This window comes from Lepisosteus platostomus, chromosome 9 (assembly GCF_059453375.1).
Source record: "Lepisosteus platostomus isolate fLepPlt1 chromosome 9, fLepPlt1.hap1, whole genome shotgun sequence".
Taxonomy (NCBI): Eukaryota; Metazoa; Chordata; class Actinopteri; order Semionotiformes; family Lepisosteidae; genus Lepisosteus; species Lepisosteus platostomus.
Genome location: NC_142619.1, coordinates 16,458,588 through 16,866,660, shown reverse-complemented (window position 1 = coordinate 16,866,660; position 408,073 = coordinate 16,458,588). Strand labels below are relative to the sequence as shown.

General features: G+C 36.9%; 4 protein-coding genes across 5 annotated transcripts; 2 read left to right on the top strand and 2 right to left on the bottom strand.

Annotated features, from left to right (window-relative positions):
• Positions 1–697: 697 nt before the first annotated feature.
• iqsec3b (IQ motif and Sec7 domain ArfGEF 3b) lies at positions 698–240,334 on the bottom strand. Of its 2 annotated transcripts, none has more exons than XM_088646983.1 (14): positions 239,630–240,334; positions 205,846–205,923; positions 118,824–119,076; positions 96,763–97,826; positions 79,188–79,349; positions 61,727–61,849; positions 47,485–47,651; positions 34,594–34,733; positions 25,422–25,547; positions 24,040–24,139; positions 16,666–16,827; positions 12,999–13,091; positions 10,434–10,477; positions 698–2,144 (listed from the first exon to the last, which is right to left on the bottom strand). In XM_088646983.1, exons 1-14 carry the CDS (start codon positions 240,151–240,153, stop codon positions 1,683–1,685), a joined length of 3,498 nt encoding a protein of 1,165 aa, XP_088503109.1. In that variant the 5' UTR covers positions 240,154–240,334; the 3' UTR covers positions 698–1,682. The 2 variants fall into 2 exon arrangements, with proteins under 2 accessions (XP_088503109.1, XP_088503110.1); XM_088646984.1 differs by having other exon boundaries at positions 1,908–2,127.
• Positions 240,335–257,582: 17,248 nt separating this feature from the next.
• Positions 257,583–327,875, top strand: washc1 (WASH complex subunit 1). The gene is made up of 11 exons (XM_088646981.1): positions 257,583–257,741; positions 287,029–287,169; positions 298,094–298,205; positions 300,770–300,916; positions 309,322–309,458; positions 310,937–311,072; positions 315,171–315,375; positions 315,939–316,121; positions 317,540–317,698; positions 320,251–320,319; positions 326,395–327,875. Exons 1-11 carry the CDS (start codon positions 257,734–257,736, stop codon positions 326,544–326,546), a joined length of 1,449 nt encoding a protein of 482 aa, XP_088503107.1. The 5' UTR covers positions 257,583–257,733; the 3' UTR covers positions 326,547–327,875.
• On the bottom strand, positions 327,516–370,478 carry ddx11 (DEAD/H (Asp-Glu-Ala-Asp/His) box helicase 11). The gene is made up of 27 exons (XM_088646980.1): positions 370,148–370,478; positions 368,870–369,009; positions 367,714–367,944; positions 367,377–367,463; positions 366,566–366,717; positions 362,064–362,112; positions 361,278–361,385; positions 360,376–360,463; positions 358,942–359,144; positions 355,561–355,713; positions 354,644–354,690; positions 352,709–352,788; positions 351,687–351,728; positions 350,371–350,438; positions 349,098–349,136; positions 347,681–347,801; positions 345,846–345,980; positions 344,138–344,250; positions 343,495–343,567; positions 342,417–342,520; positions 341,638–341,787; positions 340,675–340,743; positions 338,916–339,016; positions 337,472–337,556; positions 333,379–333,454; positions 332,379–332,533; positions 327,516–329,080 (listed from the first exon to the last, which is right to left on the bottom strand). Exons 2-27 carry the CDS (start codon positions 368,996–368,998, stop codon positions 329,045–329,047), a joined length of 2,694 nt encoding a protein of 897 aa, XP_088503106.1. The 5' UTR covers positions 368,999–369,009; positions 370,148–370,478; the 3' UTR covers positions 327,516–329,044.
• Positions 370,479–370,920: 442 nt separating this feature from the next.
• On the top strand, positions 370,921–387,239 carry fkbp4 (FKBP prolyl isomerase 4). Its single transcript, XM_088646982.1, has 10 exons — positions 370,921–371,344; positions 375,530–375,674; positions 377,151–377,293; positions 379,091–379,211; positions 380,794–380,950; positions 381,742–381,832; positions 382,251–382,334; positions 382,574–382,759; positions 383,211–383,450; positions 384,662–387,239. Exons 1-10 carry the CDS (start codon positions 371,252–371,254, stop codon positions 384,770–384,772), a joined length of 1,371 nt encoding a protein of 456 aa, XP_088503108.1. The 5' UTR covers positions 370,921–371,251; the 3' UTR covers positions 384,773–387,239.
• Positions 387,240–408,073: the final 20,834 nt, after the last annotated feature.

Below are 408,073 nucleotides of genomic sequence, written 5' to 3'. Positions count from 1 at the left end.
TCTTTAAATTCCTCAAAAACTTAAGTCAAAGGTTGTTGGACAATTCATTTTGATTACTCTGCAAGTGGTTGTACCATGAACTATTTTCTCATATGGGCAAGATTATGGATCTCATATGGTTAATTTCATGATGAAAAGTAAAACTAAGATAAAAAGTTCATTTCAACAATGGAGCTATGTTCAGGATTCATACTTTTGAGTGTGGAATTAACGTGTTTTTGTTCTTTTGCAGCTTGCACGTAGACACATCTCCACCCTCAGATATTTTCTCAAATACAAAACCAGCTTGTCTCTGACACTTCTAATAACTCAATATTTTGAAAAGAAAAGAATGTAGCTATTATTACACAAACTCACAGCACTCTTGTAAGCAGATTGTATAACACATGCAGCCTACACATAAAGGCCCTCAAAGGGTTCCCTGGTTTGGCAGGAGGGCAATAGAAAAGATGTAGATAACTGAGCTTCCTTATGTAGGATTACATGGGAAACCGAATAAATTAGTAATAAAAAGGAGCTAAAATCAAACCAGATGTAACTGCTAAAAAAACACAATTTCTATTACAGTTAAACAGTATCCGTGGTGTCCTCACAGGTGCCTTTAATTCAATAGTTATTTTGTTGTCATAGTTATTTCCTATCAAGTATGCAAACAAGTTATTTATAAGAATTGTTTTGTTTGTTTTGTTTTTTACACTTGTTTTACAATCGAGAGACTTTCTGTAAGTAAGAATTCCATTGTACCAGTACCGGTTACATATGGCAATAAAGTTCAAGTTCAAGTTCAAGTTCATGAGAATATGAAAAAATATCTGAATCTACTTTTTTTTTAATTTCCAAGCTGATGGACAATGACTATGACAAAACATTTCTCAGATTAAAACTTTGGCTTTAAAACCCCATTCGCTGCCAAACAACACAATTAATATACAGTATGTAACAGTGAAATTCAGAATGATGACAAGTATATTTAGTGAACAACGGACCAGGAAAAATATTTCAATGGCATATTTTTTTTACAAACCTACCGAGGTACAGTAAACACATGAAGTTTTGTTGAATGGAAGAAAGTCTGTTTTTGTAAAATGGACCACACCAAGAAATGTTGTCTGCTTGTTCCTTTCTATGTTTCAACTAGTCTGACAATGTTGTCTCATGTTACTGACACAGGAAAAACAATCTAGCTCTAGTTTTGAAAGATTGTGAAGTCCATGTTGAGAAACTGGCCATATTTTGGCACATACAGTACAATTCAAATCTAACATATATGTACACACACAATAACAATAGGATTAATTAAAGAGCAAAAGAAAGTGTCTTGAAGTTACGAAAGCACTTCCAAATCAATCAGCTTGTTGACGGATTAGATACGTAAGACACAGTATTTAGTGTTCAGAGCACATGACAGTTTATAGAGGAAGTGTCAGTTATCCTAGAGAAAAAAATATTTAAAAAAACAAATGAAGATTCTAACATCAAGCAATAACCCAACAAATGTCATACAAATTTGTTAAAACTACTTAAATATTTCAAAATACACATATGAATCAAGTAGAACTCTTGTTTCACATTTTTAAATATACCAGTTTCTCTCTTTCATGTATATATATATTTATATATACATATATAGTATATTATATACTGTATGATTCTTTTTTATAAAAAGTCTCTCTGGGAGCTATTTACACTAAACTTCGAGAGCCACTTGAGTACCTTCGCCTACTCATGAGTGGGTTCGGTGGGCAGTACTGGTGTGGATGGTTGTAAGGTGGTGGTGGAGGGGGTAGTGGAGGCTGAGGGCTGCTCTTCATGGGTGTCCCCTGGTTCCCACCCTCTGGTGACCTCATTGGAGTGGAGGCAGCGGATTGGATGAGCTGGTGGGTAGGAGTCTGGCTGAGGAAGGCCTCCATGCGGTTGTGTCCGCCCTTGTCGAGTACAATCACCTTGACAATCTGTTGGCACTGGATGAGTGTTTCTGGGTGCAGGTCTGCAGTTGGTTGGTGGCCTGGTGTCCCAAATCCAGGCTGGAGTGGGTGGTGGTAGAGCTCCCCCCGCTGGTTAAGAAGGGCGCCCGGTTGGGATCCACTCTCTTGGTTCCGGGACGCACTGAGCTGGTACGTTTGAAGCCTGTTGTGAATTGACACCTAGTTTAGAAACAGCCAGAGACAGCATTAAATGTTATAAGACTTTCCTTCTCTAAGATGATAGCCCTCTGGTGTAAACAACACAACAGGCATGCGTCTTTGGGAACGTGCGGCAAGATGCAGGGCCAGTCAGAGAGGGTGCTGGTAGTGCTGGAAGAGGGAGTGGGGATGAGAAGGGAGAATGTTTCTCGGGGGTGGGGGTGAGGAAGGAGGATAGGAGGGCCTGGTGTCATTCTGTATTACGGGTGCAGTACTAAGGAAAAACTGTGCTAAATACACATTGTTAAATGTACATTGTTCAGTAGTGGGTGTCTATCTATTGAGCCTGTAAGCTCCAATGGTGGTGGGAATTCAAGGGATGGTGCTCAGACAGGGTAACTTACACAGACGTCACGAGCGACACTCATCAGAATTCATGCCTTAGTTTTAATCAGTAGCTTTCACCAAGCCAAGAGTGAGTTCAGGTTACATCACTGAACTCCTTCTAGGATAACACAACAAATCTTTATGTTTTTTTTGTCTGAACAAACTACACTGAACTTTTATTAATTGTCTGAATTCAGATCCTTATTAAACTATTTATCTCCTGGGTTTAGTTGGCAGTAGTCGAAAATTTAATTTTTAGTCCCCACATGCCGACAAGGGCTTATGTGGTGTTGAGTTTCTCTCCTACATAGAGGTAACGTAGTGTACATATGTCTAAACTGTATGTATATGTACTTTATACGGCATGTAATGATATAGTGCACTTACCCAAAAAATTACATTTTCGGTGCTTTGTTGGAAGACAAATTTGTTTGGCTTTACAAGGGTGGTCAAATAGGAGCCTAGATACAGGATAAGGTATACAGTATATTGTCATATTTTTTATTCTTTTACATTTAATGTGCGAGTCTCTGTATATTTAGTGTTCTTTAGAAAATATGGTTTGCAAAAGCATATAATAAATAACACTATGGTGGGGTGCCTCGTTAATGTATACAAGTTAATAAACTATTTAATTTTTTTTAACAATTAAGATTACGGTCCAGAAAAAAGGCATAACTTGCAACCATAGGCTATATTAACACAAGCCTGGTGCTGTACAATATGTTTTTTGTTTAAAAATATAAACTAAAAATTTACTTTTAAAGTTAAAGATTCAGCAATTACAGTCTTGTGGTCTTTTTTAGAAAGAGTGTTATTGGCTGTTCTGCCTTTATCTGAGGCCTACTGTACAGGCTTATTTCTACTGAACGTTTAGGTAGTATAACAAGTGATTGTTTGGAGAGAAGTTAATTATTGTTCCTGTTGGAGAAATTAAAGGTATACACTTTCTGCTTATAAAAGGCACGACTGTACTGTAAATATTTTTCTGAGAACAGAACAAGTTTAAATGTTATCCAGTTTGTATGAAGAACACTGGTAGTTTATTGCAAAAAAGTTCATCATGTTTGCAGGAAAGCACAATATTCTGTAATAGTTTTGTGCATTTAAAAAGTGAACTACACTTTTGGAATTGAGCAATTATTTTTTTTTGTTGACATGACATGGAGTACTGCCAAGAAAACCCAGGAAAAATGATAAAGCAACTTGTAGACCTTTTTTGTACTTTTTGTACAGTGCAGTACTTCTGCATTTTGCAATTTTTATCAACAGAAATAAGGAAACAGTTATCGAATGATGTTTAGGATTCCGATATTGCCTGTTTTTTTCCTTGAAAAATTATTCTTAGATTAGTTTTATGTGAAATTACAAATTCCCTATATGACCATTATTTTGACTAAATAAATAGATTAAAATTCTAAAATTAAAATGACAGAAACAATCTTGTTTTTCCTCTTTTGGTTACAACAGCTTTTGAAAAAGATCTTTGACTAATTAAACTAGCAAAAAGATTACCAAGTATTTTTTATACAACAATTTGCTATCAAAGAGCACTATTGTACAACAAGTGGTATCTTGTCGTCCCCCCACTCCACTACTTTAACTTGAAAACGTAGCAGGAGTGAAGGTGTCTTGACATCTATTAATCAAGGCAACTGGCATAACGAATCTCTTTGCAAAATAATAATAAATTAAGCCCATTTTTGCACCAGTCCTTTCTCTATTAGAAGAGACGTTGAAGAAGGTCAGACTGGCTATATTTTCACAATGGTAGCTAATAAAAAAATATTCTCTAATTCAACACAATTAAAAGATCCAGAGCTAGCAAGGTAATGACTATATACATTTGCATGAAACATATGATTTATTTATCTACAGCAATCGCCTACTGTACTCTCTTTGCTACACCCTCTATAAATACCCTTTAAGAACTTTCATCCTGGCTCTGGACAGTTACTAACAACTGTTATTATAATAATATTAATAATAATTGCTTACACTTATATCGCGCTTTTTCTGGACACTCCACTCAAAGCGCTTTACAGGTAATGGGGACTCCCCTCCACCACCACCAATGTGCAGCATCCACCTGGATGATGCGACGGCAGCCATAGTGCGCCAGAACGCTCACCACACATCAGCTATCAGTGGGGAGGAGAACAGAGTAATGAAGCCAATTCATAGAGGGGGATTGTTAGGAGGCCATGATTGATAAAGGCCGATGGGAAATTTGGCCAGGACTCCGGGGTTACACCCCTACTCTTTTCGAGAAACGCCCTGGGATTGTTAATGACCACAGAGAGTCAGGACCTCGGTTTTACTTCTCATCTGAAGGACGGCGCCTGTTTACAGTATAGTGTCCCCGTCACTATACTGGGGCATTAGGACCCACATGAGCCGCAGGGTGAGCGCCCCCTGCTGGCCCCACTAACACCTCTTCCAGCAGCAACCTTAGTTTTTTCCAGGAGGTCTCCCATCCAGGTACTGACCAGGCTCACACCTGCTGAGGTTCAGTGGGTTGCCAGGTGTGAGTTGCAGGGTGATATGGCTGCTGGCCAATAACACTCCCAGTGAAACTGAGAAAAAACAATGTCTCAAATGTCTCCACCACAATTAATGTAGCCTGGACCCTTGGATACTTTGTTTCTTATGGATTGCATTTCTGTCATTGGTCCAATCTTGACTGACATACAGTACTGTACAGTAGCAAATTCTCCTAAACATAAAGCATAGGTCCCTTAGATTTAAAAATAGCTGAAATAAGACATTTCTTAACATACCATCATCATTTTCCCAGAAGGACTAAAAACTAAAAATCAGTCTCTTTCATTTCTAATAAATGTAATTTGTAGTAAAGTGTTGGCAGTAAACTTTGAGCATCTCTAAGGAAACTGATAGTTTTTAGTCTGAGCTTTGTTCTTGATATACTGAGACAGTCACTCCATTTTCATCATTTTTTGATAGATTTAGTTTTCATATCGATTATTTTCATCCAAAACCTCTCGAATTAGGTTGACCTACAGAATATAAGCCTCAGATATATTCGCTTCTTATCAATCTGGTTGCCATCATTTATAGGAAAAATAAAATCTAGCATGGGTGCTAGAGTATGATGTACCACAGAGCTCCACAGTACTGAATATTGAGTCTCATCCATCCATTTTCTAATCACTTTCTCTAATACAGTGTCACAGAGGAGCCGGAGCCTGTTCTGGCAAGCAACGGGTGGAGGGCAGGATACACCCTGGACAGGATGTCAGTCCATTTGAGGGCACACATAGACACCGACATGTACACAATCACACTAAGGACAGTTTTTCTACATTATGCCTGGGAGCACCCAGAGGAAACATGGCGAGAATAAACAAACACACAGATAACACTGCAGGTCCAGAATTGAACCCGAGGCCCCAGTACTGTGAGGCAACAATGCTGCACCACCATGCAGCCCTAATGTTAAACTTTAATAAGAAACTGCAACATGTAATTCAGTGTCTAAGTAAGAATTCTACTTTCAACAAAAAATAAGTTACTGGTATGCACAGGACTGAACATATACTGTACAGTATATGAAAAGTATTTTAATAATCTTTGTTTTCATAATAAAATACTATGAACGTAACTGTTGGCACTGTATTAACAAAAGAAGGTATAAATGAGTTGTTCACGATTTAAATAATTATCTGTGTTCTTTATGTATCACTTCCTGCAATAAATACAGTTTGAATTGTTCTTGTTTAATTTATTTCTTCATTAAAGGTATCATCCACATCTTACGCACTATTATGTTTTGCTATGACTTACTTTTGCTCTTTTTCAACTTTTTTTATATTGATAGTTTTGGACTTTTGTGAACATTTACAGAGTTTACAATATTTACAATCTTTACAATATTTAGTTCAGCCTTAATTCACATTCCATAGATATGACGGAAGTGATGGGTAATAGATCAGCACAAAGGAAAAACTGCAAAAGCAATTAGGGAAAAGGTCAAAAGCACTTGGTCCTCAGAAGATTTTAGGATATTTTGCCCATGTGACAGCCCACCAGTAGGTACTCATCGGGGAAGTCACAGCTGCAGGAAATACTTCAGGTGTCTGGATGAACACCTGGTGTGAGCTGTCCTATTCAAACATCTAAACTGTCTAAACTCTCTTTGGAAGAAAAGAAAACCCTTTGTGAAAGCAGATTTGTGTCAGAATAAAGCTCTCCTGAACCCAGGGATTGGAGAATTGGCATGACTAGGCAGCCTAGTGCTGTGGGGGGTACACTATATGCTGTGGAGATGTAAGGAAAGTAGCCTGAGGTGGCAGCAGTGTCTGCCAACTGTATTGCCAGTGTTGTGGCTGGGCAAGGGAGGTGGTGAGGTGGAACCTTTATGCATGCTATGAGCTACTGTATAAGTACCATGGAGGTATAGAAAGATGGATGGAATGGAGTCCAAGCCTTCGACTGGGGCTCTGACTACACTTAGGTCCAGTAGCAGCAGAGGCTGATGGGTGTTGTCCACAGAGAAGCACTAGGGCTGGCCAGCAGACTCACGGAACATACTGTATGTGTAGTGATGTTTTCAGTCACCAGAGAAGCAGTGTAGCCCGGAGAGTCGAATGCTGTTGGCTGCTGACGCCAGAGAAGTGTTGCCAGTGTGGTTGGAATTGAAGAATGGTGAGACGGAAGACTGGCAGGTAGAAAGTTAGGATCCCAGAGAGGTTCTGATGGAAAAGTGGTTCCAACAGGGGATGTGCTTATTGCTAAGATGTGTGTTGCATGGTTGTGCCAAAAGTGTGAGCCGGAGTGAGTCCCTTAGTGATTTTCGGGCTACAGTGAATCTTCTCTCCTCCGTGGTCCTGCCCCAGAATGACTAAAGAGGTGAGTATTATGAGTATGGAATTATGTGTTAAATGTGCATGTGTAAGCGAGTGTGGTACTGTATATGTATGAGTATGAGAGAGCGTATTGTGAAATGTGAGGTGAAGAAACCAGAGAGTAGGAGATGCAGGCTGAAGGGCTCCCAGCTCTGATGGAAGAGGAGTGGGAGCGGCTGCTGAGGCTGAGGAAATGTCTGCCATGTTTCTGCAGCAGGGCCAGAAGAGAACCTTGGCAGGGGGCGAGTGTACGCAGACTGGGAGAATGTTGTGCCAAATAAAAGTCAAAAGCAATGCTACACAGTGTGAGTTAACGAGAGTTACTCTTAAAATATTGTGAGAATACTGTGAAAAAAGTGTGGTTATGGTGTAAGGATTATGAAAATGGTGATTATAAGTGACAGTGGAAAAACATAGGTGCAGCAGGTCTGTAAAAACTCACCTGGTAGGTGTGGTAATTATCTGTCACAGCCCAATTATTCTTCTAGTTATTGGTTATCATTACGAGCTGTATTTTTCCACAGACTGATGACTTGTCATCAAAGAAAAGACTGATCGATAAACCTATATCACTGCATTCTTGCATAAACATATCAATGTAAAAGAAAGGCTTCACAGGGAATTCTCAGATGAATTATGTAAAGAAATCAGAGACAAATTAAATTTCAAAATTAAAGCAGGAATTTTTAATTTTTAATTTTCTACCTCCTTATTCTTTGAAGTTTTCTGTTTAATCCACATAATTTAATCTTTGGGGAAATGTGAACCTAATGTTGGTACTTTGGTACATGAGTAAACAGGCACCATGTGATGGCTAACATTTGCTCCTACAGTGCCTTTAAACCCCACAATTAGAACCAACAAAAACACCCAGTCAATTAATTAATTTACAGCAGATTAAAAATATTGCATATACTGTAACGGCATAATAGTGAACCAAGTTTCAAGAATTCATAGGGGCTATGAGAGGAGAACGTGACATCTTGACAACTTAAATGAAGTATTTCCTAATCAAAACATGCAGATACTCTATAAACTGAAAATGTTTGAGCGCCCACACAAAAAAATCTAATAACTTAAAACATATTGTATCAAAATCAAATTATTACATGTACAGCATGAGTCATGAAGGGCTAGGTTTAGGTGGCACCTGAGGCATGATAGATTTTTTACACATAAAAACCCATGCTAAATATTGATTCTGTTTTACTGTGCCAAAAAATATAAAAGTAGTGCTGTTCTATGGTTGAATGCTTCAACTGCAACAACACAATCATCTGGCATTTAGGTTTTTAAGTTTGTTAGTTTTGTGAAATACAACATTTCTCTAGTTCAATATTTGCCATAAAATTTATTAACAAGCAAACACATGGCTATTAATTATTTTGGTAGTGTGATTAATTTCAGACACCCTGTGAATATCAGATTTCATTTTTAGTGCAATTTTTGACTGTCCTGCCACTTGAAAGAAACAAGAAGAAAAACATTATTTGGCTTCCACCACCATAAGCAATAAAGCCTTGCAAATTTTACTTCATGTCATAATTTAATGTAGATGGTCAACTCAAACTTGGCAAAAGTGCAAAAACATCTAGATGAGGATCCTCACTATACCTAGCAGATCTGTGACTTTTATGATAACCTTGTAAAAATATCCTCTGTCGCATGACCGTTTATCTTTTTGACAGCTAATCTCCTTAGGTAGCTTGACATTTGCACAAGGAAATATAATACATTTTCTTGCAGATTGCAGCTTTGATAGTACATGGTTCTGCAGAAGAACTGCAATGAATACAGATTTCACATCACCTTTATTCTTTCATTTTATTTTAAAAGCTTAACAATACACCCTAAATATTGTGCCATATCAATATTTTCATGTACTGTATATCTCCATAGGGCAAACTCTTAATGAGCAGTAAATAGCACAATATGCTGCAGTGAGAGGCTAAAGACTCTCAATAAACATTTATCTCATAAAGGTTTACTATGGTATATCTCTTACATCTGTAATTTTCCGATGTTTTTTCCATATTTTTACAAAGCATTAGGATTGCTTTGCCAACGTTTCCTATATTTTCTATCATTCTTCCATGATTTGTGCTTTATTTCAATTTACTCTACTATTAGGATGTAATACAACAGTATACATTAATAAGGCCCACTAAAAGAGTAAAAAAGGAAAACCTTCTTTGACATTTAAGTTTCAGATTACGCAATGAATTATTATGCTATTATTAAGATGTTTAAGACTTCTGTTTGATTTGGTAAAATCACCTTATGATGGTGGAAAACAGTTTAAGAATATGGCCTTAAACAGGGTTTCTGTTGAGAAAATTCCATTGATAATTAGTTTGAAGGCTTCCAACTGTGTGAATTAAATGTTTATGACTGTAATGATGAATTCAAGTTCTATAAATAAATACAAATGGAAGAATAAACAAATAACCTAATCATTTATGCCATTAAACTATTTTTAATCACTACAGCCAGCACACAATTAAGGAGCACAAATATTATTAGGTATATACAGTATATGGTTTTTAAAAATATATATATTTTACAGCTCTTTATAGCTCTTGGTATCCCTTTTTACTCTTATGACCTTTTATACATTATTACCTCTTTTGTTCTTCTGCTCTTCACTGCATTTTTTTCATCAAACCAGTCCTCTGTTGTGTCTCAGATAAAGCTTTCACATCCAATTCAAGTGTTATTCTTGAAAAAAGTTATTGAACATTTTTTGCTTTGTTGACTCGGTGTGTCTTCAAGTCTGCCATGTGGGCATGTGTGCTTGTGTGTATGACAGCATCCACAGCATCATCAATGAAAAATAAAACCAATTACTCTGTACCATAAATACAGTACAAGCACGTAGCACCGTACAGTGCTGGGTAACCTGTGATACATAGGAATTTTAGGCACTGTTGTAGATAAACATACTCAGAAGCACACTTGTACTGGTTGTTCTCATAAACTTACTCAACTAAACTCTCCTTCAAATCAAAACAAAATAACTTACCTGTATTTGGGGTTCTCCTTATTAAGGACTACGTACCTCAACTTTGTTGTTCCCTGTCTTTTCATCAAGATCCTGCTTGCCTAGGAAGAAACCAATAATATATACAGTATATAGTATTAGTATTTCTATAAAAAAGTAAAACTCAATAGTATAACTTGTGTCTACAGTAAAATTTTATAAAGCAATTTTAATGTTTGTATTGATTATCTCCCCAATAATAACTCAAATTTAATCACAAAGAGAGCCTTAGTTCAAAGAATATTAAGCTATTAAGTCTTTTTTAACTCTAAACTCTAAGAATTTAAAGAGGTTTGTGCCTATCTCAAGAATAATTTTACTATATGTTACTACTGTATATATATATATTTACTGATTTTTACTATACTGCAATACATGCTTTAAACAATTTCCTCTCTTTTACTTGTCAAGTAACATACAGTACACTGAAAACTGGTAGTGTTCCATTGTATATTCTACTGTAAATGGCAGCCTTAGGAATAGAACCAGACTTCAGCATAAGATTGCCCACATTCAGTCTTTCCTTGATTATACTGCTGCAGAAACCCTGATTCATCACATCGTGGATGGATTACGGTAATAGCCTTTATAGTGATCTCCTTACCGGCTCCCTAAACAAACTTCAAATGGTCCAAAACGCAGCTGCTCAACTTCTAATACGTTCAAGGCTCTGTGAGTACACCAATTCTTCTCTAGCTCCCCATTACCCAGTGTATTCAGTTCAAATTTTTATTCTTAACTTTTAAAGCATTACACACCACATCCCTCACAATATTAAGCATCTCTCATTACTCCCTATGTAATACCAAGAAGGGCTTTATTTTGAGCTGAAGCACACCTTTTAGTAGTTCTTATAGGTACAAGCGATTGGGGACACGCAGTATCACCCAGGTTGCTCCAAAACTCTGGAACTCACTCCCTGCTAATCTGAGAAATGTTAACTCTAATATTTTTTAAATCTAGTCTTGTCTGTTTAGTCAGGCTTTGAATTACTGTTTGGCTTAATTTTGATGTTTTTCTTTCTTTTTTTGTTTTGTTCAACACTATACAAAAAACAATAGTGTATCGTACATGGGCACTAAAGTAAATCCTTATCCTTATAAGTCTGAGTATTCACACTACATTGGAAATGTCTGCACTAATAATGCCATAATTTGAATGTTGGTGCTATTTTAAAACTGCCAAGCCATCACTAAATAGTCATTGAAGTAACAATCTTGGATAAAATGAACCATAGTCTTCTGTAACTGAAATGGAGTTTTTAAACACAAAATATCATACTGTTAATTTGCCAAATTGTTTTGCTATTAATATAAAGAATGATTAATAGCCTATTGCACCCAAATAAATTGATGGGAATACCAGATGGGCTGGAACAAAGAAGTAAATGTAAACTAAACCTTTCATTAATATCTGACTATAGGCTGCTTCATTCTGGAATTAAGATAAGGGCAATTTAATGCAGGTCATCATTGTCATAAATTTGTGCCAGAAAACAACAGCCCAACAAAAAGTACCAGAGGAGTATTGTGTACTGTATTTCTGTACTTTAATTAAATTGTTTTGAATTAAACCTTACTACTGGCATTTGGTATAAGAAATATTAATTCCTACCAGTCTTATAAAGAACACATTTATAATATGTTGATATAATATGTTTTATAGTATGTTTAACTGTGTGTAATATTCTGTACGTTGTATGATCTAATATTTTCCAGTAACCGTAGATTATTCCTCTGCATATGTCATAATATTCTATAACTGGATATGTAAAGCCATCACATTTTTATTAGAGCTTTCATTAATTGCATCTTAAATACTAGATGTTTAAACTGATGTTTTGTATTCCCACCAATGTTTTTAGAATGCTGCATTCATGCTTGTAAAAAGCAGATAAGAAACATTATATAAACAGAAGCAATCAAAAGAAAACACAATCAAATCTGAGAATATCTGGGTCTCCAGTGTCACATGTGCCTTACAGGAGAATACATTAGAGCAGGCTCAGAATGTGCACAAGACAGGATGCTTTGTGGCAATTTATGGAGATTAACTCAGACTAAATGCTTTGAGGATATCTGTTCCATGCACCTGTCTGTAGTTAAATCAAAGCTCCTCTCTGATCTTTCGGTGTGGATTTCTGTGTGTAATCAAGATCAAGAAGTAAATAATCAATCAACAATCAGAAAGTGAAACTTGCTTTAATTGCTTGCTCCACTATTAAAACATTTATTAATTTTAAATGCATTTAAATTTAAATGCATTTTCTAATTTTTAACAATAACAATAACTACGCTTCAAACAATATTTTGTCTAGAAACAGGGCAAATAAAGAACACTGAACAGTAGTATTTGGAGTATTATTTGATAGATTCAAAATTTCAGTATTTCCCTGCTGCTTTTTCTTTTTCAGGTGCACTGCAAAAATATCATTACAGATTTCAGCTGTTCAACCATTTTAATGTACCCAGGAAAGTGTTGCCCTGTAAGGATTTAACATAGGATAGGTGGCTCCTCATAAGACTTTGCAGTTCTTTTGCATTTTTCAATGTTTTTACATGGAATCTGTAGTGTAAGGAGTACCTGTCGGGGAGCTCTGCTTTCCTCGGCTCTCCAGCTGTGTTCCGTTATTTTTGGAGGAATGAGTCTTTGCCCCTTGTTGTTTCTCTAGCTCCCCTGCAAAACATTAAAAGACCAGTTCAGACTGAGATCTGTGATAATATTGGAGCAGCATGGGACAAGAGAAAATGGCATTGCTCACAATGTAATGAATCATGCATTTAGTGTGCATAACTGTACAGTACCTCATTTTGAGTGAAAAGTAAGAATTACAAAATCTTTTGAGAAGGATAAAATTTAAATCATAGTGAAAAATGTATACTAATTTATTGAAATTACAACTATTCTAACCTCTTCCACATATTTTACCATTGGTTCTCATTTGGCGATTAAGTGGTGTCACTGTCTTCCTTGAAAAAAAAAATAAACTCAATCTACTAAAAAAAAAATTCCTAAGTGTCCTAAGAGTAACACCATTCAGGAAAACAGTCCAACCTTTGTAGAAGAAATTTGTGGTTTCCCCAGATCATTTTTACAATTAATTCTTAATTCTATTAAAATAGAGAACAGAGAATATCCTGAAATAAACAAATTTCATTGAATGTTAATATTAATAAGGAAATAAAGTGGCTAGTATTAATATTTAAGGTTTTAGAATGCTGTGCTCAGTAACCATTTAAAAATAGTTAATTTTCAAGATCAGCTATAAATTATGGAAAACAAATTTACTTAATACTGTATATCAGAATGCACCTTATTGACAAATAAAACTTAGCACTGATATGTTGCAGGTTTATTAAGATGTGCTTTCAGAAAAGTAACAATTTTAGTTTTAAGAGGTAGTACTGACAATTTTCTAGGAATTTACTGCTGTGTTTCTCTACAACATTCTTTCGCCAGGAATTTCAAAGATACTGTATACAGTACATACTTTTGTGTTTCTGTGTTCCACTAATTGTAGTGGAGATGGCATGACTGTTAGTGTGTTAGCCAGAGCCTGTTCCAGGAAGATTATTCTTTCTTCTGAAAAGCACTGCTTGCATTCATAACCTCTGGCTCAACTAGTTTTACAGCATGTTCATACTTTTTAGCTAGCTGTACTGCATTACAGGTAATGACAAGGATACTCTTTGTGTGCCTGAACTTTGACATGTGTTAATGCAGAGCTGAGTCTGCATGCTGCTTTATTTTTTATCTAAAACAAGATTAAGATTACAAAGGGCTGTTCAAACATAATACACACAAAGGCAAATATTACTGCTTGCTGACTTTCAGAGCCATTTCCCATGAGGGGGGACATGGATTAGAAAGGTCAGCTCCTGCATATTTAACAAAAAAGTTATTTGTAAAGTGTAGTCCCTTCAGTATAAATTCTGCTTCCCAATCCAGACTCATGTTTAATCTTACAGTTTGTCAGAGAAGGGCATTTTAAAGCATAGCTCTTTGGCATAGGGGAATAATTCATAGTGGAAAATTTCATGGTGGATGAGGAAAAGATACAGTTGCAAATGTATGATTCTTTTTCAAGATAGATTTTGAATTGTTTTGCGTCTCTTGCAAGCGATAGTATTTTCAAGCTACAGTTTAAGCCAGACTATGAAGTAAAAGAGGTTAGAAAAAAAGTAGTTCTTTCTCTACACTTTTCCTTAAGATAAAAGAAAGAATTGTTTCGTTGGGTGAAATATCTGTTTTTTATCTTTCCGCTGAAGAGAGAGGGAACAAAATATTCACTGCAGCACTACACGTATCTGTAACCCCTAACAACCACAGGGACAGTTTTATCTTCCAGTTGAGCTCTGAATGCCTTAATTGTGACAGTAATGAGGAGTACAGAGTAGTGGTTAGGGTTTAGGATTTGTAATTGCAAGGTTGTGGGCTCACAATATTTTAGTTTTTTTTACACTTGGACAGTGTACTTCACTGAGACTGGTGCAGTGAAAATACCCTGATGCGTAAAGAAGGACTAGTTCAGGTCACTTTTGATGCTTTTTTAAAAATATATTTTTCGCCAATTAATTAAATAAACTCATTCTACTACAAAATTTCAGCTCTAGTTGTTACACCCCGACGAGCTTCAGCACTGCCGCATTAGCTCCACCAATTACCAATGTGCATTCCACACATGCTGGAGACTCACTGGGGCCATCCTCTACGAGATCAGGCCGGGCCTATCAGGCCAATTAGGGAACCTCGCACAGTATTTAAGCCCTGAGGAACCATTCCTCAGGGCTCAGACATTGAATTGCTAACCCTGCTTTGAGTTTGTCCCCAGTCCCCAGTCCCCAGTCCCCAGTCCCCAGTCCCCAGTCCCCAGTCCCCCAGTCATCATTGCCACTAATCATCTCTTCATCACCTCAGACCTCAGCCTCTGCTCTGCCTGCTTCAGCTGCATAGCTACTGCCTCAGCTGTTTGTCCTCTTCAGTGCTGTCATTGTATAAATTATCTCGATTGCTGCATATCTTGGCTCATTGACTCTAATTTTTGCTGAGCCCATTTCAACACCTTGTTGGGCCTGGCATGACACTAGTATGCTTTATTAATATTGGTAGTATTGGCTCCTAGGTTTCTGCCCATTGACTAAAACCTCTGGATCGTGATTTCCTGGAATAAAGTTTGTAATGCACAAATGAATCTACATATACTGTACAGTGCTATACATATTTATTAATACCCCTCAATGAAATAGGAACAAAATGAGTTCCTATTTCCTATTTGAAAGAGATGTCTTAATCTGACTTAAAAGATGTGTTACACTTCTAAATATCCTTTAGTGCTTTTCCCTAAGACATTCAGTAGTAGCATGTACTGTACCATCAAGGTTAAAATCAAAAAGCTCTCCAAAGAATGCAATCAAGGCTCATTATCCTTTACAAGTTGGAGGATGGTTATAAAGGAACAAAAATCTAAATCCTATTCCACAGTTGGATCCTGTAATAGTAGGCTTAGGCCTATGTATACAGTATAGTGGCAATCCTACCAGGAAGAAGACTTGCCACTGTGGCAATCAACCATAAATCCATAGACAGCAGAGATCTCCAAATTAAACTGCCAACTTCAGGACACAAAGTATCAAAAACTACCATTCAATGTTACCTACGTGAATGTGGCATTCATGGTTGCATTGCAAATCAGCAACCTTTTTCTGACAGCAAACCACAAAAAGGGGCATCTGAAAGGTAATCAGTACAATGTTTTTTGCTGGACATTATCATCAACTTTATGTGTGGAATAAACAGGACAGCCAGCAGCCATATCACCTTGCAGCTCACGACTGGCAACCCACTCAAGCTAAGCAGGTGTGAGCCTAGTCAGTACCTGGTTGGGAGCAGTCCTGGGAAAAACTACGGTTGCTGCTAGAAGTGGTGTTAGTGGGACCAGTAGGGAGTAGTTCAGGTGGGTAGCTGCGTCAGCATGCGTAGGCTGCAAAGGAACAAGTAATAGGTTTATTCCATGCTGAAAAAAAGATGAAAGAGAACACAACTTTTCAGCCGAAACGTTGTGTTCTCTTTCTTCTTTTTTTCAGCATGGAATAAATCTATTACTTGTTCCTTTCCAGTAGGGAGTGCTCACCCTGTGGTCTATGTGGGTCCTAATGCCCCATTAGAGTGATGGGGGCACTGGTGTGGTAAGATTCACACATCACATGTTTCATTTCTATAGGCACCAAACAACACAGAGAAGGGAACTCACATTCAATGCGGATCTGCTCCATCTCAGTCACCTCAGCAATTGACTCCTTCAGGTCTTCCACAAATTTAAGCAGCTCTTCTGCACTCTGGGCACAGAAATTCAGCACCTGTTTCTTCTCTGACCCAGAGTAAGGAGACACAATAGTGATCCCATGGGGGTAGTCTAAGTAAAAAAAAGACAGATAAGAATAGGGTTGATTGATGTGATGCTTTGACTGAATTTAGGGGGAATTGGACAGGATGGTATAATGCAATCAAAAAGTGTGCAAATGCTGAAAATGACAAAAGCCTATACATATATAACTATACATATATATACGATATATATACTGTACATATATAACAGGTTTCATGTGTAGATGTGGAACAATACATTGCTGAACAATGTGGAAAGATCTGAAAGTACATTTCAGAAGATATAACAACACTTAGTAAGAAAAAAAACTTTTAGGAATATTTATTGAGAAGTTACAGTAGGCATACAAAGCTTTGGCATAACCCACATGACTGTGATTTAACTAAATGATAGAAAAATGCACGGAAGAGAGGGCTTACTATGGTATTCTAGGAAATGTCATGAAATAATTATATGATTGTATTATATACATATTATATCATACTGCAGTTAATTTTCACATATTCCATTCACATGGCAGAGGTTTTAAAACTGCAGTATATGCTATGAAGGAAATACTTCCTGTTCCATTTTATACAGTCTCAGAATAAAAGAGGAGTTGGACAAACAACAATCCCATTATTCGAGATACTTTACTGTACCATCTGCAGCATACATTGGTTACTCTCTGTAACTAAATGGAAAAGGGAACTTTAGAAAATATTATAAATGAAAACATGGAAAAAATACCAGAAACTTGGATTACTACAACTGTACAGGTATGTATTAAGTTGTCTAATAGTATTTAGCGCTAAAGAATGAGACCAGTTCTATCATACATTTAGTGGAAAACGGGTCAAACCAGTCATAAAATGGTACAATACACACTTTGTTTGCTTTGTGAGGGAGACGATGAACTTATATTTTATCTTAATGCTAAATATACAATCTGTGATAGAAGAAAGCAGCCGAAGTTTGTGTGAGGGTAGAATTGTTTATTGAATTTAGTGAAAACTTTGGTTTGTCCCACTTGGCTAAGAGTCAATTTCCTGTCAATAGGATGGGGAGGCTAGGATCCCCATGCTTAGTGAAAAGGCGACCAAGGTGGAGACGGAATGGAGGAGGGATTTGAAAATGAGCAAGGAAGAGGAGAGGATGACATGTGGTAAAAGGAGAGGATGACATGTGGTATATATGCGAAGTGAGGCAATTACATCGGGATTAGGTGCAAATTGTGCCAAGTAAGCATAATTCGGCTGCCTTCGTCCCTCACAAACTTTCACTAGAAATCCATTATTTAGTGGTAGCTCAGGGATACAATTCTTGCCTTTTTATATAACAGGGTGTGAGTTTATTCCGACCAGTACAAGATTTGTGCTTTTCAGAAATGTTCCCTTACTTTTAAATATATGAAATTTAAAATGTACAATGTTTATATATATGTTTTTTGCCCCTTTTATCTTATTTGTTATTGATATAATTATTGTATTTAGCTTCACTAAAGTTGTTAAAGCACTTTCCTCACATACAGTAGCACCCTTTTCTGTTTAACGTTTCTCATGTAACAAAGGGTTGTCTCATGCACTCTCTTTCTTGTCCGAATCATCTGTTGTTAAGAACCAAAGATTACCAAGCATTAATGTCAAACTTTTTCCAGTCATCTCTCATAAATCCATGTGTGGATTAGGCTAGTCACTGTTACTCAAGTAAAAGGTAATTGGTCAAATTTATCAACAGGTTTTTTAAATTTAATTTATCATGCTGAACATTGCTTCTGGGAGACCTTCACTAAAGCAAGTTAGGCCCTGTCCCAATATGCACACTTGCAGTCTTGCGCCCTTCATATACTGTGCACATTCCTGTTGAAGTCTGCTAGAGCTTAGGGTGTTGCATTTCTAAATTTCCTAAACATGTTAAGTTCCTTGTACTGTCATTTTTGTACTGGGACAGACATTATGAAATACATTTAGTAGTAACTCTGAATAAATTACTACTAAATAACCAGCAGCCATATTACCCTGCAACTCACTACTGGCAACCCACTGAAGGGAAGCAGGTGTGAGCCTGGTCAGTACCTGAATGGGAGACCTCCTGGGAAAAACTATACTGATGGGGACACTATGCTGTAAAATGGCATGTCCCTTGGATGAGATATCAAACTGTGGTCCAGTGCAAATCCCAGTGCATTTCTTGAAAAGAGTAGGGATGTGACCCTGGTGTCCTGGCCAAATTTCCCACTACCCTTTACCAATCATGGCCTCCTAATTATCCCCATCTATGAATTGGCTTCATCACTCTGTTCTCCTCCCTACTGATAGCCCATAAAAGCATTACATAAGTGTTAGGATTTTTTAACATTAATAAACAATATTGTAAAAGATTCCTTCGTTTACTTTGCCTGTTTTGAGTTAAGCCTGCTCAACATGATGTGTCAGTTCTTTTGTGCACAGACAGATGAGATGAAATTCAATTTAATCAAACTGCGAGCAGAGACTGAAAAGAAGCATCAACAATGGACAGTATTTTGACCCTGAGCCGTGTAAGCAGCAAGTGTCATCAGCGAGGGTGTCCCATTACCCTGTTTATAACAATCCACCCTCGAATACTCACTCACTTGAAGTCCACACTTGCACTTCATCACAGAGGTGCAGACTTGGAGGAAGGGCTTAGTGCACAGTGCGAGAATTGGGACGTGAGAATTGGCCTTAATTTACAGGAAATGAATCAACAAGCAGTTTTAAAAAGAAGACTGGGCTAAAATTATTCAAAACTGATGCAGGAAATAATAAATAACTATAGAAAATGTTTATGTTAAGAACTTTATTTTACTTAGTATTAACAATGTGCTCCGCTAGAGCTGTTAGAAAGTGGTGTTTGTGCTGTTTTGGTTCCCGAGATAAAGCAACTATTTTTTCCCGCTCCACTACAGAGGCACAGACAAATCAGACTATTTTCAATTTTCATTGTACTATTTCTGTTTATTTGCTCTTAAAACAGTATGATACAGGTACTGTATGGTTTTAAAGCCATTACAGTATGTGTATAATATATTTTTTTATAATAAGCATGATCTGTTTCCTAATTACTTTTGATTTAAATTATCAGTAAGACAAGTATAGATGTAGTTCATATGTAAACATGAAAAAAATATTGCGTTCACAACAGCCAACAAATCAATAATAAACAAACAAACAACCTATAAAACAATAAACCATTTTTTAATATATATCTGGCTCAGTAATTTTGCTTTGTGAAAATCCCCTACTTATATTTTAATATTAATTTAACATACTATGATATGTAACATAATTAAATCTGTAGTATACATATTATATTTTCAAAGAAAGTCTTCTATTTGTTAGAAGTACAACTTGCATTGGTATTGGCCAGGCATTGAGCCCTAGAACATTCAGGTGGCAGGCAAGAGTTTTACCACTAAACCAAAGAAACATATCAAATTCATTACAGTATGAACATTATGAATCACAATGGAAATCCTTCAAACTCTGACAGTTGAACATATAAAGGGGGAATAGTTAATTTTTGTTCAGTTAATTAACCTTAAGTGCAATTTTTACTATTCATTCTTTGTTTGCAAAAAATAAATTGTAACTTTAATTTGAAAAATTAATAACCAATTCATAAAGGTACAGTAACAAAATGTAAAACTCTTAATATTCTGAAAATAGTATTAAGATGGAGTGAATGGTGAAAATATGGAAAATAGACATACAGTGAAACATTTTTCTGGAAAAAGCCTCTAATAGCAGGTGACATGGTAGTGCAGTGATTAGCATTGCTGTGCATTGTTGCCATACAGTGCTGGGGCCCTAAGTTAAATTCCTGGAGTTTCTATGTTGACATGGGTGTTTCCCCATTTCCTCCTATAATCCAAAGACACACAGATACTGTAGGTTAATGGATTTCTAGGAAAACTGGCCCTTATGTGAGTGTGTTTGTGTTCTTTTGTTTCTGCCCTGTGATGGACTGCCCAGGGTATTTCCCACCTTGTGCCTGTTACTTGCATGAATAGGCTCTATCTTCCCTGTGGCCTTGTATGGGATAAAGTGGTTAGAAAATGTACTCTACTATGTATATTTTGTACTGTTAGGAAAAAAACACCTCTGTTATTATACAGTATTTGTCCAGTCTTCATCTTCTGCTTGTATACCAATGACACTCTTAGTATTACTCACAGTACTTGTAGTTAGGAGTCTTTATGTGTACTGCGCATCTAATTTTTTCAGTGTAAGATTAATTTAAAGTGATTGAAAGACATTATAGGGCTGTAACACTTTAGAAGTTTAACCAAAAAGCTTTACGTATAAAAACAACTAAAAGCATTAAAATCAAAGCAGTTTTTTTTTACCCCTTAAATAAATTACAAGAATAACTGCAGAACATACAGTACAGGCTTAGAATAACCCTTCATTACTTCAAAACAAACATACAAATACATGTACTGTACTTTGTGAGACAATGTCCTATACTACCAAGGATCTGGGGTTTAATTTTTATTCCTTTTTTTAACAACTGAACATAGTCTGTGTGAGGAGTCTGTTCAACGATGTAACAACCACTTAGACCAGTCTATAAATTTTTTCTCGGGAACAAACTGCAGGATTTAATGTAATTACACTTGAGTAAATCGCAAGACAAATGGGACTTAACCATAAACTGCACTTCCACAATTTTTAATTCAGTCTCTGTTAGCTCTGGATAAAAGTCCTTCGAGGCTAGTTATTGTCACAATTTGTATTCATTAAAATAAAAGTAAACACAAAACTGACCTCTAGATTTGTTTTTGTGGCCATTTATTTAAAATGAGTGACTTGGGACCTCAGAATGTCTACATTCTGCTTATATACAGTACAATGCATCCGGCCATGTAGTGAAGTGTGCAGTCTAGACAACTGGCAAGAAGTTACTGTACCTGCTGATGGTATGTTCAGTTGGCTTACACACAAGTCAGAAAAAAATTAGATGAGTCCTATAAGCTGCTTTAGTCCAAAAATTCCTTGCAATGCTTGTTAGTGTTTTCCTTCATTTACTTTTTATCACAGAATATTGTTAGTACTGTATAACACAAATGCCTACTATTTACTACAAAGGACCTGTTATTTATGTTGCAATGATAGTGTCCTTGTTTTGAAAGTGTCAGGCTTCTTTCTAACCTTCATCCACTAAATACTAATACAACTGAATCTGGTTGCAGTAATCTCCTATTACATTTTATAGATTTATCTTCTCCTTTGGTTAGTAGCTGTCCTGTCATTTTGGATTCACTCTTTCTGAAGTTTCAATAAATACCTGTAGGCAAATCATCCTTTTACCATTTGTAAAATACAGCCTATTTCTGGGATAGTTAAAGCAGCTTTGACTCTTACAGTACTTATCACTTACTAATTCTTTGGCATTTTCAAGAACCAGAGCTCATTTGGTAATCATGCATTCACCTCCTATGCTCCTCGGTAAAGGGACTCTGTACCTCTGAAAATTCACAACACTAATTCTCTTGCACTTTTTAGATTGCAATTAAAATTGCACCTTTTCACTTTTTGTATGAGGAATGTTTGATTTATATTCATTTTGTGAGATCAAGTGATTGTGTATTGATTTCTACATCTGTGGAAGTATAGTGCTTTGAGGATTTTGGTGTAAGTTATATACTAATTAGTATATAATTAGTGATGATTTTGGGACCATCCTGTAATTACACAGCTGCTTTGGATTTTGTAAATTAGGTATACAATGAATTGATTTGAATAAGGGCATGATCGAATGTCAATGTGCCATTTACATGTGTAAGGCAAGGTTTCTTTCAAGGTACAAAATAAACAAAAGTATAATTCACTCCATATTTTTAAATGTACTGTACTTTATACAGTATCTCTACGTTTTGTTAGGAAATTTAACAACAGTGTTTAACTTACATGATTTTTAGTGTCTTTTTATTTGAATTACAGGTACAGGAGGTCTATAGCTACCATGGGCTTTTAGAAACTTTAACTGTGACATCTTAATAATGAAACAAATAAGAAACATTCCATAGTCATGTGGTAGTCTGCATTAATGAAACAAAGTACTGTATTACATTAGACATTCTTCTTGCATTGTTATGCCGTACCACTTTGAATCTAATGCTGCAAGATATGATCTAGTAATTTAAAAGTAGACTACATATTTGAGCTTAGTTGCAGTAATGTGTTAACGTAGAATTTAGAATTGTATGAAGAGTCAACAATGATGAGAATAAATTTTTACCACTAGAAATTTGAACTAGTAATCAAAAGATCACCTTAGAAAATGCAAGTGAAAGGACCAAAGTCATATAAAAATGTAATCTTACTATATCTTTAATGTTCCTTTGTTTTGCAACATGCTTACTTGAGACACAAGTAATAGGTTTATTCCATGTTGAAAAAAAAGGAAGAAAGAAAACACAACGATTCGGCCATGTAGTCCTCTTCAGGTGTGACGCAGCTACCCACCTGAAATGCTTACTTGAATAACAGTGTAGTGTGTTAGTAATGTAATTCGGAGATACTGTATATAATGATAGCATGCAGCATATGCCATCTTTATGAACAAAGAAATGAAATGAAAGAAATGTATGTTTTCGATTTTACATATTTCTCATATTACATAACATGATTCATATACACAATGAGCCTGTTATATTATATTGGTTGGATTGGACCTGAACAAGATGAACATACTGAGGGATCTGTCTTTTTTAAACTGGTTCTAATTCTACTATCAATAGCACTTTAAAATATATTTTTTTTAATCTAAGATAATATAGAAAATATAGATGAGAGTGTATAAAAATGGGAAAGAATATTTTGACAGTATGTAAGAAACATACACTAAGTTTTTTTTTAAGTTTATGTAAGATAAACCTACAGTATTCCTGTTTGCAGCCCTTCCTAATATAATAATGTACAAACTACCCACAGAAAAACCAAATCACGTGCATACAAATTAAAACAGAAAAGAGCATACTGAAATCATATATTCTGCTGTCTCTCAATTATAATCTGGGGGTAAAACAGTTATAACATTCATGTCCTCAGGGAAAAAAAATCTTATTAATTGGTTTTATTATCTATTAGCCTTATTGTCTATTATATTACAGTGGGATACTCTGTAAGTTTAAAGGAAAAGAAATGAAATTGCCTAATGATTTCCCAAAACAGTTTCTTATTCATGCCTTACAGTATATAATGAATAAAACAGCAACACAGAACTGGTGCTTACACTCATTCTCGAAGAGGTGGAACTGCATTCCCAGAAGGCCCATAGCTTTGCAGAATGTGTAGGTGGCAGAGCTTTTCTTTTTTGGACATAACTTCAGAATCTGAAAAAAATGAAAGTTATTAAAACATAAAAGTATGAATGAATCAACTATGGCAGATTCACATGAACAGGACAGACTCCTTAACAAGCATGAGTAGTTCAACAGTGCCACACACTATGTGCTCAATAACCACCAAAGGGCAGCAATTTTCTCTGGGGTAGAAAATGGCATACTATGATAGCAACATGAAAATCAGTCTTTTAAACTACAACTTCTTTACAAATGAGTGATAAACACATGCAGCTGTGCAAAGTGTCAGTTGATATACCTCTGTAGGCACCATGGTATCACAGAGAGCAGAAGCATCATGGCTTTTTTATTTTTTCAAAACTGATGCAGGAGTGCTCAGTTCTGAAAATACTACAGGTGGTGTAGAGAATCCTTAAAGTACTACAGCTGTTTGTGGTTGCCAGACAAATCAGTACAGTATTAAATGTTTATTAATCCATTAGTGCCGCCTTGCTGCACTAATAATATTGTTTGTATACAGAACTTGTGACAAACAATTTCATTAAATAGAAAGATTACATTGTTGGACAAGATGTTGTTACAACATTGCTATCACAACTACAAATTAGATACAGAATGTCAAAATACTGTATAACAAAACTAAACATAATTTGTTAATTACATACAGTATACAGTTATTAGCAATTGGGTATAAATAGGAATTTGAAAACAGATCATTTTGTTTTAGATTTTATTTGTAAAAATATATTATACATAGTGACTTTAAACACATATTGTGTTTAAAAGCAAATAAAGACATAAAAAGACAAGATTAAATTAAAAGTTTGAGTAGTTTTTTTGACTGACTCTGTCATGCACTGTAAATTGCATTGTACCTAATACAAGCCAGTACTATATTCAGATCAATATACAGTATACAGTACCTTTTATTTTCTAATTTCATTCAGATAAGGTTTTAAATTAAGAATTTTGTTCTAAACATTGTGTGAGTAAACATATGGTATATTCTGTTTTTGTCTTCAAGAACAAATGCTTGAATGACAGTAAGCAATGAAGGAATAAATAATTTGTTATTAATATTCCTTAAATATACATATACACATATACATTTAAATATTAATATTAAAATATTAATATTCCTAAAAGTATACATTAAATCTTACCAACTTCATAACAACAGTTTAGTTTGTGATAAAATTGTGATAAATTCTAAACACAAAACAATTACTGACACTCACTGAAATACATTTTAACGATGCTAAGCTTGGGTTAATTTTAAGGCTTATTAAATGTAAATGAAATCAAAGCTTACCACAAGCAGGTCATTGAAGAGGAACACTTCTCTCTGATGAGCTGCCTGCTTTTGAGCCTTATTGACATCTGTGACTTCAAAGAGCCTACTACAGCACACAAGTCTCCTGTGAGGCACAGACAGAACCTGGAAGAATGAAAGCAATGATGGAGATTTTGCAGTCTGAAAATCACATCGACGTTTCCTAAATTAACATTACTTGTTCAGAGAATCCAGTGTGATGCATTTTGATTCCAGTTTTGGAACATTCTTTTTGGAAGTTTGGATTTTCATTTTATAACTACACAGATTGCAACAGGTTCCCACCCATCCGTCCATTCATCTTTTGAAAAAGTAAAAGCTCTACAGTACCCAACATAAGAGCTGGCACCACTCAAGGAACATTTCTCACTGATGTTGCTACAAGTCTGCAGGCATCTATGAAGTTGAAAGACTTACTGATATGCCAAGACCCAGAAGCGCTCCTGGCTCTCAGTGTCATGACACCTTGCCAAGAATGAGTGGGTCTGGGAAGGATACCAAACTGCCCTTTTAGCCCTATATTGATCAAGTCCTAAGACCTCTCTTGCTGCCCTTCCTGTGGAGCCATTCTGACATGACACCATTTCAAAAGGACAGCACAGGTCTTCATGCAGCTTGCATAGCAATGGCTTTCTTGTGAGATGGGAATGTCTATTTGCCTGATGGTTTGCCCGGTGGTTGCTCTATTTGCCAGAATTGAGTCCCACTGAACATGTGGTCTGAGCTGGACCAGTGAACAAGCACATGCTTGTCCATCTCTAAGAGACTTGCAAAGAAAGTGTCACAGAAGTATAACTTGTACTGCTTTCAACAGTGGTCACACACATTACCCGCCTCAGAGTTTCACATTGACTGTTGATTATTAATTGATTCTGTTGATTACAAATGTTAATTAACCTTTTTGATTTTCCAGATTAAAATCTTTGTGAATTTGTTCAGTTATACAGTAAGTGATAAGCTTCTTTTAATGCTCAGTATAGGAAAAATTCTAAGTATTACAGTAAAAAAAACTAAGCAAATTTTCCTCAATCATACAGTAGTTCCTCTGAAATTTTTAATACAATTACTTATGGAAATATGTGGTTACTTGATAAATACTGTACTGTATGTACTTGTTTACCCCTTAGAAAAAAACAAGTAGAAATGGTACTACCAATAAGTCTAATTACTTGTACTTTCAATGTCATTTTAATTATCTGTTATGTTTTTTTGGTTATGTTGTTCATATAGCACCATGGAAATTAATTAAATACCTCTAGATTAGTGAATTCAGCATGCAGAACAAAAAAAAATAGTTTAACAAATACAAGTTTAACTAACAAAGCACTTAATAGAAGTGTTTTTGTTTTGCAATTCATACGTGTTTAAAATGTGATCTTCTTTCCAAACATCTCCAAGTTATAGTGCATATATACAGTATTTGTTATCTATGGTTACCTCAGCATTTTAAGTGTGGACGAAAGTAAACTTTCAAACTTGCATTTTAATGGTAATGCTTACAAGTTAATTTTCTTTCAGTGTGCATCTTGAAAACTGAAGTAATCAATAAAAAATGTCTTTAACAATTTTCCTCTTCCACATTCTTACCTTTCAGTACTTTCATTGCGTGTACATTATAAATCATTACTACAGATGAAAACAAGTATTGTAATAAACTGAATTATAAACCTATATTACTGTATACAGTACCTTACAATGCACACAATTATGCTTCCGAAGAGAAGCTTTTGTTCTGCCTCTACTTCTATAAACGGGGATCTCTGCTTTGTAAAGATTTTCTTGAAACACTATATGAGGACCAATAGAAAAGTATCAACATTTACTCAAATGAGAAATTAAATTCAAGGTATTAATGCCTATTTGATATGCATCAATTAAAGTGTTTCTGATTTTGTAAAAAAAACACAACAGTACCTACAGTAATGTTACTTCATTACCTTGAAAATCATGTGAATGAGAACACTATTATCATTAGTAGGTTTTGTGCAGGTGTCAAAACCACTTTTTATTTGACTAGCACTTTTTATAATGAATTTGCAAGGGTCAATAGTACAGTACATCTGTTTCATTTCAAGGCTAAGGGAGTGGGAATCCTAGTTCTCAAGTCCATGTTTTGTTGTAACAAAAGCCATTATTTGATGTGAAAGCCTTTTTAGGGTCAGAAGCAAACTTTTCAACACCTCTGATATTTTGTTCAAAGTTTATACAGTACTATCACCCTCAACACGGCAAGAGTTTTTAGGTTTCTCTTTCTGTCCTCATCTGATTCTTAGAGGGGATTTAACTTGTTGTCTTAACTTAGATCCAAAATGCTCTTCAACTACGGTAAGTCTAATACTTTTTAGAAAATGCTGCACCTAGTGTATTAAATTTTTCCTCAATTTCAGACCCTTGATGCTTCCTATCCCCCCTACAATATAATATGTGTTAATTTTACATGCTAAATGTTTGAGATGAAGTGTTCAGAGTTTGTTGTTGAAGCTGTTACCCCAGATCATTCAAAAAAATGTATGGGGAAGATTAATTGGATTAATTAACTTTTAACCTTGGATTAATTAACTTGAAATGGGCTAAATGGCCTCCTCTTGTATTGAAACATTCTTATGTTCTTATGTTTTTATCTCCCCTCTGGAACAGTTTGGGGATTCGAGCTGTGGGGTCAGCCACTCCAGGTGCTGAGTGTCGGGGCCAAAGGTCTGCTGGGAAAAGTGAAAATGCTACAATATTGTACCTTCGGGTTTAATGAAATAGCATACATTTCCTGTATGTGTTTGTAATATTAAAATCACAACTTTCTGCAGCATTGCAAAAGTATTTTACCTAGTGCACATAATTGTAGCCTATCCTGTCCTGTCTCATACTATACATTGCACAACACAGTACATACAGGTCTTCTCCTGTGCATCCCTGATACTAATGCATTTACTGTTAATACTTAATACGTTTTGCCGATATTTTGCCGAAAGTTTTGGTGAGGGGCACCAAACCAGATATTTCACATACATTTTTGTGTGGTCATCTGAAACATTGTGGTTTCCAAAAAAATGTTTAGAACTAAAGCCCTAGGCCATAGATCTCCAATCCTGGTCCTGGTGAGCCCCAGGCCAGTAGGTTTTGCAGACTACCATGAAATCACCAGCTCTAGAGAGAGATATAGAGATCTAGAACAATTCCATTGTTCCAATTCCTCACACTTCTCTTAATCAAACAGCTTATGGTGCCAAACTTTAAAAACACATGACCTACTGTATAAGATTAAATTTACTGAGATTCCAAGATGAGTGTGAGCAATGAACTAATATGATCTGAAACAGCAGTGTGTGTGTGTAAGCATTCAATTGTTGCTTAATTTTTATTTGGATCAGTTTTGTTTTAGAGCACAGAAAAATATAATGAGATTTTGCACTGAAAATTCACCCTTGAAATTCACAGAGAGTTATGTACAGTATGATGGAAAATTAAATCTTCCAAATGAAAGAACTCCCACAAAGTATATTTTAGATACCTTAATCATTAAAAAAACAGTTATGTTTATTACAAAGTTATTAAAGGCATACTTTCACTTAAGCAGAAGGGTAAATACACTTTTCTTCAGCAAACACTGAGCATCTTTCTCTCACTCTCTTTTCCACCCCCTCTCCCTTTTGTTTTTTTGCCTGGTGATTGCTAAATACAGTACTCTGTCAAACACAGAACGTGATTTCCAACTTTCTATGCACCCTCCTAGGCAACACGTACTGTAGTTGTTTGACACATTCCATAAATACATTTTATTTCTTGACAATGTTTACTTTTATTAAGATTGGTTATTTCTACAAAATATAGGTCAACACTGTTCTTTCAGGCATTTTGTGCTATTGAGAAGTTTTTGTTTTGCTGTTCGGTGATTTATGACATTTGTTACTCAGGTCTGGTATTTCTGTTGTACAATATCTACAAATTGCTCCTGTGAGTGAGGGATCAAACATTTATTTCCCTTATTTCACTAGTTTGCTTTTACTGTGTAAATAATGTACTAACACCATTTACTAACTACCCTGTTAGAATAATGGAAAATTACTAACTGCAACCTAAGTATGAGCTGGCTGCTCGCCTGGAACGTGAAGGGCAGAGCCAGCTTCGGGCAGCCTGACCAGAACTGAGAGCGCCTGATATCTGCTTAAGCCGTGATTAACAAAATCTAGAAGTACATAATGTCTGCTTAAATGATGATTAAAGGAACCCAAGAATGTTCTTACAATTCTTATGGTTTATCACGTACCAAGGCTAGCAGCCTTTGTCACGCACACGGACTGAGATCCGTGTCAGATCTTGTAGTAGACCCTATGCGATGCGGTAAGAGCTGGGGAAAACAGGAGGCGTGGTAAAATGAAACACACAGGGGTTTAATAGTGCACAAAATAATAGTGACAATCCATGAGACAGTGAACGGGGAAGACAAAGAACGGCATCCAAATCCAAACGGGTCCAAAGGCAGGTCAGGGTACAGTCTAAAAGTCCATCAACGAGAAATCCATCCTGGGACGCGACAAGGTTAAAATCCCCGGAAGGGGGAACACACGGAGAGACAAGACATGGAGGTACAAGAGTGACGGGGCGAGATCCTCCAGACCCAGGGCTCAGAAAGCGGGAGGTGTCAGGAATGAGGCCTATGCCCTCAGGAGACAGACGTAGGGTTTCCTGGTGCCAGGCGGGCCTCGCGACATCTTTACCCTAGGACTGGAGGAGCTAGTCTTTAAATAATAAAGCTAAGAGGGTACACCTGAGGAGCATAACAATCACTAGGACAATAATGGGAGCAGTGGAGCGCCCTCTAGGGAGGGATGTCGGGCATGACAGCCTTGGCTTTACACCATACTGTACACTGTATATGGCATGGAATTGAATTGAAACTGTTCTGGGTTCTGAGTTGAATCAGTGCTTCACCGGCTTTGGCTCCAATATGCATATGTAATAAAGGAAATGCCAGCTTCATACACCCCTGGATCGTGACTGCTCTTGTTGGACACAACAGAGTCAGGGTTGTGGAAAAAAAAACAATTAGAGGCCTGAACACCTATACTGGAGAAACAAAAGCACACTCTGTACAGAAATAACTATTTAAATATGAGCTGTTCTTGGTTTTATTACACCACTGGTGCTGCTGTTATGTTAACAGGGGAAAATTAAATTTAAAGGAAATGCCATTTTTCTATACACTAGTGAATTCAGTATACTTAAGTGTCATTTTAATGTGTTTTCAGTACAGGCCTGTATACTTTAATATCACATTAAGCAGATTTTAAATATGCGTGTAAATATAATATGCAAGTGCATATTGTTATATTTGTATGTACAGTAAAATACATTTCGTATACTGAGAGTTATTACAAATGAAATTCAAGTGAATCTTGAATTCAAATTCAACCTCAGAGACCAAGGAGTTTTAAAGACTTAACATAGGCACCTACCTATGCTATCAACATATTTACAACTTACAAAATACTCCATTGAGCTGTGTTTTTAAAGTTTTTCTCTCCACTTTTACCTTGCAAAAGTGTCATACCTTTTCTAAGGTGTCCCATCAATTCTGAATTCAAATCCTGAATGTGCAAATTGTACACTTCTAAGGGTATAATAAATCACACTAAATGTCACAAAAAACACAAAAACTTACAGTAAGTAGTGTATGTTGATAGCATACAAACCTTATACACTGGTTTAGTGCAAATTATGCAATCAAGTTGCTTTGGGGATGACTTACAGTATGAACAGCTTTTTCACAGACTCTTAACAGGATCCAAGTCAGGACTTTGATTCAGCTACTCAAAAACATTTGTGTTGGTTCATTGTCTTGCTAAAAGGTGATTTTTCTTTCCCAGTTTTAGGTCTCAGGTAAGTTTTCCTCTAAGAGTCCACCCACCTCTTAATAATTGACAACGCTCTAAGAAATTTTAAGGGTATTTGAAATGGTTTTATACTCTTCTGATGATCTGTGCCTTTATATAACTTTTTCTGTTAATAGTTTTTGAAACTCTTTGGTCTCCAAGGTTGAATTTGTGTTTGACTGAGGGGATCTTATAAAGATCAGTATTAAACTCAATTTTTGCCACAGCAAGGGGTTGAATTTCTATGCAACCATGACTCTTCCATATTTGTTTCATATTGATTATCTATTTACTTCTTTTACTTACTACTTTGTTTTGAATGTGTGGAGTAGGTTGTGTACAGTATATAAATATAAGTTACTACTGAAAACTGAATAGTACTCAGTGATCACTGAAAACATTAAAGCAACAAAATGTGAAAATTGTGGGTTTGTATACTGTATATAGACTGTTAATCTAAAATATACATTATCAAATAGTTATTTTCAGAGGAAGTACAGCCTCTCCACTGAAAAGCTACGCAAAGCTACTACGCAACAATCTGTACAGTATAATTCAGTATTTATACTTCACAAAACATGTAAGGCAGGCTTCCTCAAAGTAATTCATAGGTCTATCTTTTCACAAGGTTTAGCATTTTCTAAATTCTTTTAAAGAAAGCTTTCTGGAGGCTAGGAATAAAATATTGTGCATTTTGCTAAGAACTTTGAGAAACTTTGATTAGATGGTACTTGCTTCAAAGTAAAGGGGTTATATACTGTAGCTGTACTGTACACTGCTAAGGTCATGAGGTATATTGTACTGTATATGAAGCAAGTTCCTACAGCTTAATGCAAATATAAGAAATTCAGTATGCCAAGATGTGAACAAGAAGTGCTCACTGCTTCTTATACAGTGCTTACGTGAGATATGATGCTGTATATAACTCTGCACTGAGGGTACCAATTAGATATTGCTGTGGGAAAGATATTGTATAGCCAAATGTGTAAGCTTTATTAAGTATTGAGTGGCTTTTTAAAAAGTATGGTGTTTTATTTAGGGAAAAAATTGGATAGTTAATTGGAGGCCTTTTCAATCCCCTCCAATAGAAATTATAAATATAACGTGATCTTTATTTATGAGATCATAAATGATCTGTAAATCATTTCTCTAACATCAACTTGGCTAAGATTCAGCATTAGAACAGTTTATAAATTAGTCCTCATACTCCAGGAACAGAATCACTTCTGCAGTTAGCAGCAAGTCTCATATCGCTTTTTTCAGTATAAAATAGAAAACGAACAATTAATGAAATAGGAGAAAAACAGAAGTAAAAGAATTGTTATAATTTGCTTAAAAATGTGATTTGATCAATCAAGGCCACTTCAAACTTAACATATATCAGTCTACAGTAAATCAAATATTTCAACAAGCTTATCTCAAAGTGTCTTCCCTGTTTAAATTAAATTAAATTGGAAATAAAATCATCAGGATGTCTAGGGAATCAGAAGATTCTTAGATTAATAAAGTGAAAGGTGTACATTGTGAGACAGTGAAGTGAAATCTGTCAGTTTTGCTGTGTATTAATGGAATTTGTGTTTCAGATAAAAAGTAAATTGAGGAACAAAATTAGAATCTAAACTTTTCTTTCTAGGTATTATTTTGCATATACTGTATGTTTAGTTACTGTATATTAAAAAATATAGATTTGTGTTCAATCTCCACCTCCAATTTCAGATCTGTATAAGTATTGAGACAAATTAAAATAAAGTAAACTAGTATAACTTAAAGTAAAGTTAATTAAATGTGTGTTAAGTTAGTATTTATATTTATTAATTATTTATTATCAGTTTAACAAGAAAAATAGAAGTCGAGAGCACTTATTAAAGCTACGTCAAACCACAGTAGGTTGCATGTTTTTAACATTTTTATCAGCTTCCTCTTCCATCTCTATTAATAGACAAAGGAGATTATATTAAAAAGAAGATTAAACTGAGTGTAATGTCTGAGCTGGCTGGCACTCAAGGGAGAGGTAGGATTAAAGGAGCAAACCCACTTGTTGTAAAGGCTGTTGCAGTCATACAGACACCTTTGAAAGATCTCCTACATCTTCAATACAAAATGCCTTAGAGATAATTGTTACCATGGTGATTATGTGTCCCCTCACACATTAATATTCTACAGTAAAAACATTGAAATGTTCAGACAAATGCAAACAATTTATACAAAATTAGCTGTTAAAGATTTTTCAAAGTGTACATACAGTAAGTGTTAGCATTATCAGTATAAAAACAACAACATTTTTCACAAGATAGTAAGTATAACCTAGTAATCAACTATATTCAAACCTAGAGGCTCTTCAAGGCCTAGCTCATCCCAATTTCTGCAGTGTTAAACTGAGTGATTAGTACGTGACTCCCTAGATAAGATACTGTTTCATTGCAGTTACTTTCAGCAATGCATTGTACCCTTTTGTACAGCTAGGTGGAAAGGAGTGGGTACTGTAGGTAAGATCTCTTGCTCCCAGGTACAACAGCAGTGTCTACAGCAGAGATATAGACATACAGCTCCCATTTAAGTGTCCTGAGGTACTGTAATCACTCTGTCCCCCTCACAATAAGATTGGAAAGATAGTAGATCTTGAAAAGGAAAATAATTATTAATGATTACTTTTAGAACTGATTTCACACTTGTTAAAGATATTTTATGGGGCCCGTTATTAAGCCTCATATTTTATTATTTCTTTCCTAGTATAATCAATTGCTTTATAGTACATATTTGAATGTGTCAAGAGAAGCCTTGTCTTCTCTGCAGTTAATGGTAAATTATTGTTTTCTCTTTACTTTTTGTTGTTGTACCTTGTATTTTTTACTTTTTGTTCACTGTTCTCAAAATCACCAGTTCACCAGCTATCTGCACGAACCTCCGTTCATAACTAAACAGCCCCAAGGAACTGAAACATGGCTCCCCACCAAGAAAATCAGCCTGAATTAATCTGAATTGTCTAACATTACATGACACTTCATCTCTATTAAGCAACTGACCTTAAGTTCAAAAGTTAAAAATGATCTCCATGTGCTAGTTTTTCTCTTTGCCCTTATTTTTGAAAAATGGTCAAATGCTACGTGTGTAGATAATAAATAGAAGTAATGGTATTTATTTTTTTCTTAAGATATTTTCTATGTGCAATTCTTGACAAACACGTAACTGAAGGAAAATGTATAAACCTTTAAATGCAACATTTCATTTTGATAAACTAGCTCACCGACGGTACAAAGGTGAATATAGACAGCAGAAGCACTCACGGTTTTCATGCCCACAATGGATTGCTCCACCTTGGTGACGTAAGTGACATGGTCTTCGTTAGATCGCAGCTCTCTCTGCTGGATCCTCTCATAGATGCCAACCACCATCTCCCGAGGGATGTCTGCGCCGTCATCTACTCCTGGGAAGAAAGGTAACAGTGTCTGATCTTTAATCCGATAACAGACATTCTTTCATATGAGAGAGGGAAGGGAGCTCTGCTGTCAAGAAACAGGGCATTGGAGTCACAACTGGTGCCAGATCTTTTCTGAAAGGGTACATTTATTTTTGTTTTCTAGCAAACATTTGGATCAAAATGATCTTCCTGGGAAATGTTATCGTCCCAAGAAAAAAAGGAAAGCTACTCTGTATTGGCACTCCTTTGTAAGAGAAATGTAAGAAAAATCTCTTTATGTGAAACTGTTCATTTTACTACAAATAATAAAGAACAAAAAGAGCACAACATAAGAAGAAATAATAGACTACAATAAACTAACTTCAAAAAGCGAAGGCTCTTTCGCTCAACATGCAACCAGCAACCTCCAACCTTGGCTGGTCCACTGACCTAAATCTACTAAACACTACAATTAATTTTTTTTTAAGTTCAAATAATGAAATAGTCTCATGAATGAAACTATTGCAATGAAAACCAAAACACAGATACTCCAAGAATGGATGTGGGATACACTGCTATACCTTCTGATTTCTAATAACAGGAACATGTTCTGGGAGCCACAGTAAATGACAATCTGCAATGGTTATGCTTTCTGAGTACATTTAGTGTTGCTTACATTTTTTGAGTACATTTATGATTCTGCATTCAACCTTTTTCCTCATCAATCACACAATCAACAAGTTGCATAAAATAAGTTACAGTAGATTGGTGATCACACAACTGATTGGATTTTAAATAAATTGCAGTCTTTGTGATTTATACCTTAAGGATTGTCCAGTCACTGACAGCAGGCATTTTTAAATGTTCTGTGTAGAAATTAAATGTGACATTAAAATGAACAGTTTGCATTCTATTCAAAAGCCTCCTCTCTACCTGTGATCGGCAATGACCTCTGTTTGTCTGCATCTTCCTGAACTCTGAAAGTCCATATTTAGAGACAACAACGTAGCTCCAATCTTCTCTACTTTCAATTTAAATTATTTAAATTAGCATTGAGAAAAATGTTTTTTTATGATCAAAACCCTCTGAGTGATTGCATGAATGTATTTAATACAAATTCAGAAAAAAGACCCATAGAGGACTGTTCACAATGGTATACTGAATGGGTTTTGGGATTAGATTACCTACTGCATAAAGGGCTTTTGTTTTTGTGCCAGAAAAAATAGTATTTGAATTTTAATGGTTATACTGTGCGTTTGTTTTACTCAATTGAAATTCATTAACCACATTCAGCTGTCTCTACAGACTTTCTCAACAGGTAATCTAGTGGACATTTAATCACATATCAAGACAGGAGTTCAATGGTACAGTACTGTATATACTGTAGTACAAACCTAAGACATACTATATTGTATGTTTTTCCACTGCTGTAATTTTTAGTGATCTAAAACCAAGGCAGCATTTATTCAAAGCTACAGTACCTGGTATTTTTGTGAACATGTATTCTTAGAATTTAAAACCTTTACTTTGTTGTATAAAAGCACTGACAGGTTTGGGCCTTTCTATGTGGAAACAGGAGAGGCTGTAACTATGAAAGTATGAGACATTTGCACCATAGGACAAAGCTACATATTGCTACTTTGTTGTATTGCTTTTCATTTCATCCTCAAAAAGATTGAACATCAATATTGTATACAGTATGATTCTGAATAATTATGTTTTTTTTTTCCAGAAATGACCAGCAAACGTATGTATTGGGTGCCTTTTCTGTATGTGGCTTTTACCACTGCCCCTTCTCACATGTGCCACTTCAGTTATAACTCTAAAAGCAAAAATATGACATTTAGTATCAGTGTTCAGTAAAAACAACTCATGGGTTGAGAACTGTTATGGGCAGAACCCAATAGTGTACAAGGGACTAGAAAGTTGGTTAACTAAAGAGAAATGACAAAACATCCTTCACATTTTCTGAAGATAGCACAAAAAATGAAAGCTGCTTTCAAACCATACCATTCTTTTTAACAAAAGGATTTAGAATGATCTGTCCCTGAAGCACCACCTTTCAATTACACAGTTCAGGCAGAAACATAAGAGGAGGGGTATACTAGCTATCAGGCAAAATGGCATTGGTTTTGTGATCTGAAAATGTAGGTGGTACATTTGATAGCATCGAATTCATTTTATAGAACCAGACCTTCAGTGATAAAGGACTTCAAGGTCACTGAAGCAGCTAAACAGTCACTGCGGTCACAACTTCAAAAGGCTTCAAATAATTCAGAGAGTTATCAAACATGAAAGGGACCTTATAACACTTGAGGGCAAAACGTCGTCCTTGATGAGGTTAGGACATTTTCCAGCTCTGATTTCCTGCTGTAACCTCATTCATCTTTTATTTGAACACTAATGCAACAGGAGTCTACAAATGATTTTTCTAAACTACACAATTTGCCCCCTTACATAAAGAACAGTAGGCGATTCACCTCCAGCAGCAGCACATGCAATATGTAAGACTTCCCAGATATACTTGAAAATACAGCAAGTACAGTAGATCCAGTTGGTTGTTAGGATTGACAATCCACTTATACACCCCAATAACATTAAATAAATCCTGGCAATTTCTCTATTCTATCTCAATAAATTGTAGTGCAATCATTGGATTACAGTAGATAGATAATACATTTGAGACTTCAACTTTAATCAGTCCAGTGTAGCTGCAATGCTTGTTAATAAGACAGAATTAAGTGTTGCTGTGCTTTCCCAAATGAGGCCCCATCTCTCTCTTCATCTCTGTGGTGCAGCCACAGAGAAGCTATTCATGCAGGCTGATTTAAGGTTTCTTTGGATAAGGGACAGCTCCCAAATGGGGATGCACTTATCTAAGCCTGGCTATCATGATCAATGGTCATCCATTGGCGCCTATCTGTCTAGGGAGTGCCAGATGGACATCTGGACTGCATTCCTAGGTGTCAGGAGTAAGTGACTCATATCTCACCTTGATCAACCAATCAGGGACTGGTAGGGCCGAGTAACCCACGTGGAACTTTGATACCCATGAAACTTTCAGCCAAGGAACGAGCTGAAGTTCCTCCAGGTAAAAACAGGCAACACAGAGCTCCAAGACTATTCTAGAGAATTCTAAGGAGAATTCTAAGGAGAATTCCAGGTGTGCGAGACAATTCCAGGGCAGTACGGCCCAGGAGCAGAAGGTTCCCAAGGGCAGGACATTCTCGCAGCGCGCCTCCTGACCATCCTGAGACTCAGCCCGGACCACCACGGAACGGCCAGTGTGTCCGAGTGCCAGAACTTTCCTTTGTTCTAAGAGTCGAGAGCAGAGGTTGCCAGAGAGTAACCAGAGGATCCACCCGACGTTAGCATCAGCAGCAAGCCTCGTGAACAGGTCGGAACTGTGGACAGCTGAATCACTATTCAGAACTAGCGCTTCATCAGGAACGAACCGGTTCTCTTCCTGACTTGCTGGGACCCACAGTCATCTTTTCTCCTGTGCACAAACTTTGCTGGTTAAAGCCAACACTAACTAGCCGGTCTTCAGAGAGCATCAGCAGCGCACCGTCGCAAGCCTGGAGCCAGAGAGCCCGCAGGAGATCTGAATCCCCAGAGATTGGATGAGTATTCAACTTCAATGCATTACAGCTCGAGAATTCAATTGTTATCCCAACCAGTTGATATCAATTTAATTCCTAAGAGTTATGTACTTGTTTTGAGTATCCAATGTAGAAGTTATAACCAAGTTCATTTATGAAACGGTCTAAATTAATGATATACCGAACGTATGTCCTCTTGATTTGTGTAACTCTTCGTAACTGAATGAATATATATCTTTTGTATTCTGATAACCCTCACGATAACATCTGTTAGGTTTACATGCATATTCTATGTATTAATAAATGTATCCTCGTGTATTAGTACCTGTGTGTGTGCGTTGTTTGAGTTATATCGCATGGTTGGATTCTAAGGCCATTAAAAGAATCAATTTCGTGATTTATTGCTATAATTAAAATTGTCCCAGTAAATGCCCAAACCCCTACAGAACTGGTGCCTCGTGAGAGCACACTACACCAGATAGGGCTAATCTTTTTACCTTTGTTCAGTTCAATTTGGATTCATATTTCTAATACCATTGGAATCAATATAGTTCTATACAGTTCACATACGACATGTTGGAAATATATATTGGAAATATATATACTGGATACCCAAGGATTAGGGCTAAACCCAACTGCCAATATAAACAGTTCAGCAGCTTTGTTAAATCCACATTTTGCAAGAAGATGACAGTGTGATTTTGAGCAGCTAGTAAAAAGGCATCTATACAGTACATACAGTAGTGTTGCAAGAAAGAAATGCCACACTAAGGTCTAATAGATTTAATCACATACTATTAACCATATTGTACTCACCAAGCCAAAAAAAAAAAACATGATAAATCTTGCATATGAAACTTGACTCACTGTCAAAATGAAAATATAAAAAAGTTAATATTAGGTATGGGTTCCTCGAGCATTAATCAAGTAATACTGTAATTACAACTGTTCAAGTATACTAAAACTGTCGGGGTGGTGAGGTCTGAATTCATTATAGGGAAAACCATTTCAGTTAATGTCTTTGCTTTCATAAAGTAATTAAAAATCATTATAAGTCTAAAGGACACTCAGTTGAAAGAAAATAAAAAAGTAATAAATATTTGAAAAAATCACTCTATCTTTGCTAAATTTAAGGTACTTTACAGTGATCACAGACATTTCAAGCTTTCTAAACCAATAACACACCCTGTGGAAACAAAGCAAGGAAAACAATTAATCAGAATAATTTGCAACTGTCCCATCCTGACATGACCCTTTGCATAAAGCAGTGCTGTCTGTTATGTTTTAATACTTTCACTTGATTCCACTAGTTCATGTTTTACTTCTTTATTTTAAGTCCACTGAATTGACTTTGTCAATGCCTTTGAAAATTGTGAATACCCTAAAGAACTAAAAATATTCTATTCCTTCAACTTTTCAGTATTGACATCCACTTACAGTATGCTCCTAAATTTATCTCGGTAATCTCTGAGGTAATTCCAGAGCTGTGGCATCTTTTTTATAAGATTAAATTGATCTTTTATAAGGTAACAACAGTTCTAGACAATATTCTAAATGACATCTAACAAGTGCATTGTACAATTATACAAAATATCCCTTGATTTAAATTCTAAAAGCTTTGACTATTTACTAATATTTTATGTGTCATTTTATTGATTCCCCACATTGTCCTTCAGATGATATGTTTTAAAAGTTTTTGTCATAAGTAGCCTTTTCAAGATCAGCATGCACCATGTTCTATTTATATTTTATGTTTTTGCTATCAGCATGTAGTACTCAGGAGCTGTGGTACTGTAGCTCAGACGGCAAGGGCATCTACAGTAGCTCCTGACTGGAAGGTCCCAGATTCAATCCCAAGTAATGTACACTGTAGCTTTTTCTACTTCCTTCCAGAAAGCTCCCAGGTTTACTCAGCCTGCTTTCCAAATTAGAACCGGGGATTAATCCTTCTATCCTTCTGGGGGTAATAGGCCAGCCGGAGTGTGATGCTGACCACATCACCTCCACTTCCAGTGTTGGATGGCCAAGAAAAATGGTGGCCCTTGCCCCCCCATTCCCCATGGGCCTTTATGGCCTGAAAAGGAACCTACCTATGTAGTACTCTGCACCTGTCTATATTAAAAATCTTATGCCCCTTGTTTTCAAAGTCTTGAATTTTATCTTTTCTTTTAAATATTGTTGCAGTTCCTTTAGTGTTTTCTAATTCTCCTATTTTGAAATCATCTGCAGACTAATTTACTAACTACACTGAAATCTAGATCATGCTCAGGAAGATCAGTGGACCTAATACTGGAGATTCTTATGGTACAGCACTCATTTCTGTACCACATGGAGCATTCATGCCTTAAGAGTACCCTGTATCAACCAATTTTTAATCCAAACATACAGATTCTCCCAAATAATGTAGTTCCTGCTTAGAATCTTTAGAATCTTGAAATCGAAATTCTCCACATCATACACTATGTCCTGTGTGTATAGACTACTGTTATTGCTTGTTCAAAGACATCTATAGAATCAGGATCGTGAAGTTCGTGAATTTTCTAAATCCATGTTCACTATTCCCTTGGACAATATTTTCAAAAAGGTGATCCTCTAATTTAGTTAGCATATTTGTCTATAATTATCTGATTCAGTTTTGTCACTCTCTTCTACTGTATGTCAGGACTATTTATTAAAAACATTTGTCTTTCCACTGTCAGAGGTATGTTCTTAATTTCTTGCTTTGTGAACATCAGTGAAATATAGTATTCTTTCACTACATCAGCCACTTTCCTTCCATTGTCTAGAATGTATTAAACAATGGTACCTACAGTAGACAAGGTAGAAGTGTACCGTTATTGTCCAGGATATATTTTACTTATTCCTTATGTTTCTTTTCCTGTTATTGAACTGAAAACCTAAAGTGCATTTATTATCTTAGCTTCCATTGCAATATTCTTTTTAAGCTCTCTTACAGTACAGTATATACAGTATATTTTTACCTTTTCTTTCAATTTATTGTACTCTTAGTGGTTTTTTTAGGTTTTGATTTACTCACTCTTGGGATAAATCTGTTCTGCATCTCAGAATCTGTTGCCATCCATTCTCCACCTATTCTGTCATATCCTATTTACAATACTTCTTTTTATACTTACTGTACTTTGTTGCATTTCTTTATGGTTTTCTTTACTGAAATTTCAAACTTTCTCTCATCACTGTTTGATTTCTTAATTGTCCAAATAAAGCATAAGTTGTTGTACTTTCCCATATGCTGTAATGTTCTTGTTCTTCATTCACTCTTACTTTTCTCAATTCTTTCTGCTCAGATATGAGTGAGGAATATTTTCTCTGGCTATATTGTCTTCTGTTAACGACACTGGCAGTTTGGTCCCAAAAATGTTTTAAATACTAGTTATTGCAAGATCTCACCATTGTTTTTGAAGAGTTGTCATACAGTAGTTGACCTGTCCAAATATTGCATGATCTTACATTTTTTACATTTTGCAAAAATCAGTAATCCAGGGACAGGTTTAAAGAAAGAAAATTTGAGTCTTTGTCAATGCATTGATGAGAAGTACTGTACATTCGCTCTCAACCTGAACCACAGGTGGATTTGTGTTAAAAGATGACTCCTCTGTGCATTATCACACTTACACAGCCAATCTAGTTTGTCTTAAACATCAACAGTCAGTATAAAATTTCCCCCAACTTCTCCAAACACCTGTCTTTGGTCAGGTCTGTCAAGTGCAAAATGACATTCATCTGTGAATAAAGCAATTTAGTGTTCTCTCTTCTTGCACCTCAGCTGTACTCTGGCTCACGGAAAAAAATGATTTAGTCTCATAGTATATTATAACACAAAATGCAATTATAAATGAAAAACAGATGATTGAAATCAAATGGAGTATTATATTTCAATCAAGAAAATTAACCATCAAGTAATCTTTTCATTAAAGCAATCAAAATAAAGTTAAGGTCATGTGACCTGTGGGTCTTTATGAAATTAAAATGAAATTAAAAGCAATTTCACATCAGTTGTTTTCAGCTTCAATACTGAGTTAGTCCTGTTAACTTTGTTTTTGTTGCTGTTAATTGTTCTTTTATTTTTGTTTAATACTGTATGTGATGTCTGATATGCTACTTCATAATCTGCTGGGGTATGCAGTTCTATTTCTTCTGCAGAAAGCCCTCTTCTGCCAGACATTCTGTGCAGGAACCTCAGTGGGTATCATGTGTGACTACTAGTAGTTCAAGTAGGTAGCTGCGTCAGCATGCGTAGGCTACAAAGGAAGTTAAAGGTTTATTCCATGCTCCAAAGAGAAGAAAGGAAACACAACATTTCCACTGAGGAGCCTTCTTCAGTTTGTCTCACACGTTGTGTTTCTTTTTTTCTCTTTTCAGCATGGAATAAACCTCTATATGTGAATACTGCTGTCTCATCAGGGTGTTCCTGTCGGTGACATTGGAAAGTTTTAGGCAGAACAACATAAGGTCCCCAAGCCATAAGATAAGTGCCGTGCTTAGGCATACTGTATATTCCTGTAGCCTGATGAAGGTATTGGATTCAGGAACCTGTCTCTCAAGATACTGTTTACCACCAGTTGATGCAGTCAATAGGTGGACAGCCACTACGAGGTACAGTGCCTTGCGAAAGTATTCGGCCCCCTTGAACTTTTCAACCTTTTGCCACATTTCAGGCTTCAAACATAAAGATATAATTTTTTTATTTTATGTGAAGAATCACCAACAAGTGGGACACAATTGTGAAGTGGAACGAAATCTATTGGATTTTTGAAACTTTTTTAACTAATAAAAAAATGAAAAGTGGGGCGTGCAAAATTATTCGGCCCCCTTGCGTTAATACTTTGTAGAGCCACCTTTTGCTGCGATTACAGCTGCAAGTCGCTTAGGGTATGTCTCTATCAGTTTTGCACATCGAGAGACTGAAATTCTTGCCCATTCTTCCTTGCAAAACAGCTCGAGCTCAGTGAGGTTGGATGGAGAGCGTTTGTGAACAGCAGTTTTCAGCTCTTTCCACAGATTCTCGATTGGATTCAGGTCTGGACTTTGACTTGGCCATTCAAACACCTGGATACGTTTATTTGTGAACCATTCCTTTGTAGATTTTGCTGTATGTTTGGGATCATTGTCTTGTTGGAAGATAAATCTCCGTCCCAGTTTCAGGTCTTTTGCAGACTCCAACAGGTTTTCATCCAGAATGGTCCTGTATTTGGCTGCATCCATCTTCCCCTCAATTTTAACCATCTTCCCTGTCCCTGCTGAAGAAAAGCAGGCCCAAACCATGATGCTGCCACCACCATGTTTGACAGTGGGGATGGTGTGTTGAGGGTGATGAGCTGTGTTGCTTTTACGCCAAACATATCGTTTTGCATTGTGGCCAAAAAGTTCGATTTTGGTTTCATCTGACCAGAGCACCTTCTTCCACATGTTTGGGGTGTCTCCCAGGTGGCTTGTGGCAAACTTTAGACGAGACTTTTTATGGATATCTTTGAGAAATGGCTTTCTTCTTGCCACTCTTCCATAAAGGCCAGATTTGTGCAGTGTAAGACTGATTGTTGTCCTATGGACAGACTCTCCCACCTCAGCTGTAGTTCTCTGCAGTTCATCCAGAGTGATCATGGGCCTCTTGGCTGCATCTCTGATCAGTCTTCTCCTTGTCTGAGCTGAAAGTTTAGAGGGACGGCCAGGTCTTGGTAGATTTGCAGTGGTCTGATACTCCTTCCATTTCAAGATGATTGCTTGCACAGTGCTCCTTGGGATGTTTGAAGCTTGGGAAATCTTTTTGTATCCAAATCCGGCTTTAAACTTCTCCACAACAGTATTACGGACCTGCCTGGTGTGTTCCTTGGTCTTCATGATGCTCTCTGCGCTTTCAACAGAACCTTGAGACTATCACAGAGCAGGTGCATTTATACAGAGACTTGATTACACACAGGTGGATTCTATTTATCACCATCAGTCATTTAGGACAACATTGGATCATTCAGAGATCCTCGCTGAACTTCTGGAGTGAGTTTGCTGCACTGAAAGTAAAGGGGCCGAATAATTTTGCACGCCCCACTTTTCATTTTTTTATTAGTTAAAAAAGTTTCAAAAATCCAATAGATTTCGTTCCACTTCACAATTGTGTCCCACTTGTTGGTGATTCTTCACATAAAATAAAAAATTTATATCTTTATGTTTGAAGCCTGAAATGTGGCAAAAGGTTGAAAAGTTCAAGGGGGCCGAATACTTTCGCAAGGCACTGTAAATCAGTTGGTTTTGAAGTTTGATCATGTCAATTCTATTGTTGGCCAATGCCATATTGTGATGTATTGTCTGGCAGCATTCACATGGTTTCTTAATGGTAACCTGTACAAGCCCTGTGGCCCAAAATCAGCAAAGCAGCTCGAAATCATCACTCTCTCACAACCATTCTTGATGACTGGGATAAGGTTCTTTTGTTTGAAAGAAGTGTTTGGTTTTTTCCCAACATAAAATGTCTTGTTGAGGACAAAGTGTTCTACCTTTGATTTGTCTGTCCAGAAACATTGTGGATCATCTGTATGCCTTTTTGGTAAACTTCAAACTGGCAGCAACATTGTTTTTAGAGAGCAATCATTTTCTCCTTGCTATCCTTCCATGAACACCATTCTTGTTCAGTTGTTTTCTGATAGTTGAGTCATGAACAGTCACATAAGCCAAGGCAAGAGTGGCCTGCTGTTCTTTGGATGTTACTCTGGGGTTCTTTGTTACTTCTTTTTCTGGTTTATCTTGGAGAGATTGGAGAGAGGACTGAGAGGTCTGACAGTGGAATTGTAGATCCTCAAATACTTGGAACTCTTTATGAGCAACTTGATGAGCATAACTAACTCTTTTTTCTGAGGTCCTCAGCCATTTCCTTAGATTGTGTAATGATGTTTTTCTACAAACCTGTATGGCAAAGACCAAACTAGTAAGGATTCTGAACTTATATAGGGTGTGTCTTTCATAACCCCTCCTTGAGGTAGTTATTCAAACACCTGATTCTAATTATTCCCTTAATTGAGCTAATGAAACTAGGGGTTATCTCACTTTTTTCATATCCCCTGTACCTTTATTAGTCACTGTTTGTTTAAATCATACATCATACATCATTATTTTCCCAAGAGACATGGAATTGGTTACTATAAACTCTATTGGATATTTACACAAACACTTTCTGGAGTTAAGAAGGCTACCATAGTACAACTATGGAATTTCCATATTTATCTATGGGATTTATCTATGGCACTGTAGTAAGAACAATTTTGATGTCAGTAATTTGTGTGATGTCCCTCTAATTACTATCTCATGCATCAAAGACAAGAAAAGGCTCAATCACCTCTTGAGGACAGAGATAAATTATATCAAAGGAAGGAAATGGTGGTGGTTTCCTTTATTGTGGTCTGATCTGTAAAACCTTTTCTGGACAGCCCATTTAAAATCTCAGTCATGAAGTATAAAAACTCATATGTTCTGTTTTTCAAACAGCAATACATTTAAAATGTATTATAAGATCAAATGTAGTGCTTAAACATTGCTTTGTGCAATAGGAGTAAATAAATTGAAATTGGATGGAGTGTATACGTGGCTGCAAGTGATCCATCATGATAAATCAAGATATTCACGAATCACATTAGCTGGAATCAAATGGAACAATGAGAAGAAATACTGTACCATATTGTGTGACTGCAAAGTGAATGCAAAAAATAACACAATGAAGATCGACTTCTTCACCCGGACCTCATCCTAACCATGTTGGGACTGACAATATACAGTACAGCTTCTCATTAAATAATTAATTTAGCATAATCAAGCAAGCTCTGAGAGGTGGGAGGGAACTGGAGAGCCCCTAAACACATGAAACCATTAGGAGAACATGGAAACACCACACACTAAGAACATCAATCAAATTTTAAACATAGGACAAAAGAGCTATAAAGTACCAGCTGTGTCATGCCATTGTGTTACCTATCACAAACAAAGACAATGCTCTTAAAAATTTGATTTCCAAATTATGTAACCTGTGAGAAACCATGGCTTATGTAAGGGACCATGTTTCTATATGGATATTCCTATATATAGTATATATAAGTTAACATGAACTTTCAGGTATATTAATGCATTTATTTGTATAAAACTACGAGTATAACAAATAAGAAGGTAAGAAATTATACATTAATTTCCATACAGGGCCCTATATTAAAAATATGTAATGTACAGTCTGTGCTTATACCCCAACCAGAGGCAGAATCCAGAACTGTTTAGTCATTTGTTCCATTTTGCAACCAACATATTGAACCTGGCACAGCAAAACTCCATGCCAAAGTGCTTGAGCCAAGACTTAACTGGTTGCAGCAATTAACTGTCAGTTGCAAATTGTTTTCTGGAAAGATGCTTCTTTATAATAACCATTGGATGCCAGGTCAGGCATATAAGGTGGATGGTCAAGCATCTCCCAACAATAAAGCTGTAAACACTCACAGGTGTTGTTAGCAATGTGTTGGTTTCTGCATAAAACAAAGACCACTATCCATATGGATTTCTCTGTCTGGGTATCCATTAGCATGACTCGCAACTCCTTGAAATGCACAATATTAAAGCTTTGAATGTTGTTGTTTTTTTATATATTAAAAAATGCACCCTCTGGTGCAATAAAGCAAAATGAGAACAGCACAGGATATTAAGATTAATATGGAAATGGTTAGAATGTTTTCTACTTTTCTATATTTAGCTTTAAACAGATAATTGCTCATTAATTTGTGTAGATGAGTAAGTGACATTGTTGCAAAAACTACTCCTAGTTCTCTGTAGAATATCAAAAGGGAAAGCTAAATCCCATACTGTTTTAGAACTGACAGGCTGGCATGTCTCCCTGAAAGCAAACTGTGCCAAACCCTGTTAAGATAGAGAAGCTCAAAGTTAATGCCATGTGAATATCATTCATACCAGACATACTTCAAAAGGGCAGACTAAATTGCAGGAGACACTAAAGATCGCAGAAAAAAAGTAAAACTGAAGGTTGAGGTATTGAATGTACAACATGTATCAAACGTGAAATTCTGATTTGAACATTTAATATACAGTTCAAATTGCTCACCATATTTTGATCTAATCGCCAAGGAGCACTAGTGAAATATTAACAGCAATTAAACATTTTTGTTTTAGTAACTCACCACGCAGGTTACGAATAAAGTCTTCCAGCATCATCTTGCGGTCAGGCTTGATATTTGGGCTGTACATATCAGTGTTGAGGAGGATGATGGCGAAGGCCAGGATGAAGATGGTATCAGGGTTGTGGAACTGTTGCACCACATCTGGATTGCACATGCAATAGCGTTGGCTAGGATCAAAGGAAAAGAAAACAGCATAAATATTGTTGCAATGGAACTTGACATGAATGATTTTAAGTGGAATCTAAGGACAGGAAAATTAAATGAAAAATATTATCACTTGCCATTAAATTTGCTACTGAAAAATTTCCAGCTACACCAACTAACCCAACTCTTAGATAACTCTTATTATGGATATAAGACAAAACATTTTGCTGTGAAGTAACCTGTGTGCGCAAAAGCATAGGCTTGTACTTTATATCTGATTTACTCTTTTTCCTAAATTCACTTCTTTACATCATTCACCTTTTTTGCCCAGGAAAAGCAAGATCACTTACAAATGCGCTTCATTGTATTAACTATTGATTCCATTACTGTATATACTGTACAGTACATATGACAAATTGTCTTTTCACAAAGTTGTAATTCTTTATGCTAGTGCTTAAATCAGAAACCTCTCCAAAGTTTTTGAAAATGTATGTCTTTCTAACAGTTTTAGTTTCCACCAAAAGCTAAACAATGATGGTTAACATTAAACATAAGTCTGTTTTGACCTTGTCATTTTTATTACAATTTACACAAAAAGTTTCCTGAAAAGGCTTTAACACATTTTGAGCAATTCTTATCTGTATGCCACAATGAATCATGTTGACTGCTTATCTTATCAATGAATTCATATAAAATCTGATTGACATGAAATGAAACTTCTGAGGATTCTGAAATACAGGGATGAAATCTTTGGGTACATAAACTACTGTACAAGCCACCAAATGAGCCACGAGATGTGCTAAATAGCCCACTTTCAGTCTTACTCTTTCCGATGTTCTAACTTTTTTTCCTCTCAATATTTTGAAATGCCACTACACGTTTTCTCAGTGCAAAACATTTTTTAAAACCATCTTAAACTGAATCGTTAATTGGCATAGAAGAAAATCTATGCACAAATGAAAGGACATGGCACAATACAATACCTAGCTAAATCATTATCCAGTGAATTAAAGCTTTCAAGTTTCATCATTCAGCAAGGAAAAAGACAGAGCTGTCACAGATAAATCTCATCTGTAGTTTCTGCACATACAGCATACTTGCTTATCTTTGCCAGTGCCCTCATAACTAAATTTTGTTCCAAGTCTGCACATTATTTTGACTTTGCAGAATTAGTGATAGAGAGACAGAACATGCCTGCATACATCCATAGATTTCACAATTATTGCATCCAGTATGACTCAAAATCCTTTCATCAAATCAATTAACCTGGTTAATTGTGAGTTCAATAGCTTTTGGCTAACCCTACCATTGAGAATAGTGTGTGAGCAATTTGAGATACAAATTTAGTTTTAACTCACTTGGCTGAGGGAACAACAATAATAAGGCAAAAAGAGCAAAACCTAATCTACTATACAGTAGTTCTTGTCATGTAATGTAATGTAAATGTAAGTATTAACTATGCTATGCTAACTTTCACATTCTCCCAATTATGAATACAATTAAAAAATATATTTTATATTATATCCTTTCCATACACAGGTGTTGGTTCCACATTCCTTTATGTGTAAGAAAGAAATGTACTGTACAAATTGGACAAAAATTGTTTTAATTTTTTTTAAGACAGTATGCTTGTATCTCATGTTAGAGTATGCATTGCATGCTGTTCCCTGCTTGTGTGGTTTCATGAAATTTTTGTATGTATCCAAGATTCTGACAAGGGAGATTATGGAAAATAAATGAGGTGTGTAGTCAGTCTTTCCCAGTGCATGCATTTTTAAAATACATAAACAGCTAAATAGATAAAAAAATGTATGAACTATTAAATATTTAATAAAAATATTGAAAACTTAGTATGAATGTCTACTCAAACACCCACAAGCAAGATTCTACTCCATACCTTACTAAACTTTGAAAATGCCACAAATGATAAATCTGCTACAACTCAGTTGTCTATGCTTTATCAGCACCTTCTTTCTAGAGTTAATAACACCTTCTTTATAGTTGACTGATGCTGGTAGGACTCTTATGATTATCAGAACACCTAGTGAATGCAAACACTGTGCCATTACTGATCATTCATGTTTCCAATACAAAGTAAAGTTAACTGTTTTATTTTAAGTGTCTTTAGTATTTGCTTCCTGTTGTGTCTCTTGCCAATTATGCATTAAAATATCTGCTGTGATTTATGGAAAAAAAGTCCTCTCAGACTAGATGCAGCTGGTTGGATGCGTACAGTAAATCAGTTATAGTTGAAACTAATTGCATCTCTACAGATACGAGAACATCAGATTTAAAAAAAAAAAGTAAATTATATTCAATTTAATCATGCAGCAGTGTTTATAGCATATGTTAGTAACAGGAAACATTTTTTAAATATTAGCTATGCCCTTAATTTTTTAGATGAAGTCAAAGCAAAAACAGATAAAGGCCTTGGATAGTTTGCAAACCTTCCTAATTTAAACACAAGGGGGCTCACTTTAGCCAGGTTTTATTTTCTGAAAAACAAAATTAATGAACCTTCAACAGTATTTTTTTAAACATTTTTTCAGAATATTTTGATGTTTTTTCTCCTAAAGAAAGAGGAGAGAAAAAGTTGACACTGGTGTAAAGTACAGCAAGACAAAGCCTATCGTATCCTTCACTTGTTACCAAACCATTTGTTCTTTAATTCATCTGTAAACCACACGGGCAGTGGCCTGTCACTTCAAGACAGCCCACAGCATCCTGGCTGTCTGTATTTATTGAAACCACACAACACCCACCAGTTGTCATTAAGAAGCTACTGCCAGTCTTAATATTCTACTGATGTTAAATGCAGTGTCGCTTAACAGGTGAAAATAATGAGATTATTATGTACTGTATGTTTATGATACTGTAGGTCATGGCATCCAAATATTCCATGACCTTGATTCAGACTATATATTATCATTCCAAACTAATATCTTCTTAGTCAATAAAATCATAAAAGTACTTCTTTATTATTATGAATTGCAGTACACAACCAAAATGTAGTGAGCGTGATTAGTTGGGCCTATTTTAATTCTCAGTTAACAGCCAGTGTTGCACTTTAGTCCTGCAGTTTCTACTGTAAGCAGTGACTGGAAAATAAATTGGAAAAATAAACAGTTTGGATTCACAAATACACCTGGCACAAACAAAATGGCTGTTTTCTGTTTAATCAGATTTTAGCACTTGAATATACAGTACATTGTTTCTGAAATGTCAGTCTTGGTATGGTCGCTTAGTATCTGGGCAATATATTCCCAGTTTATTGCATTCCACGCACCCTTTACTCTTCTGTAGAGAGAGTTCTGGTATCTAGGTGCTGGTATTTTAGGTGAAATATTTCTGGTATCTTACGTGCTCCCACATTCACCTACTGTACATTCTATGGGCCTTTTGTTGCTATGCCTTATAACACTGGAACACCAACACAAAAGAAATCAGGGACTCATACTTTTGGTGCTTTTATATCTATCATTATTTAGGAAAGTGTGTGTATGTGTGTTTAATATTACAGTATATAACTGATTATTTTATTGACTTTTTAATGTTTTTAATTTTATTTAGCAAAATGTGCTTTTTATGTATTGATAAGCACTTTAGGATGATGACTATTAAATTTCCCACTGTTTTTAACATAGTTTACTATTATCACCTTCTTATTTCATCATCTGCAGGCTCTGAGATCTAGTGCGAAGAAAAAGATGAATCACCATCTCTGATTACGCATTAAAAATGCCAGCTTACAGTACATACTTTATCTGTTTTATGTACAGTGTTGATTTTTATGCAGATTTAAAATAAATGCATTTATTCAGAAGTGGTCCATTTCTTGCTATATGATTCTATCATGAATTCAGCATTGCCAGCTCAGAAAAGATTGCATAGATTATGCCTAGTCGTTTTTTTTACTTCAAGCATCAGTCTGATATGATGCACTAAAAGACACGTGTATAGCACAGCACTCCAATAGACATCATGAAAGAATAGGTTTGTAATGCTACTTTGTGTTTCCTCAGTTAAAGCAAAATATATTTCTCATCAATTCCCTTGATCATATACTGTAAGAATTTCTCTTTTAAAACCTTTTGCACAGCAATATGTACTGAATGCAAAGTCCTTCTACTTCTATTGATGGATCAAAAAAGTTAATTTGGTAGGATGATAACAAATAATTTTCTTTTTAAATTTTAAATGTTAAATGTGATCTGATTAAAGGGGATTTGGAATTAGTTTTTTTGGAAACCCATTCATCCATCCTTTTTTCTAACCATTTCATCCAATTCCTATCCCAGCACCAACACAAACACGTGGGTAGAACATTCAAACTGCATGCAGTTGGCACACCAGATCCAGAACTGAACCCAGGGCCCTAGAGCTTCCAGGCAGCAATGCTAAATACTGCACCAGCATGCCCCCCTCTTTGTAAACCAGTTTTTATTAATTATAAAAAACAGAACATAATTAATGAAGAATAGCACATTCCAACAACACTCCTCCCCTCATATGCACAGTCTGTGGATATCCCTTAATATCCCTTTCAATATTAACACCCCAAGGACCTCAGGGAAAGACTCAAGCCATTTGTAGAGTCTGGGAGCTCAATCACAGTACTTCAAGCGTCCACAACACAAAACCAAACAACCCAACCAATCACCTCTTCCAAAAGCACCATAGAAATGATTCAGTGTGCCAAGGGAGAGAATGTGAAAGGGCCTCAAAGGGCCATCTCACTAACTGCATTCACCTGAAGAAGCATTCTCTCACAGGGAACACAGCAGCAGTGTTTGTGCTTTTATATGAGAAACCCTCATTCAGTTATTTTTGGTCAGGAAGCTGAGAGACAATATCTAAAAACAGGCCTTTACTTCTGCATGGTGGGGATTGGACATCTGTGCAATTTGCTTATCCTGGCAAAGCAATGTGTAGGCATTTTTTATTACATTTTTCAAATTTCAGTTGCATTGTTCAGGCAACATGTTTGTGGAACGAAGATTTAATGTGCAAAAGTAACATCATACATGATTCAGTGTACTCTATGTGTCTATCATAAAATTGCCAGACTGAGAAGCCCTGAAACACAGAAAGTTTGAAAAGTGGGAAATCCAAAATGCTTACATTTTCAGAAGAAGGTAGAGTGTTTGTAGCTCTACCTTACCCAGAGATTTAAACTTATATATTATTAATTTAATATACAATGGACTGAACACAAAATTCGATCTTGAGCCATTTTTATAAATTGTCGTTTCTGTTGATTACTAATAAGCAATTTGAGGTATTTAAAAAAAAGCTCTCATACAGTATCACGTGATAAACATACATAAACACATAAATACTACATAATATAATAAATAATATATTTTTTATCCATGTTGAAAGAAATACAACTAAGTATTGATAATTAGAATAACATTGTGATGATAATAATACGAAGCATTAGTTAGCTGTTATATTTTTTAAGAGTTGAGGACAACTCATGGGGACAACATTTTTTTATTTAATATTTTATGTATATTTTTACTGGTTAGCTGGTGTGCGACTACTGTATATGGTATACTATATATGTATACTACTGTATATGTCTCAGCCTACAACTACTGTATATTACAATTGACATTAAACTATTCACTATTTGATTGCTCAATAGGGAAATAATCTTATTGGAATGTTTGTTTACTGTATGTTGTGCTATATTTATTACAAACTTTTAGGTGATATAAAATGCCTGCTAAGGTAAGTCTTGATTCTGTATGATAAGCAATGTTTTACTAAAACAATACTGCTCCTTCAGGTGCTCAAGGTTTCTACTACAACATAAAGAAAAATGCATTGCAATTAATTAACTTTCCCAGTAAAAGTATGACATATAATAGACTCTTTTATATCAATGATCAACATTCTGGTAAAGTTAAAAAACTAGTCATGTTTGCAAGGAGTTACTTGTAAAAATGCCAGGTTTCCAAATCACATCAAAGAAGGGAATTATGTGAACAACATGCCAAAATTCAGACACATACTGTTAAAATTATGGGTGGAGTGGGGGAGTTCTTACAATGGAGGAAAATATGCAATAGTTCCTTTCAAAAAATCACATCATTTATAGTCAAGAACGGCAAGGGAGAACATAAACACAACCCAGATTGAGATCAACATCTAAAGTTACTGAGCGTTTATGGAACACAAAAGTCCATTACTGTATGTTGTTGTAAGTTATAAGTTGTTGCCTGCTGAGATGGGGACCAAAGTTAACTTTATTACAGTACTTCCTCTAGAGTGCTGTTGGAAAAAGAAATAGATTGTGACAGGTTCTAATGGATACTTCCAAGCATCCAATACTAATACAGTGAAAAATGTTAAAAAAAGACAGCATTAAAAAAAATATTCAGCCAATAATGAAGTATTATACTACAGTATGTTATACTATTTTGCATGCAAGGGAGTTACAGTATTAATTTGTTTATTTTTATATTTTACATCTAAAGTGGGGAACTTGTGGTTTCCAGAATATTTATGTCTGAAACTAAGGTTATATACAGTACTGTACTGTATGATAATCAGGAGAATGAAGTAAGCTTAGAATTTCAATTGAAATTGTTAATATGGAAGTAAGTTCATATCATTGTCATAACTTTTATTTCACACATCCAAATTCTGTAAATTGTAGCCAGAGGTTGCCAAAAGGCCTCAAGAACACCAGAGTGCAGAGAACAATTACACGGGGGACTTACTGTAACTTGTTAACAGGTCCCCACTGCTCTGAGCCCCAAGGTACTCTGGTTCAAATTGTCCTCTACTTGCTATTCAAACCCCAGAGGGGACCCAGAGCCCTGCAGCTACCAGGGAAACATCTGGTTCTGCCATAAGTTGCCTCCACCATGATCTGTAAGCAGTTTATTACACTTTACTTTAGGTTTTACTAAACAGAACAGAGCAGTCAATATTAGCTGACCTTAGAATTGTGTTTCATAATATGGTTTCTTGATATCTTGGATTCTTGTTGTAGTTTTCTGAATTTGTATTTAGTATTTTATACTGCTTTATAGTCCATGATTACAGATGTTCACCCACCTGCTATGTCTGTCCATGTCATCCACTTTCCACACATGTCAAAATCTTAAAGACCATGTAAAATAATATTCTGTCCATTTTCTCAGAGTCTCTCTGCTGGTGCAGTCTTTCCTTACTCCTCACCTACCTAGTTAAGTCCTAATGAACAGGACTTACATATTCAAATCATTCTATTAAATGAGCTTTGTGTCTATGTGCAAGATAACTTTTAAACAAAACATACACACTTATTTTATGTTGTTTAATGATTGATGTATTGCTCATGATTTATACATTTGTTCAAGCAGATGTTCTACTGTTGATACTTCAAAGTGCAATTATGAGTAAGTGCACAGAGCTTGCTGGATAATTAAGCTACTGTTTATTTTTATCAAAACCATTCATTCTTGAAATGAAAGTGCTTCTAGTTTACCTAAAGACAGGACATTTTAACCCTATTTTTGCATTGATGCCTTGTGGCTTAAAACAACCAGCCAATACATTTTCTAGAAATATATGTTGGCTTGCACCGCCTACAAAGATGAAACAATTAATTTCAACATTTTAGAATTAATTACTTCTAAATATTTTGGGCACTATGCTTTGGTTCTATTACTTGTTTTTGTAGTAACAACATTCAGACCATCATGTGTAAATGACGCATATCAAAAATTCCTGAAATGTAAAGTTTTGGAAGTTCTAAATAATCCTTTTTTCATTGTCTAAAATCCATGGTCCTACTCATGTCATTGAATTGCTGTCTTGAGTTGAGTTTGACAGTAAAAGAACATTTCACTCTGTAATAAAATTTTATATTTTGCTTTTATCTGACTTTCTGTCATGATTTGTTTTCTCAAATGACCTTGCTTTCTGTTTCTGTGTTTCATCCTAATATTCCTACAGAGTAATATTATGTGTAAAAAAATGCCATTTGGATTTAAATTTGGCCTTAAAGTTAAAAAGACACAATAAAACCAAAACACGGGTCCTTTTGGCTCTCATTGTGCATTATGTTTTAATTACCTAATTGATCCTATTAATTTCTTAGCTGAACCAACTTACAGTTAAAGTCTCCATTTCCCTGGTCTTTGATGATTTAAAAAGAATAACAAACAAACATGACTTAAAAAATACAAGAAAGCAAGCAATAGATTATTACAAAGCTGACTTAATATAAATACTTCTCAGAATCCTGAGCAGCAGAAACAAACGAGTAAAGAAACTGGGCTAGGTGATTATAAAGCTGTGATAAGGATTCTGTAGACAGTGGTGTAAAAGTGACCAAAAACTATTTTGGTTGTCTGGGCCTGAGTCATCAGAGTCTCCTTGTCATACCACACAACAACAACCCATAGGATATGCCAAATGCCTATGAACTAGTATTTCAGTAAAGCTTGTCACATGACTCCAATAAAAGTAATAATAATAATAATAATAATAATAAACTTTATTTTATATAGCGCCTTTAAAGGTGGCTTCTCAAAGCGCTTTACAGGATGACAATAACAATAAATAAGAAGACTACAACAATAAATAAGAAAATTTCACAAGACAGGACACAATTATAATTACAGCAATACAACAATAACAATAGAGGAGACCGTGGAAGATGGTATTAAGAAGAGCAGAGGGGTGAAGAATGGAACCAGTTAAGTAAAGGCTTTTCTGAAAAGGAGGGTTTTGAGTCTGGATTTGAAGGAGTTTAGAGAAGGTGACTCTCTAATATCCTTGGGCAAGGAGTTCCAGAGCTTGGGGGCATAGCAGGAGAAGGCCCTGTCGCCCATACAATGTAGACGGGCTTGGGGGACAGTAAGGAGGGCAGAATTTGAAGAGCGGAGGTTGCGAGGTGGGGAGTAGGGCGATAAAAGTTCAGACAGGTATAGGTGCCAAGCCATGTAAAGCCTTGTAGGTGAGCATGAGGATTTTAAAGTCTACGCGGAATTTGACCGGAAGCCAGTGCAAGGACTCCAGGATAGGAGTAATGTGAACACTTGCACTAGATCTGGTCAGGATTCTGGCTGCTGAATTTTGGACATACTGCAGCTTGTTCAGAGTAGATTTAGATACCCCAGGGAGCAGAGCATTGCAGTAGTCAATTCGAGAGAATACAAATATGTTGATCAGCTTTTCAGCCACAGTTAATGATAGCATAGGGCGTAGTCTTGCGATATTTCTAAGGTGAAAAAAAGATGTTTTGACAGTATGCTGTACATGTGGGTCGAATGTTAAGCCAGAATCGAATATAACCCCAAGGTTTTTCAATTTTGATTGGAGCTCAAGTACAGAGCCATCTACAGACAGGGTTACAGGACTGGCTTTACGAAGTTGATGGGGGGTACCAATAAGCATGACTTCAGTCTTGTCACAGTTAAGATGAAGGAAGTTTTGAGTCATCCAAATTTTTATGTCAGAGATGCAATTAGATAGAATAGAGACAGCCACATCAGTGTCGGGTTTGGTATGGATGTATATTTGAGTATCGTCAGCGTAAAAATGAAAGCTGAGGCCATGTGATCTTAAAAGCTGACCAAGTGGGAACATGTAAATGCTGAAGAGCGAGGGGCCCAGTAGTACTAAAAAAGTAGTACTATTGTAGTTGTAGTGGGACTCTCTAGTGTGAATAGTAGTGCATTATTCTGATAGTGCTTATTCTGGATGCATATACTGTACCATCTTCATTTCTCCTCTACTGTTGAAAGTGAAAAAGTGGTACTGAATAGTTCCAAGATGAAGATGGCTGACCAAAAACTACTGGAGGAGAGCCAAAGAGACTCTGCCATTGTTGAGCACAATACTGTATCTGATCTGCAACCACTACACAAAGACTCATATATTAGACCACAATAGAAATATACAGTATGCATACATTTAAGAGTGATTGTACTGTATCTAGCTACAGGTTACAGGCTACAGGTGGGTCAAACGTTTTCAGCTGTTTGTTTCCTTGCTTGTGGTATCATGTTTCTCTTGTGGATGTGACAGAATGATTTGTGGCTAAATAAACTAAGATTTATTTTAAAAAATTGAGAATGTATGCAAAGGAAATGAGGAAAAATTCCACTGTGCAAACTTGGTATAGACTTAACCTAAAAGAGTCAGAACTGTTATTGCTGTCAACCTACTTGCAATAAAAATGTACTTTAGGGAGTGAATACTTGTGCTTTCAATCAATTTTAGTTTTTTTTTTCTTAAAAAGTGTTTTGCCCATAACAATGTTCAGTTTGAACACTGATGTTTAGATCAATTTAAAAAAATGTGTACACTTCATTTGGACTAGCTTCTCATACTGAAAATACAGTGCAAACCAGAGAAACAAATCTGTTCTAATTAGGAGTGTAGGAATCAACTACAAAATTATCATCCTATCAATGCATAAAGCACTCTTCACAACATAAACAGCCATATTTGATATCAAAGCTGGATGTTTAAACATCCTCTGCGATCAATTAATATTAATGGAGTAATCTGCATTATCACATCCTTCCTTTCCTAAAACTAAAATGCACAGCAACTATTTTCAAGGAGAGACAAAAAAATAAGCAATGACATGTCCCTATAAATCATGTCATTGTTATTTCTGTGCCAAATAACAATAAAACCTAAAAAATCATACAAATTCTTATTTTAAATTTAAAATCTTTATGATGTAAAAATAAATCAATGTACAGTATTTTGTTCTTTTCCGACTCTTTCAAGGACATCAAGAATAAATAAAGAGGCTTCTTAAAAGGCTTTTTTTTGTGATTTTCAATGCCATCTCAGGGAAAAATATGAATGGTTTATTTATTTACTGTGCTGACCAAAAACAAAAAGAATATTGTAATAATGTAACGCATATGGCCGGCAGGTACTGTGTAAGAGCTGGCTTACCAGAGCGGTGACGTCACCGCCCTTCCCTGTAATAGCAGGACCACAGCCCCTGGGCTGTAGAGAGCTCTCTCTTTAGCTCACCGGGCTGGGTCCCTGTTGAGTAACGCGGGAATCCCGGGTTCGAGCCCCCGACGGTGCGGGGCCGACCTAATGCGGCAAGGGCGCCCACCTGAACCCCGTTGCGTTACAACAATAATAAACTTTATTTTATATAGCACCTTTAAAGGTGGCTTCTCAAAGCACTTTACAGGATGACAATAACAAAAAATAAGCAGAGTATTCCAATAAATAAGGAGAATAAGACATAATAATAAGATAAGATAGATAAGATAAGACACAATTACAATATATAGAGGAGACTGTGGATGGTGGTACTAAGAAGAGCAGAGGGGTGAAGAATGGAACCAGTTAAGTAAAGGCTTTTCTGAAGAAGAGGGTTTTGAGTCTGGATTTGAAAGAGTTTAGAGAAGGTGACTCTGATATCCTTGGGCAAAGAGTTTCAGAGCTTGGGGCCAGGAGAAGGCCCTGTCACCCATACAATGTAGACGGGCTTGGGGGACAGTAAGGAGGGCAGAATTTGAAGAGCGGAGGTTTGCGAGGTGGGGAGTAGGGCGATAATAGTTCAGACAGGTACTGAGGTGCCAAGCCATGCAGAGCCTTATAGGTGAGCATGAGGATTTTAAAGTCTACACGGAATTTGACCGGAAGCCAGTGCAAGGACTCCAGGACAGGAGTAATGTGAACACTTGCACTAGACCTGGTCAGGATTCTGGCTGCTGAATTTTGGACATACTGCAGTTTGTTCAGAGTAGATTTGATACCACTGCGAGTAGAGCATTACAGTAGTCAATTCGAGAGAATACAAATGTGTTGATCAGTTTTTCAGCCACAGTTAATGATAGCATAGGGCGTAGTCTTGCGATATTTCTAAGGTGAAAAAAAGATGTTTTGACAGTATGCTGTACATGTGGGTCGAATGTTAAGCCAGAATCGAATATAACCCCAAGGTTTTTCAATTTTGATTGAAGCTCAAGTACAGAGCCATCTACAGTTTATTATACAAAAACAAGTCTATAATAAGCCTTAATTGTTGTCGATTAAGGCTATAAAGGCTGTTACACAAATGAAATTAAAAAAACATACAGTCCTAAATATTCATAATATTCAAGCTATCACTGATCACTGGAGGAAATATAAAACTGAGATCTGTCTATCCCCTTTAGATTTAAAATCACGTGCCCCAATGATTTATAGATGCTGGATCAAGAAAAGAAACTCATTATGCTTTCTACTTACATCACCACCTTCCTCATAGCACATCAGGACATTTTGCGTTAACATTGTGCTACGTCCACAAGTAAAAAAGGCATGGTACTGTACATCCAAATTGCCACAAAGGTTTTTGGATTTTTAAAGTATATAATATGAGAAATAAATGTGCAAATTCCCATGACATTGCCAACCTTCATTCTCTAACAACACTTGCTTGCACCATTCATCGCTTGTGTGTCACATGACCTTTTGTCATTCTTAGTATTTTGCTTTCTCTCAGGACCCTAGATCTTTAAGTGGTCTTCTTTCAGGGAAGACTGAGCAGATCCTTCCACCTTTAGATGTTTCCCGGTCTCTTCACTCAGAAAAAAACATTTTTATTATTCATAGAAAGTCATTTACACTGGCAATGGTATATTCATTAGGAATCACTTCACAATGCCCTGCCTCACTATCTCTTCACTACCTCACTTTTTCTTTACTATTCACTAGGTACTTAATCTCTTCATTTATGCTTTATCTTCTCTAGGCATACAGTTCTTAATACAACAGTGAAGCCCAGGTCTCCCTTCCTCTTAAACAAATCACCAGACAGAGAGTTGCCAACTTACTCTGTGGTACCTGTGTGCTATTTTTCTCATTTTCTCTGAACTAATTCTCTTCTTACATCACTGCACTTCTCTTCAGTACTCTTAATACTGCAATTTAATCACTATACCGTTCTTCACACTCTCACTTTCAAGTTCTCCTACATTCTCTCTCTGTTCTTGTCTACCTCTCATTCTTAAATAATACTTATTTTTAATGCTTTACTCCTGGCTGATACTGTTTGGCCAGGAACACTTCTCTATAACAAATCCTGGCATCTCTGACACCATAGAAGCTTGTTTAATTTGACGTTCTTTGAGAGTTTCTGTGTTTGCCAGAGTGGTCCATTGTGTTGTACTGTATTTTATTGTATTGTATTGAAGGTAGAGGAAACAATCAACAAATAAGATTTTTACACACTTATTTGCCAGGTAAAGATGCTGCTAGACCAGGTTTAACAATGTGAGCATTGTGTCTTCTACTTCCCTTCTTTCTCTATATGCTGACTGCTTGAGGTCGATAAGGTGTATTCTTCATAATGTCTTGCTGCTTCACTATTGTCTCCAGATTTTTCATTGGGAGAAATGTGGGTAAAAGTGGCTTTGCATCTGTTCATTTCACTTGGCCTGGCAGTTTTTGGATTGGAAATTATAAAAGATTTCCTTCACAGAGAGGGAATGATTGGTAAATTTAAGGGTATCTGAAAAAGCAGAATAAAATTTTCACATAGCTGATCAACACAAGATGACAGAACTCTTTCACACAAATTATCTGGGCTTGCACTTTTATCACTTTTACTTAAATTAATTCTCCTGAACTACTTCTGATGTAACTTCAGTTGTCTAGATTTCTACTCTGTGTTCTGTGGTAAGAAGATACACTGTTATCATGCAAAGCAATGCCCTTTCTCCAGGTGCTAATGCCTCCAGTCAGTCATGTCCTCACATATCCTAGAATATAAATCAGTGCAGTTGTGTCTCATTATGTAGCAAATTCCAATTACCAAGCAGCCATTGACTTAAGTCCCTACTGTTGTGCTCTTGGAGCTATGCCTCATCACATTGCACTTCACATTAACTTCTGTTGTTTTGATCAAAAGCACATTTGTAATTTGGGATAACACAATGTGTCTGCTGATTTAAACCATCACTTAAGTTAAGTCCCCTTGAACACTGAACTTGAATGCACACCTCACACCTTCTGAAATATTTCAAAAGCACCTGCTGTTTCTGGACTGTAATTGAAAGGAAGAGTCTAAAACAGAAAAATAAACCACTGGTTAGGGGAATTTCTTTATCTTATCTCACAAAGATCTTACCTGAATGCTTCAATGAGCCTCTCAACCTTCTGGGCCTCTCCTTGCACCCGGATATGTGCCTGAAACTTCCTAAGAGCTTCATCCAGCTCCATCCCAGAAAAATCCATCTCATCCACCACACAGCTGTAGATGAGAGTGAGAAAAGGTAATGGTCAATGACAAGGGCTTAGAGAAAGTAGGTAGTCAAAACCCGTCTTCTGACTTTCTTTCATTTCCACTTTTCAACAACTAATGTCAATGTGTTTCTTTGATTTTTAATCCCTGAAAGAAAGTGGTGTAAATTGTTTTTAAAAAACAATGGTGGTGGCAAGTTAACTGAGATACAAAATGCAGAATATCATTTTAACTGAACAGAGCTTAGAATAAGAGAAAGAAGTTATCAGAAAGTTGCTTATTCCTTGTAAGGCATATGCAGCAAGGGTCATGGCAACCTAAGGCTTATCCGTAGAAAACAAAAGAAGCATAGAGGGAACAGATACTGGATAGCCTGCCATTCCATTGCAGGACACACACAAATTAGAGAACCCAAATTAACCTAGCTGGCATATATACAGAAAGAAAAAGCTTTGAAGTAGATGGAAGAAAACAAGCAAATCACACAGGAGGTGCCTCTGGCCAGAACTGAACCTTGGTCCCAAAAGCTGCATGTCAGCAGCCGTAAACCTACAAACCACTATGATTAATGTGCAATTTTAGTAGTTTATTAAAAAAGTAATGTATTATAATGCAAGATCAGTCTAATAAGTGCTACATATTACAATGTAAGACTGAAACCTGAAATAATGTCATGCTTGGCATTGTACTGTACATTAATTATTTTTTCTTACTTTGGATTGATGGGGAGCTTTGTAAACCAGAGAATTCCTCTATTTGTTTAGCTACTCGTGTTCATATGTTACATTTCCAATCAGGTCATCAGAAAGCAAGTCTTAATTTTACATTCATATTTGTAAATGTATTTGAGTAGCAAGCACTATTATTAGCATTCAACACCTGAAGAAGGCTCCACGGTCTTTCTTCTTTTTTTCAGCATGGAATAAACCTATTACTTGTTCCTTTGAAGCACTATTATATGCTTTTTTCCCCTTTATTTTTTTTTTCCTACAATATAATATGCACTCAGAAAGAGAGTTGGCAATTCCTACACTACATCAAACAAACTTCATTCCACTGGTTATTGTTGGCTGCCCTGCAATGGACAGGCATCCCATCCAAGGTGTATCCTACCTTGCACCCAGTGCTTCAATGGATAGGCAATAGTTGCAATAGGCAATAATTTCTGTCCATTCAAGGTTTCTGTTGTGATTCCCAAAACAGCAGGAGTGAAAGATAATCAATAATAGGACAAAATCCTCAAACAAAGGCAGTCTACCATCAAAGAGATAAAGGAAAGAAAAATATTATTCCTGTTTTCTAAATTACAGTATTTAAAGTTTCACAAATCAATTTATCAGCACAAGTTACAAGATATAAATAAAGAGACATCTTGTCAGTGTCACTCAGTGTGTGTTGAGATAAACAGAGAAATAAAACAGATGTGCTAAATGAGGCACGTTTGAGAACTGCTTCTGTACTGTAAGTGAGAGCTGTTCTCTAGCTAAACTGCTCGAAGCACTGTTCCCTGAATAGACTTTATATGTGGAGCCAAGGGACCCAGGGAAGATAGGTATATTAGGCAAGCACTGACCTGTAACATAGCTCAGAGACTGACTATTAAACCATCATTGAAAAATAAATGGACACACATTCTTAGAAGAACAAGAAATAAGCTTTATCGAGCCATGCCATCTTCTTTAAAGGCATGTCCACAGGCCACCACATACAAAGCAATAATCTAAATATAGAAATTGTAAAGGCGTTTACATTGTTACATTAGAATGTAGAATTACATTGATTACCCCTTTTATGGCTATAACATAACATAAAAAAACAAGTATACCAGCATTAAAAGGCAGCCAGGAGCATAGCTGTTATTCTTGGAGAGACACAAAAATGTATGCATGAAGCCTCAAGGCATATGCAGTTGACAACTACTGTATAATTTGGAGATCGTCACTCGACCAACATACTCTGTTTCAGGATTGTTTTAGCAGTGTTTCAGTTTAGTTGGTGTAGGCAGTAATGGCCAGTAAGTAAAGTATACTGTGCTCAAGGAAAACAAGCCAGTAGCAAGATGAAACAATGAGTGCAAGAAACTGTTGGATACTTTGGTAAAAAATGGCTGTCTAAAACTCATGCCAACCTGGGAAAGCAGGCACCCTCTGGAACCGATAAGTCTGTGACTGATGTTAAACCTTTGTTTATGTACAGAATTGGAGACTTTGAAGCAGAAAGCTAGTAAATGATCAAAGAAATTGCACTGGAAAGACTCCTTGAGAAATCTTGTTTTACGTGCTGTTATCTAAGAATGAATGGATAACTCATAGCCCCTGCTCTTTCATTTACATCTGTCAGACCCAAAATGAAAATGAAAACAGACACCACATAAAATAATTTGCATAATAGGTGCCACAGTAGCTACTGATATTCTTCATACTGGCTGATTAGCTTCCTCATTGGTATTTTTGGCAGCTCATTAATTTAGGCCATATTTACAATTCATGTCCCATTTGAAATACATAGAAGACATTAATAAGAAACTTTAAAGAAACAAACAATATACCACATTTGTCCAAGAATTGATAAAGTAGCCATCTGGCAGTACAGCCATTGGTGGGCAAGTCCTTCCTCTCTGTAAAATTTACAAACGTAAACACCGAATGAGCGTCCTGATAAATTAACATACTGTACTTTTCCATAGATAGTCAGCTATCCTGAATCAAAAGTTTCTTTCTCACTATGAATACTGTAGGTATGTTATAATATACAGAATACATATCGTATCTTTATCAACTAACATGGTTTGGACTAACAAAAATCAGTTTGAATATTTTTTTAGAAATACTGCTTAAAGCTTATTTTTTCTTGATCATAAAAATGATGAGGTGTCATCTTTACAGGCTCAGAGGCTGTGGAGTATTAATGGGCTTTAAGATCCAGAAATGTGATGACACTGCTAGTAGGGTCTGCAAGATTTCTAATTTTGCATACCTAAACAATCAAGGGTTAGTTTGCTGTTTTGCTGTGACCCATTGCCTGTACATTGCAGTCTGGGATCATAACCTATTGAGAAGTTTGTCATGAAATAAGAAACCACAAAAAAATCTACAGATCAATTGGAAATGATAAGGCATAATTAGGAAGCCTCCAATCACATGTTTTCCTGAATTTAAAAAAAAATATATCAGGGGATATTGTTTCTGATCAATACATGTAATATACAGTAGTTTATGTTAGACTTATATGTAACCATTCACATGATTTGCTAGAAGAATTTTAACACATTGCAAATTGTATTAATTACTTCTGAACAGATATTTTTCCTCCCGTGTCCTTGATACCTCCAAGTGGACACTGCAAAAATCCCTAAAAATTGAAAAGTCTGGTTGAAAACCAGATGTTTGGCAACCTTGCTGCTAATGCTAGAGTTGATATTAAGAGAATTAGAAAACTGATAAGCTTGTTGAAACAACTGATTAATGGGTACAGGTGAGCATGTGATATTATCCATGATACTGGCTTGAATAAAGCAATGCTGCTAACCATTCATGCAATTGCAGAGACAATCATTGTACAACTAATGTGCAAAAATTTTAAAATGAGTTAAAACCTAAAATGTTTAGTGATGAAATATAACAGACTTTTCTAAAACACATCTGTTGTGTTAGTCATACAATACCTCTACATACAGTACCTGCACTGTACTGTACGATTATACATTATATTCTGAAGCTACTCAACGGGCTAGTAAGTACTGTATCAGCTTCTAAAGTTAGTGCTAATAACCCATTTCCTTTTTATGATCAAGTCACAAATCTACCTTTGATACCAAAAAACATCAGAACATTTGTTTTATTTTTTTCAGGAATGAGACACTCCTTTCAACATTTTCAAAATATACTGTATAGCTTTTCCCTGGATTTTCAACATCTTAGCACCTGGTCTAGGAATTGAAATGGTCATAAGCTGTTTAATGTAAGGAAAGAGTTAAATTGCTTTATGCAGTAGTTGAGTATGGGCAGGGACTTCCTGAGTGCAGGAGAGTGTGTGCTATGTGCAGTGACCTATTTCAGTGCATTAGAGATTTTCATGCTGCAATGCATTGAGTACAGAAAATTATTTGTATGAACAGATCTTTTATTACCCTGAGAGTCTGTCATCCAACCTATCAATAGACTAAAGAAAATGTGTTTGTTATTTTGGTCGGACCAAGTGGATGAGTTATTTCTATCTATAGCTACTTCAACTAACTTTCAAATCTGTTGATTTTGTCTCTTAAACATTCGATTTACTTTCATAGTGGTATTCCTATCATTTTGCTAGATGCAATTTTTCACATCAAGATATCAGAACTACTGTATGTAAGTATGCTGGTTACCAAATAATAATATCATTTAATAATAAATTAGAAAATAAATAATGAAAACATTTTATATATTTTATATACAATACACACTTGAAGTGCTGTATGTACAGTATTTTCTTATTATTTTCAAAGAAACAGCCAAATAATTTTAACTCTTAACTCCTGTACACCAAATTACCTCAATTTACTTCTGTAACTTTCTGGAATTTAATACTTTTTTTCAAAATAAATGATTGAATTTAAAGTTAAATAAATTGAATGAATGTAATTCAGACATTACTTTTTCTATTTAATTTTATTATTATTTTTTGGATGGTTTGTCACTGAAATTGTCAATAGTTTCTCTTCTAGTTGAGTATCATCAATACTTGACTATTTCTTTTTACAACCTTTGTAACTTATAAGGAAAATAAAGGCCTGTTCACACACTCAACAGATAGAGCTTTGTCAGAGCCATTTGTCTTTTAGGAAGGGTAGAAAAGGCAGCAAGTTTCTTTGTGTCTTACATGTGAGCTTGTATAAGCTGAAGGAGTGCACCTCTCACTGACACCAGTACACGTTCACAGTTGATGGCACAGGAGTCACTGATGTTGTCCAGAAAAACCCATGCAAACTAAAGCCAAAAAAAACCCAGTGGTGCCCAGCCAATTCCATGTTGTCACTTGGGGAATAAACAGTAAAGCACCTTAATATGAGATAAGGTCCAGGCTCTCGCTGAAGATGACTTGTCTGTGAGCATCAACTTGAATGAATGGCTTTACTGATTAATCCAGCAGGATGCCTCCATTAGATGGGTTAAAACATAATATTTAATCAAAACTAAGGTATAAACTTACTAAGAGCTGGTTGAATGGACTATTTTTTCAATTGATGGATAATTATGTTTCCTGTGTTTTGGTTTAATGTACATTTAAAACAGTGAAGATAATTAACTTCCCTTTTCTGTAGACAGATACTGAATAATCCTTTTAAATAGTGACAGGACAGCATTAAGTTTCCTCGTTGACAAATATCACATTAGTAGTGGCCTGCTATCCTGAAAAATGGGTATATGTATAAGAAGTAAAGAAGATCATTCTTCCAAGAAAAAAAATGTGAAAGCAAAAACAGTAAGCAAGTTCAATGCCCCAAATGAATAAATAAAACAACCTAAATATTTTATTGTGTGTTGAATATGAAGTAAACTTGTTGTGAAAAGCAAAAATTGAAACACAGACAAAAAACTCATAAAGTGTACAAAAATAGACTCCTTTCCATGTCATACATGATTAGACATTTGATGTGATTTTTTAAAAATCTGATTTATGTAGCCAGAATCTATGGAATCATTTTAGTGCCACAGAGAATAAATGTTTTTTTGCTTACAAGATGGTTTACAAGATGTATACAAAACAAAAACTTTTTGTATTTGTATGAGAAAGTATTGCATTTAAACAAGATACTTTTTGCATTTATATGAGAAAGTATTGCATTTAAATGAGATATTTCTTGCGTTTATATGAGATAACATTGCATTGAAATGCAATGATTAATTTGTGAACAATATTGCCTACTATATTCATATCTTGCATTATACAGTACTGTATATGCAATAATATTGCCCCATGCAAAGTTGTATTAACAACAGAAGAATATCGTCACACTTCTCTTTGTGCAAAATAATTCTAAGCTTGTAAGATCATACCAATCTTACAAACAAGACTGCTATTAAACTCCCAAAAACCAACGAACACCATGGAAGCCTTTTATACCCCTAAACATTACCTATATCAATCACAACGTGAGCATGTGAAATTAACCACCATCAGTAATCACATCAAGTATCAACTATTTATCCATTTAAAAGGCCTTAATGGCCTCTAGTGGCAGGTCAGTTGATAAACAGACCTCTTAAAGACCAGCCTGCCACAAGTGCTTAACTACAGTGGCTATGAAAATTATTCATCCCCCACCTGACTTTTTTTTATATGTTTTTGTGTTTCAATATGGAATCATAATCTAAACTGGGAATTTTTGCTCTTGTGTGACAGAAAACACTCTTTACCATTTCAGTGAAAACAAAATTCAACAGATCTTCCTAAATTAGTTGTAAAAATATAAATAATATTATTTATTAAATAGAATTTTGTCCATTCTTTTTTGCTCATTGCTCATTCTCGGGTGGGATGGGAATAGCAATTTTCACCTGGGATCCAGCTACAGCTACTTGGATTGAGGTTCGGCTTTGACTGGGCCACTCCAGAACATTGACTTTTTTAAACTAGCGTGCTTTGGCTATATGTTTTGGGTCATTGTCCCACTGGAAGATGAATCTTCTCCCAAGTCCCATGTCTCTGCATATAGCAGCAGGATTTCTCTGTACATTGCTGCATTCATTTTTCCTTCTGTCTTCACTAGTCTTCCAGGTCCTGATGCAATACATTTTCTCCATAGCATGATACTACCATTAGAATTCTTTACAGTAGGGATGGTGTTCTCAGGATGATATTCGCTGTTATGCTTTTGGCACATATAGCGCTTACCATTGAGGCCAAAAAGATCAATTTTGGTCTTGTCAAAGCATAGAACCTTCTTCCACTTGGTCTCAGAGTTTCCCACATGCCTTCTAAAAAAATGTAATCAAGATTTGATGTGAGTTTTTGTAAACTCCCCCATGAAGCCCAAATTTGTAAGGCACCCAGACAATTGTCATTTGCACAGTTTCTCCCATTTCAGCTATGAAAGACTGTAATTCTTTTAGAGTTGTTAAAGGCATCTTAAAGGCCTCCCTGACTAGTGCTCTTCTTGCCTGGATACTCAGTTTTGGAGGAAACCCTGTTCTTCACAGTCTCACAGTTGTGCCATATAAACTGCAATTCTTCATAATTACTTTACTGTGCTTTGGGGGATACGTAATGCCATGGAATTCCCCCCATTGTTGCTTTTAAAATAACCCAATCCCAGATTTACTTTGAAAGTTCCTTTTCAAAAAAGACATTTGGTTGCACCAAAGCCTATTTACTGTAGCTGTGTAGGTCACAGTAAAGGGGGTGAATACTTATGCAATCACATTTATTTCTGTTAAAAAACAGAGTATTCTTTTTGACATTATAGAGTGTTTTTGTCAATCAATGGAGAAAAATCCCATATAAATGCATTGTGATTACATATTGTAAGACAGTTAAACATGAAAAAGACCAAGGAGGGTGAATACTTTTGATAGCCACTCTAAATAATAAGTTAAAGGAAATAGGATCAAAGATATAATAAAAGCCCTTGAAGCCCTGAAAAAACAGATGTCCAACATGTAAAAAAAAGAATATTACATAATTGTTCACTTTAATTCCTCCAGCTCCAAATAGATTTCAAATTTGTTTTTGTTTTTTTCTTCTCTAATCAGAACTCTCAGAGATTCACTTTTTAAAGGTAAAGGTGGACAAAGTCACCTTGAAAGTACTTTTCCTAATATCGCCTTCCCTTTTGTGCATTGCTAAAGCTCACACAGCACACTGTGTAATTTCTTAGAGGCAATCGTAGTCTTTTTTTCAGTTTAATCAGGTGGTTTATATTCACCACCAAAAGTCTGAAACATTGTGTATTATCTTGGAAGTGAAAGAAAACGATGCCAGCAGGGCAAAGTGAAAATTTCCAGATGAGGCTTTAAAAAAAGGACTACTATATGTCTTAAGCATTATCTACATATTTTTACACCTTTATATTTAAAATATAATTGCAATGATAATTTTTACTATTTTCAAGAAGAGTTCCCTCTTAGATGGACATTATACAGTATATTTAATGCCGTACATACTCTTAAAAGGAAAGAAAGTGTTGTTAATTGACTTAAGCTCAGCATTTAACATCATCATACCCATAAAACTTGCTACCAAGCTCAGAACACTGGTTCTAGATACCACCCTCTGTAGCTGGATCCTAGACTTCCTAGGCAGACCCCAAACTGTCAGGACTGGCAACCTCACCTCCAACACTCTCACCCCACTGCTTTACTCCCAGTTCTCCCACAACTGTACTGCCAAGTTCAGCAAAAACACCATCATCAAGTATGCTGACAATACCACAGTCGTGGGCCTGATCACTGACAACAATGAGACTGCCTACAGGGAGGAGATAAAACAACTTGCAGACTGGTGCTGAACCAACATCCTATGTCTCAACATTAGCAAAACCAAAGAGCTGATCCTTGACTTCAGGAGACAAGGAAAAGTCCACTCCCCCATCTACATTGAAGGAACTGCGGTGTAGATGGTGAATAACTTCAAATTCCTAGGTGCTCACATCTCTAAGGACCTCACATGGTCACTAACACCTCCAGTCTCATCAAGAAGGCACAACAGTGGCTGTACTTCCTGAGAAGGCTGAAGAAAATACACCTGCATACATGGATCTTCACCAGCTTCTACAGATGTATGGTGGAGAGCATACTAACCAGCTGCATCACAGTCTAGTACAACATCTGCACCGCATCCGACCGTAAGGCACTACAGCGGGTGGTCAAAACTGCCCAAGACATCATCAGGAGTGACTTACCATCCATCCAAGAAATCTACAACACCAGGAGTCTGAAAAAAGCCACTAAAATTATGTCTGATCCCACTCACCCCAGTCATAGCTTGTTTGTCCTCCTACCATTTGGTAGAAGGTTCCGGTCACTCCAGTCGCACACAACAAGACTCCAAAATAGCTTCTTCCCCAGAGCCGTCAAGCTGGTGATGCCCCCACTCCCTTCCATCATACTATGATCTCTCCTCACTTCTTCCTGTACCCACAATGACTGTACTCCTACACCACTTCATACATGACAACTGAATGTAAGCCAAAATTATACTTAAAACTGTACAAGTTGTACTCTTTAATAATCACCGTTTTATTTTTGCACTGTTCACTGTATTGCTTTTGCACTGTTTTTGTCCTGTTTGTATACTTTTCTCTGTTTGTGTATTTGCAGTTTTTGACAATTTTGCACTTGCATCATACTGTTGTTTACACTGTTGTTGTTATTGTATTTCTGTCTATTGTCTTGTCTGCTGTTCTACATATATATTGCACCTGAGAGACTAATGATAAACACTTTTCACTATACTATTGCACCTGTGTAAGTATGATGACAAATAAAGTAATACACACTGGGTAAATGTCCCCATCTTTAAAAAAATACAGTCAATATAAAGGAGTTATCACAGAGTAAAAATGGGTGTAAGGCAACAGGTGTCAGGGAGTATTTTGACTTTACGTTTGCATAGAATTGTCAGTATCTCCATAAGGATTGGACCCTTTTTCTTTAAGTAGGCAATTACCACACCGTTCAAAGGTGAAATGTGGGATTGTGAGACATGGCTAACAAGTCTTTAGACTGAGAGGTGAGGGGAGGGGAAAAGAACAGGGTAAGAAGAGACAGTGCATCTTTACATCTGCATGCAGCCAGTGCATTAATTAGAACAAAAAACCTCTGGCTCTGCAAAAACTCAAAACATCCACCTCACCCCCATAATGTGTTTGGAGACAAGGTTAGAAAAGGTCTTCACAAGCCCTAGTCAGAGGACTCAGACAACAGACAGACATAGGAAAATTTGGTGCGATTCAGACTGCACCACTGGACACAGGAGAGAACTTGGATACCAGAAAGAGCAGTAGAGGAAGACTCAAGAATCATCTTCCCCACACACCACCTGATACAGGACTCTGAGCAAACAGGGTACAGGGGAACATACAGTACATGTAAGGGACAACTTTGCTTGGGACATTAGGAACTGAAGAGGATGCCTAAGAACATTGGAAGACTTCACAGGGTTTCTTGAATATGGCAGAAGGCAGCATGTCAAGTCACTGAACAGAGCTGTTTTTGGAGAAGAGCACTGTAGGACTGCTGCTTTGGGAGAGTGGGTTTTGGTAACTGGGTTCCATGGCGTTTTTGTGCTGATCTCAGTGTGTGCCCCTTGTGGATATTTTGTACCATGTTCTTTGTGTCAGTAGGCAGAAATAGATATTGTAACTGCTAGATTGATTGCCTGTAATAAAAAAGCGCTATGATGTAGGATACCTGTTATGTGCACTGGTGGTTCTGGGAGATGTTGGGGGGGGGGGAAGGAATCTTATAATTGCTAGATGGCATATTCAGCTACAAAGTTTAAAATCAGGTCCTGCATTTAAGGGCCGCCAACCATGATAGAGTCATAGTGTTAAGGGAAGTTAAAAATTATTATATGAAAAAGGGAAAGATTTAATATTTGGCTTTTTGACTTTCTATTTCCACCATTTGAGCACTTCACTTAGGGGTTTCATGCTGTTAGAAAAATGAATTTCTTCATAAGAATATACAGATTCTTTTTTCATATGCTGAGTGATATTTCAACATTCTTAAAAGCACTTTGAGGAACTCTTCAATCCGGTGGACAAGCCCTCCTTTCAGGAGGCAGTGCAGGAAGTCTCTGATGGGACCAGGTTCATTGCTGTGGTTGAAGTCACTTCAGCGATTAAATAGATCAGTAATGCTAGGACTGCAGTGGTGAATGAGATATGGCTTGAAAACGCTGGGGACACTGTACATTGTTGGGGTGTTGTGGTTGCGTGCCTCTTCAATGTTGCTTGTAAAGTGGGGACAGTGCCCCTGGATTGGCAGATTGGGGGGCTGGTCCCCTGTTACGTTCAGTTTTTTTTTACTCCCCCCCCGTGCGGGGTCCATTTTTGGAGGTGGGTGTGTCCCTAATTTGGCTCTCTTTATTGGGGACATAACATATTATATACATTACATATATGTTACATATTTTTAACAAGGGGGACTCAAGGGTACTGTATATTCCACCAACAGAGGGTCACACTCCGCAGCCTCCTTGGGACAGCCTATGCCACAGTGCTGGAATGGAGACTCTATCCAATAATCAAGTCTCAGATACAGAAGAAACAATATGGATTCTGTACTAGCTGTGGAACAGTAGACCAACTCTTTGTCTTCACATGTATATTTGAGGAGATATGGGAGATTGCCACCCCTGTCTACACGTTTTGTGGTCTTGGAGAAGGCTTACAACTGTATACCCAGTTGTATTTTGTGGGAAGTGCTGCAGGAATATGGGGTGCCGGAGCAACTTCTGTTAGCCATCTGGTCCATATGTTTGCAGAGTGAGAATCATATTCACATTCACGGCATTAAGTCGGTGGGTGTTGGACTCTGCCAAGGGTGCGTCTCATCTCCTCTCCTGTTTGTATTTTTTCATGGACAGGATATCAAGGTGCACCCAAGCTTTGGAGTGTATCCAGTCTTGAGATATGAGAGTTGCATCTCTGCTCTTTGCACACTGTAGAGATTTGCAATCAAGTGTGACACAGTTGGGATGAGGGTCTGCACCTCTCTGAGGTAATGGTTCTCTCCCAGAAAGGAGTGGCTTCTTTCTTTAGTTGAGAGCGGAACAGCTGCCCCAAGTGGAGGAGCTTAAGTACCTGAGGGTCTTGTTCACAAGTGACTGTAGAGGGGATCGTGGGATTGACCAGCAGATTGGTGCAGTAGGTACAGTAATGCAGATGCTGTACCGAACCATGGTGGTGAAGAGGGAGCTGAGTTTTTCAGATACAACTCTTGGTTTTCTGATCGATCTACATCCCCATTCTTACCTATAATTACAAGCTTTGGGTATTGACTGAAATGTGCTTGGCCACGAGGCATTTAAGGCATCTGGTGAGGATGGTGAGGATGCACCTTGGCACCTACTGCTGGGAGTGTACTAAGCACAGCCCAATGGGAAGAGACTTCAGGGTAGACCCAGGACACGCTGGAGGGATTATATCCCTCAGCCGGCCTGAGAGTGCCTGGGAATCTATTGCTTAGACTTGCTGAGGAAAGGGGAGTCGGGACTGCCCTGCTGAGCCTGTTTCCACCGCAACCCTCACCAGGAGTAAGCAGTGAGAAAATAGATGGATGGAAGGATAACAGCCTAACCTGGCACTTTAAACTTCATGTGGATATGTCTGTTTTTTTTTCACCTTCCAGCTACCTTCCATTTTTCTCCTTAATACATCACCAACACCAGGTAACACATACATTAAAATCAGATTAATAAACCTTGGCCACAGAATGACTGCCATTACTCCTGTCAGCAGTTGGGTGTGTGGTATTTTTATGGTAGCAAAAGTAATTTACTGCGATCAGAATTGCAATGGATTATGAATCAAATAAGAATTGTGAATGCAAATTAATAAAAAGTGATGGCTGCAACAGTATTTCATGATAATGAAATTACCATGGAAGTAAACCCTATTTATAATATTGAAAAACCCCCATAAAACCAACACTAACATCCACCTCTTTGTCCAATGTTTTATTTATAAATCCACTAAATTTTGACTTGTAGCCCATGTTTTAAACTTCTTGCTGACAATTCAATGTGGATATAAGGAGTAGCATGATATTTTTTGAATTTCCCTTTATTTGCAATTTCACTTGTTAACTGTTAAAATGTAATTCCCATCTGAATCTCATTAAAAACATGTACTCATGTTAAAAGGAGCAGAATGTGGTGCGAGGCACAGTGACTGACCTGTTGTCATGGTAGCAACATGAATCCTTGATGTGAACACAGAGCTGGTGAGGATTCTTTGAGATCTGAACTGGAGAAACTATAGTGAATGCTTATCAAAGTAGTAACGACTAATTAAATGCTGTCACTGCAGTTCAGATGCCAATTCTAATGTTTGATACATTTTTAGTACTTCATAATAAAACATTTGCTTGAAATCTGTCAGCTGAAAAAAAATTGTAAATTTTAATACCCATCCATAAAACCAAAAACTGATGGATAATCTAGAGTACTCTAAGCAAGCAATGCATGTTGTTTTATTTATTGCAGTCTATAAGAATGTCAACAAAATGTGAACGTAAAGTCCAAAATAAAAGAACTGTTAAACTGCAGTCAGTAAAAAAAGGCTTGAATAGCATTCAACAATAAGGGCTGAAAATCTCTTTTGTTTAGTAAGATATTGCTATATTATCATTATTGATGTTGCTATAACAGCAACTTTTACAGACATAGTATCCAAATATATGAAATGTTAACATTTAAACTGTTTGGCACATAGCTAAATATATTTTGAAGTGCACAATTAATTGTGACCCTGATTGAAAATCACTCCTCTTCAAGCTGCATGTAATAGCCCTTCTGACAAGAGTAGGGTTAGCATTTTAAAGTAAATTGCTTTATTTCTGTGTGAATGACTACATTTTGTCAGAATACAGAATAGTCAACGGGATAGAACATAAATGTCAGAGAATTTATAAAACAGTTCTTGAATTTACTTTGACATGTGACTGTTAAACTGGATGTACCTTGGTCACAAGTGATGTACCTGTCCCTTAACATACTGACGTCACAAACTCTTTACGGCGATAAGAACACATAAGAAGCCATGGATCTCTGGTTTTTGTACTGTCCCTTTGGGCTTTCATTTAACAAAATATTACTGTATGTATGGCCAGCAGCCATATCACCCATATCATATCACCATATCACAACTAGCAACCCACTGCAGCTAAGCAGGTGTGAGCCTGGTCAGTACCTGGATAGGAGACCTCCTGGGGAAATCTAAGGTTGCTGCTGGATGAGGTGTTAGTGGAGCCAGCAGGGGGTTCTCACCCTGCGGTCTGTATGGATCCTAATGCCTCAGTATAGTGATGGGACACTATGCTGTTGCAATGCTCCATGGGAAGCGAAGGGCATGACAAGGCACAGAAAGGCGTCATGACCATCCACTGAAACCAAGGAAGTCTCCAGTTGTGACGATTACTCGTAGCTCTGGACCCAGGCTTCTGAGGTCAAGAGATTGGGACTGCCCCAGTGTAACGGCTTTTCCACATCAAGTTCAACCGTCATCCACGGACAACCTACCATCACTGTATTTACGGGTGCACTGTAAATGTGCCAGTGCTGAAGTGGTCGGCACTGCTGTCTTGCAGCACTGGAGCCCTAGGTTCAATTCTGGACTTGGGATTCTATGTACCGGCATTTGTATTTTTTGCCTGTGTTTACATGGCTTTCCTCTGGGTGCTCCACTTTCTTCCTACAGTGCAAAAATATGCTAGTACGTTAATTGGTTTCTGGGAAAATTGACCCTGGTGTGAGTATACTTGTGATTTTGTGTGCCCTGTGATGGACTGGCACCAGGATGTATCCTGCCTTGTGCCCTTTGCTTGCTGGCATAGGTTCTAGCTCCACTTGGGCATGAACTGGGCCTGAATTGGATGAAGTATTTAGAAAATGGATGGATTTCTCATTTGTATCTGCCAAAGCTCTCTCCCCGAAAAGAGGACTGCAAATGGATTGACTATTGTCTTTATAAATCCTTTGAAAGGGTAACCTTAGAAAGAGAACACATTAAATCAACTAATCATATTCATGGCACTTTGTTGGGTCACAACTGTGTCACAAAAGACCGTTAGAGTTCAAAACTATACAAAGAAAATATAAAATGCCTTAAATATGATAACACCTCACTGTTTTTCTAGTTACAGTCTTTTAATGTTATCAGCTCTATGAAAATGGCTCCTTTTCAGCTCTGTATAATCGATATCTCCTCAAGAATATATTAATCATTCATTAAATGTAATTGTGCTCTAGAACCTGAATATGACATTTTGGAGGTCAAGTTGTGCCAATGACTAGTTGATACCAAAATCTTGTAGCAGTGGGGCTGAACGTTTAAAGTGTCTTCAGAAAATCAGTGGGGTGTAGTACTTTGGAGGTGGCAAGACGTAGGGGAGGGCCTGGATTGAAAACGAAATCAGAGTATACTCAGACTTTGTTCTTCTGACTTTTTTATGACCTGATTTTCCCTCATGCTCTTATTTAAGAAAGTTTCAAACAACATATACAATATGGACTGTTCTTCCCAGTAGGTTGGCACATACTATGTCTTTGAAAGAGTTGTCTTGAGCAAAATTCCTCAATCATAATAATCACAATAAATAACAGTAACAGCGGGCACAGTGCTAACTGTGAAGGGCTCTCAAGAATCACTCACAAAGCTGCAGTCGGTCCATTTCAGGGCTGATTAGCCCGAGCTGCTCAATGTCCCAATGTGTCTTTAATAACAAGATGCTGGCTACTAACGAAGTGGAAAGACTGAGGTCTCGGAACCTTCTGTGTTATTCTCTGAGGGTGTTGCCAATCCAGAGAAAGCTTCTGTGACATTTCGGTACTTACAAGCAATTTACTGGCACTCCCATTCACAGGCAGTTGTCAAACCCCCATGTTGCCTTTTTTTCTCTTTCAAGGCTTGGAAGCCATAATGCCACTGAAGCATGACTATCTAAAAAAAAGTTACCATTGAAGGAGAAGGTCTTGTTACATATCACACATGTAGGCGGATATTTCAAAGAGCTCTCACTTGTAGCTACATGGTTTCTTCTTCACTACTTCCTTTGCATGGTGCCTCCTCTGCATTATTCTTTTTTTAATCAAAACTGCTAACTTGATAGCTTGTGCAGTCACGCATCTTTTCATATTAGACATTTCCTATTACCATTGCTGCTGTGTGGTAATTACACACGGTGACAGTACATCTTAATGGAAGAGTGTACTGCCAGATTCAAAGAGGTTTTAATACAGAGGTGTCATTCTTCTGAAATTATTTTTGCCTTGCCTCAGTTTACTTAATCTTTCACATAAATCTCGGACTGTTTCTGTCCACTCAATGCTGCACTTTGGATTTGTTTTCAGAGTTGCTTCTTTCAAGTCTTATTCTAGACTTACTATATAAATCATAAAAATAAACCGATTGATAACATTTATTAGTATTATTTTAGTATTACATATGAAATATTTTTAGTATTACAACAGCAAAAAGAGCAGTAAAGAATCTAACAGATAATAATGGAAATTAAATATGCATATATAAAATCATGGGAATACAGTAGCTACTGTAATGCATTAAATAAATATTTCACTCAGATGTTTACCAATGAACAAACTGATAGGGAGCCGCAGGATGGCCAAAGATAAAGCACTATATTAAATAATATTAGGATAGATGAAGCAGAAGTGTTATGGTTATTAGAACCACATGAATTTAAGAAATCCACTCCGCTCAGTATTATACTTAATTGACTTTTGTAAAAACTCATTGAATTCTACATTGATATCCATCCATAAAAGGAAAGACAAAACCAAACAAAATGAATCTAGTCCAATAAGTTTATATTTTATTATTGTTATACACTACCTCATATTTGTCACATTCCACCTGGCTGTGTGTGGGAGAATCTGGCTTCTCCACCCTTTAAGTCATTGCTCTTTTCTCTTTATTACCTTAAATGTTCTACTGAGAGAGCCAAGCAACCAAAGTCACAGCATTAAAGATGTTCCTACTGTAGTATTAAAACATGAAATTCTGGAGACAGTAAGTCTGTTCTGTATGTTCCTTCCATTCTTGAAGTGAATGAAGTGACATTAGAGAACATTATACATACTAGTCTTCCAAGCTGTTTTTTTCTCTGGTATTTTAATATCTTGTGTAATGTGTCAGTAGTGAGCACACCCCAAAGAAAAAATGTGAAGCTATGTGTTAATTTGTGGGGTTATATTCATTACCATTCTCTAATTATGAGATTGCAAACCCTTACAGTATACAGTATCTAGAAGAAACCTTATTTTTAAACAAATAATGATGAAATCATCTCATAAGTCATACTCTTGGGGTCATGTTGTGTACTGTATTTCTGTTTTATACAGAGGCAAATGTACCAAGAATCATAAATAATAATCACTGTCTGGGTTGTTCATAAAATATATTCATGTTTCTTGTGTTCTATACTCAGAGCTTTTCCTACTCCTGGAGAAGGCACTTTATTTTTTGATGGGGATGAGAAAGCCAAATGTCTAAGACCGAGAAACTGCAGCAAAGCAAAAAAAAAAAACTTTTGAATATTCAATGTTTGGATGTAGTTAAAAGGAAGCTATGATTCATAACACGTTTTTTTTTTAGAGAACTCTTCTTCATTATTACTGTACTCACTCTAGAACATCTCTGTTGAATTGTTTCTTGCTGTTGCCCAGGAATTCGCCAATCATTTGGCGGCTCAGCCCTTTCCTCTGTAACAGGAAGTGTGCCACACCAATGGGAGTGTCCGGAATAAAGCCCCGAGAGATGAGGAACTGAATTCCTTTGTCCGGGTTCCTGTGAACAAAAGAAATGAAAATGAATTAGGCATATGCTGCCTTTTAATTTCTTTTTCAAAGTAGTTATAGTATACTTTAGTATTGTTAACTGAACTATAAATAAATAAAGCATTTATTCATAAAAGCAGAACTTTTGCCTAAAGAAAATGTATCTCCTAAGCACTAAAAGTCTTTATGACTTTTAAATATTCATAAACATTCATTTTAAAATGCATAAATTCACAGCAGGACATTTTAAGTCAAAAGCATTAAGACATGTACAGTGTAATACTGTTCAGTATTATATTAACAGATATACTGGTCAACCCATTAAACACTAGGTTTAAACATCTGTCCATCCATTCATTTTCTATTAGCTTTATCAAATATAGGCTCACTGGGATGTGTATTCAACTCAAAACAATAAAATACTCGGATCATATTGAATGAAATATGTCAGACAACAGGTACAATATTACAGTAGTGTACTATACAGTATATACTACAGTGCAAAAGACTTAGGCATTGAAAACAATCATCAGTTACCATATACTGTATGTATACTATGACTATCAACAATTTATTTATGACCACTACTATGTGTTCTATTTGTTTCGTAAACTTATCAGCAATTAATACATTATTTGAGATGATAAAAAAATCAAGCTTGTAATTTAGTCATCTTTAACTGACAATAATCAGAATGCATGAAAAATATATGAACTCAAGGTATAACTGTACTTAGGTAAGCAACTTGTAATGATGCAGTGGTGATTCCATCAGATTCATCTGTCAAATCTAATTAACTCATTGCCATTAACATCATTTCTTCCTTTTTGCACTTCCATTAATAAATGGTTATTTGTGATTATTTTGTAGTTACCGTATGTTTGAACTACAGAATAAAGATCTCACAGGATTAACTGAATTTCCTAAATGGAAGTTGGCCATAGAAGTATATTCATGCATAAAAAATGAAAAGTGAATTAACAGGACAATGCAAAGTCTCTCAGACTTCTGCATAGCAGTATACAGTATAAAGAATATGCTATACAATATACTACATTCTGTATATTCTGTGCATGAAAAGAAAGTACTTACTGTATAAGAGTCTTAATCCACAGTAATAAAAAAATGACAAAATCTTATTTGTAGCAGTTACACTGAAAATGTTTTGCATATACTGTACATATCAGAGATACAATTATAAATTGATTATGCTTATAATGATTTGTTATCAACTTGGTTGATCAACAAGAGATCTACTCGTTATAGTCTACTTGTGCACTGTGTGATAGTCATAGTGATGCATGCTTTATGTGTTTCGGATTTTGTCTCATTTCTCTGGTAAATGTTCCTCTTCACTTGGCTCTGAATTCTGCATGCCACATGCCATCCCAAACCATCTCACAACTGTTTACAATTTAAATTGAACAAAAATCTGTTTTTATGTGTGCAGTATGAGAACCTGTTGTCCTGCAGAAAATGAAGTGAAGTGAATATTGACTGTGAGTAACCAAACATACCAATGGCACAAATGCATTGTTCTCCTAATAAACAGAACATCTTCTCTGATTTTCAACAAGCATGATATTCAATAGGTTACCTGTGCTCATTGAACTCTCTCACTAATAAGGTGATTCAGTACTTATGCAAAAGTCATTAGACTGTATCACATCCATCCATCCATTTTCACATGGGGAGAATATACATCCGCCACGCAGACAGCACCCCAGAAACTGAACGCAGGACCCCAATGCTGCGAGGCAGCAATGACAACCACTATGCCACTGTGATGCCCCTGTATCACAGTCATGAATGGTAAATTAATCAAGGTTCAAGTAAGTAATCAGTGGTTAAGTAACATGAACACTGATTCAATTAGATTTTGCTTTACCATTGGCAACAACATATGATTAAAAGTAGATTTCTATGTAAAATGTCAGGCTAATGTCATACAGTTGTTAAATAATGCAAGATTATTTAAACAAAATATTCCGCCTCTTGGTATTCCTTGGTATTTAGTTGTCGGCAGTGACATTGATTGTATTGTATATGTAGCAGAGCTAGTTTGGGCACGGTGACGTCATCGCCCTCCCTGCACGTAGCAGGGACCTCAGCCACCTGGGTTGAGGGAGGTAAAGAATCGCTACTCCGGAGACCCGGTTTCACGCCCTGGTGTTGCGGGACGAACCGGCGGGATGGAGCTGAGAGTAGGTGTGCAATCCCCATGGCAATATGAGGTATTGGGTCTATCTGGCTGTTAACTTCTGGGAGTAGGCATTCTGTGGTGACAGTGAGGCCAATGCTATTTGATGAAAAGCCTCTAATGGCAATTACATTACATGTATCACCAATGCTGGTATGTGAGAAGACAGTGAAGTTTGGGCATAGGGAATGTGCATCAGAAGCTGTCTCTGAGAGTTTTAGTGTAAAGATGTTGAGGCTGGGCTCCAGAAAGTAGGAGTGTGATAGAGGGACCTTCACCCTTTCAATACAAAACATGAGGTTGGAGAAAGGGTCTAACTGGCTGCAGGCCTCTGACAAAGTGTGAGTTACGAGTAAAGGTAGTAGTTGCTGGGCATGAGAGAGAAGTGTGCCGGCAGATGCAAGTGAACAGGCTGTGATGCGAGAATGAGGAGACAGCAGATTGTGAAATGAGTGTTATGAGTCTGGGCGTGAGGTTGAGGTGCTGGAGAGTGTTATTAGTGTTGTGATTGTAAGACCCAGCCTGGTGGCACAAGGTAGAGATATCCGCGTCTGGAAGCAGTCCTGGAGGTCTGAGGGCTGACAGGTAGAAAGTGAGTGAGCCAGTAGCCCTTCCAAGAGAGCTGTGAGTAGAGGAGTGGGAGGCTCTGGGAGAGAAGAGAGAGAAGAGCAGGAGGCTCCAAGTGAGATGTCTGTGACATTGAGGGAGCAAGAGGCTCCAAATAAAAGAACAAGCAGGAGGCTTTGTGTACGGTGTCTAGGAGCAGTTAGGGTTCTAGAGATTATGAGACATCGAAGTGCAGGAAGTATCACGATGAGCAGCAGCCTTGGCCAGTGCCATGTCGGCCCGCCTGTAAGATATGGAAACCATAGAGTTGGTCCAACCAAACGTGAATGGGTAAGTTCCACTGCTTCTCCTTGAAAGGGATTATCTTAAGAGACAACAAAGACGCAGAGCTGAGGTTTATGGGTATCAGCGACATGAATTAACCTCAAGATGACCTCTTGGAGGAGATCATGAAAGGATGGTGGTGTGTATGAGTATGAGACTCTGGGCCAGAGAGTCTGTGAGCCGGAGGCTTGGAGAAAGAGTAAGACACTCCTCAGTTCTAGTTGTCCTGATGAGGCGGCCTCTCCTCTCGGAGGAGAGTGTGTATAAGGTGGAGTAAAAAAGGTGAAAAGGTTTCCCAACAGTCTGTGAAGGGTGTGCCTGCCTGTAAACATTGGACATGTCCCATGGCATCACAATTATTGTTTGAATACTATGAGAAATTATCAATTTTTAGCTTAGGAAGTTGGATACACAGAAAATGTCTTGTAAAAGAGTTTGATCTTATTTGATGTTTTTTTTCATATCCTTATAATTAAAATTAAGTATTGCGTTTTATTTAATGACAAGCCTCTAATGGCATTTTGGAACAGACATGTAGTCAGTCACCTTGAAATTACATCTACATCTGCCTTTCCTGTGATGCGCATGCTGTATTCCTACAAGTTTTCAATTGACATGCTTTGTACTCTATGTCTTAAGCTAAACACAATTAATCTAATGAGTTACTACACCTCCACTCTGTTTTTGAATGATCATTTTTGTATTGTCAAGGTCAGCATTCCTTTTCAGAAAACATCAACATACTCTTTCAATTTACATGTTTAAATAAAGTCATTAAGTTGCAGTCTGCTCATCTATACAAATCTGTTCTAAAAGGTTATATTGTGATTGTTGGGATTTGCTTCATCATAGTATCTGTTATTTATGTTTTGTTCTGAATGTTGATAACTGAACATGCAATTGTTAACATAATAGTTAATAGAGCTGTTCAGAAAACAGTAAAAAAAAACATTTTCTTTATTCAATATTTTTTTCAGAATTAAGCTCCACTAAATTTCAATGCAAACTCAAGCAAGTGCTTTGGCATGAGTATGGAGAACTGAATGTTTGAATAAGACATGACTACTGTATCTCACAAATACAATAGAAAAAATACAATACAAATACAATCAACATGTAAAAACTGCAGTTCCCTAGTAGTTCTGCACAAACCAACATCCAAAAAAAACCCGTATAGGTATAATGTATTTTACCATGTCAGAAAAAAAATATGAATAACCGGTTCACTTTGTGGCTTTATTTGGGATCCTTAGGAATTTGACATTGGAAAGTTGGATTAGAAATGCATTTTGTAACACAATAACCAATGCCCAATATTTGGCAACATCCAAAATTTAAATAAGCGAATGAAAACCAATGTAAGACATCTCCCATAGAGACATCATAGGTTGTACTATGATTTTTTTAAGCTGTGACATTTGTATTCATCTACTGTATTTACCAGAAGTCTCGATACTGTACATACAAAATTCCACACAGTTACAAACCCCAAGAATGACCCAACAAAACATTTCCATTCCCCTCACATCTAATCCAAACTTCTTTTTAGTTTTATTTTACACTTAAACCTTGGAATCCTTCAGAGCAGACACAGCTGACTAAACCAGCAACATTTCATTGGTAATGTGATGCTGCTGTGCATTAAGGGATGAAATGAGGCTAGTTTAACTTATCTCTCTTAATTACCTGTCTTAGGTGATTGAACTTGAGCTGACTCAGATTGAATTTAAATCTGTAGAACCTCTTCTGAAATCTGAAAAGGCCTGAGTTTCTTGCTTACCTTAAGCCTCTACATATGCTCTGCATGCAGCTCACAGTTAAAGGCATCAGAGCTAAGAAATTAAAAGGTGGAACTAATAATCCAGATTGTTTTACAAAGTCATGAGAGCGAATGCCTCTGGCTTTCAATTATTTACAGTTTTAAAATGTAAAATGTAGTCTAGCCTATCTTTCATGGGTGTGAGTCTGAGGTTCAGGAAAACTCATAAAATAAATTTAAGGATAGTCAAGTAAAAATGTTAATCATCTAAAAATTGCCACAACTAAATACATTCACTGGATATACAAGTATTCTAATAAAATAATATTAAGAAAACGTGAATTGCTGATTTTATATTTAAGTGAGATCTACAACCATACAGCCTCAGACTGAAGGCTTCTGCTTGGCTATAAATAGGAAGAGTGGAAGTGGCAGTTTGGTGGGTTTTTATTAAACTTTGATAAAACCCAGTGAAGACTGTAATATAACAAAAGGACCATATTAGGAAAAGTAAATCATATTCAATAGGGTAAAGAATAATGATTGTTCCCATAGAAGGCACAAGTTCATACAGCATAAAAAGAGAGGTTCCACAGTTCCCTAATTCAAAGAATGCAGTACTGCTTTGAAAAAAGTACAAATTTTACAATGTTATTGTTAACAATGAGAAGAAAACATCACCACAAACTGTGAGAACAAAATATCTACATAACTAACAGGCTAACAAATTTGAGTAGGTAGCTGCGTCAGCATTCATAGGCTGTAAAGGCACAGGTGAAGATTTATTCCATGCTGAAAAGAAGAGAGACACGTTTCGGCTGCGGAGCCTTTTTCATCCTTCAATCCATTTCCACTACAACCCACTTTGTCTTCCGCTAAATGTTTTTCTAGACCTCTTTGTCATTCCTCCTCCTCCCTGGGCTACTGCCCTTCTCATATCAAACTGGAATTCTGTCTCTTCGCAGCAATACCTTTTACAAATGCTGTTGTTATAATATCATTCCAAAAGTACAGTATTTTGTCTGAAATTTAACACCTTTTCCTTTGACTCAGACACCACCCAGAATTAGACTCAGAGACTCCTTCAAAAATATTCCAAGAAATTAATGCTATCTACCATTTTCTCCCTCAAACAACAGATTACTCTGACAACAACATCAAAGAAGCAAACGATTTTTTATGGCTAACAGCACCGCATCATCTTTCTTTTATAACTAACCTTATCAGATCCCTCAATTCCATACCTTAAGAAGGCTCCACAGCTGAAATGTTGTGTCTCTTTTCTTTTTGGAATAAACCTTCACCTGTTCCTTTGCAGACGAATAAATTGTGCAGCCTAAGAGCTTATTTTTGTGAAATTAAGTGTGCTACTGTCAAAGTAGAGAAAGGTGTTTCTTTAGTACTACAGTATAACTGCAAGTTATATCAGCAAGAAGGAAAAAAATATACAATGTCTTCTGAATTACAGTACTAACACTAAATTATGCATTTAAAACTCAGAAGGTAATGACAATGTACTGTACTACATTATATTTTTTAAAGCTTCGTTACCTGCATCATAAAAATTAATATATTGTACAGTAACTGTGTGTTAAGTGATCCTAAGGTGATATTGTTCTCTGTTGAGGCTTATGTTCCTCTTGCTATACTCTCAATATCAAGAATTTTATCAAGAATCAATATTTCCAAAAGACATTTTCACATTAGAGTTGGCTATCATGCTAGAATCAGATTAATACTATTATACAGTTCCAAAGACTGATAGATTCTGCTTAGTCAACACTCATATTTGAAAAGTAGCCCAGTGTTAGTTATTAGCCAGAAGCCAAAGTTTATCCATGCATTTCCTCATTCTAACAGCACACATAAAATACTACCTAAATGGAAATACTGTGGCTCAATATGTTGGCCCATTTTCTTGCTTATATTAGGCAATATGTTTATGCTGAGAAAAACAGCATTTTTTCTGGAATCATCACGATCTGGATCAGACCTTCCCACTAACACTTAAATAACTGAGGAGGGATCAATCTGATTGAACAGAATAGAGAAACAAACACAGTTAAGCAAAGATTGTGAATTGTGTGAATCTATTAAGAATGTATGATGTATTTGTTGTTTAGTTGAATGTCTGAATGCTGACTGAATGCTTTACAGGCAATTTACAATTTAAGAAGATTTCAGTTTTTGTTGTCTGGTTCAGAAGTATTTTGATCATAACCCATAGGTTCCTGTTAAACATGATGCTCTTAGTGTCATTTATAGATATTTAATTAGTGCTATTTTTTAACAAGAGCACACATACTATTATCTTTTTTGGCTGTCAGGGAGCTTACCTGTATATTACAAAATCCTTTTGTGGCTCCTTAACATGCACAGTTTCTAATGGTGGAACCTTGCACAGCCACTGACAGTGGCCCTGTGTAGTAGTACATTTCTCACAGAGAATACACAAATATTTTCAGCTGTGCAATCACAGGATCAATCCTTTTACAAAAAAGTAATTATTTTACCACATATAGGGTTAGTTGCTAGGTGATGAATATTTCATGAACTGGTCAGAACAGCTTTTTATTTTTTAGGAAAACAGGAAAGATTGCAAAAAATGAAGGTGTGTCATTGCAGTAATTTGAAAAAAAAAAATAATACACAAAATGCAGAATCCCATAATGGAATGAAACACTTAGATACCACATTAACTTTTAAAAGATAGTTTAATGAGACCTTGTCCTTGTCTTGCTCTGTATTTTCTTTTTGCTACTAATCCTTGCTTTGATTTGATGTGGTCGCAGTCTTTTTTTTTTGTTTAAGAATTCAATTGTATTGTATGGATGTGATTGCATTTTGGCATTATACTTTATCTCTGCGCTGTAGTTACAATAAATCTTATCAATAGGAAAATGTGTCCAATGGGATATTCAGTTGTGATAATACAATGTGATGATAATACAAATCAAAACCCCAAACATAAAATACTGTCTGTTGTATGAGATAAATAGTGCTGCATGCATTGAATAGACTGGCTATAAATGTTTAATTCTGATTTTCAAGAGGCATGTGTGACAGAAAAATTTCAATGGGAAATTTATTGTAATTTAATTTAAATTGAGAAAAACTGGGCACTGCAGGAGGCATTATTCCTTAATCTGTCAAACAGAGCTCCTCAAAAGCCTCCCTAGACTGCCTCCTAAAACCCAACCACCCACAAACATCATCTAAGCCCCTCTGATCCCAAACATTTATATACATTTATATACAGTACACTAATTACACCCATGTGAGAATGTGGTATAGTATTTACCACCACCAATAATCAATGATCATGCAGTGTATCTAATACACATTTATCTTTGATGGCCTTTAGTAGCAGATGGGCTATTATTACAGTTCCCTCAAAAACTGGCCTTCTACAGCATGGTACAGAAATCCAGCAGTTTGGTGAAAGTGTTACTTCTTTTGATGTCCTTAATGTACATAACATTCATGCTTTCATAAAGATTTTCCTTTGTAAAATATCCTCTGTGAAATAAGTTTTATTCTGTCATTTTCTGTCAGTTGAATTTCTTTTATTCCCATTTTTTATTTCTTTTATTTCCATTTCTCTCTTCAGATTACTTTTTACAAAAAACATTTTTGTTATCAGACACTTGGCATATATTGTACTTCACATTGTAGTACAATTTATTTCCTATGAAATTTTTTTTAAATCTAAATTTTACTGTTGGTATTTTATTTAATGTAAGTTGCAAAATAAAAAGGTTTGCATATCTCAAGCCAATTTTAAAAAATATCTCAATATGTGGTAAGATATTGGTATAAAATTACAATCAAGTCCAAACACAGAAAGAAAAAAAACACATTTGTTATACGTATTTGTTATGTTTCAGGTAGCCTAAACACTCCCAGTAATAACCCAGCATACAAATTCCCAGTAACTAAAGTGATGGAAAAAATAATCTATACTAAAACATCTACAAGGTTCATAAGGGATGTCCGATCTATTGTAAGTGTGCTCCTGAGAATAAACTTAACGAAGTCAAGTGTGTCTTACATGGTAGACGTAGGTCAGTAATCCTATGAAAGTGATTGATGTATGTCCCAACCAATACATACAAGAATAACTTGCAGATTGCTTGGCATTGACTGGCAGAGAATATACTCAAAGATCCCAGGGGTGTTCTTTCATTTTATGTGTAAAGCAATAGCCAGAAAAACAAATAACAGTAAGTTGATTCTGCTGAGTGTTCTTACCCGCCTTCCATTGGTGTTCGATTGGGAATGATCTGGTGATAAAGCAGCCCAGTGCAGAAGGCTGAATTTAGATTTAGACAGTGTGACAGTAATAGTAATAATAATAATAATAATAATAATAATAATAATAGCTTACACTTATATAGTGCTTTTCTGGACACTCCACTCAAAGTGCTTTACAGGTAATGGGGACTCCCCTCCACCACCACCAATGTGCAGCATCCACCTGGATGATGCGACGGCAGCCATAGTGCGCCAGAACGCTCACTACACATCAGCTATCAGTGGGGAGGAGAGCAGAGTAATGTAATGCCAATGTAATGCCAATTCATAGAGGGGGATTATTAGGAGGCCATGATTGGAAAGGGCCAATGGGAAACTTGGCCAGGACGCCGGGGTTACACCCCTACTCTTTTCGAGAAACGCCCTGGGATTTTTAAAGACCACAGAGAGTCAGGACCTTGGTTTTACATCTCATCCGAAGGATGGCGCCTGTTTACAGTATAGTGTCCCCGTCATGAGAGTTTTATGTCTCAAGCCGAAGGACGGCGCCTGTTTACAGTATAGTGTCCCCCTCACTATACTGGGGCATTAGGACCCACATGGACCGCAGGTTGAGTGCCCCCTGCTGGCCCCACTAACACCTCTTCCAGCAGCAACCTTAGTTTTTCCCAGGAGGTCTCTCATCCAGGTACTGACCAGGCTCACACCTGCTTAGCTTCAGTGGGTTGCCAGTTGTGAGTTGCAGGGTGATATGGCTGCTGGTAAGCATTTAAGTTGAATGTGATTCTCCTGAAAATGGTGTTGCTGTAACAGTGGGTTGAGTAAACTGTCATCTGTCATCATAACACTGTCCAGGGAGACCACCATCAACATTTACCCGAAGCTTGATTATATGATTTTGGGGTGCTACTGGTCTCTGCTGACCATGGAAACGTGGACCCTACTGTAGATACATTAGCAACTTTATGTTGTGACATTACTGCCACAGACATGGTCAGAACATACTGTACCACATCTCCCTTTTTCACTGAGCTGTGGCATTATTGCAGGATAAGTAAAACCGACAAACTAAAATTATGCAAACAGAATCTTATTTACAAAGGGGTACAAAGGTGTGTAAATAAACTATAATGTAACACCATTATGAGCTCTAGAGGCATTTCACTCTCATTACAGTCAAATATATTAGCCAGGTACTGTACTGTATCTGCATATTTAGGCGAAAAATGCATGTTGCATTTATGAAGTGATTCAGAACAAAACTGCAAAGATTTCAAATAGCAGATTATCTTAGCCAAAATATTAACTGCTCCTTGCAGTTTTTGAATATCCAATGGACTTCTCCTTTAAAAGTGTGATTCAGGAATTCCTCATCATTCCTGATAACCATATATACTGTATCTTCTTCACCATCCCATAGGGCTTGTTTATTTCCGTGTTGAAGCACTGAATGACTTCTATCGCATTGTCTACAAAGTCATTCTAAACTTAGCATGGTGAATAGTAAAATAGAATTGCATCTTAATGGAAAAGAAAGCAGCAACTGGTCACAAATTACTTTTTTACTTTGTACTGTATGTGTAAAGGAAAAAAAATGTGTCCTTTGGAGTCTGTTACTTGCTTCAAAGGTTATTACAGAACACTCAATGTTTTTCCAATCACTCATCCAAATATACAGATATCTTGCAGACTCAGTATTCTGTAGACCTCACAACCCTCAATCCTTCTGTATATGCTTTATAAACCTTTTATCAACAGGAATAAAATGTAATTCTTTTTGAAAAAAGAAAAACTTGCAAAACCAAAATTAAAAACTAAAATGCCTGCTACAACTTTTTGTCTCATGTCCTGAAAGATTTCACCAATGAATCAAAACTTCAAGTAAATTTACTAAACTAGAAGCTGTTTTACAGACTTTAGAGAAGTGGTACATACTGTAGTATACAGTAGCAAATAAAATTGATAACACACACAAAAATATAAAAAAAACTTTACTGCAAGAATTGTTGATTAGAAAAAGGCTTAGAAAATTACTTTTATTATTAAATTTAAGGAATTAATGTTATTATTACTGTCTTTAAGGAATTTTAACTTTATTGTAACTAAGATTCAAACTAATTTTTAGGAAAGATTTTAGAAAATCTCAAATCTAGCTAACTAAGTAGGCATGCAAACAATAATAATAATTGCTAACATTTATTTAGCACTTTTCTGGACACTCCACTCAAAACGCTTTTCAGGTAATGGGGACTCCCCTCCACCACCACCAATGTGCACTATCCACCTGGATGTTGTGACGGCAGCCATAGTGCACCAGAACACTAACCACACATCAGCTAACAGTGGGGAGGAGAACAGAGTGATGAAGCTAATTCATAGATGGGGATTATTAGGAGGCTATGATTGGTAACGTCAACGGGAAATTTGGCCAAGACTTTGGGGTTACACCCCTACTCTTTTCAAAAAACGCCCTGGGATTTTTAATGACCACAGAGAGTCAGGTCCTTGGTTTTACGTCTTATCTGAAGGATGGCACCTTTTTTCAGTATAATGTCCCCGTCACTCTACTGGGGCATTAGGATCTACATAGACCGCAGGGAGAGTGCCCCCTGCTGGCCCAGCTAACACCTATAACACCTAGCAGCAACCTTAGTTTTTCCCATGAGGTGTTCCATCCAGGTACTGACCAGGATCACACCTGCTTAGCTTCAGTGGGTTGCCAGTTGTGAGTTGCAGGGTGATATGGCTGCTGGCCACAATGTGGCGAGTTTGTCGGTTTGTAATGTCAGAGAATGAAAATAATCTTTCTTAAACACAAAGTGTTCAGTACAACACCCTTGGTGTGTTACTTTTGTAAAGTCCTGAAAAATCTGTGTATCTTCTCACCGTTCAAAAATGTTTAACATGACTTCCACAGGTGTAGTAGTCTACGTTGCTTATCGCTGCTTTTTTCACAGCTTTTAACAACAAATAGGAGGCGGGCACTTGTGCTCAGATTAGATCAGTTAGGTACAACATTTTTTTTCCTAACAGGAGATCTGTACTAAATCCAGAAGCAGAATCGTCAAGTGGCGAAAAAAAATGAAATTCGTTGGACTTTTTTTCTACAAGCAAGAAAGGACACTTGGGCAAATGAGTGCAAAGGGGCAGGGGCTTTGCACATCCCTGACTTCTGATAAAATGCAGTAACAGGGCCCAGAGATTTACTCCCATCAACCTGATAAACTACACATACAAAAACAGCGAGCTCTCAACAGAAACTTGTATGATATTTATATTACTGAAATCTATTTAAAAATCAATCCAATCATTAAAACCATAGATAAATATTAACCAACCAACTAAATCAAAATTGCTGATGACAGCTTGTATAAACGAATATTCATTCCAAGCAGATGACCAAAACTGTCAGTATTCTAGAGCAATTGAGTTTATATTTAAATACAAAACAGAGCTTTTGTTGTCATTTATCAATATAATTAAGATTTTCTTGATCTGAATATTGTTCAGCTTGCACAAAAACCTTATTTTATATTGTTTGGCATTTTGCAAATGTATATTTTTTTCTGAAATGTGTTACTTCTTTCGTATATTTTATAATATACTGTTACTATTTCTAACAATACCATAATAGCTTTTGACAGGACTTGATTTTTTTTACAGAAACCTTTATAAGAAGTGTAAATGCTACTAGTTTCAAAACCTGTACTGTAGGTAATTGAGCCAAGTAAGTTGTTTTCAACACCAAAATGAAACATGATATAAACTACAGGAAACAAATGATTAATGGTGCTATACTTTATCCAGCCTTTTCTACTCACACTATATTTCACAAAAATATACTCCCTTCAACTTTTGGTCCAATCCCTTTTTCACTCTGGATTGACTCTGCAGCTTTCTTAGTGTTCTCTGTCTTCTTATCCACTCTGTTTCTATTGTTTCCTTCTCCACACTCTCCTGCCTCTTGTTTTGGCTCTTTCTCCTTCTTTATGCTACTTTAGTAAGCTATCATACCTAAAAACTTCATAACTGCTTCATTCTAATCACATGCCAGCACCTTCTCAAACCCCCCCTGTTTAGACTGTACATTTCATTTCTATGATTTCCATTGTATCATCTGTGCCTTATATTGGTATTTTAGACAGTGTATTATGTCACTGGTTTCAAGTCTTCTTGTTTTTGATATGGTACATGTGAAATGAGTATTGACATGGTGAAGTAATGAAAGTAATGAAAGACTCTTGAGAAAGGCCTAAACATTTTTAAAACATAAAAAAACACAAAAGAGACTATGGGAGCAAAAATTAGGGCATATTTGCAATCTGGAACATCAGGACCCTCGTAGACTATGAGAACTCTGTACAGGAGTTCTAGCCCAAGAACTCCACACATATGACACTATAATTTCAGCTCTGAGTATAACCCATTATGAGGAAGGATGGGAAGCTCAAGAAATATAGAAGTGAATATAGATCTTCCGGGAAGTAAAATCTGACAAAGAATATTGAATCCACTCTTCATCTCAAATTAATATAGAACAATAAGCCTTTATCATTTCTGCATATGCTCCTGGTCTAGATTTTTATGCAAACTTCACTAAATTATTTGTTGAATCCTAGTTGAGGACATATATTCTGCTTGGAAACTTTAATGCCAGAGTCTGAAGAGATATCTATCTCTGGAACCAATGGCAAGGATGGAGTTGGGAATGTCTAATCCTAAAGCCTTCTTCTTTTTACCGATCTTTAGTGATGCCCAGTATTTCCACCATTATACAGTATAATATGAAAAGACCCTTTGTTAATCTTAGAGTCTGATTGTCTTTCACTGCTCAGATTACTTGGATTGGTTTGAGTTTCTAGAAGCCTAGTTTCTTCTCCTCAAGTCTTGCTCTGTTCTCCTGCTTTCTACAGTATGTGTGTGTGCATTTTATCTAAACTTATCTGCAGTCTCTGTTAAATATTGATATTCCCATATGGCTGACCTAACTAACAGAGAGTTAGTTTAGCCTGCGTTAACAGGTAGTACATTATAGTCTCAACATCTGCAAATGTTGATTAGCTTATTTGCTCTTGCTTCACTTTCCAAGCCAGATCTGGTTCTGGGTCAGTCCAGCATCTTCTCAGTTTCAGTACTACAGGGCCAAGCTATACTCATTAAAACGATTAGCTGCCTGGAGGGGGGGGGGGCATCCATTTGGGCCGGGACCCCCAGAGGTTTATTTTCTCCCAACGGGAGTTTTTGTCTTCCTCTCCACAGTGCCCACATGGATTCGTTGAGTGGTAAACAGCGCTTTCAGTCCTGTTCCAGAGTCCATAAGAATCCAAGCAGCTAGTCCCTTATTACTGTACTTAACTCTGCTTCGGATACCAAGAGGTTACACGTCAACAGGTTTACACACCTCAGCATTAAAGCACTACAAATTCAGTGGTTATAGTAGGCCAAGATGTTGCCGTTTACCTCCGTCCCTCATTCTATTCACAGTATGAATAAAGCGAAGGAGTCTCCAATTTCCATTGCTGCTTTTTGGAGCACAATTGGAGACATGGGCCCTTATCCATTCAGATAACACCGCCATTTATAGTCAATGTAATAATACCAGTGACTTCCTTTCCGTTTTACAAATCGCGAATCCAGAGCAATTGCGGATGTTTCTTCCAACTCAAGGCTGCCTCCTTGCTGCTCAATGCATATTTATTTTAATAAGCAACTCGCCTAGGTCATCGGAAGCATTCCTTCCTTACATACAGTAACCCTAAGCAAACACTCCCCCAGCTTCTATCCAACTTCTGCGATGACCCACAATTCACACCATGAAATCTTCCCACCTCCTCCATGCTTTCAAAATTCTGCATTGGTGGTTTGGGTCCCGCTTGGTTCTTTTAGGGGTCCTGGCCTCCTTGTCCTATGGCCAGGAGGTCAGCCCACAGCCAAGCAGGTTAAGCCAAAATTTCGCTCCATGATGCCTTAATCTTGGGTGTTGTTATTTCTAGTGAAATGGAGTTCATAATGAAGTTTGGGAGGGATGACAACAACCAAGTTCAATCGGATTTAGCTGTCAGTAATTAGCAATCGCTCCTGACATCTATTCCTCTCCCAAACGCTATAAATACCTACGGGATCCCTATCTTTCTCTCTTGCATGTCACTTGCATCCCACATTCACCCCATCTCCATCCTGCAGCTACCCCTTGGTCACCCTGCATGGGGGTCCTGCCCTCCTTATCGTCTGGCCGGGAGGTCAGCCCTCAGCCAAGCGGGTTAAGCCAAAATTTCGCTCCATGACGCTTTAATCTTGGGTGTTGTCATTCCTAGTGAAATGCAACTTTTAAATTAGCAGCGCAACAGACAGGGATTGTGAGAAAAATGTAGCTAGTGAGTAAGCCTCTCTCTGCTGCCTGCTCAAGTGCCCATTACCCTGAATCCACATCTCAGTGTTCTTGTTTTTATATTGTAACAAACAGTCTTAGTTCAATGTCAGCAGGATGGGAAATGACTGGCTGGAGTCGACTTTATGGGTTCTCTGAAAGTTTTGTTGCCCATTTCATTACATTGGGACATGATAATCATTGAGGCAGAGAGAGAAAGTGCAGGCTGGAGCAGGCTGGAGGAGGAGGGATTTGTGTTATTTTAGCTGTTAACTAAGTTTTGATTACTGATTGTTTCTTTTAAATTACCAGTGTTATTTAAATTAACTTAATTACTTTAATTATCATATAAGGAAAGGCTACTTGCTGTAAGGCTCTGTAGCCAAAAAATAAGATAAGATGGACCTTATGCAAAACATGCGAGAGACCTCTCATATAGAGTGAGAGAGAGAAGGGAAAAGGACACGGAGAAATAGCCAGGTGTACTTAGCCAAATCGGGGATCAAGAATTGTCGTCAAGTTTCAGTCACAGTTCAGAAAACCGTAGGATCAAAATTACAGCGATAGTCAGGAGTCTCTTGGAAAGCGAGGAACAGGAGCTCCACTGATGAAACAAATACTGAGCGCTGAGATGATAATAGTGAGCCCTTAAGTATGCTGGGAGGCAGAAGGTGCGATGAAGGGTGAGAAGTGCGATTGGATGATTAGTTAATGCGCCAGTGTTTGCGGGAAAGTGTCTGATTATCTGTGGTCGTCAGAATGTGTCAGCGTCTGCGGGAAAGTTTAGGTGTGGTTGTGACAGTAGCACATTATGCAACAATATAGGGGAGGACGTGGTTATATGCAAATTTGGCTATTTGCAACCATTCTCTGCACAGTCTTTGCAAACATCATTCTTTTACATTTGGGTAGTTTACTTGACTTTTGGATTTAATCATTTTACTCAATCTAAATTAAAAATCCTAGACTATTATTGAAACAAGCCAACAATCAGTGAGAGTATCAAAGAACGTTCACCATGACCAGATTATGCAGTATACACACAGATATCTCCTGACACAATGTACAGAATGTGTAGATCCAGAATTGGTCTTATGAGTCACCTTTGCGATCATAGAAGATGATCATCCTTTTTGAGGATAGCATGAGGGATAGCTAATGATTATGTGACAATATTCATTAGCTATCTGGGTTTTATACCACTTTTATAGCACTTTAATATTTTACAGCTCATTGATTTTAAGTCACTTTGGAAAGAGGTATCAAGTATATACATTAATCATCACCAGCATAAAGGTTTGTGGTCACAGGTTAAATATGTAGAGGTTATCATGTTCAATGTAATATTTCCGATTGATTTAATTATCTATTACTATTAAAAGTAGCAATATAAATTACAGAGAATACATTAGAATACCACATTTCTTTGTCTTCAAGAAAATAAAAAAGTAACAGCAGTGGTAGGTGTACTAAAATCACTACAACCATCAACCATCCTCAACTCTGAATATCAACTTCTTCCTTCTGGCAAACGTTTTAGGGTTCCCAAATGTAAGTCAAACAGATACAAACACTCCTTTGTTTCACTATCCATGAAAGCTGTCAATGCAAATGTCAAGGATAAATACAATTTTGACTCTTACAACCCACTTGAGTGCAATATGTTTTGTGATGTGTTATAAATGTTACATGTTGTTATGTGTTATACTGTACGTGTACAATAGAATGATGTGCAATGTTTTTCTTATTTTTTGTAATAGTATAATGTGCAATGTTTTTCTTCTCTCTTTTTTTGCATTCATTCTATTTAGATGTACAATACAGTCCTGGGTGTCCATAAAAAAATTCCCTCAGGGGACAATACAATTTTATCTTATCTTATCTTACAACATGTTTACCCATATGTTGATAGGTGCAGGTGCGTTAAACCTAGTAGCATTTTTCATACTTACACATTGAAAAGGTTGAGCCCAATCCTGTAGAGACGCTTGCGCATGACATCAGTGGAGAGGGTGGGTGACTTGCAGCTGGCTGGGTTCTCACAATGGTAGCGGGGAAGACTGAGGATCATAGCCTGTAATGCTTCTTTTGAGGAGACTTCAGAGGTCGACTTGGCTGAGGTGGAGGTGCTGCTGCTGCTCATTTGCTCTGAGCTGTTATCTGCAGTCTCTGACTCACTGCGCTTTACCTCCACCACTTCCTGGTTTTCTTCGGGCTCAGCCACCTCCAGTTTTTGCAGGGCCAGCTGCTGCTCTATGCTGATCTCCTCTTCACTGGGTGGGGGGTCTGGAAACTCATTTTGATCTTCACTGGAGTCTGGGTCATTTCCATCTTGGGGGTCCTCTTGAACTGATTCTTGGGGCTCCTTGGTCTCTCTGCCTTGCTGGAGACAATTACTTAGTGAAAGAGAAGTGGACTCCATCACTGAGGAGGACATGTGGAAATTCTGGTTATCTATTTGCACTGTCACATCCCGGAAAGCCATCATTAATGTGCTCCCACTGTGGGGCAAGTCAGAAGTTTCACCCTCTTTTTTCTCCTGATCTGAAGCATCACTCAGACCCACCTCTCCAGCCCCTACTCCAGGTGCACCTGTTTGAAAGGTTTCTGTAAACTGGTAGGTGCCACCATCTTGCAGGGAGCACATTGTCTTCAAGCTCCAGGTGCTGAGGGCATCATCGATGGACTTGGCCAGGGACTGGACCTGCTCAGTGAAGGAGTCCTCCAGCTCAGTAAGAGCCCCGCTGATGGTGGCGGGGAGTGATGGAGAGCGCACTAGTGGGATGCCCACAAAGTTGTAGCCTTCAACTAGAGCTTTCTCCGCAGAGAAGCCTTCAGTGTTCTGCACACGAACCTTGCGCAGAGAGATACGCCGTGGCAGTCTGCTCTCCAGGAGGGAATTGCGGATCTTCTCAAAGTTCTTGCTGAGCTGGTACTGTCGGAAGGCAGTCTGGATTTTGCAAGCAGCACGCCGAGAGATCAGATGGCCACCATATTTGTGCTCTAACATTTCGATCTGGGGAAGAAGACAGAAATGGGAAATTCATCAATACAGAATTAAGGAAATACTATAGCTTTATACTCAATGGCAAATAGAGTGGTAACAATGTTCAAAGCAAAGATGGCCTTTTTACAATGCATTCTTACAAATGGGAATAGTAATCTTTAGGTGTCACATCATTAGCAATATTTTGAATTATGGCTGAACACAAAAGGGTTTAACAATCCAGTTAAAATTCAGCTTCATTATTACAGTAAATGACATCAGAATTACCACAGAGATACTACACTCAAAGACTTTCTGTTGGCATTGTTGCATCACAGACAAGCTAAATAACAGACTGCTAGGCCAAATTCTTCCGCGATCAATAAATGGTTCAGTTTATTTCAGAAGTAAACTCAAAGAAGCTTAGCTGGTTAGTTCATTATTAAGGCTTTCAATTTTCAATTTTCTATTTCCCCAGCTCTGTGGAGCATGGAAGATAAATATCAAGATTTGAAAAACAGAACTTAGAATTAGAAAGACTCTCAGAGAAAGAAATATTTGCCAGAAACAGTGTGCACAAATTCATCTTCCAAGATAAATGTGCTGCATGTTACAAGGATAAGAAATTGAGTCCCAGTCCATTTTTAAAGAAAATGTAAGTTCTCTCCTGTTTTTTGGCTTGATTTCACACATATGCTTAGGCATTCTGTTTTCTTTTATGAGATGCACTGACAAAATATCTCTAATTGACCAGGCATGGCCACCTCTACAACTTTTAAATAAGGATAACCCCAGAATTACGTCCAAAGGATGATGTGATAATGCGTATAAATGAGGAATGATGTGGAAGCAATAGTTAGGGCTCTTTTCCAGATGGGACACTGCTGGAGTAGCCTTGGGCAACACAAATAAATAAGATCATTAGAACATATGAGAGGACATTTGGCCCATTTGGTTCATTTGTAGTTAGTGAACTTCTTTATATTTAGCAGTGGAGCACAAACCAGAAGACACAAATGGAAAATAAGGGAAAGAGCCTTTTCAAATAGAGTACAGGAGACTCTTGTTTTACACAATGTGCTGTGGAAGTCAAACTACCCAGCCATTTTATTAAAGCTAATATTTTATAAACTGGCTAGATGAGAACCTAATTATGGCTTAATTAGATACCAACAATCAAATCAGTTAACTAATTTTGCCCAGTGGCCTGCTGTAGTTTACAATGTTTCATATGCTCTTAAACACTGTAGTTTAAGTGTTGCGTGGTGTGTCCAATTGGAAGTTGGTAAATATTGTACAGTATATTCATTTTAACATTCTTCTTCTTATGATAGAAAGATAAGAAGTGGTTGTCCTTCATTTATGTTCTTCATTTGTCAGATATCTTTTTTGACAAATGTTAATTGCAAACAAAAGAATTAAGATTTCATTGAAATTTATTATCCCTACACATTTGATAATAAAGAAGATCTTTATTATTTTAGATTTTCTCAGTAAACTCTGAGTAAGATTGCTTTTTATCTAACATTAACTACAAGGACATGCGTTGTTTCTTAAGTAACAAACACAATAAAATTAATAAAATAGGGGAGAGACTTTCTATCTGCAATTTTTCTTTTTATTGCTTGAGAGTGTTAAAAGTATATCCACTTTGTTTAAGTCAAGGACCGGTGAGTAATGATTATGCCTGACATACTTCTCAAGTGCATCCCTTACAAGAACAGCGATAAAAGCAAACTGAAATGCTCTAACTTTTCATCATTATTAATCAGATTTAAATGTCTAAATATTTGATCAATTCTAACAAATACCATATTTATAATAATCACTTTCACTTTACTCTAACAAAATATCTTTGTTAGGTAGTGGTTAAAAGCTCTCCAAATTTCTCCTCCCTTTTAATGTCATCACATAATAATTATTTATTTTGCTTCATATTTGTTCACAATCATACAACTTCCTCACACTTACCCACATCATTTTCATTACATATTAAAACCTTTCATGAGATTTATGTAACAATCAACAATATTCAAATACATAGAAATACAAATAAATACAATGGATTAATCAATTATCTATTAAAATAAATCATTGTTATATGGAAATATTTTGTTACATTCTCATCAAACCCTTAATTCCAAATTATTGAATGTACAGCTGGAGCTCACATCCTAGTGCCATTTAAATTCATTCAAACAAAGTGAGCACCTGAGGGCTGAATTTCCGGCCTTCACTTAGTGTAATATGTTCTGGAAGCACTAAAAACCTGGAAAGCAATTTCCTTTACTTAAAGACTGACTTTGTATCACTGTAAAGGTTTTCCCATAGCGCTGTGTGAATATAAAGCCGTGGATATAAAGCCAGCCACCAGAGACCCTCAAAATCAAGCACTGAAGAGAAAGCCAGAAAAAGATGCCTCTAGAATGCTATCAACAACAGTAGCTTAAAACAAAAACGTTTTAAAGAATACAACACACTTAGTCAATCACTCAACCACTATTATTGCATAAATTTAATTTCTACAGCATCACTGTACATTAAATGACAAAAAATAAGGATGAACTGTGAAGTGGATAGATCATTACTAGTCAGCAGTGGACAGTTACAGTAAGTTGATGCAGCATCATGGATTTAAAACCTTATTCTAACAGCTCTCAGCGTCCACTGTGAGTTTTTTTCTAGACAGTTACACCTTTTTTAGGTACAATAGTGATAACAAGTTCAAATTGAAAAATAATACTAGGTTATAGAATGGAGAAAAACATTTTTTTTAATTTTATAGAATTAACCTAAATGGACAAAAACATAAATGCTGGCAGTTTGCTTCAGCAAAGTGTCTTGTTATAGTGAGCACCATCCAAAAGTATGTCGCAAAGAGATCAAATAATCAAATAAGTCACAGCAATAAGTCACAGTCCAATTAGAGAGCACTAAAATGGGTAACCAAGCAATATATTCTCAGAAATGAGATTTTAACAAATCTTGAACATGATGCAAGAATCCATTCAAATCAAGCTTAATTTAGAGCATGTTTAAATTTTAAACATTTTTTCTTGACGTTGATCAATGTTGGTAAAAGTGCATAAAGCACGTTTATTGCAGAATCAGCTACTGGGCAGGCTCAATCATTGCCTCTTCCTGTTTCTTTGAAATAAAGCAAGTTAAATTTGACTCGGCTACAGATGCTATAATAAGCCATATCTGTATACTGTATGTCCAACAAGATGCCATTTGTCTACAGTACATTACACTTTATTTTTTCAGTAATATAACATTTAAATTAACAGTGACCAATTTTATTTGTGTTGTCTTGTACACCCTCCTAAAATGTAGTTGACCAGGCATTTTTATTAGGAACAATAGCATCTTACATTGTAAATAGGCTTTTACAACAAAACTAGCTTATTTCAATTAATCAATCAATCATTTGAAAATCCTACCAATGTCTATAGTTGACTGTGATGGCAATTTGTCACAAATTTCCTTTTAGCTGCACATTTTCAAAAGCCAGACTAAACCTTCTTGTTACAGTCTGCTACAGTATATACTGTGTTATCTAGCATGAAATAATAATGCACTTCTGATTCAAAAGCTGCTACTACTATAATAGCTATGTATTCACACTTTTATCACACAGCTTTTATCAGCAAATAATTGTAAACAATGTGAAGTGGGATCTTTTAGTAACTTTTGCAGGTGTCATCAGTACTTCTTATGTGGCTCATAAGCACTAGAATAATGATGGACTTGTGCTTTCAATCTTCGTCAAAGTGTTCTGAGTAGATAAAATGCTAATTTGACTCAATATTTGCCATTTAAACCTTTAGGATTAACCTTAAATTCATGAATGCTGTACTCTACCTACATTTGCGAGATAAAAATACCAATCTTCCTATTTATAAATGCTCAAGACAACACATGGTAGGAGAGACATACTGTAGGTTAGTGATCTTGTAGCTGCATTGTAAATGCTCTATTGATTATGTCAACTGGTTGGAGATAATTTGCCAGAATTAAATTCCATGTCGCATTCCCCTTAGTCCCTGAAATGAATGAAATCCCTTTCCCACATTATTTGCTATCCATTCATTCCATTGATTAGCTGTGTAGAGTGAAAGGTCCAGTATCTGAACTCTTTATAGAATTTTTATTTAAAAATGCAGTTTTAAAGAGTTAAATGTTTGTATCACTATTGTTTATATAAAGTAACTTAAACTAGTGTTATATCGTAAAATACCTCATAGGTAATTAATAAATTAAATTATTAAAGTATTATTATATTATGTCAAATGTTTTGAAGGAAACTGTCATGATGTCATCAGCTTTCAATAAAGCCAACAGTAAACAATAGATTTAATAAGTATTAATGAAAATCAAGTTTCCTTGTTATATGTTGTGTAGTACATAGTATTGTATAGTAAATAAGATGCTACAGTATGTATTAAAAGTCCTACAGCAAAAAGCAATAACTGCACATTGTTTTTTTTTTACAAACTTTTCTAAATCTCAACAACTTATGTATTGAACTTACTGTACCAGGAAAAAAAAAAGATCTTGTAATGTGAGCTAAAACATTACATTTCTTTTAGACTCAGATGTGATGCTGAGCAGTGACACACAGTAATAGCTCTAAAATCATTATTTTGGTTTAATGCTGTAAGATGAGCAAATATTTCAGTTTTTCATAGCTATATACTTAATGCACATTCTTAAACATAGTTTATTCAAAATTTAAGAGCTTTTTACATTTTAAAAATTTGTTTTGAATTTCTCAAATACAGTATTAAGTGAATGTTGCTTTGCCATTATTTACCTTACTATCAACAGATAATACAGTATCTTTAATTATGTAGATTTGTTTTTTGTTATTTCATAGTCATCTAAGCAAAACTCATAACAGAAAACATGAGATGTTAAAGAGGTCAATTCATCTAGGAAATTAAGAATGGATATACTGTAAATCAAAGAAAGAAACGAATTGATCCAAAGATCTCTACCAGCAATTTTGAAATATACCTGTACCACATTTTCATCTTCAGCAAGATGTCAGGGAAACTAGTTCTATAATCCTTCAACCATTTCATATAAAAGTGCCTCCTGTTTTCAATTTTAAATGTACTATGCTACCCTCTAGTTTCCAATGGTGCCCTTTGATTTGTGTTTCACATTTTGTTCTGAAGTGCATAGGATTGATTTCTGCAATGCCTTTAAGGATTTTGAATACTTAAAACAGCTCTGTGTCTGAGAAATAACATTTTAGCCTCTTAGCATACTGTAGGTGTCAGCATTTGAGCCCAAGAATGTAGCTAGTCTTCTCTGAACTGACTGAAATCAGTCATCTTTTAACAATGATTTCTGTAAACTGATTTTACACTTTTAACTACAGTATATATCTGTACAGTATAGATCATTCTGTTGATGTTTTATTACTACCCCATATTGCCTAGCTGATCACAATGTGTCTACATAAACACCTAAATCTTTCTTCATTCACATTTTATATTTGTAGTTATTGTTTTTGCTACCTGTATGGAACAACCTACATTCTACAGTTTACATTAAATGTAAGAGGTGTTTGAGGGCAGTGGAGTGTAGTGGTTAAGCCTCTAGGTGTAACGCCACGCCTCCCGAGGATTCAGCATTCCACCTCGCATTCCCGCACGGTTCACAATTAGCCTTTTACCCTAGCCTGTTTAATGCTGTTTCACACTCTCACCTGTGCTCAGTATTAGATTTTTCTGTTAGAGCTACCCCGTCTTCCTGCGATTAGTTATGTCTTCATTTATGGCTTCCTGACCCTGGTTTGTTCTCCGACTACGTCTCCTGGTTATTGTTCTGGCTTAGACTCTCGATTTACGGCTCTGCTTCTGATTTTGTACTTTTGCATCAGTTTGTTTTCCTTTGGCTTTCGGACCTCGGACTGTTTTATCAACTACGCCTCTGAAGTACGTCCTGATTATTCTGCATGGGGTCCTGATTAATATTCCGTAACACTAGGTTTATATTGTAACGCAACGGGGGCTCAGGCGGGCGCCCTTGCCGCATCAGGTCGGCCCCTGCACCGTCCGGGGCTCGAACCCGGGACTTCCGCGTCTCTCTGCAGTGACCTAGCCCCGTGAGCCAAAGAGAGATCTCTCCACAGCCCAGTAGCTGTGGTCCTGCTATCACAGGGAAGGGCGGTGACGTCACCCGCTCTGGTACGCCGGCTCTTACACAGTGCCTGTCGGCCGTAAGCGTTACACTCTCCCCCGCTTAAATCGCCGTCCCCGGCGAAGGGCTATCCCACCCCGCTTCTGACACCAATGTAACGCAACGGGGGCTCAGGCGGGCGCCCTTGCCGCATCTGGTCAGCCCCATCCCGACTGGAGGCTCGAACCCGGGACTTCCGCGTCTCTCTGCAGCGACCTAGCCCCGTGAGCCAAAGAGAGATCTCTCTTTGGCTCACGGGGCTAGGTCGCTGCAGAGAGACGCGGGAGTCCCGGGTTCGAGCCCCGGACGGTGCAGGGGCCGACCTAATGCGGCAAGGGCGCCCGCCTGAGCCCCCGTTGCGTTACAATATTTTCTGTGCTCTGGGTTCAGGTCCACGCAGAAGACATTGCTTGTTGTTGTTCAGGCAAGAAATGTTTCTCTATTTGAGCCAGTCCATCGAGCTGTATGGCATTGACCTGAATTTTTGGTAGGCTCTGCAATTGACTGTAGTCCTGTTTGAGGAAAAGCCATGCGCTCTATTTGTTTAATAGGCTAGCACTGCAGGTGTTGCACCTGTTTGCTCAGTCCTCAAGTTGATTTACCGTACAGTAAGTCTTTTTTTTAATATTCTTCACCCATTCTGCATTGTTTTTTAATGGTCATCTTTTTTTGGTATCATCTGTGAATTTATTATTAAGCTCTTAACAACCAGACAAACAAGGCTGCACATGCAAGATGCCAATCACACCTTACCTACCAAATGTAATTATTGTATTGCTTTGTACAAACACATGCAGAAAACACCCGAGGAATAGAACCCAGAGCGGCAGCACTGCTAACCACTGCACCACTGTGACATCCCCTATTGATAACAATATGTTAAAAAGTAAACATACTAGTGAGCCATTCCAGAGTTCTTAAAAAGCTTCATTAGTTACATAACTGAGCTCTCTGTAATTGCTTATTTTCTTTTCTCATGATTGCTCAGCTCATTTCTTCTAGTGATCTCTCAGGTGTGCCTAGATCTCAACCTTATAAAGGACAACCAAAGTAACAAGATAATACTGATCAATCAATAATCCAAAGTAACAGCTAGAATATAATTTATATAAAATTATATTTTTTCTAATTATTTGCATGACTTGCCTCTAGCCTCCTACAGTAGTTTGGGAGTCTTGTGAGTATTGTGGTAAATCACAATAGGTGTTAAATACCGATGCACAATAAAAATGAAATATGTACTTTGGAGGTCATGACAAAAGATCAGAAGAAAGTTAATTATCATATCCCAAGAATTAAAGTAAAGATTTTCTTTGCAAAATGTTTTACTCAAGCGCCTCTCAGCCAAGCCCTACTTCCAACAACCCTTTACTGTACGTTACTTTATAGAGCGTGTCTTGTCCACATGACCAAACTCTTGTACCTGTAACCAGCTGGGTTTAAGCCAAATGTCCTAGATCTTCATTCAGATGTAGTCAAGAAATGATATTGAAATATGGTTTCACAGATGTGATGGTCATGGTCAATGTGATCACCCTTTGCCTTCACAGACATCAACTGTTTTGAAAAAAGACTTTCTTCACAGCTCTGGCGAGTCTTGTTTCATTTTAAATCTTGTGAGCAACTTGAAGCAAATCATCTCATTGCATAAGCAAACTCTGTTACAGATAATCTTCCTTTAATAATGATGAAAGCAGTACATTTTTGTTACTTGTTACTCGGTTATCTGGTCCTGCCTTCTACTGAAGACCATGGCTTTTTGTGGGCTTTAATTACAAAGCATGGTACAGGTTAATTGGCAGTTTCAGCTACGGTCAACAGAAAGATAACACATGTAAATAAATCACATTACTCACACCAAGTACTGTAAAATCTCATCCCAAAAAAAAACAATAAATACACTAAACAATTAAGTACAGTGGCTCATGCACAGTGGATTCTTTAAGCCCCGTTGACATTTTGATGTTACATTTGTGCACCTGTATAGCTTAGGCTTTAAGAACATTCTTTTTTTTAAATTTTACAGCTGAAGGTAAATTCCCCTCTTAAACCTTCACTTTCCATAATTACTTTTTCTATAGTTTTCATCAGTTATTGTAAAATGTTTGATATCACTAGAATAATTGTATTGCCTGTATATATTAGAAATTGAAAATGTATTAGTAAATGATCTGAATCCTATCTAACCCCAAAACAGCCAACCTCTGCCCAGATACATAAAAAAGGTTTAATACAGGCCTTGTGGACTCTCTTGGTGTTTTTTGTTTGTTTTTCATCCACACTATCTACACTTTCAATAAAGCTTACATGAACAATTAGACTGAAATATCTTATCCTACTGATTCTCTCAGTTATAGCACTGGAAATGCTGTTCTCCTAGTTATCACTGTTCTCCTATTTATCACTGTATGTAGCCCAAGAGAAGAAGCATGCCCCTTACAAAGGCCTCCCTACTGAGTCTTGAAGAGCAAATTTTCTGCTTAACAAGCTGTCACTTCTCCTTCTGATCTCTTCCTTGGAGACGATGAGGAAATCATTCAGGACATACAGTACGACATGAGAATTGTAATGACATTGCTCACCAGCTCCCGAACATACAAATTGAGTCTGACAGCATGCTCTCGGCTGGCTAGAGCTACAGCTCTCCATTCACAGTGGGGGAATACATTAAATCGAAGCAGGAAGGTGTAACTGATAGTCAATATCACATCTTGATACAGAAATCTTTAGAACACATGTGCCAAGTGGGCCAGTAATGAAAGGATTCTGAAAGTAAAGTAACCAGCTGTTGGTCTTGAATAGTTTAGGCCCTGACTTAAAGAAAGTCCTGTAGTTCCTAGTTTTAAGTTTTAAAAATATATTTAGTGAACAATCAAGAAGCTAACAATCAGTAGAGTCATTGCAAAATAAGCATTTCACAGCTTGATTTAAAAATCTGATAATTTTACACTACAAGATAAATTTGCATGAAAATACTTTCCTCTCTCTTCTTCCTCATCTTGTTTGTTTGGCTTTGTGATGGTGATAAGCTGCTCATTTCACTAGTCGTGGAAGCCACAGCTGAGATGCTGCTTTGGCCTGTTAAGTCCCAAAATCCGTCCTTTGGATGAGATGTAAAACCGAGGTCCTGACTCTCTGTGGTCATTAAAATCCCAGGGCGTTTCTTGAAAAGAGTAGGGGTGTAACCCCGGTGTCCTGGCTAAATTTCCCATTGGCCCTTACCAATCATGGCCTCCTAATAATCCCCATCTATCAATTGGCTTCATTACTCTCTGCTCTCCTCCCCACTGATAGCTGATGTGTGGTGAGCATTCTGGCGCACTATGGTTGCCGTCGCATCATCCAGGTGGATGCTGCACATTGGTGGTGGTGGAGGGGAGTCCCCATTACCTGTAAAGCGCTTTGAGTGGTGTGTCCAGAAAAGCGCTATATAAGTGTAAGCAATTATTATTATTATTATTATTATTATTATTATTATTATTATTATTATTATTATTATTATAATGCCATGTGTATTGACCTCTATCAGTAATTGACTTTGTAGACCTCCTCCCCATGATCTTCACCCTGCTGCTGTTTGGCTCATGACAATCAAGTTTATCTTATATTTGGATTTGTTGATGCGTAGTTTACACCCTAACCTGTGTTAAGAACTGTGGGATCTGTCTAAGGTCACAAGGTGCTTTATACTTTACATGTACTGTCATTATAAATTAAAATGAATTACCCATCATATATTTCCGTTTTATATGAGTTTTAAGTTTTTGTCTGATCTAGGTGGTATATTTTCAATTTTAACATCATTATTTGTGGAAATTAAGTTCTAGAGATCATTTACTGGAACATCTGAACTAACAGAAAAGAGTGACTGTAATTCATTGTTTAACAGTAATTTCGATACTGCCATAAAGTACTTAGGAAAATCCAATAAATCCAGTATTTCCTCCTGATAAAGACAGCTATATAAATAAACAGATTGGAAGATTTTACAAGAAGAATGCCAGATGTTAAAGGCTTAACTTTAATAAAAATATGTGCCTTTTATTAAGCTTCAAGTGCCTTCAAATAATTTAATTTTAAAGGTCATGCTTTATCTCGGGCAATGCAAATAAATCACCTCTTAGAACTTCAGCATTTACAGTATATGCAGTAAACAAGATCAGTTATTGAAGAAGTACAGGTAAATAGTTTTTGGTGTAGAGTTACAGAATCCGTGCAAACACTCACTGGTAATGTAATACCACTACAGTATATTTCATTAAGGGTTGCTTGAAAGATTAAAGTACAGACTAAATTGCACATTGATCCATCTAACACATCTTTATTGAAGTCACAGACGCTTAGTACAGTAAACTATTGATTTCAATTCAGCTTTCCTAAGACTCAAAATAGTTAAATATACAAAGTGAAATAATTCACAAATAAAAATGATTTTTTTATCCATCTGAGATTTTACTGTCATAACCTCCAATGCTGAATCAACAGCAAATGATAATCAGCAGGCTGCTGTACGAGGACAGGACATGGGTCACAAGGGCTTTGAATACTCCATTCATTGTCAAGATCCAAATGCAGGAGCAAAGTGTTTTACTGAAGACATTGGAAGCTCTCAGGTGAGGCATTCAACAGGCCAATGACACCGCCATTGACACAAGTCTGAAAGCATCTTGACAATTAACAGTGATATCTTGCTTGGATCTGACAGCATTTTGCCAGTTAACAGCGTTATCAGCACTTCCAGTCACAGTCAAGACTCTAAATAGCAGTATCTGGACCACAGACCTCAAGTACTGTATGCAAACCACTATTTTGTCTCAGTTCAAAATCCAAAATATTTTATAGTGAATGGAAATGTACATTGTTATATTTTACGTGCTAAAAATTTATTGCACAACATAATGAATATACAGTTCAGTATTGAGTATAGTGTAATAAGTATTTGGCACATAAATATCTATCAATAATTTCAAAAGATCATGAGAAATTTTAAGATTACTACTCTCACTGTCTTTTACACTTGTGCACTGAGAGGAACAGGTCAGCAAGTAAAGAAAATAATGAAGGAAATAATGTGTAATGTACCGTAACATTTTATGAAGTCTGTTTACTTGTATGCTCTAATAGGAATTTATTATTTTGTTAAAAATATTTTTTTTTCTTTTGGTATGTCAGTGGCAAAGTTGTATAGTTCTCTTTTCACTTAGTTTATACTGTATCTTTATTCCCCGAAAGGTCTGACCTCCCTTTTAAAACGGGTTAGCACATGAATAGGATATGTTGTAAATTATCTGACTCAAGAAAAAAAAATTTATACACCAGCACACCCACACACATCCACCTAGATCAGAAAAAAACTGTAAAATATTTTAATCTACAAATATATTTCATAAAGTAAGTCCAGAATCTACAGCAAATCCTAGAAGAACTGTGAATTTAGCCCATCGACACTGGTAGCAGATCTTAATAGCAGCACAGTGATTTATTCCAGAACACTAGATATTTCAGAGCACAGCTTTACAGAACTCAGTGAATCTTATTTTAAATGCTGAGAATGTATTGAGGTTACTTATTAGACAACAGCTCAGATCAGTCAAGCACTGGTCCCTTGTCACACTTTGTCTTACATTTCAATGTACATGCAGTATTCTCATACTGCAGCCTTTTCATTTCTCAAAGTATTGCAGCTGAAACTATTGTGTGAGAGTTAATGATGCATCACGATCTTGCTAGATGAACACTTATTGTTCCTTGGTGAGAGCCCCAGTAACCCCACTGATTTTTAAAGAGCACAGTTTAAAGATGAACAGAGAGCTTCAATTTAAAGGATTTTTAAAAAGATGGGGAAACTTGAATCACAGGACAGAAGCTATAGAAAACAATACTATAGTGAAATCAAGGCTGGTGGGACTTGTTTTGTTATGATAAAACCTTTTTCGTTTCATTTCCTGTCCATTCATTTCATTTCAAAGACAATATACCTTTTTGAAAATAAACCTAGAGAAAGTAAATTGACAAGCAACATAAGAGACAGGTTGAAAAGTAGAATTAAGACCTGCTTTTTTCTATAATCCGCAAATCTGGGAGCATTGTATTTCTTAACCCTTATTTTTGGCATCAGTAAGTTATTGATATTTTTTGTCAGTGCTTAGATGCACTGAAGAAATAACTCCTTTGACTATTATTCAACTGGATGTACAGTAAATGGATTCAATTTAATAGCTTTCATGTCTGCAGCTCACATCATAACAACTTTTTACATTCCTGAAACAGCTAATACTGCAAATTAAAATTAATACTCATAGGAACAAGTAATAGGTTTATTCCATGCTGAAAAAAAGAAGAAAGAGAACACAACGTTTCGGCCGTGGAGCCTTCTTCAGGTGTGAGAGAGACAGGGCAGTAGGCAAAGGTAAAGTAGCGGGAGAATAAAGGTTGGGAGGGAGGAGGAGTGAGAGGCGGGAGCAAGGGACAGAAAGAGAGGCCAATCAAGAGGTGTGAAGTCAGAATGGGTGCAGAGAAGTGTGATATGAAACTTCCAATGAATGGAGAAAATTTAAAAGAACAGTAGTCTGTCGTTAAGGGAAGGGAGAATGTGTGATCCTAGCTGCAGAATAATTTTAGTTTCGGTGGTCTTTCTGATGTATGAGTTCGGAAAACCGTCTTTGAGAACACAGACGGAGAGATTAGAGTGGTCATGGCCGTCAGAGGTGAAATGAGAAACAATGGGCCTGGAGAGATCTTTAATCTTCACAGCCCTGACGTGTTCTCTGAAGCGGTCTCCGAGTCTCCTTCCTGTTTCTCCAATGTAGATGGCTGGGCATTTACTGCAAGAGATACAGTAAATAGGGTTGCTGGAGGTACAAGATGCCGTCTGGGTGATCCGGAATTGTCCTGAGGGGCCTTGAATGAGTGTGGTGGTGGCTGTGTACTTGCAGGTGATACAGCGAGCTCTGTTGCAAGGGAAAGCGCCTGGTGTGGATGGTTGTTGAGGGCGGTCAAGGGAGCTGTGAACAAGGAGGTTACGCAGATTAGGTGGTCGGCGATATGAGATGATAGGGCGATCAGAAAAGAGGGCCCCAATGGAGGAATCATCCTGTAGGATGAAAAAGTTCTGGTTAATGGTCCTGGGGATAGGAAGTGTGTTAGGGTGGTAAGGAAGCACCAAAGGAATGCGATTGTTACGGCGGGAGTTCCTGATAGGGTTGATGGTCCGGGGGGTGTTTTTGGCTCGGGCAAGGGCCCTGTCAATCACACTGCTGGGGTATCCTCTGTTGATGAAAAATGAGTACATTTCGAGGGCTTGGTTCTCGAAGTCGATGTCGTCGCTGCATAATCGTCGTAACCTAAGGAACTGTGAAAAAGGAAGAGAGTTTTTAGTGTGGTTGGGGTGAAATGAGCTGTACAGGAGGTAGCTGTGTGAATCCGTGGGTTTGTAATAAACTGAAGTGGACAGTCGGGGGTAGTTGATAGACAAGTGGATGTCCAGAAACGGAAGAGTGGTGGAAGATATGTTAACCGTATATTTGAGGGACGGGTGGAAGTTGGTGAAATGGTGCAGGAAGAACTCAAGCTGATCGTTGGAGCATGTGGCGGCACCGACGCAGTCATCAATATATCGTTTGTAGAGGTCAGGGACATAGCCAGTGTAGGAAGCGAAGAAGCGTTCTTCTACCCAGCCGACAAAAATGTTGGCATAGCTGGGTCCCATTCTGGTGCCCATGGCAACTCCACTGACCTGTACCTTGAATTGGTCCTCACACTGAACGCATTCTCTTTCAATAATCTTTTTTACCAACAGGTCAGTGGAGTTGCCAAGGGCACCAGAATGGGACCCAGCTATGCCAACATTTTTGTCCACTTCAGTTTATTACAAACCCACGGATTCACACAGCTTCCTCCTGTACATCTCATTTCACCCCAACCACACTAAAAACTCTCTTCCTTTTTCACAGTTCCTTAGGTTACAAAGATTATGCAGCGACGACATCGACTTCGAGAACCAAGCCCTCGAAATGTACTCATTTTTCATCAACAGAGGATACCCCAGCAGTGTGATTGACAGGGCCCTTGCCCGAGCCAAAAACACCCCCCGGACCATCAACCCGATCAGGAACTCGCGCCGTAACAACCGCATTCCTTTGGTGCTTCCTTACCACCCTAACACACTTCCTATCCCCAGGACCATTAACCAGAACTTTTCCATCCTACAGGATGATCCCTCCATTGGGGCCCTCTTTTCTGATCGCCCTATCATCTCATATCGCCGACCACCTAATCTGCGTAACCTCCTTGTTCACAGCTCCCTTGACCGCCCTCAACAACCATCCACACCAGGCACTTTCCCTTGCAACAGAGCTCGCTGTATCACCTGCAAGTACACAGCCACCACCACACTCATTCAAGGCCCCTCAGGACAATTCCGGATCACCCAGACGGCATCTTGTACCTCCAGCAACCCTATTTACTGTATCTCTTGCAGTAAATGCCCAGCCATCTACATTGGAGAAACAGGAAGGAGACTCGGAGACCGCTTCAGAGAACACGTCAGGGCTGTGAAGATTAAAGATCTCTCCAAGCCCATTGTTTCTCATTTCACCTCTGACGGCCACGACCACTCTAATCTCTCCGTCTGTGTTCTCAAAGACGGTTTTCCGAACTCATACATCAGAAAGACCACCGAAACTAAAATTATTCTGCAGCTAGGATCACACATTCTCCCTTCCCCTAACGACAGACTACTGTTCTTTTAAATTTTCTCCATTCATTGGAAGTTTCATTTCACACCTCTCTGCACCCATTCTGACTTCACACCTCTTGATTGGCCTCTCTTTCTGTCCCCTGCTCCCGCCTCTCACTCCTCCTCCCTCCCAACCTTTGTTCTCCCGCTACTTTACCTTTGCCTACTGCCCTGTCTCTCTCACACCTGAAGAAGGCTCCACGGCCGTAACGTTGTGTTCTCTTTCTTCTTTTTTTCAGCATGGAATAAACCTATTACTTGTTCCTTTGCAGCCTACGCATGCTGACGCAGCTACCCACCTGAACTTAATACTCATAGGATTGATACTCTAAATACCCTTTTAACACTTTGGAATTTTTGCAATACTGCTATTATTTTTAAACTAGTTTAACAAATTATACACCCATATGAAAAATAATATCCCCTTTTTGAAAAGTAAGGTATGTTTTCTACAGAAACATCCCAATTCTCTGTAGAAATGTAAAGGTTTCTGGAAAGAATTTGAAAGCTTTTATAAAACTCTGTAAGATTATAGTAAATGTGTTTGTTTTTATTTTATTTTTATTGTTAAATAAATTAGGTGGAAATGCATTTGCTAATAATATTCACTAGTAATGCAACTCCTTGTCCCAAACAATAGCATAATCAATCTTAGAACTGGACTAGGGAAGTGCTAAAATATTTAGCTTTTCTTAAAATCTTAAGAAACCTTTTTTTAAAAGGTTGTGGTACATTTCTCATTTGATAACAATAAGGAAGAGGGAATATTCCAATATAAAAATAAAATAAAATAACTTGTTCTACTGTATTTCACTCATCCATTGTCAAAGAGCCTGAACAAACCAGAGCCTATCACAGAAACAGAGAACAAGGCAGAACTGCAAGAGTTTGACTGCTCTCCACCTGCGTAGGACACTAGACCATCACAGAGCCATGGTAAAAGGAAATAACTACTGTACATATCTGCTAAATGCCATTTCCTGCAAACAAAGTTCTATGTAAGTAAATTAAAAAAAGTTATAATGAAATTAATGCAACATTGTAAATAGTACTGCTTACGTTACGGTTGAAGTACTGCAACCGACAATGTCATTTGTTAGTAATATAAAATACAGCCGTTTCAAAGAAAATACAAGCAGTTCATCAAATGAATGTGATGTACAATAATATTAATTTACTAACATTTTGTATTTTAAAAACATGCCTTTGACTTTGTTTCAATTTACTATTTTTCAAGATCAAATCACCTCACCTGCTAGTCTATTTTTAGAAAATTGAAAGTATTAAGGAAAAATTGGTTCATACAGTACTGTAAATGTCTTCAAATCAGGTACCATATGAGCATTATAACCTACAAATGGTCAACATCAGGGGATACTACCCGTATTTACCAACACTGGGTGGTATGGTGATGTGATGGCCAGTCTCTGACATGATAGAGTGAGAAAGTTGTCATGAGGATTCTTGTCGGAGTTCTGCTCTGAGTGTTGCTCTGTCTCCCAAAAACACCAGTGGGACTGATGTGTGTCACTGTAAGATGTGCTTATTCTTTGACTGTACCTTAGGCTTTACTATTTACATTTAGGAAAGTGAGATGCTACTCTTTACTCTCAGAGAAAATCATGTAATGCCAACAGTATTATAACTGCCTATTATTCATTGTCATAGTAATAAGTGAAGAACTATGGCTATTATCAACTTCAAAAATGAATTTCTGAAACTTATTCCTGTTAGTAGATGCTCCCTTTAATGTAACAAAAATGGCCTTAGATTAATATAACCAACAGTGAATGTCATCTAGTCATGAAACCCTATTCTTTAAAATATACAGTATTTGAAAAGATTTTTTTCTCTGGTACAGTAACTCAATACTTAATATAATGACTATGGCTGGATCCAGATTTGAATAGTCTAATCCACGAAACCCAGGGAGGCACAAAACCTGCTAAAAAGACAGTTCCCTGCCACAGAGCCGGATTTTGGTGTTCGTAGGCCCTAGGCACTTTCACTCCGAAATGTGCAAAAAGATGGGTAAACCCAATTGAATTACGTCTATTGACACGATGCACTTTAAAGTATTGTAATGACAAGGGGATTCGCACAGAATGAAGTTTGCACACCCTTGATGTGCCGGCAACAACATGTTTATTTACCTCCGCCCGTCAGACTTTGACAGACAGAGATTGAAACTCCACGAAGGGGTTACACACACACAGGGTGAGGATTAAGGAGGGGTACTTCAGTTTACGGTGGGTTACAAGGACAAAGTAGCAAACACTGACAACTATTAACAATGGCTCCTCATAAGCTCTCTATCCAGTGGTTCTCAAACTGTGGTACGCGTACCGGCAGTGGTACGTGGCGTGCCGCCAGGTGGTACGCCAAATGACCCTGGAACTGTGTTGTGTGCGCTGAAAAAATCGGGACGGGTTTTCATATTTTGTATTTTTATATGTGTCGAATACGCAGCCTACGTACTACGATACAGTGCGTGCTAATACTTCAGTGGACACAAGAGATACTCTGTAATTCTATACCACTCTATAGGAATGCGTGCTACGGACGCAAGTGACCAATTGTATTTAAAAAAGCTACTGTATCTCCAGCAAATAGGGAGAAAGGAGAATGTGCGTGATTTTGGAACAATGCCAACGTTGTAAACACAGGAATGCATAGAAATGCGTGCTACGAACGCTGGTAATCTTGTGAGCACAGGAAAGCGTGAAAAATAACAGAAAAATTTTAAAGAACTGTTCTAAGTTAATTTGAGAAAAATACACCGAGCGTCTCTGTGTTTCTCTCCCATGCACATGAAATAAATACTTAAAATAAACACTGAAATAAAAACGGAAACGTGGAAAAATGCACGCTTGCGGATTGCTAAAGCAGGTAAGCCCCACACTATTATGTGTGGAGAAAAAGCTGCTGAACAGCTCGACCTGCTGCCCCCCCCCCGAAAGACACAGTCATTCATATAATTATTGAAATGAAGGATTATATCAAAAGTACGCTGACAGCGCGCGTTAAGATGAGCAGATGTTTTTCACTGCAATTAGATGAGTCTGTAGTCGATTTGGCCAATATGCTCGTTTACGTTAGATACGAGTTTGAGGGTACGTCCCGTAGAGGACTTTCTGTTCTGTAAGCCGCTACCAACAGGAACTACAGGAGAGCACATATTTCAGCTTCTGAATTAATTTTTCGAAGAGAATGGCATCGACTGGATAAAATGTGTCGGAGTTTGTACAGACGGTGCTAGAGCAATGACAAGCCGACACAGCGGTGTAGTTGCACGAATTAAAGAGGTTGCTCCAGAAATTAATGGTTTCATTGCAACATCCACCGCGAGACCTTTGCCGTCAAGAAAATGCCTGACGATTTAAAATCTGTTAGACTGTTGTGAATTGTATCAAGGCTCGAAAAATGTATTCACATCTGCTTTGCTTGACTAAACAGGCTCACCCCTCTTACTGAAATGGTGCTTTTTAATTTTTATGTGTTGTTTTTTTTTCTGTAAAACACTTTGAGAAGCCACATTTTAATATATCAAACAAAGTTTATTATTATAATATTTATTATATGTATGTGTGAGTGTGTGTGCACATGCGCTCATGTTGGTCATTGATAATTTCTGGGGTTCCTATGAGACGATGACTTGTAGGTGGTACTTGGATGCTTTGGTTGGATTAGGGGTGGTACTTGGTCCAAAGTTTGAGAACCACTGCTCTATGCTATTTACACTGCCAGGTCAATCTCTCCGGTCGACACACTGACCTCAAGTCCAACCCCATGGCCGCTGCCCCCAGCCTGCCTTGCAGGCATGTAGCTATGGGGAGGTGCAGCCGCTAAAGTGACCAGTGTGGGTGCTACACTATTCTGATGCTAAACCACATGATTGATGGACCATCACTTCGATACTTCTAATTTCTAGAACAGCCACCAGATAGTGTATGGTTATTGATTTGGAGAACCTAGAATCAATCGCAAGCATATTGTGCCAGCTCATTTTTCGTTAGTCACTAGTGTTTCCCTCCTTCATAGGCCCTTAAAATTCCATAGTCCCTAATGGGAAATCTGGCACTGCCCTGACAAAGCGAGTTGAAGTATTCTTCAGACACCCAGAGGACTGGCTTTGCTGCAGTCGCCTCTGCTGACACTATGAGACCTGTTAGACTGGCAATATTATCGTGATTAGTGCAATTTATTTCATTGGTCAAGCCAGGACAAGTACCAGTGCAAGTACAATAAAAGATTTTGGAGATTTGCAATAACTTTTATTCCAGACAATAAAGCAAAGCAAAATGTGCAATCATCAAATAAACAAGAAGTCACAGTCATATACAAATGAATTCTCCTCATTTTTATTTTTTTGTACATGTACAGTATTTTAAGATGCTGAAATTAATTAATAAAGGTGCTTCTTGTGATACTGTGTGTCAGAAATTACGAACTGCACGTAAAACCGCACGCTCCATATTCACAATACCACCAACAAAATAAAAAAGTACACTATCTTCATGCTACAAAAAACTGCACTTAAATATATACGAATCAAAATATGCTTTGCGGCAATCATTCTACTTGGTTTAAAGAAAGGTTTCTTTAGCAGATTTCCCTGTTGGTACATCTACAGCCTAAATTTAGGTCTGATTGTGCAAACCGGAACTGTGTACAATTCGAGAGATTAAAGTTTTAACAACATGATGGCCAAACTCCGTAAAAGGGTGATACAATGCAATGAAGAATCAGTGTGAAGCACTGGTATTTGACCAGACTGTGAATTCCTCATTAAAGACCCTCATCACCCTGTCCCAGTTTCCTGCCTGACCTTTATGCCTACTGTATAGTCATGCACCTGATGCTTTACTCAATATTGCCACATGAACCAGGGACAATGCACACCAATAGTGTGACCTGCAAATAATCTCCCACCACAACAATGGCAAGCAACAGATCACGTTACTAATATAATCCATTGTGTTGTGTAATGTGTGACGTGAGCTTTGCTATAAGGGTATGCACAGTGCACAATACAATGGTTTCCACTCCCAGGAATTTTTTAGCTATAAAAACAGGCTTAAGGCTTTCCAAGTTCTGTTGAGAGAATGTTTGCTCAAAGTAGCTAGTTTTCATATACTGAATACACTATTCCAACTGAGTACCCATAGAGAACCGTAAGCTACTGTATACTTTAACGTCCAGAAATCTGTAGCACTGCAATGACCAAGGATATTGGGTGAGAAATACAATACACTTGAACAAAAAAATTAAAAATAGCCTTCTTCCACTGATTTGAGAAAAGATTAAAATCAGGCTTTGCTCTGCCAGACAATACTGAAATAATAGTAATAGAAGGAACACAATGTGTTACACATAGAGAGGCAGGTTGTTATATTTTCACCTGCAATTCACCTGCAATTGGTTCTCTGTTGCCTTTAAATTGCATTATGTTTTACTTGTTGCCCATGAACATTAATGCATTGTTTTTAGAGCCTGTTTTGAGATTCGTCTCTTACTATTGTAATACAATTATTTAACAAAATGATTACTAGAGCTGTGTGTGAACTCACAAGCATGCAAACCAGAGGATAAATTTCAGTCTTAAAAAAGAGAAAAGGATGCTTGATTGCCCCCCTTTGTAAGTCAAAGGAACCACATTAGAATGAAGGTCTGTAATATCACAGTAATTCAATACTGGTGTAAGCACAATCACAATGTTAGTGACCTGGATATACTGTAGCATTAAAAAAAAAACACTGGTGAATATAAATGATGACACTGAGAAAGTCAGAAAGTGTTCATCACATTGGAAACACTGATGGATTTGAAAGTTGGCATATCTGGATTCTACCTAATAGCAACAACAGAAAGGTCAATGAGATACATAATTTCAACAAAAAGCTTTATAATGTCTTTCCGTCCAAAAAACCTACCATGATCTCTATTTGTCTTCTGAGTTTATGTTTCTTCACCCTTCCAGCAGTGCAAAACACTTAATAAAAACAGGGTTCCCAGCACAGAGGGACGCCTTGCTCCACTGCTAAACCAAGCCTAGCCCCTGCTATACACCAACCATGACGCTCAGCCAGTTCCCCTACCTGCTTGTTTTTGAGGTCAAGCGAAAGCTCATAGTCGGAAGAGGAGGAGTGGGAGCAGGCGCTGGGCCCCTTGTTCCTCTGCACTCTCATGGGAGAGGCGGTGTGGTGGAGACTGGCTTTCTGCCCCGCTGAGGAGGGCCCCCCCCGGGCACCTGTGCCCTCCTCCACTCCGCCGGGCGTTGCACCCACATCATTCCCCTTGCCCTCGGTCTCACCTGCCTCCCCCAGGTCACAGCTTGCTGGATTGGAGTCGCTGCGGAAAGGAGAAAACTGAGTGTGAAGCTGCATTCTCCAACTTCTTCTGTGTTGGGGCTGTTGGGGGGCTTCTGCGTGTTTTTTTTTAGGGCAGCAGAAAGCACGCCATTTTCTTTAAAGGTTTCATGCTGACTGTGGATTTAAAACACAACGTCAAACACTCAACCGCGACAAACAAAAATTGGAGGAAATCATGCATTTCAGTTTTGTCTTCATGAGATCTTGAGAAAGACAAGTCAAAATGACTCCAGACTTGAAGTGGGTTTCGTATCTTCATAGTGGTGTAAGTGTACTACTGTCAGGTGAACTGAACACAATTTTTGCTATGAACTCCTACTGAAAAGAAAATCAGGACTCTGAGGGTGCTTGTGTCAATTTGGATTTTGTAAAGTAGCCCTGTTCCTGTCTCAAACATCCCTCTGACAGGCCAATACAGCTCCGCTTGTGTTGGCAGGAGGCAATTACATTTCCTAGATTCAGGTCTTAATTTATTAAAAATATATATATAATAATTTGCAAAACATTTAAGTAAAATATCCTAGGTAATTATCATGATCCTAATTACTATAGTTTATTTTAAAAACACTGCATGTTTTTATGTACATTTTCAATATACACGTGTACAGTAGATACTTTAAAACCTGATACATACATAAAAACTGTCAACATTTCTTTGTAAGAAACAAAGCAGTTGTAAATTAAATTTGACAACTATTGTATATTCAACTCATTAAAATTCACTCATCATTATTTATTTCTGTGCTCATATATTCACTTTTCAAATTTACGTCATTCAAACAATTACAGCAGGGAATTCCATTGTTGTTCTTCACACAATCAGTAATATTCCTGGTTCCCACTTCCAAAATGATTCCATACAACTGGAAAGGCCTTGAAGTCCAGTTCCTGTGCTGGTCACTTAATTAGTTTCAATGTGATTGTTGATCTTCGTTCTTCATTTAGAAGGTGTTGCTTGCTGTGAAGCTCAGATCAGCCGATTACTGTGAACATAGTTATTTACCAAGATGATCACTCCTTTTTTGTGACTTGCTTTTATTTTCCAGCTGTGCACACATAGCACCAGTTTTAGTTCTTTTATGTTCTCAGCTGAAGATGGTCAAATAATTATAAACTGTCCTTTGTAATGTAAATGTAGTTCTTCATCTGATTTGCTTTCTTCTTCTTCAACCCACATTATTTTTGATGGGTTCTTATAAACCTTTCAAACATGTTGCTTTGAGAATGTTTGAGATGAGTGCTTGTGTTCGAGGAAAGCAAACATGATTCTCATCTTGCTCCTTGCTGGTACGAGGATCATGTGAATAAAGCTTTAAACTCACAGTTCCAAATGTGGTAGAATAGGTGGCAAGAATAAAAATAAGAAATCAATTTTTTGAAAAAAATTGTTGTATTTGTATAATTTTGTAGTTTTTGCTGTTCACATAGTACATTCAGTATACATATACAAGTTTACAGTATGTGGGCATTGCAGTAGCTGTCCGAACATGCCCTGTTAATACTGCTTTGATTTACTAAGACTGTCATTTGTGACCTAACCTTTCTACTTTCTCACTGCAAAAGTTTTAATCTATTCCAAGATGCAACCACTCGATGGGAAAAACCAACACTGAGAAGAAAATGCATCACTTTGCACAAAGTAAGGTAGTTTTTGATCTTGCAATGTTTCAATTCCTTCTAATTCATTCTTGGAATAAATGTCTGACAAAGTCAAGATTCATAATACTATGAATTAGATTATGATGCTATCAAAGCAATTGTTTATGAAATATTCAGATCCTTTTTTAAAAATATGTTCCTGTATATCCCTGCCTGATCCATTCCCATGTACTGTAGGTCATCGACATGGTAGACAGACTCCTAAAGTAATCAATTGCCTTATTCAGAGTTTAGGAAACATGGTTTTTGATTCTTGAATGTTGGCATCATGGAGCACTCCTGTGCCCATTGATATACTGTATCCTGCAGCTTCTCTCAGCAATGGTGTGTTTGGAAGAAGGCTCTTAACCCCCTTACAGGATTATATAATTTTCCATAACTGAGAAATAAACCCTAAAAATAAAGATTTAACACTGTTATGAAGTCCGTAAGACCTAATATACTTCTGATATAGGAATATCTAAAACAGGTTACATCTTACAACAAGTGGAATAATTGTGTGTTTGTGCTCTTCAACAACAACCCCAGATTCTGTGGGCTCGGCTCATGTTCAAGCTTTAACTTGTCTTTGATGTTTAATGTTCTTAAGCAGATAGGTTCTATTAAACCCACTGAGTCACTCAGATTGGTATTCCTGGTTGTTTCTAAGGGTACCATTAACTTTAGTGAACAACGCATTACTGCGTTGCTATGTTTCATATGATATTGATTTGTAATTTGAGATGTTGCTGGGATGCCACAAAAATCGACACAACCTATAGAAACTATTTCATTAAGTTTCATTAAGAACAAGCTTTAATGTGACCAGAATTAAAATGAAAGGGCCATGAAAGGGTAATACGCTGCAATGTTCTCTTATCACTTTTTGATTTTTTAGCATTCTAACATCTTAATGAGGTGCATCCAAGGATTAGACATCTCAACTTAAGATGAATCAAAGACCTAGGGGCAAAGTCATAAATAGTAGCTTTTTTGAGCTGGCCATGACATCAGGAACTCCAGACCTCCAAAAGTATTTTTCTACCAGATCAGTCATGGCACCCATTTTTCAATAATTACAGGAAAAGTGGGACAGAAAATACTTCAAAGATTTCTTCAAGGCCAACATGAAGAAGTGCAACATTGACATTGACACAAAAGAGACTGTTGCCACTACCTCATATGGAGGACCTACAGTATATGAGTGTGCAATAGGGATCGCATACCATGACAACAAAAAGGGAACTTGAGAGTCTGGGTGAGTAGGAAGATACAGAATAAACTGTCATGTATACAGTACAGTATATGGGAGGATGAACATTAGGATATTCTGGCCGGTTTTTAAAAAAAGTGAATGATGGTCAAAAACTTTATTATTTGAGAGCTCAAGACTTAAAGGAGAAGGATAGGTCTGACAGGAGTTTAAGAAGAATTAGAACAGAAGTTGGAAAGCTAGCAAAAGTTTGTAAGCCTTAAGAATGGCAGCAAATCAGCGTTTGCTCAAAATCTACTGACACATGGACAGAACTAACTGTTATGAAAGCCATATACAGTTCTTTGAATTTTTTCACCTACAAATGTGCTAAAAAGTGGGTAGGAATGAACTGAGTTCAAAGAAAAAACTGCCAAAGTCTGTCAGGAGATCCAGCCTGCCAGAACAGAGCAAAAGACAGAACTGAATTCTGAACAATGCTGGATGTGTAAGAAAAATGCAGGAGAAATTTGATGCAGACAAAGATAAACATTGTCTGTGGCATTAGAAAAGCTGGTTGCAACAAAGGACAAAGCATAGTTTAATGGATGCTAAGTTTTGTGGATGCAAAGAGACAAATGCTGAGATTGTGAAAGTGTATACCAGATTCCTGTGCTTCAGAAAGTGAAAAGTGAAGGCAACGCTGAGATTGATAGTCCTTGTTCTCCATTAGAATTTAGTTAAAACATACCCAAGTAATGTCTTCTAAAATTATACACACAATTTTAGTGTCTTAAGTGTTTGCAACACAGCTATCATGTTATACTGTATCTTAATGTCTGACATAACCAAATTGCTCCCTTCCTGTAATGTTGTAAAAGTGTTGTTATAAAATAACTAAACAACAGCCTTCATGTGAATACTGTTAAAACAAATAATGTTACCTGAGTAGTGGCTTTAAAAAAGTTTGTTAGGATTGTATTTTTGTAAAGAATAAATCAGTCCAAACAGAAACTGAAAAAGCTGTATTCTATTTTGTTCATTTTCAGACTAGTCTCACAGAAGCAAGCACAGTCATTTTACAGTAAGTAGAAGAATAATACTATAATCCATCCATTCATTTTGTAACCACTTTATCCAATACAGGATCATGGGGAACACCAGAGCCTAACCCAGAAAGAAAGGGTTGCAAAGCACAACACCCTGGGCAGGACTCCAGCACATACAGTAGCAGCTAATACTATTATTTGTACAACAATGCACTTATTGTAAATAGTAGAATAATTAATTACCCAATGCATAATAAGTCACACAAATGGATGATGGGAATAAAACCATTACGACCCAGGAAATTAAAAGTACTATATAAGTTAAATGTAAATTAATTTTAAAAATGCTAATTAAATTAAGAGAAAGAAAGTTTACAATAGGAGGATATTCCATATGCCTAGCCCATTTGGTAGTTAGTAGTTAATTGATCCAAGGATCTCATCCAGCTGTTTCATTAAAGAAGCCAGTGTATTTGGTTTAACGACATGGTTGGGTAATTTGTCCCATACTCCCACAACCCTTTTTGTTCTCAGTTAAAATGCACTTCTACATACAGTAGTTTACATGTGTGCCTTCTGGGTTGTTTGTGACATTTATTATGTTCTTATGGGACTGCAATTTCATTCTACTCCCTTCCATTATAGTTTAAATGTTCCAGGATTTCTTGTAAATTTGTGTGCCAAGTCGACTGGTGCCCATCTTATTTGTATCTACATAGACAACAACAACGACTGGATCATTGCCTGCCCAGGATAAGAGCTTGTTTAATCTGAGTGATATCAGTCACCTTAGCTCCAATTGACAGCAAACTCTTGTCATCTAATTAATCTCAGGTGAGGTGTTTCAGAGAATGGTATCTCCAGCAAAAAACACTTTTTCTTTTTTAATTCTTAGTGATATACTGTAGGAATTCTGGCCTAGATCTCTCACGTGTAGTTCCAGGTGCTGGAGTGGGGCAAATTTGTCTGACAATGAGATGGTGGGTAGTGGTTTTTGGATGAGTTGGTAAAATTTAATTCCTTTCATCACCTAAAACGACTAGCTTCTCTCAGTCTGTTTTTCCATAACGTTTCTCTGACGATCCAGGGTTCACACCTTCCTGCATGTTGGTTTTGTCAGTTCATCAATCTTGTGGAGGTCTTTGAGTGCTGTTAGGTCATTTTCCAGTGTTGTACTGTACCTTTTTTCAGTCAGATTCCGGATTTTGTGTTACTTACCAGAGATGTACTGTAGTCCTGCTGTTGTGGTGCTTTTTGATGAATGCTTCTTGACACACCATGTTGCAAAAGATGAGAAAAATGGAGGAAACCTGTCGACATTGCAGGCATAAATCTTAAAAAGACAGAACTTATTTTAATCAGGGACAGCATCCCCACTGCCGTTAGGTACTGAGGTGAGATATTCACTTATCTTGTGATATGATTCCAGTGTACTAATAAGAGCAAAACCTGTGAAATGTGCTTCAAAGGATAATATGATGAAGTTGGTGCAACTCAGATACTCAGTCCAGGAATGGGCATTGCTCCCACCATTAATATCCATTGAATGTTATTATGAAGGTTTTTAGGTATTGTTAAAGTCTCTTGACAATATTGATTACTATTTGAAAACATACAGTAATTGTTGCAGAGTCAATTGATGGGCACTTACAGTAAAAAGACCTTTCTCTTTAACAGTATAAAGGACCTTTGTCTTTAACAAAAGTAAAGTACTTGCATTTGTGACATGGTGGGCATTTTAGATTTACAAAATGTCTGCAATATGTTTGAATTTGAAGTTAAAAGTATACATTATAATGTACTTAATAAATTATTTCATAGCTTCTAGGGAATAACCCAACCCACAGGAACCTTCTTCAAGAAGAATGTATCCTCACTGAGTCTACAGCTTTTCCTAGGCTGGATAGAGATCTTAATTAATTTAGGCACTGAAAAAATCAGATACTGTAGTTGCAAACTGTGACTAGATGTGGTCGTTAAATTCAATGAGTCATCCCAGAAAGTGCCATGAGCTCTGCAATATACATAGAATACAAAAGGTCTTGATTAAAGATGAAGAGTAGTAATTTCATCGGTTTTAGCCACAGTAAAATTAAATTATGAGTATTGTTTACATAAATACTAATTTATGTTTTATTTATTGCTTATTAAATGTGGCCTGGCATATAGACTTACTGAATGAACTAAGGCCTCTATCTTTCCCGAAAGCAGTCAAAGCACTGTATTTTGTTTAAACATTCAATAATTACTAGGCACCTACACAGGTGTGTCAGGACTCTCTGATTATGAGTATTTGGGCCTCCATAGTTAAAGATTTGACACTGTCTCTTTATGCACTGCTAAATTACACAAACTCTAGTGTTCAGTGATACTGAATGGCAAACCTTTAGGCACAAATCTGAAACCAACAAAAAAATTTAATCTGTAACCCAACAAAGATATGAACGCTGGAGTCTAGAAATGGAAATATAATCGATGATTCAAAAGTCTTGTAAGAAGTATAGTATAATTTGCATTGTTATCACTTAACATTCAGACTACATATACTGTCATTTAATTTTAATAGACAGAATATATCATTTATATTGTTTTGCCAATACGCACCAATTTTAATTATTTAATGTGAATCAATGTACTTTTCACTGTCCATTTTCAGTGGTAAACTTTGTGAATGGCACATTGGTGAGTGGTAAACAGGTTGTACTGCAGTCTACAACTGAAACCTACAGGAAGTGCTGCCTGGGCCTCTCTCCTTCCTTGGGAAATAAAATGTCAGCTGAGAATTCTTTGACAGTTCTCTAGCAACCACACTGTCGCAAGTCTGAGACCAAAAGAGTTCAGCTTCAGGGCTTAGAAGCTCTGCAGAATCGTCCCCAAGTTAGGTTGTTGTTGACTGAACAGAGGATCACAACAGATGGTGGGAACTGGAGAATAGCCACTGACAATCCTTCCTCTTCCTCTTCCTACTCACAGTGTGCAGCAACGATATTTCAATTCAGTCTAAATATTCCATTTCAGAAAGCAACATCCAGAGTGGTGGGAAGATTAAAAATTACTTTTATTTACTATTTATTGTTCTTAGATATGATTTTAGAGACACGGCACCCATCACTTTTCCTCTCAAGAATTCATCTTTCACGTGAATGCCAGCAGAAATGAGCCTGTATCAAAAGTATGTTTTGTGTTTTTTCAAATGTATACCACACAGATATTCTAGAGTAAGATACAATATTCTGTAAAAATAATGCTTATTGTGCTATACATATTTAATAAATTGTGTTTATAGGCCTTAAAAATTTAATTGGGAACGACTACTAATGCGGCAAAGTTTTATAGAGCTGTGTTTTATACAGAAGCTCAAGAAAAACATTCTTTTATCACCATTTAAAAATTATTTTGCAGATATATTAGTTAACTAGTTCACTGGCTAATAGTGTAATTTCTGTTTGTCCTTATGGTCACTTATATGTTTTTAATTTACTGTTTTTACCAGTGTCTTTTTATGTATGTATACAGATAATTGATTCTTCCCTTTTCAGCTAAAACCAATATGTAAAATCTATTCCAAATATATAAAATACTCTATGTGGTGTAAAATGACAAAACAATGAAAATACAATTTTTTTACACTTTACAAATCCTTTTTTTATTTCTTCAAAACTTTTTGTGTAGGAAGAGAATGAAATGAATCATGATTATCCAAAGTTAAATAAAGCGATAAAATGTAAATTAATGAGCAAAAAAATAAATAACACCAAGGCAAACATATGCAATCCAAAAATAAATAAATGGTAAATGGCATCCCTAGGGAAAGTCTTGATCTAACAGAATACAAGTCATTCAAATCATAAATGCATAATTGGTAAACATCATCAAAGCAACATCTAAAAATCAAATTAATTCTGTAGACAAAAATAACCACCAAATAATTTGTGAATGCTCTTCAGAACATTCTGCATGTTTATGTATTATGTATGGAAGTGCGTGTAAACATGTGTTTGTGTGTTCTGTGAATGTGATGTAAAAATATATCTAGCTAAAACTTTTCCTGAAAAAAATAATAATTATATTTTCTAAAACTCCATACCACTTTGGAAATCCCTTGATACAATATACATTATAATGTAATCGCACTTAAGTGATGTCCATGTTATATCTCTTTAAAATAGTTGTTTATAAAACATTTTATTAACAAACTGTACTTCTAGTGTAGTTACAGATACATCATAAATGAACCAGGATCTATCATGTCAGAGGTTAATGACTGTAGTTCACTGTTCTCCATTTATTACACTCCACAATATCCTGCAATATATATTTTGGTGGTCAAAAAGAGAACCTATTCCACCCATGTTTGTCAGATGCTGGTGCTTTAAAGAGATGTGGAAAACCTACATGCACACACTGACCCGCCGGGACCAGCCTGGGGACCCTTGTGATAACTGATGTGATATACAGTACAGGTACCCTTGAGGTGCTTAAATGACATGTTTTCTGTGCATGTAAATCATTTATGTTCAAAGATCATACTGACCTACACAGAAATAACCGTGGCATTACCATAGTGATCAAAGTTAATTAAGTTTTAATTCTCCTGCATTTGCACAAACCTACCTGCACATGTTAAAGATAATGAAAATTGCATGTGGCTGCATTACAGCCTAGACTGTAAGGTTCATAAAACCAAAAATTAACCCCACAGAGACTAGTACTGGGAAAGCACATCTCATTTTTAATTAGTTATTAGCTGGAGTATTTTAACTTGAGTGGCATACGTTTGGAAGACTGTGGTAATGAATAACAATAATATGTATACCAGTACTGTATACTGTATATGCAGTACATGAATGTACATATGCAACAACACACAAACAGATATTGAAGTGCCTGCATGCACACAAATACAGAATTACAGACAGGTGCAGAGAAAGTGTGGTAGACAAGGGAGTCAACACTTTTGTGAAACAATTTAATCCCATTTTCCAAAACACAGATTAGCTCCAATCCTTTCCCTAAATCTCATTTGGGCTGATAGATGTCTTCATAACTACATTGTAATTTCTATATTTAAAGTGCTGTGTGAGGAGATGACTGGATTTGTTACATCTCCAGAGTTAAATCATGAAGCCTCAGTTCATCTGAAGATGGTAGCTATCCAGAAGCCAATGCATTCTTCTGAGCATATTATTCATGTACTGTAACAGGCACATCCTGAACAGCCAGAGACCATCTCTATCCAGGTAGCTGAGTGGCTGCTTTATACAGTATCTATGCTCATCTGTCACTTACTTGGGCAGCAAACACACAAGTATCAATTTTGTGTTCTGCCTTTAATGCTTTCATGCTCACTGTCACCAATGTCTCTGTCTTCTTTCATCTACAAACATGATCTCCATCACAAATCCCCACCAAAGACCTTTTGCTTGATACATAATGGCTGTACTTTAACTCTCCATGTACTTTTATCCTTTTGTCCCATTTCTTTTTTTTCCACTCATATCGTCTGTATGAAAATTCAGCCACCTTTTTTGAATTAAGAATAATAGAGCAATAGAGTCCAGACATGCCTTTGATTATTAATGATACACATTCTCCTATATAGTATATTCTTCTTAAATTAATCAAACTTTAGTTAGACACAGCTTTTTCAGTAAGTGTTGGAAGCTCCCTCAGTTTGAATTTGTCTTAAGTTTTTTGAGAAAGTTCTCTTTTGCTACAGTTCATAATAATTAACAATAAGGGTGCTTAACTATATGCTCAAGTACTATTAAGGTGCAGTAATGCAATTCCCTACTGGAAGACACGTGATTGATTTTCTCATTGGCTGCATGCTCCAAAAGGGATAATTAGGACTGAAAGACATGGTCATTGATACACATACTTCATACAGTAGTATTAGAGCCAGTACAGCTTATTTGTACACTGAGAAAAGATCACCAAAAAACATTACAGGTGTGCAATCCTCTTTAACTGTGTGAAGAAATGGGATAGAGGGGGTAAATATGAGGTATATATAAAGGGGTGATGTAGGTGGAAATCTGAGCTACTATATCTAGGGTAAATATGGAAATTAGCAACTTGAAATGGATATAGAAATGTAAAAAGACATTTGCGATAAGGAATGTGTGATAATTTTTGCCTATGATGTCATTCTGATATACAGTAGATGTCTGTGGATCCCTGTAAAAGGATGCACAATAAAAGATAAGTTAATAATAGCCAGAAGAAGTATAATGGAGAACTGTCAACTTGGAGAAATATTTGATTTTGATTGCTCTAAAATGTTCCCTGAAAAGAATGTCTTCTTCCTGTTGTGCCAATGTAAATGGCAGGACACTTTTTACAAGAGATGTAATCAATGAGATTAATCAAAAAACATAATTCCCTTTGGTTATTTTGACATGTACAGTATATGTGTATTACCAGATATGTATTTGTTTGTCAAACAGCATTTCTTTTGCATGAGAAGTGCCTACGATTTCGTCACTTTTTATCACTTAGTAGTGTACTATACTATAAGCTACTATACTGTTGGTATAGTGGCTGTGCAAAGGTAGGGAATTGTGAAGATAAGAACATAAGAAGGGCACAAATGACTGGAGGCCATTTGGCCCCTCTAGCCTGTTTGGATCCAGGAAAGAAAACATTTTTTTGTTTGATGACTTTGGGAATAAAAGGGTGTTAGGGTGGAAGAGGAGGACACCTACAATCCAGTTCTGGGGAAATATGGGATTTTCTCTTGGGGTTAATGTTCCAAGAGCTCAGGTAAGGATCTTGTCAATGCCATGTGAATGATATTAAATGCATAAAACAGAATTCATTTTAATTGCTTGGTTTAATACATCTCATCACTGCATAAATGAAAAGGTCTGAGAAACTGAGAAAAGAAGAAAGGTCATAGAACATTTGGGAAAATTGATTGGGTCCATGGCTCTACTTTGATTCAAGCTTTGCTTTCTTCTGACTTCTGACACTCTTAACCTCAAAGTGGTGTAGCTATAGCCACATATGCAAGGAATACCCATGTCTTTTATAGAATTTCTTAGAACTGACTCCATGGCAATATTCCTGCAGCCTAAGACCAACCCCATCTTTGCTTTGTGAGAATTCATAATGTCTGTCTTCTAGCTTCTTCTGTAAAAGCCAGTTTCTCAATGGCTAGATTGTATAATTTGCATTTTTCCCCTCATTTAATGGGATAAGTGTAATATCTTATTATTCAGTACGTGTGCTAATAAAATGGCTTTGGCTGCTCGTCTGATCTGCTTCTTCCCTTAAGTTACATTCAGTTCTTAAAGGATTTTTCTATAACGTATATTTTTTTGTTTTATTCCAGAAGTAAATTAGCTTTTCTAAGAATGCAAAAACAGTATTGGTGAACACTGTTTGTTACTTAAGTCATTTTCCATCAGTTTTGAGAAGTGTTTTCAAAAGATTTTTTCAAAAACCTAATCACAAATAAGAATAGAAACTCTTGCAGAATATGATGTAAATACAGTATACATAGTATATATCAAGTAAAGAAAAGTAGACTGCATTTCAAAAATTGAAAAACATGAAAAACCACATTATGATGCTGTACTGTATATACTTAATCATATGAAAACAGATTTTGCTGACTTATTGTCATGGGAACCTACTGCTAGTTGCAATAAAACATTTAAAGAAATTGATACTAAATTACAGTATTTTATTGTATGTGGAAAATTGGTATGAGGACTGTTTTCTGCTTCATGTTCTTATACTGACATTTTAACTTGAATAGGAGTTTTACATTCCTTTGTGAAGAAGAAACCTTTACACAAAAACAATTGATCAGATTGGAATTAAACTCCTAAATTGTAGTGAGATCTTAACAATTATTTAAATGTAATATTAACAATTATGTAAGTTAAGTGTAGTAAAAGTCAAAACGTGAGAATAAAGAGGACTGCTTTAAAGCCAGACTACCACATACAGTACTGTATCATTATATGTCCTCGTACCTCCCACACTAGCTGCATCAGGAAACAAAATTATATTGTTTTAGCTAAAGAGGTAAGATTTCTGAGTTTAGACTTAGCTCTTCCACAAGTCCTATGAGAGAAATCTGGTACCTTAGGGTTAGATGCATGACTTCTTCTTTACCTAGACATGTTAAGACAAAACAATTGCTTCCTTTTGTATGCTACAGGAAATCAATGCTAAAAAAAAATAAAGTAACTACTTTCTATACCCTAAGAAAACTGCATTTAGTAACATTTGTTTGTCTGGGTTGCCTTTATGCACTCATGCAGGAAATTATCATCCTACCTCTTCTATTTCATATGCACATGCCTGCTTCTCTCACCCAGGGGGTAATCAGCCATCTCTTGGCACATCATTAATGCTCTTTATCACATCATTGCAATCAGCTCTATCAGTGCTCTGAGATTGCTATCATCTTTTTAGAAAATGAATCTGATGATCATGTTAATTTCACAAATGTTTCAAATCTTTCCAGTGATGAGAGAGAACAACAGAAAAAAAAATCCCAAATAAAATCCCCAGCTCAAAATAACTCTACAAATGTAATGAATGTCACCTAAGCTTGAAATCGGTCTATACACAACACAGAGGTGACATGCACAATAATCACTGATGTCTTTTAGAGCTCTATTTTGATCACTAAACTCTCAGTGAACTACAGTAATTTTTTATTTCCAGACCTTTCTCCCTCAAGTTCCTTAAAAAAATAATTCTTTAACTAAAACATATCATATTCAAAGTCATTTTGCTAAGGAAACAGCAGCTGCAGGTACTGTATTTCCCCCTAAACCCTTTTATGAAATTTCATATGAATTCTCTCCATTAAATTCTTACAATAGTTTTTGTCTTACAATTCCTACCTTTATTTCAGTTTACACATTGTTTCAGTTTCCTCTTAATCCTTTTTAAGCCTCCTTCCCCAATAACAATCTAAGGACATCTGATGAGTTCATCTTAACTCTATTGCTGTATCTCACTGTTCCGAGAGACCTACTGTACATCATCATAGACCAGCTCAAGGGTTGAGGAGAAAAATCTGTTTTTAATGATCCCCATTTCATCCTGATAATGTGAAACATTAATGATTTTCAGCCCCCTGGCTCCAACAGTTCCAAATGAAATAATGATTATTAATGAATAAATATTAATATTCTCATTTCTTCATAGCTTTTTTTATCTTTTTTAATCCTCCATTGGCAGCATGGAAGTGCAACTTCTAACATTTTACTACAATAGGTAGCATTTAGAATATGCCCCCCCACCCCACCCCCCAGTTTCCATCACTCTTAAGACCACAGAAAGTCTTTAAGCATTTTCTAATTATAATTGAAATGCATCTTGCCTCAAATTTGTCTACTTTGAGATCTTCCCTTTCCTGCCACATCTGTTTTTGTGCTTTAGATTGCAAATTTGCTTTAGATTGAAATTACTTTCGATTTGATCTTTCAGACTAAGACAAGACCTAATGCCTTTTTGTAAAAAAATGTAAGAAATACAGACTTAGTAAGTGTATAGTATAGCAGATAATATTTTATATTTGGGTGGCATGGTGGTGTAATGGTTATTTTGCTGTCTTAAAGTGCTACGGCCCTGGGTTCAATTCCTGGGGGCTTATCTACAGTATGTGGTCTTTGCATGTTCACATGGATTTCCTCCCTGTGCTCTAGTTTCCTTCAAATGTCCAAGCTGGTAGGTTAATTGGACCAGCCTAGACCCACTGCTGTTGGGATAGGCTCTGGCCCCTCCCATAAAGTGGTAACAGAATGGATGGATATGTTTGCTTTTACTGTACAAAATATTTCCTCAGCTCTTTCTAGAATCACAGTCTATCCCTCTCCATTTATTTCTTCTACTCAGTCTTGTGTTTCAGATGCAATAAAATGCTAAATTCGTCTCATTTATTTTAACCTCCACATTGTAATACAGTGTATAACTGTATTTTATATCAGATATACCAGTTGATCCAGGACAATGTGAATTAATTAAATAAATAAATCATCAACCCACATTACAAAGTCCAAAATGATATTCAAACCTCAGCTTCAAACTATCAGGGCAATGGTTAGTCCATAGAATAATGGTAACCTCTGACTGGCTGAATTACAAGTTCCCGTTATAAAATTACATACTCTTTGTTTTCTTTTATTGTTCTGTAACTGGCACAAAATATCCAAAATACAATGATATCCATGTTTTCTCAACAATCTTCTTTAGACATTCTAATAGGCTGTAAATATCACTCTGATGTTTCTTAATTTAAGACAATATTTACTTAGTGTCATCAGTGATTGAGGACCAGATTTTTAGACTTCTATAAATGTACAAAACATTTGAAGACTCCTGTGCTTTTTAATGCTTCATGGCAAGTACAGTATATGGTAGGATGTATCACACATGTTCTGTTTTTATCCTTTCGTATTGAAGTCACTGCTTTGACAACAACAAAGTAGACAAAAGCCTAACAGTAACCAAACACACCTGAAGAACGTCTGTTCTACTACAACAAAATAATAAATATTATATACATTAATACTATAAAATTTACACTATAAGTTATATAAGATTAGATACTTATTTAATGTATTCTATAAAAAGTGATTTGTAAAATGTATTTTAAGATTTATACATAACACAAAAAAACTACAGAACCTACAATATGCATTTTCCATTGCAGATAGCAATGAAGGCCTTGTCATAATTAGGTTGCAAATTCCAATTGCTTAAAATTACTCTTAACCATTAAAGATAAATGTTCTTATTCTGCATTTCCTTATGCCAAAAGCAAATCCACTCAGGAGCATTATGTAACTTGCTTTGTCAAAATCCACTAAAATAAAAACACACTTAGATAAATCTTGAAACATTTTTTACAATAAATGTCTTCTTGCTTAATAGGCACAATTTCGTTTAATCGGTAGAGCACATTTCTTGCAGATTGACTACTCTGCATTGCAACAAAAAATTGTATATTTTTCCTTAGGCATTATCACATTTGAACAACAAAAAAAGGACCACAAGGTTATTCATAAACCATGTAACATGCAAAGAAATGTGTCCCTGACAGTGACCATTTGTTATATCAGAGGATACAGTTATACAGCACCAGGGGTGTTGCAGTGGCTCTGTGGCTAAGGATCTGCACCTGTGGCTGAAAGGTTGCTGGTTCGTATCCTGTGGCCAGCAGAGGAATCCTATTGGGTTGGGCCCCTGAGCAAGGCCCTTAACCCCAGCTGCTCCAGGGGCGCCATATAAATGGCTGACCTTGTGCTCTGACCCCAGGCGTCTCTCCCTGTCTGTGTGTGTCTCATGGAGAGCAAGTTGGGGTATGCAGAAAGACAAATTCCTAATACAAGAAATTGTATATGGCCAATAAAGTGAGACCAGCAGCCATATCTGCCTGGAACTCACAACTGCAACTCACAACCCACTGAAGCTAAGCAGATGTGAGCCTGGTCAGTACATGGAAGTGAGATCTCCTGGGAAAAACCAAGGTTGCTGCTGAAAGAAGTGTTAGTGGGGCCAGCTCACCCTGCGGTCAATGTGGGTCCTAATGCCCCAGTATAGTGACGAGGACACTATACTGTAAAACAGGCGCCATCATTCAGATGAGACTGAATGATGTGTTCCTGACTCTCTGTGGTCATTAAAAATCCCAGGGCATTTCCCGAAAAGAGCAGGGGTGTAACCCTGGCATCCTGGCCAAATTTCCCATTGGTCTTTACCAATAATGGCCTCCTAATAATCCCCATCTATGAATTGGCTTCATTACTCTGCTCTCCTCCCCACTGATGGCTGATGTGTGGTGAGCGTTCTGGCAGAATATGGCTGCTGTCGCATCAGCCAGGTGGATACTGCACATTGGTGGTGGTGGAGGGGAGTCCCCGTTACCTGTAAAGCGCTTTCAGTGGAGTGTCCAGAAAAGTGCTACTGTATATACTGTAAGTGTAAGCAATTATTATTATTATTATTATTATTATTATTATTATTATTATTATTATTATTATAAAGTAGTTATAAAAAGACCTCTCAGCCTACTCTCCTTCAGAAAAAACGACATCTGCAAAGGAATTCACACATCACAGTTGAGCACAATAAGATGAAGTATTGCATGTGAAGAAGGTGATGTTGCTACAGTACATACTGTAGTTTTACAGTTTTACAGTACATCGCAAGGTGTTGGGGAATTCACAGGCGGGCTGAACATCACCATTTGTAAGCTCACTAGAGATACACCATACTAGAGATAAATGCACTGTATAGGATAGTTTGCCATGTACAGTAAGTAATACTGTATGTAGTCTTCTTCATGGCCACCTGGCTTAAGAGCATATGGCACTGTGTCTAACCATTTGTTCATATACAAAGTTGGCTTTTCACCTTCTTCAGAAATAAAGTACTTGAATACATAGTCTTGGTTGAGCCACCAAAGAAGTGAACTGCATATCAGTCTCATGCTTACTTATCTCCAATCACTTTAGAATCTATAGGTACATCTTAATCCATACTTATACTTTGCCTCAACAGTTTTGCCACTTTACCAGCAACTTTAATTGCAAATCTATTTCCTTCCAACATTGTGGGTCAAAAGTGCTAAAAAGTAAAAAGAAACTAAATGCATAGTATTTAAGCAAACAAAATTAGTTCAATGACAACATTCCAGTCACACTTGTTAGATGAGTGCTCAACCTGGAAATGATACCCATGAGATTTTCCATCTCTAATCCAAACATTTCAAACAGTTTGTAGATTTTATTTATTTTTCAACTACTATTTTTGTTTTATAAATGTATTTTTTATTCTTAAAAAGAACATAATTTTGAAAAACCATTCTAAGATGTATTTGTGCCTGCGGTGTTTTTCTGTTATAACATGTGGTATTTACAAAAGCACATTTCTTTCTGCAGATGCAGTATTCTACATTCATGTCATAATAAATATCCTTTCAATTTACATTGACCACCTTGTATATTCCAACATCCTCCTTCTTGCATACAGTCCTCCAATAAATTATACAGTAGCATGAGCATACTCTTGCACATTATGTAGTGTCAGATGTTTAATAGATTGCAAACTTCCAGGACAGGTATAGATAATGCAATTTTCCTGTGTTACAGTCATCAATCATTATGCCTTTATTCTTTTACTATGAGACTACCTTTAGTTATGATATCATTTCTGAAAATGGTTTTTTTTCCAATCAATATCCAAAGAGATTGCAGTGGTGAGGGCAAGAGTGCTTGGTTAGTACTTTTTTATTGAATAGCACCTTTGTACAAAACTCTGAAGGCATTAGGCATTATTCCACCACTTTAAACTTTTCATTATGCTTTGAAAATATCACATACCTTTGGCAACAACTTATTTTTTGCAAATATTTTGCAGGACATCAACATTATTTCTGTTATTACAGTGTAGAATTTAATGTTCTCAGTTTTCAGCGGCCCAGACTTTTGTGACCATAATTGACCAACAGTTCATAACTGCTTATGAAAGACAAAACAACATTTTACAACTTCTTCCAAAAATGAGATACACTCACCTTGCACAATGCAAAGGTTGACACTGAAATTGAAACTATACAAAATTATACCAAAATATTCAATTGAATCAATGCAAAATTTACAATGTAATAAGGCCCAAATCCAAATGGTCCTAATTATTATTATTATTAGCATGTATTATTAGTAGCATGTATTATTAAACATCAACAATATGAATGTTAATTTAAAATGAATTTCATATCCCAAAGCAAACAACAATAAAGTCAGTAAACCAGAGTCTACCCTAGCAGATACAACACAGGATAGATTTATATTCTGGATGTGAAACCATTCCTCTATAGGGTATACTATACAGTACATTCATACACATACAGGAATGAATTAGAGAAAATAATTAACCGAATTTGAAAAGTGGAAGGAAATTGCATCACCTGATGAAAACCTATGCAAACACAGGGAAAACATGCAAACTCCACAAAGCAGACACCCCCATAACCAAGCTGGTGAGGTCAATCTAGTTCAAAAATTGACCTCACAATAGTAAAACTGTACAAAGAATGCACTAAACCCAGGGCCCAAGCGTCATCATGACAACGCCAAAACAAAATTGCAATAGATCTAACATGAAAAGGGGCAGAGAACATATTAGTTGCATGATCATTTTTTTTTGCTAAATCTTCCTTTTTGAATCAGACTTTCAAACAATAAAAGTTTCTTTAAAAAATAATCTGTTATTAGATATAATCATTCAGTAAATTAAATAAAGGCCTTTTTCTTAACTACTGATCATTTTCTAAATTTGCTAATCAATGGTGACCAAAAGCTCTAAAACAAAGTGCTCCTCCTCGTCACCTACCATACAGTACATTATGCTTTGATACTTTCCCCAGCTTTTGTCATATGTAGAAACCATACTTTCTAGGTATGCAGCATGCATCACAGAAAGAGCTACATTGTTCTATATTTAATGCAAATGTCAAAATGATACTTTATTCATGAATCAAAACGTTCATTTGAAATGGCACAATACATGATTCAGGACTTGGATGTATATCTACTCTGTGATTCTAGGTATGCTATGCATATAAACCTCCTTTTAACAAGCTGCCTTAATAATAAATTAATAAATCACAAAGGTATATTATCTTTCTAGAAGGATGGGATTTGTTAAGGTCCCTTACAATAGAGAAAAGAAAACAAGATTCGTTGCAGCTTCCTGCAAGTTGAGCATGAACTCAACATTGAAGTCTACCAATGGTACCTTCAAGGCTCTGAATCAATTTGTATAACATGCACTTTTAGTTTTGCCATAACAGACTGTATATTAGTTTACAATGTCAAGCACAGACATTAATTAACACTCAATTTCAGTGTTGACCACACCCATTAATATATGTATTTTAAAGCACAACGTTTAAAGCCTGAATATAACCTCTAGATTTCAAAAACTCTTTCATACTGCAGTGGTACAATACAAGTGTTACATTTACATTAGGAAGAAAATGGGAGGAAGGGCATATTGGAATCAAGATGCCTTTTCTATCCAAAGTATATTTCTGTCCATAATATGGGACTGCCAATTTTAAGTACCACTTCCATCGAACTGCTACAAATTGTAATTTGATAGTATTTCATAAAGCTGGACTGTGAGACATGGGCATATAAGAAATAAAAATAAGAGAGGAGCATATTTCTTCAGAAGTCAGTTTTTCAATACAATCCTTACAAGCACTTTGGTATAAATTATCTTTTTTATGAATTAATGGAATGAAAGAAGAGAGACAACATAAAATGCATGCTGGTTATACTGTACAGTATGTATACAGCAGCTTCCAAATTAATTCAGACACTTGATTAATTCTATAAGAAGGGTGGAATAAAAGTTTATTTGGGCTGACATTCTGGATATATATTCAGTATTTTAATACATTTTAAATAAAAAGGGCATTTGTTAGAAACAGAAATAGTTACAGTACATACAGTATATTTCTAAATACAGCACATACAGTAATACTCAAAATTATGTATAACACTGTAAATAACATTTTATGAATTCTTTGACTATAATGACTGCAAAGGTACTTCATGTACCCTTTTATAATCGGTTCTTAAACATCTCATGATGGATATTCAGCCATTCTCCTCAATGCTGATCCTTTCTAGCTGAAGTTGTACAACTAGTGGTCAAGGTTTGTTTTCCTCTGTTCCTAAGATAAATGTGCAATAAGGATTGTGATGACTATGCTCTCTTAACCATTTGGTCATTGAGTTTGTTGCATGCCTTGTATTGTTGGCTTTTAAAGTACATTTGTTTTATAAAAGGGACCATAGTTTGGCTAAATTACCCTGTGATCCTTATGTGCCACACTTCTAAGCAAAGACTACTGTAGGACTAGATGATGAAAAATAACACTGAAACAGAAAAGATCCATTTCCATTATTGATAGAGGGAGAGGCATTCGACCCTCGTCTTTGTGTTCATATTGCTGGTACTGGTCTAAAAACTCAATAATGTATACAGTATGTTTCAGCCAACCACATCATGATATCATGATACCAACCACACCATGACATCATCACATATTTGGCTTGGGAGCCAGTTATTATTTGATAAATGACATTGTTTCTTTTTATTTTGCCATGGCCACAAAGGACAGATTCATTAAGTTAACCTCCAATGGTGTTATATTCTGATAACCCCGATTGTTTTCCGATTGTTAATTTTAGGTGTGAGTTTCCCAGACTACATTTCTAAATACACATTTTAGTAAAATCTTATATTAATTACTCATTTATTTGGCTGGTGGTTTTAACAAAATCACTAACATTCGAACACATTTATACGCTTGGTATTTTACTGAAGCAATTTGGATTAAGTATCTTGCTTAAAGGTACAACAGTAGTGTTGTTTCTGAATATTACAGTTCACCCCATTGCTATTTTTATATTCATCAATAGATTTATTGAAGTTTATTAAACATAGAGATCTTCATGCCGTTCTCTATCTTGATTCTTGATGAAGTTAACTGGAGTGTTTTGGGTCTGTGTCTAGCCCCTTTTAGCTCCCAATTGAAGTGATGTCCTGGAATTTCTATAAATGTGCTGAAGCTTTATGAACATACAGTATAGACATGACAGATGCCAAAAAAAACATCAGATAATTAAATCTACAGAACTTTTTTAATGTTAACATACAGTATATGCATTTGAGCATTGAATACTTAAAAAATATGTAATTATTTTTGCAGTTATTGACAATTCATAAACCAATATATAGTATTCAGACCTCCTTTTATTACATTTCCATTACATTTTATTTACCAAATGTTTAAAGCTTCATCATGCCCAAAATATAACTCCTGTAATCTTGATATGATAGTCCATTAGCCCAATCTTTGTGGTAATTTTGGTGTATTTTTATTGCATGGTGCACGTATCTTAATGTTTAAATACAAACAAACTTATTAATGTGAAAGTCAAGATTGAAACACTGATATTCCACTTTACCAGGTCACAATCTACTACACCCCTTTCTTTCTCTCATCATCCTACAGCTTTCCCATTTCTGGCAATTTCCTTCTGCCTGTTTCAAGAAAAAAGTCACAATCCCCATTGACTGAGTGGGCTACCTGCTGCTATTGCTCTGACAGTGCTTCATTTTTAGGACTGTCAGGGACATTCATCGCCCCCTCACCACGCATACACCCAACCCACTCTGTTCCTGGTCAAACCACCCGTCAGAAGGAGAGACTGTTAACACAGCCCTCCTAACTCCTCCTTCAACAGCTTCACAGCAAGGAGCAGGTGCTGTGTGATGAAGTGTGCACGGATGTGTGTGTGTGCTTGCTTTTACATTCACGAACACAAATAAGGCCTCTCTGTGAAACAGACTAGGTTAAACTAGCACAATGAAAGCACACTGCTGCTTTCATTTTGTCTGAAAATCAGGAACCTGCTCAACTTGCTGCACATCAGTTTTACAGCAAAAGCAACATAATATTTGAGCAGCAGCACAGAAGGGTGCCAATCAGCAACTTCCTCATGATGCTGACTCCTGCCAAGGCACCAAAGGTTCTAAATTGATAATGTGCACAAAATAAATCTTAATGTTATACTTACGTTAACACAGTATTGGTGAAACCCCAGATGTTCCTTCATCAAGAGTTGTTTCAAAACAACAAAACATCTACATCATTAAACTGATAAGAGAGTGAATCATATTTAAGATAATAACTACATCTCTTCAGGTCTTCTTTAATTAACAAATTCCTTTAATAAAACTGAAAAACTTGAAACATTTGGTATCAGACAAATAGTTTGATTTTGCAATACAAAGGCCAGCCTAAGGATCATTGGCATATAATTTATATCTCTATTTTGTTGTGATCTGCCATTAATATTTGAGATTTAAGATTTGCTGTGTTCATGCTTGTAAATGAAAAGACGGCCTATTTTTTGGCAAACTGCTGTTTGGAAATTCAAAAGTGGTCAACACAGAAATACTGTATAGTTAAATGACATCACAGAAACCTGTACAGAAATATACTGTAGGCAAGATGGATATTTCCTTGAAACACTGTCTATTCTGTACTTAAAATCCATCACTTAAAATATTTATTTAATTTTGGTGATCAGAAACATCAATGACAACAAACTGTCTGTCTTATGACAATTTCATAACTGGACTATATTAATTTAATACTCTCAATTACTGGTCAACTACCAAATAAATAAATGCAACTTTTTATTTGTTCCACTCACCAGACAAAAGTCTCAGCAACATATTCTGACTATTTATAACTATTAGCCTCAGGGACTGCACGTTGAGATTATGTGGCAAACATGTGAGGCATTTGAACAACTTCTTCCAAATTATTAATTGAAATCCCATTTAATTCTGGACAGTATACAGTATCTGTGAAGTTATGGATCATCTCAACAACAGGCTACAGCAAGTGTGACAGACCCCACCCTTGACTTTAGAGATCCTAGGTATCTGTACACATGAAAACAGATGATGGTCTGTTTCTTCCATACTGCCTACCACCATAAGCACCATGTGTGCGCTTTGTAAACTTTAAAAAATACTAAATAAACCTATGTGAGAACACAGAATTAAACCGCTCACCAATAATTTAATAATTAAAAAATGAACATCCAGTGAACCAGGGAACCTCCTCCCTCAGTTGCTTTTTTTCTCCTCTGGGATTTCTCTTACTATGTCCAGCTCATTTCACAGGAGCACACTGGAGTTGGTTTGTGCTCCTGTGGACCCTTCTTCTTCCCTGTCTTCAAACAAAGGAGCTTTGACACCACTTTGTCACCCTCCCAGCCATTCCTGAGAAGACTGTGGAGAACTCTGTTGCCACTCCAGCGAGGCATGCATAAAGTGGTGTTGTAAGATTGCAGCGGTAATGCCAGTTACGACCAGACTCCTCACAGCTTCCACACCAACTTAGTTCCCTTTCAGAGCACGTTACTGAGTGGTGAGTAGGAACACCTCACCTTTCACACCATTTCCAAGTATCCCAGGCTGAGGTCCAGTCAATGGTGGCAGAAATGGCCAGGTCCTCTTGATGCACTGCCACACTGCTTGTGACATTGTGAGTTCCATTGCACATACTGTAGGAGTTCATTTTCTTCCCAGAGCTCGCAAGGTTCTTAGGGAGATCTCAGATCTTCCACTCAGTTCCTTACTATGCCATAATAATACCAAAAAGGTTCAGTTTCCAGAATCTAAAAAAATCTAGGGAAGCATGTTTTTATTTTTTCTCCACTGGTGCACTCCTGGGTTTAAGCATCAATATGCGACACACGTGACCCTTCCCTAAGTAGGTCCCACTGATCAAAAACTCACAATAGTTTAAATAGAGTACGGGTTTACATGAGATGTTTTTGTAGAGTTTTTCCATGTTTTTCAACAAAAAGGCTCCACTGTTTCTTCCTCCATACCCCTAACCAATGTTAGGAAAATTAATGCCCTTATTAAACTACACTAATGAATTTATCCCTTCGCAAATATAATTGTTAAATCGTTAGCACCAGCCTCTAGCATCACATTATTGGAGTCCACTCTTAGGCCAGCCTGCCACACCAAACTTCCACATTTTCTGCAGTGTTTCTTCACAGACAGAAAAATATTACATGTTACTATTAGTGTTAATATCAGTGAAATAGAAAGTTGTACAGTTCCTGTCAGATCACCGTATATTTTAACTTAATGGTGTAACAGTGCCTATGCTTTCAATTTTTATTGCTGGCAAGTTTGGAAATGTTTTTTTACCTATTCTCACTGAAATGATACATGATACAAAATACATGATTATCCTGGAATAACCGACCCTCAGTTTAGTTACAAAAGTTCAATTGGCCAAGGATTGCTCTGGGCTAACCCAAAACTCAGTTATGAAATGGGTATAAAAGTTACAGATACAAAAGTCGCTGTAGCTTGGGAAACAGCGGGTTTTATTTTTACCATTAATCAATACTTTCCATTTATGTATATCATATTCTGGAAATTAGTTATTATTTGAGAAAACCTTACAGTATGTCCAAAAGTAAGGAACACTCAATATTGTATATCTCAATTAAGACTAGACCAACTCTACCAGCTGTGAACAGGGACCACAGGGCTGGGGTGGGATTTGCTACTGTATATCACTAGCTGTATAATAGAACGTGTGCTTGTGAACATTAAAGTACAACCTGGAGAACACAACTGTAATAATCTCACTTTACTTTAGATTTTTATTAATTTCAGTAACATTGACATTGCTGCTTAGATCTTTTTCAGTAATACATATTACTGAACGACCAAAGTGTAGTATCCACCTTGGTTATACCATTCTGAGTAAGCATTCACACTACACAGCTGATCCAGTGAAACAAATTAGGAAATAGAGGAATGCCAGATGGTGCAGCCCCAAAGTCAGGATAATGGATTTAACTCCCCTATCCTCGTGACAGTGTCACAGAACCTTATAGACCATTCAACTCATTGAGTGACTAATGTCTCATTTGAATCATATCACCTCGTGCAGCACAGTTTCTTCTGGGGTTTAGTTTGGAAACCCTGGTCTAGAAAGAAGAGTTCAACCAAAGGATCCACCATCACCACTTACTGACTTAGTTTTCTTTACAGGGCTTCAATCCCAGTGTTTTCAATAATCAAACTTAATTTGCTTCAAAGATCAGTAGCCCCTCACTTTGGTGTTTGGCTATTTTCAATAACTACTGTGTTTTAAAATGTAATAATATCTAGAAGGCCCTTCTACTGTAGTTATTGGCATTACTTTTAATTTAATCTATAAACTGGTACTAGCACTGTTTTTTTTTAATGAATGAATGAATTGCTCATTTTTCTATCCTGAGCCAAACACCCCCTCAGTCTCATATAATTGTATTATTATGATTGGTTAAATTCCATGGGTGCAGGAGACAGAGATATCAAAGACACAAAAGATGCAAAGGGAGTCCCAAAGAGTCTACCTGTGGGAATCTCTCAAGTACAGGATTGAGAGTAGAGGCTCCAATCAAGCCTGACTACACACTGAGACTGCTACTTTTTTGTAACAAGCTGAACCTCGTCTCAATCTGTCTCCTTCTGCTGTCACTACACATTTTTCCCTTAACTTGCCTTCTGACTTTCCACTCCTCTCCATTATGCCACTTTCCCAAATCCTAATGTCCTCATCTCAAACAAGACCTTACGCTACCTCCGCCTACTTGGTTCTTACTGTATATCTTCAAATCTCTTTCCCATTGCCTTATTCTTCCATACTGGCCTTTGTGTTATCTCAGATTTAAAAAAAAATGACATGGTTTTGTTTCTGGTTTTGCATTACAACTTGCACTAGATTTTGTTGCTCTTACCAAAACCCGAATCTCCCCTGGGAACTACAACACCCCCACAGCTCTCTGTTCTGGCAATATCCAATCCCACTCCCTCTCTATGGTAGGGTGGTGGCTCAGGAGGGCTGCTTTTTCTCAGTCTTCTCTTTCTTTTCATTTGTTACTGGCTGTGACTTTCATCCTATTGAATTAATTCCCCTACTCAACTTTACAAGTTTTGAAATTACATGAACACACAAATTACAAGAAGAAATCATTTTTAAACCAAAGATAATGATTTTGTTATCTTATAACTTGTCACTGTTCTCTCCGACACATCTAGTCCTATTATTCTCTTGAGGAAATAATTTCTTTCAATTCCTTGTTTCTTTCTCTAAACCAACGTCTTAGTCTGATTTCAACATTCATCTTTCCCACTGCAATTTCTCAGTGGTACTCCTGTACTTCCTTTTTTGTGTTTTTCTGTTACTGATTCACTCACCACATCCCCCTCATCACTTCTATTTCTTTTTGATCACTGCTATCTTTGAAACTGTGGATCAACCTTAAGACTCACAGACTTGGGTAATTCTGGCAATTGACACATCTCCTACCAATTGCACATATCAGGTATCCTTGTATAACCCTGTCCTAATGCTTCCCAACAGCAGGCAGTAGCTGTTTTCATATGCTGCCTGTCTGGACATATACTGTACATATAGGTTTACACAAAGTATGGAGAACAAGGTACAGAAAATTGGTTTGAATAGGTCTACTTGGGTCAGAGAAACTGCATTGCCAATGGGAACTGCACCTCCGAAAAAACAGCTGGGCAACGTCCTGAAGTGCTTCTGCACATCAATTGTGCCAGTTGACGTCTGTCAGTTGTGACATTCTGCAGGTCCTTCCCTGGCTGGTGATGGTTTGTTGTAAACTGGTTCTCAATAAAAATCAACCCACACCGGATTTTTTAATAAAGGTTGATTTTTTTTAAAATGAGAAAGTACAACGGGAGCGTTTCTAGAGATTTTCTAGGATTGTACGGGACAGGACTACTGCAGGTGGTAGTGGAGATCTAACTAGTAGCCTTTGCGAGGACACTACTCCCAGCTCCTGTGCCACAACACTGTCTCCTGGTTACACTTGCATGACAAGCTCTCTGTTTCTTACTCTCTTTCCCAAGGGTCTGGTCTGATTAATTTACTGTTTTCTCTCTACACCTTTTTCCTGATCCCACAGATTTCCTTATCACGTGCATGCTGATGATACTGAAATACTCTTTTTTCCATAATATAAATTATAAGATAATATAAACTCTCTTTTTCACCCAATGATACCCACACGAACTGCTGTATTTCTTACAGCCATCTTGTCTAGGATATATTCACATCATCTCTAACTTACTTTTTTCTGGTCCTGAACTATATCCTTTGTGCACCTCTCATCCTGTCACTTTGCCTATCCTTCTCCCAACATATCTCTCCTATAAAATGTCTTCTTACAAACCTTTTACAGAATCTGCAACTTTCTTACCAACACCCCTGGCCATAGTCTCTCCTAGACTATGGTAACTCCCTCTTGATCAGTCTTCCTGCTAATGCTGGTCACCCACTCCAATTCATTTCTCCACTGATGGCTGGTGTAGGGTGAGCATACTGGCACACCTTGACTGCCGGCCCATCATCCAGGTGGGGGCTACACATTGGTGGTAGTGGAGAGGAGTCCCCATAACATGGAAAGCACTTGTAAAATTGTAAATTCACAAATTTTGGTACAAATCCTAGTCTTCCCAAAACATAACACACTGCAACACACAACAACACTGTTATGATAATGGGTCCTAGTAGTAAGTTGTATACTGTAAGTGAAGAAAATGAAAAATATAACAGAGAAACAGAAAAATTCAGTTGTTGAGCCTGATGTGATGATGTTTCTCCTATTTTTCCTCATGAAATAAACCTTTACTTTTTCTTTTGCAGCCAGCATGTTGACACATATCCTGACTCAAACATCTAAGTGTACAAAATGTAATTAGTTGGGTTTTTCGTCACTTTAAATTACTAAATCATAAGAATTCACCATAAGAATTCTGTTACAAATGATTACCTATATATTGTATCACTTAAAGTGTTGTGGGTTTATCAGTAATGGGATTTTTGTTCAGTAGGAAAAGCCCCATAAAAACCCCATCCCCAACTATTTGCGACAGTTGTGGACATCAGCCCTTAGTATGCAAATATGTTATTAGACTTAAGCAGCACCTAAAAGTTCTAAAAGATGTTTTTTTTATCTTAAAACATGATGTTTATTTGAAGAAAAGACATTGTGAATTTCATTTAGTGACACAAGGCAAGACAGTACGATACTTCTGGTTGTCTCATAAAGACTAAAATTCCCCTCTGGGACAAAGTATCTACATCTCCCCCCATTAAATCTATCTGTGTCGCTGAGAGCGAGGCAGAGGCTGAGTTGGGAGGGATTACTGCCTGTAGAAGAATAGCTAAGCTCAGATCGCTATTGACTCCTGTGCAGTGTGTAGGACCATCATCTTTATCATATCTGTTCCAGCTCCTCTTATGCCCATGGCAACCATTGTCACTACAGAAAAAAATCATCTCTCAGCAGTTTTCTGATCCATAAATAGCTGTAGCCTGAAGACTCCCAGTATAATGGCAATGAAAAAAATATTCTTCATTTTTCTTTTCAAGATGCATATAATCTGTAATCCCAGAGTCACATTTTCAATTTTCTAACATAACTACAATCAAACAGCAAATATATGTACTGTACATAAACAGTATTTGCACAAACACACCTTAGAAAACTGAAAAGCAAGACATTTAGACCTATTTTAGCATTGTTTTAAACAGTATTTTAATTTGTTATAGAAGAGTTTCAGATTCCTCATACATTGTGTTAACTGGACCCTGAATTAGAGGACTAAATAAACATATAAAATCCATACATTTAAACAGCCATATAAGCACTGCTGCCTCTCAGTGTCAGAGTCCTGGATTCAATTCCAGATGCAGGGTCCTACAGTATCTGCATGATGTTTGTATGTTCTCCCTGTGTTCATGTGGGTTTTCTCCGGTTGCTCCAGTTTCCACCCACATTCTAAAAACTTACTGGTAGGTTAATTGAAGAAATTGGTGTGAGTGTGAGTGCTTGTGTATTTGTGTCTGTGTGTGCCCTGCCTTGTGCCCATTACTTGCCAGGATCCCCCACAACACTAATTACAAGAAGCAGTAAGAAAATGGATGGATGAATAAATGAAGTTGCCTATTTATACAAAAGAGTGAGAAGAAAAATACACTGGAATATGCAATATTTGAATGGCTGTCTATCCAAGAACATTGAAAGCATCCTAACATTAGTTTGTTTGGCTGATGCTTGTTTGGCTGAACCTGTGAACAACTCTCCTTGGTCTGAAATGAAGAATAAAACTGTTCACATTATTTTCTTATATTAACATGGAAGCTTTTAACCATTGCTATCAGAAACTCAAAAGAGCTGAAAAAATATCAATCCTTGAGATGCCCAGCGACATTCAGTGAACTGCGCAGTCAGGAATGAAACCTGAAAGGTAGCCAGAAAGATCAGCTTGTAAAACAGAAATAAAAGCTGCATGACCACAGGCATATCAGGCTGCAGGTCAGCAGTCCCTGGATAATATTTGCAGAGTAATTTATTTACTGAAGCATAATGATAATGCGACAGTCTAAGTTTTACATCAATATCTTACTAGGAACATACATAATGTAATTTTAGTTTTAATTGAGAGAAGACAGATGTATTGATTGCTGAATGTATCACTCCTTGAGATAAAATACTTCATAAGAATCCTTACTTTACAAAATGGGCTCCTTACAATGGCTCAGGTTTATGTTGTGAATCTGTGATGAGCTGCCCCACACCTGACACATTGTTTCACCTGTTTCCACTCCACTTTACTGCTAGAACTCTTGAGTCTTGGAGGAGTGTTTGTGTTCTCTAGGCAGTGAGAGACATTTAATTAAAACTGGGGATTTCAAGTAGTGAAATATACAGGGAAGAAATTATAAATTCAAGGTAAATAACAAGAAAAATATTTTCAAAATGCACACTACTATCAGTTCAAATGACAAATCTAATGTAAAATCTACATAAGATAGCTGTTGACACGAGCTAACGATACTTCAGAAAGAAAAAGAATGAAAATAACTCCATAAGCTGAATCAAAGGGATTTATGTTTATTTTGTGTGTTTACAACATGACATAACATACTGTAAACTGTGTGTGTATACAATATTATTGAGGTAGACCGGCCTGAAAGTTAAAAGAACTGTGCATCTTAAAATTGTTTGTAACCAAAACATTTCAATACTTTTTTTTTACATATGTGAGGTATCATCAAAATCTTGATGTAATTGTTTTGAATAAATTGTATTACAGGATTAGGATGGATGGACTTTAAGACTCACTCAAACATGGGCCGCGAAGCTTAGTGAAATAAAAGGAAAGGGTTAGCCAGGGTCCCCCACTAATGACACAGATAAGACAACCGGAATCCCCAGCGGGATTCAGAAAGGCCCAAGACATCTTACTCATCAGCAACCACTGCAGCATTCTACCAAGTCTCCCTCTACCATCAATTACCGGAACATTCTTCACAATGGCAGAGGACGTCATTCAGATTAAGCAACCGAGTGTGATTTAGAAAGCTGAGACTGACAGGTCTGGGCGATTAATAGCTGTAAACGTGGCAAGAATCTCTATTTGGATGTCAGATCTTAGTGGCTGCAAGTACTGTACTGCATTTCACAGCATAAGATTCCAGAAGTTCATAATGAACGCAAGTCACCAAATGTTTCCAGTAAAAATGTGTGTGGTCGCAAGTGCCCATGTTCTGTAAGTAGGTGCGGCTCTGTAAATGCCAACAACACACAACTATATACATGTGAAAAATATTACATCAGGTTCTCAACATCATTCACAAGAATAAATATCATTTAAATATTTAAAGCATTTTTCAAAACAGTAATTGTTGTTTCCTCACTTTTACTGCTGCATTTTAAGTTTGAACATTTAAGAAAAAAGTATGAGGTGAATCTTTATGGAATATTCTGTATGTAAAACTGTGTATGTTTCTTGTGTTAATTTTTTTTTATTTCTGCCCTATTAAGAATGCAGTTTAAAACTATCAACAACAAAGTGGAGGGTTTGGGTTCCGGAAAAGATGAAAAATTACCAACAAAAGAATAAACCCAGATTAACTCTTATGGGTATTAAAGATGTGATTAATGTTTGACACAACTACAGTTTTGACGTTTCCAATACACAGCTTTGGTAGGACGTCATTCAATAAAGAAGAGAACCTCCAGATAAAAGGCAGACCGACAACCACCACAAATCTAAAACAAAAAAAACAAAGTATGAGGATGGCACCTTAAAGAAATAATCTAGCTACTACACATAATATTTAAAATGCATTATAGATAGAATCATTAAATCAATAGATATACAAAATATAACCCACAAATCCTAAAGCCTTTAAACACAAACACTTTTCTTCATTGCAGTGTTATGATACTGAATATTGTTCAATAAATACATTGAGATATGAACTGGGATGCATGGTGAAAAAATAATCGAATAATTTAGCTCAAATGTCTAATACAAACATGCTCTTCGGTTGCTGCCTTTGGATAATCAGTTTATTGAGGCAGATGAAAGTTGCCTGATATATTTATTTCTAATACAGTTTCACAGTGTTTAAAACTGCTGAATCTGAACTCAGACTCCAAGATAAAGTATAATACAACTAATTAAAATGGGAGAAGACATCCCAAAATATTATTTTATAATAAAATAATTATTTATAACAAAAGAAATTCAGAAATCAGACTGCCAAAATTAGTATATTAAGTGGTGATGTAGGTGGTAAATCAGGTGGTGACTGATAATTTAAATGGCCAACTAAGTTTAAAAAAACTTTTTCATCAAGACTTTTTCATATTTCCTGTTTGTAATATTCTGGAATGACTGTGCAGATATGTTACTATTATTCATACTATGTATCATTCATCATAATAATGAGAAAGTGTGATAGAGCCCTGTGGAGAATTCTCTCTTTAATGGGATCTAATACTCAATATGTGCGTTTTTTTCTGAATATATATATTTGTGTATTTATCTTCAGTGATTTATTTTGTCAAATTAATCAATTATTTAATACACAAAGAATTAGTGTCCCATTCTATATTCGAAAGACATTGCAGCTAGGCTTCCAGCCAACAAGTTAAAATACCTGCTCCACTCATTTTCTCTCCCTCGTTCTAGACATTCAGTCATTGCTAGGATGCCTGCGTCAGGAACCCGTCCTTCAGTGTTACCTATCACTTTATGATAGCCCTTTCCATGTAATGATGAAACTGATCTCTTAACTGTACAGTATGTCTCCCTGATTAAGGCATTAGAAGAATCAGTAAAAAAAATACAAAAATAAGTAATTATTATCATTAATGCTGACAGTTCTATTTCAATAATACATTTTTAATAATAATGAAGATTTGTTAGTGTCTTCAAACTAGTAATTATTCTGAACAAGAGCTGTACCCTCACAAAAATGATAATGCCCGAATGGAGACCAGCAAAGGACAAAATGGAGCAATTCCTGTAGAGATGTGAATGAATAATTTATTTGATTGATTACAATTACAATTGGCCTAGGGACTGGCAATTGCTTTAGAATCTGGGATTCACACAACTACTACTGACCGACAGAGAGAGAATGAGACATGCTGACATTCTCTTCCAGCACACCCACCTGAAAAAGCCATTCATTATTTGATATACAGTACTGCAGTGCCTGATAGAAGAGTTAAATATGGCCACGGGAGTGCTGCATCACTAACCAACATTACTGTAACCCTGCTGACACCCAAAGAGTCATAAGAATCACTGCTTACCAGAATGCCAAAATGCTCTGATCAACTAGTCCCAGCTCTATCCTAGTGTGCCAGTTGTGTTTCACCACTCTGGGATTCGTACCATAGAGTTCAATTTGTGCCCAGAATGAGCACTTTTAATGTAGCCACTTGGGAGCTCAAGACCCACTAATTAACCGCTACCACACAATTTTAACTACAGACCTATGGTTTGTAGAGATCTAAAAGTGACTCTCATGTACCAGAGTTTCTGAAATATAACCAAAAATATTCCTTATATAGAATATCCTTCATTATGAGTTAATGTTAGTCACATCTGCGAGGTACTGAAAATAAGGAAAGAACTATAATTTCTGTATTAGCACAAATACAGTATATAATGGTACAGTAGGTCAATATATAAACTGAGTTTGTTTACATCACAGATAATGTATTTAAGGGCTTTAATGTGAGACACAGGAATATATGACTAACTAAAATATTGTATTTTTTTAAATTGAAATAACCCTTCTTGTGTGTGTTTAAAATACTATGCAAGAAAACTCAGAGAATGTTTAAAATTACACAAGTTTGTTCTAGCAAAGTGAATACATGTGGTACAGTGTGTTTCCCAGTCCACTGGACTGTTGTAATTGTACTGAGCCTTCGCTTTAGAGTCTATCACTGGACATGGCCTTTAAGTACTGTAGATATCTACTGCTTGTTTCACCTAACTGTCAAGCAAGTCTACTGACTAATGTCCCTTTTTTTCTGTCACCTCACTAGATCAGAAACTGATAGACTCCTTTACTTAGCAGTCTTTAGTGTTTGCAATGAATCTAATTTTTTTTTTTAAAAACACCCGTGGAATCATGAATTGAGGATAAAGTAGAGCTAAATAAAGTAGGTGAGATTTACGATTGTAGTGGTTTGATGGGTTTACTGAGACAATTATTAATTGTAGCAGTAATCACGAGGTTGTTCGTTGCTGGCTTTTAGAAAATCAATCAACTAACAACGCACACACACGGGTTCAATACACGAGATACATTTATTAATATAAACTGTGCACCAAACATATACTAGTCTGCCTGGATACGAGCGGCAGACCTTACTGTGAGGGTTATCAATATACAAGGTATATAATCTCGAAGAGATGCAAACACAAAGAGATACACAACAGAGAATATATGTCAATATATATCGTTCGGTTACCAAATCGCTAATCAGTGTTATTACCCACTGTTACTCTAAACTCGGAAGCAAATACATTACTCATGAATTAAATTGATAACAACTTGTGTTGAGGTACAATTGAATTCTCGAGACGCAATGTAGAACATGGGGTTTACTTATCCACTGTGTTTGGATTTGGAATTTCCCGGCACGAACACCAAACCAGCTGACAGGCTCTGTTGCAGCCTCTGTTCCAGCGGTTGTCCAATGGGCGTTGTGTTGGCGTCCTCTGGCTACCGGCCAACCAGTCGAGGTGCAGCTCGGAGTAGGACGGGCGGAGGAATCTAACTGCGGCGCGCAGGGCAGTCGTTGCTCCGAGGGGATCTACCAGCAGTCCGGCTGGCTAGTAGAAAGTCTCTATGCACAGAATGTGACTGCGAGTCCTCACAAGTCACTCTTTTGCCTGGGAAGAAACTGGTTCGTTCCCGGTCCAGCGCTGCTTCTGAATAAGCTATTCAGGTTGTCGACGAGGGTCCAACTGTAGGCTGCCGTTGATCAAGCCGAGCATTCACGTTGGTAGAATTCTGAGTACGTACGGGATCCTCGGCCTCGCGCTTAGAACAAAGTCCAAGTCCTTTTGCAGACAACAGCAGTTGTCACGTGATTGTCTCTGAGGATGCGCGAAAATGGCCAATGAGAGCTCAGAACTGAGCTTGCGCTCCCTTTTTGATCAAGACCCAGATGTGTGCTGATTGGTTGAGAGTTTGGCGGGCATTGGAGACCCACATGGTATTACCACGCCCTGCCAGTCCCTGATTGGTTGGTCAAGGTGAGATATAAGTCACTTACTCTTGACACTTAGGAATGCAGTCCAGATGTCCATTCGGCACTCCCTAGACTGATAGGCGCCAATGGATGACCATTGATCATGATAGCCAGGCTTAGCTAATTGCATCCCCGTCTGGGAGCTTGTTTCTTATCAAAAGAAAACATCTTAAATCAGCCTGCATGAATTCTTTCTCTGTGGCTGCACCACAGAGATGGAGGGTGAGATGGGGCCTCCTTTAGGAGCATACCAACACTTAATTCTGTCTTATTAACAAGCATTGCCGCTACACTATTTAAAAAATAATTTAATCAACAGGATGTCAGATAAAATAGTTAAGTTAAGATCGGAGTATCTGAGTTCTGAATACTGTAGTTGTTAAGTTTTTAAGAATATGTTTAGGTACACCCGCAAGTGCTGTATTGCTATAATAAGTGCCAGGAAAGACAAATGCAATACATTAGTTTCACTGCTTCAGACTAGAAGACACATTGAACAAAATCTATGTTACTAAGATGAAACAAAACACCTTTGCAACACTGAAAACATGAGCAAACATAGAAGATTCCCATTAAAAATGATACTACGTTTTCTCACCACAAAACTTAAGGTAATGTCATGTTATAACCAGAAAGTCTATAATGTCCCTTACTGTGTGGTCAGTGTTGTAATAACAATTAGTAGAATTTGTAACTCAAACACATCCAAATGCATGTGTTTTTTAACAGAATATTAATAAAAAGATCAAAAAGTCAAACAACATTGCTGTACCCCACCGCAATAATGTAATCTTCTTGACATTTCCTGTCATCTGTGCTGATGTGCAAATAAATCGCAGTCATAGAATCGTGACATTATCATTCAGAGAGCACATACAGTACATTGTACGTACAGTAAGTAGCACAGAGTTATATTCAACATATTTGAACATAGTTCAGGTGGGTAGCTGCGTCAGCATGCGTAGGCTGCAAAGGAACAAGTAATAGGTTTATTCCATGCTGAAAAGAGAACAAAGAAAACATGTTTCGGCTGAAATGTGTTTTCTTTCTTCTCTTTTCAGCATGGAATAAACCTATCTTTGAACACAGCCAGCAGCCCACCCTGCAGCTCACAACTGGCAGCCCACTGAAGCTAAGCAAGTGTGAGCCTGGTCAGTGCCTGGATGAGAGACCTCCCGGGAAAAAGGTTGCTGCTGGAAGAAGTATTAATGGGGCCAGTAGGGGGTGCTCACCCTGCGGTCTGTGTGGGTCCTAATGCCCCAGTATAGTGACAGGGACGCTATACTGTAAATAAAAAGGCACTGTGCTTCAGATGAGACGTAAAATTGAGGTCCTGACTCTCTGTGGTCATTAAAAATCCCAGGGCGTTTTTCTAAAAGAGAACGGGTATAACCATGGCACCCTGGCCAGATTTCGCATTGGCCTTTACCAATCATGGACTCCTAGTAATTCCCATCTATGAATTGGCTACATCACTCTGCTCTCCCCCCCACTGATAGCTGATGTGTGGTGAGTGTTCTGGTGCACTATGGCTGCTGTCGCATCATCCAGGTGGATGCTGCACATTGGTGGTGGTGGAGGGGAGTCCCCATTACCTGTAAAGCGCTTTGAATGGAGTGTACAGAAAAGCACTATATAAGTGTATGCATTATTAATTATTATTATATTTCAGTCTAAAGGATGTCCAATTGTCTTTAACGCTATGTTTCTCAAAGTGAAAAATTGTTTTTCCCAGGTAGTACTTCCAGGTTATTCACATGCAGTTGACCAGGTCTGGGTCCGCCACCAGTATATCCTACTTTTTAACTGTCTACTTGCTGTAAATGCATTGTCAGTTATTAATAAACGTTACTGATTAATTCTACATTCTTTTGTAACAGTACAGAGAGAGATTTCTCTTCATTTGTTGTTGATAACTTAAGGAGACATTAGAAAACCTGCTGGATGCAGGATCCTGAGAGTTATTAACCCCTACTCTAGTCACTTCATATGGTGGAATTCCTGCCTCCAACAGCCTGATTGTCTTGCACTTAGTCATTGCATCAAATGCACAAATTCACAAGAACACATTTCTTATCACACTTTTGTTGTCACACTTCCATACTCAAAAGGAAACAAAGATGGCAGAAAGAAGATATGACTTCTACTATTTTATGAATTCTTATCACAAGCTGTCATAAAAACAGGTTAATCGCTTAGTATTGCAAAATAATAAGAATGAAAATATATACAGTACTATATTTCCAGTGTGTTTCTATGTAAATACAACAAATTTTAACACGCATATAAAAAATGTTTAGTACAGTATGTAGCCTGTTTGAATATCCTGATTGTCTACTTTTTAAAGAATTACCAATTCTTGTGTTTAAGGTAAATAAAAAACACTTTGCGTTATGGTTCTTCCATATAAAAAATAACTAAATGTGATGGAATATGTTTTCATGAAGTGGACAGTGATAATCATGAGTCTAATGGACAGTGCATTATCTTTACAGTAAATCAATTCAATTTAATTCATTTCAAAATTGATGTGTTCCCCGTTCCAAGTATTTGTAACAGTAAAAAAAAATCACATTTCATGTCTCTAGCAATACTAATGTAGAATGAAAATGGCAATGGTGAAATATTCATGCCAATTTCAAACTCAGTTCTGCAAACATCATCATCAGTAAAACAAAAATCCACAACCACCTTGCTCTCAGTGCACATGAGAAAATGCTTTCTTGGCTGAAAAAAAAATATCAAAGGGATTGTAGAAGAAATACAGTTCTTACAGAAATACAGACAAATTAGAATTTGCCAGAAAGGAAAACTAAGGGGTCATCCTCATTCATATGGAAAATGTGTCATTGTTACAACTACAAACTCAAGTTATAAGCATTATTCATAGCTGGTATCTTATTTAAACAAAGAACAATAATATCACTTAGAGTTAGCAGAGCCAAGTTAGCATCTAAAATCAAAGTATATTTACAGTTCACTTACCAAAGATGAATGCTGCTAAGTTTCCAAAGACAATCTCAAACTTTGTTGTTTTTAAATGATACAAGGTTATAGTTGTTGTTTAGTGTTCAAGGACAATACAAACAATTGTGTGTACCTAATAAAAATGGTAATATACATTCTTATGCTGATTTGTTGATTTTCAGTAATTTGTGAGTATCCTAAACTAAATAATTAATTTTGACAGAAACTCAATGTAGGAGATTGCCGCCAAGAATTCTCAACACAAAAAAACAATGTACTTAGTTATTTCTTTCTGATCTAGTGCATTTTATGGCATGTATAAAATGCCATTTTGTTTAATGCATTACTGTGAGTAATAAGATGTAAATATGGGCTGCATTTCTCCGTCGTATTGCTTTGTGTGACTTGTAAATATTTTATTGGGCTGCTCACTCAAACAAGAAGCATCTGTAGTAGTACTTCAGGCAGCGATAAGAAACAACGGATCAGGGTTTTAATTCAACAATATACATTAGTTCACTGAGGATAAATGTTTTTTCATTTCCCAGTACACACCAAGCTGATTCCAAACCATGCTACCCAATAAGTGTCAAACTTCTGCTCCTTAGTATTTTAATATCAAGAAACATTTGTAGGGTATGAGATGAAACCCTCAATCCCTCCTTTTAAGTAATTAATAGTGGTTCTTCTAAACTGTTAGTATAAAACATATAACATATAACATGTTATAATGAACTAACGCAGAGATTAAGATATTGGTTTTCTGCTTTTATAGAAATGTCATCCTTACACAGCAGTAAAATAATGTTTAATACTACTACATATTGGATAGAGCCGAGAAAAGATGTGTACACCAAAATTGTTCTGCTGTTTTCTGCTTTATGAAGTAAGAATAAGACTAAAATGCTTTAATCCAGTAATTAAAAATGTTTTATTTGTTGTTATTATGATTAAAAATGATAAAATATCACTATGAGACCTGTAAATATACCTAATATTTACCTAACCTATGTAGCGGCGAGGCTTATTAAAATACAGGAATTAAGTTTTCTGCTCCCTTGCCAGTCCCTCTCTCTTTCCTCTCAGTGGTGCTTGATACTGAGAGAGGCCCTTCCATTTGATTAAAAATTAAGGTTTTTCTAGCACAGTGGTTCTCAAACTGTGGTACGCGTACCGGCAGTGGTACGCGGAGCGCTGCCAGCTGGTACGCCATATGACCATGAAACTTTGTTGTGTGCGCTGAAAAATCGGGACCGGTTTTCAAATTTTCTATTTTAACACGTGTCGAATACGCAGCCTACGTCCTACGATACAGCACACGCTAATACTTGAGTGGACACAGAGCAACAATGTAATTCTATACCACTCTATAGAAATGCATGCTATCTCCATCAAATAGAGAGGTGGGAGAATGTGCGTGATTTTGGAACAATGCCAATGTTGTAAATACAGGAATGCATAGAAATGCATGCTAGGAACGCTGGTAATCTTGTGAGCACAGGAAAGGGTGATAGAAAAAAATATTTAAGAACTGTTCTAGGTTAATTTAAGAAAAATACGAGTGTCTCTGTGTTTCGCTCCCATGTGCGTGAAATAAAATCTTCTTTTAACTTCTGAGACAGACTCCTGAAACGGAAACGGGGAAAACTGCAAGATTGCGGATTGCTAAAGCAGGTAAGCCCCACACTATTTTTGAAGAACCTTATTTACCTTTGGCAAAAGAGCTGACACGTATTATGTGTGGAGAAAACATGCTGCTAAACAGCTCGACCTGCTGCCTCCTCTGAAAGACAGTCACTCATAGAATTATTGAAATGGAAATGGAGCGAGTTAAGATGACCAGATGCTTTTCACTGCAATTAGATGAGTCTGTAGTCGATTTGGCCAATTCGCTCGTTTACGTTAGATACAGAGTTTGAGGGCATGTCCCATGATGATTTTCTGTTCTGTAAACTGCTATCAACAGGAACTACAGGAGAGCACATATTTTGTTCAGCTTGAAATGAAAATGAATTTATCGAAGAGAATGGCATCTACTGGATAAAATGTGTCGGAGTTTGTACAGGCGGTGCTAGAGCAATGACAAGCCGACACAGCGGTGTAGTTGCACGAATTAAAGAGGTTGATCCAGATATGAAGTCGTCAAGAAAATGCCTGACGATTTAAAATCTGTTAGACTCTGTTGTGAATTGTATCAAGGCTCAAAAAATGAATTCACATCTGCTTTGCTCGACTAAATAGGCTCACCCCTCTCACTGAAAAGGTGCTTTTTTATTGTTTATTTTTATTTGTTGTTGTTCCTGTTTTTTTCTGTAAAGGGCTTTGAGTGTCTGTGCACACGTGCGCTCATGTTGGTCATTGAGAATTTCTGGGGTTCCTATGAGAAGATGACTTGTAGGTGGTACTTGGATGCTTTGGTTTGATCAGGGGTGGTACTTGGTCCAAAAAGTTTGAGAACCACTGTTCTAGCTGATAGAGTGTCCTGATAAGGAGCAACTCCTAATTCCTGATATTCTCTAGCAACCTTAATAAATGTTCATCTCTGGCACCTAAAAGTCTGGGATTCCAAGGGAAAGTGTTATTCAAAGTTGGTTTACGACCCTAAGGTCAGAGGGCATGGTTACTCATCATCAGCCAATCAGGAACTGGTAGGGCAGGTTAACCCCACGTGGGTCTCTGATGCCCATGAAACTTTCAACCAATGAGCAACCTGCAGTTCCTCCAGGTAAAAACAGGCAACACAGAGAGCCTGTAGCACGGTTCACAGGGCAGAACAGATCCGAAGGGCAGAACAGTTCCCAAGCGCAGAACATTCTCACAGCGCGCCTGCTGGACTTTCAGCCTCAGGGCTCCACCTGAGCATCCTCAGACTCAGCCCCGACCACCACGTAACGGCCAGTGTGTCCGAGTGCCAGAACTTTCCTTTGTTCTAAGATTAGAGAGCGGAGGTTGCCGGCGCGTAACCAAAGGATCCACCTGAGGTTAGCATCAGCAGCAAGCCTCATGAACAGGTCGGAACTGTGGACAGCTGAATCACTATTCAGAACTAGCGCTTCATCAGGAACGAACCGGTCTTCTTCCTGACCTGCTTTTCTCTTGTGCACAAACTCTTGCTAGTTTCAGCCAACACTAACTAGCTGGTTTTCAGAGAGCATCAGCAGCGAATCGCCGCAGGAATCTCCACAACGTCGCAGACTGGACAACTACAAGCCTGCCTTTGCTTCTTTGTGTCGAGCAGGAGATCTGAATCCCCAGAGATTGGATGAGTATTCAACATTCTGCATTACTGCTCGAGAATTCAATTGTTATCCCAACCAGTTGATATCAATTTAATTCTTAAGAGTTATGTACTTGTTCTGAGTATCTAGTGTAACCAAGTTCATTTACAAAACAGTCTAAATGAATGATATACTGAGTGTATGTCCCTCTTGGTATTGGTAACTCTTCATGATTGAATATATGCCTTTTGTATTCTGCTAACCCTCTTGATAAGATCTGTTATGTTTATATGCACATTTTATGTATTAATAAATGTATTCTCGTGTATTAGTACCTGTGTGTGTGCGTTGTTTGAGTTATCCCGCCAGGTTGGATTCTAATACTATCAAAAGAATCATTTTGTGACTTAATGGTACAATTAAGAATTGTCCCAGTAAATGCACAACCCCTACATTACTGGAGCCTCGTGAGAGGATACTACACCTATGTCTAATTTTACTTATCCTAGTTTAATTTTTATAATTAGGCAAATTAACTATTTTAGTTTTAAAAAAGATTTTTAACAGGGATACTGAAGTGAACTAGACTGAATAACTCTTCAGATCTCATATAACATACAATCCAATTATAGTTATTTTGTTCAGTTTTGTTTCAGGAAAATGTGATGTTCTAAACTATACAGAAGCTCAAAATTAAATAGTCTCCTGACAATGTATAAATATAGGCAACAAAAAGCTTTTCACATCCCTGCCTACTGTCCATTAGCCTCATCCTTTGGGCCAGGCTGTCAGTCCCCTCAGCCAAACAAGCCAAACTGCTTTTGCATCAAATGACACTTTAATTCAGTTTGTCTGAGGCTATTGATATGTCAGTGGAAAGAAAAAAAATGCTTTGGTTACAAGCGATATTCTGATATTTCTGATGTTTACTCTTTGCTCTTATTTACAAATCTTATTATTACATCTGTCATGGTCAACCTGCAATATGTTAATGATACTGGCATACTATAGATACCAGCTATGAATTGGCTCACAGAAAATATTCAGTAAGTGCAACGAAACCATCTCTGCCCACAGTAAAAGATTCTCAACATTATTCTGGTAGCAAACAGATTGTCTGTTCCACTGACTGCTTTGAAGTACCAGGCTGTCAGCAGCCGGGACATCCAGCGCATGATCTAAGGTAAGGTAGTATTTCTCTTTCCAAACAGTGTAAAAATGTTGTATTCTGTATTCTGTGGTTAAAAAAGACCTACTGTACAAGATTTTACTATAATTTGTAAAACAATTACAGCAAAACCATTGCTTTTTACAATTTTTACTTGAGGAAAGAAATCTGAAAGTTTTTACCACTATGTTACAGTATATGACATTTATGCAACTCCTACATACCTACTGTAGCACCGATTCTAAAACATTATGTTTCCCTAGAGCTACCTTTATACTGAGGACAGAATGTTTGAAATTCACATTACCTTTGCACTGTAAAACAGAGCTCTTTCTAAGAGAAAAGACGAAGACCCAAGATCCACCTGTACCTTTTTTATAGTCTTAAGCCTCGTCTACACTGCTATTCTCCCTGTATGTTTGCAGATAAGCAAGCTCTAACCAGGAAGCAGAATAACTAAGGAATACTGTTTTAGACATATGCATGTAATGTCATGCCCCTGAGCCTTTGATGTAGTGAACAGCTTTTAATCCCTTATTCACGTGTTAGCAATACTGTATCCGAAAGAATTTGATCATACAGTACATACTGTAGCTGACTTCCTGAATTCCATACTTATCATCTGAAGATTTGATTCATAAGATAAACCCATCTGTATTGCTTCATTCACAAAACAAGCTCCATACAGAATACCTTATTATAAAATATCCTTTGAATAAAAAAATGAACAGCAATTGCTTAAAGACAGATGATGAGATGCTTGGTGGAGACAGCAGAATAGTTGACCATCTAAATGACTATGACTGTAGCATAATACTGTAGAATAGTAAATTTGTGCACTGAAAGTGCTATTGAATTCAGCACAAGTAAAACTTTCTGCACATTATACACATACAGTACATGTACTGTATGTACATGAATACATCCTAATGTTCCCGTGAATGAAATCTGTTATACGTTAGCTGTCTTATTTCCTTGAGATAAAAGATTGCCCGAAGGTAGAGATTTCTGCCTTTATTCTTCTTGAGCACTGGATCTCTGCCACGACAGGATAAGTGCATGAGGGAACATGTTATACATGTGTACCTTGTAACAGAGACTTCTACTAGCCAGTGAGTCCTGTCACAAACGACACTGACTCCTTACTCACTAACAGAAATCTTCCTCTTTAGTACAAACGTCTAAATTAGTCTGTTGTGAGACAGAATGCCAGTCTGTTGTGAAAACCCCTGAATCCTTGTGTCCTGGGCTGTTTTGGAAAATAGCGTTTTGGAGAATAGTGAATCATGGACAACCCAGGGAGCTTGGATAAGCACAAACACCAATGAGGTCAGTCTTAACCTAGAAGTGGCCCTATGGAAAAACTAAGTATGTGGCGATGGTTTCTGAAGTAAAAGTAGAAGAGGTGACAATTGCAGCTGTGACTGAGCACAAAAGACAGCTTCCATAACTCAGAATCAAAATTTAGAGAAAGAAAATCGTCACACAGGGGTATCCTCTGCTGAGAAGGTCGAGTATCTCTGTATAGTTCTTTCCAGACATTTGACAACGTTTACTAATGGTAATAAATGAGAGCAGCACATTGGACATGTGAGTTTAGTCCACACACACAGCCAGGAAGGCAATTTAAAAGGAAGGACTGACCTCTGTGTATTTAATGAGTTCCAAAGCAACTTGTCCTTTGGGGCCAGAGAGCATTATGTGGGTTTTTTTTCCCATGAGCAGATAAGCAAACTCTTGAGCTTCATTAAACCCATCCCAGAGTCCATATCCCAGGTACAGCTGATGAAACTCATACTGAAGCTTGAAATTGCTTAAGCTACCATACAATGGTTTCCCCAAAGATAAGGATTTGACAAGGATTATGACTTACACACATTGAAAACACCTAATTGGGTTTTAATTCTCAACACATACTGTATGTCTCCACTTCCCCCTAGATGCAATATTCCCTTCCATTTTTCTGTGTACTGCTTTTGCATGAGTCTTGAGATTTACTGTTACATATTCTTTTTTCACATTCACAAATAATTTTGTTTTGATTTTCCTTCAGTTTACAGTATTTTAGATATTGTGTTAAAATAACTTACAAGTACTGTACAAAAAATCATAATTTTATCAATTAGCATTCATAACACAATCTTCCAAAGCTGGTTATCATTCAAGTCATCTTAGCTGTCAATAATGCCAATCTAAAATTTCATGTCACCTTTGTGCTCACATTTAATTATGCTTTCTGAAAGGGGGGTTTTTCTACTTGTTTACAAGGTTTGTATTTGTTGAGGGGGTGTACATAATCTGTGCAATAATTAATAATTAATACTTATAGTGTCTGTTTTGTCCCTTCATGTATATTTTTTCTCTTTTTAAGTGCTTCTTTTTCTCCTGAAGTAACATTTTTCTTCCCTTACAGAGTTGCATCTTAATCTAAGCCTGCAAGTAAATGTGCACCAATTTATCTATGCGTCTTGGGTGAAAATATACTGTACAAGCCACTTTGGCTCTGCATTTAAGGCTAACATTACCTCTGTTTTGCAAAACAAACAGAATACCCTGATGTGCATTACACACTATGAAGGCTTGTATACAGTACAGTACGTGTCATCAAAATCTTCCTGGCAGCATTATTAAAAATAAATTTGATTATTTGAAAGCAATCAAAAACTGCCCTTTCCCCAAATATACTGTACTGAAGTACTTTTTATTGATGCACTCACTGTAATCTATTTCTAATAACATTCTCCATGGTACATTGGTATAATTTTAAGAAATGTAATATCATCCTGCATTTTAAAAGCACTCCTATGAAGCAAATATTAAGCAAAGTAGTTGAAAACATTAAATTACTATTAAAATATTTGGAGGAAAGTGGTATGAAAATAGATAGATGGATACACAATACATACAGTAGTAAAGCACTTTCCCCTTCATTTTGAAAAATACTATAATACATACAGTACACTTGTTGTTTCTAACTCAGACAATAAAAGAAGTTAAGAAATTTAAATTAATGCATTTACTACATTTTAAGTACTGTATTTTCATGTTTAGTTATGTAATATATCCATAAACATGTACATACTGTAACTTTCAAAATGTACACATTTGTAAAAACCAGGTTGATCCCCACTACAAATTGTTGGAAACCATGACACTTCTTGGCTGCAATGATACTGTACTAAGACTTTTAAACCTCTTACAACGTAACATGCTAGGAATTTGCTTACATTGTTTGATACAAAATAGCCAAGAAACAGAAATACATTCTTGACAATCTCATTGCATAGCACACTATGCTAACAGCAGAAAAGATATTGAGAGGAGCCGTTACTGTACATACTGCATTCTCAGCTGCATAATGTCCCATCATGCATATTTCATTATATCCTTTATAGTGTTAGGTGCTGAACTCATACATTTTTTATGCATCCAAAGTACAATCTCTCTCTTTTAGAAATCCAAAAAGTAGTGAGTGATGCAAAAATGTATCTGAAGCCTTTCTTTTTTCATGTGGTATGATAGTCTGCTTATTGTATACTGTACTTTGAGTTTTTGCACTTGAGCAAATAAATGTTATTTTTATCATAAGGCCACAATTTTTTTTATTTTTAAATGTTTTTTGTAAATCTGTATACCTTCTTTATTTTAAATTATAAAGAATGAATTTATAATTTACTGAAGATAATTAGCCAAAGTAATTTTTTATATATGCAGTAAAGCAAGAATATTCTACTCCTGTCTTCGCAGTCCAGAGCTTTTTAAAGATTTCGCAGCTTTTTATCAACTATTTTTAAAAACAGATTTTAAAACAGAATAAATTTAATTTAGTTCACTATTTCAATAAAGATACAGTAGTAAGTAGAATGCAAACTAGGAGACCCTGCAGCACTCATCAGCTGAGAGCTCATGTCTTTTCCCCACATAAGATGCTATTCTATGATGCTGTTAATCCAAGCAATGCTAGTAGCCAGACATACAGTACAGCTGGATAGACTGGTGCAATAATGGTAAAGTATCTTTCTCAAGGACACAATAGCAACATATGCAGTGGAGACATGAACATGTTTGTTAGAAGTACAGAACCTTAACCACAGCTCTGCACTGCCCATGTTCTACAGTAAATACTAACAATAAAAATAATAACAATAACAATATAACAATATATTAATATATTAATTAATATATTAATATAATAATAACAATACAATCTTATAACAATAAGATTGTGTCTTCCATTCTGTTATGCTCATTTATGTTGGCATAACTAGCATGTACAGTAGCATGTACAGTAGCAATGCAGACACCTTTCATCCCTGTTATATAGCTTCTCACTATGATTGCTTTCTGTGCTGAGAGTGCCGGGGTCCTGGGTTCAGTTCTGGAGTTGGGGTGGAGTTGTGGATTTTCTCTGTTCTCCCTATGTTTGCATATCTTTTCTCTGGGTGCTCCGGTTTTCTCCCACAGTTCCTTAGGTAGGTTAATTGGCTCCTGGGAAAACTGGCAATAGCGTCATGTGCATGTTTGAGTCTGTGTGTGCCCTGTGATTGACTGATATCCTGTCCATGGTGTATCCTGCTTTGCGCCCGTTGCTTGCTGGGATAGGTTCTGGCTCCCTCTGCGACCTTGTACCGGATAAAGTGGTTAGAAAATGGGTGGATGGATAGACTCAAGTGGCAAATAAACATTTTGATTTTTAAAAACTTTTTTCAGGCTACAAATACAATTCAAATGTAAAATTAAGCAATGGAAGTGATTTTCTCCCATCTTAGCAGTGTTAGAAACTTGACTGTTTTCTTATTCAAAAGCAAGTTTCTTTCTTGTAAAACAATACAATTGTAAAACAATACTTTCTCAAAGCCTTGGGAGTTCCATAAATAATTATATAAAAGGAAACTTTTGTCTCTTTTTTGCTGGAAACTCAATTACATAATTGATAAGTATGCAATTGATTTCAGGGCAATGTGGACTTGGTAATGTCCCCTTTCATCTATTGTCTGGTACAAAATAACACATGATTGTGTTTTCTATAAGGTAACATGAAGCTGTGATTCCTGGAGATAAAAAATAAAATTTTGACCACCAGAAATATCTCAACAGATCATGGAGAATAGATTGACAACATAATTAAGTTTGAAAAACAGCACCGAAGATTTCGAAATGGATGAAAATCTATGGCAGAAATATATGTCTGTTTATAATGTTATTTTTTTAAATGTACAGTATGTACAGTAGGTAATTTCCCATACACATTTTCAATGTTTTATTTTCCCAAATACAGCAAGTTTATATTTCTTCACATACTGTAGTGTAGTCTACTTGATTGTTCTCCTAGATGGCGTTTGAGATGTAAACAATTTAATTAAACTCATGATCTCTACTGAGACCACTGCTCAGTAGTAAGCAGGGCTAATACTTTTCAGAAGGTAGGCTGCAAGCACAAATAAAAAAACAGCAGGAATGGGTAATGTAGCAGGGGGAAATGCTTTGCATTAATGAGATACCGTATCTTCTCTTAATCATTGACATAGACCACAATTTTGAGGGAAACAAAGGCATAAAAAGGGAACCATTGGAATTTTAGTTATAGCTCCTAAAATAGACCATTTATAACCCCACACACTCCACCCCCCCAAAAAAAAATCAAACAATACATTCAATAAATTCACTTTCAATATTTAATTTGAATTAAAGCTTGATTATAGGACCAGCTTCTAAGCAATCCAAAACACCTTTACCATCAGTGTTTGTGGTCAATCAATAAGCAATTTAAGTTTAACTGAAGCAAAACCATGGCTGACCTGGACGAACCCAAAACACCAATACTTGTACTTAACACATTAGTGAGTGAAATTGCCATCTTGCAACCTGAGCTCAGCAAGTCTCAGAATTTATGTAAGGCAGAACCTTGTGAGCTCTGGGAGACTTCTAAGTCATGGAAAGGGAGATCTCTAAGGGAGGTGGTGTTAGTGGACCCTTTGCTGGTACTCTTGGACATACAGTACATAACACTGTGCTATAAGGAGGTGCTATGGTTTGTTAAAAGCTTACACACTTTTGACAGAGATCTCGACTACTTGGTCATTTTTAGATCTCACAGCACCTTCTCAAAGAAATAGAGATGCCTCAGATGTCTTAGCAAAATTTTATTCTGAGCTTTACCAATGTGGTTTACCTAAAGTTCTCCCTTTAATTCAATTGGTGAAGCAATTTTTCAGTTCTCCAACAGATTTACTGTGTGGTGGGCATCCTGTGATATAATGGCTGCTGCTTGACCCACAAATAAGTACTGCACTTCAGAAGGATATGAAATGAGACTCTTCCTACAGTATATAAAAAGTGTTTTTTATTGTTGAATGTCAACCAGCTGTTTCTTCACAAAAAGTGATATCAGCTCTAACAACTTATTCTAAGCTTCCACAAACCATTGTGTAAAGTAATGCCTTGTGTTCTGAGTTTTATTGCACTTCATCCTCAATTTGCTTGCTTAATTTTGTTGCACATCTTCTGTTGTGTTTCAATGTTGATTCTAAAGACGTCAATAGGGTGTCAAGGGAGCCGCTCCTGACTCCCGTGTAGTGCGTAGTAAAGCATCCTTTGTGGACAGTATAATCCGGAAGTGACTGGAGAAGGACAACAGGGAAAACACAGCTGGAACAGGACGGGATGACAGACAGGGGGGCAGTGACGGCAGTGATCCGGTGCTCGGGGGGCGTGGCGAAGACGAACGAGTCCGAAACAGTCCAAAGTGGAAATCAGGGCACAGTCCAAAATCCAATGCTGGCAGGTCCATCCGAGAAAAAGCCGAGGAAGAGAGAACTTGGAACCAGGAACACAGAAGTTAAAATCATAATGGAGCCAGGCGCTCCGAGCCCCAGACTCAGATGCTCACGATGCCGTTCTGAAGCATATGCCGTCGGGTCTCTCCTGGACCCGCTGGTTGGTGGGCTTCCAGGCGTCCGTCTTCCCGAGCCTGAGCCCTAAACTACGAAGGGATGGGGTTTAAATAATTACGGGGAAACCAGGGACAGGTGTACGTACTGTAATAACAAAACTAAAATACAAAAGGGTCAGAGCGCCCTCTAGAAGAGGGATATATTTTTGTCAATGTCCTTTAAGACTGTGAATTCTTTAATCATCTCATTCTCTTCTTTTTTCAGGGCTAAAATAATTCAGTCATTTTAGCCTGTCAATTTGGAATATTCCTGGTATCCTGCAAATGTAACGTTCTTTTATCTTAACCAACTCTATTGTCCAAGTCACATAATTACTTGACTAGAGTCCCTCTGTGTGCAGTTGAGGTGTTTCACATGATTTCAGAATAAATACACAATAAATTCAGAATAAATAAATACAGTGTCTGGGTGCTTCCCCACTTAGGTAGTGCATTTCTAAGGGAACACTACACCATGAAGACCAAGGAACATTCCAAGCATATCACCAGTCAGGACAAGGATATCAGAAAATTTTCAAGGCATTGAATATACCTCGAAGCACAGTGAAATCCATCATTAAAAAGTTGTGAAAATATGGAACAACTGTGAATCTGCCCAGAACTGTCCGTCCTCCAAAACTGGGTGTCCGGGCAAGAAGAGCCCTAGGAAGGGAGGGCACCAAGAGGCCTACAGGAACTCTAAAGGAGTTACAGTCCTCCATGACAGAGATGGGAGAAACTGCGCATGAGACAACAATAGCACACACACTTCATAAACCTGGCTTGTACAGTAGGGTGGCAAGAAGAAAGCCATTGTTGAAAGAAACTCTTATCACATCTCAGTTGGAGTGAAAAAGGCAAGTGAGAGATTCAAAAATGTGGTGGAAGATTCTTTGGTCTGATGAGACCAAAATGTAACTTTATGTTTAGCACAGACCTAACACAGCACATCACACTGAGAACACTATCCCTACAGTGAGGCATGGTGGACCAGCAGAGACTGGAAAACTCATATAGAAGGAAAAATGGATGGAGCTAAGTACAGAAAAATTCTGAAGAAAAATGTGTTGCAATCCACAAGTGCACTGAGCAATTTTGCCAAGAAGAATGGGTGTAAATTCCAGTGTCAAGATATGTAACACTGATAGAAAATTACCCAAAGAGACTCACAGCTATAATTGCTACCAAAGGTGGTCCTACCTACAGTACTATTAACTCTGAGGGGGGGGGGAATACTTATGCATTCAATTATTCTCTGTTTTTTATTTGTAAAATGTCTGGATTTTGTTTTCACTTTGACATTATAGAGTACTTTGTGTGGATGAGTGGTAAAAATTCTCAGTTAAATACATCATGGTTCCGTGACACAATAAAATGTGAAAAATTTCAAAGGGGGTGAATACTTTTGCAAAACACTTTACAGTACATATATTGCTACCCACATGTAATATTTTCTACTTGTCTACATTCAAATGTCATCTGGCAAGTGTTTGCTCAGTCTTGAATTCTAAATCTTTTTGAATTTTCTTTGCAGCTGCTACAGTACAGTGTTTTCTAATCCTTACCTTGAGGCATCGTCTGTGGAATTTCACTAATTTACTGACTATGCTAGAATCTAGATTATTGGTATACAGTAAATTAGGGAGAAAAGCAGTCTTATTCCATATCCCTGTGGTATTCCACTAATTACATCATCTAATATGTATCTAGGAGATGCTGACTATCCACTAAAATCCCATTTCCATATACAGTAGATGATCCTCTAGTTCAGTTCATATTATCATATACAAAATCTTATATGCAACAGATGTAAAGAAAAATTGGTCTATACTTACAGTATTTGTTTCAGTTTTCTCCATTATTTACAGATGAGTGCTACATAAGTAAAAGAGATTTGCATAAAGTAAACTACATAAACTAAATTAGAGTGAGTGGGTACTACCTCTGTCTTAAGTGACATTTGCAAAACGTATGCCCCAGGCCTAAGAATATGTTTTGTTTGCTTAAGTACAATTGGTAGAATACAGCCAGGTCCCTGGTATTTACCTTAAGTGTTTAAGTATATACAATACTTCTGTTTCTTCTGTTCTTCTATTAAATATAGAAATTTTCTTAACACAGTACGATATGTTCTTGAGTTTTTACTTAGATAACACCTCTGTGAAATACATTTTTTGTTTAATAAAGTACAGTATATCAGCCGTTTCTTTTTCATCTTATACTGTACATAATTCTTATTTTTATCTTTACATCTTGCTTCACAGTTTTGAAGCAAAACTGCAAAACAAAACTTTCTTATACTGCTGCAAAAATATTATTTATTTTAAAGTCCACTAAAATAATCTTTTCTATCTCTCTTGGACCTTATAATCTTTTTATCTGTGCTTTTTAGTGGATTATTCTCTTTATCTTCAACAGGTTTCTTTTATTTTAATGATCTAAAGCAGTACTTTCTTTCTCCTCATTTTTCTTAATTGATTTACTAAGAGATCTATGCCGCTGCTTTGTAGCATTTGATTTGCTTACTCTCAAGATTTCTAAACTGTTGTCATACATTCCATACTGATTCTACATTGACCCTATATCAATCATTTTAGGTTTCATAGTCAGTTTTTTTCACAACTGTAAAACTTTATTTTTTAATCTAGCTGTATAGTTTCAAAATATACTTCACAGCATGACATGTATTCTCAGTTCCATAATGGTTCACTGACTTTTTGTCACAATATCTTGATTGTTGAAAAGTCTTGATCAATACAGGAAATCCCTCTAGTAGGTGCTCTGGCAAAGCAAATACGAAAGCAATCATTAGTCATGTCTACAATTTCATTTTCAACTGCTGATGTTCCAAACTATATAAAGAACATAAAAATCTCTAATGACAACTTATTCTACCCCTACACATGATTTCCTTATTATATATAACTGTATGTATATTCTGTAGGTGGTCTGTAACATACTGTATTCTGAACACTAAGCCCTTTGAATGATCTTATTAAGATTCTTTCCTATATATATTCTGAGACAATTATTTAGTATTCTTGTGCCTATTTTTGATGTGCAGTTTACACATCCACTTATTTCATCTTGTGCTACACCTCCACTTGTTTCATCTTTTGTGTTACTGTGTAATTTTGTGTAAGAAACATTTGTCACTGACAATCACCTAATAATGCAGTATCTTCTTTTTTTCTTATATTTTGTTCTAAACATTCCTGGCATTTAGGTATAAAAAGAATTTTCCCTGGGGTTCCCCTTTGGGCTTCACTCTGTGTAAATCTTCTTTACAGATTTTCTTTGAATCCTCCTCCCTCCCAGTGCAGTTAAAATGTAGATAACAATATCACTTGTCCTAGCATAAATAACATCTGGGTTTTCACCTGCATCTTTGTCTTCCCTCCTATTGGACACTGTCAGCCACCACAACTCCAGGGAGACAACATCCTGTTATTGACTCAGGGTCCCTGATGCTTATCTCACTGACATTGTTTTTGATCATTTTCAACACCCACCACTTACTGAAGATGTTGTAACTAGTGTGTGAACCTCAAGATTTGTAATGCTGTTGTCCTGGGAGCTTCTGCCTTGAACTCCTAAGTCTTGATTGTATCCTTCTTGCTGGTTCCTCAACTTAATGGTACTGTCTCAGTTTGTGTAGCTAATTCTCCAGTACATTACATTTTTCAAGGAAGAACTAGATTTTCATATTTCAACTATGTTTTTTAGCATATAGTTGCACTTCACATAGTGCTCTACTTTTTGTTTCCTGAAAATATTTAGTCTTTAATGCATACTGTATATCATGGGGGTGCGTACAGTATGGCAGTTTAGCCATACTATGGTCAGGGTGGTTTTCAGATGCTTATTTTCTTTTTCTTTCGTCTTCCTCTCCCTTTAAAGTTCTTTGTATAACACATGACAGCTAACAATTATATTTGTATATCCCCCAAGATCACCCAGGCATTTCTGCCCCTCATTCATGTCCTGGAGTTTTGGCCATAAAAAGAGAATACTATAGCTCAGCCAGTGGGTCTGGTTCAGGATTCTGGGGGCTTGAGAAGAGGAGGAAAGCTCTGGTGCTACCTTCTTCCCTCTACCCTGTATTTGTTGTGGAGAGAAGGGTAGACGAAATGTAATGGCAAGTATTGTTTGGGACTGTTATGACTGAAGCGGATGCTATATAGGCAATGGAAGCACTACGCAGAGCTTTGTCTCGTTCTTTAGTGATGCAGAAGGAGGTGTGCCAAGATAAAGGAAGGTGCTAATTCAGAAGAGTGGTGCTGTTGGTTATTTTGGAGATGTTGTTATGGTTACTAGAGACGATGACTTTTATTTGTTTTTATTTGTGTGCATTCCCTTGTGGATACGTTTTTATTTCTTTTGGCTCAAATAATGATATTTTCTTGTAATCGCTAGGGATAAAAAGCGCAATTATGTAGTATAATTGTTCTGTGCTGTTTTGTGGGAGTACTTGTGGTTTTGGAGGATCCAAAAAAATGTGCAGGGAGCAGGGTCCTAGCACCTTTAAAATTGCTAGGTGGTGTAGTTGGCCACTTGTTGTGACCTAGACAGGACCTGCATGGTGGTCAACATAAAGTATGTATGTGACATATATTATCTAACATGGTTTAAAAATCAGATCCATTTTATCTTTTGTTTTAAATGTATTACATTTTTGGCCTCAATATGGCTTGAATTAACAAATATACAGAAACAAATGTGATCCTTAGACCCCTTAGACTCATACCCTAAGGTGCATTTGTGCTTATCTGTGTGGTCCCTACCTTTTTTAACCTAAAACAATCTACAGCAAGGCAGCAAAATAGATGTACAATTTATTTTCTTTAAATGGTTTAGAGAATAATACAGTAAGGCAAGACAAGGCAAGACCAGGCATGACCTGAACTGTGAGAAACACTCTTCAGTATTGTAAATAAAAACAAAGATAAATTACTTTGAATATCATAAATGTATTTTTATCTACGTTGAGCAGAATACAGTTTACAGAAGTCATGCTGTGGTCCAGTCAAGCAGAAGGTGATCATTGGCTTGTGTAGTTAACAGTTATATCAGCTGTCTGTTGCCTTTGATTCACAAAGTTTAACAGTTTTTAACAACACACATAATCCAGAACTTAACAGATTTTGTTGTTAAAACTGTTTTTTTTATTACTTCTGTAATTTAAATTCTCTGCTTTTTACTATATGTAGTATATGAGGACTTTTGTCTGTATTCTTCATTGGTTCTTTTACCAAAGGTACAAAGTTAAGAATTTTAATCCATTAACTTCATCCTACAGTACATCCATTTTGTGCAATGCTTGTTCTAATTTATTACCTAAACTCTCACAAAAAAAGCAGGTGCCACTACAAATACTGTATCAGTAGCACAAGCCACTCAAGAAAGACCTCAGCAGTTGTAACCTAGATACAGTAGCTGGCACATGAAAATTAATCTGGCAAATAATGAATGGATGAATGTAAATTATTGTGTCAATAGTTATGAATAATGTACAGTACATTTTAAATAGCTATCACATTAGTTATGCCTAACAAAGAATATTGTGTTCAGTGTTGGTCACCTTGCTGCAACAAACAAAAAAATCTATGAACTGGCTTCATCACTCTGTTCTCCTTCCCACTGATAGCTGGTGTGTGGTGAGTGTACTGGTGCTCTATGGCTGCCAGTGCATCATCCAGATGAATGCTGCATATTGGTGGTGGTGGAGGGGAGTCCCCATTACCTGTAAAGCAGTTTGAGTGGAGTGTCCAGAAAAGCACTATATAAGTATAAGCACTTATTAATATAAAAACAAATGCTGCTCCAGGGGCAGAACAAAACTCAACAACCAAAGTTCTAGGTCTCAAGCAAACATTGGAATTATATACATTAAGGAATTATTTTAAAACAGAATACATAGAGAGTTAATTCAATTCAGGAATTTAAAATCATGGAAGCATTTATCAAGCCAAGTCAAAATTTATTTGAACGTTTGTAACAACACAAGGACACAAGAAGAAACATTGTCAGGAATATTGCAGACAGAATACCTCTTTACACAATGGACTATGGAGTCCAGTACCCACCTGACTGAGACTGACTAGGAGGGACTGTGATAAACCCGCTCTTTACAATGGTGGCTCCAGAGGTCTGAGCTCATAAAAACTCTTGATGACTGTAGGTGCTGAGTTAATCAAGTCTGCAAAAACTCTGGTGGGAGTCATTGAGACTCTAAAAGACTAAGCATGATTAAATGCCAAGTAATTTATATCAGAGTCAACATTTAGTGAATTAAAAAATAAATTTTAATAACTTCATACAGTATGCCACTGACCCTAGCAGTAATAGTTTATAGATTACATTTTTGACGACACAGGACGTATTCAGTACTTGGAAGGTTACATTTCTCCCTCTAGTGGGTGAAAACAAAATATTTTTTAATAAGTGTACATCAGACCAGCTTCCTGGTATTACAATCATCATTTTGCAGTCATTATTTGAAAAAGTGCAAGCTACAGTTATACTATATGATTGGCTCTTTAGCAGTGTGAATTCTAACCAATGGGAATAGAACTGAGCATTGCATGTCCGAATTGTCCTAGTGAAAGGATCTTCTGCCTCAGTTAACTACACAAACATAAAACTTACTGTATGTCGCCACGATCCAGGAGTGCCAACTGAGGTCTCAAGACTTATCTAAAATGCCTAATAAACACTACTACATGATTACTTTTTCTTCAGTAAAACTCATGGTGGTTTGATTCTGCTTAGGTTCTACCAAATTACTATTCTAGGCACAGGTGCTTATAATGAAGGCAAAACAACATTTTAAAGGCGTGCGTACAGGGTCACAAAGTTGCTTTTGTTTCAGTGTTCTTACATTAATGATACACTCCAATCTCTTACAGTCTCTACATTATCTCTTTATTGAATATACTTGACAATTTTAATAAGTTCTTAGGCAATAATATTAACTGGGTCAAATCATCCTCTTTCTTATTTAAATGCTAATCCATCTGAAGATAATTTATTCAAAAACAACCTAACAGTTAAACATTTTAAATAACTGGGAGTTAACATTTATCCTTCTCTGACAAGGAACACAAGACATCAATTTTTTCCATATATAGGAATGTCAAAAAGGATCTACTTAAATGAATGTAATTCAAGTACGAATCTCAATTAAGATGAATACTGTATATTTCCTTGCATTCATTTTGTTAGCCCAATGATCCCTTTAACCCCTGCTAAAGAGTACTGGGACGAAATTAATTTATTAATTTATTACTTGGAAGGTCAAATGGCCTTGTCTGAAGGTCTCTACATTGCAGGGGGAATAATTTAATGTTGGTTTACCTCTATCAGATATTTTCAAGTATTTTTGTTTCATGCAACCATTATGTGGCTTAATCCCGACATTTCTGTTTCATGGTATCAGCTCAAAAAAAGTTTCTTCTCTTAGGTTATAGGACTGTTTTTCTACAAAGTGTCTATAAGAGTACAGTACAACCAACTGTTTAGCTCAACTATCTCACATCTAGTTATGATCTGAGAAAAGGCAGAAAAATGCATGAATCTGAATCCTAAATACTTGTTACAGGTCCCCTCCCTTTCATAATGCTTTTAACTAGTATTAAATGTTTGTTTCTCCATATTCATTATAACGGGATACACATACTGTACTATTGCAGAAATCATACAAAGAACACCGTTGTGCACTTTCCAGAATATTCCAAACTTTCCAGAATATTACAAACTCCTCCTCTTTTTTTATTTATGGATATGAGTCACTAAACAGTAGGAGCATATGTAAGTGCTGTAGGAGTAGATATGCCCAATGCATATGGGGCACAAAAAACACTTCACACTCTGTAAATAATATTCTGTATAAAAGAAAAAAATGGGTTTAGATTCGTCCCTTTATACCTTCTTTATGTAACAATTTCATAAACCACTTCCCAATACAGTGACTATAGATAATATTCACCCCTTTTGCTGCTGCAAATACACTGGTGAGTCTATTTGGGTAAGTCTACCACCTTTGCATATCTGGACTCTGCAATTTTGCACCAAAGTTGGTGAATTTCCAATTTTTCCACAGATTCCCAATGCAATTGAGGTCTGGGCTTTGACTGGGCCACTCAAGGACATTTACGTTTTTGTTTTTAAGCCACTCCAATGTGGCCTTTTCTGTATGGTCACTGTCATGACCATATGTATGGTCTTTGGTCACTGTCACTGTAGGAATACAAATTTCCACCCAAGTCCTAGGTCTCTTGCAGACTTCAGCAAGGTTTCTTTCCAGAACGTGTCTATATCAAGCTCCATAAATTTTGCCATTTCTACAGTAGATATGTTTTCCAGTTTCTGATGCAGAGAAGCACCCTCATAGCATAATAGTATTACCACTGTGTTTCACGGTAGGGATAATGTTCTTGGGATGATGCACAGTGTTAAGCTTGTACCAAACATAGCGCCTAGCACTGAGGCCAGAAAGTTTAATCTTGGTCTCATCAGACCACAGAATCTTCCTCATCTTGATATGAGGGTCTCCCACATACCTTACAGCAAACTCTAGGCAAGATTTATGCGAGATTTATGTGAGTTTTGTTCAGCAGTGGATTTCTTTTTTCCACCCCCCATAAACTGCAGATTTGCAGTTCCAAGGCTTTTGTTTTCTCATAGACAGTTTCTCCCATCTTTTCCATTGAAGACTGTAACTCTGTCAGAGTTGCCATAGGCCTCCTGATGGCCTCTCTAACAAGTGCCCTTCTCGCACAGATGCTCAGTTTTGGAGCACAGCCTACTTTATTCAGACAAATTCACAGTTGTGCCATATTCTCTCCATGTATTTTATGATGGACTTGACGGTGCTCCAGGGTATATTCAAAGTCTTTGAAATCGATGCTTTTCAATACCCTTTTGTTCTTCGATCTTGCTTGAAAATGCATTAACCAACTGTTAGACCTCTCACAAACATGTGTGCAGTATTTATTTTGAAATCAATTAACACACTTTAATTTTACACAGGTGGACTCCAATGTAATCAAATAATAATGTGACCTCCGAAGACAAACTGATTTCACCAGGGTTCATCTAGGTGTATTTTAGTTAACTCCATAATCTACACTATGCCTTCATGATGTGGTGGGAACTTTTTACAGTCCATGTTTTAGAGAAAAAACTGCTCGTATCTATATTACTTGAGAGACATTTCCCATGTTCTCCACAACCGCCTCTATTGAATGATGACTCCTCACTGAAACTGTGTATTTCATAAGAAAGAATTTGGCCTACAGGTACAGCAACCAAGCAGATGATGGCACCAAGCCTGTGATCTGCTGGCACTCTGCTCTGGCATCAATGGGATCTTTTCTTTTTGGATGTTTTGTTCAAAGCTTTCCATGGCCCAGAGGCATCAGTCTGGAGACCCATTATGAAGGTTTTGCTGTACTATGTTTCTCTCAAAATAAAAAAGCACATACACATATAGTATTTTTCTCAAGATAAAATAAATCAAAACTACAATGCCAATACACAGTACATTCTTACTTAAAGTAATTTGAAAAAAAAATATTACAGTGCATTCAATGTGAACTGGAGATGAAATCTGGATTCCTAGTGCACAGCTTTTTTATCCATGTCACATTTTTTGATTCCAGCTGCTGTCCAGCTGTAGACAACAAAAATCTGTAGGCCTTCCACAATACATGGATCAGCTGTGACACCACACCAAGCAGTAATCAGATACACTCCAACACCATAATGATGATAATCAATGATTATCAATCCAAGGGTTGGTATTCATAGTTGCCTTTTGAAAGTATTAACAACCATCTAATAATGGCCCATTTTTCAAATCAAAACATGAATGTTGAAACTGAACATATTTCTAAGCAAAAGAAGCGAAATATCAGCAAATATTACCAAGGAAATCCAGCACTAAAATATTATGACTGAACAAGTATGCATCCTTTTTACTGTGAGAAACCTAAATTATTTTAGGGCATAAAATTACTTTGTGAAGTCACACAGTTTGTTAAATGGTATCTGACTGTGTGCAATAATACTGTTTCACATGATTTCAGAAAAAATGGACTTGGAGACAATTCTTTAAATACAAATAGCAGAATATTTCAGGTTCTAGACATTTTGCTTTATCTTAAATGGGTTTTGTAACATTTCTGCTTTTTCTATCCTAATATGATTTAATACTAGAACTTTGTCTTTCCTCTGCCAGAAGCATGCTGTCAATTTCTGGATTTGTAAGGCATTTTAACTCATCCTTTCCTTTTTTTAGCTGTTATAATGCTGTACAAACAAGATAGCATTAATGTGTGTACTTAATAATACAGATAATACTGTATATATGGGGTGGTACAGTGGTTAGCATTCATGCTTCACAGTGCCAAGGCCATGGTTTTAATTTCTGGGAGGCTACTGGATCTGTGTGGAATCTGAATGTTCTCCCTGTGTTCGTGTGGGTTTCCTCCAGGTGCTCCAGTTTCCTCCCACAGTCCAAAGACATACTGGTAGGTAAATTAGCTTCTGGGGAAATTGGCCCTGGTGAGAGGGAGTGTGTGTTTGTGTCTGTGTGTGTCATGAGAAAAACTGGTGTCCCATCCAGGGTGTTTTCTACATTCTGCCCTTTGCTTACTGAGGGTCCAGCTCCCCAGTAACCATGTATTGGAAAACGTGGTTAGAACATAGATGGAAGGATAATAAACAAACTGTACTTCACACTGATAGAGCCTGTGCTGGGAGGAGCTTTAAATTTACTAGGCGGAGAAGTAGGGTACAGACCCTGCAGATTGTTACTATTGGGGAATCAGAACAAGCTATTAATGACAAGACTCTTGGAATCCTGAGGGAAGGAATGTCAAAACCCTGTGTAACCAGAAACTCCAGTGTGCACCAGTCAACAATATCACACATGCAGCCGCATATTTTCAGATGGGCTCAACTCATGACTGACAGTGACCAGAGCAGAGACGCATGACCACCTCTGCACAAAGGCAGTATATCCGACAGAGACATCTGAAGGATTGGCATTGTACTGCATCCCATCCTGCCACCAAATACAACTATATCCCATCATAGCCCAATCAGCTCTAGTAAAAGTAACATAGCAGCTTCAGGATGAGTCAGAAAAAATACCGTGCATGATGACTTGGTGCTGAAAAAACAGCACAGGGCAACAATCTATTTACATTCTGGGACACCTTGTATTGGTGTATAAGGTCCATGATTATATACAGTATGCTTGTTGAAATGTGTGGACTTTTTTTCTGAGTGGGGCATGATTTCCCAGAGAGAAATGTTGTATTGCATATGTGCTCAATCTGCATTTTGTTGTTTAATAACATTTGACAGTAAACAAATTTGTTGCATTTTAATGCCTCTCAGGAGATTTTTTGTCACTGATTTTTTTTTAATTCATGTGGGCCACATCTTTCTTACCTTTGATTTACTTTTGGGATAAATGTGTTCTGTGCCATCTGTTCTCTGCTGATTCCTTCTCTTAATCTCTCTCAGTGCTTCATTCCATAGTTTTTCCTACAGTTAATATGTTAAACACAATTTTGGGCACTACCAGCAAAGTTCCCCAATAGTTGGCTGATCTCTTTTTTTGAACCTCTGTTTTTAATATTGATTGTTTGAAAACATTTGATACATAGTTTCCTTAGTCTATTTAAGGAAAATTAAAATATCCCATTACAACAGCCTACTTTTCATTATGTAAGAGTGCATTGTAATTTATAACTTACTTTGACAGTCTATAGCATACTTGTAAAACTATAAACTACTTGCATTTAAAATAGTTTTATACAGTCTGACCTATATAAATTCAAAGGCGTTTGACTAACCTAAATTAATGTTCTATTGCTGGTTGCATTATTTCTGCTTTACAGTTTGATTCCAAGGTCTTTTGAAATATTTCCATATTAAATGAGTGTAATTTATGCCAGTGCCATTATTTTCAACAATTTGAATTTTCACCTTTTTTGCTAAGGGCCTATCTACTCCTTCGACAGTATTAGTCAGCTCAACTTCAGGAAGCTAGCATTCTGTGGTTGACTCAGAGTCATTGGTGCATATCTGACTTCCAGTGTCCTGTGAATTGAATCTCCAACAACATAATTTCTCTTTCAATTTTTTGTGGCAATGGCACTGTATGAAGTTCGTAAGACTGGTGTCTGAACTTCAGGATGTGTCATGTTGGTGTCCTTGGGACTGTTACCTTCATGTTTCAAGTCTCAATTGTTCGTTTCCTTGTCTTGAAGTGGAGCAAGTATGTTTAGTGATGTGATGTTATCTGCAATTTTTAGGATAGGCTGCTTCATTTTATTTCCCTTCATAGGTTTAATGTTTGGAAATTTTGTATCTATGGACGCTATTTTGCCCCACACTGAATCGATTAAGTCAACTGTTTTGGTGATAAGAATCAGAACAACTCCATTTTATCTGCCTACTGTACAATTGAGAGTTTACTAGTTTGCAAACTAGCCAGTAACAATCATTAAAATGTCTTACTTCTACACAAAAAATCTTAGAACAATGAAATGGGGGTTTTCAAAACTTTCCACATTGACATTTGTTTCTACAAACACTTACACCTACCTATTGATTAAATGGCAAGAATGCACAGCACATTATACATTTAATTTATACCTAAAAATATTCCATTGCACAATATACAAAGGAATACTAAAATTTAAAACAGACCGGAAAATACAGATGTGGTCCCAAGTACCTTGGATGTACTGAGAAATGTAAGATTTAATCAAATGAACAGCTCTGACTCCATGGGGCATCTATATGGGCTTAATTGTGCAGGAGTAATGTGTGCCCCACCATTATCACAATGACATTTCTATGTGCTATATTTTCAGTTAGGTTGAGCAGATTACAATTTAGGATAAAACATTTTAGTCTAGCCAGCTGTAAGTTTGTTTTTAGATTTCATCTCAGAAAAGGATTATACAAAAAACAACAAAATACAGTAAGCTTGGTACTTCTGTAATGCACTCTTTAACCACCAGATGGCTGTTAAGGTAAAAAAGAACTGGATACCCTCTCCTAACAGCAGGACATCTAAGATCTGCCTCATTACTGCAAGTACAAGACAGACAAAAACAAAATTGCTGGTAATACAAATTCATCTTCATAGAGGACTATTCGTGTTACTATGTTGTGTATGCAAATTTACGTCTTTACAAGAACCTCCAGTAGCAGATACAGCCCAAAGTGATTCAGTGAATACTTGAGCACCAATCTGGCAGATATCATCTTCTAAGAAAAGATCATTTTTCAGCTGAATGGGACAATGAAGTGCCAGAACATGTGTTATAGGACTCTCTATTGGTTTGTAGAAAAAATTGTAATTTAAACTCCAAGATATGGTTTGTTGAGCTGTCTGAATTCACATAATTAGACCATTATTTCTTAAAGAATCATATTTAAGAGACAATGGATATGCAGACATCCTGTTCATGAACTCCTTACTTCACCAAAGTTCCTAAACTGTTTATTTCAAAATATAAAATTAAGTGCTTCACATTTTACAGCCTAAACAAACACAGTGAATGCAATTTCACTGACAAGTTTCAGATTGATACTCAGAATCAAGACCAGCAGGTGCAGAAGAAAAACGACAAGTGCATCACACAAAATGAATTTCTCTAAACCTATCCTGCGATTCAAGTGTTTCAGTTCCTTGTCATCGATTCATGCTGCTTTGAAGTAGAATTTTTCTTTGTGTATCAATGACCATGAATCCACCTGTTTTCATCATATTACAAAACATGTCATGTCATGTCAACAAGAAGCACACATGACTATTCCGTAGTTATCACTGAAGCTGATATCCAATGTTTCCTGTCAGACAAATGTTTTGAGGAAAGGGGAATCCTTGATAGTTTTCATGAAGGAGTTAAAGACATTTTTCAGATTCAGATTTCAAATTATTTTTCTAACTCTCCTACGTTGACCTCCCACTACTTCAACAAGCAAGCAAAATATAAACTCTGATCTTATATTTTCTGTCAGACTCCCACTCTCAACCACAGGTCTCTTTGATTAAGATTTGGTAATGACAAGAATGTAGAGACACTCTTCCCTCTATATTTGGAGTCTTTATCTCACTACCAATAAGTGGTAGTGTACAGTGCATTTTCTAAAATAAATCCACCTTTAAAATAACAAAATCTGAATATCAATTATTTTAAGTGTATCATACATTGTGCTTCTAAAATCTGTATCTTTGCATAATGTATTCAGGTTTAATAAGATATTGTAAACTTTTAAATTGTTAGCATAATTACAATACATCTCAAAATAAATAGAATGCATTAGAAAAATGTTGAAATAGTATTTCTATTTTAAATTTCACAATACAGTATGCAAACCTTTGGGTTTCTAATGTCTATAACAACATTTCAATATATGTTTAATTTGTTTTCCTTCTCAATTATTTCTTAATTTATTGTTTCCCTCAACTCCAATCTTGTACTAAATCACTCTCTGAAACAATGTTTTGACTGTTGTGTCTAATCTAAATGTTTCAAATTTAGCATATAGTACATTTTCATTTATTTTCCCAAGCTGATATTACTAACACTTTGGTTCAAGTGATTCATAAACTAAATCCTAAGAAGCTTATCTGTTGACAAGCCCAGGTCACATGGCGGGTTAATGTCCAGTTCCCTCTGGAGGTCAGTCTTTTTACAGTTATTTTATTTTGAAATGAAAACAGCTGAGTTTCCTTGGCACACAATTCAATGGACAGAACCTGGGTCAGAGAACACTGTATTTTGGCAGGGCTGCTCCATCTATTTGTGTTATTTTAACTTCAAATGGTAGCTTAGAAGATTTTGATTCTACTTTGCTGCAGATCTCCCATGTGACCAAGCAGAGCCACAGATAAATGGGATTCTTCAAGTCTGGCACTCTTAGTTTCCTCAACAGACCTCATAAGCACAAGCAGTCCATCTAAAATGCGGCTGATGCTACAGACGTCACTCCCCTGGTCCCTCTCAAGAGATCAAATCACCTGTGCAAGGGGATTGGTCCTTTGGTGCAGCAAAATGTGAAGCTCGTTGGAGGTGTGGGGCCCAGGTCCTCAAACAACTCCTGTCGTGAGTCAAGTATGAGGTCAAATTTTGCACGCAGATAGAGCTTAGCCATCGATGGGTAATGTAATGAAAATAAGAGGAACATAAAGTAGCTTACGTAACAGTGCTTCTCTGTTCGGAACATTTCAAAGAACATTTTAAGACGACAAAACTCATGGATAGCTCTTTTGTGAAACTCAATGCGGTTACTTACAGAGCTATTTCTTTAGACATTCCTGATCAATATGCTTGTCCTTAAACAAAATACTGTTTTGTCTACAACTATTATTCTTATAAATATCACAAAAAACAGCAATAAAGAATGTTTATTCTACTGTCCATTAAATGAAAAGTTCACTGGCGTATTCCAAAGAATATAATGTACTGTAGTATCCCTAATGGGCTCTAAGCACAATGCTTTCATGCAAAAGTTATTTCAAAAGTGACTTCGTTACTTTTCAGTTAAAATCAGAGAAGCATTAAAAAAAAACAGGGAGTGCATTTTACCAATGGAATCAAATTATAGTGAATAAAAGCTTTAAAGAAAGGTGGGTATTTGAATGTTAGCTTTATGCATATAGCTACATTCATTTCCTGCACTGTATTCTACAGTATGTTCACATTTATGTCTACGAATTTCTTATTTTCCAACAAGACATGACAATCTTGCTAAAATCTTCTTAGAGACTGTTTAGGAATTATTAATTTTGAATTCCTTTAGAATTATTCAGTCAAAATAAATAATGTATACAAATGCAAGATTTATTAATTCAGCTGTGCGAAGCACATACTGTAAGATTAGACAAAAAAAGCTTTGCAAACCTGAAGATGTACTTGATATTTCTGATTCTGCATGTCACAAAACATAAGATGATAATGCTAGCAGATTCATCATACTGTATACTTCCTTTTATCAATAAATCTCCTGCACCTAAACACTAGAAAACATACATTAGTCTAGAAAGGAAGAGTTAATTTTATGCAACTATTCAAAAAATATAGATCAATGTATTTATATATTTTAAATGAATAATATAAAAGGAAATTAAGTAGTGTCTGCAGAAGCCAAAAATGTTAAGATTGAAATCTAATACACACTCCTTAACATACTACATTGATGGTACAAAAGTATATTGCACAGTATATTATACCTTTCAGAATAAATTGTTTGAATATGTTATCTGTTTCACAGAATATTTTTGATAATGTGTTCTTAATTGGTGATTTGAATCTTTTTTTAGTTTCCCGCTAGTATTTTTCCAGCTTACTTATTTTGGTCACCTTATGCGATCAGGTTCATTGGAGAAAGCAATGATGCTTGGAATGGTCAGTGGAACAAGAAGACAAGGCCGCCAAAGAATGCAGTGGCTCGACGGCATCAAAACGGACGGACTGGTTTAGGCATAGAACAGCTGAAAGGGAAAGTCCAAGACCGGAAAGCGTGGCGAGAGATGGCCTATAGAATCGCAGAGAGTTGGATCCAACTGACCGGATAACATCATCATCATCAGTATTTTTCAGATCAGAATTTATGGACTGAATATTGTATTACATTTTCCACAGAAAGACTGTTCAGGTAGCTTAACTACACAGGTGAAAAAAAAAACGAGACTGGCAAGATTTCCCTTAAATTTGAAACTGCAAATAAATGTCCAGCTTTCAATCAGTTGGGTAAAACATGTATCTTGTGTTGTTTATTTGTGAATAGTAATACATTTTTTAAAAACTGCACTGAGAACGCAGCATGAATTCCATATCAGATTAGGGAACTAAGTCTTCTGTATGTGTACAGTATGTGCACTCAAGAAGAGCGCTCATATTGTCCTTTGGAAGGCCAAGCACTACGTGGCAAGAGTGGATCAGAATTCAAAGGATTGGCAAAGATCAATATACAGCACATCGCCGTGATCAAGTATCCACTAATGCCAAAGTCCTTCAGCATTCACAAGCTGTATAGTTTATAAGTACCACCATGAAGAGCAAAAAGAGACATTCCAAATACTTTTAAAGCTCAAATATTTGCAGCCAGCCACAAGGATTGTATCTGAGACAGTCAGCTCCCCCCTCAGTTCCCATGACAACAGCTCAGAAAAGCAAGGTCACTTTCCCGTGTTGGGCATATGCTGGAACTTCCTCTGAAGTGACAGTTATAGCAGGCAAACAGAGGTGACAGTAAGCCAGAGAAATAAATGATTAAAGAACAAGAGTATAGAGTTTAATTGGGGATCCTGTACATGTTACATTTTAAGGATGCTAACAGAGTTACTGTCTTAATCTTCTTCTTTATCTAGGTGCATTCATTTTTGTATGAATAAAACATTTTCTTAACTTTGTGAGAAAATATTGTCTATATACAGTAGTTGTGATAGTTATTGGTTTAAGGCAGGGAATGAATGCTAAGTATTTCCATATCAGTACACCAAGACACATAATAATATGTCATTATGGCTTTTCTCATACAGGAAAAAAAGAAAACGACTCAATAATATTTATAAACCAGGCAAAAAAATATTATTATTGATCTGTCAAAAAATATCAGAGTAATTTCATGTTTCTTTTTCAAGTTCACAACCTACTCTTTCATATACAGAATTCAATATTCTATCTATTGTCCACTTGATTAATCTGAATTTTGTTTGTCATTTGCCTTCATAAGTTTTTTTATAACCTAGCTTGTGAATTGTGCTTATTTCCTTATTCAGTTTACATTTAAACTCTAAATTAAGAGTTTAAATAACTAACAGCAGAAACTGTACACTATTACATATTGCCAAAAATGCATATATTTAAGTATGATCTGGTATTTGTAGGTCTAAAAGTTAAACTGCTAAACATTCTAAAAGACAAGTGGAATGAGACAGAAATTATTTTTAAACCATTTGGTATTGCTCTTAAACTCAGTGAAGCTTAACTGAGTACTTGTGGACAATTCTGGATTAAACAGTAGCCTATGCTCATTATCAGTTAACACACTGTGATTATCAAAAGAACATCACAATTTGTGTTTGGGTTTGGAATATTTCAAAATCTTTAGATGCACCTACAGTAGATACACAGTAGACTTTCCAATAGTGATCACATGAGCTTAATTGACAATGGTTTTAATAATGATCTCCAGCAAAATATCTTTAGAGATTTAATCCTTATTGTTTCCTTGGCAAATGTGTGCATTTTTAAATTGTAATAAACTAAAAATGTTAATATTTTAACATAAACAGCTGCAGTCTGAAGTAAAATGAATGAAGAAAACACACCATGGAAGATACTAGGACAGAAGCCAGCTGAAGAAACAAAACTGTTGAAGCCTGTATTTGTTTCTGTGTAATGTAGATGCCACAGATTTGATCAAATGTGTTCGTTGCAGCATGAGACAAAGTAGCATCAGCTTGAGGATTGACAGACAAATGCTTTATAAACCTTTGGTTAACAAGGAAAGTTTGCCCTTGGTATTTAATACAAAAAATATATTGCTTTCCAACCACTGTACTGAAAATTCACTACAACAGGTTGTCTATTGAACAAGATTAATTTCTTTTTGGGTCTTGGCAAGGGTCAGATGTGCTTTGGGCTTGCTTAGTATAAAGGGTTAAAAATACAGTTTACCATAAGTAATGCAAGTCTGCAAGTTTAGCATAGTCAATCTTATCTTCCACTGAATTACAATAGATGTGTAAATAGTTTCGTGCTAAGTAGTGTCCTTGCAGGATGGGGGCAGTACTACTATAGGTTTCCTGGTTTAATTCAATTTTAATATAAATTAGGTTAACTTTAGAGTGAAATTTTGCATTGGCATAATTGGTATGTCCCGGTAGATAAATTGCAACTGTTGTGAATTCCGCACGCATTCGATACGCTCTGACAAACGCCTTCACATTCCCACTTTAACAGACGCTCACGCAACTAATCTTCCTATCACCTTTCACTACCGTTACTACTTTAACCCTCCTCCTTTTCCTTACCGTCGCTTATCAATTCAGATTCTCTTTGGAGCTCCCTAGTGCGCGTACCCTTCTTCCAACAGTTTGATCTCTTCATTGCCTCCTAGACTCTCGCTAGTGTCTGACTGCATTTCTGCTTTTGCGATTTGGATTGGTTGTCTCGATTGAATTGTCCCAGGCCGGTTTTGACGTTCACCTGCCCATTGGTTTTTGAATATTAGGACTTTTTTTCTACAAGGACTTCCTGCAACAGCTCAGAGAAATCACCAACTTGAGCCCTGGGTCTTTATTTTTTAGCATTAACGATTGCTAATAGTAACTTTGCAAATTCTGTCCATGGTATTAACTGGTCAAACTAGCGGTACATGCGAGGAGGCTGTTAAATGAGTTGATCGCTCCCCCCCCCCCCATGCATGGGGTAAGATCATTTGTGTTCTCTTTATTGAATATCCCACTTATAATTGGATTTTGGTTGTGAAGTGGAAAATTTTGCCATCTAGTGTGTGTGTGTGTACTTTTCTTATAGAGGTGATCTCTGGCAATAAAGAGCATTCGAAAGACAACTGATCTGGCTTTCATGTTTTTTTTTTTCAGGGCTTCATGATCATGGCTTTCTTCTCCATCAAACTAACAAATGCAACTCTAAATAAGGACAGCCGGCTTGCATCTAAAGCAACAAAGGACAAAGGATATTCAACCTTGTGATGACTGAGGAGGGCAAATATTCTCCTGCCCATTCTTACCACTTTTTACAGAAACACCATTGAGCACCTTGACCAGCTGTATCATTGTTTGGTTTGGGAATTGCAACGCTTCAGACCGCAAGACCCTGCAATGAATTGTGGAAACAGCTGAAAGATTATTGGGGCCTCCCTCCCATTTCTGTCATCCATCACTAATGCTGCTTAGACAAGGCCTCCAGTATAGGCCTCCATAAACTCTTTGCCCTCCTACTGTACCATATGGGAAAAGATATCGCAGTGTATGGGCTAGCTCCACCAGACTCCCTAACAGCTTTTTCCTCCTCAACACCTTGGAATCTACTTGCACCCGCCCCTATTCCAGAAACAGGTGTGTTGTGTGTATTAGTGCATATCTGCACTTTGCACTATGTGTATCCTGTTTACAATGTCTGTCAGCGTCCTGGTTGCCCTGCTTGTATTTGCACTGTGAATGAGGAGGAATTATATACTTGTGCTGTATGTGGCTGGAATGACAAATGAACTTGACCCACCTTATCTGAATTGCCAGTAGAATGATGAGACCAAAATTGAATGCCAGACTACCATTAGTTTTAGCTGAAACTTTGTAACTCTCAAAGGTAATGAACAATAATAAAAAATTAAGCATGAACAAAGGTATTTTTATTCAACACTACCATATGTTGCCATGGAAAAAATAAAGAAACATTTCATCACTCCTTATGTAACATTTTAAAATTATGATAAGACATAGGAATCTTTTCCAACTACTATATTTTTTCATTCTATGTGCTCAAAGTTATGTTTTCAAATAACTGCATATTACTTGGTACAAAATAGGCAGTAGGTTGTTTTTTGCAGCCTGCCAATAAACTTTCTTTATCCAGAGATAATGATTTTCTACACACAGTGTTTGTATTGTCAGATACAATGAAAGAGTAATTGTAAAAATTATAGGATGTTTCTTCGTAACCCCTACTGTTTTCTTCTCAGAAGGTTCTCATGATCTGGTTCCTTCTAGGAACTGAACATTTATTATGGTTTCATTCACTTTTTCTGATTAATAATTATTAATTGCTTATTCTTATATAGCGCTTTTCTGGACACTCCACTCAAAGCACTTTACAGGTAATCCAGATCCCCTTCACCACCACCAATGTGCAGCATCCACCTGGATGCAGGTGTGGGAGCTGTTAGAAGAGCATGTCTGCATTTAAAAGACAAAGCAGACTAGCAGCTGCAGCTAAACCCCTATTAGGGGAAGAATGCAAATGCCATTCTCGAAGGGGACTGTGGGAAAACCTAGGTATAACTGTGGAGGCACTGTAACTGTGCTATTGGAGCCGTAATAGATGGGCTAATTGTGGAGCCAGGTACAATCGAGAGATTTCAAGGGACAGCAGCCTGCTATGATATGAGGGCAGGGCTGCTTGTCAGTGTGCTGTATTGGGAGCAGTAGAGGGACCCTTCCCAAGTAATATAGGTTATGGGGTGAGAGAATGGAGTCCCTCTAGCTGTAGACCCCTGGTGGTGAGGGCATCACCAATGCTCGACAGCGTGTCAAGGCGCAGTCATGGCTGAACATGAGTGCAAGGCACATCAGCAGCTGTGTGTATGAGAAGCCCAGTAGCGGTCGGGCACGAGAAAAGGTGCCCGGCACCTGTGTGGGTGAGTTAACAGTGGGGTCTGTGCACAGGAGAAGGTGCGCCGACAGCTTGGAAGTCCGAGACCAGACTGGTGCAAGAGTGCCAGAGCCAGTCATAATGTGGAGGAGCAGGAGGCTCAAACCTGGAGAAAGAGCGGGGAAGCGGGAGGCTCCAAGAGGGTGAGACGCTGGGGAGTAGGGTGCTCCTAGTAAATTTTTACCATTGGAGGGCGATGCTTGTCGAGCAGATTTGAATCTGCCGAACATTTTTTGCCTATTCTGCTAAGATAATTGGAAAAATGCACCACACCAGTATGTAACGCTGGTAGAGAGTAGCACAAAAAGACCTGGAGCTGTAATTACTGCCAAAGGTGTTTCCATCAAGCATTGGGTTCATAGGTTTGAATAATTACACAACAATTTTATGTACATTTTTTTTGTTTTCTTTAGACAGTTGCTGTAAGTCATTGAGACAGACTGTCAACAGGTGTACTTTTAAGAACTTACAGCTGTAGAAAGCTGGTGCTTTGATGATCTACAGCTACATCTGTGGGTGATGCTACTTACAGTAAGTGGCCTGTCTTACTTTTTTGACAGTGGCTGCAGTCTCTCTCTTGTGTAGTTCCTGGGGAGAGGAGGAAGATCACTTCATCCAAGCAATTCGTTGATGGAGGACTCTCCCAGCCCGCCATGAATGTGGTATGAGTAGCTGTGATTTTGTTTAACTGTGTGTTTACCTGAAAGCCGGTCTAGGGTCTGAAGTGTAGATGTGTGTGAGAAGCAGGTTGTGTACAGCCACAGCCCCTGGGATGCTGCTATCTGTGAATGCCACAGAGGCGGTAATTTACAGCTGGAAGGAGTCCACACTGTGAACTGAGACAGACAGACCAGTGTCCACAGATGTGTATCCATTAAAAAGGTGGCTGCATTTTGCCTGAGACGTGGCTGGGCTGGACAGCAGAGTGCTGTGTAAACACCTGGGAGTGTGTGGCGTGCAGGAAGACAGCAGGTTGAGGAGCTCAGAGGGGTTCTATGTGCTGGCAAATAAATACAGGCAGAGGTTCCAAAGGCGCATTGATGGAGCAAGGCTGTCAGACTGATAAGGTCTTCTTGCCTGCCCTGTCGTGCCCAAGTAAATGTAAAAGTGGCTAAAGACCAGAAGCAGGCTGGAAGGACCCCAGCTCAGGATATGAATACCTGCCAAGCTGCTGGCTCTGTGGCAGCAAGTTGTGTCTGGCAAGGCTCCACCGCAGGGACAGAGAAAAGATCTGGCAGGGGTGAGTGCATGCCAAACTGGGAAACTGTGCATGATGTTGTGGAATTTTAAAGGGGAAGACAGCTGTGTGTATTCGGTTGTGATTATGCACAGAGCAGGTCAGCATCAAGCCCACCCAGCGGGGTGGGGCCAGCATCTGTTACACTCATCTTACCCTTAAAAGTATTCAGTTGAGCAGTAAGATATTAAAAAAAATATTCCATCCATTTCCTAACTGCTTTATCCAATAAAGGGTTGCGAGTAAGTCAGAGCCTATCTCTGAAAGCAACATACAGGGATACACCCTGGATGGGACACCAGTCTACAGTAGTCAATAAAATATTACATTAAAAAAATGTACATGCATAGTTTTGTAATTTCACGAAATGGTAGACCATCAGAAGAGTCTGAACAGGTTTTCAATGCACTGCATTTCCACAGACCTGTTTTTTTCACAAAATGATTTTGTTTTCATTGAGCAAGATATGGCACTGCTGTAGCACAGAGTGATGAAGAAGAGTGGAAAGGTTGGGTGTTGGATATCAGGTGTTGAGGGCAGTATGGATGTGAATTGCCTTGATGGGCCAGTAACACCTTAGTGTATTTCCTGCCCTGATCAACTGCCCTCTTAACATAAGCCCTGGGCAATTTTCCACACCATTCAGGGGTAATGTGTGGGGCTGAAAACAGGTGTGACTGGACCTGTGATTGAGAGGGGGGTCTGGGAACAGGAAGAGTATACAGTTTGACAAGTTGTCTTGTCTGGTCTATAGATGCACTGGTTATTCTGGGAGATGAAAAAAAACCTGTGCCGAAGATAATAAAGGGCCTAAGACCTTTAATAATTGCTATTTGGCACAGTTGTACTCAAGGCAGGAATAATTCTTGCTTGAGGCAATATCATAACAACGTCTATCAATGACTAGTCATCAATGAAAAGCTTTTCAGAAAAAATCCTTGTATTTAACTATTTGGCAGTTCCTAAACTGTAATAGAGAAATACCATTTCCTTTACTTTGCTCAGAAAGTTGTAGTTGTACTGTCCAATAAACAAAAATTTGATATTTTTCAAAGCTGATATTACTTTTTAAATTTGTTTCTAATAATGTAAAAAATTAATAGAATATATGTTTGAGAGTCCAATCCAAAAGTTTTTCCGCAGTCCTCCCAAGAAGAAATATTAACATAATCTCTGTAAGAAGAATCCATTTAATCACACGGAATCTAATTTCAGATGAAAGGAAAATTACATGTGAATGCTAATGTTTGCTACAGTACTGTATATGCTATCCATGTTAAAACAAACTATTTAGATTACATTTTTCTAAAAATAACTTTTCATTCGTTTTAGTAAAAACGTACTTCCATCATCAAACACTGATTTATGGAATGATTGGTTAATATTATTTGTAACCCCTATATTACAAATACTTTCACAAACAATACAATCACAATTAATTCATGTCTTTCTCAAATTCTTGTTTGTGCATACACCGTAAACTTCATCAAGGACTGATATGCTTCTCACAGAGATCACTCATCCTCACCCAGGGGTGCTCCTCTCAAAATCTCACCATATCATATCTGGCTGAGGAATCCTTCCCAGAACTATGCCTGTTTGTCTCCATTGTAGTTCAATGTTCAATGTTTGTCGAAATTTACCTTCTTCCACCAATAAAAGTTTTAATTAGAAATATTCACTTAAAAATACATACTGTACATTATTTGCAAATCAGCAAAATGGGACATTATTGGAATGAGGTGAATATTATAAGGCACTGTGAGTTCAGAGTTTGCAGGCAGATTTTTACTGCATATGCAATTTTCTGAACAGAAACTGAAAGTCAATGGCCATCAAGATAATTCTAGTCAGTCACACCTGGTGGCACCTACTGTATTTATTGTAGTTTTCCAGTCTCAGGATTCCTCACCACCACAAAGGTGCACGTAGCACAGTATTGGTCTGAACCTGTGATCTCGAAGCTGCTGGGCTCATCTTACATTCTGGGAGGACAAATTAAGTCAGTAATGCCCTTCACGTTTTATGGGAAAATTTGAAAGGCTCATTGACCCCTTTCTCAGTCTGAAATTGCAAGGCATCTGTTCATTCTAATGAAATGCTGTTTAATAATAATTGAGTAATCACCACATCTGCTAATGACTTACTCCAAAACATGTCCTTAGAATTACTCATGTTTATGGCAAATCTATATGTGATATGTTAAAGAAAAGACAGACTGATAATATGAAAAAAATCAACAGATGCTGTCTTTTATAAATAAACAACAAATATGAACAGGTCTGAACAAAACCCATAACAGTGATGTCTGATTTGATAGGTACATTTCACTATACTTATCTTTTATCACTATACTGTACTTATCTTTCATCCTAGGACGAATTCAAACATTCACACAAGCAAAGTGTTTAAAATGCTTCTTTAAAATGCTTTGGAGGCACGTTTTAATAAAACACTTCTTTTTGGCTTGTAATACTCATGCATTACACCTCTCTATTTCATAAAACGTGTAATTTAATCAAAGCTCACTTCTCTTTTTTACTGATAAGTGTTGCACAAAACCCTTCAATTTGTTATGTCCACAATGTTACTGTTCATCATAAATTACAGAGTTGCTCTGCTGATAAATATATATTAAATAGTGGCACTTGAATTGCAAAGCACAGGTGCTAAATAAAAATATGATTTTAAATATTGTGTCTTTAAACAGATTTTATACAAGACACAGCAGAGTGAAATGGAAACTTACTATATTATGAGCTTTTATACTACATTAATTCTTTAGTGCTAGACAATATCGTCCCACACAGGTCCCATTTAGCCAGTTTTGTCAAAAAATTATTCTTCAGTATTTAATCTTCACTTACAAAAAATAATTTAATGCTCACCATTGTCCTGCATTCCTGGATATTTTTTATTCAGTAGTGCTGTTTACCTACCTATTCCTCATCTTATTTTCACTGGAGTTGCTTGATTGACGTATTGAGATTTTGAAATTGCAATAAAAACTGTTTTTTTTTTCAGTTCTCATTCTCCTATGAATTTCACTGTACCTCATCATTGAATCACTCAAAAACTCCCCCTTATTTATTCAATAATCTGATTCTGAAGGGAAGGTGCTTTTCTAAAGATCCATGGCTCTGGTTTTGCCCCGAAGGATACATTGATTTGAAGAGTTTAACTTTTTGTATTACAATTAGAATTAACAGGCCTGAAAATATATATAATATATATAATAATATAATATATATAATAAAATATATATAACCAAGGTATAATACAAATCGTTCTTAGAGAATGGTCTGACAAAAGGAATAAATCATCATGATTTAATCAGTGTTCCATCAAAATGCTGCTTCCTTTAACCATTTTTCACATTGGTTATTTGCTTGCATTATAATGTGAAAATTTGTATCCCTCTGAAGAATTTCTTTGACCCTTCCATCAGAATTCCACTAATTGGTGTATAAAAATGCTTCTTCAATATTCATTTGAAGTGCATGTGTTAATTAGGGGCAGCAGAAATCTGGCATATGGAGCAATTTGCTTTTTTCACAGCTCTGTTCCTCCATGTATGTATGGCTGTATTACCTTTACCCCTCTCAACTCATGAAGTAGCCCAGGCTTCCTCTGTATAAATCATTCTATTTCTACATACAGTAGCTATTGATATGAACAATCTATTGTTATGAAGGATGTGTTTTTAAGATTGAGGGTACATTAAAGGTATTGCTTGCCCTAATTCAAATTGCTTAGGCCAATTAAATAGAAACTTAATGAAGAATTAACACCATGTTTGGACATACAGTATTTGGCACTCTCTTTCTCTCTCTCAGAAGTAACAGTTTTATGTTCTGTTCAGTGATTAGATTATTCCAACTAAAGAGTTCAAGAGTTCAGCACTGATTTAACATCAACTATGTCCCATCCTCGATCTTAAGTTATAGCTGGAAAATCTAATGTGAAAAGAGTTTTAGACAAACTAGACAGTTATGATATATAACAATCCCTCTGCAACATTATTACCCAGCACAAATAAAGGAATGTCAAGGCATTGTGAATTTTAGCATGTTGCCCCCAGTTGTTAACTGCCGATATTATATTCTGGTAAATACTTAACAAGTGAAACTTAGAGCATCCAATAATAGTGTTGAGGCTAATATTAAGGTTATGGTTCATAGTGAGAAATTATGAGATATACAGACAAAAGCTCAGCATTACAGAAATGAAAAGGCAGACTGTTTAAGATTGGACTGAATATATGAGAGGAAGTATTAAAGGTGTTCAAGATTAAATCAACTACAATAGTGAGTGAGTAAAGACCCAGTGAAATTATAGGAAATGCAATACTGAAGATTGGTAGAGGTGTAAAAATAGGAAGAGGGGGAAATGACATGGAATGACAGGACTAAGCAGGAATGTGGAATCAGAGTAAATCCTGCTATATAGAGATAGAGATAGGCAGCAAATTCATGTAACTTACCTCACATAAAAAGAAGACTTATACAGTAAAACAGTACATTGAGAGAGAACAGAGAACTTATAGAACTTTGAACAAGCATGAGTATATAACTCTATAAGACAACTTTTCTGTTATTGGGCTTAAAATGTGTCACTGAAAATGAAGAGCAACTGTAAGTGTAGATGATTAATTTTCTTTATACTAGTAGAGTTCAAAATGCAATTAAGATAATTACAGTAAATTATTGAAAAGCATTAGAATACTGTCTCATTACAGTACTTTTTACAAAGCAGCAGAGAGAAAATTATCAAATTCAAATAAATAAGTAGGTACTGTATAGCAAAGTCCTCTATTTTAAAAACAATATACTGTAATAATGGATAATTTTTCTTCATCAAACCCTTTATTTGTCAATTTACTTGTCACAGAGGTACGAGATAGAGTCCCACAGCGAAACAGTATACTGTCATAACCGCAGGATAGCTCTGTCTCCCGTAATTTGTTAGGTAAACTGTAAAATATGTGCCAACTCCATCTTATTTCCCAAGAGAATCTTGATAACTTTTCCAGGGACTACCTCGACAGAGACTCAAATTTTAAAGCGTATATTGTTGCAAAAGTAATTTGTTCTTGGAGCTCGTTGTTAACATCTCCAATCCTTCCACACAAAAATTATTTGAATGATTTGACCTTTGATCTTCATAATGAAAAGAGATTTGTTTCATAGAAAATCTCTTGTGAAGGGCAGTTTCCTAGCTCTGAGGTATTCACAAATTCGCCGTCACAAAAAAAGTAAAAGAAGACTGAAATTATTTACCACTAATGTTCCACTAATAACAGCAGGTTAGATGTTTCTTATGCTTGCATTAGATTTGTAGCATATGAGGTCAATTTAAAAATTGTGGAATTGTGGAACCCATACTATCAGACCCTAAACACAGGGAGTATTGTTGAGATATCTGTCATTGCACTTCTAATGCATTTTTATTACTTCTTTCCAATCAACATATTACTATGTATATATGGTACACTTTCCCTTACTGTCGTTATCCAATTTTTGTGGCAATTTATTACAATTATCTATGAAATACCACTTCACTTTGTTGTACTATGTTTTACATAGTCTTCATCATGATATATTTCACTAAGCTACATTTCATTTTTCTAAATGCAGTCAACAGTTTAACTTTTTTTAATAGCCAGGAATCGAAAACATACCCATACATTTGACCTTTGGTCTGTTTATCCTTTTTTTGTATGTGAGAATGCTACACAATTCTTATTTTGGAGTTTCCAGTTCCAGATGTTTAGGATTAGTGAGTTCTAAGATTTCACAATGCCAGTCCTTTGTATTACCATATCCTGAGAAGTGACAGTAATTATAGTCATATTCATATCACACAGTAGGAGTTCTCTGTTAAGCACATCCTTACTACTTAAAAAAACTGAAGAGTAACAATTTGTCTGACCTTGAAAGCCCAGAAGACTGTGACATCATTTGTTTCCAAAATTAATCCCAGGGAAGTACCAAAATAAATCAAAACATATTCATGCGCATCATTTAATTTCTGAATTTATGTCCAGTACATTTCAATGTAACAATGTCAAATAAGGTATCTTATCCACACAACCGATCCCTATGTGAAAATTGAGTCATCAGAAATAGTATCAGTGAATTTTTGTCAGCCTGACAAAAATGGTACTGGTAAAGATGTTTTTTTATATAGTTATTCCTCTATTCTATGCCTGTAGAAAAAAAAATGTATCATCTAGGAAAGGCTTTACAGACCTTCACAGGACAAAATGCTTTTATAGTATATAACATTTCATCTGCATTATGTTTCAGAAGAAAACATATACCTTATCCAATTTAATGTCTTGATGATAATAAATGATTCCATTTTATTTTCTTTTATTTTTGTTTTAGTCAGACATCACATTTTAATACTTGACCAAGCAAGCTCTGTTACTGGTATTTATTATTCCATCTTTTTATTTAACAAGATCAACTTCTCATTAGACATACTCTGTCAGCACAGGGTATCCAATACTGTTTCCCTGGGGGATGAGAGGCAGCCTAACAAGCAGTCTGTTTAGCTTTGCTCAATGTAATGTGACTGAGCAAGGTGAATCAGTCCCAGCCTATGTCCCTCCCACATTTATAGAAATACAGAGCTTAGTGTCCACATGAGTCGCCAACTATAAAACCAATATCCACCATGCAGACCATTCATTGTGCTTTTCAGGTTGATTAAAACATTATAAATACTTCATATAGTATACTGTATATTAAATTGTATTAAGGGTGTTAATAATTGAATGAAAGAAGATTACAAATTATAAATTACAAATATCAGTGAAATCAATATCAAGTCTTGTCATCGTGGAAATACAGACCATCATACAACACATATTTTCTTCATTTTTGTCTGGCACAGCATGGTAACAAAGTAATAAAGCTGTAATCAGGTGTCAATCTTAAAAAAGATAAACATTCACTTTGACACACAATGTTAGTTTCTGCTACACACAGATCTGTGAGAATAAGATCACTTCACTATATATACGTACACATAATACAGTAAATACAGAATTGTACCAGGCAACTGATGCCACATAAGAAAAAAGAGGGAGATCTGTATGTTATCAAGTAAAAGATTCCTCTCAGGATAAACGTTGTTACTAAAAGGATGCAAAACAATCGCAAACCTATTTTATCTATTCAAAATAATGCACCACTAACAGAAATTGGCATTTTCAATAAATATACAACACCCCTATTTAAGGCCAAGTGGTTTCTGAAGTGCTCAAATTACTTAAAAGTTCTGCAGTCCCAGTCTGTTAAGGATATTCTTTCAATACCCTAATTGTTCCTGCTCTCACTTTTCCTTCTCTACTACTACCATGTCTCCCTGTTTCTGTACACTTCTCTTTATCTATTCTTGGAGCCTGCTTTGCCTGTGTCTCATCCTACTTGAAGACTGAATTAGTGAATTAACTTCAATTTGTGTCAGTCCAAGTTATAAATTAGTACAGCTATTTGTTGAAGTTCACTGCTTCAGGGACACAGACAGCTGCACATACATTCCAAGGCTGCCCAGTGTTTTAAAGAACAGAGCATTTTGATGGGAAATTTAAACTGTGGGATATTCCCTACAATATAATGTTATACAAGAATTATGGACTGGATAATGCATCCCATTGAAAAAAATCCAAACCTGTCATACTCTAATCTGAATTATATTCCACAGGGCAGTCATATTTGTCATAAAAACATAAAGTTGTACAGACATGAGACATTTATACACACCTAACATACAGTTTATACAGTAATACATTTTATTCATAAGCAGTTTAAAAAAAAACAAATATGCTGAACAATCATATAATGTACACATTGAACAGAAGTGAAAAATAATAGAGTAAGATTGTTAAATAAAGAGTAAAAAAATTAAACTATACTAAAATTACATTACAAACATGAGTTCAGGCGAGTTTTAAAACTGTTCACAGCTGCAGTCTCTAATGCACATGAGCAATGAGTTTCACAATTGTTACAGAAGCTCTATTGCACATCGCATGCTACCTGGTCTTTGATGGAGTAAGAAGGTCTCAGTCAGCATATCTATCATAGTGTTGGACTATACTTATACAACAAACCCTTAAAGTAACCAGTTAATTCTTAACTCAATAGGATGTCAACGCAATACACACGGATGTAGAGGCACTGTAATTTTTGGACATACTGAAGTCTATGTAAATGTCTGATTTTGGCCAACTAAAAGCATATCAATTTTTTCAGCATCAAACAGAGCTACAGGTAGCTTCAATCTTTCATGTGATGCAATGTGAACCATGACACCGAAATCACCACCTTTGCATAATTGCTATCGATTTCCAATAAGCATAACCTAACTCTCATTCAGTTTCTGATGCATCCATTTCTCATTTTAATGAGTATTGTGAGTAAAACTGATTGTGATCAGCATAACGGTGAAACCAAAATCCATGATCAAAGAGTAAAGGTCTCAGCACAGAGCCCTGTGGAACACACTGAATAACTGAGATATCACCAGATTTAAAACAGTCAATGTTCCCAAAGTGGCAAAGTGATTCTCATAAGGTAACATATACAGTATTTGACTGCTAATAATATAAAAAAAAGGTTTGAGTTTATTAAAACAAAATCTCTATATACTTCTTGAGTCTGATCACTCTAGCAACACTGCAACACGATACATAAACAACAGAAAACTATTTTTTAAATTAAATTTTACTTTAATGCTTAAAGATCTGCTTCCGGTCATTTCCATGTTTTCAGTCATGTTTTCAGAAAAAACATTTTTCAAAGGCTTCTATCAGTTGATTAACTAAGAGATTATAAGGGTATTACTGTAAATTTTTTGGACACAAGCACAATAATGAAGACCAAATCCAAGATATACAGTAGTTTGTCACTGGCACTTGGGTATGGAATAGGCAATAATGTACATTTGAAATACAATGTACTGATACAACCAGAATTTATTTTAAATTTAATTTAGCAGTATATACTTTACTGTATATATGTACATATTTACAATGCTCTGTAAAAGTATTCACTCCTGCCAATAATATCACATTTATGTGAAATACCACACTGTATGCATTTTTAACACATTATTTTTTTTCCAAAAGAGTAATTTTCAATCTGAGCACATACAGTATACTTCAAGGAAGGTAAATGTCAGCCAAACCTGCAAGGAATATTCTGCATAACAAACAAAACTTACTGATTGCATAAGATTCCCCAGTTCCTACAGTACCTTGGTAGAAATACCTTTGTTAGCAATTACTTCTGTCAGTATTTTTGGATAGGTCCCTACCAGCTTTGCATAATTTAATGCTGTAATTTTTTTTCAATTTTTCCCAAAATGGAAGATTGTTTTAGTTCATTGGGGATAGTTGATGGACTGCATTTGTCAAGCCTAGCTGTGAATTTTATGTTGGGTTCAAGCCAAACCTAAGTCCGGCATCCACTTTTTTAGATTCTCTGGGGACTCAAACAGGTTTTCGTCTAGAAAAAAACCCAGTAATTTCCCTTTAATCATGACAAAATTCCAAGTTCCTGCTGAAGGAAAGTATCCCCAAAACTTGCTTGACATCTGGGACGGTGCTACTGTAACTGGGTGGTGTGTTGTGTTCAGCTTGCAGCAACTGAAACTCTATGTATTTAGACCAAAAAGTTCAATATATGTCTCATCTGAACATAAAGCTTCCTAACACAAATCTACAGTATATCTCGGATGAGATTTAGATAGATAGATAATACTTTATTAATCCCGTAGGGAAATTGATGATTTTTAGCATTTAAGTCTTTTTTACTAAAGGCTTTTTGTGCCTCTCACTCATACAGACTAGCTTTGTGGAAGGTCAGAATTATTGCTGATGTACAGTATGAATGGTGAATTCTATCTCAGACATAGAAATTTACAACACTTTCAATGTAACTGTAGGCTGTATAGTGGCATCATCCCTAACCTGTTCCTGTTTGACCAGCTGGTCAGTTTTTTGAAGGGTAGTGTGATCTACTGTAGATAGTGTCTGCGTGATGTACTGTGAAATACTGTATATTCTCATTGGACTTCATGATTGATTTCTCGTATAGCATATCACTATAAGAGTTATGGCTGGAAATTCAATATTATCTGATGGATCTTAATGAGTTACAGCACATGGATTTAATCTGGAGTCAAGTTAAATCACTTTAATTACACACAAACTATTCTTTTGTACCTAAACTGATTTAAGTTTGGAGTAGGAAAGAGGCTGGCTATTTATGCAGCTGAGTATTTTCTAATTTTCACCAAAACCTAACTTATTTACATACATGATTTATCAGTTTGGAGTATATTGTACCGTGTAAATGGTGAATTCTATCTTTCAGTGCTATCTGAAAACATTTTGGTTCTAAAACTGAGACAACAACAGATGGAAAATTTGCCGGGAGATGAATAATTTTGCAAGCCACTGTATATATATGAACAGAGGTTATATTCATGCTGAAAAGTAAGAAAACACAATACTTTGGTTCTAGAGTCATCTTCAGATACAGTAAGTTCCACTTTATAGTTTTCAGAGTGGAATTAACCTGTACTTGTTTCTTTGCATTTCACACACTAGCAACTCTCCACCTTACATATCACAAAACACACATTAACTATGTAAATTCAATGTTAATAAAGAGCTCTCTGAATAAATACATGTATGTTTAATCTGTTACATTCCAAGTTCAACTTTGACCATAAAATATCACATGGTTGCCATAAAATAATACACTACTAATGTACTCCACACACCAACAATCCAAAAAAAGATTTCAAGCTCACTTTGAGTGACATGTAACTGACATGGCACAGCATAGAGTTATCAGATTCACAGATCCCAGCATATCTATTTATCTCTCAAAGAATTCACAGCAAGGTTATTTAAAATACACACCTACTGTAACAATCAGCAAGAAACAAGAGAGAGAAGTTTTCAAAGACATCGTGAGTGAGAGACAGAATCACATGGTCCGAAACAGCCTAGAGGACTAACAGTGACCTTCACTACGTAACAGAAGCTGTGTCCAATCTACTGTGATAAGCAGAAGGATGGGAAAGATAGGAATCTTAAACAAACAAATACACGTAAATACAGGAAAAACTGAAGCAGCAGCACAGCTCTATTGAGTTAATGTTGTGTTATGGCTGACAGAAACATTTTTTCTTCCTATTAAATGCTTAAGGCTTTTAACTTCTGTTCAAATGGAATGAAGCAGGAAAAGATGGAGCTTTTCACAAATGCATGGTCACGCTATCAGACTTTGCACTTTGGGTCTGAATTATTGAATGTTCTCATTTCAAAGGGCCTCAGTGACACTAACAACATACACACACAAAACACAAATGTGCAAATACAACAATGTAGAAATTTTAAAAGCTGTTGTATGTTCATTGGTCACACCAACCCCTAGTTTGTATCACTGTTTTGAAAGCAGCAAAAAACATTTAAAAATGTCTTCAGGTAAAATGGAAGGTGGGTTTATGTGCATCGTAGAGCCAGATGTTCATCAGCTGTGGAGGTATGTTCCCTGCCAATCAAGCTTGAGAAAATGCAGCATTTCCTAAGGGTGGTCGCATCGGGGAAGCTTGTGCACTAAAGAAGGCAGCTGAAGGATTCCCATGAGTGTGTTGGATGGGATTCTGTGGCGCTCATGGAAGAAGCTTAATTTTTGTCTTTTACTTCCATTTCATTTTCTCAGGTTATTCTGTGGAAATATATTTCCAATGGAAAAACAGACTCTTAACATTTTGTCATCAAGGTATTTGTCAGATTGGAGCACATAAAACTGAATTTCAAGAAGGTACCTGCCATCACTCCTTCAAAACTTGTATTGTATGCAGGCATAGATTATACAATATGTGCCATTTTGTTAAAACCTCATATTTGATATTTGATGTTTAGGTTTTGAAATTCAAACAATTTATTCTTATTTATAAAACCACTCATTTTAATTTTATCTGCTATAAAGACATTTATTTTATATCTGAATATTTTTAAGGCTAGAGTTGGAGCAAGTAAAAAGATATTTAAAAAGTCTTGGTTTTATGTTTCTAACAGCACAAATCATTAATTTACACAATTAGCTAATTCCCATTGGTACGTTATTTAAAATTGATTATGGATGATCAATTCTAAAACAACCATCACTATTTTAAGGGTAACATTAAAGCTATTTGTTTTCTTAATAAAAGAGATTTGTCATAGTAATCAATCACTACCAGACTTAGAGAATGGTGTACATACAGTTGTTCATTTCATGCTCAAGCTCAGTGAGAGTGTGGGCGATATGCAGATAGTAGAAAAATCAGCTGTTGTAACACATACCTAAAATATACAGTTCATACTGATTACCATTTAAACATGAATTTAACATTTTAAATTCGTAATAGAGTTTGCCTTTAACATTTTTAAAAAGACATATGTATACAATTCTAGCAGTGTTGAGTAATTAGATAAAACTGTACAATTGCTTAAAATGCATTAAACGTTCAAAAAGGATAAGGAGGTTAAAAGAACACTAGTGTCCAATATTTCAAACTAAAAGTAAACAATTAACTAGACTAAAAGCAGTAGATGGAAGTGCTATAGGCCCACTGTGGGAGACTCATATGTAAATGAGAGACCTCCTGGGAAAAACTAAGGTTGCTGCTGGAGGAGGTGTTAGTGGGGCCAGCAGGGGGCGCCCCCCCTGCAGTCTATGTGGGTCCTAATGCCTCAGTGTAGTGATGGGGACACTTTACTGTAAAAACGCTTTACATCTCATCTGAAGGATGAGGTCCTGACTCTCTGTGGTCATTAAAAATCCCAGGGTGTTTCTTGAGAAGAGTAGGAGTGTAACCCCAGCATCCTGGCCAAATTTCCCATTGGCCCTTACCAATCATGGCCTCTTAATAATCCCCATCTATGAATTGGCTTCATCACTCTGTTCTCCTCCCCACTGTTAGTTGATGTGTGGTGAGTGTACTGGTGCATTATTGATACCAGGTGGATGCTGCACATTGGTGGTGGTGGAGGGGAGTCTCCATTACCTGTAAAGAGCTTTGAGTGGACTGTCCAGAAAAGCGCTATATAAGTATAAGCAATTATTCATTATTATTATTATTATTATTATTATTATTATTATTATTATTATTACATGAAATTGTATTGACAATGTCAGTGGATAGTTTTTGTTACATCTATTTCCTCTGCTATTATTGACCTTATTTCCAGTGAGAAAACAGAAGAAGATTTGTTTAGTTGAACTTCATCATAATCAGATACATATATACATTATAGTTTCTTTCAATTTCATAACTTAAGAAGGTTTAAAATTGATGTTGTTTATTTTAGAGAAAACAGATATGTCATATTTGTAATAAATTTATCATAGCCTTGAGATGGAATTAATTATATTCAATTGTTAGTTATATGTACTTTTTTAGGCTTTGAAAGAATTCATTTGAATCCGAGGTCGCAGTTATTTATTTGAGATTGAAATGCTTTATTTTGGGGATTTCTGCAATAAATTTTAATCATTTTTGGAGGTTAGGCCCTGATGATTTCAGGAATGTGTCTCTAAAAGAGACTATTGCAGCAGAGCAATCTCATATTTCCCAAAGAAAAGAGCTACTTAAAAATGCCCTCCTGGGATGGTGGCATCCATCATAGCTGTAGCCCACTGGTGATACATATTCATTATGTACCATCTCCCATGAGCGCTGTCTTTCATGGCTCTAATGTGATGTGGTAGTGGGTGAAAATATGAGGGTGAAGACATGTAAAAGGAATTGAGTCAAAATGATCTGAAATACAAATCATTTCACTACATACTCAAGAACACAAAACAATTGCTAGTGTGATTTGTACACCACAAATCATTTCTAAGATTGTCTTTGCAATTGAAGTGGACTGCTTTGGATGCTGATTTTATTGTAGAAGTCTTAGTCCCACTGGGCTCTGCACTCTTTCTTCAAGTTTGCTAATTCTGCTGAATTGCTGTAATTTGTCTGGTTTAAATTCCTGTGTTAAACTGTCCAAGAGGACACGTTGTGTTGCTGTAACTGCATTTACCTTGAAAAAAACAGCAGTGGAATAAACAGACAGTAACACAGTGTCTAGTACACTTGTGTTACATTTTCAGTAGGTCACTTACTGTATTTCATCACGTGGGTATGGAGAATTATGTTGACTCCTCCAATTTAAAAGAGATTACCAGTTTAATAGTTGATACTAATTAAAATTCAATTATACAGTTTTAAAAGTTTGTTCCATTCAGTATCATTGGAAGATAGAAAAGTGACTTGGCCTTGGCCCTCATTTATGTGACCTGAGCTCTAACTTAGTGTGAAGCACATAAGATAAATTAATTGCTTATTGGAAGACTAGATATGTTTTAGAGGGTAACGGCAAAATTTCAATTTCCCAGGGATCTCCCCAACTTTATCACTTTATGTTTGAAAGACATACTGTATATAGACCCAAAATATAAGTAGAATTGAATGAATTACTATTGATCTAATAATTTAATAATAATAATGTTTCTTTATTAGCCCTATACAATTTCTTGCATTAGGAATGCGTCTTTTCGAATACCCCAGCTTTTCTCCAGGGAGACACAGACACAGAGACAGGGAGAGAAGCTTGGGGTCAGAGCACAGGGTCTGCCATTGTACGGCGCCCCTGGAGCAGTTGGGGTTAAGGGCCTTGCTCAGGGGCCCAATGGAGTAGGATTTCTCTGCCGGCCGCGGGATTTGAACCGGCAACCTTCCGGTCACAGGCGCAGATCCTTAGCCACAGAGCCACCACTACTGCCATATTATTGTAAATACCAGTGAAAAAATCACCTTGATCAAATGGAGAAAGTTCATGCCCCAGGTATTCTCTGCAATTCTACTAACAGTTTCTTGCAGATGTGCAGGTTAATTAAGACAGAAAATGTATTGAAAACCAGGTTGCATTCAGCCTTTTAAGTGTATGAATGCAATGAAAGTAGTATATTTCACTAAGCACATTTTGCACAAAAGGTTTGAAAAAGCTCCACTTAAGAAACACATGAAAAAGGAATTCTACATTTTTTGTGTTATAATGTAGTTAGTTATTCAGACAAAACTGAATATTATTTTGTTCCTAAAAATGTCACCAAAGCTGTAAAACAGGTACCTGAAATTTATATTCCAATGTCCTCAACTCTGCACATTTATGAAAATGAGTCTACATGATATAGGTAATTATTATTTATTTTGATGTTTTATTCTTCTGTCAAATGTTTTCCATTGTCTGCTGTTTTTTGTCTTTTTATATTGTCGATGCTCTATTAACATAGAAAAAAGTAATGAATGTAAGTATATTTTTATTAATTTAATCTGCAAAGTAACACATTAATACTTTAGGGTATCTCCCTCTGCTCTTCCTCACTTAAAAAAAATGCTGTCCTTGAAAAGCATTTTTAAGAAATACTTTTATAGAAGAATTAAATCAGGAAGGAAAACAATAGATAGAACATGTAAGGGTAATTAAGCAGCACCAAAGACTAATGTCCACTGCAAATGGAAAAACAAGGCAGTTGCAGTGCAGTCTAGAGTTGATTAACATAGGACACATTCATTCAATTTTTGTTTCCAGGAAGCACACCCTTACCTTGTGGAACAACTGGAATCAGTTTTTTGATCAGCGTCAGCAGCAGGGCAGCAGAACTGATGCAGCACAGTCTCGTTCCTGTTGGGAGACCAATAGAAAATCCCTTTTAAAATAAAGGAATGTTCAAAAGGTGACAGTTCTCCCATGCGTGGTTTAGCTCTCCTGCAAGTAATAGCTAATCATGTTTTGTTTCCTAACAGGGCTTTGATGTGCATTTACAAAGTGTCAATAGGGCTTCCCATTGTCAGTTTTAAAAGCACTTTTTTCTTCTGGGAGTCTGGAACAAGCTACTCTGCCATCCTGTTGTTACCCTTTCTAGAAAAAGCTAGATGAGATCTTTGGTCCAATTAGGTACAGTACTTATAACCAAACAAGTTACATGGGCTGAATGGCCTCCTGTCATTCTTACTTCTTGTGTTTGCAGAACTGACTGTTACAATCCCTGCCTCCCGGCAACGAAAGAGGCAGAAGAAGGCGTAGTCTTAGTTCATTAGTCCACCTATCAGTGTACGCTTTCACCACCACACCGCCATCTCATCTTGTATTTAAGCACTAGTCTTTCCCTACCTCCTCGCTCAGTATTGGTTTTCCTTCCGAGCTACTTAGTTGCGCTACGCCTTCTACCTCTTCGTACTGTTCTGGTTTCGACCTTGGTTTCTTCCCTTTTACTACGGTTTTTGGATTACGGCTCGGCTTCGGTTACTCTCTCCCTGTTTGGATCACTGGCTTCCCCTGGACTCACGGCTCTCTCTTTCGTCTACGGTATTTAGATCACGACTTGTCTCTATCGGCTCCTGCAAGTGGGTTAATTACTTGGTTTCGGTTTCACTGGCCGAATCCTTAACAGAATACTGAGCCACTTAACATGGACCCAGCGGCGCAAGAGGAATTTCGCTCGGTTTTGGATCAGCACTGGCAAGCTTTACTCCAGTTACAGGCTTTCGTCCAACAGATTTCAGCGCACCTGTCGGCAATGCCGCCTACCAGTAATAGTGAAAGTAATGCTGGAGATGCCGCTTCGCCTCCGCCTCCGCCCCCGCCAGCTTCTACACCTGCTCCTCGACCTCTTCCACTTATACCACCTGACAGGTTTGACGGCAACCCTACGAAATCTCGGGGCCTCTTAGCACAGCTGGTTTTCAGGCTCCAACCGGAAACTTTTTTTTCTCCTCAAGACAAGATTGCCTTCGTAGTTTCTCTGTTAACTGGCCGTGCTCTGGAATGGGCTACTGCCCTACTAGATCGCGGAGCTCCTGAGGTACAGGACTATGATCTCTTTTTAGAGAGATTTAAAGGGGTTTTTTGTCGTTCCTCAGCTGGACAAGACTCCGCCTACCACCTCTCATCTATCCGCCAGGGTCGCAGGTCTGCACAGGTCTATGCCATAGACTTTTGAGTAGCAGCAGCAGAGACTCACTGGGATGATGAGGTCCTTATTTTTCTTTTTCTGCAAGGGTTATGTGAAGAAATAAAGGATCACCTGGTAACTATGCCACAGTTGGGCAGAACTTTGGAGGAAATAATTTCCCAGGTGTTGGAATTCGAGTTTAGAATTCGTCAGAGGAGTAGAGAAAGATCTCGGACACAGATACTAGAGGTTCCTCGGCCACCAACTATCAACACTCTAGACTCAGAACAACCTATAGAAATTGCCCGCACCCGTTTAACTCCACAAGAAAGAGAGAGACGTAGATGAGAGGGCCGCTGTATGTACTGTGGAGAAAAACAGATTCTTCACCCCTGCGCCTTCTTTTCTAAGAAGTTATCCCCTGCACAGATGAACTATGATGTTGGTAACCGTGAGCTTCTGGCTATTAAGTTAGCATTGGAGGAATGGAGGCACTGGCTGGAGGGAGCTCATCATCCATTCTTGATATACACAGATCACAAGAACCTGGAGTATTTACAATCGGCCAAATGTCTATGTCCTTGCCAGGCCAGATGGTCCCTCTTTTTCACCAGATTTAATTTCCTTATCACCTACACTCCAGGCTCTAAGAACATCAAAGCTGATGCTCTCTCACGGATCCACGACCCCCTGAGGCTGAACTGCTTCCTGAACCCATCATCCCTTCTGGTAAATTCCTTGCAGCTGTCAGATGGGACATAGAAGTCATAGTAAGACGCGCCTTGGCTGGAAAAACTGTACCTCCTCAGTGCCCTCAGGACAAGTTATTTGTCTCAACCCCAGTCAGATCTTCAGTCTTACAATGGGGATATGACTTCCTCTTCATCGGACTCCCTGGATTCCGACGTACCTTGGATTTCATCTCTAGAGACTTCTGGTGGCCAACCATGGTTAAAGATGTCAAGGAGTATGTTTAGGCCTGCTCTATCTGTTCACGAATTAAGTCTTCTTGGACGAGGGCGGCAGGCCCTCTTCAACCCTTACCTATCCCTGACCATCCTTGGACCCACCTTTCAGTTGATTTTATTACAGACCTTCCACCAAGCCAAGGATACACAACTGTTATGGTAGTAGTAGATTGTTTCTCTAAATCCACCCATTTTATTCCCCTACCTTCCTTGCCTTTAGCTAGGGAACTAGCTAAAACTGCCCTTCTTCACACTGCAGCTCGGCAGAAGACCGTGGCGGATCGGCACCGTCGACCCATACCCAGATTTAGACGTGGACAATTTATCTGGTTGTCTACCCATAACCTTCCTCTAAAGCAACCTTCTGGCAAGCTTGCTCCCAGGTTCATTGGTCCTTTTCGTGTCCTCACCCAGATTACCTCTGTAACTTATCGGCTGGCCTTACCTCCTACCCTCAGGATTCACCCTACATTCCATGTTTCCCTCGTTAAGCCCTTTTGCAAATCCACTCTGTCTAAACCGCAACAAAAAACCCCACCGCCTCAAGTAATTCATGGACTCCCTGCCTACACCGTAAATAAGATTCTAGATTCCCGATGGTCTCGTGGATCCCTGCAGTATCTAGTGGATTGGGAAGGCTACAGTCCAGAGGAGCGGTCGTGGGTACCGGAAAAGGATATACTGGATTCAAAACTGATCTGGGATTTCCATCACAGTTTCCCTAATCGTCCTGCTAGGGCGACGGGAGCCGCCCGTAGAGAGGGGGGTAATGTTACAATCCCTGCCTCCCGGCAACGAAAGAGGCAGAAGAAGGTGTAGTCTTAGTTCATTTGTCCACCTATCAGTGTACGCTTTCACCACCACACCGCCGTCTCATCTTGTATTTAAGCACTAGTCTTTCCCTACCTCCTCGCTCAGTATTGGTTTTCCTTCCGAGCTACTTAGTTGCGCTACGCCTTCTACCTCTTTGTACTGTTCTGGTTTCGACCTTGGTCTCTTCCCTTTTACTACAGTTTTTGGATTACGGCTCGGCTTCGGTTGCTCTCTCCCTGTTTGGATCTCTGGCTTCCCCTGGACTCTCGGCTCTCTCCTTCGTCTACAGTTTTGGATTACGTTCTGGCTTTGGTTACTCTCTCCCTGTTTGGATCACTGGCTTCCCCTGGACTCTCGGCTCTCTCCTTCATCTACGGTATTTGGATCACGACTTGTCTCTATTGGCTCCTGCAAGTGGGTTCATTACTTGGTTTCAGATTCACTGGCCGAATCCTTAACACTGAGGTAACTTCTTCTCTGTACATTTTGGCGTTACAGGATTCTCTTCGTAATACTACACTCTTTGAACAGGAAAAGGAATAGGAACAGACTGTTCTTTACAAAAACATGTTTATGCTGAAGGCCTGTTTCAGCATATTTTTACATTCAATGTGTGTCAGTACGTTCGTTGAAGTTTTTAAACCAGTCCAGTGATTCAGTCTATTTAAGTCTTTGGTAATGAACCTTTATTTTGTACTTAAAGGGCACAATGCCTTAAATGATTAGTTTGTTTATGAGAAAATGATGTTCCTGAACTTCTGAATTGAGTCCCTGGAGCACCTTTTCATCCCCACAATAGAAAAACAAAACTCTGCTGTATTTGCTGACTTAACACTAATATGTGCAGCATTATCTTCTGACAGAAGCATGTAAAAAAAATCTTTAGATGTATGTATATGTAATATATATTAACAGTTTCATGCATATGAAACTGTATGCTCATGTAGAAATGCTTACGTATGTATGGAAGCAAGAGATAAAAGAACAGTGTTCTTGATTAATTTAATGATGGTCCTTTTAAATTGTACATTGTACATTGGCAATTATTTATAAATTTTAAAAAGTAAAAGATCTGCAAATATGGCTGATGTACTATACATTATTATATTATTTATTTCAAAATTCAGTGCTTTGCAAGCCCATCAAAAACATGTTTCTAGAAGAAACATGAAAGCATGTTGCTAGGGTTTGTAATTATAAAATACTTATATAATAATTTAATCCTACCAACACATTAAAGGATAGTGATATACAGTATTTTCTAGAAAATATATTAAAAGCAGAACATTTATTTAACAGAAGCAGTGACCCTTTTATGGTTTCTTATTCACCAGTTTAGAATCCTTCTGGTGCCAGTCACTTTATAACAGCTGTATTGGACATTCTAAAACACAGAGATGAAGATTCTAAAGCAAAATCAAATATCATTAAGTTATTGCTTCCATTTATATGACCCGTAAAGTTTTTTTTTCTGCCAAACATCAAAATGCTGAAACTCTACGATATCAGATCTTCTCAAGAATACAGTATGTAAAACCTACAGATAAATGCAGCATTACAATGAATGACAGAGTAATAATTCTCATTCTAGAATGTTACTCTATATTAACACATGCCACAATCAACACTGCAGCAGTTGAACCTCACCTTAAAATGAGAAGCTGGATGAATGAAATAATCAAAGGTAGCTAGTTTTTGACATTCATTACAAATAGTTCTCCAGCTAGCTAATGCATTTCCAGATTTACTGTTTTTATTCTCATCCGTAAGACTTGATAAAAGTCAGCAATGGTGCTAGATCAGAATCCTTGTGTAAATGCAGTCATTTTCTTTCCAGAGGTTGCAGATAAATATGACATCTTCTAATATTCAGAGATCCTTATAGGGTCCAGTCTCTCATGAAATTGAATTTTAATGATGGTAATAAATAATATGACTGTGGCTGCTAAAGAAATTTTCCAGCATGTAAAACGTTATTCTGGTAATAATTCACAATGAATGTCTTAAGACTTACTAAAAATTATGTTGACTTTGAGACCACAAGGAAGCTGAATTTGTAATCACTCACATGGCTGTTTCTAAGTTTGCTCAGAGTGGTACAAAGCATTTTCATTTTGGTTCTAGTAATCCAGGTTTTCAATCCCATCTTCCCTACATATTTAATAAATAAATACATCCTGTAACCCTACTGTATCTGTAGATGGTTCTGTACTTGAGCTTCAGTCTAAATTGAAAAACCTTGGCGTAATATTCGATTCTGGCTAAACATTCGACCCCCATTTGCAGCATACTGTATTGTCAAAACATTTTTTTCAGAAATATCACTAGACTACGCCCTATGCTATCACTAACTGTGGCTGAAAGCTGATCAACACATTTGTGTTCTCTTGAATTGACTACTGTAATGTTCTACTTGCTGGGATATCTAAATCTACTTTGAACAAACTGCAGTAAGTCCAAAATTCAGCAGCCAGAATCCTGACCAGGTCTAGTGCAAGTGATCATATTACTCCTATCCTGGAGTCCTTGCACTGGCTTCCTGTCAAATTCCGTGTGTACTTTAAAATCCTCATGCTCACCTATAATGCTCTGCATGGCTTGGCACCTCAGTATCTGTCTGAGCTACTATCGCCCTACTCCCCACCTTGCAACCTTCCCTCTTCTAATTCTGGTCTCCTAACTGTCCTCCCAAGCCCGTCTATATTGTATGGGTGACAGGGCCTTCTCCTGTTATGCCCCCAATCTCTGGAACTCTCCACCCAAGGACATCAAAGAGTCACATTCTCTGAACTCCTTCAAATCCAGACTCAAAACCTTCTTCTTTAGAAGAGCCTTTACTTAACTGGTTCCATTCTTCACCCCTCTGCTTTTCTTAGTATCACCATCAACGGTCTCCTCTGTATATTGTAATTGTGTTTTATCTTGTGTATTCTTTTCAGTTATTGTTGTTGTAATTCTGTAAAGCGCTTTGAGAAGCCACCTTTAAAAGTGCTATATAAAATAAAGTTTATTATTTTTATAGTAATATAAATGTATTGTCCAGAAAATACGTATTGTGGTATTTGATCGAAATGTAAAAGATAAATGGTACTTGTGACTACTTCATTACCCCTTACTATACTTAACATATCTAAAAAGTCCAACTTCAGGGGTAGTCTTCACAAATGGATTTTATATTTATTATAAATATTTACATGAAGACTGATCAGAATAATTTATTCTAAATTATTCCAGTGGAATCTGTTCCAGGTACCATACAAAAAGTAAAGAAAAATTGTTGTGCAGATTACAAACAAACCCACTGGTCATAAAAAACAAGTCTAACCATTGGGTGTTGAATGGAGATTTTATGAAGCAGATCTGAAATAAAAAACTGAATATTGTAAGTCTGATGTGATTTTGGGAGGAAAACACAAATGATTCAGAATTACTCGGATTAAAATCGAAAGGAAAAATCAAGCAAATTCCTATTTTTATTTGGAAATATTATACAGTATATACTGCTTTCAATTCAGAAGCCATTTTACCTTGTCTAGTGACAATCTCATCATTCTAAAAAATCTGCTTAAAACAAAAAACAACAAACAGGTACCATTATGCCATTTCAACATCTTAAACAGTACGTACCCTCTGGCCCTCACCAGTCGGCACAGCAGTGCACTTTAAAGTGGATTTCAAGATTCGCTAGATTACTCACAATGTCACGGAGCACTGCTAATAAAACAGACAGCATACTCCTGGGACACTGGGCTAGGGAAGAAAAAGGCAATTTACTGAACAGATCACTTTCTCTCTCCTCTGCCTGCTATTTCTATTTTTTTCCCCTCTCTTTTTCTCTGTTTTATTTCTTCCACTCAATCCCTGCAATCTATTGCAGTCATGGCACTGGCAACTGGGGGATTCATTAGCAGTAAGGACCGAGGGGGGGGGGGGGCAGGAGGGGGTGGGTTGAAAATGTAGTTATTGCATAAAGTTACATTGAGGCATCCTAAGCAGTGAATAAATCTACCACCTGGAGCTTGGAGCATGGACCATTGTAGATGGCAGTAGGAATGGCTCATTATAAAAGCCTCTGAAGGCAACTGATTGAGTGCAAAACATGATAAAAAAAACACATGTATATTTAGTCAGTCTTGAAAAACACTATTGAGGTGATGTGCAATTACAGATTAAGCAGGGCAGATTCTCATAGAGTAGTTTATGATGAACACTTTGTATTGAAAATACTTTTGTATTTTTAATGACTAAGAAACAACAGTGGGAATTTAATTGGGATTGTCCAGTAGGTCAATTGTACTGAAAGTCACAAACTCAGAGATTAAGAATAAGAGCTAATCCTTGACACCATATAAATAGGTATGAAGAGTACTGACACAGGAGACATTTCTGATATAAAATCATTGCTAGGTTTATAATCTTGTTCTTCGAATATACAAAAAGATACGGGAGAATGCATTTTCAGTTTTGCGTTGAACTGAAAATACAAACATTTAAACTAATAATATATTTTAAATGACACAAAATGATTATAAAAATAAAAATGGAATGTGTTTTGGTACCTGTATATGAGTATAATGACAATAAACTTGAACTTGAACTTTAACAGGTGTTTTGCAGTTTTACCATTGTTTTACTGTATTTTCTGTGATTTCATATGGTTTCACTATGCTATACTACATCAGACCACTTGAATATCACAATATACCACAGCAAACAATCATTTGGATACATTTAACACACGAATCCTATGGTCCACTGTAGTGACACAAAGTGAAGCCATAGAACCCCAGAGAAAATCCATGGTCAAACTACAGTAAAGCCATAGGAAGATTGTAACAGCTTGATGGTAAATATAGCACAGTAAACTGTCATGAGGAACATAAAGTGTAATTAAAGAACAATAAATTATGGTAAAAGTGTGATGGAGTGTATAGAGGTATGGTAAAGTTAATCATGAACTGCGACACGAAAATAAAGTAAATACAGTTGTAAGTAGCAGTCTGCCCCAGCCATGAGTCAAACCACAATTTCTCAAGAATTTCTCAACCACCCAAAGCTGTACTGCGCTTCAGCAAGCGAACAAATCCACAGACCAAAAAACAGTCATGTGACCCAATGGATTTGCAGTGTTTTTTTAAGCTCCAGATGTTTACAGCAACATAACAGGCTCATACTCATAGCAACTGTATGGCTGACATGTAAGGCAGAAGTCACATTCAGTCTGTCATCATCAAGGTTGCTCTTGTTGGTGTACAGCAGCTGTTCGATGTTCGGACACATATGGAATGATACATGATGGAACTCACACACATTAATAAAACTAAGATTCAAATACATTAAATGGGTTAGAAATCACTTCTAGCCACTTTTGCATTGTGAAACATTCCCAGCAGTTATTAAAGCCAAGAGGTACAGTCCAAAGGAAGGCAGCTTCAAGAGAAACTTTGTCTGTTTAACAAAATAAACTATTTTTGTATTGTGAAAATAAAAATATCTTCCCTGATCTCCAAGTAAAAACCTCCTAGCAACCTCTACCATTTGAAGTGCTGGGTCTAACAGACATGCTCTTTTCCATACAATAAACTTAAAATTTCCATTTTAGTCTTCAAGAGCAACTGTAGGTTTTAATTATTTATTTCAGAAGGGAATTAACCAGGAAAAGAAGACTGCTGAAGGCAGTGCATAGCAAAAAAACATTTCTGAATATTTTCTTCAGCACAGCAACTGACTGAGCCAATTATTTTTCCATTGAATATCATTCTACCTTATTTATATCCACATGTAGCTTGAAATGACATGTCCCATGAATAATAACATTACATTTTACATGACCATTGTATGATATTACACATTACCTGAACAAGCATAAGCAAAAGTATTGCATGGCATGTTTTGTTTTCCCAACTATATAAAGCATTCCAGCTTCATGTCTTCAATGCAATACACCGTCAAGTCTGGAGAGCAAATTATTAAATATCTTGTGATGATTTATTCCTCTCAAGAATGTAATCAGTTGATATTGTGGAGACTGACGCTTAGTTTGTATATTTGGAGAATGATCCATGTATAGGAAAAGTCTCTTAGCGGGTTCCTAAAAAATATCAGTTTTGATCATATGTCTTTCCTATTGTCTTGTTCTACAGTCTGAAACAAATTTAGCTAGATGATTTATTGGGCAGGAATTGCTGCCTCACAGTGTTGGGGCACTGGGTTCAATTCCTAGGGCTGTTATCTGCATGGAGTTTGTATGTTCTTCCCAAGTTGACGTGGAGTTCCTCTGGGAGCTCCTCCAACAGTCCAAAGACATATTGGTACTGTAGGTTAGATGGCTTCTGGGAAAATTGGCCCTGGTGTGAGTGTATGGGTGTTTGTGTCTTTGGCTGCCCTGTGATAGACTGGTGTCCTGTCCAGGGTGTATGCTGCCTTGCACCCACTGCTTCCTGCGATAGGCTCTGACACCCTAGCAACCCTGAATTAGATAAAGCAGTTGGAAAATGGATGAATGTATGGATGGATGGATAATGCCATCATTTGGACTGATTTTAGATTGTTGAAAAAGCCGCTATGACATGAGAAACATATGAAAGTTTGCATGTGGGAAGTGGCCGTTTAGCACCTAACTCTTGTGCCTGCAATTAGTTAATAGATTCTCATCCAGCCTCATCCATCCAGCCATTTCCTGAAAGACATGATGGTCAGCTTCATCAGCTGTATAGCTTGCTCCAGAATGTATAACAAAGTGCCTTCTACTCTTCTCCCGAATTTCAATTTGTTCCCTCTAGTTTATGTTTTAATATTGGCCAAGAGAAACTTTATACTTGAAATCAATGTAATGTAATCACAAAGGTCACAGACTGGCACATGCCACTGCACTCTTCAGTTGCCTGTATTAGCCTCTTCAATGTACAAAACAGCGATTTTAAAGTTGTTAATGTTTAACTCTAGGTACTGTATGTATAGGGTCAGATACATTTATATTACAGAAAAGGCAGGGTATCCAAATGTTCTTAGAAAGACGTTCTATATGGCTGTGGCAGTCGATCATTACTGAACGTATGTTTTTGAAAATGGCAAAGCAAAAATATTTTTTTTAGTACACAATTGTATCCCCTACTGAAAAGAAATGAAATAAATACATTTGAATTGTGGAACCTTTTTCATGTATGTTTTCACACTGTTCACAGTTCTTGACATATCTTGCAACTAAATGAATAGAGTGTCATAAAAGAAAATGCTACAGTACATCACTATATCTACAGTATATATATATACAGTATATAGCACTTTTATGAAAGCAGGAAATACCCATAAGTATAAGAAATATTAAAATGATTTAGAAATCCTTACTGCTACATTCTTTATTTAATTAAAGATTTATCACTTTAACAGATCTTTTTTTAATGAGTTGTAAAAAGAATGTGGCCAGGTTGCGCCTTTAGTACATCACTAATTTTAACTCCCCTATTTCTCTTCACCATACTTAGTGTTTAATGGTAATGGATTTTCTGCATCCAAGACCAAGGGGGTTATTTAATTAGTCATTTCTTTGTGCAGCTGATTAATTAATTACTATTACTTGGAAATGAATCATAAGAGGATATCTCCAAAAAACCATGTACTGTATGAACAAAAAAAAAACTTATGGGAAACAAGGAATCTTGTCCTTGTAAATGGACAAAACAATGTATTAAAAACATTTTACACCCCAGCTTAATAAGGGTGTGAAAGCCCTGTTTTTGTTTTTAATGTTTGTAAAAGGTGGTTCAGAGATTCTTAATTAATCTAACCCCACAAGGCTGCTGTCTGAGTCCAAGGTTGTACTCCCTATTTACTCACGACTGCACAGCAAGACACAGCAACAACCGCATCATTAAGTTTGCCGATGACACCACTATAATAGGACTGATCAGTGATGATGACGAGTCCACTTACAGGGATGAAGTTGTACAGCTGCTTAGGTGGTGTCATAGCAATAACCTGGACTTGAACATTAAGAAAACGAAAGAGCTAATAGTGGACTTTCGGAGACACAGGCCACACACTCACAGCCCACTCAGTATTGATGGAACGGAAGTGGAAACAGTCACCAGCTTTATGTTTTTGGGAATTCACATCTCTAAAGATCTAGTCTGGACTGTGAACACTGATTCTATCATGAAGAAGGCTCAGCAGCGCCTTTATTTCTTGAGGTGCCTCAAGCGATGGGGGATGCCAATACATGTGTTGGTGAACTTCTACCGCTGCACTATCGAGAGCGTCCTCACCAACGGGATCACCGTGTGGTATGGCAACACCTCTTCGCAAGAAAGAAAGGCACTGCAGAGAATGGTCAATATGGCCCAGAAGATCATCGGCTGCGGTCTCACCAAGATTAAACAGCTCTATGAGGACCGCTGCCGTGGTAGAATTCTGGCCATCACAGAGGACAGTCACCACCCCGGGCATGAGCTCTTCACCCCACTGCCCTCAGGCAAGAGATATAAGAGCATACGGACACTTACCACTAGATTCTTCAATAGCTTCTATCCACAAGCAGTGAGACTGGCGAACACATTTAGCCATCCCCCTCGGACCACACCTACACCATCACCATCTACCTCATTGTAATTTATTTATTGTACGTCTCCAGTCATTGTTTACACGTCTGTATTGTTTATATTCAAACTGTCTGCATGTTTACTTGCACATTGTCTATTGTTTGTTTGTACATTGTCTTGATGCACTGTTTGCACTTTGTTTTGTTTTTTTTTACACTTGTTTTACAATTGAGAGACTTTCTGTAAGTAAGAATTCCATTGTACCAGCACCGGTTACATATGGCAATAAAGTTCAAAGTTCAAAGTTCAAGTCAAGTTCAAGTTAAAGAGTGAATCTCTGTAGGGTTTCTTGAGATATTTTGTCACACACGTTGTCCATGTCCCAGTGATGCTAGGACTTTTGAGACATAATAGGTTTGAAAATTATGCCTAAAGCAAAAAATAATCATACATATTGCATATCATAAAACCTTTGCTAATAGTGATAGCACCCCTTATTCATTATGAGGCATTATGAAAATGCAATATTAATGGACAAAAGCAGGTAAAATCCAGCATTTTACAGCATTTCAAGATCAATTTCTTGTTGTTTTTTTAGTTATATTTAAATGTAATTTTGGTTTACTATGTGATATGATATTTTGATCTAGTTTTTACACTCTCTGGTCAAGTGAGAAATAATACCAATCCTTTGCTTTGTTTTCACACCACATCAAAGTTACAAATTCAAATATTAATTTCTTTCAGCATGCAAAATCGTACCCTGTCTCAAAATATCTGGAATGTATCTGCAGTGTATTTCATATTTAAGAATATGACCAGATGCTTTGACTTGAGGAATGACAGACCAGTCAAGTGAATGAGGCAGTCACAACCCTTGAGCCAAAAGGGGTTCTGCACTGGCTGTGGCTGTAAGGTTGGTGAACTGAGCAAAGAACCCTTGGCAAGAAATCTGAAATCCCATAATTTATACCTTGATTAGCAGGAACTGGGATTTAATATTTCTCACACGTTTTCATTATTAGCTCCATTTACAACATACAGAGTTTGCATGAGCAGAGCTAATGGTAATGTCCAATGTGTTTGTTCGGCTTTTCTCCGGTAAGCCATTGCAACTCACGCTCCACTTTGCATTCCAAGCTTTTCTTGACTTTGGCAAGCTTTGCTTTCCAAAGATGACAGTGTGGATCTGAGTACTGAAAATAGCTCGCTAATTTGCCCAAAATAGAAAAGTGTGAAGCCAAGTGCTAAAATTCCTCTACCGCCATGTAAAAATAAATCACAAAGCTCCTTCAGGAGCTGTGTGTGTCAGGAGGCATTAAAAAGCAGCAGATGTGGTGATGGCAGGTAGGAGTGGAGCAGGGGGCAGATGGCAAAAAGAAGACACTGAGGCAATGTGTTATATCACAGAGAAGGCAGCAAGCAAACAAATCACAAACAAAGCAGCACCTGAATGACGTCGTGTTGCTTTGTGTTTTACCCTCTCTGCTGAGTGAAGGGATGAAGGAAACATCTCCTGAGACATTGCCTCATCATGCTGCACATCGGGTCCACAATCTAAGAGGGTGACGCATGGCTATGATTACTAAAAGAACAGTGTTTTAGTAGCACAGAGTTTTCCATGCCTATTCGCAACAGAGTATACCCCCTGGGGCATTACCTCTGTCAGATGGCAAGAACGAGTGCTGCTGAAACATACGGAGCTTAAAGCAGATTCTCCACAGCCTTGTCAACAACATCCCATTAAAATCAAAACAGCAGGGCCGACTTTCAAAAACTAACTTCCCAGATTTACTAATCGTCTATTGTGTCTGATGGGACTTCTTTCTCAGCACTGAATTGGTGACATAGGAAGCAAAGCAACAATTTCTGCATTCAGCAAAAGATTTTAGCATATTAAGCTACAGTAAGAATTTTTAAAAAAGTGTGTAAAAGGTAAATATGTCAGTCAGTGAAAAAAAACAAGACAAACTATCTCTGTCATTAGAAACAGGACAGGCAAACCAAGTGTAGAATCACTGTCAAATGGGAGGAAAGTTTGTGTTTTTTTAATCATTTTAGAAAATAGCAATTGACCTTACAAATTGTATCTAAAAACTGCATGACCAAAGCAGAAATATTCTAATAAGAGGAAATGAAGATGTCTTCCAACTTGCGATAGAAGTACTGTTACTACTACTACCATTTTTTTTTTAGTTTTAGCAATAGACACCACACTCTAAAGCAGCAGAGCATTAGATTTCTGCAGAACTTGTAGTTGGATACCATACTTGAGCAGCCATTTTAAGAATCACTGTCACGATCGCTACTCCCCCTCTTAGGGGCGCTCCAGCCCTTCCTTGTTTTGCCCAATTACCTGCACCTGTTTAGTTCTCGCCCCACCTTAAAAGCCAGACGCAGGCGTCACCCCGACGCTTCTCATTGAATCCCGTTTCGTGAGAGTCCGGGGTCCTGCCACGTCTGGCTCCGTTATGCTTTTAGTTCCCTGTTCCTGATTCCCTGCCCCGCCGGTCCCGACCCGGTTCTGGTTTTTAATTACTTTGGATGGATCCCCTGGTCTTGGACTCTGCCTCCCGTGTTGGATTTCCCTTCTGGATTTATGCTTGGATTGTTCGCCCCGGACTCACTTCCCCTGGGCACCTGCTCACCTCGGACACGCCCCCCTGTCTCCTGACCCACTCCTGCATGATATTTTTCCCTATTGTTTCTTCACCTTCCGGATCGTGTCGTCCGCATAGGGCCTGGAAAGAACTGTTCCCTGACAAGCACCTCTAAAGGGCTCAATCCACACAGCCAAGTGTGAGTCATAGCCAGTGCTCATTACACATTGTGAGTCGCATAACACCTGCTAGAGCATAAGGATGCACACAAAACACAACCATAATAATGGTCAAATGCTAACATACAGTATAAAATCAATGTAATGAAGAAACATTCAATTAAGTATGAATTTATTGCATCTGTATTTACCAATCTATTGTGTAAATGTGTAAAAAGACAAATAATCTAAATAAAAACTCAGGAGTTTTGTAGGTGCTTAACCAGTGTCTCTCAGACATTCAAAAAATGTAAATGTGCAGGTTTCTTCAAACAGGTATAATATTTCTGAACAAAATAGGAATTAATTACTTAAATAACATGAGGAGAATTTAAATAAATTTTAATTTATTTTATGACAGATTAAGTGACATTTCTGTTACCTACTGTAGCTGTTGGTAAAGCAGTCACACAATCTAAAGGTTGTAAGGTATCCTCATTACTGGCAATTCCACACAGCCAGCCTTGTTTCACTTCTTCAAAGCGACAGCCCTGATACCTCTTTGTCAGTCAGTGATTACATCAGCCTCAGATTCCTCTGTGACGTGGTCAGCCCAGCTGTCCACTAGAATCAATAAATAACAAAACCATTTGACACTGCAGGATTTTCCTGGATTGCGGGGAAAATTATATTTAAAAATGCCCCCATAGCAGATGAGCTGCTTGTAATAGCTTTTAAGGCACTGCTTAACCAGGATTAGGTACAGGCTGTGAGAAAATAAATTTAGACCTATCTTTTAATTTACATTAATCAGTTCACTTCCTCTTGAGATTTTAATTTAAAAATAAAACACACCCTGCTTGAGACAGTCTCAACTCACTAAAAATATTAGCTTCATACATTTTCCATACAAGAACATACATACAGTACAAGAACCCTTGGAAATCATATACTCTCTAATGTCCTCCTGTATGGGGATCACTGTATTTTTTATCAATCACATTTATTCTTGAACAAATACTATACCAGAAAATCTGTAGGAGACACAAAAGAACTCCTACATCCCTAAAGACACAAAAGTGGGAGATGAAAAGAATGAAGAAGAAATAAAGGAGTTACAAAAGGACCTACATACCACTGAGAACTGGGCAAATAAAACTTAATGTAGAGTAGTGTGAAGAATCAACATGCAAGAACACACATTGCATGTTGTATAACTTAGGGGCGGAGCTTCTTCGCAAGAAGGCAAAAAGGTTGTCTCTTTAAGAGCGTACAGGTGATCTGGCAAGTCATGTGAAGATGATACAATATACTGTTAAGACTTCAATTATAGTGTATACATTTTTATCACATTACACAAACAATCCTGTTCAAAGAGCAAAAGTGTTAGTTACTGTTGCAAAACATACATGTACTGTACAGTACTGAGAGGCTGAAATAAGTCTGTCCCTGAAAAGATCTGATGAAGTTTCTCCAAACCATTATTTTCTCCGAAGCATTATTTTAACAAAGACAGTGGGGATTAGATGACACAAAATTAAATAGATAGAAGATAGTAGACATTTCTTAATCAGATCTATTTTACTATTATGATGCAACAAAATGGAACAAGCTATTAGAAGTATTGTAGGATTTGTAGTATTGTAGTATTTACAGGCTACAAAGCAGGCAAGATAGACCAAATTCTTTCCTCTCATTTGTAACCTTTCCCATGTTACTATGCTATTTTTAAAATAAATGTTCATATATGATGGGTTTATTGTCTTAACTCAACTAGAAAAAGCTCATTTTAATTTTTATTTTAAAATATAAAGAAAATGTTTATGTGAAATAAATTATTATATTCTAATTTGAATTATCTACAGTCATTGGAAAAGTAACTTTCTAGGTGCTGTTATATAACCTGCAAATTTTAATTTGGGCTTTCTTCTACTTCATGTGGTTGTTCATGTGGTTTATTTTTAGCCTGACCTTTCAAGATGGTACAGAAAAAAAACAGATTTTTTTGAGTTTGCCTAAATGAGTCAAAGCCATTGGATGAAATGAGATGGATGAAATCCAGCTCCACTTTCACCACCTCTATTTGCTAGTTGCTAAATGAAGAAATTTTGGAAAAAAGCCTTTTTATCCCACAGATTATCAGGTCAGAATAAATGTGTATTTGCACTCTAACATTCCAGGCCTGAAAACAGGATTTATAACCAAATGGCCACTGAGAGAAATCCATCAAGCTGAAACCCTTACAATTCTATGGGATAATTCACTTTTAAGAAAAAAATGTATACGAGAGGTTAAGGTCAAGGATTTCAGAGACCTTCTGAGGTTTGAATCAATATAGTAATTAATTTTGCTGCACTGCTACACACAGTGTCCAGTCTAGCTCTCATGATAGAGTCATGCTGACTTGGCTATGTTGTAACTGAGCTTCTAGTCTGGGTTTTGAACAGCATTCATTCTTAAATTTACTGGTCCAAAGTTTAAATAAAACATGTCCTATATACTTTTAGGTTAATGAATTTGCAAAATGTCAGATCATGTTTGAAAGCACACTGTATGGCTTCATCTAAATGCAACAGGTATTTTATTAATGTGAGAGCTTATCATTATTTTCTATTACTTTAACACTGAGTATGAATTTCCTATAGTTCAAGAAATGCTGCTCTTTGAAATGCTATTCATTGATCTCTTAATTGTTTGTCATCTGTGCTGCTTGCGCATCAGCCTGATGCTGGGGAAAGTGTTCCCATCAAACAACAGCACTGTGAAGAGAAGCGGAGCTGCAGTCTGAAGCTTCAGACTACAGCTTCACTGCTCAAGAAGGCAAAGTGAAACTGAGTTAGCAGCATAGGACCTGACAGTGTTCAAGGCATCAAAATGTTTAAAGAATGCCTGAAGGTGTCTTGCACAGAGAGCCTCTGCATTCATGACTCCAACTCAATCATATACTAAAATGAAGAAAGCCTTTTCCTTAAAGGTTCAAAATGGATGTAACTGACCACTAGGTGGTCTAACTAGCTGTTCTAAATAGAAGGATGCATCATGGTCATTGTTATGGAAACTGATGAGGAAATACCTCTGAAAAGACTAATTAAAAATAATTTTAATAAAAATTTCATACAAAATTTATTATGCTCTGCTTTTACAGAAAAATAGCTGCACAGAATCCTGACCAAGGATGAATTCCTGTACAACACAGTGAAGTGTCTCTCTTTCTCTCTGCCTCGCTCTCTTCCTTCATGTAAGTTGTTTTTATTTTGATTTGCCACATCACTTACTTTTTGTGTCTATAACAGATAAAACATGATTGGTAGTAATAGTGAAAACTGCATGTCTATGATTGTGCATCAGTAAGGTCACGCTACATGGTTTTCAAGTTTAAATCTTAAATCACAGCAGTATGGCTCATGGCACCAGTGAGAGCTTAGCCCTTCATAAATTCATGCCAAAAATCATAGTGAGGTTACAACCCCCATAAATGATGATGGTCGAGATGGTTGTGGGGGGAGCCCATCCTGACAAGCAATGGGAACGAAGGAGGATACACCCGGGAAGGGATGCCAGTCCATCGCAGGGCAGACAGACTCAAATGCAGACATGCATTCACACCAGGGCCAATTTCCTAGAAGCCAACTACCCAACCGGCATGTCTTTGGCCTGTGGAAGAAAACTGGACTGCCTTGCCTGGAGATTTCCACAAGATCTAAATCCACAGAAACGTGGGGAGAAATGGGGAGAACATACAAATTCCATGCAGACAGCATCTCAGGTCAGGAACTGAACCCAGGGCCCCAGCACTGTGAGGCAACAATGCTAACCACTGCGGCACCATGCCATCCACCTATCAAAACATTTATCTCCCTAAACGTAAGCAGAAACTTCATTAAATACTTGGTCAAAAGAGGTGAGAGGTATACTGAAATCTATCATAATACTGTGGTTCTGAATGATGGTGAAGCTCCCAGATTTTACACTACAGAAAAGCAATGAGTTCAAGTTAAAGCCATGAGTCCTTAAAAAAATGATTGAAGGTTCTAAAGCTCCTACTGTTGTCATCGCCAATGACATGATCATCAGTTTGAAGCCTTCGTAATGGCTGACTGTCACATGAAGACTGATGGGATCGTAGAAAACAAAAAAGAAAACCGAAAAGTGATCCGTGAGCATTTTCACATCCAAAGTATAGACAAATGCCTTAAACATTCGCATTTCTATGCTTACAAGCATGGTTTATTGAGACGGGCACTGTGGGCATATTTTTTTAAAAAAGATATGCTTTGGGAGTGTCTAGAGGACGAGCTCTAAAAAAGGTCTCTTCCTGTTTGTCCATTTTTATGGCCAGCAGCCATATTACCCTGCAACTCACAACTGGCAACCCACTGAAGCTAAGCAGGTGTGAGCCTGGTTAGTACCTAGGTTGGTGGACCTCCTGGGAAAAACTAAGGTTGCTGCTGGAAAAAGTGTTAGTGGGGCTAACAGGTGGTGCTCACCCTGCGGTCTATGTGGGTCCTAATGCCCCAGTATAGTGACAGGGATACTATACTGTAAAAAGGCGCCGTCCTTCAGTTGAGACGTAAAACTGAGGTCCTGACTATCTGTGTCAAATCCAGGGGCGTTTCTCGAAAAGAGTAGAAGTGTAACCCCGGTGTCCTGGCCAAATTTCGCATTGGCCCTTACCAATCATGGCCTCCTAATAATCCCCATCTATGAATTGGCTTCATTACTCTGTTCTCCTCCCCACCGATAGCTGATGTTTGGTGAGCATTCTGGCGCACTATGGCTGCTGTTGCATCATCAAGGCAGAGTGTCCAGAAAAGCACTTTATAAGTGCAAGCAATTATTATTATTATTTTTATGAAAAGGATTGTTTACTGTCAGAAATGAGAACACTTGATGAGTACTCACACCTGGGCCTATCATGGTAGCAGAAATTGGTAGCAGAAATTGATCTGACTGGGTGATCTGATTGTAGTTAAAAAGTTGAATGATTCTGTTGCTCTGTTGAACAATTCTCTGTCCCCTCTCTTGGCATCATAAGATTCTGGGCTATCTTGATCAATGAAGGTCTTCAATCTACCACCAGTGGACAATATCATAATTTGTTTGGTGATTCAGTCAAAATTCTGATGAATACCTATATGCCATTCTACACTAATATTACAGAGAAAATATCATGCCGATATGATGATAAAAAACAATGCGAAGAGAAGGAAAAGAATGTTACCCAAAAAGGTTTACTTTTGGTTGACAATAATGTGACTACCAAATGGACTAACCGGGCCCAATGGCCTCCTCCCGTTTGTAACCTTTCCTATGTTCTTATGACTCTGCACAAGTCCTTTGTTGCTCAAGTCACCATTTGTGAATGCAACTTTGAGCACCTGAAAAGCCCAACTAAAAGAGCCATGCTAGACCAGTGTGATCACTGAAGGCTCACAGTTGTGGTATAAGGCTTTCATCTGATGGAAGTCTAAAGGCATCTACTGATGCACAACCTACAAGAGCCACCTGAAGAGTCCTCTTTTTCTAGCATAGACTAACAAAAAGAGGTCAAGAACAAGAGGTGTTATATGGGGCTAAGGGAGTAACGGGATACTGAGAAATATTAAAGGGCTGCTTAAAACAAAAGATTTAAATCTGAAGTTACCAATCTTTTCTGTAGTGGTTCTGTAGTATGATGAAAGCTTTTTTAATTTCCCATCACCTTTTTCTGACGTCAGTAGTAATTACCTTAATAGTTAAGGTAATACTTTAAGACATCGGGACTTATTAAATGTCAATAGAAACAACAGATGGTGGCAAAGCAATAATTTGGCTTCCTCATATTTTTGCAGGTGTCAGAGATGATGAAGTTGACTGACAGGTACTGCTGAATAACAGCAGAAATTGTAACTATTTCATGGAGCTTTCTGCCATTTATCATTCATGTGCTGTACTTGATAGCTTATAATATTAAAACTGCAGCATTCTTAAACATGAAACCTAAAAGTCTTCAAAAAATTCCATGAGTGGCATTTATATAAATGCCTGTGCAAAGTGTGTACGAAATGTTCTTTTAGATAGGTGTTCTTATCAATATAGCAATCAAGAACAGAAGTCTAAATGCATAGCATCCATTACAAATTCGATTATGAAAAAGTAAAATGCATTCAGGAACTGAATAATGACAATATTTCAGAGAATTCTGTGTCTATGCCTAGAAACCAAAAAAGCATATTATGTAAATGGGAATCATCACAGCATGAAAGTAAAGGCGGGCAGGACATTTTGTTCACAGGCATGTACTGTACAGGGCCTCAAGAATAAAATTGGTACCCAAAATTGTTCCTGAACTTGAACCATGAAGGATTATAGTAAAGTTGATATGGTATACAAAATGCTGGAAATAATAAATTAAAGATTTATACTCAATATAAAACAGTGTAACTGAATACATTTAATCCATTGGAATATTCTCTAAAGATACGGCACAAACATCATCAATAATTGTGCACCTACAGAGCCAACATCAGTTGCTTATCAAACATCACAGAAACCTCTACTTTAACTGACTGTTTTTTGAGAAACCCTGTCACGTTCATAAACCCCTCCTCTTAAGGACACTCTTCCTTGTTTTTTACTCATCTCCCGCATCTGCTCCCTGCTCCAGCCCCCTTTCAGTTCACCTTAAAAGCCAGATGTGCACTCTGATTAAAGAAGCAACCTAAGATCTCTGCCTTGAGATAAAGTTAGCACATCTAAATAATGAACGGGTCATATGTAGACACATACAGAAGAATGCATACTGTCGGGAAAATACAACACACATAGCATTACATACAGTAACACTAAGAAATAAATAAAGACTGCATAGGCACTGATAAAGAGTGCCTATGATGCACAGAAACACTCAGACACTAACACATTTTCTGAAAAGAAAATGCCCATGCTTGCTCTCATAAACCAAGAAGCATTCAGACTCCGTGAGAAATCTTAAATGTTACACACATGCTAACCCACTTAGAACCAAAGACACAAAAGCAACATTAGTGGGGTTAAAGAGCACAATATGCCTTCTAAATCATCTAAACATACCTATCAATTAAAACACAACCTAGAAATATATAGATATATACAAACTAGTCATGTTGTAGAATGGTAGCTGTCAAAAATACAGTGCTGAGATAAAAATTTAAAAATATGTTAGTGAACCCCAAGATAAATGTGGAAATTTCAGTTTTATTATGATAGTCTTGTTGACTGAAAATAGTTTTTATCCAAATATCTGGTAGGGTTTATAGTAACCAATTCCATCCCACATGAAACAAAATGATGAGTTAAACAAACAATGACTAATTAAAATACAAGGAATGTTGAAAAGTAAGTGAATCCCTAGTTTCATGAGCTCAGTTACGGGAATAATTAAAATCAAGTACTGAAATAATTATGTAGTTCTTGGGGGCTTGGTCTGGAAGACCTCACCTTATATAAAGTCAGAAGCATTGTGAGTTTGGGTTTCACCATACAGCTGTATGGAAACAATGGAAATGATCTATGGAAATCTCTAAAAAGAGTTATTGATGCTCATCAGTCCAGAAAGGATAACAGAACCATTTCTAAAGATTTGGGACTCTACCATGTGATGACGGTGATGGTCAAGTGGGACAGTCTAACCAGCCATATGCCCCTGTGCAGGAGGGTATCCAACAAATTTTAAAAAAATACTGGCTCTTTAAGAGAAGTGTAGAAATGATAAAGAATCATGATAAATGATAAAAAAAGATTATCATAAATCCAAAAATTAATCAATAGTTTAACCTTTTCCTCTGAAACTATGTTAAGACTACAAATAGAGAAAGTTTAAGGCCACAGTCACTTTACCCAGGATACCATCCTACCCTCTCCCCAAGAACAACCTGGAAAATCATCCAACAAGTTAGAAAGAACCCCGCAGTTACATCCAAAGAACTCACACCAAAGAGGTAGTGACTGTTTATGACTCAGTTTTCAGAAAATGACTGTATAAGAATGGTGTTCATGGACGGACAGCAAGAAAAAAAAACCTGCTCCCCAAAAAGAACCCTGTTTGTCTAACTGAAATTTGCCAAAGAGCACAACACTTGGATCCCAAAGGCTTCGGGAACAATATTCTCTGGACAGACAAGTCCAAGATAGAACTCTATGATCTCAATGAGAAAAGAATGTTTGACAAAAACAAAACACTTCTTTTAAACAGAAGAACCAGATTCCAACTGTTAAGCATTTTGGTGGGTGTGTGATAATTTCAGGCTGCTGTTCCTGCTTAAGGACCTGGAAGGGCAGCCATCATTGATACAACCATGAATTCTGTGCTGTATAAGAACATTTTAGAGCAGATTGTCAGGCCATTCATCTGTAACCTCGAGCTGAACCAAAAGTCGGTCTTTTGGACCCTAAACATACAAGTATATATACAAAATAATGGCTGCAAGAGAATAAATTCCTTGTTTTGCAATGGCCTAGCCAAGGTCTGGACCTACAGTTAAGCCCATCTAAATGTTGTGGCAGGACCTAAAGCAAGCTGTCCATGCAAAGCAGCCCTCAAATGTTGAAGGAGTTCTGTCGGGAAGAATGGGCCAAAATTCCACAAATTACTCAAATCAGATGGTTAGAGGAAACTTTTAGTTTTAGTCATTCCTACTCAATGGGGTGCCAGCAGTTACTGAATCTAAATGTTCACACAGTTTGACACACATGAATATTGAATGTTGCAGTTTATGAGGATAAATAAATGTTGTTTTTTATCCAAAAAAGATTATCATACAGTGTGTCATTTGTTTGATCAGGTTAACCTTGTGTATTATTAAGACTTATATTAAGCATTTTATTATAATAATTATATTATATTTATTTATTATATTTAATATTATATTTACATTAAGACTTATATTAAGCTTATATTGACATTTTAGGTTTCAAATAAGTGAAAGTACTAATAGTATATTTATTAAATTCTAAACTAATTCTACTAATTCCACTTATTCTATAATCAATTACAATAAATATCAAGACAACTGAATAATACACTTAAAAACACTTTTATTACACAATACTTCTGAATAAAAGAAGAACATAAATTGTTTATAATTCTTTAGCATATTCCTGTACTGTACCTCTCCTAAACTTTAAAGAATATTACAGCAACAATAACATGATATAACATAAAATGTTAATTTGTGTCAATGTATAGAATTAAAGATAGGTTAAAAGATAGGTAGAGTTAGTAAAATCATATTTTTTTTAAATCCAGATGTGTATGTTCTTGTAGTGTTTTACTATCTTGATTCTTGGCTGAGACACTATTATTAACAAATGGTAACAATACACACTAACCAAGAAAGAAACAAGAAATCAGACATGTGTAGCTATGCTGGAAGAGGCAGCTTTTTTTGACAATTATTATTTTTTGAAGTCATTTCTGCAAATGCAAAGTAAAGCATTGATATAATAGTAAAAAATAATGTGGTTTATATGTCTACAGTATATAAATAATATGGTCACTTCATCCTTTTTTTTCATCCATTGTTTCATCCATCCTCCACCATTACATTTCTACCATTTGTATTATTCATGATATACAGTATTATTATCATTATTGTTAAGAATAATTCTGCTTCGGGAGTTGTATTCACTGAAATATAACCCACACTCCTTCCCCACAGTTTTAATTAAGCTACTGTTGATCAGAAGCAGGAAGGTAATGAAACAGGTGACTCACACACTTGGCTAATAAAGCCAAAGATAACTTCTGTAACTTCATAATTAAACTTTAGCAGCATGAAAGATGAAAAATAACTATATTTTAAGAGTATCGCTGTGCCAAATTAATGTATAAGACCACAGAGCTCAAACGATTTGTCCCCATAATAAATTTTCACAACAGAAATGCTGCAAAATAAATGTACAGTGTATTAAGTCAAATTCCAATTACCAAGTTTAGTCCATTTAGTCAGTCATCTGCAAATGAAAACACTGATGTTCAATGGAAAACCCACCAATAATCACCTTCAATGGATGTGGTGTGGGCTGTTGCTGAGGCTTCAGAGAGAAATCCCTATGAAAGAGGAATAGTGAGATCTAGGCTTCCTGAACTGAACTGGTAGACCTTAATACTGCACATGAATATTCATTTCTCATCTGATTATTTACTCTTACCATTGAAGGTTTCTCTGGACTCCAGTTAATGGGAAATGTGTACAATGACCAGTAAAAATAGCAAAATAATAAGTAAAAGTGCCATTAATCAAATGATTGAATATCTACTAGCATTTAAACATCAAACAAAAACACAATTTAAAGTCAGAAGCTGAGCACACACATGTATGAAGACTTCACTGAAAATAATGCTCAGATATTACCGCATTTGTTTATGAAGATTAGTAATTTGCTTCCAGTGGCTTTTAATCCTTTATAACATATTAAAGACACAGTTCAAAGAATGATATCAGGATTTCACCCTCATGTATTTACTATTTTAAAAAATTAATATAATTTTGTCTTTCTTTTAAACAGTTGAAATGGGTAATTATTTTTGTTAAGTACAGTATGTAATAAACAGTTCCACCACAGGTCACAGGTGTCATTAACTGGGTTTAGGCCATAGAGCTCAGCTCCAGGTGAGTGCCTCTACTGTCCTACTACATGCCTCACAAATGGAGCTCTTTGATCTTGGAAAGTCAAATTTGACCCCTCTTTAGAGAGCTATGGAACCAATGGACAGAACCACCAATAGAACTGCCAAATGTTAATTTAATTAATAATTAGATGCCATTATTCAATCAATAGTCAAATGATAAATATTGACTTACATAGCACAATAGCATGATTAAATTAATTTATTTGGTAGGTTGATTGTGTTGTATAATTTAATTATTATTTGCTTTATTTGGTGAATAATGAATGTGGAGAAATTAACAAACAGGTCAGACACAATAAAGGGATACATGCCCTTTTGACATATGGCTCTAGTGCATGTTGCTTATACCATATAGTCATAAATACCCTGTATGAGGGTTTTTTTGTTGAAAGTTCTTACAGTGATCAAAATAGCAACGGCCATGGGGTTGTAGCTACGCCACCAAGTGAGAAACTCATCATGTATGCAGTTCATCTTGTACTTTCATTTCTGGCAATTCCCTTATCTGGGCTCCTAGAACTGGTCTGTGCAGGATGAAACAAGAAAACGTCATGGCACACTGCAAGGGTCAATTAAGTACAGCAGTCAAGAGGTGATGTAAGCTTTAAAGTGAGGTGAATCCCCTGAGAGGCTGTGTAAACGCCTAAGGATTATGTGTCAAGGGATACAGAGATATCAAATGCAGGGATAAAGTCAAAGGAATGCTGTAAACATTGTGTATGAATCTGAAAGAAAATAGGTGGCCTCAAGCTCTGTAAAAAATCTCTAAGCACCCCACAGCCAACTTTGATAAAAGGGAGCAGCCTGCCAGCACAAGCTGAATGAAGACCACAGACCCATCAAGAAGAACTAGAAGAAATATCAAGTCTCACAAACCTCTGATTGATATTCTGGTCAAAGGCTCATATCATATCATGCCTTGGGGCAACCTTGTTCTGAAAGGCGCTATATATAAATAAAATGAATTGAATATGTGAAAAAATAGTTTTTTATTCTATAGCGAAAACAGAAATGACATGGTTGGGCTGCTACAGTTGAGGGCCTGGGTGCTTTTTGCGGCATCCCTCCCCCTTAAAGAGGGCTCAATAAATGTATCCATTACAGCAGAAACATTATATGTTTCCAATTAACAATGAAATTCTGAAGTTCCCTGCAATATTCTACAACGTTTCTTCATATAAATAAATACAGCGAAAAAAAGCTTAGTTACTAATATTCATAGATCCAAATAGAGCCAAAGAATATATAAATGCTAAGTACTGCTCAGTAGGTGTTTAATATAGAATATATCTAGCAACAACGCAAAAGAAACGTAACGAACAGTTCTTTCCGGACCCTATGCGGACGACACAATCCGAAGAAGTGGGGAAACACTAGGAAAACGTCATGCAGGAATACGGGGCTGAAGCAGGGGGGCGTGTCCAAAGTGCGCTGGTGCACGGGGGAGGTGTGGCCGAGGCAAACAATCCAAAAGTAATCCATTGAGGGAATCCAAATACACAAGAATAAGTCCATAGCCAGGTGATCCATCCAAACACGGAATTAAAAACACGAGCCGGGTCGGAACCGGCGGACTAGGAACAGGAACAGAGGTTAAAACCTTAACGGGACCAGGCGCTTCCAGGTCCCGGACTCGCACGGTGCGGAAACCAGATGCAGAGCCAGGATGAGCGTCAGCGCCTGGCTTTTAAGGTGGGCTGGGTAAAAGGGATCAGGTGCACAGAATGAAGTCTAAAGTGAAAGGGCTGGAGCACCCTTAAGGAGGGGGGACTATAATCGTGACAAGAAATAATACAAAGCATGATAAAGAGGCATACTGTAGGAAGTGGCATTTCCGGGCACTCAAGTTCAATTATTAATGGAAAATTATGTAAAACCATACAGTCTAAAACTGAGTCTGCCAACTTCCATCCTGCATCGTGAGGGTGGCTGCCCCTGGGATGTTTATAAAATAATGGAAATATGGCAATATATAAAGAGTACATATCTGTTTTAAAAATGACAAAAGTAGTAGTCTTTACAGCAAAACACAGCACTGTAATAGGGAAATATTTGTGTCTTTTTTAGAATTATAACAATTGCTGAGATATGCACGAGACTCCTCCAGGTGCTCTGGTTTCTACCCACAGTCCATTGTGTCTGTGTGTGCCCTGTGATGGACTGACGTCTCGTCCAGGGTATATTCTGTCTTGCACCAGTTGCTTGCCTGGAGAGGCTTTGGCTACCCCTATAAAATGGTTTGGAAAATGGATGGATGTTTGAATATGTAGAATGTTTTTTCATCCCAAACATTCCCTTATCACTTCACATGTAGGAAGTGATCCAGTACATCCAGCACTGAGGTGCGACACATGCCTCTGTGATGTATGGAAAACATTATGTGTCTACAGCTCCATCATACAGAAGATTCAGTGAGAAATCAGAAACTGCTTCATCATTTATATTAAGGGGTTTTGATAAAACATAAATAGAATTGAGAAAGACTAAACAGAGTCAACATCTCTTCTCTTACGAACAGTAAGATACAGGATCTTTAATGACCAAGTAATCAAGTCCTCAGTTTAACATCTCATCCTAAGGACTACACCTCCTATAACACAATGTTCTCAGTTATCATCCTGGGGCACTGGTTAGAAAAAATTGCTCCAAAGAGAAGAGTGCCACCTACTGATACACTAACAGCACTTATAATAGTAAACTGGCAACTATTAGGGGTTCCCAGGGCTGACCAGTACCAGTCTTGTTCAGCTTTTGGATCTGGCTACATGTTGATCATACCATTGTATTGTATGTTTTATAATTTTGGAGGACAGGATATTTTTTAACTTAATATTGAGATATACTGTATTTTCTTGCTAATAATGATCTGAGTTTGAGGCTACCATTACTTTAGACACGACAACAGAATGTGTTCACTAAAGCCCCATTATCAATAATAACATTAACCCTTTATGAATAAAGCCTTGTGCTAGGAAATCATTTTTTGATGTAAAGTATTTCATTATTAGGCGTATTCTCGGTTCTGATTTTTGGCGTTTTAACTAACACACAATTTTGTTGACAAATTCTAGTTTTCCATTCCGACAGCACATACTGTAAGAGAAGGTAGCATGCTTGCAAAGATATACTTTGTTAATTCATTCAACTTCAAACTTCAAACTTTGTTTTTACAGAAGGCTCTGCATTCAGAATAAATATTAGAGTATGACATTCATAATAAACAAGACTTATGGAGTCTGAAAGAGTGGCAACCGTATTATTATGCAGATTATATGAACCATAATCAGCAGGGGCATCGGAAAATAGATATGCCCTTGTTTGGATATATTCATCTTCAGACATTAAAGTAATATACTGTAGTATATCAGGTAGATATTTTGTAAAGCTTTTCTGTACTGCAAGATACTTTCATGACATATGCATCACAGTGTTTTCTCTCCCTGCATTGCTTTGCATGATGTCAAGTGCACTGGCATTTCGAAAGGCTGCTTGTGGCATTCGTGTCTAACATTGACGTCAAGCAGCCCCCACAGAAAACAAGATCATGACTTTCACAGCATTTTTATCACTAATTCCCCTGCATTTAAAAAAACTGGACTTTGCAAACCAATATTTTATAGAAGTTACTTCACACCACCAGCCTTTGCAGAAAATTAAGAGTAATATTACTAATTTGGGGCTTGAATGGTGCTTTAATGTACCAACACTGATTGCAAATAACATTGTCAGCGAAAAAATTGTGCAACATTAAAAATGGCAAACTGTGAAAAAGGTTCTTATCTTTTATTAGTATTTAAGCTCACCTACTATAATTTGTTGACTGTCTTAAATCTTAAACATTGCCAATCTACTTATGACAAAATCTTTTAAAAATGCATCAGATCCAGCTGCACTGAATGGTGTGTCAGGATTTTTCATGTCTCAGCCACTCTAAAAATCTAAATCTGGAGTATTGTAATAATATTGCAAAGGTTCTTGGAGAAGCATACATTAACAGATATGGAGGAATCTTAGAAGTGTAATTTAAGTGGCTATTTCAAGGATATTTGACACGGTTATATGGCTACACACAGTTTGATGGGGTCTGGCAGGCTGGAGACAGCTGGTAGATCTTGTGCACCAACCAGAACAGTGATTTGATGGGACGGTATCATATCAGTTAGAGCTTTGACTGGCCACTAGTTGGTACTAATGCCCTTTTTTATCATTACAGGATTAAAGCAAAGACAGCTGACTAAGTGATTCAAAATATGTGTAAGGATGAACATGTCATCTTCCCTTCTCCCTCTCCAGTGGAGCTGTTGTTACAGTATGTTGGTTTGAATAAAAAATATACTTGAACTCAACTACCCAAATGTAAATGGAGGGAAAATTATTTGTGAATTCTAAATCCCTTTAAAACAATCCTGTCTAAATTGTATGACTAAGTAACATATACACATTAATGATGGCAAAACGAAGGGAAATCTAGCAAAATTGTATTGTTAATGAGCTCTGTCTTTTGACATTCTGCCACTTCTGAAATTAAAAAACACTTCATAATTTAGTTGTTATCACATTGTTTAAAAAGTGATGATCTAGTCACAAACCACCAGAGCAGGAGAAAAACTCATAGTGATATCATTTAAATTTAACAATTTGTTTACTATGCACACACAATTCAAATTGTGCTTTGCTCACTAACTATTTTACAGTATATACAGTACTAGCATACAATAATGACCAGCTATTATGTATTCCAAATATAAACTTTATTTTACAAAATAAAACAAATGAATTGTAAAAACAAGAAGGCAGGTAACAAAACTACTTACAATACTTGGAATATTACTATATAATATTACTTATAATATTAATATTACAAAATTAGATTACCTATAATATTACAACAAATCATGTTGTTCTTCATGCATTTCTGTGAACCATTGTTTATCATATACTTAAAAAATTATTAGAAGAACTTAAAAATGGCATTTCACATCATCCAGATTTTAAATGAAATTACTTTCCTCTTGTAGGACTTTCAGTAAATTTACATCATAATACCTTTTGTCTTCATTGTTTGTGGCAGCTTCTCCTTCATTTGTTACTCCTGACCTAACAAAATGCTTACAGAAAGATTCAGCACCACGGAAAGCTCCTTCAACATACAGTACAGTATTAACTGAAAACTGTTGCCCATACTGGAAGATATTTTGATCTTCAAAACCACTGTAATCCCTGTAGCTCATAGAGTATCTGAAAGTAAAGACAACTATGTATGCGATTACTATAGTGGCAGTATATAAGATGAAATGTGATTGCTTATGAAACCTGCAGTGGAAATTATGATACAGTACATTGGACAGTCTAATTCTCCACAAATTTATAATTGTTTTGTCTGCAAAAGTACTGCAGTACTGCCAGTACTGTATTTATGGGGTATTTTGAAGCTGGCTATACTACTAAAAGCTGTTATCATTTTAATTCACCATTAATATTTTCCAAAACAAAAAAATGTACTGTATAATATCTGTGCCAGAAAATGTTGAGGGTTTATTTGTGTCATAGCTCACATGAGTAAAGTGTGGCACCACTAAAAAAGCCCTTGTAATACCTCATATTTTAAATGAACTGGATTTCAGAATGACATTTGCAACACCAGTATCTGACCTCCATCTAGACACAGTAAGGAGAAGAGCGATTTGACCATTAGCTGGTCACATGAGAGGAGCGTCTCTCTCATCTTCGTCCCCTATAAACACAAATGGTTTTGTTACTTACCCTATTACATGCTGCATAGCCTCTATGGGACTAACACATAGGGTGGAAAAATAATCTATTTCTTAATAATGTTTTTGTTGTTGATGTTTTGTATTACTTGATTTCACTATGTTAGTCAATCAAGAACATATTCTCATTTACAATGAAAACCTGGAGACTCATATATACTCATTTATACATCAGTGTGCTTACTAGGGAAACAAAGAGCTACCCAATGCAAGGATATGACAACAGTCTCACCTGGGTGTTAGACCCATGACCCTCTGTTCCTCCTTCTGTTGCGGAGTCCAGAGTTGTTACCACTGCTCTACGTCTTGCTGCAGTACACATATGACTCCACATAATGCCAAAAATAATACCAGTCTCTCCACGCAGCCACTGACTCTTTGTCAGTTTGTTGTCTTTGAAAACCGCAAGCATACAACAAACTGCCAATCAATATCTAGCATTCATCAGCAGGCGCCAACACTTTTATTCACTGATTAAATGTTTACTACTCCAAGGCTATACAATAAAGCGGGGTTTCTCTCCCAGGGAAATATCAATAAGTCATCCACAGTTTAAGGGGCCATTTTTGGTACAATTATTTCTTACATATTTTGCCTGCATTACTACCAATGCTATTTATGAAGGAGGTACTACTTTTTACAGTACATGTTATATTGTAAAAATAAGAACCATAACTGCAACAGAAAATATACAACATTTTAAAAATTTGGAAAAGCATTACTTAATGTTAACCATAGACAATGGGAATATAAAGCAATTCTAACATATATCCACACAATCTCACAGAAATCCACAGCTACATCATAGTATGAGGCAGCTGCAGAACAATATACTATTGTTGTATTATTTGAAGAGGTATTGAGATTTTGAAAAGGCCTAGAATGATCTAGCAGGGATTTACTTGATTGTGAGAGAACATCATCTTTTGAATTTGGGAAAATGGACACCTACCCTCCCAAAAAGAAGAAGTCTCAAGCTTACACCACCTCTCAGAAATTCACAGCAAAAGTCACAGTAAAGGCTATAAAGGCATGATCAAATTATAATACGAAAAAGGACTGTGCAATGTATTACAATCAACAGACATGTTTTAACTATAAATACAGTACAAACATTTTGTCACGGACGTCCAAAGGGACTAACCGTGTGGAGCAGGAGAGCAGAAGAAGACCCATATGCGTAGCGGCGAGACGGGAAAAAGGCCTGGGCTCATTAGTGCAAAGAGTTCAGGAATGCCGTATAGAAACCTATGCCCTCAGGGAGCAGACGTGGGGCGCCCTGGTGCTAGGCGGGTCTCAGGACATCCGAACGTCAATGCTGAGCGAGGACAGAGTGCAAGACCCGGAAATATATAGCCCAAGGGAAAAAGAGGGACAGGAAGGACAGCAGACCGGAAACTAGGGACAGGACAGAGAAGGAGCGCCCTCTGGCTGCAGAGGGCGTGACACATTTTTAGAACAGAAAATATCAATATTAACATAAAAGTACCCTTTAATGGACTATCCTGTCTTGTTCCGCACTAACCTCCAGCAAGTTTCTTATTGGGATTCCTACATTGTTTGTTGTTTTTTTGTCAGTTCATACTTTACTACTGTATGTGATCTACAGTTATTCAGTCTCTCAAAAAACAAATATCAGCAAGCACAAGTTTTTACACAACAGAAAAATAAAGAAGCGAGTAATTAAAAGTAATTTCAAAGAGCAGTTTTCCCTTTGATGCAATATCTTCACTGTGACTGAAAACAACGTAACAGCAATCTTAGTCATGCCTTGAAAAACTGAAACCCTGTATGAAAACTCAAAGAATGATGCTCTTTCTTCGCATTTATACAGTACATCATACAAAACTGCTATAAGCTAAGAAATAGGTAGTATTGTATAGTTATGAGTCATAAATTGTCTTTTTAGTAAACCTTTGGATTCATCAAGCATTAGTCTTTTACTACTGTTTTAAACATATGTATCCCCATACAAGAATTACCTTTAGTTTGTAAAGCTAATACATTCCATACATATTAATTACAAAGATAACACTTAGTATATGGATATATATGCTGTTTTCTGTAATGTCTTGATACTTCTACTTACTGTATTAGAATAAAAACTATACAGAGCATTCTGGAAAGGAAGCTTCCTTAAAACAAATTATTTTTCCTTTTTAATGGTTTATCTATCAGAGGGTGTGTATACGGAATTCACATAGTATGGTGAACCTTGTTAGGGAAAATACTCCTATTATTACACTAATTTACACAAGCGATAAAAGTAGGTTTTAACTACAATTACAATGAACAAAACGTACGACGTTGATTCTAAAGCTGTCAGAAACGTACCTATGAAGTCCTACGTTGTCATTGGATTTGACTGTTCTGACATAAAACACTGTTCTTTGAACACAAATTATGTCATTTTTTATCATCTTTTGTTTTAAGTTTAAAGTTGTGACTTCAGGATTAATGGACAATACTTTCTCTAACACACCTTTGATAATTTGATTCGTGGACTTAACTGCGTCTTTAAAGCAATTTTTCAAAGCTCTGTCGGTATCGAAGCTATTTTATGATTTTGCTTTTCAACCTGATAACATTAATTCAGGAATAATTAATGCTATCCCTAAGGAACAAGCACTTCAACTTGATAAAGAAAAATGTTATATGAATGCTATCGGGAAGAGCATGAATCATTTCGCGTGAGCTACAACCACATATGTCGGGGTTTGCTTTGACACAAGTGAAAGAGAAAACCAAAAAAAATCATTATGTTATTAACGACACTACCCCGTCGTCGTAGTAATAATGATAATAACTCTCCATTGTTTTTACGCACTAAATAAGCAAACATTAAAGTAGGCGTCAAAACAAAACAAAATTACCATTCCGATCAAGGAACGACATATACAACAAAATGTTAATTTCGTAGGGTATAAAATCAACTCACTCCGGTTTCCTTGCGATTCCCACAGCCCTGCAGAGTGTTGTGGGTGTCTGTGGGACGAGAGACTTGCAGCACGGGCTTCTCCTCTCCTCCGCTGGGTCTGGGCTCGACTGTCCCGGTTTAGGGGACGGAGGCGAAGCGGGCACCAGTTGCAGCTGCTGCTGCTGATGTGGCGGCGGCGGAGGTGGAGGGGGATGTTGAGTCTGTGCCGGTAAAGACTGAATCTGCTGTAGCTGAGGCTGACCGGAGTGGGCTCCTGCTTTATTCCCCGGGTGCTGGTGCAGTAACACGGGAGGCTGCGGGCTGGTGCTACGAGGGGAAAGGTGATGATGATGGTGGTGGTAGTGATGGGGTTGGTGATGGTCCTTCAGCTGCCGATTCTCGCCGATCAGTTCCTCCACCTTCCTCTCGAGCTCGTCTATCCGCTGCCTTTGCGTCTGAATCAGACTCTGTTGGTTTTGCACAATGGTGGTTAGTTCTTTCAGATATAGGACGGCTTTCATAGGATTATCTAACAGGCTCTCCATACCTGATTTAAATCGCCTGTTTTACTTGTTTCAGTTTTTTTTTCCCTTTTCAAATATTTTATGCCTTTTGCTGAGAGTAGATTGATGATGCTCCCCTCTTCCGTCTCTCTGCTGTTTGCACGAAGCGCTGGGGTACCTTTTGCCCTCGTCTTTGCTGTGAGGATACGAGGAATGGTACTGATGCGAGAGATTTGTGGAAGAGGGGGCTGAAGGAGGAGTCAGAGTGGGTTGTGTGATGTCAGCACGCCCAAGCGTGTTTTTTTAATATTACAAATTATATTTATATTCCATCCAACTTTAATTGTGTAATTAATCATTTAAGGCTTAAACGTTTTCGTTGCTTATATTACAAAACGTACTTATCTTTGAAAGGCAGAGCAACCACTGTCTTAGGTTGTTTTATATCATTATTAACGATCAAGTCTTTTATCAGAGACATTGTAAATACTGTAGTAGCGATTATTGTACACCACACACGTCTCCATATAGTTGAAAATAGTATTCTCGGAGCATTTAGTCCTAGACCAGGAGAGAAGACAGAAATGACAAATCACAACTTTAACTGTTGCTAATCTCCGAGTTAAACGGGTTCTGTCTGGAATTAGTGAAAGTGTCACTTGAGAACTCTGCATGAACACCCAATAAGGCTGATGGAAGTTGTTCAGTGAAAAGCCGCTAAATCAAATATTTATTTCAAGATTAGATACACTTGTATTGATCAATCAAGCAGGTCTTTTTTTCAGTTAAATCAACTTTGGTCCCTGAAGACAGATTTTCATTTAAAATTGTCACTAAATTGTTTAACAGATCTCATGTTTATTCATGATCATCTCATGATCTCAGGTAAGATATTCCACCTCTTGATTAATTAATTTCTGAACCTATAAAACTTGTTGGATTGGGCTTTTCAGCTATTCTCCAGCCCCTTGCCAGGTTAATTGAAAGATTAAAAAACTCATCAATACTGGGAGTATTAAAATACACTCTCCATATTGAAAATTCAGGACATATGTGCTTAAAGTTTACAATATGTTAGAAAGACTTTGTTTAGAAAGTTTTTTTCAGTTTAGGTTAGCAGACCAGAAAAAGGATATTATAGCTTTATAGCCTAAGTGTATTATATATATATAAAACTAGTACAGTATATATCATGTGCACCCAATAAATTCTTTCAAACTCAACAAGGACATTGACCCACAATTGGAAACTAAAAGTTCATTTAAGAAGGAGACTTAGAAATGTATTTTTTACATAAAGAGTTGTGGGTGTCTGAAACTGGCTTCCCAGACTCTTTTTTAAAGCTAGATTACATTTTAGAATTACTTAGCTATTTGGTTAGGTAAGGAAGATAATTTGTTGTGAAAATATTTCAAGGTTCAGCAAATTGTTTTAAAAACATTTTTTACATTTATTATGCATTTATATTGATGCTATACTAAGAGGTCAGCCTTTTGAAACAGCAGCAAATCATTATTAGACTACAGTTCATCAAAATCTTGGATCTTGAATCAAATGGATGTATATGCTGTAATTATGGAATAAAGGAATGTTTCTAAGGTTCATCAGTTAATTCCATAATTATATTCAGTATCAGTCTTGGAACTCCAAGTATAATTATTCATACAATTTTAAAAATACAAAGTGATATCAAGCTGAATTTATATTTTTAGGTTTATGTCTTAAGGGCTTAATAGTAAAATACCATGCAGCGATCTGCTCTTTCAAAAAATATTTGTAAGCTTTTTCCAAAATCATGCAGCAGGACTTTCAATTCAAAATGTATTTTGTTAATCCACCAAGAAAGGAGCAAAGACAGACTTTTGAAAAAGCACTGGCATGTTAATCATAAAGTTATATTATTAATATGTTTTGCTGCACCTTTCATTTTGTGCCCAGCAGTTAAAAATGCTAGAAATGTATCTATAAACCCAATGACAATATACCAATAAAAGTGATTTTAGGAACATTAAGCATTTTAAAAAATACACATATAGTATACTGTATATACTGTATCTATTTAACATTCTCAAGAGCATTGTTTTTTATAGGTTATTTTTGAACAGTGTCCAAATTGCTTCTCAAATAACAATGTAGAACTAGATATATAGAGTTGAGTACATGACAACTGGCAACATAATTTCTCATATATGAAACAAACATTGCAGAGAGCTAAGAATTAGACATTGAATTGTGGTGAAAAGTAACAAAATAATGTTGTATAATAAAAAAATATGAGAGCTATGAGTTTTTTAATGTGCAGGGCTACTGGACCTTAGACCACTGCAAAGCAAATTACATCTTCCATAATGCCAGTGCAATTTAGATTTAAGCAACCCCCAGACCTATATATTTCACATATTATAGTATAAAGAAGACACAGACAAAGGTGTTGCCATTCTGTACCATTTGATATTTTTTGTTTGGTAGGGAACAGCTGAGGCAGAAGAGCCTACATGTGATAAAAGATGCTGATTTGACTCTACATCCCTTGATAATGGTTACATCACACACATACTGGAGCAAATGCATGAGTGGCTGCAGATGGAAATTTCACTACAGATACATGTACCAAGTCCCAAGAGCTGGGTTAGGGAAGGGGGTGTACACAAGCAGAAAAAAAATTGACTTTTCTCAGTGACTTTTCTTAAGAGAGTGCAATTTGTTGTTGAATAAGCTTTGTTTCGTTCTACAGGGTTTATCCCTTATTGAACAGCTGACACAGTATTAAAATAGAGGATTTCTACTTTGTTTGCACAAATTGGCAATAATCTTAACTTCTTAAGGAGTGCACTCTGCTGAATTGAGTAAGTCAAATAAATTATTCTTCCTCCTTCAAATACCATACAATTCTCAAATTCATTCATTCATAACATCTTTGTCTGTTGGAATCCACACAGGGTGCACTCCTTATAGCCATTGTTTTGTATCACTGTTATGTGTCGCTGGTAACAAACATTTCAATTAACTTAATTCACAATCAAAAAGTAGTAGTATTGCCCTTAAATGCCTATTAAACAAAAGATCACTAACTGAGACTTGGTACTTTAATAGCTTTGTATCTCTTAAACGAAAATCAAGTCATTTGAAATTCTAACAGATCAATAAAGTGTTATTAGGTATTAAAAGATGCAAAATTCTTACTAAAGGTCAATAGTTTTAAAAATGTAGAAAATGATTTTTTATTGAAATAGTCAAAGTTGAAATAGCTACACTATTCCTAGTCCCAGTTTTTAGATTACTCAATAGAAAAAATGTCAAAGTTAAAATATCGGGCTGTTGAAAGGGGAATGTAGAAGGCCACAATTAAGGCAGACATAGTCATAAATCAGGCAGCACAGGATTTTCATTAGGCTAACAAAATAACATTGAATTCATTGACACCCAAATGGTACTCTTTTTTATTTTAAATTAAAGAGGGCACTGGCTTTACAACTAATCTAAAAAATAACAATGAACAGTCTGCTTCTTGTTGCTATTATTTCAGTTTAAATCAAAAATGCAAAATTATCTCCTATTTACAAAAGTCAGAGTTACTCACTTGTGGCTGGTCATTGGCTGTGCTGACTGTTCCACAATTCGACCTTGTTTGGTTAATACTAGTGTGTTGACCTGAGTTTCTCATCCAGTCATTTCTTAAAATAAGGTGCTAGGATGAGGAAGTGATGTATTCAATACCATGGCTAGGTTAATTGTTTTGGACTCACACAACCTCTTGTATAAAGATATGCTTTCTTTTCTCATGGCCATCTGCCCTCATACAGTATCTCATATCTCAGTATCTGATTACTTTATCTATAGCATTTTACATTCTGTCACTCTTGGCTTGTATATTGAGAAAATATGTCAAAAATTACCAGGAGCCATAATTAAACAATTACGCTTCTACTTTTGGCTCTGTGCTGTTCAATGAATGCCAAAATATTGCTCCTCACAATATGTGAAACAAGTGGTTCTTTATTTCAAATCTGAAGTAAGAAACACAATCAGAGTTTCACCAATTCACAACTTCAAAGAAAAATAGGACAAAACAAGAAAATATTATTTATCTAGCTCCAAACAGTGACTTGTTTTCTTGTTCATTGCTCTTGTTCATTTCCAAAGTGAAGCAATAATGTGCAATATGCAGGATGAATCCCAGAAGTATGCTTTTCTTCTTCTGTGGTCTATTCATGTTTTGACATTAAGGTTTCCATTACAGACCTAAATTAAGTGTCTCCCTAATCTATCAGTGGAAACAGCATTAATTTGTTAAGTACGTGACTATCATTCAAAACCAGTATTTAATCTCACATACTGTAACTGTAATTGTAACTGCAAAGGGGGTGCTCACCCTGCGATCCATGTGGGTCCTAATGCCCCAGTATAGTGACGGGGACACTATACTGTAAAATAGGTGCCGTCCTTCGGATGAGACATAAAACCGAGGTCCTGACTCTCTGTGGTCATTAAAAATCCCAGATATTCCTCCAACAAGGTTGGTCAAGAGTCATAATGTCCCAAGAGTTGAATCAATTTTGCATTTCTTCCTGTTTGCTTTTACCATATTTTTTAAATTCCTAGTTTGGCCTCCTCTAGTGCACTTTCTGTGTCTACGCTGACAGAATCTTACTCATATGTTGCTGATTTGCTTCAGTCCTGTTAAATATGTTCTGAATTTTATCCATGCTTCAGCCCTGTACGGAGGTAAGGGGGGAATGTTGACTGTACAGTAGAACCTCAGTCAGACAAAGGCTGTATTTGCAGATTTTAGGTGATGTTGGAATTCAGCCTGAACTTCAGCCTTCAGTGAAAGACAACTCTTAAGGTATGGAAAGTACTCTCCATTCTCCAGACTCTCATCATGAATCTCAGTACATGGTGCCAAGGCAAGTGCATTTTCATCTTACTGACGGAGAACTTGTGTCCTCTGAAGCTTAAGTCTAATCTTCCCATATGTGTTTCCTCAGGAAATATACTGTCAACATGACTTTGTCTGAAGAGCCACACTGATGAGCCTTGTCTGACGGCACATACTGCTGCATCATTAATATACTGGAGTATACTATAAGGTTTCAGTATAGGACCACAATCATTAGAAATTAAAGAATTTCCTGTCTATTTAGTAAGCCACCTGAACTACTGATGGTAGCATGTCTGTAATCAAATCATGCATGGCACTCAGAAATATTAAATGTAGGGTTGTGGTGATGACCCTTTTGATGTCCAAACTTCCAAGGGATAATAGCTTTGAAGATGCCAGATGATAATAGATTCAAAGAGAGAATAGATTCATTACTGAGCATTACTGTATGCAGTAATGCATATCATGATAAAGCAGGCAAGTTAGCTGACAACTTTTTAGAGAAATCTTTCTGGAAAATCTTCCAGAATGCCTCACAATTCAGTCAAGCATTTTTAAAAGTCAAAGAATGCTAAGTAGAGGTTTTGGTGCTGTTCCCAGCATTTTTCCTGTGACTGGCAGTAAAAATTGATGTTGACCATGTCTTTTAAGTGTCTGAATCCACACAGGATTTCTGGAAGAAGCTTTTCAACATGAGAATTGTTTTAGTTCAGGAGAAGTAATGCAATGATTTTACCCACAAAGGCCAAATGAGAGATAATTTCCACCGGTGTGTCTGTCACCTTTCTTGATGATATGTTACCTTGGTATTTTTTATGTTATTTGAGATTAACTCTTCATTCCAGATCTGTATAAAGAGACCATGGAGATGTAGTGTTCCTGTTCACTATGCTTAAACATTTCAGTAGCAATTCCATTGCCATCTACTGCTTTGCTGTTCATGTACATGGCTGCTTTCATCACCTCATTAAGTCTTAGTGGAATTTCAAGTTCATCTCTAAGTGTTGTGGGATAGAATTGGGTATGTTTGCTCAGTGTATTCTTCATTGAATAAATGAAAGAATGTTTTTTCCAAGAGAAATTGTCGGCTCTTCTTTAGTTGATCAGTTCTCCCCCTTCTCCCCCTTGCCATAAACAGTCCTAATAGTAATTGAAGAAACCAAAGATATCATTTCAAAGCATTAAGACCTTAATAAAAAATAATGTCAAAATTAATTCATCCATTTTCTTATCACTTCATCAAATACAGGGTCACAGGAGAGCCAGAGTCTATCCTGGCAAGTAATGGGCAGAAGATATGATACACCCTGGATGGGATGCCAAACAATCGTAGGGCATATACAAACAGAAACACACACATTCACACCAGGGCCACTTTTCCCAGTATCCAATTAACTAAACTGTGTGTCTTTGGACCGTGGAAACCCAATTAACCCACTGAACACAAGAACTAACACAAACTCCACGCAGATAGCTTTAAAGGTACGAAACTGAACCCACGCTGTGAGGCAGCAATGCTAACCACTGTGCTTCCATGCATTAGGACAGTAGACCGCAGAAACAAGGCATAGACTGACCAGAATTTACCTCTGAAAACAACCAGATGTGAATTATGGGATACTAAAAAATTGAATCATTTCCACAAAGTGCACACTCTGCACAGGTTTGCTTTGCATGAATTAAAAATGAATGCTTTTTCACAACAGATACAAAAATCAATATTAATATACATTAAAGTATTAGCCATTTCCCTTTCATTATCTAATAATGTCCAGTTACTCTTTCTGAGCCATTTTGTCTTATATGTTTATGCTAGATTAATAATATGTACTACTATTAATAATATAACTTAAAATAATTTTATTATGATACCCTTTTATTATATTTTAATTATATTTTATTATTGTTGTTACTATTATAACCTTCTCATGGGATTCTTTTCTATATCTTTCTTTGCTTTTAATCTGTTGCCACCCATTCACTGTTTTCTCTACTGTACCCACATTTTACTTCTGCTAAACTCTATCTCACACCTTCATAGTCGATTTTTCCGAAATTTCAAATATTTGTTTTGGACCCTACGTGCACAAACTATACTTCAACACATTCTATATTATAATCATATTTTTACTTACATAATTGCTCTCTCACCTCTCCTTTCCTTATTCTATCTGAATTATTTGAACAGACAAAATTAGTTGCCAATGTGTAAGGAGAGAGTTCTTATCCATGTGTACCATTTCAGTTTCACCTGTTGACATCCCTACTATTTTTTCCCAATCTATGTGACTATAAATAAAATATTCCATGATGGCCATTACAGTTCAGATCTCACTGCCAGAGGGCACCTTAAGCCCTGGTTGCTGTTCCAGCCCTGCTGCTTATCCCTGCAAACCCAAACCCTAACCCAACCCCAAACTGATCCCAAACCAAACCCTAACCCTAACCCATTGTCTGTAGCCAATCCCTGATTAATACAAATTAATAATGGATGAATGTACTGTACTTAGGCCTCCATGCCTCCCCACTCAGGCCTCTCTCTCAGATCTTGCAGTGTTCAGTATTGTTTTCCTCTGTGTTGAACTCTACTGTAGGTCCTGACTTCATAAGTTGTTTTCCCTACTTCTAATTTTCTTCCTGTCCTGATTCCTTCTCTAGTTAACTTATTTCTTTTTTTTCTTGTTTATTATTACCATGAACGTTCTTGGATTATCCTTGTTTTTTTTTCCTTTGCTCCTGGTGTTTTGTTTCTTCCGCCTTGGATTGCTTACCTGGTTTTGGTCGTTGGCCTGTTTTCAAGACTTTGGTTGCAGATTGTGTTTTATTTTTGTCTTCCTGGATTACTGAGCTGGCTCTGGACTTTGGCCTTTCTTAGACATCAGTTGAGGACTCTGTTTAATTGTTGTCATTTGAACTTCTTTGTCTGTTGGAATCCACCAGGGTGCACTCCTTATTTATTTTCCTGGCTCACCTGCTGATTATCCTATACATTAGGAGAAGATTGCTTTCGTTATCACACTATTATCCGGACAAGCCTTTGGATGGGCAACTGCCCTGTTAAATAGGAATGCCCCGGAAGTCACTACCTTAGAGCTCTTCAGGAATTTATCCAGACAGTATTTACTCATCCAGTCCCTGGTCAAGATGCAGCTCTTTATTTCCCAACTTTGTGTCAAGGCAAACGCACAACTGCAAAGTACTGTATGCTATCGAGTTTCACACCCTGATGGCGGAGGCTGCATGGAAGGATGAAGTACTCATCACTATTTTTTTCATGGGCACTCAGAAAAAAATAAAGGACCACCTAGTAGTACAGTACATCCATTGAAAGAGAAATCTTTGACCAGGACATAAATCTTGTCATTTGCAATGTCAATGTCAATAATAGCATCCTGGGTAGACACCAGCAGTCACCAACTAAAAATAAGGCACTAGTGAGAGGTTTCCCTTTTCCCATTAACTCCACTGAGGGTCTCTTTGTTCTGGCCATCATATTGTGAAATAATAAATAACTCCCTCTTCTTGCCTTCATTGACTCAGATGCTGACGGCAACATAGTCTCCACATTAGTGAAAGAGAGTTACTTGCTTGGTTTCCCTAATGTCTTTGCTCTTGTTGTCCTCTCCCATAACAACTTACCCAAACAATTCTTCAACAAAACATTCTCCCAAAGATTCCACCACAATTCATCACAACTCTCTCAAAGCTGGAACAATCCATCCCTCTATTTCTCCTGCATGCACCAACTTCTTTTTGTGGTAAAGAAAGATGGAGGTCTTCATCCTTGCACTGATTATCGAGGACTAAATGAAATCACCATCAAGAATCTCTATCCCCTTCCGCTGATACCAGTTGCCTTGGAATCTATTTTTTTTTATTTACCTTGGAATCTATTTACCTAACTGAACCTCAGGAGTGCTTACAACTTGATCAATACTCGCCAATCCTGCAGGCCGCAGGTTGAGAATCACTGGTCTAACCAATGCTCCAGCTGTCTTCAGGCATATGATTCAAAATTTGGTGCTGGTATATCAGGATGATACCTTGAATTACTCATCTTTTCTTCAGGAGCATATCTCCCATGTCCAACAGGTTCTTCAACACCTCATAGAACATTGTCTATATGCTAAAATAGAGAAATGTATATACGTGTATTCCCAAGTGCATCTTGGGTACATTCTTTCTCCTTAAGGTGTGGAAATGGATTGCAATAGAGTTTCGAGCATACTGAACTGGACAACTTAAAAATAGAAATAAACCACTTCAATGCTTTTAATGTTTCCCTAATTTCTTCAAACATTTAATAAGAAATTTCAGTTCTGTTGTCCTAAGGATCCAGGACAGGGAATGTGAACTCCTCAAGCAGAGGGAACTTTTCAATGGCATAAGCACCTTCTCACTTCTGCTCTTTTACTGCGTCACCCTGATCTTAGTTTACCTGGCATGGTAGAAGTCGATGCTTTGGTCATGGTGTTGGTGCTGTCCTTTCCCAACATCATGGTGAAAAGGGTATTTTTCATCTTTGCACCATCTTTTCCCAGCCACTGTCTCCTGCAGAAAGTAACTACAATGTTGGTAACCATAAGCTTTTAGCCATTAAACAGGCTCTTGAAAAGAAAAGCACTGGTTGGAAGGCGCACAACACCTTTTGTGTTATACTGTATATAGTGACCTTAAGAATCCCTCCTACCTGCAGTCTGCTTAATGTCTCAGTCAGATGGTCTTTTTTTTCTCATTTTTTTTCATCACCTATACCCAAGGCAGTAAAAATACCAAGGCCGATGCACTCTCCAGCCTCCTTGATCCCGCAACTTTTATTGCCGCTTCCCAGGTCTGGTTTCTGCTCCATCTGCACAGCAGAGATGCAGACCAAGTACTGTAGATGTCTGCAGCCGATCCCTGATTGCCTAGTGCATCTAGGCCTCCATGCGTCCCCTCCTCAGGCCTGTATAAACTCTGCATGCAGACCTTGCAGTGCTCAATATTATTTACCTCTGCATTGAGCTCCAGATCCTGATTCCTTGAGTTGTTTTCCTTAAGTATTCTTCCCCAAGTATTCTAAGTATTTCTCGTTCCTTCTCTAGTTAACTTGTTCCTTGTTCTTGTTCTGTTTCTTCTTACCTTATAACTTGAATTGTCCTTGTTTTTTATTCCCTGCTCCTGGCGTTCTGGTTTTTCCGCCTTTTTTTGTTTGGACTTTCGATTCTGGCCTGTTATTAATACTTTGGTTGAGGACTGGATTAACTAGCTGGCTCTGGACTTTGGCCTGTTTTAGACATTAGTTGAGTGTGTTTTATTGTTGTCATTTGGACTTATTTGTCTGTTGGAATCCACATAGGGCCCACTCCTTGTTTTTCTGAGCTGTCTACACAGACATTACAATGTCCATTACTTCTTGTACATAATTTGTCAATTTTGAGATCTTAATTTGGTAGCCTATAGCATACTCCAAACATGGACTTTTTAAAATGATGTGTTATTTAAATATAGTATACAGTATGCTATGAATACATAAGAATACAAGATTACTTTTTGTCATTGAGACTAAACCTTGAATGGCCTTAAAATCTCCTCAATTCAAATAAGTGAAATTTTTCTGATTTCTATTATGAGCATCACAGCAGAATACTAAATTTGCCTCTTCTTAAGATTCAATGGACAAAACAATAATAATAAACTATAATGATCTGCCAAGACTGTAGAGCAATAACCGTAGTTTTTAATTGTACAAAAAACTGAATGAGTGAAGCCTTTAGAATAAATAGATTGCTACTGTATAAAGAACCCATTGTAAGAACTAACACTTACATCAGTGAAGAGTCTTTATATATTTATTTAGGAGCTGATAGAAAATAAACTAAATTGAAGATAGATTAAAACCATAAGCACATTTGAAATAAAATTAAAAGATAAAATGCAGCTATGGATATACATCTGTTGATAGTGCCTTTCAAAATAGTACGAACTTTTGCATCATTGTCACATTTTGTTGCTTTATGATAGCAGTCATGATGCTTTAAATCAACAATATGTATTATTATTATGTATTGTTATATATTATTCACAGCCTACTCCATTCAAACCAAAAAACAAAACTAAATTAAATATCCATTTAGTTCTAGGTATAAAAATGGACGTCATAATTGTGTAAATAATTAATTTATGCATACATAATTACCTGAATGAACCACACAATTACTTCTGTGCCTTCTGTCTGTGTGCAATAATAGTGGTTCTCATGATTTCAGAATAAATACACATTTCAGAATAAATCTCTGTAAAGTACCTCTGTTAGGTAGTGAATTTCAAGATTAAACCTTGAGGAACATGTTGCTTTCAAAACAACTCATGGATAAGCACATCAAAGGCGCTTCTTAATATCTCTTTCATCACGGTGAAGTCAATCGCTAAGGGATGGAAGGTACAGTACCACCAAGCCATTTCCTAAATCAGGCTTTCCTTCCAAACTGAGCAGCCAGGCAGGGAGGTCAGCATTCACATTATCTCTCTCTCAAAACCCTCACGGAGTTTTAAACGAATTATTTAACTGAGCCTGCAAACATGTCACAGTAGTTTTAGTGGTTGAATCAGACAAAACTAGAACTTTTGGTCTAAAGAGAAAGAATTACATGTGGTGCAAGCCAAGCTTAACAGATCTAAAGTCAAAATTGTCCCTACTGTCAAGCATGGTGGTGGCAGCATAATGTTATGGATCTGCATCTGTCATGAGTGACCCACTGAGCAATCGGCAGGATGGTCAGGGAGACGTGGTCAAAGGCAAGTTCTGTGGTCTGTATCATGAAGATCGAAGAGAAGATTTAGAAATAAAAGGCGAGGTAGGAGCTCCGAAGGGCGACCAATATCTGGCAAAGTGCAGAGGGTTTTGGAGGCTTTAAATATTGTGAGAGGAGGAAGGTGCGCTGATTGATGGAGTGTCATGGTTGGCTGATTGGCAGGAGCGGTGTCTATTAAAAGAAGTGCTCGGGGCTGGAGTGTGGGAATCTGGTTGGTTGAGGGCGTGACTCAGCAAAGACTGGAAACCTTATAAAGACTGAAGGAACAGTGGATGGAGCACAGTATAAGGTTATATAACAGGACATCTGTGTGCTAAAGACTCAAAACTGGGGTCAAACGTCCAGCAAGAAAAATGTTCCACAGCATTTGGTTAAAGCTATACTGCACTGCCTTAAAAATAAGGAAATTAATGTTCTTGAGTGCCCAGTCAATGTCCTACAGCATTGGACAGCTACAGCATTGGACAGTCTTTCAGATACAGACAGCGTACTTCCCAGAGAGGCAGAGATAGAGTGATTAACCTGGCAACTGCGGGGCAAGGCAGAAGACCTGTCCGAGTCAGAGCGATTGAGGTGCTGGCGTGTGTGTCTAACCAGGACGAGGCTGAGAGAGGGGTCTGTGTTTGTCTGATGCACATGAATCTGTCTCTACTGTGTGGTGAGTGAGCAGGCTCTGTATGTGTAGCCGCCACATATTCAGCTGGAGGCTGGAGGCTGTAGTACTGTAGTTGTCTTGATGTGTATGAAATATGGCAGGTAAGTTGGACTGTAAGTTTAGGTAGAAAGGAAATATAGACCCTGTGCAGGGGCTTAAATAGAATACCTAAGGAGGAGCCTCAAAAGACAAATTGGTGGCAAAAGAACCTAAATACAAAGCTGAGAATCCAAAAACCAACCAAAAAAGCAAGCGAAAAAGTCTGCACCGGGCAAAAGCAGCGTGTGTAACATGGACTTTATCTGTCGTGTATGAGTGAGTTTATATAGTGTTATGGTTTGTATAGTGAGTTTATATTGTGTTGTGCATGCAGGAAACCAGCAAGAGGAGTAGGCTGCAGGAGTACTGTAAGATCTAGGAAAAGATCTAGAAAACCATAAGGGATTCATCCATGAGCTCAAATGTAGCCTGCTCTGCTCTGGAGGCTTGTAGTTTCGTACTTGCATTCCCATGCATGTATTTATAATGATAATACATTAATAGGATTTACATTATTTATTTTTACATTACTACGTTTAGTGAAGACAACAGGAACTATATTATAAGCATCAATGTTTTCAATCAAAAACATGCAATAAAAACATAAACCTCGTCCTAATGTAAGTTTTTAAGATAGGTTGCTTTAGAAAGATTTATGGAACTGTCAGTGGCTAAAGGTCCCCGATGCCACATAATCAACTTTTTCAGAGCTTTGGGTCCACGAGATAGCCAGTCACACACACAGAGCAGCCTTTACTAAGTTTCTTTGAGACATTAGATTCTCAGGGGTGAAACTGTAGTGTTTTTCAGGGATACTGTATAAAAATAAAATAATGTGAATGCTGACCTACTGGGTTCAATATCTGGGACGAACCCATTTAGTTTAAAAAGAAATTGAAAAACTGAAGGACGCTCCATGATTTTTAGTACTGCTCTGCTGTCTCACTAGCAAAGGATGGGTGAGATCTTTAATGCAGTCTTACAGACTGTAAAGAAAAATGTGGGAGATATATTTGACATACAAAATCTGTTATGCATCAGGCATACTTCTGGACCTGGTTTTTTATTTCTTAAAGGAAATACTATTAAAGGAAGGAAAGCCTTTATATCATTTTACACAAAAGTATTAACAAAGAAAAAGAATGACTGGCCTAAGGCATCGGTCTACTGTATGTGGAGTGCATTTTTTCTCTGTGTTTGTTTGGGATTTTTCTAGGTGCTTATCTCACAGGAACAACACCAAACAGACAAACTCCCAATATTAGAGCTGAGCTAGGATTGTGGATTAGAAGGAAGCAGGCCTAACCATACGATCCTTCTTAAAAGCACTAACAAAATTTATTGATGTTCATGTAATGAGTCTTTCAGCTTCACAATGCAAAATAAGGTTCTCCTTGAATGAGTGTAACATATTCATGTTTCACTTTATCTACCCTGTTGCAGAAATTTAAAGTAAATTAATGTTTTTTTAACTTCATGGCAAGAACTCTCAATTTTAAACTTTAATCATTTTTCCTAAGTAAATTCTTGTGAATTAATCACTAAGTCTAATAATTCAAAACCCCCATTCCGCATTTAGAGACTTGACTGAGCAAAACAGATGATTTCAAGAGCGAATGCGAAATAAAATATGGAAGCATCATAATCTCCTAGCACTTGCCCTGCAATTTTCCTTTAGAATGAAAAGTCGACAATAGGAAAACAAGTTGAATACAAATCACAAACATAACATTCTTAAACCTTCAATGCCACTGATTCATTGCAAACAGATAAGGCAAGCAGAAAAAAATCCAACTGAAACAAAATTGTGCAGAACAAAAACTAATGTAGTAGCTAACCATGTCATTCTATTTAATACTGAGTTAAACATCACAATATTAAAACCACACAAAATAATTGTTTAAGATACATCAATAATGACAGGAAATGTAGTTTATTGAAGCTTTTAGAGCAGTTCTTCAGTTGCTAAAGTATTTTAAGCAATTTTTGTTCATAAAAGAAATAGAGACATGCATAAATGTTCTAAAACCTCTTCAAAATAGGAAGTACAGTAACTTTAAGTAGTAAATGTGTACAGTAATATTTGGAGGAAATGAAAGATTTCATAGATTTTCCTTCTAAAAGATTAACACATTTATGTGATTCTTTGGCTAAGCCTTAAAACTTGGTGATTAAAATCCATTAATTTGCATTAACTTCAAAGTTTTACACTGTGTGGGTCATCAGTAAGAAGTGTATTTTGAAGAATGCCTAAAAACATATCATCCCAAAAATGTTGTATAACAATCTATTTTTTGTAAGCTGACTACTGACCCTTTTCTTTGTTTTGCATCTTGTGGAAGAGCAAATGTGTATTGAAGTCAAAATTGTGAACCAACACTAATCCCAGCAATCACAAGCTGTTAAAGTGCAGTGTGTTTCATTTTACACCTTTCCTCACAAGACAGGAGTGTGAAGAGGAGGAGGCAGCTACTGTCTTGGCCAAGTTCTTAGCCTTTATACAAGAATGCATCTTGGCATCCCATTCTGTTAATCTAAACTAATGTGTTTTCATCAGATCAGGGACTAACACTATGAAGGGATTCTATGGATAGATGCTTTTTATTGCAGTATTTTTCACTTAAGCTATTTATCTGTCTTGAAAATGCTAATCTATTTCAAATAGTGAAAGTAAAAAATAAAAAGACACATAAACCTTACATTTAACAAGTACCACTTTTATATTTGCAGACGTTTAACCTCCATTGCTACCACTATCAATCCCAACTGATATTTTGCAAATGAAATACAGTACATCAATCCTTGTTCTAACCCCTTTATCCAATACAGGGTCAAGCAAAAGAGTACAAGGTGGGATATACCTTGGATGTGGTGCCAATCCATCGCAGGGCACACTCAGACACAGAAACGCACACGCTCACACCAGGGCCGGTTTTCCCAGAAGCCAATTAACCTACCAGTATGTTTTGGGACTGTGGGAGGAAACCAAAGAACCTGGAGGAGACACATGCATATCCAGGCAATTTTTTATAATTCTAAGAAAGTCACAAATATTTCCCTGTAACACTGTTGTACTTTGCTGTGTGGCGGAAACCCACATAAACACAGGGAGAACATATACCGTAAACTCCATACAGATAGCACCCTAGGTCTGGAATTGAACCCAGAACCCTAATGCTGTGAGGCAGCAATATTAATCATTGTGCCACTCAGTTTCACCCATCATTTTATAACCATGATTTTCCTAATTACTGTACATAGAGTCAAAGGCAACAATATTTATTGAAAATAATAATGTTATAACCAGGAAAACATATTTTTATATAAGTTAAACTTATCAGATCTTAAAAAAGATTAAGTGACATTTATTGTTAAAAAAGATTGAGAAACATCATAGTTTTAGATACTTTTTCTCTTCTCTCATGTCTGGCGGGTCATGGCCTCATCGCATATAGCTCATAAATTCAATACTACTTCCACTTAGAATAACTGTATTTTATATATACTGTGCATAATACACAAGGAGACATTAATAATGAGTATTGGCACCATTATAATTTGTCTTGTTTTTAATGCCGCTCAATATGCATTGTATTTTATTTTTATATTTTATATGAAATGACTTAGATTTTTATTACATGTCCCTGACATATTCAGGTTTCTTTGGGATACACTGTCCAATTTTATATTTCATGTTAGCTTTTTGCAAAAAAAAGGGTTACTGTATCTTTTCCACAGACCAAACTATTTCTCATTTAGCCTACAGTAGGTCAAATATGATACCAGGAAATCCTGCACTGCTTCCCTTCAGTCCGCAAAACATGAGTAGGCCTGGTTGAAAAAAATATACATGCAATAAGAAAATTGAGAAATAATTATAATTTAAAAATATGTACATCAAGAACTTTCTTTTTGTGTGGTGCACCTAGTGTACAAAAGCAGCATCCTAGCTGTGATTCGAACCCACAATCCTTCAGTCTAGAGTTTTAACCACTGCTCCCCCAGAATTCTAGCATTGTTGTTGACATTAAATCCCACACAATGCTGGGTTCCAATTAGGATGTCCTTAAAAAAACGAGGACATTTTAAGAGAAAGCTAACGTGTGTTGAGATAGGGGAATGTCTTGTCTAACTAACTTGCCAGATTTCTTCTAATAAGCAATGAGGACATTAGATATTAAAAGCATATGACATAGAATATTAAGATTTCTATAAAGCATTTGATATGGTCCCTCATAAAAGGTTGATTTTCAAATTAAAAGTCACAAAGATTCTGGGCAGTGCCACAAATATGAGTAGTGGTGTGTAGAGATTCATTTTTCCTGAGCTATGGGAACAATCTAGATTCTGGTATAGTCAAACTAGTCAAACTAACATTTTTTTCAATAATACTAAAATAGGTGGAGTGGCAAACACATAAACAGTGTCAAGGGAGTAACAGAAAAACTCATGGATTGAGCTGACACTTGGCAAATTAAATTCAAGAGTAGCACAAAGTATTTGGAACATACTCCATTTGTATCACATTTGTGCTTCTGATGTGCAAAAAGTTACACACAAAAGGGATCTGGGTGTTTATGTAGATTTTTGTATGGCCTCATCAAGACAATGTGGGGAAGGGAAAAAAGCCCACACAATGCTTGATTAAAAAGACTGGAATTTAAATTCAGGGAATTTATGGTAAAGTCTACAATGCACTAGAAAGACTTCAACTACAAAATTGTGTTAAATTTTGGTCACCATACCACACAAAACATCATACATCCCTATAAAGACTGAAGAGTCAAAAAATAAGAGCCAGGAAAAGTGTACTGAGATCTAAAATAGGCCTCTCAGCTAGGTGGATGAAGCCCACACCGGAAACTTTTTAGATTCACTTACAGTAGCTACTTGAAAAGAGCGCTTTGGGCCGAATGCCCCCTCATGTTGTTTGCAGACTTATTGTGTTTTTAGGTAATAAAGGATATTTACTTCTTCTCAATGTGAATGATACGCAGTTAATCAAAAAATCCAAGTTACCTAAACAAACTTAGTTTATTAAGCAACTCACGTTTGGTCTAAAAAAGTTCAAACTGAAAGTGACGATAGCGGAGTAGTAACTACAGTAACTTCAGGAAACTATCACAGTGTGCAGGTTGTTTGTCGGGCACTAAGACCGAGCGGACGTGCTGTGATATTGTCAGTTACACTGTAGGATCTGAGTGACAACAGGGTGAAGTTTAAATGAAAATAAGTATATTAAGAAATCATTAATGGTCAGGTAAGGAATCCTACTTTGTTATTCCTGATTTGTGTTTTATGAACTTAATAGGCGTTCTTTCGATACCGCACACAAAGATTTTGTGAGGGGCCTAGAAAAAAGGGAGAGCCAGGGACTCTTCCTGCGCTATGTGCGGGATTGAAAGTCACTACGAAGGGGGCGAGGCTGTAAGTTGATTCCCGTAGGACAGAGAGAAATGTCGGATTTAGAGTTAATATAAATTTGAAGAACTGGACATAACAGCTTGTATGTTATATTCATTGAAATAAACGTAAAGTACGATTTGACGTTTTAAAATTGTATTTGCAGAAAATAATACATTTCAAGCATTGTATACTTTCGCTATTTTTTATAGCGTTAGTCAGAATGCAATCTGTCACTTAGGCTACATTATAAAAATGTGTGATGCTTCAAAAAAGCTGTGTACTTTAGTACGCGATTGAGTTGTGATGTTTTAAATTTTGAATTCTCACAAGCCTATTCTCAGTAGCCTCTTAATCCCCTATACCCCATTACACTCAAATGCAAAATCTGTAATTTAGTTTTGTTCAGACGGTGAAGGTAAAGGCTAGGTGTCATGTTTTCCTCTCTTATATCACGCTTCTAAGTGGCGGAGAACTATTAACAAGCTGCTTTGTACTGTATCATAATTAGCTTGATCACTGCTGTTTAACCGAGTTGTAGGAGAAGTCACATGAGATGTTTTGACGTGCCTTTCTCGTCTCGAACTTGAGCATGATTTTAAACAGTGCTGATTCATATTACAGTATGTCTGTGCACAGTTTACACTAACTGCAGTTAGATAATTGAAACTGTCTTCCTTACTCATGTGACGCTGGTCTGGTTGACTCTTCCTGTTGAAAAAATGCAGCGCACTAGCCATGATATGTAGAGGTTCTGGCTGTTTTCTACAGACAGCCCCTTGAAGTACTCCAATAAAGTGCTTTCAACTCGTGATTTGTATTTGGTCAAATGCTTTTAATCGCGTTAAATGTATATACAATTGTAACTTACTCGGTTTTTATAGGAATTATATAAAATTCTACACTCTCCACCTCCAACAAGAAAATTTAATGATTTACTAAGTGTAATAAGCAGTTTTTATAACTATTTTACTATTTATAACTATTAAATGCAAATGTATCTGAATTTAACTGGCATCCCATCCAGAGAGTACCCTGCCTTGCACCCATTGCTTGTCAGGATCCCTTGCGACCCTGAATTGGATGAGGCAGTTAGAGGATGGATGGGTGTGATGAATTGGTTAAAAGCAACATCCGAACGCATGGCAAATTCAACTTCAGAAATCCACGAGAACCCAAAATAAATCGATACCATTTTTGTTGCTTCATTCTTATAATCTAGGTCTTGGAATCCTCTAATCCCATTATATCCATTTTTTCATGGTGTAATTTTGTGAAAACAGTGGAAATTAAATTTTGGGGAAAGTTAATGACTCATGTGGAGGCTTGAAATTACACGTGTGTCACAAACTCTGGAAGACTGTTCCCTAAGATTTTTGTAGCAGTATTTACATTTGGACCTTGGCTACATACCTTATGGGTAAAGAGTTGATTTAAATGTACATAAAACTTTCCACTTATCCTTCTTTGTACAGCTTTCCTGAAGTGAGTTAAGGGCTCAATTTTTCTTGAATGTCCTATTCATTATGAGTTGAACAAGGCATTGCATGTGATGCTTGTGTCAGAGTTGAACTTTTTCTGGTCAAGGTCACTCTTTTTCTTCAAGCAGAAGTTTTTTATAGGGTTTTTTTAAATAAAAACAACATGACTAGCATTCTTGTGCTCAGTTCACCCACAAAAATCACCTCCCATTTGATTGTATTTATCATAACCTAAGGTGGTTAAGCAAAACATATTCTTTCCTGGTTGAGCTGGTGTGAAAAGGACACTGTACTTTGAGCTTGAACGAGAAAATAATTAGTTTTGTGTGTCATTTTAAATCTCATTATTATCAGTGGCACATTTTACATTACTGAGCAGAAAAACGTGAGAGATGGAGAGTCATCATGAAAAGCTTTTTAGATTTTAAAAGGAAAATTCATCTCACATCCTTTAACTGTTAGTCTGGGACAGCCAGAACCTTCAGAATATTCTCACGCTCAAAAGTTTTGTTCACATTTTCTACATTATTGAAACAAGATTTTTATCATTTTTCTGATGGGTCTGTTTTGTTTCCCCTCAATTTTGTATTGATAAAGGCAATTATTCTGAAAGAGTCACTTAAGAATTTCCAGGAACATGCCATAGCTCTGTGAAAGGAAAAGATAATTAGAAAGACTGTGAGCAGGGAGTGTTGAAAAGAAGTTCTTTCAATCAGTGCAGACAATTTCTTTAGCTTCTGTCCTCTGAAACCAAATGTTTCCATCTCCTGGAGTCTCAGAATCATTTGTCCTTAGAAAAAGCGCTGCAACTTGTTCAGTCTTTACATCATATTTCTCTACATTTTCACATTCCCTATTCATTGCAGCTCTATTAAGTGTACAACTGAGCATTGTAGTACCTCTGCATTGTCAGTTATAAAGTGCTTGATTGTATATTGTATTTCCCTATGTGATGTTTGGAAATTCTGTGTTCTAGTGTACTGTGTTCTCACTGTGCCTTCCATGCATTTAATTTGGAATACATTAAAAAAGAAAATGTTTTAAATCTTATTGAAGGGAATACTAAATCACATGCCCCTTAACTATTTGTAAGGGACTACTAGACTACTTCTTTAGACTATTTCCACACCCACAGAGCACAGGTTGAAGCTACAGAGAATTATGCAGATAGTATTACAAAAAAATAAAAACCGAACAAAGGAAAACTGAAACATATATGTTTTATACAGTGTGTAAATCACGAAAGTGTACATATAAGGAAATGCTGTTGTCCTACTTCTCCTTTAAAGTGCTTATGTAGGCACACCAGAGCCCCTTTGGGATGCCACAATAGACAGACCTCAGTCAGTACCTTGAAACTCTTATCATCTCCGAACATGGAAGCAGGCACTAATGTAAAGTCAAACAGCTAAGTAATTTACCTTAGATTTCTGAATGGTGGCTTTAGCCCCTGTGTTCAGCTGCATTATCAAATCCCAGCAGTTTACCAATGAGTAACATTAGTATATAGAGCGAGGATATTTCTACACCTGTTGACATCTGTAGAAGTGCTGAAATACATATTTCCGCTTCGTGTTGTAAGTTAGATCAGTCTTAGAAATATTTACCAATTGCTGGAATGAGTGTGTGCTTCATTAAAGATAACTGCACTGTTTTAAAAATAAGTTATTGAATGGGACTGTTGCACTTGGAGAATATCAATTCTTTTGCCTCCACGTGCAGATTGGTAAAGGCATATACATCAACGACATTTGAAATGATCATTAGAGCTGCAACAGTTGCGAAATGAAATGTGCATTTTTGCGTTACTTTGAATGATGAAGTATTTAGCTTACACATATTACACAAAGAAAAATGAATGGATTCCAGTACCTCTGTTTCATTAATAAATCTACTGTATGCTCTACACAGATTACTTGGTACTGTAACGTTCCAATTTAAATCATAAATTGTTTTCTATTATACCAGAAAATCACTTTACACCCAGTGTTCCCCAGATAATATGTTGTTTTATAATAAAAGTGTATTAATGTTCTAGCAATATTAAGTAAATAAAAAAACAGAAAAACTAAAGTAAATTGCCCTAAAATGATGTAACATCACATGGAAGCCTTTGTCATTATAAGGGAAAATGGGTACAGTGAGGTGAAGGAAACATGAAAAATGTTTCTGTTTAACTAAAAATCAAGGATTATTGTAACCGTTTTTTTCTATTTAAAGTTAGAAGTAAGGAAGGTCTATGATAAAGCTTAAATAAACTAGAAGAAGCAGAAAGAAGGTTGACCTACAGATGCAGCCATTCACAATGCACGGTAAAACCCCGTACTATACCGCGTGTTATACCGCAGTATGTGACTGGCTGGCCAAAATGACTGACAGGCGGCACTCGTAGTTGGTTGTTAGTGAAACGATTGCTTCATTTAATCTCTTTACTGTGCATGTTTAAATCTGCTTAATACTGGATATTAATATGGAATTTTACAACTAAAGGGAAATTTTGGTAGCTGAGCACAAAAATAACGTGAGCATAACGTCTGTGAACGTCATAAATGACATTAATTTAGGAATATTAACATATTATGTAAGCTGTATGTGGCTGGTATTAGTAGTTTAAATAAAAAATATACACCAGTATTCCACTTTCTTCATAAACATTCAAAGTCTTTCATTCTTACTGTGGTTATTTTGGAAAATATTTTGTGTTCTCCATCTAACTATATTAAGTTTATATACTTTATAAAACATTATAATGTTTAAAGCTTTTCTATGAATACTTGCTTTAGTTATTGTAGTAAAAAAAACATTCTTTTTAGAATTTGATTAATAGGGAATATAATATGAAATCACGTTTCTAAAGAAATTAATAGTGATATTTAAGGATTTCTTTATTTTCATATAGCTCAAATTATTACCGTAGTCCACTTTCTTTGTAAACATCTGAATCTGAATGGGGCTGAGCAGTGGCTCTGTGGCTAAGGATCTGTGTCTGTGGCTGGAAGGTTGCCGGTTCAAATCCCACAGCCAGCAGAGGAATCCTACTTCGTTGGGCCTTGAGCAAGGCCCTTAACCCCAACTGCTCCAGGGGTGCTGTACAATGGTTGACCCTGTGCTCTGACCCCAAGCTTCCTGTCTGTGTGTCTGTGTGTCTCATGGAGAGCAAGCTGGGGTATGCGAAAAGACAAATTCCTAATGCAAGAAATTGTATATGGCTAATAAAGCAACATTATCATTATTACATTATTATCATTATCAATTTGACTAATTCACCCACGATTACTTGGAAACATTTTGCCTGCCCTTTTCAGCTATAACTTAAGTTGTCAAGTGGTGTGTTGGTGTAATGACTTTAGTGTATGACTCGCATGCTGGAGCATGCAGGGGTTCGAACCCAGCTCCCAGCCTGAACTTCGCTTAACAAATAAATATTTCTTCGAAAAACACAAATATTAAATATAATGGACAATATATTGATTTTTTTTTGTATTTCTAAATATCACAACATTTTCGATGTTAACTGATTTATTAATAACAGCTAATCATTTTAAACTGCTTGTATTTTAAAATTGTCTTTTGTTTGGGGTGATTTGTCACTGTTGTCACCACCTTCGATTTATTAAACATCTATTTTTGAGACAGGGTGTTCCAGACCTTTGTTTAATTTCTGAAACTCCGTATTTCCTGTTTTCACACAGATAAGAATAAACTACATATGCAAATATTTTCACAGGCGGAAAGATGTTCTGTGTTCTTACCACAGTACACATTGTTACATTTTTGAGCATCAGTCAAAGCATTCTGAAGTCTTTCAAAATCGTAAAAAAAGTTACCAAATAGTATTGGTGAAACTGTTACCTGTCCAGGATAAAGTGGCTAGAAAATAGGTGGATTTGCACTTGTAAAAAACGTTACAATTTTAATGCGATACAGAAGGTATTATTAATAAATGACCTTGGACGGTCTGTAAACTGAAGATTTATAGAGGAGACACGTTGTGTCTTTTCTTTCCAGATTGGAATAATAATAATAATAATAATAATAATAATAATAAACTTTATTTTATATAGTGCCTTTAAAGGTGGCTTCTCAAAGTGCTTTACAGGATGACAATAACAATAAATAAGAAGACTACAACAATAAATAGGAAGATTTCATAAGATAAGACACAATTACAATTACAACAATAACAATAGAGGAGACCGTGGAAGGTGGTACTAAGAAGAGCAGAGGGGTGAAGAATGGAACCAGTTAAGTAAAGGCTTTTCTGAAGAAGAAGGTTTTGAGTCTGGATTTGAAGGAGTTTAGAGAAGGTGACTCTCGGATATCCTTGGGCAAAGAGTTCCAGAGCTTGGGGGCATAGCAGAAGGCCCTGTCGCCCATACAATGTAGATGGGCTTGGGGGACAGTAAGGAGGGCAGAATTTGAAGAGCGGAGGTTGCGAGGTGGGGAGTAGGGCGATAAAAGTTCAGACAGGTATTGAGGTGCCAAGCCATGTAAAGCCTTATCGGTGAGCATGAGGATTTTAAAGTCTATGCGCAATTTGACCGGAAGCCAGTGCAAGGACTCCAGGATAGGAGTAATGTGAACACTTGCACTTGACCTGGTCAGAATTCTGGCTGCTGAATTTTGGACATATTGCAGTTTGTTCAGAGTAGATTTAGATACCCCAGGGAGTAGAGCATTGCAGTAGTCAATTCGAGAGAATACAAATATGTTGATCAGCTTTTCAGCCACAGTTAATGATAGCATAGGGCGTAGTCTTGCGATATTTCTAAGGTGAAAAAAAGATGTTTTGACAGTATGCTGTACATGTGGGTCGAATGTTAAGCCAGAATCGAATATAACCCCAAGGTTGTTCAATTTTGATTGAAGCTCAAGTACAGAGCCATCTACAGATAGGGTTACAGGACTGACTTTACGAAGTCACAGTTAAGGAATTAATTTTTACCTACTAGTATATTCCATTGCAGCCACTTTATGTTAACACAGCTCCGTACTTCTCACAAGGGCTAGGAGTGTTAACACCCCGCTGTGTAATGTTATGTAGAATAGACAGTTTTGCCAGTTCTGGGGGATGGAAAGGAATTTTCAGTAGCATGCTCTGTTGTCATTGTTGCTGTTTACCATAAGGCAACCAGCAATCAAATGTCCTGTTTTTTCTTAACACTCGTGTTTCCTTACTGTACTCTTTAAACTTGAACAAAGAAGTTCCACGTGCAAACAGTGCGATGTTGTATAGTTTTAAAGCCACTACAGTATAGCTTATGGGAAATACATTTATTTGTACTGTATCAAAGGTTAACTCGTTCGGAGCGCCCGATATTACAAACTCCGAGTTAAAAGGAACATGTCAAAATATTGAACGAGTTGAGGGATTCGATAATAATAGAGAAATCATAACAATAACCCCCAGTTGTTTCATGCTAATCATGCAATCCAACTGAAAGAAGGACACTTAAATTAACATGAAAAGACTTATATATATATAAGTTATATATATATAAAGTTAAAAACAATTTTTATGCACAAAAAACGGGTAGTTTTTCTTCTGCGCGATCATCTTAGAGTCTTTGTGTAAGCTGTAAGTTCTTTTGACTTCTTAAACATTTTAAACACTTTCATACAGAAATAAAATCATGTTTTCTACAGGTGTTAAGCAGATCAGCAGGTTGCTGACAAAATAGCACACCGTCCACTAACCGTAAAGACTGTTCTACAGCTTCTGTTTTTTAAAAACATTTAGAAAAGTTTCATCTACACAAATACCACAGACTATTCGCGATTGTTTTTTTCTGAATGTTACACTTAGTTCAATATTTTATTTACATCTAAACAAGTAAATAACAAGTCAGGTGTTAGAATAAACTATTAGTAACCAACAATAATAAAATTCGCAATGTAATAATTTGTTGCACTTCTTCCATGTCTTGTAAAAACATTAATTTACAAGAATTTCTTCAAATATACATTGAATCTGACAATCAGAAAATAAGTAACATACAAACTTATAAGGTAAACAAATGAAGGTAAAATATAATTTGAAATTAAGACAGGATACACTTTTTTCTGTGTCTCTTCCTACTCTTTCTCACCCACTTTGATTCGGACCCAGAATGATTAAAAATGGGAGGGAATGTTTTGTGCCAGTCAATGTGTTATCATCTCGCACCAGAGGGAAGGGAAAAAGCTGGTAGGGCTTGTCATTAATTTCAGAAATGTTAAAAAAAACTCTATTTTGAATTAATTGAATCCCAGGTTTGAGTTCATAAAGCCAGAATTACGTACTATCCCTACATCTGTGACAACACCTGATCGTCTACTATAAAGCTTTCAGTCCTCTGTCTGTGTATATTCCAATCGCAGTGGGGGAAGGGTGTGTGGGGAAACTTTTAGGCTACAGTTGAATTGCGGAACTGTATTCTTCAAACCTGAAACATTGTTTTCTCTGAAAGCGTTTTCTTCCCTCTTAAGCTGATCTTTTGCAGCCTACGCATTCTTACACAGCTCCCTACGTGAATTCTCGTTCTTGACTGAGAAAGCTTAAGAGAACTTTACAGCCATTTTTATTTTCAACAAATTGTAAATATGACATTTACATTGGCGTTTTTTTTTAACTTAAGCGTATGGAGGAGTGTCAGCTGCCAAGGAGAGCTCCCCCCTTCCCCCCACAGACAGACTGATAAAGCAATTGGGAAGTGTTAACACCTTCAGATTTAAAAGGTTATTAATAATATCTTCCGTGTCGCATTAACATTGTTCTTACAAGTGTAAAAAGAGGCGATACACAACGTGTCTCCTCCATAACTCTTCAGTTTACAGAGAAATTCCGCCAGAGCCACACAACATTGTCCAATAATACTCTTCTTGTGTCTAATTTCCAGGGAGTAACCCTGTTACAAAAGAGAACAGTGCATCAGTCCTTGACTATGGTTGTCAGATGTCTGGTTTCAGCGTTCTTTCAGCGTTCTTTTCTGAAATCTGTACAGAACCGTGACCTGTAATCAGTGTCTGGTACCAATAAACTCCAGTAAATAATGTACAGTTTGTCACCTTCTGCAGTGCTTCTAGTTTAGCAGGATTTGTGCGATAAGCACATTGTTTAATGGGGATGACATTACTCACGTCTATATCACTGTACGACACAGGTTTGAGTAATAAACAAGGTTTGAGTCTGTTAATAAAACAGAGTGCCTTCCAATACATATAACTACTGCATGGTTTCTTTATTCATTTCAGCTAAATGAGGGGAATTAAATCAGTAAGAATCTCGGAGTGCCAATTATAAAATAACCCTTCTTCCCTCCTTTGTTTAACTTAAAGATTTTCGCAAAGAAATCCTTAATCACAAAACCATCACTTAATTTATCCAGATACACAAGTTCACGCCAGAGCCAACAACAAACTGTATAGCTGTAATAGTGGACTGTTTTTATGTATTCACTATATAAGAAACAAACTGAAAGTAATACTCTGATCGCGTTTTGAACCATTGGGTGCAGTGCTTTGTCCATTACCACTACAAGGACAGTAAAAGTTTTTAAAAAATGTCAAAATGTTTCCAAAATGTCCACCTGTGATATTTTAGCTGCTTAGTTACATGATTCCATATTAATATAACTATCAAGTGGTTTTAAATAAATACAACTTTTTTTGTATAGATGACACTTTGCTAAAATGTATAAAAAAACAAAATGATTACAACCTCATCTTTCCATGTGTGATGCAATTAGGAAGTACAATATGCTCCCGCTTTGTTTAAAGATGGTATGAAAGATAAATCTACAGTAAATGGTGAGAAAGCTATACTTAAACTTAATTAAGGGAATTAGAAGACAAAGATAACGATTTACATTGTTTAATTTTAAAAACAAAGTGATAAATGCAGATGCGGTTAGTGCAGTTCGCACTGCATGCTATAGAAAGCTCAAGCTGTGCTAAGTATCTTTATGCATTTGGCTATATGAGAAACAAACCGAAAGTAATGCTCTGATCGCTTTTTGAACTGCCTAGGTGCAGCTCAATACATTACAGTGCTCATGACCACTATAAGGACAAGTTTTTATGAAGTACAGAATATAAGCTAAATAATGTTAGAACAAGCATGTTAAAACCAGAACCCACTGTAAGTTACCAAGTTAAAGACTTTGATGCATAAAATATTTATGCATTACCAAATTATTTATGATGAAGGTGGAAGGTTGTGTACTTTTGTCCAACTGGGCAATCTTGCTTTTATAAAATATACCGACTTTGTAATGTTTAATGTTTAACATGCTGTAATACACAGTTTAAAATTATTAAAAGTCTAAACATTATACTATTAAATTCTTAATTAGAAAAAGATTGTCCCTCAGCAGTGATTGGGATTAGAAACCGGGCGTTTTCTGGTGACAGCTCAAATGCTATACATGAGATGTTAAGCTTTATTAGCTCCACCTGGCGCTTTAACAAGTTACTACTTGATACTATTATCCTATTCAAAGAACATGCGTTATGAGGCGGTGTGTTGCATTATGTCCTCCGCATTTAAACACAGCGTACCTCGCTCATTTTGAATGGCTGGATCTGTACAACAGTTTAAGAGCAGGTGATGGTAGGATATGCCAGAGAAACAAGGAAGAGTGGAGGAGAAGGGAAACATGAACGATTCTAAAAGCATTTTAACCATTTGTGTAAAAAGAAAAATGTTAAAGTATCGTTTTAAACCAACACAAAGTTGTAGTTTTACCTGAAGTAATGAAGAATAAACATTTTAACCCCTCATTTTTTGTTGAATAGCCAAATTATATCCAAACAAATTGTGCATACTAGTATATAATATCCGTAAAGCTACAGAAAGCATATTATAGAATAAATGACTGTACTGTATTATAACCTATTTCAGCTGCGTTTTGTCTTACAGAACACTTCACATTGGGCATTCATCAAAATCTTATCAAATGTCACAGCACACTTGAAAGCTGCCCCTAAGTTCAGGCTGTTCTCCCCATGATAACATCTTCTCTGAGCTGTATATTAGTTCTAATGTATCCACTTACTTCTTAATTACTGCACAATGTTCAGAAGAATATATAAAATTTTCTGGGTGTTCTGATAGAGAAACATGTGCATAAAGCATTGTGTGCAAGTTTTCTTTTTTCCATTTTGCTACCCACATTTTTTAAAAATTGCCTTGCAGTTTTGCTAACTTCTGCCCACAAACATGCTCAATTTGAGCCTTCTGAATTTCACTTAAATATATTTAAAAATATTTATACATTTGTAATTCAGAATGCGTGATGGGACATCATTGGAAGAGGTTGAAAACTTTAGGGTGAATACAGTGCAAGACATTGTGTATTGTAAGAGCCCTGTAATGCTAAATCATACAAATACTAACTTTCCTGTTCCTTGTATGTTTTTATTTTTTGTTTTTATTGTTGGGGAGAGATTAATGGAAAAACAGATGTCCTTTAACACCATTAAAGCAAATGAGGTAGTTCATTGCCCGTTCAGTAGTGTAATGCACTGTTCAATTAGAGTTTCTGGTGCCTTTCAGAACTCTTCATGTACAGTATGTGGGCAGTGGGTTCAAAGACTTCTTGTGACTGGAACATGCTACTGTAGCTTCCCCTTCCTAATGGGCCCATTATAATCAGTTACTTTCAGCATTCATTAATGTAATATTTGAGGTCTCAAAACAACTGAAATTCACAGCTTGTTGTCTGGTCTCATCATCAGTGTATGTTTCTGTTATATTTCACAGTGCAAAAGAGTATGTTGTCTTCAAGGGGAAAGTAATAGCTATGTTTCTGTTTTCTGCAGTTTTTCTGCAATGTTGTATTTGTGTTTCCCCTGGAAAGACTTAATTAAAATCTGATAAATTTGTAATGAGTTTTTTGGTTAAAGCATATTCTTTATCGCAGCTGTTCCTCTGAAAGCTCGAATAAGAACACGCAACCTACTCCTAGCTGGGTTCTGGTACTTCCTACTAACGTCTGGTCAGAACCTTAGTTACAGTTCACATAACGTGTGTTAGGAGTATTATTAGAAAAAACATTTTGTGACTAAGTTTTTGTTTTGGAATAGGTTTTTTTTAATTAAATGATAGATAACGGTCACCATCTTTTAATTTATGACCATGAAGGAAACTGTTTTAATATTGTATTCTTTACAACCCTTATTACAAAATTTAAAATAAAACCATTTCTGTAGATGTGAACAATGCTGAAGTTCTTTTAAATTGTCCCTGTGTATACTTAACCTATTTCCTCACAAACTTTTTTAATTGACACACCTTTATAAAGAGAATTCAGGTTACCTTGTAATTAAAATGCATTTACAGAATACAAGTTTCTCTGTCTTTTAGATTGTGAGACTCTCAGTGGGGCTGTTTTATTTTAAGGAGTCTAGATCAAATTTTAAAGCACTTGTAAAATGGTTTCTAGATAGACCATTCATATTGAAAGAATTCACAAGATGTATTTAGATAGATAAGACTTTATTGATCCTGAAGGGAAATTGAGGTGTTACAGCAGTCCAGCCCAAGACAAGCAAAAACAGACAACAGAATAGACTAAAAATTAAAATAAGTACAGCAATACCAAATAAAATAAATAGTTAGGTGTGTGAAAAATATGCTAATAGTCACTGTAAAACAATAAAATATGTGCAAAATGCGCTTAGGTATATACATATTGAAAGTACCACAGTATATACAGTATATGCAGTGTCCAGAAAGTACATGAGTGCCACATGCTGTCCATAGATGAGCAGATGAAGGGCAGCAGTCCTAGCCTAGGGCAGTGCTACACACCCTGACAGCCGCCAGGAGGAAGGAAAAGTTCCCTTGAACACCGTAGCTGGAGCAGTCTGTTGCTAAAAGTGCTCCGCTGTCTAATAACAGTCCCATGTAGCGGATGAGAGGCATTGTTCTTGATGGCTGTGAGCTTGGTCAACAATCTTCTCTCTGTCACCACCTCCATGGGGTCAAGGCTCAGCCCCAACACAGAGCCAGCCTTCTTGATGAGTTTATTGAGTCTATTTACATCTCTTGACATGATGCTGCTGCCCCAGCACACAAGATGGCCGCTGCCACCGCTGATTCATAAAAAAATGTGTAACAGTGTTCCACACACACCAAAGGACCTGAGCCTCCTAAGAAAATAGTCAGCTCTGACCTTTGCTTGTACAGGGCGTCAGTGTTAACAGTCCACTCCAGTTTATCATCCAGGTGTACCCCTAAGTACTTGTTGGACTGCACCACCTCTGTGTCCTCACCCTGGATGGAAACAGGGCTCAGTCGAGACTTTTTCCTCCGAAAGTCCATGACAATTTCTTTAGTCTTGCTGGTGTTTAGCTGGAGATGGTTAAGATGGTGCCACTCCACAAAGCTGGTAAATAAGCTCCTATATTCCTCCTCCCTCCCCTCACTAATACACCCCACAATTTGTATTATGGTTCCATTCCAAAAAGAAAAAAAGCTCTGTGTGTTGAAAATTAGGCTCTCCACCACAGCATAATGGACTCCTTTTGTCTTTTTTCTTGATTTTTTAGCTTTCTCTGAACACCTAGTCTTCATTAAGATTTATGCCCAATTGCACAGCACAATTTTGTTTCACCCAGGATGGTTGAAAATTATATACAGTGGACAGTCTCACCTTTTTGATTCTCCAGCAGAAAGAAATTATGCAACAGTTTGAACTAGTCTGAACTGGACTGCTTTTAGATGAAACAGTGTCTTTTTTGTTTCCTAATTATTTATTTCTGTGAGGAACTGCCTATATCTGAGGCCCATGCCCATAATAGTTTTTTTCCTGGGACTTTACTTTCTTTACTTTCTTTTTACATTTCTGTCTTTCTTTTTTGGGAGCTAATGACTGCTAAATTTAAATCAAAACCATTGAGAACTGTGATACACTCTTTCTCTTTCTTATAATTTTTTCAATATATGACAGCTTAGTGTTGCACTCATGCACAGAATTTATTTTAGTGTGCATATATTTCAATGTGAGATTATTGAGATGTCATATAATGCACAGTGGTCTGGGTTTTCTTAATTCCAAGCATTTGGCACTCATCTCAGAAGAGGTGGCACTCAAAGTTTGCTACTAATGAACCTTGCCACCATTCCTGGCAACTGGGAATCCATCACTATGGGTACACTTTGATCAGGCAGCGCATAAGCCTCCAGCCACTTCAGATTATCCCATGTGGACACCAGATTATAACAATCTGTGACCACCATCTCTCTCCAGTGCCAGGCACTGCCCAGCTGCAATACAGCATCCTGTTGTGGATTGGGGAGCAAGGGCTCAGTTTTGTGGTGGCACCCATCTCTGTTCCAGATCGGGGTCTTTCCTCTGACGTTCCCCAGACACTGGTTCCTGTCTGCAGTGAACCTGAAGATGACAACTTTCTCACACAGGCCCCAGGATAGGGCAGGAGTTGATGTAATGAGCTCCAGATGCTTGACTGTGATTTGATACTGGACAACCAACCACTGGATACTGAACAACCAACAAGCTATTCCTCTTTCTCCTTGAATTCCAGCAGCCACTGTAGTAAGGGATTATCAGAACGAACAAGGAAGGCCCTCCCATATATGTAGGGGTGGAACCAGACCAGAGCCAACAACTCCTGGCACATGACAGATTCATTTCTGTCAGAACTGCTCAGAGCCAGCTGAAGTAGGCAATTATCTGTTCTCCATCAGGTCCCTCTTGCACCAGGACGCGGATCTGGGTGAACTGGCCTTCTTGAGGTTCCTCACATTCTTCTGACCAGATGATGGGGGCCTCCTTATTAATGAGGCACTGCACTGAGGCAGCCACCTTTGCAAACCCTTGAACAAACCTCATTAATAGGTTGCAATTCATAGGAAGCCTTGAAGCTCCTTCACTGTGCTGAGGTGGACTGCCCTGATCTTCTCAGGACAGTGGAGATCCCCCAGTTACTCCCCATCTGTACCAGGAAATGTTTCTTCTTCTCAAGGGGGTGGCACTTCTTTGGATTGAGCTTTAGTCCTGCATCCCAGATGCACTGGCACACCAGTTCTAGGTTTGGAGGGCTTTGTTGAAGTCTCATGATTGTACCATGAGACTGTTTCGGCTGACAATGTAGGCTGATAGCAGCACCTTTGCTGGTACTTGCTCTATCGGCTGCTGAAAGGTGGCCGGGGCATTACAGATGGAAAGGCCATGACCGGGAACTTCTACAACCCCTTCCTCAGGATAATGTGATTTTGGCCAAGAGCTCCTGCAGAAGTCCAGGAAGCTGAACCAGTGGGACCCTTTTCTTTTTACGGATTGTGGATTTTATCTTTGTAATGCACATCCAAGAGATTAAGATTTACTTTAATAACTGTACTTTTGTCTATTCTGTGGCAGTTTGCAGTGTTGTATCTTGGAATGTGCACTGGTTGCACCCAGTGATTTACATAAAGAGACAACATGTTTCATATTCTTACTTAGTTAGAAGATTCTAATTTACTTTATTTCAATACCCATCATCCACCAATTTAATGATGTTCATCTGTTTCAACAAAGTTATTGCTTATTCTTGTGCGATGACTAACATGTAAGGGATTTTTATTGTAATTAACAGGAAAATAAATATTATCAATGGTTGTATTATGGGGAACTGTGGAAATGTTCTGTCTAGTAATGGTAAACATTAACCATGTTAAACTGCATTTATTATCATTCTATGTGCAAGATGTTTTTGATTTGCAGTTTCTAAATCAAGACATAAAGTAGTAAAATTTCCTGAAAATGCTCTTATCATAGGGGATGACTCATACTTTTCTGCTGTACTTTTGTCCCTTTCCACCATCTTAAAAAGCCTTCAAACCTTTCCACAAGAATTAAATGTATGTATGTGTCTTAAATTAAAACAGTAGTGCAGTATTTTTTCTCATCTAAGTGTAAAATATGTTCTTGTATTGAATATATTTTTGATTTGCTTGATTTATATTTTTGATTATATATCCTTTTGATGTGATATATTATTTCCACAACTATATTTTTCTTATTATCTGACCAGGCACAATTTGTTTTATGCATTTCACAAAGTCAAAGAAATTAGTCGTGCTAAATGCTTGCATTTTACTGATTCCTACACCAGAATGAAATCTTCCTAAAATATATCACAGAGACTTTAAAGAAGTTTCTGGAGACAGATAATGCTTCTGAAATTAACTCTTGTTCTCTATGGGAAGTCACTAAATACATCACCAGGGACTCTTCTATTGCTTTTTGCTTGTAATTTGAATAGGAAATCTATAATGAACAGATTTCTCAATTAGACATTATAGTTCAGTGGCTGAAAAACAGAGAATAAGGCTAAACATTTAACAGCTGTGAAAAATGAATTTAAAAACCTGTTAAATGTCTAGTATATAAGACGAAATGACTATCTAGTATAGAAGACAATGCAGATTTATTACGAGCAAGCTGAAATACCTAGTAGACTACACACTCACAAATTAAAACAAGTGTGTAGCTTGTATTGAGGCAATTAGACAATAATACCATTCTCTCTAATAATCTGCAGAGGTCAACATGTCTTTAAAGACATATTTTCTCATCTAAACCACTTCAATTTTCCCAGCTGGCTGCTGAGCAGGTGGGGTTTTTAAATGGTTGTGTAAGTCTTTGAAAAAGCAGAAATCTGGCCATGATGTGTTCCACCAGAGCTACTTCTGGCAGTATAGGTTCAAGTTAGCCCTTTAATATGAAATTTTCTTGTTTTTTCAGTGGAAATTGACATTTCCATTTGCATAGAGATGAAAAATCAGCTTTTATTTCCCTCAAGCTGTAAACCCCTTTTGCTGGTATATTTGGACATTAAGCTTTTTCTGAAAGCTCTTTCTAACATGCAAATGTGACTTAATGCGTTACGATCAGAGGCATGACAACATATGGTGCTTTTTCTTCACTATAGGCCAGGCTTTTCACCAAATAGTATGTTGGCAGCACTGCCTTTAGATACAAAAAATGCATCTGATCATTTAGAATTGAGCTACCTTTTGAACAATTGTTGGAACATTTTGGTTCTGTTCATTCTTTTATGACGTGATGTACAATAGTTCCACAGCTTGTGTTCAGGCTAAGATTTACACTGAGCAGAGGCACTCACCAAGGATGTCCTCTATCAGCTGTTTGTATTTTAATTGGATTCAATTCACTGGCATGAAGTATTAGACAACAAATGACTTTTACTTCAATTGCAGATAAAAATGATGATCTTTTCTTCTTTCTAATATTTTTAAGAGCTATTCAGAGAAACTTCAGAAAAGTACTATTTCTACACATGTAGTACACATAGCACAAGTAAAGCAGGAAGAAAGAGCATAAGGCATTAACTAACCCTGGTTAAGGCTTTGTATGACTTGTGGTAAAATGGATGCATGCTGATTGTATGAATATCTGTATATTACAAGTATTTGGGTCTTCAAACCAAGAAAAATCATGAAACGTATTACTAATACAGTATTTTCTGTATTAGGCACCTTGCCATCAATGCATGATTGTTTAATTTGTGTAGCCTAGGGTTGTCTGGATATTAACAGAGACAAGTGCTTCTGTCAGATCATGACTTCATTTTGGCAAAACTGACCTTTCTTCTTTTCTTTTCCCCTTTGTTTTTTAATGAATGGCAATGTCTTACTACTGTTAGCCTGAGCCGTTTAAATGTTTTCCCTGTTGCCTTTCACTTCTAGATCAACATTGCAAAGATAAACTGTAAAAGGTGTTATACACTTTTAGGTATGTGTATAACATATAGTACCTAAGGTCACACTATTAAGTAAATATTCTCTTTGTGAGGTTTTTGTTAGATACAGTGTCAATTACTGTGCACTGCTGTAATTGCTCCTCATAATTAAGTGGATATTTTTAATAAGTTTAATAGTTAGATTAGGTATAATTATTGTTTAGATTGCTGGAATGTTAGTGCTGGCACAGACCTCTGGTATTTCACCACTATATTGCAATAATTAAAAAAAAATATAGTCCTAGTTACAGTATTTGAGTTTTAGCAGGACACAATTTATAGGTCTTTTCAGTATAATTTCTGTATGCAGTCTAAATGGAGTATAAGAAATTCCTCCACTTTGCCGAATATATGTATATTTTGTAACTTCTGCAACTTCTGATGGATCTCTAGGGTGTTAAAATGGAGTCTGCTGTGAGAGACTATCAAATGTATATCCTAGGAAGTCGTGAGTTTTAAATACAACTTTAGCAAATTATGTTATTTTAGCAAATGTTAGGCATTATTGATGGTACCTCTCAGTATAAACAATGGAGACAACCATGAAACACAATCATGAAAATTCCTACACATCTGTTTCAAAACCGGGTATACACCGTTTTACTAACTGCACAGTCATAATGCAGTGTAAACATATCATCAGAAAGTATAAGCCAATATTGGATATTAATTTAATAATCCTACTCTAAGGAAGTTAATTACTGTATTCATGATTTATTGGATACATAAAAATGTAAATCATAATTGGAAATAAAATGATACCAATGTCCTAGTGAAGTTTGAGTCAGTTATTTGCCAGAAAATATGCAGATGATGAAGTAAGGTTCATTTTTTTTAACAAACTCTTTTTAACAAACCTACCTGTCCTTTAACCTCATAGAATTTTTAGTTTCACTGGTAGCACTTTTATTTCTAGACTTTGTTCCCTGTAGATCAGAGCTATAGTTTTTTACTGTGGAAAGAGACTGGGTGTTAAATTCATAGTAAAAATTGGCTTAAGAGCTGTGTTTGTGTAGTATTATTAATTCCGTACTTATTATGAAGCAATATGACATTTGCAGTGGGTGTCTTGAAGTATAAAACAGGTTAGTTTGTGAAGTCAGGGAGTCTGAACTTTTCAAACTTGTTATACTCAAACATAAAGATGATGCCTTTAATATAATAATATTAACTGTAATTTAAGTATTAGTTCAAATAATAAGGGCCCTAAGCAGATGTTAAATGCTTTTTTCTAAATACACAATGGTAACACCAGTTTTGTTAAATCAAAAAACGGTAGGTCACATAATACTACAAAAATGAGTAATAATACTAAAAAAACACTTATTCTAAAGAGAAAAACTATGCTTTAGATATTTTGTTTTCTGCAGTGCAAAACATGCAAGTAGCGTTCATCTGAATTCCCACAGCATAGTTCCTATATTAATTTAAACAATCCTTTAATGGTCCCCAGTGGAGGGTACAAATTATGTTTTAAATCACAGTAATACCATGAGATTAGCTGGGCTCTAAAAAAATTAAATTGGTTTACTTCAGGCTCATAAAGTATTAAATGCAGCAATGCATTCCAAAGGAGATCTGACTACTGAGGGCTCCATTTCTGATTTTACTTGAAATTGTTAATTTGATGTTTTTCTTTTCCCTGTGTGGTAATTGGGGGCTGTTCTTGATAGATCAGTCATGGCAGTTAGCACTGTTTTTTATGACCACACTAAGCCTAGGATGTGTCTGACTAACTTTGCAAGCACCACAATTCCAGCCAGGTAATGCTTCAATACCAGCCATGTTGAAACGAATTATTGAATATTAATGACTTTAAATGTAATCCAACATGCAGTGGCATACTTGCAAGGGAGAAAAGGCAGAAATGTATTCAGGTTAATCATGAAACGATTGACTTATTGACGAGCATAGCTTAGTTTTGTCAGAAACTACAGATCCCTGCTCAGCACTTTTCATCTACCCTGATGGGAGTTTTCTCCTTTTTCCTAAATGACATACTGAATGTAATGTTTTGACAAATCCATAAATTGCAGAAGCAATTGGACACAACAACAATAATAAAAATGTTCAGAAATGTAAATGCAGGTGTTTATGAAAGAGAGGTAGTCTTTTGACCAAAGAATTAAAAAGCTGGCGTACTGTACAAAGTAATGAGAGATGATAAAACCATGACCACATGAAGAATAATTTTGCAAATACACTGCTTATTTTTGTCAGTATAATAAGAAAAGAGTTCAGTCATAGTCCACACATGTATAGATGTGCCCATGACATATCATGTCATGTCCTAAAAACATGTGTGGGTCACCAGTGCTTAAGTATGTGTGACCACCTTGTAGCTTGACATATGCCTGAAGTGTGTGTGGTATCTTATAATGTTGTAAAGCCTGGAACAAAACCACAACAGCATGAAAAGTGATCTTTTTCCATCTTCTGTGAACAATGTTACCTCTATTCAATGTTTAACTTTGCTGTGCAAGTTAATGCTGTTGAGTGAGGATTTGACGAGGATAGCTTACATTACCTCTGCATTGATTTACAATTCTATTATTTGTTTTATTTCGTGCTCTTTAAATTGATTGAAAAAGTGTTGAAGATGGATGTTATGGTCTTGTTTTGCTGTAGTGGCTTCCAGTGTACTAGAATAAGGAAAATCTACAGTTTAATCCTACCAATGCTGTCCAACTAACAGGGGTGTCAAACTCATTTGCTGTAGCCCAACAGTTTTGATTTAAATTTATTTCAGGCAGACCATACATAACCTAATTATCAAAATATTAGGCACTATCTTGCATAGTTTTATTTGTAGTGTTTTATTCCAAATAATGGTATTCTTTTTTTTGTTTTTGAACACACTGATTATCTCATGAGTACAGGATTTTTTCAAGCTTTATGTAAAATATCAGTTATGATTATTGAATACGGTAAAATATTGTTCGGACATTTGTTTTCAAACCTGCTTTTCACTGTAGAAAGCCATTTTCACTACAACAAAGGTGCTTTGTTTGTAATCCTACTCCCTTTTCATCACTAATCACTGCTTTTTATTGTTGAATACTCTCCTTATCATGTAGCCAAAAAGTGTTGCCAAATCTTGAGGTGCTGCAAAACGAAATGAGCAGCAGAGAGATTCACATTTCATTGCCTTGAATATACTGTAGCGGTTCTGTGTGTATTTTCAGTTTTTCCATATTTTATTTCTTGTTAACTACTGGACTACTTTCGAATAAGATAATTATCATAAATAAGCAATAGTGTTTTTATTTTGACAGTTCAGTACTTGTAAAGTTATTAAGTTAACATTAGTTGAGTTTTTTAGAACCTCAGAAATGAGTCATAAGTTTTTATATGAACAGAAGGGGGAATTAATTTTTTCTTTTGCAAAAGTTCATAGTACAGAACAGTGTTCGACTGAAATGAATTACTTTTGTAAACTGAGGGATGGGATGATGATCGATGTATATTGATTAGTAAATTGAAAATGCAAGTAATGGAGGCTCTGGGATATAATGATCAGCGTCTTTAAATTCTGTTAGTGAAACTGATACAAAAATAAACAATTGAAAATGCCAAACACTGTTTGCTAGATATCAGCATTATGAAAGCAGCAAAAGGAGAACTGCATCATCTACAACTATTGCTGTTGCTCTTTGGCAGATACTGTATTTGCCTGTCTTGTACATGTCAAGCGTGGTAGCTTTCAGTTCACTTCACAAAGAAATATAAACTTCTCCACTTCTCTTGAATTGCATGGCATTATTTCTTTACTTCAATAACGTAGTTACAAAACTCATTACTATGTTCAGGGAGCAGCACCGCATACTGGGAAAATCTCAGGGGACATGTCTGGTGGGTTGTAGGTTTAACTCCCTCTTGCAGACACTACTGCTGTGCTGTGTTTGCAAGGTACTTTACTCCAATTCCTCCTGTCCACCCAGATGTATGGAGACCAGTGTTTATTGAGTGAAACCTCTGTGATGGGTTGAATGTAGAACTACCTACCTATAATTATGTTCAACACTCTCCTTTGAGAACACATTAAAACACTAGGTATGTTTTCAGTGAGACCAAAGTGGTACAATCACTGAGCTTGCTTTAAAGTTTGGAGGTAGTGTATGTACAGGTTTTGTACTTTTTGTGGAAAAACACACTCTTGTCAAATTAGTTCTGTGACGTCAAACAGTTGCACTGTGATTGGGTAAAGGTAGTGCATGTCTGTGAGATACACGAGATACTGTATGTGAGATGCATATCTGAGGGAGTCTGCTTTGTGTGTGGGCAATGCAGGCTTAGAGAAGATACAAACTGACCCAGCCTGTGTGCCATATACAATACCAGTCAAAAGTTTGAGTACACCTCCTCGAAACCAGGTTTTTCACGATTATCTGTGCTTTAAACTGTATAAACTTGTCTGCATTGAACTGCATTGAAAATGTTAATTTTTCATTTTCAATAAAATGAACACCCAAAGCAAGCGGATTTCAGTCTGAAGCCCAAGTTAGTTAATAGTCAGAAATGTGTATCACATTGTGTTATTTTAGTGTTAGAACGCTAAAAGAAGTTTAAAATAGACTTTTCACAGTTAACTAGCATGTTACCTCATTTACCTTTTGTCACCAATTATTGGTAAACAGGTGAGGGTCCATGACTACTGTAAATATAGGGAGCTTGGGCAAAAGCTTGTAATTCCTGAATGAACATGGCAAAATTTGCTCAGTCAAGCAAGGAAAAAAAAAGTCTATAATTTAAAAAAAATGAAGGTCAATCTTTAAGACAAATATTAAGTGTTTATAGACATGTTTATACAGTTTAAACCACAGATAATCATGAAAAACCTGGTTTCAAGCAGGTGTACTGGTACTCCTGGTACTGGAGACTGGTACTGTATGTGATGCCCCTGGTATAACTGAGGAGAAATGGTTAATTGTTACACATTAAGATGATCTGCAGACAATGACATTTCCAGCGTTCACCATCACCTTTCTGTGGCTGTCAATCATGATAGCTTGCAGGAACTCCCTAATATAACGTTTTTACAGAGCTGCAGTGTGTCAGTGTACATAATGACATTCAGTGGAATTCGTGCTGGAAAAATATTTTTAACATCCCAAAAACATTCCCTAAGTATTTATTTTTAATTGAGATTGAATGCCAAAAGTGGGAGCCGGAATTATAAATTAACTTGTTTTAAGAATCTTTTTAATACCTCTCATATATATTTTTAAAAATGTTGGTACATACCTGACAGTAATCAACTGCAAAGCAGTATTTTTGATTCTGCACCTACAGTATTATGCCTAGTTGCCGTATTTTAATTTATACATGATGAATCATTCGTCATTGTGGATTGCTTGGATTTCTTCTGATGTATATTGTAATCTCTTGTCTTTGCCCTGCAGCCTGTGTGCATGATGTAATTAACAGGATTCTTTTCTCATCTCGGAGCTACCAGATTGATTTAGTATGTTGCCAAAGATGTACTGTAGCTGATAGGTTTGGTTCCCTACAGCCAGTGATGGATGTTTCAGAGTGACATTATCTGTTGTACACTTCATCAGGTGTTAATAATTTAAACAGAGATTTGATTGTTTTACAGATAGCTGTTTGACTCATTTGGAGAAAAAAATTGAAAACCTTACTGGGAGATAAAATCTTTATAGATGTTAAAGTTAAATTTGTGTTGGTAATGTTTAAATTTGCCACAATGATTGTGGTTTTCATAAACTGTCAATGTGATGTTTAATTGCATTATCTTCAATTATCTTAACCTGCAAAGTGCTGAAGGGTTTATATCCATCCACCCCACGTATTTTATTGTAGAACTGCCAGTTGCCTTCTTTCCAAACATATACAGTACTATACCATGAAGCTGTCAGATGTTTTTTTTAAATGCCTGTACGACAGTACCTACTGTACAGCAGGACTTGCTATGGAGTATGGAGCTCAACCTGCTTTTAAAAATTAACAGTTGATTGGTGAGATAATTGAAAGCTGCCTTTCTTCTCTATGAATAAACATATTTATATTACTAATGAAAGGGAACTAACACAAGTGATTAAAAATAGTTAATAATCATTATTTTCGGTATTGTTCGTGCAAGCACATCGGTATTTTTGCTTAGCAATTAATCAAGTCAAAATATTTTTTTTTACTTAGGCACCATTCTCAAATGCAGTTATATTTTATAAAGTGTTGGGGAATTTACGAGAAACTAAAAAATTGTGGTGTTTTTGTAGTTAAAAAATACAATTATAACAGCCCACCATTGAAAGCAACTAGTCAATTAAATAAAATGTAATTACAAAACTCCTGTTTGACTTCATCCATGTCCATCATGCATTACGCTTGTAATTGGGTCTTTGTACGCCTCACTACTGTATTCCATTAAATCAGCATTGTTACTTCTGGCTGATGGCCATTTGCTTCACTACATTTTGTATTTGAGTTTGATTGATGAAACATTTTAATTTTCCAGTGGTCTTTTTATTTTTACTGCATTTAGAATTTACCATGGATCAGCTGGACCTGTTTCCAAACCACAGTATTCAGACTCAATTTAATTATCTTCAGTTGATTGGTTTGGGTATGGATTAATAATAATGTGTTTCAGTAAAATGACTGGTACTGACCCTTTCTTGTTTGTTGGTGTGTTTCCCTGACGTGAGGGACTTCTTCAGTCTGAACCACGGTATTCTGAAGTATCAAGGTTTCACTTGAAAAATTGCGATTTTGCCCCTCAAAGTACATAAAGGAATGAAAATGGACTGTGTTGTTATGTACATAGAGGTGAGCTGCAGCTCGTGAAGAGGGGTGTGGTAGTGAAGTGGTATATTAAAGGGATTTCTGAGTATTTGGTACCTTCAACTCACTTAAGATTTCATTTAACGCAGTTCATTAACAGATGCCTGTTAAGATGCTAATTGAAAAATGTGGATTTCTGCTTTTCGTTAGTGTCATTTTGTATCCACAGTTTTTGTTGCCAACCTGTCATTGGCAACAGGAGAAAAAGAGCAACTGCTAAACATGCAGAGAAAATACAAAGAAGTAATCACATATTTTCAAGTATTCATCAAATAGAATACTGTAGTTTAAATATTTGAATCAAATTTTTTGTAACTATTTTGCCTGTCCACATCAGTGTATATAAGAAATTATTTGCTAGTAATAAGACCACTTTCCATGCTGAATGAAAGTTCTATATTAGAAAATTGGTTTTTCTGTCTTAAGTGAATGGTTTCACAAGGAAGAAGTGAACGTTTTATTTATTTTTAATTATCAGGAGTATCATTGATTTATGGCAGTTGAAATAACTCACAAATTGAGAATCCTTCGAGTAGCATCCACGTCATTCCACAGCCCATCACTGAAAAGTATGAAATGAATATGCTAAAAGTAAAACGAAAATGTATCAGTTGAAATATAAACTAATCTTAAAACATGTCATAACTGAAACGAAATGCAATTCTGAAACAAAACACTGATAACATTATTATATTAATAGGTTTGGTACTTCTAGTCTCTGTTCTATATTCTTTTATTTTGTTATTTTTTTTAGAAGCCCTTTAATAACATAGATGTTTTGTACACTGTTGTTTTTCTCTTAGGTGGACATGTACTGCCTCACACATGTCTTGTGTTACTTGCAGTTTATTACCAGGCAGGCCTATTGGGATGTTAAAAGCTACATGTAGAGATCAAATTTGGCAAGGTTAGCCAAGTGAAGGAAGAAGGTATTTCAGACCACAAAGACATTAGATCTATGTGAGCAGAAGGTCATTACAAGACACAGTCATAATCCATACTGGCCTTAAAACACCAATAGAGCCACTTGCTTCTTGCAATAATTGGGCTACAACAGACCTTGTGCACATCATAGAATTAAGCCTGGGAGTTCTTTCGAAGCTCTTCAGTTTTCACATACCGTAGGTACATCCTTTTGAATTAATACTAAACATTCAAATGCATGTCTTCATGTTTGTATGTATTCAACTTCATGTAAACACTGATGCACCTGTTTGACTCTAGTATTGAGTATAAGTTTGAAAAAAACAAAAATGGAGCGAGAGCACTGTTAAGAACACAACACTGCCTGATGAAAAACAAAACTGTCTCATTTGAAGGTTATAGCATTGAGGTGTGTGAAAGCTTGAATAGTTTAGTTGTTTTGAACCCACAGCTCTGGCTTTCATGTCAATAGCAATTACAGTCCACTGCTCACTGGAATTAATAAGATGTCTTTGCACCTTGCAGATTAACTCTTTCAAGGCAACTACTTTAGGTGGGTATTTCTTGAGTTAAAATGCAAAGAGAAACTATGATTGGAAACAGTTACATTTTTTTAATTTAGTTTATTCTCAGTGTTGCAGAAAGTTTACAAGTAATCATTTGCAGTTACAAGTTACATGTGGAAGGGATTCTTTTTTATTTGAACCAGAGTTGTTGCTAGATATTATTAAAACCATCATCAGTTACAGTGATCTATGTAACTATGATCTATGTAAGCATATAGTTATTATGTAAAGCAGTACATTACTTTATAAAACACATTTTCTCATTTATTTCCCTGATGTTGTCGGGGAAGTATATGTAATGTCTGATACTTACAATAGCTTTGTTTTGACTTTATAATTGCAGCCTACTAAGCTGTATATAGAAAGCATTAGTATTTCACTGTATAACCTGAGATTTGGGACATAAAGTTCAGAGTATCTTTCTTATATCTTGCCTGTATCTTTCCACTGTCTGGATACAATTAATCTGGAGAAGCATTGTTTTTTAAGGATGACAAGAGATTGGAATTCAATGTGTGGAGCTGCACAGTTTTACAGTTTGTCAAGATGCATTTGTTCAATAAACATGGCGCCTTTTTAAAATACAGAAGTATATAAGTGTTTCTTATAGAGGGAACAAGGACAAATTGTATTAAACTGTGTTGGAAGGTCTTATTATATTTGTTCTAAAGAAATTTCATCTTCAGCTCTTGTGGCGTGAAGAGAATTTTTTAAAGGCAATGGCTTGTTGTGGATGTTGTTAGCTGTGAGTTATCCCATAGCTTCACTGTAGCTCATTTGGATTTTATACTAGGCTGTTTTTTACTTGTCACCTGGGATTGTGTCTTGATGCAGTCTTTGAGTGTACATGTGTGGATCTGTTCATATCTTGAAATTCTTTTGATATTTCTTTTTACAAAAGACAGAGATGCAATTTGTGTCTTGCACTACAGAAGGTTTATGTTTACAGAATGAAATAACATTTTCAAATTGGATTTTTTACTAAAATTGATCTTATTTAGTAAATTTAGTATACATATCTTGTATATTTGTGACATGTACAGAAAGTACATGTCACAAGGTGCTAGAAAGTTTGTAAACCCTAGAATTTTCTGAATTTCTGCATAAATGTGACCTAAAATGTGATCAGATCTTCATTTAAGTCATAAAAATAGATAAAGAGAACCCAATAAAACAAATAACACACAAAAGGATATACTTTTACATTAATTTATTGATCAGAATGATCCAACATTAAATGTCTTTGTCAGAAAAAGTATGTGAACCTATACTTTCAGTAACTTGTGTGACCCCCTTGAGCAGCAATGACTTCAACCAAACATTTACAGTAACTGTTGATCAGTCCCGCACATCGGCTTGGAGGACTTTTGGCCCATTCCTCCTTACAGAACTGCTTCAACTCGGTGATGCTGGTGGGCTTTCTTGCATGAACTCCCTGCTTCAGGTCCTGCCACAACATTTCTATAGGATTAAGGTCTGGACTTTGACTCGGCCATTCCAAAACGCGAAATTTCTTCTGCTTCAACCATTCTTTGGTAGACTGACTTGTGTGTTTAGGGTCGTTGTCTTGCTGTTGACCCACCTTCTGTTGAGCTTCAGTTCACAGATGGATACCCCGAAATTCTCCTGTAGAATTATCTGGTACAATCCAGAATTCATAGTTCCGTCAATGATGGCAGCAAAACAGCCCCAAACCTAGACACTGCCACCACCGTGTTTCACGGTTGGGATGGGGTTCTTATGTTGAAATGCAGTGTTTGGTTTTTGCCAAACATAACTCTTATCATTTAAGCCAAAAAGTTCAATTTTTGACTCATCCATCCACAGAACATTCTTCCAGTAGTCTTCTGGCTCATCCAGGTGGTCTTTAGCAAATTTTAAACGGGCATCAATGTTTTTCTTGGAGAGCAGTGGCTTTCTCCTTGCTATCCTCCCATGCACACTATTCTTGTTCAGTGTTTGCCTGATTGTGGATTCATGAACACTGACATTAGCCAGTGTAAGAGAGGCCTGCAGAGTATACCCTGAGGTTCTCTGTGATCTGCCAGAATATTATATGCCTTGCTCTTGGAATGATTTTTGTTGTATAACCACTCCTGGGGAGAGTAACAGTGGTGCTGAATTTTCTCCATTTGTACACTCTCTGCCTGACAGTGGATTGGTGAAGCCCAAAGTCTTTAGAAATCATTTTGTAATCTTTTCCAACCTGATAAGCAAAGCACCGACAACTCTTTTTCTGAGATCCTCAGAAATCTCCTTTGATCGAGGCATGGCATGCATTCACAAACCTGTGTGGTGAAGACCAGACTTTGGTAGTGAAGACTCAGGTTTATGTTTTTAAAAAGGGCAGGACCACCCAAACTCACACCTGATTGTCATCTCATTGATTGACACTCCTGACTCTAATTATCCCTTTAACTGAACTGATAATCCTAGAGGTTCACATACTTTTTCTGACAAAGATATTTAATGTTGGATCATTTTGATCAATAAATGAATGAAAAAGTACACCATTTTGTGTTTTATTTGTTTTATTGGGTTCTCTTTATCCATTTTTATGACTTAGATGAAGATCTGATCACATTTTAGGTCAAATTTATGCAGAAATTCTGAAAATTCTAAAGGCATCACAAACTTTCTAGCACCACGGTAGCTTATATAAACAAGTCAGTAAAATTAACTACTATAAAATTATAAGGCGTAATTTGCATAGATATTTTTTTCCAATTTGTAGTTTCTTCTCATGTAGAAAATGGAAGTAAATGGTTTGTGAAATAGGTGAATTAGACAATGTGGAAATTAGGCTAATAAACCACTTAATGTTCACCATATAAATTTAATTTTACTGAATTATCTCCTTAAACTGCAGTGATGTAAGCATAATATTGATACTTGTGCTCAGTCATTAAAGGGTTAGTTCACTAAGCAGGAATCACAGTAATATTTTACTTTAAAAGGTTTGTAAGCACTGAAATTGCTTCTGTCCCTGGTACATTAGTGTCTTTGCTTATTTGTGATGCCTTGTCTGTGGAACAGAAGGTATCTAGCAATGTCACAGCCATCAGTATTTAAAAGAAAGTTCTGTTTTTTATGGCTTCAAAAATGATGATGTAGTAGAGTGTATGACGCACTGTCTTTGACTAGTTCTAGTTGAGCATTGAATCAGCTGTCGGTATTGTGCAAAAGCAACAAATAGAGTATTTGGTGTCTTTTAGATTTGATGACTCAGTCTCTGCAGATGGAGAACAGTATTCTCAGCCTGTGTCCTTGGTCACTTTATTACTTTAATTAACTTGATGTGCCTATAATTGCATTCTTATATCACAAGATGCTGTAATGTTACTTGAGGGAAAACCTTTTGTTAAAAAAAAATGTAAAAGTTGCTGACTTGAGAGCTCATACTACTTAGTGTATAATCCTCAATATGTGTTTTATTTTCAATTGATTTTATATGTTCTTTTGTGTGAAAGTGCTGCAGTACAGTCTACTGTTTTGGACTGTGTTTTTCAGATTTTTTTTCTATACAGTCCAGTAAAACGTTAATGTATGTACTGCCAGCATCAAGCTGCTGGTCTTCTTATGAGTCTCACTGATGTTTCATCTGCCATTTACCCTCCAGGATGACCCAGAAACACTTCCTGGAAGGGCAGGTGTACTCCGTGCCCTTGATCCAGCCAGACCTGCGACGGGAGGAGGCCATTCACCAGATTGCTGATGCCCTTCTGTACCTGGAGAAAATCTCCAATGACATCTTCAGCAGGTACCATTTCCACCTGGCATTGTGCTGCCTGCTTTCAGAGCATTGTTGTTCAGTCTTTCTCCAGCATGTATTTCCCTGCAAAGGTCTGTAGCAGACATTTGTACAAGTATATCATGTCTGCTGTTCATTCTTCATAATGTAAGCTGATGTTATGCAGAAATTTTGTTTTCATGAAGATGTATTTTTATTTCCTGTACAAAAGTGGACAACAGAATAGAGGGTATAACAATTTGTTTTATTAAACACTAATTGTAACTTATTAAAACTTATTCTCTTATTATTTAACTGATTGTATTCAGGTTCATACTGTAGGTCTCCAGAGTCTATCTCCAGTTTCTGTACTCTCATGTAATGACTTAATAAATCTGGACCAGAGGGAAGAGAGCCTCTAGCTGTACCACAGATAATACTGGTTGCCCATGAATGCTTCAGGGTTACCATACCAGTATTTATTGGCTAGGCCTAACCCCCTTAGTTTCTGACATTTGCTAGAAGGTGATAAAGCTGCAAATACAATGGAAGGAACCCAACACATACCATGTATTTTAGGTTATATCACAGCTACTTCTTTCATGGGCTTCTCACTAAAGAACATTGCTGCAGTCTGTATAGTTCTGAGAATATTGTGTGTGTAATAAAAGTCTTGGTAAAGGTGCTTGATATAAAAAAAATGTAAAATTAACTCAAGGCAATGCTTGACTTCACAAAATCGATCAACAGAAGACTCCACTGAGAAGAAGGAAGTCAAACTTGCAAAGGTTGTAAAAAACCTTTACTTTTTAGGTATTCATCAAAGACTGATACTCAGAAAAAGTGCATCTTAACTGTCTTCAGTGATGTGAATGAAACATTACTAGAATGTGCCCTTTTTTTTGCAGAGAATGAGTCTGTCTCCTACAGACTTTTTTTTTCGCTGGGTCCTACACACCAAATTTTGTTGAATGTGTTTTCTTGAGTGTACCTCAACAAAACCTTAGGGACCTTAGGGACTTTGATTTACCAAATTAATGATGATAATAGTATATGCAATTTGTAGCCTTTTCTGTAAAAATCAAAATTAATTTAGTCATTCTTATATGAAAGTATGAATTATGGCAGAGTTCATGTCTTCATTCATAATAGCAATCTTGTGAAACAGTACTAATATTTTGTTCCCTGTAATTTACGTTATTGTAAAAGATTATTAAAAAATAGTGTTCTAATTGTATTACAGTAATGTAATGACAATTTATTGTACATGGGACAAAGCATGCTGCAATTCACACTGCCAGGTTTTCTTTTATCTTTTCTTTTTCAGTTTATTTATGCATTGTAGTTATTAAAACTTTTTTGAGTAACTGCTGCTTTTGAAAAGATAGGAATATTGTTTACCATTGGCTCAGAATTGATGTGCACTCAAATGTACCATGCATTCAGGATACTATATGTATTTTATCTATAAGACCTTTATAACTTTGAATTGTAGCACTGTAGCTTTACTCTCTTTGTTTTGGGAAATGTGGGGCAAAATCACCAGAAACTTAAGTTTGATGTTTCTTGTGTAAATGCATTAATGAATTACAGAGATGTTATATAAATCGATTAAAGGTCACTCCAAAATTATTTCTCATCCAAAGAACCATGAGAAGAGTACTGCCAACTTTAGGCAGTACTGAAGAATATGTTAATCTTTCATCACAGATGTTGATTATTTTTTAATAATGTCCATTTTATCTATGTAAGCAGCAAAACCTCCTAAGAGAGTTGTCTTTGGTTTGTTTCCAGTTACCTTTTTTGTTGATGCATGTTTTTAGACTTCCCAATTATTTTTTCACTTGTCCATCGACGGTAAAGTACACTTGCCGCTGTACTACAGTACTTATATGACTGAGGCAAAACCTGCAGTGCACACAGCTCTTCTTCAAAATGTGGTTACCATGAAGATGATTTAATTTCTGGCTGCAGGATGGAACAGGACAAATTGGAGCTGTGCTGTCAGCCAGAGAACAGACAAAGTACAGCGTGAAAACTTAACAGCACCTGTGGCACCTGGAAAACCAATGAAGTTATGGGAGCATAACTGTGAGTCCTATTGCTGGGGTTTTGTTTACCCCTCAAAATGTCGTGGACTTTGTGCCACATTTGCAGAGCATCAGACTCACCTAAAAGATCCCAAACCACCTCCATAAATATATATATATACAGTATATATTTAAAGCTACGTGACTGAATTAAGTAGAAACACTTTTCTGTGTAAGAGTAATGCAAAAAAAAAATACAGATCAAAAGGGTCATTTGGCCCAGGTTTTTGCTGTTGCTTGTTTGGATCCTATGTTAAGAATCCAGGAATTACATAAAACTCTGCCTTATAAAAGAGTTTATACAGCGTAGCTAATAGGTTTTCTCCAGACTCTCACAACTTTGCATATTAAAAGATACGAATGAAACCTGCAAATATGTAATGTTCATATAATTCCACTTTTTTCTTGAGTCGAGGCACATAGTGCTGATAAATCTGTCACACAGTTTTTAAGAGTTGAAAGCGCATCTTTAGTTATATTATATAGTTTATATTTCTTTAGTTATATTTTTAGTTATATATTTTTTACTTTCTCATTGCCCTTTGTTGCCTTGTTCAACTCTAAACATTGGTTTTGGAAGATTTACAACTGCTAAATTATACAGATAAGTTTGTTTAAAGTAGAAATTTTAAATGTAACACAATTAAGTTATTTCTGCTAGGCCACTTGCCAGGTCTGCACGGGCATGAAATTGAAGCCCGAACCCAGCCTGTACCCGAAACCTTGAGACCCGACCCGACCGAGCCCGAATGGTACTGCCAAATTTGAAACTCGAACCCGACCCGAACCTGAAATCGGTCGCTCTCTTTTCCTCTCAGACCGAGTAGACACACATGCACACACGGCGGCTGATTCTCAGAGAAGCGGTTTTACAATACGAGCTAGCGAGCACGTGCACAAAATGAGTTCAGAATTTCTTCAAATAAAAATAAATTTAAAACATAAAATTGTAATAATTCATTTTTTTACTTATTAGAAAACAAACCTGGACTGAAACCTGGTACTTTGTCGGGCCCCATCTGGCTTGGGTCGGGTAGCAGACCTTTACTTGCCTCACACAAAGTAGGCCAGAACTGAAATGGCATGGAAAATATACAAATACGATGCTTACATTAAATCACAATTGAATCTTTCAAGACGAGCTCTCCAAATAGAAAATTGAATACATGTGATCTGTGCCATTTGAACTGGTCAGATTTGAAATTACTTCAGTGCTTCGAAAGATCATGAGACACTGACACTGCTGAACACCAGGGGTCAGTCTGACAAAAAATTTTAAAAAGTTTATCACGAACAGTCTAGTTTCCTAAGCTGATAAACTGATTTTCTACCTATTTAACATAATTGTTTCACTGACCAAGATCACGGGGGAAAAAGGCAGTCAGTTCATTCATTGGAAGGTGATTTCAAATTTATTTTGTTGTTTTAAACCTGAAAACACTCAGTGTAATATTTTACAAACAAAAATTGAAAATGAAATGGAAAAGTCTGTTGTCACTGTTTTTTTAATGAAATCTAAGTTAAAGTAGTCATTGATTGTTGCAGCCTCAGCACTCATTAGACCAAGTAGCTTTCTGATAATGGATGGATGGATTCATGTTTATCAGGAAAATGATGGCTGCATTGAAATGCCACACAATGTGAAAATCCTAGCAACACTAGTGAATTATCTCAATCTAAGTGTTGGATATTTGTTTTATATAATTCTTATTGTTTTAATGTAGAACCGTATTTCAAACTGTGTAGTTTATTTTTAAGAAATATGACTTATGTTAATGGGAGTTTTGCATCTTCAGTGTACCTGTATTTTTTGTTTGTATTTAAAAGTTTGTATTTTATCTTCATGAAGTTATTCAGTAATGGAATGTGAATATGTTAATTTTTACATATTTCCGCTGTTTGCAAGAAATGAAATAAGACTACTTAAAAATTAGTCTTGTGTAGTATGATGCAGCAAATATTTTTAGATATAATGGAAATGTTGGTTTTTGGTCATTCTTAATCCAGTTGGCAGTTTTTCATGATCTGTTTCTGTGTGTAATTTCTTGACACAGTGGTAAAATCATAATTTCCAAGAAGGTATAGCAGAGAAAGGCAAAAATGGTTGTGCTGAAGAAAAGTACAAAAATGGCTTTTTGGAACCACCTTGGGACAGTCAGGTATAATGATTGTGAAATGCTCTTGTGACTTGTGACACTGTCTCATCTGGTTAGGGAATGACCTTAGATGCCTGAAATGTCAGGTCCTCTTGAGGGTTAATCCCCAGGGATTCCTTTAAAAAATTCCTGTCACTTACTGAAGGCAGAATCGAGCCAATGACACGCCACTGTCACTGCTTCTACAATCACAGCTCTGTAATTGCATTTTCAATAGAAAAGAAAAGTAAATTAGAAAAACCTAGTGGAATTTCATCACCAGGAATGCTCTTTTATCCTTGGGCATTGCTAATATAAAATATAAGGAAGATAATGCAATGATTGATGATTTCACTAAAAATGTGCTTCCCTGAGGAGTACTGAGTGTATAGGGCTTGAGTAAACATTTAGTTTTTGACATGCTGCTGCAGTGACATGACATTGGCTTATTTCAAGGGAGAAAAAAACACTTCAAAGAACACTGAACTGTTAGTCTTTTTCTGACTCTGGAATTGTGAATTTATCAAAGACAGGATATATTTAAAAATAAAGATATTTTCCTATTCTACATATTTCATTTTTTTTATTTTGAAAGGATAACCAGTTAGACACAGAAAAGAATAAAATATATCTGAATATATTATCTGCTAAGTATTTTCAACATTATAAGCTTTAGGCTATCACATTCTAAAACAATACAAGCTATATTAATCCTGACCCAGCCAATTAATTAACATAACATTACTTACTTTATTAACCCTTTACAATTTCTTGCATTAGGAATTATCTTTTCGCATACCCCAGCTTGCTCTCCATGAGACACACAGACACACAGATAGGGAGAGAGCCTGGGGTCAGAGCGCATGGTCTGCCATTCTACAGCACCCCTGGAGCAGTTGGAGTTAAGGGCCTTCACAACAGTGAAGTGGGAATAACCAGCATGAACTTGAAAGATGCCTTTGAAAGATCCTGTTGATATTCAAATATTTATTTTTGAATTCATAATTATATTACCATACAACAATACTGTTAAAGTTGCGTTATAGTTGTTTTTTGTTAGAAACAATAGTGGAAAAAAGGTTTATTTTTTTTACAATAACAGCTAGCTGATTTAGGAAAACCAATTTATGAAAACAAAATAAAAGAAGTTTTAAAAATAATACAGCCATGATTGTTGTATTCTTAGAAGACACAACTTATAGAATATTGCGTTATAGAAACCAGTTGTTCAATGGAAATTAAGGAGCTAAGGATAGAGAGTTTAGATTCACAATAATGAAGGTTTTTTCTATAGTAAGTGATCATATTAGTTTGTATTACTTCTGCATAGTAGTGTTTTTGTGATAATTCTAAACAGAAAACAGTGAAAACTACATAAAGTAGAACATTTTTGTAAGAAATGTTATTAACAGTATACACTACTGTCATTTTGAATGTAACGTAAAGAACATAAAATACATCATGTTTATTATGGGAAAATTTGATGCTTTTTCTTTAGAAGAAAACTAAAGTGAAGAAAGAAATAACAAAGAATGGACCCTGCCAGACTGCTTCTCCAGTGACTGCTTTCACTGGGTTCAGTCTACACTGAAAAGAGTTTTGCTTCCGAAGAGAGGATAAATAGGGCAACTCACAGATACCACCTGTTAAAGCAATAACTCATGGAAACCAGCTAACATCCTCTCTCAGTGGCCTTATAAAATGTACTTGAAATAATACAAATTAACTTTAATGACCCCTGGTTTTGAGAGAGAGAGATTAACAAATTGCGTACTCCAGGACAAGAGCTCAGAGATGTCCAGCCATTACTAGAAAAAAAGGTGACTTTTTAACAAAGTTTTGATTCGTTTGTGATTTTAAAATACCTTTATAGCATTCTTGTTTCAAGTAAGATCTTTATGCGTGCTGTTAGGAGATAGTTGAAGTGTGTTTCCCGGAGAGACAGCTCAGTTGTCATGTTATGTAATGCATCTATTAATATTATTTAACTTGTCTTACTTGCCATTCCTCATGGAGAAAGAGAATGAAAGGCTGCTGGTTAAAAATTTGAGTGTGTGCCTCAAAACTTGTTTGTGATGAAAAATTAAATGAAAAACTGTTCCATGCGACAAAATGTGGTAATTTAAGAAGGACATATCTAGTCAAGCATCTGCTCAAATTTGGAACTTGCTGGGTCATAGGCATAGGTACCTGCCTTGCTCCGTGATAAAATCATATTCAAATGTCTCAATAGTCAGTTCTGCAAAGTGTATATGAAAAAACTAAGAGCAGTTCATTTTAGGAGACAGGGAAGTCCATTAAATGAATCTTATGCTGTAATAACAGCTACCTAAATAACAGATAAATTCCCTGCACAAATATATGTGTTGATATTAATCCTGTGTTTTAAAGGAGCTTTAAAGCGATTGAATTGGTTTCTATGGCAACAACTGGAAGAATCACAAGGATCTTTTCCAGCCAAACCAAGCTTTGGAAAATAAGAGTCCTCAGCATCATTGCATATGAAGAGAGCAAGTTGACACCTGACCTACATTACTGGTTGCAAATGTGTTGGTGTCTCATTTAGTCACACAGAACCCGATTAGGTTGCAGACCCCTGTTGACTGGAGAGAAATTTTTTTGCTTCACGCCTCTTCTTTGAATTCTTCATAATTATTTACTGGGTTACCTTTAGTGAGATTGACAATGAGTCAGTTTAAATATGAGAGCAGTCAACTAACAATTACAGTTTCAAAACATATGTTTTTTTTTAGTAGAGTGGCACAGTGGCAGTGTCCTTCGCATTGCGGCCTGTCAGCTCTCGATTCCTTGGTTTGATTCAAGACTGGTGGGCCTTCTGTGCGGGGTTTGCGTTCTCACCCTCTGTTCATGTGGGTTTGTCTGGGTACTTTAGTTTCCTCCAACCATCCAAAGACATGCTGGACCCTGCAGAGGACTAATATCCCATTCCAGGTATGGCCTTACCTAGTGCCTTATACCCCTGGGACTCCAGGTTGCCATGACCTTTACCAGGAATGCCATGTTGGATTATAGGTATGCGCAATGGGAGATACTATATGACAGAATCTTGTTTTTATCTAGTGTGATGCTGTGAGGGGCATTGTCCTTAAAGGATACAATAATTACAATAATAATGAATACCTTTTCCTGCATGAAGATGACTACGAGAGAATTCCAGCACACAGTGTATTGCTAGAACGGTTATAGCCTCCTGAGACAGAGAGAAGGAAATGCACCACAGTAAGACCTGAGGCTAGAGGAAAAGGATGCCTTGACTAGACCCAAATATGTAAAGAGCAATATAACAACTTGAAGACCTGAAACAAGAGAAAAGAACTGCATATGGCAGAAACCTAAAGATCCATGTGAAAGGCTTAAATTGAGGAAAGGCTGCAGGAGGATGCTGAACAGAATACAAATCCACCAAGGATATATGGGTTGTGAGTCTGTAAAGTCCTTTTTTTTGTTGTTTTTGAACAGAAGGTGTTTTCCCACAAGATAAACAGATCTGTGGCAGATTAGTTGTCCCTGGTATTTAGTAGAAGAACCTTAAGTTAGTTTGTCGTCTTAGTTTTCCTGACTGACAACTGGTGTGTTGTCACCAGTTATTGGTGTCTGTGTCATGTTTGTGTCCTCCAAGACATCACAGTAGTTAGTTAGTAGTTTTTTCATGACATGAGTCCAATAGAATGCATGTGGGTCCTACTTGCCAATGCAGTCAACAAGAGATAGCTGAAACCTGCCAACCTTCAATCAATGTGGCTTTCATACTGAACGTGCTGCTGTTTGATACAGAATAAGCAAATGTACAGTAGATATTGAAAGAATGTAAATAAAAGGCTTTATTAATCTTTTATGGGTTTTTAAACTTGAGAGTTATTTGAAAGTAATTGAGTAACTTACAGAAGATTGTACAACAACCTGGATATTGTCACTTAAATTGCAACTTAAAATACATTTAATGTGACCTTTACCTTTCCTGCTTTAAAGTAATTTCATACAGTAGGTTTAAAACACAGGACAAACGTTTTATTTCTTTACTGACATAAAGGAATATTCTTCCTCTCTTTCCTACCTCTGGTGTTATTGTGGGTTTAAGAAAAAATATTACATACAGCAATGCTGATAGTACTATCTGAGACATTAACATTATCCACTGCCTGATTGAGGCCTGAAAACCACTGTTTAAAAGCATACTTCCTATTTAACTATTTTAAACAGAGCTGTTGTACAGTAGTTTAACATTAAATTCCAGGATATATGAATTATCACAAAGGATATAAAACGGTTCATAGAGGTTTATTGGTTAAGTTTGTTTCTGATCCTTTGAGTAGTGTGTTGTGTCAGTGACATATTTCTTGTGTAATAGTTTCTGAAATCTTGTCCTAGGAGAAAGAACTGCTTAGGTTGTCAGCAGAACATGCTCCTGTGTTTTTCTGGGCTCCAGCTATAGAGCATATTCAATCGTACACGCGTGAAGACTGTGCCACAGAATTCTATATTTAATTATTCCAGAGTAAGGGAGGGATGTTAATATTTTCCTAAATAAATTCCTTCTTAAAGAAATCTTAGGCTTAGTATTTTTGGGGTGTCTAGTCTTATGGGATGAAAGTTAAGTGAAGGATTATTCATAAAGATGACTGGCTGAGTGGCTGTATTCATGCTTCATACTTTGGAGTGAGCTGTCAGGTTTGCCTCCTGGCCTGTTTTGAAGTAGGAGCTTAAAACTGATCAGTTCTCTGCAGGTCTCCTTTGCCTCATTCCAGGCCTGTCTTATGGCAGTTTTTTTGTTTAATTGTTGTCCTCCTTCAGCTTTTTTTCTGTGTGATAGCAACATACAAGGCCTTTTGAGATGAATGGCTCAGTAAATTGTGGCACATTTTGTAAGCGCTGAGCTTTATGTCTTTGATAGTGGCTTTTAAGCTTTTCCTCAAAACCAAGGTTTGCATTTTAAAATATTTCCAAAGAGAAACCTGGATGATTAAAGCACGTTGTCATGAAAGGAAATCAGTCTGAATCAGCAGCAATTTACTATTGTTTTTAAAAAGGAAGGGCTTTGCTTTTTAAGTTATGGTTGCCCTCTGGGAAAGAATGCAGTAGGTGAATAGGGGATATTATTAATGCTTAAAATTTCTTTATTTTGTGATCGTTGATTAACCAAAGTGAAAAGGAAGTGTGTCATATCTTTCTAGTCTTAATAGGTCTTTATTTACTTTTAGTTCAAATAATTTTACCTCAGCAGCTATAAGTTTGACCAATCAGTGGAAGAGAAGAAAGCAGTTCTCATTTTCTTTACTTACTACTATTACTCTCCTAAATAATGGTATAAAACTGTTCTTAACATTCATTCTGTTGGATTGCCATTGCTGAAATACAGTATGGAAATTGTGTATTTGCTGTCTGTGTCATTTATACAAAGGCTGTTTTGCAAAATGGCAGTGATTGTAATGCAGCTCTACAATAAGTGGTCTGCAATCAAACAAACAACTAAACAGTAGCTACCTGTGTACTGGTAAGACAGAAAAGGTATTTAATTTTCCATAATAAGTAGTAAGTAATCTTTGCAGGCTGTGGTGGTGCACTGCTGGTAAAGGAATATGCTGTAATGGTCAGTAAGGTCATTGGGCTGCACTGATAAAAGCTTGAGTTGCAGTGATGTGCAGTTGGTGGGGCTGTGCTGTAAATGTGCTGTGCAGTAACTTCCTGATTGTACTGTAATGACATATAAAACCATTTTATTAGTCTCTCCAAATCTGCCAAGAGTCATAGCTATAGTATATGGATTCTTGTGATTTACAACTTTTACAGCATCATTTACAGCATCTAAATATTTTTAAATGAACTCAGTGGCTTATTCCACATTCCAGTGCCATGGTTTTCTGATTAACAGCTGTCAGGTGACACAACCCAAATATAATTACTTGTTTTTTATTGCACTTAACACTATTCTTGCTTCAATATATAAAGTTATTATAAAATCCACTTTTCTGTATTATTTTTTTACTTTAAACAAAATAAATAAAAGCCAGAGTGCTTGAGATTGAAAATGATAGACACCGAGTCCTAAATGTTTTTTTTTAACATTAACATTACTTTATTAACCCTTTACAATTTCTTGCAGTAGGAATTATCTTTTTGCATACCCCAGCTTGCTCTCCATGACAGACACACAGATAGGGAGAGAGCCTAGGGTCAGAGAGCAGGGTCTGCCATTGTACGGCGCCCCTGGAGCAGTTGGGGTTAAGGGCCTCGCTCAGGAGCCCAACAGAGTAGGATTCCTATGCCGGCTGCAGGATTTTGATCCTTAGCCACAGAGCCACCGCTCTGCCCAAAAAACAATTGAGATGTTTCAGGTCTGATTCACCAAAAGCTGGCTTTCCTCTAGGATGCTGCTTTCACTTATCTTTACGGAAAGAGAAAAAATGCCAATATGAAAAGCCATTGTGACAACCAGTTAAGCGGGTGAATTTTAATCTTCAAAAGAGCCCTTAGGATCAACGTTCTACAGTTTTTGTACATTTAAGAAACTTTCTGTCATGCTTCACACAGAGTTTATCAGAGAGCAGAGCTATGCTTTGAACATGTCCCTTAACTAAGTGCTTTAACCTGTGCTCTCTGTTATAATGTTGTCTTAAGTCTCCCGTGGGTTTCCTGTAAGCCAGAACTTTTGTGCTTTTTTCCTTCACATTTTGATGTCTTGAAAATTGGCATCTCTCACTCCTTTTCCAGGGTTTCCCAAAGTGTGGAGAAGAACCGAACCCAGCTCCAGGCAGTGACAGATCGTATCCACCTAGCCCAGGCCCGTATTGATAAAATTAAGGGCAGCAAGAAGGCCACTAAGGTAACAATGTGATGTGATGTAAGTGTGTTCCTGCACAGGCTTCTCTTAGAAACACAAACTCTGTGGGATTGCTGAAATGAAAGAACTAAACTTTTTTTTTTTGTCAGTGGTCAGAATTCAATAAAACAATTCACCCACCATAGCCTGCCGGAGATAACTTTAAAGCCATTCTTACTTTTACTTTTTATTTTTTACATTAATAGACTGACATATATTTTAATTGAACAGTATGTCTTCAAAACAAGATATTTTGTAACAGATCATTCTGCATACTTTGTAAAAGAATGAAGTAACAGGATATGTTATCATACTTTTGTACCATAAGAAACAAGTCATTTGTAATTAGGAAATAAGTCATTTAATTTAATCTAGCAGTAAAAAATGAACCTCTTAAAAAGTTCAGTTGAATTTACTGTTGTTTTAAAGTGTTTACTCAATGGCAAGCAGTGTTAATTAAACATGAGCTAAATCTAACTTGTTGTACAAAGCAAATTGTACAAAGCAGAATTTTGTAAAACTTCTCTTGTGCACCGTGCATTCAGATTATGTAGTCACGACCTTGGTTTAACATCTTACCTACAGGATCATACCTCTTATGGCACATACAGTGCAGTCTGTAAGTATTTAGACTGACACAATTTTTGTTGTTTTGGCTCTGTACTCCAGCACATTGGATTTGAAATAAAACACTGACTATGAGGTTAAAGTGCAGAATGTCAGCTTTAATCCAAGGGTATTTACATCTACAGTATATTGGGTGATCCATATAGGAATTACAGCCCTTTTTATATATAGCCCCCCCATTCCGTGGGTCCAAAAGTAATTGGACACATTAACATAATCTTAAATACAATTTGGCGAATCCTTTGCAACTGATGACTGCCATAATTCTGCGACCCATAGACATCACCAGACGTTGGGTATCTTCCTTAGATGCTCTGAAAGGCATATAATTCAGCCATTTTCAGTTCCTGCTTGTTTCGGGGCTTTTTGCCTTCAGTCTTGTCTTCAGTAAGTGAAATGCATGCTCAATGGGATTCAGGTCAGGTGATTGACTTGGCCGATCAAAAACATTCCACTTTTTGGACCTGAAAAATTCCTTAGTTGCTTTAGCAGTATGTTTGGGGTCATTGTCCTGCTGCAAAGTGAAGCCCCGTCTAATGAGTGTTTTGAGACATTTGGTTGGATCTGAGCAGATAAGATGCTTCTGTACACTTCAGAATTCATCCTGCTGCTGCCATCTGCAGTCACATCATCAATAAAGACAAGTGAGCCAGTTCCACTGGCAGCCATACATGCCCAAGCCATGACACTACCTCAACCATGTTTCACAGATGAGGTGATGTTCTTTGGATCATGAGCAGTTCCTTTTTTTCTCCACACTTTCCTCTTTCCATCACTCTGGGGCAGGTTAATATTTATCTCATCTGTCCAGAAGGCTTTGTCCCAGAAATCTAGGGGCTTTTTTATGTACTTTTTAGCTAACTGTAACCTGGCCTTTCTGTGGCCTTACTTACCAGTGGTTTGTATCTTGTGGTGAACCCTCTGAGATTATGCTGGTGTATTCTTCTCTTTATGGTAGTCTTTGACACATCTATGCCTACATCCTGCAGAGTGCTCCTGATGTGTTCAACAGTTGAAAAGGGGTTTTTCTTCAAGATTGAAAGTATTCTTCGGTCATCCACTACTGTGGTCTCCTGTGGTCTACCAGGTCGCTTGCTATTGCTAAGCTCACTAGTGCATTCTTGCTTCTTAACAATGTACCAGACAGTTGATTTTGACACACCTAAGGTTTTGGCTATGTCCCTGATTGATTTATCCAGATTTTTCAGCCCCATGATGGCCCGCTTTACTGGCATTGACACTTCTTTGGTCCTCATGTCCTTGGTCCTCACAGCAACAGACTCCAGATGCAAATGCCACATCTAGAATCAACTCTAGACCTTTTGTTAGCTCTATTGTGCTTGAACTAACGATGCAACAACACACAGCTTGCCAAGAAACAACTGAGCAGCCAATTTTCCAATTACTTTTGGTCCCCTAAAATGGGGGGACTATGTATAAAAAGGGAATTAAAGCTGACATTCTGCACTTTAACCTCAGAGTCAGTGTTTTATTTCAAATCCAATGTGCTGGAGTACAGAGCCAAAACAACAAAAATTGTGTCACTGTATAAATACTTACAGACTGCACTGTACAGTATGTGCCGTAAGAGGTATGATCCTGTAGGTAAGATGTTAAACCAAGGTCGTGACTACATAATCTCAGTGCACTATGCATAAGAGTAGAACTTTTACAAAATTCTGCTTTGTACAATGGCTTACATACTGTAAAGGTCCCCTTAATTCAATTGGAGAAGTAATTTCTTACTTCTTCAGTGATCTGCTGACTTAGTAGGGCAGCAGGTGTATAATGGTTATCATGTTCTACCTTGGTAACTGGTGGATTTTGGTCCTATCCGACATATGAAACACTGTGGGATAAAAAGCACTATATTAATACTGACAATTATTAGTGATTGATAAATAAGAAATTAAAATGTTTTTTTTTCCATCTTTTGATAGGTATTTTCTAGTGCCAAGTATCCTGCTCCAGACAAGATGCGAGACTACTGCTCCATCTTTGCAGGAGCCAGTGACCCAGCAGCACAGAAACGCCCTCGTTATAAAGTGCAGGGCAAACACAAACCTCTGGATGATAAAGCACTGCAGGTACACCTGGAAAACAACATTCTTTACTTAATCTTCTTCTCCTGCATGCAGTCTGTGATAGGTAACTTTTTTCCATGATAAAATTTTGGTAACAGTTTCTGTCACTTTGTTAATGAAAATTAATGGAAAAATACAGCTTCAAGTTCAATTTCAAGTTTATTGTCATTATACTCATATACAGGTATATGGTATAACGAAATGCTATTAAGCTAGTTCTCGGATGGTAAAAAGTACAATAAAAACAACAATACAATTGTATAAGAAAAGAAAGACAGAGAACAGGTAATGTGCAAAACAACAACAGGTAACAGGTAATATGCAAAACAACATCAGATGTGCAAAATCATACAGTGCATCAACAGAATTAAATAAAGGATAGAAAATTATGGGGAGTGAGCTTCTTGACATGTGAGGTAGAGGTAGATTTCAGTGTGTGTTTGAGTTTTGGTAAGAGAGAAGGCACTGTGAGGTTCAGATCGCAGGTGAGAGAGGCTGGGAGTTTAATAGTTTGATAGTGCTGGGGTAAAAACTGTCTCATGAGTCTGGTAGTCCGGGCCCGAATGCTCCAGTACTGTTTTCCAGATGGTAGAGGGTCAAACAGCTTAATGTCAAAAGGGAGTACTGTACAAGATTAAGATTTCAAAATGCTAACTGTTTTATCAGTTGACTGTCTGTTAGTCTGGATATATGGAGTTTGGTTTTGGGTACTCTGGGTGCTCCAGTTTACTCCCACAGTTCAAAAACATGCTGATGGGTTAATTGGCTTCTGACAGAACTGACCCTGGCGTGAGTGTGTGCGTGTCTGTGTCTGTTTGTCTATCCTGTGGTGTCCCATCCAGGGTGTATCCAGTCTTGCACCCATAGCTTGCTGGGATAGACTCAGGCTTCCCTGCCTTCCTTAAGTGGATGAAGCAGTTAGAAAATGGATGGATTATTCTGTGTAGGAATCATAGTCTTTCTCTGAGAAGCATCTGAATGGAAAAATATGTACAGGCTAAGGCCTCTATTTAAATGACAAGATTTTTAATGTTTAATGATTTTTTAACGGCACAGTGCTGCTGCACATAATCCCATATCAGAGGTAGAGATCTTGACAAGTTAATCTACAGTGCGAAAGGGGTCTAGTCTTGCCCAGGTGCACAATTCCCTCTTATTTCTGTTGGCATTTGTTTACCTTCAGCTGCTTGTATAGACAGTGGAGTATTGGGGGTAAAACTAATGCTTGTTTCTTCTTATGCTACACAGGATAAAAAGTATTACATGTGCATCCATTTGTACTGATTTTCTTGCAACCAAAAAGCCAAAAGCTGAATATGACCTGTCAGAACAGTTCAGTAGAGGATAGACATTCATTAATCTGTAGCCAAATAATTGCTACTGTGCCTAAAAGCTCCTGTCTTGTAGACAGTCACATGTCTGGCATTCTTCCTAATTATGCCCCCAAGTGTCCCATAGCCATGTTAGCCAGCCCAGCTGTTAGGTTCAAGAAGAGGAAAGAGGCACTCTGCACTCTGTCATATAGTTTGTACCTTATGCAATATGATTATTTAGCAGACAATGTAATGCAAGGGCCACCTTACTAGAGTGCTTAGACTTCAAAAGTCATCAAAGTCAATTCTGGTAGGATGCCTATGGCCTGCGCAGCTGTTACCCCGGACACAATTAATTCTGCAGCCTGGAAGCCATAAAGGAACTCAGGAAGGGTTAAGGCGATCTTTGTTCTATAGTGCCACCTGCTGCTGACTTTGCACACCAGCAGATTGGGATCTCAGAATAGCACAGATGGAGATGATGTATGGATATTGTTTAAGATAGCACCAGTTGATTGAACATCACTGCCATGATAGCCTGTTAATAAAAACTGTAGAAAATTAGTCTCTTGTGTTTTTTGCTTTATTGTAACTACCTGGTACAGCTCAGTTAACATTATATCATTTAAATTTGGAGTGAAATCAAATAAGATTCTAAATATTTGCAGTTCTGGCACAATGTGTATATTAAGCTAAATTCATACGTACAACAGAGCATATGATGTTAGTGTGAAGATCTAGAAAGAGGAATTAAAAGTGTTAATGCGATTATTAAAAAATGTGAAAACAAACTATTCTTGGTGTATGATAAGTCTCGGAAAACTAATCTTACAGTTTTTTCTGTTATTCTTAATATGATATCAGAGCTTTAGCCCTAGGTTTTATCAGTACATTTAAATAACTGAACCACAAATATTAGGCATATCTGTTTTAGCATCAGATACTAGCCATTTAAGTGAGACAGGTAACTAAAATATCAGATTGGGTACTAGTATTTGTGCTGATCTCTGAGGTTTCAATAACATCCATGTTTCTTTGCTGCCTTTGTTATTTTTTTCATTTAATACCTAAGGCATTATTTATAATTCATGTCTTCAGTCAGAAACCTTGTAGAATAAAACATGAAAAATCATCTGGTAAAAACTGCTGAGATATTTATCTTTTGTCAGTGACAGATGTTGTTACATTTGTTGTTGGGCTTTATTTTCTGCAGCACTCTGTTAATAATTAATTAGAACAATTAACTAAAACGATACCACCTATCATTTCCTGTCTATTGAAATAGCCATACTTGGAACAGTTCTGAGGCTGAAAGAAGTCTGTCACAGTTAAAGTTTGTTTCTTTGCCCATCTGATGATCCCACACTTACGTCAGTGCTCCAGGTTAGAATGTGATATATACGGTAGTTATATTTATGGTGTTACAGTACCTTTTGGTATAGTATGCTTCTGCTAAACCATTGAACACGCATGATTTACTATGTATGTAACTTTCAATTTAAAAGCACCATAAGAGTCAGTCAGACCTCTAACCTAGAGTGTCATGTTTCGGCTTGTTTGTATCCTTTCAGCGTGCCAGCTTATACCATTTACAGACTTTTCCTGTAACCCATTCCCACTGAAATCTTTTCCTCCCTCAAAACCTCATTGTAAAAAAAATGTAACCTAATTTTCCTGAGATATCTGCTTTCAGCACACTGCTTTATCTTATGTGTATTAATGACTGTACTGTCTTTATAGGATACAGTATCTTGCAGTTGTTAGTTCTGTTTTTATGGTGAATTACTGGGCTGAGTGTCATGTTTAAGTGGTGCAAACTGAGTATGTTCACTTTTGGAAAAAATATTATAAAATTATTATAAAATAAAAATACAGTCAATGTAAAATTAATACAGTTTTTAAAAGTAACTTCTCTTGACTCTACTTCTGCAGTGGTTGTGGGAGGCAGTAATGGGATTGTGTGGTTATATTAGTATTATGAGATTTTTTTTAAGGGTATTTGCAAATGCAGGAGTTAGTGCCAACTGGGATCCATTCTATTTAGAATATGTCAATGTGCAATTTGTGAAGCTTGGGATTACAAAGATAATTACATTGCTTACTGCTGCTCTAATATTGCTGTAATATGTGCTAATAAATAAATAGCAGTTTACACTCAGAAGTGTAAGCAATTTAGAGCAGTACATTTGTTTTTACCAACTGACTCATTTTATGTCTGTTTTAGCAATTTCTTTTTTGTACATGATTCATGAAAAAATATTTAAGCCCATAATGGCTTCTGTTAATATTAAACAGCAATTAAGAATAATCCTTTCTAGTCATATTACCTAGAGTTATATAAAGATTAAATTATCCTCTTGGAGGTGATATTTTATAAAACTACTCATTATGCAAGCCAGAATTTGGTTGCTAAACAATTATCATTGTGGTTGCCAAAAAAGATTTGAGTGTAAACTCTCTCAATTTTTATAGTCAGTGCACCCGTGATTATGAGTGTTCTCGCTTATCATTAGAACTGTCAAAGTTGGATGGAACTATAAATATTAAACCATCAGAAGCAATAGTTCTCTGCATGGTAACGGTTCGTTACTTTCCCACTTGCTCTGCCTTTTTTGATAGAGTTGGGAAAGTAATAAATTATTTAAAGATCTACTAACATTTTTATGTATCGACTACCAAATTATGTGCTGCTGAAGAAATTGCTAACTTTTGTAAGTACAGCATTGCTCATTTTGTGTTCTATTTTTTTTCTTAATTCCTCTTCACTTCTTCTTGAATGTTTCCAAGAGTGCAAATTTGTTAGATGAGTTCCAAGGGTTACATGGGGTCAAAAAGTGCATGTTAACACACAACTTGTTTAATTCTGAGTGATTCATTTAAAAGTTATCTACAAAAATTCAAGGTAAGCTTAATGCTTAGGATGATGACTGTCCTCACATGAACGAGGCACTTATTGTTAGATTATTCAGGTTACTTCAAAATCGGCTAAACAGATTTTACAGGTAATTGTGTAGTGGTTTGTTATTTTTTATGCAGTGTACATGCAGTTCAATTAAGGTGGATCTGCAGTCCCAGTTTCTCAGACCAGTTATTTAATCTCGGTAACAAAATAAATTAATTTACAGTATCACGAAATTGTACAAATTCCGATTTAAGCGCAAACTCGTGTACTTTGTGAAAGTACTGTATGGTCTCCATTTTGTCTAATTTTGTGACACGCCCCTTCTTGCTCAATACTCACTGTAAGAACTAATGCAATGTGATATAAGAGTGAATTAGTACAGGTTGTGCAGCAAACAATTCACCACAGAAATGTTCCAACATGATTTGCATGCAGAACTAACAAGTAAGCTATATTTGTCGGCAAAACCATCTTGAAGTCGAGCGCAATATTTCTGTTGGATTAAATGATAGGGGTACAATGCGTTACAATGTAATGGATGTTTAAAATGTAATAGGGCCCCTTCACATCACTAGAAGTTTTGTTGCCTCGTTCTGAATCCAGGTGTTGCCCATACCTGGAAATGTATTCTACTTTGTAATGTAAATTCAAGGTTGTATAGATTACTGTGTACAGTACATTTTACATTTTCACTGTGGTTTGAAATGCACTCATCAATGCCAATTCTTTCTAACCCTGAAATATAAAAATAGTGTCACAGTTCCTCCTTAACTGAGAGGGAATATGTATAAACTAAATTGTGATATCCAACTAATATATGCAAAATTCAAAATGCTTTTAAACAGAACACAGGTACACCTAATCACATTGCTTCCAATTACATTTTTTAATTTAGTATAGACTATGTAACTAATCTGCTGTGATGGGCTTCAACCTTCTCTTTGCTAACAGTATTTATTGAAGCTCATAATTCAATTTCATCAAAGTTATTATTTATAGTTTCTCCCAATATTATTGTCTCATTATATTATAGCATCTGCCCAAAATATCCATGGCTAATACTTGTTAACTCCCATACATTAATTATGTCTAACAAAGAAGTCAGTCAGAAGTCCGAGATTGTGTCTTTATGCTAACGTACTACTGGATAATATTAAAGGATTATATGTTCACTATAGTTTGAATGTCAGTAGGATGCTTGTTTTAAGGAAATTTTAATGTTAGACCCTTAGTTGCTTTAAAGCAGTTTTTTGAGTGTTCCATTCCTATTTGTGCTTAGCACCGTTGCTAAGCAGCAGAAGTTTTTATTTCTTCCATCTCCTACAGAGCACAAGGAAAAGTGTTTTCAGGAGACCAAAGGTTAATTAATAGGAGTTAATTGAATTTTTGTCCTCTTATACGTGTGTTTCATAGTAATTTTCTTTTTATTAACTGCCATCTGCTTTTGATAAAAGCTGAGCAGACGCCATGCTCTGGTCGGCTCTCTTTGATGGTTAATCTTGAAACAGAATTTTTAATCCCTGAAGACTAGTTACATATGTTCATGTAGTATCCCATACAGTTCATTTGTTTGAAAGCCTGTGATTCATTGGAAAAGTGGAAGAGAAGATGGACTTTTCACATGCTCATGCAAATATTTAGGCTGATCCAAGGAAAAAGACAGGGATTCGTACCTACAATTTCACTTCAGTGACCTACAAATCACTTCACCAGATAAGATTTCTTCCCTTAACATCATAATGAAAAACTTATATTAAAAAACAAAACTGCTTCTAATTTATTTGATTTTTAAGAGTTCATTCCAGATCGTTTCAGGTATACGTTATTGAATCTAAATTGTTGGGTTCACATTTCAGAGTTAAATATGTTTTCTGAACTCTCAGACCTCTGTTACAAATTGTTACTGTACCTCCTGCACCATCTACCTCCTGAGAGCTTTCTTTTATTTTTGTTATTTAGTAACAAAAATTATTAATTTGATTTGCATGGAGATTACTCTAAAGAAAGAGTATGAAAGCTCTCAGCTGCATATGCTGAGCAGTGGTTTCCAGAACTTTATCAGTGTATCTCTGCCTGTCTTTGTCATTATTTTTCACTCCAATCATATCATCTCATGTCATTTCAGCAGGTTTAGTCTTGTGGCTGGTGAGACTAGTGCAAATAACCCACATTTTTATACTGTTTTGACAGTCCTTCACTTTTTTTTACTTCTCAGATATCCTTTTCCCTTGAAACTGAAAGTTTAAAGTTGTGTTTCAATCAAACTTTATATTTTTAGTACCACTTCTTGACAATTTCATTTTTTTTCTTGTCTGATATGAAGGCTTTAAACCACAACATTCCTTCATACCTACTATGTGCTGTTTGTTTAATGTGGATGTTTCAGGTAGACTTTCTGTCAATTCTGGCTACAAAATGTTGTGTTTTGGATCTTTTAATAGCCACATTTTGAACTTATTTTCCTCAGGGATCTATATAAGGACCACTGCTCCTCTTAATTTATACAAAGGATCTGAAATCAAGTATATTTTTAACAACAAACTAGTTACGTTTACAGAGAGTACCACACTAGGAAGAATAGCAAACACTGTAGATGTGGCAAATGATATCCAAAAATATTGACATATAATTCAAGACTTTGCAAACACCCGACAGATAAAGACAAGTGCCAGGTTTTACATGCAGGTGATAAAAAAACAAAAAAAACAAAATGTGAAACACTGAGTTAGAAGTAGGAACTTATTAAATGGTTTTATGTTGACATATCATTTAAATCTAGACAGTGTGGGGAAGCAAAAAGGTTATACACAATACTATTTATACAGTTAAACACAGAATTTAAAAAGGGTGATTTTATAAAAAATCATAACACACTGGTTAGGCCTTATTTAGAATGTTGCATACAATTCTGGTCAACATTTTATGAAAAAGAATACTGGAGTCAGTCCAGAGAAGAGCAACCAGATATATTATGGGGTTTAAGGGAATGTACACTGCCAAGCTGAAGGAACTTAAACTTTCCAGTGTTGATCAGAGAAAACTATAAGGGAACCTGATACAAGTATTCAGAATCCTCAAAAGCATTGATAAAGTCAACCAAGCAGATTTCTTCAGAATGAATAGTGAAACATGAACCACACGAGGGCACAAGTACAGAACACGCTAAATGTGCATGTAAAACCAAGAACAGGAGGCATTTTTTTACCCGAAAGGTAAAGCCATGTTAAGGCTTGGGCTTTCAAGAAAGTTGAAGGTTTCTTTCAAGAAAAAGGCTTTATGGGGTCTTTGGGGTTGATGAGCCTCTTGTTTGTAACCTTTCTTATTTTTGAATAGTTACTATTATTTTCTGCTGATTTTGATCTACTGTACATTCTTCAATATAAACACAAACTTGTCCATCAAGTCAAAACTTTGTACATCAAACTTGTCCAGAACACTTTTCTGTGTTAACTCACCATTAACAACTCCTAACAATTTTTCAAGCCTCTTTAAGTGACACAGCAGCTGGTTGTCTAGAACCTACTGGCTTTTCTCATTTCCCAGGACATTTAGACATTTATTTTGTCTCAGTTGTCTCAGAAGCTGTCTTCAGAAAAGGAAAATAATGCCTGAAATGATCAAGAGCCTCTTGTGATGTGTTGTTCGAAAGGAGCATCCAAGAAGTGTTTTTCTCAGTGCTTTTATTAAGGAACATCCTTAAAAAAGGTCCTATTCCCCTTAGTCATATCAATTTTGCATGAATGGAGGTTGATGGAAAGGCATGTAAGAGAAAAAAGCCCTGATAAAAAATGAATGGAAAACAAATGCTAAGCTGCTGAGCTTGCAGCTGATGCCAAAGTGCTGGCGTGTGTTAATTCAGCCTTTGGATTGCCTTGACGGAGATCGAAGCTGACAGCAGGTCTTACGCAAAGGGAGGTTATGTACTTTCTAAAGGGGTGCTGCTGTTTCTAACATCCGTCTGAATCAGGGATTATACATTTTTGAGTTTAAAACAAAAATGCAACACGAAGCTCAATTTTAGCAGGAAGAACAAATAAAACAATACCACATAAGATGCATACAGTATGTGTTCCCATGTTTTGATTTCACCCATGTAAATTTCACCATTCAAAAGGGACTCTTCCTGTATCTGTGTTTGTGCCAGCAGTGAGATGTGATTTTCTCTGGAGAATAATCTTTTACTCTTTCCACAGGAGAAGCTGATGTACTTTCCCATGTGTGTAAATGCCAAGAGACACTCAGAGGATGAAACAGAGGAAGGACTGGGGAGCCTGCCCAGGAACATCAGTTCAGTCAGCTCACTGCTCCTCTTTAACACCACAGAGAACCTGTAAGCTTGGTTGAAGTCATACATTAATAAATTAAATGTGATTTTGTTCAATATATGTGGAGCCTGAAGGACTTCAAGCTCAAGAGCATATCAAAGTAGTGTTGTTTGTCACATCTCCCTCCTAGAATGTCAATTTTGTGATCCCTATCACTGTATCCATAAAAGACTGCGTCTGGTATTGATTTGGTGTGGCAGTTGAGGAGAGCTAATGACTCTGTGTGCAACATTACAAGAAGTAATAGCAATTCTCCTTTGTAACAATTAATTTTGTAGCACGTTTCTAAGTAGTCAGTCCAAGAAATGGTTTACAGGAAGGGTACAACCACAAAAGGTGTGCCCTTTAAGTTTGCAGTCTGGGAAAGTTTGCACTATGCATACTTGTCCCTCAAAGTTATGGCAAAGGACTTGATGAAATGGTCTTATTTGATCAAAATGAACAAAAGCTAATAAAGAGAAACCTTTCATTCTTATCCTCATAATCAGAAAATGGGCAAATCAAGCACGGCTTGTTTGGCAGACAATCTATAAGCCCCATTTCACGGTAATGGAGCTGCTTCAGGCATTCTAAGCTGCTTTTGAATGTTTCCAGGACTAGTGGCAGACAAACAGCTGTTCAATTAAAGATAAATCACTTTCTCTCTGAATTAACTGTATTAGATTGAAATTAGCACTCTAATTGTGTCACAGCAGTAGTAATGGTCTAATTATTATTAATATTTTATCCACCGGATCTTTGGTCTCCGTTTCCCACTTTTTTGTCTTAAAACCTGGAAAAGGCAACATTGTTGCATACTGTATGTGTACATTAACTGTCATGGTTCGGTTAGTGTTAGAAAAATTGGAGTTAATCTTGTCTGGTTGTTTTTCACTCTCGAGTGGCTGCAACAGCATTAAGGCCTTATCATGATGATAAAAAATCTCACTAGCAAGCCTACTACTTCTCAGCATCCAAACGGCATCAATAACGTACAGCAAACCTACACTGCACAACCCATGACAGAAGATATCCCTTTTGGAATCAGGAAAACATGTCTTTTTCAGACAGTTCCTGCTGCCTTGTCATTTTGTTTGCATCCTCTATTATCATTCTTTTATCTGCTTTTATTTTGTTCTTCTTCATTCTCTTTTTGTTTTCACTAGCTATGGTATCTGTCTTTTGAGGCTCTGTAGCACTGTCTAGACAGTGATTGATTCTGTGCCTTTCTTATTAAGTAAATGTCTGTTTCAGTCACACTGCATCAACATTTTAAAATATTTCTGTACTTTTTTATGTGCTCTTTGAATGAACTGAAATGTCGCCAAGTCAAATCAGCTGGTTTTGTACAACTCATGAAGAAAACTGTGTCTGTGCCTACAGCTGACATACAATAACTAAATTAAGCACCTGGGCTTTATTTTGAAAGTACCCTGTAGCCAGATAGCCCTTTATTGAGTCATATTTCCATGTATTTCTGTCACTTCACTCTCTGTCAAACTAGATATAAGAAGTACGTGTTCCTGGACCCACTTGCGGGAGCTGTGACAAAAACACACACCACCCTAGAGACAGAGAAGGAGGAGAAACCCTTTGATGCCCCTCTGTCCATTACGAAGAGAGAGCAGCTTGAGAGACAGGTATCACTCTTTTTTTCTACCTTCCTTTCTCTGTCCCTCCAATTGTCCTAGAGCACAGGGGTCTGTTCAGAGCTCAACGATCTAAGAGATGAGCAGATAATGGAGAAGCTTTGCCAATAAACACTTGAAAATTGGCAGCCAATTAAACCATTTTAATGATCACAGAACAGATGTTTAGATTTTCAGCCACCCCCCTTCAGAACCGTGCTGAATTGTGACATTAAAAAGAAAATGAAACTCTTTACTGATCTTCCTTGAATCAGGAATTAAATGGTTTGTTTAAAGGCCAAGCTTCCTCTTCCATTTATTTTGATATAGATCAGTTGATTAGTTGATCAGCAAAAATCAGCAGCATTGTCTGAAGATGCAAATGAACCTAGTGAAGGTGAAAGAATTGAAATTAAAAATGAAAGAATTGAATTTAAAATGTAAAAGGATACTTATTTTTTCATTAACCTATCAAGCAATAGTTATTATTCTCCTTCTTGCAACAATGGCCCATTTTGTAGAATTATATGTGTATACAGTACATGGTTTTTGTGGGAGTAAGTGACTAACAATGTGTTAGCACATTTGCAAAGAAAAATGGAAGAAACTCACATCATGCCCATGTGCAAAGTTAGTTGGGATTTATCCAAAGTCATTTGCAGCTCTAATTGTAATATGTAATCAACAAATTTTATTTTTGTTTACAGTTTTTTGCTGACATTAACCTTTTTTTACCTTTAAAGGTGTTCTGTTTGTGCATCTGAAGCTTTGATTAAAAAAAATAATTTAAAAAAATGTGCATACTTCATGTGTAAGTTAAACAAGGGACAACATTGACAACTTTTTCAAGGCACTATAAATTCATTTGGAATTAGCCTGTTATTCCACTTGTTGGCATCACAATATTCACATATATATGTTTGGAAAGAATTAAAGAAAATGATGCAAAACATTCTACGATAGGGCATTTTCCCAAATTCATGCTAATCAATCTTTTCAAAATCAGGTGGGAATAACTCAAAAGAGCTAAAGATTAGAAGTCTATGCTACTCTCTATATAGTACTTTGCACTTTAGGAGTGATGAAACTGCAAAAGTAAACTTTAATTCACTGCTTTAGTAAACTCCAGGAGCATTCTTCAAATGACTCTTGAGTTAAATAGGACAGGGTATATCAAATTCTTGGGTCTGTTCCATTCTTCACAAAAATGTAAATCTTGTCAAGACATGCTTCAAATGAACAAGTACTTTTGGCTCGCAACAGCTGGCCAATGACAGTGCAAAAAGGATGAAGGGGATGATAAATTTGGATTTTTTATTTTAAGCCATGAAGTTAATACTTAACATTTGCTTAATTTTGATATGTATCTTAAGAGTTAACTTAAGAGTTCCCTTTCATCTGTGAGTTTTCAAAATACATTTAGTTATTGTATCACAAGATTTAAGTTTTCAAAGTGTTGCCATTAATATTAAGTGCAACACCTTAATATGTAAATAAAGCATTCCTTGAGTAATAAATGAATAGGCTCCAAATGATTTCAAGGTACAATTGATAGTGTGAATAATCAGTGAGCATTGCTGAACTAGGTAAGGTTAGCTATACACTAGAAAATAGCCTTTAGTCACTTCAGTGAAATTGACCATACCACTTTAGTTAGTTAATAGAGTTGGCTTGAGTAGCCAACTCTAGCATAGAACTAGTTCAATATTTCTGTTCAGCATAGGCATATGGAAAAAATATTAATTGAAATTGACTGTTTTATGTAAAATAATATGACTAGTTCATATGAAACCTGAATATATTTCGGTATAGTTTCTTTTTTAAAATCTACCTACAGTAAGTATGCACTAAAATGTGATATGGCCTTTCTCTTGTTTAATACAAATTGCCTATATTAGCTCAACATCTGGTGGTCAAAAATACAGGTTAAGTGTTATCACTGTGTCTTTGGGTACTACCTGTTCTGCTAAATAAATGGCTGGCTTTTTACTTGAGTTAATAGAAACACAAATGCTAATTATTGTTCATCTATTGCTATTTAAAATATTTCAAACTATTTTGGTATTCATTTTCTGAATATCTTGGTACAGCAGATGACTACATTAAAGAGTAACAGTTTAAGTTTATTCATGGTTTTCTACATGCAGTACTATGCTGTAGAAAAGTATTCAAACTGCTGATGTCATATGATGTCATTTAGTGAAATTACTAAATGTTTTTTTTTAATTTATATGCACTTAAAACTTATTCAAAACCTGAAAGCTCAGTTGAAGACTTCTAATGATAAGATAAGATGGGGTAAACATCAGCAAAAACTAAAGAGAAAAAATGAAATATGTTGATTGCATAAGTATTCAAACTTGAGAACTATTTGCTGGATCTTTGGCAGCGATTACAGCCATAAGTGTTATTGGGTAAGTCTCTACCAACTTTGCCTACCTGCTTGGTACCATTTTTTTTCTTTTTTGGTAGATTTGCTTGGTCAATGTGCTGTTGATCAATCACTAAAAGACAGCAGTTTTCATGGCTTTCCATGGCATATTTGACTGAGCCACTCAAGGATATTCACTTTCTTATTTTCAAGCCATTCCATAGTAGCTTTGTCCTTATGCTTGAGATCAGTGCCTGGCTGAAAGCTGGCTATATGGCCCAGTTTTAGATCTAAAGCAGGTTTTCATCTAAAATATACCAGTGCTTTGCTCCATCTATATTAACATCAATCTTGATATGCTTCCTAAAACAAATCTTACTAGAATTTAAATAATCATATATAAAATAAAATAAGTGAGTCCCTGCTGATGATATAGTGACATAATGCTGCCATCACCATTCTTCAGAGTAGTGTTGACGTGGGTGATCCACTATGTTGGGTTTCCATCAATTGTAGCTCTTCGTATTTAAGACAGAAAGATTTTCTCTTGTCCAACCACAAATTCTTTTGCCACATGTTTGCAGTGTTTTTTCTGCTTTTAATGGTTGACTTCATGGTGCTCAGGGAAATATAAAGGGACGTTGAAATGTTTTATGCTGTCCTCCTGATCTGTGATAACTGGGAGAGCCATGGCATATCTTTTCCATCATTTTCATGTTCATCAAACCATTCAGTGACCACTCCTTCCCTGTGGGTGAGGCCATTATTATCCTAAAGAATCCATTCCCGTTAGGATCGAAATGTTTCACCATAGGATGAACATGATCATTCAGAACGGCTTTGTGTTTATTGGCATTTACCTTGCCCTTTAAGGATTGAGTGACCTTAACTGTACCAGGAAAATGCACCCCACCCCATAACAGAACTGCCAGAACCCCTCACCAACCACTTAAGCCTATAGACTTTTGGGGTGTGCCAAACATGTACTCGTCTGTTTGTTGAGAACACGGTGGAGGAAGACTTATTTGAGCGTTTGACTTTTTTCCACTGCTCAGTAAACCACATCACTTTTCTCACAAAAACGCATTTTAGGTGTAATAAGGTGTTTATGAGCTGCAACCTCTTTGATAGTATCCCTCTCTATGAAGCTCTCGACTGACGATAAAGCAGCCTGTTCACACCTTAGAATGACATTTGCTGTCAACTCATTCAGAGTTGCTTGTCATTTTTAGTTTGCATCTCGAATGAATGTACGGACATTTTTGTCAGGGCATTTGCGCTTTCATCCACAGTTGTCCCAAGTTGATATTGTCTTTCCCTCAGACCTCCATGCCAGCATCACCTCAGCCACTGTTCCTTGCGAAACATCAGCACGTCTTCATTACCGAAACTCCTGCCAAACATTCTCCAACAATCACTGAGATTCTTTTTAGACCTGGTAGCCAAAATAATGGGCAACTTATTTAACTAAGGAACCTCACCTGTGTGGAGGTACCAGCGTTCAGTATGCTTTGTATCCTTCATTTACTCAAGTGTTTTTTGGCAGATACCTGTATTTGGATCTTTCTTTTTGTTTTTTGCTTTGAATGTGTGAATGGCATTGTGTTTCTAACAAAAAATAATTGCTACTTCAAAGCGTAATGACCGTTATATTTAATGAAATATTCATTATAAATCAATGAAATGTTATTTATTTAGGCCCCGTATTTAGCACATATTTCCTTCTCTCCATTCTTCAGACAGCCGAAAACTATTTCTATGTCCCAGATCTGGGTCAGGTGCCTGAGATTGATGTGCCCTCCTACCTCCCAGACCTCCCTGGCATTGCGGATGACTTGACCTACAGTGCTGACCTGGGGCCTGGCATTGCGCCCTCGGGGTCAGCCACTGCCATTCCAGAGCTGCCCACATTCGGGACAGAACCTGGGGAGCTCAGCGGGTCAGGTGTGTAAGTACAAGTGGACGACTGTCTATTAGACCTCTTGTGGACTCCCTGTTTTGTAAAAGGGAAGTATGGTTCAGATACAAGTTCAACTTGTGCTCGATGGCATGCTTTTCTCTTGATCATGTTGGTCTTCTGTTTTGATTTTCCACCAGGCTTAACATTCACAGATTAAATCACCTCATCACCTGTACCCAGTCACTAATGAGGTGTTTTAATGCTCATGCAACAGTCACAGTATAACTGTCAGTTATGAATGATCAATTCATTAAAATGACACTAAGAACATTTAATCAGTATCCAAAACCCCATATATTTATTTAAAAAAAAAACATTTAGGCAGAGTGATCCCTTTTGTTGCTGCATATCTATATAACTTCTTAAGACAGACAAAGCAGAAGCTATAAAAAAGTTTTAAGACGATATTTAATTTTGTCAATAGTCATGGAAACGTACAGAGCATCGTGATTCCCATTGCTGTAACTACAAATTGATGACCTTATGAAATCCTTGAAGAATCTGTTGAAATGTATAAATATGATGACTTTTTTTTTGTTTTTTCCAGACTTGCAGTTTAGGGTTGAAGTTCCTCCTCCACCCCCTCCTCCTCCACCCCCTATTGAAGCCTCTATCCAGAACACAGCAATCCCTCCTGGTGCCCCCCCAGCTCCCCCTCCACCTCCTCCGCCACCACCAACTCTGCCCACCCCTGTCAGTGGAGACTTGGGTGGCCACCCTGCATCCACAGGTACGTCCTTTTCTCTTATGAGTTATACTGCACTACTTTACTGTGAATAACGTGCATTATAGATTGGTCTTTTGTGGTTTTAAAGTATCCTGTTATAGCTTTTCTGGTGGGCTAATGAACCCCCAAATTGAAAAGGAATGGCTACTTTCAGAATGCTTCCCACTGTGATACTGCGACATTGCTTTTGGAGCCTTTGGATGTACGTTTTTTTTTTTGCCCCATATGACTCCACCCAGAAGCTTTTACCCCCTTGACAATCTGTATTGACCCGAGCTCAAGGCTTTCCAATGTCGTATATGACTGCTGCATTGTTTTTTCATTGTGGGAAGGAAAAAAGATACAGGTGAAATCTGGGAACTGTGGCAGTTAGTACATTCAGAAAAAGAGAAGACTGGAGCCTTGAGCCTGTTGTGTGATCTGCTGTGAATGTTTTCATTCTGCCCTAAGCATATTTTGCCTTTTAATCCCATTATTTCTTTCAGTTATGAAATAAAATATTGCTTGCTGGAGACTAGCCATTTCCTTAACCTGAGAAACACTAGTTTTTTATACATTTTATTCTTCTCCCTCCAAGGCCATCATTTTGTTGCAAGAATTCTGTATGCTATAAATCGTTTATTCTAGGATATGGATGCCTCCCTGCATTTTGCTTTGAAAACTTGGGGGTGCCCTTATTTCTCTCAAAACTTGCCACCTGTGAAGACCCTTCCTTTAAAGTTGAATTAACCTGCAGTCAGAACCAGAGCTTGTTTTCTATGGGGGCTTAAGAATAAAGTGCTCTGTTAAATCAGTGCAGCTAAATTAAATCTTAAAAGGGGTGAACATGTAAATCCTGTTGTACTGTTCAAAGGCACAAATAACTGCCATCTGGCTCATGTTCATTTCCAGTGCTTTGTTTTTTAAATCTGTGGGCTTTAACTCCTGTTCCAGTTTGCACTCCTGTAACCGGGAGCACAGTAAATTCTGAAAGTAATTTGTTCTAAAGCAAAACCAGAGTCAGGGATTTCTTCTTCTAATTCCTCTCCTGTCCTCTTGAATGTGAACAGTTGAACAGAATGTGAACAGTTTATGGTTGCTCCTCTGTCTCCTGCTGTTGCACATCAGGCAATATTTGCAGAATTTCAACAACTGAGTTCTTTTTGTTTTAATTTCTTATTTATTTCACTTATAATTTATTTAATTATTAAAGTTAAAAAATCCCGGGAACTAGGTTAAGTGTCAAAGTGAATTAAAGCTCATCTCCTTTCAAGTTTTATCATTTCTTTTTGCCAAAGCCGTCCTGATTTGTTGTATTTAGCCTCATGCTGTGGTGTGATGTCTTTCAAAAATTTAGCAGAAACCTCAGGCTTTTTCTAGCTGATGTTCACCTGTTCATTTCCATCACGCACCTGCGTCTTTCATCTCGCCTCGCCATGCAGGTCCCTTGCAGGGGGCACCCACTGAAGTCGTGAGGCCCTCGGATGGCAGAGCCAGCCTCCTAGAGTCCATTCGCAAAGCTGGTGGCATCGGCAAAGCCAAACTCCGGAATGTGAAGGAGCGGAAGCTGGAGAAAAAAAAGCAGAAGGAGCAAGAGCAAGGTAGGGCCCAGCCTGGGCTCCCACCAGGCAGAGAGCAGCTCCACGGCGAATGTCCATCACGGCCCCAGCTGGTCTGATCCGTGATGAGATCTAGGACAGCAGTGCTTTCTCATCGGGTTATAACAGTGTTGCTGCCGTGTGGTTATTCTATTTTCTTCATGTTGAAGAGGAAACTGTGTGTTTCTCACGTCTAGAGTCAATGAAAGTGATCGTTGATTTCTTTGTGTGAGAATCAGGAATAGGAACAAAAAATGTGTAAACTTATCCATAACTCAACAGTTGCCTATTACTGTTTTGGTTAAAAAAAAATGTTATATTAGGTTTAGTCACCAGTTAAAGAATATGTTGCTAAGGTCCAAAGTTACAGTACATTAATTCGTTTAGGATTTCACAGTAATATTATGTATTAGAATCTGTCTTCTCTTGGTCCTCTGTTTCAACAAAGAATATACAAAGAAAGGAAACCACTGCAAATGATTTTGTTTTTCTGAACTTGAATACAAAAGGACAATCTCATTATAGCTTGCCTTTATGTATCAATTTAGATTGGAAAATTACTATTTAAAACAATGTATGATGCATTGCCAAAAGTAGGGGGGTTTTGGAAAAAACATGAAGCCAATACAGAAATAATATATATAATATATTTTATTTTGAACTGTTACACACCCCAATAGTCTAGGAGGGGTATATGGAGTGCGAATTTCAGGCATGCAGGAAGAAATCTTCGGTGTGGGGAAAAGATAGTTGTAACAAATTTGGATAGGTAAACAGAAGTGAAATATGTTCAATTTGAAAAGGTGACTGTATGGGGGAAGAGGAAATATGAGTGGTGCCAAAGGAACGAAAATAACATACAAATTGGAGCTGACTAAGTGAAGGGAACCTGACCTAACTACAAAACAAAAACCGAAACACTCGGTCTTCGGGATCTTCTAACGCCCTAGCTAACCTTCACTGACTACCCAAAACCATACAAGACAAAAGGCACTCTCCCGTCCTAAACTAGTGTTTCTAATACAAAGACCAACTACGTGTGCACAATGTACCCGACAACTTTTACTAACCCTTTACACAAAAGTTCACAAAAATACACAAATGAGCTACGAATACAAATAAGGGAAAATAAGACACAAGAAATAGGGTATAAAAGGGCACAGAGGTTGATATAACATGTTTGGGCAAAGTAATAGCGAAATAAAGTATAATACAAACAAACAAAAGTAAAAGGAGGAGATAAACACAAACCAACAAAGCCGAAGCTATACAGAAACACACATACAAAGTGAAATGAATGAAAACGAAGAGAGACGAAGCTAAAGTTGAGCCGAGCAGAACGGAAGTCTAGCATAAGGCCCCCTTCATTCTGAAAACTACCAAGTTAAATACCGAGGAAGTTGAGTTCTAATTGGCCAAGAAGCTGATTTCATATGACGTAATATGACAAGGTGGATGAATGAATGATCCAATGGGGAAAGAGGACAACCAAAGTCAGGAAGTGTGGAACATTCAATCAGAACAAACACACATGGACCACACCGGGACATAACATGAACATTAAGTTCAAAATAATGTGGTTTAATTGTTTATAGGTTAGGTATCCCCACATGAAACCCAGCATCATTTCAAGAAGAAAATCTGAAGCCTTAAAATGGACTATAGTAATGGATCTTGTTTACCTTTCTAGCCTTTCCTGCAGTCAGCCTTTGCTCTGTTTTTAGTTGTATAGAAAAGTCAAATCTTGAGTTTAGTTCATTCTAGAGAAACAAGTGTATGGGTAGATGTCAGCCAAAAACATGATGCATCTTGGGCTCTGTCAACAGGGGAGGGAGCTGAAATAACCATTTATGTGGAGAGCTATTAAGTTGTCCGGTTATACAGGGTGGGTCAGTGAAAAACTGTAGCTTGTGGAGTAATCATCTACTGTACTGTGTAGAAATTACTCAAATCAGATATTGAAAATGGTTAAACCACTGGTGGAATTGTTTTAAAATGTACTTTCCTGTGTTTTAGATTATGTGGGCCAGAATATAGGGCTTTTGGAAAATACTGTTTTACCGATAGTAAAATTACCTATATCACATTTTCTTTGCGGCATAGTTTCTTATTTTCATTTTGAAAAAAATTGCTGCTTTTAGCTGACCCAATACTTCTAAACAGATGCTGCTCTTGTTAGAAAATACTCAATTAAAATGCTTTTAGAATATTTATACTTCTAGTTACTTTCAGATTTTACTCTGTACATGGGACAATTGTTATTGAAACACAGAATATGCAAAGAAACACATGTCTTTCCAGTGTAACTGTTAACCATATGTGTAATATCTGTCATCAATTTCCCTACGGGATCAATCAAGTCTTATCTATCTATCTAAGAACATGATTCTAGTTACCTACTGGCAGAACAGCGGTGTGCAGAGAAAAGCTGAAAAGATAGCACAGTAGTTTTAGGTGTATCCAGGTGGTTGTACACTAATTAAATGGTTAGCAGATGGCAGCCAGACATGTTCTTTCTTGAACTGAAGTCTCGTTTTGTCTCCCTTGCCTTTCAGTGGGAGCCACAGCCAGTGGTGGGGACTTCATGTCTGATCTCTTCAATAAGCTGGCAATGCGGAGAAAAGGTGAACCTTTTCAATCCATACCTGTGCATAGAATGTCTAAATACATTTCATTCTTCATCTTAATGTGGGAGTATATTTCATTTAATATTTTCATTCAAATTTTATACAATATTTTCATTTAGTATTTCATCCTAATTTGCCATCACTATTTGTTGATCTCAGGTTACAAGTAAAACCCATGTGCACATACTCTAGGGACTCGCACCAGTCAGAGCGTTCATCAGAATTAGTACGAATGAGAGGAACAATGCGTTCCTCCCTGACACTACTGCAAGTTCTTGGACATACAGCTATAAGCCAAGGATACCAGGTGTTTTTAATATCTACAGATTGATTTGATTTCAGTTCAGTTAATTGCTACAGTGCTTTTATCTGAACACTTATCTGAAAACTTTATTGGCCATATACAGTTTCTTGTATTAGGAAGTTGTCTTTTTTCACATACCCCAACTTGCTCTCCATGAGACACACAGATAGGGAGAGAAGCTTGGGGTCAGAGCACAGGGTCAGCCTTTTATACGGCACCCCTGGAGCAGTTGGGGTTAAGGGCCTTGCTCAGGGGCCCAATGGAGTAGGATTCCTCTGCAACCTTCCAGCCACAGGCGCAGATATTTAGTCACAGAGCCACAAACCGCCAAATAATATAATTTTTTATATTAAAAATATCCAAATATATACAGTCATGCTTTAAAGTTTGTAAAACCCAATGCATAATTTGAGATTTATAACCACAAAATGCATATTTAATTAGAATTTGTCACTTCTTAATTGAAATAAAGTATAATCATTCACCAATTTGAGTTTTTTTAAAGAAAATGTCCATGCAGCAAAATAATACATACACTATACAGAAATTGTGCAGGTGTAAAAATAAGTGAACACTTAGTTCTATGATTTATATCAAGGTAAAGCAGGATCAGGTGGGTCAATGACAGTGTTAACCAATTAACTGAGATAACCAATGAAACTGAAGATCTGAAATGATGTGTTAGGGAGGAGCAAACATAAATAATTGCAAGAAAACAGGTGAGTTACTCTTCCTATGAGTCTAGCATCATGCCTCGAACTAAGGAAACATCAGCAGAACTGAGGAAAAAAGTAGTGGATGCTCATCAATCTGGACAAGGTTATAAAGCCATTTCAAAAAGATTTGGACTCTATAAATCCACTGTTAGGCACCTAATATACAAGTGGAGGGCATTTAAAACAATGGCAACCCTGCCAAGAAGTGGACGTCCTCCTAAAATTACACCCAGGGCCACAAGGAGAATAATAAAAGAGGTTAAAGGTAATCCTAAAATAACATCCAGAGATCTACATGCCTCTCTAGCAGCTTCTGGGGTAGTAATGCATAGATCAACAATAATAAGAACCCTGATCAGAAACTCCATCTGTGGAAGGGTAGCCAGAAGAAGCCTCTTCTGTCAAAAAAGAACAAAGCTTCCTGTCTGAAGTTTGCCAGAGACAACCTGGACAAGCCTGAAGGCTTCTGGAAGTCTGTTCTCTGGACAGATTAGTCCACAATTTAACTATTTGGGCACAACAAGAGGGCCCATGTTTGACAAAGAGCCTACCACCAACAAAACCTTATCCCTACTGTCAGGCATGGTAGTGGGAGTGTCCTTGTATGGGGCTGTTTTTCTTACTCTGGCCCTGGGCAACTTGACATCATTAAGGGGATCATGAATTCTGAGAAATATCAAGGGATTCTTGAGAAGAATGTTAGGCCATCAGTTCTAAAACTCAAGCTGGGCACAAAGTGGATGTTTCAACAAGACAACTATCCTAAACATTCAAGTAAGTCTACTAAAGAATGGCTTAGGAAAAAGAGGTTCCATGTCCTGTGTAATGATTCATAGCCGTTTCAGGGACGCCAAATATGTAATCATAGTGGCTCTCTGAAGGCACCAGTTCTGTAGGGTTTGGGCATTTACTGAGACAATTATTAATTGTAGCAGTAAATCACAAAGTTGATTCTTTTGATGGCTTTAGAATCCAACCATGCGACATAACTCAAACAACGCACACCAACAGGTACTAATACACGAGGATACATTTATTAATACATAGAATATGCCTTAAACTAACAGATCTTATCGAGAGGGTTATCAGAATACAAAAGATATATATTCAATCAGTTACGAAGTGTTACATATATCAAGAGGACATACGTTCAGTATATCATTCATTAAGACCGTTTCATAAATGAACTTGGTTATAACTTCTACATTAGATACTCGAAACAAGTACATAACTCTTAGGAATTAAATTGATATCAACTGGTTGGGATAACAATTGAATTCTTGAGCTGTAATGCATTGAAGTTGAATACTCATCCAATCTTTGGGGATTCAGATCTCCTGCGGGCACAAAGAAACAGTTGCAGGCTGTTGCTGTCCAATCCGCGCTCTCTGGCTCGGTGCCAGGCTGGGCTGTGCGGCTTGCGACGGTGCGCTGCTGATGCTCACTGACCGGCTAGTTAGTGTTGGCTTTAACTAGCAAAGTTTGTGCACAGGAGAAAAGATGACTGTGGGTCCCAGCAAGTCAGGAAGAGGACCAGTTCGTTTATGATGAAGAGCTAGTTCTGAATAGTGATTCAGCTGTCCACAGTTCCGACCTGTTCACGAGGCCTGCTGCTGGTTACTCTCTGGCAACCTCAACTCTAGACTCTTAGAACAAAGGAAAGTTCTGGCACTCGGACACACTGGCCGTTCCGTGGTTGTCCGGGCTGAGTCTCAGGATGGTCAGGAGGCGCGCTGCGAGAATGTCCTGCCCTTGGGAGCCTTCTGCTCCTGGGCCGTCCTGCCCTGGAATTCTCACAGAATCTTGTTGAATCTGAATCTGAATCTGAATCTGAATCTCTCAGGCTCTCTGTGTTGCCTGTTTTTACCTGGAGGAACTTCAGCTCATTGATTGGCTGAAAGTTCCATGGGCATCAGAGTCCCACGTGGGTTACTCGGCCCTACCAGTCCCTGATTGGTTGATCAAGGTGAGATATGAGTCACTTACTCCTGACACTTAGTAATGCAGTCCAGATGTCCAACTGGCACTCCCTAGACAGATAGGCGCCAATGGATGACCATTGATCATGATAGCCAGGCTTAGCTAAGTGCATCCCCCTTTGGGAGCTGTCCTTATCAAAAGAAAACATCTTGCATGAATGGTTTCTCTTTGGCTGCACCACAGAGATGAACAGAGAAATGGGGCCTCATTTGGGAAGGTCAGAAACACTTAATTCTGCCTTATTAATAAGCCTCACTGCTACACCTGGAATGGCCAAGCCAAAGGCCTGACCTGAATCCTAGTGGAAATGCTGTGGCAGGACCTGAAGAGGGCTTTTCATGAAAAACATGCTTCAAACCTCACAGAGCTGGTGGAGTTTTGTAAAGAGGAGTGGGAAAAAAACACTCCAGCAAGATGTCAGAGACTGATAATCGGTTATAGGGGGTGACTGTGTGAAGTTATTGCTGCTAAAGGAGGTGCCCCAAGTTATTGACTGACTTTTTTTTTCACACAAGAATATCTGGTGATTTGTTAAACATCACCTTCTAATAATCTATGAGTTCAAATCCCTTTTTATGTGTGGAAAGTCTTTAGGATATTAATTCTATATATTCATTAAGAGTTCAGGTTCGTATAATATCTCTATCATATCTAAAATAATAGCCACCTTGAAGGGTTCACAAACTTTCAAGCATGATTGTATTGCAGTATATACAGTATATTAATATATATTAACATATCAAAACATACAGTATGTTGCTCATTGTCTAAATAATAAATGTTATATTATAAATAATATTACATGTTTATAAAATTAATATAATGTAACATAAATCATTTTATATGTTACAATTTTTTTACAGTTAAAAGGTAAAAAGAATGATAAAGTAGCCAAGAAAGAAATTTTAAAAAGGAATATTGCAGTGGAGGCAAAAATAATAAAAAAGCTTTTACTACAACAACAAAAGAATGGCTACGTACAAAGTAAAAGGCATCTGGGACAATCGTGGGAACTTCTAAACAATGAAATTGAAATGGCTGATGTACAAAATGAGTATTTCACTCAGGCATTCACGAAGGAAGAACTTAAAACATGCCTCAGGCAACAGAAGGACAAGTTGTATAGTATTAGCATGGGAAATGGAGAAATGTTTTGGGCACTAGAAGTACTGAAGATTAATAAATCCCCAGGGCCTGATGGTATCTTCCTAATTGTACTTAAAGAAACAAGTTGTTATTCATCAGCCATTGATGTTTTTTTGTTATTTGCCTTTTGTTATTCATTCATTCCAACAGGCATTGGGGAAATGACAAGGGTAATATCCATAAACAGGAAAATTGCTAATTTACTGCTCACCCAGAAGGTGATAAAACCAAACCAAGTAATTTTAGACATAAGTCTGACTTATTATAGTTATGGTTATGGACACAATTATTATTAGAACTAAATTAGAGGATCCACTGTACTGTATGGACATCGGATACTAGAGAATATTCAACTTGGATTTAGAAAAGGTAGGTAGCTGCCTGACTACCTTGTTAGAGCTCTTTGAACAAGCAACAATTATGAATACACACACATTGTGTGATATGGTATATTTAGATTTTCAGAAGTCTTTTTAAGGACAACATAAACGATTTATTCACAAATTACAGGAGGCAGGCATTCAAGGAAATAAATGTTTTTGTATTGAAAGTTTGATCAATAGAAAACAGATAAGGAGTAATTGGGGTGATGCAATGTGAAGTATTCCTAATTTATATTATTGATTTCGATTCTGGTAAAGAAGCTGGGAAGCAGCAAATGAAATTCAAAAAGATTAGATACAATTCAAGTTGAGCAAACACCTGGCAGATGACATTAAATGTAGACAAGTGCAGTGTTTTGCGTGCAGGTAGTACATTATAAACTATAAATACAAAATGTGAAACACTGAAATAGAAGAGCCTGCTTATGACACATCATTTCCATCTTCTAGACAGGGTAAGGGAAACAGTTATAAATGCAAACAAAATATTAGAATGTATTGTTAAAAGCGGAGAATTTGTCGTCATTATGTTGAAGTTGAATAATACACTTGTAAGGTCTCATTTAGGATATTGTGTACAATTTTGGTCCCACATTACAGAAATTATTGCTGCTCTGGAATCAGTCCAGAAAAAAAGAAACAGATACATTCCGAGGTTTAGGGGAATCCTAGCAAGCAGCCATATCACTCTGCAACACACAACTGACAAGCCACTGAAGTTAAACAGGTGTGAGCCTGGTCAGTACCTGGATGAGAGACCCCCTGGGAAAAACTAAGGTTGCTGGTGAAAGAGGTGTTAGTGGGACAAGGGGGTGGTGCTCACCCTGCCGACTATGTGGGTCCTAATGCCCCAGTATGGTGATGGGGACACTATACTGTAAAAAGGCGCTGTTTTTCAGGTAAGACATAAAACCGAGGTCCTGACTCTCTGTGTCAAATCCAAGGGCATTTCTTGAAAAGAGTAGGGGTGTCACCCTGGCGTCCTGGCCAAATATCCCATTGGTCTTTACCAATCATGGCCTCCTAATAATCCCCATCTGTGAATTGGCTTCATTACTCTGCTCTCCTCCCCACTGATAACTGGTGTGTGGTGTGTTCTGGTGTACTATGGCTGCTGTCACATTATCCAGGTGGATGCTGCACATTGGTGGTGGTGGATTGTCCAGAAAACTGTTATATAAGTGTAAGCAATTATTAATTATTATTACAGTGACAGCGGACTTCTTCAGAAAGAACAGGGAAACATGAACTAGAGGAAACAAGTAGAACCTACATGGAAGTGCATTTAAAATCAAAATAAGAAGACAGCTTTGCAACCAAAGGGGTTGGGAGTATGGAATAAGTTACCCACCAATATTATTGATGTGATTCTCGGATCAGTTAGCTACTACCTGCAAAATTGGGGTGATGGACCTAATAGCCTCCACTCAATTGTAACTCTCACTTCTATACATTTTAAAGTGAAACTAATGTTTCTTTTTTCAAAGTGCATTACCTTTTTTTCCAGAACTTCCATGTTAAGTATTTTTTTTCAATCCCCCAGGGATTTCAGGAAAGGGTCCTGCCCCTGGAGAAGGAGGGGATGCCCCGGCCAGCACCGGCAGTGCTTTTGCCAGAATGTCTGATGCTATTCCACCCCTCCCAGCCCCCCAGCAACCAGCAGCACAGGATGATGAGGACGACTGGGATGCATAAAAATGGAGATCTGAATTCCCAATGGAGAAGCCCGTAGAAGGAATGGAGTCCAGGATCTAGGTCAGGTGGAACAGAAAGAGATGCTATCTGATAGACTGGCAGGACTCCTGACTGAAAAAAACAACATAAAAAACTAATCTGCTTTTAACTTGCAGAGATTGAGACGTTTAGGAAAACTGAAAACGTTGAAAAATAACCTTAGTCTTATAACACTCAGCTTTTCTTTGTCACTGGAAGGACTGGTTTCTGTAGAATTTAAGTGATTTGTATTGCACGTTAACTTTAAGACAAAAAAAATCAGATCCCAAATTGTCCATCCTGCTCTGCAATCTAGTTGAATCCTAGACAATAATCAATATTCCTGTTTTCTGCCTGTCACGCAGGCCTAGAAAAGTAGTATTTTTTGGTGTATTTTCCCTCACCTATTGCAAATGTAATTATGTCTTCTCATTTGACATTTAGCATGTAGACATTTTCTTCTTTCCAAGACCTCCATCTAACCTTTATTGAGTTACATTTTATGAGTATTGTAGAAACAGTGTCCAGATTTACAGATAATTCTGTTCTGTCTTTAATCATTTAGCTTATACACTATCCACACAATTTGGTGTAATTACCATCTTTAATTGAAGAGACTACATTTACTTGTTTTCTAGTCCCAACATTACCTTTCAAAAGATGAAGACGTTGCAATTGTGAATAAGCATTTCAAAAACACTATAAAAACATAAATGAACAACAATAGTGTGATGCTTTTGAGCTGTGAAAAGTTAGATGGGAATTATAAGCCAATGTTGGCTTGGTAATTAAATTAGTTCAGTCTGAACAATTTATAATGGATCAACTTACTATCTACTATACAACTCATAAGTCATAACTGAAATCCCCCTTGTATGTACAGTATAGAATAGGTCTCCACATTCCCTTTTTCCTCAAGAAGATACTCTCAAGAAAAACAAGATGCAGATGTTAAACCAAAGTTCTGTTTATTTTGCTCAGCATGAAATACTGTACATAGGTTTCAAGTTAGTTATTAAACAAAAAACTGGGAATGAAGATCTATACTATAAATCCAACATATCAAAGGATAATTGTCTAAGCCTGAGGGCTTGAAAATGTTAATTCACTAGTCGCAAAAAAGAATCATTGAGGCATAATATAAACCTGCAATAAATGTGTATGGTTAACCCCAATAAGAGGAGAATATAGTTTTAGAAAGTGGCTTTTTATATCATCAGCAAGAGCTCACTCCTGTAATGCATCTGTCATGAAATCTCTGATGTAAAATGTCAGTGTTGGAAAAATAAATGTAAAAATTGCAAAAACGTTTTCATATTTTGTACCAGTGCATTCTTATTAGCATTGGAGCCCTCAAATAACAAAAACAGAAGTTTGATTAATGCCCTCAGATAAATATGTTGTGTGGTTTAAACATTGTTTTTTTATGGTTCATGTTTTTATCTCTAAGACTGTATGTGGCCTCTTTTCTGTGCAAAACTGATTACTTCAACAGAAACAACCTCCATTCAGACTTTAAGATCAATGTATTCAGTATTCAGAAGATGCAACAGAAGCAGAGGTGCTAGAACAAAATTGTATTATTACTGTACATGGATGATGTGTCACATTTCAGAATAACTTATGCCTCTGTGGCATTCTTCATTTTTCCCCTCTACTTGTTTCTTCAGAATGTGTAAAGAAAAAAATGATGATGTGCTATATTTTAGATTTACCAAAGATCAGCAATTAAAGACTGCAAAATAATTGTGCATCAATAACATGAACACACTTTACAAAAGATAACAAAATAAACATTTAAATAATTAAGCTAATCCTTTCAACTAAATCCAATCAATCAACACTTGAAGTGGACAGTTGGTGTGTTACTAGGTTTTCATTCATACTTGACTTGTAACCTTAATGAAGTCATTACTTTTTGCAAACTTCTTGCAGCTGCAAGATATTTCTAAAACAGTCCAGTTAAAATTTGGTCTGGCTAAATTGGTCCAGTAAAAAACCTAGAAGAGACCTAGAAAATATGCAGGACCCGGACTGAATATATATACTGTATGTAACCTGAGAACCTTAGTTATTTTTCCACATACCATTGGAACATATAAGCATTATAAATATGAAAAATGAAAAAGTTTTACAAACAAGATTTCTTTAAATTAATGTAACATTACATTTACATACTTTACATTCAATTGCTTCTTTTCTGTCATTACCTTTCATTAATTTTAAAGTATCAAAATACAGAAAAACAAACTACTTCAGTCAGGATCCAGTTTAGAGATGAGTAGGTAACTTAAAAGAAAAAGTGTCAGAGCATTAAAGTGCATGTAGACCTGAATCCTCTGTTCTCCTGAGCCTGAGATCACTCTTGACCTGTTCCTGGCTCTGAGGGCTTCAGGCTTGATGACCGTTAAATTGTTTTTGTCCTGTTGGTAGCCTGGTGTTCAGAAGTGCTGGCTCTTGCACATGTTGGATTGGGAGGGCTACAGTCCATGCTGCTGCTTCTTTTGCATGAAGAACTGCAGGTCAGGAAAGACACTATTAAAATTCTACAGACGTGGCCGAGTGCTGCACAAAAATAAAAAAAATCACTGCAGCAGAACGATTCTGCTGTGCAAAGGACATATATTCACTAATAGAATTCCAACTGATTTCAGCCGGATTAATGGCCAGCTCAGAATTCTTAGTGGGTTGGGCCCCTTGCAACCTTAGTAAGCTTTAATAATAATGAGCATGTTTAGTGGAGTGAATCTCTTTCCTCATAACCTTAACCTGTAAAAAACAAAACTTCTGCTACATAGAGAAAAGCCAGTAAAAAATAGACTCCACTTCATGGAACATTAAGTCAAACTACTATTTAATGTCTTGAAGAACCGTAGTTTGGAAACAAATATAAAAACAGGTCTGGAACATTGCAAGATTCTGAAGTGAGAACTCAAAATGTAATAATGGAGGTTTACAGCTGACAGGTTAAAACACTTTGAAAGCTGTGAAGCGTTACAGTATGCATTTTTATTTTATTCATCTCATATAATTTAAAATGCTGTTATCAAGAAGTTTTTTGAAACTTTTTTTCCAAAACTCATCTCTGCATGATTTATTAATGTGCAAAAATGAAATGTGCATCTCTACTGAGTACACTCCAGTCTTGCAACTATATTCATAGCTTTCACACAACTTTTCCAAGTCATTAAGCTCTTCTCTTCTAGGCCTGCAAATTATATGTAGATTTCCAGGAATAAGAATGCATGGGAGCCCTAATAACAGAAGTGGACTACAGGGAATGTCTGTGGCTCTAGCTATTTAATACTACTTAAAGATAGCCACTGCTTCTGTTCTGCTGGAGTGCATCATATGGGCAGTAAAGGACTTGAATTGTCAAAATAATGACTTAGTCACGCTGTAGCTGGAAACTGGGAGTCAGTGATGCGATGTGAAGGTTCTGTAAGCAAGTCTGAATTGCTCTTGAGTGGAGTGGCTTTCCATGTGCACATTTTATGAAATACTTGAAACTGTTTCAGAATGTGAAAGTGCACCAGAACATAGAATTTTAAATCACTTCTGACAGTTGATATGCAAGTAAAAATACTTCACATTTGTTGTAGAAGTGATTTCAAGTTCTTTAATATTTACAGTGAAGTACACTGCTGTGTAAAAGTCTATGCTGAGAGGTATTGAAAACACAGTATGAGTATTCAAACCAATAACATTTAGATGTATTTTGAAAGTGTCTCATAACAGGGAGGACTTCCAGTTTTCTTGAATCATTTTTAAACTTGTATTTTAGTGCTCCAGCACTAAGAGGTACAGTAATTACACTTTCAAAAGCCACTTTCTACATAATCATCCCATTGCACTACCATAATCCTCTCAATTAGCCATGTAATGACTAAAATTTACATTTTACGTGTGCAAACATGGTTAGATATGGTTATGGTTACTTCACAATCACAAAGTCAATTTTATTCAGTAGTATCACACACATTAATCAAATTAAACAGGTCATTAGGAACATGTAAATATGTGTCAACAAAACTGTTTTGTCAGTGGCAAGCTAACAGCCCGGGAGCACCAGTGAACAGAGAGCTCAAAAAGTATGAGAACTTGATCAGGAGGGGCAGCTGCTGAGTGAGATTCCCTATTCAGAAAATACTGTAGTGATAGAGTCTCAGAAGCTGGGCACAAGTTACACAGAAAAGTCTGGTTTGCTCAGGCAGGTCATTACATTAGGTGAAGCAAGATAGCAGCTAAATAAGGCCCATCTCTGGATTCAAGTGTGGGGTGGTTGTCCTCAATGTGGGTGGAGTAATAGTGCAAAAGCAACAGCAGAAACCAACTTATATTTGTTATAATATAAGTGCCAAGTCATAACAACTTATATTTGTTATGACTTGGCAGTAAGAGCGAAACAGCTGCATCTGTTGGACAGGCCGAGGAATCCAAAAGCTTGATCCCAGTGAAAGCAAGAGGAGAAATGAGAGCTGGGGAAGATGCTGTGTGGGCTGGCGGAGATAGCCAAGCAGGATATGCACTGCGAAGGCAGACTGAGTTGGCAGAGCGGGGTTCATGTGCAGCTGGGCTGATCAGACACTGAAGGCTCAGCACAACTAAACAGGGCAGAGCTGGACAGGGAAACTGCTCGGATGGATAGTCGGGGGTTCAGCACACTGCCGCTGGTCCGTGCAGGACAAGGCTGCGCTGAAGTGGCATAAGGAGACAGAGGGCAAAATGGCTGACGGCATGGTATGGAATCAGGACAGACGGACGGGCTGAATCAGGCAGGTAATCCTTCTTTTAGGCTGGCTGTTTGAAGAAAGAAGCTCAATGACTGAGCACTGGACTGCAGGCAGATCAAGGTGTAAATAACAGGTAATCATCTCATTAGTCCAGGATAAGTAAGAGTGGGTGGCTGGGACGACCGGCCCAAACGAGTCCTCATACCAATTTTAAGAATGCCTTATAGAGAAAAAATCAGTTCTAAGGGAATAAAACTGGAGTAAGGAGCAGACATCAAGAAAGTGGGCTGCCCGCATATTGCAACAAAGGTTGGCAAGCAGAAATCCTCAGAGAGCGAGGGTGAAACCCCTTGAGATCATGTATATTGAGGGATAGAAAAGGAGCTCTCTTTCCCCCAGAATCCGTTGTGAGATCAAGCAATCATCCTGGAGGGTGTTGCATGTGAAGATGGGTTACTGTCAACAAATGTAAAGATATCTGTGTTGATTTGCAACTTAAAGAAGGGCTTCAGTGATGAGGGCTCTCCAAGGAGAAGGGTAAATCCTGTTTAGTGTGAAGAAGGCCATTCTCTCTTTAAAGAAAACCTCAAAAGGTGAGGAGTTCATTGGACATTAAGAATAAACCCTTCTGGCAAGAATGCAGACCTGAAACAAAAGCCCGTTATGGTGGCAGCAGCAGCTAGAATAGGCAAACCTAAATTACCCCCTGGTGTTATGGAGCCTCACTGATCCACTTATATAAGTCTAACTGCAAGCCATTTAGAGATGGAACTGCTGAACTCACATGCTTAATGCCTTGATGGAAGGCATGATACACTGCCAAGCAAAGTGACAGTGGGAACCCTGCTGATTTCATTATTACTGTTTCTGCACAAAGAAGGAAAAACATTGAGGGAAAAGAGAAGAAAGATCCACAGCAATGTTCACCATGTGCAAAATTAGAGAAACTATAAAAAGTGGGGTGATACAAGGTCTTATTATGATGCCGAAGATCACAATGAGGTCATGAAAATGTATCTCTGATTAAACTGTGGTACCCCTGTATTTTGTTTCCCACTTCCACCCAGCTTATACCACTCACCTTCCTGATGCTGGCGAAGGCAGGTCCAAAGGTGGGCTGCACCTGGGTGCTGGTCCTGATCCAGTTGGGCAGTTTGGCCATGATGGCCGGCCTGGAGTAGCGCTGGTCCAGAAGCACAATGCTGGCGTAGTCACCACGGTGACGGATAGCCCTTCCTGAGAGGAAGGCAGAGAGAGCATAGATTGGGACAGGGCAGTCAACTTGATCTAGGTCTTAAAAAACATCTTTAAGAAGGCTGAGTTTTCCCACACATTTTCAAGATTAATGTAAATTAAAAAAAAAAACACTAAGTGAGAATTTCATACAGAAACGAAAATGCATGAAGGCTGTTGCTGGTTCACGCATTGATTGGTGTATTGTTTTTTGTTACATTAAAGCCTATAAAACATGCTGTGAATTCTATTACAGGATATACTACTTAAAATATTAATTACCTTTGAGTATTGCAAAACACTACAAAGCAGAAGTGTCTAAACTTACAATTCTGTTAATCTAATATATAGATTATTAGCTATTATACTAAGGTTCTGCTTTCTAACATTCTGTAGTAGTCAGAGCAATACTGATAGATATCTCTTTTAATAAATACCCATTAAACGTGCCAGAGTGCAGCCCTCAAAAACAGGATTTGTGTGTGCATGCTAGACAGTTTTAACTGCTTGCCTTTACTTTCAGAAAACGTAGAGGAGCCAGGCTAATTCACATAGAGGAGCTGTTACTTCTGATGACTTGCTGTATTACTGAACTAAGGACTTCCTGGTCCAAGGGATCTCAGATCGGTCATATTAGATGACATCTCAAAAACATACATTGTGGAAATGTACATTGGGGCCCTTAGAAATGTGAAATTAATGATAAGGGGGAGACAAAATCAGCACTGTCATCCAGTGGATAGACATAATACTGTGTCTGCCAAACAAGTAATCTTTCATCCTTACCTTCCAAACTCCCTTTTAAAAACAAGTAACAAAACTGTTCATCAACACCTCCTTGCTCATACCTATAGACTGATTCACAGCTTTCATGCAGAGATTCTCAATCAGTGCCTTTCCAGGAGTCCTGCCTTTCACCTGTGGCTGCAATGAAGCACAACAGAAGGATATTTATAAACAGCTGTGTAACAACCTCTTTAATTTTGCATCAGAGAGGCCTCCTAATGAATTTATAAACCACTTCTGGTTGTCTTCAAAACAACAAGAAATGAGTAACATCAGCTTTGGGTTTATAGTTTCTGCAAAAACATATTTACTATGTGTTACTCTTTAAAAGTTCAAAAACACCCTGTACAGAGAGGCTGTGAGAGAGAACATCCCTGTTCATAGTTCTCAACTGTAATTCATAGTTCACTTTCAATACAGAACACATTCATCATGATTGGGAAGTTATTTGTCATGGTTATATTAAGCACTGATATGCAGCAATACCATTTGGACCCAGCCACGGTATCCGTGTCTGCCCTGTCTTCTGAAGTCAGTAGCAGTGGTTGCTCTGTTTTCAACATGACAGTCGGTACTTATCGTACCTTTACAGCATATCACCCTAGCCCTACCGAGAGCTGGATTGCTCCTTCTTTCCCTGGTTGGCTTGATTTATTTACTCATTATTTTCTCATTTTCACAAGTTACTTTTTTCTCCAAGCATCCCTCAGGAATAAGACCACTTTGGAATTTGGTTTGGACACCAAAAAAATAACCTCCTGCATATCCATACACCCTTGAGAGCCTCAGCCAAAGTTTGTGTATTTTGCTTTTGGTGTTAAACATTAAAACATTCTCCCTCAGCACTGAGGATGCAGAACCCATTACAACCTCAACAGCACTTGCCTCAACTGCAGGACTTAAACCTAGACTGCCTTGACCAGAGTGTGACCTTCCCCCAGCGTTGACTGTGAGCCACAGATTCATGCCATTTAACTGTTTTAATGTTTAATGTGATGGGTGACAGTTCTCCATTTCCTCCTTTTTATTGGGAAGACTGTATACTATGAAAGATATACGGGTAGCCTGATATTTTATCTTCAGGTACTTGCATATAATATATTAATCTCAATGAATGATTGCTTTTTTCGATTATGCGGAAAGTTTTAAAGTGTAATCCTTAAAACTTAAATACAATTCTAATCGGTGTCATTTGGCAGGCAACACAAAACACCTTTCCAGTTTTACAGCTTTCCTTATACAAGGAGAAGACATCTCATGACCATCGCCCTTATTAAGACAACCTCCCCATCAATTTCTGTAATTATAAGAAAAGACAGTTGTCAGTGTAATCATATGTTATATGCAGGTACCCTACGATTCAGACAACACACACATCCTCCCCAGCTGGCCAGATTTCCTAGTAAATGGAGGACTCATGGAGATGGCATCACATATGACTGACTCATCAACGTCTAGTGCAACAAACAAAAGGAGAAATGTACCATTTCAGTGACCTGGGTCTGACGTCTGATTGAATTTTGAAAGGAAATACATCCTCATAGTCTTAAATTAGACAATGCGATATATTGCAGTCTTGAATCATAGCCACTGGCAACATAATAGGATCATCTGTGTGGAGCTTTATTAAATCTCTGCTAAATATGTATCAGGGTTTTATCTTACAGGTTTCTCGCAGTTGTATCAAGGCCAGGTAGGGCGCTTAGCCAAAAATCAGCCTGGTCAAACAAATGCTATACAAAATACTCAAATACTCTTTTGTAGTAATAAACCACAAGATCATGTGCAAGCCAGCAGCTGCAATGGTACGTAATTGCACAACTCTCAAGCCTCATGCATTGAGACCAGATCTTATTTTATGTATTTGCACCAATCTACAGTAGGTTGATTTAAAAAATAAAATAATAGACGGAAACTTTTGAAATTGTTGTAGAGACTCATGATTCTGTTAATTAACCTATGTGTTATACTGTATATAAAATATATCATCAATACAAATAGTATGTAATAGTATGTAATATGTAAAGTATGACATTTTCAACAAAAATATCTTATGCTTTAGGGTTTTGATGTAGAAAACAAAACACAATTTCCTTCCAGCTGAATCATCAGCTCACAGGCAAACACTGTGTCTCTGCATTGCTTGCTACTTAATTTTCAAAGTGAAAAAATACTTACTACCTCAATGAGAGCAAAATAAAAAGCACCTCAATAGCTGAAAGAACACAATGATGGTTTGATACATACAAAAAAAAGCAAAAATGGCAACATGGTTCAAGGACAGAGCTCTTCTTTGGGCAGTATAATGGGTAGCCTACATCTTTGATTAATTCTATATAATTAAACTAGACGTGGTCAAATGTTTTGTTCATGATGATATTGTATAGTTACAGTACTCAAATAGCTAGTTTGAAAGTTAGTACAGTAATATAGCTGTTCGATAGCTTGTGGTAGGAATGTATATATGGTTCAGGTGGGTAGGTGTGTCAGCAGCGTAGGCTGCAAAGGAACAAGTAATAGGTTTATTCCATGCTGAAAAGAGGAGAGAAAACGCAACATTTCGGTTGTGGTGTGGAGCTTGCACCTGAAGAAGGCTCCAGAATGTATATGTGCAATTTATGCAATATTAAAACTTTTGCAGTGTCCTGAATGCTCATGCAGATCAATTAACAAAATTAATGAAAATATTATGCCAAAATAAATGAAAAAAAGCAGATTGTAATTTAAAGCTTACCAAAATATTCACAAGAATAATAAATTTATGTTTTTCAGTTGTGTCATTTATTATTTGTCTTATTACTGTACGTGTTTTTAATTTAAATTTTAACATTAATAGTTCACTGTTTTGGTTGTCTGGCTGGCAAGCCACCTTGTACCCTATCCTTTCAGTATAGTCTCTGGGGTGCACAACCCAGGAACAAGCAGCTTTCTAATAATGGATAAATGGATGGATAGATAGCTCACAACTTTGAAACTATAAGATAAGTAATGTAATGAACACCAAATTATTTTTCTTTTTTACAAGTATCTTGGTACTGGTAACCATGAAAGAAACTGCTTAATCACAGCAAAATGTACTTTGCTAAAAGCAAAACAAAGTAATTATGCAAACATCAGGAACGGTTAATGCGTAGAAGAATTACAAGCATTCAGTTTATAATTCAAAACTGGGTCTCAGTTTTTGCTAGCGCAGTATAAGTATTAATATACAGTATAACACAGCAAACGTGTGGTGTTTAATTCTGTAATATAAACACTGTTGAAACTGCATTAAAATACAGAAAGGCTGAAGGGCTTCTGAGGAGCTCAAATAGGAAGGATACTGACTTGTTTCACAAGTTATAACTGTAGCCCAGGCATAACTGGTTCAAGCCTGGACCTCACTATATCAATGACTGATCAGGTTCTCCCATAATTGGCGCACAATTGGTCAAGAGTCACTGGGGTCAGGGGGCCTTGAGTTGGTTATATTTCCATAGTTTACAGCTCAACAGCCACTTGGGGACGCTCCCAGGTGCCTGTGAGCTTGCAGTGACAATAGCAAGAAACAAACAACTTTTGTGACACTAGTTCTCCTGTAAGGTATCGTGGAGCTCACAGTTTGTCAATGAATGGCTCGCACAGGTGGGTGTATTGGAGGCATGTGAACCAGTGCCCTCATTCTCCACACAGGAGTTATAGTGTTAAGCTATTGTAACAGATTTTAGAGGCATTATAAGAGAAATGACATCACTCCCCTAGAAACAGAGTGTAGAATTCCCCTGTGTTAGAAGACCCTGTCTCTAGAGTAGCAATCTCATTGCTATCCATGGCATTGGCACTGTATACACTCTGAGCCCAAAAGCAGCCGAGATTGAATCCTACAGCTCTTACATTGGTGCCATGACTCTATCTGTTTCATTAAGATATTTAACAAGTGGAAATACTAAATTATGCGGGTATAAAATAAAAAACAACACAATTACAAAAGTATATATTACATCTAGGAACAGTCAGGCAAAAAACAAAGTTTACAAAGCTGAAAAAAGATCAACTGCAACTTATCTTCTGTCAAACAGAATTTTAATTTTCATCTTCTGCTGGTAGATCAAGTCGATAATGGAGGGTGAGTATTCTAAAAGCGTTAGTAACCGTTTTGTTTAGAAACCATCTCACCATGTTTTTGTCCAAATAGTCCATCTTTTCCTGAAGTTCTGGAGACTTGATATTGGGGTATGGCATTCCTACCATTACAACACACCTGATCAGAGAAACAGGAACAAGACTGAAAGCTCATTTTCAAACATAAAGGCATTAGCAAATACAAGCAACCAAATACAAAATGTGCAGAGAATACTACATCTACCCCTAAAAACACCTGTATGCCATTAAAGCCCGTTTTCAAATGGCATACTCAGTCCTGTCACTTGTAACCTGCTGTCCTAAAAGAAGACTGTTAAAAGTTAACTCTCAGTATTGATTTAAATTCATTCAAAACAGCTCTAGTGTATCTCCTGGCATAGCCTTTACTGCAAATGAAAATAATGCTAAACGTGCTGGCTATGTCCAATTTGATTTAATAATCAAGCCTGAAAAATTAAGATCTGCCTAGTTTTAGAACAGCAGGTCACATTTTCTAATGGTATACAAGTTTTTAGAATAAAATAAACTTTTTTAAAACTACCCTTCAGAAACAGAATGTTACAATTCCTATTCCTTGCCACAGGATGAGGTGTTCAAATAAAAATCATCATCAATTTCACGTTCAGGATCCATAAATAAAAGATGAACTTTTTTAAAAAAAATTAAAATGCAGGAACATTTAGTTTTGTGCTGCTTCATTTAAAGCTCAGTCATCTCAAATGTGAAAAGATAAGAACACAGAACTAGCAGTTCACTGTCTCCAGGGTGATTCTGGCTGCACTTGGATGTTCGAAGCACGAGTCTCATTCTGACTTCAGTGCTAATTCAGCATTACGTTTTCTCTGCTGATCTGGAAAATTGTCTTTCCTCTCGTAAACCCTGACTGCGCACAATTTCCGATTTCCTAATCCAGATGGAGCAACCTCAGACAAGAGCTTCTTCAGCACTCTAGAAAGGTCTCTGTTTCTTTCGTAATAAGACAAGATGTTTTTTTTAAATAAACACAGATCATGCATGCTCTGGGAGAGTAAGAATTTAAAAGTCCTTTTCTTTTTCATCTTTCAAAAAGCATACACCACAGATATCGCAAATCCCTCTAAGGCAATACTTGAAGGATAAACATCTCTTCTTTATAAACTGCTGTGCAGCAAACACGAAGATTTACTGTGCAGCAAACACAAGGATTTATTTTCCCCAGATACAAAGTAAAATGCCTCAACTGAAGTCAAACCAGATTAGATTGAATATAAACCTTCTAAAGAAAAATATCTAGCTGTTAAACAATGTTTAATATGTATACTGTAGAAATGCACATATCGACAAAAATGCCGTTCCTACTTCAAAATTCTTCTTCAATTAATAGGTACAATATTATTATTTGGAAAATACAGGTGCTGTATATCCAAACCTGGCCATTCTGAAAATACATCAATATTTTTTAAAGAAAAACAGTTTCAAATCAGAAGTGAGCACTAACCTGCCGAGATCATCTGAAAAGTTAATCCCCTCGCTCATCTTCCCCCCCACGACAGACAGAAGCAGGGCTCCCGACAGGGGTCCTTCAGCTTGGCTGCAGCGCTGGAAGAGGAAGCAAGCTATAGGTCACAAGCAGAAGTATGCCACCTATATTGTGCAAGGAAAAATACAAAGTGGTGTGAAACCTACTGTCTTTCATCAAATAGTATAAAATAACAGGCATTCATTTCAAGTCAGAACCAGATCCAGACATTAGAATGTATTCACAGAAATGACAAAACAAACCTTTCATACAATTACACTTTCTCACAGTTCAGATTGTGAAGAAACTGTAATGATACTGAAAAGACAGTGATATTCAGAGAGCACTCCTGTGAGGCCTGAGAATCCCAGAGATGGAGGCACATTTTAAAAACGCTCTGCGAACAGGTGGCAAAGAAAAATGAAAACTGCAACAACGGACAGAAGTAGACTACGGCACATGGGAAAAGTTGTAGCCTGCAGCTACAGGAGAGAAAATAATTGAATATTTTGGGAGGGAATAAAAATAATACAACTACGTTAAATGAAAAAACAATGAATAATTTATATTCAGTGATACAGCTCTTTTCATAATATATTATTATTTATTATCCATTATGTAGGATAATATATTATATTTCTGTAGTTACTGCACATTTTAGTACATACAGTTGTATAGTTTGTTTTCAAATATTTTCTATATTCAAAATCCTTTACTTCCAAATATGCAGAAGGACAGAAAATATGGTTCATTCCCAAGTATTGATAGTATAAAATTAATTTTCACTTTGGTTTACTGAACAAAAATTCATTTTGGATTTTCAATTTAGCCAACCATAGGATAAGGAACATTTAGGGAGGAAAATATCACAACAGAATAAGTGCAAAAGCAGACAATAACTGTTCAGATAGGAAAGGCTGGGAACAAAAATGAAAGTAGTCACAGGACAGGAATAAAAAAGGAATAGTTTTATTCCAATTTCACTCTCTTATACAAGTACTGCCGGATTAAAGCACACAGAGAACATGTGTGCAAGCAAGCATAATACCAGGAACACAGTAAAGCAAACACAAGGATGAAGCATTCACTGGCCTTATGGTATGAACATGCAGTGTTATAGATACATTCCACTACATTTGCAGGGTTTTTTCTTTAATCTACAACAATAAAGGAAACACATATTACTGACAAAGTCTTGGACTTGGAAGCCATATACCACTACTTGTACGAGGGTGTTCAGATTATAATTTTAATATTTGTTAAATAAGAATTCTAATTCATTTAGAACTTGCTTTTCTCATAATAATGGATGCTTGTTTAGTATTGTGAGGACACTACAAAAAACAACACTGTAATATGTCAAACTCAGTATATTCAATTATTCATTGAAATATTTCTAAATACATGAAATACTAATTTATAATGCAACACAATAAAAAATGAAATCACTTAGTAATGTTTTCCGTACATGCTAAGAAAAAGGAAAAAATATGTAAAATGATGAAAAAAAGATTAAGTAAATATTTTACCAATAATACCAGTCCTAGTTAGGTACTAAGCAGGTCAGGAAAAATGTTTTCAATGTCACATTGTGAAACAGGTCACTGCTTTCAGAGAGCTTAGCTTGATGTACAGTACACTTACTACGATATACAGTACGCTCAGTATAGTATAGTATATGCATATAGCTCAGTTAAACGAAGTTACAGTGCCTATGAATACTGTCTTCAAAACACACCTGGATGCACCTGGAGTATTCAGACAGCACATGCTCCACCTGACTGGCTTTCTTAGGTTCCTGGAAAATCTGAAAAAGAAAGAAAACACTCCTAACAATCTCATCTGATACCAGTTACCGATATCACCACAAACCCCTAAATCTACAAAAAATCTCCCAAGTAAAATGGGCCAACAGAGGACAGAAGACTGCTGCTGTGTTTCTTCTGATGTTGAGTTACTCTTTTTGATAAACGCAATTTATCAAACTCTGTAATTGGCTTTTTATCTTTTATTTAAGTTAAACTGAACAGTTTTAAAAGGTAGTACAAAGATAAGAACATATGTTCAATCTTATTTCGCTCAGGTTTACTGAAAGAGCAGTTTGCCGAGAAGTAAGGCAGAATCATCTCTCTAGGCCATTTTCAACCATGACTTTTCTTTACAAGTCTGTGTCAGTTTCGCTTTCACATCTTTCCCAAAACAAGAGAGAAGCTTATCTATTGCAGAGACACTGTGCAACGCTCTTTTCTTCATCTGATGGAAACAATGATTTACCTCTGGCAAATGATGAAAGAAACTGATAATCACATCATGCAAATTCATTTCATTAACTTCTTTTGCTGAAAAAAGTTTATTTACCATTTAACTGAATTTGAGAAGAAAAAAAATGTACAATTTTACACATTCCACATCAAATGAATGCTTTAGAGGTGGCACAGTGGTGCCATCTGTGTGGAGTTTGCATGTTCTTCTCGTGTTCATGTTGGATTTCCTCTTGATGCCCCCATTTGCTCCCACAATGCAAAGACATACTGGCAGGTTAAATGGCTTTTGTATGTGCATGGTCCTGGACTGAGTACGTGCATGTTTGTGTCTGTGTGTGCCCTGTGATGGACCAGCACCTAGGCCACCTGTGACCATGAACTGGATAACCAGTTACTGAAAGCGATGGTGATGGTGACGAATGTGCTGGTGTTCTTACCCTCTTCTTGGCTGACAGACGTTCAAGAAGGCCGGTCTTCTCCCAGTGGGAGTATACACACCTCTCGTACTCATAGGAAGGGAAGAAGCAGATCACACCCCCAGGCACCACATTGCACAAGTTGGAGAGGACTCGCCCAGTCTCGTCCATCTGCGGGACAGGGAATCGTATGAGAGAAAAACAGTTTTATCATTTTTACAAGGCAATCACAAATTATTTCTCTACAATTCAGGACCTTTCAATTAGTTTACTTTTTCTATAAAACATTTTTACGAGTGCACATTAGAAATATCCTCCTAAAATAGAGATTGGCAATAGAACCCTTTTGAAAAAAGAATGTAATGGATTCTACAGAAGTCAACACTACAGTGTATCAAGAAAATGTGTGTGGAAGAAAATATTAACAAGATTCACAGCTCTAGCAGGCTTCAGTAATGTGTGTTTTGCAAGGTATTGTCTTTTATTCGTTTTTGTCTGCGAGACTAAATTTTTTAAATAGAAAGATTAGAAAGATACCATTTAAAAGACTTTACTCACATGCTATCAAAGGGCATTAACGGGTAAATTGATTCATGAGTTAAAATGCTGAAGAGAACTTCAATTTCATCTTTAAAATAACTTTTTCACTGTAGCATTTACATGACTAAGGACAAAAGGGAAAAATATACTCTGTAAAATAACTGGCTTTACTGCATTTTGCCTCACACATACAGTAGACTCCTAAATTGGCAAAGTATCTAGGAATAATCCAAGCCCGAATATATCATTAAGAAACCCACCATGTGTGACTTTTCTCGGTTCTGAAAGGTAAACTCCAGCTCCTGTCCTGAAGGTCCTTTGCACAGAATTAAAGGTAAGATATTCTGGGGAGGAATCACATGACCTGCAATTTAGAGAATGACATAAGCTATCACCAATTTGGAGGAGAAATGATATATTTTAAAACACTAGCGCTTTAAAAAGCTTTTTTTTGTATATTTTACACAAAATCAGCTCACATTGATACAACCTTGTCATGTTCTAGTAATTTTGCCTGTCATTTTTCAAAGGAAGACAAGATCTTGAACTTACAGTATAAGCTATTAGTCTGAGGTACTACCTATCAAGATGTCAGATCGTATTTCTACATCATTAGTGTGTACTCAATGGCACTTCCTGTCTGCCTGAAATGCCTGTTTAAAGTAGGGTGACAATATTTCTTCATAAGTTAAAAACTGGATTTTACATTTTACAGGGACGTCTTGAAGTTTTTTTTTGTCCATTCAGATGCAGAAACCTCAGTATTTCCACTCCTAAAAAACGTGACAAATCCCCACTTAGTTCAGAAAAGTAGGTTTTTAAAAAAGTTATACATAGAAAAGACTGCTAATGTGAGACTGTTCCAGAAAAATGGGACCTGTAGCCACCCAAACTTAAAGGAACCTCAACTGTACATCCTTTTGTGCAACAGATTAGTGATGCCAGACTGCAGCAAGTTTAAAATCTGGTTACTTAAAAAGGTGTAGTATTACACAAGGAAGCTATTTTATAGAACCCCACTACCTACTCTAGAAGCAGCACAATTTGAAAATCTGAAGTCGAGCACTGGGAGCAGGGGCACACTACCAGTGCTGGTAAGCGTCACAGCACGGCATACAGTATTTTTTAAAGATACTGTATCAAGAGCACCAGTTTATGATCCCCCGAGCACTGAACAAATTACTAACATGGTGTATGAAACCGTACACTAAGTTATTATAAGCACATTTCTGCTTGCTTTTTCATATGGTAGTTATCTTCTACACCATTTTAGACAGTAAAATCAACAAATACTTGCAGGAGAATTGCTCTCAACATCAGCTCCCTCTCTAAACTCACCACAAGAGAATTCCATAATGCGTTCTGGTCTCACGCCAGCGGAGAGCAACAGCTGCTCCTTAAAGTCTGACACCTACAAAAGTCAAACAAATTAAATTATTTTACTAGGGCTTTGCTCCTTAATTTAGCTTCAGCCGTACCAGGCTGAAAGAAAAATACCATTATAGACTCAGGTATAAAATCTCAGCTTAAATCAGCCCTGTTTTATATCTGTAATCTACTGATTCCTTATGTCCTTATTGCATTTAAACCGACAACTTTCACCACCCTGTTTATTTTCAAGCAGTCTTCCCACAAACATCACAACCTTGTTTCATTTTCTAGTCCAAAACAGTCTGGATGCAATAAAGGCATGTCTGAATTAGTCTTTTTAATTTTGTTTTAGACCATTCAGATATAACCACTTTCCTTAACAAGTGCTTCTGAACTGAAAAATACTGAGGACCTTGTATTATTCATTTTTTCCAAGCTTGTGGTTTTCTTCTTGTCAAGAAAGCTTCAAAAACTTAAATTTGTTTAAACTTTAAATTGACTTAAAATGTGTTCTAGTAAGCACTTTCTTTTTTAGCTTTTTACCAATTTACTAACAGCCCAATAACTATTTCTTGCTCCGAGAAGAAGGCCAGTAAACACTAAAGCTTACTGGCTGCATGGTGCCTCCCGCAACGATGACAGCTCTGCAGTCTCTCAGTACTGCAGCGAAGTGGATGGCAGGGTTCAGCAGGAGGAACTTCACACTGCTCTGTGCCAGCACACCTTCAACAACACGGAACCTCTCAACGCTCAATGGTCACAGGCCACTAAAAGAGCTCAAAGAAGTTCTAAATTACAGATGAAGCTGCACAAACATACTGTATGCAGGGGAATGTTTTCAGCGTTCCAGTTAACTCTAAAAAAAAAATGGGGGGCCAGCAGATAATGCAATGGTTCTGAAGCTTTGTAATCACTAACTTTAAACATTACCTGGCTCCCACAATTTTAGCACAAATTTTGTTTCCTCAATTCAGGATAATCAAGCCAATCAAGACTTCACCTTCGATTGAAGGTTGCCATAAGTATCAAGTGATAAATCAAATTCAATAACTCTTCCTGGTAAAAGTTGCAGGATTCCACAAAAGAAAGAGGATTTCCTTGGAGAAAGAACCCAACTTCTGCATTAGCTTATATGCACCCACAACAAAGTCATATAAAGTCAAGTCGAACTATTGGCCAGTAAGTGACAAAAAGTTGGAACACTTACTCATTAAATGTATTGGAATTAAAATGACTTTCCTATAACAAACTAAGCCCACCCTCAACATAACCTTTAGAAGTGTTCTGATTTTAAGGTATTCAGTCAAAATTCCACAGATGGCAGCTTTGCTCCATTGGCTCCTCAGTCAAGAACAGACACCAAATGTCTGAACCTGTGGTTCCTCTTGTACCGAGAATGATTACTATTGTAGCTCAACTATGGTTAAACAACAAAGCAAGGATTTTAAATTTGAATAGAACTATACATTTAAAAGCAAAACAGGTAAAGATGCTGGTTATGTTAGATTTGAAAACATTGAAATGACAAAAATAAAGCAAAAACACATTGCAAATAAAAATGACAAGAGAAGTTGACCCTCAAAAGCATTATACTATATTCTAATGTTATTTATTAAGATATTCTAATAGAAAATACTACTCTCTCCAATTTCCCATCAGATGTCTTTATATATAAAAATGCAGATATTGTTATGCTGCAATGTACACAGCAGGAATGAGTCACAGAAAATTAGAAAAAGGATGTGGACTATGACCCAGTTTCCTTATATATTAAGTGTTTTTTAAGAAACAAGAACATAAACAGAACTTCCCACAGGGTGTCAGTGAAATAGTTGAAAGGAACGTGGACTCTCGATAAGTGTCACATTCACAAAAAGAAATTAGTAAACAAAAGGTTCTGTTACTAGACAAATATGTAAATATTTTTAAATTCGTAAATATATGTAAATTTAAAATTTGTGCATTTCACAGTAATCACAGCAAGAAAGTGTACAACTAGCAAAGATAGTATTACCACATTGCCTCCTTAGACAACACAGACTGTGTTAATCTAATTAAACACACTAGTAGGTGTTCAGTTGCATCTGTGCAAAAAGGGTTTTAACTATGTTGGGGAATGTGTACTTTTTTTCAGTCTTCATTACTGAACATGCCCTTCCTATCAGTTCCTATCTCTGTGTACTCAAATACCAGCATTGCAGTAAACATCTATAGCGGAGTATTTCAAACTCTTGGATTTCATATCAAACTCCTGGATTGGATTCCCTTTAATGCCGTATTACTTTAACTAGCAGTCAGCAGTCTTGATCCTGACGCACCTTGTTTGTGTATCACAACCCTTCCATCTTTGTTGGCATTGGTCAAAGCAAATAGGAATCCCTCTAATTGCATCATGGGAGAAGTCATGATTGGCTGCCCGTTATCTGCCACGCTGTTCTCATCTGGTACTGGTGCTGCAAAACATTAAATAAAAAAATAAGGGTGCTAAGGTGTCTTTCAGTGTTATCCTGGCTAAAGGGAAAGCAGTGCTTGTGTGACAATATACTGGAGAGATTACAATATTGCTAGATCAGTCACAGGTTTTTAAAAAAACTGCCAAAGGCACTCTTTCGTAAAAACAGTTTTGAAAAGGAAAGCAGTTTCCTCCTATCTTGCTGACCTACTTTTGCATTAGTTCTGCACTGTGGTTGGTTATCCTAATTAGGCTGTGTCAGAGCTTTCTTTCCATGCTGACATATAAAAAACTTAAATAGAATGACTAAAATAAAAAACACAACAAATGCCCATCAAAATCAACCTGTTGAAATCTAAGGAGCCAATTCCAAAAATCTGAAGTGACAAAAGCATCTCTTCATAAACACTCTCTTCAGGAAGTAAAAAAACAACTCACAAGACTTACACTACCCGTATAACACTTAATATGGTTTTTCAACTCCTGTGCTACTCAACATACAATTACATCATCCTATTAGGGCTACCAGTTAAAATCGTAATGGGATCCACAGAAGTACACTACTTGGTAATAGAATTCTAAAATATCTGGACTCGCATGAACTCCACCAGATTAAAATGAACAAATTCAAGGCAAAATCCTAGCAACTACAGATCCATCCAGAAACAATCTGAATGACTTTGCTATTATATGATATGAAACCTCAATCCTTATTTTTTTTCTCTTTCCCTCTTTTTTATCTTGATAACATTATTTGTTATTTATCTTAATACCAATAACTGATACTGTCAACTAAAAATTTGACTGGTAAGAAAGACTGTGCTTGATCTTCCTAGTAGGTACAGAGTGGGGAAAATGTAATGCTTTCTATCGAGTAAAAAGTTTACCCAAAGTTTGAACACACACAACAAGAACCTTTGCCCCCATAAAGCCTATTGCCCATCTCCATCTAACAACCAAGTTACAACTGACATACTTTCTACCATTGGAATTATTTAGAAGAAAAGAATGTGCTATAACTCAAAGAGCAAACATATTTGTTGCACAGGAAAACACCAAATCATGTCGTAACTTGCTTCTTTCAGCACTTCGCAGTGCTTTACAGGGGCAACCAAGGAAATTTGCTAACAAAACTTTCTAACCTGAGAACTTTTTCTAAATAACCAAAAAGACTGTCTCTTTTGTTGTATACAATAAGGATAAAGAGCTTTTCATAGAATTGTCTAAGTAATTAATAATTCTCACTTTTCTCTTAAATGTACTTTTTTAAAACATTCTTATAATCTTTTATTAGAAAGAAATTATAATATGTCGAGACTCATAACATGATGTGGACTGAAAACTGTATTTTCTCAGAATTTTAAAACATTTAAGGATTCGGGTAAACTTTGACATGTGTGTATGGAAGATGTTTAAACAGACAAATATCGGCACAGAATCCAGTTTTGTCACTTCCCTAACTGAATAAGAAACAAGCTCATTAAAGAAATGTCAAGTAAGTTTTATTTACTAGAAGACTCTTAGCTGGAGAAAGTACATGTTTTCCAAGGTAGCCCATCTGACAGCACTGAAGCAAATACTTAATTAGGCACTGCAGTATCACAGAAATGAATGAGGACAAAATTCAAAGAGGAAGATTTTCATGCTTATTCATTAACAGAAGCCTTGCAAAGCAGTGCACATTGTGATTATCTGACTGACCTGTGTGTCTCTGGCCCTTCGGCAGGGTCTGCAAAAATCCCTCCAGGCCTTCTGTCTTACAGTTCTCCTTGTTAGATAAGTTCAACCCAGAACCTTGATACTTTTCCACAAAGCCAAACAGCTGAAGTAAAAAAAGCAAATGTTGTGAATTTTTATTCATATTGCAATGTGTTATGACTTACAGCATTTTGTCCAAGAATGAGAAAATAATTCAATGACTAGTCTAGAATGCAATGCAGGGCAGATATTGCGCAAAATAACAAATTTGATCTGATATCATCTTTACACAGAAACAGAACGAAACTAAAAAAAATAAGTTATAAGAATTCCCCACAGACATGGAAGTGTTTTCATATTCACTTCATATTCATATTTCATTTCACTTGTCAAACAAATCTGCATAGAAACGTCCAATTTTAGCTCCATATCAAAAATAAATGCTTATTTGCAGTGTTTCATTAATAAAACACCTAAATACTGTGCTGTTGGCAGCAGTGTTGAATAATGATTAAGGCTCTGATCTCATAGTGCAAAATCCCTGAACAAGGAACTTCACTCAAGATTCCTTCAGGAATGTCCAGCATAATACAGTAAATGGGCGTACGTTGCTTTGAATAAAAGCACATTTACACATTCTTAGGCTTAGCTTTGTGAAATTAGCTGCTTTATAATTATTTTTCTTTAAATTTAAAAAAGGCTTTGTGAAATTCCACAAGACCCTACAAAAGCATGAACTTCCACTGTCAAAAACCAACTGTGACCAGGATTCCCGTAAGCAGTGATGCACAAAAGACAGAGTGCTGCGAGTTTCAAGGTTAGGATTATTCAGCCAGATGTCAGTGAGAGATGTGCCAATCCTCCGATTGGCACTCATCCTCCTGTTAGCCGACGTGGAGCTTGCAGCAGTTCAGGAAGAGAAAATGGCTCAAATGTCTACCCTCTCTGTGCAGGGGGGGAGGAGGAAGGAAAGGAATGGCAAATTCCACATTGGGTGGGAAGAAAATAAAAAATACAAAAAACCTGTTAAAGTGTCGGGACTGATATTATTTATATAGATGGCTTTTACAGTATATTAAGATCAATACAAAAATATAAATATTTAAACATTAATGCAAATACTGAAGACCCATTATCTAAATCCGGTGAAGAGCTCTCTGTATAATAATAATACAGAAATCAGTCTTAATTAACTCTCTATCAAGTTCACCCACAAAACTGCAGGACTGTGAAGGTTAAGTGAAAGCAGATGATTTACAGATGAAGGGTAAAAAAGGCCGACCCGTACAGGACAATACTAAATGGAATTGTCAATCCAATTTCCTTATTTTCCCTTTTGGAAAAAAGAAATATGCTTAGATGCTTTTGGAACAAGAGGCACTGATGATTTCCAGCTGTAACTTAGATCTAAAGCACTCACCTTTCTACTGATCATGCTTTTTTCATAGTATCGACGCACCTATCAAGATGATAAAGAGAAGACAATGACAAATGCAATTCATTAAACACCAATGTAGTTTTATTCCTTTATAAACTGTTCTGTTTTCACATATTTCCTCTCCAATAATCTATAATGCTTCTTCATAAACTCATTACCCTTTCCATCACTCTTTTTCAGGTCCCATCATTTTCCTTTCCATCACTTAGTTACAGAAGCAGAACCTTTTTTCTTTAATCCCCAAGACACATCTATGTTTACACAGAATGAAAGTACCGCAATATATACAGAAACACATTAGAAATGCCACATAATATTTCACCGCATTATGAATTATGCACCTCTAACTGAAGAACCTGGTTGAACACTGTATTATGAACAGTTATGATTAACCACGTTTGAGTTCCCAGGCTCTTTATGCCACTACCCATTAACTCGAAAGTATGAAGTTTAAAAAAATGTGAAGTCAAATCCACAGTAGGAACCATGCTGTGAACTTTCAAGTGGAATAGCATTCATTTAATATTCCCATGACATTCAAGATATTCAATTATAACATTGAAATCAAATACAGCGAAATTCCAGGCTGTCGCAACAGCACTGTTCAATTCCTTGGGGAAAACCCTTCAATCCACTGTTTCTTTATGCACTCAAATATACAGTATGAAACCTAACAAATTTAACATTATTTACCCATTTCTCTTGTTGCTACTGTGTTAGGAGTTCAGTCAATCACAAATTGTACACTGCAGTAAAGGTCAATAACAAAGCAAGTGTTCTCTACCAATTGTATTGCAAGGCCCCCTACATTAAGGACCAGACCTTGCAGGTAATCATGTTTTTTGTAAAAAGCGTCAATATGAATTGTTTCATACAAACAATATAAAATATTTGCATAATGCATTGCACAGACCTGGTTTTCTATCTTATTGCTCATTCGCACTTTTCAGAAAATGAAAGTCTTCAAGAAACCAAAGAGCCACTACATTTTACAAAGAAAACATTCATTAAATTAAAGTCACTATAGAAGTTGACAGTAGTCACTTTACATACGACTAGTTTAGACAGCCAGATGAAATGGTGATGTGACTACCTCACCCAGCTACATATCTGTTAACATCCCACTACAGAACACTTCTTATTAATAGAACATACAGTATGCAGGATAACTCTGGCACCAGTCAAATAAATAAGTCAAATATTAAACACTAGCAAAGTTAATTATGCAATATTTATATATTATCAATGCACTTACCTTGAAGAGGTTAATATTATCAATCTGTGCTTTAGACAGGAAGTTGTTAATAGTCTGCAACTCTGTTCCTGTGTGCCAAAAAACAATAAAATAACAATAAATAATATTTTTTTAATTTCTGCTGCTTTAATTTTTCTTGAAACTGCATTCACAAGAGCAGATGGATGCCTAAATCTAGTGATTGAGGAAAGTTTGTAAGTAGTGATTAACTTGTTTTAGCTATTGTTTATCTGAACAAGTCACAATAAATAATTTGCTCTTTCCCTTGGATTAAACAAAAAGGTCAATTTCTATTGTATGTTGCTCTACACCAGCTGTTACTGTTCACTCCCTTGCCACTTTTGTAAAAAAAAATCAAATGAATGTGATTGCACACGTAACAACTGTTATGCACAACAATCTAAATTCAAATAGTGCCATTATGGAAAAAATATTAAAAATACATTAAAGAAAAGTTGTCACTGTCAATGAACAACCACATTCTTTCATTCTGCATTTTAAAAACAGCAGAAATCTCATATCAGCACTCACAACAGAAGATCAAACAATTTTTTTCTCAATTTTTTTTTTAAGCCATGAGAAAAGAAAATATTTGACAACTAGATTAAATAACATTTCAATTGAATAGGAAAAACCCAACAAAACAAATGTCCAGCACAACTCATTTACTTTTTGGCATGAATTATTAAAAAATAAAGTATGAGTGTACCAGGCACAAAGTTTTATATACATATAAATGTACATACATTTAAATTCACTTTCATGTTTCCTTTTATACATCCACCAATTTGGAGTAGGGAAATGTTATTCATGCCTGGCTCAGAAATGCAACCCCACATCTGTGGGAGGAAAGAACAGTCTTCTTCAAGACGCCACAACCCAGCTACTCATTCCCCCCCCCCACAAACTGCAGTCCTTGCAGTCAAAGTTAAACTTTGGATGCGTTTTGCTCTTTATCTTGTTTCTGCTGAATTCCCTGCCCTTTTGTTGTTTTTTATTCCTTTTCAAGAAGCCTTTTTTTACCATGGCAAAAAGACACCTCAGAGCTGCAGAGGAACATATCAGTGGTACAGGAGATCCCACAGGAAAAGCACTGAGGATTGCATCTGGCTCACAAAAAGCTTACTTTCCATTTCATTCCTTCCAGTTCATCTTGAAGAAACCAGTTCAGAGTCTGAATATACGGTGAGCAAACATTACAGGACAATCTCAGCAAAGTAAACTGACAGTGAGAGCTGTAGAAACAAGCAGGGTAAGATATCAAGAGAAAAACTAAGACAGAGCCACTGTTTTAATCCTCCAGCTATGATTCTTACCTGCGGGTATTGTCTGTGTGTTTGGGTTTTGCCCTGTTTTCCCTGAATAAATAATGAAAAAAGGTTAAGGCAAATTAATGCAGAGGAAGCAAACACTTATGGCACAATTCTTTCCATACTGTATAACATTGCAGGGTTAAGGATATTGTTTTAGGAATGGATCTTGCGTAAAATGGGATCACTGGTAAATGCACTGAAATCATTTGCACTCTTCTGACTTCATGTTTTCACAAAAACAAAAGGCTGGTTGCTTGTTAACTGCTTTTTTTTATACTGGCTATCAATAGCACAATAGAAAAAATAATGTATCTTATGCAGTTCAAATGTTCCTCTATTTAGACGAAAACCAAAAATCCTCTAAGAAAACTTAAAACAGTTTAAAGCAGAAAAAATAGAACACTAAGCCCTTTATATTGCCCAGTGTTTTTTCAGCATGTCCTCGGAAACTGCATACATTTCATATTGATCAGTGACTCAGTGTCAACAATTCCCTTCCTAAAGGAACGTTTTTAGTTAGTATGTATGAAGAGGAAAGACTCAAAACCTAAATTGCATTCCACTGTTCTGGTGAGCACGAAGCCATTTGTTATCATATTTTAAATCTAATTCACCTGTGGCCCTCTTGACTGCTGGTTCTGCATTTATCTCTACTAGCTATGAGCAAATAACTGGAAGGATCCATTTTCCTTCTCATTGAATTCCATGAGTGTTACAAATCCCATGCTGTGTTACGAAACCTTTCATTTAAAATGACTGCGCGGGACTTCAGTACAGTATTTAAATTAATGGTTTTCATTTGTAAATATAGAACACATTACAACTGCACATAGAGACACAAAGTTACAGCAATCAGTGGTTAACAAGTGCTTGAGGATTTCCAGTGCTTTACAAAAGCAGCAATATTTTTTTCCTGCCTGAACACTTATAGTTTATCACACAGTGTGAAGGAGTGCTGAATCTCAGCTGTTCTGAATGGGCACCGGGCAGCGCCAGAGCCTAGCTGCTGCCAAAAAACCTCTTACCTCCCAGCATTCGAACCAGACCTTCCACGACAAACAGGATCTGTTTGATGTACATCAAGTTTTTGGCTTTCAAACGATTTCTGAAAGCAAACAGATTTGTATTTAAATGAAGTTCCCCCTAGCATTGCCAATGTTTCTTAACATGAATATGTTAAGACATCTACTGTATACTCCAAGTGCTTAAGAAGCAGTGGCCTGACAAGTACACAGACTTTCTGTAAACCACTGGGTTTTACACTACAAACAGGACTGCAGGCCTCTGAGCTTAAACCAAACTCTAGATCGAAGCCCACTTTCTTTTCAGCCAGCTGTTTCAGTTTTTATTCTCATCAGGTTAGATTACACTGCCACCAAGTGCTTCTAATTGGGAAGTGTCCACAAACTGGCAGTAACAGTGACCTTCATGAAGGAAATTCTAAATTACTTTGTTACCCTCAGCAGTTATACTGTGACTGTGCCTACAAAAAGCTCTTTTTAACATTTACATTAACATCACACAAAAAAATCTGAAAAACAGGCAAACCAATTTTCAGCTGTCCCTTGATGATGATGATGTAATTGCTTTATTACATGAGTATGTTTCAAGAAACTGTAATATGATACACAAAATACCCAACAGAAACAATATAACATTTACTGAAATAACATTCTAAAGAACAGTCTAAATAATATAAATTAAGTCTAAATTACACAATAAATGCTTTAGAAAAAAAGGTAGGACTTTAAGCAAGATTTGAAACTTTTGACAAATACAGAGCATCTTATGAATCTGGACAATGGCTTCCATACACATTGTGCTGTACCGGAGATCAGGTATTGTGTGGTTTTCAATGAGTAAGGAGGATCTAATAATAATTGCTTACACTTATATAGCACTTTTCTGGCCACTCCACTCAAAGCGCTTCAAAGGTCGTGGGGAGTTCCCTCCACCACCACCAATGTGCAGCACCTGGATGATGCAACGGCAGCCATAGTGCGTCAGAACGCTCACCACACATTAGCTATCAGTGAGGAGGAGAACAGAGTGATTATTAGGAGGCCATGATTGGTAAAGGCCAATGGGAAATTTGGCCAGGACTTACACTTACACTTACACCAGGACAAGAGTAGGGTTACACTCCTACTCTTTTCGAGAAACGCCCTGGGATTTTTAATGACCACAGAGAGTCAGGGCCTCAGTTTTACATCTCATCAGAAGGACAGCACCTGTTTACAGTATAGTGTCCCCGTCACTATACTGGGGCATTATGACCCACATGGACCGCAGGGTGAGCGCCTCCTGCTGGCCCCACTAACACCTCTTCCAGCAGCAACCTTAGTTTTTCCCAGTTGGTCTCTCATCCAGGTACTGACCAGGCTCACACCTGCTTAACTTCAGTGGGTTGCCAGTTGTGAGTTGCAGGGTGATATGGCTGCTGCCAAAAAAGGTAAGAGACTCATTCGCATACCAGTAGTTGAACCTGGGCCACCGAGGTGCAAAACCAGGAATCCTAACTGCTAGACCAAATAAGAGTACCACTATTAAAGAAAATATATATTAGAAAACACTATTAATGCTTAGAGAAAAAAAAACACTCAACTAATTTGTGCTTCTAAATTAATTGAGGACCCCATAGCAAAGGATCAAGATATTTATTCAATTTTGTTTGTACTTGGTTTTGCTTTGAATCTGTGGTGTATGTTATTTCTATAGAAAATCTTAATTGCTACCTCAAAATGTCATGACTGCAAGCTTTAAAAGAATAAAATGTGAAAACTAACAAGTGTCTGAATATTCTTGCAAGTACTCCTTCATTGCACACTTTTCAATATGAAGATTCTGTGCATCCAGAGTATTGAATTTAACATGTAATCTGTAATTCCTTTAAAGCTCTCAATCAAATGCCTATAAAACAGACATCTAATGTTGGCTGGTCAAGAATAAGACATACTCACCTGTAACGCTCCATATACTGGGTCAGCTGAGAATGAGCACAGCAGAGCTACAGTAAAAGACGGAAGAGAATGAAATTCACTTACATTTTTTGCTTGTTTGGTTACATTTTGTTCTGTAACACCTCTAGATCTATTTTGTTCTATTTCATTGAAACATATATACTTTCATAAAAAAACTGAGCTGTCAAATGTTTTTTGGATTTAAAAAATCACGATCATGACAAGTGGTAACTGCAGATCACACTTTAGAATACCAATTTCTTCTAAACTGGATGCAAAGAGCTACATACTGTAACTAACCTCTCAACTGCAGGTTTGTTACATCTTTATTTTATCTAGATAAACTCGAGCACTAGCTTCTGGGTAAACAATATTTTTAGACTTGTAGGTCAAAGCAAAGCATTCTTTCTGATGCAGCAATATAAATATTTTAGTATGGAGAGTTACTAAGGAAATGCAAGTTAAAATAAAATGCCAATGTGGGGAAATTGCAGAGGATGTTTTAGTCTTAAAGGAAAAAACTGCAGCTGGTGCAACAAACACCTGACATAGGTGCAGCAAACGCCGAATCACAAAATCTTTCATCTTTCAAACTATAAAGCCAATACATTTCAGTTTTGCACAATGCAGCAGTGTAAATAATTCTTAAAACAAGGAAAATCATTTTGTTCAGTACATTTCTGAAAGGTATGCAAATAAAGTAAAATTGCGTTGCTTTCCCTCAGCAAAGCTTCCCTCACAGTATAAATATCAACCTTCTGTGCATCTGCATAAGGCCCTGCACCCAGTTCCATTCTGTGCATAACGTGTTGCACACTTTATCTGTACTTCACAGCTGCTCATTTTGGTGCAACAGGGATCTATATCCTTTACAGCTCCATCACTGTATATTCCAGGTGTTGTCGGTATCTGTGTACCTGCGCGCCTGTGACCTCCGAGCTGTAGATGCAAGTGATGGTGTCAATGAGGTTGTGGGCCTCATCAATTATCACAACCTGGTCCTTTAGTTTGATCCCAGAAGCCCGGCGCGTTGACTCATGCAGCAGCGTCTGATAGGGCAGCACCACCAGCTGCAGCAGGAAAGGAAACAGAACTACATGTTATGGGAGCCCAGGAATAAAGAAAAAAGTCGTCATGAAAGGAAGGAATTGTGGTTACAAATATGGGACAATCAGAGAAGTTCAAGCTTAAAAATGTTCGATACAAAATATAAATGATAGCAAAGTGAAAGAGGATTATTTCTTTTTCCATATATGAAGGTGAGAGAGGAAACAATAGCTTATACAGTTAGTTCCTGGGGAACTGTAAGAAGAATTAGACTAAGCAGAATCAAACCTGTTTTTTAAATAAATACGGTTTATTAATTCAATGATAAATCTCAGGTATCTAGAATACATTATCTATCATTTTAAATATATAAACCTGTAAATTTGCAAACATTTTTCCAACTTAAGTGAATTTTGTAATTTGGGAAGAAACTAAAGTTTCTTTAACATGTCTAATCATGTGAAAATACCAGATTTTGAGAAGGCTTTCAACTCAGTGTGTTCTGAGGAAAACCTCAAATGAGAATTACACAAAAAACAGAAAACCAAAACAAGAAAAACCACGAAATGCACACAGGATGTAAGCCTGTTATTTTTATATTCATATCTTATGTCACATAATTATGTTTTCAAGCGGTAGGCTGTTCCACCAAATGTCGATGCAAAAATCAAAACCAAATGTTTTGGGTGCAAAGCAGGTACAATTTTAATTTGGTGAAAAAGCAGAAAAAAAGGAAGGCAAGTCCCAGAAACAGCCAAGGTATTCACAGTAAGCTATGAAGAAACACCAATAACAGCACATTGGTCTACGCCCCCCCCCCCCATGTTTACTCAGAAACCTCTCATGACCTTCCTTCTGAGGTTGAGAAAATCAGCAGTGTCTCAGAACTCCAAATAAAACAGACTTCCATAGACTTTCAAAAGCAAGCCCCTCCTCCATCTTGCATAAAAGCATCCTTTGATTTGAAGCGACACGTTTAAACGCAGTGCACAACTCAAACTCAATTATTCCTTAAGCACGAACAACTTCATATTCAACCGGTTAACATTTTCTTATATCACTTCGCATTTGATTTAGATTCTTATGCAAACTGACTGCTGCTGGCAGAACAAAACTGCACGTGAATATGTTTTGGGGGAAAAGAAGGGTTTGGGGAAAAATGTTAATATGATTAAAAAAGGTGATTCAGTGAATTGTTGTTTTTTATGTCTAATGTCTTCTTTAATTACAGTAGCAGTAATCTATCAGTACACTTTTGTTTTAAGTGTATAAATGGTGCTTTTTACATCCATTAAATACAAACCTATCAGTTTTGTAATGGAAAAATCTCTACAGCAGAGTGATCTATAGTCACACTAAAAGAACAGCATTTTCCTGAAATCTGGCCAAAAGTATTTTGTGTCTCAATCCATAAACCACTGCACAAACAAAAAAGTATATTACTAAACAAAAGTGATGTTGCACCACTTCATAAACTTGAGAGAAAGGTGATGAAAACGTTAATAAAAACCTTTGAAAAAATTAGTCCACCGCTAAAGCAAAGCTATCAAATGTGGTAACTAAAGGGGTTAATAGTAGGTTTATAATCTGCTACAGGTCACATGTTTTTAAAGCTTTTTTGGCTGCAGTGTAAGCACTTTGTAGTCTGATGTCATCAGATCTTAAAATATAGGTAAGGCTAAAACAAGTGAGTACTTGGGTCACTTCTGAGAAAAAACAGGTTTTTGCTGCAAGTTGGTCAACCAGTAAGCAGTACTCTTCCAGCTAGACCAGAATTTCCAAAGCAGTTCCACAGAATGGTTACAGGAACACAGTTGTCATAGCATATGATGTCCTGTCCTGACTATTTGGTTATTAAAGATTGCACTGCATTTTTTAAAACAGCAGGGGTTAACCTGCTGCCCAGGTGTTGCTCAGGGAAAATTCCACTCTGGAATACAATCTGTTTTCTCCACAGTCCCCCCCAATTTAATTGATGAAGCAATTTTTTTCCATTGTTTCTCTACGTGACCTGTTATATGAAATCTAGTTAATCAACACCCAGTCGGCAAGCCCACACAGACAAGAAAGCACCGCACGATGAGGAATACAGAGTTTCACCTCTTTACAGACATTCAACTGTTGGTTTAGTTTAGTAGGTCAGGGGTCAATGGCTCTGTTCTAGTCTTAATATATATGTCTTAAATCATAAAATAGCCTTGCTGAGGGAACAGAGAAAAAACATTTGAAATGAATGGCTTACTGTACATTTAGCAAATATTCTGGTAGTTTCTAAACAACTGTTCTATCTTAATATACTATATTAACAAAAATATTTGGATCCTCTCAACCTTCATAAAAGCAACAGATTGTATAACTGGTCTTGTACTATGTAGAAGGGCTGTTTTAATTCGAATCTAGAGATTACTCCTGCACTATAAAATCAATCAAAGGGGAAAGCACTGAAGACAGGGAAAATCAGTGCTTTTACGTCACAAGAATACATTAAATAAAACTGTAGGATACAAAACATTAATATTTAAAGTGTTCATATACACCTATGATGTTAATACCTTTACTTGTTAGGATTCCCAATGAGATGTATTTTTCCCCATACGATCCCAATTAATATAATGAGATTGGTCAGATCTACTCTAGAGGTCGCAAGATCATATTCTATGAGGTAGTTTGGTCTTTTAAAGAAGGAGCGAGAAAAGTTCACCTCCGGGAAATGTACGTTTACATTTATTTAAACAAATTTAACAAACATTTATAAGATATAAAGTTTATGATTGTCTTGCAGAAATTTCAGAAAAGGATCTAATCACAGTATATTACTTGGGGATTCTGATGATGGTAAATTATGGTGGTACTAATGATGGTCAATTATTACTTTTCAGTAAGGAGTTTATATTATACAGTATGAACCTTAAAAAAGGCTTAGAAATCCACTTTTTTTTACATTAATTAAAGTATCAGCAGCTTTTTGATAATTAAAACAAATTCTTTAAAACTGCCCCTTTCTCTTCCAAACTTCTCTGAACCGTTTCACTTATCCGAATATGAGGACCTGCTTCAAGGTTGCCCATCTTCATTCAGTTCATAACATTACATCCATCAAGCAGCAGGCTAAAACTAATGTGTATCATAAACACTAGTGCAATTCTCCTGCAGGTAACAAAACTCAGGAAAAAGACTCCTGGTCTGAACGGAGACAAAGCTTAGCTGCTTAATCTCCCTGTCCCCTGGGATTTTCGGGTTCGCTGACTCACCTGTGCAGCAGGGATGGCCAGGCGGCCTCCATAGTAAGGACAGGCCTTGGTCTCCTTCCCCAGGGCCGCCAGCTGCTCAATGTCCTGCACCTTTACCAGAATCTCATCGCGCAGCGCCTGCAAGGCCTCATAGCCTGAGAACGGGCACACTGGCTTGGCCGCTCCCCGCCTCCTCTTGGGCTCCTGGACCTTCTCCGTCTTCTCTGTGGGGGCAAAGGATGGAAAAGCTGGCTTTGTCAAGTACAGACATTGAGAAATGCTCATTTCAAAAATACAAAGTATCGGAGGAGGCACACACAGGACTGGATGGAGACGGAGCTGCATTTTCTAACCATTTCTATTCTTTTTATGTCTACCTATAATCTATTTACTATTGTATATTAGCTATATAGTTATATTATAGTACACTATATTATTACATATTAGTGTAATATACTAATATTATACTATTATATAGAGTAGCTGTAAGAATTGTGCCTAGTCTGCGATTCATTCACAACTGTACTTATGTGCTTTAGAAGGTAAGGATGAAATAATAAGGGTGCTACTTATTTCATGATAACGTAAAACACATTTTGAATGATAACTCTGCACTGCGAAAACTCTTCTTTAGCTTATGTAAAAATGCTGAGTATCAAAGACAGCTTGTGGAACAGTTTTGTTAACCAGCACAATTCAGGCAGGCTGTCACATTACCCATAAATGTCTTGGATACATATAGATTTGTATATAAAAAGTTGCAGATACACCAAAAAGAGTGGAATATGGCACAGTTTCACACAGCTCTCTGCTTACATTCAAAAATACATATCTGTAATTTTAACCTTTATTTCATTATTATTTTCATATATAAGGTAAGGTCATTTGCATCCACAGAAGAAATATATTTTTCTCTGAGATTTAAGTTAATTTTTGCTGTGCTCACATCATGTTTTATTATATTACCTATGCACCTATCACAGACACAGTAATCATAGTGTGAATACCTATTTTCGATTTCAGTTTGATCATATACTGTATACTTGCCTAGCAAAGTCTATGCCATAAACCCTAGTGTAATTTCAATTGGAATTAGAACTGTAACTATTTTAAAATATGAATTTTAAAATATTAATTTTAAAATAAATAAGAAATGGAAATAAAATGTATAAAAGCAGAAATTGACCTATAACCCAATTAGATCTTCCCTGTCGTGGAAAGACGCAAGCTTTACAATATAAAAAAGTTAATAGATTTTAATTCATACACTGAAAGCTGAGATTACAAGAGATTTAAATCTTTCTTTAGAGGGACTTTGGAATATATGTTTGCAAGACATTTAAAAGAAACTGGCTTCCATGTACTGTAGCATCAATTCTCAGATCAATTCACTGGAAGAGAGTTTTCTTACTGCAAAACCAGGCGACACTTGTGCAGAACCCTCTCCCTGCTCACCGTGCTTGTTCTTCTGCATCTCCATGCAACGATCATTGATGAGCTGGACACTGCTCAGTCTGCGAACATCTTCATTGATGCAGAGATTCTACGGCAGAGCAAGAAATACCACACCCTCAATCCCTTCCATTTCTAAAACACACCTCTCAACTCTTGAACTACTGGAAGTAGACTTTTCAATCTATCAACTTGCCAAAGACGTATAATCCATCATACACAACATTTTAATTTTTTAAAAGCAGAGATAGCTTTCTGACGGCTGCAATATCTCAAGGATTCTTTAAACAAAACCGTTAAACTTTACATTTTCATGCTTTTCGATTTCAAGTACAACACAACCAAAAACATTAGAGGGGCCTGAGTGTATTTCTGCTGCATATTTGTAGTCAAGCTATTTTTGGCACCAGTTGCTCTGGATCACATTTCATTCAGCACAGTAATGCTTGTAACTGTTGTATTAATGAAAGGAAATGCTGATTTGGGTCTCAAGTCAAACATCAACAAAGTATAACATAAACCTCATAAATAAAAATCCACTTAAAATGTACTGACTCCAACTATAAATGATTTAATCCCACCCAGCAGGGGAGTTCCCACATGTAGCAGTGTCATGTGGTTTTTGTTTCAAACGAGTCAACACCTGCTGGGCTAATTGTTTGATAACTTGGAGATAATTAACACTGCTCCTAGAAGTTTTTAACAGGAACTGTAGGTACAGTACCTTGTTTGAAACACCTTTAAACTGCAATCTTTACAAAGGCTAAGGAAAGGAAGAAAGGCTTTTTACAAATAAGAATAAAATGAAAAAATGGGTTATTCCATGAAATATTTTGGAAATCTCCAAGGTAACATTTCATCTGGAAAAGACGTTAATAGCGCTCTGCAGCGTTTGATGAGGTTACCTGCCGAGAGGCTAGCGACACCAGTCGGATATCGCTGGCGAATGCGCTCTTTTGAACTTCTTGAACAAACTGGGCTAGCTGAGAGTGAGTACGGCTGCAGTAATAAATCTGTGGGCATGGAACAGAGAAAAATGCTGCTTATACATGAACAACCAACTGGTCTCTTATTCTTTAAAGGGTTACAGATTGTTTTGCATAATAATCTGGTTATTCCACATCACTGGAAAATATACACTATGACATTCAAGAAAATCTCCTTCCAAAAAGCATTAGTGTAAGAATTAGACTTCCAGCACCTACATTTTCTGTTCTCCATAAATTTTGTTAATTATCACACATTCACTGTTGTTATTTTATCTTAGACTATTGCTAATTTTTCACTATTTGAAATTAAACTAAAACAAGGCAAATTTCCATGTTGCCTTTGATATTACATATACAATCTAAATATTTTATATAATACTGCATATAAGAATTTGGCATTGTATATTTCTAATTAAAAGTGCCTATGTAAGATTTTGAGAGCAGATGGAACCTAAGAACAGAAAAGATTTTAACAGGAAATTTGTAACAAGTGAGAGGGTACTGAGTCATAAAGCCCTTGGCTGCTTTGGCAACCAAAATTAATCTATAAAGGGCAATATCAACATCAAAGAGAATTAATTCGGACTAAAAGTAAGCATTTCAACAAATGGCACTCAAATACAATACATAACGGGGGATATAAAAATAATAAAACTACAAAACAGGAAAAGAGCATAGGGATGGTGAGAATTCTTCACAAACCTTGGTCACGTGGTCTTCTTCCAAATCATCATCATCCTCATCTAAACAGCTGCATAGGAAATGACAGTATTAGTACACCTCTTACAGACGGTACACAAAAAAGAACAGTGTTCATACTAATATTCAACAAAATATATATTCCTTATTTCAGACACTTTTACTCCCTAACAGCAATTTCAATGTTTTCAAACCTGTGCTGTAGAATTCTTGCATCTCCTGACAACTATCAGCTTGGCAAGTCTCACAGCAACAAAGAGGACGTGCATACAAAACCACAGTGATAGTGTAGGTCAAATTAAGAATTACTTAAAAATGAATCTTTACAAAAAAGATTAAGGGCAATAATGAATGCATCATGCTAGCAAGGTCCAAATAATGAGGACCGGACAAATGATAGAATATCAGATCTTAAAATGTTGTATTCCAATATATAATTTTACTTAAATAATAAAACAACCAACGGGCTTGGAATACCCTGCAAAGTAAATTTCAGTGGGCAATATGATAGTCCAGAAATAGGCAACAGTTCAGATTTATTAAACAAAGCAGAAAAACAAAATATTAGAAGTCATGGGGCAGCCAGACCCAATCTGACAAACAATGGGCACAACACAGGGTACACCCTGGACGGGACACCGGAGCCGGTTTTCCTAGAAGCCAATTAACCTGCCAGCATGTCTTTTGATTGTGGAAGGAAACAGGAGCATCCAAGGAAACCCACACAAAAACAGGGAGAACATACAAACTCCACATAGACAGCATCCCAGAAACTGAACCTAGGGCTGAAGCACTGTAAGGCAGCTAACCACTGCACCAACACACTTCTCTTCTCTTAGTATTAGAACTAATATTTACAAATTACTATGGATAGCTGGACAATGTTCCTGAGCTTAAACATTATGTCAAGTTTCTGTGTAATTACTAAAATTGACCAACTCCTCAATACCCTCAGATATAAATCTTTACCTGGAAAAAAATACTATTCGAGAGTATTATATTCAAAAAAGTGTTTATAAAATATCTCAGTCTCAGGTAAGCCAAGACTCTTAGTTCATACTACAAGAAGACAATTGATCATCATGCATGAATGCACCCAAACATAAATAACACTGGCATACTTGTAAACAGAATGTCCTGGTGGATTTAAACGAGAAATGAAATATTTTCACAAATAATGAAAAATCGTAATATATTCCCTAAATTAAATCAGAGTCCCATCCTTCCATCAGTTTACTGTGATGCTGAAACTCTCTCCATTCAGCTTGTCTCTCTTTCTTTCCTCTTTCATCTTCTCTGCTCCTGTAAACTCAGTGTTGAAGATATCAGCTGGCTCCCAGTTCTAGGTTAAAAGGTGACAAAAGATTTGGTAGTCGCCTATAAATTGGGATCAGTTTGTCTTATCAGATAGTTCTGAAGGGTGAAAGCATATAAAAACACCCAGTTAAATTAAACCAGCCCCATAACTGCGTCTCTTTTTAAAATAACAAGTAATGGAAATAAGATAATATGGACAACCGCTGAGTAAACAAATTAATAACAACAACTGCTTCACACAAGAAGTCAAATCCATCCTTCAAATGGCACAAACTACTTAGAATCTGGATATGTCAAACATACTGTATGCTCTAAAACCTCACATTAACATTAAAAGCGAGTAAATTCTCAGGCACACCAGATTCCTACAACTTCAATTGAAAATATATTTTTTTGTCTGAAGAAGGCTTCTAATCCCCCAACTATTCAGTTTCAGAAATTTCTGGGACAAATTAAAGAGTAACTGCTTCTTTTCTGATTCCTAGAACTGATCAGGAGACTCTTGTAACCTAATGTGTGACCTTAATAAATTATACTCACTCCTACAGTATGTTAACAACCTGGAAATTGAGTGTCTGGACAGAGAACCCTGAAAGTCTGTCTGTTTTCCTATATTGATAAAAAAAATGTAATAAGTAGTAAGTTTAATTATCCTTTGTGGTAGCTCAAAAAGATATAGAAACCCATTTAGTCAGATCTCACGTCACAGACTTCAAAGTGAACATGATGTACTTCAATGTTTCCTTTCTCCAGAATCCGAGACGGATCTGACTTGTTTTATCCAAAACAAATTTGTGAAAAGATTTTAGCCTTTAAGATGCTGCACATGGTTATCAACTGACCATTAAGCAGTACAGAACAATCTGTGACTCATTTTAAACATTTTAAAAAACATTAACATTCCATATCTCCACAACTCATAGCTCAACAGTCCCATTAAATCACAAACGTAGCTGTCTTGGTATTTTTATAGTCAGCTTAAGCAGGCCAAACTGAGAAGCATGAGAGTATTTCACCACCTACTGGTTATTTCACAAAAGGGTGTTTTATGTAAAGACAATCTTAAACTTCAGAATCTAAGTATAGACACAGCTACATACAGTAGATATTGGCAAGAAGCATACAGCTGCTGCAGCATTATTCCAGCCTTAATTCTAGTTGGGTTGGTTCATTACCATGCCCATAGATTATATAGAAATTATAGACCTTATATTTTTTTCCTGAGATCTTTAATTTTATACATGAAAGCAATTGAAATGGATAAAAATGAAGTGATAGTTTCACCAAATAATAACTTTGTATGAGATGCGCTTACAATATTTAGACTGGTATCTACATTTATTACTGGTTACATCTTGTGGAGCTTTTTCACAGGCATTTTAAGGACCCTTCCTGCAAAACTACTGAATTTTCTTGGTGCTCCAGTTAAAAGATTGCATTGTCATGGAAATATCTTCTTTACAGTTAAATCATCATCCCTTAAAATCTCTACTTTTCAGCTGATTTAATGTGCAACTAAGTTGCATGAATGGAGTTATCCAATGTATTCACAATTTTCTCTGTACAAGTACTGTTATAACAGTCTAACATACTGTACACCTTTTTCATTTTCTTAACATAAATCTGATCAGCATGTCTACTTTCCCAGGGCATTTAAATGTTCCTCTGTTTTGCATGAGTTTTTTTTTTCCCCAATTGGAGCTGACAAATCTTCCAAGATTCCCAAGCCATATTGAGACAAAGAGTACCATTTTAAGAATTTTAAGAACTACTGCACACACATAATAGTTTTTCTTCTGATTTACACTGACTCCAATCGCTTCAGGTAATTGTTACGTCACACACAGCATCCGCTTTTGTTACAACGCTGTTGCACTTCTGTTGCGGATTATTGCGTTACAGCACTTAGGTGCCTTGCGGGTTTTTTGTCATTCTCTGTCTGTTCTTAGACTTGGACAATAAAGAGCAGACGTGTGCCTCCGCCTTACTCCCTGTTTTTCCGCAGTGTAACAGTAATACTAATAAAAAAATAAATGGAAAAAGAGAAGCTGCTGCAGTTTTAATAAGGATTGCTACATAGGGGACAATCAAAGCATTCATAATTGAAGGAATAAGTTTCCTACTAGTAAAAAAGCATATAAAATCTATACAGGGGTACAAATTATTTTTGTATGACACTACTATTATACAAATAGCTCATATGCAAGATTGTTATGGAAACACTGAAGTTTCTAGGTTAAATTAAAAGAATAAACTGCATTATAACTGAAGTACATAGATTTATGTATCGTCACATATGATTATATCTGATCAAGTACTGCATCTGTATTTTTCCTTTATTATATTTAAACTTCTAAGCATATGCTTTTTCAAACTGTCACCTTTCATTCGTTGTCTCTCTGTTCCTACAGTGATGCTAGATTGAAAGCGGATTTGAGCACACTCAGTTGCTGCACTGAAGGGAAATTAATATCAAGTGAATGTCCCACACTTTAAAAGTGTACGTCAGACAGTACGTCAGCAGCATGGTGTTGCAGTGGTTAGGACTGCCGTCTCGCAGTGCTGGTTCCCAGATCTGGGGTGTTATCTGCTTGAGTTTGTTTGTTCTCCCTATTTTTCTGTGGTTGTTCTCCAGGTTCTCTGGTTTCCTCCCACAGTCCAATAGCATTCTGGTAAGTTAATTGCCTTCCAGGGAAATTAGCCCTGGTGTGAGTTTCTGCGTGCCTTGTGTCCGACTGGCCTCCTGTCCAGGGTGTACCATTTATTAGATATAGAGGTTAGAAAATGGATGGATGTTAGCTACCTCCATCCACATACCCCTGGCAAGGATGACAACCCAGAGCCTCTCTCAGAAGCACAGAGACAACGGCCTTTATGGGATATCTGTCCATCACAGATTGCACACAAATGCACACACGCAGTTAACTCCCTTTAACGCATTTCGCGCATCTAAATAAATGGGAGAAAATCCATACAAAGAAATCACAAGCTCCGCACAACAGCTGCCCCCATCGAGAATTGAACTCATGACCCAGGAATCATTGTGCTGCCCATCATGTCACTAGGTGCCCCGTGCAAACAACAATTGTTGAGATTGTGATCCGTCACACGGGATTTTAAAGAATCCCGGTTCTTGGGCAGTTAAAGGACCCTGATCTAATCCCACAGCCCTTCTCACCCCAACCCACCTTCTCTTCGGCACTGCATTATCATCGTCGCTCTCATAGACGGCCACAATCACCTCCTCTTCCCCTTCTTCAAGGACGTCACCACCCTCCACAGTCAAGGCCTCCTTACTGAGCTTCAGCAGGCGAACTGCCTCTTCATCCTCACTGTCTTGCTAACACCCATGGAGGTTAACATTCATTAGAGGCAATGTGACTCCAGATCTGTACAAAGGGCTACACATTGATTCCAGATCTGTACAAAGGGCTACACACGTGCTACCCTTTACTGTTGCAAAACAGGACTTGCACTCAAACATGCAATACAAAAACAAAATTAAATTTGTATTACTCACATTTAACAGCAGCAATGCTGCTCAATATCATTAACTCAAAACATTGGATAAAGTGTAATTACAGTAGATATTTATCAACAGGACATTTTGCTAAGATGATTTAAGACATTAAAACGAAGAAGAAACAAAGAGAATAATATTTTACCTCCAGCATTAACTGAAACCCAGAAAAACACATTTTTAATTCAAGTGACTTTAATGGACAATGGTTCTCCTAATCCATCTATGACCAACACATTAACTAACTCAGTGCCTCCCTCTGTGTAACACACCCTCCCCTTACTCAAGCAACACCAAAATAGGTTTTGGTTAAACAGCTCTGAGCTAGAATGACAATTATATTAGTTATTAAACAAAACACACGGAAAATATTTTCTAAAGATATGCTTCATTAACTGGCACAGAGAAATGAGCAATAAGTGTAGGCTTTTGTCTAAAGACCACTCCTGAGGAGCTGGCAAATCCAGCGACAGTCATACCTTGCGCTTCATTGTGTATTTGAGCTTAGTGTTACGTCGCATCAACTCCAAACGTTCCTCCCTTCTCTTCCTCTTCAACTCATCCTCCTAGACAGAGAAAAGAAAATCAGGACATCTCCTCATGTAGTTTCTTATGTAAAGTGAAAACAGATGTCAAAGGAAGCTTTGATGCTTCAGTCAGTCAGTCCCATTGGTATTTTGGCACTGCTAACAGACGCAAACATGCCTTGTGGAACTGATTATATTTTTTACTAAGAAGTTCCTGATCTCATTATTCCCTAGAGAGTTCCCAATCTTAATCCCTTTAAACTGTTTCTTCAAACTTTTTTATTAATACCTTTAATTTGCTGACCAGATCTCTCTCCGCCTTCTTCTGCACGAAGTCTGTGATCCAGTTGGGCTCTGCAGAGTCTGCGCTCTCCTGGCTCTGGGAAGCCTGTTGGCTCCCTGCAGAGCTGTCTGTAGCAAGGTCCCCAGACTCTAGCAGGCGAGCTGTCTCCAGCCTCTTTCTCTCCTCGTAGTCCCTCAACCAGGTGAGGGCACCACAGATCAGACTGAGAGACTTCCCCTGGAACACAGAACAAGTGGGTCGGAAGCTTGCTCAGCTTCAAAAAGATTGAGGGTGTAGCTTATTCATCTAGCAGCTCACCGTGCAACTCACAACTGGCAATCCGCTGAAGATTAGCCTGGCCAGTAACTGGATGGGAGACGTCCTGGGAAAGGACGAAGTGTAAAACCAGGGTCCTGACTCTGCGTGGTCATTAAAAATCCTAGGGCCCAGGGTGTTTCTCAGAAAGATGAGGAGTGTTACCCCGGTGTCCTGGCTAAATTTCCTCCTGGCCTTTACCAATCATGGCCTCCTAATAATGAATTCGTGAAATAGTGCCGCTCATTCTTAGTTATACAGTAAATTCACTTCCTCTTTATTTCCACTTGTGTCCTTTGGTTTGGGTTTCACTGTTTATTGTGAAAAGCCCACTTGGGTTGACTTCATCAATGCATTTTAATTAGCAGAATTCCCCTCTTTCAGGAACAGTATATACCCTTTTTTTAACCTAGATACTTCAAACTATATTATCCAAGTGAGAGTCCACAGGCAGCCTATTTAGCAAAATGTCTTTATGTTGAATATGTGATATTAAAGATTATATATTTAATTTAGCTGACATTTATTAAGCATGACCCATGTATACAGTATAAAGGGAATAATGGAATAACCAAAATCTATGTTTTATGCAGAATACATCATATATTGACAGTCCTTGAAAAAATCCAAAAAAAGATTCATAATGAGAGACCTCTGAATTCACACACTGGAAAGCTTACTCTGTCTCAACATTAGGACCTAACAGCAATTCAGGAGCTGACAACATTGTGTATCAGGCTCACTTTACTGGAGACAAATAATGACTGTGTGAACATGTCAGCAACATATAGTTATTATTCTTTGAGCTTGACAGGGGTAAACCATGGAAATAAGACAATTAACTCACTGTTCCAGTAGGGCTCTCAAAAATGCCAACCTTTCCTTCATCTAATGCAGTGTACAAAGCCTCCATGAACTGCTTCTGGATGGAGTATGGTTGGTATGGAAATGGGAACTGTATAGGTCCATCCGCCATCTTGAAGCAGACTGTGTTAAGAAAGAGAAGTAGCACAGAAAAGAAGCATAGAAAAAACACATAAATCATACTTTATTCTGTCCTCATCCCCATACAAGGAAGCAAAGGGCTTACACATTTTGAGTACAAGTGTACAGAGTACCCCATACTGCTCTAGTAGAACTGCACACAATGACACAGACTCCCAAGAGGTGGTCCACTAAGTAGAGGAGTCGGTCTAGGATTGTACAAATGTTATTGGGTTTCTTGTCTCATGACTGTCAAGATTTACACAGGAACTCTGTACTAGGCCACCACTTCCAGAGTAATCAGCACTGTTGGATAATTACCCCTGGCACAGAAACAAGTTCCTCCTGGAGAGCTTTCTTGTATTTTCTGTCAAGGGTTAAACATCCTCCACTGAACACGATAACCAGCCGATGCCCAAAACCCAACTCACACCACCATAGACTTTAATGTGTTCTAGAGATGGTCTAAGAATTCAGTCCTACCACACTGCAACAGTATAGTGAAACCTAAGACAACAACGTTTTCCAGGAAACGTTTGAAAAAAAATGTCTCTGTGCTTCCAGTTTTGTGCTTCCAACAAATGCAGCCTCAATGTTATCATAAAATTTTAAACATGGTTATAATGATAAAAAACTAAAGATCCATAGTAATTACTCCGTTGAAAACTATAACAAAACTCGCAAGCAACCCCAAGTATAAAATAAACTTACATATAATCGCCTATACTGGTAGTAAAAGAAGATAAAAAATAAGATGAGAACAGTCATCAGATGAATGGATGCCTTAAAGTTCGGTCTAATTCTGAACCGGATCAATGACCAGCCAATCACCGCTCGTGTGACGTCAAGATCGTCCAATCACTGACTGCAGGTCAGACATCAATGGCAAGATATTACGTTTAAACAAGCAACTTAGGTGTTCTAAAATTAAACCCATTGTTTAACATTGATTTAACGAGAAATGATTAGTTCCCTGTTTGTCTTCCGTTTGTCTTCTATGGGTAAGCAAACTCAATTACCAAATATATAAACATGCATAAAATCCACCGCGATGATTGACCAATTCACCACACAGCAATACACGGACATAACTATACTCAGCTACTTGTAAACGTAAGGAATAATCTGTTGAAATATTCACCGAGTAGAGTGCAGTACGATAGCCGCTGTTCTTGCTGCAGGGCTCAAGCTGTTGCAAAGAGCGCGCCAAGTGCTGGGGTAAAATCAGCCAATCACAGACCCCCGCGATGAACGGAAAGGCTCAGATTACAGCCGGGTTAGGCAAAAAAGTGTAAGTCATTACCCCCAACAATTAAACATATCAATGATTTATTCAAAGCATTCATTGGAATCGTTTTCTCATCTCACAATTCATATGAATAATGCCCTGTGTTGTTACACATACAAAAAATGTATGTGTAATATATATCGATATATCGTTTTCCTTCTTTTCCAAAATGAACCATTTAACGAAAAGGGAGTGTCTACAAAGTTTTAGATCAGGTAAATGAATTAAGTCCTTTAAAAACATACCTATTAACTGCTTAGAATAATGTTTCGTTTACTTTCAGTGCAACAACCGTTGCAAATTTGTAAGCTTGATGATATTTTCAGAACAGGAACACAATTTACTTCCATTTCTTTTCCTAAAACTCATCCATTAATTGTCAGCCTGGTGAAACAATCCTCACTACTGAAATAAACATGCGTTTAACCGTTTAAACATTTAAACATGATGTATATTCATACCCCCCGCAGCACGTTCAAACCATGAGAAAAGTTTCTGAATTTGCCTAAGCTGCTAATGCACAAGAAGGTTTGCGTTTTTTTCGCGTGTGGAGATATTGGAAGCGACCCCTGGCGCAGGCTACAGTTCAGCCCGGCGCGGCTCTGGAAAGTTCTGTGCCCGTCCTCCTTCGGGGAGCTTGATAGACGGCGCTCGACTGGCAGCCCTGCAGTACGAAGCACGCCGCGCGTAGTTCGCAGACGCCTCTGATGCGGACTTTTCGGAACACTGAGATTGCTCTCTGATAAGTCTCAGTCGGCTGCGATTTAAATATATAATTTATATTTTGTAACAATAAGCTATTGCTTTTGTGTGGATCGATTCCGACACAGGAACAAGCGGCAGGTTTATATCGCAGGCGTTTAAAATTGATTAAAGATAAAGGGGGTCTGGCGATATCTCCATTCTAGCTACTGAGATCTGAGATTCGGTTAGAATTGCCGTTACAGATCAGGCGAAATGACTGCAGAAGAAGTAAACGCCGAAGGACAGCAAACGACCCAGATGGAGGGGGAAGACATTACCCCGAAAAAAGATGGAGGAGTTTTAAAGGTAAATAATCTGAATGTATAAAGTGCACGTAGTAGTAGGAAGAGTGATTAATAGCTATTATAGAGCTGACTCGTTTTTAATAACGTCTTAATAAATGCACTTAGTCACCCTGCTGCTAGAAACTCGGTTTTCTGTGAACATGTAAGCCGTTGATTTCCCATAACGTTTTGCATAACTCTATGGTTTTATCTTCATTTGCTCTGCAGTTGGCCCAGTGATTATTACGTATTTATCCAGACCTTAATAATCGATTCCTAAATACCAAATTGATTACCATAATACTTGGTAAAAAAAACTTGAATGGGTATGTGGCTAGTTTGTATGTAAAGGGACGGATTTTTACTCTGATATTGCAGCGTTGAAGAGCTATAAAACCAGTCGTAAATACTGCATTAATATTATTAAATAATATCTCAGGGGTTGCAAGGGCAAGTGAAAATTTAGAATGTCCTTATATTCCATGCCTCTTCGTTGAGTTGATATTTTGAAGGGGATTCAGCGCAACCAAATCAGAATTTACTTTCTCAGCAACTACAGGTATTAAGACTTAAACGTCGGAAAGCGAGTAAATGTCACCAACTTCCAAACTGCAGAAAGTACACTGCCCTGGACTTTTCGCACTGAAAAAGTATTTGCGCAGTCACCTTCTTAAATTGTTCTGCAGTCGAATTGTAGCATCTTACTATGTGTTCCACCAATGCCTTCCCCGTTTTTAGACGAATTTAGTTTCATTGGCTTTGAAATTTGAGAATTAATGACTTCCTGCCCTCTTTGTTGCTCCACCGCCTGCGTGTCTGGGCGCACCGCGAGTGTGATGTTGGTGCGGCTGGAAGCTCCGAGGGTTTTCTAGAACACTGGAACCCACACGTGCACGATCTGTCCACGCCGAGAGCAAGATCGCTTCCGTGTCAGTGTTCAGAACTGAGTTCACAATGTCGTGTGTTGGCGGGCTTCCTATTGACCAGTAGTAATATTGTAATATAATAGTAGTAAACGTCCGCATACCAAATAAATCTAGAATTTCAATCCATTTCAGTTTCTGGATTGTTGGCTGTGAAGTTAATTGACACCTCAACCTGCCAAACCTGAATTCCATATGCCAGATCCGTTACCTTTTAATTTTAAGAAGGTGATAAAAGACCTCTTCCTTATTAAAGCGTTGTCTTAATCTATTATCCAGAATTGGAAGATTAATCTTAAAATTCACCTGTTTAACTGGTAATCCACCAGCTACATTTTTGAAAGAAGGTGGATACCTTTTTAAAGATAAGTGGAATCAGTCAAACCAGACAGGAAAGAGTTTGTGCATCTGTTGAAGATTTTAAACATACTACATTAAAATTCTATACAACATTGAAAACACATGATTAGTTTGAAACTTAACAAAGCATTAAATGGAGAATTAGGCCTAGTGATTATCTATTAAATTAATCTTGGACAGTTTGAACTATTGTTTTTCAATGCTTACATATAGTTTTACTTACTGTCAGATTATCCCTAATGTACATGATTGGATGTTTTCATTATCTTTCAATGTGAAAATTAGCATAAACATAATAAGAGAACAAATGTGTTGGAATTGCTTAAGTTTTATTAACATTTGCCATATATGAGCAGTATTATTTATTTGTATTCGTTTTGATTCTTAGGTGGTGATGATAATGAGATGACTGTACAACACAGCATAGCATGTCCCTTTGTGTTTATTTTGTTTAAAATTACCCATTAGAGCTCTGAATATACGCACATAGGATGTGTGACATTGACATTTGTGATCACCGTGGTCACTCCTAGACCAGAGTTATGGGCAACCTTTGAGGCTACCAGGTCTCATATTGTGAAATAAGGCTATTGCAGTTGCACTTGTCTTTCCACCAGCCTCAGGAGAGTGGCTGACCCTTTAGCGTAGTGCATGTTTCACACTTTGTCTGCTTCTCAGAGGAGCCCAAAATGGTGATCCCATGTAAGATCTGTCCACGTGGTAGTAGGTGTCTTAATAATAATAATAATAATTGCTTACACTTACATAGCGCTTTTCTGGACACTCCACTCAAAGCGCTTTACAGGTAATAGGGACTCCCCTCCACCACCACCAATGTGCAGCATCCACCTGGCCATAGTGCGCCAGAACGCTCACCACACATCAGCTATAAGTGGGGAGGAGAGCAGAGTAATGAAGCCAATTCATAGATGGGGATTATTAGGAGGCCATGATGGTAAGGGCCAATGGGAAATTTGGCCAGGACGCCGGGGTTACACCCCTACTCTTTTCGAGAAACACCCTGGGATTTTTAATGACCACAGAGAGTCAGGACCTTGGATTTACGTCTCATCCGAAGGACGGCACCTGTTTACAGTATATTGTCCCTGTCACTGAACTGGGGCATTAGGACCCACATGGACCGCAGGGTGAGCGCCCCCTGCTGGCCCCACTTACACCTCTTCCAGCAGCAACCTTAGTTTTTCCCAGGAGGTCTCCCATCCAGGTACTGACCAGGCTCACACCTGCTGAGCTTCTGTGGGCTGCTAATTGTGAGTTGCAGGGTGATATGGCTGCTGGCCATGAGTGTGCATGCTGTTACCATTAGTTTCTTGTGCTTTGCAGGCCAGAAGCATGAGTTGGAGGGTTAGCTATCGATTTAAGACTTGGTAGAAACTTATAGTTCTTCAGTCTCATGATTGCCCGGCAAGTCAAAGCTAATTTACCTCTGGCTGGTTTTGACTTCTTCCAGTTCTGGTTTCCTGGTGGTGCTTGTCCTCATATGCACTGTTACTTAGGAAATCCCAGTGACAACTGACTGGCTTCTGCACTAAAAAGGTCAGATTCTGTACTGTAGGGCCCTGCTGCTCTGAGTGAAGGTCTTTACCAGTAGATCCACTCAGTAGCTCCTTCTCCATGTCCTGTTGCAGTGGAAGAAATTGACACATCCACGTTTTAGCCAAATCAAATGAAAAAATACAGTAGTGTCAGCTTTTAATAGCACATAAATGATGATGTGATACTTATACTTCCCCTCTGTGGAAAGTGCTACCTTTCAGATGGTTATTTCCAAAATGTTTGGATTCAGGTCAGCACACTGCAGATGCAGAACCATGCAGTTTTTGATGTTGGAATTAAACAAGGTCATCATTCTCATCAAGTGAATTTTTCATGCTTTTTTTAAGTGAAAGTTTTAGGTCTGCTAAAACTAAGATTAGGACCATGGGGAACTATTCAAATCTATTCAAAGCTACCTGTGTGGCTTAAGAGCCCCAGTTGATTATTCCTCACACTGTCACCTAACATAGAAATAAAGAAATGCCCTATTCCTTTATAATGTCAGTCTTGGCTCATACCCCATGGTATGGGTTATGATCCAATGGTTATATAATGTATGTAAGTACAACATGTGAAACAGTTTTTGAATTTGTGGAATATGTTCTGGTTAGTTAGAATGTGTTTAATGGTCTGAGTAAGAACTGTATCATTATTTTTCCTTTGGAAACTGCAACTAATTACCATTCATATGTGTCAGTCCTTGAAAAGAAATCCTATTGAAGAGCAAAAGCTATTTCTGGTCCATAACAAATATCTCCATTGTCTAGTCATGTAGAGACTAGTCATGCAGTCACTGAGCGTTCAACAATTTTAATACATATTGTGCAGTAACCTATTTTTTTCAGCTTTGAATGTTTTTTTTAATCGAAATAATTATTAGGCTGATTAAGGCTGATTTTGTTGTGGGACTGAAAACTGCTGCATATGTTTTTGCAGTGTTTGCAGCGATATGTTTTTATCTTTGAACAGTTAGTATTCCTACAGGAAATGGCATATCCATTTTCTGGTGTGTGGTACAAGTAACATGCAGGTCACTGTCAGCATCTTTTGGGACGATTGTATTTTGATATTTATAAGTAGTTAAATTTCAGCGTGAATTTAAGTTTACATAGATAATAATCATTGCTGGGATAAATCTGAGAGTAGGCCAGTAAAAAAAGAGTAGGCCAGTAAGTATCCCTACAGGCTGAATCACAGCTCTATACAACATAGATTGGATGTTTTCATTATTCCCTTTGTTGGGCAGAAGTTATTAGGTGAATGGTAAAAATGAAAATGGAAACACAGATAAAATTAAAGAACAATGTATATGATGATACATCATGTAATGCTGTTTCTACTTTTCTTCTTCTCACATGTCTTAACAGTCAATTAAGAAGGAGGGGACAGGCGATGAAAATCCTATGATTGGAGATAAGGTGTTTGTACACTATGTGGGCACATTGCTGGATGGCACCAAGTTTGATTCCAGTCGCGATCGGAGTGAAAAATTCTCTTTTGATCTGGGGAAAGGTAAGTTTTTGTTTTTGTTTTTGTTATGAGAGTGTTTTCCTCCAAGTAGAGTTTCTTTTTTTTTTCAAGGGAATAGATTTAGCCATGATTCACTTTTGGTTATCGTTGTCTGAGTTCTTGTAATAGGGGAGAAAAAGAGGACCAGGAGAGGAATCGTCCACAACAGCAAGATTGTCTTTCAGCTTTGTAGCCAACCATTTTGTTGCTTTCCGACACCACACTTACTGCAATGTCATTACACTTCATTTATTTTCCCAGATAAGGAAATGTGCTTTGCAGGCAGCTTAATGGCATAACGCAATAGATAATTAATTTAACTCAACATGAGCCCATTAACAAATAAGAAACATACAGACGATGAGACCAATACGTTAGAAACTTTAAGCAATCTTCGCAATTTAGAAAAACAAAATATCGGTGTATTGAAGCAGTAAATTGTGAGGTCCAGTCATATATCAGGGTCACACTAAATGGGACAAACACTCCATTGAACAACTGCACAAGTACTGTAAAACCTCTGTGTGTGATGAAATACGCAAACGGTGCATGTATGAATTGGTGACTAGAAAACAGTGACTAGAACTCCTACAAAGGCACAGCTGAGCCAAGATCCGAGCCCAGGAAAGAGCCCCTCTGTCAGCCGGTCCTGCAACTCGCTGACACCAACCAACCTCAGGATAGCCCAACTAAAATATCACAAATCAGAGTCAACCAAATCACAGCATAAAAAAACACTGCCTTACCCACTGGTAAACACAAACACAACACAAGCTACAATGCTACAGGAGCCCAGAAGGAACATACACACTAGCTGAGTATCTAACCAGAGTAAGAGACTGCAAAGAGAAACAGACCCTCAGTGACCACAGGCTGGCAAAAGAAACAGGCTGCAGGTAGTCCTGGCTGCCATAGGCTGTAATCCCACTGTCAGCAAGCAGAAACAGGCGGAGATGCATTTTCTGCTGCACTGTGAGAAATACTCAAGGATTAGACAATCATTCTTCCCTAAAATAACATCAAATTCCAGAATTTCCACAATTGACAGAATCAAAATAACTTCCAATTCTATTGTGGGAGGGGGAGGATACTCAATAGAGCTGCAGCCCAGTGTGTAATCTATTGTCACAGTCTGAGGAACAGACAGTGAGCCTGTCTCATAATAATGTTTAATGTGATGTATGTAAATATCTAACAATATGTGACCCTGCATATAACTGTGGGAAAACATGCTTAAAGGGTCTTTTTTAATACCAGAATAGTATTTTGTTTGTCCAAATAAGTGAGCCGTCCTTACATTTGCAGACAACATAGGGTAGAAAGACAAGCTACATGCTTTGTAATCTTTCTACGTGTTCTTAATTGTCTCTCCCAAATGCATTCATCCTCAATTAAGATTCTGTTTCATATAAAAGTATTTTATAGCTTGTGAAAATTGAATATTGTTTATAAGTTCAATAAACAGTGTTGCTTTATCAGGTCAGGTGATTAAAGCCTGGGACATTGGTGTAGCGACCATGAAGATTGGGGAAGTATGCCAGCTCATTTGTAAGCCTGAGTACGCCTATGGATCTGCAGGCAGTCCACCTAAAATTCCACCCAATTCCACACTAGTGTTTGAGGTAAGGAGCCTAAACTTATAAAGTGTGTCCCTTCAATTTATTGTAACAATAACAATTTTACTAAACCTGACAAAGAAACACTTCCACAAAAGCTGTGCACCTTGATCCATTTCAGGCTGCAGTTTTGCTGGGTTTTGTATATAAGCCATCACTGGGCGCCATGTATTTCCAGTTTGTTTAATTTGCTCAGACTAAAAAGAATACATATGTCTGTTCAGGTCAATTTTTACAAGTGCCTGCGACTAGTTAATATACTTTAAAGGATCAAACTATGAATTGCTATGAATTGGAATTCTGTATATTTTTTCCCAGGTGCACTCTTTTGCTGGTTACTAACTGCATTGCCTTAAAAAAATATACTGCATGCCAAACCCATGACAGATTATCCAGTGTTTCCCACATTGTAGATAAAACAATCAATGCCCAGGACATTTTCCATAATCCAGTAGTGTGTATGGAATGTCTCAACATGCTTTTGATCACTTACAAAAACACAATTAGCCTTCAGCTGAAATATTACAATGCTAATCGTAACAACAGTGATAGAACACATCACATAAAACGTAGAAATTGATGTCTTGGGTGACTGAGGTGAATACACTGATTCTGCTTATTTGGTTGTACAGTATATCCGCTCCAATTTCCTCCCACAGTCCAAAGACATACTGGTACAGTAGGTAAATTGGCTTCTAGAAAGACTGGCCCTGGTGTGAGTGTGTGCTTGTTTGTGTCTTTATGTGCTCTGTGATGGAGTGGCATCTCATCCAGAGTGTATCCTGCCTTTTGCCCACTGCTTGCCGGGATAAGCTCCTGCTCCCCAAAGACCCTGTGTTGGATAAAGCAGTTGGAATGGATGCTTGGATGTCGACTTTCTTAACAGTACACCACTTACATTCAAGTGGAGCATGGAATTGTAAGAAGCACCTTCATCTTAGTCAGTAGTGTTAGGTACTACACACTCAGAAAGAAGACTGAAATAAAAAATGGTTGTGACAGCTAAGTAATTGCTAGGAAGCCAAGAGATCAGAATTCATCTGTGTGGGCAGACATTTCTTGAAAGAATATTAAACCAGTGCTAATGAGGGATTACTACTGAAGTCGGAGAGAGTCTTTGAAAGCTCCTCTAAACTATTTAATTTTTATCAAATGAAGTTTAGATGAAAGGCAGTCCTAGTAATACAAACGGTTGACAATTACAATGCACTTTGTGCAGTATGTTTTCAGAACGTATGAGATATAAGAAATAAGAGTTCTCTTAACGCACCAGTGTTCAGTTACAGTTAAATGCATTATTATTCATTTTGTTTGTGGAGGCTTGGGGGCATTTTCATTCTCAGAAGACCAAGACTCATTCTCACCAGAATGCTTTTCTGCATCAGGATGAGTAATAGTAGCATTTTGTCCCTGCTATTCCCACCAGATCTAAAAAAAAACCCTTACAAGCATTATCGTGATTTAATAACATTAATGCTTCATGCATACCATTTTTTAGTTTTGCAACACTTGAATTAAGTTTTTCAACTCATTTCAATACAAGAACTCAATTACACTCAATACACATTTGACTTCTGACAGATTGCAGCCATGCTTTTAGAAAATGCATGAGATCAAAAATAAGATTTTGAGAGGCATTCAGAATGTCGCCAACATGTGTTGGTCTTGGCCACAAAACTCGGGTACTGCAATATTGAAAGAAAAATGTATTATATTTGTTAAGAAATTTATGAATGTGTTGTGCTGTCGTGCTTGGAAATTCTTGAACTATTTTGACGTCCTACCTGCTACTTTCCTTTTCAGATTGAGCTGTTTGGGTTCCAGGGAGAGGACCTGACTGATGATGAGGATGGGGGCATTATTCGCAGGATTGCAACTAAGGGGGAAGGATATTCCAAAGCAAACGAAGGGGCTACAGTTGAAGGTTACAGATTTAAAATGCTTTTAAAGTACAATGTTTTTAGATTTTTAAGGCTACCTAAAAAAAGATTCAGAGATAAATATGATAAGCAGATATTTTAGAATGCTTTATAAAGGTCTCCCATTAGCTCCTCCCCTCAACAGAGTCGCTTCAATCGTGGGTTTCTGTTTCTTAGGTCTGAGAGTGTGGAATATCTAAAACAAATATATAAGTGTTAAATGGGGAAAGCAGGATGTATTTTTTCTCAAGAACCATAAGATCTTTATAAATTCATGCTGAAGCTTTATACTATATCTGGCATTTTGATGTTTTTTTTTACTTTTTAGCCTTAAGTGCCTTAAAAATGTTTCCTATACATGAAAAGTGTTTAATTATAAGTATTTTGTGTTGGTGATTGACGAATAGGGACACAAACAGAGCTGCCTTAGTATACATTCAAAAATAGTGAAGGGTTAGTTAGAGGTGTTGCTGAATCTCTTATTAATTTTTGGTCCTACACTGCACAGCTAGCTTTGGCTGATGCAGTGTGTGTTCTTGACTAGCATTGTCTTGATTAACAGAGTTTATCAAGGTTGCTCTTTGTGGTTCAAGGATATGCACCTCAGCTAGGTGCAAACAGGAGGGAACATGACTGTGTAAATCAGGGACTGGAATGTTGAAATATTAGGTATTGAATTATTCTTTCACTGTTGTGGAATACTCAATATTGTTACACTTCAGCAGCCATTGATCTTCTAATCAATAGAATAATACACAATAACACAATGTATGCATAGGATAAAAAAGTGAGAAATTTAACTGCACAATAGAATTGAATCAACAAGATTAAAATGCAGTCTTACTTAATAGCTAGACTACATTATATTGTGGTGTGGTGGATAGCACTGCTACCTCTCAGTCCAAGTCCTGGCCTCGGTTCTGGACTGGGGTGCTTTCTGTGCAGAGTTTGCATGTGGGTTATTCTGGTGTGGCTTATAAATTATCCCTGCCTGCATATGTATGTGTCTGCAACCAGCATCCAACACCCATCCAGGGTGTGGCCCTGCCTTGCATCCTGTGCTTTTGGGATAGGCTTTGGGTCACCATCACCGCAGCCTTCATAACTTTTATTAATAACTGTAATAGAAGATAAAACATTTCAAGTAGAAGCATGGAGTGAAAATGGAGTGAAAGACACAGTCACCCTTAAGTTTTTTCTACTTGTACTATCCACAAAGGTGATAAAGCATGAAACTCGTTTTTTGTGATTAAGACAGTGTTTTCTGTGAAGACTGCATTGTGTTGTGCTCTTACTAATTTTCTCATCTTTGGCAAAAAGCTGTATGCATCTGTAAGCATGCCCTCTTGGTCTTTCCTACATATCATAACAAACCTATATATATTATAGCAGACCTAGGAAATTTAATGTGATAATTTCCTTGTTAATTATCATTGTGGTGGTAAAAATGGGTTTTACTCATTCTTTACTTAATATTATGCAAGTAAACTTTCTTAAATTAGTATTTAATTGTTTACAAACATTTTTGAATCAAAGATTAAAAAATTTCAGACACTTCTCTAATTTTAGTGTCCTTTGTCTTTGCAGTGAGTTTGGAAGGCACTTTTGAAGGCCGTGTGTTTGACCAGAGAGAGCTAAAGTTTGAGATTGGTGATGGTGAAAGTCTGGGCATCCCTCCTGGGGTAGAGAAAGCTCTACAGTCAATGGAGAAAGGAGAAGAATCCCTTATCACTCTGTCCCCAAAGTAAGAACCTTCACATAAGTGATACTAATTTCATATCCATAATTTCCAAATACTTTGATATGACAGGGATTTAGAAATCTAAAAAGGCATTCAGACTATTTTCAAACACCTACAGTAGCAACAGCATGTTAGCAATTAAGGATAAAGTTTTATATAAGTGAGAAAGTACTTGAATGGTTATGAAAAGTAAAGAAATGTCACCTTCAGAGTGTTCTGTTTTTTGCATCACTTTAGCACTATTTGTCATCTCTCATCCAGGGTGAAAGGTTTGAATGACAACTGCAGGTTCTGTTTACACATTACAGCTCTTCACATCTTACCTGCGTACCTCGTTTATAATAATAATTGCTTACACTTATATAGAGCTTTTCTGGAAACTCCACTCAAAGCGCTTTACAGGTAATGGGGACTCCCCTCCACCACCACCAATGTGCAGCATCCACCTGGATGATGCAACAGCAGCCATAGTGCGCCAGAACGCTCACCACACATCAGCTATCAGTAGGGAGGAGAGCAGAGTGATGAAGCCAGTTCATAGGTGGGGATTATTAGGAAGCCATGATTGGTAAGGGCCAATGGGAAATTTGGCCAGGACGCCAGGGTTACACCTCTACTCTTTTCAAGAAACGCCCTGGGATTTTTAACAACCACAGAGAGTCAGGACCTTGGCTTTACGTCTCATCCGAAGGACGGCAGCTGTTAACACTGTCACTGTACTGGGGCATTAGGACCCACATAGACCGCAGGAGCCTATTACTACTATTATTACTAGTTTTCTTTCTTGTTTCTAGATATGGTTTTGGGACAGCAGGAAACTCTCAGTTCAACATTCCTCCTGATGCAATGCTTCATTACAAAATAAAGTTGATCAGCTTTGAGAAGGTAGGTGGAAATGGGTTTCTCAAGTTTGCTGATAGAGAAGTTGTTCTTGTTTCTTTTGGCAGTCAGAACTTTGTGAAAATTGAAGTTTGTTTAAAAGTAAACTGAAAAAGCTCCTTTGGTGATTTTCTGTTATGTTTGTGAAAAAAATATTTCATAGATAGTGTCCAACACAGGTATGTTTTTATTTAATATGCATTTAGTTAGATATGTGGAGCAAACAATCACCAATATTAATTTGTTGCCTACTAAGTGATTTAATATAGAAATATAGAAAAGCAAGAGATCTTAAACTAATCACGAAATGTTTATTCTGCTTTTGTGAAATGTGTAATACTCCTCGAGGCTTATGACCTACTGCAGAAGAAAACTAAAATATCTGTTACAGCTTGTGTTGCTCTAAAAGGGATTTTCTTTCCAGGCCAAAGAATCATGGGAAATGAATACAGATGAAAAGCTAGAGCAGAGTGTCATTGTAAAGGAAAAGGGAACCCAGTATTTCAAAGTAAGTATGGAATCTTGTATGTTTATATTTTTTGTTGTATTTTTTACTAAAACAAAACTGGAAATATAGGCATTATTTATGCTCCTTGACAATGACAAAAGCTTTTCATGTTTGGATGGTCTTGGTAAAGGTGGCCCTGAATATGAGAAACTACATCCTTGAAGGAACGTCATGCTTTTGTCTCCCAAAATAGTTTCTGTCAGAGGCCCCTCAGTGAGAGTTGTGATGGTCTTTTGCAGGAAGGGAAGTATAAGCAGGCATCAGTACAGTACAAGAAGATTGTGTCATGGTTGGAGCATGAGTCTGGGCTGTCTGAAGAGTATGAGAACAAGGCCAAGGCCCTGCGCCTTGCTGCTCATCTCAACTTGGCCATGTGTTACCTCAAGGTTCAGGAGCACAGCCAAGCTGTGGAGAACTGCAACAAGGTATCCAGAGTCTTCCCCCTCTCCGACTGTTTCACTAGACTTCAGACCTGCTGAGTTAACATGGCTATTAGATTTATATATATTTATCTGGAGAGTGACAATTTCAATGACGCCAACACCTCACAGAAGGTTGATTCATTACAGAAATACATAGGCTGGAGAAAGAAGACTCAAAATAGAATGTAAAGTGTTTGTTCCATAGAGTCAGAATCCCAGATACCTCAAAATTTGTGTGGTTTATTTTTTTAAAACATCTCGCATTAAATGTTTAAAAGCATGACATAGGGTGAACACTTTCAAAACTTAACATAAAGAATAAAAATTCTATAGCTCATAACTAACATAGAAACACTCCAAGTAAAGAGGAAATACTGCATTGCCTGAATAATTACTAGACACTACCACCACGGGGGGTTGTAGGTGTTGACATTTGTGTCTCCTGGTCTTGCAGGCCCTGGAGCTGGACAGCAGTAACGAGAAGGCTCTGTTTCGTCGTGGCGAAGCTCTCTTTGCCATGAAGGAATTTGAGCAGGCCCGGGATGACTTCCAAAAAGTTGTTCAGCTCTATCCTAGCAACAAGGCCGCCAAGACGCAGGTGGTTGTCTGCCAGAGGCAAATCAAGGAGCAGCATGAGAAGGACAAGCGCCTCTATGCCAATATGTTCCAGAAATTTGCAGAGAGGGATGCCAAGGTTAGTTGCCAAGCTAAATGAAGCACCCAGACAGTTTCTTTGAGACGGTGAAGAAGCCAATATTTGTCTGGAGTACTACTAAATGTGGCAGATATACAGCATTTGTATGACTGAACATGACTATTATGTAAGTTTTCTGGGAACAGCATAAGGTTGTAAGTCAAAAGCATATGCATTACAAGGGTGCTACTCTGTGATATAAGCCCGTTTAGGAAATTTGCTTTGCAATTAGAATAATGATGTACACAATACATTATACATTTAACACAACATGAATCCATTAACAGATAAAAATCATTTGTAAATGAATAAGTTTAAAGAACTAATCAGAAGCTTTAACTCCTCCTCACAGTCCAAAATATAAATTTGGTTAGCAGTGAAATACCTAAGATACTTTCACAAATTTAGTAGGTTAAGAGTCTTGGGAAAAGATACCTTAATTCTATTATATTTTAATCTACATAGTCTAAATAAATGCCCTGATGTAAGGAGCTCAAATGTACTGTGCAATGGGTGACTGTCATTATTAGCCTTCAGCACAATTTGTTTGCTGTAGCTGTGGTGCACCAATAGCTTTCCTGGCTGCCTTCAATATCTTGCTCATTTTTATTACATGTATTCAAGTTACTAGACCATGTTACCACAGTGAATATTAAAACAAATTCAATAAAAGGTCTATAGAATAAGGTAATCATTATACTGCACACATTAAAGGAGCAGAGCTTTCTCAGGAAGAACTTGGGCTTTTCTTACAGACAACATCCATATTTTCCTCACAGGTTAGCTTGTAATCAACAGTAGTTAAATGATATTTGTAACTGTTGACAAATTCAATGTATTGCTCCTCAATGACTTTTAGTTTCGCAAAAATGACTGGAACTGAAGTAGTTTTCTTTTGTACCAAGTTGGGATTGGTTAAAAAAGGATTAAACTGCTGTTTCACTTAAGCCCCACAAGGGGGTAGCAAAGTTTAAGTCAACATTGAAAACCTTAATCGGTATATAGTATTACATTAGACCTGTTGGCTTTGAGTCCCCATCACCAAACATATTTCTCAATTATCAGTCACTCATTAAATTTGGAAAACCGTTGTCTCTACAGAGTATAGTTTGAATTATAATGGTTGTAGATTTTTTCTATTTTCACATTTTATCTTTGTCCTTTGGAAAATTTTAGGGATCTCTACTAATAGTGTTTATTCTCATCTGCAGAAGGAAGCAGAAAAACAGAAGGACACGAAGAAGCAGGAGAACACAGAGGGCCAGAATGGAGATGAAATGGACATCGATCAAAATGAAACACAAGAGCAAACGGCAGCATAAATCAACAGCCTTTTTGTGTTGTTTTTTTTTTGTAGCTTGTGATTGTAGAAAGTTTTGTTTTTGCACAGAGGAGGGGAAATTTATGTCAATTAGATATCACCCTAAAGAGAAAAGAAAGTGATGCCCCCTCTTGCCCAGTTGTTATGTTTAATTTTTTTTATTATAATTGATTTCCATATGCTTTTGCTGGGTGATGCCCAGGGTGATGCTTCTATAAATGCTACTCACTTTCAGCCCAACTGGATTGTTCCTCTGTAGTTTGAACATGCATCCTCTCCTTGGGAATGTCTAGTGACCTGAGAGCTGTGTCTTCGAGGGGCTCTGGGAATACTAGTGCTAGTAGGTGGAGCTGCTTTGATCTGTGCTTAAGGAGGAATTTTAGCTAAAAACCACGAATGTCTTGTCAGGCTTATTTAAGTAGTCTCTTTTTGGAGGTATGACATTTTCCATCCCGTAAACGTGTGATGTTTCTGTGATTGCTATGGGTCTACAGATTTGTGCTGCACATGGATCAACTATTGAAACAAATCAACTTGCTAGGTTCCTCTCTGGGCTTGTGAAATCTGGTATTGGTAAATCTCCCATAGAATTCAATTGGTGAAGTAACTTTCCCCAGTATTTGGGGCTGCTGCATACTAGCTGTCTCACTGCACCCTGGAGTTTACTGCACACTGGTGATGGGTGGAGTCCCCACCTATGTATAAAGTGCTTAAAGATGTTTTGAAACAAATGCTAGGTTTCATGGTTGGATCAGTTGTGTGGAATAGTAAAAATAAATGTATTGCATAAACGCAAATTAAAATTAGATGGGAGCACTTTGATATTTCACTGCTCTTTAAAGTTCACTTTCTGAAATGTTTTGCAGTCCTGTTGCCCCAGTCATCTTTTATGGGGACAGTAAGGGGGAGTCACAATACTACATTTTAAAAGTAATTATTTTCCATGTTAAGCATTGGCACCCTTTAAGTCAAATCATATCTTTCCCAGTTTTCCTGTGTCGTTGTTTAGACCACAGTTGTGGTGGTGATACCATTTACATTTAAGTACAGTATATGTTCTTCATAGTAATGGGTTGCCAGGAGTTCTAGGAAATTAAAGTACTTTGAGACACAGGCTGAAAATTTGTTTGCAGTCCTATAGACTTTCTTGTGGTGGGGAAAGAATAGTTAAATTGGAGGATCACAGTGGCTAATTTCAGACTTCACCATCAGGTGTTTGTTTTGCTTGAGCATAAAGTGTACTTGTGTAAGCTGTTATTACTGGAAACTATAAAGTTGTTTTATAGTAAAGTAGTTGTCAGTCTGGGAGGAAAGCTACAGTAGGTTAATAAGCAGAACTGGCATAATTTTCCCCACTGGCATGGATTACTTTTCTACTTCTGATTTTGTTTAATTGCTTTTAACTCCATTGATTTTTGATGAACAGCACTATCCTGCACTATATTGTGCAGTAGGTGGCTTTTGTCTGCTTTTCCTTTTGTAAAGTATATAATTATCATTTTCTTTGTGCTTTCTTTCCCACCAAGAAAGGTTTCAATACTGTTTTTTTTGTAAAGTTTAGACAAGATTTCTTTGCAGCCTTCCTTCACAAAAGCAAGTTTGTTTCAGCTACCCCCTGTTGTCTCTACAGCTTTAACATCTGACAAGTGTGAGGGTGTTAATGTGTTCATACAGTACCTCTGGCCATCAGATATCTAGCAATTATAAAGGGCCTGTAAAGACCAATGACTGTAGAGAGTTTTGTTGTTGCTTGAGGATGGGTGGGGGCAGCCCAGGGTTGTCACAATAACATGATGAAAGACGAGGCCTTGTGGTAGAATATTATAGTGGAAGTGCAATACCCGAATGAAGTTAAGACATTGTAACATGCACCTGTTCCTTTCTAATCTTAATATTAAATTAGTGTCTCCCAGCAATATCTTTAAAGATCTTGTTTCATGAGTTTATTATACATTAGGTTTGTTGGTTAGCTACTAATTGTAAATGAAAACGGGTAATTTTCAGTTTGCAGATTTGTGTACAGTATTATGAAGATATCAGAGGAAATTCTTCTCTAGAACTGTATTTTTTCCATAAGTAAACACATAATGGACACTATTTTAACACTTCATGTGGTTTAGATTTTCAGATAGTACTCTCTGATGTGCTGTTCATAATGACATCATTTCAGAGAAGGGTTTACCTTGCTAGGTTCTTCATGTAAAGTTACTTTTAATTTAATACACAATGTTGCGGTTACTTTCCTTGCTGTTGGGATTTGCATGTCTCGTTGCAAAAAATCACATTTTAAAAGATTTTCTCTGGCAGCTTTCTAGCCTGTATCCTCTCAGAGCAGACGGGTGATGGTGAAGGGTAACAATTCCAAAATTCATTTTTGAAAATGTATTTATAAATAGGTTCTTTGAGGTGTATATCTGTATTTGAACTGATTTTTATTTTGTTTTTAATAAAATTACATAAAAATGTTATTTCCTGGTGATCTGTTTATCTCACAGTACAGCATTTCCAGACATTGTGTTGTCAGCCATATATCTTAAATCAAAAATAAAATGGTCTTACTGAAGAAACAAATTTGTCATATCAAACTGATGTCATCACTCTATTACTGGATGGAAGGGCCTATTATAATAACCCAGACCGGTGGGTTTTAGCAGCATAACAAATTCCCAGGGAAATAAATGGAAAACCATTTAGAATAGGAGGGGCTTAATTAAATAGTAGGAGGCCAGTGTCTGGAACAAGCTGTTCATCCTTGCTTAAGTGCCTTCAGAAATCAGCAGGATAAACTTCAGTTGCATGTCCTCTACATTTGCAAATGTTTATGTTCTTGTGGATTCTGTTTAGGGAAAGGATATTGTATTACTTTTTTTCCTCACCTTACCTTAAAAATGGTAGGCTAAACATTTTTAATTGGGAAAATAAAAAAAATTGCTACTTTTGTACAGTATATGCGAGAGGAAGGACATTGGTATACCACATGAATTGCCTTAGTTATCTGTAAGTAATAAGAGTTTTAATGAGTGTCTGTCACCTGTAATCGTAATACTACACTAGCTATAAATGTACAGCTCCCATGTCAGCTTGACAAGAAATCGCAGCCACTCAGCTCCACACCAAACTTCGTGAGCATTGCAATCTAGTCTATGGTAAGGAATTCTTACCTTAAATATTCTATCAAGACAAAAATAAAGTCCGAATAGATTAGCTCTTTAAAAATGTTGTCTACATGAAGCCACAGAAATGAATGCTTCATTTAAGGCTTCCAATCTATACAAACAATAGTCAACTCTATCACATGTCTCAATTTCATATAAAATTTGTAAAATAAACCCGTCCATTCAGTTACTTAACAAAGACAACTGAAGAGTACTTTGTAATATCTGTGACTCAGGGTCATATCTTTAGTATATCATTTCCTGCTTAAGTTTTCAATTAACTAAAAATTGTCTCTTCTGGACATATATAACATTTTTTCAAGGTTTTGTAATTGATATATTAGATACTCGATTCATGATATAATAGCAACAGTAAATAACCCTGAAAGAACATTTTCTACTCAAATATGTAAGGATTAGGGCGTAATTGAGAGCAAACAGTTTGTGGCTCCCCAGAAATGCTGCAAAGTTTGACACCTGTGACCTGAACACCTGTATTTACTTGGCACTTAAATATTGTTCTACGAATCACTGTTAAAAGGCCCTTTCAATTGTCGCATCCTAAATTACTATCTTGATCCAAATTTATAGTATGTAACTTGCTTTCAAGTATGCTCATTTTCTGCAAACATGCCGCTATTCATTCTGCTTTTCCCAAATGCTCTTCTTTCTATCCACTCCCCGTGGAGAGAAAGCATAGCACTTTCTACTGTTTCCTGCCAGGCAACAGGAACTTATAATTACATGAGAAACTATATCTGGCAGGGTCACGGCCCCTGCGTTTTGGGACTCTGGATCTATGATAGAAACTGCCAAATCTAAATGGTAACATTGAAGGGAAGGTGACTTCTGAGTCAGGAATGACAAAATCAATTTACAGCTGGCTTCAATGACTCTCATTCTATGCCAACTTTCAGATATTAATCTAATAATTGCATTAAATCTAATAATTGCACTTCTCTGCAGGCCTCCAAATATTGAATAAGTAATTGTTGTTCTAATCAAAAGCACATTTTATGGTATCAACTTAATATGACCTTCACAAAATGTTAAATACCTTTAAGAGAGAAAATGATAAGATCAATGAAGTTACCAAGGTATTTAGGTGTGTGAAGAGCATGAGAAATGCAATCTTAAGGCAGTGAAGTTTGAAAAATATATCTTCCGGATTTTTGATTATCCATTATGTTTACAGTATATATTGTATAGACCATTTTACCAATATATAACCATTATGGATAATATCAAAGTTGCTATGTAGTATTATGCCCACTTTTTTTTTGTCTATGATGGCAGCACTACATGGAAGACTGGCACAGCTGCACAAAGCAGTTAAATATCCATGTTCCATAGCAGCAAATTCCTCATGGTTCCGCATGTATCACTACCCACTTTAATAGGTTCTCTGTGTCATTTCTATAATGGAGCTGATCAGAACAGCTAACCTTGTCAGGTTTTGTGTTTCCAAATCAAAAGTTTTCAATCCTAGTATGGCAATATTTGAGTCAATACTTCGGATTATTATTGCTTATAATTATATATAAACAAATCCCTGTATCAGGCAGCAAGCGGTAGCTTGTTATATTTGAGGATTGGTGCTATAGTATATATTCCTGCTTGATCCTGGTTGCATTGATTGCATTGACATGCACATAGGAGCATTTCACTACTTCCAGGTGGATGCTGCACATTGGTGGTGGTGGAGGGGAGTCCTAATTATCTGTAAAGCTCTTTGAGTGGAGTGTCCAGAAAAGCGCTATATAAGCAATAATTATTATTATTATTATTATTATTATTATTATTATTATTATTATTATTAATTCGTGATGCACAACCTGAAATGGCCAAGTGCACAGTGAAAGAAGATTCATTCTTGAAAACAGAAAATTATAAACTTTTGCTGTGACTACTAGGTCAATAGAAATCCCATGGCACTTTTTTTAGAAAGTGTAGGGGTATTACACCTGGTTTCCTGGCCTACCTTAAAGCTCCTCCATACTTCAATTGGTGGAGTGGTTCTCACTTCTCTGTTTGATCCATTATGTAGTGGAGCAACTGCATATCACCCTGGGACTCCACAACAGTGGTGGTTAATGTAAGCCCACTTACTGTATATGTACATGTACTTATATGCACATCAGAATGTGTTGGTATTAAAAGAGCTATATTAAAATGAAGCAAATTACTATTATATTATGTGTTAAACATGTTGTGGTCAAACCAATGGTTTTGATGGATCCCTTGAAATGACTAATGTTTATGGACCCTCCTCTGAACTTGAGCAAACAAGAAGTGTTTATTGTAGCAGGGGTATTGTAGATAGAAGTAAATTGGGGGCGCTGTGTATTTTTCCAGGAGCTCTTGGAGAGAATTTTAAGTTTACTTTTCCTGGAAAACTGAAGTTTCACCACCTCTTGAGATCACATTAACATCACATAACAGTAGAAATTAAAATATGAATGACTCATTATCTGAAAGACAAGGGGTTCTTACAAAGTTAGGTGTCCTGTTAAAAAAAATGTTCCATGAAAGCTATAAACCATGAAGCAATAAAAATGTGATACATGATACCATTCGGAACTTCTTCCATCACATTGCCTTCCTAAACACAGCTTCATGCAAATGTGTACTACATTATGTTGTTCTTAACACCTCTAGAATGTGCTGTCCTTGTCAAGGGGAAAGTTATCCATAGTTCCGTTTGTGTAAGTATAAAATGGCATTTTTGCATGCTGCAGTTTTCACAATGCAGCTAATTCAACAGGTCATCTGAGTCTAAAATGGGTATTTTGCCAATTACAATGGTTCTTGTTGGAATTGTTATAAAAAAAGGTAGATTATGGTTTATGTAATATCTGAAATGCAGCTGGATTTTGATTTTTAAAGTTGTGTAAGAATTGCTGGTTGTCAGACACCATGGTTATTTTTAGAAATAAATGTGTCTTCTGCATGGGATAGTAGGCTCCTGTTAATGTGTAGTACATGATGTTCATTTCTTCAAATTATGTCCATAACCTGAAGACACCTGGAAGACTGGCATGAATGCTTGACATGTCTATTGCAGATTTTCAGACAACCCATAATTCACCACACGCAGCCATGCTACTCAGAACCAATGACAACATACACTTAAGACAGCAAGACATGAACATTACTGTCACTGTATAAAGTTGTGGGTGTTGGGTCCAGACAACGTGGAAAAATCTTAACCAGCTCTGTTTTTGACTGCCTCTTACAGATGGATTTTAATTCTGAATTTTGAAATAAGTGGAGATCCATCATATAAAATACTCAATATATGATGAAAGGGCATGATGGGACATGCCAGTCTAAATTACTTTATTACAATTATGGATTCATAATGAACTAATTAAACTTGCACGTATAAAATTGGAAAAAGAAATATTCGTTTCATGTGGAGCACACAGTCTAAATATATAATTTTATTATAATTTTTGATTGAGCAATAAACATATAGAATAAATTATATCAACATACAGCATTAAAGGTTGCTAATAATATTTTGTTGTTTTTTTAACAGTGTATAGTCAGTTCATAACACAAGCAAAAAAAACTTTTTTAGAAAAATATAGTATATGAAGACAAAAAAATCACAAAAACTAAACCACCCATTTCTCTTCCTTTATATACTAGTAATAGTGAAACAGAGTATTTTCTAAACTTCAATCACCAAATACCTGTCTCAAATAGCATCCCTGTAAACAGTATGAAATTGTTTTTTAATATAAAAAAATAACTTTATACCACCTAGAACTTTGGCAGTCTGGTGCACAATGTTCAAATAATATCTTAACAGAAATCCTTTGTATATGTTAGCATTTTATAAGATAATGCTTTTCTTATCATTTAAAACAAAAACTTTTCCGTTAAAACTAATAAGAGCACTGATAATCAGAAAGTACAGTATGCATGTATGTTTTTGTGTTCTGTATGTTTTTGTGTTCTGTATTCTTTTAGTTGTAGTTCAAATAAACATTTTTTGAAGACTCTATTCTAATTTACTGCAGGCTTGGACAGTTATAATGGTGACCAACCTCATCTAGGCTCTTATTTGAAATCAGTCCCTGACTTAACTTGGCATTCCTCTTCTGTCAGCCTTGGAACGCAGCCAACCTATTAAAACACAGTGAATGATAGCATTATAGGGGCTGGAGTGTCCTAACTGATGGAAAACTGTTTTTCTTTGTTTAGTGGACTGTCTGTCACACATACTTTGGCCTTGCTGGTCTCAAAATTAATCCTTTAAACAACAAAGACTGGGTCCTGACAAAGTAACCTCATGTACACTGGCTTCTCAGAAACAACTTTAGTGGAAACATCTACTATAGAACAAGAAATGTTAGAAATGTTATCATGATAAACTAACTGACACAGGTGAAGGAGTTGTTTAGAAAAGTCTGTCTTGAAGCAGAAACAATTTAAATGTGTATAACCATGAATATAATTATTGGCCATTATTATCTATGTTTCTTCAACAAGGACACAATTTCACTTACATGACAACTGAACAATTTCCTTTGCTATACATCTACAAAGAGTATTCGGTGAAGCGCAATGAAATCAGGCATCAGATATTTGATTCCTCCTAAATTTTATCATCGCGTCAAGAAAAATTTCTAAAATATTAAATCATATTCCAGTCTTTCTCTTCAACACTTACAAAGGCCGTGTAAGTGCATCTAGACAAGGATGGGTTCGGGTACAGTTTATTTTCATTCCTCTGAATTAACATTTTCTGTCACGCATCTGCTTTTTCTGTTATTGATTTCCTGAATAAAACAACAACTCAGAACATTTCTTCATCACTCTGTCTTGGGGATGTGTTCTATCTCTTTTTGCAAATTACAAATTTCTTTGAAAAATAACATCTACAGGAACAAAAGCTCCTGATAAGCACAATTGCCGGATGTGTTTTAGAGACAGTAACATTTTACCTTTAAAAAAATGTCTTAACTTAAGTAGAGGTACAGCCTATTTCTGACAAGCAAGAGGTACTTACATGGTACTGGGGGACCATGCATAGCTCTTCCTTGTCTTCTTGGTCCCTAATGATACCATGACACTGTTTGAATGAATTAACCCTGGTCTCACCACTAAATTCCACTTAGACTTCTGGCCTAACACAATTTTCCTGTTAAGGTGAGAAGTGTAGTAGATTTTAAAACAGGTGGTACTGTATGGCAGCACAGTGCTGGGGTCCTGGTTTCTATTCTGGACTTGGGGTGCTATCTGTGTGGAGGTTGTATGTTCCCCCCATGTTGATGTGAGTTGTTGCCGAGTGCTCCTGTTTCTCCCACAGTCCAAAGACTTATTTGTAGGTTTATAGGTTTCTGGAAAAAATTGGTCTTGGTTTGGGTGTGTGTGTATTTGTGTCAGTGCCCTGCTATGGACTGGCATCCTGTCTAGGGTGTACCCTGCCATGTGCCTGTTGCTTGCCGGGATAGGCTGCAGCTGACCTGTGACTCCCCTATAGATGAAGCTGTAAGAAAATAGATGGAACAAGAAGTGCTACACTCTGAAATGACATGTACTTGCAGTTTTTTAAACAAGGAACTGTCTTCAACTCAAATAAAGCTCCATGACAAGACACCAGACTGTACAACTCCACACACAACTGCCTGTTTTTAAGGGGGTACAATGACTGAGTGTAATTACATCCCGTCAGATAATTTCAGCAATTGTTCTTTTAATTCTATGATCATACAGCAACAAAATTCTCATTTCCTATAGCTTTGTGGTTTTAAAATCTGTGTGGTTTCCAATGTGTATGAGGAGGAACATTTCCCTTAGTCTGGATCTAAATTAACTAAATTTAGATTAAAAGATAAACTGGGAGGATCATAAAGATATTTATTTTACTGTACAATCTAAGATTTCTTAAACATATATCCTTGAAATATTTAGGAGCAAGCTAAAATTGGAAAATTTGAAATCTAAATCAAATACAGAGATAAAAAGCTTCCTCAGGCATTCCAGAGGAATATACTGTAGCACTCAAGGTATACAAACATCAGACTTCTTGTCTGTTTAAACATACTGTATTTTACTCAGCAGTTTTATTCATGTCACCAGTATAATTTTCCAAAGACATATACAAAGGTAAGGGCAGCTTGAGAAAAGACCTAACTGTAAACCACAACAGACAAGGGATTTTGTCACCCTTAGGCTGCTGGGCAGAAGGAATGTGCTTTGTTTACAAATGTGGTCTTCACATCAAGAGCTTGTTGCAGACAAAAATTATATTAGAATGAGCAGAGAAAATGAAAGGCAGAAACATTATTGTTTTTGTATCTTCTTTGGTTGCAAACAGTGGATATGATTCTAGTAGACACATATTCTTCATTAATTACAGAGATTTAAAATGCTAATTAAATTATAATTAAAATTCTTGAATATGATTGAATATGATCTTATGAGCTTTCTTAATCTTATGTTACTTTACTGTGTGTCTCAATTATCAAAAATGATGGTCCTTTTTATTTAAGCTGAACAAGTTAAATAAGGTTGATAAAATCAACTTAAATGAAAAAGTAGTATTAGTATGTGTTATGTTCTTACATGACAGTAATATACAGGGAGGCATTAAAAATGCAACAGATGAGAACTGGAACCAATAGCATTTGTCGTGTTTTAATGCCTCTCAGTATATAATCCAAGGTTGGTATAAAGTTTCTAGGATAAGCTTGAAAGACCGCTCAGGAGAAACCCAATATGCCTTCACAAGCTTTGGGAGGTTGCTTATTTTGGTTGAACTGACCTCGGATAGAATTTAACAGGTAATTAGAATGAAAAGGCTGTGCATCGTCTTACTGATTTGCTGAGGCTTGACTAGCTTTAAGAATCTAACAGCCACAAAAAATCTGTTTTAACAACAAACATGATACAGAAGGCAGTCAGTACCAATCCAAAACCTTAGAAAAACCTTTTCCTTAGCTAATAAATACTAAACTAAAGTAGAATGAATATTGATTAAATGCTTTTTATTTGCTTTTTGATAAACAAAACATATGCATACCTCTTTTATTTTAATAAGCAGGTCATTTAGAATTAAAATAAAAATGATTATCATACTAGTTGCTACTGTCATAATACATCCCCAAACAAAACAAAATAAATTAATCCTAATGATAAAGGTTTTTTTTATCCTCTCCACCTGATGAATGTTGGAGCAAAACAAACTAGCATAACCATGTAATATGAAAGGTGTGTGTTTTGTTTGGATCACTTTGAAGAGAAAGCAGCAGGTCAGTGGCCTTCAGAAAGAGGCAGATGAAACACTGCAAACATGTGCAGTGAGTACAACCATATCCTGAAATTCACATTTCTTAATTTGTTAGAGTGCTTTCAACAAGCAACAAAAAATGGACAGAAACACAGTGTACAATATGTTGTATTTAGATTTTTAGGAATTTGACAGACCCTTACCTTAACAAGAGTGGATCCGATGGTCTGCATGCAGCAGAAAGTGTGATTAAGTTTTCAAATTAAAGTCTTTTAAGGTAGATTAATTGCATGTCTGTTCAGGTCATGTGCCACAAAAAGCCAGCACTCAAAAAACACTACACACTAGCACACTAGCACTGGGCACACCATTAACAGTAAATGGTAAATAAAAGCTTAATTGTGCCCGTGAAAGAAAATGAAATTTTTAACCCTTCACCAGTGAAACAATAATTAGATCATCATCACGTGGCTGTTTATAAAGATCAGAGCCTCTATAGAGCCCTCTAATGGCAGGTCACCCATAACTGCAGTCCCTTCTTAAACCAGGCTGTCACTGAAACTTCTGATGAAGTTCGTCAAATAAGATGAATATTATGAAATTACAGGGAGTAGGTATGAATAGGACCGAGAGTTAGTTAAGGAACAGAAAACAGGAAATATGAATAAAGTAAGAATGCTCAAAGTGGGACAATAAAGCTTAAATCAAATTGAACAAGTTGATGTCATTCGTGGAAAAACACAGGGAGCTGTACTAGGACCTGCAGCTTTTCCAATTTTATGTCAGTCATCTAAATGGTGGTACAATCAGTAAAATAGTCATGTTTGTAGATAAAAAATATGAGGTTTAGCAAACACTGTAGAAGGAGCATATGAAATTTTAAAAGATTTAGTTAAAATTCACGAGGGGGCAAACACCTGTCAAATGACAATTTATGTAGACGAGAGCATGGTGTTGCATGCAGGGAGTAAAAACATAAATTCTAAACACAAAGTGTGAAATGCTGAACTACATTCTGAAAAGGTGTTTTTGTTAACATATTATTTACACCTTCAAGACAACACTGTACAGTTGTGATGATCATGTTACAAAACATGCTAGAATCAGTCTTATTAAGCACCCAGATGCATTCAGGAGTTTGAAGGAATCCTTAACATTTACAGGATAAAAGAGCTGAACTTTTTATTCAAGAACAGAGAAGACTTCAAGGTGATTTTATCCAACTATTCAAAATTATCACAGACATTGATAAAGTCGACTAAATTAGCTTCTTCAGTATCAATACTCAAACATGAAACTACATGGAAGTACATTTAAAATCAAAATCAGAGGCATTACTTTATTAAAAGTGTTGTGGGAGCATGCAGCAAGTTAGCCATGTTGCTGAAACCAAACTCTAATGGCAAAAAAAAAATGAATTTACTGTCAAATCAGCTAGATGAATTTATATCCTTTAAATGTTCTTTTCATTATAGTTTCTTCCATTTCTTTCGTTATTGTGTGAAGAATAATTTTGAGTGATTCCATTTCTTAAAGAATTTCTGTTGTATTGCATTATACGGTATACTAAGACCATGTGACTATGCCCAGGTGTGGATATGTTCTGTTACATTTACAATGCAGTGTCAGGGGTGAGGCTCTCCTGATGAATATCACGATGATACAGTGCCCTCCAAAATTCTTGGCACCCTTGGTAAAGATGAGCAAAAAAGGCTAGGAAAAAATGTTACGATCCCTGCCTCCCGGCTACGGAAGAGGCAGAAGAAGGCGTAGCCTTACTCCATCAGTTTACCTATCAGTTTTCTTATTCACCACCACACCCCCGTCTCATCCTATACTTAAACACCTGTCTTTTACTACCACCTCGCTCAGTATTGGTTTTCCTTTCGAGCTTCCTAGTTGCGCTACTCCTTCTTCTGCCTTGTGTCCTTCTTGGTTTTCGGTTTACGTTTTTTTCCCCTTTTGACGACGGTTTTTCGGATCACGGCTTGGCTTTGGTACTCTCGCTCTGTTTTGGATCTCTGGCTTCCCCTGGACTATCGGATTGCTCTATTGTCTACGGTTTCGGATCACGCTTTGGCTTCGGTAACTCGTTCCCTTTTGGATCTCTGGCTTCCCCTGGACTCTCGGCTCGTTTCTTCGACTACGGCTTTCTTTGGATCACGGCTAGGCTTTATCAGCTCCTGCAAGTGGGTTCATTCACTGGTTTCGGTTTCTCTTACCGAATCCGTAACAAAATGTCTTTGTTGTTTATCAGCTTTGTCTTACACTGAAAATATGAGAGAAATCTAACCTTTCAGTGAGGTAAAATGATTCAAAGAAATAAAAATCCTTATAAATAATATAAACATTTTTCTCAAAAACACAGGTGTCACAATTATTGGCACCCCTAGAAATTCCTATGAACAAAATCTAATTGACATATATTCCCATTCATATTTTACATTTTTTAAGCACACCTGAGTCTATAGGAACTCTTAAGTGGTCATCCATGACTTCCTGTCTCACTGGGGTATAAATATGAGGTGGCATGCAGGCCAAACACCCTTAGTCATCCATCAACAAGGGGAGGATCAGAGAATACAAAAATGAAATGAGACAAAGGGTTGTTGACCTTCATAAATCAGGCAATAGCTATAAAAAAAATAGCTTAAAACCTGAAAATACCCATCTCCACTATTAGGGCAATAATTAAGATGTTTCAAACAATTGGAGCTGTTGTGAACCTTCCTGGAAGAGGACGCAAGTGTATTTTACTCCCACACACAGTGAGGAAGATGGTTTGAGAAGCAAAACTTTCTCCAAGGATCACAGTTGGACAATTGCAGGAGTTGGTTTCATCCTGAGGTCACCAAGTCTCCAAAACTACAATTAGACGCCACCTCCATGCCAACAAACTATTTGGAAGGCTTGCCAGAAGAAAGCCTCTACTGTCGCCAAACCACAAATGTAAGTGCCTGGAGTTCCCTAAACATCACTGGAACTTTGATTGGAACCAGGTTCTATGGTCAGATGAGACAAAAATAGAGCTTTTTGGCAACAAACACCAGAGATGGGTTTGGCATAAAAAGAGTCAAGGTCATGCAGAAAATAACCTAATCCCCACTGTGAAGTGTGGTGGTGGATCTGTGATGTTGTGGAGGTGTTTTTCTTCCAAAGGCCCTGGGAATCTTGTTTGGATACATGGCATCATGGACTCCATCAAATATCAGGAGATTTTAGATCAAAATCTGGCTGCTTCTGCCAGGAGGCTAAGACTGGGTCGTGGTTGGATCTTCCAGCAGGACAATAATTCAAAGCATACCTCCAAATCCACAAAGAAATGGTTCACTAACCACAGAATCAAGCTTTTGCGGTGGCCATTCCAGTCCCCTGACCTAAACCCCATTGAAACCCTGTGGGGTGAGCTGAAGAGGAGAGTCTACAAGTGAGGACCAAGGACTCTGAAGGATCTAGAGAGATTTTGTATGGAGGAATGGTCTCAGATCCCTTTATGTGTTCTCCTACCTCATCCAGCATTATAAAAGAAGACTCAGTGCTATTATCTTGGCAAAGGAAGGGTGCACAAAGTACTAAATGCAGGGGTGCCAATAATTGTGACACCTGTGTTTTTGAGAAAAATGTTTATATTTTTTATAAGGATTTTTATTTCTTTGAATAATTTTACCTCACTGAAAGTTTAGATTCCTCTCATATTTTCAGGGTAAGATCAAGCTGATAAACAACACAGACATTTTTTCATAGCATTTTTTGCTCATCTTTACCAAGGGTGCCAATACTTCTGGAGGGCACTGTAGCTGTTGAGCATCATGTTGAGTCTGCTAATTCTGTTTTTTAATTGAAAACCTGAAAATGTTTTAATTAACCTCTTAAATCAGTGGAATTGGTTTTCAAGCCCTAAAAAAGAACACAGTTCACAGTGGCCTGTAACTTTAATCTCAGTTGAGGCATATTATCAAATGTGTGTGTTGGGGTGAAGAGGTTATGTTTTTTGGATGGTTTGAGGTGACTGAATCAATTAAGACATGTTGTACTGTACATAACATAATTCTAAGGTGCCACACAATTCTTATGATTTATTCTATTACTTGAAGTATGTTAGTACATACTTCAAGTAATTAGTTAGTACATACATAGTACAAGTATGTTAGTACATGTTAGTATGTTAGAGCATTCCAGGTACTTAGCCTAACAGTAAAACTATCAGATAGCTACAACTAACAATATTCTGACAAGTAAAACCTTTGAATGAGCATAAATGTCTTTTGAATGATTGAACATTGTAGAACATTGGCAAAACAAAAAATGACATGACTGTTTAGCGAAGAATATATGGTTCTGCAGGACAGTGGCAATTTCTCTCAAACAACCACACCATAACCTCTCACATACAGATTCACATACTGTATTACACAGCTAATCTGAGCTGCTTTTTGAATCCTAACTCATCTACCAACTGGAGGACAAGTACACCCTGACTGTGCATCTCAACTCTTAACTAAATTCAATACACACAGCAGGAATTTTTACCGCTACTTGACACACAAACATGCACACACCCACAGCAGGATGACAGACATGCATTTAAAACAGCTGATAAGCTACAATATTTTATTTATTAGATCAAACATGTAGCACAATTTATGACTGCAACAAAGAAAAATACAGACAGCAATGCATTTCTTAAAGGAACTGCAGAAGCAGATAATGATCACTCAGCAATACATACTATGTACAGTATATATGAAAGTTAAGTTCCAGCTGTATGCACTAAAGAAAGGTCCTGTGTGATACTGTAAGATATTCAAATTGCAAAAAATGTTATCAGTCCAGTTCTTATTTCTGTCTCAGTGTTTAAAGATTTAAAATACCAACATTATTTTTACATAAATAATCCCTTGTGTAGAAAATGTGCTGCCTCATTTTTTATTGTCATCAAACAGCATGGTTTGTAGGGTTATACACATAGAGTTATGTTAGGTTACAATTGACAATAAAGATATTAGGGTCTCCTGTATATTGTTGTTTAGAATTTAGTTATTCTAAATAACATTACATTTAGACTATTTTCATTTTTTTCACAGGATTTTAAAATAGTGGGAAATAGCAGTCAGAAATTGTCTAAATTTATTGTCCATGTCTCTTTGTCATTGGTGCCTATTTTTTTTCTCTTCTGTTACTGGGTACAGCTGAATGAGTAAGCATTCCAATACACTTGTTGTATATGGCAAATAAAAAATCTTGAATCTTGAAATTACAGTGTCCACTACTTCCATAATGTTTCCATGTTGGTTCATATTTATTCACGATGTCTCAAATCATACTGTATTTCAGAACGTTCTCAAAGAATTACATGGCTAGGTACTTTATTCTAGTAGTTGATCGCCACAACCCTTCCAGTAAAGAAATTCCTCTTGATTTCATTCCTAAACGCACACCATCTTAGATTTCATGAGTCCTTAGATCCTAGTTTCACACCTTGTCCTGAAATAGTTCTCTGAATTGACTTTGTTAATACGTTTAAGGATTTTACATTCTTCTATAAACCTCTGTAGTATCTTCAGTTCAAGAACAAAGATGTTCAGGTCCTATAACGTGTTTGGGTAAGTGACTAGGTATTAAAATTTTTGCCCTTCTTTGACTGAGCAATGACTTATTTGTTTTGTGGTTAGAAAAACTGTACACACTATTCTAAATATGTTATAGTGCAATTTCCCTTGATTCGAATTCTACACTACACAAAATACACCATATTTAACTGTTGAATTTAAGTCAAGGTATTTAAATGTTCTCTATATACAGTGCAGTATATATACATGAAGATGTAAGAATGCAGACTTTTATTGACAATTTGAATAATTTAGGAATGCCCTATTCCTGCCTTGCTTTCTCTTCTGTAGAGCCTTCTTTGCATCATTTGTCAATGCTGTCAGGTATATGGAACTCTGACCTTATCAAGTGGAGCAGCATTCCTACCCTTAGGAAGGTGAAGGCTCAGAAAAAAACTGTTTGATAGATATTCTCAGCTGAAAACTTACACAGCTTTGTATGGTGCTTTTTCCCGTTGCTGCTCATTTGGTGATGGTAAGTACACAAAGAAAACCTTTTGCACAAAATTAGATTTTCAAACTGTATAAAGATAATTTAAGAATATTAAATATCACTGTTCTCAGTTACTCAGTTACTGTTCTCCCTGGGAATTGCTAAAGATAGATGACATTACATTGAAGACACTGCCTAGATGGTTAATTTTTGCCTTTCTTTTACAGTAATTCAAACTTGAGGTAAAAAAACAGCCAAATGGATTTTAAGTATTAAGTATTGCTAAAGGCAAGTACTGAAGTGAGTTGATATTGATAATAATTGCACCAATATTTTGATGATTATCAATGTGAAATGTCTTGGTGCTACGGTGCTGCAGTGCATATCATTGCTGCCTCACAGTGCTGGGGCTCTGAGTTCATTTACCAGGGTGCTATCTACATGGGGTTTGTATGTTCTCTCCATGCTCATTTAGGTCCCCTCCAGGTGCTCTGGTTTCTATTAACATGCTCTGTAAAATTGGCCCTGGTGTGAACGTGTGCCTGTTTGTGTCTGTGTGTGCCCTGCAATGGACTGGTGTTCCTGGTGGCCTTGTGCCCATTGCTTGTCAGGCCAGGATCTGGATGGATGAATATAAACATCCATAGATATTTATACCTTTCACAACTAGTGTTTATTCTTTACCGGTGTCTTTACCGCAATGCCTATTGTACCAGGACTGAAGCTTTAGTTCATTAACTAACTTTGGTAGAAATCCAATCCATGGAACCAGGTTAGGCCACAGCAATACTTAATTTTATTGCAAAGTATAATTCACAAGACAGGCTTATGGACACATACCTCTCCCTTCAAACTTGTCCATAATAAGTCCAATATCCAGTTAAAAAGAAGGAGAGTTGGAATCTGGTCAACCTCTTCACAAATAAGAGTGAAACCTATATTGTATTTCTATGCTGTAAATGTTTGAATTACTGGGAAAGATGGGACAGATATCTCTGTGAGATATACTGAAAAATTGGTATAATGTGAAGTGATAAGTATTACAATTGCAGACCTTTTTGTCTTCACTTACTGAAATATGCTCATATGTAGTTTGTAGTAACACATAGAATATTAAGTTTTTCAGGTTTGACTGTACATGCCAATGTGTCTGGCCTTTTCTCAACAATAATTATTTGTAACATTGAGGCACTTTTGTACAGTATCTTGCTAGTGCTTTGTTAAAATTTCACAACGATCCAGATCTTTCCAGGACACATTTAAGATATTTATGCAGCCCATGGGGATGCACATCAGCAAAACCCCCTGACATCCAACACACCCTACCAGGCTAAGAGAGTAGGTCACCTAGCAACAGAACGTGGCTACCTGGGGATAGGTTTACATCACCTTCAATGTACTGCAGCAGTGAACACAAAATGTACTTAATAGCAAACTCAAGCATTTAAAATATGAAAACACTATGGCACGTTTTAAAGCTTTTATCTTTCAAGCACTTGAGACCACATTGAGAAAGACAGTTTGAACATGAATCAAATTTAACCCTTTCATATTTTATGGCTACTTGTATACTTATAGACTTCCACTATTGATAAAATATTTGTATTCACAAATCATGCTTTTAAAATGTAGAAATAATTCATTAAAAGTAAAACAAAAGGAGTATATGTACTGTGTTTCAGTCTATTACACTCATGTCAAAGAACTTTTAAAGTTGCAAATGTATTCTTCACTATCAGAAAGAGCACACACTTTTTGTTGTTTTAGGTGTAGTGAAAGCATCACTACAAGCACTTCTGACAGGCTGACATGCTAAACAATTGTCACCCGCGTATTAGCTTGGGATAGCAGGTGCTGCAGGGATTTTTCTTTTGGCCTGTCATTGCGGGCGCTTATTTTAGCTACAAATAACTTAGGCCACAGTCTATTGCGTCTGAAAATGTTTTTTTCATTTTGCATTACTTCTCAATCTGCAACTGCAGTCTTACATGCGCATGTCATCTGCAGAAATCTTACACACAGAGCTCCAAAGAACAGTCTTCCTTTCCATTTCTTTACGCTGGTCTTTCTGTCCTTTTAACAATAGCTATACTTCCCATTATGTGTTTAAGGCAAAGTTGCCTGTTAGTAAACTGAAACATTAAAATTTCAACAAAGATTATTGGTTCCAAATATAATGCATAATAATTGCCAAGAGGAATTAACACACTGAATTATTAAGTATAACACATACAAGACAAAACATCAATGCATGCATTTTCTAACTGCTTAATGCATTTCAGGGTCATGGTGGGGCCCGAGCCTGTCCCAACAAACAATGGACACAAGTCCTAAAATATGTAGCACTGTAACTATGAGGGGCGGTGTGGTACTGGAAATTTAAATTATATCCAGAAGAGAACTGAACTCTTGCTACATCCCCCCAAAAGTAAATACTAATACAAGAAGAAGGCTGACACACCTGAAGAAAGCTCCACAGCCAATACTTTGTGAATTTGTTGTTTACCTTTCAGCATGGAATGAACCTGTACTTGCTCCTTTGCAGCCCACACTGACACAGCTCCCTACTACTCCCTACGAACCTCTTCCTTATTTGATCACAAGTACTGTATAAATATAGAAGCTGCTTCTGCAAACTCAAACTTTAAGAAGTTTTATTATCAAGAAGACTTTATTATCAAGAAATTAATATTCCAAACTAATGACCTTAAATCTAGCATGCTGACCCAAACACAATTAAACATAAAACACGAATCAACTAATTGTACTTTTTGTTTTAAATAATAAACCATAGGTCAGGATGCAAGCTTCTTCTCAAGACAATTCACAAAACTAACCACATTTAATATGTAAAACTATTACCTTGTTTTAATGTCTGATAGATCACAAAAAAAAATTGAAAAGAGAATATCAAAGTTTGTAATGAGTTTATAAGGAATCTAGCACAGGGACCAGTAAAACTGTACCTTGGAGTTTCCTTGTTCCTTGCATGACCCACTCCCTAGGTTTTGCTGTTTAGGACTAGAAAATGAATAATTGAAATCAGTAATGATCAGTAAATCAGCTGATTCATTCTGACAGTATACCACCTAAACAATTAAGGAATTTTAAAAGTCTGAAATACACAATATGTAAATATATGTCCCCACTACAAGTAGATGGATATTTCATCTACCAAAGGAAATGATTGTCACAGTCTGATAATTACAGCAAGCAATTAGAAATTTTGCAGATGACTGCTAAGAATGATCACGTTAGAGTTGGTGCCAATGCCAATGTTTTGTTTCTTGCTTTGCAACTTGGAGCCCTAATTACTTCTGAACTTATTTTCTCACTGACACTGCATTTCAAGCTAAGAAGTCCCTAAAAGCTTTGATGGTTGAAACCTTTGAGAACCACCAATCTGTGTCTGAGGAAGAGCTTTGATACATTTTGGACACAAATAAAAGAATTGGCAAGTAATCTGAGCATTAAAGAGCACTACCATAGGTTCACAGAGTGCCAACACTCTGAGCAAAACAAATTAAGCACTATAGCAGGTTTCTACAGGTGCCAGTGTTTTGAACCAATTCTCTGTATTAGCAGGTTTGAATAATTTTTAAAAAGGCTTACATTTACTCCTACACATTGATATAAGGACATTCAAAAGAAAATCTTTTACCAGTCTTATAAAGCAATTTTACCAGTACTGTTTTAAGTTTCCAACAGGCTGATTCCTCCTACCTCCTGGTTGCATAAACAATAATTAAATGAGTTCTAATCAAGTTCAAGTTCATGTTTATTTGTCATTCCAGCCATATACAAGTATACAGTGGAAAGAAATATCGTTCCTCCTGGTCCACGGTGCAAATACAGACAGGACAGACAGGACACTGACATAGACATTGTAGACAGGATACACATCGTGCAAAATACAGATAGTGCAAATTACAAGGCAAATACATAATACAATATACACAACACTACAATATAAACACAATATAAACCCTGTTTCTGGAATTGGGGTGGGTGCAAGTAGATTCCAGGGTGTTGAGGATTATTAATAATAATAATTGCTTACACTTACAGTATATAGCGCTTTTCTGGACACTCCACTCAAAGCACTTTACAGGTTATGGGGACTCCCCTCCATCACCACCAATGCGCAGCATCCACCTGCGCCAGAACGCTCACCACACATCAGCTATCGGTGGGGAGGAGAACAGAGTGATGAAGCCAGTTCATAGATGGGGATTATTAGGAGGCCATGATTGGTAAGGGCCAATGGGAAATTTGGCCAGGACGCCAGGGTTACACCCCTACTCTTTTCGAGAAACACCCTGGGATTTTTTTGTAAGACCACAGAGAGTCACGACCTCGATTTTACATCTTAGCCAAAGTATAGCGCCTGTTTACAGTATAGTGTCCCTGTCACTATACTGGGGCATTAGAACCCACATGGACCCTCATTTTGGATTAGTGTTGAGCTGTGCACAGTGTCCATATACTGTATACTTTATCACATTGCACACTTACACTTTACCTGATCAAAATGTTAGAAACTATTCGATGACAAACTTCAAGGGTTTGCAGGCAGTGAGTGGTGAATGAAAAACCCCTCCAATAGAAAGCACACTTCAAGCTGCAAGAAGCTATTGAACTCTTACCCACATGTCAGACAGTGCAGTGTCAGCTGCTGTTGACAAATTGGTCCCATTTAAAATTAATACCATGATAACTTATAAATTGAACCCATAAACACTGCTTGAGGTAGACTGACCTCTCAACAGGGGTATTATCTTAGAACTTAGTGAGAGTGCAAATGACAGGAGGTCATTGAGCCTATGTTATTCTTTTGGTAAAAGTTTGGTAAGAGCCTCAGTGCTTAAGGGGACTCAAGAAATTAGAAAATGTTAAGCTATTGAAGCCAAACTACATCTACACTGCAAAACAAATGCAATTACTAGCAGTCTGAGGGATTTCAGTAGTAGTGTACATCTGAAGTGAGAGACACAAGAGAGTGAAAGATGTACAAACAGCACTGATGAGCAAACAACAGAATATTGAACCAGGGTGTCCATGATGCTGAGTGGTACAGGACTGAAATATACCACAGACTGGCTGAAATGGATATGTATTGGGTAAAAGAAAGACGGTTAATGTCTGGCATGGTTAGAAAACAGGGATACTGGAAACATGGACACACCCTGAAGTATTAAAACATTATTCCAGAGCATTTTGCATAATTGTCTATCTAGATGTTAAACAACTTCAGAAGAGAAACATTCTGGGTTTCTTATTCACGCACATTGTCACATACTGTAGATATCTCAAAGAGTAATTTAACATTAGTTTCTAGATAAAACTGATAGGTATACTTCCCAAACGAATTAAATAACAGGAAAGACCCCATAATCCTATATCAATGCTGGCTTTCCTGAGAATTAAGGAGACAAAGCTCTAATTCAAAGGATACTTTCGTAAAAAAAAAAAACAGTAAGCCAGAGGATCAGGAATACAGAGTCCTTATTTACAGGCTCCGCACACAGCCCATTCAAGAGCCAAGACAGTAGTGTATATAGTGCCATATAAAAGTATTCACCTCCTTTCAATGTCCCATTTCGTTAAATGACAAATGATGTATACACATTTTTAAAGTGAATCTTTTTTTAATTCAAACTTAGATGTACAAACTGAATACTTTTGTGGGTGACAAAGGTCAATATCAGCAAAAATGGCAAAGGAGAATCAAGTATTCACCCTTCTGACTCAATACTTGGTGGAAGGTATTTGGTAGTAATTCAAGCTGTGAGTCTTTTATTACAATATAATAATAATAATAATAATAATAATAATAATAATAATAATAATAATAATAATAATAATAATAATAATAATAATAATAATAATAATAATAATAATAATTGCTTACAGTTATATAGCACTTTTCTGGACACTCCACTCAAAGCGCTTTACAGGTAATGGGGACTCCCCTCCACCATCACCAATGTGCAGCATCCACCTGGATGATGCGACGGCAGCCATAGTGCTCCAGAACGCTCACCACAGATCCGCTATCAGTGGGGAGGAGAGCAGAGTAATGAAGCAAATTCATAGATGGGGATTATTAGGAGACCATGATCGGGACACCTTATAAAACACCTTATAATAAGTCTCTATCAACCTTGGACACCACGATATGCAGTTTTCTCCCATTCTTTTTTGCAAACCTCCTTGAACTCTGTCAGGTTTATTTGGGATCATAGATGGACAGCAGTTTTAAAGTCTTGCCCCAGATTTTTTATCAGATTCAAATCAGTCTTTCACTGGCACACCCAGGTACTGTACATTCACTTTCTTCTTGTTAAGCAAAACAAGGAAAGGATAATTCCACTCCGAAAGTAGTAGCACATCAGTCTTCTTCAGGTGTGAAAAGCTGAACACCTGAAATTGGTGGATCCCAAGAATGAAAAGCCATTCTGGTTTTCATTTTATATTGCACAGTTTCTTACTGTAACTACCTGATCACGTGTGTGTGTTTATAGTGTAATGCAGAAGCATGAAGAGCTATGAAGACCTGACTGATAAAAGCCCAGCACACAGAAGCCAAACTGATTTTCTTCACTTCCAGTCAAGATAACAATCATGATGGTCTCCATTACCACCTGCTTTTTGATAGTATCTTTTTTTCATTGTGATTTTTGTTGTTGCATTTCGTATTTGTAAAATTATTTATATCACATTGCTGACGCATAGATTCAAAAAGAGAGAAGACAAAATGACTATTTGTTGTAAGTGAATCACATACTGTAGTATCAAACATCGTCTTTTTGTATTTTCTAAAACTATTAAAACGTGTATCTCATTCTGAGGTTTATTTTTT

Bases quoted from the DNA above. Each gene is read 5' to 3' on its own strand.
- washc1 (XM_088646981.1), top strand. The intron at 309,459-310,936 runs GTAAGCTTGGTT...CTGTCAAACTAG, and splicing joins TTTAACACCACAGAGAACCT to ATATAAGAAGTACGTGTTCC. The intron at 315,376-315,938 runs GTGTGTAAGTAC...TGTTTTTTCCAG, and splicing joins TGGGGAGCTCAGCGGGTCAG to ACTTGCAGTTTAGGGTTGAA.
- fkbp4 (XM_088646982.1), top strand. From the start codon at position 371,252: ATGACTGCAGAAGAAGTAAACGCCGAAGGACAGCAAACGACCCAGATG. The intron at 375,675-377,150 runs GTAAGTTTTTGT...TTGCTTTATCAG, and splicing joins CTCTTTTGATCTGGGGAAAG to GTCAGGTGATTAAAGCCTGG. The intron at 380,951-381,741 runs GTAAGAACCTTC...TCTTGTTTCTAG, and splicing joins CTTATCACTCTGTCCCCAAA to ATATGGTTTTGGGACAGCAG.
- iqsec3b (XM_088646983.1), bottom strand. From the start codon at position 240,153: ATGGAGAGCCTGTTAGATAATCCTATGAAAGCCGTCCTATATCTGAAA. The intron at 47,652-61,726 runs GTAAGATCTTTG...CTTTGATCCTAG, and splicing joins AGGCTCATTGAAGCATTCAG to CCAACGCTATTGCATGTGCA. The intron at 13,092-16,665 runs GTGAGTTCCCTT...AATGTTTTGCAG, and splicing joins GGAGCAGATCCGCATTGAAT to GGGAGCTAGAGAAACAACAA.
- ddx11 (XM_088646980.1), bottom strand. From the start codon at position 368,998: ATGGCGGATGGACCTATACAGTTCCCATTTCCATACCAACCATACTCC. The intron at 349,137-350,370 runs GTAAGTGCATTG...TCATCTTGATAG, and splicing joins ATAATATTAACCTCTTCAAG to GTGCGTCGATACTATGAAAA. The intron at 332,534-333,378 runs GTATGAGCAAGG...CCTTCCTCTCAG, and splicing joins AGCTGTGAATCAGTCTATAG to GAAGGGCTATCCGTCACCGT.